This window comes from Ambystoma mexicanum, chromosome 4p (assembly GCF_040938575.1).
Source record: "Ambystoma mexicanum isolate Mex_15411 chromosome 4p, UKY_AmexF1_1, whole genome shotgun sequence".
Lineage (NCBI taxonomy): Eukaryota > Metazoa > Chordata > Amphibia > Caudata > Ambystomatidae > Ambystoma > Ambystoma mexicanum.
The window spans coordinates 911,634,178-912,210,893 of record NC_090927.1 but is presented as its reverse complement, the minus strand read 5'-3'; the positions used below and the strand labels follow the sequence as shown (position 1 = coordinate 912,210,893).

The window sequence follows — 576,716 nt, the reverse complement described above, 5'->3', positions numbered from 1 at the left end:
TTTACATCTTGCCTAATCAACTGGCAGACCTTTACAAATGTATTCACATTTTGTTTAATCAACTGAACTGAATGGTTCTTTTCATTTTTTCCTTTTTTGTTCTTGGTTTTCATTCGAATAGTCAACCAGCAGATGTATCAAATGAAATAGTTTTTTGTTTTATTTGTCAATTTTATGTCTTTGTTAAAAGCAATGAATTTTATGCACTTGATAAATATACTCACCTTTGTGAAATAAATGAGTAAAACTCATGGTAAAAAGGATGTTTTCAGTGCGACATTATATTGCTCTATGCTTCTCATGGCTACCTTGGGTTGTTTTAAGTAAGAATAATCAGGATATCCCATATCGGATACCATGTGAATAGTTATCATAACTTTCTAAATTTAGTCTTTACGGCTTTTGAAACTTTGTTGTGTGAATATTTGAGACCCCCTCATTAGCTGTACCACTTTTGTGGTAATCCCCTTTTATGTGCATATCAGTATTGGTAGAGACACGGCCGCCTCTCACCTTGAACTTAGTTATGACCTTAGATGCCTGCTCCTTACAGAGCATTCTCGAGAGGAGTTGGTCAGCCTTATTGGCCTTGATGTAGTATTTCTGCCGGAGATAGAGCAGGCCCCGCTTCGCTGCCTAAATCTGAATCAGGTCTAGCTGACTATGCACTGCTCTATATTCCCTTTTGGTGGCCTGAGATTGATTTGGACCCATTTTGGCCATTATCCCCCTTAGAGCGTCCTCTAGGCGTGCCTCCTCCAAACTCAGCTCCCTGTCGCGCCTCGCCTTGATCCCTATTATTAGGCCCCGCAGGGTGGCCTTAAATGCGTCCCACCTAACTTGTGGTGATGTGTCCCCTTCATGATTTTCAACAAAGAAGCGCTCTATTTCCTCATCAATTTCGCGGGCCAACACAGGATCCCTGAAAAGGGAGTCAGGATAGTGCCATTTCCACAGCCCCACGGGTCTGCTGCCCGCCTTCAATGATATAGAGAGGGGAGTATGATCCGACAAGGTTGTAAGACCCAACAAAATATCTTGCACCTTCCCCAGGAGGTTAAGTGATAGCCAAATGTAATCTATTCTGGAATGGGAGCGGTGGACATGAGAAAAAAAGGTATGCCCCGCAGCTTCTCCCCGTATCTCCCTCCAAGCGTAAACCAGGGCCAGACTAGTGAGTTTCTGCTTCAGAGCCTGAGAAGGTCCCCCCTGCCAGCCCACCCCTCCCGGGTATCGATCCTTCGCCGGGTCCCAAGCAATATTGAAGTCACCAGTAAGGACAATAGGGAACCTAGCAAACTTCTCTAACCTCCCCAGGGCCTCTTGCAGGAAACCGTCCTGTGCAGTATTGGGGGCATATAGCGTTGCAACCGTAACAGGGAATTCATCGCCCTCGAGAGAAACCGCTAAAAACCTCCCTTGGTCATCTGACGATTTCCCTGCTATGCGTAGCTCCAGCCTGTCCCTAAGAGCCAACAGGACTCCTGCTTTCTTTACCGATTGAGTCGCCTGTAGCACCCTGGCATAGCCCCAGAACCTGATCCTTCCCCTGTCAGCCGTCCTGATATGGGTTTCTTGAAGGGTGACAATGTCTGGCCTTTCTCGCCTGATAAAATGTTCCAATTTCTTATGCTTAATCGGCGAGTTGAGGCCATTGACGTTGAGAGAGAAGATGGTCAACGTTCGCTGAGTAGACATGACAGGACCATAATCAAAAATAAATCTGCCACCCTCCTCTCAGTAGAGCAGATAGGACTCGCCAGATGGGCTTGCATTTTCCAATGGTCTGCCGGGGGCTCGAAGCACCCCGGATCCAGGACGCACCCATACCCCCCCCCCCTTCCCTGTAACAAGGTGGGACAAATGACCTCAGCCCCCCTCGAATTAAATCCTCGAGAGCCGTCCCATTGAAAAATCCCCAACAGTTCTAACGCGGGATATCCCAATCTCATTCCAAGAAGTGAAACCCCAGCCCCTCTCACCCCCAAGACCCCTGCTAACTTAGGCGCATGAAACCGGCCTAGACAGCTGAAGTTACTCCACTGTCGTGCCCACCCCAGGCATCATAAATCAGGCCCCCCGGCAATAGAGAACAGTGTGAAGTCAGCTCTGTGAGCCCCGACCACCCCCTGAATCCTGATTCTTCGGAAGGGATTGGGCGACGTTTTTCTTCAACTTCTTAGGGCGGGCCGTGGACCATTCCCAATCCTTTTCGAATAGCTTTCTGCGATGACATCAAGGGCAATGGCGAAGGAGCCTCATCTTCAAGCCCCAACAGAGCAAGACCCTGGTCACATGTGGTAATCTCCTGGGCAGAGCCTCGACATTCGAAGGCCAAGCCAAAGGGGTGGAGCCATCTGTATCGCACCCCTTGCGCTCTAAGATGGGAAAGGACCGGGCCCATTTTCCGTCGTTTATTTAACGTTACTTGTGACAGGTCCTGGTATAGAGCGATCTCTGTGCCGTTGTGATTGATTCGTCCAGCTCTCCGTGCAGCAGCCAGAATTCGCTCCTTCACCGTAAAGCTATGCATAGCTACCAGAACATCCCAGGGCCTGGCACCTGGGTCTGCACGTTTGGGGCCCATTCTATGTATCCTGTCAAAAACCATGTCGTCTGACCCCAGCTCCTCCAGAAAGCTCGCAAAAATACCCTTCACTGCTTGGGTAAGGTCTTGATCCAAGATGGACTCTGGAAGGGACTTTATCCGGATATTCGAGCTCCTAGACCTGTTTTCTAGGCCCTCAACCTGGAGCTCCAAGTTATGAGTGGCAGTCGCTAGCATGTCCAGGAGGTTCTCGGTTTTTCGTGCATCTTCTACGACGTCCTGGATCGCCCTCTCGTTAGTGTCGACCCTTTGCTTAATCTTGCTAATGTCCCTTTTAATCTCCTGGAGACCCTCCGCCAAATCTTCTCTGAGGGCGTCCATTTGTTCTTGCCCCACGGTGGTGATCTTGTCCACTATGTCAGCCAGAAGAAGCTTCAACGCTGCGTGGGTGACCGGTTGTTCCAGCGGGTTCGCATCAGCTGAGGTATCCCCTATGGGGCACTCAGTAGGGGATGCTAGTTGAGAGTCCTCCATCTCCTTAGCCCAGAGCTTGGTAAGAGCATTCTCCTGCAGCCTCCTCGGGGGCCTCTGAGAGACCTGAGGGTCCTTAGACTTGTTCTTGGACATGCTGATATCCACCGAGTGCCAGATGTAAATCTCTGGGTGCATTTTCAAAAAAAAAAAAAAAAACGGGAGGGAAGGGGAGGACTTACCGGTAATTGCCACTGGGCCCTGCGTAGGACCTCCCAGAGCCAACCACTGGCTGGATGAATGGGGGTCAGTGGATTACGCTGCCAGGTGGAAATTTAGGTGGGGCATCCAAGATGCCGGGCCGAAGGCAGGGCAACCCCAAAAGAGTCCAGGTAAAGACGTCCCCCGGTCCAGGTAAATCATCCACGGAGATAGTGGGGGGGTCCCGAGATGCTGAAGGAAGAGGATCACAGAGGATTGCGGGTGATTAGCAGTAAGACAAATGGGGAAGCAGGCAGGTCCCAGTGGGAAAAAAAAGGAGGGGTTCCGTCCTCAGAGGCGAACGTTCTAGCAGGAGCGGAATATCGTCCCTCTCCCCCACCTCCCTACAAGATGGCGAGCGTACCTGCAGTGCTGGTATCAAGGGGGGGTGCGATAGGCTCTCTGGCTCCTGCTCTGGAAGCGCAGCTAAGCCCGAAGGATGTTGCTGTGGAAGTTGAGACGGGAGGAGGAGGGGGCCCTCCGCAGACTGCGTCCCCACTCTCCTCCTCTGCACATCCGCTAATGTAGGTCCGGCCAGGCCGGGGAGACCGCCGCGGGTGCCCCTCCTGAGGGTTCAAGCAGGTCCGAGCCTGGCGGTCACGCAGCACCGCAGGCCTGCGCGGGGACAAGGGGCCTCATTACGACCCAGGCGGTAAGTTACCGCCTGGGTCGTACCTTTACCACCATGGCATAAACTACGTTTACGCCATGGTGGTTGGCGGACTTACCGCCCCATTCCGAGGTTGGCGGGGCGGTAAGTCCCCATTAACCCATTTACCCTTCCCCATTCCCATTTTTGCCCCATAGGGCATAATGGGAGTGGGGAAGGCGTTAATTACGCCACCGTAAATTACGGTGGCGTAATTACCAACAAGGTCCCTTAGCGCCATGGATTTTAACACCTGCTAAAAGCAGGTGTTAAATCCTCCATGGCGCTAAGGGACCTCGGAATCAGGCGGTAAGGGTCGGCGCTGTTTACGCCGCCGTAAACCCCTTACCGCCTGGGTCCTAATGAGGCAAGGAGTCCAGCTAAAGCGCTTCGCAGACAGTCTCCTGAGGTGCGATCACCTCGCTTGGTCTGCCGAATCCCGGCTGCCGGACCTCCTCCACTTCGATTCTTTAAGCGTCAGGGTCCAGGAATGCAGCTGCCGCGAGCCACGAGGCATGAGCCACTGGGTCCCGCAGGGCCACTCCGCCGCCACAAGGTGCCGAGAGATGAGACCGCGCCTCCAAATGAACGGGAGAGGCGGCGATGAACAGATGCGGTTCCTCCAATGCCGGGGGCCGCCGCCACCGTAATCCGTCGCCTGGGGTGGGCTGAGCCGGGATTTTCAACAAAGAACTGAGTCTCGGGGGCCGGAGCTCAGTGGCCGCGGTGTTAAGAGCATTGTGAACATCTTGGAATTCACTGCCACCCTTTCTGACTCGTTAATTAAGTCTAGGCGCATATGGGATCCTTTTGTAACCTTTGTGAATTCAAATGACTATAGCCCACAAATCCCCAGCAATGAAAATCGTTTTCACTACTGAATAAAAGAGACAATATAGGTGGAAAGGATGGGCGCTATCCTAAGGCTGTGTTTCCTCCTTTTTGTTTTCAGTGGGCAGGCATTGGCCACTGTGCATACTTGCTTTGTACAGCCACAAATGACTTTGATGGCCTTCTTTTTGTGTTCAGATTTATTTATTTTCCCTTTTGCCCCATTAATTGTGCATGCACCAGCAATGATGATATGCATGTTCCTGCTTCTCTGCCTTTCCTCTTCCAAATTGTTGTTTGTTTGATTTGACATGTTCTCTATTTTGCTTTTTCTTACTGGATAAACCGAAAAAAATGCAATAAATATACAGTTAAAAAAAAACATCAACACCAACAAGATTGGTTTTCTAATGGCCAGGCTCATCTAAGGAAGCTTTGTGTATGAGCCCTGTGGGAAACCTCTCTGTATATCTAGTGATCTGCCTTCTCATGTCTTCTCGCGCCAGTGCTGTCCTACATAAATATCTTGATTTAGCACAAAAAGACATAGATAGCATTATGAGGAAAGGGGATATATTTAATTCCCCCACCCCATCTCCTAAGTTTCATGGCTGTTTCTTAAATATTGAGAGTGGAAAGAATGTAGTTAGTTCCTCACTCCAAGATATTTATAGTTCCTACTAATACCAGTCCTTCATCTTTGGACTCGTCATCGTGTAATACCTGTCCTTTTAGAGTAACCCAGCTCTCTTTGTAATAAATTCTTCCAGAACCAAAGGCCTCATGGAATATATACACTCCAGAAGACCTGTCTCACTCTAAATCGGAACCAAAAAGAACATTATTTTTTGCCACAGATAACATGATTTTATGTCAACAACCAAACAAGGTGGGCCCTAGACCTGCTGCTGTGGTAAAATGCACTCTTTTAAATGTTAGATGTCTGCATTGCCATGATACGGATATTGCAGAACTTGTCTTAGACCATGAACTAGACATCAAATTTGTGAATGAAACATGGCTGCAATCACATTTAGGTCCTGCAATATCATTGGCAGTTCCCCTGGGTTTCTCTATTATTACTGTAAATAGAGAGAAAAGTAGAGGAAGTGGAGTTGCTATCATCTTTAGATCCTGCCTATCAATCAAGGAAGACACCAGCTCTGGTATTCAGGGCTCTGAAAGCCTTAGTGTTCACCTTTCCTTGTTTAAATCAACCATACTGCATCTAATAATTATTTACAGTCTACCTACCTTAGGTACAGATTTCATCACAGATTTTTTACAAGTTCTCTTACCATCTATGCACACATCTGTACAGATAATCATGGATGACTTTAATGTTGGCTTTAATGATCCTACTGACTGCAAGGCAGCCAAAGTATGGACTACTATGTCAGCTTTTAAATTTAATCAAGCTATCAGCCGACACTCTCAAGGATGTTGCCTCCATCCCTCATGCCTTAATGGCATGCTGCGATACTCTCCATCAACCATGTGCCTCATCTACTTTAAGTAATCCCCAACATGACATAAAGAGCAATAAAGTAACCACTGAGACAAGGAAGAGGTAGGGAGCAGTAGTGATCCCTCCCAAAAGGTTCCCATACCAGTTGTCTCAATATTATGTAAGGAACGATGTGATAACAACTGAGACGTTAAAAAGGGATAAACCAATCAATATCACTAAAACCGGTAAGCCCACACAGTGGTCTTGTGTTTTGGAAACTATTCAATAATGCCAGGAAGTTTAAAACGAGCACAGCTGACAACAAACAGACAGAGCTGCAGAGGCTGAGCTGCACAGTGACCTGCACGGACACCGACCAGTATGCTGAAGGAGTGGGCGCCGTGGGTAATGGTGTTGAGGCTGACTCAGACAGCAGAAGAGGAAACCGGAGTGCAGACGGTTCACTGCTCGAGAGCACAGCGAGGGCGTAACAGTTAACAGTATGCACGCCGAGCCAGCAACCCGAAAGGAACCGAAGCAGAGAAGCGCAAAGGACACTAAAAGCACCTGTTAGGTTCAGGCAAAACTGAAGGATTACCGGGTTGCCTGAGAGTGTACAGCGCTTCATAGAAGCAAGACACGAGCAAAGTGAAATCTGTGAAGAAGCTAATTTATCTGTAAACTATACTACGAAGGGGTTGTTGAACCCGCACCTTAAAAGAGAAAGCAAAGTAATTGTGAAAGAAAGCCAAGGAAAAGTAAAAGCAATGGGAAAAGGGGCAAAGGGCCATTGTATGAAAGAGAGAGGTATTCCTGAAAAGAACACTGTTAAACAAGGAACCATACACCAAAAGTGGGCAAAGATCTTTTCATGGAAAAAAGGAAAGCTCATTTATGAAAGCCCTGGCAGGAGAGTGTACCAGGCAAAGTTATGTGAGTGTAATAAGTTATACAAGGAAGAGTATCTCAAGGAAGATCCATGCCCTGGAGATTGCAGTGTTAAAACATTCATTGTGTGAAAATCCTGGCAGAAGAGTACACCAGGTGATGATAAGTGTTTGAAAGACTGCAAAGAAGTCTTGGCAGGAGAGCATACGAGGCAAGGTCAAGAGTGTGTAATAAGCTACAGTAGGAGAAGTATCTCAAAGAAGACCCATGCCTTGAGATTGTGAAGTGCTACAGTAAAAGGAGAATTCCTAGGAAGTCACATACCCTTAGGATTCTAATTTATTTGAAACGTGAAGAGAAACCTGGGGAAATTAGCTTTTTCCCAGAGAACTATGAATGTACCAAGAGGAGGGAGCTATACTCTTGGGGTTCTAAATAATCTGGTTATTCTTTATTTTAACTTTTCATATTGGTAAAGAAAACCAGGGGAAGAGAGCCATTCCCTTGAACTGTGAATATTAACCACTTGGAACTTTCTTGTTGGATTTACATCTTTATTTTGATGTCGAAAACGTTTAGCACCTTCAGATCCAGAGACACTATCCTTTGCACTTAAGAGTTTGTTTTTAGAGTGTGAGGAACAGAATAGGATTTCGGACACAGGACATATTTTCACTTTGGACATCAGGACGAAGGACAGACCACTTAGTTGTTGGTTTAGGTAGGGGAAATAGCTCCTATATTAGGGATGGTGAGTGATTTTCCAACCACTTATTATTTTGAATAAAAGTATGTAGGATGTTCCCCCAGGCAGGCCTATTGCCGGAGGTGTCTTTGAACACCCCCGGACGTAGGCTCAGGTGGAACTATGATAGGAAGTAGGAATTATTGGGAACTGCTATCCAATCCAGTCACCATGAATTGGAGATTTTGTTGTCTGGGACCAGTGAACAGAATCTTATATCAAGAGAGTTTGGGTCGTTACTGTCCAATTCGTCCACTGTGTTCTCCCGTGCTGCGGGAAAAAGAATGGGGCCTTTGAAAGTTGGATGATTCGACTCTGAATGTACTAGAGCTAAGTCCCATCTCTTATCAGTACTCAGAAGTCCCTCAGCCTCTAAAAATCCTATTATCTGCGCTAGGTCCATTTATAAGAAGGTCCTGGCAACGAGGAAAAGGGTTATAGAAGATGAGGCATGAGATACGTGGGTTAGAGCTTCTAAAGACAACGATGCAAAACTCTTCAGGCCCGTTCTATACATTTAATCAGGAAGCCCTGGTCTCTAATGTGTCGTATAAGGCTGTGTCTGGACCATTTCTCGTCCCTATATAGCATACCCCATGGGGTGCAGCCCAGATATCCAGGGCAAAATGGGGAACCTGGTGTAAGGGGGCAATGACACACGGATTGCATTTACTGTGGATGAAATAATCAAAGCCATTGGATGCCAGCATTATAATCGGGCACCTGGACCCGATAATGTTCCGGCCGCTCTTTTTGTTACAATGCAGGATTTGAGGGCCCCGGTACTGACCCAGGGTTTTAATGCCATCTGTGCTGGGGGTGCCATACCTCCATCTTGGTCTCGCGCCATCATCCAGCCAATATACGAAAAGGGTTTACGGGCAGCTCCTGCCTCATATAAGCCTATATCATTACTGGACTCTCTTTTTAAAATTCTTGGACGTGCAACTTTAGTGAGGCTGGAGGAGTGGATTGCAGGCAGTGGGGTTCTCTCATTGGTGCAGTTTCGATTCTGACCTGGTTTGGGTATGGCTGAGCAGTCCCTGAATCTTTACATGGTGATTGCTCATTCTATCTACATAAAGGAGGAGCCAATCTATTTGGCATTTGTGGATCTGAACACAGCTTTTGAAAAGGCCAGTCGTGCCAGGTTATAGGACATGCTCGGATCCTTGAATTGTCCCCCCGTTCTGGTGCATCTCCTGGTCAGACTGCATGATTCGACGCAGGCCTGCGTTAGGAGCGGTGCAAATGGGAGATGTATTGCTTCCTTTGCAGTGGAGTTAGGGGTGTCTCAGAGCTGTGTCCTGGCCCCCTCCTTTTCTGTTTGTATATTAATGGGCTGTATGAATATTTACTGAGATCCTCGCCCGATGTTCCCAGGATGGGTGGCTGGTCCCTACCAGTTTTAGTGTTTATGTGGACAACACTGTTTTGATGGCGTGTACCCCAAGAGATTTAGAGAGGCTTATTTCTGACTATATTTGTTTTATGGACAGCCTGGACTTGGTGGTAAATGCTGAAAAGTCTGCTGTGAGGGCTTGTAGTAGGGGGAAGCGTATTGTGAACATTAGGGCCATGTACTGTAAGAGTGCTGTGATCCGCAGGGTCGATAATGTCGACTATATGGGGGTCAGGTTCTCTTCTCATTTTGGCCACATTCCCCATATGAGTTAACACCCTGCATGATTTAAGCAGGCAATGGGAGGGATCATCAGGTATATGGGCATGTTTAGAGATAAACCAATTGATTTGTTGCTGAAATTGTTTTATGACAAAGCAGCCTCAGTCATTAGATTTGGGATGGAGCCGTGGGGATACACCAATGTTATCTGCATTCAAGGAGTGGAAAATTGTTTCTTTAAGAAAATTCTGGGTCTTCCGTCCTCAGCTCCGAATTTTGGTGTACACCTAGAATTGGGCTGTAGACTGATTGGTGATGTGATCTCCTTGCAGCCCATTCTTCCCTGGCTTAGGCCATGGGGTAGTGAGAAAGCAGCCCTTACTCATGAGCCAATCAATTTTATGACTGTTAAAGACATTTGTGGAAAGGTTCCGTGGCTGTGCCACATTAGGAAACAAATGATGGATCTTAACGTCACACATCTGTTACCTCCTCCTTATGTTTTATCCCGAGGTGAAGTAAGGTTGCTGACCAGCTGTTTTTATGATCATGTCGGGTCAAAGAGAGAAAGTATTGAGATGCCGAAACCTAAGAACAGAAGGTTAATGACTATCATGTCTCCTTGTCCATAGAATTATTTACTGTGGGCTGAGTCCCCAGCGGTAGCGTGTCCTTAAAACAAGGGCACAGTTTGACTGTGTTCTGTTACGCTCGGTGGTGGCAGCATGGTCTAGGGACAGGGACAATCAGTCCTGACCTTTGTGTGATGCATCATATGAGGACCTTGCCCACTTGTTATCGTTTTGTCATGCGTATTCGAGAGTGAGAGGCTCTGTGTTACAAACTTTGCTCCATGTACCGGCTTGGCCCAGTATCGGCCTGCCCTGATTTATTTACTATGGGCTGAATCTGCACATGTAGGCTGGTCACTTCTAACTTATTTGAAGTCGGCACTTTATATTAGAAAGCGTTTGATTATGAGAATGGTATCACATGTTGATTTGTATGATTTTAAAACATCTAATGACTTGCTGATTTGTATGGCTTGTTATTTGTATTGATATGTATCTTTTATATATCTTTGTACTGTTTTTATGGAATGTTTTGTACCTCCAGGAAATAAACATGATATGATGATGATATAACCATAACCATGAGTCTCTGTGTCCGTGTATCATTCCTGGCTCCTCACACTGACATTGACCGGCTAGGTGCCATTTTGGGTACAGGTGCTAGCCACAGAATGGCAGAGCATGATGAATTGACCCACGCTTCTAGAAAGTTGACACCCTCCCCAGTATCAGGTAAGTGGGGACAGGGTGTTTGGGGCCAAAAGACCCTAATTCCCAACACTGGGTCCTATATAGAAATGTGGTAAATAGGAAGTAATGTACTGCCCACATATATGGACAGATCCCCATCTTACCTGTTTTGATCGCCTGTTATCAAACCCTCCTTTCCATTGCTCTTCAGAAAACATTTCATAATCGAGACTCATGCTATCTTACGAAAAAGCATCTTTCAACTCCTCTACAACAATCTTTCTCTACTATAACTCTAAATCAGGATATAGAAAATTGTACACATTCTATACATATATGACTGTCGTAGGTGACATTGCTCCTCTTCGTCTCAGAAAGATCAATCTCAACATTAAAAATAAATGGTGGTACAGTGAGGAATTGAAGAAATCAAATCTTTATTTAGGGAAAATAGAAAGGCAATGGAGGAAATATCCCTCCTTAGAAACTATTGCAGTTCTTAAAATATTATGCTTACAATACAAACAAGCTAAATACAAAGCAAAATGTAAATATTACACTACACAAATCGAAGGTGCCATATCAGCCTCCAAAAACTCTCTTTCAAGTCTTATCTCATTTTGACCAACCTATAGCATTAATAAAACATGCACATTCCTCGCTGGAGTGAACTTGATTTCCAATACATTTGAGAATAAAACGAACACCATCAGAAATACCATTGCCTGAAAGCTGGTAAATAGCATTCAAAACCAAGACAATTCATTTGGAATCCCAGACGACCATCACAGGACCGAATCTTTTACCTATATGCTAGTAACCATTGAGGAAATTGTTAACACGGTCAGAACCATGAGCCCTAAAACCTGTCCAGGAGCTGCTTGTCATTCTATAGTAGTGAAGCAGAGAATTATAGATCTTCCTCCAACTATTAAATAATTTGTAAGTAGGACCTTTGCAGAGGGTTACGTACCATCCCATTTGAAAAGGGTATTGATTACTCATCAGCTAAAGAAAGCCTCTCTGGATACCAATGATCCCCTAAATTATCCTCCTATACCTAATACTCAACATTTTTAATGATGATTCTGGATAAAATAGCAACATTGCAGCTCCAAGCACACTTAGAATGGGCACATTTACTTGGAAATTATCAACCCGGTTTTTGACCATGTAGGAGTACAGAAACAGCTCTTATCGATGAGCGCCTGGATACTGCCCCTGGGTGGTAGTGGTGCACAGTATAAATCAACATAACATAACAAAGTCAAACTTCATAACGCCATGGATCAAGGCGATGTACGTCTCTTAATGTTATTGGGCCTATCTGCGGCCTTCGACACTCTATTTAAGCCACTGTATTCTTATGTTTAGATTGCGTAAGGTAGCTGGAGTTTCCGAAATATCTGCAAATTGGCTGTTTAAAATTCTAAATGACAGAGCAGCACATGTTAAAGCCAATGAACCTACCTCTTATAGCACTAATATTAAATGTGTTATTCCTCAGGAATCATGTGTCTCTGTTGTGGTTCAATGTATAGATGAAACCTCTGCATGATTGCTTGCTATCGCAGAATGTACTATTCCAGAACTACACAGACAACATTCAATTAATTTTTAGATTACATAAAAACCCTCCGAACGATTTTAAATACATAGCAAATATTTTTGAAAATTCAATGGACTCAAATTGGCTGTGCCTTAATCCTACCTAGACTGAATGCCTGATTACATCTACTTGCGCCTTAAGACCGGAAATGAAGGATGCTTGCAAAGTCATCCCTCTTAAAAACACCATCATGAAACCGCAAGGGACTGTAAAAAACCTACAAATCTACTGTAACGCATCACTGTACATGATGAATCATGCAAATAAAGTACTTAGTTCAGCTAATTATTATCTGAAGATTCTTAGATGTATCAGACTATTCCTATCAGAAGAGCACAGTGCTTCCATTGCAAGAGCAAGCATAGCATTACTTCACACATAGATTATGGAAAGGCACTCTTCATAGGTGCACCTCAGTATGTAATGGACTTTCTTCAGATATTGCAAAATATGGCAGCAAGAACGGTCACAAATACACCACAGAGAGCTTATGTCACCCCAGTATTACACATATGATGCTTGCTTCCAGTGACAGCTAGAGTTCAATTTAAAGCCTTCATTGTGGTCTTTAAAGCTCTTCATGGTCTCAGCCCAATCTAGCTTCTGTGCAAATGTAAGTATTACTGTCCTGTCACGGCAGACTTTTGGTTTCTTCTAATGGTAACTTTCTGAGCTCCATCCATTCAGTCGATCTAGAGCCCTAGGGTGATCCTTCCAGGTGCTCGCGTTCAGATTATGGAATATGCTCCCTAATGAACTTTGCAATCTTAACAAATTTAGTCTCCTCCGACGTGACCTTAAAACCTTTCTCTATGGTAGACATGCACTCTCTCCTGACACAAGGGGTCACTTGTACATAGCACTTACATAACCTTTAGTCATACATGCTCTATAAATACCAAAGATAGATAGATAGATAGATAGATAGATAGATAGATAGATAGATAGATAGATAGATAGATAGATAGATAGATAGTGTTGATGCTTATTTCTATCTCTGACAACATCCTCCCGACGAGGTGGCCTGGACTATACGGATTCAGAGAAGTGCTGATGATCTGAATTACCTTGTGTTGAATTGGCAAATCTGAGAGATCTTTTAAATTTGCTATCAATGTACATGATCCTCCAGGACATCCTCCCATGGCTATGGTCTACTCATATGCCAAAAGAGTTCAGAAAATTGGGTCTTTAATTATCCTTTAAAATTATCATAACGGGGGACCTAAATGCCAGATGTTCGAACAATGGTAGTGTTATAGGTGGCCCCGAATTCGACATATCAGATGCACAACTTCTCTAAGAACATGGTAAACCTCAGGGGCATTTTTGGTGAAGGAATCTTGGAGACTGGGATTTTATCATCCTATGGCCAGCCATAACCCTAGATGTTCTTGGTCAATATACTAGCACTAATGGTAAAACTCTATGGAGCTCATTTTCAATGGTGCGTAACGTTAATAGAAGATTAAAAAGCCTTGTTTAAGGCTTTTAAGCCTTCCATTAACATCAAGCCCCATTTTCATTCATTTGTATGGCAGAGAGGAGAGGTGGAATGCAACTTGCATTTCCGCCATCTCCCTTCCTCTCCGCCCTTCAAATGCCCCAGCATTTGCGTCTGCCGGAGGAAATGCTGGGGATCCCTATGGAGTCCGCAGCTCAATTACAACTACAATTAAACATGCAGCAACTTTGATAGTTCAGCCTTGGACAGAAAGTGACCACTATGTGTTCATTTTGACCTGGTCCCTGATAATTGACAAAATTGACCAAAGATATTAGTAGGTGCAACAGATGTATATTTAGCAAAAAATCCAACTTCTCGTTCATATAGAAACATGCTATTGTAATTGAACATTGACCATGCAATCTTTAAATGAAAAAATAGGCCGGAGCGGGCAGTAACGTCATTACGTAGCATATCCATGCTTTCAGGTTGAATACCCCTTAGGTAATATAACGCACACCTCTCCTGTACAGCCAACATCACGCACCTGTTTTTCCCATTTATCATCACCATCATACATTCAATAAGAGAACCAATGCTCTTCCGATAGGAAATCCTGCACAAAGGGTTGGTGTTTAGTCAGTGTACATCGGTGTACATCGGTTAATGATGGTTAATGATCTTCTTGTTAAGTAATTGCTACACATAGTTGCACATTTTCGGTCCTTACGTAAAGGCGTTTACGCATTTTGCTCATGCTATGGTATGCCCCATTTTCCTGTTAATGTTAATGGATATTTGTACCACGCACTATCACCACCGGAGTGGTCCCCTGGCGCTCTGGCGGATCTGAAAAGGAAAGAGGGTGTGGGGTTAGTTAGTGGGAATGAGCGGGGTAAGTGCAAGAGAGCAGTGATGTGCTTTTGGCAGCTTTAGTTCGGTTAACACCGTTCGCTGAGCTTGGGGATGCTTTTCGGTCGGTAGCTGTTGTGCGAGGCTATGTGTGGTTTGTTTTGTTGTTGCGGTGTAGTGAAGTTAGTGCAGTTTGTTGTGCTTTAGGGTTGTGGTTGTGTTTGGTTAGAGTTTGAGAGGTGTATGCAGAGGGGTGAAAATTATTAGTGGGATGGTTATTGGCCTCGCTATCTAGAAGTGATATGTGCTAAATGTCCATGTTCTTTCTAGATGTGGTGCATGAATATCTCCGCATGAATATCTAGATCCGGCACTGGCCAACATTCACAATCCCATCCACATATGTCGCACGCCACTACTCACAATCATATCCAAATTTGGCACTCGCCCACCTTCAAAGTCCTGTCTAGATGCAAAGCAAGCTAGCATTCACAATTCTATCTGAATGTGGCATTGGTAATATTCCTTATGCAGTGTAGATGTGGCAATCGCTAATATTCGCTATTCTATCTAAATGTGCCACTGGCAGACATTCATAATCCTCTCTAGATGTGGCGCAGGCTAATGTTAACAATTCTATCTAAGTGTGGCACTTGCTAACACTTGAAATTCTATCTAAGTGTGGCACTGGCTGACATTCACAATCCTGCCTAGATTTGACGCTGGCTAATGTCCACAATTCTATCTAAGCGTGGCACTGCTAACATTCACAATTCTAATTGTGGCAGTTGATAACATTCACAATTCTATCTAAGTGTGGCACGTGCTATCATTCACAATTCTGACTGGGTCCGGCGCAGGCTAATGTTCACAATTCTATCTAAATGTGACACTTGCTACCATTCACAATTCTATCTAAGTGTGACATTTGCTAATATTTACAAGTCTGTCTAGATGCGATGCAAGGTAACATTTACAATCCTGTCTAGATGCAACACAGGCTAATGTTCACAATTCTATCTAAATGTGTCATGTGCTAATATTCACAGTTCTAGGTGTGGCACTTGCTAACATTCACAATTCTATCTAGGTGTGGCACTTGCTAACCTTCACAATCCTATCTAGATGTGAGACAGGCTAATGTTCACAATTCTATATAAGTGTGGCACTTGCTAACATTCACAATTCTAAGTGTGGCACTTGCTAGCATTCACAATTCTATCTAAGTGTGGCACTTGCTAACATTTACAATCCTGTCTAGATGCTACGCAAGCTAATGTTCACAATTCTATCTAAGTGTGGCGTTTGCTATATTTACAAATCTATCTAGATGCGACGCAAGGTACCATTTACCAACCCTTTCTAGATGCGACACAGGCTGTTGTTCACAATTCTGTCTGAGTGTGGCATTTGCTAAGATTCACAGTTCTATTTGGGTCTGGTGCAGGCTAATGTTCACAATTCTATCTAAATGTGGCGCATGCTAATATTTATAAATCTGTCTAGATGCGACAAAGGTAACATTTACAATCCTGTCTAGATGTGACACAGGCTCATGTTCACAATTCTATCTACGTGTGGGTGGTGTAGGTGGTGTTTACCTGGCAAGCTATGTTCTTAGGTAAGGTAATGTAGAGTGGCAGGGCTTTCTGGAGTAGAGGGATTGCTCTACTCCCCACCCATGCCACACTTACTTTTTTAGTTGCTGCTGGTTGACGGCTTCCCCTGCTGACACCTGCAGACACCCCTTGAAGCTGCCAATGTAGGAGCCGCCCTTTGCCTTGGGGGCTTAGCTGCAGGGGCTGCCAGGCAGGGGGCTGTCCAGATCAGGTCAGGATAAGGAGGGGAGGACCAACAGGGTCCAAGGGGAGGGCGCGGGAGGTGGGAGAAAGGGAGGGGAGCTGGGACGCGGGTTTTGGAGCCCTCGACGGCGTTCCTGTAAGGAACCAGCACCATGATGGTGGAACGGGGGCCAGGGGCACCACACAGCACAAGGCTCACCTGATGCCAAGTTAGAAAAGGCACAGGGAGCCAGCGTGCAAAGGGTTAGGCCCCAGCATGCACTACCTGGGAGATTCTGTTACGCTCACCTGGTATCTACGGGGACGCCACTCAGCCCTGGTTGGTTGCCAGAACCTTCTCTCCGATTTCCGGATAGTGTCTTCGGAGGAAGTCTAGCCTGAAAACACAGGAGGGCTGGGTTCAAGACTGGCCGACTCAGGTAAAGTATCCTCCCACCACCCCTTTGGCTTCAGCCCTTAGGCCCTCTCCTCACCTTGTTGTGGTATTAGGCATGCTCTCCATCCGGCTTTCTTAGCAGGGGTGCGTAGTCTTCAGTGGGCGTGGGCGACCGAGTTACGAATACCCGTTCAAGTGTCTTTAAGGTAGGTCTTATTGCAGCAGTTTTTGTATAGCGCTGTTTGTTCTTGCCTGCCTTTCTTTTGTGATTAATAATGTCCCTTCTTTCTCCCTGGGTATGCGGGAGATTCGGCGTGGCGTGCTGGTTGGTTTGAGTACCACCGGCAAATGTTGGCGCGAGATGTGCGCTGCAATGCGGTAAGTAATGCGCTATGCGCTGCATTGCTTTGTCTTGCCTTTGCTAACCTGTGTCTCCTCTCTTCCTTACAGGTCGCGCTGTCCTTCTCCAGCGGGTGTGGAACTCCGGAACGATGCCGGCCGGGAGGTGACAAGCCAGGTAAGCTTTTTGTGATGTTCGTGGCTTAAGCAATGCCGGAGTATGCCTTTTCTAATGTTGTCTTTCTCCTTTTCCTTTTCAGGTCGCTTCGTTCCGGTAGGTATGCGGTGCCCAGAAGAAGCTGTTCACTGGAGAGTGGATGACAGGATGGAGATTGAAGGTAAGATTCTATTAATGATGTTCCTTTTGTCTCCTCTGCAGGCTTGTTGCTCTGAGGCTCGCGGGTATTACAGGACACGGTGAGCGTTATGTTGCAGTCTGCAAAGTAATGCGAAGCGTGCTCTGTTGCTTGAGTGTGGTTTAAATAGCCTCCCAGCAAAGTCGTGCAGGTAAAGTAGTCCCAGGCCACCACACCCAAAACACTATACCGCATAGCTTAGTTCTTAGGAACCAAGCTATGCGAATGCCTCCATGTTAACTGCAGGCCCAATGAAAAGTAGTCCCCCTTCAAACATGTTTTCCACAATGAATATGAGCCTTACGCCAGATGCACCAGGACTGACTCCAAGAGAGTCTTGGGAGTGGATGCAAGGCCTCCAAGGCCTTAATGGAGCCCCGAACACTGACCTTACCTGGCAAGTGGGCTTGCCAGTAGGGGTCTGGGGTAAGGTTTGGGACAGATTGACCAATATGGTCCGGGGGAGGGCACGGGAGGCGGGACAAAGGGAGGGGAGCCAGGACCCTGGTTTTGGAGCCCTCAACAGCGTTCCTGGAAGGAATCAGCGCCATGGTGTTGGAACGGGGGCCAGGGGGACCACACAGCACAAGGCTCACCTGATGCCAAGTTGGAAAAGGCACAGGGAGCCGGCGTGCAAAGGGTTAGGCTCCAGCATGCACTCATGGGGAGATTGACCAATACGGTCCAGGGGAAGGGCGCAGGAGGCGGGACAAAGGAAGGGGAGCTGGGACGCGGGTTTTGGAGCCCTCGACAGTGTTCCTGGAAGGAACCAGCACCATGATGGTGGAACGGGGCAGGGGGACCACACAGCACAAGGCTCACTTGATGCGAAGCTGGAAAAGGCACAGGGAGCCGGCGTGCAAAGGATTAGGCCCCAGAATGCACTCATGGGGAGATTGACCAATAGGGTCCAGGGAGAGGGCATGGAAGGCGGGACAAAGGGAGGGGAGTCAAGACCCTGGTTTTGGAGCCCTCGACAGCGTTCCTGGAAGGAACCAGCACCATGATGGTGGAACGGGGGGCAGGGGGACCACACAGCACAAGGCTCACCTGATGCCAAGTTGGAAAAGGCACAGGGAGCCAGATGGAAAGGGTTAGGCCACAGCATGCACTCACGGGGAGATCGACCAATAGGGTCCAGGGGAAGGGTGCAGGAGGCGGGACAAACGGAGGGTAGCTGGACGCAGGTTTTGGAGCCCTCGATGGCGTTCCTTGAAGGAACCAGCGCCATGATGGTGGAATTGGGACGCGGGGGGCCACACAGCACAAGGCTCACCTGATGCCAAGTTGGAATATAGGCTGTTGGACCATACAAGGCTCAAATGATGGAAGGGAATATAGAAATGTCGCCTTAATTAAATTGTCTTCCACTGTATCAACAAATTCTAATGGTTCATCCCTAAATACCATTAAGGGAAATAAATCTACCCTTAAAAACAAGAAGTTACCAAAAATGAACTGATTTTGTTGTTGTGGACTACATGTCCCATAATCCCATAGATACTGGGACGAGGAAGAAGGCTACAGAGTCATGTTGAAGTAGTAGTCAGAGAATTAAGCCGGATTGCCCATTCCTGAGGGAAGCCGAGAGGCTTATAAGGCCCCCTCGGGTGCAGGCAATTAGAAGGAGCTGGAACTGTGGCTAGAGTGTATGCAGTAGAAGCAAAGTGTTGCCAATCCAGGCAGAAGTGGGAGAACCAAATGGACGCTAGGACTTTAATCAGCACATTTCACCTGCTTGTCCTGAGAGGCTCTTGTTTCCCCAACTCTGATGTGCAGAGGCATTACAGCACAAGGCGTGCAGGAAGGCTGCCTTTCCCTATGTGAGCCTAATTGTAGAGATTGCACAGCAGGAAGCCTGTTGGAGACTGTAGCGAGAAGCTGCAGTAAAGCCGTGGGTCTCAGGAGCGAGAGGGGCTCCTTAACTGAGTGGCTGGACTAGAGACACCTTGAGGGAAGAAAGATGTGTGTCCCAAGTGAAGCCAGAAGTTGCGCAACACACAGAGAAAAGAACCCAGAAGTTGGAGTTGGTGAGTTGAAACCAGGCATTCCGATTCCTTTCGTGAGCACTGCCGGCAACAGTATCCAGCTAAATAATCACTTGCGTATGAGCAGAAGTGATGCGAAGTTGATCGTTGAGTCTTTAACAATGGAACGCTTGAATTGTAGCACTCACGTGTGATCCGGTATTCTTTCTTTCACTCACATGAAGAGTGTATGCTATGAAAACCAATTGCTGAACTTTAAACTTTGTAAAGGGCATAAAGAAGTGGTTGTGTGTGCCTCATTACGATTCTGGGAGGAAAAGTAACTTTTGAATCTTTATTAACGCAGTCAAAACAGTACTGTGAGCCTAATAGAATCTCAGCATTGCCTAAGATACAAGTGTGCGAGCATTACCTGAAGCCAAGAGAGTGGCAACAAAGCTTCTGGCTAATTATTCTGGCTAATAGTCAGCAGAGGGATAAAGGCAAGGTTGGGGAAGGGAAACTTGATAACATTCTTTGGAGTTGACACAACCTACTTGCCAAAGAAGTGTGTCCAAAAGACCATTCTAGGTTGTTGTTGTTGGTTGCAGACAGACAAGAAAGCCTAAGAGACTGGTCCTTTCTAAAAAGTAATATTCAGATGAAGAGTGCCTTGTCTACTTTAAAAAAAAAATGATTGTTGGGTTCACAGTTTACAGAAAACCTTATACTACATAAATAAACATGTCTACTTGAAGGGGTTGAAGTACCAGAGAGTGAATCTTGTCATAACCAAAACCGGTTTTAAATCACAAAGTACTGAAGCTGTGGTGGTGTCACAAAGTACTGAAGGCGAGGTGGTGTCACAAAGTACTGAAGCCGAGGCGCTGTTATTTGGTTGTCAGTAGATTTGAGACTTCAGTAGCACAAACAAAGGTTGAATACTATGAGGCAAGGAGTAAACCCTCATGGTAAAATCTTGTAGAAGTTGAAGTTGTTGAAGTGGAAGTAGAAGTGCATTGAAGTCATCATGACTAGGATACCTACTGTGACTCCTAACAAACTGTTAGCCAAGAACGGTGTGTCATTAAAATGTATAGAAGTTGTGTTTCCTTTGAGGTGGGACATTTCTTCTCTGGACAACTGTAAGTAGTGTCAAGGCATTGTGCCTGGGAATGACATTGGTGCTATCTTGAGAAAGTGGAGAGTCTTTGTTTCACCAAGAGGGAAAGCTTTTTTCTGTTGTTGGAACATTGGTTGACATACCTATACTTTAACATTGAAGAAGCCAGGAACTGAACTAAGACTGCATCACAGAACATGGATTTTCTAGTGTCCTTTTTCTTTTGAACTGAATTACCTTCAGAAGAGGAAGGGGAGTTCATCCAGGTTGCCAGGAGAGACTGTGAATGTCAATGTTGCTTTGGTTTGCCTTATGTTTCTTTATGCATTTGATGTTTGGGTGCGAGAGCCAGACATCCTGTGTTAGAGTGTTTCCCTTTGGTTTTGATAGGCAGGGAAATCTTCAGAGTAGGGATAGTGAGGCGTTTGATAATATTAATAATTTAATAAAATGGCATATGTTGAAAAATCTCCCAAAAGTTGTCTGCCTCACATTTCCGACCCCTCATAGGAGGCATGATGCAAGAACTCTTTTTTCAAATGTCTTTACAGTTTTTTTTTATTACACATTTTATTGTAGTCAAAAACATAACAAAACAAAATGAAAGAAGCACAATGATCGACATAAACACATGGTTCCGGATGTTCAAGAATCATATCACTTCGTAAACAAATATATTCCCCCTTATTATCCCACCCTATATGTAACCACCCTTTTATGACGCTTCCTTCAATTTATCCCATATCTTCAGAAATTTTGTCATTCATCCCTTGCATTATACACATGCAGATATTCATGTCGGATACCCATTTACTATATTTAAGAATAGCCGGGTTACCACGCATTATAGCTATATTCCTTTTTACCAAGATGGCAGCGGTGGACAGGAGCCTTTTCTTAAAGCAACTGCAGGAATTCGATCCCCATATCTCCATCATCAGCAAATTGGACTCAACTGTTATAGGTAAAGCCACAACCGTCAACAGTCTGTTTAGGACCCCTGTGCTAGTGACTCATTTGTAACAAAACGTTCTTCTTTTAAATAATCCTAACAGCCTACACATCCACGAGTGCCTGAAGGCTACAGCAATAAGTGGACTACCTAAAATAGAACTGCAGATACTATCATAGACTACTCAGGCACATAAGACCTGTCCTAAATGAAGAAAATAACACAACTATCGCTAGAGCCGTTCTCCTCTCAAGCCTGGACTGTGGTAATGCCCTGCTATTGGGAACAAGCAAGGGTTCCATCGACCAGTGCCAAGTCATTCAGAATGATGCGGTGAGAGCTATAAAAAGAAACCCCGACATAATCACATCACAGAAGACCGCAAAGTCTTACACTGGCTGGCGGTAGACAATCGTATTACATTCAAAGCTGTCTCAATCGTCCACCACTGCCTCTGTGGCTCCGTCCCTGCCTACCTAAAGGAACAGATAACCTTTTATGAACCAGGACGATCACTGAGATCCAAAAATCAAGGTCTAATTAAGATCACTCAGACAAAGAAAGTGAATGGAATGGGACGCTCTTTCCCAGGAACAGCTTGCCAACCACGCTCAGACTAGAAGGCAATTTTCAGATTTTCAATAAGAAATTGAAAACACTGCTATTTAAATAACTTATCTAGTATCTTGAACTAGGCCACACGTTCCCATCTTGTCTTACTTGTAGTCCTCTGTCTTTATGTCCGTGCCCTGATGGATGCCTGTGGGCTTTCGACACGTAACAAAAATAAATACAAATACAAATGAGCCTTAAGTTGTAGCTTGCAGTGATAGCGGTAAAAGCAACATGACTAAAATAAATAAGGAGTCAACAAAATAACTCAAAAACGTTAACCTATACACATAAATATGAAAATATACATCATTAATGCATGCCGATTTTAGGTCACTTTGCCACTTGCGTACGTTGTAAAAAGAAGACTTGAATGCAAACAAACAATAAAAGTCACATATAGTGTACAGAACCACAACCCAGACATATAAACCAATCTCAATATTGGACCAGAATGCTTGAACCTGGCTTCAAGCCTTGAATTATGCCCACATCCATCCATCCTCACTCTTACGACAATCTCTTTCTGAAATGTCTGCCTTGCCCATTTGCCCACAGATGCTCTTAGTATCGTGAAAACCAGCTGTTTTGTTGCCAGACTTCTAAACTGATGAATCCCATAAACTGAGCATCTTTTCCTTTTTGAATAATCCGGCCATGTACCCAGTGCGACAGGACATCAGGTGAGTTGCGGATTCAACTGCTCCACTCATCACCAGAAGTTTTCTCTGGGCGCCCCTTCCTCCCTCAGGCGATGGCGCCATTGAAAAGTGGGTACCAAGAGGATGCAAGGATACCCGCAACGTGACAGGAGAGGCAATGGCTATCTCCCCAGTTGATGATTTTCATTGTCAGGCAATGACACAGAGGTCCCCGGTAGCTCCAGCAAGGACACTGCTTCAAAGGCTTTCTCGCAGATGTTGAAACTACAGTGGTATGCCATGCTGTGAGGAATTCATGTCACCTGCCAAGCACACAGGGAAGTGCAGCCATAGGGAAACAGACCAAAATGCCTCAAACGGAGGCTCTTCCCAGGATCAGGTTAAAAAAGAAAAGACTGTATCCATAGGAAGAAAGTAGACCAATATCTCTAAATCAAAGAAACTGGCTGATGTCCTTAAAGTGGGTCCTGCGGGGAGACTGTTTTTAGTGGTGGAATCAGCCTATTAGAAATGACAATGAGGAAGATGACTTATGATGGCTGGGAAGATCCCTCCAATAGGATGGAAGAGGTGGAAGAACACATGAAGGAAGTATTGGAATTTTCAGAAGAACCCTCAACTTCCACCACTCCAAGAAAATTACCACATTTCTTCACCAGTGCATCTCCTTTCCTTCCTTTGCACAAGGATAGCCAAGATATCAGTCCCCATGAATACTCAGCAGTGAATAAGCTATCTTTTCCTTGCTTTCTGTCAAAGTTTATATCCCATCTCTAAGTTTGATAGCAACTATCCCATATGGTTGAGAATGAAAACCGACAGCCAGGCTTGCTGGACAAGCTAACTTCTCTAAAGGACTCGGTTCCTATATTATCAGACCTTTAAAAGGAAATAGGGATCAACCAATCTGGGGGATTCAAGCAAGAGTTCATGCTACTTATGCAGCCCAAATGCTCCAATTAAATTTCCAAATCTTGGGAGCTGCCATTCAGGATGCAATTTATTTTTTTATTTTATATGCTTATAGAGCGCCGACAGCCCGCAGGCATCAGGGCGTGTAAACATAAAACATGCAACTAGGACAAGAGAAAGACAAATGAGTTATCAGGCTCTCCGACGTTCAGTGAAATGTTTATTTGAACAGATGGGTTTTGAGGTGCTTCCTGAAGGTTCTGTAATTCGATTCAAGGCAGAGGGAGTGAGGCAGCTTGCTCCAATGCTTGGCTACCCGCACTGGGAAGGCTCTGCCAGCGCCAATCGCGCGGCTGAACGAGGGCACCTGAATCCTGCAATGAGCTTCTTATCTCAGTGACCGATTTGGAGTGTATTTTACAATCTTTTACTTAAGATAAGCTGGCGCCGAGTCATGCAAACACCTATGAACTAGAGTCAGAGATTTGAAGATGATCCTGTCTTCTATCCTGAGCCAGTGCAGTGCTCTCCTTCCTTCGGAGACATGTTCTCTTTGGTTAATCCCTTCGATGACACAAACCGCATTATTCTCCATAATCTGCCATCTCTCTATGGCTTTCTTTGCGGCCCTGAGCAACAGTGAGGTGCCGTAGTCCAAATGGGACAAGATGATAGCTCTGGCAACGGTGACAGAGTTCTTCTCACTTAAGAGTGGTCGGGTGGCTCTCAGAAGACGTAGATAATAGGAGTAATTTTTGTGTAAATAATTCACCTGGGCCTCTGCCCCCAAAGATGCCTCCATCATCATCCCAAGGGTTTTAACCTGAGCAGCCACTTGGATGCGTGTGTCTTTGATATGGAAAGACTCGTATTCTGCTCCTAGCTTAGCTTTTGCTTGACAGGTGCCAAAAATCATCAGCACCGTCTTTTTATTACTTAGGCACATCTAGTTGCCCTCCATCCAATTGATTGTACTACTTTATTAGCCATTGTGCAGAAGCAGGCAGAGTTTGGTAGAGGAGCAGGTAGACGCTTTCTCACTAGTCCCCGCCCCCTCACCGCCATTATACTGGAACAGCAGGCGAAGAGCAATAAATGGGACCCTCTGTATTGTTCCCATACCGCATTCAGTGTTATGCACTCAGACAGCCATACTGAATTTACCTTCACACTGAAAGTGTGGACGGATGCTGCATGGAAGGGTGTTGCATGCCAGGATGTCAGAACACACCCATGGACATCATGGACGTACGTTAAGTGAAATCTGACGAGGGCAGAGTAATGTCATAAAGAAGATATATGACCTATGCTGAAACGATATGAAAACACTTAAGAAGTAAAGATGCAACTGAAGCACCAGGAGAAACTTGTACCTAAATCTAAAGTAATCGTGGATATAAAGATGAAGGAACTTATTGACCAATAACTGTAAATACGCAGTAACACAAGGTAGAAAGGAAACATAGATGAATATTTAACGGGGCAAGGATTGGCCATAATAGGAAAATGGACGCTGGCTCATTTTGAACTTAACCACGCTACCTTAGAGACAGACCGAGCCTGTAGAATCAGGAGACGCAGAAAAACAGCTCTGTGTGCAGAGCCGACGATGAGTCAAGATTGGCCCAGAATTAAGGATGCTATTTTAAGGGCTAAGCATAGTGCACAAAGGGAGTAAATGGATAAGCTCTGAATGTGAGACATTCCTCATAGATTGAAGGAAACATCTGTGAGAGCCAAACTGCTGATCAATTAAAAGTATACAAAGTTCATATGAGATTGTATGAGCACATTTTTAGAGGCCAAGAAGAGCAACAGCACCCTGCGTAATTAAATCAAATAGCAGTAAATAGAAGGCTGAAATTGACAAATATCATGGTCTCCTCACACGTGATGCTGAAGTAAAAAAACAAAGGCTATTCATTAGAGACTCAAGCTAAGATAGTGATGTGCTCACAATCCCTTAAATGTTCCAGGACAGTGAGCAGGCAACAAGGTCAACTACAAACGGAAGACTTTGGCTTATGGCCTACTGATGAGAGATGGACTAATTGGGAAAACGGGGAGTAGTCTGACATGATTCAAACACCTACTTTTCATTTCATGTACATGCTACTACAGAGCCAAAAGTCAAAGGTTGGGATAGTATGCCAACCAATTAGAGGGGATGGGAGACAAGCTAACATACAATGTTGCATAGACCAATCCACTGTTTAGTCCGCTATAATCAGTAATATACGTATTTAGAGGTAGCTTAAGGTATGCCCTACAGATAAGGGGTAGCCAATGATGCACTAATTCATATATGCTCTATAAGTAGATATGTTCCTTAACCAATCCCTTCCCTTGATAGGTTTAGTATTTTGCCACGTAGAAGGACGTCATAGATGACGCATATTGGGGTATAAGACCTCCAAGTAATCAAGTTTGGTTGCAAGTGTGCAAGCATCAGTTCGATGCCTGTGAGTTCTGCCTGCTTTATAAAAGAAGAATAAAGTAGTACTTTGCCATATTCCTTGAGTCTGTCCAATTATTTGATCTGAGATCATTATTTGTAATTCCATCTAGCACAAAAAGAAGCATCAAGGTGCTAGGGTATAGTTTTTTTTTTAAAACTTTATTTTATTGAGAGTCATATCGGCACCAACATACATCACAAGCAATACAGCATTATAGTATCAACATATATGCCATGGAGGAAGCGGCAGGTCAAGGAGTAGACGAGGGGGAGAAATCACTGTCAGATAGCATGTTGCACAGATAGTTTCTAACGGATCCCAAATGTCCTCGGTGCGGCAAGTCGCTGATACAGTTAATACATATTGTTCTTCGCATTGATTAATTAGTGTAAGATCTCGCAAAAAATCATCAATACGGGGTGCATTAGTGGCTTTCCAACATTTCAATATGCAACTTTTCGCAACAGCACAAGACACATTAAATAGCCGTCTGGTGGTTCCAGCCACCATGCAAATGTCCCCGAACAAATACTTCAAGGGGGATGGTGATGCAGGGATTGATGTAATTTTTTCAAGGATATGTGCGACTAAGGCCCAGAATGTAGTGATCCGAGGGCATGCCCAATACATGTGAAAGGCGCCCGCATTCGGTGCACCGCATTTCAAACATTCCCCCGTGCAATCCGCCACACAAACTTAGCCAGTTTAGCAGGGGTGTAAAGGAGTTGGTTAGTAATCTTAAATTGTATCAGCCGTAAAAGTTCAAAGACACAGATTTGGTAAGTTGACAATATCTGAACCATTGTTCCTCGCTTAACGTCATACCCAAATACTTTTCCCAAGTTGATTTTATGGTATTCAAAGAGCTAGAGTGTGACTGCACTAGAGCGTATTGGTTTGAGACTCCTTTCCTCCTCCCATCGTTCGCCGTCATGGCGCGCGTGCACTCATGCGTGGAGGGCTCCATAGGAAACATTGGGCATTTCGCAGCAAATGCAGCCCTCATGCGATAGTACTGAAGCTGCTTGAGTTGTCTGCCCCTCACAGTGTTAACAAAATCTCCCAGACTAACATAAGTACCCCCAGGGAACATATCCTGCATTTTCAGTTGTTTGGACGTGTCCCACGTTATTTGCAGTGTTTTGTCAAAAGTGGGAGAGATACCGGGAAAATGGCAGAGTGGGACCTCAGGGTCATAGGCATCCATCACCCCTATTCCTTTATATATCTTGGACCATGCATGTGCAGTAGTAGTCACTAGTTCGAATTTACAAGGGTCTCTGTGGCTGGGACTGAAAATGATGAAGGGGAAGCTGCATATTTCTCAACAGGAATATGTGTGGCAGTATCATCAGGGTCAAACCAGTGTTTAGCGAATTGGGTTTTGGCTACCAAATAATATAAGTCGGGTGCTGCGATGCCGCCACTTGAATATGGCTCCACCAGTTTGACCTATTTCATCTTCGCAGCCCCCACCCCATAGAAATGAAGTGGCTAGTGATTGAAGCTTTTTAAAGAGAGCTTTGACTGGCCAGATGGCGACATTGCCAAAATAGTAAAGCAGTTTAGGGAGAACAATCATTTTAAGAAGCACTACACAGCCGTATAGGGAGATCGGGAGCTTAAACCACAGATGGAGTTTGGCTTTGAGTGGCTGCAAAAATTCTTCTTAATTATCTGCATATAGTGTATGTTTGTCTCTGGACACAACTATGCCCAGGTAGCGGACCCGAACCAGGGACCATTTAAATCCGCTAATATTGGATAGGTTCTTTGTAGCAGGGGTGAACGGGAACAGTTCGGATTTGGAGACATTGATCTAATATCCAGAGTAACTTGCAAAATTGTGGATGTCGGCCATGATTGGTTCCAGGTTAATCTCGGGATCTCAAACGTAAAGCAAAGTGTTGTCCGCATAAAGGGACATTATCTGCGGAGGCCCCGTCATTCTAATGCCTCTATGTGCATGGTTCTTCCGGACAAACTCTGCCATGGGTTCAATTGTGAGGGCAAACAATATGGGGGGGGTAAGGACAATCCTGCCTGGTAGCCCTGCCCAGGGAAAAGAGAGAAGATAGAGTGTGATTAGTGAGAACCCTCGCCCCCGGGTTGGTGTAGAGTAACCGGATGCATTTAATGAAGTACGTCCTCAATCGGAAGTATTCAAGCACCAAGAACAGATAGGACCAGGAGACCGAATCAAATGCCTTCTCGGCGTCGAGGGCAGCGATCGCTGCATTTGCGTTAGGATAAATCTGTGCCATCACCACAAACAACCTGCGGAGGTTCAGGGCTGTGGAAAGCATCGGGTTGAATCCTGACTGGTCAGGGGGGACACCAGGCTGGGCATGTATGGGAGCAGCCTAGAGGCAAGAATTTTGGCAAAATATTGCCATTAGTGTTAAACTGGGAGAGAGGCCTATACGAAGACATATCGTGAGAGGGGCGTCAGTGTTTCAGGAGCACGATTATTATTGCCTCCCGCATAGAGTCCGGGAGCATGCCCTGGTCAATAGCCTCCTCCCACACCTTCAATAGGATAGGGGCTAGTTTCTCTTGGAATGTCTTATATAATTCAACCCCTAGGCCGTCAGAACCGGGAGTCTTCCCGGACGTAAAGGCCTTGATGGCCCACGTTATCTCTTCTAGTGTGATGGGCAAGTCTAATGTGGACTGAATATCGGGGGAGAGACCAGGGAGTTCTAGCCCCCGTGAATACATGAATGTTTCCTCATCAGATCTTTTGTCACAGTTGGAATACAGGGTTTTGTCAAATTGAGTGAATGTGGCAGTTATATCTTCTTCCCGATTTACCACCTCTGCTTGTATTGTCTGGACACTGGCAATAGGGTTATGATAGCTTCCAGCTTTGAGTATGTTGGTCAAAAATGTGCTTGCCTTGTTGCTCTCGCTGGATCTACAGGCCCCGGCTGGGGTTGCCATATACTGTACTTCTCAGTCAGCAAGTTTATGAAATTCACCCAGTAATTTATGAATGTTAGCAAGAATATCTTTATTATGGGTGGTGCTGTAATACTGTTTGAGTATTGACAGCTGAGATTCCCCCTGGCCTAATTTTCTTCTTACTGACGCCAGCAGCCCTGTGGTCTTGGACATGAGAATGCCCCGTATCCACACCTTGAATGTTTCCCACATTGTCGCATGGAAACGCACAGAACCTTCATTAATCTCAAAGAATTCCTCTATTTCTATCCGGAGGGATTCGCACACATTAGGATCTTTGAGGATAGCTGGGGGCATCCTCCAACGTTTGGCACGTGGGGGAGACCGCTAAGTACTAAGCAAAGGGAAATTGGTGAGTGGTCCGAGAGAGTGGATGGGTATCGCACGTCGACACCGCATCCGAGAGAGATGAAGTAAGGAGCCAATAGTCTATGCGAGATTCAAAGTTGTGGAAAGAAGAATAGCACGTATACCGTTTGTCCAGCGGAAGGAGCATGCGCCAAGCATCTATTGGGGGGGTCTGTAGCATTATCTGTTGCAACGTGGTGGCAGCCCTCATGAGCCTGCGGGGGACCGTGGAAGATCTATCTAACGTTGTATCTAGAATAGTGTTGGAGTCACCACCCCCATAGCACTAGAGTCTCATCCAGTGGGGTGAGCATGTTCAGTACTGTCTGGTAAAACTCTGGGTCGTCCACATTCAGACCATGGGCCTCATTACGACTCAGGCGGTAAGTTATCGCCTGGGTCGTACCCTTCTGTCCGCTTCAGGTTGCAGAGGCCTGTTCTGGTCTGGTGCAAGTTCCTGTGGCAGCAGTGGGATTGAAGCCTCAATATAGTTCATTGCAGCAGCGGGATGTTCAGAAAAATGAGCTTGGCCGCCATGTTGTATACGTAGCTTCGCCGGGAAGATCAGTGTGTATGAAACATGTCGCAGTCGCAGTTTCCATTTGACTTGCTCATATGATCTTCTCTGGGCTTGCACTCCAGCAGCGAAGTCCAGATATATGTGTAGATTGTCTCCGTCATGGCGCAGGGGCCCCATTTCTCTCGCCAGCCTGAGAACCGCATCTCTGTCCCTATAGTTGAGCAGTTTGGCAATAATGGTACGAGGAGGGGCTCCGGGCTTAGGCACCAGGGGCCAGTGTATGGTGGGCCCTCTCCACAAGGAAGTGATCCAAGAAGGATGCAGCGCCGAAGAGGGATTTTAACAGCGCCTCAACATGTGTTTCCATAGGACCCTTACAAAAGGTTCCGCCATGCCCACAATACGAATATTGTTCATCCGGGCCCTGGATTCCAGGTCATCACACTTGCAACGCATTTTGGCTGCCTCTCCCTTTAGCAAATTAATGTCTCGGGTATTTTCAGCAATTGCGTCTTCATAAGCGCTGATCCTGGCCTCAGCTTCTGTCAACCGGGTAGTCTCCTTGTCCAGGCGAGCCTTTAGTGACCCAATGGTGGTGACAATATCGTCCAGTTTTACATTGACTGCTAGAAACCCGCTCTGCATGGTGGCGAGGAGGTGGTCATCTCTATAAGTGTTTGCGGATGGTGTTGGAGGGTCACCAGATGCTGGCGCCAGCGCGGCTGTGATTTGGCTGTTAGTGAATGAGTCCATTGGTCCTATTTTCTTTTTACTGGCACCCTTTGTCATCGCTGAGGGGTGAGAGTGTTGGTGCTGTCGAGCACACACTGCGATAGAAAGGGTGGCTCCGCGCAATGATGAAAAGAGCACCCAGGTATGAAATGCGCACTGTAGAACAGTTATGCAAATATTGGCACCCCGGAGGAGGTTTGGCACCAATGGGGCATGTTTCCTCTGTGGTGTCCCACTAATGCCACTATTGAGTGTCACATATAAAATCGGTAAAGCACGGGATTCCTGTTCTGGCGTGGAATCTTGTGAAAGAATCAGGGTCGGTGGTATCAGATTGGAATCTGTGGCAGCAGCAGTTCAGCAAGTAAACGTGGATTTGGGGTCCTACTGGTGTGTCACCATCAAGGAGCTCAGAGCGTGAACCGCGATCTATCCAGGGCCCATTTACTGGAACTTGCTAGCCGTAGCCCATATGGCCCCACGTAGTGCCACCATAGCGCCTTTACAAAGTGTATTCCGGGCAGTGTATTTCTGGTGCTCTTCGTTCAGTGATATATCAAGGCCGGAGTGTCCAGCACAGAGGTTTTCCAAGAAATGGACTGTGCTCTCCCACGTTCAGCAGGTTTGACTGTGTATTAAAGCGATATGCCGATGAGTATGAAGCAACTCGGGCGGAGCTCCGAGTGGTAAGTCAAGTGAGTCGTACATTCTGGGCGGGTAGTACAGGCAAAGGTATTTACGATATGGCTGCAATTTCCCCAAAGTGTTGTGGGCCCACACTATCCTCAAATTCACCCACTCGAAATCATACGTGGCAGTATGTTAGGCGGCTACCTCCTATCCCCACCATGGGGGCAGTGCTGGCACGTGGCTCTACGGAATCAATCTCCAACCACCAATGTAGCAGTCACAGAGGTACACATAGCCCTACCGCCGGGGATCAGTACTTGCCCGCGTTATGGCCCGGCACACCAGCCGGCACCAAAGTGAGGCCAGAAGGGAGCCCAGTATCTACCACACCATGGGAAGAAAAACAGGCTGTGACCACCCGTGTATATGGTATATTGCTGTTACCCATGATAGTATGCACCGTTAGTGGGGTTTAGCAGAACAATCTCCTTTGTCAATGGAAGTTCTGGGCACGGGCCATGTGTAGAGATATTTGCATGTGCTTACCGGGTGCTCTACAAGGATCACTGTGTGTCAGGCAGGGCCGGACACAACCGCGTGGTTCAGGGCGTCTGTCCTCATTCAGGGCCATATTCTGGCAGCGTTTCAGCCTGTGCTGGACAAAATTTGATGAGCATGCCTAATATCCGTCTCCAGGGCGATTTCTCGCCAGTCTGAGAGCAGTCGAACCGGATAGGCCTTGTGTTGGGGAGGCCCCCGCGTATCCCTCTATGTGACCGCAGGGCCCCACCTGGTCGCTCAAGGCTAAGCATAGGGCAGGTTGCTAGAGCGGAAGGGCCCACACACCTGTGATGGTCCCTAGTAGCAGGAGTCTTTTCACCCTGCACTCAGGGTCAACGTAAGGTATCCAGAGAGCATGGTAGCCCACAGGGTTCAGGAGCTACTTGATCTGGCCGCCCACGGCCGTTCTCCCCATTCTACGTAGCTCGATGACACATCCGTTTATCCGTCCCCACGAGGGTGATAGCACTCTCCAGTAGCAGCCGGCTCACCACCGTACCCCCGCAGGATGCTTCAGAGCCCGCTTCGGGCAAACCTTGTCTCGGGGGACGGCTGGAGCGCTTTTATGGATTTTCAGCACGGGAGAGGGAGGAGATCTCACATGAAGGCGTAGATGGTAACAGCGTAGGCTCCTCCCAATGCGTGGCCCAGGGGTATCGTGTCCGCCACGGCTTAGAGTGGTTTCTTCACGGTACCCGTTGTCGGCTACCGTCACTCCTCTCCTCCGCACAACCTACACAGTACAGATATCTTGGCAAAGAAGCGACGGAACCATCTGTCATTTTGGTTGGGTTGTCTACCCCACTTCCCACTCAGGAATCAAGCTGAGTTTCTCGGCTGGGTGACCACAAAACAGGATATTTTCAGCAAAAGGATTTTAGCCGGAGCGGGGCCTAGACAGCCATCATGTGTGCATGCAACAGCGCCCCCTCAGTAGAGTTTTTAATCTGCTGTTGTGAGTGATCTCCTCAGGATCTCAGCCTCTGGTGCAAGGGCAGCGAACAGTAGTGGGAGTCATATGTGGTCCAGAAACTAAGTTCGTAGGTAGACAGAAATCTTCACTGATCCATTTATAGGGCCATCTCTGTTTGGTCACAAACTCAAATGAGGGGGGCAGGGGTAAAGGAATCCTTCGAAGAAAGAGGATTCCCCCCTACCCCCCACCATGGCCCTAAGTTGGAGCTGCTCATGTTCCCTTACCTTATAAGATAATAAACTGGCTACAGGCAACCCGAGTTGAGGATATTTTCATGGCCGACCCAGCTGTCGAAGAGCCCCATCAACGAGAAGACAAAACGATCCATCAGCCTTAAATGATCACAAAGCACAATTAACCAAGAGCTTGGTCTTCTCTCGAGATCACCAAACAAATTATCTTCAAAGTGAGAAAAATGGTATCAGACCACTGGGTCGTGGAGGTGGTGAAGAACGGACACTGATTTGAGTTCTGTCACAAACCCGCAAGTTCAACCCAGTGAAGAATACATTCTGGTGAAGAATGCAATCAAGCTGGTTCCTAAGCAGCAGCATAGAACAGCATGGTATTCTGTTGTTTTTTCTAATCAGAAAGCCAACAGGGGGATTCAACCCATTCTCAATTTGAAAAAAAAAATGTTTGGATTCCCCATTTCAAGATGTTGTTCCTTGGTCCTGTGGGGCAACAGAAGCTCTGCAGTGAATGGACAGACAATGGGTGGAAGAATCCCTATGCATGGAAGCAGAAATCAGGTCAAGGGTGAGTAATAGTGGGATGAAGGGTTGGACTAACCTCGTTAAAGGGTGGAAGAAAGGCATAGGAGGGGTGAGGGACAATGGACTGACAAGAGAGTAGAGGAGAGAAGAAAGGTGAGTGGAGTTGGAGGAGTAGAGGCGTACAGGGTACATAGAGTAGAAAGGAGCGAGGGAGCTTGACAGACTCGAGAGCCAATCAAGCAGGATATGTATAAAACACATTACCCATCTCTAAAGAACACCAACAACTGAATAGAGTAGGACAGTCAGAAAATTGCTGAGGGAGTCTCTACAGAAACAGAAAATGCTACAAGCTTTTAGCATAACACCATTGCGTATTTAGATCTTAGCATAGTAACAATCAGCTACTATCGTGTGGGTTAAGGACACTCGAATTAGGATGGAAGTGCTTTTAGATGAGAGAGGGGGACGGTTCTAGGGCCATGTTAAAAGAAAAGAAAAACTAGACCCATCCGAGGTGTGGGGTGATCTTGGGCCATCTCTGACACCCGACAGAAATTTGATTTCTCTGATCAAAACTTGCAAAAAACATTTGGTCCTTTTTTTAAAAAGCTTTTTATTATTTTTATTGCAATTTTATATTGAACAAACGAACCAAAACAGTGAAACAATAAGATTGTCCTTCAGTCCTTAACTTTATCCTCCCCCCCCCACCGGTTTGCAGCTATTGTCTCTGATCTTAGATGGAGGCCTCAAGAGTTTTAGTTTATTTAAACATGTCCATTATGCGGATTTTGTGAGGGCACCATTGTAACATATAGTCACTCTACAAATGTTCAAGTGCTGTACCCCAATCTGTGATGAATTTTTGGGTTTCTCCCTGGATGTTGTATGTGATTCTTTTCATGGCAATATGGGACCAGATTCTTCTGAGCCAGTCCAGATTGGTCGGAGGCGATTGATGTTTCCATTTTTGTGCAATTTCTAGCCAGGCCGCTGTTAGGAATCCCATAAAATAATTTTTGGGCATTTTCGTCATAGTTTTATCCCTGGGGTTCCACATACCACACATCCATACCTCCTCTTGTAGATTTCCAGCCCCGTTAAACATGGCTTGCATGTGGGTTTTCACGTCCGACCAGAACTGTGATAGATCCGGACAGTCCCACCAGATGTGTCTCCAACTCCCTGCGGAGTGGCATCCCCTCCAACATTTGTTCTGAATAGTACGATACATTTTATGTAATCTTTCTGGGGTGTAGTGCCATTGAATCAAGATTTTTATCCATGCTTCCCTTATCTGAATTGCTCTGGACCATTTTGGGATGATGCGCTACACATAGTCCCATTGCTCTTTTGTTACCACTTTCTCCAGTGTTATTTCCCATCGCTTCATATATTGGCACTTGACATTTTCTGCCGGTGTATTAAGAAATCTGTAAGTGGTAGATACACATTTTTTGTTTCCGGTATGTGTCAGTATGTATTTTTCAAATGGAGTCAGGTTTCTGTTCACCGTGTGTTTTATCCGCGGAGAAGATAGCCAGTGATGTAGTTGGTCATATTAGTATTTGTCCTTTTCCGACAGACCCAATAGGTCTCTGCATTCTGTGAATGATCTAATTTGTTGTCCAATAATAATATCTCCGACTTTAGTACAATCTGCTTCTTCCCATTTCTGGTATGCTCCCTTCTCCATGTCAGGTGGGAATTCCGGGTTGCCTTGTATAGGCATAAAGGGGGCCGGGTCGATTGTCAGGATTTCTCTTTTGGCTGATTTGTTCCACATTTCAAGAGGTGTTCTCATCACTTCACTGATGCAGACATTCTGGTGCCTATGCTCTGGCCTGGTCCATAGGAGTCTGCATAGTTGGTTCCTTGCCACTGCTCTGTCTTGTGCTTCCCATATCTTTTGGGAGTTGTCAGGGATCCATTCTTTGAGGACCCACAGTTGGGCCGCTTCATAGTATCTTTGAAAATGCGGAAGCGTCATTCCCCCCCTCCCTCTCTTTGCACTTTAAGTGTCTGGTTTGATAGTCTCAGAGTTATTTTCTGCCAAATGTATGCTGTTATTGATTTTGTAAGGGTTTTAAAGAAGGTGGGAGGAATGCAAATGGGGAGCGCCTGAAAGGTGTATAACAGGCTGGGCAGGACCGTCATTTTTATTACTGTATTCCTGCCCCACCATGAAATCGAGAGCGGGTTCCACTTTTCCAGATCCCCTTTGGTCTTTACTAATAGGTCCGGGAGGTTTTCTGTGTAGAGATTTGCTATTTTGTTCATTAGCGTTATTCCCAGGTATTTGATCCCTTTCTGAGCTATTTTTAGTTGTAGACCCGTGGCTTGGTTATGGATTTCTTCATTGTTACCTGCCAAGATTAGAATTTCAGATTTTTGTCTGTTGAATTTTAGCCCTGATATAGTGCCGAAGGTCTCTGTCTCTTTCATTAGGGCCGGAAGGGATTTCTTCAGGTTCGCCAGTGCCAGCAGCATGTCGTCAGCGTACGCCATCGATTTGTGTGTTATCCCCCATGTCGATTCCTTGAATTTCTGGGGATTCTCTGGTCTTCTGCAGGAGTGGTTCCAGGAAGATTGCGTATAGTAGTGGGGAGAGTGGGCACCCCTGTTTGGTACCTCTTTGTATTTCGAACTTGTCGGAGGGTTCACCAGTTACCTCTACACGGGCCGATGGGGTAATGTAGTTTGCCTGTATCATTTTTATATATTCTTCTCCCATTCCCATTTTCTCCAGGATGCGGAATAACATTGACCATTCTACTCGGTCGAATGCTTTTTCTGCATCAAGGACGAGCAATATGGCAGCTGATCCTGTGTTCAAGGCGATCCGTCTGATGTTGTCATGAGTCATTCTGCTGGGAATATGGCCCGCTTGGTCCTGATGGATCAGCTTGGGGAGCACGTTCGCAAGTCTCTTGGCCAAGATTTTGGTATATAGCTTTGCATCCAAATTTATTAACACAGTGGGACAGTATGAGCTTGGGGTTTCTGGATTTTTCCCTTCTTTATGGAATATCAGGATCTTCGCTTCATTCATGGATGGAGTGATATTTGCGTCGTTTTTAAAGTTATTGAATAATTCTGTTAGTATCAGGGCTAATTCTCTTATGTAAGTTTTGTAGAAATGCGTGGTAAATCCATCCGGTCCTGGTGCTTTATTGTTTGGTAGGTCCCGTATCGCTTCCTTCACCTCTTGTTCTGTGATGGGTTTGTCTAGTCTTTGTTTTTCCTCTCGCGTCACTGTCTGTAGTGTCACGTTTTGCAGATAGGCAGATTGGTCTTCTTCTCTTCATCTGCCAGGGCTTTTATCGATTGGGTTTGTCGTCTGCCCCGTATCTGTCTGGCCAGTAGTTTGTCTGCCTTGTTCGAGTTCATGTAGTACCATTGCTTCAAGTGTAGGAGATGTTTTTCCACTCGCTTGGTCCGTAGGGTCTCGAGTTGGCCCTGTATATGTCTGTATGCTCTTTTTACTTTTGATGAGTTGTTGTGTGCCATCTCTGCTCTCAGTTCCATGCTCTTTGCTTCTAATTCGGCCTCCCACTTGTTGTGTACCTTGTCTTTTTGTGCCTTAAGCACTATGATATGACCGCGGATCACTGCCTTGTAGGCCTCCCATAAGGTTGACTTAGTTATGACCGGCGTATTGTTGTCTTTAAAGTATTCTTCTGACCGTTCCCTAATGGTCTCTCTCATGACTGGGTCCTGTAAAATTTCCCTTGGTAGCGTCCATCTCCATAGGCGTGTTTGTTTGCGGATGGAGGGGAGCGAGATCCAGAGGGGGGCATGGTCCGATAGAGAAATATCACTCACCTCTGTTTCACGGATCTTTCCCAGCAGACTTGAGGACGTCCAGATGTAATCTATCCTGGCGCTTGTGCCGTGTACATGCGAGAAATGTGTGTATCCTGGGGTTGACCCCCTAAGCTTCCTCCATGCGTGTTCTAGGGCTAAATTTGTCATAGCCTTCTGCAGAGCCTTTGATGGCGTAGCCAGCCACGAGTGTCTGGGGGTTGACCGGTCTGTACCGGGATCCCATGCAATGTTAAAGTCTCCAGTTAGGATGATTTCTGCTTTCCTGAAGGATTCCAATTTATCTATGCTATCCCTTATGAGTCCGTCTTGCCCACATTTGGAGCGTATATCGTAGCTATTGTCAATGGAGACCCTTCGATTAGTACATTCGCGAACAAGTATCTACCTTGTTTGTCCATTATTGTTTCCTGGATGCGTACATTTAGGGAGTTAGTGAATGCTATTAATACCCCTCTTTTCTTCTCGGAGTCGTTTGCTTGGAGGATTTGCGTGTAACACTTGATTCAGGTTTTCCCTTTGTCTTGTTTTTTGATATGCGTTTCCTGTAGCGTTAGGATGTCAAATCTCTCTTTGTGCAGGTAGTGTTCCACCTTCTTCCTTTTAACAGGGGAGTTTAGCCCTTGAATGTTATATGTGAGGATTTTCAGTCCCATCTTTTATGTATGTCTTCTTATCTTTTATGCCTCACAGGGATCAGATGTCTTGGGCCTTTTTCCTTCTGGTGTAGTTCCCATCCCCCTTTCCCAACTTCCCCCTTAACAAACCCCTTAACTCTCCCCCCTGCCCCTGTAACATCCCTGAGGAGGGCTCTGGGTGTGCTGCCCTTCGCGCCATGCCCTCTCGATCTCAGGGCTAACCTGGCGTGAGGAGTCGTAAACCTCACTGAACGTCTCTTTTGGTTCTCTTTCGATGCCAGTTTGCCGCTGCTGAGTGTCAGCGTCGGTTGCCTTTCTGCTACTGACTTTTTGACAGAGGTCTGGCGGTTGCTGTTCTGGTCAATCCGGCGATTATGGTCATTATTTATGTCTCATAGCTTCCGAGACTCTTCTCACTTTTGCCTTCACTGTGGACCAATCTCCTGGGATCCTTTTCCCTTGTTGTGGTTCCCTGTCCATGTACTGCAACCCCTCCTTCTCCTGCATGTTCAGGATCTGTTCTCCCTCCTCGCTCGTGGTGATCCTATGCTGCTTCCCTTCCCAAGTGAATAACAGACCGAAGGGGAACGTCCGTTTATAACGTACTTGTTTTGCCATCAATTATTTTGTTATTTGTGACATCTCTCTGCGTTTTTGCAGGGTGGATTCTGCCAAGTCTTGATATAGTTGTATTTCTGACCCGTTCATTCTGATGTGATCCATCGTACAGGCTTTCCGAAGGATCAGTTCCTTTTGAGGGTATGATGCCATTGCCACAAGTACATCTCTGGAGCGGGCTCCGGGTGCTCCACTTCGGCGCAGGCCAACTCTGTCGATCCTGTTGATCTAAATTACTGCTTCGTCCTCCTCTTCTAGTATGTCTCGGAACACCTGTTGAACTACTTGTTTGAGGTTCTTGTCTTCCACGGACTCTGCCATGTTTTTGATCCCAATATTGGATCTGCGTGACCGATTTTCCAAGTCTTCGCATTGGGCTTCCAGATCTTGGGAGAGTCTCGCCAGTCTTTCCTGTGCTTCCGCGATTTGTTGTGATTCTTCATCTAGGTTCTGTACCGTCTTCTCTAGTATGTCGGTACGTTCTTCGAGGTTCCCTATGTCTGTTTTCAGATCCTGGATCGCCTGTTTCATTTCTCCCTTCATGGACTTGAATTGGGTGTGCATAGAGGATATAAACTGTTCTTGGAATTCTTTGAACCATTCCTTCATGTCTTCTTTAGTAGTCATGTCTGTGCTGTCTTCCTCCCCTCTGCCTCTTCCCCCTTTCTCATTTTGCGTGATTGTTTTCTGGCTTGTAGGCGTGGTCGTGCCCCAGAGACTGTCCAGGTTCAGATCAGGTTTCGACTTGTTAGTTGAGGCTTGTGTTTGTCTGCCCCTGGATTTGGACATGTGTGCTGCTAACCCGTAGCTATGGGTTATGTACTTGGAAGTTCCACTGTGCGCTGCCACGGCCCCTCGCTGCTTTGTAGAGGTGACTTTTACCCCCCGCCTCCTGTCTTCCCCTTCACTGCAAATTGTAGTGCCTTTCCTGTGGAGTATGTACTGTGGAGGGGTTCCCACCTCTGGAGTAATGGGTTTTGGGATGCTAATAGCTCTGGCTATTGGCCCCTCTTCTTTTCCCGGTAGGTGGCTTTAGTTGTCGGCGGAGGGTGACTGAACCACACAAGTGGTTCCACGTGGAGGCTCGCCTTGAAACATCAGCGTCTCCTTATCGGGGTGGCACCGGGGGGGGTGGCTTTCCCTGTGGGGTACGTGGCGTTGCGCCCGTAGCTGAGTGGGCTATGTCGCGGGTGTAGATGGACCAGGAGAGTTCCTCCTGAGCCCCGGTCGCGATCTTGTTGTAATTGGAGGGCGATGAGTCGTACCCGCCCCGGTCGCTCCTGGGGCTGTGAGGAAGCTGTGGGTGTAGTGGTTTTTCACCCCAGAGGCTCCCCAGCAGCCCCCGTACTCTCTTCCACCTGATTCGAGGGCAATGTTATACCGAAGGCGGGGGAGGGAGGACCTCTGGGGCTCCTTACATGCTCCTGGGAGGCTGGCACCGTTGGATTGGGCTCCCACCCCGCTTCCTCCTCACCTTAGCTGTGCGCTCTCCGTAGTCCTTTGGGGGCTCATGCAGGGTGCGGGGCGGCCACTCTCTTCCTCCATCTCGCGGAGCCTCCTCCAACACCGGACCTGCTAGGCTGCCCTCGCTGTCCTTTGGCTTCTTACTGCTGGTCTCCTCCGTAGATGCTTGTGGGGATGGCCAGGCCTCAGGGTCGGGGGGCCCGCCCCGCCACCCCCGCTCTGCTTCACCTGTCTCCTCTGCTCCGGTGGCGCTGCCCGGGGTCTCGCTCATCGCCGCGTATGGTCGCGGGAACCGCTGGCTGGACGGATTCACATTCCCAGCGCCTTCCCTTCATTGGGTGCTAACTGCCAGGTCCTCACTCCCCTGGAGCACCGGCACCTCTTTCTTGTCCGGCTTATGGTGCGGCCTTGTGCTGGCAGACGGAGCGCCACTCACGCATGTCTATCCAGCACGGCTGCCATCTTGGAAAATGCACATTTGGTCCTTTAACAGCAGATCCAATGTATTGCAGTAATTCTGCACAGACACGGCAAAAAAGGCATTGAGGTGCCAAACTCACCTACAAGCATTGTTTCAAAAGCAACAGTCCAGTGGGACATGGTGACCTGTAGAGCTGTCATTCTGTGGGCTCTGCTACATCTCCTGACTCTGTTAAATCACCTTCTTTTATTGGGGGGGGGGCAGAATTGCAGCTAGCTCAGCAATGATGGCTACATTCATGGAACCTGGAAAAGTGACTCATTAAACATAGGACCTGGTCATAAATAAAACTGAAGTGAGCCAGCAGACTTTAGGTGCAACCCCAGGCTCAAACACTCTCCAAGGTCAATGGTCTTGTCTGTAATTATTAAAGTCCTCCAATTGGAGGGAATGGTTGGTGGTAAGTATTAAGATGGATTTCTAAACTTGGACCTGGTGGGCAGAGGTTTAGGAGGCCACCCTAGTTTAGTGGAACAGGGAAACCTTCTGGACAAGCCAGACCAATCTACGGTAGCTTGGCAGGCCATCAAGACTAAGGGCTTCATTACACGTTGTGCGGTAAATGAAGGCACTTACCGGCATGGCGTTATTTGCCTCTCCGCCCTCGCAAGAGGCCACTAATTGCGGACCATTACAAGTACGCGGACACGAGCATAGCGCCATGCCGGTAATCTCCCTACCGCCATGCCGTAAAAGTCCCCAAAAAGTCCATTACCGGCTTCGACTAAAGTGCTAATAGCACCTCCGCCTTCACACTGCATGCAAATTACGGTCACCGCTATTAGCGGTCACCGTAAAAAAGCGGAACCGGAAATAGCGTCATCGCACAGGAACGGGAAAGAGCACGGCGGCCATCTTTAAAAACACAATCCATTGCCATCCTCCGCATCCAGGACCCCTTTCCAAGAAACTCGGACACAAATCCATCCAGGACAGCCCAAAGATGCCCAAGGCGGTAAAAAAAACTGCTGAGCGCCAACGTAAGGAGAAATTCAGCAATGAGGAGCTGATGATGCTGACTGAGACACTAGCGGCAAATGCAAATGTGGTCTTCAGCAATGACATGCGGCGGGAGACCATCCTCAAGAAGAAGGCCACCTGGGCAGAGGTTGCCAACAAAGTCAGTGCGGTGGGCACCACCACCCGCACAGTCAAGGACTGTCGTAAGAGGTGGGACGACCTCCGGCTCCATGTCAGGAACATACTGACAGTGAAACGCAACCTGGCAATGGGCACAGGAGGAGGCGGCGAATCACCTCTGAAACTCTGTGAGTGGGAGGAAATCTGCGCATCAACAATTGGAGTGGAATCCATAGAGGGTGTTGGAGAAATGGAGCATGGTGTGGCCACTTCATCCGATGGAGGTGAGTGTATATATCAAAAAATGCACAGTGAAGTGTGAGGTGCCCCCCAAATATGTATCCGTATGAAGGCCATGGATCCAGCCACAAACATACATGCATGCATCACCACATACACATGCAACACAGACCCATTCATGCATGACCCACCCGACATCCCCTTTACTACAATCCACAATAATGAGGCCCCAATGCATAGAGTGGCATGACGTAAGCATTCAGCATAAGGCATGTTGAACCATAAACGATGAAAATCCCCATTTCTCACCCCTACAGTATAAACAGACAGAAACTGAGGACACACGCACTGCGACACCTGCTCCCCCATCTACCAAAAAGCCCAGGAGAGATGCCACAGGGGACACCGCCACCACCTCAAGGGGAACCGGGGGGAGTGTCCATCAGCAGAGGGACAAAGGCAGCAGGAGCACAAGTTCCACGCAGCCTGAGGCCATGCCTGCTGCCATCGTAGCACCCACTGCAGTGTGTCCCTCTGCATGTGAAATTAGCATGGAGGGAACACACTCTGCTGCCACCAGTTCAACTGGTGAGGCAGCAGCCACTGCACCACCTTCGGACGAGGATGAAGCACTCGACATTGTGGATCGAAGCCACACCCCCAGCCCAACACGCTCCATTGAGGCAAGCCCAAGGTTGTCATCAGAGTCGGGTAGCCATGGAGGATCAGCCACCCACACCCTGGAAGGGGCATGGAGCCCCCAGGTGTCCTCACCTGATGCCAGTGGCATGGATCAAGGCGCTGCAGTCATCCCACCAGCCCGTAGCACGCAGCATGACCTTGCGTCCATCAGCCAGAGGCAGGCAGAGATCACTGGGCTGGTAGGGCAGCATGTGGCTGAGTCAGCCCATCTGAGGGAGGACCTCAGTATGTTTGCAAGGCAGACAAGGGAGGGCATGGAGGCATGCACGAACAGGATTTGCAATGAGATGGCCCAACTCAGGCAAGCCATGATCCGTATAGCGGACGCGATTGAGCGCTGATGCCCACCCACAGCACAGGATGAACCGGGCACCTCCTCCTCTGGGAGTTCACGGCAAACAAGCCCCCTGCGCCGCTCTCTGCGCAACCTGAGGTGCACCACATTCCAACCACCCGATGGCGGAGGAGGCACTGCGAATTAGGGCCAGCAAGGACTAGGTGGCACATGTGGAGAAGGACACGTACACACCATGAGGCTCACATGGGGGTGTTGTGGGGGGAGGGGGGTAACAGTGTTTTTGGGAGTGTTGTGGGGGAAGGGGGGTAAGGGTGTTTTTGGGAGTGTTGTGGAGGGATGGGGTTAAGGGTGTTTTTGGGAGTGTTGTGGGGGAAGGGGGTAAGGGTGTTTTTGGGAGTGTTGTAGGGGGAGAGGGGTAAGGGTGTTTTTGGGAGTGTTGTGGGGGGAGGGGGGTAAGGGTGTTTTTGGGAGTGTTGTGGGGGGAGGGGGGTAAGGTAATTTGCACAGTTGAGGCCATGCACTTTTTGTTTGATTTTTGTTCACAATACACTGTTGAAAAGTTGAAACACAGGCTTGCTCTTCATCATTGTGTATGTGTACTGTATTGGGGAGATGGTTCTTTGTGGGACTCACCACATGCATCAGGGCAAAAATACCCATCTGCATCCATAATAGTTTTACCTTGGATCTCATGGAATCTGATACATCAGATGCTGACGCACATCGTGTCCCTCCTGGACATTGCCTCTTGCATGTCCTGGCGCAACATTTCAACCATCCTCATCACCATCCACATCATCCTCATCTGGCGCTTGCATGTCAGGTGGCATAGGCACATTCCGTCTGATGCACTTTTTGTGCTGCATCACACATGCCATGGTTATCTTCGGCACTTTGTCATGGCCGTACAGGAGAGCCTCACCCGGCAGGCTTAGGCACCAGAGCTGTGTGTTGGAGAGGCCGGATGCCTGCTCCATCACGACGCAGGTACGGGTATGTGCAATATTGTTGTCCTCTTCCTGCTGTTTCTGTGGGTTCCATACAGGGGTTAGGTGGTACCTCTTCAGGGGATGGCCGGCTTTGCCTGCATGGGGTGAAGAATGGGTACCTGACAGCATGCAAGCAGACGATCTGCGTGACTGCAATGTACAAGGCTGAGCTAGACCATGCAAGTCGACATGGCCGAAACATGCCTCCGACAGTAATGGAAATGTCCTAGGTGAGGCCAGGTCTCAGGTGTCCTTGGGCCCAGGCAATTTTCGCACCGCAATGGCAGTGTACTGCCATTCCTACATCCATGTTGCTATGCTGCGAAGCATCACTTCAGTGGTGCTATGGGTTTGTGGTCAGATGCTATGGCTAGGGGTGATCCCTTTGCATGCATTCTAGGGCACATTGCGGTATTGATGTTGTGCTGCCCAAATTCTGTATGACTGTCCTGACGGCATGTTGATGATTTGTGTATTATGTGGTGTGGCATGATGTGAAATGTGGGTGTGGATGGCTGTGTAATGTTTCAAATGTTGGATTGAATTCAATGTTGTGCAGCTTCACATTTCATGTGGGGTCTTCTCAAGTACATTGTGGCGTCCCCCAATGTACATTGACGTACATCTGTATGACCATTTGTCCCACGCACGACAGCCAACTCACAGTTGGTGTATCGTTCTCTCCCCCCCAATCACACCGCCCTGTGCATGCCCTGCTACTCACCAAGTTCCCACGATCGTTGGCCAGCTTGTCGCTCCATGTTGCTTGGTATGGTGGAGTTCTGCAGGACCATTGAATCATGGGTTGATCCGGGATGTCTGGCGCAATGTGTGAATCTCTTATTTCCGTCACATGCCATTCGGACAATGAGTGAAATTATTTTCTGTTTTGGTGGACTACTTCATTGTGATTTGGGACCACCAATTACACATGGGTACAGTTGATGGCCCCGATGCTACTTGGGATGGTTGCAAGTGAATAGATGCCAAATTTGGTGTTTGCTATCTCCTGGGCAGTCCGTGGCAGGAATATGTGTTCATGTCCAAGCTTCAGGAGGGCATTGTGTACCTGGTTCGGCGTGCATGGGAATACTGGTTGTGAGATGCCATGCATCTGCCACACAGTATGCTGCTACGAGCCTGTGGCCAGGAAGTGGAGCGCAGTCACCACCTTCACTGGAGGGGGGATTGCAGTTCTGATGTCTATGAGGCTCACGCTGTCATCATGTATCTTATCCACGATGCTGGTGATGGTATCCCGGTGCAGACGGTATGGGGTATGTATGTGCTCAGGTGTTTGGTTAAATGGACTGGCTTGGATCCTGGAAATTGGTGGCTGGCTCTGTGGTATTACTGGGTGCCCTGGTGGTGCTTGCTGCGCCTGTCTTGCCCTCCTCCTACTCCTACTCCTCCTCCTCCTGCGTCTCCTCTGTGCTGCCTGTTGTTGGTGCTGCCGCACTGCAATCATGTCCTCCAGCCCATGTAATGCTGGCAGTATTGGAACCATTTTTGTGTGGGAAGGGGTGTGCGAAGGGGTGTGGTGTGCTCTTTTGTGCTGTAAGTCTCCATCGCCTCCACCTGTGCTGGATGTGTCCACCTGTGGCAGGTGGGAACACTGCTCAGGTCTCTTAACGGGTGGTTCGCGATGCCGGTATTAGCGCCATGCCAGTAAGGGGTTTTGGGGTCTTTCCCATGCCGCTATTGTCATGTCCGCATGGCTTGTGATGGCATGCTATTAGCGCCATGCCGCTAATTCCGACCTGGGGGTCGCGTGCCCACGGACTTGCCGCTATTAGTGGCACCGTACTTACCGGTTGCGCTAATAGCGGCAAGTCCGGGTCGTAATTAGGTGTGGGATTTAGCGCTACCGGTAATCGCTTACCGGTACCGTTATTCCCTTACCGCACAACGTGTAATGAGGCCCTAAGTCTCAGGAGGGATGAGAGTGATCCGAAGCCCACAATGAGCACACACAGTAAAACTCCACAGAATACATGTAGACAAGTGTATATTAAAAATACATACACATTTATTATAGTCCTTTTGACTAAACACAAATAAACCACAGTAATAATAAAAGAGTTACCACACACGCCTTTCACTATTTAACATATATACAGTTGTGTTATGCCTGATGCAATGAAGGGGTTAACACAGCTCCTGCATTTGTATGGAGAAGAGGGGTGGAACACAACTTGCATTTCTGCTGTCTCCCTTGCTCTTCACCATACAAATGCCACAGCATTTGCGCCGTCATGCCTAGAGATCGCTATGCAGCCTGCCGGCTTTATGGGCCACCATAAAGTAGGCGGACTCCATAGGCAACCATTATAAACGCTGCAGACAGCGTTAAATTGCATTTGATTGTACATACTGCCTACCATGCAAGCGTGGTAGGGAGCGTTTACTCATTTGCATGACGGAGTGCAAATGTGCAGGGCAAAAGGCACTGTACACGCTTGTATGCTGCCCTTTGTCCTGCACTTTTGCACTCCGCCGTGCAAATGATGAAAATTCGACAGTGGGGACCTGTGCACGCCAAAGTACATGCAGACAGGTCCCCGCCCCCGAATTACGTGGAGGCTCTAAAATGAACTGCATAGTTGGTGTTATGTCTTAATGAAATACTGTGACAATGTTACCCTGCTTGAGGAAGGGAACGCAGGAAATTCGACCTCTCCAGTAGCCCATAAAACTGCAACTAGACTGGACCTTCTAGGTTACTAAAGGCTAATGTATTTAGAATCCAAAACAGCGTGATGTGATTGTTTACACTTCTCAGCTGATCTTCTGTGGTAGCATGTCAGAGGCCCGTTTGTAGTATGACCTCAGCTAGAAAAAAAACGAATAAACAACTACTGCAATTGAACCGGATAAAGTGAGCAAGCACACACCCACCAGTATGAGCTTTGCAACACCCCCTCTCTGTTCCGCCTTTCTATTCAGTAACTCTCCACAACACGAAATCAGAGTCAACCTGTCAAACCCGTGCATTATGGGAACAGTGCCCATATGTCAAGCTATTATTAGAATACACACCCACCAATGAGTTTTGCAACATCCCCTCTCTGTTCTGCCTTCCAATTCAGTAACCCTCCTCAGTCAGCATGCGAAATGTAATATTGCATTTTCCTATTTCTATAGAAAACATTCTCTGTGGTTTTATAAAATGCATGTGGTTTATATAACCAATAGAAAATGTGCCTATTATGATTATAATAAGTGCAACTGTATGAAACTTTATCATGGACTAACTATCCACAACCTATTTTCTTATGCATGACTTCCCAGATACCTGTAACACAGGAGACGATGTTACATTAAACAGCCCTCGATTAGGACTCTGGGTGCCCTAGAGAGCGTGGATGCCCACTTACCATGTGAAGTGCTATTGAAGGAGGTATCGAGGGATTTTCCAGACTTCCTCTTGGAGCACGGGTCACTATACCTTTTAAGATCAAAGGGTTAATGGCTGCACAGGGTGACAGTTGGTAATAGCAACTGGGTGATTGCTACAAAGCCCAGCCTTCACTCGTACGCAGGCAACGCACTCATCATTTCCTTCCTCCACAAAACTAAACTCACTGGCAGCCTATGCAAAAAGTCAGTGGCCTGCAGGCTCACAGACAGCACCGGATTCTGGTCCCTCCACACACCATTGCTTCTCACTGATTTCAAGGTGATGGTGAACACGTTTAATACTTCGGTTGCCCCTTGCACTGCACATCAACAAATGAACAGAAGAAAAGGGGGTCCCATGAATGGCCCTCATGTCCCCTATGCGAATGTCAACCCGAAGAATGAGAAACGAAAGATGCAACTCGCTGTTCAGCCAATCACCCGACGTGACAGTGTATTCCACATATGCAAAGAGATGACCCTTCAAACCATACCCATTTGACGGCTTTGAGCAGACGAATACCTCATCGATGGACCAATTTGCCTGACGAAAAAGTCCAGCCGTGATGACGTCACTAGTGACAACACGACATAGCAGTGTTAGTTACAAAGCAAATGTGCATCCCTGCACGAAGATGCGCAGACACACACACATATACACGAAGAACATGCTTACACCTTCTATAGATAGAGGACAGATACGTGTACATACTGTCAATACCTTTTCCTTTCTTTAGCAAATGCAGAAACACAAGAGAGCCAAATATACATGGACCGAGCTTGCAACCGCTTTTATCGCAACTAACCATAAGGAGCTACAGGGATGTATAGGGAATGTATAGGGCTCTATCGTGACTAACCCCTAAGAAGATATTAGAACACATAGGGAAACCATAGAATGACTGTAGTGAATACACGTGAAACCACAGGCCTCAAATATATGGAGGGAAATATGCAGTCCCTGCAGTACAAAGCACAGAGACGATGTTCGCAGCCAAGGACAAAGCGGGTGGAAAATTCCTGATTCCCGAGGTGGTGAGCCATCTGTGAAATACAGAAAAAATCCTCATAAATTGTAGACAGAAAGGCTCCGTTTTGTGGTCCTCATACACGTCACCCAGCAGAGCCGAACAATGGCTATTTACTAACCGTGAGAAGAGGACCTGTTCCCAGCAAAGCAGACAAGACTGATACATGCGTTGTCCACCAAAAACTGCAACCTGCAGGTACTCTCTCAGGCTAGGTGATCAGACCAGTGGCAACAATGGGGACACATAGTCTTTCTCATTAAATTGAAAAAGTACACTGATCGCTGTGAACAAAACAGGCTCCCATGCCTGGGGGGACCCGTTCCAGCCAATCCAGACGCTCAGATCATGGGGTGGTGTAGAATGTTGCACGGCCCAATGGTATTCGTGTGAACCTGTAACAAAGTAATAGATAGTTTTGTGGGGAAATCTCAGGCAAAGCCACCTGACAGGGGAAGACCAGTGGGAATCCAGATGTATATAAGTTCCATAGGTAGTAAACCCAAGCTCTACTGGTCTTGGAAGCAAGACCAATCAGAGCAACAGAGGTTCGAATCCTGCATCTGTGCTTAGGAACCAAACTCAGGTATTAAGTGTGTTATAAAAAAAACAATTAAAATGAAACATTAAAGCCAATAGGGGGTTCCCGTATGTTTTTGGGGATGGTGTTGGTGTTGGCAACGTCACCATGATACAAAACTGGGTGACACAGGCTCAGAAGCTGAGATTGCCAGAGATTTATTGGAGAATAAAAGACAGTGCAACTTTCCCCATGGCTGAGTGCTCCGTTATTGCCTGGGGGAAGGTTTCGGGTGGGCCCTAGATAATCTGCTAACGTGTGATATTGTTGATGCGAACGCCCTCATCCTCTGGCATACTATCATAATTTGGTAGCAGAGGACGTTTAGCTACGATCGATCGGCACAAAGCCATCTTGTCCCATCGCAACACCTGGAGGGCTTTGAGGTGACCCATGGAGACCGAGAGATACACGGGAGGTGCACACTGTGAATAGGTTCTCAGGTACCACCTTGGAGAAATTCTGGCCCGCTGTCCGTGGGAAGCCCAGCAGATCCGTAGCGTGGAGTGGCAGGTTAAGGGTCAGCCAGCAGTCGAGCGACGTCAGCTGATCACGAAGTGTAAGTGTAGACTCAGCCATACGGCAAAAAGGGGAAGGGGTAAACAGATGTTGGGTGTTGGGTGGTGTTGAGTACCTCAGGGTGGTAAGAAGCGGGGGTGCATGTTAATTATTTTGTTGTTAGGGAACATTCGATCTTGGGGTGACCAGTTTTGGCAGTTGGCCTAGATGATTGGCTCAACGGTACGGATGACAGAAGCTATGTAAATATTTCCTGTGGGTTGGGCGTTGTAGCTCTGGTCATTGATGACGGTATCCCTGTGTGCATGGCTTAGCAGGTGACGCTAGCTTGAACCGCAGAAGGTGTTTGTTTGGTTTAGTCTCGCTAAGGCGTTTTATCTACAAGGCGATGCTGGAGATACAGATTGAACATGTGAAATATTGATATCCCCTGTTAGGAGGCAGGAAGACAGCCGTGTATATGTTGTTTGTCCTTCTTAGGGTGTGGGTGTAGTTGGAAAATGTTGTGATAAAGTCAGCAAAGGGGTGGGTGTCAGCGATTTCTTTCTCCCTCCTATATTGTAGAAGTGACATCACCGATCAGGTTCCTGTATAGGACATGGAGTGCACGAGGGGTGCAGAACTTTTCAGTGGTTGTAAACAACAATCAACGGTTAAAAGAGTTGTTGTGGGATTCCAAGATGGCCACCGTACATTAAAGTCGTCTACGTGTGGGCTCCGTCCCGAACTAAAGCTGCCGCACGACCCCTGAGCAAAAAAAGCCGAGCCGATCGGCCGCTGTGATGCAGCGGTAGCGACACTAGGAGTCTGGCGCTCACCTGATGGCCCCAGAGAGCGTGGTATAGCTCCGGAATCAACAGCGGAATCGGGTGTACCTGGTAGCGCAAAGGCGCCAGGGCCACTAGTCTGGAGTGTTGATGTAATCAAACAAGATAACGGGTGTCCCAACCTGCCCACAGACCATTGGGGAAGTGTCGGGTGCTGGGCAGTGCACGGGTAAAGGGGCATGGCACCATGGGTTGTCCACTCAGCAACCCGGGACAATTTGTGAAGAATACTCCCCGTACTGGTGGAATGCATATGGAACCCTGAAGTGGTGAAATACTGCTGGCCAGGGAAGTGTACAGTACAAGGGTGCAGCATTCCTACAGCAGGGAACGCTGCACTCTGCCACCCCCCTAAATCCATCTCCTCACCGGCTGAGGTAATTGAAGGAGACCCACTTGACGGCTCTAAGGGGAAAACACACTAGCAACAATAAAGCCTGCAGACGCGTTGTGCACAGGAGCGGCAGCAATTGCACAAAACCTGGAGGGTACGGTGTATGTCCCGCAGTAGAAAAGCTTGTTGGCACACACCCGAGGAAACCATACAAGTGCTATTTTCCATATACATCTAAATACAACTAGAGACCTTACAGCAGGAGCCCTGAAATACGGATGTAGCGGATGCGCATAGGAACAGACGCCAAGCTCCCAGCATGGGCCCTCATATAGGCGGATCAGCCCAAGAAGTGGGAAAAAGCAACGCAGTGTGGGGAGAGGAGGAGCCTAGGGGGATCTAATAACAGGTCATATTTACAGGGGCGATCCCCCTGACCCCCAGGAATTCCATACCACAGCAGACATTTAGGGGGGCCTGCTCCTTAGATGGAAACAATCTATGCCAGGAACAAGAAAGAAATCTTTGCTCTCAGGACACCCCTACGCCCTCCCTGTAAAAGACAACTCACTTCAGGATCACTGGGCTAAGGAACACCAAGACTCATCCCCCCAACTATGATACATCAAATCCAGCAGCAACAGGGGAGATAACGCCCACTGCAGACATGGCAGGAGCCAAGGAAGACTGAGAGATGCTTCCAAGAATTTCAGAGGACATTCAAAGGCTTGTTCCAAACAGAGTTCACTTCTTTCATAACGGAAATGAGACAGATGGTTACAGAGTTAAAAAAAGATCTATCTGCACTGGGAGAGAGGACTGAGACTAATGAGAAGGCAATCCAGGAATTAGAACTCGACAATAAGCAATCGGAAGAAGCCCTAGAACATTTGTCAAAAACCACTCACAACCTTGAAATCCAGTGTGAAGACCTAGAAAATAGGTCTCGAAGGGCGAACATAGGTGTCAAAATCTTCCAGAAACAGTGGGGGATTCAGATCTGAAAAATGCAATCACAAGCATATTCAGAGACCTCCTTGGGAAGGAAGAGGAGACTGAGATCCCACTGGAGAGGGTCCAAAGGGTGGGTCAGAAGAGAGCAGAACCAGTGGCACGCCCTAAGGATGTGTTGGCCGCATGCGCTCAGTATCCCCAAAAAGAACAGATTCTCAGAGCAGCCAGACAGGCGGAGACAATCTTGTATAATGGCTCGGAAGTGCAGCTTTACCAGGACCTCTCTCAGACCACGCTTCAAAAATGCAGAGAAATTAATACAGTGGTGAAGGCGCTAAGAATGCAAAAGATAAAATATAGGTGGACTTTCCCATTTGGCCTAACATTTACATTGGCAGGCAGACAACACAGAGTGACTTCACAAGAAGAAGGGATGCAGCTGCTCCAGATCATGGATGAAGAGGATTCCAGGCCAAGAAGGTTGGAAAATTCGCGCCCCCCTAATCTGGCAAATTCACAAGAATGGATGAGAGAGGAACGAGTAATTAGACAAAACTAAGCACAACCAAGGCCCCATTGGAACTCTCCTCTCAAAGGCCCGACCTACCGCAAGAACACTTGAATATTTGGGAGATTTTGAAGAGGGAATCCATAGGGGTATGTTCGGAGGAATTGTCTACATAGCTAGGATGGAGCGAAGAGTCTTGGAATCTATGGATGGGTATGGCGGGGGTTTTAGGATACCCCACTGTTGGCCCTGGAGAAATTGGTGATCCACTGCTGTGGGCCAATACCCAAAGATTTACTAGGTATTGTGGGTCACACCCAGGGAGGAGAGGAAAGGTTTACTCAAAGTTACAGTTGGGAAGGGTGGTTAAATGTTAGGGGGGTAAATGGGGGTTCACAGGGAATAGGGAAAAGAGGGGGCCCACACAAGACCAATGGAGACAAAGGTGCCAAGGTTAAATGGGAGCTGAAAGCCTGTGGGCAGGATACAAATTGGTTAGAGACTTACGTGCAAGTGTTTATCACCTAAAATTTGGGAGTTGAACACCCCAGTGAAACGCAAGAAGTTAGACACGCTCCTAACCCATCACCAACCAGATCTGGTGGCACTTCAGGAGACGCATATTAGATATCAAGACAAACATAGGCTTCATATTAGACACTATCCACGAATAGTACAGGCAAATGCACATGGGAAAGTGGTGGGTGTACTCATAGCGATTAAAGCATGGGTCCAGGCCAATATCACCAGCATGCAAGTGGACAAAAGAGGGGAGATATCTGTTTCTCACAATCAAATTAGGGTCTGCAACACTTACGGTGGCTACGATTCATGCATCCAACACAGGTCTGGAGGGTTTCCTGAAAGTGAAGCTGACCAATTTCGAGGTATTCACGGTGGGAGAATGTTTAGTTCTGGGAGCGACTTCAACCTTGCTTGGGATCCTCGACAGAATAGAAGCTCTAACACGCAATATGATTTTCGGCCATCCCTAAAGGGGAGGGAGAAGGGATATACCTATTATTCACATGTTCATAGAACATTTTCGCGAATCGATTACATCTGGTTTTCCACCACGTTACAAGGCCACCAAAAAAAATGTCAAATCGGGGAGTTTGGTCCTGGTCATGTCCTATAGAGCTCTTCAACGACCCCATCATTAGAGATAAATTAAAAAGGAAAATTATGGAGCTCTATGATAACATTACAAAAGGGGAAGTGGCAGAAAATACAGTCTGGGACGCCTTTAAGGCTACCTTTTGCGGTTACTTTATAGCGGAAAGTGCGAAAGTACGATCAGACATAAACAAAGCCATACAATGGAATCTGAATTAGAGGGAGAGCTGAAACTTATTATGTAAAGAATTTAAACAGACACAGGGACCAGTAATCTGGGGTTTTCTTCTCCTTTGGAGAGACTTAACTTAAAGGTTGCACTAGTGAACACGAGATCTCTTAATAAACATGTGCTTGATATTCACGACTACATTAGGACACATGATCTTAGTGTTATTTGTCTCACCGAGACATGGCTCACTGAGACTAGTGGCCGCATGATGAGTCTGGCGGTTTCTGGAGGGGAACTTCATGATAAGCAAGACTAGAATCAATGGCCATGGAGGGGGTTTGGCTGCTATCACCAAGAACCAATATCAGTTCTTTGAAAAATCCTATACTTGTGAAAATTTGTGAAATTCTACATCTGAAACTAACTCCCACTCCATGTAGCTGCCTCAATCTCATAATCGTATATCGACCACCAGGGGAAATGATAAACTTTAATGAGGAACTGATGCAACTACTTAACATCATTAATGGTCCGTACTGTGCCACTTTACTTGTCTGAGATTTTAACAGATGGCTTCATGATCCCAGAGATAAAGAAGCAACATTTTTAGAGGAGCTGCTTTTGGAAAGTAACCTCAAAGTTGAAAACAACAAACCTACTGCCTAGTCAGGCAATATTCTGGATTGGGTAATTTCTAGAAATCTCTTTGTAAATAAAAAGACACCCTATCTTGTATATCTCAGATCACAACAGAATACATTTTGTTATTACATTAGCAGGTACCTCCGTAAAACCAGCTAATCCCACTTGGATTAGCATCAAATGCCTCACCTTCAGGATTGTCTCACTGAGATTATGTCCAATACAGCAGACTCAAATGCACCTGAATTGATTGTGGAGACATATAATAAGATCATTTCCAAAATGAGGGATAAAGTGACCCCCTTCAGGAGGAAAATGGTAAGGGAAAATATGTGTCTTAAAAAATGGTTTGCCACAGAGCTCTCTGCTTTGAAGAAACGGAAGAGGAGTTTGGAACACATTTGGGTAAAACTCACACTAATAAGGCTAATTGGAAGATTGTAGAGTGTGAATATAAAACTAAAATCATTACTGCTAAGAAACGCTTTCTAAACGTAGAAATACTTGGGGCCAAAAATGACTATAAGAAATGTTTCGAAATCTTGAAAAGTATTGAAAATCCTAAAGCTCTAACACCCCCTGATCTGCCTGTCCGATCAGGACTGTGCAGAAGTTCAACAAGCTATTTCCAACAAGCTTAGGGCCGCTCATTACAAAATCCAACATGAACTAGGGTCCATCTCAGGACTTGAAGGCAATCATTTGTCACTGATGGAAGAAAGAGAAGCGCTACATAAATTCTCTTTCTAACATGTCACTCATCTCGAGATGAAAGGTATACTGTCTTCCATGGATTCCACCTCCTGTCTGGAGAATATCATCCCGGCTAAACTAATTATGGATAACAAAAATACCTTTTTTACAATCCTTGCAAGGCTGGTGAATGCTTCTTTTAATTCGGGCTCTGTTCTTGAAGTCATTAACGTTGTTGCCATCACTCCATTAGTGAAGAAGGCAGGTCTAGGACCGAAGAATGCAAAACATCTCAGGCCAATTACCACCTCCAACTTTCTGCTGAAAATATTGGATAAAGTGGCCACTCTTCAACTACAGGCATACCTAGAATCATCCTGGCTCCTCCATCATAAACAATCCGGCTTTAAAACTGCTCACAGCACGGAGACTGCTTTGATTAATTTGCAGACTAACATGGCCCAGTTGGTGGATCAGGGGAAGCTCTGTCTTCTGGTTCTCCTTGACCTGTCCGCAGCTTTTGATCTGCTGAACCATCAGCAATTGATCCACTCTCTTCCCGCTCTGGGTAACTGTGCAGTCCTTGCTACCAGCTGGATCCGCTTGTTTCTCTCGGACAGACAGTCCTCGATTAGCTGGCAGAATGCCTCATCTAAATCTGCCCCTATTACCTGTGGTGTTCCACATGGGGCCTGTGTTTCTCCCACGCCTTTTAATGTATATACCAGGCCTCTTTGTGACTTACTCGAGTCCCTTAGGTTCCTGTTTACCAACTACGCAGATGATACCCAACTGATTTTGGAAATCATTGGGGACTATAATACTATAATACCGATGCAACAAACTTGAAATCCATCTACAAGGTCATCGAACAGTAGATGACCAAGAACTGGCTCTGCTTGAGCGGGTCTAAAACCAAACTCATGCTTTTTGGCAGTCCCATGGCCATATCTAAACTTGGGCCAGAATACTCGAGTTTCAAAATCAAGGACTGCCTTATCCCTACAGTGGACAAAGTTAAGACCTTGGGGGTCTACTTGAGGCATCTGTTGGTGCAGATAGTCAAACCAACTATGTCTTCAAAAATTGTCATTATTACTTAAAACCTCTGAGAAAAATTAAGCCATTTATTTCCGAAGCCAATTGCACAACAATTGCACGGGCTACCATCCTCTCATGCCTTGACTATTGTAATGCCCTACTGGTGGGGGCTCACAAGAAATGTATGAATAAATGTATGAAGAAACTACAGACTCTTCAGAATGATGTGGTATGCATAATCAAAGGCATCTCCAGACGGGAGCATATTTCATCAGCGAGGCAATTGCTGGATTTATTTCAAAGCATCTTTGCTGGTTCATAAATGTCTATATGGGAACGCACCAGCTTACCTATGAACGTGTGTCTCATTATATACACCTGGTCGGGCCCTCTGCTCTGCAAATCTAGGTTTGATAAATACCATTAAGTTTAAAAGGACAAAGGGACTGGGAAGTGCTTTCCCGACTTTGGTAGCTCAGATCTGGAACTCTCTGCCAATTTCATTAAGACTGGATCAAAATATGAGGTGTTTTCGAACAGCCCTGAAAACCAGACTCTTTTTATAGTGCCCCTTTGGATGTCTTTTGATCACTCTTCTGGCTCCCGATCCTTTAGCTCCTAAAGATTGAATTGTAAGAATATGAAAGTGTCCCATTATGTTATGCTGTGTCTCTGATGTTTTTTAGCGCCCAGATGCCCGAAGGTTAACGGTGCATTATAAATAAATAAAAATAAATAAGAACTGTTATCAATGCCTCCCACATTGACTCTGGAAGAACCCCTTTCTTGAAGGCCTGATCATAAATACGGTTTAGTTGGGGAAGCAGTATCTCTGCATACCTCAAATAAAATTCTACTTGGAGTCCATTGCTCCCTTGCGCTTTATTCTTCTGCAAAGACTTGAGGGAGCATAAGATCTCCACCTCCTCTTACGGTGCATCAAGTTCCTCCTAAGAATCCTCCCCCAGGCACGGTAGTTGCAAGTACAATAGTTCAATTGCTTCTGAATGTACCTAGTGTCCCTCACTAGTAAACAATGTTGCATAATATCTTTGAAATACCTTGTTTATTCCCTGCTGTGATACAATCAGTTCTCCCTCCGCATCAAAGATCTGTGTTCTCATTGAAGGGGGTAGTTCCTGCCTCCGTACCCATGCTCAATAGTATCCTGCTTTATCACCTTCCCTGTGAATCTGCACCCCATTTGGATTGTATTCAAATCTCAATAAAGAGTCCTGTAATTCCTGGTGAGTTTGTAATACCTGAGCCAGATCCTCCGCCACACACAATACTTTCACTAAATCCTGGTTTAAGCGCTTGACATTTTCCTCAGTTTGGCGTTGGAATTCATTCAATGCCTTCCGTACGCCTGTTGATTTTGAAATACATACCCCTTATTGTGTCCCCAAATCGGTAACCGATCCCTCATTGATTTAAAAAAAGGAAGAAGTCTCTTCCCTCAGTGTTTCGCATAATGCACCATCTTCCATCGTTTCAACCCTGAGCCTCCATAGGGGGATGGCCAGCTTACTATTCAGCCTATAAAGATTAGAGACCAATGGTGAATGGTCAGATAGGACCTTCCCCTGATATGTGGCCTCTGTAAACCAATAAAAGGGTTCCCTTCCCAGAAATATGTAATATAATCGAGAATAAGAATTATGTACCCCCGAGTAGAAGGAGTAACCTTCATCCCTGCCATGTGAGTCCCACCATAATTCAACCAAATCCAAGTCCTCCACTATCTTGTTCAATGTCGTTGATGCCAATTGCTTCGGGGGACCCCTTTTCCCTTTTCTATCCAAATCCGGATGAGGCAGACAGTTAAAGTTGCCCCCACCCAAATAAAAAGATCAGATCTATGACCTCCCGCCAACTTTAGAACTGAGGGAAAGTACCTTTTACCATCAATATTAGGTGCATATGAATTCACTATACATATCACCTTCCACTCTAGTTTATCCGTCAGTACCATAGTCCGACGCTCAGAATCCCCCACCATCTAATCCACCTTCAATGGTACCCCCGGTGCAATCCACATCAACACTCCTCTTGCCAATGAGGAATACGAGGTGCTGAATACCATCTCCCCTCATTTATGCCTTAAGGTCTCTAACCCTTGTCCCACCAGATATGTTTCCTGCAGCAATGCCACCTGTATGCCATTATGTCTCAGGAATGTCCCTACTTTTAATCTTCCCTGGTTTCCCCAGTCCTCTCACATTCCATGTCCCCAATCGCAGATGACCACCCTTCATGTATCATATGTAATCTCCAGTATTCATGCATGAATCCCACTCTATTGTTACTAGGTCTACCCATGTTCTCCCATCTGTTGCAGACTGATATATGCATTGAAACTACTATCACACTGTTAAATTATTCCTCCAACATACCCATCGTCCCCTCCCCTGATCCCCTACCCCTACCCCCACCCCTTCCCTCTGCCCCAATCTTCAAACAACAATTCAAACATTAATAACTAAACCTTGTGCAGCATCTGGATGCCTCCCAAGTCAAAATGTCCATATCGATTGACCTTCCTGTCCACACTGTGACAAATCTAGCAATAACGTCCTGATTCCCTGGAAGGAAGATTCTCTTACATAGCCTAGGAAAGGCAGAAGCTACATGACTATGACCCTGGGGGTGGCTATCTGCAGTAGGCCCATGTAGAGGAGGACAAACTTCAGGGAGACACAAAAATACTCAATCCGAATAATCCTTGAGCTGTAATTCTTAATGACACCCATGTGCCTTTGCAGCATTCTTGTATTCTTGTGTTCACGGCCAACAACCTTATTTACCCCCTTGCCCCCGTTGTATAGAGCCGAGACAAGTAAGAGGGATGGCGTAATGAGGATGACGAAAAGTGGTAAGCTAATACTGCGTTCTAGTCTTTGGAAAATGCTAACCAATGCCGGGACATTTAGAACTGAAACAGCTGAACAGAAAGAGAGAGAGAGGGAGACTACTGCTGAATCCAACTTGTTCTGATGCTGGTTAGGAAACTGGAAGCGAGCAGACTGTAGGACACAGCACACAGGCAGACAAGAACGGCGTCCAGAGAAACCAAGCCAAGAGAAGTTTGATGCATTATTGCCATGGGCAGCTGGAGCAGCGGCCTAAAGCAGAGGAAGGCAAAGGAGGAGCCAAGCGTCTACCGGGACGCACTCCTAGTCAGCGGGCCAAGAGCAAAGACGACAGACAGCAAGACGAGAGGAACGCAAAAGCCGCCAGTGAAGACCGGTAAACCCAGTTAGAGCGAATGGGACACTGGGGCTCTTCAGGGCAAATGATGCGTACCGTTGACAGTGCAAGAGACCCTAATTAAAGGAACTGGAATAGATAATACGAATATGAACATGGTTACGAAATGGTCAGTGACCCAGTACTTGAAAAGCATAATTTCCTGGATGTGAGAGAGAGTGAATGGAGAATGGAAAATCTTTGGCAGGATAGTGACCCAGGCAGTGTGCAAGGCTGGCACCCGCATCCAAGTGTGGTACCCTGGCATGAGAGTAAACCAGGGATAAGGAGAGAAGTGAGAACATTCAGGGGTAAAAACCCTGTGCTTTAAATTATGAAACAGTGCTATCAATACAAAAAGAGAAGAACCATACCTCTTTGAAAGATAATTGAAACCCAGAGAACAAGAGAAGTAATAAAGCTGCAAGTACCCTGGCAGGAGAGTACACCAGGAGTAGGAAAAGGATTGAGAAAGCTTACGGGTCAAAACACCTCCTTGCCCCCCCTTGAGACTGTGAAGGAAAACATTGTATGAAAGAAGAAATGCAGGAGAAGAGTCATCCGCCTGTGAAGCAATGGAACATTTTCCAAGTACCGGATAGACAGTGGAAGACCAGAAGAAACATAGGAAAAGGGAGGACCCCTTTTCATGATGGAACTGTATTCCTTTTCTTTTCTGCACCTTCAAGCTTTATGTTTGGGACTTTGAAAGAAAGCTATAAGTGTATAGCTTACAGAAATCTTTGTGTTGCACATTATATTGATTTTAACATATAAGGGTCAGTTTAGGCACGTTGGACACAGGACGCTTTTTTGTTTAACATCAGTTTTGTTGAGGCAGGGAAACGCCTCTTACGATTAGGGATAGATAGGATTTCTCCAAACAGCTTTTTCCCTTACAACCCTTGGCTTATCCATTGCCCTCCGCAGGGTCAACGGACCGTTGGTCTGAGGCTTAGGCCCTCCGAGCCACCTGATTAGCCCGTCAACATTGCCCTACCAACATCCCCTGAAAGGCCTATACTTAACAACACACAGGTCATTTTCCATCTGAGTTCAAAGTTAGGCTGGTGGTCCTGCAACGCCAGATAACTCATTGTCTTGCGGAGCCCGTGTATATGATCTAGCCTCTAGCCATTTCCAAGCCTTCTGTGGCGACAAGAAATGTGTCCTCCCTCCATTACCTTCAGATTGGCAGGAATCAACATCATATATATCAAATTCACTTCCCTTAGGCGACGTCGCACTGCATCAAAGGATCTCTGCTGTCTCTGGACTTCTTGTGTAAAGTCTATGAAGATTGCAACATTGTGTCTCTGAAATTAAGGAGTTTGACTACAATCACCCTATACAGACCCTCTCCCTGGTGGTGGTGCCTTTCCTGGTACTCTAAGAGCTCTTTCAACTATGAATAATTTCAACAGTACTGCGAAATGCACAGTTTCCAACAGAAACTTTTCAAGGTGCAGTTCCATACAGGGCCCCTCTTCATCCTCGGGTACCCCCACCAACCTTATATTGAACCTTCTGGCCCTCCCTTCTGCATCTTATGCTTTATCTTCCAGGGTCCTTGTTACACCCACCAATCCTTTCACCTCATTGTGCAAGGAAGTCAACGCCTCCACCATATCACTAACATGTTGTTCCACCTCTGTTACTCTCTCGCACACTTTCCGTAAGTCTGCACACACCAATGTTACATCCACTGCCTCTTCTTCTATCTTACTTTCCAGCAATATCTGCGACTCCTGAATAGCCTCCATGATGCCATCCAACATGACCCCACAAGCCCCTTTAGGATCTTCTCTCGTCACCTGTTTCCCTTGTTTATGTTTATTTCCTACGTATTGCTTCATTTTTTGCTGTCCTTTGACCATGGTGGCTTCAACCAGGTTGATGTCCTTCGACTCAGTGCCTCCTGCCTTCTAATGTGTACAACTGTTGCAAATAGGGTACAGAGGGAGAGCAGGTCTATGCAACATGGGTCTACGCAGTGTCAATCCACCATCGTACCGCGAACAGGTTGGAGATCCTGTTGGCGGAAGCCCTGGGGGTGACATTGCTGTAGTGCTGGCGCTGTGCACGGAGGAGCCAGCATCTGGAGCAGCGGGTGTGTGCCAAAGGCCTGCCTGCCATTGCAATCTGCTTGGTGTTCCGAGCGGGCCGGAGGGCAGAGCGTCAGAGCAGCTGCGCTATGAAGGATGAGTAGGTGGGTGAGGAGCGGATGGAGAGCGGTAGGGAGTTCCAGTGGAGGTGGGCCAAGAGTTGGAAGGAGTGGAAGCGTGATGCAGCACAAGGGGCAGGGGGTACAGTGAGAAGGTAGAGATCGGCGGACCGGAGAGAGCCGGAGGGATGGTAAAATGAGAGGAGGGAAGAGAGATGGGGGGGCGAGGTCATGGAGAGATTTGTAGACAAGACAGAGGAATTGAAATTTCAATTGTGAGAGGAAGGTAGAAATAGAGTCACGAGGACCGAGAAGACATAGAGTACGGATGGAGGAGTGATAGATGGATTTTAGGGGAGTCAGGTGAGAGACAGGGAGTCCAAATAGAAGAGAGGAGCAGTAGAAAAGGTGGGAGAAAATAAGAGAGGAAGCGTGGAAGTTGAGGGAGGAGCGGATCTTGCAGATGTTGAACAGGTGGTGCCGACAGGTGCGAGAGGTTAGGGAGATATGGTTTGAAAAGGAAAGAGAGGAGTCGAGATGGAGGCCAAGATTGCGGGCATGGGATGAGATGGGGAGATTGGAAAGGGGGAAAGTCGATGAAAGGAGGGGGGATGGGGAGAGAGTGTTAGTAGGGAAGAAAAGCACTTCAGTCTGGTCAGTATTGAGGGAAAGAAAGTGGGAAGACATCCAGTTTTTATGGCCGTGAGGCAGGAACAAAGAGTGTGGTGGAGGTCAGAAGGGAAGGAAGAGTAGGAGAGAAAGAGTTGGGTGTCATCGGTGTAGAAGTGGTGAGAGATGCCGAAAGAAGAGATGACAGGGGCGAGAAGGGAGGTATAGAGAGAGAAAAGAAAGGGTCCAAGTACAGAACCCTGAGGGACTCCATAGCTCAGGGGGAGGCTGTCAGAGGTACGGATGGACTGTGATGAAAGAAGTTCACCAAGCTCTGCTCTCTTTGGGTCCTCTCATTGTCACCACTGTTTTAAACAAGGAAAAGCAAGACATGCCTCCCATGGACATCCAGAAGGAGGTGGAGAGAATCTGTGGTGACACGATTATTGATCCCGAACAGTCAATCAGTGTAAAGAGAGAGGAAAATGTACATCTGATCCCATCTCAGGAAAAAGAGGGAAGGGAGAGCAAGAAAGACTGTGTCAGCTCAGGTGAATGCAAAGACCCATCTTCAGTTATTGCTTCTCACCTTGGAGAGGAAGAAGGAGGAAGGAGTCTAGTCCCACAGTTCTCTGAGTTTCATAGGCCGCTCAAAGCTTCCAGTTCATGGATTGAAAAGTTTGTCCCACATGAGTTTTGCCTTCCTTCCCCATCTGCTGCAGGAACAATGTGAAGTCCCTGCTGTCTCTGACTCCTGGCACCTCACGTCCCCCTTACCATCACAAGATGCTGCAGTCCACTCCACCCTCGTGCCTGTGCTTGGGGAATTCCCCCTCTCGCTGCTGGTGCAGTGCAACACACCATTTTCAGCGACATGTGGGAACTCTCGTACAGCCGACTGGTCTGCGCCTGTCTTGCTGCTAGGCCACCGTGTGAGTAAATTGTGCATTGTGAAGTTTCTCACTCTCTCCCCCTTTCCATCTCTCTGCTCTCCCTCCATGGTGCTCTCCATCACCCCTATTTACTCTAAATACTACTCACCTATCCTACCTCTCTTTCGAAACCTGGAAGGAAACAGTTAAAAAAAGATTTCCTGGTCTTCAATCCAATCCTGCCCATCGCTCCTGTTCTGGACCTATGGACTCCCCACATGGTCTCTGTCCTCTCGCCTTTTTCTTCTTCGTCCATTAATGGTGGAACCAGATGGCAAGTACTCTTGGCATACTCCCCATCCTCTAGGTGCATCATTAATGTCTACCAGAATGGGCACTATCGTGGTCCATGGCTCTTAGCCCAACCTCCTCCTTGTTGACGGGCGTTGTCTGTCTCTCATCAACTTCCTACCTTCTTCTGCTACTCTTCCTATTGTCACCCCCCTGGCCCCTTTGCCACCACAGACAGGCGTACCGCATTCCTGTACCCCTCCTTGGAAAACCTTCAAAGGTGGCAACGGGCTTCACCTAGCTACCCTCAACTCTCGCTCTGCTGTTAAACACTCCTCTCACATCTGTCTCCACTTTGAAGACTTTGACCTTGAAGTTATTGCTCTCACTGAGACGTGGTTCACTGCCAGCTCCGTCACTGTTTTTGACACACTCCTCTCTGAGGGCTAGAAGATCCTCTTTAAGCCCAGGCCTACCCGGTCTGGAGGCGGAGTGGCCCTGATCTTACCTGAATGGGTCCCTGCTACTATCATACCCACTCAGACCTACTCTTCCTTTGAATATCTCATCTTTAGGCTTGGTGTCTTTCCAATCCTCTCGCTGACTCTTGCCGCCATCTACACAAACCCTGGTCCAGTCTCCCTCTTCCTTTCGGAGTGGTCCGACCTCCCCTCCTCTCTTCTGGCCTCCACTTCCAAGCTTCTCTTGCTCTGAGACTTGAATATTCACCTTGACTCTCCCGATGCAGCCACTGGACTCTTCTGCAGCCTCTTTGACTCTCTTTCCCTCACCATTCTTCCCTCTGGTCTGACGCACTCAGACGGGCACCCCTTGGATGCTCTCATCACAGCAGACATCCCCATCTCCAACCCTCTCATAACACCTCTCTCCTGGTATGACCATGCTCTCCTGTCCTCTCACCTGGATCTCCTGGGTACCCCGGCTAAGCCTCTGCCTGCACTGCCAGTCTCCTTCTCAGTCATTCGACCAATGAAGCGAGTGTCAGCTCTCCATCTCCAACACCCGGGACATCCTTGCCCCTGTCACGAGGATTTGCATGAAGCCTACCTCCAAGCATAACACCTGGCATGATTTCGACCAAGCCTCTCTGAAATGCAAGTGCAGAGTCGCTGAGCGGAAATGGCAGGCTTCAGGCACATCATCTCACAGACTGGCCTGCCGCCTGCTCCAAAGTCAAAACAGAATCTCCCTCTGCTCAAAGAAGAAGGCCTATATCCCAGCCCACATCTCTGGGGCCACTTACAACACGGGTGAACGGTTCAAAGTCTGCAAGAAACTCTGCTATCCTACTGCAGTCTCCACTTCTCTGCCATCCCTGACCCTCTGCACTGCACTGGCTTCCCACTTCATAATCAAACCTCAGCACATTCTGTCCTCACTCTCATCTACACCCCTCCTTCCTCCCTCACCTGATCTCAGGCCTCCCTTGGCCCCCCTCTCCCTTTCCTCTTTCTTGCCCATAGCATCAGATGAGTTCTCTAGACAAGTCCTCTCTATGAAAGTCTCCTCCAAACAGGTGCTCCCCTGCTCCTTCAGAACTATCAAGGAAACATTGCCTGTCTTGCTCCAGCCAGCGTGGATTTCTGCAATCACTCTTTTGTCACTGACTCCTTCTCTCTACCACTCAAGCACTCCCGTGTGCACGCTCTCCTCAAAAAACTTTCTGCCGACCCCTCATCCCCGGCTAACTACCACCCTATCTCCATTAGCCCTTCCTGGGCAAACTCTTGGTCATTTCCCAACTGATCCACCATACTGAATCTGCTGGTTGTCTCTACGACCACCAGTCTGGCTTCAGAGCATCCAGAGGAACGGAAACTGCACTCCTGAACACCCGTGAAGACTTGCTCTCAAATCTCGATTCCAACTCTCCTTCCATTCTCATCCTTCTTGATCTTTCCTCTGCCTATGAAATGGTCAATGATGCCGCCGTTATAAATCGTCTCTGTGATACGCTTGTCATCACAGACCAGGCACTGAACTAGTTGACCTCCTTTCTGTCTGACCGACCATCCCAGGTTAAACTAGGCCCTTTTCACTCCTCCACCACACTCTCCACTTGCACGTCCCTCACGGCTCTGTCCTATTGCTGTGGCTTTTCAACATCTACCTTGCCCCTCTGGCCCACTTGATCTCTGCCTTCTCTCCACACTTCCAGTGTTATGCAGATGACACGCAGCTCTACTTCAAGCTTCCCTCCACTGCCTCCTCTGCTTCACTGCCTTCTCTCTCTCTCTGACTGTCTGACTGCTATTCAGGCATGGTGCGTGGCAAACAATCTCTGCCTTAATTCCAGTAAGACTGAGATCCTTCTCACTGGGACCCCAGCTCCTTCCTTCCCTCTGGCTGCCCTCCATGGGTCCCCTCCCCTCACCTTCTTGTGAGGCAAAACGCCTTGGTGTCATCTTCGACTCCTCTCTCTCCTTCTCCCCTCACATTGCGGACCTTGCCAAGAAGGCTCACTTTCAGCTACACCTCCTCAGAGGCATTCTCCCTTTCCTCACCTTCCTCCAGAAACTCAATGGGCCTCATTACAAGCATGCTGGTCTGGAAACAAGTGGTGCCGGTAAGCTTACCGGCACTGTTGTTTCCCGACCGGCATACTACTACAGGTCTGCCTGCCGGAGCCACCATGCTCGTCAGGTCTGACCCTGCCGGACACAGCGGCCACGATAGGCAGACCGCCACGGAAGCACCGGTGCTTCCGTGTTCCCCATTCCCATAGAATCCTATAGGACTCTATGGGAATGGGGAATTACTATATAGCAGCGCCTGACTTTCCGGACCGACGAGGTTGTAATACCCCAGTGTTACCGGCAAGATAGGTGCCAGTAAATATTTACGGGTAATATCGGCACGGTTACCGCTGGACCCATAATGATGCCCAATGTCTCCAGAGCTTTGGTTCTCTCTAGACTAGACTACTCCAACAACCTCTTCTCCAATCTGCCTTTATCCTCCCTTCACCCCCTTCAACTAATCCAGAATAGGACTGTGAGACTCATCCTTGGCCTCAAAGCCAGGGACTGCATCTTTCCAGCCCTAAAATCTCCCCACTGGCTCCCAGTTGCTGTGAGGATCAAGTTCAAGACCATCTGCATCATCCACAAGGCATTCTGGGGCCAGAGACCCCGAAACATCCAACTCTTTCTCCTTAAATGCCTCCCTGCTAGAGCCCTTTTGTCTTCTAGCTACAACTCTCTGCAGATCAGACGCTTTTCCAAGCAGAGAGTGGGGGTAGTTCTCTCTCCGCAGGAGTGTGCCTCTGGAATGGCCTCCCTGCCCCTATCAGGCTTGAGCCGGATCGCCTTAAGTTCCGGAAGCTAATCAAGACCCTGCTTCCTTTTGTTAAGATGGATTTCTAAACTCTGACCAGGTGGGCAGAAGTTTAGGAGGCCACCCTTGGTTTAGTGAAACAGGGGAACCTTCTGGACAAGCCAGACCAATCTATGTAGCTTGACATGCGGTCAAGACTAAGTCTCAGGAGGGATGAGAGTGATCGAAATCCCACAATGAGCACACAGAGCAATGAACCACAAATGACTCTTAGACAAGTGTATAAGAAAAATATCTATACATTTATTGTCGGGAGGACCAATAGACACAAGTAAACTTTAGTTATGCAAAAACAGTTACCACACAAAGTACTCTACTATACAGTATATATACAATATGTTTCCTAATGAGGCAAATGCAAAAAATACAGCCACAACCTGTAAGGAGAAGGGCGGATTAACACACAGGGAGCATTAGGCAATTCTTCGCAGTCGTGCCCTAACTTTTGAGTCCAGCCCAAAGAAGTGGGGAGCCTTGTGATCAACAGTACAGTTGTGCGTAAAAGCGCACGATCGCGCAATTGAAGCAGAAAGCGGGTCTTCTTGGGAAGACTGTAGTAAGTCAGGAATGGGCTTGAGGCGATGAAAGCTTGGTTCCCACTATTTAAGTAGGGTCTGCCCTTGGTGGCAGAGCAGTTTTCAACAGGTGGGAATAGCTAGGGAGCACAGGCTAACCCAGCCAAGATCGAAAACCTTTAGGGGATATTCTTGTGTATAAAGTATCAGTTGTGCCAGGGGGCCACCGGTAAGTGATGCAAGTATGCACCGACCCTCGGCACAGTCCGGACCAACCTTTGTAAGTTTAGTCGAGGTCGCTAGTAGGTTCGAGTCCTGCCATTTCACAGCGCTCTGGCTCTCAGTGGCTGTGGGATAGAACGATCGTCCGTGACAGGGCAGTTGCCTTTTCTCAGCTTCCGAAGGAGGTATGAAGAACATTCCAGTGCAGCAGGCATCATGGCACAGGAGAGCAGAGCAGCAAGGCACCTAGAGCGACCATCACCAGCAGGTAGTGATGCAGGAATCTCAGATGTGAGCTGCGTTACGACCTCTCCTAATTCAGGACCTAGAGGAGCTAGGCCTGCGACCACAAACAAGCGATGTCCCAATTCCATTTGAGATGTCGGCAGATCTGCAAGATACCCTGAGGTAGAGCTGGACAGTTCACTGGATGGTCCAGGAACACTTTCCGAAGGGACTCGTTCAGTGCGTAAGCAGGGGGCACCGGGAGTAGTTGTTCCCAGTACTCCAAAGGGGTGAAGTGCCTTGGCAGGCCTTCTTGATTGATGAAGAAAACAGGGGTCCGACGAAACAGCAAAGGGTGCCAAAATCTTCTAGAGCATCGCCAGAAGTTTCACGAGTCCTTTTCTTCATACAGGACACTTTCTCCTTCTGTAATTCGGGAAGAACTCAGGTGATCGACCTGGAATGGATGCAGAGCCCCTTCTCTTATCCATTAGCTTTACGCTAAAATTGAAGACTTACAATTGAAGCTCTGCTCTCATGCAGGCATCCCAGTCGTGGACCAATCACAGTCCACGGTGATCTCAGCCATCCAGGCACTCCAGACATCCTGGCACCAGTAGTGTGGATTGGAACCAGACAGTCCCACCCGATTCCTGGGTACACACACGTGACAGGCAGAAGCCTGTGAAAGATATCGGTTTCGCAGAAGGCTGCATGCCCAAATAAGGAAAACCCAGGTTACTCGACCTGGGTGAAGGCAAGGGACAAAATAGCCATGGGACAGAACAAAATACTTTGTGGCCCGACCATTTTTACGGACCGGCCACAGTCTTGAACCAAACGCGGTAAACGTGGTGTGATTCCGTAAAAAAGAAGTAACACATTATAAAAATAACTGCTGCCATCAGTTTGTCCCAGGCACGCACATTACAAACACCAAAAAATCCTTTCGAGGTCTCTAGGGCCATAAAACCAAAAGGGCCCCAGCGCACGGTACTGGAAGGTACATTGTGCACTATTAAAAGGTTATCAAGAAATGGCAACATAGAGTCCAAGACTAAGGGAAACATAGTTTCCCAGTACTGATAGTCTGAAGGACGTGTCAGTTTCCCCATAACAAGTGAGCAAAAGCCCAGGGGATTTCAGCTGAAGCTTTTCCATCAATATTATGCCACTGCACGACCTGTGATGGGTGGACCGTGTGGTCCAGCCATCTAAACTGCGTCTAACAACTGTGGTCTAACAACTGCGCCTAGAAGAGTGAGCCCTGAATGCTGAAAACTAAAGACGCTGTGATGGTGAAATTAAAGTCTTGGGGAAGGGTACCCTGAGACTTGAGGAACTACATGTGTGGTCTTGAGAACGAAGCCTCAAGACCTTTTGTTTTTTAACTGTGTTGCTTGGAAGGGAACCCTGAGGATTGTTTTGAACTATATTGTCTTGAACTCGAGAAAGGCCTTCTTGAGACTTTTGTGGAACTTTCTTACACTTGGGAAAGGGAAGCTGAAAGAGAGCTGAGAGCTGGATAAAGCTAGCAACTTTGAGTTTAACACTATTTCTTTTATTGTTGCTATCCTTACACATTTCTACCATCCTGACATTCGATTAAATAAAGTATTTTATTTTGAACTTTAAGTCTGTTGTCCGTGCCTTGCTTCATGATGCCTTCACAGGGGTAGAAGGAAAAGGCGGTGATGATAAATGACAGGATGAAGTTGACGGACCCAATTGTGGATGCCATCAACATATATGAGAAGGCAGGAACTTTGGTTGGTACAAACAGGAAACTTCCAGTCCGTAGTAAGCCAGTTGCAGCCCCTGTGTCCAAAGCTGAAAGAGATGGTCACTTTGCCCTAGAGGCCCAACCGACTACACATTCCGATGGGTTGCTTCCTGCGGTGAGGTTGCCAGAATATTGGACAATTTATTTTGTAGTAATGTACAATGTCCCAAGATTGACCGAGGGTGCGTTTGCGAGCCAGGAGGCTTTAATTAATAAAATATTGCACTGTATTCGCCACAACAACGGTTGCTTCTCGATTATAAGAGATGATATTGTCAAATGCCTCCAGAGAAAAATGCCTTACACTTCTCTTGATTACATCCATGTCATTTTAACAAGAGAGGAGCTTGCAAAGTGATTGTTGTCCATAGAGCTGCAGGTTTATCCCCCAGCATGGTCTCAAATTATCCTTAGATCAGCAGTCCCAACACAAGAAATAGATTATTTTTATAATGTCATCTGGAACAAGGGAACAGGGGGCAAGGGAGAAGGCCAATTCAGCCAAATGGAGGGGAAGGATGAGCTGAGGCGGTATGCCCTGTACGCCACAACCATCCCCCGGTTACTCATGGCAGGTTGGCCGGGGGAGGCAGTGTTGCACATTCTATCCTGGAATATTGCTGGGCTGACCAGGAATATGATTGATAGCCAGTGGTTAGACTTTGTTAGAGGTTACAAAAGCATCTGTCTCCAAGAGATGTGGCAAAAGAGGCAATCCACCTCCGGGGCGACACAACTTTTGATATCCCAGCAGTAAACGGAAGACAGGGGAGACCGAGTAGGGGCTTTGATCCCTTTAATATGGATCGAAGCCTCCCTAGACATTGAAGTACAGCAGATCAACAACACTTGCAAAGTATTACTGGAGCTCCATCTAAATACCAGGGACAGGTCTGAAATATTACTAATCAATATATATATATAACAAACCAGGCCATAACAAAGGGACTCATTCCGAGCATGTCGGTATACTGGCGGTAGAGCTGCCAGGATACCGGCATTCGTATGTACCTTTACCGGCACTCAGTCCGGCGCCATTGCTGCCGGCGGGAAGGTGTAAATCCCCATTTATGGAGTCCCATACGACTCCATGAGGTGATTTTCCGTCATTACTGCCACCAGCATTGAAGGATTTTTTGGCCGGTAGGGCACCTGGCTTACCTCCAGCATTTAGCTGGAGGTAACCCAAATGCCCTACTGGCAAACCCATAGTCGGGCGGTGCGGTAACGTTTTTTACCAGACCGCCCGACTCGGAATGAGGCCCAAAGAACTCAAATTATTTGACATATAAAAGACCAGAGTTACCTCCTGGAGAATGAAACACCCAAGCAGCCTAAAGGTATGCATTTCTGGGGATTTCAATCTCCAATATGAGTTTATGTCATTGACAGATGCCATTTGTGAGGAAGAGGATATACTCTGTAATATGGAAAGCCTTAATGCTACACCCCCCAGACAGCCAAAAAAGAATGGGGTTGCAAGAATGGTTATGTCCCTGAACATGCGTTCATGTAATGGGAGGTACGCGGGAGACTCATAGATTATATTCTGGTAAACCTGGAAATGTGGTCCCAGATGAGTGAGTTTGAAGTGCTCGAAAGGGTAGAGAGCAACCATTCACCACTGTCCCTGAGGATGGCTCCCCAATTATTTGGCCTGGTTGGAAAGTGCAACCCTCTGGATAATGTAGCACTGAGGCTGTCCGGAAATGCTAAAAAAATGGTCAAGTAGGCTAAAATCAATATACCTGGGAAAGTGACTGTAATCTATCGATCCATCCTTCCCATTCTGGAAAGGGTTCTGCTAGATGAGGGAGGGTCACCTTCACATGTATTAAAGTCACATGAACTACTCATGGAAAATGTGAGACCAGCATTCACGGTTAATGCCAAACTGAATTGAAAGAATACAATAAAAATGAATCCATGGTTCGATAAAGACTGCAGGATGGCAAAAGAGAATCTGAACAAAAGCGTGAACAATGTTGTGGGGGGGCAGTATTAACAGGTTGCATGCACTCTTGATAAGAGCCTGATGAAAGGGAAAAAGGAGGATTACTTCAGAGATACTTGGAATTCCCTCCTCAATTCCATTATTGACAAAGATTCTGGAGTCTCCTAGGGACAGGAACTTGTGAGGGCCAAAAGCAAATTATTTGCAATATTCAAGAGTCAGCCTGGCACTCGCATTTCTCTTCACTGTATGAGAAACCCAGAATGTTAAAGGACACAAGCCAACCTGACATAGACAACAACAAGCTAGACCCTTTAATTTTAACTTTAGGTGAAGTCACTTTCGCTCTCAACAGCCAAAAACAGAAAAAACAGAAAAAGACAGAAAAATCTCCTGGACCAGATAAGATGCTGGTTGATTTTAATAAATCTGAACCTCTGATCTGGGCACCATATCTCACAATGCTTTTCAATGCTCCCGTGGCAGCAAATCTTGTCCCCCAGACGTAGACCCAAGCTGAAATTGTCCCGTTTTGCAAAAAGGGCGGTAGAGAAGGTCCAGGGAACTACCGCCGAATATCATTGCTGGATGTGGGGGGGTGGGGGGTTTGCTAAGGCATTACTGACCCATCTGGAGACCTGGATGGAAGGGAATAACATCTTACACCATCTATAGGCCGGCTTCTGGGCAAATATGAGCAAAAGGGATCAATGCCTACGGTTGGGCTGTATACATGACAAATATGTAACTCTAAGAAAAATGAGACTATATGCCACATTAGTTGACTTAAACTGCCTTTGACAAGGTACCCACGGTGCTGCTTTGGAATACTTTGAGAGATACAGGGCTCCCGGCAGCCCTTCTTAGGGCAATAAACAGTATTTACAGTGGAAATGAGGCTGTGGTAAAATGGAGTGCCGATGGGAGGGTTACAAGGAGTATCCCTATTCAAATGGGAGTGCACCGAGGATGCAAACTAGCTCCTAAATTGTTTTGTCTTTTTTATTAATAGTATAATCCCAAAACTGATGAGCCTACCCTTTGATGCAGCAACCTTGGCCGGGGATAATTGTCCAATTTTAGTGTTTGTGGATGACGCTGAACTCTTATGCTTGGCGCTGCGTGGCTTAGAAAATCAGCTGCTGGCATTCAAAGAGTTTTGTGATCATAATGGGCTTTCTATAAATGTGAGCAAAATAAACCTAGGATCTTTAGGAAAAATAGAATCAAGAGGATAAACAGAATCAGCTAAAAATGAAAGGGGGAGCTTGTTGAACAGGTAAAAGAGTATGATTATCTGGGCGTTCGCTTAACAGAAAAATGCAACTGGACTCCCAAAGTTTCTAAAGCAGATATTACACTTAACCGCTATGGTGCACTTAACCGCTATGGTGGTGCCATTGGCAAGTTTGCCTAGGACTATGGCAATGGGGAGGTAAATGTATCCCTGGAAGCTTATTCTGCACAGGCAAGACAAGCAGCTCTTTATGGGGCGGAACTGTGGGGTGGAACAAATTGCGGCAGACTAACCACAAGTGAAAATAAACTGTTGGGGCTCCCCGGTAGTACCCCAAACATCCCCATTTTCCTAGAGGTTGACACACAGAGAATTGGGTCCTTCTGCAGGCCAAAACCCCTCCTTTATTGGGTTAGGGTATGGTCTTCTCCAGGACTTGCTGTGCACAGATCAGCAATTAAAGATATCTTATAACAAGAGGGAGGTTGATTGCTCCTTTAGATGAAATACCTAAATGAGCCTTTGCATTCACTTGGTTTTTGCGATTACTGGTTAGAACCCCAACTAATTGACCGGGGTGCAAAATCAAGAATTAAGGAGACCCTTATGTCTAATGAAAAGAGTGGAATTTTCTCTAACATTGCAAGCAATGAGAGGGGAATGAAGTACTGGCAGCAGGAGCAGATCCTTGGTTATGAAAGATATCTGGATGTTGTCTCTCCAGAATGTTGTAGGCCCTTGTATCTTAAGCTTTGGTTTGGCATACTACCATTGGCAGAACTGTTGCACAAATGGAACTGCGATCTCCCCAAAAAATGCACCTCATGCGAAAATGAGACTGCAAATGTAATGCACTTTCTTCTATTCTGTCCATTATATCTCTACACTAGGAAGAGATATCTGAAGCCGCTATTTAGATGCCCTAGTATTGTGTGTACATTAAAACGATGAACTGGCAGTGCACTCAGTTGTGAATTATCTGACAAGCGCAAGGAAGGCAAACCCGCCGGTAGCACCGGCAGGTTACTGCCAACCTCGTAATGAGGCCCTGTGACTATATCTGATTGTATTACCACTGATCCCTGTATTTTTATGTATATTTTTGATTTTGTAGTTAACTGATGTTCAAAAGCACCTTGAATCCCAAGATGAGTTTTTCATGATGATGTTTTATCCTTGGTTGTTAATATTTGATGTACTATTTAATTTTGATATTCGCACACACATGATGGTGAAAAATGGGAGTTCGTCAATTATCGTGCCTAATACATTTATCCTTGCATATTGTGATTTTAGCCCATAGTCAACAAATGTTAAGAACTATATGAGCTCTTTTTTATTTTTATTTTTTTCCACTTTGTTTTTGTTAAAAAATGTTAAAAAATGTTCATGAACAGAAACATAGTAGGGCATAATTTATAAACCAACAAATTGACATTCCATGCGCACCTTTTTTTGTGTTCTGTACCCCCTCCACGCCTTCCCTCCCCCCGCACTACAGCTACCAAGCCCCGCCAACCATTTGGGGCACCATATAGTACTGAGTCCAAGCCTTTAGAAGACGACTGCCACCTTGGGTTCTGTAATCAGCACATGAGGCTCGAGGGGAATCATGCCTAGAGCTGAGGTCCGGGGCCCACGTCCAGGGCTTGCAGAGGGCTCACTGTTACAGTCTGAGGGCTGCACAACCTTCATCTAACAAAACCACGTTCCAGTTAAGCAAGAACGATTCCATTGTGTTGTGGACAATCACTGAAAGTTTTTTCGCTTTGTGAGCCATTCACTCTTGGTAGGTGCCGCCGATTGTTTCCATTTTTGGGCCACAGCTATTCTTCCAGCCCTTCGGGAAGGTAGTTGATTCAGAGTCTGGGGAGCGGGTACCCAGAAGCAGTTCCATCGGGTGCAGATCTGGGGAGACCCCCACTATGTCTTTGATCCAGCTCAGGAGTTTGGGCCAATAGGTTTGGATAGACGGACACTCCCACCACATATGATACCACGTTCCCCTATGGCCACATTCCCTAGGGCAGAGGGGGGGAGACACCCACAAACATTCTAGACAGTCGACCCAGGGGTAGGTGCCAAGCATGTAATTTTGCTCCATAGCTGCTGTGTATAGGGAGCCTGACAACAGTACCCTGTAAACCGCTTCCCAGGACTTTTCCTCCAGCTCCACCCCTAGTTTTCCCTCCCAGAAGCCCCTGAAGGGTTGCCTTCCAGCCCCACAGAGATCAATGCCCTGAAGAGTTTTGACAGTGTTCCCTTCCTCGTAGGTGACTCCGCTATTACTTTTTCAAAGGGTGTGAGGGTGCGGGTGAGGTCCTTAAGCCATTTGGGGTTAGTTAGGATACCTTTTACATGTAGGTATTCAAAAATTGACATTGGGTAGGCGCCCATTGCTGCAGCCAGTGTTTCATATTCAATTAAGCCTTTTTTTTGCCCCAACAGGTTGGTCACCCTCTCCAAGCCCATGTCAGACCATTGTTGTGTGTTGCATAGACTCTTGTTCCCTAGGTCTATGGGAAAAACCCCCAGGGATGTCAGGGGAGATGGCCAGGAGGTTCGGGGAACATTAGCTTTGTTGCGTTTCCACAGCTCCCAGAGGACTGACAGTGTGGGGTGAGACCTTATGTGGGGGCGAGGGGGATTTCCCTAAGAGGTGACCACAGGAGGTTGCATACTTTTCTGGGGTTGTGTAGATGTTCTCTATGTAGATCCAATAGGTTCCCATCTCATCCCTCATGTGCTCCATCATAACTCAGAGCTGGCCCGCTTTGTGGTATAATCTAAGGTCTGGCAGGCCAAAACCCCCAAAGGATCTAGGGAGAGTCAAGGTTGCGTGCTTAACCCTCTGTCTTTTCCCTTGCCAATGAAACGTTGAACTAGACCATGCTAGGCTGAAAAGAAAGCATCTGGTACAGAGGTAGGGAGGGATGTGAAGAGATAGAGGAGACCGGGGAGGACATTCATTTTAACCGACACCATGCAGCCAATCCACGAGAGGGCCAGGGGGCCCCAGCGCAGCAAGTCTGTTTTTATTTTTTCTAGGATCGGGGTGTAATTTAAGTCGAACAGAGTTCCCAAATTCCTAGGTAGTTGAATCCCGAGGTATGGGGAAGATTTTCACTCGATTCTCATACCCCCCACTGTTTGCATCCCTGCAATTCCCCCAACTACTTCACCCATGGGCATTACACACAACTTGGAGACGTTTATTTTCATTAAATTGGTCATTTAGCAGAGGATGTCATCAGCAAAAAGTGAAAGTTTGACGTGATGATCCCCACAATGGATTTCCGTGATCCCCTGTTCCAACCTGATGGAAATGGCTAAGGGCTCCATCATCAGGGCATAGAGGAGATGGAACAGCCCTGTCTAGTCCCCCTGGAGAGGTATAGGGGGGAGAGGTAGTTGCATTCATTGCCACTCTTGCAAAAGGGCTATTATATAGAGAAACGATCCACCTCCGAAATGTATCACCCAGACCCATCTTTTGAAGGACTTTGTTCAAGTAGGGGGATTCCACTCAGTCGAAAGCTTTCTCCGAGTCTAAGGATAGAGCTATGGTTCCAGATCCAAGGTCTTTCTAGTGTTGTCTGCCCCCTGTCTACCCAGGATAAACCCTACCTGGTCTCCGTGGACCAGGGAAGGGAGATGCAGAGCCAGCCTATTTACCAAGTGTTTTGCCAAAATGTTTACGTCTGTGTTTAAGAGGGAGATGGGCCTATAGGACTGACATTGTGCCAGGTCTTTCCCCTCTTGGAGATAACTACAATTAGGGCCGATAACATGGAGGGAGGCAGGGTTCCCATGTCCAAAGCTGCATTAAATAACTTGGCCATGAATGGGGCAAGGGTGGACATGAAGGATTTAGAAAAGGATACTGTGAAGCCGTCGTCACCGGGAGTGGTGCCCCCTTTCATTGTCTAATGGTGTCTATAACCTCCTGGCCGGTGATTGGCAAATCAAGGGGGCAAGCTTTCTCCGGTGGTAGGCAAGGAATAGGGAGGGAATCTGAAAAGCGGTCTGCATCCCCCCATCCCCTTTATATTCTGATTTATATAGCCCCTCATAGTACTGGTGGAATTCCTCCGCTATTCGGTAATCGTCTAGGATTTTGGTGCCATCTGGGAAGTGCAAAGCATCCACTCTCTGACTTTTTCTAAGCTCCGTCTGTCTCCAGGCCAAAATCTTGTCCGCCTTTTCTCCCTTCTCCATATACCTTTGTTTTAGGAACACCAGCTTCCTTTCTGTCTGAGCTACCAGGAGTGCCTCTAGTTCTGCTTTCAGTTGCTGGAGTTCTGCCCACTTACCCGGAAAGATTTGGGATTTCAATTTTCCCCCCGGTTGGATTGCTGCGATTTTATCCCTGAGGAGTTTTTCCTCTTTCCCCATCTCCCTTTTTTTCCCTGATCCCATACCAATGAGAATTCCCCTTATTGTGGCATTGAAAGCCTCCCAAACCCCTTCCAAACCAACTTCCCCGTTATCGTTAAGTGCCAAGTACTCCTTTATGGTTGAGAGGAGGGATTGGGCAAGTTCTTTGTCTCGGAGCAGCAAATCGTTGCATGTCCATCTAGAAGCATTTTGGGATTTCGGTGGCACTCCTAACTGGACCTTGACCAGGTCGTGGTCTGACCATGGGATAACTTCCACCGAAAACTCAGCTATTCGCTCTAGCAGGGTTGTGTCGACTAAGACATAGTCTATTCTCGAACATGGCATGGGGTTAAGAGAAATATGTGAATAGTGGATTAAGGCCCTGTCACGCCGCATGAGTGTCGGCGAGATCTAAATCGTCATTAAGCCTTTGGAAGCGAGTGGCCCCCTGCCGTTGTGTCTGTGAGTCAGCGTAAACGCCCTCTGTCTGTCTATCCCTCTCGGGGTGAAGAACACATTAAAATCCCCAGCTATGATTATGTTCCCCTCTGCAAATGTTTTGATTTTCTCTTTAAGACCCTCGCAATAGAGGTCCTGGGCTTCGTTAGGGCAGTAGGCAGCAATCGCTGTCACCGTGTTCCCTTTTATTTCTCCCTTAACTATCAAATGACGGCCCTCCGGTTCTTTGCGTTGCGCTCTCGGCATGAAGTACGCCACAGGAGACACCACGAGTGCAACCCCTCTTTTCTTAGTTGAAGTCGAGGCATGGAAGACTTCCTGTATGGAATGCGCTTTCAAGGAAGGCTCCCCCCCTCACCCAGTGGGTCTCTTGCAGGAAGAGAAAGTGCAGTTTTAGCCTGTTGAATTCCCTTATTATCAGCAACCTTCTATGGGGTGAGTTCAGTCCGCGTACATTAAGAGAACCCAGCGCCAGAGATTGTAAAGTGTCATCCATCTGGGGGACACATCAATTTCCTGGACCCCCTGTTTACCAGGGGGCATATATTATATTTGTCCCCATCACTGAAAAATGTGTCCCCATATGAGGTGGGCTACGGCTTGGTCGAGTGCAAAATGAGAAAAGCATTATAAACAAGAACATTCTCCCCAACTCATAGCGCCTGGGCTACCTGCGACATAAGAAGACCCGCTATACCAGGCCACCAGGTGTTACCCTACTCTGGGCTTGTAAGAAGATCAATATCTCATTTCGTACCCTTCCTGCCCGCCACTTGCTTAAGTAAAAGAAGAGAACAAAGCTACAATCCATCACCCCCATTCCCCCCAAACATCAAACAGCCAACTTCAACTGGCCCATCCCCCCGGCAAACCAAACCTGTTCACCCTTCATGGGGCGGGGGGGTTTCAGTGTGAAGAATTTCAGGAGGCTTCGCTAGCCGAGCTCCTAACCGTTAGGAGCAGCCAGGGATGCCGGGGTCATCTTCCTGAATTTCCTGTTGCCACGGACCCAGCGTCTTTCTGTGACACCTCCAGATTTGTGTGAGGGCAGAAGATCACTAGCTGGGGATCCCCTGATATCGGCGGTTGTGTTGTCTCACAAGAGTTCCTGGGTCACTCTCTGGATGTCTCCTTCCGTGATCAAGGAGTAGTTATATCCCTCGCTCTCGGAGGTCAGGGAAAATGGGTAACCCCATCTGTAACGTACTCCTTTGGCTTGGAGTCACTTAGTGAGAGGGCCTCACAGCCTGCGTCTTGTCAAAGTGAAGGCGGAAAGGTCTTGGTAGATCTTTATCTGGGAGTTTTCCCAGTCTATCGGTCCCTTTTTTCTGGCAAGCTCCAGTATTTTGTGCTTTTCCGAAAAGTAGTGGAACCTCACAAGTACTGATCTCTCCCCCCTGGCGCTTGTTACTGCTCTGTGGGCCCTGTCGATTGTGGGTTCATTAGTGTTCCCTTCGTCAAAGAGTTTTCAACAACAGCCAAGACCGAGCGTGTGATATCGCTCGGTGTTTCTCCTTCTCGTTCCGGAAAACCAAGGAACCGCAAGTTGCTTCGGCGCTCCCTGTTTTATAGGTCATCCATCTTCAGGGAGCATTTCTCCTCTCTTCTCTCCAACTCAGCTGGGCGCATATCAAACTTGGTCTCCAGGAGGTCGAGGGAGGAATGATTTGTTTCTTGCGCTTGGATGCGGTCGACCATCGTGTCCACTTTCTTATCTATGCCATCCAGGCGTTTGCTTATGTCTATCCGGAATCCCTTGATTTCCTCCAGAAAGGCGGCCATGCCTTTACTCACTGACTGGGCATCCCCCTCTGTGGCTTGTGAGGTTGAGGGCATGGCGGCAGGAGTCAGGGTGGCCTCGTGACTGTATCAAAATCTTTTTAGGGATTCAGCCCAGTTCATCCGTAGGTACCAAGTGTGCCGCCATCTCCTGGGGGAAGGGACATTTCCCAGTTCAAAGTGTGGCCCAAGGGATGGTAAGAATGAAGATACTGTAAAAGGGGCTGAGTCTGAGTTCCGCACCACCAGCGCGGTAGGTGAAGTCACGACCACCCCAGCGCCGTATTGCCCTTCTTGGAAGTCAGCACTTGGCGGCCAGCTATGTTCAGAGGAATGGGATGGTCCACCTGGATAGAGGGGGAGGCACCTGACGCAGTCCGGAGCTGGAGTAGGAAATGAGCTTTGTCCAGGGCTCCTGTACGAGCGGGGAGGTGCTCCTCCTCCTCAGATCTCGCCCACCCCCGATTTACATGGGAGAGGGAATGGACCGCAGGGCGCCAGCTCCACCCAATGCGTGGAGTTGGCGGGTTTGTCTTCGGGATCGGGCCCAGGTTCTCCCGGGTGGGGAGATGGTGCCCCGGGGTACAAGGGGCCCGCTTTTTCTAGTGCACAGGGCTGAATGTTCTCCCTCTGTTGTAAAGCCTTTATGCTAGATATCCAGAGTGCACTTCTGAATCACAGACCAGCTGTAGTCTAGATTTGGTTCCAGGTCGGCTTTATTCACATATGTACAATCTGTACATTACTCCAGTTACTCTTCATGTATTTACAGCACGCGTAGACATAGACAGGAACATGGAAAGGTATAACATCACTTATAAAGGAGCTGACCCACCGGCCATCCATTCAACCCAGCTCAAGCCCAAAACTGACACTCGCAGAACATTCACAGACAGATCCACCCAACATTCTCCTGAGCTGCATTCATGCATCAACATTCTACAGCAAGCATCCAGGCCAGTGGCAAGACAAGACTACACTACAAAACCCTCCCGCCCCCAGGCCCTCTGGGAAGCCAGAGGTTTCAGTTCAGTCCGGTGGGAGTGGTTTCAGTTATCTGGTTTTAGCCGTTCTGCCTCTTCACCCCTCCGGCTCGTAATACGGCAGAAGCTCTATCAGTCACAGAGGGGCCGGGATGAGTCCTCTCTCCCCCCGGGCGCCCCAGGAATCAGAGTGCACGCACCCAAACCTGACGGCTGGCAGTCACTGGCAGTCACGGGGCACGCACACTGTTACTCCCAGCACCAGGCTCCAAGCTGCGGGTTCTTACTCCCGCTCCTCCTCACGTGGTTTCCATTACTTCCAGCCCCCACGGGGTGAACGATTCACTCGGAGGGCAATGTGCGAGCATATTCGGAGCATTTTTACACTGGAACGGGCCAGATCCCACCAGGCATACAGCTGCTCTGGTCTCCACGCCAGTTGGGAGCGGGAGAAAGGGTTGCGTGCTGAGGATCCAAAGAATCGCTCTCCCCGCCTTGCCGAACCGTGCGGAGATCTACACCTCTGTACAATGCAGCGGGCCCAGGTGCAACACCTCGGGGCATACTCCAATCCACTAATCTTTGTGTTAGGCTACCGGCTTCGGTCGGCGCTGCCGTTGTCTGTCCCCAGTGCCGCGGGGTGGGCTGCGGCCCCGGGAGCCCACCTTCGCCATCAAAAAAACAAATCTCTGGCTTTATGGGCCTGGAAGCTCCGGGTTGTGCTGACATGCCGCTCCAGGGGTCTGCTGTGTTTGGGGGTGATGTGTCCAGCACCTCTGGGGGCTTAAAGAGGGTGCTCAGGCCCTTTCAGAATGCCACAGAGGGGGAGAACGACGTGTATGCTTCAGCACATCTCTGCACTCCCTGGCGGTATCCATGAGCTCTTTTTATGAGAAATTTTATGATTACGTTTTCAATTCTTGTCATTTTTTTATTGTATTTAAGTGTAACTGTTTTGATGATGTATTATGGATATGTCTGCTAGCAGATGTGATCTGTATTTTGTGTTACTTTTATGGTCTGTTGATCAAAATAAAGGTAAACGGACTGAGTTTTATGAATGTCCACTATCACAGCCTGTTGGAAGGTGCCGATAATGCTATCCTGTGTCGTCATTGGTGTGAAGTTGGACTTCTTTTTGAGTTCAGGAATATCCAAATTAGTTGGGAACAGAAGGAGCTCATATAATATTTGGATTTGTGCCGTGTCTGTGTCATCCTCTAGTGACATTAGTAACTTGGTTTTGCTAATGTTCTGAATAGTGAGTTCACTTATTGGTACATCCAGTGCCCGGCAATGGGGACTTTCCGGGGCATTACGGCCCCGGTGGTCCTGGCGGCCAAGTGCCGGAATAAGAAACTCCCCATTCCCATTCAAGTCCCATTGGACCCAATGGGAATGGGGAGAACGGATGCACCGGCACTGTGTGCAACACTGCCGGTGCATTGTCAAGGTCTGCGAGCGGGTGCTTTTCCGCCCGCCAGGTCAGCCCTGGCAGGCGGAAAGGCACCCACTTGCAGAACTCGTATTTGCCAGTCTGGAAACAACGGTACCGACAAGCTTAACGGCACCCTTGATTCCGGACCGGCAACCTTGTAATGACCCCCCATAGACCAGTATTTTCCACTGTTTCTTGTGTAAAAACTATTTTCTAAGTTTGAGTTTCCGTATGAATTTGAAAAGATCGATCTGCATGTCAACAAAGTTGCCTTTAGTAGAGGGTTAAAGGATAGTCCTTTGTTGAGTAATGCCATTGCCATGGGTGTCTGTCCTCTATCTCAAAGAGTGTAGGTTAAATCTAATTTCTCCCTTGACGCTGTTGTTTCTTGTAACCTGATCTTGTAATGATTCTTCTTATTTCTTTCCTTTCTTCTGCATTTGTCTTCTTGTTGCTGTATCTGTTTTTGATGGTTCCTGACAACTGGCGTGCTTTTTGTTCACTCTCTGGTTTCCCTTTCTGTACCTTTTTATCTGGTCTAAAACCTACTTTTGGTAGGTAGGCTGTTCTCTAGTTAGGAAATCTGTTTCTGTACTGCTAGATCTCTCAGCGTTTCTGTCCTGGTCACTATCTACATCTGAGCTGGCAGGAGAGGATGCTGATGTGCTGTCCCGTGAGTTGCTCCTGGTGGCCTCATCATATTTGGGCTGAAAAGAACATAGCCTATCCTCCTTGTAGTCCGAGCCATCCCTGAAAGAATGAATGGGATTTTCTGATTGTAACCTCGTCCTGATGTATTTTGAGAAGCTCATACCTTGTTTTGTAATTCTTTTGTTTAGTAGATTCAGATGCATTGGCGTCTTCTATTTCTTTTTTTCACTCGTTTTTCAACCCTTGTGGGCATGTTCTATTAGCAGTTTGATTATGATTCTTGATTTTTTATTAAGAATGTCCTCCTAGTTCTGGGCTAAATCTGCATCCTCACTATTACAAAAGTCTGGAAAAATGAGAAGTCGTAGCCCTCTTGGTACCTTGCCCTGTTCCAGGTAGTTTCTCATAGTAATTTTTTTCTCCCAGTATTTGTTAATTTCCTTTTTGGATGAACGTTCTAGCCTCAATAATTTCTGTCTCAGTGTTTCCTGTGTGGGCTGTGCGTTGCTAAAGCATTGCTTGTGCTGCCTCAAGGTGCAAATACGGCTTTGATATCCTCATCCCTGTGCAATATGCACTCCGCCATATCAGTAGTCCCTCAGTAGGCTGCAGTGATTGTTATACTAATGTTATGAAGAGAAGGGGGATTTCAAGATGAACAATACCAGCTGTGGCTACCAGGATGTCTATATTTCAATAAGGTGGGAACTGCTTCATGTGCACAGATATAAAGTGACTTGGCCCTTTGTCACTATGAGAGCATACAGTGTGTACTGCTGTGTCACGCAAGTTCCCTTTGAAATTGTTATACAATCTAGTTAACTTATTTAGCCAATTTTGTATCAATCATGTATTTGCACATAACAATTGTATTTAACACAAGAAGAGAAATGAATATCATGAATAGGTTTATTAGCTTGTGAAGCCAACACGTGTTTCAACCTGGAGGGTCGTTATCAAGGCTTCATATATGTTGATGGTCAAAGTGTTGGCCACAGTATGAATTCAAATTGAGCCCTGTACATAGCATATACCACAATGATTATGTCGCATGAGAATGGACATAACATAGGAAAAATCATTTTTGAATCAACATCGTCATTAAAGTGACCACATTATTTAAAAAGTCAAAGAAGCAATTAAATGATAAACATTTAAGTTATGCCCCCAATACCTCAACTGCAATACATAACAACCCATAAGATGTGGTTTCCCATTAAAGCAACAGCACCCGTCATCAAAAGTGAAAAACAAACACTGTGCCTAAGCCACCATATACTCTGTGATCACAATCCTCTCCAAATTCAAAAATCGGTCCTGTGTGGTATACGCCGATACTAGTGTGTACAGTACCCGTGTGCTGCAATTCTCTTCAGTGCACCGCTGGTGCAGTCCTTAGCTCCTTACTTGACAGGCTAACCTGATCAAAACGTGCATGTCGTGGCTGTGAGCCTGCAAAGTCGCCTTCTGATGAAGTTGAACTATATTGGTGACACAAATTAAAATGAATATTGAAGCATTGGACAAAAATAAAAATAACAATTAATTTTGAAACACAAATAAAGAGTCTAAAATTCTTTTACAAATAAGGGGGTGGTTCCCCGTCAGGTAAACAATCATCTCAATGTAAACCTTCATAAAATGCTGGGTTCACCAAAGGCCCTGCTTACATTGTATATGTATGTGAAAAACAAAATGATGAAGACTGTGCTGTTATAAATGTATAGCTGTCTTTGTAAAATGCCTGGAGTTGTACAGTTGGGGTTCACTTTATGTGTTATGCATTAGTAGGTCTCGTGAATCAGTTCGGGGTGTGTTGTGGCCCGAAAGGTATAGGAGTTCCACTCTACTTTTTAAATGAAATGTCCATGCGTCCATTTTGTTTATTTATTCCTACTACATCGCCTTTTACTCATAACATGGAGGGTGTTGGTTTTGCCCCCCAGCAGGGGGATTAGGTGTGCCCCTGAGGTGATTTCACCTTGATTCTGTCAGAGCTCCCCCTGCTAGGCGAGGATGTTGGGGAAGTCCGGTGAGGATAGATAGCGCGCCATTGATTTCGTGAGAGGAGAGTGTGGGTGATATAAGACATAGTGGACACCCATTTGGTGCCTTCGGTCTGTGTTTCTGAAAGGTCTGATTTAGCCTTCCGTTGTGCAGTGCATAGTTCCCTCGGTGTTCAGGGTCGTATACATATATTATAACAGGAGGGAGGTTGATCGCTCCTTTAGATGAAATACCTAATGGAGGCTTTTCATTCACTTGGTTTTTGGGATTACTGGTTAGAACCCCAACTCATTGACCATGGTGCAAAATCAAGGATTAAGGAGACCCTTATGTATAATGAAAAGAGTGGACTATGAGAGGGGAATGAAGTACTGGGAGCAGAAGCAGAACTTTGTCCCTCCAAAATGTTCTAGGGCCTTGTATCTTAAGCTTCGGTTTGGCACACTACCTTTAGCAGAACTAGTGCACAAATGAAACTGTGATCTCCCCAAAAAATGACCCTAATGCGAAAATGAGATGAAAATGTAATGCACTTTCTTCTATTCTGTCCATTATATCTCTACACCAGGAAGAGATATCTCAAGCCACTATTTAGAAGCCCTAGCATTGTGTGTATCTTCAAACGATGAACTGAGTTGTGAATTAGTGGACACGCGCATGGAGAGCAAGATTGCGTTGCACCACTTAAGCCTGCTACGTACACACTACCAGGGGTGTAAACACTACCAGGGGTGTAAATTCAGTGCCTCTTCTGTGAATCAGTCTCTGTGTATTTGAGAGTGTATGGGCCTCATTATGAGTGTGGTGGTCTGATTTAGCCTTCTGTTGGGAAGCGCATAGTTCCCTCAGAGCCCGTAGTTCGAGGTTGTGGGTTCTAACTACCTTTTGGGAAGGAGAGCCTTGCTATACGAGTGAGGTGGCCAGTGATCTTTTGCCAGCCCCTCATCCTGGTTTATTTTGTCCCGTGCAAGGCGAGTGTCAAAGGCCTGTTTCCTAGCAGGCTGGCAGCTCTTGTTTCGGGGTTAGAAGCTCTCCAGTCCCATCTGCAGGTCGGCCCTCGTATCCTTGCAGGCCGTTATCACCACAGCACAGGTGGTAAGCCCTGGAGAGGGTGAGTGATACCCCAGGTAAGGTAAGTGTTGATATAAACTTTTCTGATATGGGAGAGTATTGCTGCTATTTATGTTAGAGTGTGATCTTTTGCCTGCTCTGTATTTGTATGTATTACTTCTAGCACAGGCCCTCTGTGACCATCCACCCTGCGTGTTGGCAGTATCCTATTCAGAGGTTTCACTCCGTTAGGGCCAGGGTGTTCACCTAGTGAGGGCTCTTTCAACCCTCGCTTTTAGGCACATGGAATAACGTGAACGCAAGATTGCAGGTTTGGAAAAAAAGAAAAAAGTCTGCTTTGCTGTTTCTTTACGGGAGTACCACAGGGGGAATAGCTAGCATTCTCCTAGTTCTGTCCACTACATATACATACAAGGCGTTGGGGGTTGTAGACAGCTTTGCGGAGGAGGAACGCAGCAGCTGGAAAAGCAGGGGCCACTAACCGGTGGGGCAAGGAGGACAGGAAGGAAGAGGGGCAGGACACTGGCTGGCAGATCACCAGCCAGTGTTAGGGAAAGAAGCATAACACCTCTCCCTCACACCCCCTCAAATCACTGGAGTTAGGCAGGATGATGGGCCAGGTGGGGAACACCACTGTACAAAGGAACAATAAGAAGGTGCAAATACACCAAGAGCAGGACAGGGGAGCAGGAAACACACCCTGGTAAGGACAAAAGGAGCACCCCCAGGTGCCAAATGCCGTCAGCGCCAGCTGGCCAGGGGCTGGACAAAGCCCCCACATAGGCAGGCGGAGCCCACGGTGCAATATAAGGAGCTGCAGGAGCCAGGAAGCCAGGAAGCCAGGAAAGCCACATCGAGAATACTCAGCAGAAGGCAACAGGAAAGATGGCAGCGCTGTACCCACTCCTGAAAAGCAAGTCCATGCCCCTCCGGACAAAGATCAATGTCTACAAGGCGATCATCAAACCAACCCTGACTTATGCCTCCCCAGCATGGATACAAACCCACGACTACACACTCAACCTGAGAAGATGGAGTAATGAGGCTCAAGCCTCGGTATCCAAAAATCACCGCTGATGGATAAAAATCTATCAGCAAGAAGAAGAACAAGCGCCAGAGAGCACAATCAGTTTGGGACTCTGCACGGAGCACCAAACAAGTATCCTGCATATGCAGTTTACTTTTTCTTTTTGAAACATTGTCCTGTTTCACATCCTCGCTACTCAGTGTTTGAGAAACGTGAGCTTTCCCTTGCTCCGTTGCATGCAAACCCGGGTTTCAATCCAGCCTCGCTGGCAGTTCATGAGCTTTGCCGTGCTCCGTGAACAACATCCGGAGAAAAGCAGAAACAGCTGGGAGCTTTTCGGGAGCTACCGTGCTAAGGGAAGCAATACGGAAAAGAAAATCAGAGGCAGACGTGAGCTCGCTTACATACCTGAGTTTGCATCGCACTATTGCTGTGAAAGAAGGCAAGGGATTTAGAACACTGTGACAGGGGCGGGAGCGAAACCGCTGAAGAACGGGTTTATTTGGAGATCCTGAGGAAGCGCAGTGTAAAAGCTGTGGATCGAAGAACAAGGGCACCGCCGGTTAAGGAAAGCGCTGCAAAAAGTGCAGCTGCCTTCGCGAAGAGTCGGAAGTCGGGTGGCGGTAGGCAGAGTCGAGCCCACTGAAAGAAGGACCTAGCCAGGGTTGCCAGAGCAACCTGATACTACAGAAACGGACAAGAACATTGCAGAGCAAGGCACTGGCAGGCAGGAAAACCGAGTGGTTTTTTTGGGGGGAGAAAGCAAGGAACACACTTGCAAGAAGGAGAGATTCCTAGCCCAGGCAAAGCAACAATTAGTTTGGGCTAAATTCGTCATAAACACATATTTAAAACACAGATCACAACTTCGTTGGAAACCAGCAGTTACCTGAACCTTGAAGCCACTTTTACATATTTCATACTAAAGCAGTGTGGGGAAGCCATGGAGCCAACAAGCAGGAAGAAAACGAAACTCATGCTGTGGGCAGATGAGGCTGAACTCATATATGGTTAGCCATGGGTGAGGCAACGCCCAAGTGAAAACTCAGATGATGTGAGGCTGACATGACAGTTGTGGAGGAAGCAGCAGCACCACCACCAAAGAAAATCCAGGACCAACCTTAGCAGAGAAGCAGACCACACCTGGACCGGTAAAGAAGGGCAAAAAGAAACATAAAAAGAAAGCTTTCATGTCTGAAATGTTGGATGCCCTTGCAAATAAGTATTTGGTACAACAAGAATCCACATTAAAAGATTTGACAAGTTAGAGCAAATGATGTCTGAGCTAGGGGAGAAACAACAACAGCCGATAGAGACAGAAGCACCTTAATTAGTAGCAGTGGAGCAAAGGGGCAAGGGGGGAGGGCCGCTAAGGGCATGGACAGGCACCAACCCCACCCCAGGTCGGACAGGCCCAACCAGGTCCGGCATCACGCCCCCCTTAATGTCCTCAGCAGTAGAAGGGGGCCTGCAATAGCAAGCAAGAATGATATAAATGATGCGGCATCAGCAGTACGAAAGCAGGACATGGTGGTCACATACGCACAGCTGATGGAAAGGCTGAAAGCACTAGAACATTGGATTTTGAACAGATATAAGAAGTCACCGGCATGGAACATTGAGCAAATAGTCAAGGAAACAATCTGAAAAAAGGGGTACATGGAAATATTTTTGCTTCTAGGAGCACAAAAGAAGGGCTACGATGCCTTTAAAGACCCCAAAAAGATTGAGGAAAAGGTTCTAGTGAGAAAAGCTCATGTGGAACACAACTGGAACAATTGGTTGAAGGCATTTGTTATCTTAGCAACAGTGATATTGAGAAAAAAACACCAGAGGAGGGGGCAAAATGAATGGCCTACATAGATAATATAAGAGAGGTAAAAGAGGCTTTTGGGGCGGGACACTTGGCTCGCATACGATGAAAGATTTAGGAGGGCAATGTCCGAATGGACGGAGATAGAATGGGATGAAGTCCAGAATGACTTATATTTGATGAGGGGGAAGCAACCAGGGGCGGCAAAAAGACCCAGTCACAGGTCAAGACAGCATATGGTAACAACAATAAGAGCACCGAGCCAGATAATCAAACCAAGAATGAGCAGCCCTTTCAGAAGAAGCAGCCATGGTGGGCTAGGTCCAATGCCCACAATAGAAATAACAACAAAACCAAATACCAAATACACCAACAAGAATAACATAATCTGTTGGAACTTTGAATAAGGGCATTGTGCCTGGGGAAAAGAGTGCAGATACAAGCACAATTGCACAAACTGCGGGGGAGAACACCCCAGCAGCGGTTGCACCCACCTACCCAACAGGGGACCCAAAAAAGAGGAGCAATGAAATAGGGGACAGAAATATGGGTGAACCAGGGAAATCCCCGATCAACGTTGGGGGTTTTAAGGCAGCTTTAGCCACAAATAAAGACAAAATCATCAGCCAGATAATTGAGACTGGTTTCAAGGAGGGTTTCCACATCCCCTTTGAGGGCAAAGGACCCCTCCAAAATCCCCCAAAAATTAAAATCAGCAAGAGAAAACCCCATGATAATTAGGGAGACAATTAAGAAAGAATTAGAACTAGGCAGAATTGGGGGACCATGGGAGCAAATGCCCTTCAATGAATATATATGCTCCCTGCTAGGGCTGGTGCCCAAGAAAGAACCAGGTAAAATGAGAATGATATAACATCTATTTTACCCTCAAGAGCAGTCGGTAAATGATGGAATCCCAGAAACGGAAACTGCAGTGACTTATACTCACTTCCAGGAGGCACTCTGATTAGTCAGGAAATGCGGGATAGGAGCTTTAATGGCCAAACTGGATATTGAGTCAGCTTTTAGATTCCTACCAGTGCACCCAAAATCTCAACACTGGTTAGGTTTCAACTTTGAGGAAAAATGTTATGGGGACAGGTGCTTACCAATGGGATGTGCAGTATCATGCGCCCTAGTCGAACAATTTAGATAATTTTTTCAAAGGGCTTTTGTAAAACAGTTACCAGATGCACAGGTAGTACACTACATGAACAACTTCATGTTGATAGGATAACCAGGGACAGAGGAATGCCAGAACGCCTTAACAGTAATGATAGAAATGGCAGCACAATGGGGCATCCCTTTGGCAAAAGAAAAAACAACCAAACCAGCGACAAGCATAGTTTTCTTAGGAATAGAAATAGACTCCAGAGCGTGAGTCTACAGGATACCACTCATAAAGTAGAAGAGCTACTGGGAAAAATCAGGGGCCTAAGAAGAAAGGGTAAAGGCACAGTAAGAGAAATACAGTCATTGGCAGGGAGCTTACATTTTGCAGCCAGGATAATACCACAGGGCAAAACATTTGCAAGAAGCTTGTAACTAAGGGCAAGAGACGGCCAAAAACCACACTTGCACATAAGGCTGGGAGAAGAAGTGACAAAGGACTTACTAATTTGGGAAGAGTTTCTCACAAATTTCAACGGTACAACAATATGGCGTACGCCATTGAACACAAGCAGAAAAAGGCTGCTTTTGACCGATGCAGCTGGGAGCAAAGGTTTTGGGGCAATTCTGGGGGCAACATGGTTTGCCGGAAAATGGCCAGACACATGGCATACGGCGGGTAGGACCAGAAACATTACGCTTCTCGAAATCTTACAAATCTGGTTAGCGATACACATCTGGGGCGAGCAACTGGCAAACACAGAACTAACTGCATGGTCCGACAACATGGTGGTGGTGGGGATTATTAATAGAAGAACTACCAATTTCCAGCTAGTGGTAAGAATTTTCAGAGCAATAACCAAGATCACACTGTTTGAAAACATTGTGGTGAGAGCGAAACACATCGCAGGAGCGGATAATAACATTGCGGATGCATTATCTCGTTTTCAGTGGACCAATTTTTGACAAATGGCCCCAAATGCCCAGAGAGAGATGACAGATATTCCAAGGTACGGCTGGGATATTCTGACAAGCAGATAAAAGTGGCATCAACGCCAACGCCGAACGGCCGGTGCGCACAGCCATCAACATCACACACCTCAGACATAGTTGACCCAGAGTGCATTAATTTCATAAGCCCTAAAAGGGTGGGTTAAATTGAAAGGGCTGCATAAAGATAAAAGGAGCCCTTTAGATTTTAAGAAGTTAGCAATTTTGACAGGTAAATTGGAATAGATATGCTCACACCTCTACAAGGTATTACTATTTAAAACAGCTTTTTCTTTAGCATATTTTGGAGCTTTCAGGGTGACCGAACTCATAGCATCAAGCGCGAAAGCCAGCAATGGTTTTGGGGTGATGGACATAAGGGTAAACTGGGTGATATATATATGATCCACTTTGGGAGCCATGTGCACAGTTACAAGACTATACTCATTGACTCTTTTTGGGATAGATGCTTGAACACTGACTCTCTTGCCCTACAAATTGCACTACTGCGAGTACGGGGACATGTCCAAACGTACCTGTTGTAGAAGGCTGTATCAGGTTAAGTGATTATTAGCCAGTATGCATATAGTAAGTTAGTACTAGACTGCTGTGGTATGAATGTGACTTTAGACTATGGGCCTGATCACGACTTTGGCGGTAACGCCGGCAGTATTACCACCGGCGGTATTAGCCCTACCTCCGAACTCCCCGGCGCTAATAGCGCCGGATCACGAGTTCGGCGGTAATGTTAATCCCAATTGAGCCCATTCGGGAATGCCCCATTCCCCATTGGGCTCAATGGGGAATTTTCACGCTTTTACCGCCGGCGGATTTCCCGCTGACGGTAATAGCGCAAATGTTCGGCGGATTTCCCCCCAGCTCAGAGCTCAGAGAAAGTCCTGATTTGGCGGACCCTTAAATCCGGCGGTAATAGCGCTACCGCCGGATTTAAGGGTTACCGCCAAAGTCGTGATCAGGCCCTATGTCTGGAAAAGGGACTTGAGCTTACAAGTGATGGACAGATTTACCATCTAAAACTCAAAACTAAGGGACCTTGCCACCTTCTCGCCCCCTCCTCCCCCCTCGGCTGACTCCCACCCCGACACAGCCCTCTCCATGCTCTATTCCTCTATATCTGATACTCTCGATATCCTTGCCCCCGTCATGAGAATCCGCCTGAAGCCCAAAGCCAAATGTAATTCCTGGTACGACTCGGATCTCGTCACCCTAAAACGCAAGTGCAGGGTGGCAGAGAGGAAATGGCGTGCTTCATGTTCATCCTCTGACAAACTGGCCTGCCGCCTGCTCCAAAGGCAATACCGGCTCTCCGTTCTCACTAAGAAGAGAGCCCTTATCCAAGCCCGCATCTCTGAGGCATCAAACAACTCGGCCGAACTCTTTAAAATCTGCAAGGAGCTGGCCAACCCTGCTGCAGTCTCTACCTCTCCTGTTCCCTCCCAGGCCCTCTGCACTGCACTGGCCTCGCACTTCATCTCAAAAACTCAGGACATCCTGTCCTCACTCTCCTCCCCTCTCCTCCCTCCCTTTCTTCCCGGCTCTTCCTCTTGCTCTCTTGCAGCCGCCCCTCCGCCCTCCTTCTCTTCATTTCCACCTTTTTCTGCTGACGAGGTTTCCAGACAAGTCCGATCTATGAAAGCCTCGTCTAAACAGGTTCACCCCTGTTCCTCCAAAACCATCAAGGACCACATCGTCTCCCTGGCTCCTGCCCTGGCTGACTTTTGCAACCACTCATTCGCCTCTGGAGTCTTCCCATCCCCCCTCAAGCACTCCCTTGTGCACCCCCTCCTCAAGAAACCCTCTTCCGACCCCTCCTGCCCGGCCAACTATCGCCCAATCTCCATTACTCCCTTCCTGGGCAAGCTCCTGGAGAAACTGGCCATCTCCCAGCTTAACCTCCATGCTGAATCTGTTGGTAATCTTCATGACCATCAATCCGGCTTCAGAGCGGCCAGAAGCACGGAAACTGCTCTCCTGAACATCCGTGAGGACCTGCTCCTGAACCTTGATTCCAACACTCCCTGTGTTCTCATTCTGCTCGATCTCTCCTCTGCCTTTGACACTGTCAACCATGCCATCCTGCTCAACCGTCTCCGTGATAACCTGGGTATCACTGGTCAGGCTCTGGCATGGCTGACCTCTTTCCTCTCCGGTCGACCCTCCCAGGTCCAAATGGGCTCCTTCCTCTCTGACATCTTTTTCTCCACCTGTGGTGTCCCCCAGGGATCCAACCTCTCTCCCTGGCTTTTCAACCAGTATCTGGCACTCCTTGCCCACCGCATCGCCGCCCTCTGCCCCCACTTCCAGTGCTATGCGGACGATACCCAGCTCATTTTCAGGCTACCCTCGGCCTCCTCCTCTCCTTCCCTCATCTCCGACTGTCTGTCTGCTATCCAGGAATGGTGTGCCGCCAATGACCTCTGCCTTAACGCCAGTAAGACTGAGATTCTACTCATCGGCGCACCCACTCCCTCCTTCCCTGCAGCTCTCTGGCCGGCCTCCCTTGGCCCCCTTCCTGCCCCTACCTGCAAGGCTAAAAACCTCGGGGTCATCTTCGATTCCACACTCTCCTTCTCTCCTCATATATCTGATGTCTCTAAGAAATCACACTACCAGCTGCACCTCCTCAGAGGTATTCTTCCCTTCCTCTCCTTCCCCCAGAAGCTCACTGTCTCCCGAGCCCTGGTTCTCTCAAGGCTGGACTACTGTAACAGCCTCTATCTTAATCTCCCTGCCTCCACTCTCCGCCCTCTGCAACTTATCCAGAACAGAACTGCGAGACTTGTCCTTGGCCTCAAGCCCAGGGACCGTATCTCTCCAGGACTGAAATCTCTTCACTGGCTCCCAGTGGCTGCGAGGATTAAGTTCAAAACCCTCTGCATTGTCCACAAGGCCTTCTGGGGCCTGGGGCCTAAATACCTTCAACTCTCTCTTCCTAAATATCTTCCTTCACGAGCCCTTCGCTCATCCATCTCTAACTCCCTCATGGTCAGCCGCTTCTCGAAGCAACGTGCTGGGGGTAGATCTCTCTCCGCAGCAGGGGCCTCCCTCTGGAACAGCCTGCCTGCCTCCCTGAAACTTGAGGAGAACCACCTCCGGTTCCGGAAGCACCTCAAAACCTTCCTCTTCGCTTCTGCCTTCTCTCTCCCTCTCCCCTGCTAAACCTGCTTAACTCCCCCCTGAATGCTACACTTAACCTGCATCTGGGCCACTCTCAGCGACCTCGGTCCAGGGCCCAGCCACTCTCCACTTGCACTGCCCCCCTGGCTCCCCCTGCACTGTGGGACTGTCACTGTATCCCTACAGCCCCCTACCCAGCACTTGCTCTGCACTTACCTCGCACTTGCCACCAGCTGGCCCTTTTATTTATTATTTATCATTTATTATTTTATTACGCCACTTACCTTGTACTGCACTTTTCCCCCCACCTCCTCCCCCTGCACTTTCTCCTTTTCCCCTTACCTCTGCACTTGCGCGATCTGAATGACACCTGGCCTAGTAGGATCGCTTGTCCGTCTTCCCCTTGTTTCCCCCCCTCCCTGCCTCGTCGCGCCTTGAAACACTTGTGTATAGGCGCGTTACAAATACCATATCATATCATATCATATAAGTAGTACGGCTTGAGAAGACTCAAGTACGATCCTCATTAATTATATTTTATTGTTTTATGATGAATGATTTGGGTGAATGGTGTCTGTGTTGTTTTATTTAGTTAAGTGTACAGTGTTAATATGCATTTAACTGTAACACTCTAATATGTACTTACCTCTTATCGACGCTGACTGCTTAAAAGGAGTCTCAGTAACATCTTATACACCACTTGATAGATCCACCGCTACTCGGTACGAACGATGAACTGTGGAGATGTTGTGAACTATTATGTGTGTTTTGTTATTGGTTTTTATGAGCATTGTTTGCTTTTATAATGTCATTTTTAAATGGCTGCTCACTATTGAGGTAGGTTTCGCTATTATGATCGTAAGACATTGGGCCTCATTACACGGAAGGCGGTAACCATGGCGCTATTAGCACCATGGTTGCCGCCGGTAATTTACCGATCCCGCCATGGTGAATGGCGGAATTACGGGCCCATTCCAAGGTTGGCGGGCCGTAATTCCCCATTCACCATTGGCCCTTCCCCATTCCCATTTGAGCCCCCATAGGGCTCAATGGGAATGGGGAAGGCGGCAATTACGGTACCGCAAACTGCGGTACCGTAGTTGCCTCCAAGGTCCCTTTGCGGGTCCCGTCCTTAACGGCTGGTAAAACCAGCTATTAAGGTAGGGACCAGCAAAGGGACCTCGCAGTAGGGCGGTAAGGGATTACCGGCACCGGTGCCCTTACCGGTGCCAGTAATCCCTTACCGCCATCCGTGTATTGAGGCCCATTATGTATGTATAATTGTTAACCATATATGATATATGAATTGTTTGATTGAAGTGTATATTTGTTAAATGAACTAATCACAATAAAGATTTATATTATATATAAGGGTATGGTCAGACATCATCACCATTGAAGGCCATAAATCCAAGACAGGATGCAAGAGGGAGATAAATATCTACTGGGTAGAGGATACTAATGAATGCCCAGTGTGCACCACCAACAAATCCAATGTCCACCGTTCACTAGTGGGGGGCCGGTTCTTGTTTCATAGGGACTCATCCACCCTAAGCCAATTTTAATTCAAAGCGGTGCTGATGAAAGCCATAGGAAAAGCTGGGTGGGACACTAAAGAATATGGGACCCACTCTTTTAGAATAGGTGCAGCAACGGCAGCCTGGCAAGGAGGGCTGGGGGCGCAACAAGTTAAAGCAATTGGGGGATAAATATATGAATGTTACAAACGGTACATAAGACCGGAATTAATTTGAATTTTTCTTGACATACAGATCGTGACGCCCCCCCTCAAATCAGCATGGATCATAGGTCACTCCTTTGTGTTCAGAATAGCGCAATATCTCAGGCAAACCCAGAGCTTTTTCACAAGGACGGGGCACACCTCTCTGAGAAAGGGATGGAGCAATATTACAGGGAAATGATAGACAATTTTGGGGAAAGAGGATGTCGGTAGCAACTTTTGGGGGGAACCTGGAAGGCCGGTAACCCATCCAGGTGTGGCGGCACGGGCCAGAGGGCGTAACATCTGAACCTTGTGCCCAAAAGTATACATTATGTTTTATTACTATGATTATGATGTTTTGTGTATTATTACGTAATGTGAAATAAAAATCCCAGAGCCTTTTATTTCCAACACTTACACAATGTGTGTGTGGCACATGGGGGACAGGGGTGGTGTCAGTCACCAACCTCTTGGGTCCACTGGTTATAGACAGCGCTGCGGAGGGGGCACCCCGCAGCTGGAAAAGCGGGGGCCAGTTACCGGTGGGGCATGTTGGACAGGAAGGGAGAGGGGCAGGACACTGGCTGGCAGATCACCAGCCAGTGTTAGGGAAAGAAGCATGACACCTCTCCCTCGCACCCCCACAGACCCCTGGAGCCAGGCAGTATGAGAGGCCAGGTGGGGAACGCCACTGTACAAAGGAACAATAAGAGGGTGCGAATGCACCAGGGGCAGCACAGGGGAAACAAGAAACACACCCAGGTAGGGACAAAAGGGGCACCCCAAGGTGCAAAATGCAGTCAGCGCCAGCCAGCCGGGGGCTGTAAAAAAGCCCCCACACGGGCAAACAGAGCCCAAGGCTAGTCCCTGGCCAATATAAGGAGCTGCAGGAGCAGCCAAAGAGCACAATCACATTGGGACTCGGCACGGAGCACCAACCAAGTATCCTGTGTACTCAGTTTACTTTTTCTTTCCCCCAAGGACCCTCCCACCCAAGCACCTTGGGATTCTCTTTGAGGAACAAGTTGGAAGCCGAGAATGTTTCCGGGGTCGATGGCACTCCATTGGTGCCAGGTCCCGTTACACAGTGCACCACTGTGTAACGGGACCTGGGTAAGGAAAAGAGATACAGGGCAATGTATTGGGCCCACATCGTCGTGGGACCAAGAAGGTGGCACGGGCCAGAGGGCCTAACCTTTGGACTTCGTGCTCAAAAGTATACATTTTGTATTATTACTATGATTATGATGTTTTGTGTATTATTAAGTAATGTGCAATAAAAATCCAACAGCCTTTTATTGTCAACACTTGCACAATGTGCCGTGTGGCACAAAACCCTTTGCCAACAAGACTTGTATCCTCAGAAAATCACTGAGGCGAAAACCTGGTCACTCAAATCGGGACAAAGTCCCTTTGCATGCTCTCAAAGAAATATAATAAAAAACTCAATGAGTAACAAAGTGAAAATAGAAACATACACAATGAGGGTCATTACGAGTCAGGCGGTAGGGGATACCAGGCACCGGTAAGGAGACCGGTGCCAGTAATCCCCTACCACCAAATCCCGAGGTCCCCTAACAGGAACCGCAAGGGACGTATGGTTGTACCACACGTCCCTTACAGGTCCTGTTAGGGGACCAGGCCGCTAATTACGGGCCTGCCATTAGCAGGCCCGTAATTAGCAGCCCTATGGGGGCTCAATGGGAATGGGGAATGGTTGGTGCAATGGGGACTTACCGGTCCCGCCAGGGTCGGACTAGACCGGTAAGTCCCCATTGCACCACACCGGACTCGGTCCCGTTATTGGTGGCGGTCATGGCGCAAATAGCGCCATGACTAACACCAATCTCGGAATGAGGCCCAATGTCTTTGTATCACAAAAAATGTATTGATTTCACAGGCGGTGAATAATCACCACATAAATGTCAAAAAAAGAGTAATTGTATATAATGCAATGAATTACAGCATTCATTGATCCCAAAGTCAATATTAAAGAACAATAGTGAATATGTAATTTACAAATGAAATCTTTTGAAGGAAAACTTTCACAAAGAAAATAACAACTCCTGAATCAAGACGGAGTAGCTTCTATAGTTTACACCAAAGTACAAGCAGTGTCATCATACAATCACATTAATACACTAGGCGTTTCGGGGAACAAGCCCCTTCTTCAGGTGCGGATGTTGATTGCATTTCAACAGGTTCTACAAAAAACACACGCATAAATAATGTCACTAATGTATTCAGGCACTGTCCAAATGAACAACTGTGGACTATCAATGGCAGAACCAAACTTAATGAATTAAACTGAACTTCCAAATAGGGTGGGTCTTCTACTATGGCACTCAAGACGAAAAGGAGAGAATATCTGCCAAACTGATGGATCTTCAAAGACAAGCGCAATCTCATGTGCCCAGAATAGCAACCACTTGTCCTGTTCTCCGATAGAAGTAAACAGGATAAATTGATTCCCAGTAGACAAGAGTAGACACAAAGCCACAACTTGTCAAAAAACAACTATTCCCGCTAAGTTTAAGACGTGAATCTGCATTAGTGCAGTCCCAAAAAGCTCCAGTGATCCATGTAGCCCCAAACAGTGATTACCTGTATGCCATGTAACTCAAACGTGATGCGGGAACGGAAAGGCGGCTGGTAGAACAGCCTTCCGTCCCGCATCGCATTTAAATTTGGTCTGGTAGTCCGTCACGTGATCAACAAAAAGTGATCATGTGATTGGAAGATAACTCACAGCACAGAAAAACCACGCCTTTGTCGCTTGGCCAGCTGGTACATGAAGACAATAAATCACCACAGGTTATAAAATGTAAATGCCTCAAGAGCGTTAAAGCACTGACAGGTGTGTAGAAGAAAAGTTACAGAAAGTTCTAAAGTTACGCGCGGTACAGACTCACGTGACAATGACTGACTAGCATCATGTTGTTGATATTCATATATGACGGAAAAACTCAGTAAAGAATGAGAACGCTGCTATGGAACGTCCTATCCATGTGAGTAGGTAGGACAGGAATAAATCAAAACTCTGTATGAGGCAATAAAATTGTGTCTGTGTAACTAGTGACATCTTCACAGCGGCATGCAAAAACTGAGCATGCTGGTTGACCAACAAATCATTGTGAAGACTAAAGGCTCACCCTTTCCAGTGGGTTCAAAAAGAAGCTCGTATAAGGAAACATTTTTTAAGAGAAAAGCCAAATAGATTGGAACACTTGGTGAAAAGAACCGTGTGCAATGAGAGCGGGTAACAATGGAATTTGAAAAAATAAACAAGATTGGACAAAAGGTGGAGCAAATGGTAATGTACCTGCTAGAATAAATAGGGAATAATAAAAGAATAACTTTGAGGGAATAACTAGGCGGAAAGACATCTGTAATAAAATTACACAAAAAAAAGACCAGCTGATGCCATTAAACGCCATAGCTGTTCATATGGATGTGCCACTTAACAATTTCTAATACCAAAAAAAAATAGGTACTGATACACACAATCCTCAACTGAAACAAGTAAAAAAATGTCAAAAAAGTTCACTAAAAATCACAATCAAAGATACTACTTAGAAGATCAAGATAGAGTGGAAAGTATACAGAGAAAAGTTTTAATTTCAAATGTAACATGATAGATCAAACTCATTGTTCATGCCTCTTGGCTCAAGTGAATCAAGTCTATCAATCCACTCAATCTCTTTTTGTCGAAGCAACTGATGTATATCACCACCCTCTTTGGACGTTTGATTTGCTCAAGGATTAACAATTTCATTTGAGCTATAGTATGATTAAACAGTTTGAAGTGTTGAGCAACTGGAGAGTGGACTGAACACAAATGGATGTTAGGTTTATGTTCATTCCATCTCAGCTTGACTTTTCTGGTTGGAAGGCCAACATAAAAGATGCCACACAGACATTTAATCCCATAAATCACATGGCTGGTATCACATGTACTGGTATGACTCAAAGAAATAGTTTTTCCAGTATATGGATGATTAATACTTGAGCCTCCAATGATGTTATGACAATGTTGACAATTGTTACAAGGTAAAGTACCCTTATGTGCGCTCACACCCACTGGTGGTGATTGATAGTCTGCTTTGACTAGAAAGTCTCAAATGGATTTGTTTTTTCTGTATGCAAACGTAGGTTCAGTGGCAAACAGTTAAGATAATAAAGGATCCATTTTAAGCATTTGCCAATTACGTTTAATGATTTTTTAAATCTTATAGCTCTGTTGAGAGTATGTCGTCACATACACCAGAGCATGTCGTCACATACACCAGAAGATCAGTGTCCGATCTAACCGTTTGTTGCAATGTTTTAGGTCTTAGAATTATAGAGGCTTGGGTCAAAGATGTAGACAAGGTATTTTGGGAATATCCACGTTTAAGAAATTTCTCATGTAAGTTCTTGGATTGAAGAACAAATTCTGCCGGCTTCTGTACCATATGAATTGACTGTAGGGTATAGATTGGATAGTGGTATTAGGGTGGAAACTTGATGCCAAAATGTATACTGTTTCTATCAGTCGGCTTATTGTAAATTGTGGTATGTAGACGTTTTTCCTCAATATATATTTCCACATCAAGAAATTGAATCTGTTTATTACTGTCTTGGGTGGTAAATTTGATTCTCGGTGCCAATTGATTCATAAAGGAGAAGAACTCCAAAAGGCTTTGGTGAGTACCCCTCCAGGCACCAAAGATATCATCGATGTATCTGAGGTAGGTTCTTAGGTGAGTTTGATATTCCACTTTGTTCAGTATAGATGTTTGCTCAAGATATGCCATATATGTATTGCTGTATTCGGGTGCCATGGCGGCCACCATGGAGGTACCAGAGATTTAAATAAAGTGTCTGTCTTCAAATCGAAAGAAATTGTTGTTCAGTACTATTTTTAACAAGCTTAGTATACATAGACTGTTGGCACTGCAGTTCTGGGAGGAGAGTAACAACCACTCCATTGCTTCCTTGCCTGCCTCATGAGTAATATTCGTATACAAACTGCATACGTCCATCATGAACAGAATATCAGTGGTTTCTTCAAAGTGTAGGTGTTGAATCTTCAATAGAAAGTCTGCAATATCTTTCAAGTAAGTTGTTGTACATTGGACTAATGGTTGGATAGCCTTGGCAGCAATTATAGGTCTTCCAGGAGGGTCAGAGAGGCTTTTATGCACTTTGGGTAAAACGTACAAAACAGGCATAATCAGGTGAGTTTTGGTTAAAAAAACATGTTTATTTCAGAAATCCAATCTTGTACTACAGCCTCATCTAGGAATGTGTTAATGAGAGTTCTAACTTAATCCGTTGGGTCCGTTAACAGTTCTAGGCATGTGTCTTGGTCACTGAACTGACGTTCCACTTCTGCTTTGTACTTAACACGGTCCATTATGACAAGAGCACCGCCCTTGTCTGTTGGCTTCAATATAATGTCCTTATTTTGCCATAGTTTGTCTAAGGCTTGTTTTTCATATTTAGAAAAATTGCTAGAAGTTTTCTTGTATTTAAAAGATAGTGACTTCAAGTCTCTCAAAGTTTGTTTATGGAAAACTTCCAATATATGGTTCTGTGTGTGAGGTGAAAACAAGTCTTTAGGTGAAATTTCCAAATATTTTGGAGGCTCCATGGGCTGTTGGCCCTCTGAGGTAGCGAAGAATAGTTTAAGTCTCATCTTTCTCATAAGCCTGAAAAAATCTATCTTTTCCTTCAAAAGACTACTGGAATATGTTAGCACAAAGGACAAACCCTTTTGTAAGGTCTTCAATTCAAATGAATTCAACTGATATGATGAAATAATTATCACAAAGTTTTCTTTTGAGATAAGTTCACTTGGCGTGCCGGATTTTTTCTTTTTGGATCTTCTGGTTTTCTTTTGTCTAAAAAAGACAAGCTTGAGCTTGGGCCTGGTGCACTCCTCAAATTTTCACTCACTTCTTCTTGGTAAGATTGCAAATTTTGATGACGTGCCTCTTCTTCTGTTTCAGGTCCTGAGGTTTCTGAAGAGGATGTATGTGAATTAGAGGTCCTTCTTGTCCTTGTTTGAAACTGTTGTGGATTCAGTTTATTGTAGTAGTCCTTCCAAGAATTAACAATGTCCAGTTTGTAATCAAGTGTGTCTCTTCTAAATTTCCTGATTTTTTTGTTCTTGATTTCAGATTTGAACTGGTCCAACTTAGTATTCACTTCCTCTAAAATGTTGGACAATTGCTCTTTAGTCATCAAAGAAGACAGACTAGATTTTATAGATTCAATTTCTTCATTCAATTGGGTTAAAGACTTTGGTAATTCCTCAAAAGTAAGAAGTATGAGATCTAATGAACATCTATTTAGAATCTGTCTCCACTTCTTTATGAAGCCAGGGCTCTCTCTACATAGAGTAGGCTCAAGTTCCACCCGTAGGCCTCTGGGAATTCTTTGAGATTTATAGTATTGTGCCAAAGTACTGGCATGAAGTTTTTGATTGATCTCACGTTTAATAACCCTCTCCAATTGTTTTATTAAATCTTCTGGATTTTTAGTACTCTGTGAACTTTCTTTCTCGGTAGTAGCAATCAGTCAACAAAACCCTTTGCCACCACCTTTCACCCGCCACCAATTTCTCTCCCATGGCCACAGCCTGGATTACCTCCTTTCTCCTTTCTCCAGGACAGAAAGTCTTCTCTGACAAAGCCTGCGCTCATTCCAGCCTCATCAAATGTGGAGTCCCACAGGGCTCTTGCATATCCCCCACCTTATACAACCTATTCACTGAGCCACTTTTCCATATCATAGACATGTTAGCCATCACCTATACCAACTATGCTGATGATACGCAGATCCTCATACCCCTCTCCGGCGACTATGATTCTGACAGGAAAACCATCAATTCCATCTACTCCACCAATCCAAACATGGATGACAGATAATTGGCTGTGACTTAACAGGGAAAAAATGAATTACTGCTAATTAGATCCCCCGCTTCCCTAAAGAAGCTTGACCATCAGTACTGCTCCTTCAAGATCGACAACACTACCATCCCTGTCTCAAAATCAGTAAAAACCCTGGGAGTTCACCTAGACTCCAACCTCTCAATGACTAGATAGGTGAACGTGATAGCTTCTGCTGCGGGTTACCACTCTAAACTGATCTACGCTGCAAGACCCTTCCTCTGCGAGCCTAACTGCTTCACCATAGCGTGAGCAAATATCGGCTCCCGGCTTGATTATTGTAACGCCCTCCTAGTACACACCTCCTAAAAAAATATCAGGAAACTCCAAACCGTAAAAAACAATGCCTTTAGGGCAGCCACCGGCATTTCCAAAAGCGAGCAATGGATTCCTGATAGAAGGAAAGATGGCCCTTGTGGCCTCTCTGTTTCTATTACCTTGTTTTCCCTAAGTCCTGGGAAGCCCAGACTCTGTCCCTTCCTTGACTGGCTGTTGGGTTGAAGAACCATATATGGTATTGTGGGGATGTACAGGCCAGACTGGCTGAAGCCTTCCTAGTGACTGTATGTTGTGGATACACCCTTGGGGTGGGACCTGTGTGAATAGAGTGTGTGACCAATATGCATGCTATGTTATGGGTGTTTGGTGTCTGTGTGTGTGACACAAAGAATGAGCAGCCCTGCCTGAAACTGATATGAATGCAGTGTAGTGTGCTGAAATGCTGGGTGCTTGCCCCAATCCACATTCCTTGTTATGGGTGTCTGGGTGGAAGTGAATGGCCTGAATGCACTGTGAGCCTGATTGGCTGACTGCCTGCATGAATGCCCTTCTATCTGATTGGCTGACTGAGCTTGGCCCAGCAGTGTGAATGAGGCACAGATGTGTATATCTGGGGACCTCTCACTTTCCAATTTGTTCAGAAGCTGAAGTTGAAACTTGAAGCTGATTATCCTAGAAGCCCAGCTGGAAGAAGAATGGCTGCTGCTTTCCTTCCACCCAATCTAAATCTGTTGAGTCTGTCGAGGACTGATCCGAGAGAGGACCTGGCTAGGAGACCTCTCCCCGAGCTATGAGGGAACCTAATGCAGAAACTGATCTTCATTGAGGTGCCCTGGAAGCCAGTCCCAAAGGCTGTCGACCGGAGAAAGGGTTTACCGAGAATCTCGAAGTAAAACACCAGGACAATGAGGCAGTTGAAGTCCATCGCCGTCGACCCGGGGTTCAGAGGAATTCCATAACTGCTGGAAGTCCACCGAGTTGTGTTGTCCAGAAGCCGGGACAGCTTGACGCTGTGCTGCTCTACGACCGGAGCCGCATTGCTCCACCTTGTCTAATAACATTAAACAAAGGGCTTCCTTGCCATCACCATCAACCTCTTTGTCCCGCCTGAGAAAGTCAATGTCGTCGACGACCGAGGAAAGTTTGCGGTGTGTTTCCCGCCACCCGAACCCCACAAAGACGCTGTCAAGTGAAGATCTGAAATCCAGCCGTATTCGAGTCCCGGCTGTCAACGCCGACAACTGATGTGTGCTGCCGGTCCTACATTCTTCACTGAGTCTTCTTTGCAGCACTAAACATTTTGCATCAAGGTGCACCGCATGCCTCATCTTCACAGGACCTCCATGACTGATTGTTGAAGAGCATTATGAAGGTTGAAGCTGCAGTCTCGACGAAAGTGTTCACATTTCTTCAAGGAATCTCAATGCCTTGTGGCTCCTGCTTTAAAGGGAGTCCATTCTCGAGGGAGCCGTTGACGAACCATCAAAGAAACTCCTCTAACTCAGGTACATTGGGGTAGTTGAACATTTTAACCAGGAAACAAGACTATTTTTTTTTAATTACAAGTATATAATCACCGAAGGGATTTTTACAAGAGGATGAAAAGAAGAACTTCAATTTTCAATTTCTTAAAAGTATTTACAGAGTGTTTATAAGAAATCCAAAGTCAAGAGAAGCTGTAGCTAAAGGAAGAATGAGCAAATTCAAAGTAAAGTAAAATAAAGTCACAAGGCAAAGACACAACCAGCCCTCCTGGTGAGTGGTCCATCCAACGCCCAACCACGCATTTTACCCCTTGTGCTTGTGCTTAAGTGGGTCCGCACTGTCGAGACTCCGAATCTGTAGCTGAAAAGATTTGATCCAAGATTTTGGTGGCTGCTATTGTCCAAGAGGGTCTCAAGCCTCCTATTAGGCAATCCCACCAGAGTGCTTCGTCGACCAAGTAAGCTTGCTTTAAATGATGAAGCAGGTACAGCGATCTATATTTGTCTGTTCCTGGACACAATAGAAGAAGATGCCGTAATGTTTCGATTTGTTCGGTGTCATTACAAAAGCGGCAGACATTGGTCGAAGAGAGGCCTCTTATGTGCAAGATTTCGTTCGTAGAGAGCAAATTCAGCCTAGCACGGAGGAGAGTATTCCGAGTTTTTCTGCTTGGATGTTTTATCAGAAATGGTTGGATTGTATTTAGTTTTCTACATGTTGGAGGTAGGTTACTAGTCATCTTGTACTCAGAGGCTTTGTCCAATGTGTTTATCCAATCCATTTCTTCTATGCGGGTTTTGGTTTTTGTTGGATTACACAAAAGTTCTTCCATAGAGCTGCCGCAGATTTCAAGCTGTGCTGTACACATTGCCTCCCATTTGGACAGAAGTATGCTTGTACCTAAATTCATCTCCGCCTGCACCAGCGAAAAGATTGTCGGGGAAGAAGGATCTTTGATCTTCCTGTATAACATAACAGAAGCCCTAGTTACTATTGACTCCAGAGATGAAAGAGACAGTTCGCGTCTTATCAGGGCTAATGGAAGGTGATAAGTTCAACACTGAGCGCCAGAAAAGGCTCTCCAGTCTGGACCACAGTGAGATAGGTAAAGATGGCATGGCATCCGCTCCATAGGTAATAGTTGGGATAACTTTGCCCCGATAGAATTTGAGTAGGGGCATCAATGAAAAGCGCCCATATTTTTTGTACAATATTTTTGCTGGTGAGACAAGGGTTTTCATTTTTTCCAAGAGATGGTGTTGCATCGCTGAGTCTTTAGGTGTCGGGTCAATGAGAACCCTGAGATGTTTAAATTTTGCTACTTGTTCAATTTTGTTTCCCGCCAAGAACCATGAATTGATCTTCTTCCTCTTGTGATTTTTTTCAAACACTGTGATCTTTGTTTTTTGTTTATTCACTTCTAGGTCATTGGCAGCTGTATATGTGGTCAGGGAAGTCAACTGGCGTTGTAGGCCAATTGGGGTCTGGTCGAGTTGGATAAGATCGTCCACGTACAAGAGTCTTGGGATCTTCTCCTTGCCTAATTCTGGGGGGAATGCTCGTGTTGTGGTTGATGTTTCTTTGTAGTCCCCAAAGTATGAGAGAAAGAGGGCCAGAGCTAAAGGGCAACCTTGTTTGACCCCTCTGCTAGTTGTTATAGCTGATGAAAGCAGACTACTGGTGTTCAATCACACCTGCACCGTTGTAACAGCATGTAGAGCTTTGATGGGATTCAAGATCTCCTGTGGACAATCCCAGTTGTTGAGTTTTCCCCAAAGTTTCCTTTGATTGACTAAGTCAAAGGCCTGGGTGAGGTCTATGAATGCCAGGTACATGTTCCAATTTGATTCTCGGGCTTTTGCTTTTAATAGGCTGAGAATAAAGATGTTAATGCTGGTTCCTACTCCTTTTTTGAACCCAGATTGAAGGGGGTCGTTACAGGGTGCGCTTTTCGCCCAATGATTGAAATGGTCCAACAAAAGGGATCCAAAGACCTTCCCTATGACATCAAGGAGAGCCACTGGACGAAAGTTCCTAGGATCATCCTTCCTACCTTTTTTAAATATGGGGATGATGACCGCTGAGGTCCATGAAGGCAGGATTGTACTCAAGATCGTGCATTTTTGGAAGATCATACTCAATAAGTTTGTCCAATCTTCTGGTGCAGATTTCAGGTTTTCATTGGATAGGCCATCGGGCCCCGGAGCCCTCGATTTCTTTAACTTAGAAATTTTACCCAGGATTTCAGTCTTATCAGAAAGGTCGACCCAAGGTTCTGTTGTCAGTGATGGTAAAGGCACATCACAAGAGTCAGGAGATCTGAACAATGTTGAGTAAAACCCAATCCATGTTGCTTCTGAGACTATTTAAACATTAATGGACTGGGCTTGTTAATACTCTTTATTGCAGGTTCGCCAGGTGAGGGGATCCTCACTCAGAACTGTGTTTTAGTAGCAAGAGAACCATTCTGCCATTGTTTAAACTAACTTCCCTTCCTTCCTATGATCTATGATGATACACATTGTTATATGATTTGTCTGCCATTATAACTGTCAGCAGTTGATTAATTTTAAAGGAGTCAATAGCTAAGTGTGGTACCACACAGACATTGTATATATTTGCCATATTAGAATTGACAGAATTCAAAGTGTGTTATTAATTGATGTGTATATCGTCAACCTTATTTATATATAAAGAACTGTCAGGCCGATTCCTGGAATCAACGTGCGCCGAAAAAACGGCGCACGTGTGCGAAAACGTGCGATTCGCAGTGAAATAGCGAAAATCGCAGTGCAAGTGCGATTATCGCAGTGCAAGTGCGATTATCGCACAGAAAACATCGCACATCTATTCATGGAAGTCTGTGCACGCGCGAAATGTGGGATGTGCGCTGAAAAAGTGCACGGCGCACGCTGGCGCACAGGTCATCGAACGCCGTGCGATAAGGCCACAGCGAATTCGCACATAGCGCGGCGCACATAACAAAAGTAGGCGTAACACGGGGCGTCACACGCAGAATGGGGAACAACTTGTGAAAATGTGGGCGTCACGTGGGAAGTACAGGAGGCAAGTGCGCAGAACGCCCACACGCTCGCCTACAACACGTATTCATGGAATCGAATAGGGAAAAACAGCGCACGGCCAAAGACGCGCACAGGCCCATACATGTCCGCCACACGAAAGCAGGCGGTAGCGTCCCTGCGCAGGAAAAAAATGTGCGCCAAAGTCCTACACGCGCGAGAAGGCCCACACGCGATCGGGCCTGGGGGAGCGTGTGCGTGTATTTCAGGGGTGCGTGTGAAGTTCCACACGCGATTGGCCTGGGCGCGTGTATTTCAGGGGTGCGCGAGAAGTTACTCACACGCGATTGGCCTGGGCGCGTGTATTTCAGGGGCTCGAGGGTGTTTTCACACGCGATCGGGCCTGGGGGAGCGGGGTACGTGTATTTCAGGGGCTCGCGGGTGTTTACACACGCGATCGGGCCTGGGGGAGCGGGGTACGTGTATTTCAGGGGCTCGCGGGTGTTTACACACGCGATCGGGCCTGGGGGAGCGTGTGCGTGAATTTCAGGGGTGCGCGTGAAGTTCCACACGCGATTGGCCTGGCCGCGTGTATTTCAGGGGTGCGCGAGAAGCTTCTCACACGCGAATGTCCTGGGCGCGTGTATTTCAGGGGCTCGCGGCTGTTTTCACACGCGATCGGGCCTGGGGGAGCGGGGTACGTGTATTTCAGGGGCTCGCGGGTGTTCACACGCGCGATCGGGCCTGGGGGAGCGTGTGCGTGTTTTTCTGGGGTGCGCGCGAAGTTTTACACGCGATCTGGCCTGGGGGAGCGTGTGCGTGTATTCCAGGGGTGCGCGAGAAGTTCCACACGCGATTGGCCTGTGTACACAATTCCATTGGACCAAAGGCCCTGACAGCGCAGGCGCCTCTGTGACGTGACACGCGCGGGCGTGTCCCTGTACCCACGTCCGAGTGTCAGCCTGCGTGATTGGAGGATAGTGCCTCAGTGCGTATACGCGGAAGTGACGTTGGACGTGTGTTGCGGTTTAAAAGGTGCGTGTAGTACGTCATTTCCTTGTACGTGCTTCCCGTGGAGAGCGAGTCGGTGAAATCTGTACTTCTTGTCGGTTCACACGCGATTTACTTCACAGCGTTTCCAGTTCATACTCCCTGTAACCTCTGTCAGTATTTTTCTGATAATCTTTTCGACCTGTTTCCTCAAACAGCGTTGACTTCTCCTTTTGTCCTGTCTCCTCAGACAGTGTACAATTCTTCTTTTGGCGGGGGTTTTGCCAACGCGCGCACGCGCGTATTTTTCACGCTCTTTTCCCAGGCAGACGGTGAGTCGCGCACGTATTTACCAACTGTGCTAGCCCCGTGTGTAGCGTACCCCTTCAGAGATCATTGTAGGCTGCGTGTGACACGCATACGTTCATTTTTGTGTTCCTGGGTGCCACAGCGTAGTGCAGGTTCCTTTTCCCACGCACGTGGTCTACGAGGGGTCGCGTGCATGTCATTTTCTGTTTTAGGGGTGCCTGTGCGTTGTGTGACCCGTCATCTTTCCCCAGGGGTTACATACAGCCTTGCTAGAGCACTTGGGTACGAATTCCATCTAGTACCATACCCCTTTGACCCCTAATTGCCCAGGACAATTGTCCACTGCAACTCCCATACGCACAACTCCATCAGTGCCATGGCTGGGAGGCGAGCAAGTGGTAAGGGTGGCAAAGGTGGCCGAGCCTCAAGAGGTGGGCGTGGTGGGCGCGGTAGGGGACGTGGCCAGGATTTGCAGACTCCCCCAAGCCCCCCACGTGTGGAGGACCAGTCAGGGACACCCTCCCCCCCCCATGGCTGAGGGAAACGTGGCTGACACCATCCCTGCTCAGCCCTTGTTGGACCGGCCCGTTGTGGCACCTGACCTAGCACAGGGTGACTCCCAGGCTGACTTCCAGGTCGCCAAGTCTAGGCCACGGGTGGCGGCGCAAGCCTGTGTCACCAGGCCACGTGGTACAGGGGCAGCCATGTCATCTGCTGCCCCGAGTAGGCAGGGTGGGGAGGCTGCAGGGGCAGCTGCAGCTCCGTCCACCCCATCTCTGACTCCCCCAGCAAGGACAGTGTTGGTCCCGGTACATCAGACTGAGGTTCCCCCTGCCATCATCACACTTCAGCTAATGCCTGCAGAAAGACATGTGGTCAGTGTGCCATCGCACACTACTACTACACAGTCCACCGGTGCTCCTGCCTCTAGTGTCCAGAGTGGCGTAGGGCACTCCGGATCCCCACCACCCACAAAAAGAAAGAGGAAGAGTGCTCGTCCAGTACAGGCTGATGACCCCGACACGGCTACACGGTCCGGCACGCCAAGGAAGCCTAGCTTCAATGATGCCGAACTGGATGCACTTGTGCAGTATGTGTCCGAACATGACGCCGAAATGTTGGTCACTTCAGGGTGTAGGATTACACCTGCTCGACGTCAGGCACACTGGCAGTCCATCGCGGACAGCATAAGTGGCCTTGGGTTCATGAGGCGCACAGCTGTTGAGTGCTACAAGGGCTGGAACGACCTTAAGCGTAGGGCAAAGAAAAAGCTGGCCTCAAGTCATGCCGCAACTCTGGTGACTGGAGGTGGGTCTCCACAAGAGGACATAGAACTCACTCTACATGAGCATGTTGCTGGGACCTACGTCACAGAGGAGCAGATCCAAGGTGTGGGAGAACTGCCAGATTACGAGGCATTGTCCGGTGAGTGCACATGCATGTGTGTGTGATCCATGTGTATGTAGTTTGTGGGAGGGGATTCGGTTGAGTGCCAGGTCAGGGTGTGTGTGCCTGAGTGTTTTGTCCCACCCATGTGCTTCATCCAATGCATTCTGCGCCCCGGGATTTGGGTATTACAGTGTCCCTTCTGGCCACAGTAGGCGTTTTGCACTACATTGCACCAGTTGCCCTTGAAGTGGCATCTTGCTACCACATTGTTCCGTATTAAGCTGATTAAGCAGGCCGATTGTAGGAATTCACCTGGTTCTACTGCGCATCACTCTGCCCCATTGTCACATATATGTCATGGGCATGGTACATGCCATCTGTGTGATGGCATGTGTCATGTATGTGTATTGGACATGCCACTCACAGGCCAATGTGTGATGGCACTGCTAGCCAGCATGCAGCTGATGTGTTGCTCTCCCATCTCGGTGTCATCAGTGTCTGACATTTTCCTCCCCTTCCAACTCATGGCCAGTGCATGCATGGGAGGGTTATAGTCATTTGGGACATGTGTAAATCAAGTACTGGTACTGTAGCTTGTCTGGCCTAATAGCGTGCCATGGTGCTAATGCCTGTTTCCATTTTTTTCTTTCTTGTTTTTGCAGAGGATGACGCACCTGATGCTGTTGAGGGAGAGGAGATGGTGCAGGCCCAGGAGGGATCTGAAGCACGACCAGGCACCAGTGGGGGACGTGGTCTGGTGGTGGGGGAGAACCCTCTCTTGCTGCAGGCCATACTGTCCCGGGGTGTCCCTGGCTGCACCTCCCCAGAACTCTTCTCAGGTGTTGATTCGGATGAGGCCTATGTGGATTCGCAGGTATGTGTTCATGGAAGGGATACTGTTCTGTCCGACCCACCTGCACCAGGGGTAGAGCCCACCATGGGGATGTCAGTGTTGGTAGGTGCGCCTGTGGTGGTTACGGATGCAGGGCCACACTCCGCAACATCTGATCCTGTTCCTGGGCCAGCAGTTCAGAGGGGAAATACAGTCCTGCAGCCTCAGGCAGTGGCGACACAGCAAGGCGCAGTTCGCCTTGCCCCAGACAGGTGTGGTGCCCGCCAACGCGGTGGCCGTCCGCCACCAGGCAATACCGCATGGGAGCAATCCATTTACGGTATGGCCAACCAACAGGCAGCATCATCCGAAATGATTGCACAGGCCATGGAGAGGGTGGCCACTTCCATTGTCCCCCCAGAAAGGCAGATGGAGCTACTACAGCAGGCAACAGACTCCATTTGCCAATCAGTCAGGGAGGACATGTTGGCGTCCAACAGGGACAGACAGGGGGCCCTGGACAATCTGAGGGAATCAATTTCTATAGATGCCCAGGGACAGAGGGTAGCCCTGAGGGGAGAGATCCGGCGCCTCAGGCAGACTCTTGTGGACCTTGAGGCTTCCACTGTCACCAGGACGGAACAGCTGCTGGAGCGCCTCACCCGTACGCTCTCAGCAGAGATGCAGGCAACTCGGGCGGAGGTCCGGGCAACACGTCGGGTGTTGCATGGGGATCTCCGCACCATATCCCTCCAGAACGAGGCCTTCCAGGCCTGCATGCTTGCTGCCATGGAGGACCAAACTAGGGCATTGCGTGGGCTGACTCCCATGGTACCACCACCTCCTGTGGCAGCAGCAGCAGAGGTTGAGGAGAGCGAATCCAGCAGTGAATCTCCCACTATTTAGTAGCCGTGCAGGCCATGAGCCCATGGAGGTGTTTTTTTTTCGCAACATTCACGCAGGTGACTGTTGGTGGGCACCCTGTCCTCGGGCCTCCTGGGTGGCCTCCCCCACCCCCCCTGGCCCACACATGGCCATTTTTGATTTTTGATTTTTTGTTGCAGTGTGTTGCCTTGTGTGGCTCCCGTGGGCATCCACTGTATTCCGGCTGGGCACATGCAGGCTTGTCCTGAGTTTGGGTTAGATGCTTGGGTCAGTGAGACACACACCCCTCCTGCTTCCCATTTCCATGGGCTTGCAAAGGGTGTGCCCAAGTGACAGTGAATTACACAGTGACGTTGGACTCCCATGAGCTGTGTGGCCAGTCTGTAGTCAATACTGTGTATACATTCCTAGTGCATATTGTTGTTGTATTGTGCACTGCATGGTGTATTGATGTGTGCTTGTGCATCCATGTCTCCCTCCTGATTTGCAGGTTCATTCCTCATGTCTTCACAAGGCCGTCCACTTTGGAGATGGGGCTCATGTTGTCAGCAGTGGACTTCCAGATGTGCATGGCAACAACACTGTACAGTTGGAGGTGGTGGATGTGCTGGCATTCTCATGTTGTAAGACTACGTATCCTTTGCCTTAGTACTGTCATGTTTATGCTATGTCGATTGTATTGTGGTAAGTATTTGGTCATGTGTGTTGTTGTTTCTACATTCATGTGGGCATATTGTGTGTGGCCATTTTCCATTAGGGACACTGTACTTTGTGACATGTGTCATGTTTGGGGGATTACTTTGTTTGCTCTCACATGGCATGTCATGCCATGGTGTGTTGGGTGGCGGTGCTGGGGAGGGGTTGGGTGACATGGCACTGTTGTCATGTTGTGTCTTGCAAGGGGGTAATGATTTCAGCAGCATAGAAGTGTGTCTTTTGAACGCAGCATTGGTGCTGTTTGTGTAGTTTGGGAAGCACACAATGGAACACTTCCAGATGTACAATCTCAGGCTGGTATGGTTGTGACAGTTGACTGTCCATTGACACATCATAATTGTCAGTAACAATCATCATTGATTGTCAGCTGGTATGTGCCAGGGCTGTGTGCACTCCACAGGGGTGTGATTTTATGTGAAGTAATTAGCCAAGAGCTGCGTACGGGCTGCCTCACCCCGTGCCCTTTCCCCTCCCATGCGCAGTGGGCATGCATGTGTTTGGGGATGTGGGGGCACCACCATGTCCACGGCCAGGCCCCGGCGTGTTGCAACGTTGTGCAGGACACATGCTGCCACTATGATCCTGCACACTACTGGGGGAGCGTATAACAGCTGTCCGCCAGAACGGTCAAGGGAGCGGAAGCGTGACTTGAGCACTCCGAATGTGCGCTCCACGATGCCCCGGGTTGCAATGTGGGCTGTGTTGTATCTTACCTGGGGCGGCGTGGTGGGGTTCCGAATTGGCGTCATCATGTGGGTGCTGAGAGGGTAGGCATTGTCCCCTGGGGAGATGGTGATGGGTATCATCAGTGGGGTTGTGACATTACTCAGTATCTGACATGCATGCATGCGCAGTGGCATTTATACTCACCGAGCAGCCATGTATCGCCATGCCGCCCAGCTTCTATGTCCCGGTTTAGGGTAGACATTCTGTAGATGAAACTGTCGTGGGTGGAGCCTGGATAGTTGGCGTATACTGAGGTGATGATTCCCTTGGCATCACATACTACCTGGGCGTTGATGGAATGCCAGTGCTTGCGGTTTCTATAGATGTGCTCAGTTGCCCTGGGGGGACGTAGAGCCACATGGGTGCAATCAATGGCACCTAGCACTTTGGGGAATTGTGCCACCCTGTAGAAGTCCTGGGCAACAGCCTGTCTTTCTGCAGGTGTTCTGGGCAGGTATATGTGCCTGCGGACTGATGGGCGTGCAGTGATGATGGCCAAGACCTGGTGTAGGCAGCGTGACTGCGTGGCCTGTGACACCCCCCCCACTATGGCACTTGTCCGCTGAAATGATCCAGTGGCCAGGAAGTGCAGTACATTGAGGACCTTCTCCAGGGGGCTGAGTGCTTGGGAGCACAGGGTGGTTGATGTGAGGTCATCCTCCCACTCACTGACCAGGTCGAGTATTATGTGAGGTGGAAACCTGTACCTCCCATACACATGGTCATCAGGCATCCCAAAAAGGCTGGTTCTGGGTGTAAAAATTCTGGCCCTGACTATCCTCCTCCTCCTCCTGCGGTATCCCACGGCCACTGCTGCTAGGAACGGTATGTTCATCCTGGCGTCTGACGTTGTTTGTTGTTTGCGTGCACTTTTATGCTGTGCGGGTGGACGTACGCCTACTTCCTGCTGGCGTACGTGTTTCCGGATTGGCCACGTTCGTTTCCATGATTACGTGTTGTAGGCGAGCGTGTAAAACTTCCCGCGCAGCCCTGGAATACCCGCACCCAGCCCAATCGCGTGTGAAACCACCCGCGAGCCCCTGAAATACACGCGCCCAGGCCAATCGCGTGTGGGACTTCTCGCGCACCCCTGGAATACACGCACACGCTCCCCCAGGCCCGAGCGCGTGTGAAACCACCCGCGAGCCCCTGAAATACACGCGCACAGGCCAATCGCGTGTGGAACTTCTCGCGCACCCCTGGAATACACGCACGCGCTCCCCCAGGCCCGATCGCGTGTGTAACCACCCGCGAGCCCCTGAAATACACGCGCACAGGCCAATCGCGTGTGGAACTTCTCGCGCACCCCTGGAATACACGCACACGCTCCCCCAGGCCCGATCGCGTGTGAAACCACCCACGAGCCCCTGAAATACACGCGCACAGGCCAATCGCGTGTGGAACTTCTCGCGCACCCCTGGAATACACGCACACGCTCCCCCGGGCCCGATCGCGTGTGAAACCACCCGCGAGCCCCTGAAATACACGCACACGCTCCCCCAGGCCCGATCGCGTGTGAAACCACCCGCGAGCCTCTGAAATACACGCGCACAGGCCAATCGCGTGTGGAACTTCTCGCGCACCCCTGGAATACACGCACACGCTCCCCCAGGCCCGAACGCGTGTGAAACCACCCGCGAGACCCTGAAATACACGCGCACAGGCCAATCGCGTCTGGAACTTCTCGCGCACCCCTGGAATACACGCACACGCTCCCCCAGGCCCGATCGCGTGTGAAACCACCCGCGTGCCCCTGAAATACACGCGCACAGGCCAATCGCGTGTGGAACTTCTCGCGCACCCCTGGAATACACGCACACCCTCCCCCAGGCCAGATCGCGTGTGAAACCACCCGCGAGCCCCTGAAATACACGCGCGCAGGCCAATCGCGTGTGGAACTTCTCGCTCACCCCTGGAATACACGCACACGCTCCCTCAGGCCCGATCGCGTGTGAATCCACCCGCGAGCCCCTGTAATACACGCACCCAGGCCATTCGCGTGTAATACTTCTCGCGCACCCCTGAAATACACGCACCCAGGCCATTCGCGTGTAATACTTCTCGCAGGCGCAGCCCTTTGCAATGGTTTTGCGATCTTGATGGCTTTTCCTTGCGCGAGGGCGTTCTTGGGGGCGTAACTGGCGCTGCTGCAGGGTCGCTGCGCCACTCTGCGCCACGTCTGCTTTTGGAGGTGGGAATCCATGAATGCGCTGTGCGCGGAAATTGATTTTATCGCACACGGCTGGCGCAGACATTCGCACGGGCACGCTGTGCGCCAGCCGCGTGCGACACTTTTGGGAAGAATTACATGAATCGGCCAGTGTGTTAGCACATAACAGTGTGTGGACATTCCTTTGTGGGAGGCTTGGGAACTACACTGTACTTAAGAACCAGCCTGCATCACATCTTGAGAGCTTAAGCCTTGGTTGCTCGTCCATTCTACCATATAGAGAATCTTGGTTGGGGCACTGTGTGCTTCTACTCTGCCATTGAGAGGGCATGAGTACAGATACCCCCTCCAGTCGTTACAGCTACCCTGAGGCCTGGGAATGAATTCTTGGGCTACATTTAATGGATGGGGCTATTCTTATTTACTGTGATTTATATATGAAAATGCATTGTTAAACAGCAAATCAGCTCTAAGTTTAAGATTCTTCAGGTCTAATGTGATATTATTGATATTAATGAGGTATTTATTTTATATTTATGAACATAAAGGTCAGCCTAGCTGAAGTTATACAAATCTAGTTGGTGAATTTGTATTATTTACCACTATTGCACTGGGAGGACTCACCCTTGGTGAGACAGGTACCCAGAGAATTTAGTTTTTCAGGAACTTGGGACTCCCAGGTACTTGTTCCGCCTGGAGTCACTGAGCCATAGGTTTACACCAGGTTAGGGATACGATTTAATATCCCTGGATTTACATACGCATGTGCGCAGTAAGGTGCATGCCCATTCTCATGGTTACCTACAGGTTGCAGTTCAATCATATATCCCCACAGGTGCTCCTCATACATAACTAATTAAGAGCAGAAACACCTTACATCAGCATACAACAGGTGTCCCTGCTAGTGCATCTCTGCTGTTGGTGACACAATTAATGGAGGCGCCAGTGCACAACACAGAAAAGCCCAGGGACTGACATACTATTGGTAACTTTTTATGTTAGCAATGTTATTCAAAGTGTAGTTTTTGTTCATATAAGTGATGTTTTCGAGTTAAAAGGTCATGTGGGGTCACTTCATGGGTTGTTAACCTGCAAGATGTCACTACCACGGCTCCTGGAATTTCCTTGAATTGAAGTCTCTGTGAAAAAATGTGTACAGGCAGCAAAAGTTAAAAAAGAACAAAATCATAACATATATTTTTTTATTTAAACCTACAGAACGGTTGAGTGGCAACTATAAGTGAGCATCTGTGGGGTTTTTCACTACTTCCAGCAACAGCTGTAGTGAGCGAGCACATCAACTAGAACATATCAGTGGCAACAAATCTCGTTCAATGATATGCGTGGTTCATAATACAATACATGTATACCAATGGTTTCGCGTTGACTGAAATGCCCCCTCCCCCCTCTCTGGCACGGCACATGTTTATTTACTGCTGCCTAAAATAAAACACGCAGGACGGCTTGTACTTCAACGTGGGTATCCAGTTTGCGAAACACTCACGAGCTTGTGAGGCAATACCTTGAAGAGAGGGTTCACGCTGAGCCATGTGCACACTTAGCAAGCTCGGTTGCAGGAAAGGAAATCGGCTCTGCTAGTCAGTTGACTACGATTCCTAGAAGGTTGTGCGACGTTTGCTGGCCAGGATAAGACTCCCGGCTGTCAGGCGACTCTGAACCCGACGCCACGGAAGTGCCTGGCCCTAAAGTGCGCACGATTCCGACTTGGTTAGTGAAGATTGGTTGCGGTTTGAACTGTAGAAATTACTGTGCGTACACTGCTGACGCGTTTTACGTTTGAAGCGGACCAGCGGTTAAGCCACAGGAGGACAGAGGGCGGCACAGTCAACAGGCTGGCCGGCATGGAATCGAGAAAGCAGCCCCAGACCACCTCCACTACGCGTTTACGATCCTGCAAGCAGTGTGCGGCCGAGTGCATAGATGCAGCCGCCGGAAGGTTGTGCCGTCTGAGCGACGACATCTGGAGCCACCCCGAGCTGGCATACGAGGAGCGGAGGGCCCATGACACAATGACAAAATTCTTCTCTGAACATGGATGGGCCGTAGAACCTCACTTTAAGATGGATACTGCCTTCCGAGCCGAGTGGCAGAGCGGGGGCGAGACGGCAGTCCGGCCGCTGACTGTTGGCTTCCTGTGCGAGTACGACGCTCTGCCTGGCATCGGTCACGCATGCGGGCACAATCTAATCGCTGAGGTGGGGGCGGCCGCTGCCCTGGGACTGAGGGCGGCCTATGAGAACCTTCCGGAACCGGTCAGAACGCTTAAGGTGCGATGGGTGTCCCACCAACCGTCGTTCTGCAGACACGCGCCCTTCCAATAGTCTAACTAATCTACATATTTTGCACGTTGAATAGGTAACAGCTGTCGAAAAGTATAGTCTTGGCACAGTAAGTAAGGGAAAAAAATCTGGGTAATTTGCTATTGAAAAATTCCCCATTTCCCTACATTTCATTTATTTTATTTATTGTGCATTTGTAATGGGCTTATAAAGGGGCTGGTCCTACTATGCCTTGTGAGCATTCTGCAAGTGCAGAGAGAGAAGGGGAAGGGGGCGGGGTTACTTGTGCCTAGGAGTTAGTTGTGTGCAGCAGTAAGTGGCTGGCAGACATCGCTTGGTACAAGGTGATCAACTGTCGATAATAAGTGCTAGCCTGTGAGAGCACAAGCCAGTGGGTGCCCAAAGGCAAGGGATGGGATGGGTGGAAGGCTTAAGGCGATTGGGCATTCGGAAGGCCAGACCCAGATGGACACATAGGGCCTCATTACAACCCAGGCGTTAAGGGTTTAACGGCGCCGTTGGCGCCGTTAACCCTTAACACCTGATTACCATTTTAACGCCTGCTTTTAGCAGGCGTTAAAATGCAAGGCGCTAACCCGCCTTGGTGCTAATTACGGCACCGTAATTTACAGTGCCGTAATTAGCGACTTCCACACTCCCATTATGCCCTATGGGGCAACAATGGGAATGGGGAAGGGTAAATGGGAAATGGGGATTTACCGCCCCACTCACCTTGGAATGGGGCGGTAAATCCGCCATCCACCATGGTGTAAACAGAGTTTACACCATGGTGGTAAAGTAGGGAATTTACCGCCTGGGTTGTAATGAGGCCCATAAGGTCCCAGGAGTGAGAGGGGGATGGAAGAGCTGTAGAGGAAAGTCTTGAGCTTCCGGAATTTGAGGAAATCCGGCTCAGGACGGAGAGGAAGGGGGAGGCTGTTCACAGAGGAGGGATCCTAGAAAAGTGCTTGACATGCAGAGAGTTGGAGCCGGAGGAGCCTAAAGATCTGGAATGAAAGTATTTGGTGAGAGCAAGTTGTAGATAGAATGGTCCTCGGTCCCAAACAGCCTTATGGATGGTGCAGAGGGATTTGAATTTGATCATTGCAGTGACCAGGAGCCAGTGGAGGGATTTTAGGGCTGGAGAGATGCGGTCCCTGGACTTGAGGCCAAGGATAAGACTTGCAACCCTATTCTGGACAGTGGGCGGAGAGAGGAAGAGTAGATTGAGGAAGAGGCTGTTGCAGTAGTCTGGCCTAGAGAGTACCAGAGCTCTTGAGACATTGAGCTTCTGGGGAAAACTGAGAACGGGAAGGATATTTCTGAGGAGGTGGAGTTGAAAGGAGGCCTTCATGGCAAGGTCCAAGATGTGAGGGAGAAAGGAGAGGAGTCGAAGATAACTCCAAGGTTTCTGGTTTCAGATGCAGGAGAAGGTGGGGAGCCCATAGAGGGTGGCCAGAGTGAAGGGTGGCAAGAGGGAGTGGGAGTCCCAATAGGAAGTATCTCATTCATGCTGGCATTGAGACGGAGATCATTGGAGGCACACCAGGATTGGATAGCAGATAGGCAGTCGGGAATGGTGGAGGAAGTAGGGATAGCATCAGAGGGAAGTTTGAAGAAGAGCTGGCTGTCATCTGCATAACACCGAAAGTGGGGGGAGGACAGTGGAGATAAGGTGAGCAAGCGGAGCAAGATAGATGGTTCCATGTGTTAATAACGAATTAAAAAAGAACAAAACATTTTATAACAAATTTAAAACAGTGAAAAAATGTCTACTTTTCATTTTTTCCACCCCCGTTTCACTATCTTTATTACCCCACACCAACACCGTACCCACCAGTTTGAATCCCTTACTCCACCCCCTCATATACATTTAACATAACATTTGACTTTTTGTCGTTATTAATGTTTCGTTATAAAATACATTAGTTATTGTTAATTCGTTATTAACACTGTATACTGAGATAGAATTTAAAGAGCCAGGATGAGAGGTTAAAGCCGCCCTAGGGAACGCCACAGGTGGAGATAAAGGTAGGAGAGGAGAAAGATCCCAGGATGACCTCAGAGGATGACCTCAGAGGGATGGTCAGTGTGGAAGGAGGTTAGCCAGTACAGTGCCCTTTCCGAGATACCAAGGGTATCATGGAGTGTTTTATGAGTATGGAGTGGTTGACCATATCAAATGCAGAGGAAAGATTGAGTAGAATGAGGACAGCGGGAGAGTTGTCAAGAAATACCAGCAGTTCTTCATGGCTGTTCAAAAGAGCACTTTTTGTGCCCATGGATGCTCAGAATCCAGATTGCTGGTCATGTAGGCAACCACCGAGCTCAGTATGCTGGGCCAGTTGGGGGAGGACAAGCTTGTCCAGGAGTTTCCCGACACGAGGGTTCGGCAGAATGCTTTTTCAGGAGGTGGCGCACATGAGAGTGCTTGAGGGAAGAGGGGAAAGACCCAGTAGCAAGAGAGTGATTGCAGGAATCAGCAAGTGCAGGGGCAAGGGAGCTGATGCTGTCCTTAATTGTTCTGGAAGAGCAGGGGGAGACCTGTTTGGAGCCGACCTTCTTAGAGCAGACAAGCCTAGTGACCCTGTCCGATGAGGTTCGAGCGAAGGAGAAGCGAAATGCTGAGGGAGGTTTGGAGGCCAAGGCGATGGGAGGGGGGCGGGGAGAAAGGGAGGTGTGCTCCAGGATGTCCTGAGTTTTTTTCAATGAAGTGGGTGGCCAGTGCAGTACATAGGGCCTGAGAGGGAAGAGGCGAGGTGGAGACTGCATAAGGATTGGCTAGTTCCTTGCAGATTTTAGAGTTCAGCCGTGTTGTTGGATGCTCCAGAGACACAGGCCTGGATGTGGGCCCTCTTCTTAGAACTAATGGTGAGACGACATTGCCTTTGGAGAAGGCGACAGGCCAGTTTGTCAGAGGATGACCCTGTGGTCTGCCACTTCTGTTCCGCAGCTCTGCACTTGCGCTTCAGGTCTGCTTGGTCGGAGTCGTACCACGTGTTACGCTTGTTGGCATGTTTCAAACGGATTCTCGTGACTGGGGCAAGAATGTAGAGAGTGTTAGAGATGGCGACATGGAGGTTGCTGAGAGTAGAGTCTGCAGTGGGAGGAGAGTGTGGGATGAAGGTGGATGCAAAGGCAGCAAATGACACTCCTTTCATCGGGGCGGATGTCCGTGAATGAGGTTGGCAGGGCTGGGGAAGTTGCGGTCAGAAGACCCAGGTGGTAGGAGAGGAGGGAGTGGTCTGACCAGGAGAGCACAGTTGGCAGAGAGCGAAAGATCTGTGTGGATAAAAGCATCAGAGTGTATCCAGCCGAGTGGGTAGGACCAGAGGGGAGAATGGAGAGGGAGAGTGAGGTGCAGAGACCACGGAAGAGAGTGAATGCTGTGCTTGAGGAGTCAAGGTGGATGTTGAAGTCACCCAGAAGAAGAAGCTTAGAGGAAGATGTCAGGAGAGAGGAGACGTCTGCCCATTCAGAGACAAACAGGGTGATAGAGCCAGGTGGCCTATAGATTGTGGCAATGGTCAGGGAGGAGATGAGAGAGATGGCCACTTTGCAGACCAGGCTCTCGAAGGAGTATGGCTCGGTGGGTACGAGGGAAGAATGGACCCACTCAGGGAAGATCAGGGCAACCCCACCACCCGAACGGTTAGGGCAAGAAGTAGAGATGATATTGTAGCCATCCGGGAGAAGGGAGTCAAAAGCAGTGACTGAGCTGGCATCAAACCACATTTGTATGAGCGGGGATATCGAGGTCAAAGACTTCAAGAAGAAGGCAGATGTTAGCAGCGTGATAGCAGAGCAAGCATTAAGCGTGGCAAGATGAAGCAGGTCTCTGTCTTTGAAGGTTTTCTGAGGAGGGGTACAGGGGTGTGCTACACTAGTCGGAGGAGGGGGAAGAGGGACAGGGAGAGAGGAGGAAGGAGTAGCAGGTGCAGGAAGGAAGTTGATGAGGGACAGCAGGTGCTGGTCAAAGAGAAGGAGGTTGGGTTGAGGAACTTGAGCCATAATAGTGCCATTGCAATAGATATTAATGATAGACCTGAATGATGAGAAGCCGGCCAGAAGTGCTTTCCATCTGGTGCCACCATTAATGGGTTGAGGATAGGACAGGAGGGAAAGTAGAGATAAGATGAGTGATCCAGAGAAGAGGATATCAGTGACAATCTGTATGGAAGTTGCGCTGACCTAGGCGTCTGCAATGGGTAGACCAGGGTTGGTGGTCAGGAACTCTTTTTAAAAACTTTTTCCTTCCAGACTTTGTGAGAGTAGGAGGACAGTTGATAGTAAAGCAGTTAGAATAGATAGGGGACATAGTGAGTGCTGTAGGGATGGCGGGGAGAAAAAGACAGGAGAGACTGCACGGCACAAACTCAAACTCACCAGGCGGCCTATTAGCCAAAAAAGGAGAGGAAGCAAATGTAGTAGAAACAATTGGGTAGAATATTGGGTGTGTACAGTTGTTAAACACACCTGGACTCGAAATTGCCCAAACAGCACACAAATGTAATGCAAAAGTGGGGGTGTTGAACAGTTGTTAAACACACCACAATTTGAAATTGCCCAAACAGCACACAAACGTAATGCAAAGGTGTGGGATGAGTGAACAGTTGTTAAAACCACCTAGATTCGAAATTGCCCAAACAGCATACAAATGTAATGCAAACGTGGAAGGGTGAACAGTTGTTAAACATACCTAGATTCGAAATTGCCCAAACAGCACACAAATGTAATGCAAAGTGGGGGGTGGGTGGAACAGTTGTTAAACACACCTGGATTCGAAATTGCCCATACAGCACATAAATGCAATAGGAAGGAGGTATAGAAGGCATCGACGCGAAAGTAGAACATTTGGCTTTGGCACGGCTCGAATCAACATTAGAGAGTTAGTGAATAGGCCTCAGGTAGTCAGAACATAACTCACAAGTGCTCTGCAACGGGAGAACAAGGCTCCAGGAGAGTAGCCAGTTCTTGGAGTAGCTGGCTGCATGCTGGGGGATTGATTGCATGAGGTGGAAGGTGCTGCGGAGGAAGAGTTGGGGGTGTGAGGGCCTTCCGAGCTCTACAAGGCCCGGACAGGAACAGAGAGGAACCTTAGTTGTTGGGGGCCAGCTTAGCCTGCCAGCACCCTGTATTGGCTTTTAGGGTAATGAGTGGGTCAATCACAGCAGCATTAGGGCAGGCAGACCAGGCACTGTTCGGCCGATAATGGCGGTGGCCATGATAGAAGGTAAAGGCCCCAGCAGAAAAGAACAGCCAAACTGGGCTACATGGCCAATTTCTGTGCAGCCAGGAACATCAGGGGCGAAACCCAAACATACATTTCGCCTGCAGCTACACAAGTCAAATTAGGTGAAATTTTATGCACCCCGTTGCGGTGCCCGCATCATGCCAAACACATCAGCATTAATCAGAATGCAGCCCAACTGGGCTTACCTAAGATGGCGAGGATCTGAAAGCGCTGCCTCAGCCTTGTGGTCGCGTGGGTCTTGTTGGGTGCAAGACTGTATCTGTCGTCTGGCAGAAGTCAGTTTAGGGATTAGGTTTAGGCCTACGGCATTGCACTGTGCACACTGACATTTAGAGGGTTCATGGGAATGCTATATATAGGTCTGTGGAAGCAAATTTACAAATTTGTATACACATTTGATTAATGTTAGTATACCATTTTACAGAAGTACAATTTTTAAGTGCTACTTATATGGCGGAGCACAGAAACATTCATATTTTTTCAAAACGGGTGGGTAGCTCACGTGTTAAATGCTCACCTCTGACATGGGGCAAAGCTGCACTTCGAACTGTGGTTGCTAAATTGTTAACCAAAAAATGGTTAAGTTATATTACATATAACTTTCACATCACCATAAAAAACAATCTAATATCACATACATTTCATATATAAAGATCAGATAAATACATCAGATCACTAAAAGGATAAAATCACAACAACAAAAAATCCAGAATTCAACAAGTTTCCCTTTGGTCGTCACAACAATCCACACGGTGCTATATTCAATTATTTGTTATCCATGTTCAAACAGTAGCACCAACATTAGTCGAATTTAATGCTGTCGAGTTTCATGACAAAAGATCGCGGCATTCTGTGAAAACATGGCAAGCTGTTTCCATTTTCCCCTCAATACCGCATAGACAAGTCCTATCTTCTCTAGCAATATTAAGTTCTGGGCAAATGGATGCCAGAACTAGTAATTTGTTCACTCTAAGCAAAAGGAGAAATCTGCCTAACGCAGCATTTAATTGTTAAGAGTGCCGGTCGAATCTCATCAAGTGCATATAATAACATACATTGTTATTAAAAACAATCAGGACAAGGCAAGAACCATAATAATCACATTGTTTTTTCTATAGTGGTTGGTGTATTTTTTTTTTTAACAACACTAATTTAAATATGTGTAACTCTGTTTCATCATAGTTTGTCAGTAGAAACCACCAGAACCACACTTTACAATTTATGACTCGTGAATACAAAGTTATACTGGTGAGAGGCTGACACTGTCATGTGTAGTTAAAACAAAATCTGCTCTTTTTGTTTTTGGTGCATATCGCAGTGCCCCCGTGTGGCCAAAACAATGCTCGAGAGAAGAAAGAAGGGGAAAGCTATCGAAAAGCAGAATATTTGGCATGGCAACCGGCAGTGCTTGGTGAAGCATTAACTGCGGCAACGATTGTATTTCGTTTTTTGCTGGCATATCAACCAATGAGGGGTTTTCCTAAATGTGTGCCAATCGGGACTTTGGATGTAGGAAGGATAGTTTGCGCTGTACGCTGGCCTTGTGTATGGCACTCATTCTGCTTTGAGTCGGTGACTGGTGGAGCACACGTAGCACACAATTATAATGCCCTTTCATTGGATGCTTAGCTCCCTCTCCAACCCCCTGTGCCTCCCCCTCATCCCCTTGTCGATTTGCTTCTCTGTCTGGGAACAAGTATGCGTGCAAAGCTCAAACTTCCTGATGCAGCTGTGCTTCCGTTTGGTTCAGAAAAGCTTTTTTTGTCCTGTTGGCTCTAATTCAAGCAATAACAAAACAAAAGAGGTGATGGCTGGAAGGTTTTGAATTAATCTTACCATCTGGCATTGTTCTGGGAAACCCCCCAGACCATTGTTCTTCGCCTGCCAAGCCATTACAGAAGGGGAAAGGCATGCCACTCGGGCCACCTCTATGAGGTGAGACAGCCATCGGCTTAGTGTGTCGAACACTCATCAAACGTGATTGCATCATTAGGAGGTGCTCCTTCACCAGAGGCTCCTCGTGCCTAGCTGTTGATAGTGACTCGGCAGAGCTGATTGGGGTCTAGGGCAGGAGTCATTGAAATCCTACGCCTGTGAAGCATGGCACACACCGGCAGTGCATTGGGGCTGCAATGCGTCACACTGCTGTTGGGCCTCCAGCTGAGCTAACGGCATGGGTGAGCATATTGACAGTTTGGGCATTCTCTGGGGGTTCAACAAGCAGGTATATCACCTGACTCCGTAGCTCCCTTTCTGGCACAATCTCACTATCTCCTGTTAGATGCACTCTTCAGCTGTTGTCTCGGCCGTTCCCTGTTATACTGTATCTCTATTTCTTGTTGTCTACCAAATCTTTTTCTATCAATTTCTGCAGTCCATGTCAGGCACTTCCTGGTGGGATGTTTTCTTGTCGGATTACTGCAGGTTCATTGCTATTTTCGGACTAACACTGGAAGGATGTCAAGATCAGCAATAACCCCATGTTACACATAAGCACGTTTTCAGTGCACCTGTGTATACAATCTTCCTTGCTCACACCTTCATACATAGCTCAGCCCTGCCTACAAACCCACCCAGCCTAACTCCCCCTTGCCTTTCCCAACCGACCGTAGCTTACCCCACCTATCCCCAATCACCTTTCATGCCACCTACAACAGACTCTCACTAGCTCACTCCTGCCACACCTATGTCTGTCTGTACACCAACCCACCCATCACTCGCTCACACTTCCCACCCCTGCTCATCCCCCTCCTATTTTAGCGCTCCCCAGCTCATCCCAACCAACACTAGCCCTCCTCTTGCCAACCCAGCCATCTTCACTCCCACCGTCTCTAGCCCACCCCTTCCACGTAACCCAGATATCTTCCATTTAGCTCACTCCTACCGACCTTAGGTCACCCCTGATCACATAGTTCATCCCTGCCTTCTGACACTGACCCTAGATCACATCACCTATGTCTCCTGACACCCACAAACGGCACACCTGCATACCTCAACCACCCACCCTAGCTTAACAGTGCCCACAACCCCCCCAACTCACCCCTGCTCACAACCAAAAGTGCACCACCCTCCCTAGCACAGGCCAGCCTATTCCCACTCTAACTCACCTTTGCCTACCCCCACCCACACTATTCCACACCTGCCAACCTCCACCCACTTACCATCACACACTCCTGCCTACCTCTGTCCACTTATTCCACCCCATCTCACCCACCCTAGCTCAGCTCTGCTCCCTCACTACGACTCCCTCACCAACCCCAGCTCAACCACCCAAAAGGCCTAAGTAGGCAGTAATTACTTTAGTTTCAAACTTCGCTCTTTGTCGCTTTCTCTTCTCTTTACTGATTTTCCCTCTGCCTTTCTGCTGCTTTTTTCTCTTCTCTCTCTCTTTATTGATGTTCCCTCTGCTTTTTTGCTGCTTTTTCTCTTCTCTCTCTTTACTGATTTTGCCTCTACCTTTCTGCCACCCTTTTCTCCTCTTGCCCACCCCTGCCTCTAGCTGCTTCCCACTCCTTCCAACCCCCCTCCACTGTGATTGGCTCACCTCCGTGGAGGCCATCCTCTTAACAGAGGGACCAGGGCAGCCTTGCCAGGGCAGTCCTCGGCGAAGGGCCAGAGGCTAAGGGCAGCTCCCTACTGAGCAGCTCCATTCCGTGTTTGCCAGACGCTGAGCTGACAACTGGACCTACCTGTGCTCTGAACAGAGCCTGATGTAACATTTGTACCCCCTTATGAGCACATGCCAACAAATTGCCTCATGACTGCTCCACCTCCCAAAAATGGCTGCTTACGCTGCATCATCTCGTATCATGGCTGCAACTTTGCTATGTTCCTGGCTCATGGATGTCCATAGCTCATGCAGTAAATAAAATGCTCTCGGCTTCGGCACCCCTCACTAATCTGTGTAGTAATGTACAGCAACAGAGGCAGAAGGTGTGCAGAGTGTCATCAGTCCGCTGTCTACTTCCACCTCAGCATACCATCATGAAAATGGATTAGTAGGGCCATTTATGAAAATAAAAAATATACAGCCTGATTCATGGAAATATCTGCATGTAAAATGCAGATTTGCGTGCCATTCTGCCCGAAAATCCCTGTTTGGGGTATGGGGATTTTCGGGCAGAATGGAGCGCAAATCTGTGTTTTACGTGCAAATAATTCCATGAATCAGTTAGTCAGCTGCCTCCCACAACTACACTTAAAATGGAACAATTTACATATCTATTTTGAAGCTCAACATTGGGGACCACGTCTGTACCCTCAGCGGGGAGGCATTGTGGCTAAATAGCTCAGATAGCATCCACTCTGGTTTCTTGTGCCCCACAATGAACCCCTAGTGGTCAATACACTGCTCGCTGGTAAACCCGTTTGTCACTCATCTTACTCATGGTCTGGCCTAAGCTGCTGCAAGCAGCATTTTCCATCAAGACTTTGTGCTCTGTGTACACATTTGTCCCCACTGCCCATGCACCATCCTAGGCTTTGGCCTCTCCAAGCCCCTCCATAATTAAACAAATCCTGTATGGACAATATGTTCCCATTACAAACCTCTTGCAATGCGTTTTTTTTTTCTTCAACTCTGGAGATAGGGCTACCAAACCTGCCACACTCTTGTATTCAAGCTTAGAAACTCCAAACTTCCAGATTCCATGCAGTGCCCTTCAAATATTCTTTAAAAGATTTTCTCAGGCTAAAGAATTATGTGATCAGAAACCTGCTTACCCTAAACTGGACTGACCATTTTGGTTCCGTTTGTTAAATTAGAAGCCTCAACTCCACCCACAACAAGGCTGAATCCATTTTTGACCATTACAAGTGATTGGACATTATTTATCAGCAGCTCCTTCACCCCTTTTCCAGCAGATCTCTTAAAAAATGTAGATGACAAGACACCTCCAAACATCCCATAAAATCTAGACAACCACCTTTCGGAATGGATTAATGAAATAACTCCCTCTAAGGTGGTATCTGAGAAACCTAAACCCCCTATAAATGGGTCGTTTACAGAGGAGGTGAATACTCAGGGAAGGTTGACAAGGAACTATGAGAGAAAGTGGTAGCCTACTCAGTCAATAGAGCACTGTTTATTTCACATTTGGTTTTATTTTATTTTGCAGAAGAGTATGACATTGCAACATTACATCATTCCAAATTAAAACTCCCCCAACAAACTCCCTGGTATTCCCCCCGCCACCCTCCCCACACCCCATCCTTGCCCCTGGTACTGCTTCCGCCCTCTCTGAGCAAGTTCTGGGACCCCTGTCAGGTGAACGCATCCACCCATCAGCCCCTTGTTTCCCCCTCCCCCTACTGTGAAGGCACTCTGAACAGCGGGCCCCTCCGCTCAGGTCACCCACATTTCACCCCCTCAATCTTGGACCTCCTGCCTAGGGAGCACCACCACAGGCCAACCTGCCCACGGGTCCGGCTACATATAACGTTCAATAAAGGGGAGCCAGTCTATTTCCATTAGTCCAGCCCTTCCGTGAAGCCCTGGTGTGATTCTTTCCATGCTATAGATGTTTTTGGCTAGGTTGGATCATTCCCTGATGCTGGGTGGGTGTTCATTTTTCCATTTGGTGACAATGCAGGCCCTAGAGGCTAGCAGTAAGGCTGCTGCCATCTTGGGAGACCAGAATAGTCTCCCGCGACCTCCTCTAACCCAAACAAGACCAACAGGGGTGAGTTAGTTCTAGCTATACCATCTAGGTCCCTGATCCACCCAATGACCTCATCCCAGAAGACCTGTATCCTGGGGCAGCCCTGACTTGCAGGAGGGAACATTTTTGACAGTCGGACCAGGTCAAATTGCCACCTATGGAGGAGCTTGACGAGTGCTGTGTGTACTGGCTGATAGTGATGTCGTGGAAACCCCCCTGCACAGTCTGCTCCAGAAGACTTCGTCTACCTCCACCCCAAAGTCTCTTGCCCACCGCCATATCAGGTTCTCCGTGGTCCCACCCCCCACCCAGCAAAGGCCCCATACATGGTAGATATCAACCCTCTCATTTCAGTACCCCTGTTCAACGATTTGAAGGGAGTGAGATCTCCTTGTCTTTTACTTAATGCTCTGCGCCATGAGGACCCCTGTTAGCTGTAAGAACAAGAATGCTGAGCGTCTACTTTTGCCCAAGGGCCCCTCCAGGTCCGTTATGTTAATGAAAGTGCACTCCCTGAAGAGTTCTCCTATCCTCTCAAGACCGGCCTCATACCATTTCTGAAATCTTCCTGGATTGGGTAGGGCATCTCTTACTCCGGTACCCAGAGGTGCCATGTGGTAATTCCCTTCATTTCCGCCCCTTGTCTCCAGATGTCCCATAATGTCCCCAAGATAAAGTGCTCCTGGATTCTTTGTGGCAACTTATTCCTCGGCATCCACAACCATTCCCCTACCGTAGCAGGGTGCAGGTGAAAGTTGTACAAGGCCAGCTATTGGTGGTCTGGTTGGGACCTGAGGTGGGGAATTAGAATTCTAAGTTGGGCAGCCTTATGGTAGAGCATCACATCTGTTAGGCCCACCCCGAACCCCTTATCTGTTAGTAAAATCAGGGTTGCTCTGGGAATTCTTGCCTTTTTCCCCTGCCAGAGGAACCTATGAAGGCCCCCATGTATCTCACGGCGTCCGTACGGGGAGCATTTGAAATAGACACAAACCCTTGGGAGGACCACCATTTCATAGCGTTGAGATGACTCAACCATGAAATTGTTAGCTTTTGCTATTTTGCTAGCGTCCTGAGATCCCTTGTAAGATTAATGCCAAAGTATTTCATTGTGTTTAAGTTAACCTCCAACCCGAGTGGTGCAAACCTTCCAATATCCCCATCCCTCCTCCTGTCCAGTGGAAAAAGAATCGATTTCGATCTGTTTATTTTAAGCCCGTCCACGGTACCATAGTGTTCGATCAATTGGAGTGCTGCCAGTATGGAGACCAGTGGTTCGCTTATATGTAGCAGCATGTTAAGTATAAGGTGACATTGTAGTCCACCTCCGGAGCATCTTTGATCCTCTGGGCAAGGGGTTCTATTCACAGGGCATACAATGTCGGTGAGAGGGGACACCCCTGTCTAGTTCCCCTCCCGAGTGCGAACCACCATGAGTATGCCCCATTTACCATGACTGAGGCCCTTGGGGACGTGTATTGCCATAATCCCTCTAATAAGCCTTTCCCAATACCAGATTTAACGAGAACCGCCCTGAGAAAACCCCGTTCAACCCAATCAAGTGCCTTTTCGGCATCAATTGAGAGAAGGGACGGGCCCCCCCATCTCTTGGGATGCGTACATCAGATGCAGTATCTTCCTCATCGTGTCCGCCACCTGCTACCCCTTAATGAACCCCACTTGGTCAGAGTGGATAAATGTGGGCATATACCCTTCCACTATCACCCTTGTATAGAGCTTGGCACCTGTGTTAAGGAGGGAGCTCGGGCGCCTCCGAGGGCCTCTATCCACCTTAGGTATCACTATAATAGGAGCCCGAGAGAAGGATTCCGAGGATTCCTATTATACAAACCTCCCCATATAACAAGTGATTTTGTAAAAAATCTAACATCCTACCTACTTGCCAACATTAAAGCGAATACAAAATATTTGCTTTTGGGCGACTTCAATTTATGGTTTAACCATAAAGATGATAAAATTGCTCTGGAAATGCAAAAAGCATTAGAGGAATTAGGATTTACACAACGGGTTCAAGAGGCCACACATAGATTGGGACATATCCTAGACTGGGTTGCAAGCCATGAAACCAATGTTAATAACGTAATACTCTCACCCTGCCCATGGTCGGATCACTTTTTTGTGTATTTTGACATTTTAGTAGACTTTCCTATTAAACATAAATGTCAAAACCCAATCAAAGTACCGCACCAAAACTTAAAAAACATCAAGGTGAATAAGCTAGAGTCAATTCTTAAAAGTACAACTGACCTTATATTTGACTCTCCGGAAAATCTAGAAAAAAGGATTTCCTCCAACTTAGAAAATGTTGCTCAAATTCTCGCACCTATAAAGATGAAGACGACTAAAACTGGAACTAAACACAATCTATGGTTTACCGCTGAGCTTCAGTCGTTGAAATCACTTGCGACCAAATCATATCGCTTGTGGAAGAAGGACAGTACTCCTCACCTTCTCAACAAATACAAAGCCACCATTTCGACTTACAAAAAAGCTATTACTAAAGCTAAATATTGCTTTTTTAATGACCAAATACAAAATGCCCAGCATAATACTAAAGAGCTTTTTCGCATTCTGAAGGAACAAGAAAGGACTAATCACACTATCCCAGCTAGATCCATTTCAGATGATGTTACTTGGTGCAACGTTATGCAACAAGCTATGCATAAAAAACTAGATAACATCAAGTTAAATATACTAGAGAAAAGTAACAACCTAAAATGCACAGTGACTAATCCTTCTGAATGGTCCTTTCACAGAGCACCAATGATTCCTATTTTTAATCTCTCCCCCATAACAGAAAAGGAATTAGAAATCATTATCACCCAACTCAAGCCTACAAGATGTAAAACTGATATGCACACGACTATGATAATTAAGACTTGTGCTCCTTCCCTAATCACTTCTATATGCCAATTTGTCAATACCTCTATATCTACCGGCACGGTACCTCAGGATCTTAAGAAATCCTGGGTCATGCCAATTTTGAAAAAACCTGGACTTTCAGTTGACATGCCAAGCAACTATCGCCCTATCACCAACACAGCATTCCTGCTTAAGATTCTGGACCGGGTGGCATATATACAAATCGCCGAGCACCTAAAATCATACCCCATCTTTAATGACCATCAATCTGGATTTCGAGTTGGATATGGCACTGAAACCGCGCTTCTCGAACTCAAGCCCAAATTGATGGCACGTATGGATAATAAGGAGGCCTCCCTGCTTATGCTGCTGGATCTCTCCGCGGCCTTCGACCTGGTGGACCATGATATCATGGCCACCAGGTTGTCTGAAGTGGCTAACTTCTCCCCACTAGCCTGTAAATGGGTCTTGTCTTTTCTTAACAATCGAGTTAGCAGAGTCTTCCAAGGCAATGCCGAATCCGAGCCCATTCTCACAACTTGTGGTGTTCCTCAGGGTGCCTGTACTTCTCCCTGCTTATATATTCACGGCTCCTCTGTTTGCAATGCTAGACCATGAGAACATTATATTTACCAACTATGCGGATGACACTCAATGTGTCATCCCGCTTCTTGGGTCTCACAGACTGGATGCCATTAATAAAGTCTTTGCTATAATTGAAACCTGGATGGTTCATAATAAGCTAGCACTGAACAAGTCCAAAACTGAACTATTGGTAGTTAGCTCACCGCACACCATTACTAAACTTGGTCCACAGTATGATAATTTCCAACTGGGTGAAGAATCCATCATACCTTTAAAAAAAGTAAAAACTTTAGGAGTGACTTTTGACCAACATCTGTCTATGAAACAGCATGTTAGTAGTATTGTCTCTTCATGTGCATACTACATTAAACTTTTAACACATCTAAGGCCTTTTATTTCACAGGACAATGCAGAAACTATCGTGAGAGCAATAGTAGGCTCTAAAATAGACTACTGCTCGAGTCTTCTTATGGGAATTAACAAATCTGAAAGCAACAGGCTGCAAGTCTGTCAAAATGGGGCTATTAGATCCGTTATGAAACTCAAACACAGAGATCATGTCACACCAGCAAGACGTGAGCTGCACTGGCTGCCTGTGTCCGCTAGAGCTCTATTCCGTACCTTGCCTAATGTTCATAAGTGTAGAACTGGGAAGATGCCTAATTACTTACAACAGTTACTACCTTTAAGAACTAGCACAAGAGCTCTTAGGTCAAAAGATCTGTCCCTTCTATCTGAACCTAAGTGCCACACCGTCAGAACAACAGAGGCAGCTTTCTGTTCTGCTGGACCCAGAGCGTGGAACGCTCTTCCGCTGGAGATAAGATCTATTGAATCTTTAGAATTCTTTAAAAAAAGACTAAAGACCTATCTGTTCCATTAAACAATTTATCTGCCTGTGATATAACCCCGCTCAGCCATATCTCATGATTATGTCTCATGTTTTCTGTTTTTTGTGTTTTGTAGTGCCCTCACGCCTTCGGGTTCATGGATGCGCTATACAAGTGTATTAAAGTAAAGTAAAGAGGCCCGGCCCGTGTAATAGAGCACTGTTTTAACTACAAAAGACATTGGCACCATCATAAATTAACAGTCATAAAGGTTATTTATCAGCAACAAGATTATGAATACAAAAAATGTATCTAAAGACATTTATGCTATTATTTGCAACTTGGAAAACCCCCTTCGATGCACAATGCAGGAAACCCCATAGCAAGCACTGGATAATAATATTTCCACCCTCTTCATTAACAAACTAGAGAAGATTAGAAAAATAACTACTGACAATACTCTGAAATGTTTTTTGAAAGGCTGGAGGCATCGGAGGAGCAAACACCCGAAATGAAAATGTACATCTGAATTGATGGACCAGAAGCAAATTGGAAGCCCACCCCCCAGCATCTAGAGGAACCTGTCTCCTCAAATCTCCTGCTGAATAGAGAGCATCAGTGCAACACAATCCCTAGACACATTCAGTACTAACATTAAGAGTTGCCGCCAACTGTTGGGGTTCCCAAGATTGAGTCCCTTTTTTGAAAAATGTTACTGTCCTGAATAAGGCCTTAGAATCAGCTGTGTGAGAATGCTAGGAAAAAGCACATCTCAATTACAAGGCCGAATCGCGTGTCTACAAATGGACTACAGCATACATCTGTACCTAGTCCCCTATTTCTCTAAGAGGACATTGTATCAACAAAGTCCTTGTTCCACATCTATTGCATATTTCTCTCTGAAATGTTCACATAGGCCCTTTATGTGACCAGTGCATTTCTATGTCACTCTGTTTCCGTAACGTAAGAGCAGAGGGTAGATGGGGACAGGGTTTTTCTGTTTTTTCCTTGATAAAAACAATTGTAATAAGCTGTCTGAACGTATCTCTCAGAAACGGTGTACTAGATACTTCTCAAAGTCACTGAGTACTAACCCCACATACTGTAAAGGTTTTAGAATGGCTACATTTGGGTATTGATGAATTGATACATATGAGTTTGACATGTTTATTTTTATGAGATACAAAGAACAGTTAGTTTTTAAATAATGATTCATGATTAAAGAATGAATCATTTGATATAAATGATCTCTCGGTTTATTATGTTGGTATTGAGTAACCACTGAGATAGGGGAGGACCATCACAATAATTGTGATAGTGTAAGGGATGGGTAAACAATTTACATACCTTCTATCCTACATACTCTGTACACTACATACAGATCTGATTTGTGAATTATTTAATGCTTCATTATCAGCAGATCTTGTGCCTGAGACCTGGAAGATAGTGTTGGTCAAAACTATTTAAAAAAGCCTGCTCTGAGCCCGCGGGGCCCTGGAGTGTATCAACCCATCTGTCTGCAACATTTTAGTGTCAAACAGTGAGAGTAGCAAACCAACAACTCACTAACTTTGTTGACTCAATCTTTAGGATGTTCAGCAACTTCGATTCAGACCAGACTTTAGTAAAGAGTTGTTGACAACAGCTGTTCTGGATCAGATCCTTATGAAAGTAGACATGGGTGGTGCAGGTTCCTTGATATTACTGTATTTGTCTGCCTCTCTTGATATGGTAAATCATGGCATTTTACTCAACCACTCGAGTTCAATAGGTACTCAAGAAATGGCATTTCATTGGATAGATGCTTATCTGCAAAAAAACTCAGCTTGTTTTTAACCTGGGGATTTATTCCTCTATGCCGCAAGCTGTGACCTGCAGAGTTCCCGGGACTCCTCCTTATCGCCCACTTTCTTTCAATCTTTACAGTAAACCAGAGGCACCAATTATCAATGGTAAACAATTATTTTTTTCAAACTATGCAGCCAACACACAAATTTGTTTAAAGCTTTCGGGATATCATACCGTCCCTCATTAAAAAATTCTTCTTTGAAATAAAGACCTGCATGGACAATATTATGCATGACTTATACATGGACAATAATTTGTTTAAAATGAACCCTGATTGAGGTTTTAACTATCATTGTGTTGTCTAATCAATGGGACTCAACGTTCTGGCCAGGAACATTCGATGAATGCCCCAAACTGGTACCAGCAGTTAGAGATATGAGAATCACGTTTGATTTCTTTAAACATCCACATTTCTTCAATAGTAAAATCACATTTTTACAATCTATGCAGACTAAAACACTTTTTCAAAATTCGATATGTTTCAGTTCAGGGAATGGCAAATGTTTTATTTCATCCAAGATTTATTTTTGACTCGCGACTACATAACTTAGCCGTTCACAAAGAGTTCAAAATACGGCTGCAAGACAGCCACTTAAGGGTAAGAAATATAAACACATCTCTCCCGGATTGCACTACCCGTTTACAAATAATTATTTTTAAGGACCTTTGTCCCCTCTTCAAATTCCTTCGTGGACATTAGCCAAACATCTTAACTAGGAGACTGTACCTCCACCAGCAGAATCATTCATTACCTTTGAGGAAAGTGTTTCTTCTAACCAGTCTAAATATTTATTTGTTTAAAATATGGGGGGAAATCATTTTTTTACTAAGCAGCTTCTAACTAATAATTAGCTACAACTGTGTCAAGAAAATCCGTTTTTGCAGGTGAAAAGAAAAACCAAACCTTCTTCAGGCAGCAGGTTTACATTGAATTGGTAAATACATTTATAATTATTTTTCTATACCGCCAAGAAACCTTTTGGGTAATTACGTGCGCTTTATAAAACCAGTGAATACATACATACAATACACATAAATCAATAAAGTATAATTTTTCAGACTATCAATTTTATAGCAAGACACGTTTACACAATCTATTTCATCCCTTCTAGGTCTGGAATAACCAACAACTTCATACAGCAAGTTGTATTGTGAACACTAGGGATCTGATGTGGAATCTTTTGACATATTGACTGCTTTAATGTAAGATTTGTATTGTATCATACAAGTTTTAGGCCATGTGGATATCCTGCTTGTGATTACTTCCTACAGCTCTGTTAGGTCTCCTCTGTGATCGCTTCTTGGAGAAAGCAGGAACAGGCTGACTCCCAGGCAGACAGGCACCTTGGTTCTCAATTCACACACACCTCAGAGTTGCTCCAGAGCCCATCCCCACAGACTGCTTTCACCAACAGACTTTAAAGTCAGACTGCTAGAGATTGACTTCCAGGCAATTGGTATTTACTTGGTGCACTGCTGTCAGATAGAGGTCAGCCGTGGATAGAGCAGTTAGTGCATGCAAACACTTCAGAAGGGCACTCAACTGCAGAGTCAAGCAAACTTAAAAATGGTACTTGCGTGTCCTAAATAGTACTCTCAATGCTAGTAGTTGAGTGGATTTTGCAAGGCCAGTAGTGGGGTTTTAATCATACCAGCTGGCTGAGAGTTGTCTGAATGTGGTGAAATCAACCTTCCACATGTCCCGGACATTCTGAGGGAATGGTGGGGAATTGGACTGTTAGATCTCTAAGATCTGTTGTTGTTGGAGCCCCAGAATTTCAGGGATGAGAGTCAGATAACTGACAGAGCATGTAAGGTTCATGATGGTCTAGCCCGGAAGGTTCAGATCTCCCCATTCCTTAAGGAGATCATGGTATATCTGCTCTTTCTGTTTTCGGTCTGGCTGTTTTACCTGCTAACCGAGTTCTCCAATTACCAGAGTGATCCTATATGGACTGTGCCCTTTGGGCTAGAAGCTTGCTGTCTGACGTAGGTAGCATTACTAAGACGTGATCCCCAACCTTAAACTTCCTCAACTTGGCTTTGCGATAGTTCTCGGCCTGGCTCTTTGTTTTTCCTGAGCCCTAAACAGAAAGATATGTGCAAGCTCTCTAGTCTGTGCCTTGCAAGCACACGTCTTGCAAGGATTGAGTACGATTTTCTAATTGGTCTTCCTGTTCATTCCAACTTTCTTTTAACATATGTCATGGGTGCATAGGTTTCCTACCATATATGAGCTCAAACAGTGAAAACCCTGTTGAGCTTTTGTGGTGTTCCTTTACGGCAACAAGAGCACAGGGGATTAAGATAACCAAATTATTTCAATCTGTGCTTTCTCAATATTGTTTTAGTTGTCTTGTTGAACCTTTAAACCAGACCACCCATTTCATGGTGATACATGGATGTGCGTAAGGTCTTAATGCCCAACAAACTTAATTTCCCCCAATATTCTTTACATAAATGTGCTGCCCTGGTCGGTAAGGATTTAATCTAGATAGCCCATTTTCTAGAAGAGAGGAAGAATGTGTTTTAGTATCTGCTGCATGGTGTTATCCCTCAGAGGGAAGGTCTCTGGGTGGTGGTTATCATAATACAAGTTTCCAGGAATGTATTTGTTCCCTTGCCTAGATGTTTCTAAAGGCCCAACTATGTCCATTGCAGTTTGGGAGAAGGGAACTTTTATAATGGACAGAGGTTGTGGAGGTAGGTACCTTAGGGACTACGTGGTTAGCAGTCTTCTCACAAGTGGGATAAGATTCCACATACTTCTTAATGTAATTATATATTCTGTGCCAATACCCGTGGAATCTATGCAGTGTTCGGTTTTTATCACCCCTTGATAACCCACCGTGAGATGGGTGTGGACTGCCTCCATAACGTCTCTTTGGAATGGGGTGAGGACTAACAATTGATAACAGTTTTAACGTCACCCATTGGGTTTCTCTATGTTCGGTAGAGCAGGCCTATTATCTATAAAGTACAGCCCTTGCTTCTCTTCCCTTTCTGCTTCTGGTATGACCGGCACAATGTGGAAAACCTTCAAAAGTGGCAACCTGCTCCTCTTAGCTACCCTCAACTCTCGCTCTGCCGTCAAACACTCCTCTGACATCTGCCACCTCCTTGAAGACCTTGTCTTAGATGTCCTTGCTCTCACCAAGATATGGTTCACTGCCAGCTCTTTCACAAGTTCTCCTCAGAGACTTCAATATTCACTTTGACTCCCCTGATGCAGCCTCTGGCCTCTTCCTCAACCTATGTGACTCTCTTTCCCTCTCCAGTCTTCCGTCCTGTCCGATGCACTCAGCTGGACACACCTTGGATGCATTCATCTCTTCAGACATCCCCATCTCCAGCCCTCGCATTACTCCTCTCTCCTGGTCTGATCATGCTCTCTTGTCCTCTCACCTGGACCTCCTGGGTCTCTAGGCTAAGCCCCCGTCCGCACGGCCAGCCTCCTTCTCCAAACATTCGACATATGAAGCTAGTGTCAGTTGCCGCTTTTGCCCTCACCTTCAATCCCCCTCCTACTCCTTCCATTGACTCTCACTCTGACAAAGCCCTTATTAACCTTGAACTCTCCATCTCCAACACCCTGAACATCCTTGCCCCTGTCATGAGGATCCGCATGAAACCGGCCTCCAACTGCAATCCCTGGTAGGACTCTGACCTGGCCGCTATGAAACGCAAGTACAGAGCGGCTGAGCGTAAGTGGCAAGCTTCGAGCACATCCTCTGACAAACTGGCATGCCGCCTGCTCCAAAGGCAATACAGACTGTCCATCAAGTCGAAGAAGTGGGCCTATATCCAAGCCCGCATTTCTGGGGCCACTAAAAACACGGCTGAACTTTTCAAAATCTGCAAGGAACTCGCCAACCCATATGCAGTCTCCACCTCTCCTCTGCCTTCCCTGGCACTCTGCACTTCTCTAGCCTCTCACTTCATTCCCAAAACTCAGGACATCTTGTCGTCACTCTCCTCTACTCCCCACCCTTTTCCCTCACCTGCTCTCAGGCCTCCCTTGAGCCCCCTCTACCTTACCCTCCTACTCTGCTCTTTTTCTCCCATGACACCTGATGAGCCTGACATCATGTGGGAAGAGAGCTCCCACAACAGGAATCTGCGAGTGAGGGTAAGCGGATGATATGATTACTATAAACACAAAGGAGCTCATGTTCCATTTAAGCAATAGAACCCGAGCGTCGGGGGCATTACCGACTCAGGTAATGCCCCGGGGCCCTTAGGTAATGTCCCTATGGGGCATAAAGAAGACAGACCCATACGGATCCATTGTACACGCTGCCAGGTGTGTGCGCGCATGCCAGGCAGCAAGTGCAATTACAATTAAATGCTGCACGACATGCTCACATGTTAGGCAGCTTTTACTTGTGTCTGTGAACACTGTTTACCATACGAGCTTGGCCAGCTTGGCCATTAAACGCTGCCTGATATGCAAGCATGCCAGCCAGCATTTCATTGTAATTGTACACGCTGCCTGCCATGCGAGTACAATTAAAAATACACGCTTCCTGGCATATAAGTAAAACCTAAGCATGTATGAAACACTTGTGTATGGGTGCAATATAAATCAAATATCATATATTATATATGGCAGCATTTACTCACTTTGCACAGCGAAGAGCAAGAGTGCAGGGCCTAAGGCGGTGTACACTTGTCTACGCCGCCTTTTGGACTACACATTAGCACTCCGCTGTGCAAATGATGAAAGTTTGGTGGCGGGGACCTGGCTACCCCTGTCTGCAGACGTACCAGGTCCCTGCCGTCAAATTAGTAAAAAAGAGCGACATGAGCTCCTAAGTATTAATTAAATTAAACTCAAACTCATACTACGACACTACATCACAAGATACATTACAAGACTATGTTGAACTATAGTACTGATATTTCCTACCTTATATCTAAAGTGTGAGTTGTGAAGTAGCGTTGTGAGTTCAGTTTTAATTTGTAGAGAGCTTAGCTAAAGCTCTATTTCATTTCAACTGCTGTAACCTTATTATGCGTTTGCCCTCATTTGGAGATTCCTGTTGTGGCTCCCCACTCCCTCTCTCTCACACCCTAATGCACCTTTCCTCCTTCCCAACGTCCTGCTTAACTCCCATCGACACTGGAGCTGCCTGGCAAAGGCCACAATCATCACATGACCCACTCAGTCACTGCCTTCATCCAGCGTTATTACGAAAGGCCAATATATGAAATGATGTATGTAAAAGCAATAAAAAGACAGCTTTATTCACCTAGAAAATCAACTTCTCAATATGAATGCGAAAATCAGCAGATAACCTTGTTTCTGGACTTGCAACTTTCAACAGGGAAAGTACCGCATTCATTCAAATCGGCGTATATCAAACCACTCCTCAAGGACATGGCAGACGGCATGGAAGTTCTCTCTGACTACAGGCCTATTTCAAACATTCCCTACCTAGCAAAACTGCTAGAAACCTACATCTACGAACGAACACAGGAGCACGTACAAAAATACAAGCTGCTGGACCAGGCACAAGCTGGATTTAGACCTACCAGGGGGACAGAGACGAAACTCCTGTCCATCTGGGATGACCTAAAAACAAAAGCAGACTCTGACACAAACTCAGCCTTGATACTACTGGACCTCTCCGCATAGTTCGACACTGTCAGCCATGATATCCTCATCAAGAGGCTACAAGAAATAGGAATAACCAATTTATCTCTGCTCTGCTCATTCCTAACTGATAGAACAGAAACTCTCTGGATAAAAACTTTCAAATCCACACCACAGGGCACCAGCTGTGAAGTACCACAATAATCGTCCCTATCCCCACTGCTCTTGAATATCTTCCTGGCCCCATTAATCAAGCTCATCAAAAGACACAGCCTACGTGCTACAACTACGACCCGCAAATCATCTATAAAATCAAAGAGGCACAAGAAGAGAACACAACGCTGGAAGACTGCCTAAAAGAACTCTATGAATGGATCAACACAAACAGCCTCAAACTCAACCCAGGCAAGACAGAAATCATGGTTATATCCAAAACCTAGGAAAATAACCATTATATCCCAAGGCCCACAGAACTGGAAACAGTACCCACACCGTTGAAAACAGTCAAAAACCTTAGTGTCCTGATGGACAATGAGCTAACAATAGAACCACAAGTAAACGCAATAATCAAGAAATGCTTCTTGCTCTACACACAATAAAAAGGATCCTACCATTCCTCTCCTTCACTCATAACACACTTACCATCATCGCCCACATCATGTCCAGAATAGACTTTGCCAACAGCCTATACCTCGGAATGCCGGAACACCTGCTGAAGCAATTGCAATGTATCCAGAATGCAGCAGCCAGACTTCTCCTCAAACTACCACGAAGGGACCACATCACCCCAGCGCGAAAAATGTTACACTGGCTGCCATTCAAACAACGAATCAAGTTCAAAACGATGTGCATAGCGCACGGAGCGATTCATAGCCAAGGAGCAGCATTCATACAAAAGAAAATAACCATTTACCTACAGACAAGAGCACTCAGATCAAGCAATGACATCTGCTTGGAACCAAAACCATACACAAGAAAAACATTTGGGGGGTCGTCATTCTCCCACCTGGAAGCAAAAACGTGGAACACCCTCCCGAAAGAAATACGCAATACAAAGGATCACCTAACCTAAAATTCTGAAAATTACTTAAAAATTGGCTCTTCACCTCAGAACCAGTTCGAAACGACTAGAAAAACAAAGACACCGCTGGGAACAGAGCGTGCCTCAACAAGTGCACATGGAAGGAAGAAGCCAGCGAGAGAGGGAGCCCAGGATATAGCTACTCCCAAGCCAAACCCCTACGTTAGGCATTGCATAAGGGACAGGCTTGTTAGCTGCGAGGCGAGAGAGCATTAACCAATAACTGGCACCCCAAGAGACCATGGAGCACCTAGCTTTCGGAGGGAGGGGGACTCAGCTTAGGAGCTCAGGGAGGCATTGGTAGGCACACCTCTTTGACAACCTTAAGAGCAAACCTGACAACCATACCCATTTCCAACCAGGAGTGGGTGGAGTCCTTCACCTTCCTGCCCACAGACCACTAGACAGTTACAGAGGCATGCCACCACTATGCCCAGAAACTGGCGAGTGACCCACCACGAAACGCCCGAGTATATAGCACGGGCAGCGACATGTAACACAGATGTCCAAAGTAACGAGGTAAAAAAAAAAACACTAACCTGACAGCTAAAACTTCAACTCTGCATACATCTCTCAAACGCTAAACAAACACAACCACATCTTTGCGCAGCAATCCGCATGCACTTCACTACACTGCAACAACAAACAAACTACGCATTTGTCCCGCACAACAGCACATGGAAGTCTACTGATCCCTAAATTGCACAGATGCTCAGTGAACAATGTTAACCGAACTGAGGCTGTCAGCAAGACCTCAAAACTCTTGCTCTACCTTTTCCCGCTATGCCCTACTAACCCACCCCACCCTCTTACATTTCAGATCTGCCAGAGCGCCAGGGGACCACTTTGGTGGGGTTAGTGCGCAGTATACCTATCCTTTAACATTAACAAGCCTCAAACTGAATAAATATAAATTATGGCCAGAAGGAACTATTGACATGCCCTGTTTTGACATAGACACCCAATCCAGCACAGCACCAGTATGGTGAAAGTGGGGATATTGAAAACGCATTGGAATAGATCTATCCATCCAAGAATGTCACCCTCCTATCATAGAGCGTTCGTTTTTGACTACTGAAGGTGATGCTTTGCTACTCCAATAAACACCTGTGAATGAGCAATGGGCCGATTCACAAATATTTAGACTAGAGCAAATTGTGAGATGCCTTTATGGATCTCAGATTTGCTTCTGCTAGTCTGATGTCTATTCACAATGCCTTAAATTGGAGCAAGTGTGGAAATGAATTGAGCATCACTCAGATGCATTTGAAGACATTGGGCCTTGTTCCGAGTATGGAGGTAATCATGTCGCTATTTGCGCCATGACTACCTCCCATACCGGTACCGGGTCCAACCTGGTACAATGGGGACTTACCGGTCCATTCCGACCTTGGAGGGACCGGTAAGTCCCATTGAAAAAACCATTCCCCATTCCCATTTCAGCCCCCATAGGGCTCAATGGGAATGGGGAAGTAGCTAATAACGGTACCGCAATCTGCGGTACCGTTATTAGCTCCGAAGTCCCTTAAAGGGTCCTGTCCATAACGCCTGGTTAGACCAGGCGTTAAGGAAGGGACCCGCTAAGGGACCTCGGAATAGGGTGCAAAGGGATTACCGGCACCAATGTCCTTAACGGTGCCCGGTATCCCTTTGCGCCCTACTCGGAATGAGGCCCATTGTCATCAATCACCTCTGCACGTTATCATCTGTAAGATGTTCCATGCATATCAGTGTGTATTCCAGTTTAAAGCTTTGTGAATTCAGTAGAATGAAGCCGGTGCACATCTGAGATGTGCATGGTCATCTGATTATTCGCTCCAGTGGAAATCTCTGTGAATCAGGGCCATTATTTCCATGCAGATAGGTTAAAAATGACTCATACCCTAACTACAGCCAAAAATGAGACTGCATCGTTACTGCTAAGACCTTTCCATAATAGATCTGTGTTTTTTTCAGAACTACTTATTCATATATCCCTATTTTCTGGCAGGTGGCAAAATATTCTTAGAGTTAGTTTCCTCTGAAAATCCATTCTTCACCATTGTATGCCTAGTTGACATTTAAACATTAAAATAATGATTTTGCAACACCTAATTAACTATGTGACATAGTATGGACTTTTTTAATGGGCTTACAACATTTTTAACTGGGCTACTAAACATGTTACCAAGTGTACCTGTCAGGATTGCAACTGTAATTTGAACAGTGACTATCGCATTTAAGAGCCCCTTGTGGAAACCTAGTGCTTTCTTCCGTCTAACTCTATTATTAACACTGTCAGACAAACAGATCCGTCTGTTATCTCAACTAGCCTTGTAATCGGCTCACATTAAGGTAGTGAATCTTACTTGCACTCATTCTGACTTGTCTGATTTACTTTTTCTAGATTATAGTGCTGGGAACCCCAGCTGAAGAAGATGGAGGCGGAAAGATTGAACTCATAGCAGCTGGTGCCTTTGAAGAAATGGATGTCGTCTTTATGGCACACCCAGGCCAAGATGATGCCTCTTATTTGCCTGATGGTGCTGAACACGAGTGAGTTTTCTAAATGGTGCTTAGGAGGCATGCACTAGTGCATAGGTAGTGCATGTTTATACTAAGTATACTGATGTAAACCATACTTCGACAATAAAACATTCCAAAAGCATCTACATCAAGGAAGCAAAAGTCTAGTATAAAGCAACCTTATCCAGAAAGACAATCAATGTCACATTTATAATTGCTTTCTGATGTCAGGTTCATCTATGCACAGCAGTAATAGGAGATGAAAAAGAAGACTCCTCCTCTAATGTGTTGGTAGTAGTTCCCCTAAAAAGACTTATTTGCAGTAGAGAACAACTTTTAGTGTCTGGGCAATGCCTGTCACTTGTTAATGAGAGCCCTATCCCAGGGGGGCACATACATTCTGTACTGGTGAAGGAAGTTCCTTTATGCCCTTTGCCCCTTTCCGCTGCTTCATCAGACCTTGCTGAAGCTTAGAACCGGCCACAACTCCATAATATTTCTTGTGGTCCCATTTTGTCCCTGACTTATTTGGCTCTTGGAACGTCTCTCTTATCGAAAGTCTCATTTCAATGCTCAAAACCTCAGAGTCCGGCTGCAATTTTAACTTTGGATGCTTGCTAAGAACCTAATCCATTAAAAGGTTACCTGGACCATATCCCGGCTTTAATGTCTTTCCTGGCTAGTACAGACATTTTGATTTGGTCTTGAAAGCACTATCTTTCTGCAATGTAGGCAGCCCTACAAATAAGGGGTGTAGCGGCCACTTTTAGTCCCTAAAAATAGGCAAATACTCAGAAACAATAAGAATAGAGAGTAAAAATACTCCCAACAAAGCTATAGGAAAGAGAGACGTAGGATTTTGTTAACCCTGCTTTACCCCCACACAGCTCCATGTATATGTTTGGACTAGTAGTGCACATAGTGCCACAGAAAGAAAGTACTATTATTACTTCTTGATCCACAGAGGTAAACATGTATCTTTTAATGTGCATTAATTAATAGGGTGCAAACAATTATAATTATAAAACGTTTCCGTTTTCTAGTTAAAACAATTTTACTTGCTTAAAAAATACTGCTATTGGGAATAGGACTTACGTTTTTACCCTGTAAAAACAATACGGAGTAAAAAAATCCCACTACAAAATCTTATCTGTAGCACTGAATGTAGGCATATGTCAGTATGCCAGCTGATGCATTCTCATGAAAAAATAAAGCAGTCAAAAGGCGTTTCAATAGGTCACTTCATTTTTAACCTCCTTTCAATGAATCAGTCACTCAAGTCAGACTTTATTATCATTATTGCAGCTTTTTATGCATACACCTTTAAAACATATGGCTTCCTCTGATATAGTCAAATTGACATAGGAGATTGCATTGCTGGTTGCGATGACTTCAGTCAGAAGTGTCGAGAGTTGCACGCTATCTTATTGGAAAATCTGAAGGAATGTTATTTGAAAAAAAGATAATCCTTCCAGTAAAGATGTCGCTCTTCTTCAGCAGGGTAGACACTACATAATAAAGATGGACCAAGAACTGTTCAATTTTATTGAATAATAAAAAAGCACCTCAGAATATCTAACCATTTATTTGTAACTTCTACGATTGGTAGGTGAATAGTTTCTTGGAATTCCATGTCTTATGACATTTCTAATCTCAATGTTCCTCATAGATCTTATATTCTATTCACCAGCCAGCTTTAGTGGCCTTCCAGAGACATGTTCCCGTTGCAGACATTTGTAGGGCACCTTACTGGGCCATTCGTCTTACTTTTTGTAAGTATTATCCTCTTGACGCATCTTCCAGGAAAGATGATACCTTTGGCCAGGGAGTCTTGTGCTGCCTTTTCGCTTGAACTCTGGCCGTGCATGCTGTCTCCTCCACCCAACATTTATGGGTCTGTGGTCTGTATAGTGTGACAAATCGAGGGAATTTCCTTTCTCCCCAATCGGGAGCCTCCCGACCCCCCCCGTGAGGCTAGGGAGGTAAGCCCGCTGCACGATACCCTCTCTAGGGGTAGAGGCAAGTGGGACCTCAGTGGGAGGGACTCCCCTTCCCTTGATGAATTCCCGAAAGCTATGCATGCTGTGGACTACATGGGATGCTCAAAAATACCAGAAACTGTGAAATATCAAGACTGGGATGAAGAAACACCTAATAGATACCATTATCTTATGGAAAGAAAACATGCCCATTTTAAAACAAAATATCCAATCCTCTGGTTCGAGTATGTTGATGAATGAGCACTTGACAGAAGAGGGGGAGGAACGCATATCCAGGCCTGCGAAGCATCCAAGCTAAGCTATGTAACACCTGGAGAAAACGGAAACCAGGAATCCTGCAAGTCTCAAACTCACTTGATATCGCAGAGTTGCACGCCAGAGCTACCGTGAACCCAAAGCGCGAGAAAGTGACAGGGTAGGAGCCCTGGAGAAGGTGGTGGCGAGACCACATAGGAGTATCCGTGGTGAACAGCTGGTCCACAAACCAGTGCCGAGACCACCGACAATAACGAGCCACAGGGTGTGCGGTCCCACATTAAAGCACCGGGACACAACGAGGAAACAAGACAACGTGAGGAGAGAAACACCAGAGAAGAGAAGGCGGTCTATGACCAGAGAAGGCGCCCGAGGAACAAGACTCCCAAAGAAGTTCCTCTTCAAGAACAAAGGTAACAGGGAGAACGGGAAGCACAGGAGGCCTTGTGAGAATAGTCATACCGCACAAGCAACTCGTCTCAGCAGAAGCTATGAAACAGAATTAAGCTGGAAACAAATTAGCTCAAAAATATTGTGATACAAGAGAAAATTATTGAAAAGCTGAATAATGAGAGGGAAGAACAGTGGATAACGAAACCCTGGGAAACGGAGAAAGTAACTTGATATTCTGTACGAGGAGAAAATAATAGCAAGCAGAGAGAAAGATATGAGCCTGAGTTAGAGGAACTAGACAAGTGAGCCACATACAAAGTCATGTAGACCAAAACAAGGTGAACTATAATTGTCCAGGAGGGAAAGGCTACCTGAGCAATAACACCTTCCAAGAATACGCAGAGACCAAACTCCAGGAATATAGATCTTATAAGAGAGCCCGAAAAGGGATCAAAACTCAGTAGCCCATTTGAAGAACTAATGAGATTGATCCAAGAAGTCACAAGAGACTATTTGCAGATTGTATATTAATCAGAATCCTACAGACTTTTTACTTGGATAGCCTCAGGAGAAGGGAGTCATTCTCCTGACCTAAGTTAGTTTTCATAGTAGTAGGGTCAGTTAGTGTAGTTTTGGACAACAGACTTATTTCTTTGAACGTTCACGACTGACTAACGAGCACCTTAGTTAGTGACATAGGTAGAGACCACTCATAGTAATAGGGAAAGTTAGGCTTTATAGGGTTACTTTAATAAACTACTGTGTATTGTGTCCTCAGAGAGTCTGTGTCCTTATTCTGACTCGCAAGGAGGGACTTATGAAAAATTACCTTCAAAGTTAATTTGGTACTCTTAGTCCTTTCTCTGCCTCCTATGTGACACCCATCCCACCATCACCTCTCAGTATATGCTGTACTACAACCTCAGTGGCAAAAAAACATGTAGCACTGGGACGTCTTGGTTGGTGACATGTGGGTGGGAACAGGGCCTGGCATGTAGAAGGATGCTCATGCATTCCAGTCAAATTCTACTTTTCTTAAAGAGGCAGCATTCTTTTGGAGTGTCTTGTTCCCACCAGCCTTCGATACAAGCTTACCAAACCATTTGTGAAGGAGGGAGCACAGCACTTAGAGTCCCAGATTCACAGCAGAGGTAATTCTTCCTTCCTTGACTCCATCAAGAGGTTTGTGTGCTCTTATCTGCTTTATCTTATACTCCTATAGCTCTCGTTCCTCCATAAACATGTGAGATTCTGTCTTTCGGGGATGAGATCGGAGCATGTTGCGCAGCAACACCCTTAAACAAAACATAATTTGGGTGCATGCATGGCCACAACACTGCAACACCACCTGCAACAATAGGGGGGCACGATCAGGATTATTCACCACTAGGAAGGCGAGTTGGAAAGGACTTTTTCCTTAGGCTCCCCTTCAAGGGGGCACATTTCTACCATACCTCTGACTTGGGGAAGGGTCGGTTCCACATCCTCTACCATAATTACACAGAGGTCCTGTGCAGGCCTAATTACTGCTTTGACAAAAGCCCTTGAAAAATTCAGTAAGAAAGTGAAATAACCAAAACAATCTTAAAAAGCGACATGGTCAATATTGAATCTGAGTAGAGGGTGTATTTCTACACCATTTCATCAGAGAACCCTCACACAGCCTCCCATGCTTTCCAAACCATAAAGCAATGTATACAAATCTGCTGAACCTCAACGCCATACTAATGGCAGATGAAGGGTCTTTACAGAACTAAAACTGGGGCTTTCCTTAGATACCGCTTTGGCAGGCTAATACTGACTTGCCCTCATGCCGAGGTGTCTCAAGAGATCACAGACCACTGTTCACATTGGCAAACCCCAGCAGTCCTTAGTAGGGCTATAGATGGCACTGATTTCAGGATCAAACCCAAGGCCTTGGAGCTACCCGATCGAGGGTAATGGACACAGCCAAAGGCCATTATACAGTGCCATGGCAAATGAATGCCCACGTGTCCCCTGTTCATGTCATGGCATGCCAAATGTCATATAACCGTCATAAGCTGCTGAGGTAAATAAAATGGTGGATAGGCACTCAAAGTTGCTCACTGGAAGCCATGAAAGAAAAAGCCGTCAGTGGCTTTGGGCAAGGCAGGATAAATCTGATTGCCAGATTGAGGAGGCAATTTCAGTGCATCTGTCGTCAAAGGAAAGGATGAAGAAATGTCAGATTACATCTCCTTCGACTAGTACTAGCATTTTATGAGCTTCATAGCACGGGATGGAACCTTCCATGTAGTGGTCCTCGCATTAAATTTCTGTGTTCAGGTTGACTTTCACCCTATAGCCCATTAAATACCATCTTAAAAAAACTGCTGCAAACGTCTAGCCAAACAGCGTTTTAGGTGCAGTCTGCACCAGCGGGGCGCATTCTTTCAGTGTTGCACAAATTACAGCAACAGGAGGAGTCCATGTTTTCATAAAGTCAAGTCACTTAAGACATCTCTGGAAATGTGAAATTTCTTCCAAGAGATAATATTAGAGGATATTCTGCAGGCTCCTGGTCAGCATGCAGTAGCGCACTGTCAGGCTTCAATATTTACGCTGGCATTGTACTTCGACAGATTATACGAACTCTGGTACAATCGATAAAGATTTTGATAACTCAGACACCATTAATATGGTCCTCCACTTCGGTAGTCTCATTCTCTCCCCTTGCCGGTGATCCTATACTTGAAGGAGATGCTTCCCAGACCTCTAGCACTAGGTTGAGTAATGCTTCTTTCTTCTCCAACACGAACAATAGTGACAGAAAGAAAAAGGAAACACCATCTACATGTCGCGCAGTCCATAAGAGGATGGGCATCATGCAGGTCCTGGGTTTGGAGACTATGCAATGGCTACAGACGAGACTGGGGTTTTGACAGCTTTTTCTTTCAGACATACACAAAAGGTCAGGAATTCCTTTGCAGCAGGACATTATGAAGAAGGGCAAAAAACATACAAGAATCTCCTCACTCAATTGTGCCATTAAAACTGATATGCCAGTGTTGCATATCCAACAAGCCAGTTGGAAAAAAAATATACATAAATGCACAAATTCATTTTTAATTATAAAGTATACATATGTAGAAATATACACAGTATGTATATGTCTAGGGTTACACATGTAGTAAACAAAAATTCTGAATGCTTCAAAAGATGATAACTGTCCTTAGAAACATGAAGGACAAATGAATGCTCTTTATAATACAGAAGTGACTAATTGCTTTTTGAAGAATGCATTAATGAAAGTTGTACATACATGATGGCCTAATTATTGCTATTGCTTTGAAATAATCATATATTTATATGAAAGAAAAATTGATAGGCACATAAAAAAGTACCTGAAGCCAAATTGCACAAGTTAAACATTCAAACCACCTAAATAACACATTGGGCCTAACACCTTCACGCCAAATGGTTTGAGAAGCACACCTGCAGATTCTAGTCAAGGTAAAGATCTCTCTGCTTCTGTAAGTAAATGCAGCGCTAGATTCAAAACCTAAAAGCTGTCCTTGAAAAAACCTATCCAGTTTGAAATGCAAAGCCTTGTCCATAACCTTGATAAAACTATTTTTTAAATTCTCTTTATTAATTTTACAACATGTTAAACTTAATAACCAGCCCCCTCGCACAGGTATTTTCCAATGCCATTCCCTTAGTTTAGGTCCAGGAGTTTGAGCCGTTGAGGGCACCATTGTACCCTGAAGTCCGCCTTCAGAAAGGTCCAAATCTCACCCCAGTCTGTTGCAAATATGTGCAGGGATTGTTCATCGCACACGTGAGCCATTCTAGGGCCACCAACTCCCAAATTTTGCATAGCCACTCATGGATCGTTGGGAGGGTTGGCTCCTTCAATTTTTGGGCAATAAGAGTCATTGCTGCCAGTGTCATGACTACCGTGACCTTCTCCCTGCCCCTGCTTTCCACTGTTGCCCCTTCCTCTTTTATGCCCAACAGGACCTGTTGTAGACTCCTACCTGTCTTTTCACCAAATGCCTGAGCTTGTGCCTGTAGCACCTCCTTCCAGAAAGGCTTGATCTTAGGGCAGTCCCATGATATATATGCCGCCGTCCCCTCTGCTCCGCATTCCCTCCAGCACTCCCCGGGTACCTCCTGGTATATGTTATGTAAGTGGGAGGGGGTATAATGCCACCCATACAAGATCTTGTACCACGCATCTTGGAGTTGCGAGGCCCTTGCTATCTTGAGTATTTGTCTTCAGAGCTTTTCCCACTTCTCCCTTCTGATTTCCTGACCCATAATCTGCTCCCATCGTGTCATATATGGCCACTTTTCTCAGGGAAAAGCATCCTCCAGTATTCTATAAAGGTTTGAGATAAGGCACTTAGATCCATCTTGGGTCAGTAAGAATCTTTCGAATAGAGTGATTTGCCTAGTTGCTGCCCCTTTAATGTCCCCATTCATTATCCAATGTTGTATTTGGAAGTATCTGTGCCTTTCCCCTTCCCCAACCCCAAACGCCTGCTTACACTCTAGAAATGTGCGGACTCTCTGTTCCTGAAACATGTCACTAATCCACTTACACCGCCTTCCTTCCATTTCCTAAAAGTCCCCTGCTCCAGTCCCGGAGTGAAGTCCCTGTTGCCAAATATTGATGTAAATGGGGACGGGAAGGTCATGATATCCTGTGTCTTCACCACTTTGTCCCAGGTGTCCGCCAGAACCTTGGTTATAGCACTCTTGTGTAGGTGTGTCGGCCTTAGGTGCTTCGTCAACCACAAGACCTCCCTCAAGTCGTGTTGGGCGACTGCCCTGTCCATCTTAGTCCATTGTTTTTCCTCGTTCCCCAAAACCCATTCTCTTATCACACACAGTTGGGCCCCTTTGTAAAAGAGTTGGAGGTTGGGGAGTGCTAGCCACCCCTCCCTTCTCGGGGCTCTCAACAATTGACGACTGATTCGTGGCCTCTTCCCTTCCCACACAAACACCCTGGTCACTTTCCCCAACTCTTTAAAAAAGGATTGCAGTATGGCCAACGGGATTAACTGAAAGAAGTATTGCAGTTGGGGCAACGTGACCATCTTCACCGCCGCCATCCTCCCCAGCCATGAAACCCTTAGATTCCTCCACTTTTGAAAATCCTTTTTTATTACCAGTAGGATAGGTGGGTAATTTGCCTCGTGCCATCTCCCTAGTGTTGGCGCGAGTTTGACCCCCAAGTATGTATTCCCCCCGGGGCTCCATAGATAAGGTGAGACAGCCCTGAGTTCATCACGATACTCTTGGCCAATCGTTAGGTTTAACAATTCTGACTTTTTAAAGTTGATCTTTAGTCCTAAAACCTCCCTGAATCTGCCCAGCTGTTCCCTTCAGGCTGCTAGTGATTCTTTGGGTCTGGTGAGAGACAGGAGCATGTCGTCCGCAAATGCCGCTACTCTATGTTGCCTACCCCAATATGTGATGCCCTGGATTGTCTCCGCTTCCCGCATGGACTGCAGTAGCGGTTCTAGATACATTACGTACAGCAGTGATGAGAGCGGGCATCCCTGTTCTGTCCCTCTACCTAGGGGAATTGGACATGACATGGAGTTAACCGACAGCCGCATTTTGGGGGTTCTGCAATTGGCCTGCAACATCCTTAAAAAGTTCCACCCCCAATCCCAACTTTTCCATTGCCCTGAATAAGAAAGGCCCCTCAACCCGGTTGAATGCCTTCTCTGCATCCAATGCCAGCAGTACTGCTGGTGTAGCTGTTTTGTGAACTTTCTGTACGAGGTGAGCCACCCTTCTAATATTATCTGCCATCTGTCTACTTGAGATAAAGCCTGCTTGGTCCTGATGTATCAGTTTTGGAAGAGAGCCCTCTAGTCTTTTTGGCAATATTTTGGTGTGCATTTTCACATCCTAAGGGCTATGGGCTTGTAAGATGAGCATTCCGTGGGGTCCTTGTTGGATTTTGGAATGAGGACGATTTTGGCCTCTGCCATAGACTGGGCGATGCCGCTTTCTTCTTTGTAGATGTTATATAAGAGGGTCAGTTGAGGAGCTAAGAGTGGTGCGTATGTCTTGTAGAAAGCTGCTGTATAGCCATCTGCCCCAGGGCCTTATTTAAGGGTAGTTTCGCTATTGTTTGGCAGACCACCTACACTGTTATCTCCCTTCCTGGGTATCCCGTGTTGTGGGGTCTATTTTGGGGAGTTGGATTCTCTCCAAATATTCTATTTGCAAATGGGACAGTGGGATTCGGGATGTGTAGAGGGACTCGTAATACCTGGCCAGGCAGTCTTGTATTTGTCCTCTGCGGGTATGGCGTTCTCCCTTTTCGTCCTTTATCGCGATAACTGTGTTCTGGGCACCCGCACCGCTCAATAATCGTGCTAGTAACACGCCTGCCTTATTGGCGTAATATTTCTGTCTGACACAGAGCAATACTCCTTCTGCCTTCGTGTTTCTAAGGACGTCCAGCTGCCCCACCGCCCGCCTGTATGCTTTAAGTGTAGCCCTCAGGGGGGGCGTGGCCTATGCCCATGGTGTGAGGCTGCATTAAACGAAGCTCCCGTTGAGATCCTTAATTGATCCTGGTAGAATGATAGTTGCAGATAAGCCTAGCAGTTTGTAAAGGTATCTGCGAGCAGTGGAAGCTGGAGCCTATCTGGAATGCTTTGTTACGTGCTGCCTTGAGGTGATCTGGCCAGACAAACAAGTGTTTGAAGTTCCTACCCCACTCTGGGGAAATGGCAGCCGTGCGTTAACAAGGACGAGGAGAAGGGGAGGAGGCGTGGCCGAGCGCACCCCTTGCGATCTGGGGCTGTGCAAGTCTTGGATGTTACAGCTGCCGGGGGCTCACTGAGTGACTGGTGGGCTGCCCACGAAAAACGTTAGCCTGCCCGCAACACGTGTGCAATACCGGACCCGTGGAGCAGGGAAGCTGCCCTTGGGTATGGGTGAGGACTCCAGTGCGGGTGCCCGAGACTGAAGAGGGCGTGCTGACTGGCGCATGGTGTCCGTGGTCAGCCTGGGTGCTGGTGTGAGCGGGTCTGCCCATGGCGCCGGTGCGGTCGGTTGCACCGGAGTAAGTGCAATGGAGTGAAGCCTGGAGCCCCCCCCCTTTCTGGGAAGACACCTGCGGGAAAAGAGATGCTTCACGGGGCCACCGGCAAACCGCCTGGGGCCTGTACTGCACCGCAGGGTGAACTAGCGGCTGATGTGCCCCTCGCCAACATCGTAGATCGTATATGCGATATGAAGCAGTAACAGGGTAGCGAACTGACAGTCCTGGCTTGGAGACGACCCTGGAAGGTAGTGCGCGGTAAGAGTTGGCTGGAGGGAGAGCAGCTGGTTCAGCGCCACATAGCTGGATAATCTTTTTTACATTTATTTTGGGAGCCCGCATGTGCTGGGAACTGTGGCTGACTGCCTCAGCGCCCTATGAGTTCTGGGAGTGCATACATCCTGGGGCCTGGTCTGATTGGAGGTGAGAGGCTACACTGACATTGCTAGACTAAGGGGCTGACTGGGCTGAGCGGCTTCATCTCATGCAACTGGCTACCCTGGGTGACTGGGGCGTGGAGCTCTGACGTACATGGTGGGGTCTTGTTAAGGCTGGGGCCACGCAACACGTTATAGGCTTGGAGGTGATTGCCTGGCTCATACCCTGTTGCCACACAACGCAACTTCTTGGATTGGGGGATGGTTATTAAACGCTATGGGAGGGCTTCCAACTCAGGAGTTAAGTAGCTGAACAGATCCACGCTGCTGAAGGCAAGGCAGCTCTGAGTGACTGCGATAGGGGGCATTATTGTTTACTGGAGTGAAGATTGGAGGCTTAAGGGATACGGCGGGTCCCGACACAATGGACAGCATACATCTGTGGGCAACGCCTACGGAAAAGTCGAATTAGCTGCTTGCACTGAAACGGGAACACACGTGGTCAAGGAAGAGCATCCTGGAGGAGGAGCGACTTGCATCTCGAGGCAAGGGGGACGCAGGATATGTGGCTGGCTGGTGAACCGGTTATGACACTGGGGAGCTGACAAATCACTACTGGTTTGAGACCCTAGAACTGGGGTGCTTTGGCTGATAGTGCCCTGGAAGCCGAGGTGGGGTGGCTCACCGCTGCTTGCCACTGAAGTCTTCTAGAGGGCAACGTTGTGCGCTTACACTCCCCACACCTGCAGGGGCTCCCCTGTAGTGTTCCTGGTGGAGAAAACAGGGGACGCTGTGACTGATCTATATTATACCCAATGGTCCGCAGTGGGTCCGAACCTGTGCCTGGACCAGTGATTAATTTGTAAAAAATTTTGGCAGGCTAATACTGACTTGCCCTCATGCCGAGGTGTCTCAAGAGATCAAAGACCACTGTTCACATTGGCAAACCCCGGCAGTCCTTAGTAGGGCTATAGATGGCACTGATTTCAGGATCAAACCCAAGGCCTTGGAGCTACCCGATCGAGGGTAATGGACACAGCCAAAGGCCATTATACAGTGCCATGGCAAATGAATGCCCACGTGTCCCCTGTTCATGTCATGCCAAATGTCATATAACCGTCATAAGCTGCTGAGGTAAATAAAATGGTGGATAGGCACTCAAAGTTGCTCACTGGAAGCCATGGAAGAAAAAGCCGTCAGTGGCTTTGGGCAAGGCAGGATAAATCTGATTGCCAGATTGAGGAGGCAATTTCATTGCATCTGTCGTCAAAGGAAAGGATGAAGAAATGTCAGATTACATCTCCTTCGGCTAGTACTAGCATTCTATGAGCTTCATAGCACGGGATGGAACCTTCCATGTAGTGGTCCTCGCATTAAATTTCTGTGTTCAGGTTGACTTTCACCCTATAGCCCATTAAATACCATCTTAAAAAAACTGCTGCAAACGTCTAGCCAAACAGCGTTTTAGGTGCAGTCTGCACCAGCGGGGCCCATTCTTTCAGTGTTGCACAAATTACAGCAACAGGAGGAGTCCATGTTTTCATAAAGTCAAGTCACTTAAGACATCTCTGGAAATGTGAAATTTCTTCCAAGAGATAATATTAGAGGATATTCTGCAGGCTCCTGGTCAGCATGCAGTAGCGCACTGTCAGGCTTCAATATTTACGCTGGCATTGTGTCATGATGCCTACCTCCAAGGAGCCAGGTCCGACCCAGCAACCCCAGAGGCAGGCATCATTTTCCCCAGGGGAGTGCCAGCGGGCCCAAGCTGGGGCCCTTTGGACGCAGTCCTGGCGCCTTAGGCGCCAGGCTCATGTTGGACCCCTGTCCTGGCGCCTGAGGCGCCAGGCTCATATAGCTAGACATGTGTTCAAGTGTTTTAGTGTGCACTTACCTGATGCAGACCATGCTGCTACATCCAGGCCCTCTTGAGGCCTGAATGGAACTACTTTACCTGTGGGACTACTTTCCACCCGGTTGTGGTCGGGGAAGGATTCATACCTGATCAGTGGAAGGATACACACTTGGAACTTCTTCCAAAGCTATTTAAACCACACCCGATCAGCAACTCACGCTTCGCGTTGTTCTGCTCCTCGCAGCTGGACGCTCACCGTGTCAGCTCCTGCATCTGGACCTCAGCCACGCCTGTCAGTATCCTGGGTCACCTGCAAAGGGAGACAAAAGACCTTACCTGCTAAATCAGCACCACAGAGACATCACACCGACGATCCTGAAAAGGAAGACATCATTTTTAAAAGCATTTCGCCACGATCGCTGCAGCACTGCATTTCACTCACCTATCCTGGACGCCTCCATCTTCAGCAGCGATCAACCGGATCCACAGCCACTTCCCAGAGCCTAGAGAGAAAAGACAAGAACAAGGTGAGAGAAGGAAAGGAATAGGAAAAGCTCAGTTTCCTTCTAAGACTTACCTGTTGGGTCATTCCCATTTCATTTCGGGTCTTGCCGCTTCCAGGCATTTTCCGGACCCCGGCCCCTATGGGGAAAAAAGACAAAGACATTGAATGAGCGAATGCAAAGACATTACCCTAGCGCTCATCCAGAACTTACCTGTCATTTACTGGAACTGCACGTTTCACTTCGGGTCGGCGCCATATCTCCGGCATTCCGAACCCCGGCCCCTAAGGGGAAAAAGACATAAGCATTAGCGCTTGCTGCAACAAGACTATGAACATTATTATAAAGCTTGGACTTTTGAACTTGCAGCAGAACTTTTACAGCGCCTTACCTGAATAGTCAAGCTTACCTGAACTCCCATCAATCCTCAATCCAGTGAAGTAACTGGGTTTCAACGCGCCCCTGCATCAGAAGCAGGATGGAGAGCTCATCCTTCATGACCCTAAGGTGAGACTTCACAGGGAATCGTGGAAGGGTATCGTGAAGGGTTGGAAGAGAGTGGGAGGCTTGAGCATAACTCAGTCAGTAGGTAATACTCCCTTTTCACGCACAGGGGAATATTCCTGCGAGCCAGAGAAGCCAGAGTAGAGTGGCCCTTCTTGTCCATCTTCAGAGTCCTGCGCTTCACCATTGAAGAAGCACCAGCACTCGAAGCCAGACCTGCGCCTCCGTGGGAATCAGGTGAGCGTTACAGAACGCGAAGCCTACCCACAATTTCCCACCCGGGCGCTATGGAGACTTCCGAGACTGACCAGCTGGCCCAGCTTTTGGGGGAATTACGGGCAGAGGTGCACTCAGCCCGCCAGGAGACTAACGCTCTCAAAAGAGAACTGATCCTATCCAAGGAAAGAACAGATGACCTAGCCAAAAGGTTATTACAGGCCCAGGCAGGGCACACTCCTTTACCTAATTCCGGAGACATTTCCACATCAATGGGTTTGAATAACCCGGTACAAATCAATCTACCTGGACACATGCCTTTGGCCCCGCCTGAACGTTTTGCGGGGGATCCCAAGAAATATGCCGTCTTTATGAACCAATGTCGTTTACACTTTCTATGCAGACCCGGAGCCTTCCCTAATGACCAGACCAAGGTAGCCTTTATACTATCTTACCTCAGTGGCAGTGCTGCCGATTGGTCTATTCCATTAGTAAATCAGGATGATCCCATTCTCCAGAATTTTCAGGGCTTCCAGGCCAGCATGGAAAGATTGTTCGCTCGACACTCTCAAGGACAGGCCCTTGATAACGAACTGCTATCCTTACGACAAGGTAATCAGGATCTTCTGCCCTACATTGCCACCTTTAACAGACTGGTTGTGGAAACTGGATGGCCTGAAAACAAAAGGATCACATTGTTTCATCGAGGCCTGCGCGGAGAGCTTAAGGATGTTCTAGCTCAGATAGTAAACCCACCCCAGGTCTGCGCAGACTACATAGACTTGGTGGTTCAACTTGATCACAGACTTCAAAACAGAAAAGCAGATCGGTTCAAGTACGAAACCCGAATACCGATCAAAACCCACGCTAACTCCAAGAGTACCGACGTATCTGAACCTATGCAAATCGGTGGTGTTAAAGGACCATTAACGCAGAAAGAACGAGAGAGAAGGCGGCAAATGGAACTTTGTCTGTATTGCGGGACTTCCGGTCACTTTCTTCGGAATTGTCCAGTTAAACCACCTAAGAAGGTGGTTGGAGCTACTGATAACGAATTATTGACACCTGATTCGGGAAACGACCTAGCCTGACAAGCGTAGGGGTCCGCTTGCCGAGCTTGAAAACTAACTCTTTGACCTCGCATTTTGTCATGCCAATGGTGCTCGTGGACCCAAAACAGCCTCAGCAGTTGCATGCTATAAAAGCATACATCGACAGTGGAGCTATTGGAAATTACATAGACCGTGAATTGGCTTCCAGGATTAAGCTTCCTCTCCGCCCGAAAGTAACCCAAGATGTCATTACTACAGTAGATGGAACCGAAATAGCCTCTGGGCCTGTAACGCATTCCACTGTTGAAGTGACACTGGTAGGTCAGGACGGACATCGGGAAGCAATCGTGTTTGATGCGATCAAGGCCCCACAATTTCAAGTAATTCTTGGAATTCCTTGGTTAGAAACACATAATTGCAATATAAGAAAGGTAGGGACAGAGGGATTGTCAACAGTCACCTCTTCTCTTAATGATTAAATCACATTTAGGAAAAATATAAAACGACTTTAATAGTGATGGTTTTTGAATTCAACATCGTGCATATATTAATACAATAAAATTTCATTTATAATTTCAATTTTAGACACTCTAAAATGCATGCATGATCAAGACATAAACAAAGACTAATTGAGACTCATCGATCTAAAAAAGATTAGGGGCATATGATGGTGTAGCCATTTGTTTTTAACCTTGATTGTAAATCCTATAGTTTTCGTAAGGTGTTAGATCTTATTAGATCTCTAGGTAAATTAATACAATCTAAGTAGACTCGTAGATTGCCAACTCAACATGTTTCAGTCCTCTGTAACGGGTGTTGGGACTTTCTTCAGGAGTAGTCTTTAACATCCAGATAGAGTAGTCAGGCGAGTGATGTAGAGTCTTCTTTAAGTGAAGAGTCTTTAATTACAAAGCGAGGTAACTGTTGACAAAACCAAACAACCAGAATCAATATTATGTAGTATTCTGGTAACACAGTTAAGGTGTTATCAAACGGAATAAGATAGATAAATTACCTTTCCGTTTTCGTGTAGAGACTCCCTTTGATGGTAGAGAGGAATCCACGTTAGTTGGATCAATTCTCTTTTGGGCTATGGGTATTATTCCTTGAGTGCCTAAGAGGGATTAGATATGGGAGTCAGAAAAATCTGTTTTTCCTATCTAGGTCGGGATTTTCAAAAACGTTTGCATAAATTAGATGTTAATTTAAGGATTAAGAAAAAGTCATTATTTAGTAGGTATATATTGCTTCGCCTACCTACCTTCTCAAACGTAGGCAGGAAACTTCGTATGGATTTATATCGCTTGAGAGTAATCTCGTAGTTGGTAAACGAGCTCATCTAGTTTTCACAGCTTGTTCGCGGCACCTAAAAGATCGATAGGAGCCGTTAATGTTGCCGTAGTGTTTAGTATTGTAATGCAGGAGCCTGTTCATGTGGAGAAACTATTTACCTTAGTTTCAAGATGATGGAGCTCGTGAATGCCTTTTCTCGTACGCGAAGAAAAGTCTGCTATGCGGTCTTGTTAGTGGATCGCGGGACGTATATTGTTGTCGAAGGTAAACCCGAGTCGGCTGCCATTTTGGGTGTATAAATGTGTATATGCCTAATTCTCTGTTAGTCCTTCTTTTTTGGTGTTGAACCGTTCCACAAGGACAGCGTTATTTACCAGTCGATTGTTCGACTAGTATTTTATTTGTGCTGACAATTGAATACGTTATTATGAGAACCTTTAAATGTTCTGCAAGAGTGCATGTTTTTTCTATTTCTACAATAGCAAATATAAAAAAATATGGATTTTTTTAAGAAAACTTTTTTAGATTTTTAGCCATTCAATGGACTCATTTAGCCCTTTTTTGTCACTTTGTGTCAGGAAAATAAGTTTTTGTTCTTTTTTGAAAAGGATTCTGCTCTTAGTGAGATGGTCATTCCCTTTAATCATTAGCAGTATGGTCCATTTGAAATCTTCATATCCATGTTTAGCTTCTAAAAAATGTTTTACTAGAGGGGCATTTATTGTTTTGTTTTTAAGGCAGCTTTTATGTTCTTGCATTCTAACCTTTGCTTTTCTATTTGTTTTTCCTATATAGTGTTTGTTGCAAGGGCAGGTGATCATATATAGGACATATTCCGAATTACAGTTTGTAAACTTTTTTTGTTGCCACATTTTTGGTAATCCAATATCTACTTCTTTGGTTTTTTGTGTTTGTTTACACATCATACATTTACCGCATGGATAGTGGCCCACTATTGGGTTGTGGCCCCAGATTTGTGTGAGGCTTGGCGTAAGGGGTCTATTCGTCTTGAGTTTACTACTGCTGACTCTATTGCCTATCGTGGCTGATTTTTTGTATGCAAACATTGGTATTGGTATGGGTGAATCACCCTTTTCAAAGATTTTCCATTGTTTCTTTACTATTTGGTTAATTTTTAAACTCAAATTAGTAAAAGTATTCACACATACAAGGCGATCATGGATAGGTTGTTTACACTTATCTTCCAGCAGGGCATCACGATTGTTATTAAATGCTCTCTTTGCAGATTTCTTTACTAATTTTTTCGGGTATCCCCTTTGTCTCAGTTTGGTTGTTAGGTTCTCAGCTTCTTTTTCAAATGCTGATTTTTGGCTGCTGTTTCTTTTTAGACGTAGAAATTGACCATAGGGTAGATTGTCTCTTAGGTGTTTAACGTGATGGCTTTCGTAATGTAACAAAGAGTTTTTCTCTGTGGGTTTATGGAAAGGTTTAACTAGTAAACGACCTTCTTCGTGAAAGATGGTAAGGTCTAGGAAATCAATCGAATATTTTTGAATATTGATGGTGAACTGCAGATGATGGTTGCAGTTGTTAAGCCAAATCAGAAATTCTTCGGCTTTTTCTGCTGTTCCTGTCCAGACCATAAGTACATCATCTATGTATCTTGCCCAAGATTGGATGTTATTTTCAAAAGGGTTCGTCATATAGATGAATTGTTTTTCAAAGAATTCAACAAAAAGATTAGCTAGACTGGGAGCCATAGTGGCTCCCATTGCTGTGCCCTCAACCTGTTGAAAAAAGGTTTCTTGAAATTCGAAATAATTTTGTGTAAGTGCAAATTCTATGCACCATAAAATGAATGAGCTGGGTACGGGATCATTATCTAGTCTGTTAAGTAAAATTTCGCTTATTGTTTCAAGCGTAGCTTGTTGTGGGATGTTAGTATATAAAGAGACAATGTCTAGTCCTATCAAGTAGGAATTCTCTGGATTATATGGTAAATTTTCATATTTGATTATCACATCTTTAGTGTCTTTAAGATAAGACTTCATTTTTACTACATAGCTTTTAAGATAGTGATCCGCAAATTTAGAAAGGGGTTCTAGGATAGAGTTGATACCGGAAACTATTGGTCTGCCTGGTGGATTCGTTAGTGACTTATGTATTTTAGGTAAACAGTAGAATTTTGGTACAGTGGGTTCTGGATTGTTTAGAAATGCCCATTCCTGTTTGCTGATCCAATTTCTTTCTAGGGCTTTGGTGGTTTTAAGTTCGATCATTTGTTGTAAATCTTTAGTAGGACCTGTACTTAGTTTCTTGTAATAGTTTCCATTTGTTAGTTGTTTTTGACATTCTGCGATATAGTCGATCTTGTTTAGCATTACGATGGCTCCGCCTTTATCGGCTCTTTTAATGATTATTTTATCATTCATTGCTAAAGATTCCATGGCTAATCTTTCTTGTGTCGTTAGATTGTGATACATAGGTATATTCTGCTGTTCTAGCTTTGTAACTTCTGCCAGCACTTTCTTCTCAAAAATTATGGATTCTGGAGAGTAGGTGTAAGTAGGTGGGCAGAAGGTAGATGGATTCTTTAAGCCTGAATGATTCATAGTGTTGGGTTCTTTTGATATGTCTGGTTCTGTAGCGAAAAACTCTTTTAATCTAATCTTGCGCATGAATTTAAAAAATTCCATGCGGAACTGGAATGGGTCATGTTTGTTGGAAAAGACAAATCCTAAACCTTTTTCCAAAAGTTGTTTTTCAGTATTAGTTGGTTCATAGGTGGATAGGTTAACTAAAAGTTGTTGCCGCTTCGGAGGTATCTCTGGTCTCCGTTCCAGTTGCCCCTGTTGGGGCCCTTGTATAAAAAAGGTTGAGTACTCAGGTTCCCTCTTCTTTGTCTGTAATTAGGGTTCCCTCTTCCTCTGTTAGGTGGATTTCTGGAAGGGCCTGGATTGGAGTTATCTTGGTCGTTACTGGAGTTACTCGAGCTATATGATGTAGCTCTAAATCTTACTCGTCTGTTTTGACGTGGCTGGCCATATGTGGGTGTTGCCTGTGTTTTATATCCATCTTTAGTATAAGGATATGCTTTCTCATGTGAGTAGTTGGCAAGGTCTTTTTTAAGTCTTTGTATCCTTTCTTGAGTATTTATTTGTTTGAATTCTTTCATTTCTTTATCAATTTCTTCTATTCTTTTCTTTAGTACGTCTAGAGCGATCAGTTTCTTAATATCTAGTTCCAATTTTTTAAGATCAATCTCTATTTTACTTGTAGTTTCTTTAGCTGTGTCTATTATGAGTATAAGCCAGTCTCTTCCGCAGCGGTTCGCAATATAACTCCATTGTAGTATAAATTTAGGGTTGTCTAGGAATAGTCGTGGTTCATTAGGTACAGTTAACCCTTGTGGTAGGGCCTTGTTCTTAAGATATTCTAACATGATGGCACCATGTAGTTCTGTTCTAATCAATCTTTTCCGTAGTTGGATTATTTCATCCCAGTCATTGAGTTTGTCGCTGTTTTCTTCTAATTCACTATTATTAATGATTGAAATGGCATTCATAAGTGCCGTGGCGTAGTCATCGCTGTAGGCGAGTAGTCTTTCCTCTGTCATTTTAAGCAAAGCAGTAGAAACGTGTATTCTGTATATTTAATGTGGCCGGTTAGCTTTGAAATCCCGCTCGAGAAAAGGAAAAACAGATCACTACACTGTGTGAGTCTCCGTGACAAATTAGCCACTATAGAAAGAGGAACAACAGGGGGGAGATCCCAAACATCCACTGTTTGTTGAGTCCTACCTTGAATTTGGGAAAAATGAAAGACTTGCAATATAAGAAAGGTAGGGACAGAGGGATTGTCAACAGTCACCTCTTCTCTTAATGATTAAATCACATTTAGGAAAAATATAAAACGACTTTAATAGTGATGGTTTTTGAATTCAACATCGTGCATATATTAATACAATAAAATTTAATTTATAATTTCAATTTTAGACACTCTAAAATGCATGCATGATCAAGACATAAACAAAGACTAATTGAGACTCATCGATCTAAAAAAGATTAGGGGCATATGATGGTGTAGCCATTTGTTTTTAACCTTGATTGTAAATCCTATAGTTTTCGTAAGGTGTTAGATCTTATTAGATCTCTAGGTAAATTAATACAATCTAAGTAGACTCGTAGATTGCCAACTCAACATGTTTCAGTCCTCTGTAACGGGTGTTGGGACTTTCTTCAGGAGTAGTCTTTAACATCCAGATAGAGTAGTCAGGCGAGTGATGTAGAGTCTTCTTTAAGTGAAGAGTCTTTAATTACAAAGCGAGGTAACTGTTGACAAAACCAAACAACCAGAATCAATATTATGTAGTATTCTGGTAACACAGTTAAGGTGTTATCAAACGGAATAAGATAGATAAATTACCTTTCCGTTTTCGTGTAGAGACTCCCTTTGATGGTAGAGAGGAATCCACGTTAGTTGGATCAATTCTCTTTTGGGCTATGGGTATTATTCCTTGAGTGCCTAAGAGGGATTAGATATGGGAGTCAGAAAAATCTGTTTTTCCTATCTAGGTCGGGATTTTCAAAAACGTTTGCATAAATTAGATGTTAATTTAAGGATTAAGAAAAAGTCATTATTTAGTAGGTATATATTGCTTCGCCTACCTACCTTCTCAAACGTAGGCAGGAAACTTTGTATGGATTTATATCGCTTGAGAGTAATCTCGTAGTTGGTAAACGAGCTCATCTAGTTTTCACAGCTTGTGCGCGGCACCTAAAAGATCGATAGGAGCCGTTAATGTTGCCGTAGTGTTTAGTATTGTAATGCAGGAGCCTGTTCATGTGGAGAAACTATTTACCTTAGTTTCAAGATGATGGAGCTCGTGAATGCCTTTTCTCGTACGCGAAGAAAAGTCTGCTATGCGGTCTTGTTAGTGGATCGCGGGACGTATATTGTTGTCGAAGGTAAACCTGAGTCGGCTGCCATTTTGGGTGTATAAATGTGTATATGCCTAATTCTCTGTTAGTCCTTCTTTTTTGGTGTTGAACCGTTCCACAAGGACAGCGTTATTTACCAGTCGATTGTTCGACTAGTATTTTATTTGTGTTTTTTACCTAATTCTCAAATAAAAAGAAGGACTAACAGAGAATTAGGCATATACACATTTATACACCCAAAATGGCAGCCGACTCGGGTTTACCTTCGACAACAATATACGTCCCGCGATCCACTAACAAGACCGCATAGCAGACTTTTCTTCGCGTACGAGAAAAGGCATTCACGAGCTCCATCATCTTGAAACTAAGGTAAATAGTTTCTCCACATGAACAGGCTCCTGCATTACAATACTAAACACTACGGCAACATTAACGGCTCCTATCGATCTTTTAGGTGCCGCGCACAAGCTGTGAAAACTAGATGAGCTCGTTTACCAACTACGAGATTACTCTCAAGCGATATAAATCCATACGAAGTTTCCTGCCTACGTTTGAGAAGGTAGGTAGGCGAAGCAATATATACCTACTAAATAATGACTTTTTCTTAATCCTTAAATTAACATCTAATTTATGCAAACGTTTTTGAAAATCCCGACCTAGATAGGAAAAACAGATTTTTCTGACTCCCATATCTAATCCCTCTTAGGCACTCAAGGAATAATACCCATAGCCCAAAAGAGAATTGATCCAACTAACGTGGATTCCTCTCTACCATCAAAGGGAGTCTCTACACGAAAACGGAAAGGTAATTTATCTATCTTATTCCGTTTGATAACACCTTAACTGTGTTACCAGAATACTACATAATATTGATTCTGGTTGTTTGGTTTTGTCAACAGTTACCTCGCTTTGTAATGAAAGACTCTTCACTTAAAGAAGACTCTACATCACTCGCCTGACTACTCTATCTGGATGTTAAAGACTACTCCTGAAGAAAGTCCCAACACCCGTTACAGAGGACTGAAACATGTTGAGTTGGCAATCTACGAGTCTACTTAGATTGTATTAATTTACCTAGAGATCTAATAAGATCTAACAGCTTACGAAAACTATAGGATTTACAATCAAGGTTAAAAACAAATGGCTACACCATCATATGCCCCTAATCTTTTTTAGATCGATGAGTCTCAATTAGTCTTTGTTTATGTCTTGATCATGCATGCATTTTAGAGTGTCTAAAATTGAAATTATAAATGAAATTTTATTGTATTAATATATGCACGATGTTGAATTCAAAAACCATCACTATTAAAGTCGTTTTATATTTTTCCTAAATGTGATTTAATCATTAAGAGAAGAGGTGACTGTTGACAATCCCTCTGTCCCTACCTTTCTTATATTGCAAGTCTTTCATTTTTCCCAAATTCAAGGTAGGACTCCACAAACAGTGGATGTTTGGGATCTCCCCCCTGTTGTTCCTCTAGAAACACATAATCCCAGAATTGACTGGCGAGCAAAGAAGATAAGTTTTCCTGATTGTGAACCAACTTGTTATCCAGGAAATCCAGCTATGGGTCTAGCCTCAGCAACTTCCACCCCTGTACATTTACCGTCAGAATACCAAGAATTCCAAGACGTTTTTCAGAAAGAACAGGCTAACACGTTACCTCCCCATCGGTCTTATGATTGCCAAATCGATCTGGTACCCAATGCTCAACTACCTTGTAGTAGGATTTATGCTCTTACGGAACCTGAGAACCTGCATTTGCGTCAGTACTTAGATCAGTACCTAGCCAATGGTTTTATTTGCCCGTCCAAGTCTCCTGTCTCTTCAGCTCTGTTCTTCGTGCCGAAAAAAGAGGGCGACCTTAGAACGTGTATAGACTATCGCGCCCTAAATCAAATAACGATTAAGAATCGTTATCCTCTGCCCTTGATCCCTGAGCTTATCGACCAGGTGAAAGACGCTTGTGTGTACACCAAGTTAGATCTCCGAGGAGCTTATCACCTGGTGCGTATAAAAGAAGGCGACGAATGGAAGACTGCATTCCGCACCAAGTTTGGGCTTTTCGAATATCAGGTGATGCCCTTCGGTTTGTGCAATGCACCTGCCGCCTTTCAGTACTTTATGAATGATGTTCTTCAGGAACTTATCGATGTCTGTGTCATTGTTTACATTGACGACATCCTGGTGTACTCTTCTTCAGAATCTGATCACAGAAAACATGTTAGGGCAGTTCTTGAGAAATTGCGCCAGCACAGACTATTTGCAAAACTCGAAAAATGCGTTTTTCATACCACAGAAGTTGAGTTTCTCGGATTCATCCTGACACCTCAAGAAGTCCGAATGGACTCGCGAAAGGTGGATGCCATCCTCAAATGGCCATCTCCTAGCTCGGTGAAGGGAGTTCAGAGCATGCTCGGCTTTGCCAATTTCTATCTAAGATTCATCCCGGACTTTTCCCGAACAGTCCAACCCATCACAGCTCTCCTAAAGAAAAACAAACGCTTCGAATGGACTCTTGAAGCTGAACAAGCCTTTCAGGACCTGAAAACCAAATTCACCTCTGCACCTGTATTGAAGCACCCGCACCCAGATCTCCCGTACATTGTGGAAACCGACGCATCCAGTTTGGCCATGGGAGCTGTCCTGTCGCAAAGAGACCCAAAAACTAACCAACTACACCCAGTGGCCTTTTGGTCCAGAAAATGTTCTCCTCCTGAAATCAACTACGCAATTACCGATAAAGAGTTACTGGCCATCAAATCTGCTTTCAAGGCTTGCGTCACTACCTTCTCGGGGCAAGACACACCATCACCGTAATTACAGACCACAGAAACTTACAGTATTTGAAGAGGGCCAAGGCTCAATCTTCACGACAACTCCGCTGGGCTCTATTCTTTGCGGAATTTGATTTTGTAATTACCTATCGCCCTGGCTGCAAGAATGGAAAAGCGGACGCCTTTTCCCGGATTGGCATGGAAGAACCTAATTCGAGCTTAGAACCTGTGCCCATCATACCTGAGCAAAGAATCTTAGGCTTAACTTCATTGCAAACTATTGAGGACATCCAAACGCAAGTAAAACAACTTCTAGACTCTTCAACCTTACTGGAATGGAATCAAAAGGGTCCTCATTACACCGTTAAGGATGACTTACCCTACTTCGAGGAGCGGTTGTTTCTGCCAAGTAAAGAATTGCAAGAACTTGTTATTGCCCATCATCATGAATCTTTAATGGAAGGACACCCTGGTATCGCTAAAACGGAGGAAAAAATCAAACGCCACTTCTGGTGGCCTTCTTGGAGAAAATATATAAAGTCTTTTGTTCTGTCTTGCGGAATTTGCGCCCAAAACAAAGCTCAAAAGAAAAGGCCAGCCGGCCTACTTCAACCCTTGGATATTCCACCGGCACCATGGCACACCCTGTCAATGGACTTTATAACCGACCTGCCTCCTTGTGCTGGTTACAACACAATCCTTGTAATTGTGGACCTATTCTCCAAAATGGCCCACTTTATCCCTTTAAAAGGTTTGCCTTCAGCATCCACCTTGGCCAAGGAATTCCTGGAGAATATAGTTTGCATACATGGTTTCCCTTCCGTATTAGTCTCGGATCGTGGAAGTCAATTTATCTCCCATTTTTGGAAGAAGTGTTGCCGATTAGCACAAATAGATGTGCGGTTATCCACCAGCCACCACCCCCAGACCGACGGACAAACCGAGAGAACCAATCAGACTCTCGAGCAATATCTTCGGTGCATGTTACACCAATCTGAGTTGAACTGGAAAGACATTCTTTGGATCGCAGAATATGCATACAACAACTCAGTGCATTCTGGAACTGGACAAACCCCTTTTTATACTTTGTATGGTCACCATCCTCAGACCTCTGACCTAGATCCACCTCTGACCCTGGAAATGCCCGCAGTAAATCATCTGCATTCCACAATAACCCGAGCCTTCAAAGAAGCTGCAAGTCATTTACAGCAAGCCAAGAAAAAGTATAAAGAAAATGCTGATTTGCACCGAAGTAAAACTCCTCCTTACCAAGTAGGAGACCAGGTATGGCTAGCAACTAAACATTTACCCCTCAAGGGCCCGCGAACCTTCAATCCCAGATTCATAGGACCTTACCCCATCAAGGCTATAATCAACCCAGTGGCCTTTAAACTGGATCTACCGTCCAACATGCGTATTCATCCAGTTTTTCATGCATCACTTTTGAAGCCAGTACAACCAGGAACCCGATTGTCCAAGCCTCCAGATCCAGCTCAAATTGAAGGGGAATTAGAATTCGAAGTTAAAGACATTTTAGACTCCAAGGTGGTAAAGTCAAAACTCTTCTATCTAGTTGACTGGAAGGGATATGGACCTCAGGAGAGATCGTGGGAGCCTAGTAACCATGTCCACGTACGTCGATTAGTACAAAGGTTTCACCGGAGATTTCCGAACAAGCCAAAACCCCCGGAGGAAAGAACCTTGGGAGGGGCCTTGAGGGGGCGTACTGTCATGATGCCTACCTCCAAGGAGCCAGGTCCGACCCAGCAACCCCAGAGGCAGGCATCATTTTCCCCAGGGGAGTGCCAGCGGGCCCAAGCTGGGGCCCTTTGGACGCAGTCCTGGCGCCTTAGGCGCCAGGCTTATGTTGGACCCCTGTCCTGGCGCCTTAGGCGCCAGGCTCATAAAGCTAGACATGTGTTCAAGTGTTTTAGTGTGCACTTACCTGATGCAGACCATGCTGCTACATCCAGGCCCTCTTGAGGCCTGAATGGAACTACTTTACCTGTGGGACTACTTTCCACCCGGGTGTGGTCGGGGAAGGATACATACCTGATCAGTGGAAGGATACACACTTGGAACTTCTTCCAAAGCTATTTAAACCACACCCGATCAGCAACTCACGCTTCGCGTTGTTCTGCTCCTCGCAGCTGGACGCTCACCGTGTCAGCTCCTGCATCTGGACCTCAGCCACGCCTGTCAGTATCCTGGGTCACCTGCAAAGGGAGACAAAAGACCTTACCTGCTAAATCAGCACCACGGAGACATCACACCGACGATCCTGAAAAGGAAGACATCATTTTTAAAAGCATTTCGCTACGATCGCTGCAGCGCTGCATTTCACTCACCTATCCTGGACGCCTCCATCTTCAGCAGCGATCAACCAGATCCACAGCCACTTCCCAGAGCCTAGAGAAAAGACAAGAACAAGGTGAGAGAAGGAAAGGAATAGGAAAAGCTCAGTTTCCTTCTAAGACTTACCTGTTGGGTCATTCCCATTTCATTTCGGGTCTTGCCGCTTCCAGGCATTTTCCGGACCCCAGCCCCTATGGGGAAAAAAGACAAAGACATTGAATGAGCGAATGCAAAGACATTACCCGAGCGCTCATCCAGAATTTACCTGTCATTTACTGGAACTGCACGTTTCACTTCGGGTCGGCGCCATATCTCCGGCATTCCGAACCCCAGCCCCTAAGGGGAAAAAGACATAAGCATTAGCGCTTGCTGCAACAAGACTATGAACATTATTATAAAGCTTGGACTTTTTAACTTGCAGCAGAACTTTTACAGCGCCTTACCTGAATAGTCAAGCTTACCTGAACTCCCATCAATTCTCAATCCAGTGAAGTAACTGGGTTTCAACGCGCCCCTGCATCAGAAGCAGGATGGAGAGCTCATCCTTCATGACCCTACGGTGAGACTTCACGGGGAATCGTGGAAGGGTATCGTAAAGGGTTGGAAGAGAGTGGGAGGCTTGAGCATAACTCAGTCAGTAGGTAATACTCCCTTTTCACGCACAGGGGAATATTCCTGCGAGCCAGAGAAGCCAGAGTAGAGGGGCCCTTCTTGTCCATCTTCAGAGTCCTGCGCTTCACCATTGAAGAAGCACCAGCACTTGAAGCCAGACCTGCGCCTCTGTGGGAATCAGGTGAGCGTTACACATTGTACTTCGACAGATTATACGAACTCTGGTACAATCGATAAAGATTTTGATAACTCAGGCACCATTAATATGGTCCTCCACTTCGGTAGTCTCATTCTCTCCCTTTGCCGGTGATCCTATACTTGAAGGAGATGCTTCCCAGACCTCTAGCACTAGGTTGAGTAATGCTTCTTTCTTCTCCAACACGAACAATAGTGACAGAAAGAAAAAGGAAACACCATCTACATGTCGCGCAGTCCATAAGAGGATGGGCATCATGCAGGTCCTGGGTTTGGAGACTATGCAATGGCTACAGACGAGACTGGGGTTTTGACAGCTTTTATTTTCAGACATACACAAAAGGTCAGGAATTCCTTTACAGCAGGACATTATGAAGAAGGGCAAAAAACATACAAGAATCTCCTCACTCAATTGTGCCATTAAAACTGATATGCCAGTGTTGCATATCCAACAAACCAGTTGGAAAAAAAATATACATAAATGCACAAATTCATTTTTAATTATAAAGTATACATATGTAGAAATATACACAGTATGTATATGTCTAGGGTTACACATGTAGTAAACAAAAATTCTGAATGCTTCAAAAGATGATAACTGTCCTTAGAAACATGAAGGACAAATGAATGCTCTTTATAATACAGAAGTGACTAATTGCTTTTTGAAGAACGCATTAATGAAAGTTGTACATACATGATGGCCTAATTATTGCTATTGCTTTGAAATAATCATATATTTATATTAAAGAAAAATTGATAGGCACATAAAAAAGTGCCTGAAGCTGAATTGCACAAGTTAAACATTCAAACCACCTAAATAACACATAGGGCCTTACACCTTCACGCCAAATGGTTTGAGAAGCACACTTGCAGATTCTAGTCAAGGTAAAGATCTCTCTGCTTCTGTAAGTAAATGCAGCGCTGGATTCAAAACCTAAAAGCTGTCCTTGAAAAAACCTATCCAGTTTGAAATGCAAAGCCTTGTCCATAACCTTGATAAAACCATTGTTTTAATTCTCTTTATTAATTTTACAACATGTTAAACTTAATAACCAGCCCCCTCGCACAGGTATTTTCCAATGCCATTCCCTTAGTTTAGGTCCAGGAGTTTGAGCCGTTGGGGGCACCATTGTACCCTGAAGTCCGCCTTCAGAAAGGTCCAAATCTCACCCCAGTCTGTTGCAAATTTGTGCAGGGATTGTTCATCAAACACATGAGCCATTCTAGGGCCACCAACTCCCAAATTTTGAATAGCCACTCATGTATCGTTGGGAGGGTTAGCTCCTTCAATTTTTGGGCAATAAGAGTCATTGCTGCCAGTGTCATGACTACCCTGACCTTCTCCCTGCCCCTGCTTTCCACTGTTGCCCCTTCCTCTTTTATGCCCAACAGGACCTGTTGTAGACTCCTACCTGTCTTTTCACCAAATGCCTGAGCTTGTGCCTGTAGCACCTCCTTCCAGAAAGGCTTGATCTTAGGGCAGTCCCATAATATATGTGCCGCCGTCCCCTCTGCTCCGCATTCCCTCCAGCACTCCCCGGGTACCTCCTGGTATATGTTATGTAAGTAGGAGGGGGTATAATGCCACCCATACAGGATCTTGTACCACGCATCTTGGAGTTGCGAGGCCCTTGCTATCTTGGGTATTTGTCTTCAGAGCTTTTCCCACTTCTCCCTTCTGATTTCCTGACCCATAATCTGCTCCCATCGTGTCAGATATGGCCACTTTTCTCAGGGAAAAGCGTCCTCCAGTATTCTATAAAGGTTTGAGATAAGGCACTTAGATCCATCTTGGGTCAGTAAGAATCTTTCGAATGGAGTGATTTGCCTCGTTGCTGCCCCTTTAATGTCCCCATTCATTATCCAATGTTGTATTTGGAAGTATCTGTGCCTTTCCCCTTCCCCAACCCCAAACGCCTGCTTACACTCTAGAAATGGGCGGACTCTCTGTTCCTGAAACATGTCACTAATCCACTTACACCGCCTTCCTTACATTTCCTAAAAGTCCCCTGCTCCAGTCCCGGAGTGAAGTCCCTGTTGCCAAATATTGGTGTAAATGGGGACGGGAAGGTCATGATTTCCTGTGTCTTCACCGCTTTGTCCCAGGTGTCCGCCAGAACCTTGGTTATAGCACTCTTGTGTAGGTGTGCCGGCCTTAGGTGCTTCGTCAACCACAAGACCTCCCTCAAGTCGTGTTGGGCGACTGCCCTGTCCATCTTAGTCCATTGTTTTTCCTCGTTCCCCAAAACCCATTCTCTTATCACACGCAGTTGGGCCCCTTTGTAAAAGAGTTGGAGGTTGGGGAGTGCTAGCCACCCTTCCCTTCTCGGGGCTCACAACAATTGACGACTGATCCGTGGCCTCTTCCCTTCCCACACAAACACCCTGGTCACTTTCCCCAACTCTTTAAAAAAGGATTGCAGTATGGCCAACGGGATTAACTGAAAGAAGTATTGCAGTTGGGGCAACGTGACCATCTTCACCGCCGCCATCCTCCCCAGCCATGAAACCCTTAGATTCCTCCACTTTTGAAAATCCTTTTTTATTACCAGTAGGATAGGTGGTTAGTTTGCCTCGTGCCATCTCCCTAGTGTTGGCGCGAGTTTGACCCCCAAGTATTTATTCCCCCCGGGGCTCCATAGATAAGGTGAGACAGCCCTGAGTTCATCACGATACTCTTGGCCAATCGTTAGGTTTAACAATTCTGACTTTTTAAAGTTGATCTTTAGTCCTAAAACCTCTCTGAATCTGCCCAGCTCGTCCCTTCAGGCTGCTAGTGATTCTTTGGGTCTGGTGAGAGACAGGAGCATGTCGTCGGCAAATGCTGCTACTCTATGTTGCCTACCCCAATATGTGATGCCCTGGATTGTCTCCGCTTCCCGCATGGACTGCAGTAGCGGTTCTAGATACATTACGTACAGCAGTGATGAGAGCGGGCATCCCTGTTCTGTCCCTCTACCTAGGGGAATTGGACATGACATGGAGTTAACCGACAGCCGCATTTTGGGGGTTCTGTAATTGGCCTGCAACATCCTTAAAAAGTTCCACCCCCAATCCCAACTTTTCCATTGCCCTGAATAAGAAAGGCCCCTCAACCCGGTTGAATGCCTTCTCTGCATCCAATGCCAGCAGTACTGCTGGTGTAGCTGTTTTGTGAACTTTCTGTACGAGGTGAGCCACCCTTCTAATATTATCTGCCATCTGTCTACTTGAGATAAAGCCTGCTTGGTCCTGATTATCAGTGTTGGAAGAGAGCCCTCTAGTCTTTTTGGCAATATTTTGGTGTGCATTTTCACGTCCTAAGGGCTATGGGCTTGTAAGATGAGCATTCCGTGGGGTCCTTGTTGGGTTTTGGAATGAGGACGATTTTGGCCTCTGCCATAGACTGGGCGATGCCGCTTTCTTCTTTGTAGGTGTTATATAAGAGGGTCAGTTGAGGAGCTAAGAGTGGTGCGTATGTTTTGTAGAAAGCTGCTGTATAGCCATCTGCCCCAGGGCCTTATTTAAGGGTAGTTTCGCTATTGTTTGGCAGACCACCTACCCTGTTATCTCCCTTCCTGGGTATCCCGTGTTGTGGGGTCTATTTTGGGGAGTTGGATTCTCTCCAAATATTCTACTTGCAAATGGGACAGTGGGATTCGGGATGTGTAGAGGGACTCGTAATACCTGGTCAGGCAGTCTTGTATTTGTTCTGTGCGGGAATGGCGTTCTCCCTTTTCGTCCTTTATCGCGATAACTGTGTTCTGGGCACCTGCACCGCTCAATAATCGTGCTAGTAACACGCCCGCCTTATTGGCTTTGGGGTAATATTTCTGTCTGACACAGAGCAATACTCCTTCCGCCTTCGTGTTTCTAAGGACGTCCAGCTGCCCCACCGCCCGCCTGTATGCTTTAAGTGTAGCCCTCAGGGGGGGCGTGGCCTATGCCCATGGTGTGAGGCTGCATTAAACGAAGCTCCCGTTGAGATCCTTAATTGATCCTGGTAGAATGGCGGTTGCAGATAAGCCTAGCAGTTTGTAAAGGTATCTGCGAGCAGTGGAAGCTGGAGCCTATCTGGAATGCTTTGTTACGTGCTGCCTTGAGGTGATCTGGCCAGACAAAAGAGTGTTTGAAGTTCCTACCCCACTCTGGGGAAATGGCAGCCATGCTTTAACAAGGAAGAGGAGAAGGGGAGGAGGCGTGGCCGAGCGCACCCCTTGCAATCTGGGGCTGTGCAAGTCTTGGATGTTACAGCTGCCGGGGGCTCCCTGAGTGGCTGGTGGGCTGCCCACGAAAAACGTTAGCCTGCCCGCAACACGTGTGCAATACTGGACCCCTGGAGCAGGGAAGCTGCCCTTGGGTACGGGTGAGGACTCCAGTGCGGGTGCCCGAGACTGAAGAGGACGTGCTGACTGGTGCATGGTGTCCGTGGTCAGCCTGGGTGCTGGTGTGAGCGGGTCTGCCCATGGCGCCGGTGCGGTCGGTTGCACCGGAGCAAGTGCAATGGAGTGAAGCCTGGAGCCCCTGCCCCTTTCTGGGAAGACACCTGCGGGGAAAGAAATGCTTCACGGGGCCACCGGCAAACCGCCTGGGGCCTGTACTGCACCGCAGGGTGAACTAGCGGCTGATGTGCCCCTCGCCAACATCGTAGATCGTATATGCGATATGAAGCAGTAACAGGGTAGCGAACTGACAGTCCTGGCCTGGAGACGACCCTGGAAGGTAGTGCGCGGTAAGAGAGCAGCTGGAGGGAGAGCAGCTGGTTCAGCGCCACATAGCTGGATAATCTTTTTTATATTTTTTTTGGGAGCCCGCATGTGCTGGGAACTGTGGCTGACTGCCTCAGCGCCCTATGAGTTCTGGGAGTGCACACATCCTGTGGCCTGGTCTGATTGGAGGTGAGAAGCTACACTGACATTGCTAGACTAAGGGGCTGACTGGGCTGAGCGGCTTCATCTCATGCAACTGGCTACCCTGGGTGACTGGGACGTGGAGCTCTGACGTACATGGTGGGGTCTTGTTAAGGCTGGGGCCACGCAACACGTTATAGGCTTGGAGTTGATTGCCTGGCTCATACCCTGTTGCCACACAACACAACTTCTTGGATTGAGGGATGGTTATTAAACGCTATGGGAGGGCTTCCAACTCAGGAGTTAAGTAGCTGAACAGATCCACGCTGCTGGAGGCAAGGCAGCTCTGAGTGACTGCGATAGGGGGCATTATTGTTTACTGGAGTGAAGATTGGAGGCTTAAGGGATACGGTGGGTCCCGACACAATGGACAGCATACATCTGTGGGCAACGCCTACGGAAAAGTCGAATTAGCTGCTTGCACTGAAACGGGAACACACGTGGTCAAGGAAGAGCATCCTGGAGGAGGAGCGACTTGCATCTCGAGGCAAGGGGGACGCAGGATATGTGGCTGGCTGGTGAACCGGTTATGACACTGGGGAGCTGACAAATCACTACTGGTTTGAGACCCTAGAACTGGGGCGCTTTGGCTGATAGTGCCCTGGAGCCGAGGTGGGGTGGCTCACCGCTGCTTGCCACTGAAGTCTTCTAGAGGGCAACGTTGTGCGCCTACACTCCCCACACCTGCAGGGGCTCCCCTGTAGTGTTCCTGGTGGAGAAAACAGGGGGCGCTGTGACTGATCTATATTATACCCAATGGTCCGGAGTGGGTCAGAACCTGTGCCTGGACCAGTGCTTAATTTGTACAAAATTAAGTGCCGGTCCCCAAAAAGTATTGGCCCTATAATACCGGGCGCGGCACAGGCGGCAGTGCGGGCGCGGCGCCAGCGCACCGCCCGCACCAGTTCAGTGCTAGACCTAGATTGGCCCACCACCCTCCCATCACACTGCTGCTGCTTCATGTCACATGTTGCATGACCAACTGCTGGCATAGGCTAGTAGTGGGATGGATGGGGAAGGGCACACATGGGTTGAGAAAGTATAATGCTTTAAAGTTGGAAAACACTTGTTATGGTAGGTGTAGTGGTTCCAGCATTCCGGCAACCCCAGAGGCAAAAGAGTGCCAAAAAATGCCAGAGGCAAAAGAGTGGGGTTATAGCCCCCTCAATCCCCCCTTTAGCAACACCTGCTCCTCCTCAACCCCACCCACAGACTCAACTGTCCCAAATGTCAATAAGGTAATGCCCAAAGGCCTGGTCCAACAGGGAAACGGGGGTCTCTTTTGTATGCTACCGTGGGCATGTTTCATCACTTAGTGTTAGTGCAACGTGCTGTCGGCAGTATTGACTAATTTCACTTGCTCAGTGTGCATGAAAAAGCAACATTAAACACGCACTTTCCCCAAACTAAAATCTCAGTTGCTATGAATTAAGGTGTAAATTATTATATGTATTGGTGAATTATACAGATTAACTATTCAAACGCGCCACTGGCATCCAAAATGCACAAACTGAACATTATTCGGTGTTCCATGACGTAAATGTTGCTATCGATAAATCGTTCATTGTGTTTGAAAAGGCATTTTAAGTCCCGGTGCCTATTTGAGTCCCCCCTTCTGGCCTTTCTGATCATTACCGGCAGGGGGCCAAATTAGGGCAACTGCACCAGTGTCACAAACTCACAAATGAAGAATGCAGTGCTGCATTGCATTTTTTGGCTATTCTGCTCCACTGGTGCTAAACTGCACTGTGCACAAGGCAATATTGTGGATGATGGGGATGAATTGCACTGGGTGACATGTTCAACTGCTTCATTTTCATTTTTTCTAAAAATATTAATGCGTCATTGATACCGGCTCACATCCACCACACATTAAAAAGAAAGCCACATACCAAGATGAACGTCTGAACCACTGATATATACCATCACCATGTTTAATAATGGCCTGGTCGAATTAGTGGCACCTGACAAGAGATAATAACACAAAATGGCCATTTAGTGCTATTATTGTTTGTATATATTTGCTTGCATAATGACGTGAACGGTAGGGTAGCCACCTAACTTGCAGGCATGGAGCCCTACTGCCGTCCCCCTTCAAATGCGCCCTCTCTTTAAGCAGACCGAGACAATAAATAGGAGGTTTCTGATTGAACCCTTAATATACCTCCCTCGCAGTGTCGGTAGAACGGACCGTGATAAAAACCACCTCTTAAAACTAAATTCGTCACACACACACGCTGTTGTCATAACTGGGCCACCCCGTAAAGCAATTTTTTTGTTTGGACCTGTGACAGACATGGCACGTCCCTATTGGCACAGCGGGCGCTCAACTCACTGAGCTATTTTACCAGCCGAAGCCCCTTAAGCACAAAAACTTGTGTCAAATAAAATTGTTGTTCCTGTGCACTGCATTGGATGGAACAACAAGCGAAGCAAATCACAATCCATGCATGTATTGTAACGCGGCACATAAACCCCTCTCATTCCAATTCCTGGCAATAACCCCCCTGGCGTAATCCATATGGCTAAATGGTCATAAAACGAGTGCGGCTTGCTGTCCATCCACATAGTGCTGTGCTGGCGTGCTCCCCACCCCCACTTAGGCAACCAGCTGGGGAAAACAAGCGTGAATAAATCACACCAAAACATAGTGACGCCGGGAACAAACTCTACATGCCTCTCTGTCCCGCGCTTGTAATCCTACCCAAGAAGGGATCTTTAACACTGAATGAAAAATGGGAGCAGGCCCAAAGCCATCCGAATGAAACATCGTAACTTAAAGTGTCCCGGCCATCACTACAGTGATTGTAATAACAAACCCCATGCACGATTGAATTCGAAAGAAACTACGGTTATGGCGCCCATTTCCCATATGACCTTAATCGAGGTGACGGATATTAATGCGTTAATATTAATTAATTTGCAATGCTAGACTGCAGTCCCACAACATTATTTGTTTCCTTTTGCTAGAGAGCTTAATTAAAACGCCCGTCTTGTTCATGGCCACTAGTAGCCAGTATGGCGATCGGCCTGCAAAAAAAAAAGATATTTGATTCCAAGTTTATTCCTGCAATGGCTGCTGCAGCATGGAGAAAATGCGCAGCTGAGCTTAACTGCCAACAGATAATTGTCAAGATACATATGTGGTGGGAGAGGGGCTAAACCCAAAGGTGCACTTTTTTAAAAACATTTTCAGAACACTGAAAAGGCATGCGTCCCGGAGGTCAAATGCGACATGCCTGATGATAGGTAGCTTGAACCCTGCATGTGGTTTCTGATAGACTGATGCTCTACACGTTGAGCTACTGATGTCCCATGCGCAACTAGCCATCAACTTTACAATAACATAAATAATCAAATGCAACGCGTGGCTGCGCCAGCCATGCCCAACTGCCCATGTACGGCCAATTCACAACATGGCTTTAAATTAATGCGGCTAACGCGCTAGCCTAATTAATTCTCCCGGAAAGCAGATGTCACAGGTTATCCAAATAACACCCGCGGCCCCCTCACCATCACCCAGGGCGTAACTAATGTTTAACCCTTCGTCGCACCTGCCTGCCGAGCCACCTTTTGAGCAGGGCAGGCCCATCGGCAAGCCCAGAAAACATTTGCACACACCCAGTTGCCGTACCATCTCGCTGCTAGGACTATGCTAAGAGCAGCAGCAATAACACAGCTCCGCTCGCATTGCCCCGCGGCCTGCCTGCCAGCTCGGGTCAAATCCTGAGCCTGCGGCGGCTGTGGGCACGCGACGAGCGGAGCAGGCAAGCAGCTGCCTGCCTCCTGCACGCGCCAGTCACCACAGCGTGCCACACCGGCTGGCCGCAGTCAAAGTTGGGGGGGGTGAGGGGGCTTAGTACTTACCGTTACGTTACTGAGTTGAGTTGAATTTAAACCGCACACTAAGCCAGCCAGCCAGGCCTTCTTAAGCTGCCTGCAAGTAGGCCACACACGGGACCACACGTGCAGGGGTAGGCTTTCTTTCCTCACGAGTCACGCCACGCCTTAACAAAGCAAGTGTGCCTCGTGAGGTGAAGGTGGCCTGCCTCGGCATTAAGAACAGACCCACGTGATCCACCCCCACACGTCATCATGTCATTTCACTGGCTGGAGACTCAGATGAACAGCCAATGAAAACTGTACATTCTGTGTTACTATACAGAATGTATCAAATACTGCATAGTAACAACAGAATGTTGGGTTTCCATTGGCTGTTTGTTGCTATACACCCAGGCCCAGCAGCCAGCCATGGCCTGCAACTGCAAGCAGAGCCGCAGAGCAGACTCGGAATGGTTTATGATCTTGGAACTTTGGAAACTGAACAAACAAAGTAATTGCACATGCCCCAGTCATGTTCCGGTCTCCAAAAAAGAGTGCCGGTGTTGGGCACCGGCAACCACCCCCACAAATTAAGCACTGGCCCTGGACCCTTTTGCACTTGGGGAGGCTGCATGCACCTGGTACTGATTGGAATACATTGACCCAACGAGGCTTGTCTCCTCTGGCTGCGTTGGCTATACTGGTGACACTGGGGGGACACTGGATGGCCTCCATTGAGACTGGGGATTGCGCCGTGCACTGCCTCTGCTAGACTGCGACAGGGGGCACTGAGGAAGAGAAGAAGATAGCTATACTAGCGCAACACAGCACAAAACTAACGCCACTAGCTGCTTCACCCACACACAATCATGTCCCCCACCTAGGGCAAGAACAAATCCACGATCATGGACTTGTTTAATAACACAGGCAAAAATGGGAGCAGGTACAGAATACGTCTGCATCACAGACAGAGGCAGGCGTGGCTGGCACGGGCACTCAAGAAGATTTGGTGCTGGCCGCAATTGCTACACTGAGATCCTCATTGGAAACCAGGATCAATGAGGTCAAGGTTGATGTGCAGCTGCTGCGACAGGACGTCCGCAACCTGGCTGAACGGGTTACATTGGCTGAGATGGAGCTGAAAGAGACGCGAGAGACCACAAAGGATCTGGAATCCCAGGTTTGGGAGCTGGAGAGGAGGAACACTGTCCTGAAGCTGCAGTCTGAAGATGCTAAAGGGAGGGCCTGGCGTAACAAGGTTAGGTTGCTTGGGCTCCCCAAAGGCCTCGAGGGCTCTAACCCCACTCAATATGTGGAGAACTTGCTATTACAGGAAGTTGACGCCGGGAACCTATTGGAAGGTTTTGCGGTCGAGCATGCTCACCGTTCGGTACAGAAGAGGCCCCCTCTGAGGTCGCACCCTAGACCAGTCATTGCAAAAATCGTAAATTTTCAGGACAGAGAAGTGATCTTGAAGCACTCGAGGGAAGGTGGGGCGATCCAGTGCAACAACTCCAAAAGAGCCATTTACCCGGACTACACACAGGCGGTCCAGAGGGCCAGGAATTCTTTTATTCCGATCAAAGCGAGACTCAGGCACTTAAATGTAAAATATATGCTTATGTATCCCGCCAGGCTTTCGATCATTTACAATGGTAAGGCACATTTCCTGGAGACCCCTGCGGCAGCTAACATGTGGTTGGAGCATAATTATCTGGCTAGTGGGGAGGAGCCTGTCACATAATGCATCTGGTGTCACTGCTGAGGCGGGTTAGCTGCACTGAAGGATTGGTGCACTTGACCCCCGGAAGATGAGCTTCCACTAAACCACAGGTGCCTTATATGGTCAACTTCCGGCAGAACACATTGTTTTACTAACGATGAGGGCAACGTTGGATTGCCCACCGTTGGTCTGTTTGGTCTGCCCCGTGCTTATACTGGTGTTTGCCTGTTGCTGACACCCTTTACTCGGCACACTATGGCCTGGATAGGCCCAGGTGGTACGGGTGCGCCTGAGCGCTGTACACATGATGCAGTCACTGGGTGAATGTTTGTTGTTGGGTTTATCATGTTATTAATGGTTTTCTGCTTTCCACGCATTCTGGGTCGCAAGTCTGTTTACGGGTCTCACTGGTTGGGAGGGCTCGGCTGCCAAGGCTCAGAAGCCAAATGCACAGCCTTGAGTCTGCTGGGACTGGGACACAGGGTGGCGGTATTCACGGGCGCGGACTGGTGTGCGGATACCCAACTCATGACCCCCTTTGAAGTACCACCCTGGAATGTGCGTGGGTTGGGCACGTTCCTGCGCAGGAACAGGGTGAAATCTTTCCTGGCACGCAAAAAGATATCCATTTCCTTGCTTCAGGAGCCCCACTTAACGGCTGAAGAGCTGGTAAAGGTCTGTGAAAGATGGGGAGGGAAAGTGTACGGGGCCACGTATTCTCAACATGCTAGGGGGTGTTTACTTGGATAAATGACACTTTGCCGTTCCAGCTATTGGAGATGGAGGCCGACAGGGAGTGGAGGTACCTTATCCTACGGGTTATATTGATAGCGCCGAGGTGTGTATAGTCAACTCTTACTTCCCGAACCATGGAATTCCAACCCACTTGCACACTCTTAGTTCTCGGGTGGCGCACCACAGGGGTGGCTTCTTCCGGTGGGGAGGTGATTTTAATTGCACCAGTGAACCTGTGCTCGACAGGTCCACGGCTGCCAGGGGAGTGTTGTCACCTTCATCCACTGCACTTAACGCAGCATTAACTAACCTAGATTTGGTAGACGTATGGAGAGAACTGAATCCTGAGCGCAGGGGCTACTCCTTCTATTCGGCACCACATTCTTTGTACACTAGGATTGATTATATTTTTGTTGGGCGGAGTTAGATGGCCAAATTGAGTGGGTGGAATACCTGGGGAGAACAATATCGGACCATTCGCCTCTGGTGCTTACTAGGACCTTTGGGTGCCCATGGCCCCCCATCCCGATGTGGTGTATACAGACAGATGACCTGACTGACCAGGGCTTCAGGGACAAATTGCAGCAGATGCTGGCAGAGTTTCTGGAACGTAACATGGGCAGTGTGCAGTAGTGAAGTACGGTATGGGAAACCTTGCATGTGGTGGTCAGGGGCGAGGTGATTGCAAGCGCGGGGGGTATTAGAAGGATGCTGAGGGCTGAACTAGAATCCTTAGAAGGCAAGATATGTGATCTGGAGGCTCAGATTGAGGTGCTACAACAGAATGAAAGGAGGCTGGCGGACATTCAGGGCCGCTGTCTCGAGGCATGGGAAAGGCTGTCCCAAGTTTGCTTACACCACAAAAACCACCAGGGCACATGCTGAGGGTGATAGGCCGGGGATACTCTTGTCGTGGCTGTGTAGGCAGGAACACCCCAGACATCTGACCACTACGCTCCGGGATGAAGATGGGAACATGTGCAGGATACAGTCGGGAATTAACAGTATCTTCTCTAGGTTTTACACTCAGCTGTACAGTCACGAGGAGCAGGTTCCAGAGTTTTACAAAGCATACAGTACGACACTAGCCCCTGTGTTGCTCATATTCTATGACGAAGCCTATACGAAGGGCACACTTCCGGCGAGCATGTGGGAAACCCTAGTGATCCCAATACCCAAACCTGGAAAACCATTTGAAAAATTACATTTGTACCGGCCCCTAGCCATGCTAAACTACGATATGAAAATACTGACAACAATTTTGACAGGGCGGCTTTGCAGTGTAATTGCTGACGTGATCCATAGCGATCAGACCGGTTTTGTACCTGGCTGAAGCCCTCCCCTAAACTTACGCCGGCTACAACACATCATTGCACAGACCAAAGATAGCCCTGAACAGTATGCAGTGGAATCACTAGACACGATCAAGGCTTTCGATTCATTATATTGCGAATGGCTCTTTGTAGCACTGCAGAAATTTGTGTTTGGGGAACAGTTCCTGAGTTGGGTAAAGATTTTATATGAGTCGCCAACAGTGAGGATCAAATCTGGGAGGCAGGTATCGGAGGCATGGGACATCCAAAGGGGAACATGGCAGGGCTGCCCACTATCGCCCATGTTGTATGTGCTAGCATTGTAGCCACTTGCAAGCTACCTACGGCAAGAGTTTTTGGAGGCGGGCATCTGGGTTGACGGTGCTAGCCATTTAATTTCATTGTATGCGGATGATGTCCTGCTGTATCTAAAGGAGCGCGGCATAACTTGCCAATAATCATGGAAGTGTTAGACAATTTTGCTAAATTCTCTGGGATATCCTTTAATAGAGAGAAGCTGTGCATCTTCCCGCTGGCTGGTCTCCGCAGGGTTGAAATGGCAGCTTTACCTGATGTAGGACTCTCTTGGGAGGAGAGGGCCTTTCACTACCTGGGAGTACACACACATTATGCACATGCCTGAAGACATGCACACATGCAACACAGTTGGGGTATTACCGGGGCTGAGGAGGTCAATGTCCTTTTGGTCTCGACTTTCACTCACACTAATGGGCAGGGTGGCGATTGTAAAGATGATTGTTTTGCCTAGATTTCTATACTTTTTCACCAATGTTCGTTACTATATCAATGCCTACTTCTTTCGATTACTGGGCTCACTGGTGAGGGGTTTCCTTTGGGGCACGGCTCGGCATAGAATAGCTCTGACAAATTTGTATCTACCGTATAGGTGTCATGGTCACAGGCCCCAGAACACAAAAACCACACCATCTAGTGATGGGGGCAATGGGTCACTTGACTTACTTATGTCCCTTTGGGACCCATAAACACAGGGGCCCTGGCTGGACTCAGTCCTGGCGCCTTGATGCCAGGCTCATATAGAAATGTGAGCAGGAACACTTTATTTCAGTGCAGGAGTGCTTTTACTTTTATTTTATAAGAACCTTCCAGGAGCTGAAAGCCTTTATTCCAGAGAACAGCCTCATGTGCTGACTCATCGGGTGTGGCTCCCTAGGCCTGGTGTTCATGTGCTGATTCATCGGTTGTGGCAGGCTGTGGCAGGCAGGCTGAACCTGGTCCGTGGCTTCAGAAGCTCAGCTATATAAGCTGCTCCACCCTCAAGGCCGGTGCTTCACGTTACTATGCACTCGCGTGCTATGTAACGCTCACCGCCGCTTGGACCAGTTTACTTACCTTTGAAACCAGGCGTTCTCCTGCATACTCACCTCCAGGAAACCGGTGCTTCATTGCTTCATCTGCAGACTCATCTCCTGACATCCAGTGATCTTGATCCCGACGCCGCAGCACCGCACTCCGCATCCACGAACTCGGACCCTGTGAAGAAGAAGAAAGATAAGGTTAGAACATCCGTCCTAGGGCCGCGCCACATTTGAACCCCACACGCCCCCTAGTTAACAACTTACCAGATACTGTACCACTGCAGCTTCGTTTCTCATTCCCTCCAGCTGCCGCCTCGAGCTCTGCATCTTCTGCTGGGACGGCAACATCACCTGCAAGGGAAGAAAGCAAAAGAACAAACATCAAAAGTGAAACGGAGAGCAATACAAGACAACAAACTTTCCAATACAACAAAAACAGACGAGGAAAGACAAAGGCAAAAAGGAACACTTACCTGAAGTATAGTGGCTTAGTCGCAGCAGTACTGGACTACCACGTGCAAGGGACCAGTGAAGGAACTCGGTCCAGATCATACAAGCGCCCCTGCCAGAAGCAGCAGGACGGAGTGCTCGCCAAAACTAATCAACAGGTGAGCTTTCCAGGGACAGCGCATCCCACGGGTACCACGGTTTGGGAGAAGGGGTCTGGAAGGGGATCAGGCGCACACGCTGGCATACTCACGCCCCCTATTCTCCACAGAGGAGGAGTCCCGAGCAGCATCACCTATTACCACCAGTCACCACATAAGCGCAGAGGGCGAAGTCGGACCCGAGCGACCTCACCCCCGGGAGGGCTGCAACCGTGCCCCAGCGTCCCCACAGCTCCTGAACCTGGAGGGTTACTATCTGGCGGCACAACTTAGTTACGTGTCAAAATGACTGTCAGATGAGGTCACGTCTGAGTCGCTATTGATACAGCGGCTGGTGGCCCCTGCTCACCTCAGAGAAGTATTATGGCTACTATCGAACTGCCTTGGTGCCACACCATTATTAATCAGCTTGGGTAAGAAATTTTGGCACAGAGCATTGAAATGGATGAAACTGGACTGCCTGTACTCACCTGATCTTCCATAGTGGCAGTTGCATGCAGAAATAGGGAGGAACTTGGGGCAGCAATCCTCTGGGAGGGCTGGGGGGTGTCCACCTATGCTGATATGTTTGAGAACGGCAGATTTAGAGAACTAGAGTCCACCATTGAGCAAACTGGACTTCCTAGTGGGCAGTTCCTACAGTACATGAGAATGGTGGGGGCAGATAAGCGCAATTGGGCAAGATGACCGAGGAACCAGAGGCAACAACACTGCTGGTCTTGATGTTCTCGCTGGAGGGCGGCTGGCGTCCGGTTTCCCGATTGTATGGCACCTTGGCAGATAGACCCAATCCCAGGAGTCCAGCGTTAAAGGCTTGCTGGAAATCGGACCTTGGAGTGGAAATCGGGGAGCGGGAGTGGGAACGGATTCTCGGATTTCCCAGGGAGGTGTCTAGGAATGTCCGCTTTCAATTTATCCAGTTAAATGTGCTATAACTGACCTATATGACTCCTAGTAAAGTCGCCAAGTTTGATAAAGTTAAACTGCCGACATGCCCCTGGTGTAGGGGGGATGGAGCTGACCTGGTGCATATGTTTTGGTATTGTGCTAGGGTGCACGATCTTTGGTCCCGGGTGGAAAAGGCATGTAGGAGGGCTGGGGTCACAAGGTATACATGGAAACCAATGACGTGTCTGCTGGGAGCATACCCACGGAACAGTAAACATAAGCATATCACAAAGTTCATGGACCAGGCGTGTGTCTTGGTCAAACGATGCATTGCTATGGCATGGAAGTTGACTGGGGGGGCTGCAGTATACGTGCTGGATAAGGGATATCGAGACATGGGCTGAGATAGAGACAAGAGTGTGGGCCAGGTCGGCGCAGTGCCAAGATGTGACCGCAGGAGGTACTTTTGACTCATGGAAGCAGCTGGTCTGGGATATGTTTCCCCCCTCAGATGATATGCCACCGTAGATGCCCCATTTTTGTCCAAGGTATTATAAGACAAATTATCAGCGATATGAACTTTGTTCGGACGCCAGCACAAGCACTCTCAGATTATGTGCAACTTTGTTTTGGAGGCCCACTATAAAAGTTGTGTAAAACTAACTTGTGTAAGAGTCCCGATCAAGATAGTGACAAAGATAAGTCCTAGGCGTTATGCGTGGACATGTTGTATTGTTGTTGACTATGTTTGTTTGACTGTTGGTTCATTATGGCAAGATGGGCCTGGATGGTGAAATGTATACTGACACTCATTGTAATGTGATTCTTAAAATGTTATTTGTTCATAAATGCCAATAAACAAATTTAAAAATACATTTAAGTGTAGCCCTCGTGGGGGTAATGCCTGCCTGGATTCTCGCCTCTTCCACTTCACTTTGCAGTTGTGTCTCTAGGATCCTCGTCTGTTTCTCCTTATGAGCCTTTGCAGTAATCAACTCTCCCCGCATAGACTCTTTAAATGCGTCCCATCGCGTACTATCGCTTGTGTCCGACCGCCTATTAGTCTCAAAATACAACTTAATCTTGTCCCCTAGTGCCTTACACATCATCGCATCTCTAAGTAGCTCCCCGGGAACTTCCATTTCCATAACTCGAAGCTCGTCCCTGGAGATTCATTCTCATTGATACCATTTTATGATCTGCTATCCCCTGAGGACCTACCAACACTTCCTCCATTCTTCTCAACAAGTTTGCTGACCCCCCTATGTAGTAAATTCTTGACTGCGTTCCGTGGACTCCAGATAGAAATGGTGCAGAGAGCGGCGATGCGGTGGGCAAGGAGTGCCAGGTATTGGTTGAACAGCCAGGGAGAGAGGTTGGATCCCTGGGGGACACCACCGGTAGAGAAAAAGATCTCGGAGAGGAAGGACCCAAGTTGGACCTGGGAGGGTCGGTCAGAGAGGCAAGAAGTCAGCCACGCCAGATCCTGACCAGTGATACCCAGATTATCACGGAGACGGTTGAGCAGGATGGCATGGTTGACAGTGTCAAAGGCAGAGGAGACATGAAGCAGGATGAGAACGCAGGGGGTGTTAGAGTCGAGGTTGGAGAGCAGATCTTCACGGATGTTCAGGAGAGCAGTTTCCGTGCTTCTGGCACCTCTGAAGCCAGACTGATGATCATGAAGACAACCAACAGATTCAGTGTGGAGATTAAGCTTGGAGATGGCTAGTTTCTCCAGGAGCTTGCCCAGGAAAGGAGTGATGGAGATTGGGCGATAGTTAGCTGGGCAGGTGTGGTCGGCAGAGGGTTTCTTAAGCAGGGGGTGCACAACGGAGTGCTTCAGGGGGATGGGAAGATTCCAGTGGCGAAGGAGTGATTGCAGAAATCGGCCAGGGCTGGTGCCAGGGAATCGATGTGGTCCTTTATAGTTTTGGAGGAACAGGGGTGAACCTGTTTTGACGAGACTTTCATAGATCGGACTTGTCTAGAAACCTCGTCTGCGGAGAACAGGTGAAAGGCAGAGAAGGAGGGAGGAGGGGTGGCTGCAGGAAGGCCAGAGGAAGAGCAGGGAGTGGGTGGAGGGAGAGGATAGGAGGAAAGAGAGGACAGGATGTCAGAGTTTTAGAGATTAAGTGAGAAGCCAGTGCCGTGCAGAGGGCCTGGGAGGGGACAGGAGAGGTAGAGACTGCAGCAGGATTGGCCAGTTCCTTGCAGATTTTAAAGAGTTCAGCCGAGTTGTTAGATGCCGCAGAGACGCGGGCTTGGATGTGAGCTCTCTTCTTTGTAAGGACAGAGAGACGGTATTGCCTTTGCAGCAAGCGGCAGGCCAGTTTGTCAGAGGATGTAAATGAAGCACGCCATTTCCTCTCGGCAACCCTACACTTGCGTTTTAGGGTGACGAGGTCTGAGTCGTACCAGGAGTTGCATTTGGCTTTGTGCTTCAGGCAGATTCTTATGACAGGGGCAAGGATATCAAGAGTATCAGATATGGCAGAATGTAAAGTGAGGAGGGCTGTGTCTGGATGAGAGTCAGCCAAAGGGGGAGAGGGGGTGAGAAGGTGGCGGCGAAAGCCTCAGTTGACACGCGCTTCATGGTTCGGATGACCGAGAAGGTGGGTGGCAGTGATGGAGGTGGCTTGGCCTGAGGGGTAGGGAGGGTGAGGTGAGAGGAGAGAGTGATCACTCCAGGAGAAAGGAGTGGTGAGAGGGACAGAGAGGGGAAGGTCTGAGGAGATCAGAGCATCAAGAGTGTGCCCTGCAGAATGAGTCGGGCCCGAGGGGAGAATAGTGAGTGAGAGAGAGTCGCAGAGGTCGCGAAAGAGTCCTGAGGGAGGACAGGAGGTATCCAGGTGGATGTTGAATTCTCCAAGAAGGAGGAGTTGAGTAGTTGAGGCCAGGAGTGAGGAGGAGAGGTCCGCCCACTCAGAGAGGAAGGATGAGATCTGACCAGGTGGTTGATAGATAGTAGCCAGAGTAAGGGAATGGCTCGGAGTGAGAGAGAGCCTACAGACGAGGCATCCAAAAGAGGAGTAGGCCTGCGTAGGAGTGACAGAGGCAGGAATCCACTCAGGGAAGATCAGGGCTACACCCCCACCCGAGCGGTTGGTTCTGGGTGTGGAGAGTATCTTGTAACCGTCAGGTAGGAGTGTATCTAAGCTTGTGACAGAGCTGGCCGTGAACCATGTCTCGTTGAGGCCGAGGACATCAAGGTCAAGTTCATCCAGAAGGCGGCAGACATCAGAGGAGTGCTTGACAGCAGAGCGTGAGTTTAGCGTGGCAATATGGAGAAGGTTGCCATCCTTGAAAGACTTCCGGGGAGGGGTACAGATCAGAGGTACACCCTGCGGAGGTGGTGTAGAAGGAGCAGAGAGGGAAGGGGAAGGCAAGGTAGCCAAGGAGGAGGAAGAAGAGGGAGCTGCGGTAGTCATGGAAAGGGGAGAGGGGACAGCAGGGGAGAAAAGGAAGTTGATGAGGCACGGGAAGCGTCTATCGAAGAGGTGAAGGTTGGCCTGAGGTCCTTGGACCAGGACGGTCCCATTAGAGTAAACATTAATGATGACCTTAGAGGAATGAAAGGATGCCAGGAGGGTGTCCCAACGGGTACCACCATTAATGGGAGAAGAGGAGAAAGGGGAGAGCACAGAGGCCATGTGGAGGGTCCATAGGTCTGGCGAAGGCACGACAAAGAGGATGTCGGTGAGAGTTTCCTTGGAGGAGGCACTGGTGTAGGTGTTAGCGATAGGGAGTCCTGAGTTGAAGACCAGGATGTCCTTTTTAAACTTCTTCCTTCCAGATTTAGTGAGGAGAGCAGGATAGTCTATAGAGAAGTAGTTGGAAAAGATAGGAGAGACAGAGAGCACCATAGATTAGGTGGGGGAAGATAGAGGGGGGACACGCTAGAAAGGTCACTAGTGCAGGTGGACAGGACAGCGAGAGGCAGGCAACTTGCGCAAAGGGACAGGAGGATTCTCAGGATGAAGGGATCCCAGAATGCACATATGAACACACGGTGGAGAGGGCCTAGGTAGTACAATGCAATTTTTGGAGCTCAGACAGTCGCAAATAAGCAAACGGTGGAAAAGCCACCTAAGTTTGAGAATCCTAGATAGTGGGAGGAAGGCCTAGGTAGTACAATGCAATTTTTGGAGCTCAGACAGTCGCAAATCAGCAAACGGTGGAAAAGCCACCTAAGTTTGAGAATCCTAGATAGTGGGAGGAAGGCCTAGGTAGTACAATGCAATTGTAAAAATGAATCAAAAATAGCTTCTCTCCATACTGACTACTCCGCAATCAACATTGATGGCACCAAGATCACAGTACTCAAACAATTCAAAACGTTAGGAATCTATCTGGATACCAATCTCTCAGTAACCAAACACATCTCGGCATTATCATCATCCACCTCATACACATCTAAACTCATCGCCTTGTCGCCAATTCCTTACACCAACAAACTGCATTACCCTAGCTAGAGCACTAATACTCTCTAAAATGGATTACTGCAACGCACTACTATTAGGAACTTCCAATGCAAATCTCAACCAACTTCAACTCATGCAGAATAAGGCATTACGTGCTACCTTGGGTATAAAGAAAGCATACCACATCTCCAACATTAGGAGAGAAGCGCACTGGTTGCCCATCAAGGCGAGAATTCTATTAAAAATACTTTGTGTTACCCACAAATGCCTAGATAACAAAGCCCCCATCTACGTAAATAATACCATTTAGAAAAGAAGCTCCATCAGAATGTTAAGATCCAATAACGACGATCTCCTAGAGATCCCCCGTTTCAAATACACTAGAGCAGGAGGGAGTAGCTTTCAAGTCCTCGCCCCAAAACACTGGAACTCACTCCCCATCCACATTAAAAAGGAAGACTCATTCCTCAAATTCAAAAAAAGTTAAAAAACATGGCTCTTTAACAAGTTTTAGCAACCCCTACCAGCTCCCATCAGCCTCCCAGCATATCAGACACCACACACCCCTGGGAGCTAGACCTGCCCCAATGAAAATACTTTGCTTACTTCTCTTCATTGTAATTATTTCTACTATGCCTTTCCTTGTGTAACTATATCTAATTTTTCACCATGTAAAGATGGCCTGAATGCCTATGTAACTTCCTCTGCTAATGTAACTACGCTGTGATAACCCAGGGTCTGGGCGTGTAACAGATGTAATAAATAAATATCCTATGTGTCCACCACCCACATCACTTCTTATATTTGTACTGAGCCCGTCTCCCCAAGCTATTCTGCTGTGGCCCCCAGACCTGGTTCCTCTTCTCTTCCCTTGCCCTCCTTCTGCGTCTCTCCACCGCTATCGACCACTTCCATGGTCTAAGCCGCGTTCTGGCCTCCTGACCTATTCTCCATATCCTGGATCTGCAACTCCATATTTTTCATCGCTACATTTAGGCATTGAATAGCTTCATTGTTCACTGTGTTCTCCTTGTCTACCTCTTGTAGGCCCCTCTCAAGTATGTCCGTACACTCCCGCAGTTGACCTATCTCCTTTTCATTTCCACCAAAGCCGAGTTTAGGTCGGAGCGCATTAGCTGAAATTGGTTCTGCAATGTCTTTGTCAGCGTCACCTGGAGTGCCTGCATTTCCCCCCGGAAGTCCTGTCTTTTCATCAGTGCCGAGATCTCCGCTGCCTCCTGGTCCTTCCTCTCTGCTGCTCGGTCCCGGTTGCCCTTTCCCATGTCTCTTGATGCGCCCAATGTGTGCCACAATGTGGAGAGGGTGCCCTGTGCTTCCCCTGGTAGAGGGGGCACCTCTGGTGGTCTGCACTTTGCCTTGGATGACAACAAGGGCTCTTCTGATCGGGGCTAGCCCTCCTTTATTGGTCCCCTCTGTTGCCAGGTCCTTTAACCAGGGTTTGTAGGCCCTCTATTGACCAGACCTGGTCTTCTGCGCCCCTCTTACCGTTATACCCAGTAGTCTCTCTGTTTCTGGGGCTTCCTCTATGAGGTTTGGTTTTCCAGTTATCTGCACCGTGCCCCGTCTTGTTTGTGCCTGGGGGCCTCTTTACTTCCTGGGGGTTACTGTCGTCTGGATTGGGCCTCTGGTCGGTCGGTTGGTGCCGTGTGTGCCATTCATCCAGGGTTGCTCTCGTGGGCCTTTCCCTGATCTTGTCCCTCCCAGTTGTCCAAGTGAGAGCTGTGTCTTGGCCCGTTCTCCGTGCCCTTGATGAGGGGACCTACGATGGGGTCTGGGCACAGTCCCGCCGCCGATCCTATGCTGTTCCGCCTCCTCTCCTCCCCTTGTCCCTTGCCTGGTTTGGGATACAATTGCCCAGATGTAGGCCCTCGGGAGGGGACCATTGTATGAGCCCACTTTTACAGTCCGGGCTCTGGTCCTCACCGGGCCCTTGTTTATGGCCCCTCTCTTTGCCCCGTTGGGGAGGTGTGCCACTGTTATACTGAATAGGGGGGAGTGAGGGGTCCCTCTTGCCCCTTGCTTATGGGCTTATGCAGCCTTGTATGGGTCCCTTAACTCTCTCCTATTGTCGGGCTGTTGGTGATCCCCCCTCTCCCCAGCGCCTGTGGGGCTCACCTGCTGGCACGGGGCAGACTCTGCCCTCTCCTTCCTGGCCTCTTCTCCACCCCGCCGGATCTCCACTCTCCCTCCCCGGAGCGGGGTCCAGGCTTCCTTTCCTAGGATGGGTGGGTCGCAGTACCGCCGTGCTCCCAGGTCTGGTGAGCAAGGCTTCGGTCCCTACAGGCGGCCGTGCCGCTCCCCCGGCCTCTCTCTCGTAGAGCCTCTCTCTCTGGGGGTTGGCTGGTATGTGGTGCCCTGGATGTCTGCCTCCTCGTCCTCACTCCGTCCGTGCCTCGTTGTCAGCGTACCCGTAGCTCGTCTGCACCGGAGCTCCAAGTCTAGGTGGGTGTGGGGGCTGGGACGCCCTTTCGCTCCTTCTTCTCGCCTTCGCTCCTCCTCTCCTCCCCGGCGAAGTCATGTCTGGTGCTCTTAACGCTCCGGTGTCAGCGTGGCCAAACTCAACGCTGTTTGTCGCCCGGGGGCAGGCACTCCTTCACCGCCGCCGCCTCCTTTCTTTCCGTGTGGTATATTCGCCCAGTATCGCCTCTCCCCAGCTCCGTTTCCCTCTCTGGGGAGTCACCACTCCATTACACCTTGGCCTCAAATCTTTTGGGGTGGTGGATCCGCCTCATTCGGGGCCTGAGACTGGGACGCCATGTCTATCTGGTGTCAGCGGCCATCTTGGAATCGCCACAAAACCATTTTTTAATAAGTGGACAAATTCAAGCTTTGATGCTTGATTGAATTCAAGCACCAATCCTTTCTTATCCATTTTCATTCAAGTCCTCAGCAAAGCCATTTATGGTAAATTAAATCTATAAGTATAATTCTCTAAAAATGTCCATGGTCCCGCCTCCCCGCTCAGCCCCTCTTCTAAATTCAGCCATCTATTGTCAAATCCAAATTCCTTGGCTGTCAGAATTAGTATATATAGTTAATGGTTAATAGCACTCTAATGTTAGGGTGAGTGTTATTAAAAATGAATATAAGAATCAAGCCGAATGTGCATTATGTACTTAGTGATTGAAGCATACAATCCTTTTATTACAGGTATGTTTGTCAAACATAAATATTTGCGGTCATTCTTATGTTCTCACAATGCTCTTTGGTTTTATGCAAAGCATCCGGAATCCTCATTGGTGCTATATGTGCCCTTCTCATTTCTCATTGGTGCATTTCAAAGCTCTGCCCGGCACAGCTTATTAAAGACGCAGCCCGATACCTCTCCCCTTTCATTATGAAGCTTGTCAACACGTCCTTCACTACTGGCACCATCCCCACTAATCTGAAACAATTTTGGGTACTTTCACTACTCAAAAAACCTACTCTTGACCCCTCCGTTCCACTAACTACAGGCCAATCACGACTGTACCCTTCCTCCTAAATATTCTGGACAAGGTTGCCTATGTACAAATCCAAAAACACCTGGAAGTACACCATTTACTAGGCGCCAGACAATCTGGCTTCCGTCCCCAACATGGAACAGAGACAGCACTTGTCTACCTTATGACCCAAGTTGACGAGTGCAGAGATAACTGCAAAGCTGCCTTACTCCTCGTCCTATACCTCTCAGCCGCATTCGACCTGGTCGATCACACCATCCTATGCAACCATCTCAACACAGCGGCACACTTTTCTGATAAGGCACTTACTTGGATTAGATCCTTCCTAAATGGTAGAACCATGAGGGTTTTCTCGCCTACTGTAGCTGCCAACCCCATACCCATCACTTGTGGTGTCCCCCAGGGATCCTGTGTCTCGCCCACGCTGTACAACATTTTTACTAAGGCCCTCTTCGATGATCTGGATCATCTCGGTATCACCTACACTAACTATGCAGATGATACCCAGATCCTCCTCCCGCTTTCTGAGGATTACGAAGAGGATTTGGCCTTGGTGAATAGAGTGTACATCATCATCCAGGCATGGATGGCCACACATGGGCTATGCCTGAATGATGATAAAACTGAACTCATCATCCTGGGCACTACCCATAGCCTAAATAAACTTGGTCCAGATTACTCCTCATTCTCAATTGACGGCAATATCATCAAAGTAGTACATGAGGTGAAAACGCTGGGCTTTTACCAAGACTCTAAACTCTCATTTGCCAAACAGGTTAACTCTCTAGCATCCTCCTCGGCCTACACGTGTAAACTTATCCGCACAGCTAAACCATTTTTATCTGACGCCAGCTGCACCACCTTGGCCAGAGCTCTCATCCTGTCCCGCCTTGATTACTGCAACGCCCTTTATCTTGGGATAATTAAAGCTATCATTAGAAAAATCCAAGCCCTACAAAATAATGCCCTTAGAGCGGCACTGGGCCTCTCAAGAAGAGACCACATCTCTGAGAGTAGCCGTCAGAATAACTGGCTCCCAACTTTGGATAAAATCCACCTAAAAACTCTCTCACTCACCTACAAATCCCTTAATAACGCTGCGCCTTCTTACCTGGTCAACAAATTCCATAGACAGATCTCCTTGAGACCCTCCAGCCTATAAAGATTGCCTTTCTATCCCTTATTTCAACCGCCCCACCATCGGTGGCAACAGTTTCCCTGTGAAAGCAGCTAAATTGTGGAATTCCCTACCTCCCACACTGAGATCTGACCTCCCATACCAAAAATTTAGGACCAACACCATGCTATGGCTGAAAGGGAAAGCCCATCAAATATAGAAGCGGTATAAGCAAACGCTCACCCAAATGCAACTAGCATTCAGGACCTTCCACAAGGAGACATAACCTCCCCTCCCTTTCTACATACCTCTACACACCTACCTCACTACCACCTTTACCTGTATATTCTGCTAGTGAAAGTAAGTTGTATGCTTCTCCTGTATTTTTTACTACTGCACCGCCATCCTTATATGTTCTATCTGTATATACCTCTTTTGTATAAACCTGATCCTTCTGTATATACCTTTATGTATATAATATTTGTATGTAAATATTAATCTTGTGTAACTAAGCTTTGCATATTCTTGTATCTGCTGCGCCCTGTTACCTTAGGGTATGTTGCGCAATACAAATAAAAAAACAAACAAACGAACAAACTGAAGTAGGAGTTTATAAGACGGTCTATTTTGGAGTCATAACCTTCTATTAGAAAATGGTTATTCTAGGTTTTGGTAATTTTCTTTTCACAGCAAAACAAGTGTAACTTTATTATTATTACTACAATATATACTGGAAGTGATCATTAGAAATGAACATTGTAACATTTGAAAAAGAGAGTTTAGTATATCAAAACAATAAAAAATGCCTTTCTTTTAAACAGTTATTCTTTTGCCAAAAGGGTCATTCTCATATTTAAGCAAATTATCTCTTCTGTTAGCACCAAGGCAATATTTAATTTTCCTGCTGACCACTGATTGGTTGGTAGCACCGCTGAACCTTTGCATTTGTTACATTATACACAAACACTTATAATTAACAAAAACTAGAAAATATACCCTACTGCCTGGATCTCTTGTTGCTTACAGGGTCTGTCAGAACTCCAAGACCCCCCACAGAGCTTATACATGTCCCTCTCACCTCCAGTACAGCCAATGTGCCCTTAATTTGATGGTGACATTACAGCAGGACACACACAATGATCATGAATGTCCTGAAGTACCCACTTTTCTACTTTTCTCATTCTAACAAAGCACCCTGGCCCACTGTGATTAATCTCTCCATCTCATCAGTTCTCCCCCATAGGGGGAGCCTTCCCATGGAGCTAGGGACATGAGGCCACTGCCCGATAGTCCTCCTGGGGGTGGTACTCAGCGGGAGGATCCCATGGGAGGACCCCCTCTGTGGGAGAGAAGAAGACTATTGATGGAGAACATAGTATAACAATTACCACCCTAGCCCCAAAACCAAATCCCCACACATTGTTAGGGCCACAGCACTCCTATCCTCTGTATCCCCTCTTTCTGCTCCTAGTTACTTTATGCAGAGTAGACCTGTCTATGAGTATGAGGAAAACTATACTGTAATGAGGAAGATGAAGGAAAGCTTTTGCTCTTTAGATACTGACACGAGGAAGAAGAAAATAGGAGTGAAGAGCCGTTTGCCGAACCAAAGCGAACATACTAGCTCTCTCACGAGCCAGCCAAAGATAAACAAAGGAAGGACTGATCTCATGGTCTGATCCTCCCTGGAGGAATCGCGAGCTGGAGGGAGCTTCCTTGCGGAGAACAGGGAACGAAGGAGACAGGCATGCCGAACAGCAAGCATACCTGTCCCAGCGGAGAACCTCCTGACACACGGAGACCGCAGTGGGAGAAGCAGGTATCTGCCGGTGAGCATAAGAAAGTACTGCAGGACTGTGGAACTGCTACACGGCTTCCAGGGGTGAGAGAAGCCTGAAGAAGCCGAGAGCTGACGAGAGAAGCCCAGAGAAGCAGGGAGCTGGCAAGAGAAACCTGCAGACGCCAAGAGCTGGGGAGAGAAGCCTGGAGAAGCTGGGAGCTCGAGAGAGAGAAGCAGCCCGCAATGCTGAGCCTATGGGGTTGAAAGAAACTATAATGAGAACTGTGTTAATGAATGGGAAAGTGCTCTACAAAGCAGGGGACAATGCACACACCCTATTGAGACCCTGAGGGCTGGAGTTGACCAAGTCAGGGCAAAAGAGATCCCTGGGTTAAACCCAATTGTTGAAAACAATCATGCTGAGTGCAAGAGTCGTCATCCTCGTACCAGCACTTGGAAGAATTTCAGAGAACTTTGTGTCAAACAGTGCCTAGCAGGCTAGTGAACCAGGCCTGACTGAGGGACATTATAAACCTGAGAAGGGGCCTGGGACCTGAATGCTGAAAGGATTAAAGAATTGCATCTGCAAAACAGTGCCTGGCAGGATAGTGGACCTGGCCTGAGTTAGAGATGTTATAAACCTGAGAAAGGGATCTGGGACCCCCAGAAGTGGAAGAGAAGACAAAGGGGAGAGAGATACCCTTTTGCAAAAGACAAGATAAAACCAGGGGAGGGGAAAGATAAACTCTGGCAAAACCACAGACATTATTGGGAATACTAAAAGAGAGTCTGCGAAAGGATTGGGGGAAGCGATTGGGGGAAGCTAGATTTACTCCCCCCATCTTTATGGAACTATAAAGAATTGTCTAAGAAGACCGGGGGAAGGAAGACCTCCCCCTCCATCTGTGTGAAACTTCATACAAGGCCTAGGGACGACTAGGGGAAGAAGGAGACTCCCCAACAGTAACAAACTGCCTAACCATATCGAAAGGTCTAGTGACGACCGGGAAAAGATCTTCCCAAACGTCACAAACTGCCTAAACTGGTACAGACGGAAGGAACCACCTTTCTGGAATCAGGGTGAAGCTAGTATTATAGTTTTTATTTGAAGTGTGAGGGATGGAAATAGGTGTAACGCTCACCTGATTCTCGCAGAGGCACCGGTCTTGACTGGGCGACTACCGTATCTTCAAAGGTGATGTGTAGCACCCGGTTGGCTCTTTGGGCTGGACCTCTGTGCACTGTATGCCTGACGTGTAGAGTAAGATGTCTGCAGATAGAAAATATGGGGTTAATGAACTGGGGTTATTGGGGTGTCCCTATCTCTTTCCTCTTCTCCTCTCCTGTAGACCCCCAAAGGTTAACGCTCTCACCTTAGGTAAGTGAATGCCGAGCTCTCCATCTGCCTCGTGGCAGGGTGCTGTAACCAGTTTCTTCACTGGATAGGTAGCGCAGGCCTCTTGACTTCAGAGGACTGCTGTCCGTCGTTTACTGCACGAACGGTAAGTTTCGAGTCATTCAAATGTCTTTAAAGTCTTTAGTAATGATGTCTCTTGTTTTGCAGGGTTCCGGCGATGGCGGATGACGGGCTGAAGTGAGTTAAAGATGGAGCCCGTGTGATGAATAGAAGCGCCTGGAAGCACGTAAGTAAGCGCTTGTTGCCTGCTTCACTATGCGCTCTAACTGTCTTTTTATTTTGCAGGTACGAGTTCGGAGCGGCTGCAGGGTGCCGGAATACCCACTGGATTAGATGTGGAAAGGAGTAATGGCACGTGAGTATTAAAGTTCCCCAATGTCTTTAAACGCACCTTGTTTTGTCTTTCAGATGCGGGATGCAGCGCCGAAGGCCTCCGGAGCGTACGAAGAGTAGGTAAGCCTTTGCCTTTCAGATGCCGGAATGCTAACCTGTTCTTTCTTGTCTTTATAGGTGTTGCTGAAGACTGGATTCAGGATGGTAAGCCTTTGCCTTTCAGATGCCGGAATGCTAACCTGTTCTTTCTTGTCTTTATAGGTGTTGCTGAAGACTGGATTCAGGATGGTAAGCCTTTTTCCTTAGGCCCAGGACCGGATGCAGAAGACACGATGAGCGTTCTGCTGCAGAGGTTGCAGAATAACGCAAAGCAAGATTCATCCACCGGGTGTGGTTTAAATAGCCTCCTGTAGTGCTTAGGTGTCTCCTTCCACAGCCACGCCTAAGTAAGAAAAGAGTTCCTGGTAAGAAAAGAGTTCCTGCCTTCCAGAAGAGTTCCAGTGTTCTGAATCTAGGGAGTGGCTCCAGCCCCACCCAACAGGAAAAGTAGTTCCAAACAGAAGAGGATCAGAGGCTCAACTGGCAGGCAAGTAAGCAGCATGGTCTGCTGAAGGTAAGTCCACCCAAGCATTATGAGCCCGGCGCTTCCAGCGCTGGGACTGGGCATATTTATGAGCCTGGTGCCACTGGCGCCAGGACTGGGTCCAAAAGGTCCCAATTGGGACTGGTTGGCACTCGGAACCTGGGTTATGGATCTGCTTCCAAGGGAGTTGGGAAAACCCTGACCTTTTGGAAGCAGAGATCATGACAGTACCCCCCCTCAAGGCCCCTCCCAAACCGGGCTTCTCCAGGGGTTTTGGCTTGTTAGGAAATGTTCGGTGAAATCTTTTGATTAGGCGAGGAGCGTGGACATATTCAGCAGGTTCCCAGGATCTCTCTTGGGGACCGTAGCCTTTCCAGTCAATTAGGTAGAATAGTTTAGATTTGGAGATCTTGGAGTCCAGAATGCTTTTGACTTCAAACTCGAGTTCTCCATCCACTAGGATAGGTTTTGGAGATTTGGTTAGTCGGGTTTGAGGTTGCACGGGTTTTAATAGAGAGACGTGGAAGACCGGATGTATCTTCATGTGCGGGGGCAAGTCCAACTTGATCGCTACTGGGTTTACTATGGTAGTGATGGAATAGGGACCAAGGTATCTTGGGTTGAATGTGCGTGGCCCTTTTAGAGATAGTGTCAAGACTCGCTCCCTTCGCTCCCGTTCCCGCCACTTGGGGGCATGTTTTGGGGCTTATTCCTTGCTGGACATTTCCTCCGAACCTAATGCCACAGTGCTGTAATGAATTGGGAGCGCTAAATCCCTATTTTCCAAACTACTTCCCTTCCGGATCCATTCCAGGTTTTTGGCAGCCAGCATGCTTCTTTAACCAAATGACTGTGCTTCCCAGAATGCCTGGCCCACTGCTCCACCTCCACCCTTGCAGGACAAGGTTGGGTGGAGGATAGGCAACACCTGTGGCTGCAGGTGCAGCAGTCAGCACACCTGAGGCGTGTGCTCGTTAAACAGCTTTAAAAGCCTCAGTCTCACTTCAGTCCAGCGCTGGTCATCGTTTGCAGTGTTCCTGTTTTTGACTAGTCCCTGGTTCCTGGTTCCTTGCCTTTGTACCTACTTCCTTGTTCCTGTTTTCTTGTTTCCTCCGCCCTGAATTTCGGATTCATGCGCTAATTGATTTCTGCTCCCTTGATTTCCCTTTTTGTCTTCCCCTGTTTGCAGGCAGCAATTCTCAGTGCTTTCCCCTTTTAGATGCAGCCCAGTTTGTCTGTGTTCTATATTTCTTTGACTCTGTCCTTTGCTGCTGTTACCCATTTGCCTTAGCCTTCCTCTTAGTTTAGTTTCCTGTCTTTTCCTTGGAGGGGTAGGGAGAGTTTGCATAGGTAATTTCGTTTTTCCCTGCTCCTGATCCTTACTTTCTAGAGGATCCATTCCATGTTTTCCATTGCACTTCTGCATCCATTTCCCATTTGATCATTAGGTGTGGTGTGTGGTGGTAGCTAGCTCCTGTGTGAATGCTTATGTTTTCCCCACTAGTTTGTTATCCCTATTCCAACTTAGGTATTTAGTTTCTGCAGCGGATCACGCTCCGCTGCCTTCCAGTCTCCGCCCTTGTCCTGCCGGGCTCTCCACATTGCAGCGGATCTCGCTCTGCTGCCTTCCAGCCTCCGCCCTTGCCCTGCGGGCTCTCCACATAGCAGCGGATCTCGCTCTGCTGATTCCCAGCCTCAGCCCTTGTCCTCTGGGCTCCCTGCCCGGCAGCCTGCCTCATTCCGGCTGCCTTCAGCCCTTGTCCTCTGGACCTCCCTACTTCTCCCATTGCTGTTATAGCCTTTCTGGGTCCCAGATTCATCAACAGGATTCGTGGGCTAGCTGACATTCAAGAGGTGTATCTCGTCCTCGTGAGTACAGTTCCTAAGTTCCCTTATGTAATACCATCAAGAGTGTTAGTACACAGATCCTGTCATTGCTGGCCCTCCACGTGGGTTTAGCGCTGTCAGTACCTGTAACAGCAATTGGGGGTAAGGTGCTTGCCGACTTTCCTCGCGGTCAGGTGCTTACCCCACATCCCTTTTCATATATTGGTTTTGATGTCACACTCTATTTTGCACTCCTGGGTTCTAGCATACCTGAGTCGTTGTTCCTGGGTGCACATTTCCCTTGCCATATTCGCTGCCTTAGTACTCGCCTGACTAATCCTGACAGTATGACCAGCCCAAAATTCCCATTGAATATGGCAAGTTTAAGAAAGAAAGGCAGCAAGGCCTCTAACAAGTTAGTACAGAAAGCTTCCCCTACATTTACCTGTGACAATCAAATCACTAGTCTTGGCTTAAATGAACTCCTTGTCACGAATGGGCATTTACGAGCAAAGTATTTTTCCCATAGGATGGCACATCCTACATTGCCTGATCCTAGTTCGATCTTTTGTTCTGATCCCGATTCTATGTCAGCGCAAGCCTTAGCCGCAGAAAACAACACACTGTTAGACTTATTATACAAGAGTACCTCTGTTGTTGAACCCCATGATTCCAGTTGTGCTTCACCTCAGATAGAACAGTTTCATGGTACAAACATAACGAATGGAGGGGTTCCTTGCATAACTTCAGTTTTCTACCCTCAGTCCAAATACTTCTTTGCACAAGTACATACGGTAGTCCCTAATGTCAAGAGGTCTAAGGTCAATAGATTGCTTAAGGGTAACACAGACCAAGTTAGTATGAGAAAGTATAAATCTCAGAACCTTAAAGCAGTTGAGGACAATGCACAATCGGTGCACATCCAGATTGCTAGTGCAGGATCCAGCCCTGATGCCACTATGCCTCCCCCTGTGCCTACTGATAGTGATGTACAGTTAATGCAGGGCATGCTAAGAGCTAAGCTTGAGGAGTTAACACAAGAATTCATTTCTTTACAAGAGGAGAATAAGATCTTGCACGCATTCCTGAATACACCTCAGACTTTATCCATTGATGTTGATGAAGTGAACACAGTTCAGCCCCTGAGTGCAGAGACTTTGGTAAACCATGATAATTGCCAATATGTTAGATCTATTGGAAGTGAAAGTCTTTCTTCTAGCACAGCGCTCAATCTGGGCACAGTTTCTAACAATTGTTCTGCTGATTGTCAGGGATTGCAGTTAGCTGAAGATTTACAAGCCACTCCTTTACCTATAGTTTCCTGTGTAGCAGTCTGTCATAATTCGGAGCTAGCACACATACAAGCTTCTGATCTCCAAACACAATACACAAAGGTGGCATACACAGATTCAGTCACTACAGTAGGCTTAGGTCCTGCTCTTGATACAGCTGCTGAGACTGAAGTAGATGTTAAAGCTGATGTGGAAGACGATCTTACCTCTGGGTTCACTCTTCCTTCTGCCAATTCTGATCAATACGAACAGTCAGAGACAGTACAGATTTCATGTTCTGATGAACTCATTCCACAGTATACAGAACCAAAAGACCAGCAGGCGATTCCTGAACTGTTGATTGTTAATCTGCCTCTTTCAGAAGCTAAGACAGAGGAATGGACAATTGACGAAATCCTGATTAACAGAGACTTTACTATGGTGATTCCACTGGTTGATTTTGACTTCCACAAAGAAAGAGACTCTGTGTCACCCACTAAAGAAAAGGACTGCAAGGGTACAGTTCAGTCCTTGGTTACTGGAGCCAAGGAGTCTAATGCCCTAAAGGTGCCCTCCATTCCTGAGCCACTAATGTGTCTATCAACTTCTGAGACTTCTGTGTGTCCTCCTACAACCATTGACTCTTCTATGATCCAATCCACAGCCCTGCAGTCATCTTTGGTACACGTGTCTTCAATCAATGAACCGCTGCCATGTCTGCCATTTAATCAAGAGCCTCCACCATGCACGGGGTTAGTCCCAAAGACCCTGACATGTTTGGATTCAGCTACCGAGATGGCTCCAACTCGCATGCCTTCAGCTTCAAAGTTTCCTCTGGCCTGCCTGTCTTCAGCTACAGTGACTCATCCAGAAGATCATCCTTCAGCCAGAGAACCTCCGGTAGTCCATCATATGTGCATGTCTTCAGTTCCAGAGTTTATTGCTTGTTTGCCTTCAGTTCATGATACACCGGTATCCTGCTTAGCTTCGCTTCCAACATCAGAGGTATACCTGTCTACACCATCAGATCCTGCTATATTTTCTACTGCTCCAGACAGTCCTCCTGAATCCCAAACATTTACTGTCGATGAACGTTTAGATTGCCTTTCTTTTGCTTCAGGAGGAGCACCAGAATGCCTGCCTTTTCCACAAGACGATTCTCCCAACTGCTTCACTTTAGCATCAGAGCCTCCTAAAAATGCAGCATCAGAGTTTGAGACTTTTGCCAGCTGCCGCTTCAGAGTCATCAAGCTGGACCAAGTGGTGAGTCAGAACCACTCACCTGGGTGTGCACAGGGGGTGGTGCAGACCGGCGTATTACCTACAGAACTTGTGCAACAGAATTCCGCCAAGAAGCACCAGTTGGGTGCTAGTAGCCAAAGGAAGGGAACGACTGCTGCAGTTCAAGATGTGTCTGTTATTGCTCCTTCTGCGAGTGTGCCTGAAATACCAAGTACTGTGTCTATCACTCCTATCAGTATGCCAAACGTCCCTGCTGTTGTATCCAACGTGCAACAAGGTGGCTACACGACTGTCACCAGGAGTACCAGCCTCGTACAACCCATGGGACTTCCAGGCATCCAAGGCGTAGAATATGTGCAGTCAAACCTTAATCATTTTCAACCACAAGCCTTTTCCCAGATGGATGACAGAAAAAGATCTGAACCTCTACCTCAGCCGCCACCTTCTCTAATGGCGGAACATGAACATTTCCTGAAGCCAGCAACTTCCTCACCTCCCGCATGTCCGCTCTCGGCAGAAAGGCTAACAGAACTTCTACCATCGTCTAAGGCAAGTTGCACCAGCCTGCCTCCCTCCTCAAAGACTTACAAGGGTCCACTCCCAGTGACTGAGCTTCCTGGACCTTCCAACTCTGCTCCAGGTCCTGCAAGTTCATGCCTTTCTTCGAACCATGAGTCTCTTCCTCACCAGAAGTCACCGTTTCCATCAGTATCACCTCCAAAGACAACACACTCCTATCATGGAAGCCCATCTGCCTTTGCCCACAAGCCACCATTTCCATCAGTGCCACCTCCAAAGAAAAAGCACTCCCATCATGGAAAGAAGAAGTCTCGTACGGGTGGCGGGCACCCGAAGAGGGCCGTAGGAGGGGGTATACTGTCAAGACTCGCTCCCTTCGCTCCCGTTCCCGCCACTTGGGGGCATGTTTTGGGGCTTATTCCTTGCTGGACATTTCCTCCGAACCTAATGCCACAGTGCTGTAATGAATTGGGAGCGCTAAATCCCTATTTTCCAAACTACTTCCCTTCCGGATCCATTCCAGGTTTTTGGCAGCCAGCATGCTTCTTTAACCAAATGACTGTGCTTCCCAGAATGCCTGGCCCACTGCTCCACCTCCACCCTTGCAGGACAAGGTTGGGTGGAGGATAGGCAACACCTGTGGCTGCAGGTGCAGCAGTCAGCACACCTGAGGCGTGTGCTCGTTAAACAGCTTTAAAAGCCTCAGTCTCACTTCAGTCCAGCGCTGGTCATCGTTTGCAGTGTTCCTGTTTTTGACTAGTCCCTGGTTCCTGGTTCCTTGCCTTTGTACCTACTTCCTTGTTCCTGTTTTCTTGTTTCCTCCGCCCTGAATTTCGGATTCATGCGCTAATTGATTTCTGCTCCCTTGATTTCCCTTTTTGTCTTCCCCTGTTTGCAGGCAGCAATTCTCAGTGCTTTCCCCTTTTAGATGCAGCCCAGTTTGTCTGTGTTCTATATTTCTTTGACTCTGTCCTTTGCTGCTGTTACCCATTTGCCTTAGCCTTCCTCTTAGTTTAGTTTCCTGTCTTTTCCTTGGAGGGGTAGGGAGAGTTTGCATAGGTAATTTCGTTTTTCCCTGCTCCTGATCCTTACTTTCTAGAGGATCCATTCCATGTTTTCCATTGCACTTCTGCATCCATTTCCCATTTGATCATTAGGTGTGGTGTGTGGTGGTAGCTAGCTCCTGTGTGAATGCTTATGTTTTCCCCACTAGTTTGTTATCCCTATTCCAACTTAGGTATTTAGTTTCTGCAGCGGATCACGCTCCGCTGCCTTCCAGTCTCCGCCCTTGTCCTGCCGGGCTCTCCACATTGCAGCGGATCTCGCTCTGCTGCCTTCCAGCCTCCGCCCTTGCCCTGCGGGCTCTCCACATAGCAGCGGATCTCGCTCTGCTGATTCCCAGCCTCAGCCCTTGTCCTCTGGGCTCCCTGCCCGGCAGCCTGCCTCATTCCGGCTGCCTTCAGCCCTTGTCCTCTGGACCTCCCTACTTCTCCCATTGCTGTTATAGCCTTTCTGGGTCCCAGATTCATCAACAGGATTCGTGGGCTAGCTGACATTCAAGAGGTGTATCTCGTCCTCGTGAGTACAGTTCCTAAGTTCCCTTATGTAATACCATCAAGAGTGTTAGTACACAGATCCTGTCATTGCTGGCCCTCCACGTGGGTTTAGCGCTGTCAGTACCTGTAACAGCAATTGGGGGTAAGGTGCTTGCCGACTTTCCTCGCGGTCAGGTGCTTACCCCACATCCCTTTTCATATATTGGTTTTGATGTCACACTCTATTTTGCACTCCTGGGTTCTAGCATACCTGAGTCGTTGTTCCTGGGTGCACATTTCCCTTGCCATATTCGCTGCCTTAGTACTCGCCTGACTAATCCTGACAGATAGATATTTGGTGGATAACCAGACTTGATCCCCTACTTGATAGTGAGGGGCTTCCTTCCGATGTTGATCTGCTCCTTTCTTGTATTGTTCTTTAGCCCTTTGAAGGTGAGAAACAGCTTCCTTAAAGGCTTGGGTGATTGTAGAATGCAGGTAGTCTACTGCTGGTGTTTCAAGATCTTGGAGGGGATCCAACTCCGAGGTTCGAGGGTGACTGCCGTACAAAAGAAAAAACGGGGTTTTCCCAGTTCCCGAATGGACAGAGTTATTGTAGGCATACTCGGCTATCCAAAGGATATCTTTCCAAGTTTTTTCAGTTTGTTGCAGCATGCAGCGTAAATACTGTTCCAGAGTTTGATTGGTCCTCTCGGTTTGTCCGTCGGTCTGAGGGTGGTGACTGGTCGATAGTCTCACATCAATTTGAGCCGACCGACAGCAACTTCGCCAAAAATGAGAAATAAATTGACTACCTCGATCCGAAATTAGAACCGAAGGAAAACCGTGCAGTCGGACGATGTTTTCGAGAAATTCTCGGGCCAGAGTTGCTGCTGTTGGCAAGCCTTTGAGCGGAATGAAATGCGCCATCTTGGAGAATAAGTCTACGATTACTAGAATCGTATTGTATCCGGAGCATGGAGGTAGATCGGTGATGAAGTCCATAGAAAGCGTATGCCAAGGGCGAGGTGGGATGTCAATAGGGCGTAAGAGGCCTGCTGGTCTTTCCTTTTGACTCTTGTTTTGGGCGCATACTCCACAGGACATTATAAAGTCTCTGATATCTTTTTTCCAAGACGGCCACCAGAAGTAGCGCTTGATCTTTTCTGAGGTCTTGGCTATACCGGGATGACCTTCCATTAAAGAGTCGTGATAACAAGAGATTACTTTTTTCTGTAAATCTGTGCTGGGTAGGTATAATCGTTCTTGGAAATACAATAAGTTGTCCTTTACTGCAAAGTCCTTTCCCTGCAGATGGCAATTCTGTATGTCTGCTGGAGTTACAAGTTGCCTGGCTTTATCCTTAACTTCCTCTATGGATTCTGTGGCGATTACACCCAGAATTCTTTGTTCGGGAATGATTGGTACAGGTTTAGGGTTGACCAAGTGTTCTTCCACTCCCATCCGAGAAAGGGCATCAGCTTTACCGTTCTTTGTACCAGGTCGATAGGTAATTATGAAGTCAAACTCGGCAAAGAATAATGCCCAACGGAGTTGTCTAGAGGATTGGGCTTTTGCGGTCTTCAAATATTGCAGGTTTCGGTGATCCGTAATCACAGTAACGGTGTGTCGGGCCCCCAGCAGATAATGCCGCCAAGCCTTAAAGGCAGACTTGATAGCCAGAAGTTCCTTGTCAGTAATCGTGTAATTGATTTCAGGAGGCGAGAATTTGCGGGACCAAAATGCCACGGGATGCAACTGATTGGTTACCGGGTCCTTTTGTGATAGAACTGCCCCCTTGGCAAGGCTTGAAGCATCAGTTTCCACGATGTAGGGGAGTTCGGGGCGAGGGTGTTTTAAGATTGGTGCAGAGATAAATTTAGTCTTCAAATCCTGGAAAGCTTGTTCCGCCTCGGTAGACCATTCAAAACGTTTGTTTTTCTTTAACAAGGCAGTGATGGGCTGGACTATTCGAGAGAATTCGGGGATAAACCTGCGGTAAAAGTTAGCGAAGCCTAACATGCTTTGCACACCTTTTACGGAGGATGGTGATGGCCATTTGAGAACTGCATCGACCTTCTTTGAATCCATACGCACTCCGCCAGGTGATAATATGAATCCCAAGAATTCAACTTCAGTCACGTTGAAAACACATTTTTCCAACTTAGCGAAAAGTTTGTGTTGACTCAATCTTTCGAAGGACCATTTTCACGTGTTTCCGATGTTCAGATTCCGATGAAGAATAAACGAGGATGTCGTCAATGTAAACAACAACACATACATCTATGAGCTCTCTGAGGACATCGTTCATAAAATATTGAAAGGCGGCCGGGGCATTGCAAAGTCCGAAGGGCATGACCTGATATTCAAATAGCCCATACTTGGTGCGGAAGGCCGTCTTCCATTCATCGCCCTCTTTTACTCGTACCAAGTGGTAAGCTCCTCTAAGATCCAGCTTTGTATATATGCATGCTTTTCTGACTTGGTCCAGGAGTTCAGGGATCAAAGGTAACGGATATCTATTCTTAACGGTGATCTGGTTCAGGGAGCGATAATCGATACAAGTTCTAAGGTCTCCTTCCTTTTTTGGAACGAAGAACAAAGCTGAAGAAGCAGGGGACTTGGAAGGACGAATAAACCCATTTGCCAGGTATTGATCCAGGTATTGTCGAAGGTGAAGGTTCTCAGGCTCGGTGAGGGCATAAATTCTACTACAAGGAGGAGTAGATCCAGGTATCAGGTCTATCTGGCAGTCATAAGACCTATGAGGAGGTAGAGAGTTAGCCTGAACCTTCCGGAAAACATCTTGGTATTCTAGGTATTCGGGAGGTAACTGGGGAGTCTCTGAAGAAATTGCGGCCAGTGCAACACCAGGTGGAGGGTGACAAGTAGAGACACATTCTGGAAACTGGATCGTTCTTGCTCGCCAATCGATCAGAGGATTGTGTTTCTCTAACCAAGGTATTCCTAGAATAATCTGAAACTGAGGGGCCTTGATCACATCGAACACGATCTTCTCATGGTGTCCATCTTGACTTACTAGCGTCACCTCTTGAGTGGTATGCGTTACTGGCCCGGAGGCTATCTCCGTACCATCCACCGTAGTAATGACGTCCTTTACAGCCTTGGGACAAAGAGTTAGATTCATCCTCAAAACCATTTCATGATCCACATAATTGCCGATGGCACCGCTGTCGACGTAAGCTTCAATTGCATGTAATCGATCCGGATTATCAGGGCTAATGAGGACCATAGGTATCACGAAATGCGAGGTCACGGAACTGGTTTTCACGCTCGGCAAGAGGACCTCTATTCTTGTCGGGCGAGGTCGTTTCCCTGCTCAGAGTTTGTAACTTTGGTAACTGCAGCTCCTACTGCCTTCTTGGCAGGTTTCACCGGACAGTCTCGAAGAAAGTGCCCTGAGTTTCCGCAATGTAGGCATAATTGCAACTGTTTCCTCCTTTCCCGCTCCCTTTGTGTTAGAGGACCTTTCAGACCCCCTATTTGCATGGGTTCCCCGGAGTCTACTCCTTTGGAAGGAGTTGGCGGTTTGGAAAATACTCGAGCATCAAACTTGGAACGATCGCCCTTCCTGTTCTGCAGCCTGTGATCAATTTGAACGACCAAGTCTATATAATCCGAACAGTCTTGTGGGGGATTCACTACTTGGGCTAAAACGTCTTTGAGCTCTCCACGTAGACCTCTATAAAACAGCGTAATCCTTTTGTCCTCAGGCCATTGAGTTTCCACTATTAGTCTATTGAAAGATGCAATATAAGCCAAAAGGTCTTGATTACCCTGTCGCAACGAAAGAAGCTCATTGTCCAAGGCCTGCCCCTGTGAATGTCTTGCGAACAGTTTTTCCATACTAAGCTGAAAGGCTTGAAAATCATGGAGAACCGGATCATCTTGATTAACTAGAGGGATCGACCAGTCTGCCGCATTGCCACTAAGGTACGAAAGTACAAAAGCTACTTTTGCTTGATCAGTTGGAAAGGCTGCTGGCCGGCATAAGAAGTGCAACCGGCACTGATTGATAAATACTGCAAACCTCTTTGGGTCACCAGAAAATCGTTTGGTACGGAGCCAGAGGTACATTCCCAGGTAGGTTGATCTGCACTGGATTCATAGAGGATGTTGATGGAAGATTTGCCCCTGATGCGGGTAACGGGGTCTGTCCGGCTTGTGACTGTAGCACTTGTCTAGCAAGATTGTCTGTTCTCTCCTTGGAAATAATTAGTTCCCTTCTTAGAGCATTCGTTTCCTGACGAGCTGCATGCACTTCTGCCCTTAGTTCCCCAAGTAACCGGGCTAGGGGGTCAGTATCCGAGGTTTCCATAGCGCCTGGGCGAGAGTTTTGCGGTAGGCTTTGCGTTCTGTAACGCTCACCTGATTCTCGCAGAGGCACCGGTCTTGACTGGGCGACTACCGTATCTTCAAAGGTGATGTGTAGCACCCGGTTGGCTCTTTGGGCTGGACCTCTGTGCACTGTATGCCTGACGTGTAGAGTAAGATGTCTGCAGATAGAAAATATGGGGTTAATGAACTGGGGTTATTGGGGTGTCCCTATCTCTTTCCTCTTCTCCTCTCCTGTAGACCCCCAAAGGTTAACGCTCTCACCTTAGGTAAGTGAATGCCGAGCTCTCCATCTGCCTCGTGGCAGGGTGCTGTAACCAGTTTCTTCACTGGATAGGTAGCGCAGGCCTCTTGACTTCAGAGGACTGCTGTCCGTCGTTTACTGCACGAACGGTAAGTTTCGAGTCATTCAAATGTCTTTAAAGTCTTTAGTAATGATGTCTCTTGTTTTGCAGGGTTCCGGCGATGGCGGATGACGGGCTGAAGTGAGTTAAAGATGGAGCCCGTGTGATGAATAGAAGCGCCTGGAAGCACGTAAGTAAGCGCTTGTTGCCTGCTTCACTATGCGCTCTAACTGTCTTTTTATTTTGCAGGTACGAGTTCGGAGCGGCTGCAGGGTGCCGGAATACCCACTGGATTAGATGTGGAAAGGAGTAATGGCACGTGAGTATTAAAGTTCCCCAATGTCTTTAAACGCACCTTGTTTTGTCTTTCAGATGCGGGATGCAGCGCCGAAGGCCTCCGGAGCGTACGAAGAGTAGGTAAGCCTTTGCCTTTCAGATGCCGGAATGCTAACCTGTTCTTTCTTGTCTTTATAGGTGTTGCTGAAGACTGGATTCAGGATGGTAAGCCTTTGCCTTTCAGATGCCGGAATGCTAACCTGTTCTTTCTTGTCTTTATAGGTGTTGCTGAAGACTGGATTCAGGATGGTAAGCCTTTTTCCTTAGGCCCAGGACCGGATGCAGAAGACACAATGAGCGTTCTGCTGCAGAGGTTGCAGAATAACGCAAAGCAAGATTCATCCACCGGGTGTGGTTTAAATAGCCTCCTGTAGTGCTTAGGTGTCTCCTTCCACAGCCACGCCTAAGTAAGAAAAGAGTTCCTGGTAAGAAAAGAGTTCCTGCCTTCCAGAAGAGTTCCAGTGTTCTGAATCTAGGGAGTGGCTCCAGCCCCACCCAACAGGAAAAGTAGTTCCAAACAGAAGAGGATCAGAGGCTCAACTGGCAGGCAAGTAAGCAGCATGGTCTGCTGAAGGTAAGTCCACCCAAGCATTATGAGCCCGGCGCTTCCAGCGCTGGGACTGGGCATATTTATGAGCCTGGTGCCACTGGCGCCAGGACTGGGTCCAAAAGGTCCCAATTGGGACTGGTTGGCACTCGGAACCTGGGTTATGGATCTGCTTCCAAGGGAGTTGGGAAAACCCTGACCTTTTGGAAGCAGAGATCATGACAATAGGTTTGGGAGATAGGACAGTGGACTATCTTTCTTTTGACTGACATTCTGACACTATCCTAACTTTTGTTTCAGGCAGGGAAACCCCTCTTAGTTATAGGGATATAGAGGGTTCCACTTTATTTCCTTTCAACAAACGTTTATGACCAGAGAAATGTCACCTCTGTGTTCCGCATCTAGTTTTGCACCCTTACACCACTCCTTCAAGATATCTGTGTTTTTGTCTCTGGTTACGCTACATAAGCAATGACTGGGATTGCCCTAAATATGGCAACCTGCCAACACAAGTCTTGCCCACAGAAGATTTAGAGGCATAAAGGTAAGAGGGAGGGAGAGAGGGAGAGAGAGAGAGAGAGGAAGAGAGAGAGAGAGAGAGAGAGAGACAGTAAATGGGAAATGAATGAATGATCTGTTGGCACAAGATATGGAAGCCAAGATGGGCCTAGTGTGCCATTTCAATCCCCGGCCAGGAATATGAAATTGAGCCGAAGAAGACCCATACCTGCGTAGTCTGCCCCACTAACTGAGCAGGCCTAGGGACCCACCCCGGCGCAGATTTGGAGAGAAGCGCCCTGAGAGGACTATTGGGAAGACACCCGCAACAGAGCTTAATACGCACCCAGGACCCCGGTGGCAACTCGCTCCATGGCACCATCGGACACCCAGAGGGCCTCAGAGAAGCCCGAAATACGGAGGCCCCACCCGCACCCACACCCACAGAAACACATCCAGAAGTCGGGCGTTGCGGGTGGTGTCCCAACGCACATACTCCCGAGCAGAGGGCGCCGTGACACAGACCCAGCCAACACGAAGTGCCGCACGAGCCCAGGAGGTGGAGGTGGTGGAGGGGGAGGCCCAAGGATCATCGTAGTGCGGTTCCTTCGCTATAGAGAGAAAATGGAGGTTCTAGAGAAGGCAAAAAGGCTGGGGAGCTTCATCTTTGAAGGGGATGCAATCAGGATCTACCAGGACCTGTCTACGCTCACGCTTACCCGCAGACGAGAGTGCTGTCCACTCACTCAGTGGCTCACCAGCCAGGACATAAGATACAGATGGTCGTTCCCATTTGCCCTTTCCTTCGAACGAGCCGGCGTAGACTACAGAGTGATTAATGGCAAGGAGGCCTCACAAGTGCTGCAAGTGCTCAAGGGGGACGCCCCGGAGGAAGGAAACGAGGAGGGCACACAGGCATTACCAGAAACCAGGAGAGTACCGGAGGGCCCCTGGTCCACAAAGAAGAAGAGAAATGGCAGGAGAAAATTCAAGAAACCAAACACCCCAACGAGGAATGAAGGAGAGGACTAGGTGAATAAAGACACTCCCTCAGGGCGTGCAAGGGCAATAGTCAAGCAATCCTGGCCGGGGACACAGAGTTCACCAGGGGAGCTGCGGTGGACGGACGTACATCCACCCTGCTGGCTTGCCTGTTGGCAAGCGTCGTGAACAGGGGAGAGAGGAGGGAGTGGGAAGGGGAGGGAATTGGGGGTAGGGGTTCTCGGGCTCAGTATGGATCCAGCTTCAAGAGGGAACAGAGCAGCTCCCACTGGACCGGGAGGACGACAAACACAAGGCAAAGACCCAATGGCAGACAATGAGAGGAAGGGCCGGGTCGAGACACTCAGGATGGGCTCTCTCAATGTGAAGGGGCTTAACTCCCCAGCCAAGTGCTCCCTTCTGGGGAGGGAAATGAGGAATGTGGGAGTAGATGTTCTAGAAACTAAACTAGAACAGTGAGGGGCGAGGAGAGGGCCATTCCAGGACCGCATGTGGGCCAGACCTTCTGGGCATCCGGCCACACAAAGAGAGGTGGAGCCGGAATCATACTACACAGGAACCATAAGCTCACTGAGGTAACTTGGTGGGGAAGGGCGGATGGGAGGGCCATGGTGGTGTCAGGCAATTTGCACAACTCCAGAGTCACCCTGGCGGCCATATACTGCCCCAACGTGGGTCAGATGGAATTAATTCAAGAAGCCCTGGGAGAAGTGATGGCCAAAGCGGAAGGGCTCCTTCTTCTGGGTGGGGATTTCAACATGTGGGTGGATCGGGAGTTGGACCACAGTGGGAAGACCATCCCGCCAGGCAGTAGAGGGGGACGACCGCATGGGGGGTTCCGGGACCTAATGTGGGAGCATGGGTTGGTGGACATATGGAGGGAGCTACACCCAATCAGGAAGGGTTACACTTTCTATTCTGCAGTCCATGGCACTAGGACGAGAATAGATTAGGTTTTCACGGAGCACCAGTATATGAGTAGAATAGACGCTTGTGAGGTCCGCCCAGTCAGCTGGTCGGACCACGACCTGGTCTGGTCAGACATTAACATTTCAGGCCTGAAACCCAGGGAATCCCTATGGAAATGCAATGACTTCCTACTTAGGGACGCGGTTTTTAAGGAGGAGATGACAACGGCAATCAGAATATTTTGAGCTGAATGATACTGGAGAAATTAATCCGGAGATAGTATGGGAGGCGGCGAAGGCGACCTAGAGGGGTAGGTTGATTAGTGAAGGGGCATCCAAAAAGAGGGTTAGGACCGTCCTGGCTCACAGGTTGAGGTCAGAGATACTTTTACTGGAGAGGTCGGAAGGGAAAGGGGAGGAAGAGAAGGAGAGGGACCTGGGCATTGCAAGACGGAAGAGACAGGAACTGAGGGAATTGGAGATGGGCAAAATTGTAGTGGGACTCCAACACCTGCGTCAAAGATATTACGAAAAAGGCGACAAGACTGACGCCATGCTGGCAGCGAAATGTAGAGGCCAGCGAGCGGACAGATAGGTGGCAAGAATTGTGAGTGGGGGTGAGGGGGAAAGATCGGATTCGGAAGGCATAGCGGAGAAATTTGCTGGTTTCTATGAGACCTTATACGGGAGGGAAGGGGAGGCAGAGAAGGAAACACTGGAGGCATATCTCAATGGGGTCACCCTCCCCATCCATGGAATTCCAGAGGTGTCCGCCCTGGATGCCCCAATAACAGACGAAGAGGTGCTTAAGGCAATATCGGGTCTGAAGCTGGGTAGGGCCCCAGGAGAGGATGGGTTTACTGCAGGCTTTTACAAGGCCTTCTCGGGCCAACTGGCGGAGTTCCTAGCAGGTCTATTCTCTAACATAATGACGACAGGAAGAGCTCCCCCTTCATTTGGCAAAGCATTAATCACGGTGATCCCGAAGGAGGGGAAAGACCCGGCGGACTGCCAGTCCTACAGACCAATCTCTCTCCTGAATGTGGATGCAAAGCTATTCACCAGGATCATTGCTACAAGGCTGGACGGCCATATGCCGGGGCTTATCCACTCTAATCAGGTGGGCTTTATACAGGGGAGGCAGGGGGCGGACACCCTTCGTAAAACTCTGCACCCTATGAGGGAGGCAGCACCGAGGGGGGATAACCCGGTCCTGGTGTCCATCGATGCTGAAAAGGCGTTCGATCGGGTGGACTGGGGGTTCCTACATGGGGTACTCGAGAAACTGGGTTTTGGCGAGGGTATCCGGCAAGCTATCAAGGCCTTATACACAGCCCCATCAGCTTTAGTCACGGTAAACGGGCGCTTGTCACGCATCTTTAGCCTTCAAAGAGGGACTAGGCAGGGCTGTCCCCTCTCCTCGCTCCTGTTCGCCATGACCATGGAGATACTCTCAGAATACCTCAGAGGATCCAAGATGGTAAGGGGCATTGAAGTGGGAGACCGTACCTTTAAACTCGGTCTTTATGCAGACGACATTCTGTTACATCTGAGGGAGCCCTCTAGGTCAGTCGCCTTGCAGGTTATTGGAACAGTTTGGACGTTTCTCAGGTTTCAGGGTAAACGTAGGCAAGTCAGTGATCTTTCCTTTTGCACCAGATACGGATAGAAACCGGGCTGCACTGACTCCCTTGGGCCTTCAAATCTGCACTGCGGGGATAAAATACCTGGGGATCAACATAGTTAGACCCAATCAGGATTTGAGTCATGCAAACTACCCCCCACTGTTTGATAAATTATTCAGGGACATGGAAGGCTGGGGGAAGGGGAAAATATCGTGGATGGGAAGGATAAACGCCATAAAGATGAATCTTCTCCCCAGGGTACTATACGTCTTTCAGATGCTCCCACTGGGGGCCCCAGAAACTTAACTTAGAGAAGCCGAAAAACGCATAACAAAATTCATATGGCAAGGCCAAAGACCCAGAATAGGATACGAGACCCTCACCCTCCCCAAAGAAAGAGGGGTGGTCGCCTCCCGGACCTGCAGACCTACCACAGAGCGGCCCAACTAAGGGCACTGGCCCCCCTCCTTAGAGAGGACCCCAACAAACAATGGGTCTACCTCGAAAACTTTCACCTGCGCCCAGTCACAGTAGGCGAATGGTTGTGGGTTCCATTGAAAAAGCTCCCAAAAAGGGTCAGGGACCACCCAATACTGGGAACAATGTGGAAAGCGTTAGCAGGGAAGGGAAATAGAGAAAAGGTGACCACGTGGCCCGCGCCACTGAGCCACATTCTAGCCAGTGCTAGAAGAAATCCCAGGCCACGAACATTACCAGTCCTGGTTCGACGCTGGACTTAGTAGGGTCGGCCAGCTGGTGAGGGAAGACACCTTCATAAGCATCCAGGAGCTCGAGGAGGCATTGGGAATCGGCAGGCTCTCTTTGCTCCTATATCTACGGCCTAAGGGAGTCCTAATGAAGTCGAAACTAAAGCCATGCATACAAAGAAAGCTCACCCCAGTCGAAAACATCCTAGACACACATGTAGAAATGAAAGGACTCCTCTCCCTCCTTTATGGAGCACTCATGATCCCGCGGGAGGGAACAACCAAAAGCCTAAGAAGAAAATGGGAGAGGGATTTGGGCTGTGGGATCGGGGATAGTCTCTGGGGGCGACTCTGTAGCAGAGCTTTTAAGACATCGATCTCTTGCCAATATAAGACGCATGCCATCAAACTCCTCCACAGGTGGCAGTACGACCCGATAACACTCTCTAGGATGTTCCTGGATGTCGTCCCTGTGTGTTGGCAGGGATGTGGGGAAAAAGCCAATTATTGGCACATGTGGTGGTCATGCAAAAAAGTCCAAGCTTACTGGTCAGAAGTGCTCAGCTGGCTCAAGGAAGCGGGAGAGGAGGTTTACCCACGAGACCCAATCATGTTAATATTTGTGCTACAGCAAAGGGACGAACGCTGGGAAAAACTCCCGGACTTGACACACTCATTACTTTTGGCCGCCAGAGCCGCTCGGGCTAGAACATGGAAGAGGGCCACTCTTCCTACGAGGAGTTAATGGGTGGCAGTGGCCAAGGACATCTACTTTATGGAAAGACTTACAGCAGCAATACAGGGCTCAAGTGTACAGATAGAGACTGATTGGCTACAGTTTATTGAGGCGTTCGTCAACATGGAGGACTCGCCCTGAGGACCACATGGGCCCTCGACCCGGCCGAAACCCGCCCTTCTACAGAACACATTGCCCTTGATTTAGGGGAGTCGGTCAGCCACCGACGGTCTTGAGCCCGGTCGGAGCTGCCCAAAGAGGTTTACCAAGGACAAGCGAATCCTGGGTCCCAAGACTTTGGGTTTGGTGGGAGGGGGGAGGGTGGGTGAATACATCAGGGAATTATGGCTTTCTTTTGGAGTTATTGAGGGCATGTGCATGTGAGAGGGCTCAATCCCTGGCCCTTCTTGTATTGCCAGTTTGTTTGCACAAAGTGCCACTAACAATCACCAAGTGCTTTTTTCGCATGATGCTCATCAGTCTTTGTTTTCAGAAAAACAACATCTCCCAGCATTTCCTGTGAGAGAAAGAACCCTCTCCAACAAACAAAGCTATCCAGAGTGACCAGGATCCTATGAATTATAACCAGCATTGTTCAGAAGAGAAGCCACTCTGCGACCCAGGAACTACAACGAGCAGCACAGTGAAGAGGAGCTGAGGTGGGACTGAGAGGTGGTGGAGGATTTAGTGCGCACAGAGAGTGCTCCTTAAACATTGTGTTTACCTCGGGAGAGACGTGGAAGTGCTCCCCAATCCAACATGCGGACTGACAGGCCGGCAAGGGCCTCACACAAACTACAACTCACCACTGTGGGCTGCCATTGTTGAAAACTGGCGGGGCCGCACATGAGAAAGGGGTGGGGCTTAGACCCTCTTTTGTATCATCTGTTCTCTGTATTACCTCCTGGGCGGGGATAACAGGGAAAGGTCTGCCTGGGGAACCAGTGGGGAGGGACAACCAATGAAAAGAAAGATGACAGTATAAAGGGAGGCAAGGATGAGAGGAAGTTGTGGGTTTGTTTGGGTGAGGTCAAAGAAGGCAGCAGTGGATCAAGAGACCAGGTGGAGGAAGGATGCTGCAAAGGAGCCTGGAGGAGCATCATACAGGCAGTGTGCAAGGTGAGGAATTGGTTGGTTAGAGGAAGTGGTATTGGAAGGGAGTGAGTGGAGTAGTAGGAGAGAGGAGGGAGTGAATGAGAAGGTGAGTGGGGAAGTGAAAGGAGAGTGAATGAAAGAGAAGGGATGCGAGGATTAGTAGTGTGAAGAGGGCAGAGTAGTAGTGTGGAGAGGGGAGAGTAGTAGTGTCAAGAGGGAGTAGCAGTCCATGGAGAGGGTGGTCTAGTGGTAGAAGGGCAGAGAGGGAAGAGTAGTAGTAGCGTGGAGTGGGGAGAGTAGTAGGAGTGTGGAGAAGGGAGAGTAGTAGCATTGTGGAGTGGGGGATTAGTAGTAGTGTGGAGAGGGAGGAGTAATGGTAGGGAGTCAGATCAGAGGGTGTAGGTATACCTTAGTAGGGGGAACACCAGAGACATAGTAAAGAGAGGAATGAGAGCGGACCATAGGAAGGACAGTAGCGAGAGTATAAAGCAGTGCAAGGGGAGATCGTGGGTGGAGTAGTTGTAAAGAGAGTAGAAGGAGAAAACATGAGTTGTAGGTAGACTCAGAGAGGGTAATATCATGGTGCGGTAGGAACAGCAAGAATGACACCCAAGTGTCTGAAAGGCAGCATCATCAAAATGTAATTTCTCTGGAGAGAGCCACTAGTGTGAGGAGTTAGAAATTAGAGGCAGACACAAAGTTATATTGATTTCAACATTAGCCAGGTTTGGATAAAGGCCTGTCTGTTCCTATCCTAACAAGTGTGTCTCTGCCTATGAAAGTAAAACTAAAGCAAGCTGACCTTATGTCCAAAATATATCTGACCCTCACACTAACATACACAATCAAAAGGTGCAAGGCAAACTGAACAAAAATGTGCACAAATCCAAATGTGTAATTCCCACAAAGCAATCCTTGTGTCCAGGGGTTAATTCCCTTCCCCTGAACTATTTCAGGAAAACTGTTGAAAGTGTTCTGTTCCAACAATGTTCTGGTAAAGTCAATGAAACTGTCTCTTTCACAAAATACTTTCCTCAGGTTGGCAAAGCAAAAGTCTTTTCCATAGAATACTTTTCTCAGGATGGCAAAACAAATGTCTAACTTCAACAACTGCTTCAAATGATAAAGTGTTTCTTTCACACAACTGTTCAAAAATGATTTCCTGGTATACTCTCCTGTAAGGTATCTCTCAATCTATATTTTCCTTTCCTCTACCTTATGGATTCCTGGTGTATTCCGCTACCAGGAATTGCCCCTTTCTGGTTCTCATATATCTCCTGATCTACTCTTCTGCCAGGTAACTCTTTCCAAAAGGGCCTGATACATATCTTTCCCCAGGTCTTTGTACAATGTTCACTTTTCTTCCTCCAAGTATAACACAGTTACACTTCTTCACTGTTTATACTGGTATGAGGCAATAAAATCGCAGCAAAAATGTCTGTGGTAAAAAAAATCGCGGTTTGACCCGGTAAAGGTGTACCCCATTATACCATTTAAGGGAAGCGGGGGTGTCCCACGGACCTCTTATAAATGGTATAATGGATCCATGGGTTGCAGGGGTGTCCCCTGCATCCTTTACATGATTGTGGCGCACAAAAGCACAGCATTTGTGCTTCAATATTTTGTATTTACGGCCATTTTTACAGTGATTTTAAGACATGGAACCTTTATACTTTATTGACTTCAGGTATTACTAGATCCAACTTCCGCTGTATTGACATTCCATATGTGGTGGCTTATCCAAGTTATGTTAGTCAATCTCTTCTACTTTATCTCTTGGCTTGTGGCAATGCTTGTTCCAAGGTTCCCCAAATTGACATTTCATATGGGCAGATTTGTACAGCTTTAACCTTTCAACTTCTTTATTAGTGTCTCTCGGTTTATGGCAATGCATGTTCCAAGGTTTCCCAAATCGACATCTCATGTAAGGAGATTTGTAATACTTTTGCCCTTCAATTCTATTTTGTCGATATTCAAAATAATCACCCAAGTGTTCAAAAGTCTGTTGGCTCGTCCCAGGGCCCCCAACTTCTCTGGGCCAACTAGCCGGTGAAACAGGCAGCTGTGGTGAAGGTTTTCTGTTGGGAAAGCTTACCCTGTCAGGCAGATTCTCATTTGGTTCCTGTGTCGGATTTTCAAGCGTTTGCCGATGGAACCAAGGCAACCCCACAGGACCATGTCTTCTACGGTCTCGCGGCAGCGGTCTTTCTCGCAGCGGTCCCTCCAGGGCACCTGCTGTCAGTTTACCAGACTACGGCTCCTCCGGTAAGGTAGGCCTCCAGGCAGTTGCCTGTAAGCGTTCTGTTCTTCTCACACGGCCCGTCACTGTGTGTGTGCCTCCTCCTTTGGGTCTGCTTCCCACTCTGGTTTCTATGCAGCTCTCCTCTCCTTCCCTGGATTTCCAATGATCTTCAGGTTTAAATTTCCTGCGCGGCTCTTGGCGAACTTGACAACTAGACCACACATTGAACTTGATGTTACTTTCACTCCGCATTGACTACTTACCTCACTTCGTCATCTCAGTACTTCAGGCTTTCTGGGACTTGGAGTGCAAAGGAATTTTAAACTGTTTTAAGTTGGATTGCTTGATACATTTTTTAAAATAACAATCATCATGAACAGTAGATGTCAAAGGTGTTTTAAGGTTATTATGTACACTTGAATAGTGAATAGTATTTTGTCTAGAATGTTTAACAAAAGGGGTTTTCAGGGTGTTACCACTGAAGGGTTCTCAATAATGACAACATACCACATGATAGACAAGAATACTGCATCCCTCATGTTGGAGTCACCTCTTCTACCCAACAGCCATCATCCCCCATATGATCCACCCCCAGGATACCACCCCCGGGATCAGGATCAGTTAGCGGTTGCCGTTCCCTGGCCATATGGGAGGAGACTTTAGGCTGGGACTCCGTGATGACTCCATAGGATTCATCACAATAGGAACCCGAAGAGTGTTCCCTGAGGAAGTTTAGATAGAAAGGGCTTTAGTCTTGAGGCCAACACCATAAGCCAAATAGTTGTTGAGAGAGCAGGAATTACTCATCTCTAGTACCAGCCCGGGTTCGAGGGCCACCTTTGTTAGTGTGCGACCGCCCCTTACCAGGTTCGAGAGAGAAGGACGGCCATTACGCCCACTACTGAATTAAACATAAAAGCCCATGTTGGTGTATTCTTAAGACCATCTGTGACAACATGTACGGTGGTTGAAAATTATTTTGTGCATATTGATTTCTGTAAATCATTTTCTCTGGCTGTAAAAAGTGGGAGAGTGTTCATTTTATAATTCATAACCTTAATTTTGCTGATGTTCTATCCCTCCCTAATAACCATAGATGTGTTCATGTCTGTGCAAGGCCTCTGTGCTTGTGTGCCTAATAAAAGGGCTTAGTGAATGTTTCATGTGTCAGTTTCCTTCTTAAGAACATACTCTATAAGTCAACGCTCTTCTTGACTACTGTATTTTATTGAATTTGTTGCAATTCCAGATAGTTCAAGCACATTTATTTATTTTATTTTTGCATTTATTGCAAGCACACAAAGCCCTGAAGCATCTAGGCGCTAGTTACAGAAAGTGCATGGTAACTTGGTGAAGTGCAAGAATAAACATGGTTGCAGACATAAAATGGTATGTGTACACAGATTTGCAAAGCCACGCCTCATGTTACAGGGGGCTACATCAGGCAGCAAATGAGTCAAATAGGTGTGATTACACAGACTGGCAAAGCCACACATCATGTTACAGGGGCTACATCAGGCAGCATATGAGTCAAATAGGTACGAATACACAGAGTGGCAAAGCCTCATCTTATGTTGCAGGGGGCTACATCATGCAGCATATGAGTCAAATAGGTGTGATTACACAGACTGACAAAGCCAACATCAATCAGACTGCCACACAGTAAGGACTCTGCAGGTAAGTGAATACTAAGCAATGAACATAGAGGGAAGGTCTCGCCCACACGAAGGGCACTCTAAAGGCACTATAAAGCAGAAAACGAAAATGGCTGCACAGAGGTAAGAACACCTAAATTCCATTTTTTAAACAAGGCAATCTGAGCCCAAAAACGAAGATGGCTGCACAGATGTATCCATATTAAGAGCTATAATAAGATAAAACAGGTAAACATTTTCCACATGGGAATTTCCATTGCTTCTAAGGTTTAAGTAAAAGACACATGCCTTAAGAGTGGAAGGATCTTCCAGTGAGGAAGGGTGATATGGAAAAATTGTAACACCAAGTTCTGTCTTACTCAAGGTTAGAAAATGTGCCTTAGCTCCAAGCCGCCCTCACCACAATCAGCAGTGGGCGCGTGGTCACTGGCACACTCTTCTTTCAGCTCTTCTAAGACCAGACCCACACCCTCAGGCATGTAGAAAAAGGCACATTATCTTCTAGAAATTGAGGTTTATTTAAACAGCGCCCTTAATTTGCTCTATGCCAGTGATGATGTCCTAGCACTCTGTAATTTGAAGTCTTTGACGGACATTGCAGACCTCTCAGAATACTGGCAGGTATTGCAGAGGCTAAAGTAGTTTTGTTAGATATGCTTGAGAACGCAGTGGGATATGTGGACACAGCAGAGCAAAGCATGTGTCTGGAGGTGAATATTAGAAGGCACTCTTGTCCTCACAGTACTATGTTACTCTCAGCGGTCGAGGAAATGGTATGCAGCCTAAGCAAAACTGATGATTGATGAGTGAATCATAACCTCTAGTGTTGCTCTTGGCAACTCTACAGACCATTATCTTTCAGCCTATCATGACCTTACAGATATGGAAAGACCATATGGGGGTGGCACCAAACCTGATATACATATGATCCTGCAAATTCTGTAGTGGCACGACAGGCTGAAAAACAGTGGTCTGGGTGGCTGCCCAGAGCAATGCTGTTGTTTATGATGAATTCAAATCCTTTCATCCATCAGCCTGCCCTTTTGCTAATGTCACCTCCAATTGGGATAGGTATGCCCAGACATGGGTTCCCAGCTACTGTGCATTGTTACCTAAGCTACACCTCACTGACAATACCCAATAAGACTGCAACATGTCTGGGATTGCTTGTGGTCTTGTGTAAAAGGGATGTGACCATAACAGATTCGGGTGGATTGCCCCTTTTGGGTTGGTATCAAGCTTCATCATGTGGTCTTTTCCCCTTCTCGAATGGCATGGCAGGCCGAAAATAAGTTGTCTATAGGTTTGGCACAAAGTAGTTAGTGGCAATGGTATTTACTAATGCAAAACCCCTCAACCGTTAAGCTTCAGTTTTGCAAAGGTATGCAGATTACCATTTCTTGATACAAACTGTATGATGCTTTTACTGACGGGGCTGTACCAAAAGAGAAAACTAGCACCCTGACAGCAAAATCACTCTCTGTGATTTCCTCAAAACCTCAGGCTAAGGCAACTTCATTTTCCAGCTTTACAGGCAGGGCAGATCCTATTAAACTTTCAAGGGCTTCAATCATGGGTGCAGAATCATTGGAATCTGAGCGATTCCTCTTCCTCCCAGCCGAAGAATGAACAAAGAACAACAAAGGGGTTCTTCCTCCTCCTTTTCCCCACCCTCTGACAGATCTAAAAATTGACAGGATCAAGCACACAGAGCATGCATCACCCATGGGTGACCACATGGCTTCTTTTTGTAACGGCTTTATTTAAGATGATCTGTAAGGTGATAAGGTTTGGGGTCTGTTTTCCTCTTCCTCTTTTAACCTCATTCCCCCAACAACTTTCATCAAATCTGCACGATGAAATACCAAAGTTTCTACATCTAAATTCTATAGAAAAAGTCCCTGGAGGAGAGATGCAGGAGTTTTTTCCTTCCAGAATTTTTGCAATCCCGAAGAAAGACATCACAGGATTGCACACGATCCTGGATTCCTCTACAAACAATTTCCTTTGGAAAGTTCAAGATCGATCACATCACCGCCTATTGTGAATCCATTTAATGTATGTTACCATTTGGGGTCCTCATCGCAACTGTTAGAGATTCACATCAAATTGGTGGTACCTCTAATTCAGGGTGCTTCCATTCTGCCCGAGCACAGTACCCAGAGTGTTTTGTAATGTGATGTCTTCTGGGAAGGGATTTACCTTTACCGCTACCTGGACAATTGGCTTTCAGGGATCACACCCAGAAGTAGCAGCTCACTTGCCGAGGAGGCCAAAAGGCTTGGCTTACTCCTTGAGGTTATCTGTCAGATGGGAAGTCATTCTTATTTCTTTCACAGATCTTAAAGTACATAGAGTGCCTATGGGACAGCAAACAACAAAGCGATGTTCCTCTTGAGAGTGGATTCAGTCTATTCTATCACTTTGTTCTGAAATGATTCAGGTGGAATCATCTCCAGTTATTGAGTTCTAAGGGATTCTGGGCTCCTGTCCTCTGGTGTGCTATTAGTACCTTATGCCAGTCTTCCCAGGAGGGACACTCAATAACATCTGCTTGAGTGAGGAGGTGCAACCTCAGAGGGCCTTGATTTCGATGCCATAGGTAGTGAAGAGAGGCTCCTTTATTCAGAGAAGGATCCTAGGATTTGTATTTTGTTTTTTCAACAGACTCTTCCCTGGTGGGATGGGGGGCACCATGGGATTGTTGTAGGTTCCCAATCCACGGCCAGTCCAAGATCAAAAACTCTGCATAAACAAGTTGGAGAGCATGGCCCTTTTTTATAGCCTGGATGGCGTTTCTTCCCACAGTAAAAGTTGCCAGAATATTGGTGCTCATGAACAGTACAATGGTGAAGTTCTACTGAACAAGCCGGGAGGCACGAAATCGGCTTTGTTTCCAAACACATTACCTGTAACACCTTACGTTTAGAATGAGAGGGCTAGGATAGGATTTCGGACACATGACATTTTATCTTTGGACATCTTGACACATGACAGACCCTTAATTTTTGGTTGAGGTAGGGAAATACCTCCTAGATTAGGGACAGTAAGGCATTTTCCCAACCCTCTTTTGTATTGTTTATTAATTTATATTGCGCTCCGGGCCCTCAGGCATCTGGGCGCATTACAAGTTGTAAAGGTTACAGATAATTAGACATCAAATATATTTACATCCTTTTGTAACTTTATACATAATATACAGTTTTACAATATTTACAGTTTGAAGATGTAGACAAGCTTGTGTTTAGTGGTCACATGAAATCACAGGTCGCAGGAGTACAGCCAGAGTTTAACGTTATTCTTAAAGGAGTAAAAGGATGGTAAGGCTCTTAAGGAGTCAGGGATAGAGTTCCATAGTTGGGCCGCCATAACTGGAAAGCTGGTTCCTCCTGTTTTTGTGAGTTTGAATTTGGGGATTCTGAGGCTATTGGTTTTTGCTTTTCTGATGGGGTGTTCTGAGGTATGTCTGGTGAATCTGGCCACAAGGTATTGTGGGGCCTTGTTGATGAGACATTTGTAAGTGAGGTTTATGATTTGAACTTTATTCTGTCTTTTATGGCGAGCCAATTGGTAGAAAGTTTAGCGTGGGAGATATGCTGGGTTTTTGGGATACCTAAGGCAGATCTTAAGGCGTTATTTTGGAGTGTTTGTAGTTTATTGATGTTGTGTTTGCTCGTGCTCAAATATAGGACATTACAATAATACAGGTTGGATAGGAACAGGGCACATGCAATCATGGTACAGTTTTCGGTGGACAGAAATGGTTTGCATGCGTGGATTAATTTTCAGGTGTAACTGGTTGCAGAGGCAGTAGCGTTGATTAGTTTATTGAGGTTTAGTGACGAATCCAGATAAAAGCCTAACGTTTTTACTTCGTTAGAGACTTTAATGTTAATTGCTTTGATGATGAAGGAATTATATTGGGGGAGAGTTTATTTAGTCTATTAGATGACCCAATGATTAAGAGCTCAGTCTTATCATCATTGAGGCACAGGCCATGGGTGGCCATCCAGGTTTGTATGATTAGGTACATTTTATTGATCAAGGCCACATCTATGTCATAGTCGCCTTGGATAGGGATGAGAATCTGGGTGTCATCAGCATAGTTGGTATATGAGACGCCCAGATTATCTAGTATATCAAAGAGGGGCTTAGTAAATATATCATACATGGTTGGAGAGACACAGGATCCCTGAGGTACTCCACATGTAATAGGTACTGGGTCCGCTTCAGAGGAAGGTGAGAATACTCTCATGGATCTATTATCTAAAATGAGTCGATCCATGTAGTAGCTTCCTTTGAGAAATTGGCGGCTGATTTTAGATGTTTACACAGAACTTTATATTCGACCAAATCGAACTCAGCGGATAGAATCTAAGAGGAGAAGAATGGAAGCTTCTCCTTTGTCTTTTCGGTCATCCAATTGGTTCTTAAGGTCAATGAGGGTGGTCTTTGTCCTGTGTCTTGGTCTAAAGCCAGATTGATGGGTGCATAATAAATTGTTAATCTCCTGATAAGATTGAATCTGGAGGTAAGCAGCCTTATGAAGGATTTTTAGGAGGAACGGTACCGTTGTTATTGGCCTATAGTTGTAGTATCTTTTTTGGTTTGAATGATTTCCTTTTTGTACCTGTCTGCAAGAGCGGTGAACTTTTTCTTATTCTGTTCAGACGGGTTATTTTTCCATCTGGCTTCAGCATGTCTTTTCTCATTACGTATGACTTTCAGGCTGGGAGTAAACCAAGAGGAAGGTGAGAATACTCTCATGGATCTATTATCTAAAATGAGTCGATCCATGTAGTAGCTTCCTTTGAGAAATGGGCGGCTGATTTTAGATGGTTACACAGAACTTTATAGTCGACCAAATCGAACGCAGCGGATAGAATCTAAGAGGAGAAGAATGGAAGCTTCTCCTTTGTCTTTTCGGTCATCCAATTGGTTCTTAAGGTCAATGAGGGTGGTCTTTGTCCTGTGTCTTGGTCTAAAGCCAGATTGATGGGTGCATAATAAATTGTTAATCTCCTGATAAGATTGAATCTGGAGGTAAGCAGCCTTATGAAGGATTTTTAGGAGGAACGGTACCGTTGTTATTGGCCTATAGTTGTAGTATCTTTTTTGGTTTGAATGATTTCCTTTTTGTACCTGTCTGCAAGAGCGGTGAACTTTTTCTTATTCTGTTCAGACGGGTTATTTTTCCATCTGGCTTCAGCATGTCTTTTCTCATTACGTATGACTTTCAGGCTGGGAGTAAACCAAGAGTTCAGGTGAGCTCTAGGTTTCTCTTTACTGAGTTTAAGCAGGGCAATTGAGTCGATAGCTAAGTTGATAGTATTGTTGTGCAGGTAAACAAATGCTGTCGGGTCAGATGGTAGGTTGGTAGGTTCACTAGGTTTGGGATTGGTTGGATAAGGGGCGGGAGGTTATTGACTGTTATATTCTTTTGATTTCTTGTTATGGCCGGTGGGGCCATAGTGTTAGCTGGGATGGTTTGTGGGCTGTCTTGTATGGTGAACAAGTTCAGGTAGTGATCTGTCCAAGCACAAGGTTCAATAGTAGTTATAGAGGATATGCAGTTGATATCTGCAATCCAATCCAAGGTGCGACCTTTTGTATGTGTAGGTGCATTACTCCTAAGGGTGAGGCCTGCTTCTGTGATGGTGTTAGCTAAGATAGTTGCATTGGCATCGTTGATATTGTTCAGGCCCAGGTTAAGGTCTCCAAGTATGATAGTCTGGGACCCCAGTTTGGTATTAGTGTTAAGGAGGGTCGTTATATCTTCTTCAAATGTTCCTATAGTGCCGGGGATCTGTAAATAAGGTGCATGGTGATAGTGCGTGAGGCTGATAAAGGTAGTTTAACTGAGAGTAGTTCAGCAGAGAGAAATGGCATGTGTTCAGTCGCTCTCAGGCCCAAGTTAGATTTGACGATGAATGCAATTCCCCCCCCCACCCTTTGGAGGTTTCTCTATCTAGTCTGATGATGGAGAAGTTTGCAGGGACAGCTAGGTAAAGGGCAGGTCCCGCTGCTTTGTGGAGCCACATCTCTGTGACGGCTAGGAAATCTAACTGGTTGGCTGTAATAATGTCCACGATTTCGTTGGCATGGGCTACTAGGGATCTGGCGTTAATAAGTGCTCCTTTAATTATCTGTGTTTCCATAGTCATGTCATGTTCTTGGCTGGACATTTGCGGAGAAGGGATGAGGGACCAGGCTCGAGATTAAGTTTAGATTTATGGTTGACTGTGCACGGCTTGAGGGGAGGCTGGTTGATCCCTGTAGTAGATGTGGGGTAGAGATTAACTAGTCTAGAGCATAATCTGTGATTTCTCCAGCTTGTGGTGCACGGTTGGTTAGGCTTAGGCCTACTAGCAAAACGCAGAATCCATTGGGCTGGTGTTATTGGATCAGAAGAGGGTTTAATGTCTTCACTGATCAGGGGTGTTTGCTTCTGTGTGGGAATGAGGGGTGGTAGGAAGTATGTCGGCCTAATTTGGTTAGAGAGTGGTAGGAGTTTTCTCCACAAAGGGGACCTAGAGGTCATGTTGGCCATGGTTATGATTCCACCCTGAAATGGATATGGTGTGGCAGAAGTGAGCCCCTTAGGATTTAGGAAAGGAATGGTGCTTATGAGGCAAATGACCATTAAGTTAGTAACAGTTTTTGTCAGAGCATGGTTCATGACTGGGGTTGCACCGAAAGAGTGAGGCAAGGAAGGTATTGTGTGGTTCAGGGGTAGATGCAGTGGCTGGACCAGCTGGGTCAGATGTAGAAGAGGTATGCAAACCAAATAAGTAAGGCAGTTCTAATGGGCGAGGCAATAGCAAAGCATAGGCAATGCTAATAAATAGGGAATCTGCACAATTGGTGTAAAATGAAAGTGCAGTGGGTACAGCGCAAGCTGTTCTGGCAGGCAGTTGGAAAACAAAGTGAGGCAATGGCTGTTCTGATATGCCGACAGTCGATAGGAGTACATGCAATTAGGTAGGTAATACGCTATGTAATATACGGAGGCCGGCTCTGAAGTGACTATTCTAATAGGCGACGCAGTAGTACATGGCGGTCTGAGCTGGTAAGCATTTATATAAAATTGTATACCAATCATCATGAGTTCTCTGTGTGTCTGTGTCTCATTCCTGGTTCCTCACATATGGTGTTAGAAGTGGGATCAGGCTCAGTTGACACAAACTGGGGAACCCTCAGATTTGAAAAACGTATTCACAGAGCTTCCGATCCATCAGTAGCTACAGAAAATCTATTGGATTCGACCTATGCAGTAGCAGGGGAGAATTGGTGCAACCTGAAGACAGAATGTTAATACCCTCTGACCTGGTTTTAGTTCTCCCCCAGGTACTTACATCAGGTTAGCCTCTAAATCGGGCCTAGCCTGGCAGCATGGCAAAGATGTCTGAGCTGGTGTCATAGATCCTGACTATAGAGGTGATGTGAAGATCTTAATTCAAAACAGTGGGAAAGAGGAATATCGAACAAAGGCGGGAGAGAAAATAGCTCAGGGAATCTGGGAGAGAGCTTTGTTTCCCAAAATAGTGGAAATCAGGAAAGCCGATAAAACTGAAAGAGGGGGAGGCAGATGAAGATTCCCCAATAACATCGGAGGCCGTACAACCAAAACCCCTTGGCAAGGAAATGGACATAATTCCTGATTTTAGCATTTGCTCAACAAAATGACCCCTTGTTAGCAGAGGCTTTGCTACATGTGGTATCTGAAGAAGAGGCAAGACTGAAACTGGGACCATTCTTCTTTCTAAGACATGGCCTATTATATTGAGGTGATCTTAGCCCTGATGGTACTCGTAGGTCTCAGATTATGGTGCCTAAATGTCACAAGAGGATGGGCCTGGAGATTGCCCACTCTCACGTAACAGGTGGTCACTTAGCAACCGCCAGAATACAGGCATAGGTAATAAGCAGATTTTATTGGCCGAGAATCTTACCTGTGCCAGAAGACTAGCTCCCAAATACCTCCTCCAACTCTGCTTCAACTTCCCTATCATTCGTGTGCCCTTTTCCCACATAGGTATGGACATAGTTGCATCCCCTGAGCCATATAGGTTGGGGAATCGTTACATCTTAGTAATTGTACATTATGCTACTCAATACCCAGAGGCTTTCCCACCATGCAATAATACGTCCAAACAAATTTTGAAGTACCTCCTCCCATTTTATTTGCGAGTTGGTTTCCAGAAGGAGATCCTAAGGGATCAAGGGACTACCTTCCTGAGTCAGTTAATGGCAGAGATGAAGGAGATCCTACACATTAAAATTCTTATGACCTCTGTCTACCACCTGCCAACCGATGGATTGGTGGAATGTTTTCAACAAAACCCATAAAAATGTAATTCGAAAATTGGTTGAGGCCAACAGCAAACATTGGGATATTGTGATACACAGGGCCCTTATTGCTGTACGAAAAACACCCCAATCCTCAACAGGGTTTTCACCATTTCAATTACAGTATTGTAGGGAGCCACAGGATGCCCTTTGCATGCTAAGGGAGACCTGGGAGGAGACAGAGGAAGCCCTTTAACCACTCTCACAAACAGATGACTGTTCAAAAGAACACATGGCCACTGTTAGAGCGATAGTTCAAGCCCACCTGCCTAAAGCCCAAGAAAACCAAAATACCTCTTATGATTTAAAAAAAAAACTTGTTTTAGGTATTTTTCTGTTGGGCAGAAAGTTCTTGTTCTCCTGCCAACATCAGAGAAAAAGATGTTGTCTAAACCCTCAGCACATGTTATCTGAATGGCATGGACCCTATGAGGTGATTGAATAAACAGGGCCATACAACTATCGGATCTCTCAATGCGATAGGTGAATCAAGACCCATATCTATCGTATAAACCTCCTTAAGGAATGGAGAGGATCCAGTAGAAACCACAACAGTGGTACTGACTAGTCTCTTAACAGAATAATCAGATGAAGGGACTTTGAATCCTTCCCACCTATCACAGACCCAGGAACAATATCTGCCAGACTTATTGGAACAGTTTCTAGATGTCTTTCAAAATGAACCAGGTAGAGTAAACTGGGCTTTTCACTAAATCTGTACAGCCCCAGGGGAGGTTGTCCATTTAAAACCATATCGGATACCTGAAGCAAGACAAGAGATAGTCAGACAGGAAGTGGAGAAGATGTTGAATTCTGATATTATTTAACCATCCCAGAGTCCTTGGTCCTCTCCGATAGTACTCCTTGCCAAGCCAGATCAATCATGGAGATTCTGTATTGATTTCAGGAAATCAATACCTTAGAGTTACTTTTAGAATGAGAGGGCAACGATATGATATCGGACACAGGACATTTTTGCTTTGGACATCTTGACACAGAACAGACCCTTAGTTTTTGGTTGAGGTAGCGAAATACCTTCTAGATTAGGGACAGTAAAGCATTTTTCCAACCCTCTTTTCTTTAAATAACATTTTATACCAATCACTTTGAGTCCTCTGTGTACGTGTTTCATTCCAGGTCCCTGTGTCCATGTTTCATTCCAGGTTCCTCACACTTCCCATTAGGAATCTACATACACAACAGCGTCGACTGGTTTGTGTGTCCTTCACAGTTTGGTTCATGAGTACCTAGCTTTCAGTCAGTTAGGCCTATCTGCAGGCAATCTAGCAGTGCCTAGTAAGCATTCTACAAAAAGTGAATATAATAGCAAGTGTACTAAATACAGCTGCTGGTGTGTTGAGTGGGACATCAGCTCTCTCATGAGTTCTTTGGCATATCCATTTTAGCAGTATCTATAATTAAGTTAGATTTATACAGGAACAACCTGTGAGCCTTGAGTGCTTTTTTCTCAGTGTGTACATATGGTTCCTCGTTTTATGACATGGTTGTTAAGAGGAACGTCAATGGTCTTAAGGATCAATTTATGCAAATTATAAAACAACACCTGTATGGGCCCTCAAACGTATTCTTTAAGTTCGTTCAAGTGCCTTTTGATCCGATGGCATCTGTAGACAAGTATGTCTCGAGGAAAATGTCTGTCCTAGTCATGCTGACCTCAGCGTGTACAATCGGTGAATGTAGGCATTGTGTTCCAAAGCACCATTTTGATTTTTTCACAAAGACAATGCAGCTGCCTGCACACATCAACATTTCTTAATCAGAACATCAATCTATCAGTCTTTGCAAAACCTACTTCGGATAATGAGTTTTCTTCATGACCGTGAAACATGCTGGGTTCTTAAGTTTTATCAGGAGCATACAAAAGAGATCAGGTGTTCAGATCACATTTGTGGCCTATGGTAGTCTCACTTTATCACAAACACAGCTAAATCAACTGGAGCAGGTTTGGATGTTTCATGCATCTTGGGAGTGCTTAACCCCCCAAGGTTGCTGAAGTTGAATATTTTAGGTTAACTCTCTGCACTTGCCATTCAGCAGTCAGGTTAATGTTTTAACCATCCTTCCATTTAGTAAGTGCTTTAGAATCTCCCATGTGTTTGGAGAAAGGGGATTGACGTAGGGGTGAGTTAAAGTAATTCACTGTAGTGACTTCTGCACTAGTCTATTGTCCACTTTTCTCTAAATAGGTCTGCCTTCTATCCACCAATCGTACTGCACTGATAAAAACACTAGTTGTTGGGGTTGGTGCTTGTGTGAGGGAGTGCCACATTGGGGCACGGCGAAGCATGCTCCTTAGAACCAGGTTTTTCTTTTTCCTTCATGATGTTCCAGGGTATGTTGAGGCCCTGTACCAGAATGGCGAACTGCCCCATGAGTATGGGACTATGAGTTAGGTGTCTTGCCTCTCATTTTCCCAGGTTCTCCCAAACGCTTGCGTCGGTGAGCCTCTGGTCCACGTGGTGATTAGAGTGCAGTGGGCGTGAGAGTGTCCGCCTTGCAGCATGCTAGCTCCCACACCAGCAGCAGGCTCCGTGCATGAGGTACAATCCCACTGCCGTCCACCACTGAACCTTGTACTGTCACGGCTCCCCCGAAGACGTACCACTTCTGTAGGTTATTTTGTTATTTGCTATTTTGTTGCTGGCATGATGCTCAGACCCGTAGGTATCTAAGAGATTCTTAATTATTTTATGAAAGGATAGTACATCAGGAATGCCCCGAACCACCAGGAGAAATAGATTTAATTGTTTGACTACATTTAAAGTACAAGCTGACCCCGTAGCATAGTCCTGTTTAAAAAGTGGCATTTGGAAGAGGAGAGAAGCACTAGATCTTAGGTTACAAGAGGGATTGTAGGTCGACCTTCGATTTGTGAAAGCAGGCATCTGCCGTAAAATGCTTTATGGGCTATTGGTAGTAATTTAAAATCAACCCTAGCCTTGATTGACAGCCAATGAATCCTTCTACTAATGTGAAAAATGTGATGATTGCATGGGTTGTTGGTAACTATAACTACAGCTGTGTTTTTTGGGGGAGCCTGCATACAGCGTGTTGTAATAGTCCAATTTTGACCCAATAGTGGCTCCAACGATGGTGGCACAATGTGATTCTTCCAGAAATGGTCTTTGTTGGCATAGTAACATCAAATGGTAATGCACAGTGCTGATTACTCAATTAATTTGAGGTATCATTGAAAGATTAGACCTAGTGATATCCCTGATAGCCTAAGGTGGTCAATTCTGTGAGAAACTGTAGAATTTTATTTACTGGATGAGACAAGTGAAAGATCTGTCTTGTCTGAGTTAAGTCCAAGTGAGTTTTCTACAATCCACTGTTCGATTTTGTGGAAGATAGTTTGAGGTTTTCTTATGCTGGCCTGAAAATTAGCTTGGTATCATCTGCAAACATTTGGAATGTGATGTTATAGTCGTCCAAGATGTCATGAAGAGGTTTTAAATAGATGTTAAAGAGTAAAGGGGATAGACATGACCCCTCGGGACACCACATTCAACATTTTTAATCCGGGATTTATTATGGCCACATTTTACCCTAGAATGTCTGTTGGTAATAAAAGATAACCATTTGGTTCCTTTGTCAGACAGACGCATGAACAGTTCCTTTAATGTGATTAATTAGGTTGGATTGATGTAAGGTATAAAAAGCAGATGAAAAGATCCAACAGCATTAGTAGACCTGAGTCGCCATCATCAACATTCTTTAATAATAAAATCCTTAATTTCTATAAGCACCATCTCAGTGGTTCTAGCTGGCCTGAATCCAGATTGCCAGTCTCCTTATATATTGTGTTGTTCAATGAAAGTGCTCATCTATGTTGCAGCCACGTTATCCAGTAGCTTTAATAGAAGAGGCAAATTGGTTATGGGACGGTAACTTGAAAAAGCTAAAGGGTATAAATTGTGATTTTTAATAGAGGTGTGACCCAGGCCTGCTTCAATATACTGGGAACTCTAGCATTTTCAAAAGAGAAGTTGATAGATGTGGTGCGTACCGGACTTAAAATATTTGCACTATCTTCGACGATCATTGAAGTGCAAGCGTCCACATGGCAGAGGGTAGGTTTAAGGCTAGCCAGGAATATGACAGTATCCTGACATCATACATTGACAACATTGAAATAGAGGCTGAGTTTTTTGGTAAGTTTAAGGCATTCTTGGCGTCCTCCAAAGAAATGATGGGAGCACTTTGCAAGTTCTGCCGAATCTTAAATATTGTTTCCTCTGAACTAATCCTAAATAGAAATACACCATTCCTCTGAAGGCTCCAAGGGTAAGGTGCTAACAGACGTCTTAGACAAGGCGTTTAAAATGTCAAACCATTTTTTTGTTGAATTAGTGGCAAGTTCGACTTGAGTGGCAAAGTATTTTCGCTTGCTTTCTAGGGTAGCCTATTTATATTTGGAGCGGTCAAAGCATAGTTCAAGGTATTCTCTTTATTAAGTTTTTTTTCTCTAAATCTGCTCTGATTACTTGAGTAAAGATTTGATATGTCCAAGATTGGTTGTATGCCATTTCTTTTTGGTTCTTCTTTGTGTTACAAGTGTTGTTTCAATGGGGGCAATGCGGCAACGTGATCAGTAATAGTCTGATTATATGCAGTGACCATATTATCTGGATCAGTTATGTTGGTCAATGATTCAGATAGTTGTGTCAGATGAGAAGGTAAGGAGTGAGCTGTAAGGGCATATTTATTTCTACAAGTAATCCACATTTTACCTTTATTTGAGATACTGGGTACGGTAAACCTTGGTATATTAAAAATGATAGCGGAGTGGTATGACCATGGTAAGTTAAGAAGAATGGGGCTCTCTGGAGAAATAAACTTTGTGAAAACCCAATCAATGGTCCTGCCTTTATTATGGTTGGGGCCTGTGGACATATAGCAAAATCTCAAAGTAGAAATAAACTTCCTGGTATGTGGTAAGCTTGGTGATCTTTGGTATTAAAATAAAGGATGAAGCCTCCCAGTATAATAATGTGACTGTTAAGATTCATGAGGGACAGAATAAATTCCAATACGTGCTTTGTAAAATCAGTTTTGCACTTGGGTGGGCGATAAATAATTAAGCTTAGGATGGCCGTTGATGAGTCCAATGTGTATTTAACCACCATAACTTGAAATTGATACATTTCTTTAGGTGGGCCTCTAATTGCCACTGCTACCCCATCACCTGTGCCAAAGATCTGCAGTTTGTCTTCTTCCACGCCTCTAACCTTCATTTCCCCTACCAGGTCCAGGAGCAGGCAATCGCTTCTGATATATGTTGTCCACTGCTGCTTCTTCCTTTAATGCCCGCTCGCAATTCTGCTGCAAATTCTTGGTGGCCGCCTCTGACATACACGGTCCACTTCTCAGTACACACTGTTTCCATTCTGCATTTCATGTCTGGTGAGCATGGCAAGGTAGGCCCAGTTCTGGCATACAAGGCTACCCTTTGTTTCTGTTCTTCCCTGCAACTATTGGTCTTGGGAGGATAGGTTAGGGGCAACGTGCTCGCCTTGGAAGCAAGATGACACAGAGCAACGCAGGTTCGATCCCGGGCTTAGAAACCTCTGGGTATTAAGCGCGTTATAAATGACCTATCATGGAATTATTACTGAGCTCGGGTCCTTGCCTCACAGCCCCTGACTTTAACAGCCTGTTACTTTTTTTGGGTTCAGTTTGACACCACTCAATTCTGTGTTCCCTAGGTATTTGAGTGGTTGTGATTATGGAACATTGAAGAACATTAATAATGTGTCTAAGATGTGTGTCAGCATGCGTCATTTTACTTTACATCACACAGCTAACTCTACCTGATAATAGGACAATTGTTTGTGGCAGTTTCAACACATTGACAGCTTCACTTTGTACTAATTTGTGTGACTGGTAGAATATGTTATACTTAGTTTTTGCATATTTGTTTAAACATCTACGTGCAAGCATAAGAAACTAACATCACTGTATTTAGATAGAAAGCTATGAAATTGAGCAATGAAAACCGTGCATAAATGACTCTGTTTAATTACTTGATAAACACTACAACGTCTACTCACAAATATCAGCTCATCAGTATGAAACATTATCTTTTTTAATTTCTCAGCCTCGTCTTGTCTTCTGCTGAGATGAGTTCTTGAAGCCCCCCAACATTGCATTCTATTTTGTGTGTATACAACAGCCTGTGTATTTTCAAAATCTATTTCATGTGATGCCACAACTTGAGCTTTCTGAATGCACATCAGATTGTTCAATGTACATTGACATTTCTATCCATGCTGCGCTAAACCTTAGTTCCTGGTACAAGGTCATTGTTTAATATTTTCATTTTTAGTTTTGGCTATTAGGGGGCGCTGAATGCGCTACCTATAAAGCTGAAACCATTGTCATTAAAATAAGAGCTTTAACATGAAAGCTTGAAATAGGGGCTTTGGATGCAGGTTTGTAATGCTTTTCAATGCAGGTTGACATATGATGATGGATATTATGTAGTTTGGCCATGTGTCCTACCCATGTAATGCCGATCGCCAAGTGAAATCTAAAGGGTTTTCCTCCCATTCCACCCATCTCCTCCACAACTCACCTCTTTTTGCACTCCTTGGCTGATTTTCTACTGTGTGGTGAATTTGTCAGCCATTTTTATTTCCAAAATGGCCACCACCATCAGTTAATGTTATTTAAAAGTTATTTGACTTGATCGATGCTTTTAAACATATTTACTGCATCTTTTCAGTTATGGTACATATTGTAATGTATTTTGCATTACAAATAAACAAGTTACTATTACAGTTATGTTTGGTTTTAAAATTGCTATTAAAATGTCCATGGCCTTACTTACGGATGTTTCGTCTAGCCTTTTCTGATGGAAGCAGTAGCTGATTGGATGTGCAGTATGCTAGTGATGTGATTTGAATCGCTCTGGAGTATGTGCTTGTTTCCTAAGACAGCCATGAGCCATTTTATTTCAGAATTGGAAGAGAAACGTAAGGAAACCTAACATATTGCCCACATCTGAAACAGCTATACCTAGAACCGGCACACAATTTGTAAACTTCTACAACGGCTGCCCATATGCTCCTCAGCGCTTGGAAGCCCGGGGGCTACTCAGAGGGCCGAAATTATTAGCAAGCATCCCTGGCCACGGGAAAACCTGCACGCCGCTCTGAGGGCATAATTCATTAATTATTTTAAAATTACAGAAGCGCCCATCAGCACCAAAAGGCCGTGTGATCTTTTTTCAATGCTGCTTTCAATGTAGCTTAAGGGGTGCCTGCACTGCGACTTGCCGACTGCTCAGGCAGGCTGGGGGACGTTGAGGCTTGAATCATGGGCACAGATTGCACGCATTTATGGTTATTGGGGATCTACAAGAATACGCTCTTAGCTTCAAGACGGGTTTAAGGTACCTAATACTGTGGTGCATACAAAAATGAAAACCTGGTGCTCTGTTAAGTTGCTATAACAACCCGGTAATTCACCTTTGTTTGCCTTTATTGGTTACCGTATTCATTTTTTTAAAATCTTTGTTCATTTATTTATTTTAACCATTTATCTCACCTGTTCCGCAATCTTCCCTTTTCTTTTATGTGGTCCCGTTCTACTCAGTTCCGATCTCGACAGCGCTAGGATTTGGTATTTAGATTCAGCAATTTTTTTCTGTAGCAGTTTCGTGGAGCACCCACTCATTCTTTCATCACATACACTGTTTGGATGGTTTGTTCTGTGGTGGAGTGTTATATTTTAGAGTCGCGCGTGCATATATGGCACGCAATGTAAGAAACTTGCATTTCTTGTAGTTATTGTTGATTTCCTTTATCTTTTGGCTTGGAAATGAGCCCTTAGTTGATCAAGCTATGAACCTCTCCAACATCTCTCATGGTAAATAAAATGTATACCATTCAATCGTTATTCTTTTATCTCTATAATTTGTGTGCCACCCACCACATCTCCTATTTCAATTCCCATTGGAGCTAAAATGGCTTCATTGATATTTCTGGTCAAGAGATGTATTTTGTTATGGTGTTAGTTTGCATTTATTTAGTGGCTCTGCGTTCAGATGACGATAACTGAGAATGTTTCATAGTGCCTTTTGATAATAGAAAACATGACAATATGCCATGAAAGTAACAATTGGCCCTTTGCTGTGACATTGTGTATTCTTGTGTTTAAAATTAGTTTTCACTTTCTGTACTCTTACGTCATTCCCTTTCCTCCATACGTCACAGACTTTCTGTCTTATGTGATGGGATCGGAGTGCTTTTTGTTGCTCCCAAAAAAATATATTGCCATTTGATTTTTAGGCGAGCGCGCTGTCACTCTCTCCCTGCACCCGCTGTCACTCGCTCTCTCCGCACACGCTTGGAACATGCCCGATTCCTATTTCGGAAGAGGTTTCAGTATGTTGTTCTCGTAAATTTGCCAATTCATTTTAAGGCAGGCAGAGAAGTTTACAGAAAGTGTAATCACTAGATGGCAGTGAAGTGGGCTTCATCAGGAATAACCCGTCCAAACGGGAGTGAGTTTCAGATTGTGTGATGTAAAAAGACAGGACCAATATATGTGACTGCGCCTGTTACCAGAGAGGATATTCTGCAGGTTTTCTATTGCCCATAAAGGACATTTGGTATTGAAGGTGACGACCCTGGCCAGGCTTGAATCATAAAGCGAAGAGCAGGGTTGGAGAAAGACACCCTGTTGGACCATTCCTCACTTGATATCATGGTGGTTAGGGTGAGCTCTCAATGATCCATCCCATTTGTCAAATCTGAAGTGGAGTGGCTTCAGCAGGGATACTGTTGGTCCATTCCACTTGTTAAGTAGACAAGCATTGGCAATGCTAACAGTTTGGACTTTGTGTAGACATGTGAAAGGCACTTGCCTGCCACTACCGTAGTGGTATTAGCTGCCCATTGATGGTAGCAGGTGCAAAAAGGGGTCAGTACCTAGAAATGCCTAATTCTTATACAAAAGCCAAAACTGTTGGCTTTGCCAATGCATGTTTTACACGGTTTTCGAACCATGATGGGATTTCTCGAAGTCCCTCATTGTTACCCGCTCTGAAACTGATCTTTTGAAAAATCTGTTTCCTCTACTGAGAAGAAAGGCCTAAGGAGAGTTTTGAGAAGCATGGTCCGCTTTTGGTATGTAAGGCTGTGGATGCGCTTATCTGCAGGAGTTTATTTTAAGTCGGCTTTATGCAGTGAGAAATAGGGACGCCACTGACTGCTTAGAGCAAAGCAAAAAGCCTACACGTGCCTTCTCCACGTGTTTGTACATAATGTACCATCTTCCTTCTACATATACATTTCTGTTATTAAATGGTGCCAATAAAGCCTTTTTGCATGGCAAGAACAGGTTCAGGGATCAAATGGACTGCTTTTGCATAGGCTTAGCTGCAAAATGCAGTTGAAAATAAAATTCAGTGTTAAAACCAAAACAGTTGAACACTTAGCACTGCGACCTACTTGAAACATTGTCCTTTCCAAGTTTCATAATACATTTTGTAAACCGTAATTATGTAATATGAGGTTTAAATGTGTAAGACATTTTGAAATCATCAGAATGTGTGATTGAGATCTAAAACCATTTGCAATGTATCTGAAAGTTGCATGCACACGTCACCCACAAAGTAATACTGTATGGGCTGTGAATGTGTAGTGTTATAACAACAGAAGAAAAACTCAAGTATTTATAATGCAACATCAAAGACTAAATGAGTAGCTTAACAATAATCAGACGCCTAGAAACACATTATCATAATTTGTAGCCAGGTTTGTGTTCAAGATTAATGAATTGCTTAATAATCAAGCAGCGCCTATATACCCATTTTCATAATTCGGTAAGAAATTCGAGTTTCTAAAGCCATTAATAATTTCCAAATTAAAAAAGTATCTTGTCTTTGTTATCCACTTCACAACATAATTGAAAATACGCAGGTTTGTTTCACAGGTGTACATTGTCCAAGGTCTCGATTATGTCTCTTCAGATAGATCAAAATGTGTGTACCCCAAGAACCCACAGTTTCAACGTTAGTTCATTCATTATGTAAATGTGATTGCTACTTACATTTTGGCTTTCTGGCACAATGCAATACAATTTCTACGTTGTTGGCACAGATTTATTCAAAGTGATGGCAATATTCATAATCCGTTCAGGCTGGATAGACTCTAGACTCATTTTAATTTGTTTCTTGAATTGCATTAGAGTAGAGAAAAAAATGTGTGTGCTAGATTTGTGCAGAGTGTGTTGAAAACGTTGCCAATTTGTTCTCTGTGGCAACAAGTCACAATTTCTGCCGCTACATGAGGTCCTGCAAACACTGGAAATGTGACGTAGCGAACACGATCTGTCCTGTGTGTCTTGGATCAGGTGCACATTTTAAGAGATGTATTGATGGGTTCCGCAGATTATTTGGTCGGCTCAAATAAGATTCCATCTCCATGGCTTGGCGCATGGCATTGCAGCTCCTGAGCCAAGTGATCTTTATTTATGAACTGGCAACAGAACACAGGAAAGAAATCTCTTTGTATCAGCTGACGGTGTGTTCTGATAATCTGTTGAAGTTTCTATTCTTCCTGTACAGCAGGTTAGCACTATGGTCTTTGAATAACCTAATAGCTGACTTACCAATTGGCAGTCCCACGTACAACTGACCTACCTATGATGGAAAGGAAGATACAATGGTTTTCTAACTCAATACCCCAACCTCTGGAAAACTCAGTTCAATAAAAAAGGTATTCTTCAGCATTACATAACTGAGGCATTTCTCTGAGCATCACAATCACCTGGAACAACACAAAAAAGGCAATACGTCACTGCAATGATAACGAGAATCCATAAGGGTTGTGAAGTGGAAAACAGTATAATGGCAGAGTTCATATCTTGGTAATTGCTGCAAAGAGCTTCTGTGGCCACTGGGTCAACTGCTGCAAATAGGCCATTCACACCTTTGATAGCAGAAGCGTCGATCAGTGTCTGCACATCCCTCAGCAAGGTGTCAGTGTCCAAGAGCACTGATTCCAACTGCTTCAGTGTCTTTGCATGGCTATGAGATAAGAGCCACTGCTACTTCTGACTCAATACAAATATTTTGAAGATGTGCCACAAAAAAAATCTGTTTTTGGTAGAAGCTCCCAGTGATATCATTGACCAGTTTAAAAAAAACAACTTTTTATTTATTTTTTATTTTTATTTTTGCTTTATGGTACAAAAAATACCTTGCACAACAATTCAAATCAAATTTACATTTAGAGCAATTTACCATCGAATAAAAGATTTCACCGAACAAATTTCAAAGCATTTAGAACAGAATACATAATGAAAAAAAGTCTAAGCTAATTTTAATATATACAACAATAACTTCTAAGTGAAACTACATCCAAAAACCGAACAAACTTAAGAATGAAAACAAAACTACAAAAGAACAAAGTTAATACCGATTTGCACCACCTCACTCAAAAAAGCTTCTCCCTGAGTTGTCAAGGTCTCATATTTCTTCAAATGTTTGTTTTAAAAAAATAACCAAAGCTAAAAGTATAGATATTTGCGTACTTGTCATAAATCTATTCCACAAAAAAACTCCATTAACATTATCAATCGAATTTACATGTGATTTAAAAGTCTGCAGGATCTAAGTTGATAAGGAATATTCAGTTGGGGTCCTATTATTTTGAGCGTAGGCAGGCAATTCAGTCTGAATGAGCTACTGCAGAGAAATCTTCCTTGGGTATCGACAGTAGCAATTGGTGCTTTGCCCATTTGAATACTGCAGTATGACATGGTCAAATATACTATATATTATCGATAGACAAACTATGAATCTAAGTTAAACTTTTCAAGTATTGAAAAATGGGCTTTGCGTTCATTGTTTTGAGGGTCCTGCTCACAGGATGTCATCGGAGATGCTTATGCATAAATCACACATGTAGAAACCTTGACAGTCTCTTGAAGACGACAAAGTACTTTCAGGATTAGCATGTGACACACAAGCATGAGTGTAAGGTGCTGTGAAATCATCTCTGATACAAATGTTGTTCATCCTCCAGAAGCATGGGTCTCCAGGCCTGACGTTAATGGCAAACATTGAGGGTGTGGTATGTACAGGTATATTAAGGATACTATGTAAAACCCAAGGCAAACCCAGAACAACTCAGGTGCCTCTGGGGAAGAGGAAATGAACTGTCTCTTCATTAAGCTAAGCTAGATGAATGTAGAACCCGATTTTCCCGTTAAGGTGCAGTAGCTGGTAAATTAAGCACATCTATCTTTTCAGGCCTGGAAATCACATTCCAATTTTGGTTTCCCGTGCTTAGGGTTAAAAAATGCTATAACAAAAGAAAGACAAAGACTAACTGCCGTTTCCTAGTTATTTATTTTAATTACTAGCCACTCTGAATCATTCATATAACATCTGCATTCAAATCTCTTTACACATATAGACCTTGTTCTAAGGAGTGATCATTGGAATCTGCTGTTTGAAATCACTTCCAGTCTGCTGGATCTGCATATTTGCTTGTGACGTGGTGTAGACATTACCTGATATGGAATCCTGACATACCTAACAGGGAGCTTTTGGGTCAGATGTGGTGCAAGGAGCTGTTCTTCAAACACACTTGTTCTGGGCACGTTTCAGAGCTGTGGATACCTGAACAGTGGCTGTCCCAATTATTAATTTCAATAAATGTATCTAGAAATTGTATTATATGAGTTAGGTGTGAATGCGAAAGTGTACTTTGACAAAGTTTACTTATGGATTTTGCCTGAGTCAGTAAATTGTTCTGGGAATTCCAAGCATGGTAGGGACCTAAAATGCTCTCTGCTCTGCCTTTGTTGCATTCATTAGCTTGGACTCTCCAAAGTGCAGGCACGCCTGATGTATATTTACATGCTCAGTACAATGATGCATCTTTTCATCTTTATAAGATGCATCCCAACACCCATTTACCTTTATTTGCCCATCAGTATTAAAGGCTATGTATCTGTTGCTACAGGAGGCCTGGAATTGTGTATAGTTAAACAAATACATACGATCTGAAAATGTGCATGCCCTGTCTAGAGTTTGGTTATACCTGATCTGCCATTTATGTTTTGCCTAATTAGAGCCAAGAGAAAAAGCCTTCTGCCACATATTGTCAGTCATTTTAGCAAAGAATTATCTAACAAATGAGTGTATTTTCAAACTAAAGATTTTGGCCACTCTTCAGTTTTGGTGGCTATGTATACTGATTCTCAAACCAGTAATCACTCTAACTGTAAGGATCATGTAAACTGTATGAAAATTGAGCTTTGAATTCAGGGGAATCTTGGGTGGATGGTCCAGGGCAATGTTCACAAAGGGTGTGTTTGAGCCATGGGACCGGCTTGCCTTTAATAACCAGGAATGCCTTGTAATACCTACCATAATACACATGGGACCCCCTATAATGGAGGTCTTCAATAACATTAGGAGGATAAAAGAAAACGTTCTGGGCAAATGTTTGAAGTCCGGTTCTTAACAATTATGTGTATTTCATGGATATTGGGCTACTGGGTGCAAATAGTCTAGATTCATCTACCACATAAAAAGTATGAATTTGGAGATGTGTGGCTGGTCCACTATATGTTTTGTACAGTTTTTTCCCCCAATGCCAGCCAATGGATGAAATCATTCCTAAAAGACAGAACAATGAAAGTCTTCGCCCCTAAGGCGGAAGCACCACCCACCTTGGTCTCTTGTGGAGTACCCCAAGGATTGTGTGTATCTCCAACTTTGTACAATATCTTTACAGCCCCTATTTGACCGTATTGACGACTTGGGTGTCACCTATACTAACTACGCAGATGACACCCAAGTTCTCATACCTATCACTGGGTACCACGATACTGCCACCGCCACACTGCATGCCATTTACCTAACCATTCAAGCTTGGATGGCGCATCACGGGGTTGTGCTTGAACGACGACAAGACCCAGTTGCTCCTTGTAGGCTCTCCACTCAGGCGTGCCAAACTAGAAGTTGCCTTTAACCCTTCAACATTGATGGTAACACCATCAAAGTCTCTAACGAGGTAAAACACTGGGTTTTTATTTGGACTCGTCTCTTACTCTCTCAAAACAAGTAAACGCTACAACGTCTGCTACAAACTATACTTGCAAACAAATCAGCGCATGCAGACAATTTCTATCACCTGACAGCTGTATTACTCTGGCCAGAGCCCCAGTTCTGACCCGACTCGACTACTGAAACGACTTATATGCTGGCACTAAGATCCATAACATCCGTAAACTCCAGGTTCTGCAAAAAAACGCCCTTACAGCCGCGCTCAACATCTCCAGATCATCGCATATCTCCTCAACAAGACAAAAACTCCACTGGCTGCCGATACAAGAACGAATCACGTTCAAAACACTCACCTTGACACACAAATGTCTTCACCGTGTGGCCCCCGCTTACCTGTCAGACAAAATCTCAAAACCACATCTTGCAAGGCCTACCAGAGCAGCCTAAGTGCACCTCCTCGCCACCCCAAGATTCAAGCTCCAAAAAGCCGGTGGCAGTCGCTTTCCTACGATTACCAGCAAGCAATGGAACACCCTGCCAGTCCAATTGAGACCACAAGAATCCTTTTGGATATTCCGTAAACAACTCCAAACTTGCCTCTTTATTCAAAGCCGGGGTAATTAACGCACCCCACCCATGTCTGCTGTATAACAAACCCCCACTAGTCATCTTTGGACTCCTCTATCTAACCATGTAAATAATGTATCACAATGCTTTATGACTATTGTATAGATGTAACCGGCGTAACAATTGTAACCTTTTCTGAAAAAGAGCGGCCAGATGCCTTTGGGCTTGGGGCGCTATATAAACAACAAAATAAATAAAATAAATACATGACCCATACCTCAAGGATAAATGTGTATTGAGATGGGAGTCCCCATTTCCGACCCGTTCTCTCTAGAGTGTGTGAACAACTCAGTGGCCTATGATTAATGTTGCTTCTAACAGGTAGATTAGAAACAACACTCTGTGTCCAGAAGTTAGTGAGACATAGATAATGATGAGACACAAACACAACAAAAGAGAGTATAATGCCTATAGACCATAAACCTGTTTTAAATATTTTATCCCAAAGAACTGCTTCTTGGCATTAGAAATCATGATGACTCTCTGCTTCCAAGTAGGCAATCTCAGTATTTTAATAAATTGATGTGTTGGGTCAAGTGTGGCATGTTCTGAATCCTCATGGATGTAAATCGTCATAATTTGTCAAATCTCTTCTCGTCTTTCTCTGGCTCATAAAGTGAGAGTAGATGCTCACTCAGATACATCATAGTGACCATCTGAAACAGGCTTGAAGTGTTGTATTGACACTTGTCTGGTTCCTTTCTTTGGGGGGGGGGTTCAGCAGTCAGGATTGTTGTTTTACTTGAATGCCAGTATGTTGGAACAGTGAAATTAAATCTTGCATGGATCTTCCAAGTCGTCCGCTTTCAGCGTTGCATCCGGAATAGTGAGGGCAGTCTCCACCTCAAGGGCTTCTCTCAGTAGTGTAGTTGCAAACAGCTGGTATTTCCTGGAGAGGAGCTACATGGATATTGCAGAGCAGGCGTATGCATATTCTTCCTCAATAGTAACTCTTATGGTGCTTTACCATTGCAAAGTGCCTGGTGTGCTAGATTATATATACACTCCTCATTCATTACACGTGGTGCATGTTCTACCCAAATACCACCCATTGAAAAAATGGATTGGGTCAAGCAGAACTTCATGGTTTGTTTTGCCCTTTCACTGATTCCATGCGCCTTTGTTCAAAAAGGATTTGAAAAGTATAACTTGCATCGCTTACTTGACAAGCCCTTCTTGTGTGCATTACCTGTAAGAGCTTAACTATTGTCAGAGTAAAATATTTGCATTCCTCTCATGGTCACTACATCCTTAATGGCTCGTATGGCCTTTCTGTAATCTGCTTTACTTTGGGGAATTATCCTGGTGAAAGGTGTACATGAATATACTATTATACAAAGTGCCTTAGTGTGTTCCAATTGTGCCTTATGCGGTTAATTAAATATTGAAATATCAGTCCAGTAGAGCCTCAGGCTTATTTTCTTTGTTTGTCTAGTCTAGCACAATCTCCTTTCTGTAAGGAATCCCCTTTTTGATATGGCGGCAATGTATAAAACTGAATGCATTCCTGCTTCAGCCCCCAGGTTCACTATAACGTCTCCTAAAATGGAAGCCAGAGCTATGATGGAAGGTGTTCCAATTAATTGCACATATAACCAACTGCAAACAGTCCCCCAGCTATCACAACTTGTCTGGGCAGGGTTGCAGATAGTTGGCACTACCTTGGCTAAGGATCTATGCTTTTGTTGGGGTCTAACATGCCTGTAGGCAGCTTTAATTGTCTTTGTTTCTCCGAATACCGTTTGGGTATTTATTCTCGCTTAGTGGGACAGGATCCCAAGGGTGTTCGTATTCTCTGGAACTGCATGACTCCTTTCTGACTATGTGTGAGGTTTGTGTGCCGGTTCCATGCCATTTTATGTAGCTAATTGGAGGGTAAATTGTGGAACATTGTCAGAATGTGTTGTCAGTAAGTCGTAATTTACTTGTGCAAAAGGTCACGTTCAATTTGGATGGAATCTTGCTAAAAATTGAGGTCATATTTTGTGTCATTAATGAACCGTGCCAAGTATTGGTGCAATTGTATGTTAAATTCAGTGACAGAACCACCAAGCCTGATTGAATATCATAGTTCTGTAATAACAACAAATAGATTCTCTGTGTTAGCCCCACTTACTAAAGATGAAGATGTACCAGTAGAAGACAATGACAAACAAACTGTTCAATATAGAAATGCACATACAAATAACTCAGCAGAAATAGTTACACCAAGTTTCTGTGATAAAGGAACACAGACGGAGAATGAATATACATCAAAAATTCCCCAAACAGTGCCTGATCAAATATTGCCCTAACCCAGAAAATCCTGACTATGAAAAGTATAATACCAGGTAATCTAAAATTGAGTTCACTATCGTGTACATCATCTCACATACAAGATACATCTAAATATGATAAATCTAAAACTGGTGTGAAAAAGAGGAATGCAACTCACGCTCCTAAAAAAAAAAAGGAGAAAACAAGTCTTGTGTCTCCCCTTGAATGAATGCAGACTCCATCCAAACCAATCTAGGGTACTACCTTCCATCCCAGACTCAGTCAGATCATGTGAGAAATGATCACAAAGAGGGCAGGAGAGTGTTTATGACCAAGTACCAAAAGTTGCTAGCAGGTGTATATGAGGGAGGGGATGAACTTATTGATTAAAGCATTCATTGGATACAACATGTAAAAGACTGTTGTTCAATCATAAGGGAAGACATTATTTATGCATCACGACACCGTGATCCCTGAAATAAATCAAAGGATTACATGAATCTTGAATTTACAAGTAGCTATTTAGCAGCGGTATTGTCAATTGACATGAGAACCTATCCACTTAAAGGGTTGATTACTCAACGGAGAGCTTATCCTCCGTGCCACATAACTCACATGATCTAACCCAGCGTAATATAAGTAAGACTCGGGGCAGGGATGACCGTCCACAAACCCAAATTGTTAGCATCCTCACATAAAATGCAATCCCCCAGACCATAAACAAGACTCTCAATCAGGAACCAGACCAACTGCATCGGTAGACCTAGATTGTCATAACTTTAGCGCTATAGATTGACATTCCAGGCCCCTCACTGGAGAGACTAACAGCCCCTTTGTTTCCAATCGACCTGCAGCAATCACTGGGACTGGAAATGTATAATAATCATCTCATGAAATGCAGCAGGTTTGATGAATAAAATGGAAGACGAAGATTGGCTCGAAAACCTTATGATGTTTGCCTCCAGGGGACTTGGACGCTGGAGGCGTTTTTTAATCAAGGACTACGCCAATTTTAATTCTCCTGCAATAAAGGGAGTTTGGGGTCGACCCATTGGGGGACTCATAATTTGAGTTAAAGTGAATTTATCTGCGACAGCCCGAAAACTGTAAAGTGAGACACATGATACCTTATCTATAGTGTTTGAGACATCTCCCTAAATAGACCATGGAAAGCACCTTGTATGAACGTTTTGTTAGGAGTGGACCACGTTATACAAGAATAAGGGGGAGGTAATATGCCTTATTATGGGAGACCTAAATGTCCAGTTCGAACCCCTAGACAGAATTAGTGCAATCCAAGAAGAGGCGGATCTAGCCATGGATATCCCATGGATATCCCAGATACTAAGATACCCAAACCAAGAAGGGATCATTGTTTATCCCTTGAGATAGCAAAGCTATTGCGGAGAAATGGGTTCATAGCTTCCAATGGCAGGTATAATGTTGATGAGTCAGCCAGATCTGCATATAAAGGCCAGGGACATTCTTGCTATATTGATTATGTTCTAATCGATATCTTATTTTGGCATGATTTAAAATAGTTTAGAATCTTGAACCACCCAGATAGCGATCATGACCCACTATGTACATCTTTGAACATACATAAGAAGGAAGTTATAACATCAAAATACTCAACCAATAGCAGGGTTGTACTGGGCCAGGAAATAGCCCCGGGCACCTTAGAAAAAAGTGTCCCTTGACTCAAAAAAGGGTCCAGCAAACCCTCATCTGTGAATCGCACAATTCACGACTTTGTAGAAAATGCTCCCTATGGAAGGTAATTGGTGTTCCTTTCTTGCTGTGTGAAAAAGACATTTTGCAAACAGTATTTCTACCAATTACATCTGGGAAGAGATGTGTTTAAGTTCTTGAATTGCAGACAGCTCTCAAATCTGGGCTTCGCCTCTTAACCAAAGTGAGTGCTCCCAGCCTAATCCTTTCTTCACACTATGCCTTATCTGTGAAAATAAGAAGTCTGGAGGTATTCAGCTATTCAGCTGTCTGCTACTTCAAAAAACTGCCCCACTCCTGATATTGCCACATAGGTATATTGACAATTCATATACTGAGCGTCACAGTGTAATTTATGTTTATGCCCGGCTTTACTGTAAGCACAGCACTGACTTGGCGCTCGCTTGCACAGAAATAGGAGAGCAGCTACAGGAAGTTCTGTTTTAGGGAGTAGCAAGCATCCTATTCAGCAGGAAAAGAGTTCTATTCTAAATGAAAAGCAGGCCTAGATAACAACAAAGTGCATGTGTGTTGTGTATAAGGGCTCATAGTGGTGTTTTCTCGAGCCTGCAACCAGGGTTCAGTCCAATGTCACTGCATGATTAAATGGAGGGATTTCTTGTACTGTGTCCCTTCCCATGATAAGGCACGTCGCTTCTTGCTTGTGCGAGTTTCGCGTTTCTCTCTAGGAGTTTTCGGCGGGGTATTTTCATCAGTGCTTATGTGATCTCCATTGCCATGCTAAGCAGCAGGTAAGCGGCATAAAGATTTCTGCCAGAGAATAGCGGGCTGCTGTGTGTGCAACAACATGTCCCATGTATAGACAACCGCCCCAAAAATCCCCTGCGCTGCAGCCAGCCGTTCTGGGAATGCAAAGGTCATAGGAACTTGTGCGGTCTGCACAAACGTTTTTGACAGCAGTATTTTGCATTGCTTTTATTTATTCATGGCAGGCAGAACTTGCGCAATTTCCATGTGTCTACTGTATTTTTTGAGACCTTATAAAAATGTATTACTGATTCAGAAAGGCTGTAGTGCAACCATCCGTGAGAAGTGGTGACAACGTGACAAGGGGAGAAGTATCTGATTACAGATAACGAACTATGCACGTGTGAGGCGGAATGTGAAGCCTGTAACAGCCCGACCAATAGCTGTCCATCACACTGTATGGTTCGTCGCTGTGCGGCTTGCTATGTGGCTTGCTCTCGGCATGAGAGAAACAAAATGTATTTTTCTCTTTATCTTTTTCTCCCTCTTTCTCAATCAATTCAATTCAATGATGGGAAGTTACCACGATTTATTGCCAACGTTTTTCAGAGTCCAAAGACTTGCCACAGTGGTAAATGTGCTCATCCTTTCACTTCTGCACTGAAGACACACTGATGTGCCTTAAAGTGTGTGATACTTAGTTGTGAGCATTCATGAGCACCTTCTAATTATTGATCCCTGTGGGGAAATAGAATAACAGAGCAAGGCTGCAACATAATGGGTCAAAAAGAGAGGTTTGCATCATACCAATCGCCACCACCACTGTCCTTAACCGCCCTGTGGCTTTGGACCATGCAGGCATAAACCTTTGATTCAACCTTAAAAATGATTTCCGTACATTGACCAAAATTAATGCAATGGCCAAGGAAGTGAGACAATTCAACGGATTTCTCATCTATATCACTGCTCCGTTCTTTGATGTTGTGGTAATGTGCAACCTCTTTACTCCCATTTGCCAAACTGCTAACTTGGCAGCCTGCAAATAGTAGAATATGTGTCAGTCAGACTTATTATTGGCCTGGAAAAAAGAGATTAAGTTGCCTGTGTTCATGGCAGTGCAAAAGCATGGTAACATATCATAACCTAACATAACTTCCCTACCCTACCCCTACCCTCCTACCCTTGCCACCCCTCCTTTCCCCCATCCTCTTTCCTTCCCCTCTGACCTTAATTTGGTAACACATACTACTTAAGGGCAATGAGGACACCAGATCACTCCCCCTTCCGTCTCCCTCCCCACCTCCGTCCCCCTACCTCAAATCCTACACCGTAACTCCCTTCACCTACTCCCTCCTCTACCCTCCCCACAACCCCCCCCTGTAAATAGTTCTACTTATTGTTCTAATGAACTGTTCATGTTTGTGAATACGCTTCTCTCACTTTTGTACCTGTTGTTATATTGTAAAGCGCTTTGGCTTAAAGCGCTATATAAATTCAATAAACATAATACACATAACAAATTACTGTCTGGCTATTCTCCTCATACCTTTGCAACAAGCTTGTATTGAACAGACAAGCTTGTATTGAACAGATGAACATGCACTATCATTTACCAACCTTCCAATGCTCATCGACCCAGCAGCCAAACCTGATGGTCCAAGGGACAGGCATTTCAGCGCCCAGTCTTTCAACCGAAGGAATAGCTTTTCCCTCTACTTGCTCTTCCATGCCAGAAGAGGACGTAATGACGCCCCACCACTACCAAAGCAGACAGAAATACATTTACAAATACACATGTCTGTCATGTAAAGAAACATAAATACTGTGCCTGCACAATACATTACAGAGGACCACCAACCCTACTACCTCTGAAAGGGACACCGAGAAAGAGAGCGAAACCCTGCAACAATGGCAGCCACGGACATACAAAACCAACAGTACACAGCAGAAGCAGCCTCAAATCCAGGAAACACCCCGCCTAAGACTGACAAAAAAAGCCAACAGCACCAAGCAGAAGCAGCCTCAACTCCAGGAAACACCCCACCTAACATGGTAATCACTAGAACAAGCCTTGTAAGAGAACAATTCTTATATCTTACACCTTACCTCGCGACAACCACAGAGCGTCAACACCCCAGCAATGAAATCCCGAAACATACAAGGAATCCTCCGAAACACCCAGAAAAAAGAAGGGATCACCCAGTAAGAGAGTGGGATGTCTCCAACCCCCCTTGCCCCATACATCACAAGAACAGAGGGGCAACATCGATACCCAGAACATACCAGACAAGACGACAAATTCTTCATAACCAACAACCCTACCATTAACCTAACACAGCAATTTAATGAAGAAGAAGCTACCGCTGATCTTCAACCAATCGGCATCATTGGAGAAGCGCCACAACTGAGCAGCCATGAAATCAGCTTAGTGGACCACTTTAATGGAGAAGCAGCTGTTGCTGTTCTTCATCCAATCAACACCAATATAGAAACACCACAACAGAGCAACAACAAACCTGAACCAGGAACAAACAATAAACAAAACTATACAAAGAAAATCCACTGTAATTTAATAAACGCAAGGTCAATGTCCAAACATTTAACTGAAATATATGACCCCCTATCAGACGGAGGTATTGACATCCTATTTGTAACGGAATCATGGCTAGACGACAACTACACTTCAACCTAAACAACTACCTGCCCGAAAACTTCAAATGCATCCAAGCAAACAGGATAACTAAAAGAGGAGGGGGACTGGCAATCATCCATGAGGAACACCTCGCCATCAAACAGGAAGAGCCACTAACCATTGACAAATAAGAATCCTTAATACTACACCCATCAGTAAACCTCAAAACAAACCTGAAATTCATACTGATTTACAGACCACCAACCTACGATGCATCCTTCGTTGACGCCTTCACTGAAGCAATCACCATCCTAGCCATCAATCACAATCATCTGATCATCCTTGGAGACTTCAACATCTGGTTCGACGAAAAAATGACAACTACACAAAAATCTCTAACCGCACCAACTAGCAGCAATGAATCTGCAACAACTAGTCAAAGGAGCAACCAAAAACTGAAATCAGTATGGAGGATCAACAATAACGCTGCAAAGAAACTGAAATTTCTACAACAAATCCGCTCATACACAAAGGAATTACAAGGAAATAAAAAAGCAAAGAGGAAACACTACGATAACCGAATCTTCAAAGCACCAAACACCCAAAAAGAACTCTTCAAAATCATAAATGAAATTTTAAAGAACACGGGGATGCAACAACACGCCAACTCCATCGATGAAACTATGCAATGACCTAGGAGACCACTTAAAAAATAAAATCATCACCATCCATACAAAGCAGACCACATGATCACACTACAGACCCCAACTATCCTCAGGAGGAACATCCAAACAAACTACAAAGCTTTCTCGAAATATCAGTGGAGACTTTTGTCAAACTGATAAATCAAAGCAACAAATCAGGCTCTCCAGAAGACCCCTGCACCCTGGACATATACAAATCTATTCTCAAACGAGGAACTCCCCTGGAATACCATAGGAATCTGCTCAACCTTTCGATCACAACTGGTAAAGTACCACAGGCCTTCAAATCGGCCTACATCAGGCCACTACTCAAAGACACAGCAGGAAACGTAGAGGACTTATCCAACTACAGACTCATCTCCAATATCCCATACATAGCTAAACTGCTAGAAATGCACGTTTACAAAACAACCCAAGAATTCATAGAAGAGCACTGCCTACTAGACCAGGCACAAGTTGGCTTCAGACCAATGAGAGGAACGGAATCAACCCTCCTCTCAATATGGGACGATCTAAAAGCAAATGCAGACTCAGACAGCAGTACTGCCTTGATACTTCTAGACCTATCCGCAGCATTCAACGCAGTCAACCACGACTTCCTGTTAACGAGATTAGAAGGACTGGGAATAACAGACACCACCCTACAATGGATCAAATCTTTCCTAACAAACAGAACGGAAACTGTATGGATGAAACCTTTCAAGTCTAACCCAAGAGACACCACATGCGGGGTACCACAAGGATCATTTTTCTCCCCACTCCTATTCAACATCTACCTATACCTATCAATCAAAATCATAAAAAGACACAGCCTCACCTGCTAAAACTACGCTGGCGACACACAAATAATCTTCAAAATACAAGACACCCGAGAAGGAAATACTACACTAGAGAACTGCCTTTGTGATATATTCAACTGGATGAACTTGAACCACCTCAATATTAACCCAGGCAAAACAGAGATAATGATTGTCACTAAAACCAGAGGAGACATCGACTACATTCCCTGGCCAAGTGAACTTGGTACGACCGCAGCGACATCGTCGATTTAAAAAAACTTGGGGGTCCTGATGGACAACAATCTCTCTCTAGAACCACAAGTAAACGCCCTACTCAAGAAATGCTTCTTTCTCCTGAGAGCAGCAAAAAGCATCCTACCGTTCCTGTCATTCGCCAACAAAACACTTACCATCATCGCCCTGGTCATGTCCAGATTAGATTATGCCAACAGCCTATACCTGGGTATGCCTGAACGACTCCTAATAAAACTACAATGCATACAAAATGCAGCTGCCAGACTACTTCTAAAACGACCCCAAAGAGAACACATCACATCCGCGCTACAAATACTACACTGGCTACCAATAAAACAACAAATACAATTCAAATCAATGTGCATCACGCACCGAGCAATACACAACCAAGGCGCAGAATTCCTGAGAGACAAATTACGCCTAGACCTCCCGACAAGAACACTGAGATCAAGCGACGACATCCGCCTGGAACCGAAACCCTACAACAGAAGAGAACTCAGAGGGTCCAAGCACCAAAAAACATGGAATGACCTACCAAAGAATATACTGAACACTAGAAACCACCTACTATTCAGGAAACTGCTCAAATCCTGGCTCTTCACCGTATAACTAGAAGACCACCAACAAGAACGCCCACTCCGCTAAAACAACAATGAACAAAGATGAACGAACACCCAAACATGAACAGAATCCAAGGAAACAGACACCACGACACACCATAAGACACAATGAGAGGCAGACACAAGAAGAGGACACGAAATACTGAACACAGGCAGATACAAGACGAGGATGCCAAAGACTGAACACATAGACATACCAATACGGAAGCACTGAGACGAGTCATCCACTACGACCCGGCCCTTACCACACCCGAAGTTCTGGCACACATATTCCCAAGATAGTAGGGATGAGGAGACCACAACCCCTGCTCTGAGAGGAGAATAGGAACCTGTCATTACTATGCACTGGTCATCGGAATACAACACCACACATAGTTTAGATTACAACAGGGAGTGTGCCACGCGAAACATGAATTTCTGTTAGACGTAGGCCTCTCCCACCGTGCAGGACCCCAAATCTAACTGTGCCTTAGGAGGCTACTGAACTACTCAACTGTCTCAATCCAGCTGTGTGTGGTACTATACTTCATTGATCTGTTAGGCGTAGGCCTCTTTCCCACCAAGCAGGACCCGCCAAATATTGAAGCCGTTGTCACACCATGCAGGATTCCCGAAATCCACGCATGTAGCCACACTGTGAAGATCGGATGCAAAGCATATAACCCACTAACCAAAAAGCTCAAACTTTCTGCATACGTAGCTCACTCAAAAATCTCACACAACCACCTCTCAAGCATACACTTCCCAACACCGCAACAACACATAAACCACCCCTACAGCACACGAGGTCTGACATTGCTCTGATACTTGCACCAGAGCTCATTGCACGGTGTATACCGAGATGAAGCTGCCAACAGAACACCAACCCTCTCACTATCCTACTCCCTCCACACCTCATTAACCTACCCCACCTTTTCCTTTTGCAGATCCGCCAGAGCCCTTGGGGACCAACTCCGTTGGTGACGGTGCACAGTATAAATACCTTTAACATTTATCATGTCACATGTTATCAGTTTGTTACATTTGCATGGTGCGCTATTTTTTCATATAAGCAACCAGCGCAGGGTAGCCAGCCAATCAGCTCCTTGCAACGCTCGGCTGGAACTGCCAGTAATATGCCTGTTAACTAAGTGAGCTGTATCCCCAGTCCAGACTCTCTAATTTTCTCCCCACTTTCCTGTGTCTCACAGCACTTCCCTACACACTAACGTACCTGCCGTGTGTCTCTCTTTTGGCAGAATTACTCTGTTTATTCATGGCCATCAGAGATTTAATTTAACTGTCTTCGGTACTAGACATCCCTAGATGCCATCCATAAGCACGATCATGTACCTTAACAATTTACCCACTCTTCACCTTACATCCCTATACAGATTGGACTCCTCCAGATGCATTTTATGAGTCACTTGCTAAAGGCAATAACGTTTCACTGGCACTTACATGTCATTATTTATGTTAAATGTTAAATTGCTAACAATGACGTCTTTCTATGCGGTGTCTTCCCATTCTTCACAGAACACTACATAAGCAACACTTTGCATTTTTTATGGGGATTTCTATGGGTTTCATGCTTTAAATGGGTGCTATGGCTCAGTTTCACCTATAGTCATTGGTACCTTCCTTTTCTCTTTTCTGAAAGAGTAGTCTTTGCGTTCCATGGATGAGAAAATTACCGGAGTGTATTCTATAAACATGATAATGGATATAAAAAACTTTGAGTCAAATCGTAGGGCTGTGTTTGTAGTGGTGCATTATTTTCCTTATTGATTTGATTGTCTAAAGCAGAATACATCTTTATTGAGTAGGCTTAGGGTTCCTTTATTCACAGGAAGGTTTACCTCAAATGTTCCTTTAGTTAAATGTTCCTGTCATAGATCTGAAAGTTTCAAGCATTTGCAGGACTGTTTGGGAATGACTATGATAAGCTCAGGATACAAAATTTGCATTCGCCACTAGTCATTGGCCAGTGGTATTTGAATCTTGTCGAGTAAGCAAAGGCGTGCTTTGTGTATGTACAAAATTGAAGTGGCAAATGACTTTTTTATGGCTGGCTATTAGCTTGCAACTTGACATTTTGGGGTCATTGCGACCCTGGCGGTAGGGGCTTAACGGGGCCGGTAGAGGAGCCAGCCCCGTTAACCACCTACCGCCTCATTACGAGTTCCGCTCGCGGGACCCGCTGCTTCCTTTGTGGGTCCGGCGAGCGGTCCAGCATGTTAACAACGGGCCCGTCATCAACAGGCCCGTTGTTAGCATGCTCCCCATTGGGAATGGGGATGGGTTCCTGGAATGGGGAAATACCGGGCCCTCCAAGGTCGGAATGGCCCGGTATTTCCCCATTCCAGGAACCCGGACCCAGTACCCCAGAATGGGGGTAGCCATGCCGCACATAGCGGCATGGTTACCTCCAAGGTCGTAATGACCTTCTTCGTCCAGTATATGTTGTACAAATAGGTCCCACTTATGCCAGAAAAAAAAATCATGAACTGATGGTTATTTCTGAAAATCTCTTCTACCACTGACTTTTGCACTGCTCTGTCGTCAATAAAAGATAACATATAAGGGGGGAAAATGTTGCTTACTTTCTGTTTGCCAACATGGTTATATTCCTTGTTGAAAACCCTCTCCTGCCTCCCACAAACCTTTTTAGTGAGTCATATTGGACACTCCTCCTCAAGTGGAACTGACAAAGCTCCAGTGTAATGTAATGTTTTAGTAAGTGGATTGTCAGGCACTGGAATTTCAAAAGTATGAGGCCCTTTTTTGTACAATTGCAAGCATTCAACATTTTTATTTTTTTTCCCACTTATACTGGGCTTCAACTGCACGAAATCATGTTCCTGGGTCGCTCCACAAAATATCACACATTCATTTTAACTTAAAATCAAAAATGTATTTTAACTGTGCCACAGATTACTTGACTTTAGGAATGAATCGGAAAGCTAGCTTCCCTATTCAGTCATATTACAACATGTTGGCTTCAACCCTATGAACTGGAACACGAAACCGTAAGGTATCACAGCTACAACTATTAACACAAATATCTGTATAGTAGAAAAACATGTGCAAAGTTCAAATTGATATTTTCTTGTTGAATGATTGGAGTGCCCTCTGGAAAAACACACCATTGAAAGTTGTAATATTATGGTATTTTGAAGAAGGTCTTAATGACCTGACAATCACTTTTTTCAACTTTCTAAAATTCTAAAATTCCACTCACCAAGAAAATGACAAAAAATAAGCAACTTGTTAAGGCACTTGATTGTTCTTAGTTTTAATAAGATTGTAGTGTAATCGACTTCTAAAATCCTTTAGCAAATCTAATTTCAAGGCTGGAAAAATGTACAGGTACATCATCTCTTATAATCTACCAAAGGAGAAAACATACTGAATACATTTGGACACACTGAGAAAGATATGTAAATTGAAGAATGCTCTTTTGTTAATACAGTGTTTCCTCAAAAGCGAACCTATGTTCAAAAGGTTATGTTTCACAGAAAACAACATATTCAAGTCGTGTATTTGTAAATTCTCCGTTGTGATACAACAAAAAAGGTAGATGTTTCCTGTTGAAATTCTGGAGTTCTGATGGATTAGTGTTATTTTAGGAAGAGTGCTTATTCCTGGCACAGTATAAATTACTGTAACGGAAGATGAAATACTTTTATCCATTGTAAAATACCAAATCAAGACACAGTGAAACCAATTATTTACACCTATTATTGCATGCCATATAATTTGATGACTGATCATCAGATAGCCCATCACTACGTTAAGAATATGTCTGGTTTAGAAATAAAGATGATATACATACATGGCAAACATCATTGTCAAACTGTTTAATACACAGTTAAATAATCCACAGTAAACTGATATCTTTTTTGTATGCAAGAGTTTAGAACACCCATGTTTAGTTAGAAATATTTGTAAATGGGTTAACCTTTTGACTGCCTGTTGCCTGCCAGGGGAATGAGGGGACAAAATGCCAAGACAGAAGAAACATTTGGCATAGCGGTGGGGGTTAGCATGCAACAGGAGTTAATGTTCTTTGACTCCAATTTTGGACAAGTATAAGTATACACATTTTATGGGACCTCGAAGGGTTGACATAGGTCTCTTGTGTTTTTACAGTATGTCATGCAAGTGCCGTTTTAGTTGAGAGATGGTGCTTCATAATTATTGTTATAGGAATGGAAGGGCTGCAAAGCCTGCAGGTGGGCTTTGGCTGTGTGCCCACCATCTGCGCACTGATGGTTGTCTTATCCCTATAACCATTCCCACCCACTCCCTACCCATTCCCGCACAACCAGAGGCACACAGGGTCTATTTTCAATTATTTTCATTCAAATCGAGGCACCTGGGACTCATCCATGTTTCATACCGAGGATTTCTGTGTTTTTGAGGGTCAGGCAGTGAGTGTCTTCAGACTGCTCCCATGGCACCAGTATCAATGTGCAAGTTAGTGTTGGTTACATTAGCATCCCAAGTTTTCCTTGTCAACAATGTTTCTCTCTGCTCATCCTTTATGCTGTAATCTGACTCTGGTCTGTACATGCATGGTGGACCTGAGTGTGTAAGTAGCAAAAACAAAAGAGTTGATAGCTGGGAGGTTTAGAATCCCTCTTAACCTCTGCCATTGCAATGGGCACCCCTGCAGACCATTGTTCTTCGCCTGCCAAGCCATTACAAAAGGGGACAAGTCATATGCAAATCAGGCATGGCCCCCCCCCCCCAAAAGGGACAGTCCAGCCCGATCTGCTTGTTCACATCCCTTCATGGAGACTTTGTCGCTTGCTTCTTTCTTTCGGCCACCACCATGGCTGTGCTGTGTGGGGTCCCCCAGGGCTCGGCCTTGTCCCCTGCTTTGTTTAACATCTATATTCAGCCTCTTATCTTGCTCATCTGCTCGTTCGGCTTCAGGTGTTACTCCTATGCTGATGATACGCAAATTATTGTCTGGCTGGATACCAACGAGCCAGGCCTTTGCGTCTGAGCTTAGGAGTTGCCTGTTGGCCGTGAATGGGTGGATGGGCAGTAATTGGCTGAAACTGAAGAGCGACAAGACCGAAGTCCTGGTGGTGTACCCCCCCACATGGCCCTAGAGCGATCAGCAACATTGCCCCACCTACCTGGTGCCCAGCCTTTTGGCCCACCAAATTTGGGAGTATGTACCCGGCCAGCGGGGGAGGTCAAGAATCTGGGAGTTCTTTTCTCGGCCTCACTGTGTATGGAAAGTCAAGTGGGTGCCATTTGTAAGGCCGGCTTTTTTCAACCCCGGGTACTTCGGAAAGTTCTCCCTTTCCTTCCCGTCCAAGTGAGACTGCTAGTTACGGCTTCCTTAGTTTTAAGCTGGCTGGATTACTGCAACTCTTTGTTTCTGGCTCAGCCTCTCTATATTTTCCACTGCCTACAGCTTCTACAAAACTATGCTGCACGCATATGCACCGGCACCCCTTATGATGCCCATGTGTCCCCGGTTCTCCGGTCATTACACTGGCTTCCGGTTCTTCAGCGGGTCCATTTTAAGTCACTGGTGACTGTTCACGGGGCTCTGCATGGCTCAGGTGTTGAGTATCTCCAAGACAAATTCCAGCTTTATGTACCTACTCGAGATCTGCGGTCAAAGAGCTCTCACCTCCTGATTGTTCTCCGCTATCGATCTGAACGGTTGGGGGCCGCTCCTTTTCAGTTGCGGCCGCCAAATTGTGGAACTCTGCCAATGCAGCTGAAGGGCTACCAACAATCTGTTGACCTTTCGTCGGCTGCTAAAAACCTACTTGTTTTAATCTTTCCTATGATATATGGTTCGTTTTCTATTCCCTGCGGTTTCTTTTCATAGCGCAAAGATGCTTCGGCGAGCGCTCGCTCTACAAAAATAATTAACATAACATAACATGGAGGTCTGATTCTGTGTGGTCCTAGATCTGACTCATTGACTCAGAACATCTTGTGTCTACTTCCGTGATTATTCCACAGCATGACACACACACACATTCAAAGGGTGATTGATTCAGGATCAGAGTCGATTTTCACATTCCTGTTGTGACCTGCATGCTGTACACCTGCCAGGCTAATGCGATGCCGACCACTCTGCTTGGTGCAGAACTGAAGTTGATAAAATACTGAGCGAGCATGTGGATCATCGGGTATGAGCAGCGGCCATGTGTAAGCAGCTCCTACTTTGGCTTGCCAGCCGCTCACCCTTTTGCTCAGCTCTTTCCTTTCAACTTGCACCAATGGGGTCCTACATCCCATAGTGCTGATGTTCTGGCAAATTTGGTGTCTGCAATGCAGCTCTGTTCTGCAGCCCCGGGTTGTTGCAAGCACCTCTGCTGTGCCTTTGCATAGAGAGCTGCACCTCAGCAGATACAGGATTTCAACAGATTTCCAAACAGTTCACTGGATTGGCAAGGATGCATCCAGAGTTTTCCTTCAGATGCCACGAGATGATCGTTGCCTTTCACCTACTTGCAACACCAACGTGGGTTAGCATACGTTCTCTCCCTCCCAGAACAAAGCTGAGTGAGTGAGGCCGAATTGAGCCAACCCCTTTGAGCCAGTCCAGCTGGCAACCTAAAGCTAGACTTCTTCTCTGCTGTGTGTGAGAAAGAGGTAGGAGTGGGTGGAGGCTCCCTGAGAAGTGATACATGTTAGGGCATCCTATTCGTGCTCCCAAGACTTTTACATCAAAGACAAAATGTCATCATCACTAAGCGAGAGAAAGAACGTGTAGCTCTGCCATTGAACCATATGATATGGTGAGGTGGGTTGCTCCTGATATATGCAGGTGCCCATTTTGAAGACAAAGTGCATTATGTACATGCTTACTATACTCTTATACTATACCATACTTAATAGTATAAGTAAGTAATACATGGGAATGAAATGTAGGACCAGTGCTATTTCAGTGTGGTTGACCCTCCTTGCTGTAGCATTGTGTTTTTCACTGCAGCAGATTGGCTTTAGAATTCCAAATAACCTTCACCCGGATGGTTCTTTAGCTCCCCTCAAGGAACTAAATGATGGATACCCAGCGTGGGCCGAAAGCTAAGCTAACGGGCAAGTTATTGCCTAGGAGTTCAAGAGACCTTTTCTGTTCATGGCTGCTTCCTCACCTGCATGCCTCACGTTAGGGTACTTGGCCTCTTCCCTCAGTTTTAGAATTCAAAATGGCAACTATTTAACCCCAACACCCTCACAGAGTGGTTCACATCTCGCTATAAAGATATTCTTGCTTCATTACAGGTCCCAGACCTCTGCCATTTGAATAAGGAAAACAGAACCAGTTGGGCTGCCCTGCACACAAATGTGTAAATATTCACAACTTTTCAATAGGTGAGGCACATCAGAAATGTCTTTTTGCTGTTTCATGCATGAAATGGCACCTCACAGAAGAATGGATGGAGTCAGCTTAGAAAATTTAAAAAATACAAAAATAAACATCTGAAATACACTGGGACCATTACAACCAGTATAGAAAACATGTTGGGGACACCCATAACGTCATGCAAAATGAAGGGTACATACACAGTGCAGTTGCGAGTGTTAATGGACTTGGGTGCCTATAGTTGGTTTCCATGTTTCTGTGCTTTTTTCTTAGTTAGAGACAATGGGACTCATTACAAGTTTGCCGGTCCTGTAACTACGGTGCCGGTAAGCGTGCCGGTACCCTAGTTACCGGACTGGCAAACTATGAGGTCTGCCCGCGGGAGCCTGTCAGCCTGGCTGGTCCGACCCCGTGAGCAGACCTACCTGGTAGCGCTGGCACAGTTATTAACGGCGCTGGCACTACCAGCCTCCCCATTCCCATTGAGCCCTCTGTGGCTCAAATGGGAATGGGGAGTAATAAATACCGGCAATGGGCAATTACCGGGTCCGGCGGAGCCGGTATTCCTCAGTAATTGCCCATTGCCGGGTGCAGGTAAAAAACGACTCCGGCGGCAGCCGTGCCGGTAATTACTGGCACGGCTATCGCCATAGTCATAATGAGGCCCAGTGTCAAGACTAGTTGCAACATGTTATTTTTTGTTTTGTAAAGAAAGTGGTTAACATGATATTAATTTTATTTTGATCATTTGCAGTAAATTGAAAATACTAAAAGTTGTAATGTTAAAAATATCTGAATATTCGGGCATGTCCACTGTAAAGGTGCAGGAGTAAGGCTCGAAGACAAGTGTTGAATTGTTTTGTTTATAAACGGGGTTGGAGAAAGGCCTTTTCTATCCCTAAAACCAAGAGCCTCAAAGAAACTAAGGAAAACTGTCAGAATGTCCAAATAAAAACAGTCTGTCACTGTCATGTCGCAAAACCCTACTTCTGACCCTAACACCATTAACTCATGACTAACACAACTCCAAAACTCCAAAGTAAACTAGTAGTGACAGTTCATGCCACTATAAAGTTCTCCAAGTCTCAAGCATTCAATGGAAAACAAATGTTCAGTTTCATAACAAATGATGTTCCAGTGACCAGTGTTTGGCTCCTTTCCCCTGGCTTTTAACGGGTTCTGATTGGGAGCATATCTTTTCCTTTTCAGTAATGAACAGTCTTTCCTACTCTTAGGTTTTCAGACCCTCTTATTCTCAGGTCGTCAGATGGGTGCAGGTCCCAGACTTGCAAAAACAGTATAAAAAACAGTGATTTATTCTCTTGACAAAAATATACTTCTTTCTGGACAGTCTCTATTTCTCGTAGGGTCACAGACCCTCCTATTTGATCCTCATGTTGTGCAGATCCCAGACTCGCAATGCCACAACTTGGTTTACTCTCCTGCCAAGTACCTGTGTCTCACTCTTCAGGGTCCCAGACCCCCTTTTTATATGGGTGCAGGTCCCAGACTCGCAATGCGACAACACCACAACTTGGTTTACTCTCCTGCCAAGTATGCTTGTCCCTTTCAAATGTCTTAACACTCTTCAGGTTTCCAGACCCTTTTGTGGGTTTCTGAATTGGTCTCTTATATGGGTGCGGGTCCCAGACTCACAATACATGTTCACCACAGCTTGGTTCACTAGAGAGTGCCAAGCCTGTGGTTCTCTTTCACTTCTTTCAGTTATTTTCAAGGTCCCAGCCCCTTTTGTATGTTTCTCGGGGGTGTACGCATGCCAGACTAACACATTGCTTTCTGGGTCCCTTACCGTTCTCTAATGCTTTCCAGAGTCCTCCCTCAGCTTCCCCAGACCTCCTGCCCTTCTCAATATGCCTGCACTACTTTTCTCTTGGTTTCACGTCTCCCAAGGAACCGTGCTATTCTCTGAGGCTCAGGCAGCACTTCAGAGGCTGATTCAGGTACCTGCGCATACCATACCTTCTTCCGAGACTACCAGTGGCCTACCTCGGTCCCCAGACCCTAGCGTCTCTCCCTGCTGTACCGGGATTGCCAGTGCAGTTCTCACGGCTGCTCGCCTGTAGCCCACTGCTCCCGACTCTCCTCTTGGAGGGTAGCTCTCTCTTGGTATCCTGCCCTTCCCTGTTGGGTTGTTCTGGATCAGTCGAATATTGCGGAAGACTAGACCATTCACTCCGGTTCTCTGGAGTGATCTGCATCCTCCTGGGTATCTTCTTCTTCACAATAGTTATGTAATCGTTACATAGACAACCAATAATTTCCCCTGGTATTCTAGTCAAGTCTGAGGTATGAAGCTGACTGTACAACAAATAATGTTGGCCTTATCTGAAGATAGAAAAAAAAGGGTTGGTCTTCAGTAAAGAGGGGGTTTGCGATAGAGCGGGATTATACCGCGTTCTCTGGGAAGGGTTGTCCCTAATCCCATAAGGGGCTTACTCTCTCATGTGATCCTCCCCCAAGGTACCACCCCCAGGGGGACTATTGTACTGTAGATGCACCATCCTGACCCCATCGTGAAGGTCTCCACCTAGGGAAGAAGGGTCGACATCCTCAGATTTGTCACACCGCCTATAGAAATGCCATTCCGGTTGGTTTTGGCAATGCTTGTATTATTTGTATGTCACTATATTACCTATTGCGAGAGACGTAACTTCAGTAAATTGAATAGTGTGTACCTAAATTGTTGTTAATGCTTATTGTAATTAAACCTGAAGTTGAAAAAAACACTGAAAAAAAGTTATTTTTTCGTATTGTGTTTTTGTGTTGTCTTGTTTTAGCCAATTAACTAACACAGAGGTACACAACACTCTTCCTTTCCTCATTCTAATTCATATTTGATTATTGTTATTACACAAACAGCAATGGTGTCAAACCCTATAATTCATTGGAATGATATCAAGCACATGAATGACAGAATGAAAAAATACATCATAGAATGTCACCACAACACCCCCAGTATGGGTGTGTGCATCCGTCTGTCACTCTCTCTTTCTCTCTCTCTCTCTCCCCTCGCCTACCTCCCTTCTCTCTCGAAGTTTATACGATTTCTTTTCATTGCTGGCATTCATTAAGTTCAAACTGTTCATTCTTCTATCGTATTTTAGTCCTCAACTCTTACTGCTTGTAGGTCCAACGTGTTTTTTAATGGGCCCTTCTCAAATATGTTAGTTTTTGTGGTCACCAAGCTACAACCTTGTGACAAATGTAGCAATTACATTTAAAATAGAATATATTTTGGTTACGGTTGTCTTCATATTTTTGATGGAGGTTATTGATTAAAATGTCTTCCAGTAAAATGTTTAGACATTCAAAGTGATGACTTTTATTTCCTAGTGTTACTGTGAAATATCACGGAAAAGGTTCTCATGCTGCTGCATATCCATGGGAAGGAATAAATGCATTAGATGCTGCTGTTCTTGCATACAACAACCTCTCAGTTTTAAGGCAGCAGATGAAACCGTCATGGAGAGTTCACGGTGAGAGCTTTACTAAATGTTGTGTTTGAAACGGCAAGTATAATATGTACCAACAAGTAAAGTTCTATTTGACTTTGCTTTTGTTTATGTACATTTTTTCCCCTTCCTAATCGACACATGTATTGGGACGACAAGGAAGTTTGAATGTATTTGGATTATTCAGATATCTGTGTACTCAAGTCTTTCAGCCCTGTCACGCTGTTAACTGTTACCTGTTGAAACGTTGGAGTGATGATTGCCTTGACATTTGGGTAGCCTGCCAACATACACAAAAATCTTTTGTTCACACTCTGAAGATTTGTGTAAATTCCTTTCTCTGAGAAGGCATAAACAAGGATGAGGATGAGGTTGTTTTAAGTGGGTTGTATTCTCCATCAGAGGAAAGAGAAGAAATTGTCGAATCTGTTGACCATTAAAATGAAAAGATTCTTTCATCTTCAATTTTAACTAACTCTGATTTCATGCTGCTGGCAAGAAAATAAGAATATTTCTTTCAAGCTTCAAAAATACCTGGTGTCCCTATCGTTATACAGGTGTTTCTTCCCTTCTACCACTTTGTAGGATACTATTCTTTAAAAAAAAAAATCACTTAATGACATTATTTTACTGCAAAATATGAGATCTGCCATTGCTGGATGTTAAGAGATTAAAACGAATACCATGCCTGCAATACATTTGGACAACGTTTGGGTTTGTTGGGCTATATGATTGTCTTGTGAAGAGGTATCTGTGTGTAGCTGGTTGGCCCACTATTAACAGAAAGGAAAGGAAAATACTATTTTGATGTTCTGGGCTAATGTTGAATGACAGTTACGCTTGACTTAACCACTTAATGGATTCCAGTTTGTAGGTAAAACCATTAATGTTCCAGGATGCAAACGTGGCTCTTTTAAAAATGGCTGAATTTTGAACATTCGGGTATTATACATATTTGATCTAGAGTTTGTGTTTATTTATTGTTTGGTACTTGCCAAATATTCTATAGGTATCAAAGAGTGCATCTTTATAGTATACAGGTATTTTAGAAAGTCTGGTAGATCATGTTTTTGGTTTATGTTGCATGTTGAGAACCTTTTGCCATGGAGTTGGACAGTAACCCCTGGATGTGTGTTAGGATTCTTAGTGACTCTACTTCTTCAGATCGAGAAAGGAGAATACAGAGAACTATATGGCAGAACTTTAAAACATGAGGCACTACAATCTGTACCGCCACAGTTTGCGTTTTGCTTTTGCTCCTACATCATGGAGTCAATTACATCATGCTCCCATTTTTCTCACTCATTTTATGGGACTTCTTCAGCTTCCCTTCAGATGTTATTGTTGAATTTGATCTGTTGTACACAATAACATGAACATAGGTTTATTAATCAAAAGGCCACTCCCAACATTGCATCTTTTTCTTCAGGACTTTGGATAAATGTTGGTAGACCTTTAGATTTGAAATATCCACCGGCCCTTTTGGTTTGAGGCCTTGTGGCCTATTTATGGGGCAAGTTTGAGTAGTGAGAACATGATACACTGATCTGAATCTCCTGGCAAGTGGCAATCCAGTTGTGCTTTTAAGTATGTCAAATCATCTGACTACATTAAATTGAAGGTGCCCTTGTTTAGAGTGTCAAAAGGAAAACAACATGGCTACCAGGTGGAAATGTTTTCTTGATTTTGGTGTGTGTAAAATAGTTTTGAAGACATTTCTTCTGGGAAATATTACACACAATCCAGAGGAACGGATGTGCAGTAAGCTAGCATGATAATCAACATTTTAACAGCCATTGGATCAGGTATTTGTTAAACATTAAATTTTCTCCAGCATGGGGTCTGGCATGGATTCACATGCTCATGAATATTCCCCATTGTCAGGCTGGGAATCCTCGGTAAAGAAAAAATCAGTTTGTTTCGTTTCTGAACTGTCTTTCTCCTAACAACCAATCATTGGTCTCTGGGTTATACTGCCCCCAGCCAATGACTGCCCTCTACCTAAGCCCCTCCTCTCGCAGCCATCTTCAGATTTTTACCGCACGTTCAAGTGTTGGGAGTCCTCGTGCTATAGCTCTTGAGCTTTTACTGCATTTTGCGATGTTTCTAAGAGTTTTGCTCTATTTTTCGGTCAATCGAGCCTCAAGCTCCTTCGATCCGTCATCCGACTAACGGGGACCCGTTTTTTGGAACTTCTATGCCCCTCAAGGGCAATTTTTCATCGAGTTCACTTCTTGAGGATTCCAGAAGATTCTTGGAGGCTTACACCGCGTGGACATGGCCGAGGATAAAGGAGACTGGACGCCTCTGTTCAGGATCTGCCCAGGACGCAGGCTGCGGAACATCTTCCTGGACGATGGGCACTCCCTGTGCCTTTATTGCCTACATTCGGACCGATCGCACGTGGAGGAGGCCTGTGCGTTCTGTAAGGACATGGTGCCACGCACCATGAAGGACTGTTGCAAGCGGCTTGCCGAGTGGCTGCAGACAAAGACCCCGGCGTCGGGTGAGCCCCGGCAGCTTGCTTCTCCCAAGAAATCATCTGAGCAGTTTTCGAAGACCTTTCAGGGCGCTCCGGCGATGAGGGCCCAACATAAGGCAAAGCACTGCAAGTCCGCATGCCCCGGGACTGCCGTTGGTATGGGCTCCGTGGCAGCCAGACCGGGCGCAGCATCGCCGACGCCGTCAACCACGAGCCAACGCTCCGGCTCTGCGAAGAAAAGGGAGTCGGACCACCCGGGGAAGCTTCTGGAGAAGGCCCGGTCTACTCCGTTGGAGAAAGCCAAGGGGGAGTGGGGCGTTCACCCTACCCCTACGGTGAAGGCCTCAGACGCACCTAAGGTCGTTAAGGCCCAGGTTCACCAGGCAAAGGCGTTTATTGAGGGAGTGGTGGCGTCCCTGGCGAAGGCCGCGGATGCAGTACCAGTGGAGATGACCCCCAAGACAAGAGTTTCCCTGCCTGCTCAGAGGGAATCGTCTTTCCTGCCCATTGAGAAGACTCCGGTGAAGACAATGCCGTTCATCTCCCCGAGGCGGTCGCCCCTAGACCGAGAAGGAGGGGGGGGCACGATAGTCTTGCCGGACTCGGATATCGCCTCCGAGGAGGAGCTCACTGGCCTGAAGACAGTGCTTGACAAGAAGTTTGTCGAGGCCAGGTCCTACGGGAAGGACCCCAATGAGGCGGACGTGGAAAGTGACGAGGGAACTGACGAGGGGCGGCAGGATGGTGAGGAACCGGAGGACACCACGTCACTGCCGACGCGCCCGTCACAGCCGTCCCCACCACCGACGGACCGGTCGGCAGACCTCCTACAAGCTCTGCACACCCTGTGATCTGAGATACGGGCAAGGATGCCCGTGCCCCCGGCGGGCAACCCAGCGGCGCCTGGACCGTCAGGGGACCTGCCGCCTAAGAGAAGACAAGTCCATCCGCCTCCACCCTGCCATCCTTCACCTCCATCCCCTCTGCCGAGGGACAATAACGGAACGGACCTCCCGTCGCCGGTACCCAGGGCTTCTCCACCCGACGAGATCGGTTCATTCCACGCCATGATCTCTAGGGCCTCGGAGCTATTTCAGCTGAACCCCGAGGAAAAGGAAGGCGGGATTCCTTTATCCGCGCTGAGAGGCCAAGAGGAAGACTGTGCTCTCGATCCTGCTGTTGGACGACATTTGGGAAGAAGGACTGTCCCTCCTGAAGAACCTGTCCTCGGCCCTGGCGAAGAGAGACCGGTACGAGATGAAATAAGAAGGTGAAGTGACATCGGACCATGCCATCACGGTAGCCACGGACATCGCCGACACCGGCTTCCGCCAGATGGGCAACAGCGTTTGCCTTCGTCTGCGAGGTTGGCTGAAGGTCACCAATTTCCGTCAGGACGTCCAGACAAGGGTATTGGACATGTCCTTCGACGGGGACAACTTGTACGGCAAGAGGGTGGACGAATCTCTGCAAGTCATCCAGGCAGATACCGAGACGGCTCGTGCCTTGGGCACACTACAACAGCGACGGCCGTCCTTTCGGGTCTCTGGAGGCAAGTCCCATGGCGCCTCCAAATGATTTGGTGGCAACTTCTCTTCGTACCGTCAACCTCCCCGTTCCTCGGCTCAGGAAGCCTACAGGGGCTGCAGCAAAGCCAGAGGAATTCCTCGTCGTCGCCAAGGCCCCCAAGGTGGGACGTCCTCAGCGAAGCAGGACTGAACCGGCTGTGACGTCGGGCCCCCTCGTGAGCTCCCCGGTGGGAGACCGACTGGCAAACTTCATCGGTGTGTGGAAGTCCATCTCCACCGACTGTTGGGTGCTGGACGCCCTGGCCCACGGACACACCCTGGAGTTCCAAAGGAAGTGTCCCCACATTCCAAAAGTGGCCAGGCAAGAAAACCACATCCACAACTGCTTCTAGAGGTACGAGCAATGCTGAAAAAGGGCGCGATAGAACTCGTCCCGAAGAGACGCCGGGGCTCCGGAGTGTACTCACGGGATTTCCTCGTCCGAAAGAAGACCAACGGTTGGCGGCCCATACTGGATCTCTGCCGCCTCAACAAATACATCAAGTTCCAGAAGTTTCTGGACCTGGAGGATACTTATTTTCACATCCCCATCCACTAGGGGCATTGAAAGTTTCTACGCTTTGTGGTCATGGGGCAGCACTATCAATTCAAGGCCCTTCCCTTCGGTTTGAAGTCGGCGCCAAGGGTCTTCACCAAATGCCTGGTACCGGTGGCGGCACGGCTGCGCCTGCAGGGGGTCCATGTCTACCCCTACCTGGACGATTGGCTAATCCGAGCGAAATCAAGGGAGCTCGCCGTCGAACACACAGCGAGGACCATCTGCCTGCTCAAGGAACTGGGGTTCTCGATAAACTATGCAAAGTCCTGCTTGGTACCATCGCAGGACGCTCGGTTTCTGGGGTCCAGGCTCAACACAATGTCGCGCCTGGCTTCGCCGTCGGAGGACAGGATAAAGGCCATCCTGGGCAAGGTACAACGGTTGTTGAACATGTAAGTTGCCAGGGTGAGGTCCATCAAATCCCTGCTCGGCATGATGTCGTCATGCATCTACCAAGTTCGGCTGTGCAGGCTGCGGATGCGGCGGCTGCAAGAGTTCCTCGACGCCCGTTGGATCCAAGTATCGATAAGCTTCGAGGACAAAATCGCCCTCAACGAGACATTCCGTCAAGCGATTCTGTGGTGGGACGTCCGCGCGCATCTAGCACATCAGGAGACGGTGACGACGGACGCCTCCCTGAAGGGATGGGGCACGCACACCAGAAATCTCCACACAAGAGGCCTTTGGCTACCGGAGGAGAAGTCGTTGCACATCAACGTTCTGGAGCTCTGGGCCGTGTTTTGGGCCCTCAAATCATTCCTTCCGTCCCTCAAGGACAAGATGGTGCCGGTCTTCACCGACAACACCACCACAATGTTCTACATTCGGAAGCAGCAGGGCACCAGATCCCCGGCCCTCTCCAAGGAAGTGCAGGATCCATGGCACTGGGCCATCGCCCAGAGGATGTTCCTGGTACCCTTTCATCTGGCAGGAGTGAAGAACACTGTCGCCAACTCACTCAGCAGGGAGCTGCGCTCTTGCCACGAGTGGGAGTTTTGGCAGGACCAGATGGACCTACTGTTTCGACGATGGGACAATCCCCAGATCGATCTGTTTGCGACGAACACCAAGTGCCTGAGGTTCGCCAGCAGGTTTCGCCAGCCGGGGAGCATGGGGATGCATTCTCCTTCCCCTGGGACGGCCTGTTCCTCTATGCGTTTCTCCCGTTTCCGTTGCTTCTGCGACTCATCAGTCAACTCAGACAGTCCCGGTGCAGGATGATCCCCGTCGCACCGGCGTGGCTGAGGCAGATATGGTACCCGGACCTTCTGGACATGTCAGCGTCCCCTCCAGTCAAGCTTCCGGCAGACGCAGATCTTCTCGCCAGGGAAGGAGACGCGATTCTGCACCACGACCCAGGGTCGCCGAACTTGCAGAGTTTGGTGTATACAATCTCCCGGCGGACTGCAAGGAGGTGCTTGCCAAGGCCAGGACTTCGTCTACACTGAAATGCTACGGCCATAAGTGGAAGAGGTTCACCGTCTGGTGCCTTGCACAGAAACTCGACCCTCTACGAATTACGGCTCCGCAGTTGCTGCCGTCATTGCTGTCGCTGGCCAAGGCAGGGTTGGCCCATGATTCCATCAAGGTTCTTCTGGCGGCTATCTCCTGCTACACCAGAACTCTGGGGCGGTCGTTGTTGTGTTCACACTGCTTGGTCAAGGAATTAATTAAAGGACTTTTCTGTTCGTTCCCGCCGGTGAAGGCGCCGGCCCCGGCATGGGAGCTCAATGTCGTGCTGCCTAGGCTCATCGGTCCCCCGTTCGAGCCTATGCATTCAGCACCGCTGAAGTTCTTATCGTGGAAGACAGTGTTTCTCATGGCCATCACCTCTGCATGACGAGTGGGAGGGATTCAGGCCCTCTCTTGTAAATCACCTTACTTGACATTCCACGAGACGAGGGTGATGCTGCGGACGCACCCCTCCTTTATGCCCAAGGTGCCGTTTGACTTCCATCTCAACGAGCCATTGCTGTTACCTGTTTTCTTCCTGTCGCCTTCGTCGCCGGCTGAGAGGACTTTGCACTCGCTGGATGTGGCTAGAGCACTGAAGTTCTACGTGGACCGCACAAAGTGTTTTCGGAAGACATCACAGCTGTTTGTGAACTTTGGCCTTGTGAACCAAGGGAAGGCCCTCTCCAAAGCTTCCATTTCCAGGTGGCTCTCTGGCTGCATCACCCATTGTCACCGGTTGGCAAACCGACCGTTGCCTGGCCGTCCCAGAGCCCATTCGACCAGAGTGATCTCTGCAACTACGGCGTTCCTCTCTGGTGTGCCCCTGCTGGACATCTGCAGGGCTGCTATGTGGAGGTCGACGCACACCTTCACGAAATTCTACTGCGTCGACCGGAATTCCAGGGAGGAGTCCAGAGTCCACCAAGCAGTGCTGCGCAACCTGTTCGCTTGAAGGTGAGCCTGGTGAGGAGGTAAGAGATGCTTAATGTTGAGTTATTGAGGTGCTTAATGTTGAGCCTTGCCACCTCCCGTGGTTGTGCATGTGTGTACTGCTATGTATTCTTTATTCATGAGCATGTGAATCCATGCCAGACCCCATGCTGGAGAAGGAACACGTTACTTACCTGTAACTGTTGTTCTCCAGCATGGGTCTGGCATGGATTCACCAAATCTGAAGATGGCTTAGGTAGAGGGCAGTCATTGGCTGGGGGCAGTATGACCCAGAGACCAGTGATTGGTTGTTAGGAGAAATACAGTTCAGAAGCGAAACTGAAACTGATTTTTTCTTTACTGAGGATTCCCAACCTGACGACAGGGAATATTCATGAGCATGTGAATCCATGCCAGACCCATGCTGCAGAACAACAGTTACAGGTAAGGAACTTGTTCCTTCTTCAGTATTAGATGGTTATAAGGTAGTGAGTTATCTTTAGAAGTTCATTTGACGCCTCTAAATATATAACAAGATTGAGCATTTTTTCAGCGATGAAGAATAGGTGACTTCCTTCATTCGACCTGGTGGACCACCCGTTATTGGCCACCAGGTTGAAAGAAGTGGCCACCTTTTCTGATGAGGCGACATTGTGGATTGAGTCCTTCCTAAGTAACAGATTGATCAGGGTGTGTAGTGAGGATGCAGAGGCCGCGCCTTACCTGCATTTTGGGGTGACGCAGGGTGTGTGCCTCTCTCCCTCGCTGTATAATCTCTTCACTGTTCTCTTCTTTGATTTGCTGGAAACCAAGGGTATTTGGTTCACAAACTATTCAGATGACACACAATGTGTCATACCGCTGTCTGGCATTCATGAGGAGTATTCAAAGAGGGATAACAAGGTATACCAAGTGATACAGGCTTGGATGGTTGAAAGTGGTCTGGCCCAAAATAACGAAAAGAAACTGAGTTGATGGGTGTAGGTACAGAAACTAAAATCTTAAGGCATGGAGCGGAATACTTGCAGTTTCAGGTCTCTGACTGCATTATTGACACAAAAAAGAAAGTCAAAACCTTAGGGATGTATTTTGATCAAAACCTTAATATGCGGCCCAAGTGAATAGCTTGGTTTCCACCTCTGCATACTAGATTAAGCTACTAGCACTGCTACGCCCATATATCTCAAAAGCAAACTGCTAAACGGTTTCCAGGGCCATTATTCAAGTTAAAATTGACTACTGTAGTAGTTTGCTAATTGGAGTTTGTAAAAATGATTGTGCAAGACTGCAAGTAATACAAAATAGTGCAGTGAGGATTATTGCTAGTCTAAAAAAGAAGAACCATGTATCCAATGCTAGGAGAGGTTTACATTGGCTTCCTATTGAGGCCAGGATTGAAGACCGTCTTCTTTTGATCACGCACAAATGTCTGATGGTGTCGAGCTTGACATACATGCTTCAGGCACTAGAGAGCAAACCGCTCATACGAGATCTCAGATCTATCAATCTAAACCTATTGAATGTGCCTAATGGTGTGGCAACGGCAAGGTAGGGTGCAAGCTGGGGATGTGATGGATTCATCGGGCTCTAAACTTCGGGAAAATGCTTTAACTCTATTGCCAGAAATTCTTTCCCAGGTTCTTGTGAAGCTGGGTATGGGACCTCAGCAGCTTTAGACAAGAAAAAATAAAACTTAGTAAGTTGGAACACGAGGGGTTCCAGTACTCTTAGGGCCAGGGGGATGAGAGATTATCTGTTTGACTTTAGTGACATTGTGCTACTGCAAGAAACCTGGTTAGTAAATCCCATCAGCATAGAAGGTTTCTCGATGTTTTGTCTACCAGCATAGCAGAAGGCAAAAGGGAGACCCTTGGGAGGTCTTTTGATGGCATTCAAAAATCAAACAATAAGAGAAGCCTTTCAAATCTTCAAGAACCCTATTGGAATTCAGGCCTGTAGAATATTCCTAAATGGTTAGCCTACGGGCTCGTCATGGACAATTGTCAACATATACTGGAACCCCTCGTGCTCAGAGCTTCTCCCTTTCCTGGCGATTTTAGCTTCCTTATTGGAAAAAATTTAAATGGAACCTGGTGGGTCTCGCATTGTCTTGGCTGGGGACTTAAATACTGAGTGTGTATATATAGAGAGAGGTTCGGAGAATCCACCCATTCGTAAAATCTCAAAGAACGGGAAAATCTGGTTGAGTTTTTTGAAATCCTGGGATTTGAGTATGGTTATCGGGAGTGCAGAGGGCAAGGGGGGTCCCCCTACTACTTGGCATAGAGGGAACTCCTCATCGGCCTTGTATTATATCTTTCTGTCCAAATCCCTCCTTTCCTTCCCTTCTTCACAGGTGATAAAACATGGAGGTGGTAGTGATCATTGCCGATTGGGGTTATCATTCTCCCATCTTGCCACCTCGTCGTCGGGTTTAGATCGACAAGCTTTAGTGGGATCAAAAGGTAAAATAAGACTGATGAAATATCAAGGAGTAGGTTCAAAATTGAATGCCCAGCTAAAAAGATTTCCTAGATTTATTTGGGAGACGCAGTGCCATACTGCCAATTTCATACACTTTATCTGGGCCACCTCAGCCCCCAGTATTCCTAGGGGAAGACATATGCAAAAACCTTTGCATTGTTTTGATGAGGAGACCCAGAAAAGGAAAAGAGAGCTGAGAAGTGCTCTACGTAAGTTAAAATCAGCCGGATTGGGCACTGCAGAGTACACAGCGGAAGTTAAAATGACTAAAATCAACTACCTCTCATGGTCGAGAAACCATAGAGTCTCCAGGATGCAAAGAGATGGGGAATACATATGAGAGCTCCTGAGAGAAAATATCACTAGGAACTTCTGGTCAATAGTTGGCCAGTTAGAATCTGGCGACAATAGCTCCCTCTGTAACTTAGTCCCCTAGGCCGGGTGGATGGAGCACTTGACCGAAACGTTCAGAGATCCAGGTTGCACTAGCCCTAGCTACAGCTCAAATGGTCCTTGGATACTAACCTTCAACGAGGAGGACATAAAGGATATAATTCTTAAATCATCTACTTCTAAGGCAGCTGGCCCAAACGGGCTTGCTTATCAAATTCTTAAAAGTGAGCCCGTATTATGGTCCCGGATATTATGTTGTCTCTTCAAAGAGATTTTGGAAAGCCTTGCCTTTCCTTCCTCCTGGAAAACAGCCCTGATCATACCTCTCTTTAAGGGTGGCGATCATCGAGCAGCAGCCAACTATCGTCCAATTGCTCTGCTCGATATCGAGAGTAAAATCTTTATGAGGCTTTTACTAAATGAAATCTCAGCCTGGGTTAATCGGCAGATGTTCCTGTCTCGCTAGCAGACAGGCTTTAGAAAAGGCTTGTCAACAGCCCTAAATGGCTTAGTTTTGAATTTAATTAGTGAAAATACATTGACCAAGGGGGCACTGCCATTGTATGGAGCGTGGGTCGATCTGTCCAAAGCATTCAACCAGGTTAATAGAACTTTGCTCTGGAACAAGCTTAAGAGCTGGGGCATGCCAGATTCGTTTTTAGCCATATTGGTGGAACTGCATAGAGACACTTCCATAGGAGTCAGGCTGGACGAACAGGGCCATTTATAAGAGTCCATTAGGGTGGAGAGGGGGGTTAGGCAGGGTTGCCTGTGGGCCCGTTATTTTTTAACCTCTTCTTGGCATACATGGGTGTTTTCCTGGAGTCGTCTGCATTGGCCAGCCCAGAGATAAATGGAAAGAAGGTCCATTGGCTGGCCTATGCAGACGACATTGTTCTGCTGGATAGAACGGTGATAGGTCTGCAACATCTGTTGTCAAAGTTAGGTGAATACGCAGAATTAAATAATCTCACCATTAACCCCCTCAAATCAAGAATTGTAGTTTTCAAACACCCGCAGAGGAAGGTCCACTTTTCAAATTGGGTTCTGGGGGACAAGTGATCCAAAGGGTCGAGGAGGTAAAGTATCTAGGCTATAACATCTATGCCTATCCAGCGTGCCATAAAGTGGAAACTGATGTGGCAATAAAGGCCTCACAAATGCTCAAGCTAAATGCAAATTATTGCAAATTTTCAGTATTACCGCTGATAAAATTCTATATAGCAAAAGCGGTGCCCGTAATTCTTTATGGTTTGGAGGTAAAGCCTTTTCTTTGGTCCTCAGACTGGAGTGCAGAAGAGGGGCGAATCTGGACGAAGTATCTGTGTCTGCCTTCCTGTACTCCGGGATGGAGCCTAAGATTTGAGCTGGGCCTTAAGTCATTAGAATGTATGGCAAACTGGAAGTTGGCTTCACTTTATAGGGAGGTCATCACTGGGAAGAGCTCTTCGCTTTATGGAGACATTAGAAATCATCTGGAACAATCAAGATCACTTGTGTTGTCTGCTTTAGAGGGAAGAGTGAAGGCATTGTTGGAAATGGTTGATTTGTAGGTTCACACCCTTATAACAAATCCATTGAAGGTAAAGCAAAATCTTGAAACATGCAATTGGATAGAAACAATCGCAAAGGTAAGGGAGTCAGCCCGTATAAATCCATTTCGTCTAAGGGAAAAAAACTGGGTTGCCTCTCCCACTATCTTCTCAAGTGCCTGATAGGGCAATAAGGAATTACTTCCTTAGGATTAGGCTAAATCTGGTGCATTGTGGTGAGGTGTTGGCAAGGCGTCAACAAGGAAACAAAGCCTTAAAACTGTGTAATGTTTGTGACACCCCCTCAAATCAAACTGTAAGGCATTTATTGATGGAGTGTGAGGGAACATGGGCAGTTCGAACGAGGTTGTTTGGTAGATTTGTATCTCGAGAAGAAGGGATTATAGCAGAGTATTTTTGGGATTATCTGGTTTCTGTTTATAATGTTGCCCTAACAACATCGGTTGTCCGAGCTCTAAAACTCTGTAAAATAATGGAATAATGCTCTTCGTACTAGCAACAGGTAAATGGTGAAATCATAGTTTATTTTAGATTCATTTATGTATTGTGGAAAAATATAATTTTTCTCTTTTTAGATCGTTCGATTTGTGTTATGTTTGTTTTCTTTGGGTTGTATAACTTGTGATCTCTCTTCGAGATTTTGTTTTTTATTTGTAAAGGTTCATGGTAGAACCATATACAAATTTAAAAAAACAAAAAACGAATGTGCCTAGATATAAACTTACACAGGTCATTAAAGGTGCATTCTTCGCAGCAGCACCTAAAGTCTGGAAAACGATACCCCCTGATTTAAGAGCAATGAAATCTACAGAACTTTTCAGAAAGAAGCTAAAATCCTTGCTCTTTAGATAATCTCTCATGTTCTACTTGAATATGCCAACATGCTCAGCCCCCGTGGTCGTAGCGCCGGGGTACTGTTAACTGTTTGTTTGTTGTCTGTCTAGTGCCCGTATGTCTCTGCGCGATACAAATGTATTAAAATAAATTATAGCACAGATGTGGCAGGTTTCCTATGCTCTGCTAATCTTTCTCACAAACCTCAGCCCTGGCTACACTATCATTACCCAGCCTGAGGCCTCACGCAGCACACTGCACACCGCATACCACATCATTTACATGTCAAGGCCTGGGTGGCACACCATATCATCCACCTGTGCCCACTTGTTTTTCTGTATATCTGCATTAGCACCATATATGGAATATAACAGTTGTTTTCGCATGTGCCGTTTACCTGTATTACAAACAGAATGTACCCAAGTAACCGCAAGGCCTCTTTACAACACAGTTCTTTAAGTTATTGAAATAAGTCTGTAACATGATGGAAAGTACCACCTGGGAATATGCCAAAGCCATAACATATTAGTGATGTGCTTGTGACATGCCTATATAAGATGTGCTCCGGGGACAGCACCCCAGAGCTCCTTCTGACAACTGCTGCCACTTGTTATCACACGCTAACCTGAATCCCAGCTGACCATTCAGTGTATTTTGTCTATTTTCCATCTAATAAGAAACTTGTTTAATCAATCAGTATTGGCTTCCTGTCTATTATTGCTGCGGGTTCCAGACAGGAACCCGCAGCAGGAACCCTGATCAATCTGTTACTTATCAGGCCTCATCAGATGGGTCGTGACTTGTTGTTTCACCTACTTGCTTCCAGAGATCCCTGAAGACCGCCAACAACATACAACGACAGGGGGCCTACGTATGATCGGTTCTCATTTTAAGGTCAGCGCTTTTTAACAAAGCGGGCATAACCTGTTCCATCAAATATGCTTGTTGTGGTTGAGTAGACGCTTTGTTTTTAGAGGGACCCGTGGCAGGTCACAAGGCACTTTCACGTTCCTGCGCACCCACCGCCTTACTACAACCTCCTCTTTCTTCACAGAGGAACCCTTGGCAGGCTTCAAGGGACTTCCCCACCTTGCAATTGAACACTGTTTATTTATATGTCTGTTTAAATGTTTGCTCTGTTGAAGTTCAGTGTAAATGTACGTGCATATTGTAGGTAGACGGTCGATGTGTTCTGCCACATCGACCACAGTGTTAGTAGTTTGTTGCTGACATTCCTATGCCACTCGACAGTGTATGATTGGTTATCTCGTGTTCTACTATTGAGTGCGCCGTCGCTCTGTTTCTGGGATTTTGTTTGTGTGGTTTCCATTCCACCGGTCACCGCTGATTGATGTGCATTTCCACGATAAAATGTCTCATTAGTGTCGCTGTAGTGGCATGCCCTTGTCACACAGACAATTTATTCACTGAACATGGGACTCCTTACCTGTTCTGCCGACAGCCCTGTTTTATGTTGGAATTTCTGTATTCCCTCAGATTGCCATATGCGTACTTTGCATTGTTTTATTAGAATTGAAGAGTTTTATCTGATCAATTGTTGGCACATCTAGACACCTACACAAGCATAGATCTATGCTTTACCCGCACACACAGGAGTTGAATCGCATTGGGAACCACCCCCCCAAAAAAACAATTGTTCTAAGTTCTGTATCATTCTACTCCTTCACCCACAGTGTTCAACATGGGCCAGTCCGTGCTTTCTCTGGTTTCTTCCAAATCAAGCTGCTTATACCCGCTTTCTTTCCCCCTCGACTTCCTGTTTACCATTGTCCTAGAGGACTCTGGACTTGCAGTCGGGTCCTCTGCTCCGTCATTAGGCTGGTCCTCCATGGGAGATCCCATCAGTTCCTACGCCTTTTCTCCCAAGCCAATGGAGTAATGCTGATTTCAGTATTAAAATGTAACGCTCACCTGATTCCCGTAGAGGCGCCGGTCTTGACTGGGCGTATACAGTATCTTCAAAGGTGATGTGTAACACACGGCTGGCTCTTTGGGCTGGACCTCTGTGCACTGTATGTCTGACTCGAAGGGTAAGATGTCTGCAGATAGAAAATATGGGATTAAGGAACTGGGTTATTGAATGTCTCTCTCTTCTTCCCTTTCTCTTCTCCTGTAGAACCCCAAAGGTTAACGCTCTCACCTTAGGTAAGTGAACGCCGTGCTCTCCATCTGCCTCGGGGCAGGGTGCTGTAACCAGTTTCTTCACTGGATAAGGGGAGCAGGTCTCTTGACTTCAGAGGACTGCTGTCTGTCGTTTACTGCACGAACGGTAAGTTTCGAGTAATTCTAATGTCTTTAAAGTGTTTAGTAATGATGTCTCTTGTTTTGCAGGGTTCCGGCGATGGCGGATGACGGGCTGAAGTGAGTTGAAGATGGAGCCCGTGTGATGAATAGAAGCGCCTGGAAGCACGTAAGTAAGCGCTTGTTGCCTGCTTCACGATGCGCTCTAACTGTCTTTTTATTTTGCAGGTACAAGTTCGGAGCAGCTGCAGGGTGCCGGAATACCCACTGGGTTAGATGTGGAAAGGAGTAATGGCACGTGAGTATTAAAGTTCCCCAATGTCTTTAAACGCACTTTGTTTTGTCTTTCAGATGCGGGATGCAGCGCCGAAGGCCTCCGGAGCGTGCGAAGAGTTGGTAAGCTTTTGTCTTTCAGATGCCGGAATGCAGTGTGAAGACCTCCGGAGCGCACGAAGAGTAGGTAAGCCTTTGTCTTTCAGATGCCGGAATGCAGCGCGAGGCGTTGGTGACAGCCGATGGACCAGGTAAGTGAAGAGCTGTCACTGAAGACCGTAATGCTAACCTGTTCTTTCTTGTCTTTATAGGTGTTGCTGAAGACTGGATTCAGGATGGTAAGCCTTTTTCCTTAGGCCCAGGATCGGATGCAGAAGACACGATGAGTGTTCTGCTGCAGAGGATGCAGAATAACGCAAAGCAAGATTCATCCATCGGGTGTGGTTTAAATAGCCTCCTGTAGTGCTTAGGTGTCTCCTTCCACAGCCACGCCTAGGTAAGAAAAGAGTTCCTGCTTTCCAGAAGAGTTCCAGTGTTCTGAATCTAGGGAGTGGCTCCTGCCCCACCCAACAGGAAAAGTAGTTCCAAACAGAAGAGGATCAGAGGCTCAACTGGCAGGCAAGTAAGCAGCATGGTCTGCTGCAGGTAAGTCCACCCAAGCATTATGAGCCCGGCGCTTCCAGCGCTGGGACTGGGCATATTTATGAGCCTGGTGCCACTGGCGCCAGGACTGGGTCCAAAAGGTCCCAATTGGGATTGGTTGGCACTCGGAACCTGGGTTATGGATCTGCTTCCAAGGGAGTTGGGAAAACCCTGACCTTTTGGAAGCAGAGATCATGACAGTACCCCCCCTCAAGGCCCCTCCCAAACCGGGCTTCTCCGGGGGTTTTGGCTAGTCAGGAAATGTTCGGTGAAATCTTTTGATTAGGCGAGGAGCGTGGAAATATTCAGCAGGTTCCCAGGATCTCTCTTGGGGGCCGTAGCCTTTCCAGTCAATTAGGTAAAATAGTTTAGATTTGGAGATCTTGGAGTCCAGAATGCTTTTGACTTCAAACTCGAGTTCTCCATCAACTAGGATAGGTTTTGGAGATTTAGTTAGTCGGGTTTGAGGTTGCACGGGTTTTAATAGAGAGACGTGGAAGACCGGATGTATCTTCATGTGCGGGGGCAAGTCCAACTTGACCGCTACTGGGTTTACTATGGTAGTGATGGAATAGGGACCAAGGTATCTTGGGTTGAAGGTGCGTGGCCCTTTTAGAGGTAGATATTTGGTGGATAACCAGACTTGATCCCCTACTTGATATTGAGGGGCTTCCTTCCGATGTTGATCTGCTCCTTTCTTGTATTGTTCTTTAGCCCTTTGAAGGTGAGAAACAGCTTCCTTAAAGGCTTGGGTGATTGTAGAATGCAGGTAGTCTACTGCTGGTGTTTCAAGATCTTGGAGGGGATCCAACTCCGAGGTTCGAGGGTGACTGCCGTACAAAAGAAAAAACGGGGTTTTCCCAGTTCCCGAATGGACAGAGTTATTGTAGGCATATTCGGCTATCCAAAGGATGTCTTTCCAAGTTTTTTCAGTTTGTTGCAGCATGCAGCGTAAATACTGTTCCAGAGTTTGATTGGTCCTCTCGGTTTGTCCGTCGGTCTGAGGGTGGTGACTGGTCGATAGTCTCACATCAATTTGAGCCGACCGACAGCAACTTCGCCAAAAATGGGAAATAAATTGACTACCTCGATCCGAAATTAGAACCGAAGGAAAACCGTGCAGTCGGACGATGTTTTCGAGAAATTCTCGGGCCAGAGTTGCTGCTGTTGGCAAGCCTTTGAGCGGAATGAAATGCGCCATCTTGGAGAATAAGTCCACGATTACTAGAATCGTATTGTATCCGGAGCATGGAGGTAGATCGGTGATGAAGTCCATAGAAAGCGTATGCCAAGGGCGAGGTGGGATGTCAATAGGGCGTAAGAGGCCTGCTGGTCTTTCCTTTTGACTCTTGTTTTGGGCGCATACTCCACAGGACATTATAAAGTCTCTGATATCTTTTTTCCAAGACGGCCACCAGAAGTAGCGCTTGATCTTTTCTGAGGTCTTGGCCATACCGGGATGTCCTTCCATTAAAGAATCGTGATAACAAGAGATTACTTTTTTCTGTAAATCTGTGCTGGGTAGGTATAATCGTTCTTGGAAATACAATAAGTTGTCCTTTACTGCAAAGTCCTTTCCCTGCAGATGCCAATTCTGTATGTCTGCTGGAGTTACAAGTTGCCTGGCTTTATCCTTAACTTCCTCTATGGATTCTGTGGCGATTACACCCAGAATTCTTTGTTCGGGAATGATTGGTACAGGTTTAGGGTTGATCAAGTGTTCTTCCACTCCCATCCGAGAAAGGGCATCCGCTTTACCGTTCTTTGTACCAGGTCGATAAGGTAATTATGAAGTCAAACTCGGCAAAGAATAATGCCCAACGGAGTTGTCTAGAGGATTGGGCTTTTGCGGTTTTCAAATATTGCAGGTTTCGGTGATCCGTAATCACAGTAACGGTGTGTCGGGCCCCCAGCAGATAATGCCGCCAAGCCTTAAAGGCAGACTTGATAGCCAGAAGTTCCTTGTCAGTAATCGTGTAATTGATTTCAGGAGGCGAGAATTTGCGGGACCAAAATGCCACGGGATGCAACTGATTGGTTACCGGGTCCTTTTGTGATAGAACTGCCCCCATGGCAAGGCTTGAAGCATCAGTTTCCACGATGTAGGGGAGTTCGGGGCGAGGGTGTTTTAAGATTGGTGCAGAGATAAATTTAGTCTTCAAATCCTGGAAAGCTTGTTCCGCCTCGGTAGACCATTCAAAACGTTTGTTTTTCTTTAACAAGGCAGTGATGGGCTGGACTATTCGAGAGAATTCGGGGATAAACCTGTGGTAAAAGTTAGCGAAGCCTAAAATGCTTTGCATACCTTTTACGGAGGATGGTGATGGCCATTTGAGAACTGCATCGACCTTCTTTGAATCCATACGCCCTCCGCCAGGTGATAATATGAATCCCAAGAATTCAACTTCAGTCACGTTGAAAACACATTTTTCCAACTTAGCGAAAAGTTTGTGTTGACGCAATCTTTCGAGGACCATTTTCACGTGTTTCCGATGTTCAGATTCCGATGAAGAATAAACGAGGATGTAGTCAATGTAAACAACAACACACACATCTATGAGCTCTCTGAGGACATCGTTCATAAAATATTGAAAGGCGGCCGGGGCATTGCAAAGTCCGAAGGGCATGACCTGATATTCAAATAGCCCATACTTGGTGCGGAAGGCCGTCTTCCATTCATCGCCCTCTTTTACTCGTACCAAGTGGCAAGCTCCTCTAAGATCCAGCTTTGTATATATGCATGCTTTTCTGACTTGGTCCAGGAGTTCAGGGATCAAAGGTAACGGATATCTATTCTTAACGGTGATCTGGTTCAGGGAGCGATAATCTATACAAGTTCTAAGGTCTCCTTCCTTTTTTGGAACGAAGAACAAAGCTGAAGAAGCAGGGGACTTGGAAGGACGAATAAACCCATTTGCCAGGTATTGATCCAGGTATTGTCGAAGGTGAAGGTTCTCAGGCTCGGTGAGGGCATAAATTCTACTACAAGGAGGAGTAGATCCAGGTATTAGGTCTATCTGGCAGTCATAAGACCTATGAGGAGGTAGAGAGTTAGCCTGATCCTTCCGGAAAACATCTTGGTATTCTAGGTATTCGGGAGGTAACTGGGGAGTCTCTGAAGAAATTGCTGCCAGTGCAACACCAGGTGGAGGGTGACAAGTAGAGACACATTCTGGAAACTGGACCGTTCTTGCTCGCCAATCGATCAGAGGATTGTGTTTCTCTAACCAAAGTATTCCTAGAATAATCTGAAACTGAGGGGCCTTGATCACATCGAACACGATCTTCTCATTGTGTCCATCTTGACTTACTAGCGTCACCTCTTGAGTGGTATGCGTTACTGGCCCGGAGGCTATCTCCGTACCATCCACCGTAGTAATGACGTCCTTTACAGCCTTGGGACAAAGAGTTAGATTCATCCTCAAAACCATTTCATGATCCACATAATTGCCGATGGCACCGCTGTCGACGTAAGCTTCAATTGCATGTAATCGATCCGGATTATCAGGGCTAATGAGGACCATAGGTATCACGAAATGCGAGGTCACGGAACTGGTTTTCACGCTCGGCAAGAGGACCTCTATTCTTGTCGGGCGAGGTCGTTTCCCTGCTCAGAGTTTGTAACTTTGGTAACTGCAGCTCCTACTGCCTTCTTGGCAGGTTTCACCGGACAGTCTCGAAGAAAGTGCCCTGGGTTCCCGCAATAGAGGCATAAATGCAACTGTTTTCTCCTTTCCCGCTCCTTTTGTGTTAGAGGACCTTTCAGACCCCCTATTTGCATGGGTTCCCCGGAGTCTACTCCTTTGGAAGGAGTTGGCGGTTTGGAAAATACTCGAGCATCAAACTTGGAACGATCGGCCTTCCTGTTCTGCAGTCTGTGATCTATTTGAACGACTAAGTCTATATAGTCCGAACAATCTTGTGGGGGATTCACTACTTGGGCTAACACATCTTTGAGCTCCCCACGTAGACCTCTATAAAACAGCGTAATCCTTTTGTCCTCAGGCCATTGAGTTTCCACTATCAGTCTGTTGAAAGACGCAATATAAGCCAAAAGGTCTTGATTACCTTGTCGCAACGAAAGAAGCTCATTGTCCAAGGCCTGCCCCTGTGAATGTCTTGCGAACAGTTTTTCCATACTGAGCTGAAAAGCTTGAAAATCATGGAGGACCGGATCATCTTGATTTACTAGAGGGATCGACCAGTCTGCCGCATTGCCACTAAGGTACGAAAGCACGAAAGCTACTTTAGCTTGATCAGTTGGAAAGGCTGCTGGCCGGCATAAGAAATGCAACCGGCACTGATTGATAAATACTGCAAACCTCTTTGGGTCACCAGAAAATCGTTCGGGCGGAGCCAGAGGTACATTCCCAGGTAGGTTGATCTGCACTGGATTCATAGAGGATGTAGAAGGAAGATTTCCCCCAGATGCGGGTAACAGGGTCTGTCCGGCTTGTGACTGTAGCAATTGTCTAGCGAGATCATCTGTACGCTCCTTGGAAATAATCAGTTCCCTTCTTAGAGCGTTCGTTTCCTGACGGGCTGCATGCACTTCTGCCCTTAGTTCCCCAAGTAACTGGGCTAGCTGGTCGGTATCCGAGGTTTCCATAGCGCCTGGACGGGAGTTTTGTGGTAGGCTTTGCGTTCTGTAACGCTCACCTGATTCCCGTAGAGGCGCCGGTCTTGACTGGGCGTATACCGTATCTTCAAAGGTGATGTGTAACACACGGCTGGCTCTTTGGGCTGGACCTCTGTGCACTGTATGTCTGACTCGAAGGGTAAGATGTCTGCAGATAGAAAATATGGGATTAAGGAACTGGGTTATTGAATGTCTCTCTCTTCTTCCCTTTCTCTTCTCCTGTAGAACCCCAAAGGTTAACGCTCTCACCTTAGGTAAGTGAACGCCGTGCTCTCCATCTGCCTCGGGGCAGGGTGCTGTAACCAGTTTCTTCACTGGATAAGGGGAGCAGGCCTCTTGACTTCAGAGGACTGCTGTCCGTCGTTTACTGCACGAACGGTAAGTTTCGAGTAATTCTAATGTCTTTAAAGTCTTTAGTAATGATGTCACTTGTTTTGCAGGGTTCCGGCGATGGCGGATGACGGGCTGAAGTGTGATGAATAGAAGCGCCTGGAAGCACGTAAGTAAGCGCTTGTTGCCTGCTTCACGATGCGCTCTAACTGTCTTTTTATTTTGCAGGTACAAGTTCGGAGCAGCTGCAGGGTGCCGGAATACCCACTGGGTTAGATGTGGAAAGGAGTAATGGCACGCGAGTATTAAAGTTCCCCAATGTCTTTAAACGCACCTTGTTTTGTCTTTCAGATGCGGGATGCAGCGCCGAAGGCCTCCGGAGCGTGCGAAGAGTTGGTAAGCTTTTGTCTTTCAGATGCCGGAATGCAGTGTGAAGACCTCCGGAGCACACGAAGAGTAGGTAAGCCTTTGTCTTTCAGATGCCGGAATGCAGCGCGAGGCGTTGGTGACAGCCGATGGACCAGGTAAGTGAAGAGCTGTCACTGAAGACCGTAATGCTAACCTGTTCTTTCTTGTCTTTATAGGTGTTGCTGAAGACTGGATTCAGGATGGTAAGCCTTTTTCCTTAGGCCCAGGATCAGATGCAGAAGACACGATGAGCGTTCTGCTGCAGAGGATGCAGAATAACGCAAAGCAAGATTCATCCATCGGGTGTGGTTTAAATAGCCTGCTGTAGTGCTTAGGTGTCTCCTTCCACAGCCACGCCTAGGTAAGAAAAGAGTTCCAGCTTTCCAGAAGAGTTCCAGTGTTCTGAATCTAGGGAGTGGCTCCTGCCCCACCCAACAGGAAAAGTAGTTCCAAACAGAAGAGGATCAGAGGCTCAACTGGCAGGCAAGTAAGCAGCATGGTCTGCTGCAGGTAAGTCCACCCAAGCATTATGAGCCCGGCGCTTCCAGCGCTGGGACTGGGCATATTTATGAGCCTGGTGCCACTGGCGCCAGGACTGGGTCCAAAAGGTCCCAATTGGGACTGGTTGGCACTCGGAACCTGGGTTATAGATCTGCTTCCAAGGGAGTTGGGAAAACCCTGACCTTTTGGAAGCAGAGATCATGACATAAAACAGGAGCTTACATGGAAATCTATATTGCACTTTGTGAGACTGTAGTCCGGCAGTCACCAAACTGAGCTATCGCCTATTTGCCAGCATGCAAGGTGACAGATCTTGAAACAAAGATATCTGGGCTTCCCAAAAGACAATAGTTTCTTGCTTTCTTGCTGCAGCCATTCTGTTGATAAAAGTGCACCCTGGTGAGCACGTCAGGCAGAAGGTCCCTGCGTTGATGAATATACATGGTGCGTTCGATCTAGGGAGATTTCAGAGTTGTCAGTGAGCCCGAAGAGGAAACGGAACACGTCCTGGACACAGAGGCCCAAATCCTGATCCTGAATCGAGCAAGGAATGCCCTGAATCTGGACGTTGTTCCTCTGAGATCTGTTCTCCAGGTCTTCCTGTCTGATCCAAACCAATTCAAACTGCTCCTCAATGCCAACAACCTGGTTCAGAAGTTCTGCTTTGTCTTGAGCCTGCTCTCAAACCGTGGTCTCCATATCTTTCACTCTAGATTCCAGGGCCAGCATGTGAGTGTTCATTTCTACGATGGATTTGGATAACCTTTCGCTGGAGGCTTTGATCTCCAGCATGATTACCTTTTTAACATTGCAGAGCATATCAACAAGTTCCTGCTTCTTTATCCTTGCATCATCTGTGGCTATGCCTGTAGGAGTGGGATGGGTATCAGCTCTCACCGCCTAGGCAGCCTCGGACTTACATTGCATTGTGAGCAGTGCTTTATTGCCCCCAGATTTTGCTTTCGGTGGAGGCTTAGACATTCTAGACCAGCTCTAGCTGCGCCAAATACTCAGCCTTTCCTGGACATACCACCACTCAAAGCAGCCAAGAGAGCGTGACAGCCGGCAGATGATGGCCAGAGTAGGGGGAACCACCACTTGCCCAGTGCCCCCTATTTGCAGAGATGTGGAGTGCCCAGACGCACTGGAGCTGCTTAAGTCTATATGGAGCTCTGAGAAAGCCTGGAGAAGGAGGAGGGCGTCAAGCACTGTGATACAGCTGAGAATTCACAGAGCCAAGAGGCCGCCGAGCGCAGGAGGCGCAGTAGGTTAAACACTGAGACGACAAAGATACTTAACCCTATGAGAAACCAAAAGGTGTCTCACCTACTAGTCCCAGAGGATCTCTCTCTCAGGTGGCCAGGGCACAGCCATTGCCTTTGGATCCAGACCCTGGGGGTTGACCAGTGCGGGAGGAAAACCTGGGTGAGGGGTCTTCAGGAGGTGGGGGGAGGCAACTGATGGTGAGACGTGATATTTCCTCTTTTCCCGTACACATGACCCATTCTATTTTATAGGATTCTCCACTGTCCCGCTTTCTACACAAACACTGGGCTGAGGAAGAGGGTGACTGAGAGTAAAGAGGCTAACCCTCTCATTGGACATGTCGCGCTAATCGGGTCAGGCAAAGTCGGGCGCTTAACTTTAGGTGCATACATCTGATACTAATTCGCTCTCCTTACACAGATAAAAGGCGGAACATAGAGACAAACTCTGGAGCAGAATGACAGACCGAGGGATGAGAGAAAAGGGTAGAGAACCCCAGGAGTTCCCTGCAGGAAGTCGTTGCCTCCAAAAGGCCATGATAGACATGTGGAAAAGGCCAAATCCCAGACAAGAAGACTGCATTGTTTCAAGGACGCTAGCGACCCTCCCGGGTGAACGACAGAGTTGGGGAGGCGAGGCCAAGCCTGTGGTATTAACCTTGACTTGAGAATTACAAACTGAAAAAACAAGAAAGAAATGCACACTGCCAATGAGTTGGCAAGCGACATGAAAGACTGGTGTGGATCTTTCATTGCACAATTGAAGGCTGCATGTGGGTGGATGATATGCGAAGGAAGGCAGACCTGTGATGAACTTTGAATTATTGACAGCTGTGAAAACAGCAATACTGAGTAGCGGAGTGGTCCAGCGAAAGAAAGTAACCCACTCGAAAGTCTCAGTGAAAGGTGAAATGTTTTTGTTATGAAGCGATAAAGTGCATGACCTATAAAAAGCAAAGTAATCAAAATGAACGTCGGGAGAAAGGGCAGGAGTAAAAAAAGTAGACATTGCACTTTTTTGCTTATGACATCAAACTACCCAGACCAAGAGATACTGGGGCAAAAAACACAAGAACGTGTGTTTAAGGGAAAGACGAAGTGGTCCTGCGGCGGTCTATAGTAAAAGCTATGCACTTTCGTAAGTCTTCGACATCAGGAAAAGGTCAGAGCCTGACTGAGGGAGACCGTAAGAGTGATAAGTTAGGGTAAGGGAACCCCTGAAGGATGTGAATTAAACTTGGGGAAAGAAATCCCTGCAAGTGTTGTGCTTTGAAAGGTCCGAGCCTGACTGAGGGAGGCCTACATGAACTTTTTGTTGAACTGTGTTTTGAAAGCTGGAAAGAGAGACTTTAACATGGAAGGCCAGGTGCGCCTCTAGCCAATTATTTTTTTAAATTCTTTTTATTGAGTATTTTTGAACCATAGAGAGATGGAGAATACAGTCATCATGGCATCAAGTGTGGCTATGAGAATTGAGAATATAGTAAACATTTTCTGTATTCATGATGTACATTGCTTCTCCAGCATGGGGTCTGGCATGGATTCACATGCTCATGAATATTCCCCGTCGTCAGGCTGGGAATCCTCGGTAAAGAAAAAACCAGTATCAGTTTCGTTTCTGATCTGTCTTTCGTAGTAGTAACCAATCACTGATCTCTGCGTCATACTGACCACAGCCAATGACTGCCCTCTACCTAAGCCCCGCCTCTGGCAGCCATCTTCAGATTTTTACTGCATGTTCAAGTGTTGGGATCCTCGTGCTATTGCTCTCGAGCGTTAGTGCTATTTTTCATGTTTTTTCCTCAAAAACTTCGATTTTTCGGTCAAAAGAGCCTCAAGCTCCACCGTTTCTTCATCCGATCAACGGGGACCCGTGTCGGATTCGTCTACGCCCCTCAAGGGTGAAGATTTCGTCGAGCCACGCTTTTGGAGGACTCCAGAAGTTTCTCAGGCCCATCTCGGACATGGCCCAGGAGAAGGGAAGCTCGACGCCCGGAAAGCTGTTCAGGGTCTGCCCTGGATGCCAGCTTCAGAATGTCTTTAAGGAGGACGAACACTCCTTTTGTCTTTACTGCCTACATGAGGACAAGACGCACGTGGAGAAGGACTGTGCGTTTTGCGGCAATATGTCGGAGCGGACCATGAAGGACCGCCATCAATGTCTCGCCAACTGGCTGGAAGGGAAGAGCCCGTCAGGCGAGAAGAAGAAGAAGAAATCCGAGCGGTCTTCCAAGACCTTTGAGGACGCCCCGGCGACGGGGGTCCAACATAAGGCCAAGCACCGCGAGTCCGCTGGCACCGGGAGCGCCGAACGGTCGGGCTCTACGGGCGCCAGGCAGGGCGCATCCTCCCCGGCACCATCAACCACGAGCCAACGCTCTGGTTCGGGTAAGAGGAAGGCCGAGCACCCGGCGAAGCTCCTGGAGAGGCCCCGGTCGACCTCTACGGCCCCATCGGAGGGAGAGCGAGGCAGTGACCCTCCCCCCAAGGAGAAGGCGGTGAGCGCACCTAAGGTGTTGAAAGCCTTAATCCATCCGGCCAAGGCCTCTATCAAGACAGTCGCGGCGGCCCTGGCTCAGCCTGTGGAGGCTACACCAGTGGTGGCGACCTCGGGGCTCAGAGTCTCCCTGCCACCACGGAGGGAGTCCTCTTTTATGCCCATCGACAGGACCCCCGTGAAACCTCCGACGGAGAAGAAAAAGGGGGGGCAGGAGGTCGTCGTGGATTCGGCCTCAATCTCTGAGGAAGAGCTGATCGAAGTCTTGAGCCACGGCGTTGGCGTGGAAGAAGACCAGCCCGTCGGGAGGGACCCCGACGTAGGAGATGACGATAACGTTGAGGGTGCCGACGGGGCCCCTGACCGCCCGTCGGACTCCCCTCAACCAGTGCCGCAAGACAACTTGGCGGCCATTTTGTTGGCTATACAGTCCTTATGCTCGGAGATAAGGACGAGACTGCCGTTACCACCAGCGGAGGAACCGCTCCCGACGGGGGACCCGGAGCCAGGCCCTTCTGGGAGCCCTCCCCCTAAGAGAAGAAGGATTCATCCTCCACCTCCTTTTCAGCCATTGCGCCCTGTTCAGCCCTCCTCCCCGTCCACGACTCGTGGGGATGATACGGGGACTGACACGGCCGCGACGGGTACGGACGATGAGGTTTACGACGAGGATCTGCCGTCGTCACCTCCCACCCGGGCTTCCCCCCCGACGAGATTGGATCGTTTCACTCCATGATCGCCAGGGCATCCGAGCTTTTCCAGCTCTGCCCGGAAGAGAAGAAGAAGGAAGGTTTCCTTTATCAACGGCGCGAAGCCAAGAGGAAGACGGTCCTCTCCGTACCTCTACTGGACGATATTTGGGATGAGGGCCTCGCCCTCCTCAAGAACCCATCCACGACGCCGGCAGGGATCGGTACGAGAAGAAGTACCGGGTCCCGGACGCGGCCCCCTTGTGCCTTCGGGCACAGCCGACCCTGGACTCGGTCGTCTCCGCGGCGGCCAGGAAGAAAGCGGGGGGGGCGCGGCCTCTACGTCGACCTCCCCACCGGACGGCGAGGGAAAGAAATTGGATACGATGGGACGCAGGGTCATCTCGTCTGCAGCAACGACGATTAAGGCGGCCAACGCCTTGGCTATCGTAGCCCGCTACGACAGGGAGTTGTGGTACAAACTGGCCCCCCTGCTGGACTTCCTACCGGACGACAAGAGGGCGGATGCCCTAGAGATCTTGCAGGAAGGAGAGGTGGCGTCGGACCACGCCATAACGATTGCGACGGACATCGCTGACACTGGATTTCGCCAGTTGGGCAACGGCGTGTGCCTTAGGTGGCGTGGATGGCTCAAGGCTACTGACTTCCGTCAGGACGTGCAGACCAGAGTCTTGGACATGCCGTTCGACGGAAACAACCTGTTTGGGAAAACAGTGGACGATTCCCTTCAAGCCATCAAGGCAGACACAGAGACGGCCCGGGCTCTTGGGGTTCTCCAGCAACGGCGGCCGCCCTTTCGGAGCGGCGGAGGCAAACAGGGTGCCTCCAAAGGTTCCGGCGGCGGATTTTCCACCTACCGTCAAGCGGCCCGTTCGTCGTCGCAGGAAGCTTACAGGGGACGAGGCAAGTCAGGCGGGCCCTGCCGTCGTCGCCAAGGAGGTCAAGGCGGCAAAGCCTCGTCGAAGCAGGACTGAACCGGCCGTGGGGTCGGGCCCCCACCGAAGCACCCCGGTGGGAGGCCGGCTGGCGAGCTTCGTCAGCGTGTGGGAGTCCATCTCCACCGACCGTTGGGTGCTGGACGCCCTAGCCCAGGGTCACGCGCTTGAGTTTCTAAAGAGGTGCACGCGCGTCCCCCCTGTGGCCAGGAAAGAACATCACGTCCCTCAACTTCTCTTGGAGGTAAAGGCGATGCTCAAGAAGGGCGCCATCGAGCTCGTCCCAAAGAGGCTTCGGGGCTCCGGAGTTTACTCAAGATACTTCTTCGTGAAGAGGAAGACGGGAGGATGGCGTCCCATCCTGGACCTACGACGACTGAACAAATTCATCAAGGCACGGAAGTTACGGATGGTCACCCTCCAACACGTCCTGGGTCAGCTGGAGGAGGGCGATTTCCTGTCGTCGTTGGATTTGGAGGATGCCTACTTCTATATTCCCATCCTAAAGGGACACCGAAAGTTTCTCAGGTTCGTGGTCCAAGGGCGTCACTATCAGTTCAGAGCCCTTCCCTTCGGACTGAGGTCGCCACCCAGGGTGTTCACCAAGTGCCTCGCACTGGTGGCGGCGCAGCTGCGCCGAGAGGGGATCCACGTCTACCCCTACCTGGACGACTGGCTCATCCGAGCGAAGACGAAGGAGCTCGCCGTGGAGCACACGGCAAGGACCGTCCAACTTCTCACGGACCTGGGATTCTCCATAAACTATGCCAAGTCCCACCTGGTGCCCACGCAAGACGCACTGTTTCTGGGAGCGAAGCTCGACACAGTGTCGCTTCTGGCCTCTCCGTCGGAGGAAAGGACGAGGGCCATTTTGGGCAAGGTGCAGCGGATGCTGGTTGCGGACGCGGCCAGAGTGAGGTCCATCAAGTCCCTCCTCGGAATGATGTCTTCTTGCATTTACCTCATCCCCCTGTGCAGGCTCCGGATGCGCCCGTTGCAGGAGTTCCTGGACGCGCGCTGGATCCAGACGACGGGCAGCTTCGAGGAGAGGATCACACTCGACGAGAGTTTCCGACGAGCGATCCGGTGGTGGGGCACCTGCGCGCATCTGACGGCGGGCATGGACTTCCAGACCCCCGACCACCAGGAGACAGTGACCACGGATGCCTCCCTGGAAGGGTGGGGAGCGCACACCGAAAATCTGCACGCGAGAGGCCTTTGGCTCCCGACGGAGAAGTCCCTCCATATCAACGTCCTGGAGCTCCGTGCAGTGTTTTTGGCCCTCAGGTCCTTCCTTCCGTCCCTCAAGGGCAAGGTGGTGAGGATCTTCACCGACAACACCACCACCATGTTCTACATCAGGAAACAGGGCGGAACCAGGTCCCCAGCCCTGTCCAGGGAGGCGCAGGATCTGTGGCATTGGGCTGTCGCCCAAGGGATGTTTCTGGTGCCGTTTCATCTGGCAGGGATAAAAAACACCATCGCCGACTCACTCAGCAGGGAGCTGCGCTCGTGCCACGAGTTGGAACTACGACAGGATCTAGTGGACCGCCTCTTCCGACGGTGGGGCACACCCCAGATCGATCTGTTCGCGACGGCGACGAACTCCAAGTGCCGGAGGTTCGCCAGCAGGTTTCCCCAGCCGAGGAGCATGGGCGATGCTTTCTCGTTCCCCTCGGAGGGCCTGTTTCTATACGCGTTCCCTCCATTGCCATTGCTGATCCGGCTCATCAACCAGCTCAAGAGGTCACGGTGCAGGATGATCCTCGTCGCACCTGCGTGGCCGAGGCAGATATGGTTCCCGGACCTTCTGGACTTGTCAGCGTCCCCGTCAATCAAGCTGCCAGTGGACGCAGATCTTCTCTCCAGGGAAGGAGGCGCCATCCTCCATCACGACCCGAAGTCGCTGAACTTGCAGGCCTGGCTCCTGCAGCGTTAGAGTTTGGAGGATACGACATACCGGCCGACTGCAGAGAGGTTCTTGCAAAGGCCAGGGTGTCCTCAACTCTTAAATGCTACGGACACAAATGGAAGAGGTTCTCTGTCTTGTGCCACGCACAGAAGATTAACCCTCTACGGATTACGGCTCCCCAAGTACTGCCGTACCTACTGACGCTGGCCAAAGCTGGACTGGCGCACGCGTCCATCAAGATTCATCTTGCTGCGATCTCCCGATACACCAGAACCACGGGGCGGACGTCTTTGTGGTCTCATCGTCTGGTGAAAGAGTTCTTGAAGGGACTGTTCAGATCGTTCCCGCCGGTGAAGGCTCCGGCCCCTGCGTGGGAGCTCAACGTGGTGCTGACCAAGCTCATGGGACCTCCGTTCGAGCCTCTGCACTCAGCTCCGTTGAAGTTCTTGTCCTGGAAAACAGCGTTTCTTGTGGCCATCACCTCCGCACGACGGGTGGGAGAGATCCAGGCCCTTTCCTGCAAGGCCCCGGCCTTGACTTTTCACGACACAAGGGTAGTGCTCAGGACGCACCCCTCCTTCATGCCCAATGTGCCGTCGGACTTCCACCTCAACGAACCCTTGGTGTTGCCTGTTTTCTTCCCGTCGCCTTCGTCGCCGGCTGAAAGGACTTTACACTCGCTGGATGTGGCTAGAGCGCTGAAGTTCTACGTGGACCGCACGAAGTGTTTTCGGAAGACGTCACAACTCTTTGTGAACTTTGGACCTGTCAATCAGGGGAAGGCTCTCTCGAAGGCTTCCATTTCCAGATGGCTCTCCGGCTGTATCATGTACTGTCATCGGTTGGCAAACCGACCGCTGCCTGGCCCTCCGAGAGCCCATTCCACCAGAGCGATCGCAGCTACCACGGCGTTCCTATCTGGTGTGCCCTTGCTGGACATCTGCAGGGCTGCTACGTGGAGGTCGACGCACACCTTCACGAAATTCTACTGCGTCGATCGGGATTCCAGGGAGGAGTCCAGGGTCGGCCAAGCAGTGCTGCGCAACCTGTTCGCCTAAGGTGAGCCTGGTGAGGAGGTAAGGTTTGCTTAATGTTGAGTTTGATGTAATGCTTAATGTTGAGCCTTTGCCACCTCCCGTGGTTGTGCATGTGTGTACTGCTATGTATTCTTTATTCATGAGCATGTGAATCCATGCCAGAGCCCATGCTGGATAAGGAACAAGTTACTTACCTGTAACTGTTATTCTCCAGCATGGGTCTGGCATGGATTCACATGCGAACCCTCCCGCCTACCCCTCTGCGGCTCTTCACTTGGTCATACTGCCACTTCACGTGCTACCAAATCTGAAGATGGCTGCCAGAGGCGTGGCTTAGGTAGAGGGCAGTCATTGGCTGTGGTCAGTATGACGCAGAGATCAGTGATTGGTTACTACTACGAAAGACAGATCAGAAACGAAACTGATACTGGTTTTTTCTTTACCGAGGATTCCCAGCCTGACGACGGGGAATATTCATGAGCATGTGAATCCATGCCAGACCCATGCTGGAGAACAACAGTTACAGGTAAGTAACTTGTTCCATACTCCCTATATCCCCTACCTCTGCTTCCTGCCCTTCTTCCTACCCCGCCCCCGCCACCAACATGGCGCCTACCCGCCCAAGCTCTAAAACCCCCCCAACTTGCATATGCATGTATGTATTGTCGTGATTTCGTAAGCATTTATGTGGATCAATAGGTGTCGGTTCATATATGATAGAGTATATAGAGTATAGAATATAGTGTATAGAATATAGTACAGAGGTCCCACAAGATCTTATTGAGGGTAGGTATGTCATTTGCATGTTAGGGTTTCCTTCGGTAAGGGGTAGTTAGGGGTTAAGAGAATAGCTGAGTTTTAAGTGCTTTGCGAAAGACCCAGTAGGATTTGTCAGCTCTTAAGGTGGATGGGAGGTCATTTCAAAGAGGAAGAGAGAGAGAAAGAGCTGGGAATACAATCAGCGTCAAGATCACAGTGGGTCTCCTGCTGGGTCTAAGTTTGATAGCGGCCTTTGGTCCCCTTTAGTCGCCTACTAGTGTATTCCATTCTAGTGTTCTTAAAGGTAGGCATCTGCCAATGCCCTAAAGTGGTCTGCTTGTGCAGGCTTGGTGCTGTGCTTGAGAACAGAGCATTCTAGCAAGCATATTTTGGTTAATAGGTTCAGCCAGGCCACTTTAGTAGGGACTGTATCTGTCTTCAAGTGAAGGATCAGGATTTTGCGGGCAGAATAAAGCATCATATGCACACGTTTTCTAGCCATCTGGTCAGTATGCCAGTCCTCATTCCCAGCCCCAAATAGCATTGGACCTGGGGCTAGATCTAAAGTGACCCTGTGAACCCCAGTGGCGTGTTTGTAAACCGTTATCCAGAATGCTTTAATCTTCTGGTAGGTCCAGAGGATATGTCCCATTCAACCCAGTCCGCCACAGTGTCGCCAGCATGAAGGTATTTGTGTGAGCCCTATCCTATGTAATTTACTCAGTGTATAATAGAGCCTTTGGATCAGTTTGAATTGAATCTCTCTATTGCGAATATTGTTTGATATTATGGGTATGGTATCAAAAAAAACAGTAGATATCCCCTAGGTCTACCAGGATTTCCAAGTCGCTGGACCATTGTGTCATGAGTGTTTGGTTCCGCCTTATATTATTTGGGGTGCAGGTATTGTAGAAGGCGCGTAGGTGTCGGAAAATAGTCACGTTCTGGTCCATCTCGAGTTCCGCAGCTGACGGGTTAGCTTGTAGGGTTTGCTCAGTCGTGATCGAACGTGTTACCGCCAGGAGAGTTTGGTATCTAACCAGTCTGACTTCTATTACTTTAATCCCTGGCCAAAGAGAGTCTTGGTTAGGATGTAGTCAGTGTTCGAAACTAATTGATCGGATCACCCTTACACTAATCCATGCAGGGACAGCCCGAAGGGCCGCGCCCGAAGCGCTCTCATTTTGTGCCACTGTCAGCATTGGACCCAATACGGGGTGCGGTGCCATCAAGATCAGCTCCTGCGCTTCCAGCTTGGTGTGTCCGCCGTATCAAGCCAGCGTTTGGCCCAGCATATTTGGGCCGATTGGTAGTAGGTGCGCCAGGCTGGCACAGCTAGTCCGCCGTCATCATTGGTAGCTTGAAGGACTTCCAATCAAAGCCATGCTTTTTTGCCCTCCATAAAAATCTGGTTAGGCATGCGTCTATGTCTTTATACATCTGGTGTGTTGATGCACATGGCAGCATCATAGCCAAATAGATATGTTTTGGAAGGGAGTTCATTTTGAATGCATTAATGCGGCCCATGAGGGATAGCAGCCCTTTATTTCATCTAGATAGATCAGATTTAATCTTTAGGAGGGTTGGGGGATAGTTTAATTTTGAAATTTTCTCTAGCCAGGGGCTGATTAGTATCCCAAGATTTTTAATATCGTGTAGCTGGAGACGAAATGGAGCAACCCTGCCTGGATCCATGGCACATCCGTTCTAAGTGGAAGAATTTCTGACTTCGACCAATTGACCCTATAGTTTGTCATGGGGCCTAAGTTGTGAAGTAGTTGTTGTAGCCGTGGGAGTGACGTCCACCATCTGCTGACGTATAGCAGGAGGTCTTCTGCATATAGCAACACACAGGGCCTCATTATAACATAGGCGCTCCCGTAATGAAATGAAGGGTGCCGGTACGGGACCGGCACCCTTCATTACGGGATGCCCTATTACGAGATCCCCTTGCGGGACTATGGGGGCTCAAATGGGAATAGAGATGGGTTCCTTCAAGGAGGAATTACCGGGTCCTCCAAAGTCGGAATGACCCGGTTATTCCTCATTGAAGGAACCCGGTACTGGGACCCAGTATGGAGGCAGCCATGCCCTTCCTAAGGGGCATAGGGGGTCTTAGAGAACAGTGGTTGCTAACTCGGAGGCTCCTGAATCTGGGTCAGCAGTCAATAAGAATTTCCCAAAAAAGTATAGACCATCAAGCTGTGACCCTGATTATCTCAGTAAGCACCCTACGCCTGAGAGTCTAGTGGTCCAGGCCACAACTTCCACAAGACAGTCAGCCTATCCATCTTTCCCCCTGGATAGAGAAGATAAAAAAGTGGATGCTTGGGTTCGCAAGGATGGTCCTTAAGTCCGCTAATGTTACCTGTACCCTGGCCAGGTTCACCCATACCCTGTGGGATTGTGTTATGGCAGTGGCTGAATATATTCCAGAAGGCGAAGAAAGGGAAGGCTTTCTGAAAATTGTTAAAGATGGCAAGGAGGCAATGGGGGAGTGTCTCCTGTCAGGATTGGTTACTGCTGACAGCATCAGCAGATCCATGGCTGCAAGCACAGTAATGCACAGATTTACGTGGTTGAGGAAGTCGGGTTTTGCACCGGACGTGCAGGCCAGGCTACTCAACATGCCTTTTGACGTCTCGAGGCTGTTCGGCAGTAAAGCTGATGAGAGCTTAAAGAAACTGCAGACTTCCAAAGCAGCGGCTAAGTCCGTTAGCGCCTCTATGCGACAGCCTCAAAAACCTTATTCGGGTTCATCTTCCTGGAGAGGTCGTTCTTTTCAATACTACTCCTCATTTGGTAGAGGAAGAACTACTCCTCATTTGGTAGAGGAAGAGGACAGGCCGCACAGAAGGGTCAAAGAAAGTTCCCTTGTGGTGGACGAGGAAGAGGTGCGGATTCAGCCTCAGCGGTGGCATCTTTGCCCTCAGCCGCTCCTGCAGCCGCCTACAAGTCACTCTGAGACCTTGTCACACAAGACCGCAGTGGGAGGCAGAATCTCTCAGCATCTGAACGAATGACGGGGCATTACTTCAGATGCTTGGGCACTGGAAACAGTAGCTCAAGGTTACTGCCTTCCCTTCCTAAAAAGGCCTCAGGACCATCCACCGCGAACCAACTCTGTCGAAATTCTAGATCTGCTCCTTGTGCAGGAAATTTTAACCCTGCTAGAGAAAGGTGCAATAGAACATGTACCTATAGCGGAGAGGAACAAGGGTTGTTATTCCCCTTACTTTTTCATCCCCAAGAAGGGCGGAGGACTGAGACCCATCTTGGACTTAAGAAGCTTGAACAAGTTCCTCAGAAAGGACAAGTTCAAGATGGTAACCCTTTCTCAGATCCTTCAGGCTCTCCAACTCCAATACTGGTTGGTATCATTGGACCTTCAGGATGCTTACTTTCATGTGCCAATCCATCTCAAGCACAGAACGTACCTGAGGTTGGCGGTTCTCATTTTCAGTTTTGAGTTCTTCCAATCGGGCTGACCTCCGCCCGAGGGTTTTCACTAAGCTGATGGCGGTTGTAGCGGCGTGTCTCAGGAGAGGGGGGATTCATGTCTACCCCTAGTTGGACGATTCGTTGATCAGGGGTCGTTCCCCAGAACAAGCTCAGAAACATCTATCAATCACCTGCCACTCTCTACACAGACTGAGCTTCTCCCTCAATTACAAGAAGCCCATATGGTACCATTCCAAAGAGTCCAATTTATCGGAGCAGTCCTGGATACTTCCTTGGGCAAAGCCTCTCCTCCCGAGGTGAGAGCTCATCACATTCTACAGATGGTAACAAAGTTCCAGAATGCCCAGCATCTGCTGGCCTTCGATTTTCTAAGGGTGCTCGGTGTCATGGCATCCTGCATTTTTCTGGTGCCAGAGGCCCGATTGAGGATGAGATCCCTTCAATGGGCCCTCAGAACTCAGTGGTCCCAATTCTCTGGGAATATGTTGGATCTTCTGCAAGTTCCAAGCACAGTTGCTCAGGACTTTCTATGGTGGGCTTGCAACGACAATATCCTCAAAGGAGAATCTTTCTGGCAACCATGGCCGGAGATAACTAGTGACGGACGCCTCACTCACGGGCTGGGGAGCCCACACCAACGATCTGACAATCAGTGGTCGTTGGTCTCCATCAGAGTCCAAACTACACATCAACCTTTTGGAGCTGAGGGCAAACAGACTAGCGCTGAAGGCCTTCCTGCCCTCTGTACGGGGAAGGAATGTCCTGATAATGACGGACAACACAGTGGCCATGTACTACCTCAACAAGAGAGGAGGAGTAGGGTCACTACCACTATGCAGAGAAGCAATGCAGCTCTGGTTCCGGGCAATAGAAGAAGGAATCCCTCTATCGGCAGTTCACCTAGCCGGAGAGCAGAACACAGCGGTGGACACTCTGAGCAGGCAGAGCACAGTATCCCATGAGTGGGAAATAGCTCAGGAAGTCCTTCAGGAGATCTTCACCCTTTGGGGAACCCCTCAGGTGGATCTGTTTGCGACTGGTGTGAACCGGAAGTGCGAACGGTACTGCTCAAGGGAATGTCCTCAGAGAGGAGCTCTAGGAGACGCGTTTGTGGTGGACTGGGAGTTTCCACTTCTGTACGTGTTTCCTCCAGTCCCCGTGATTCCTCACGTAATCAGGAGGTTGAGAAAGTTCGGGAAACACATGATCCTAATTGCCCCGGATTGGGCCAGGAGGACGTGGTACCCAGACCTTCTGGGCATGTCCATCTGCCCTCCAATACGTCTTCCACAAAGAGAGGATCTTCTCTCGCAAGAGGAAGGTCAGGTTCTCCATCCAGAGGTCAAGACACTCAACCTTCACGCATGGTTTCTGAGAGGTTGAGATATAAGGATTGGGACATCCTGGACGATGTAATGGAGATTTTGCTTTCGGCCAGAAGGCCAGCATCTAAATCCTTGTACCCGTGTCGTTGGAATAAATTCAGTAATTGGCGCAAAGATAAGAATGCGGACCCTTTTCAATGTGTCACTTTTCTGTTACACTTGGCAAATCTGGGGCTCCAGGTTGGAACAATAAAAGGATACCTGGCAGCGCTTTTCATTTTTAAGCGCTCCTTGGAAGAGTTTTCCTATTTCAAGATTCCATTGGTTATCCAATTTTTGAAGGGGCTCACCAACGTGTACCCTCCAGTACCATTTCATGTCCCTGCTTAGGATTTCAATCTTGAGTTGAAATTCCTAACTTGTATACCATTTTAGCCTTTAAATTCCTGTCCCTTAAGGCTTTTAACACTTAAAACTGCCCTTCATTTAGCTTTAACATCAGCCCGCAGGGTTAGTGAGTTACAAGCTCTCATGCAAACCTCCGTATACTACCTTTCGCAAGTACAGTACTTAGAGTTAAACCTTCTTGCTGAAAGTAGTTTCTGACTTTCACTTGTCACAAAAGAAATAACACTCCCAACCTTCTACCCTCCTCCTCATTTTGGGCAAAGAAGAGGAGAGGTTACAGATACTGGACCCAAAAAGGGCTCTGAGTTTTTATATAGCAAGAATGTCAAAATTGCGCCACGATGACCAACTTTTCGTGGGTTATACCAATCATAAACTCGGATTAGCGGTGACTAAACCAACTATATCCCGCTGGATTACTTTGGCTATTGTGGAGCGTTACAGGTTAGCCGGGAAAGACCCGCCGGAAGGGCTGCATGCTCATTCCACAAGGGGTATGGTGTCTTCCGCAGCTCTTCTGAGGGGATTCCCTGTAGTTGATATCTGTTCAGCTGCAACTTGGGCATCAATACATTCTTTTGTTAAGCATTACTGCTTAGACACCTCTTCTTCCCATGAGGGATTGTTTGCAAAAGCTGTACTTCATTCTATCCATGATAAAAACTAAATAGTACTCCCACCTCCTAAATCATAACTGCTATGGGATGAAGAATACTTGGGTGGACACAATCCATTCGAAGAACAAGTTACTTACCAACTGGTAAAGTTCTTTCGACTGGATGTTCCTCCCACGTATTCCTCATTGCCCCTCCCATTTTACCCCGCTGTACAATTTACATAATTTACACTTTGCGTTTCACGAAGAGCTTACAGTCTGGGGCACGACTGAATGATTAGTTGATTATATGAAAAAACAGAACCAAAGCCAACGGGCGCGGCACAAGCTATTTATACTGCTGGTGACGTCGACACGCTACGGAGACCGCCAAGGGACATCGACCCCACAACCTCGTGCACAGCGCCCTCTCCCGAGTGAAGCTGATGAGATAGGAATATCATAGATGAGGAATACGTGGGAGTAGCATCCACTCGAAAGAACGTTACCAGTGGGTAAGTAACTTGTTCTTCTGCTCTCTGACCCTCTTCTCTACTTCTGCTTCAGTTTCGCTGACTGGCTGCTTGGTGTACCTTCAGAGCCTCACAGGGCCTAATCTTTCCTCGCCAGTCTCCTCCACTTGCCCCCAGGCCTTGCACTTGCCTCAGGACTACTGCATTTCGGTTACGAGCGATGAGAGTAGTATCTCTCTGCACTTAACCCATGCTCTGACGTACTGGGCGCACTTGTCCATATTGACCCCCATGCACTTCTTTTTCTGTTCACCTGCATAATCTGAATGTACCATGCCTAGTAAGATTGTTTTGTCTTGTCTTGCCTATGTCCTCTACTCCCATGCATGGTTGCGCTTTGAAACACTTGTGTATAAGCGCATGATAAATAAACAATCAATCAATCAACATAAAGTCCACCTGACTTTGTTCAATGCTTTTTCGGCATCGATCGTTAGGATTACGTCGCCCAGATCTTTTTGTCCGGCTATGACATGTAGTAGCCGTCTAACATTATCTGTTGAGTGTCGGCCATGAATAAACTCAGTTTGATCTTTATTAATGAGCTGTGCGAGGATTTTTTCTATTTTTTGCGCTAGGCATTTGGCCAGAATTTTGGCATCTGCATTGATCAAAGAGATTGGGCGATACAATCCGCAGTCTTCCGGGTTGCGGCCCTTCTTATGAAAGACTATGATGTTATCCTCAAGCATTGATCGTGGTAGATGACCGTTATTGTGGGCTTCCTTGAATACCACCTCGATCAGTGGGGCCAGTCGGTCAGACATTGCCTTATAGATTTCTGTAGGAAGGCCATCCGGACCGGATGCCTTGCCTGCCGATAGGGACCCAATAGTCTGGGTTATTTCTGTGACCGTGCTCGTGGTTTCCAGTTCAGTTATTTGGATGGGATCAATTTTCAATCCGATATCGGTTCCTGGTTAGTGTATAGTTTGCCGTAGTATTCGGCAAACCATCTGTTTATGTCGGTCTCTATTGTGTGGTGGGTCCTGTGGTGGTCCTGGATGCAATGTATGCTCTGGGAGGCCTGTCTGGTGCAGAGGGCGAGGGCCATCAGGTGGAGGGGGCTGTCTCCATCTTGGTAGCAGGCCTGCAACCAGCTGGGTGGAGATATGTTTGAGTACCGCCCATAGCCGAGCAGGCTATGTGTGTATTAGGGGATTATGTGTGTGCTTATGTATTGGCTCATTTCGTGCAATGTCGTTGCTAAGCCGCATTTACCATTCCTGCCATTTCTTTAGTTTGTGGGCCCACCTCGATATACATTGTCCCCTAAGAAAGGCCTTAAAGGCGTCCCAGCAAGTGCTAGCGAGATATCCCAGGGTTAGGTTTGTCTGCTAAAATATGTCAGTGTCCTTTTCCATGTGCTTGAGGAAGTCCGGGTAGTTCAGTGCGCTTAAGTTTAGTCGCCACGTTGGTCTTTTGTGTGGCGTTCCTGGTAGCTCGATTCGAAGGAGTACAGGTGCGTGGTCGGACACTATCATGTGCAGTATTGTGCATTGTCGCACCAATGAGAGAGCGGTCTTGGGGGCCAGCCAATAGGCAAGTCTGGAGTAAGATCCATGGTGATTTGAATAAAAGGTGAAGTCATGGCGTTGTGGGTGTAGAGCACTCCATACATCTGCGAGCCCGAGGTCGGACATAAAGGTCTGTAAGGGGGTTTGTTTATGTGGGGTCGATTGTTGCATCAGAGGTGTGCTCCGTCAGTCCAGTCCTTGGTCGAGCACTGTGTTCCATTCGCCCCCTATAATAGTAAGGTTCCCTAGAAGGTGTGCACATTTTGCAAAATGTATGCGTGAAAAAGGAGGGTGGACTATTCTGGGCAGAAATATTTTTAAAAGGGTTATTGATTGGCGATGTATAAGGCCCATGTAGGAGGACATATTTTCCCTCAGTGTCTGTAATCGTGTGAAGGGTATGGAATGGAATGCATTTGTGTATCAAGATGGACACCCTCATTTTCCCCTGAGTGGAGATTGTGCGGCTACTATTCACCCACGGCAGAGTTTCCCTGATTCAAGTGCGTCGAGATGCGTTTCTTACAGGAGTGCAATGTCACTCTGCGTCCGCAGATGTTTAAGTACCCGTCGTCTCTTGATAGGATGGCCAATCCCCTGAGCATTAAGGGTCACCAGGCGTAGTTCAATTGCCATACCATTATCCAGGGGAGGCACATGAGTAGGTCTTGGGACAAGACAGGGGTGTAGTAGTACCGCCTGTTATATTGATCTTATATGACATACATATGTGTGTAACGAGTTCCCAAAAAAAATCAAACAGAACAAATAACCTTGGACCAGTACTGTAAACATTGGAATAATAAACCTTATCCCAATGCGGAGTCGAGCAAGCCTATGCAGTGGGTGGGTGGTAGGGAGGCCAAGCAGTCCCCCCCACATCCCTTGAATGTCCTTGCCCCTGTGAGGGGCCCCCGGTAGTTCAAACAAACAAACAAACAAACAAACAAAGAAACGGGGGCCTATGATGGCCCAGGGTGGTGAGCAATTCGGCGAAGTATCGCCCGCATGGAATGTAGTAAATTCAGTAGGTGAAGGAGTCGCCAGTGGCGCATGTCTGTGATGTGGCATATTAGTTGGTATGCCGGAGGTCTCATTCTATCTCAAAGGAGGCCAGGGCTGTCATTGTAGGAGCTATTTTGGAGCAAAAGTCGTTGGTGAGGAAGCAGTGAGGGTCGTGGGTTCAAGTCAGAGGTTTCACATTTTTGCGACCGGGACCCTGCGGCCGTCTGCCAGAGCGCTGTCTTTTTCCTTTTGGTCACCTTTGTTGGTGCCATTGCGAAGCCTCTGCGTGGCTGGCTTGAACTTTGTTTTCCATCTCAGCGGGGAACTCGGTGGAGACTATGCTATGTTGTTGAAGGAGGTACAATGCCCCTTCTGGGTCGTCGAAGGAGTGCCATTGTTTGTCTAGTTGGATGCAGTAGATGGCTGGGAATTTCAGATAGGATTTGTGGTTTGCCTCAATTCCTCATATAGGGGGTTGAATCTCCTTCGTCGGGAAACATCCACAGAGTAGTCGTTGAATGCGGATGTCGGCTCCCTCCACATGGATTGCGCCTGCGGCCTGATAGGCACGTAGAATGGCCACTTTATGTTGGAAGTTAAGGAGGCACATTGTAATGGGGCGTGGACATTCTCCTGCGGCTGGTCTTGGGATGGAAGCTCTGTGCACTATCTCTATCACGTAAGCTCTTGGATTCTGGATGTGCAGTTTCTCATGGAAAAAGCGATATGTGTATACCTCGAGCCATGGTCCTTTCACGTGTTCCGGTAGGCCTGCAAGGTTTAGGTTGTTGCGACGGGATCGATTTTCCTGATCCTCGATTTTATAGCCAAGGCGTTGCACCTCTTATAAGTCCATCTAGTTCAGTGGAGGTTGCCTCATTATTGTCCTCGATCATGCTGTTGCGCTGGTCGTTGCCTGTAATGCGGTCCTCTTGGGCATTTAGGCACGTTTGTACATCCTGTAGATCCCTTTAAATCTCTTGGACCATACTATTTGTCTCTTGTGTTCTCTGGCCTATTATTCTCATTTCCATTAGAATTGCTTGGAGTTAGTCCTGGACCTCCATTTTGGGTTGTTGACGTGCTGCGCAGTGCTGCTTCTGTCAGATATATATCTGTGTCCCTGTCAGTGTTGCCCACCAGTGTAGTTTATGCCATGCCCAGCCGGTGAGGGGTCGGTAGAGGTCTTGATGTGTAGGGCGCGTTGATTGACTGAACTCTACAGAGCACTATCTATTTCCAGTTGATGGGGCTGGAAGACCTTTTACGAGTTACGTGCCCCTCTGTAGGTTGCATAGTCTGTGTGGTGCAAAAGGAATGTGGTACTGATCCCTGCTTTGTCAGGCAAGGGCCCCTGCACCGCTATTTGGGTTGGCCGGGTGTTGGTTAAGCGCCTGTGTATCCAGGCGTGGATAGGCCCCTCTCTGGGTCTTGTCGGGGACTTCTTTTTTAATTTTTCCTCCACCCCCGAGTCCAGGTCAGGGCACTCACACTGCATGTCAGTGGCTGGGTGATGTGGAGCAGGATTGGACTGTCGATTGTGAAGGGTATGCCATCAGCAAGGCAGTGTCTAGCGGCTCAAGTTATTGTTCCCTTCGTGGCCCAGGTCCAGGAGTGGCAGCAGGTGGCACTTATCAATCGTTTATGGCAGTATGTGTTGATACGGTTTCCCCCGTGCTCTCCTTACCTCTGGCTGGATATATTGTGGGCTCTGGTGTCAGCCAGCATGTGTCGTCCCTTTCTTTTACTGCACCCCCTTCCGTGGAAGTAGGTTGGTCACGTCAGGTAGTGGTTGGCGTTGGGGGGCGGTGTAGAGGGGCCGTCTCTTCCGTTGGGTTCATTATACGCGCCTGACTCCGGGGCGTGTGATACACTCACGATCGGTGTGTCCCGGTTAAAATCTGCACAGCGGTTCACGCGGGCAGCCGCCCATCTGCTTTCCCACAGAGAGCATCTGGAGTATGCCTGTGAGCGGATTAGGGTAGCCATAAGCCGCAGGTGCAGGGTAAGGCTCACGTTCCTATAAGGTACCCAGTTTGCAGGCATAGATCATGTCCTGCACCACGTTGTGATCGGGCTGTCCGGTTGGCTTCTCAGTGCGGAGCACCACCTCTTTGTCCGGCTTGTCAGTGGTTGATATTATTGGTGCACAAGCCGGTTTCAGGGGCACCACTTACAGTAACATTAAAGATTGCAGCGGATTTCCAAACCATGCAGGTTATGCAGTGTTTTTTGCTTTAATTCACTAGCATTCGCTGGAGCTCGATCACCCGGCGACCATCTTTATCAGGCTCTCGCGGGCCCCCTCCTCGATCCACGTTTTGAACTGCCTTTGTTTTGAGAAGCTGAGCCAGAGTGTGTCATCCTGTTTACGGGGACCGCCTTACTCTGTGCTGTCTAACGTGGGGAGGAGAGCTGACTCAGCCATATTTATTCTTTATATTCTAACACTGATTTTCCTTGTCAGACGTCCCGCAGCTCCCGCTGCATTCCAGCACCTGAAAAGGAAGACAAGAACAGGTGATTAACAACGAGCTTGCTTCGGGGCTTTTTTCTCTCTCTGCCCCTTGTAGAGGTACCGCTCTGAGACTGCCAACAGCTACTCACTGCCGGTGTTGGGTCTTCACCCGGAACTGCTTCTGGTCCTTCCTCTTACTCCTTCAGTCGTCCAGTACCTTAGCAGCTCCCGGAGCGGTCCTGTGTATAAGCGAAAGACAAAGGTTAGAATTGGAAACTTTCACTCTGCACGCTCTCCGCATTCAGACTTTAAATCACGCAATGCAAGCAACCTAGTGAGGCAACTGGGATATTAAACTTACCTGGTACCAGAACTTACCTGTTGGGCCAACTACGAATCCAGTGAGTGAACTGGTTTCCTGAACTTACCCTTGGCGCAAGAAAACCAACCAGTGCGGAAACTGGTCCCATGCTTTATCAGAACTAAAAACGTACCTGAACATTAGCCGTTACTAGCGGCCATCCCCAACTACGCCCACCGGGCCCCCAGACACTGCGCCCCTGCAAGAGCAGGATGGAGAGCTCACCAAGTAAAACAGAAAGGTGAGTCATACCTTAGTTAGGGGGAGCTAAAACTTCTAGATTTAAAAGGGACTGGGAAGAGGGGTGGGGTTTGGGCTATTCACCTCTCCTCCTAACCAGTCACCTTTTTTGGCAGATAGTCCTTCCAGCAGTATTGGGCAAGTAGGAAGTGTGAGAAGGAGACTCGGGTAAGCATGACAGCAGGTCAATGGCTACCAGCGCAGTTATGCGCAGATTTCCGTGGTTGAGGAAGTCGGGTTTTGCATCTGATGTGCAATCTAGGCTTCCCAACATGCCTTTTGACAGGTCTCATCTTTTTGGCAACAAGGCTGACGAGAGCCTTGAGAAGTTACAGACCTCAAAGAGGCAGCCAAATCTTTAGGCGCCGCTATTAGGCAACCTCAGCCTTTTTGTCCTAGTGGGCAACCTTGGAGGGGTAGATCTTTTCACTACTACTCCTCAGTTGGAAGGGCGAGAGGAATGACCAGTCAAACAGGCCAGAGAATATTTCCTCGTGGTGGACGAGGTAGAGGTGCCAAGCCAGCTCAAGCAGCAAACTACTTACCATCAGCTTCTGCAAAACCACTCTGAGGTCTTTAGTCACAGTTCACCTGTGGGAGGCAGACTGTCTCGGCATCTAGAAGAATGGCGAGGCATTACTTTGGATGCTTGGGCTCTGGACACCGTAGCCCACGGTTACTGCCTTCCTTTTATAAAGAGACCTCAGAACAATCCACCGGGGAACCGCTCTTTGAGGATTCTGGATCCACTCCTTGTGCAGGAGATTTTAACCCTGCTAGAGAAAGGTGCTATAGAACCAGTGCCTGTAGCGGAGAGGAACAAGGGATGGTACTCCCCATATTTTTTAATACCCAAGAAGGACGGAGGACTGAGACCCATCTTGGACTTGAGATACTTGAACAAGTTCCTCAGGAAGGACAGGTTCAAGATAGTTTCACTTTCTCAGATCCTTCAGGCCCTCCAACTCCTGGATTGGTTGGTGTCATTTGACCTTCAGGATGCTTATTATCATGTGCCAATCCATCTCAAGCACAGAAAAAGCCTGAGGTTCACAGTTGGCAATTCTCATCAATTTCGAGTCCTGCCATTCGGGCTCACCTTTGCCCTGAGGGTTTTCACCAAACTGATGGTGGTGGTGGCAGCGAGTCTCAGGATAGGGGGGATTCCCGTCTACCCCTACCTGGACAATTGGCTGATCAGGGCGTTTTCTCCCGAACAAGCCCGTGATCATCCACGAGTGGGATCTAGCTCAGGAAGTCCTTCAAGAGATGTTCACCCTTTGGGGAACCCCTCAACTAGATCTGTTTGCGACCGAGGTCAACCGGAAGTGCGACAGATATTGCTCCATGGAATTTCCTCCGAGAGGAGCTCTAGGAGATGCGTTCGTAGTGGACTGGGAGTTTCCACTCCTGTACGCTTTTCCTCCAGTCCCTGTCATTCCTCATGGAATCAGGAGGTTGAGAAGGTTCAGGAAACACATGATCCTAATTGCCCCGGATTGGGCCAAGAGGACGTGGTACCCAGACCTTCTGGACATCTCCATCTGTCCTACGATGCGTCTTCCACAAAGAGAGGACTTTCTCTCGCGAGAGGGAGGTCGGGATCTCCATCCTGAGGTCAAGACTCTCAACCTTCACGCTTGGTATTTGAAAGGCTGAGATATAAGGATTCGGACCTCCCGGATGATGCAATGGAGGTGTTGCTTTCAGCCAGAAGGCCAGCAACAAAGTATTTGTACTATTGCCGTTGGAATAGGTTTTGCAACTGGTGCAAGGAAAAGAATGTTCATCCTTTTCTAAGTAAAACTCCAGATATGTTATCCTTTCTTCTATCCTTAGTTAATCTGGGCCTCGAGATTGGTACCATTAAAGGCTACTTGGTGGCGCTGTCCATTTTTAAGCGCTCGTCAGAGGAATGTTCCTATTTCAAAATTCCACTGGTGACTCAATTCCTAAAGGGGCTCACTAATGTGTTCCCTCCATCACCTTTCCAGGTTCCGGTTTGGGACCTTAATCTGATTTTAAAATTCCTGATGAGTGCTCCATTTGAACCTCTGCACACATGTCCGTTACGGTTATTAACCTTCAAAACAATCCTATTGGTAGCTCTGACATCAGCCCGTGGAGTGAGCGAGTTGCAGGCACTTTCATCCAAGCCACCCTTTAACATCTTCCACCAGGACAGGGTTGTTCTAAGAGTCAAACCCTCCTTTTTGCCCAAAATAATTTCGGAATTTAATTTCAGCCAGAAAATTGTTCTACCTTCTTCCTATCCCCCACCTCATCGTGGTAAGGAAGAGGAAAGACTTCATAGGTTAGACCCTCGGAGAGCGTTAAGCTTTTACATCACCAGAATGTCTAAGTTGTGAATTGATGACCAACTCTTCATAGGATATACAGGACATAATTCTGACAATATCAGAATGTTACAGGCTCACAGGAAAAGACCCTCCTGAAGGTTTAAGAGCTCTTTCCTCCAGGGGCATGGCTACATCTACGGCCCTTCAGAAGGGCGTACCAAGCAGAACAATTTGTGAAGCGGCAATGTGGTCTTCCATACACATGTTCACTAAACATTATTCCCTGCATTATTCCCTTGGCCAGGATGGTTCTTTTGGCAAGGCAGTACTTCACTCTATCCATGAAAATGTATGATTTCCAATTCTACTCCCTCCCCCAAACCTAACACTGCTTTGGGAGTCAGTCGAAGATGAGGAATATGGGAGGACACAATCCATTCGAAGAACAAGTTACTTACCCCTGGTAATGCTCTTTCGACTGGATGTTCCTCCCAGGTATTCCTCGTCGCCCTCCCATCCTACTACTCAGTAGAATTTCCTGTTATATTACAGCTTCCGTTTCATCAAGGCTGAATACGGTCACTCCCGTGTTTTACGGGTATCTCTGTTGGAGGAGGGAAAAGCGGAACTGATGCCAATGGGCACTGCGTGTGCTTTATACGCCTTCAATGACATCATCCTCGATGGAGGCGTTCGAGGGACATCTACTCGGCGCTCAGCGCCCTCTGCCGAAAAAGAATTCCGAAGCAGCTGAAGCTGGACAACAAGTGTCAAAGATTAGGAATACGTGGGAGGAACATCCAGTCTAAAGAACGTTACCAGGGGTAAGTAACTTGTTCTTCTAGGCAGCAGTCAATAACCTTTGCAATAACTACCAGTACACCTCCCAGCCACACTCAGTTCAACCCCTGTCAGGTATAGCACAATGAATACGCTGTAATTTCTCAAGCACATAAACTGCAAAGATTCGACAAAAATACCTGAAATATCAGCACTTCCAAATAAAACTATCCCACCAGCTGTCACGCCGGCACAGATAACCGCACTTAAGGCAACATTGGAGCACGACAACGCAGCCGCTTGAGGAGAAGAAACAACAGCAAAATGCAGTGTGTTGTGATCGATTAGCGGAAGGGACGTAGGAACGTCAGAAGCATTCTGAGTACTCACTGCATTATACCAGGAAGCATCATAGCAGGAAGCATGTAGCACGCACTGCACCTGTTACTTTCGGTTCGGTTTTTCCGCAGCACAGACCATTTCGGATCGGTTCACTGAATTGTCGTTTCGCAGTTATTATTCGAAATGTTGACTCCAAAAACTGGATTTAACAAATGCACAGATTGTGGGGTCACGATGTCCATCGCTGACCCACACTGTGTTTGTCTCTGGTGTCTCAGGCTTGAGCACAAGACTGAAGACTGCGGTTCCTGTCAGTCCATGACAGGGAAGGCGCTAAAGGAGAGGAAGGGGAAACTTGCTTCGGGTAGGCCCTTATCTAAATCCCCATCAACGATTCTTTCGAAGAAAAGATCTTCAGATGAAAGTAGCTTGAGGGGGGAATCACCACCACTGAAGCCCTCCAAGAAACGCTTGTTGACTCAAAGTGGTTCACGGCTCTCGTCGTCCTTGGCTTCTTGTAAGAAGGCAAAGAAAAGACATCATATGTCCATTTCGATGTCCTCCGGCTCCTCTCCCGAACGCAAAGTATCTTGCCCAGGTAAATCGGCCTCTAAGGCTGAGTGGGATGATTTTCACCTGAGATGTTAAAGATATTTGAGAAGACGGCTTCCCCCATCCCTTCCAGAGAGCCGAAGAAGGCCCATGACCCCATCATGCCTCATAAGGTCAGGAAGGTGTCTGTCAAGGTTTCAGCAAGGGGTTAGGCCAGCCAAATGGGCCTGTGAAGATTTCCTCGAGGTGGACGAGGTCATGGTGGAAAGTCTGCCCAAGCGGGCACCTCCCTTGTCATCAGCTGCCATCACAGGTACCCCAAAACTTCTCTGAGGCCTTAGTCCATAGGACTGTTGTTGGGTGCAGCATTTTGAAGATGGCTGGGCATTACTTCGATGCTTGGGCCTTGCCAACAATAGCCGAGGGGTACAGCCTCCCTTTCTTAAAAAAGCCTCCAGATCATCCACCAGGGAGCCACTCCCACAAGGTTCCAGATCGTTCCTTCTGCGGGAGGTTTCCGTCCTGCTGGAGAAAGGTGCCATAGTGCCGGTACCTGTAGCAGAAAGGAACCGGGGGTGGTACTCCCCAGACATTTTGATCCCCAAGAAAGACGGAGGATTGAGTCACGGACTCAAGATACTTGAACAAGTTCCTCAGGAAGGACAAGTTAAAAATGGCTACTCTTTCTCAGATCCTTCAGGCCCTCCAGCTTCAGGATTGGATGGTATCATTGGACTTTTTGTATGATTACTTTCATGTGCCTAGTCATATCAAGCACAGGAAGTACCTGAGGTTCGCCATTGGCAGTTCTCACTTTCAGTTTCGAGTTCTGACATTGGGGGTCACCTCCACTGGAAGGTTTTAACCAAGTTGATGGCGGTGGTAGCAGCAAGTCTCAGGAGGGGAGGGATTCACATCTACCCCTACCTTGACGATTGGCTGATCAGGGCAGGTTCCTCTTTACACGTCCTGACAAATCTCAGCATCACCTGTCACTCTCTCCACAGACTGGGCCTCTCCCTCAATTTCAAGAAGTCCCACATGCCACCTTCTCAAAAGCTTAAATTCATTGAAGCGGCGCTGGATGCTTCCTCAGGGAAAACCTCGCCACCTGAGGTGAGGGCTCAACAGATGGTCAGCAAGTTTCAGAATGCCCAACGTCTTCTGGCCTTCGATTTATTTTAGGTTTGTTGGCCTCATGGCATCCTGCATTTTCCTGGTGCCAGAGACTCGTCTGAGAATGAGGTCTCTCCAATGAGCCGTCAGATCTCAGTGGTCTCAGTTCTCCGGCAGAATGACAGACCTACTCCAGGTCCCGAGCAAGGTCGCGCATGATCTCCTTTGGTGGGCCTGCGAGGAGAACATACTGAAAGGGTAACAACGCTTGCCTAAGGGTTTGGGGAGCCAATGACAATGATCTGACGATCAGCGGTAATTGGGCTCCATCGGCGTCCAAACTACACATCAACCTTTTGGAGCTAAGGGCAATCAGACTAGCACTAATGACCTTTCTGCCTTCTGTACTGGGGAGGAGTGTCCTGATAATGATGGACAACACAGTGACCATGTACTACCTCAACAAGAGAGGAGGTGTAGGGTCACTACCATTGTGCAGAGGCAATGCAGCTCTGGATTTGGGCACTGCAGGAAGTAATCTCTCTCATGGCCTTTCATCTTGCTGGAGAGGAGAACACAGCAGTGGAGGCTCTGAGCAGGCAGAGCACAGTCTCCCACAAGTGGGAACTAGCTCAGGAAGTCCTTCAAGAGAGATTCTTTAGGGAGCCCCTCCAGTGGGTCTGTTCGCGTCCAGTGTCAACACGAAGTGCAACCTGTTCTGCTCCAGGGAATTTCCTCCAAGTGGAGATCTAGGAGATGCGTTCATAGTGGACTGGGAGTTTCCACTCGTTTACGTGTTTACTCCAGTTCCCGTCATTCCATACATAATTAGGAGGTTGAGGAAGTTTGGGCAAACCATAATCCTCATTGCTACGGATTGGGACAGGAGGTCGTGGTACCCAGACCTTTTGGACATATCCATCTGCCCTCCAATTCGTCTTCCCTAAAGGGAGGACCTCTCACAAAAGAGAGGTTGCATTCTCGATCCAGAGATCAGAACTCTCAACCTTCATGGCTGGTTTCTGATAGGTTGAGAAGCAAGCATTGGGACCTTCCGGAAGACATAATGAAATGGTTGCTTTAGGCTAGAAGACCAGCAACAATGTCTCTGAACCGCTGCCATTGGAATACGTTTTGCAGCTGGAGTGGATCCTTTTGCTTGCACCGCTGGTGTTGTCCTTTTTGCTTGATTTGGCCCAACAAGGACTTCAGGTTGCCACTGTAAAAGGCTATTTAGCAGCTCTTTCTATTTTTAAGTGCTCGCCAGAGCAGGGATCCTATTTTAAGATCCCTAATGTAGTACAATTTTCGAAGGGATTTGTTAATGTGTTCCCACTGGTCCCTCTCAATGTGTTTGGTGCCTGAACCGTGTATTGACATTCCTCATGGTTACTTCTTTTAGCCATTACATGAAGGCAGTCTAGTCTTTGCTTAAGGGTGCTGTTGGGCCTTTAGAGACATAGCACATGAAGCATCTTTATTGGTTGAAATTGGAGAGATTTAAGAGGAATCCGGAAAGCAATGTACCTATAAGACTGGACAGATTCTGGATATGCCGGTTAGTGGCGATTTTGGTGAGTCATTTGAGACCTTTGCTACGATCGGACAGCGTACCCTAAGTGGACCTCAGTCAGGATTGAGATGATGACACAAAGAGGTTCGGTTCAGTATTGCTAAGAGGCTAGAGAGGTGACAGGCGGTGCCTTAACAAATGAGGGTTACCTTCGACCTTTCATAACTCGATTGAACCATCACTGAAAATATTGATGTTAAGGAGAACATTTGCTCCATCCCATCATGGATAGTGAACAACAGTGCCCTCCAGTGATCACATGGAATTCAGAGGTGTGAAGGCCAGTCATTGGGAAGAATCTCGGTCTTGGAGGATCATATTGTGGTCCTCATCACGAGTTGGGCGGTAGCCCTCAAATGCAGTGGTAACGGTGTTACTGCTGCATTTAAGGGTCCGCCCAATCAAGAGTATGGTGTGTTTACCCCCAGCTAAGTGCTAAGGGTAAACACGCCGGAAAAATTATGATTTTCTGAGCAATTACCATGTGGTAATACCGCTGGTGGTAATTGCGCCAAAAATTCCCCATTGGGTGCAATGTACCCAATGGGGAATGGGCAGTAATGTTTAGCGCCCAACCCGTGATCTAGCGGTAACACTGCCAGACGGGTGGACAGTAACTCAAATAAAGTTGGGCAGTATCTCAGTCGGGATACCGCCCAACTCGTGATGAGACCCTGTGTGTGGAGAAGAGTAAATCCATTTTGGTTTTGTGGGCTTTTACAATGTATTAGGTTTCTACATTTAATGTTTTGAGATGCATTTTGATAAGGTTGTCTTTGGATTTTGATCTGGCATCCTTAGAAGAGCCTGCAGAAAATGGGATCTCATACTTGCACCGCTAGTTTTCACAACTGGTTGATCCTTACCCTTATCCTTCATAATCTACTTGCAATCCCTTCTGATCATACCCCATGCAGTCTAGCCTCGTATTTCCATCATTATAGTCATGCACATCACGGAAGGGTACTCCATGCTTTTGAAGCAAAAAAAGACCGGACAAAAAATACGACAGTGAGTAGTTACTTGTTTTATTTCCTAAACGTCCACGATGTGCTGCACAGCTTTGACAGGATGGCTCTTGATTAATCAAAGTGCACCTTTATGCAAGCAGCCGCTTTTTGATTTGGTGACTATGATCTGTCAAATACAAAAAAATATATATATATCCGGAAGTTTGCAACTTTGTATTTGAAATGTCAATATATATGTTGGACGTTTTTATTTGCATTCCTTTGATTGACTCTCTTGAACATGGTTCATTTTCCTAAATCGATATTTTTGGCAGTGCTTTTCTTATCTCCTAATTACTGTAAATGCTCTTAAACGGCTATTTGATTTTTTTCTTGTTTTTTATAGGAGTGATAAGAAACGGTGGTGTAAAACCTAACATCATTCCTTCTTACTCTGAACTAGAATTTTATTTGCGTGCGCCCTCTCGCAAAGACCTCATCATTTTGCAAGAAAAGTCAAATGCCTGCTTTAAAGCTGCAGCAGTGGCAACCGGATGCAGCGTAAGTATTTGATTAGATGCACTTTAGAAAATACTACTGTAATTGTGTTTTTTCATTTGGATTAATGTTGTCAAAAAGTGAGATTTACGTTTTTAGTTCGTGCAGCAATAATAACTAACCGCCTGTAACCTTATTCAACTTATAGAGTAAGTTTGGAAGAGTTGGAGAAGACAGGTGTGATCTGTTTGAAGATATGTCTTTCAACGGATCCCACGAATATGCTAAAGATTGAATATTTTTGTTTGATATTAATGACCAGCCTTTCTCGTGCAGGCTTCCAGTTTAATATGTGCTGTCTTCTGAAACACATTTAGATGGAGAGACGAATTTGAAAGCAAATGCTCTATGCAGGCTGTCCCACTACCCACATGAATGGGAAGATAATCATCCCAATCTTTCTGCAGTGGAGTTTCTCACAATTAGACTTATTGTGACACAGAACACACATATGTGTCCAGATTATGCTTCACACCAGTGAGTGGGATTATATTCTGTAGCAGATGCTTTCATTCATTCATTGGTGGGGTAAATTCCTTTATTCCTTTACCCATTTGTTTCGCCAGCCTTTACAGACATTCAAAACAGTTCAGAATTACAAAATGATCTTGGTTGCTGCATTCTGGCCACATCAGGTTCGGTTCGGAGAGAGTCTTCTGCTGTCAGAAGTCAATGTTCACTTCATTTCGAACCTTCACGTCCACCAAAGTGGTTGCTGTGCTTCACCCTTCCCTTCCATTGATGAACTTGAGTGTCTGCTTTCTGACTAGGTCCCTTATTCTTACCTAGACATTTCTGATCAGTACATGGCCATCATGTGCACAGTTTTTACTGAGGACCTGTGTATTGGGTTTGGGAACACCACATATAAAACTGCTGGGTTTATTTTGGGTCTTACTTCACCCATATGCCCCCTCCACTCATCTTATTGTGGGGGACCCTGAGAAACATGAAATCCAATGCTTTTTAAAAGGACCCATCACCTGGATCCGCTAAACTTGATTTGGCCATTTTCCGCCCATTTGGACACCACCCATTCCCTACCCTGGGCATGTGGACGGCTACCCTAGAGGCTGGACTATGTCTGTTTACAGAGTGAGTGATAGGTCTGCTGGAGCCTGTACAAAGCCTGTTGACAACAATGGCAGGTATTTGGGAAAAATTACTAGGTCCCAAACTAATCGGATTGGCTGTTTTTCAACTAGCCAATCTGGAAACTCTGTGCTGAAATCCTCTATAGGTCCGCAAACTCAAGTTGGCCAATCAAGTAACTCAAAACTGCCACGTGAGTCGAATAGGATCCTTGAGCTACTATATCGCTAATGGAAATGTGGCCCTTCTGGCCAAATTTAGAAAAATAATGTACAGATTTTGGCCAGACCAACAAAGGATCGTGTCTCAGACAAAATGTGAGGTCCTTTTGCTGGTTTTCTTCATATCCATGGCCTTATAAGTGAAAGCAAAAATGTGTCTATGAGAAATTTTATTTAAAACATACATCACATTTTGGGACCTTCCCTCTAACCGTGATCCTCTTAAGATGGTTGTACTTGAAAATGTCCCAAAAATGTCAGTTTCCTGTGTATTTACTTTGGAAAGTTTTATGATGATTCATCAAATGGCATAAAAGATCTAAGCATCGAAAAAAGTGTTCTTCCTTTCTAGAGTCCAACTTAACCATAACTACATAGTTGTTATCACAGAGTCATTAATATATATCTTTAGATACTCATATGTCCCATGCCCTTTCCTTTTTGGTGTCAGTCCAGTGGGGACAACACTGCAGCCTTTTGCGTTTCAAAGGTTCTTACATTTGAATTGGTGCAGAGAGCCAGCATGCGTGGGTCGTGGTCTCAACACATGCTGACTCTGCCTCTCAGCAAAGCCCAACTGTTCATTTTCCACACCAATGAGATTGGAAGCCTGTGTAGCAGTGGTTTTATATATATATTTTTTTTATTTTTTCACTTGTCCTTAGTTTTCATTCTGTTTTCTTTCATTTTTCTCAAAGCCGCACACCAGTGATTTCTCTGTCATTTGTTAGTGCAAAGTGGCTTCTCTACGTGTAAGTTCTACAAATGGAAGTAATTAGGCTTCGGACCTACGCATGCTCTGTATTGAATGTCTGGACCCCCATCACTGCTGCAACTCCTGTATAGTGCGTGACACCCTTTTTCATCCCTGGCTAAGAAGGGGCTCTTCAGATAGAATTCTTCTGCGCGTTGCCATTGAAATACCAATTGCGGTCATTCTTTCATAGGAAAAGAAGATAAGCAGACCTCTGTTTTCATTGGTACCTCAGCGTGACAGCTCATTCCTGGGAGAACCTGCGCCCAGGACGGGTCCTGGCGGTCATTTAGCTGCTAGTCGCCACTTTACCAAGGGTGACCTTGTAACTTGCAGAGCACGTACTGGTAGAGTCACACAGGATCTTTCGAGACTTAGTCCAGGGCTCTAACCCAAAGTGACATCTCAGCATTCTGACACTACTACCGTAGCATCTCGTTCTGACTGTCACATGTCTCACGCTGGAACTTGAAACCTATCCCGACTCTTGGCCTGAGAGTCCATGCTGGCTTCAGGCTGCAAGCAAAGGTAGTTCAAGAAATCTCTTCCTGCGTTATAGCGCTATCTGCTCGAGATGGCAGGCCACGTTGAGATGTCCTCGGGCACCATCTTGACCGCCACGACAGACTCTGCTTCAGCCATTTTGTCTCTACAAGAATTCTCTGCCCCGGAGTGTGATCAGGGTTTGTTGCCCTGTCTTGAATACAGGAGTCCTCTGCCTATGGTTTGGTTCAGGGTTTGGTGCCTAGGGAAGAGCCCAGGTTCTTCATGTCCCACATGAATTGGTCCCCCATGACTACGCTGCTATGGTCGTCTTTTTAACCTCTGCCTTTGGGCCCATGAGGTTTTCTGACTTCTGGACCACCAACCACCTGGCAGCCATCTTGGTACCCTACAGTAACCTCAACATGGACGCCTTCCTTTGCAATCATATCACTGTCTTTTAACAAGGACTGTTTTCTTTTAGCAGTTTTAAATATTGATCTACTTCTCTGCCATGACGTCTTATTTTAATGGTATCAACGAGATTTTCCGGATGCCATGCTTCCATTGTCCCAGACCAAGCCAACCTTGATGCCATCATCAAATCCCGCAGCTCCCATAGTACTGTTCCCCTCTGATAACTCAGTCACGCTTGTGGGGCCAGCACCGGTTCAATGGTGCAGCTCCTGCAGCTTTGAATTATAGAGGAAACAGCTCTCCTAGGGGATGCCTTAGGTACTACAATACCAGGGGATCCTCCCACTCGGGAAATCTCCTTTCCAGCAGGAGGGTACTCCCAGGATCAGGCTGGTCTACGCATGGGCTGATGACATGGAGGATTACCTCCCCTCTTCTACAAAAGCTTTCCATGACAGGATATCTGGAGTACTTGGGCATTCCTGTTCGAGAACAACCACTTGCAGAGATTAGTGTTCTGTTAAATATGCTTGGGCTTTCAGGCCCAGAATGTTCAGCTTACCTCACCAGAAAGACATGTTGACTGAGAAGGCCAATATTTCATAGATCGGCCACACTTATCTATGCTGACTAATCAGATGCTAAATCTCTGCTGTCGGCAGATGGCTTCTGTAAAGGGTGTCTTTCTAGTCTTCCACAGCCCTCCTCATCAGTGGTGGCTGTCGCCTCTCTCTTCTTTAAGTCTTTCTCACCATTCCTTTCCTCATTGCCTTATTTGGTTCTTTCTAGGAAGGAGGACAGACTCCTTGGTAGTCTCGACAAAAAGGTGTATGACAACTCCTTGCTGCATTTTAGGAAGGCTAATGCTGATGCCATGTTAGAGGCAACTAATCTTAAGCTTTGTAATGAAATTTTGGACTTTCAGACTGACCTCTCTCCTGACAGAGAGGCAGCTTTCCAGTTCTAGGTACTATTAGTGACCCTCACTTTACCGAAATGCAAATAACTGATTGCAGTTTAGCATTTTTTTTCTCACTATGCTAACATGGGGGAGTGGTGGTGGGGACTACCATCACTCTCTTCCTCCTGTTCCCCTTACAAGCACGCTCATCTTCATGTGGTGTCAACTTTTCTCGCTCTTAAGGTTTTCAACCACAAGAGCCCTGAGGGTGGTTTCCACCTGGAGAGCCGTCTAAGCTTTACTTGCAGAACTTAGAATTTCCTAGAGAAAACAGCCGCGCCTTTTTCACATTACTGGACCTCAATCCCTTCAATATTTGCCTCCCCCTAGAAAACTTCAAGAGAGGTCTGACCAGATCTGGGCAAGTGTAGCTGTGTCAAGGGGATTGGTTTTGATCAGTGGACCTGAAGCACGCTTACCTACACCTACCTGTCTGGCCTCTTCACAGCAAATGTCACCATCTTTCCTCATAGTGGGGGAACATGACAGGTACAGGGTCCTTCACTTCAGCCTCCATGCAGTCCCAAGACAATTTATAAACTGATGGCCGGCATGACCACTTTTCTGCAACTGAGGAACTTTCGTTCATATTAATCTGTATCTAGATGACTGGTTTGTTTGAGGATCCTCAGCTGTGGCAGCCCTGAATTCCCTTCATGTTCTCTGAACCCCTCTGCAGGATCTAGAGCTTTTGCGTTTCAGGCTGTCTTCCTGGGTCTCAATACATTCCTCACTGATTTCGGGCAGTGTTTTGCTCATTCACACAGACAATATTTGCATATCTTACCTCAACAAGCTTGGTGCGTCGGGGTACAAAATCCCCACCTTTGTGCATCCTTGAAGTGGAGATTGGAGAGTGTGCCCTTTAGCATGTTATCCTCCTGAGCCAGGAAATGACAATGACATGATTGGAACATGCCAATTATGAATGAAAACTCTGCTATGACTTCCTATCGCAGTTCTTTCAGTGCAGAGGATTTCCTCAATTAGACCTGTTTTCCTCTCCCATGTACACCAAATGCAAGAGCTTTGTGGGTGTTGATTCTCTGGCTACCAGGTATTTAGGGAAGGATATTTAGGTTTATGCATTTCCCCCAACTCCACCTATTCACAAGGGGATCTTCTAGTGGAGACAGTCTCGGAGGTTGTCCCGGATCCTGGTGACTCCCCATTGGCAGGTCAGATATTGGTTTGCAAATCTCAAGTGTCTGGAAGTCAAGACCCCAGGTTTTTCTCAGTGTTTCTCTGCTTCTTTCTCAGCAGGAGCATACTGCACTCATCCCCTCAGTTGATGTCCTTCATTTCTGGGTTCATGAGGACCTAACTGTAGGTCTTCTGGGTCCTTCCCAGGAAAATGTGGAGGTCATAATGACGACTAGGAAGGAATCTATCCGGAACCAATACAGGAATAAATGGCTTTCTTTTTGCCACTGGTCCCTTGACCAGTGGTATTAAGTTAGACTTGTGTTGGCCTATCTGACCGCAATAGGTGCGTTAAAATGCTTGAAAACATGTTTTCTTCCTAGCCCTGATCCAGTCCTAAAACACAATTTTGAAGGCCTGACTAGTCTCTTCCCAAGGCTAAGGGCTCTCCATCTGGTCTGCTATCTGAACATGGTGCTTACATCTCTGTCTCAGAGGTTGTCTGAGCTGGTGGCTTCCGCTGATATTAGGCTGCTCACATGAAAGACTTCTTTCTTTTTGGTGGTGACTTCATCCATGTGCATAAGTGAAATAAAGACCCCTTTGTCTTTGGAGCACTACACCGTTATTCACATAGAAAAGGTTGTCCTTCAGACTCCTCCTTTTTTCTTTTTTCCCAAAGGGGATATCATCTTTCTATATCAATCTTGAAGCAGTCCTCCTCACCTTCTGTCCATCTCTGCAGTCAAGCGCAGAGTGGATGCTTCATATTGTGGATGTCTGAAAGACTACAGCCTCTGGATCCCATTTGGGGGTTCTAAACCAGGAAAAAAGCCCTCTAAGGCATCCATTGTTTGTAGGATTGTCTCTTGTATCTCCTAGTCCTACAATGTTCAAAGAAAGTCGCCTCCCAGCCACTCATGTTCACTTAGTTAGGGCAAAAAAGCTACAACAGTAGCTTGTTAGTCGAACGTCTGCAAGAGGTGATTATTAAGGTAGACACATGAGGTTCTCCCTTTTCCTTTTGCAGACATTACTGCATCGACACTAGTGCTATATGAGATGCAAGGTTTGGGAACTTTTCTTTCTAGAACCGTTCGGCTACAATACTGCTTCCGTCCACAGCCATTCATACTTCATTACCTCCAGCATGGGGTCTTGCGTGGATTCACATGCTCATGAATATTTTCCATTGTCAGGCTGGGAATCCTCAGAAAAAAGAAAGCAGTTTAGCTTTACTCTTAAACTGCTCATCTCCTCAATAGCTTATCAGTGTCCTTTGGGTCATACTGCCCCCGCCCAATGACACTCGTCCTCCTAAGCGCCACCCCTGGTGGCCATCTTCAGATTTTACTGCATGTTTCTAGTGTGGAGAGTCCTTGTACTTCGCTCCTCGAAAAACGTTTGTTTTTTGCTGTTTTTTAAAGAAATTAATCTCTTCTTCGTCAGCCGCCATGCGGCAACTACCGGCAGCGGGGACCCGTTGTCGCTGAAGATCTTCAATCCATTATCAGAGCTTCAGCTCGTGGCACCACAGGCCCAGGTTTGTGCTTACACCTCGACACCTCGATCATGGTGGATGCCATGAAGAAAAGCCTCTTCAGGCCCTGTGAAAGCCGCGGCCTGAAGAATATCTTGGTCGAGGATCAGCATCTCAAGTGCATTTACTGTCTTGATACCGACCACGACGTTAACGGATGCTCAATCTGTTAATCCTTTTTGCTAAAGACTCGGAAGGACCGCCACTGCCGGTTGGTGGCATGGATCACGGGAGGGAAACGCCTGTGACATGGCCCCTGTGCATAGTCATACCTCTTGTAGGGCTGTCAGGACCACTGACTGTACTTCCTCTTGTACAACGAGGTCGAGTTCCTTTAAGGATGCTTCCTCTGTGATGAGCCAAAAAAAGGTGAAATCCCATGCTCCATTGACTTCCTCGTCAACGGTTGTTGCGGCTGCAGGACCAAGTTCTGAGAAGGGTCGGTCACCGTTGCCTTCTCCGCTGACAGCCTGCCGGCTTCTGGTTTACCTCTGTCCGCGAGCAAATCGCTATCCTCGACGTCCATGCACAGGTCATCAAAGAGCAGATTTTCTAAGGAGCAGCGGCCGGTTCCACCGTCGTTGATGCCTCATCGACACGAGCCTTGTTAATGACAACTTCATCCATGAAGACCATCGCCCCGTTAACGACCAGCCCGTCGACCTCATTGACGACCCCATCGACAAAGTCATCGAAATCAAGTCTTCTGTCAAAGGCAGCTACACAGAAAGGTTCATCAACGACCCACACCTTTAGCTCTAAAAGGGTCACCACGCCCAGGGTCTCTCTGCCTCCTAGATCCCTGTCAGCTGCCCCTACAACGATGCTGTCGACGACTGCTCCTATTCCAGCTCCTGCTTCTCTGGTGAGGGACATGCCTCCTGCCCTGGAACATCCAGACCAAACCCACCAAGTTTGTCCCCCTTTTTAGTTAGGACCTGCCTGAATATTTTTATTTGGATTAGGAAGGGGGCCACCCAACCCCATTTTGCCCATGCCTCATGAAGCTTCACCGACCCGTGAGCCTTGCCAGCTGTTTAGCACTCCAAGGGGCTCAGGTCCAGTTCCTGCTCCTACATTACCGACTTCACCAGCACCTGCGCCGAGAGACATGTCCTTGGACATTCAAACCACCCTCTGCACTCTGGTGGCTGAAATTCAGCAGCGACTGTCAACTGCTCCTATGCCTGCTCCTATACCTGGTCCAGCCAGGAGTCCTCCAAGCCTCATAGGCATCAGCTGACACCACCTCATAAGGTACCTGTTACACCTCGGCCAGTACTATGGGCCCTCCTTCCTGTGGCAGAAGAGCCAGTTCACACAGACACTGACACGGACACCAACATGAACGCTACCCACACAGATCAGTTTGATGACTACATTCCAGCGGATGGGGAACCTCTGGATGTTGATGAGCCCATAGGGGCTATCCCCCGGACGAAATTGGCAGTTTCCACTCCATCATCTCGAAAGCTGTCAAACTCTTCAACCTGGTGCCAAAAAAGAAAAAGGAGTGCTTCATTTTTGAGCGGCGGGAATCTGCTAAAAAAAGTATATCGTATCGGTCCCTTTGTTGGATGACATATGGGAAGATGTCTTGGCAGTCATGAAGGCTCCGAATAGCACGCCTGCGAAGCGTGACCGGTTGGAGAAGAAATGCCAGGTTCCAGATGGTCTCAGCCTTCGCCAGACTCGATGGTAGAGATCCTCCAACCCCTCTCTGTTGTCAATGGTGCCTCTGGACCAGGAATGCTGCAGGGAAGCGCATCATCACCACTGCAGCCTTCACCATCAAGGCCGCTAACGCCCTCTCCAGCCTGTCAAGGTACGACATGGAGCTGTGGTACAAGCTGGGGCCCATCCGTGACTTCCTCCCTGATGATAAGAAGGCCAAAGTCTTGGCCTTATTCCAAGAAGGTGAAGTAGCTTCCGACCGTGCCATCAGTGTCGCTCTCAACATAGCAGACTCTGGTTTCTGGTTGATGGGGAGTGGTGTGGCTTTCTGACACCAAGGTTGGTTAAATGCCACGAATTTCCACACAGATGTGCAGACAAACGTCATTGACATGCCATTCGATGGGGACAACCTGTTTGGAAAAACGCTCAAAGACACTCTCCAGGCCATCAAGACCGACATGGAGACTGCACGCTCTCTGGGGACCCTGCAACAGAGAATACTGCCCTTTCGATTCCCAAAGGGGAGAGTCTCTAGATCGTCTAAGAGTTACACCACCCCCTATCAGCAGCTCACCTGCTTCACCATCCAGGAGGCTTATATGGGTCGCTCCTAGGCCTATTGCAGTGGCACCCAGTGTCGTTGTCACCCCCCATCCAGGATGCAGACACCGAAACAGGCCTGAACCGGCCCAGGACCCATGCCCCCACTTCCGCACCCCAGTGGGAGGCCGACTATAAAACTTTGTCGATCATTGGCGAAAGATCTCCACATCCAAATTGGTGCTGATAAGGGGTGTATCACTCACTTTTACTCCCTAAAAATGGCAAATACTCCCGAAAATAAAGGAAACAGACAGGTAAAACCTTGTGCCCCTGCTTTCAATCAACCGGCTCAGTGGATATGTTTGGACCATTAGTGCATGCAATACCACAGGAATATACTGCTGTTGTTACTGCCTGATAGGAAGAAGTAAACATGTTCCTGATGTTTGTTTACTCACCAAAAGATAGTTGTAATCCCATCTTTAAAAAATAGGGAGTAAAATACTCCCACTTCAAAATCTTATCTGGAGCACTGCTGGGCATTCTTCAGCATGGGTACACTTAAGAATTTCAAGACAAGTGCACCTGCATTCCTCCTGTCATGCGACAAGAACTTCACATGGCCCAGCTGCTACAGGAGGTTCAAGCCATGCTAGGCAAAGGGGCAATAGAACCAGTCCCTCAGTGGCTCCGGAGTGTACTCCAGATACTTTCTGGTAAGGAAGAATTCAGGATGGTGGGGACCAATCCTAGACTTGCAATGCCTCAAAAAGTTCCTCAAATTCCAAAAGTTCAGGATGGTCACGTTGTCACACCTGCTCGACCAGATGGAGGAAGGGGATTTTCTGGTGACTCTCGGAGGAAGCATACTTCCACATGCCCATTCATTGTAAACATCGGAAGTTCCTGCATTTTGTCATCCAGGGGTGACATTACCAGTTCAAGGCCCTTCCCTTCAGCCTGATATCGGCTCTGAGGGTGTTCACCAAATTCTTGGCCCAGTTGGTAGCACATCTGCGCCGCAAAGATCTCCTTTGGGGGCAACGCGGCTTGTGCAGTGGCCCAGGCCATAGTTCCATGTGTTTCCTCTGTCACTGTTTCCAAATCATATTCTGAGGATTTTTCCGGGTGACGCATCTCTGGCTATGTTGGAGCACACACCTTGGTACTTCAGGGCTCCAGCCCTTTCTCCGTGGGTTGAATGATCATTCAGTGTGAGAGGATATTCTGCCCCACCTATCTTGGCACCCATCAACAATTGAGCCCTGAGGTCTTTGTTGGGCATTTGCACTCCAGGGCCTTGATCAGAAAATTCCAGGAGCTCATGTACTCAGGCCAGTGACGCAATATTTGAAATCCCTCATGAAGGAAGTGCTTTCCCCCCACTACTCTGCCAGTGGATCCACTTGTGCAATCCACAATTCGTCACTCTGGGACAACAGTAGGACCGCCACCTCTTCTCCATTGGGGGACACAGGGGTCCAGCCCACAGGCCCCTTCCTCCCCCCTTGTGAAGGACCCTCCACCGCCATCACTTCTGCTCCCTCCTGGCCCGCCAGCTGATGACGCAGTGGATGATGTGGATGATATTTCGGGGGACAGGGAGGAAGTGCCCATGTCATTCAACGCCTTCCATTCAATTTCTGGTGAATACATGGGAATTCCAGTATTGGAGACTCCACAAACAGAACAAGGGGTTCTCTCTTCAGTTCTGTCTAGAAAAGCCACAAACAGGTCAGGTATATACCTACAGTTAGACAGGGTGGGGGAGGCCTTGAAATTATGGCTAAAACCAGTATCGGTCCAGCCGGTAGTGGACATGAGGTGCAGGTCCTTTCCGGCAGAGAAGCTATGTGTGAGGGGCCATTCTCCAGCTCATTCCACTATTGCTGCAGCAGTGACACTCTTTGGAAAAAGCCAAGATGTGTCTGCTTCTTCATCCTCGCAGAATCTTCTACAATGGGAAGACTGTCTCTTAGACAAAGCAGGCAAAAAAATATATCAGAACTGCACCCTCAGCTTTCGACAAGTCAATGCTGAAGCAGTGATGGGTGCAGCCAATTTGAAGTTTTGGAAGGAACTGGGCAACTACGATTCGCTCCTCCCCCCTGAGTATCCAGCGGGTTTCCGCTCAGGCTTCACTGAAGGCCGCCAATTGGAGCAAGACCGCATGGAACCCGCCTATCACCACCTTGACACAGCAGCTAAGGGTATGGTGGCAAATCCGTCTATTAGTGCTTCTCAAAGCCACCAAGTTCCAACGGATGTCCAGGAATGGATAATGGACATACTATTTGATAGGGTGGAAATATTTAGTCTGGAAATGGATGATGAGTTAAACAAAGAGAAGAACAGTGCACAGACAAAATCTTTGACAGCGCTGACCATGCCCCCCTGCAAAACCTGGGTCTTCTGGCCTTCACCTCCAACAGTTCACGACTGTCGAAATAGACTGGATAGATTCTCGAGCACGCCTCGTAAGAAGCAGGCTTGTCCGTCCCCCCGGGGGTTCTTCTCCTAGCCCTCCCCACCTCAAAGAACAGTCTGAGTGGAGAGAGGGTGCAGGTCAGCAGCAAACTGGTAGGATGTCGAGTGCGCCATTATCGGAGGTTAACAACCTGAGACAACTGGTCTCTGTTGGTGGTCCACAGAGGCTATCACCAACCTCTTCCCGCCAAGCCACCATCTCCGGCACCCTTTCCCAAAAAAGGCCCAGACTCTCTTTTGCAAGAGATCGCCAAACTGCTCCTCATAGAGGCGGCAGAGAGGATACCTTCTTCGGAGGAGGGTCGGGGCTTTAATCAAGGTTCTTCGCCATTCTGAAGAACACGGCTGCTAGACCTTTCCAATTTCAACCTTTTCTTACTCCAAGAAAAATTCAAAATGATCACGCCCGCATTCATACGGTCATCCATTCAACCAAGCAACTGGCTAGTAGCTGTGGATCTGCAGGACATCTATTTGCACGTCCCCATTTGGCCCCCTCACTGCCATTACCTACGGTTCTCAATAGGCCAGGGTCATTACCAGTACAAAGTCTTGTCCTTTGGCATCAGCATAACCCCAAGGGTATTTACCAAGCTGATGTCTGTGGTGGCTGCATTTCGGCGCCTGAAAGGCATTCACCTATATCCTAACCTGGATAACAGACTGATCAGTGCCCAGTCCCCAATCCAGGCATCCCAGCATCTACAATATCTTCTAGATGTTATGCATGCTCTAGGCCTTTCAGTCAATGTAAAGAATACCACATTCATCCCCACTCAGAGGCTAGAGTTCATAGGCTTCATCTGGGACTTGGAGCGGGGCAAGGTATTTTCACCAGAAGCAACGATACACAATTTACTTGAAACAATGTATTTGATCCTATGCCACGCTCAGACAACAGCATGGTTGTTCTTATGCCTATTGGGTGTGAGGATGGCCTGTGTCTTGCCAGTGCCTATGGACAAGCTATGGATGCAACTCACCCAACTACACCTGGCAGCTTCATGGTCTCAATTGACAGACCCTCTAATGGTGCCAAGCCATTCCTGTATGGACGCTGCAAGACCTACTGTGGTGGTCAGGCATCAACATCTTGGGGGTTAGAACATCTTTTCAGCACCTTCCTCATCAGTACACCATAACAGACTTGTCTCTGTCAGGTTGGAGAGCGATTCTGGAAGACCTACAGATTCACGACAGGGGGAACTGGTAGGATGCTCAGGAACACATAAACCTATTGGAGCTGAAATTGGCCTTCCTACCAATGCTAGCGGGTGCAAGAGTGATGATACTGACAGACAATGTCATTACGATATACTACATCAACAAGCAGGGAGGAACAAAGTCCCAGAAGCTATGCGCTCTGGCAGTTTATCTTTGGGAATGGGCACTGAGTCACAACATCTCAGTACAGGCAGCCCACCTAGCGAGGGCAGAAAATGTTCAGGCAGACAAACTCAGCAGGAGATCACCTGCCAACCACAAATAGGAACTTTGCTTCCAAAGGCCATCCTCCGGTGGGCCTGTTCATAACAGAGTGTAACAACAGATGCTGCCATTATGCCACATAGAAGGGAAGAGGGAGAGGGTCATTGGGGCACGCGTTATCATGGACCAAACTATTTGCTTATGCATTTCCCTGTTTCCTCCGATTCTGAGGGTCTTGCAGAAATTCAGGACCTCCAGCCAGCCAGAGCTTCTCCTGATAGCCCACCATTGGCCACAGAGACATTGGTTCTCACACCTGCTGCTTATGGCCGATGGACCACCTCCTCGTACCCACCTCTTTCCGAATCTTCTTCACCAGCAGAACGGCAAGGTGATTCATCACAGTCGCTTTCCTTTATGCTCTGGCACCTGAAACATCAGACTATGGCCACTTAGACCTTTCTGAGAATAATCTCAGGGAGATGGGGGCGTCTGCAGGGGAAGGTGGCCTAGTCTCTGCCACTGGATGCTGGGGAAAGAAAGAATGCTCTTCAAGCTTCCATTGGTCACATTATTTCCTTTTAATCAAATCTGATTCAAACAGATACTCAATTATCTTCAAAGAGGACATACCTTGCAGCCATTGGGGCTTACCTTTCTATTGAAGATAGAAAGGTAATCAATCCAATGATCAAGAGCCACTTTCGAGGACCATTCAAACCAACGTCTTCCATCGACCTACATCTGGTTTCTTGGAAGACTTTCTTGCTAGTTGCAATCACTTCAGCCCGCTGCAATTGTGAGTCTCAGGCCATATAGGCTGGGGAACGCTACCTTTCTTTTCATAGGCACCAGGTAGTCTTGCAGACGCATCTGCCCTTTGTACCTAAGGTGGTTTCCGATTTTCATATAAACCAGGAAATCACATAGCCTGTTGTGGTGGATCAGAGATAGGACCATTCCAACTGGACATGTTTGAGAAGCACCACAAAGTTTATTAAAGTAAAAGAAAATCCCTCACCTATCCCTATTGCTATAGGACAGATTCCCTGTCTAATAAATCAAATAAAGGTGCTCATCAGTACATGGTACATAAATCGGTTCTGTCCAAACCTAAGCCATCTCTCTGACCCGACCACTATTAAAGAAAAAAGACATTCAGACAAGTGTTCTGCTTGGTGTTGGCTGGTGCATGATCACCTCCAAACCAATATCTTTGGAAATCCCCCCCTCTCTGTTTCCCATGTTTTGTGTTGCTTTCAGTTCTAGTGACTCACAAAAGTTCTTATGCAAAGAAAAATAGAAATGTTCTTCTTTACTTTAACTTTAATATATTTATAATGCTTACTTGGGTAGCCGGAGGCTTAAGGGCGCAACATACAGACACGAGACAGAGACAGGTACAAAGAGGCAGACCACCATTCAAAGGGGAGCCTCAAGTCAATCATCTGAACAACAGGGTCTTTAGATTTTTCCTAAACACGCCTGTGGATCTCAGTTCTCTAAGGTCAGGAGGCATTGCATTCCAGGCCCTGGGAGCTGCCATAAAAAAAGTGCATTTGGAGGTTTGAGTATGGGTGGATTTAGGGATCTTAAATTGGTTGGTCTTATTAGATCGAAGGTTCCTCATGTTGGATTTGTTCATCAAGGCATCCTTCAGGTGTAATGGGCTAGAGCCCATCATGCATTTATGAATAATTACCAGGAGGCAGAATTCGATCCTGACCTCGATAGGGAGCCAATGTAGGTTGCATCTGGCATCAGAAACATGGTCTCTACTACCAAGACCCGTAATGACCCTAATGGCGCTGTTCTGTATGATTTGTAGCCTAGAGCAATCTAATTTATTGAGTCCTACTGAGAGGCTGCTACAGTAGTCAATTTTAGAACAAATAATTGCTCTACCCACAGTCTCGCAGTTGGCTCATGAAATATAAGGGTGACGTTGGGCTAGCAGCTTAATATAGTAGGCTGTAGAGGAGACCAGGCTACTCACTTAGGCATGCATATTCAGATTTTGATCTAAAAAGATCCCAAGTGTTTTAACTTTATTCGTAGTTTCGATTTCACAGCCTGCTAGCAAGAAGGACTTGTAATCAGGTCCCAATTTGAACACTCTCTTTTCTGTGGCTACCATCATCAGTTCAGGTTTTCCTTATTTATCGCTAAGCCATTCTCAACCATCCACACTTGAATCAAATCATATATTTTATTTATGTTTTTTTACATCTGCCTCATAATTACCAGAAAGTGGGATGATATACAGCGTATCATCTAATCCAATATATTGCTCCTCCAGCAAATTGAAAAGGGGAACCGAAAAGATGTTATAGAGGACGAGTGGCAAGCATGCCCCCTGTGAAATCCCAATGGTGCTGGAAGAGCATCTGCCACCTCACTACAGACTGTACACCGTCTGTTATTAAGGAATTATTCAGTCCAGCCTGCCTCCTGTTCTGTGAAAGCGGCCACTTCTTTGAGTCTGGGGACTAGAAGAGTGTCGTCTAACAGATCAAAGGCCGCGGACAGATCCAGCACCATAAGCAGTGCAGTCTGTCCTTTGTCAGAATTTGCAGTAATCTTGATTTCAGGTCAAGAAAATGTGGTTTCTGTGCCGTGTCCTTGCCGAAACCCAATTGCCATGTGATTATTCAGATATTCTGATAACTGTATGTATGCAACACGATCTAAAATCTTTAAAAGAAAGGGGGTATTAGTGATAGGCCGATAATTGGCTGGTGTTAAAGGGCATACACCTGGCTTTTTTAGAAGAGGGATGATCTAGAATATTGTCTTTCTCAGACCTGATTCTGTGTTACAGTCACAATACACCATAAAGTTCCTCATAGCAAAAAGGGCAAACTCTGGTACCCCTCTACACAAGTCTGGGCAGAGGACTTTGTTGGAAATATACTTCAATTGTTCAAAGGCTTGTTTTGGATCTCTCCTTTGGGTCTATTTCGTTCCCTGGATGGGAAAGGTTTTGGCAGTGTTACGTGGACCGGTGGATTCAAGTTCAGGTAACCAATTCTGGTTCACTAACCACTGTCTATGGATGTGGCTATCTGGGTGATACAGGCTTTTGCCTCTCAGGAGTGTGTCTTTCTCAGGAATACTATGTATTTACCCTTTTTGGGACTCTTTCTCCTTCTAGGGCATTAGCTCCCTGTTCATCCCCTTTCAGGGATTCCTTTATCTACTGGTTTCTAGTAGGTTTCTTTTTGAGATTCTTGAGACGCTTTGTTGGAGTTTATTTTCTCATCTTTGTTAGGCACCCATTGCCTGTGAACTACTTGAATGGCTTTGTTACTCTGACGTAGTCCATGGCACTCAATCACCCTCCTCCCTCTCCTTATTGTATACTGTGTATCTGCTGTTCTGCGGTCTCCTTCTCTGGGGAGGCGGTCGCTCCATATGCAGTAGATGGAACCTTCTTCTGATGAACACTAGTTCCTTGCGTCCTCTTGCAGCGTCCTTCTCTCCGACATGCCAGTCTTTTGTGTTGGTCACGGTTTGGTCTTTTGCCAGCAGAGACCTTGGAGCTGTGGTTCTCTGACACACCTGGTCTCGACAGCAATGTGCAGGCTCTCTGTCCACCACGTAGCTGTTGTTGTCCTGCCTCCAAGCTGTGTTGGTTCTGCACTATAGCAGCAATGTCCGCTCTGTGCAGCTTCCTTCGAATTGGCTGGATTTACGTCAGCTCCTCTCTCTCTCTCTCTCTCTATCTCTCTCTCTCTCTCTCTCAATCTCTCTCTCTCTAGGTAAGGGCGTTGTTCCTCATTACAAGTACAGCTGTGTGGGAAAAAATGGTGGTAATGTAGGACTAGGAGTACAGTAGTCACTCCAGTGAGCAACCTTTCCTCCGTGGCATGTGTTTTAGTTCTTTGAACAATCTGACTATGGACTTCGAGAGAGATTTATTTTACCTGCCTGTTACAATGCTGAGATAGCAATATGGGGATATGCTCATGGGTGACATTGTGCGCGGCATAGTCTACCTTAAATCCTCCCATATGACTCGGGAGGCAAGAGAAATATGCATGTATGGATGTATATAGGTGGCATATAGTGAACGTAGACACCCATCAATGCGCATACATTTACTGTGAATGCTGAATTTCGACATCCCAATTTCACCCCATATATATGTGGCGAGTGTGGGGTAAAGTGAATAATACATGGAGGGGAAACGAAATTCAACATTTTTGCAATTCACAGTAAAATATTTGCAGTGTTCACATAGATCCTAGAGCAAAAACATATCTAGAAGGCAGCAGCGTGCTATATAAGTATTCAAAGGGGTATCTGATAAATAAGAGGGTTGTGGTAAGATAGGGGACCTTGCCATTAGTTACTGCTCCTCATTACGTGGTGTAGTGTGTCTTAAAGCGCAGGGTCTTCAGTTCCTTCCTGAAGTGCTAGAGAAAGTGTGCCAATCTGATGTGTGCTTATTCCAGAAGGCAGGAGCATGTTTTTCCGTTCTTACACTTCTTGGATTCCAATTTGGCGCTGTCTAGCTACCAATGCTCCGTTGGCCTCCTGAGAGAGTGATTTTCTCAGCTAGGCATGGTGGTGTCATGTGTCACTGAGTTCCACCTCCTTTCCTGATCTTTCTTCTCTCACTGACGGTAGCTTGCAGTGCCCTGCTCAGGTACTGTGGACATATCATGCTCATGTGGGGCTCTCCTACCTCAAGGCGTGGAGCCAGCTCTTGTCCAGCATCTGGGTTCCTGTCTCTGAATTCACTCACGCTGTTGGACTCGCTCTAGTCCTGTTTCTGTGTTCCTGCTTCTGTGTCCACCCAACAGGGAGCACCCCAGCATCATGTAACCGCCTGGAGCTACCATAGTGCTGGGATGTCCCAAAATGGCGCATCACAAGTGGGCTTCCGGGACATGACATCCCACAAAATAACAAAGTGAGGAACTCTTGCTATGAGGCAATGCTCTGCGCCTGAGTTCCATCTTGTTCATTGCCCCACCAGCATTACTGCCCCTTCTGTTGGGATTCTCTGGTGAACTATAGGTTTCTGTCTGCCTGTCCTCTTCTTATCTTTTCTTCATTCTCTGCCTCCAGTTATCTTTCTTCACCCTTCCACTTGGCCACCTGTTTATCTGTTTTCAATATTTTAACTTTTTCCACTATGATCGCCATGATTGTTTGCAGCTTGTTGCCTCGCCATGTCCACCATTGCAGTCAGTCGGTTTTTACTGCCTTCTTCTTTGCTTTTCCCCTCATGCTGCCTTTCTCCAAGGTTACCCAGTGTCTGTGTTGTCACTATGCGGAAATAGCGTTGCAGAGAGAATGGGATAAAGTAAGCACAGCTCTATACTGGCAATTAACATATTGTCCATCAGTGATTTCTAGGGGATTCTGGCAATATTGAAGATCATCAGAGGAATGGAGCAGTCACTTGAGTGTATGGGTAAAATGGCAGATGTTTTTCTGTGCTGCGCTGATGCATGTTGAAGGATGATGGGCAACCTTTAGTTGGGCGGGTGGGGGACACCTGTGAGTAGGATATTTCCACCACTGAGATGGGAGAGCACAATGGCTTTGACAACAATCCTGAATTGTGAGTTCTAGCTGAAAGATTTGATTCTGCAGAGGACCGTGGGTTGGTATTAGGATGCCTGCCTCTTCTTTGCAACATGCAATTCAAGGGGCAGGACACAGTTGATTATGAAGCTGAGAGACTTTCCACTGGTGTGAGTTGTGGGGTGAAGTCTTAGAGTTCCATCTTTGTCTGCCAGTTCTGAACTCGGGTGTGTTTGCTGGTGCCTCCAAATCAGAGGAATTTTATCTTTGTAGGTTTGAGTTTCAGGTAGGCACTCAACACCAAGGTTTGAGTAAAGAAGAGGCAGTGTTTCAGCGGGTAAATGTAGCTCAGGCAGTTAACTTTAAGGGCTGTGTGTCATCACCATACTGACACATTTTGAAGTTGAGGTTGCAGAGAATACCCCAGTTGATCCATGTTAAGGGTGGATTCTTGTACTCAACAGGTCACCATCCACCCTTTTGATTTGTGGGTGCTCTTCCGGACAACTTGGTGTTGATTAGTGAGGTAAGAGTCAGAGCAGCAAAGGACTGGGATGTTGAATACCATACTGGTTGGAAAACTGTTGAGCGGTGCTTTGGGGTTACTAGGTTGATCAGGTCCAGAAGGCATGGGTCCTCTTTGTACATGAGTGCGTGGTTGATGAGCCAGATGATGGTTGTCCTGGTGCTGGCCTTGTAAACCTGAAGGTGATTGTGTTGGATGATCATTTAATCTAGTTGCAAGGCGATAGTCTTCGCAATGATCTTTCCAATGCAGGGGATGGGTGATGACACAGTAGTTCATCAGGTCCTGAAGAGAGTGTGCTTCTTTCACATTGGATAGACCTGTCCAGATTTCATTTAGTGAAGGAATATGTCTTGAGTGAGTGAGGTGTTGATAAATGTGGACGAAAGAAGTATGTACGTGTATTGTGAAGTTCAATATAGAAGAATTACATTTTCCTCATAGAAAGTGGCTAAGAGGGCTATGAAGATGTTTGTGCGTTCTTCCAATGTTATGTCCCTAAATTCTGACCATCTTATTGAATAACTTGGTGACATAAGGGGGGCATCTATGGTGGCTTGGGTGTTATCAAAGCGATGTTAAGTCTTGTTGATGTTTGTCTGTAAATAACCTGTTGATTGTGTTACATTTGTCTGTTGATTCAAGTAATGGGGGATCTGGTAGAGGGATGATGACACACAGTTCCTTAAGTGCTCTGCTCTGGTTGTAGGGTTCTGCTATAGCTACTGCCTAGTGATCTGCTTTGGCTGTGGTAATGAGGATCCTGCAGGGTGACCATATTTTGGGTAATAAGGTCTTCCTTTCAGATCTTTTCTTGCTTGCAGATGGCACTTTGCTATCAGTTCTTGAGCATACCAATGTGCTGATGGCTTGGTTGTGTTGGTTTATAGTTTAAACGGTGTAAGCGTGCTGGCGGTGTCAATCAACATGCTGTTGAGCTTGTTGCATAAGGTGTTACAGTTCGATGATGGGTGGAAATGGATGCCAGTACAGTGAGTTCTTCTTTATGATCATCCATGGGGAAATGTTAGATTGTAGAGGTAAGTGTACAATGTGACAAGGCCAGCACACTGGCCTTGTCAGGCAAGGGGAGTACCTCTCACATCTAAAGGCAGTAGATCCATAAAGGAGCACATCACCTCCTCAACTTCGGGCAATGATAAAGGAAAATACCCTAATTCCCAGTTCCCTCGTTGGTGCAATTGTTTCTGTGTAGATCACTAGAAGCTTGTGCCCTTCCTCACACTGATGCTGGCCAGTTTTTTTCTGTTATGTTCAGACCATTCAGGGCACAGATGAAGGAGAGACCTGTACAATCACCTGATTATCATGGAGGAGGTGTGAGTCTCAGGGAGGAGGAAGAAGCAGATTTTGGAGGCGGATTGTAGAAAAGTACTGACACCAAAGAAACCAAAAGTCCTTGTACAGTGCTGGGTGGCAAGAGAAAGCCATACAGCACCACACACTATGGTCTCAAAGGGGTACACACAACCCAAAAAGCTAGATGATTCAGTACCTTCTAATCCCAGCACATCCTTCACCATGGGAAGAGTAAGCCAGCAGGGAAGCCACTGCGCAACAGGGAATGGCACATGTAAACAATGGAAAATGATCCACAGAGCAGTAGCGGATTCCCTAGACCACCACAGACCCCAGGAAGGGCCCCCTCCCTAGTGGAACACCGACTTACTTCAGGGGAACCTTGGTTGGGTCTCCCCAACACAGACTTGATCTCAGCGGGATTTAGCCCCTTTTTTTAACTTCTTGCATCTGCACATACACAGCCCCAGGGCAGAAGGAAGAAAAGGATTTGATCAGGAAAGGTCGCCAAAGGGATGGATACTTAAACAGGGGAAACGAAGGGGGAAGTGTGGGTTGTGTGGATGAGGTCACAGGAAGAGTGGAAGGTGGACCAAGAGACCAGTGGGGGGAAGGAGAGTGCAGTAATCTGTGGGGAAGATGTTTGTGTCTGTGTGTCGAGTGAATGGATAAAGTATAGTAAGGAGTAATTGTGAAGCAAAAGATCACTGGGTGAAAGGGGTGTGTTTGCGTAGTGGAGTGGGAGAAGGAGAGTGGTAGTGGATGGAGGAGAACAGTAGCGTAAGGATGAGAGTAGTAGTGGGAAAGAGAAGAGTATTAGTGGGAAGGAGGAACGTATTAGTGGAAAGGAGGGAGTAGAAGTAGGGGTTTGAGAAATAGGGAAGTAGTGTGGGAGCAGAAGTAACATCAAAGGATGGAGGCGAGAAATAGGAGGAGGGAAACAACAGCGGGACAGAATAGTGGTGGGTGCAGTAAAGTGGATGGTGAGACAGTATGAATAGAAGGGAGAGGTAAGTGGGGGCATGGGTGGAAAGATCCTGAGTCCAACTGAGCAATTGCAAGGCACTATGCCAATCCCCTATAGAACACTAGCATCTGCCTAGAGTAGGGACATGTAGGAAGTCCCTGAGGGACTTTGGAGAGGCATTGTTTAGAGATACCATCCATAGCTCCAGACAAGAGGTCGGCAGTTGGGGTTGCTTATCAGTAGCACTTAGCTGGGATTATAGATGCTTGGGTTAGGGAGTAAAACCCAAGGGAAATTAGAGAACGATAGCGATGGCCCTAAGGCCCACAGACTGACAATAAAAACCAGCAGATTGTCCTTGAGACATAAATGACACTTGAGAACGTTGTATATACTAAGAGTGTTGCCTCTGTTGTTCTTGATTACGCACATATTGAAGTCTCAGTTTCATGTCACTAGCCTTTCTCAACATTTGTTTCAATTTTATGTATTAGGAAATCAGATTAGAAAGTTTTGTATCCTGATCCCATTTTATAATAAATGATTCTGTCTGTTCCAACTATGACGTTATAGAAGCAATACTTTGAAGGATATGTTGGTGTCTACAGTAAGGAATGATAATTGTGTCAAAAATTTTGAGTAACTCTGAAAAAAGATGTATATCCTCATCTTAATTGCAGAAACTTCAACAACATCATCAAAGGCAATATTCTCTATCGTCCTTTGATGGGGAAAAATGAAATGTTACAGTTTATGTCACGTGATTCGATACCCTCCATTTATGCCATCAAGTACCCATCTGGCGTTTATGATGTTGGTGAAACTACATGCAAGGGAACGCATGATGAAATGAGCATCAGGTGAATGATTTTATTTTATCATCCGTGACAAAACATTTATTTGGGAAAACATCACACTGCTGCTGATATACAATTTGGAATTTTGGAAGTAGTTCAACGCCCAGGACATGGATCAGAAGCTTTCTCAAAGATAATCCCTATGAATTGAAATGATTGCTTCACTGTGTCATCTGGACATGAATGAAGAACAGAGATTTGAATGCTTTATTTTAACTGTCATTTTCTGTGACTTGATTTGTGTATGCAGCATTAAACCACATTTGAGGGCAATGTATCCTACATTTTTTTGTCAATCTAAATCTTCTTTATCATTTATCAAACTGTTCATTAATTTGATTGAATGTAATACATATTCCATTATATTCTAAATTTTGTATGTCTTTTAAAAAAATATCACGTTTGTTTTTGGCACATTTGGTGGCGCAAAACACCACCTTGAGGCCAAAACCTTTACAACAGGTAAAAGAGAAGGGAAGGATGCTGGAAAGGAGAATACACCGTTGTCATGGCAACTGCAATGCTCTGCCAGGAATCCGCTGAGATACTATTTGTTTTCTGAAGCCTTCCACCATATGTACCAAATGATTGGATGTTTTATGAAATAGGTGCCAATCAGCAGTGCTTTAACCTGTCATGTGTATGCGGTGATGGCTCGCTACCCCATCACTGATCCCTGTTTGTCCAATCTGTCTCCTTTATCCTGGGCCTCTGTTATCTGAATGGTTTTTTTCTAGCCCACCTTGGCACTCTTATACACTTCCTCCACCTCTGCATGAGGTTCATTGTTGTGGTCAGTGCTGCGGAGGGCGGCACCCCACAGCTAGAAAGCACAGGAAAATAATCGAAGGGGCATGGTGACAGTGGGACAGAACACATGCTGCCACACGCAGCATGTACAAACAGGAGGTAACAAAACAACCTGCTTCCTTCTGCCACTTACAGTTTTTCATACGGCAATACCGGCGGGCGAATGCGCCGCGGGACGCGGCATGGCAGGCGCCGCCCCTTAGTGGGGGCTGCCGGGCCAGAGACCTGCCCCCCCCCCGAGCCTCAGCTTCCTGGTGGCCCACGGGGGCGAGGGGGGGAGGGGCCAATTCACGAAGGGAGGGGGGGGGGGGGCCGAGGGGGAGGGGGCCGCCCCGGAAGTGGCTGGGGGTACCGGGGATTGTTTGGGGGGCGGGGACAGGAAGCCGGGGGGGAAGACCCTACAAAAGGGTAGGATCGTCGTAGGAACGATCACTTCCTCCGGCTTCCTGCCCCCCTCCCACGTGTAGCACCAGAAGTAGAGAAGAAACCGTCGTCGCCGTTGCCTGCCTTCCTGTGGTGTTGCTGGTTCGGGCTGGTGAAGGAAGAGGTCCGGTTCAAGTGGTTCCCGTGAAGGAGGGTGCCCGTTCGAGTGAGCAGGAGTGGCAACTTTGGGAGTTTGCATAAAAGGAGGTAAATGGCTTAGAGAGGGAGGTTTTCGGCTATGGGCAGGTTAATTTGCGGGGGGCAGGCGAGGTGGGGGCTTGACACGAGGTCGCAGCAAATGAGGTCGGTCGGTCACTGGGTAAATTTATGCCACATTTTAGGAGTTTTTGGAACGCTGGGGGAGGGACGCTGCGTTATAGATTGGTTGTTGGCAGCGAGAGAAGGGCGAAAAAACGCTGCTCGAGCAAACACGTGGCTGCGGGCGCCGATTGTTCGGGATACGGAGGGGTGTTTTACATGTCGAATAGTCGCGAGTAAACGACATAGCAGACAGTAAGGGCATCTGGGTCCATGGTAGTGGAGCGTAATTTTGGGGAACTACAAAATTGCATAGTGGGAATTATGAGCGGAACACATGGTGGAAGGTGGATGGGATAGCTCCCATGCATGGGTTTGGATGTAGCAACGTTTTGCTGAATTCTTGGTGCAAGTGGACATGGCCAAATATATTTTAAACGTGCAAGGTTGTTGCTTCAATAGGACGGGCCTCCGCCCCAGTCTGTTTATTTTATTGGAATGGGGCACAGGTCCCCACGAGAAGCGCGAGAGAAGGGGGTGTGGAGGCGGGGTAGCGTGGAGTACTCCTTCTTGCTAGGACAGTCCTTATCAGTTGGCACAGTAAGGGCATGGGTCACGATGCAGGTTTATGGTGGAGGATTGAACTGCACGACAAAGGGGTAAGTGGGCCATGGTTTTCGGCCGATGGTCGTTGTGCGGGGCGGTTTAGTATTGTAGGTCACTTAGGCTCCCATGCGCGGGTTATCAGTGTTACGCGTTTGGTGTGGGGTTTTGCCGAGTGCGGGAAACAGGAGAGGGGGAGGGGGTTTACAAAAAAAAAAAAAAAAAAAAAAAATCGGAGGCGGGGCACGCGATGCATTCTGGGAATTGTAGTTACGGGTAACGAGCAGATTTACAGTGAGCAGCGAGCACGTCAGACAGGCCCGGGGCTATAGAAAAGTAAGGAAAGGTCAAGTTCCGTCACAGGAATCCATCAACAAAAAATAGGGAGCCAAAGGCAAAAAAAAAAAAAAAAAAAAAAAATAGGGAGCCAAAGGGTGCCTCCGGATGGGGTGCGGCACCCTCTGAACAAGGGGGTCCAGAAGTCGAGGTGCGCCCTCATCTTTATCTCGTGCCCAGGATCCAGAAGTTGGCGGGCACGCCCAAAGACACAGCCTGCAAGGCACGCTTCTGATTGGGGTTGGTGATTGGCATAGGACTTTTAAGTCGTCAATGAGTGGGCAGGTTTTCAGAGTGGCATGCCTAGCTCCTGGTGACCCGGCCTCCACTAGAAGCGCCCTTCCCCGCCCCCCACGGCTGCCCGAGGGCTCTTCGGCATCAAAATTTGGCTGCAGGTGCTCCTGCCCTGGGGGCAGACGGAATCCCAGGTACGCTCCCCGAATACACATTTATTTCCTTTGATTGTCTTTTGCAATGTGCAGCGAGCCCAGTAGCCAATGCGCGAATGTGGTAAAATACAGCAACACCCACTTGTGCCCTGGCCCCTCGCAAACCCGACACGCAACACTTCGTGTAAGGCCGGGATCACCTTTCTTATCTGCATGTTATCTAGAGCGCATAGAAGCCTGTTAGGTGGCCTCGGGGCGCACATCACAGATTCTATAGGTATATGATTATAAGAGGCCGGGCAATTGGGACCAATCCTATCATGGCGCAGCCATTCAATACTCTGGGCTTCGATGCACTAACTAGCCCATTGACCAATGGTCACTTGATTGCTTAGTTTGCTTCTTGCATGGCGCGAGCTGGTTTTAGCGTGTCTTTAGTCTGCCTTTCTGCAAAGCAGAGCAGTTTGTTGTCAGTGTTCGGGCTACTTGTCCCGTCGCGGTTCACTGAGTACGAGCGGTGCTCTTTCCGGGACTGCGCTACTCCCTCCTTGAGATGCGGGCGCCTCGAGGCGTGCCCGCACGATGCCGGCGCTACTTCATGTGGCCAGCACTGCAGTTCGTTCGTCGAGGCGTGTAATTCCGTTTTGCTCCGGAATTCTTGGAAGGCTGGTAAGCTTCTTTTGTCTGGGGGGGGGGGGGGGGGGTGGGGAGGGGGGCAGGTGTGTAATCAAGACGACCTTCACTAATTACACCCAGAGTAAAGTCCGGACAGTTGCATTAAATGCGATATTCTCCATAGGCCCTGATGAACACTATATTAAGGCGGTGCCCGATAGACTGTGACCTTTTTGCGGCGATGCCATGGTCCTGTCATGCCCTTGTGGGTTGGGGGGGGTGAGGGGGGGGGGCAGGATATGGTGTGTCGTCAGCTTCTTGTAGTGAAGTCAAAGTATCGTGCTATGTTCCGTTCCTAGTGGTGTTACGGCGACGTCAGGGTCCCGTAGTGACACTGCAGGAATATGGCTGGTAGCTGAAGTCCTGCCAGGGTGTGAGGGTGGCTTCTTGGAGTGATGTCATGTCATGGACTGAAGCCAGGCTCATGAGAGATGCTTCTCAATATTGTCCCGTTTCTGGAAGGATGCCAACGTCTGGCGTCAGGTTTTTTGGAGAGATGTCGCAGCTAGATATGTTTCTTTTCCTATCCAAAGGAGCCAATTGCTCAGTATATGAGCGATGCTTTGGTGGCGGAATGTGCCAGGCTGAAGTGACATACTGTGGAAGAGACGTGCTCTGTGGGGAGGTGGGGGGGGGTCTGGTGAAGGATGGTGCTTGGCTGAAGTGACATACTGTGGAAGAGAGGTGCTCTGTGGAGGGAAGGGCGGTCTCTAATGGCCTTTAAGGTAGGCATCCATTTTGGTGGAAGATAAGTTACACGCACTCATATTCTACACATACTAGACTCAGGTTTGAAAAGGTGGCAATGGGCTTATATTTCCACTTAAATATCCTGCATATCAGTGGTGAACCCTTCACAATCATGAGACTTGCCAAGGGAAATGCCTTCGCTATTCACCTTAAGTTGTTCTGCGCCATGCCACGTGAAGGGGCCGGTTATGCCGGTAGGGCGCATCTGCCAGAGGTGAGGCTTTTAGTGCAGTGGGTTACGCATGCAATCTCTCTAAGGGGGGCGGCGGGTGTCTGAATACTCTTTGACTGCTCTGTTCCCTGATTGACATTGCCATTGGAACAGAAATGTGTATCAACACATATGGTTGCGAAACCTATTTTGGGGGTAATGGGGTCTGTGTCCCCGGTAAAGTGGATAGGATAGTATATTACACCCACACTGGTCCCAGAAAATCGGTCTCCAAATCTGTAATGGCAGCAATAGCACAGAAGCTAAAGTCTTCGAACCCGGGACTTCCAGAGGAAGGTATTACCAAGATAGACCCAAGTTAATGCGTGTGGGCAGGTGTTTTTGTTTCCATTGCGTTGGTGCTCTTGATGGATGTCTACCTCCATTGAAGACGGTTCACCATGCAGCACATGCCCGAATCTTCTCTGAATAGTTTTCAAGGGAATTATGTGCACGGTGGCCTGTCAAGGCTCATACTGCTCAGCCCTACAATTTCCTGTAATGGGCTAAATTCCACAAATGTGACTGGGCTACGTCCGCCATTGGTATGCTAGTACACTGTGTTGGTCGGCCTGGAGGTGTCTATGTGCAATATCCCTGGCGTTTTAGTAGACCACAGTCTAAAGGAGGCATTGCTGGTGCCTTAGTGGAACCTTTCATTTGAAGGAGGATGCAGTGTGTCATGTGTTATAATGGTCCACAATTTTTCACAGACCATGCACCTGGAAGCTTTTTGTGCTGTCTTTTCAAATACACTAATATAGCTCTTCAACATTGTGCAATCACACTTCTCTGTTCGCCAAGAATGGAGACATAACATATCCGTTTCTTGGTGGCTGTTGGGTTTTAGGCTAACCGGGCTCTCCTGGGGTGGAAGCGGGGATATAAATGGCCGCCAGCAATTTCGAACCCTGGGGAGATTTAAGTGAATTGATTTCGAGAGTATGATCTGGCTGCATTGTTTCATTATTCATTAGATGGAAGCATCGTTATTTATAAACATGCGTTGGTGAGGGTTGTTTGCCAGGGCTGGAAGCTCATGTTTAGGTTATAAAACACAGCTTTGAACATGTATCCATGCTTTGTGGGACACTTGAGCGTGTAATGGGATGGGGGGTGTTTGGTTTGTGGGGCCCACATGCTGCGCAGCTGAACCCCTGTTGGGGTAAGGCTGAGTGTGTGGTCATTTAGACCAAACAGTATGTCTGTATATGTAATGGTTCTGGTCGATGTTAGTTGTGAGGTGTTTATATGCCCAAATGCAATTTTGATTGTTTTGGCAGCCACAAAAGCCCGTTTGCTGGGAGCTGTTTATATTTAGCTCCTGGATCAGGCCTAGAAGAGCCTGGGTACCGTTCCGCCAGGAGCGAATGTTAGGATACCTACATGGAGGATGTCGATGGGGCTACTTTGGCATCGATAATGGCTTGTTTAATGAAATGAGTTATATCGAGCTCGCACACAAGTGTTTCAGAGCGGGACCAGGCGAAAAGGGAGGGGAACAAGTAAAACAAAACCAGCGATCTCACTAGGTCCAGTGACATTTAAGAAAGCACAAGCGCATGGGAAAAGAAAATGGGCAGGGGGGGGAGGAGGGGAAAAAACATAATTTTTAATTAGAATAAGGGCTTAAAACCATGGTAGTGCAGCCAGCTAGTGGCAGGTGAAAGTAGCCAGAAATGTACATCTGATAAGTGAGGGTGGCCATGATGAGGGTTTGAATCAAAGAAAGTGGTGCTGTTGTGTCTTCATCCTACAAGTTTGACAAAAGGAGTACCATCAAGTTGGATTCGTCAAAGTCCTTCACATCTTGCCAATGCCGTTAGAGTCATCGTTATCCAGTCCTGTCTGTGGACCGTGCAGCGCTTTTCATGATGGAAACCTGTAGTTAGGCTTTTGAAACGCGATATGCTGGTTAGCTGGCACGGTAGCTCAGCGGGTTGAGCACTGCTGCAATCTGAGTGTGATATGCAGGTTGAATTCTGGCAAGGCCACCAACTCAGACTTTCATCCTACGAGTCGGATAAATGAGTACCAACTCAGGTTGGGTGATATTGTATGTATATATGTTCTATGTAAGGCGCTTATGTGGAAGCGCTATATAAATAACACATCATTTTCATGTCGGCGTCTGTAAAAAAAAAAAAAATAATAATTGTATGGATAGAAATGATGGAGCAGGTGTTCCCTCAGGTACAGAGCCAGTCGCTTTTCCCATACCAAGCTTTGAGAGAGCGGTAACATTAGCCGTGCAAACTAGCGACAGGGTCCTGCTCTCTGCACCCTCCTTCCCTAACCTCCTGATTAACCTCCACACTGCCTCCGGCCACCCTAGGCTGCACCCTGACCCTTGCCCTACGCACCAGCCTCCAGCCCCTCCCATCACCATCTTCAAACCTTTTCTCAAAATCCCCCCCATCGCTCCCCACCCAACATGCGCAGCTCTTCGTCGCCATGTGCGGTGTGCACGCTCCCCCCCCCCCACCTGCTGACCCATTTAAAGGGACACTCAACAATACACAGGTATTTCTGACACACGGCTCTGTTTGCCGCCTCTTTATGGGCACCCGTGTCGACTCCCCACCTCAGGCCATCTGGCTGTCCCCTGGGATTGCGCTTTTACTCTTTCACTTTCCTGTCCCCTCACTTGGCGCTGTGTGGACAGAGGCGTGTTGTCTCAGAAGCTGTACCCACAGACACTCCGCCCCAGTAATGTGTCCGGCTGCTTCTTGATTCTGGGCCATTCTCTCGGGATATTTAATTTCACTGGCCACGATGGCACGGGTGAGGGTAGGAGATGCAGGAAGGAAAAAATGGGGGAACTCTCTGCCGCCGGCAGCCCGCAGAGAGTCTTGGAGGAGTTACATTGCGATCCCTGTAGCAAAGCGCTGTCAGGCCCATAGGGGAATGCACAGCCAACAGATTAGACCTTACGGCGCCCCAGGAGTACTAGACTCAGGGGAGGCCCTGGGAAAAGGGGAGGGAGATAGGGGTCTTGGAAACTATTCCGAACCCAAAAGAGAGGGCCGGGGGGGGATCAAAAGAACGAAGCTCAAAATACAACAAAGGTATACAAGGGGAAGCCCCCCGGGGGGAAGGAATTGGGGGATGAGGGTCTCGAGTAGAGGCTGTGTTAGAGAAGAAGTTGGGACTGTGAGTCTCAGTAGTATGGGACACTAGTACATATGGACATCGCAGGACGATGACTTTTTAGGCAGGGAGAAAGTGGTGGTGGGTCGGCACCGGAGGGCGGGGCCGGCCCGGTGTATGTATGTGATGTGGGGACACTGTCGGTGGTGTCTGTATAGGAACTTGCCAGGCGCCAAGGTGCGGCCTGCGTTAGATAGAAGGGGAACTGGGGGACGCAGAGAGGGGAGGGGGCGGGCAGAGCTGCAGTTTGGGTCAATGGACCAAAGTTAAGAGGAGAAACAAACAATATGGATGGGGGCAAGCGGCAATCAACGACAGATGAACACGGGGTAGAGAGAAGATAGACAGGGCCGGGGTACCCCAGAGGCGACTGCACGACGACGCCGACGGGGAGGGGGTGGGGGGGCGACCCTAGGTAACCTCACACGGAGTAGAAGAACCTGTGGTGTGGTGAATTACGGATCACATGTAAGATAACTCCAAGACTTTATGCAAAATAAAGCTGCCGTGGCATTAACATTTCCAATTGTACAACTTGTCTCCGCCTATTATTGAGTGCACAGGGAATGTGAAGGAGGGTAGGCCGGCGCGGGAGAGAGGGTGGGGGGCGGGACCGGGGAGGGGCGGCTGGGGGGAGGTGCCGGCCTACACAATACCGGGGCTACTGGTGGGTGGGTGGTGGGCGTGCAGTGGGGGGAGGTGAATGGCGTTAGGATGCCCCCGCTACGGCGGGCGAATGCGCCGCGGGACGCGGCATGGCAGGCGCCGCCCCTTAGTGGGGGCTGCCGGGCCAGAGACCTGCCCCCCCCCCCCCCCCCGAGCCTCAGCTTCCTGGTGGCCCACGGGGGCGAGGGGGGGAGGGGCCAATTCACGAAGGGAGGGGGGGGGGGCCGAGGGGGAGGGGGCCGCCCCGGAAGTGGCTGGGGGTACCGGGGATTGTTTGGGGGGCGGGGACAGGAAGCCGGGGGGGAAGACCCTACAAAAGGGTAGGATCGTCGTAGGAACGATCACTTCCTCCGGCTTCCTGCCCCCCTCCCACGTGTAGCACCAGAAGTATTTTCCCACCCGCCCTCCCTTTATGAAGAAATGTGTTGTAATGAATCTGCTTCCTTTTCAGGTCGCCCGGCGGAGTTACATTGCGATCCCTGTAGCAAAGCGCTGTCAGGCCCATAGGGGAATGCACAGCCAACAGATTAGACCTTACGGCGCCCCAGGAGTACTAGACTCAGGGGAGGCCCTGGGAAAAGGGGAGGGAGATAGGGGTCTTGGAAACTATTCCGAACCCAAAAGAGAGGGCCGGGGGGGGATCAAAAGAACGAAGCTCAAAATACAACAAAGGTATACAAGGGGAAGCCCCCCGGGGGGAAGGAATTGGGGGATGAGGGTCTCGAGTAGAGGCTGTGTTAGAGAAGAAGTTGGGACTGTGAGTCTCAGTAGTATGGGACACTAGTACATATGGACATCGCAGGACGATGACTTTTTAGGCAGGGAGAAAGTGGTGGTGGGTCGGCACCGGAGGGCGGGGCCGGCCCGGTGTATGTATGTGATGTGGGGACACTGTCGGTGGTGTCTGTATAGGAACTTGCCAGGCGCCAAGGTGCGGCCTGCGTTAGATAGAAGGGGAACTGGGGGACGCAGAGAGGGGAGGGGGCGGGCAGAGCTGCAGTTTGGGTCAATGGACCAAAGTTAAGAGGAGAAACAAACAATATGGATGGGGGCAAGCGGCAATCAACGACAGATGAACACGGGGTAGAGAGAAGATAGACAGGGCCGGGGTACCCCAGAGGCGACTGCACGACGCCGACGGGGAGGGGGTGGGGGGGCGACCCTAGGTAACCTCACACGGAGTAGAAGAACCTGTGGTGTGGTGAATTACGGATCACATGTAAGATAACTCCAAGACTTTATGCAAAATAAAGCTGCCGTGGCATTAACATTTCCAATTGTACAACTTGTCTCCGCCTATTATTGAGTGCACAGGGAATGTGAAGGAGGGTAGGCCGGCGCGGGAGAGAGGGTGGGGGGCGGGACCGGGGAGGGGCGGCTGGGGGGAGGTGCCGGCCTACACAATACCGGGGCTACTGGTGGGTGGGTGGTGGGCGTGCAGTGGGGGGAGGTGAATGGCGTTAGGATGCCCCCGCTAAGGCAGGAAGATGGCAAGCGGCACAACAAATGGGGACATCAAGGTGCTAACAACAGTCGGCACCAGCCGGCCGGGGAGGTAACAAAGCCCCCACAAACACTTGTTAGGGCCTCAGGCAAAACTAGGGGAATAAAAGAAGGCACTAGAGAGGGAGAATTTTGCTTGGTACTCCGGACGGAGCACCAGTGTTATTCTGCGCACGCAGAAGGCTTTTCTTTTCATTGACCTGCTCTCTGAAGCTCTGCCTGTGAGCTTTACCTTGCTCCGGTGTCCCTGGTACAATCTATTACAGTGGCCGTACATGGTACTAGTGCAACTGCCCATGAGCTTTAACTGGCTCCGATGTGCTGCTCGAACTGTGGATGCTACGGTACACAATACTGTTTATAGGGGAGCGACCGTTCTGTATTGCCTGGAATCGGTCTGAGAAGGTGAGAGGATTGAGGAAGAGTTGTGGCAAAAGAATGAGCTCAACCGGCAGCATTTGGAGCAAAGCATGAATGTTACGCAGCACAGTCCAGGAGGCGTGACCAGCAGAGGAGATAAATGCATAGGATTAGAAACGGCGAAGAAAAAGTAAACCCGGGGGAGGCAGAACTTCAGGAGGCGAGAAAGTTATGCTAGGTGCAAAGCTGAGGAGAGTGCCCGACCATGGTTGCGCTGGCAACCGAACATCGCATAGCGGGCACACATAGTGAACTCACCACTGCTACACGAGGATACGAACTGTATCAATTTCACTAGAACAGAGGAAAACAAGCCAGTGAATAGCACGATGTGCACAGCGAACAACGGAGCAAAGTTCAGTATACTTTCAAGATCCATCAAGGCATAACAAACTACCTATGCAACACAACGCATGAAATTACGTCCTGTCTGGAGTGAAAAAGCGAGCAAGTGCTTCTAAGGAACATGCACACTCACAGAGAGGAGCAAAGGATCAGATGCAGCAGCGTTAAAAGCACATGGAAAAACAGAATAGCTGAAGGTTCGGTTAACAGGGGCATGCAGGATGTAATTACAGAGATAACACCAGCAACAGGGTGTGCAAGGAGTGGTTGTAATTGCGACGGAATGAGCTGGGGAAATCAGCTCTGGAGCAGCGTGATGGCCTCAAAGCCAGCAACTGTTGGAGGGCCACAGGGTCGGATCCCAGTCACTCAGGCGGGGGTCCCGGCATTGAAGGGTGAGTCAGAATGGGTTTTCGAAGTAAGTTTGTTAGGCAGAATCCTGTGCAGTTCCCTTAGGGAGCACTACAGAAGATTAGGATTACAGGTGAGAGCAATAAATCCCCTTTGGTATCAGTCTGTACCACAAAGATTTAGTTGGTAGCTGTGGCTGAGCAGTCAGACTTATCTTAAGAGGGAGATGAGCAGTATTCAGGGTTTACACAATAGGGCTACAGTACTATGGCACAAGGGAACACTGACCAAAGCTTGTTTTAAAAAGAATATATATATTTGTTTTATACACTTCTAGTTAAACACATTTATCACAGTTATTAAGCAAGTTAAATTCAGTCAAGAAAAGTATACACAACTCCCTAGTTAATTTGTAGACAAGCTTGAGCAAGAGTGAAACGGCACATTGAAAACCAAACGCAAATGGCACTCTGGCAATTTCTCACAAGGGAGGGAAAGCACAAGTTATACAGAAATATCTTCTTAAACACCCTAGCAACACTTCCCATAAGTTTGCGAACAAGTTTAGGCAAGGCAGTACTTTAGCATAAAGAATACTGAAATGAAAACCGAGCAAAATGGAACTTCCCAGGTTATAAAAGTGGGAAGGAAAAGGTGGTTATTAGAAGTAGGGGCACCAACACAGTTCTAGTTGAGAAACAATCTAGAGAAGGCAGTTCTAACAAATTTAGCCAGAGTCAATAGGCCTGTGCCAGAGTCAGTGGTACAGGGCAAGGGCCCAGGGGCAAAATGTTCTTGTTGCTGCAGTTAAGTCTTTGGTTAACGATTTGAAAAGGTGGATGCAGAAGGTGAAATATTTGCGGTTGAATATTTACGGTAGTAACCACTGCTACCAGCCAGAAACTTTTGAGAGAGGGACTGTACGGTACCCTCTCGAAAATGAACATAAGGGAAAAACTATTAACCCTTCCCAGTACCTCCATAGTAAGATGGCTTGTACTGGTTTAGTTCACAAAAATTGACTAGTAAAGTCAATGGGGACTTTACATGCCCTGGGAGACAGTAGTCAGTCCCGGGGCATGGAGTCTATGTTTGGGGGTCGCTACGACACCCCTTTGTCACTGCACGGAGGGTGCTATGTAACACATGTGAATAAAGATGGTTTCTATGGAGGTGAGAAAAACCCCATAGACATTAAACACAAAAATAGCCTAGAACACACGTAGCAAAAATGTCTAAGAGTGGGGAAAAGAGTCTCACTCTTAGCAGGAGAAACAAACAAACCCTTCAAATCCAGCAAAGCTGCTGGGGGACTCTATAGGTATGGGGGACTCTATAGGTAAGGCAAATTAGCCATAGAATGAGAATTCTCCCTAACACTCGCCCCCCCCCAACTAAGGGACAGGAGGATCTAATCCACTCCTGGATGAGTCTCTTACCTCTAGTCGGTTATAAACATCCTAGAGAGACCATCAGCATTTTGGTGCTGACATTCTGAACTGTGCTCAATGGTAAAATCAAACCCTTGGAGGCAGATTGACCATCTTAGCAGTTTTGGGTTTTCCCCTTTCATCTGCATCAACCATCTCAAGGGTTGGTGGTCTGTTTGAATGATGAAAGTAGAACCATACACGTAGGGTCTAAACTTCTTCAAAGACCACACAATGGCAAAACATTCTCTCTCAATAGTTGCCCACCTTGTTTCAGGTTCCTTCAGTTTCCTACTGATGAAGCAAATCTGGTGCTCCCTACCTTTCTCATCCAGTTGACTGATTACTGCACCTATACCTATATTGGAAGCACCTGTTTGTACAATGAAGGGTTGGTGGTAATCAGGAGCTCCGAGAACTGGAGCTTGACAAAGGGTTTTCTTCAGGCTTTCAAAGGCCTGATTGCACTCTTCATTCCATTTGATCTTTTTTGGGGAACTTAGGAGAAGAGATTAAATTCAGTGGAGAAGCTATGGACCCATAGTTCTCAATGAAATTCCTTTAATACCCAGTGAGGCCTAGGAAGGCTCTCACCTGGGTTTGAGTAGAAGGGGTTGTCCAATTTTGCACAGCTTCAATCTTGCTGAGCTACGGCCTTATTTCACCACCTCCTACCTCATGCCCAAGGTAGACCTCTTTATTCTGGCCAATTTGGCATTTGCTTGCCTTTATGGTCAGATGGATATATATATATATATATATATATATATATATATATATATATATATATATATATATATATATATATACCAACGATATCCACAATGCAGGAGCACAGAAAAAAACTAGGTTTAGTTGATTTTGAATTTATGTGTATCCAAAAGCAGATATCACAATTATTTTGTACCCCTATAGATGCTGACAACAATCCCTATTATTAAACCAGATTTAATGAAACATTTTTTATTGTTAAACCAGATTTAATGAAGCATGTTACATTATAATAGAAATGTTATTGACATATTAAGTTGAAGAAGACATTACTACTAAGAAAGGACATGACTAATTAGAAAAACCAGCAGAAAAAGATAAGCAAAAAAGCACAAATGTAGAAGCACACAGTTGTTGAATCCAATTGCAACAATGAACTGAAGAACCTGGTTGCAGAAATGCAATGTTCACATTTTTGAATAAACACAAAGGGTCAAACAACATTGAAAAAAACCATTGAAAAAAATTGTTGAAAAAAACCGATAGACAATTAATGCATCCGACTTTGGTAATAATTAATCAAACCAAACGAGAAAGAAAGACAGAGGGTACTGTGGCCTTTAATAATGTCCCTGGTTCCACAGTCCCATAAGTGCAGGTCTGCCAACGTGTTTGTGTTATGTAGAGATCCAAGAAACCAACGTGGACTCAAACACAACTTAGTTCATATAGGACCTTCCTATCCGATGTGAAATACAAATTGTAAGAGGTCCAAGTGAACCTTTTTAAAGTTTTTGGTTTCAGTTAAACACATCCGTATCACATTTCGGCGAGAGTGCCCCCTGCTGGGCAAAAGTATTTGGATCAAAGCCTTCCTCAGGGCGCAAACAGAGAAAGTGCAACCTTAACCCTGTTTGGAGGCAGACAAAAAATAGTATCAAGGAGTGTTTTCAGATTCTAATGGGCTAGAATGAATCATAGGTTTGGATTATAGTGATTAAAAAAAAGGAGCTAGTGAGAATGACCTTACCCTGGTTGTAGGCAAGGACTGAGCAAGTGCTCACTCGGCTAGGGCTGTAGTCCCCCACTGGTTCAAGAGGCACATCACGGGTCTGCAGGTAGGCAGGTTCAGATCCCACAGCAGAAGTATGAGTTCTGAAATGTTTAATTATTCACGTCTTAAATTTGGTCTGAAAAAAATGTGTGTAAATGATACATACTCACAGAGTTCCCTAACTGGAAAATGCCCAACAAGGCTTGCAAAATTCCACATTTATTTTAAACTGTTGGGTCGAGTCTGGTATTAATCATCAAAAGTTAGCATATTTCCAAAAACTTTTTTTGCAACAACTAATTGGAAATAACAGAAGGTTGGAGAATGAACACCTTCAGAAATACTGTTATTACAGGCCTTCGAAGTTATAGTGCTCATTCACCACATTATTATTGCAAGGTGCCTTTGCTAAAAGGGAGGTTACCTTGTTTTGATGAGAGTTGATGTCTGGAATCATGGTTGCAGGGCGTATGGAAAAACCGCGGTGTGCCGTTTGTGATGGCTGGGATGGTTACAATAGAAAACTCGTATTACATGTGCCTCACTAGGCAGAACCCTTGTTAGTTTCCAATTGGCCTGAACAGAGGTGGAGAGGGGGGTTCGCTGTGAGTGCTGGATGAGCCCAGTGATTGTATGCATCAGTTAAGAGCTGGCTATTAAAGTGAAGCAAAAGGAAACCGTATCACGGTGAACAAGCGTGTACCTGATAAGGTTGGAATTTCCGTGAAATCCTGTTCGCTATGTCCTTGCTGTGCATCAAATCCCTGTGTCAGGGTGAGGCTCTCATTACCTCTGAGCTGAGTCACGGTTGCCAGAGATGCCAACGCTGCTGCAGAAGGTGTGTCTTGCAAGCGCGCATCTGATTGGATAGACGGATTGCGATGGCTATCAGAGACTGTCACGCACAGATTCGTGTGTGGCCATGTCAGTCACTTCAGAGAGAGGCAGTTGTGTTTGAGAGAGTTTGGTTGCGTCAGTACGAGGTTTATTCATCTCGTACTTGGCATTACCTCACTAATTATGTTCAGCTGTTAAGCTTGCATTCAGAATTTCTCGCAAAATAGGAATGCAACGGTATGTGCATTAAACATAATGTGAACACAATGATAGTGCGGCTGGATGAAATAAAAAACGAGTGTTTATGCTTCATCTACGAGGTGAAGCATGTGTATATAATGCATGTGTATGCTCGTAAAAAGAGAGCAGAAGATAGGATATAGACATGCCGTGCTGGATAGTTGGGCATGACTTCTGTATGAGTATACTGTTTAAAACAATCACAGTTTGTAAAGGGAAAAAGTGAAGAGTCAGACGTAAACTGTCTTGTTTAGTGAATGGGCATCTCCAATAATGATATGGGCTAAGTGACCAGCTAGAATATAGTGGTGTATGTTCTGTTAATGGAAGGGTAATCCATTTAGGAGGTATCAATACATCAGTGTGTGCTGCATTTCTGCTCCCACGAAACAGAGATAGAATGCACAAAAAATGTGAATACCATGGTGTGAGGATGGACATGCCCTCCGATAGCAACCAAAATCAAGGGACAGTTAATGAGCACACGTGAGCCTCTAAGCTTGGGAGTGCGCAGAGGCAGCTGGTGTTCATAATAGAGGCAGGAATTCTTTATTCAGACCATGGGTGTGAGTAGAAAGGCTGTGGATCCATCTTGCTTCTTTTAACTGCAAGCAGCGTGGTATGTTAGCGGATTCCTTGACCACATCTAGGATCCACCATTTGAGGTCATTGGGAGTGTGATGTTTTTCCAAAAAGTGGTTCACTAGCACTGCCGTTGTATTTTTGCACCTGATCCGAGATCGATGCTCGGAAATTCTGATATTTACAGACCGGCTCGTCTAACCTACATATCGTAACCCACATGGGCATTCGATACAGTAGATTGCTTGTTTGGTGTTGCAATTTGTCATAGAATTCGGACTCCACGTCTTTGTTCCGATATTGAACTTTTTCATTTTGACAGTGAACTGGCACACTGAACAAGATCCACAGGGAAAATGTCCCAAAGTTGTCCTGAGATCCCAGAGACCTGTTCTGGGTGCTGGTTTCTTGAATTTAGAATGCACCAGAGTATCCCGTATATTCTTGGCTCTTCTGAAGGCAAATCGTGGTATAGGTGAATCTGGCAGGCTTAATTTTACAATGGGCCAGTATTTGCATATCAATTATTTTATTTGGAAAGAATGGGGCCCGTGTGTAATGACACAGGTCATTTTGTTATGTTCAGAATTGTGTTTCAGAGGAGTATTTTGGGTCAAAGGAATTTCTCTATCAGTAAATCTGGCTCTCTTCTTGGCTCCGGAAATGAGTTTCTTCGGATAGCCTCTTTCCATGAGACGGTTGGCAAGGTCTTCAGATTGGTGGTAGAAATCACAAAGTTTACTGCAGTTCTTCCTAATTCAGAGAAATTGACCATATGGCAAATTTTCTCTTAGGTGTCGTGGATGATTACTAGAGAAATGTAATAACGTGTTTCAGGCAGTAGATTTGCGATAAAGGCAGCATTTCAAATTCCCATTTTCATGTTTGATTTTAAGGTCTAGAAAGGCAATTTCTTCATAGCTATGTTCCATGGTAAACTGGATATTGCTATTGATGTTATTGAGCCAAATAAAAAAGAGATCAAGGTCAGTTTCTGAGCACCTCCAAATGAAAATGATATCATCAATATAACGTCTCCAATGTCAGATGCTGTTTTTTTATGGGTTATTGTCACACAGAATATTATTGGACTCGAAATTGGACATATATAGAATTGCAAGGCTCGGGGCAAATGCTGCGCCCATCGCGGTTCCCTTGGTATGTAGGGAAAATTGTCCATTAAACTCAAAGACATTTTTACATAGAGCTAATGTCATCAATTCTATAATAAAATTGTGAGGTACCCGATCTTGTTGGTCCTGATGGGTAAGTATTTGATGTATGCAATCGATGGCCTGATTTTGGGGAATACTTGTGTATAAAGATTTTATGTCCATTGTCACAAGTTTTTGAGTGTGTGGGTCAAACGGGAGGTTTTCAAATATTTGTATGGTATGTGTGGTGTCCCGTAGATAGGTTGCTGTTTTGACACTTATAGGTTTCAAAAAGGTGTCAATGAATTTACACACTGGTTCCAAAATGGAGCCACAGCCCGAGACAATGGGTCTTCCTGGCGGGTTTTCCAAATTTTTATGAATTTTGTGTAATGTGTATAATGGTGGAGTACGGCCTTGGCTGGTGGTCAAAAATCTTTGTTCCTTGTCACTAATCCATTGCCGTTCATGGGCATATTGTGCCACACTTTCTAATTCAGATTTTATTTCACTTGCGGGATCCTTTCTGAGTTTTTTATAACTTTCCTGATCTTGTAACAGGTCATCCATCATCCTGAGATATTGGTCGCTGGACATAATCACTATTCAACCGCCTTTATCGGCTGGTTTTATAACAATTTTTGAATTTTTAGAAAGATCAATCAGGGCTTTGTGTTCAGCTCTTGACAGATTGTGTTTGAAAGATTGTTCTTCCCCTTTCATTTTTTCAAGCTCCTTCAGGATACATTTTTCAAAAGTAATGATTTCTTTGGGGACTTCATTATCTTGAAGTCTGAAAGTGGACAGGACATGTAGACCAGAGTCCGTGTCTACGGATTCCTCTGGGATGTCCTCAAAGAAAGCTTTCAATCGAATCTTCCTGAAGAAACGACGGATTTCCATTTCGGTTGAAAACCAGTCAGTCATTTGGGAGGGTACAAATGATAGACCCTTGGTCCGAAGTGATATTTGTGGAGGTGTCAAATCCACCTTAGCCAAGTTGAAAATTGGAATTTCTTTAGCATTTATTCTCATCGCGTCTGGCGTCTCCTCCCCCGTGACTGACGCCGCGGGGGGGCATATTGTGGGAACAATGGTTGCCCCCAGTATGGTATTCCCTGCCCTATTCTGCCTAAAAAAGGGCGCAGTGGTGGGGGTGGAAAGTTGCCAAATTGAGGTTGTCGTTGTTGGTTATATCTCACCTGGTCATCTGAGCTGCTACTGCTAGAGTTAGAAAATGATACCCAGCGGCATCGCCCTTTATTTTTTGGTTGCGAGGCTGTTTGCTTTTTGGCAGCCTGTGCAAATTCGGCTGTTATATACGGGAAAATCTTTTCCAGTTAAAATTCCTGGATATCTTTGTTCAATTTTTTAGTCTTTTTTGCAATAGTTGATGTTTTAAAATCATCAAATAATTTGTTAGTTTCTCTCAGTTTATCTTTGGCATTAACGATGGCCTGGTTCCCGAGAAACTTTTTTTCTTCTGTGTCTAGTTCTTTTTGAATCTCAATACTCAGACGGAGTATAACAATGTCAGTCACCCCCTCTGGCTCTCTACGGTCTCTCATGGTCAGATGGGCCTGTTCAAGAGCCTGTAAAACATATCCTAGTTGGTTAACATGGTCTTTCCAAGTAGGGCTGAACACTGCAATGTCATCCAGGTATGCCAACAAAAAATGGACCTATGGAACCGGGAATAGCCTCTCAATACATTTATTTATTTCATAAATACCAATAAATGTTCAATTGTCAATTTCTAAAAACCTTTATTTGCATATCAAATTCATATAAAATACTGGAACATTTCCACAGGCAAGTATCTACAAGTTCCACTCATACTCAATCACTCCTACCATTCATTCTGTTTTTTGCTTTTTCGCATCAAATTGTTGACATGTAAATATATGTGGCCTCATATATGGACGGCCTCCGACCCTAATTCCACATTACACAAAAGTCCTCCATTTGATTATCTGATGGTTCCGTCTGTGTGTTCCTAATTACACCGACGTTCGTCTACATGTGTTTCGGTTGTCTTTTTTCGGGACGTCAACATTCATCGACCCTTCGTTCATACAACCTTCTTCAGGACAAAATTTAAGGGAGTTTCCTTATTCCCATAAGCATCGAGTAGGGTGAGTATCACCACCTAAAATACAATATACAATATCAAAAACATGCTAAAATCAATTACACTCAGTATCATACATTATCTACTAACCATAGGCTATTCCCACTCATTTGAACCACAATTAATGTGAAGGTATGATTCTAAATAGTAATCATCATGACAATGTTTAAGGATGACACATTTTTAGCACCCAATTCCATTGTTAACTGGATTAATCCTGTCTACATCTCGGTATAGTAACCACTTTTATCTGGCCCCATCAAAGATGCAAACAAACATGTTAGATCACTACTTGTGGAGCATTGTACTTACTCAACTAGATTGTGTCTCCCTTTTCTGTATAATTACAGGACATTCAAACTCTTTCCTCAAGAGGGATTCTTCCCAGCTCAATCTGGAGGGACCAATTAATTCTCAATGGCCCCTGGAAGGAAAGAAAAGAGCACTTTCAAAGCGGGTTTGGATACAGTGGAGTCTCTTTTCTATATATACATATATGTGGGCCGACTCGATACTTACAACGGCTCCGATCTCTTTGTGCATCAATTCTTAACAAGGAGCCGCTAACACTTGCGGTCGTGATGTAATTTGACACGGTCTGTGGGCCAAAAAGGGAAAAATAACTTAGCGCGTTTGTGTCAATTTACATCGAACTGATCGTGGTAACTTTCCTTCTATTACTTTCTCCCTACACCTTATAGCTATTCCCCACATCTCATGGTGACCTTTCTAATGTACACCCCTACGTGTACCTAAGCTTTGAACACAATCTATTAAATATAGTAAAAACCGTATTCTATTCCGTGCTCTCCCGCCATTTAGTTCTCTCTGTTGTTATGCAGGCAGCCATCCCCACTGACTCGCTTACCTTGCTTCTTCTCTTCAGAACCCAACTGCATGCCGTCTCGCTTTTCGTCTTCCAGCGTTGTCTTCCGGCATTGTTTACATAAACACAGCGTATGCCATGCAGAAGTCCTCCATCCCATTCTGAACCTTGTTAACCATCCTTTGGAATGTAGCAGGTGCATTCTTTAATCCAAACGGCATCACCTTAAACTGGTATAAGCCAACTGGGGTGGAGAATGCAGTTTTGCCAATAGCCTGACGTGAGATCAAATGTGCTGAGGAAGTTGGCTGAATCAAGTCTATCCACCAGCTCATCTGTCCTTGGCAAAGGATGGGCATCAGTCTTTGTGACTGCATTTAGGGCTCTATAGTCCACACAGAATCTCAACTCCTTGGATCCTGCCTTTGGTACTAACACAACTGGGCTAGATCATGGACTAGTAGAGGGCTCTATTACCCCGATATCAAGTATCTTGTTGACCTCTCCTTTGATGTGGGTTCTTACATGTTCTGACATTCTGTAACCCCTGCTTTTGACAGGTAAACAGTCACCAGTATTGATATCATGCTGGCCCCAAGGGGATCAAGCCTGGTGCTAGAGAAAACAGAGGGGCAAATTGATTTAACAAAACTTTGCACTCCTCTTGTTGTTCAGAAGTCAGATTAGAAGAGAGATTAACTCCTTCTACTTTCTCATCTAAAGGTTTGCCTCTGAGGAGGTCAGGTAGAGGTTCACTCTCCTCCTCTTGAGCTGAAGCTAGAAGCAAAGCTCCCAGTTCTGGTCTCGAGACATAAGCTTTTAGACAGTTGGTGTGAAAGACTCTAAGAGCCTCCTTAGGATTGCCTAAGTGCACCAGATAGTTCACCTCTCCAAGTTTTCCCACAACCTTGAAGGGTCCCATCCATTTGTCCTGCAAGGCCCTCTGCCTTCTTGGTACCATAACAAGAACTAGCTGGTCTTGAGCGAACTCAACCATGTTGGCCTTCTAGTCATGCCAATGCTTAACCAGAGCCTGACCTACTTTCAAGTTATCACTTGCCTCAGCCATCATGTGTGACATCCTCCTCCAGAGCCCTATCACATAGTCAGTGACTCTGACTGCCGTGGGGGAAGGAGCACTCTCCAACCCCTCCTTGATCAGGGCCTATGGACCTCTGACCGGATGGCCATAGAGAAGTTCAAAGGGGCTGTAACCCACTCCCTCCTGAGGTACTTCTTTATATGCAAAGAGAAGGCATGGCAGTAGGAGATCCCACTTTTTCTTAAGGGGATCCTCTAAAGCTCCTATCGTGCTCTTCATGGTTCTGTTAAACCTTTCTACCAATCCATTTGTCTGAGGGTGGTATGCTGTTGAGAACTTGTAGGTAACTCCACAGTTTTTCCTCATGGCCTTCATGTAGTGGGACATAAAATGTGACCCCCTGTCGGATATTACCTCCTTAGGAAACCCAACCCTGGTAAAAATACCAAGGAGGGCCTTAGCCACAGCCTGAGCTGTAAGAGTTCTCATAGTAATTGCTTCAGGGTACCTAGTAGCATGGTCTACTACAACAAGTATAAACCTGTTGCCTGAAGATGTTGGAGGATCAAGGGGACCAACAATGTCGATTCCTGCCCTCTCAAATGGTACTCCCACCACAGGGAGAGGCACTAAAGTTGCCACGTTCTTGGAGCCACTTTTACCAGAAGTTTGGCAAGTGTGGCAACTCTTGCAATACTTATCTTGCTCAGCCCCCATTTTAGGCCAATACAAGTAGAGAGAGAGCCTTTCCTTGGTCTTCTTGAAACTCAAGTGACCAGTCAAAGGTATCTCATGGGCTAGTTGCAAGAATTGGAGTCCATTTTCTTGGGGCACTACAAGTCTCTTGTAGTCTCCAGGGATTCACTCTGTCGGTTCACTATAGAAGAGGCCATCTTCCCAGTCTAACCTATACTTCCCAGGCTCTTGCCCTTCAAGCTGAGAAGCTGCCTGGTGGCGAAGACCTTCCAGAGTTGGATATTCTCTTTGTCCCCTACTGAAGTCTGCCCTGTTGGTGCCACCTTCTGCCAGTAAAGACTGCAGCTCAGGATGGTCAACAGGGTCAAGATCTCCAATGAGTTCCTGGCCTCCTACTAGATCTGAATCTTCAGGCTCTAGTTCAACCACACAGGGTTGTACCTCACTCTCTGCCTCAGCTGGAGGAGGAATCACAGGTGTGATTTTTGACAACCTAGGATATTTCCTGGTTGGCAGCACTGGAGTGCTTTCTGCTGGTTTCTTCTTTGAAGTCTTGGGTTTCCCCTTTGCTTCTGGTTGCTTTGAAATAGCAGTTAGTAACTCCAGTGGAGTAGGAGTGATTTCTTTTTCTATCATCTCCTTAGGAGAGCTCCTCAAGGTCCTCTCTCTTCCAGGTCTGGTAAGCTCCTGTAATCTCTTACTAGGAGGTCTGGGAGTACAGGACACTACCCCCAGGTCTTTCAGGTCATTGCCCAACAGCACCCTTCCTGGTACTTCAGATTGTACACTCACAGGTATCCTGACAGTCATTTCATTGCACTGGATGAGAGCTGGTAATTGGGAAGCATCTGCACAGGTCCTCCAGCTAACTTGGTGAGGCGTTTGGGTGCCTTAGCAACATCCTCCACCTTGAAAAACGATTCGTCCACCACAGTTATGCTGGCCCCAGTGTCTCTAATGGCAGGAGTCTCCTGACCATTGACTAGGACACTGTCTTTATAATACTCTTAAGTATTAGGAGGGATAGAATTATACACATCTAAATTCCGTTGTTCCCACAACCCTAGGATACCAAAGATACACTAGCTGAGACTCCAATGGGGTCTTCACCTAGTAGTTGAACGTTTCCACTGGTCATATGTACTTCCTCCTCTGGAGCGAAGGCTAAGAAGACAGTGTGGACCCCTGAAGGTTTACCCTTACATCTGGGATCCCCTTTCACATGATCAGTAGAGCCACAAACAGCATTTTCCAAATGTCTTTATGAATGGTGGCTTTTTCTGACCTCCTTCTGGTCTGGATCAGAAGGTGCACTAGCCTGATTAGGTTTCCCTTGGGGCTTACCCTTAGAATTTTGTTTTGGAGCCTCTTTGGAATTGGAATTATTTGAATTCTCTTTGTTGTCTTTCTTAGGCTGCCTTCCCTCATCCTTTTCTGAGTGACCCCTGAATCCTTGTGAGTAGCCCTGTTGGCAACCCACAAGTCAGCAGCCTTTGCTAGTTTCTTAGAATCTAGTTCTTCTGAATCAGCCAAGTGCTTTCTGAGCTCAGGAGAGCAGGCATCATAGATATACTCCAACATTACAAGATTTCTCATTCCTTCATAAATGTTCTCTCTGCAACCCTTAATCCATCCCTCTAAGTTCTTCAAACACTCATTCACCCAAGTAGCCCAAGGGGTACTATCATGTTTTTGAGGTTCCTAAACCTCTTAAGGTACTGGGAAGGAGTCTTCCCAAATCTAGCTATCAAAGCTAGTTTCACACATTCATAATCCATCCTAGCCACCTCCCCCAACTCCATTACCACATCAGATGCAACAGGGGGAAGCCTAGAGAATAACCAGGGGATCAACTGATTCCCTGTGATATCCTGGAGCCCATGATTGTATTTAAACATAGCTAACCAATCTAATACATCCAACCTAGGTTCATACATACTCACAATCTCTTTAGGCATCCAGGGTCTTTTTGGACTGGAAGATCTAGAGGATTCGGGGAGAGAAGCATTTTCCAAAGACAATTTCTTCATCTCAAGCTCATGATTGAGCTCCATTTCTTTGAGCCTTAGTTCTTGATGTCTCTGTTCAGTTTGGGCACTTATTCTTTTGAATTCTAGTTCAAGTCTAATTTTTTCTAGAGAGATAAACTCAGGACTTAATGTGGGGCCTGATAAACATCCAGTAGCCACAGGTTAAGGGCTTTGAGCAGGTAGAGAGGCAGAGGGGGTGACTGACATTGTTATCCTCCTCTTCCTATCTGTTTCAACAATAACATTTTCAACATTATCATCCTCAATGTTTGCTACATTTGCTGTAGTAGTGGGCACTACAGCACCACTATCCAGACTTAGTTTCTCTAACAGTCTATCAATCATTTCTAATTTCTTGCCTTTGACAGGAAGACCTTTCTGTCTACACAGATCCCTTAAATAATCAGCAGTATTAGTAAGGAGGGTCTCCTGGCTGTAACATTCCATATTTTTGACTTTGTTTAAAATAAACTTGTTGTGATAGTGTCACAACCCTCGCCCAAAACCCCCCCTGGCAAACCCATTGGCCAGGTGGAGTCAGAACTCGGGCCTCTACAGCCTGGCATCCTCTTCAAAAGCCCTCATGGGGCAAGTCCTGGCGCCTATGGCGCCAAGTTCATACACCATGAAAAACAATGTGCTTGGGAACTACTTTATTGTATTGTCAGCCAGCATGGAGGCATCCACATAGCTTGGTTCATAAGAACCAAGCTATGCGGTCTAGTGTTTTGGGTGTGGTAGCCTAGGGACTAATTTACCTGGACTATTTTGTTGGGGCTATTTAAACCACACCCGAGCAAGACAACACGCTTCGCATTACTTTGCAGCTTGCAACGTGACGCTCACTGTGTCCAGCTATTCCCTCGAACCTCGGAGAAGCATAACCTGCAAGGAGACAAAAAGAAAATCATTAGCAGTAGCATCTTACCTGCAGTCTTCATCTTTAAACACTCGCAGCTACTGAGAACAGCTTCCTCGAATCTGCACACCTCCCGGATAGAATGACCTGAAAGAGGAAGATAGAGGCAACATTAAAGAAAGCAGTAGAGACATTTACAAATTATGAACTGCTCAAAAGGCTTACCTGGCTGGTCGCCTCTCGGCTGGCACCACTCCGGACATTCCACTCGCGCCGAAGAACACCGCGACCTACAAGGAAGGAAAACACAGGTTAGCAAAGGCAAGACTTTGCAGCGCTGCGCATAGCGCTTACTTACCGCATCATAGCGCTCTTAATGCGTCATCATTTACCAGCGGGGCTCAACAAAGCCAGTTCGCCGCGCTGAAGCTCCGCATACCTAAGGGAGAAAAAAGAGACATTTTAAACAAAGAAAGGCATGCAGGATAGCAACAAAACCAAAGAACAGCAATAAGACCTACCTGAACAATATCAAACGGGCCGGCGTCAGTGAAGTAACTGGACCGCACTCGCCCATGAAAGACAACGCGCCCCTGCAAAGAAGGCAGGACGGAGAGCACACCTAATTCTACCACAAGGTGAGGAGAGGGCGCCAGAGGGACTGAAATCATACGGGGGTGGAGGGAGGATACTTACCCCAGTCGGTCCATCTTGAACACAGTCCTCCTGTATTTTCCTGCAGAACCTTCCCTGCAGACCACATCAGGGCAAAACTGGGAAGCATACCAGCGAGTAACCCGGCTGGGTGGCGTCCCTGTGGATACCAGGTGAGCGTAACAGAACGCAAAGCCTACCATAACAAATCCACCTGGGCGCCATGGAGACATCAGAAATTGATCAATTGGCCCAATTACTAGGAGAGCTTCGTGCTGAGGTTCATTCTGCCCGACAAGAGACTAATGCCTTCCGGAGAGACCTAATAGTGACCAAAGAACGCACTGAAGAGATTAGCAGGCAATACTTGCAATCACAGGCAGGACAGACGCTTCTATCTGGAAGCAATCCAACGATGCAAAACCCTGCCATACCACCCACTCCGGTACAGATCACGTTACCTGGAACAGTGCCCCTGGCAACACCAGAAAGGTTCTCAGGCGACCCACGGAAGTATGCGGCATTCATCAATCAGTGCCGCCTTCATTTTCTTTGTAGGCCTGGAGCATTTCCAAACGACCAAGCTCGGGTAGCTTTTGTCTTATCATACCTGAGTGGTAGTGCAGCAGATTGGTCGGTGCCGTTGGTAACCCATGACGATCCTCTATTACATGACTTTGGGGGGTTCCAGAGAGAAATGGAAAAACCTTTTGCTCGCCATACCCAGGAACAAGCAGTAGACAATGAATTCTTGTCCCTCCGACAGGGGAATCAGGACGTGTTTACGTACATTGCTGCCTTCAACAGACTGGTTCCCGAAGCTAGGTGGCCAGAAAACAAAAGAACCACGTTATTCCATCGAGGCTTATGAGGCGAATTAAAGGACATCTTAGCCCAGGTGGTTGATCCACCCAGAGACTGTGCAGAATTCATAATTCTGTTCGTGCAGCTAGACCACCGGTTTCAGGACCGAAAGGCAGACCGGTCTAAGACGGACCCTCGGACTCTGTATGTTCGACCAAGGGAAAACACACCCTGTGTACCTGAAAATGCTGTAGAACCCATGCAGATTGGAGGGAAACGGCCTCCATTAACAAAACAAGAGCGGGACAAAAGAAGACAACAACAGCTATGTTTTTATTGTGGGAAACCAGGACATTTCCTGAAGGACTGTCCAGTAAAACCCCCAAGACGAACAGTCGGGGCCACAGAGAAGGATGAAGCTAAGAAATCGGAAAACTACCAAGCTCGACAAACGTAGAAGTCAGTTTGTCGAGTGAGAAGAGTTGCTGACCTCGCACTTTGCAATACCAGTGATCTTAATTAACCACCAACAGTCATCAAGAATGCATGCCGTTGAAGCATACATCGATAGCGGAGCAGTTGGAAATTATATTGATCAAGAACTGGCAGCAGAGTTGGGGCTTCCTTTGTGTTCTAAGCCAACTATGGACAAGGTAACCACCGTGGATGGGACAGAAATCGCTTCTGGACCAGTAACCCAGTGCACAGCCAGGGTAACCTTGCTGTGCCAGGACGGGCATCGGGAGTCTATTTAATTCGATCTCATCAAGGCACCTCAGTTCAGGCTAATACTGGGGATGCCATGGTTGGCTGCTCACAACCCTTTGATAGACTGGCGGGCACGAAAATTACCTTCCCCGGTGACTGCTCCCCTGCTTGCTATTACCAAGAGGAGAAACCCGACATCTGTATCCCCATGATTCCCAGAGCGACAGTATCAACCCTGGGAGCAACTAATACCTTGCCAAGTGAATACCATGATTTCCAGGATGTTTTCCGAAAGGACCAAGCCAATACATTGCTGCCGCACAGGCCCTATGACTGTCAGATCGACCTTGTTCCTGGTGCACAAATCCCTTGCGGCAGGATCTACGCTCTCACAGAACCAGAAAACCTTCATTTGAAATCCTATTTAGACCAGTACCTTGCAAACGGATTTATCCGTCCTTTGAAGTCCCCCGCAGCCAGTCCTTTGTTCTTCGTACCGAAAAAGGAAGGAGTTTTGAGAACCTGTATTGACTACCGCGCATTGAGCCAGATCACTGTGAAGAATCACTACCCCTTGCCACTTATCCCTGAGATGTTAGACCAAGTTAAAGATGCCCAGATTTATACCAAATTGGACCTTCGAGGAGCATACCACCTGGTCTGACTCAAAAAAGGAGATGAATGGAAAACCGCCTTCCGTACTAAGTACGGCTTGTTTGAATATCAAGTCATGCCCTTCGGGTTATGCAACGCTCCTGCGGCATTCCAATATTTCATGAATGACGTCTTAAGGGAGTTAATTGATGTGTGCACCTTAGTGTACATAGACGACATCTTAGTATACTCAGCCTCGGAACAAGATCATGTCAGGTACGTTCGTTCAGTCCTCACCAAGCTCCGTCAAGATCGCTTGTTTGCAAAGCTTGAAAAATGCCTTTTTCATGTCACTGAAGTAGAATTTCTTGGTTTTATCCTTACTCCAGGAGGCATCAGGATGGACGTGCACAAGGTAAATGCCATTCTGAAATGGCCTTCACTGACGTCTCTGAAAGGGGTACAAAGCATGCTGGGCTTTGCAAACTTCTACCGTCGGTTCATCCCAGACTTCTCTCAGGTTGTGCACCCAGTCACAGTACTATTACGAAAAAACAATAAAATGTTTGCTTGGACCGAAGAAGCAGAAGAAGCCTTTCAGGAACTTAAACAAAGGTTTACTTCTGCTCCAATCCTGCGACATCCTCGTCCAGACCTCCCTTATGTCGTTGAAAGTGATGCATCCAGTCTCGCAATGGGGGCTGTCCTTTCACAGAGAGACCCAGAAACTGGCCAGCTACATCCTGTGGCCTTCTGGTCGAATTATGCCATCACGGACAAGGAACTCCTGGCTATCAAATCCACCTTTAAAGCCTGGAGGCACTACCTTCTGGGGGCCAGACACACCATTACAGTCATCACAGACCACCGAAACCTGCAATATCTCAAAACAGCCAAGGCCCAGTCCTCGCGGCAATTACGGTGGGCCCTTTTCTTCGCCGAATATGATTATGTAATCACATTTCGACCAGGAGTCAGAAACGGAAAGGCGGATGCCTTATCTTGCATGGGCATAGATGAAATAGTATATACAACTCCAGACCTAGTACCTATTATACCTGAAGACAAACTCTTGTGTATCACGACAGCCTTAACACAAGCAGAACTACGAAAAGAAATCCAACGGACAATGAATCCTGATGCCTACCTCGCATGGCAAACTCAAGGGGAACAATATACCATCAAGGACCATCTACCCTTTTTTAGGGATCGCCTATATGTACCCAGGAAGGGATTACAACAGCATATTATTTCAAACTATCATGATCGAAGGGCATCCTGGGATCGCCAAAACCCTAGCTACGGTGAAAGAGAACTTTTGGTGTCTACATGGCGTAAGGACATCATTCAGTATATTCAGTCCTGCGGTGTCTGCGCACAAAATAAATCACAGAAACAAAAACATCTGGTCTCCTACAACCATTGGACATTCCTCCAGTTCCATGGCATCACTGATCTACCTCCAAGCCAAGGGTTCAACACCATCCTTGTAGTTGTGGACTTATTCTCGAAGATGGCCCATTTTTTTCCTCTCAAAGGCCTCCCAGACGCAGCCACTTTAGCAAAAGTGTTCCTGGAGGGCTCGGTTAAGCTACATGGCTTCCCTTCGGTTCTGGTCTCTGATCGAGGCAGCCAGTTTGTTTCAAACTTCTGGAAAAAATGTTGTGCAATGGCGCAGATCGACATTCGGCTATCTACCAGTCAACATCCCCAAACGGGCGGCCAAACCGAGAGAACCGATCAGACACTCAAGCAATATTTACGGTGCATGCTGCACCACGAACAAAGGAATTGGAAAAACCTACTATAAATAGCCGAATATGCATATAACAATTCTTTGCATTCAAGCACGGGACAAACGCCCTTCTATACCCTTTATGGCAGACATCCACGTACCTCTGAACTAGACCATCCAGCCAGCTTGGAAATGCCAGCGGTAAAGACTCTACACACAACCATTATTCAGGCTTTCAAAAGGGCAAAGGCACACCTTATTCATGCCAAAGAAAAGCAAAAGAGATTCGCTGACCAACACCGGAAAAAGGCCCCTGATTATCAACTAGGAGACAAAGTTTGGTTAGCCGCTAAATTCATACCCATCAAGGGAACCCGGACCTTTCATCCCCGATTCTTAGGACCCTATACCTTCAAGGCAATTATCAACCCAGCAGCCGTGAAACTAGATTTACCACCTAATCTATACATCCACCCGGTATTCCATGTGTCCCTCCTGAAACCAATGTAACCCGGCACACGGATTGGGACACCACCTAAGCCCATACTTGTTGACGGAGAACCAGAATTCAAAGTCAAAGATATCTTGGACTCTAAATACTCTAGGACCAAGCTATACTATCTCGTCGATTGGAAAGGATTTGGACCACAAAAACTGCTCAAAAGGCTTTCCTGGCTGGTCGCCTCTCGGCTGGCACCACTCCAGACATTCCACTCGCACTGAAGAACACCGTGACCTACAAGGAAGGAAAACACAGGTTAGCAAAGGCAAGACTTTGCAGCGCTGCGCATAGTGCTTACTTACCGCATCATAGCGCTCTTAATACGCCATCATTTACCAATGGGGCTCAACCAAGCCAGTTCGCCGCGCTGAAGCTCTGCATACCTAAGGGAGAAAAAAGAGACATTTTAAACAAAGAAAGGCATGCAGGATAGCAACAAAACTAAAGAACAGCAATAAGACCTACCTGAACAATATGAAACGAGCCGGCGTCAGTGAATTAACTGGACCGCACTCGCCCATGAAAGATAACGCGCCCCTGCAAAGAAGGCAGGACGGAGAGCACGCCTAATTCTACCACAAGGTGAGGAGAGGGCGCCAGAGGGACTGAAATCATACGGGGTGGAGAGAGGATACTTACCCCAGTCGGTCAGTCTTGAACACAGTCCTCCTGTATTTTCAGGCAGAACCTTCCCTGCAGACCACATTAGGGCAAAGCTGAGAAGCATACCAGCGAGTAACCCGGCTGGGTGGCGTCCATGTGGATACCAGGTGAGCGTAACAGATAGTTAGCCTTGTGGTTATTTGAACCAAGGTACTAGCAGCACACTAAAATGTAAATCCAATACTTTTATCCTCACCGCTGTACACCAGTGTTAGTCAGAATCCTGTGCAGTTCCCTTAGGGAGCACTACAGAAGATTAGGACTACAGGTGAGAGCAATAAATCCCCTTTGGTATCAGTCTGTACCACAAAGATTTAGTTGGTAGCTGTGGCTGAACAGTCAGACTTATCTCAAGAGGGAGATGAGCAGTATTCAGGGTTTACACAATAGGGCTACAGTACTATGGCACAAGGAAACACTGACCAAAGCTTGTAGTAAAAAGAATATATATATATGTATTTTATACACTTCTAGTTAAACACATTTATCACAGTTATTAAGCAAGTTAAATTCAGTCAAGAAAAGTATACACAACTCCCTAGCTAAATTGTATTTCTGCTCCCACGAAACAGAGATAGAATGCACAAAAAATGTGAATACCATGGTGTGAGGATGGACATGCCCTCCGATAGCAACCAAAATCAAGGGACAGTTAATGAGCACAGTTAATGAGCACACGTGAGCCTCTAAGCTTGGGAGTGCGCAGAGGCAGCTGGTGTTCATATTAGAGGCAGGAATTCTTCATTCAGACCATGGGTGTGAGTAGAAAGGCTGTGGATCCATCTTGCTTCTTTTAACTGCAAGCAGCGTGGTATGTTAGCGGATTCCTTGACCACATCTAGGATCCACCATTTGAGGTCATTGGGAGTGTGATGTTTTTCCAAAAAGTGGTTCACTAGCACTGCCGTTGTATTTTTGCACCTGATCCGAGATCGATGCTCGGAAATTCTGATATTTACAGACCGGCTCGTCTAACCTACATATCGTAACCCACATGGGCATTCGATACAGTAGATTGCTTGTTTGGTGTTGCAATTTGTCATAGAATTCGGACTCCACGTCTTTTTTCCGATATTGAACTTTTTCATTTTGACAGTGAACTGGCACACTGAACAAGATCCACAGGGAAAATGTCCCACAGTTGTCCTGAGATCCCAGAGACCTGTTCTGGGTGCTGGTTTCCTGAATTTAGAATGCACCAGAGTATCCCGTATATTCTTGGCTCTTCTGAAGGCAAATCGTGGTATAGGTGAGTCTGGCAGGCTTAATTTTACAATGGGCCAGTATTTGCATATCAATTTTTTTTATCTGGAAAGAATGGGGCCCGTGTGTAATGACACAGGTCATTTTGTTATGTTCAGAATTGTGTTTCAGAGGAGTGTTTTGGGTCAAAGGAATTTCTCTATCAGTAAATCTGGCTCTCTTCTTGGCTCCGGAAATGAGTTTCTTCGGATAGCCTCTTTCCATGAGACGGTTGGCAAGGTCTTCAGATTGGTGGTAGAAATCACAAAGTTTACTGCAGTTCTTCCTAATTCAGAGAAATTGACCATATGGCAAATTTTCTCTTAGGTGTCGTGGATGATTACTAGAGAAATGTAATAACGTGTTTCAGGCAGTAGATTTGCGATAAAGGCAGCATTTCAAATTCCCATTTTCATGTTTGATTTTAAGGTCTAGAAAGGCAATTTCTTCATAGCTATGTTCCATGGTAAACTGGATATTGCTATTGATGTTATTGAGCCAAATAAAAAAGAGATCAAGGTCAGTTTCTGAGCACCTCCAAATGAAAATGATATCATCAATATAACGTCTCCAATGTCAGATGCTGTTTTTTTATGGGTTATTGTTACACAGAATATTATTGGACTCGAAATTGGACATATATAGAATTGCAATGCTCGGGGCAAATGCTGCGCCCATCGCGGTTCCCTTGGTCTGTTGATAAAATTGTCCATTAAACTCAAATACATTTTTACATAGAGCTAATGTCATCAATTCTATAATAAAATTGTGAGGTACCCGATCTTGTTGGTCCTGATGGGTAAGTATTTGATGTATGCAATCGATGGCCTGATTTTGGGGAATACTTGTGTATAAAGATTTTATGTCCATTGTCACAAGTTTTTGAGTGTGTGGGTCAAACGGGAGGTTTTCAAATATTTGTATGGTATGTGTGGTGTCCCGTAGATAGGTTGCTGTTTTGACACTTATAGGTTTCAAAAAGGTGTCAATGAATTTACACACTGGTTCCAAAATGGAGCCACAGCCCGAGACAATGGGTCTTCCTGGCGGGTTTTCCAAATTTTTATGAATTTTGTGTAATGTGTACAATGGTGGAGTACGGCCTTGGCTGGTGGTCAAAAATCTTTGTTCCTTGTCACTATTCCATTGCCGTTCATGGGCATATTGTGCCACACTTTCTAATTCAGATTTTATTTCACTTGCGGGATCCTTTCTGAGTTTTTTATAACTTTCCTGATCTTGTAACAGGTCATCCATCATCCTGAGATATTGGTCGCTGGACATAATCACTATTCAACCGCCTTTATCGGCTGGTTTTATAACAATTTTTGAATTTTTAGAAAGATCAATCAGGGCTTTGTGTTCAGCTCTTGACAGATTGTGTTTGAAAGATTGTTCTTCCCCTTTCATTTTTTCAAGCTCCTTCAGGATACATTTTTCAAAAGTAATGATTTCTTTGGGGACTTCATTATCTTGAAGTCTGAAAGTGGACAGGACATGTAGACCAGAGTCCGTGTCTACGGATTCCTCTGGGATGTCCTCAAAGAAAGCTTTCAATCGAATCTTCCTGAAGAAACGACGGATTTCCATTTCGGTTGAAAACCAGTCAGTCATTTGGGAGGGTACAAATGATAGACCCTTGGTCCGAAGTGATATTTGTGGAGGTGTCAAATCCACCTTAGCCAAGTTGAAAATTGGAATTTCTTTAGCATTTATTCTCATCGCGTCTGGCGTCTCCTCCCCCGTGACTGACGCCGCGGGGGGGCATATTGCGGGAACAATGGTTTCCCCCAGTATGGTATTCCCTGCCCTATTCTGCCTAAAAAAGGGTGCGGTGGTGGGGGTGGAAAGTTGCCAAATTGAGGTTGTCGTTGTTGGTTATATCTCACCTGGTCATCTGAGCTGCTACTGCTAGAGTTAGAAAATGATACCCAGCGGCATCGCCCTTTATTTTTTGGTTGCGAGGCTGTTTGCTTTTTGGCAGCCTCTGCAAATTCGGCTGTTATATACGGGAAAATCTTTTCCAGTTAAAATTCCTGGATATCTTTGTTCAATTTTTTAGTCTTTTTTGCAATAGTTGATGTTTTAAAATCATCAAATAATTTGTTAGTTTCTCTCAGTTTATCTTTGGCATTAACGATGGCCTGGTTCCCGAGAAACTTTTTTTCTTCTGTGTCTAGTTCTTTTTGAATCTCAATACTCAGACGGAGTATAACAATGTCAGTCACCCCCTCTGGCTCTCTACGGTCTCTCATGGTCAGATGGGCCTGTTCAAGAGCCTGCAAAACATATCCTAGTTGGTTAACATGGTCTTTCCAAGTAGGGCTGAACACTGCAATGTCATCCAGGTATGCCAACAAAAAATGGACCTATGGAACCGGGAATAGCCTCTCAATACATTTATTTATTTCATAAATACCAATAAATGTTCATTTGTCAATTTCTAAAAACCTTTATTTGCATATCAAATTCATATAAAATACTGGAACATTTCCACAGGCAAGTATCTACAAGTTCCACTCATACTCAATCACTCCTACCATTCATTCTGTTTTTTGCTTTTTCGCATCAAATTGTTGACATGTAAATATATGTGGCCTCATATATGGACGGCCTCTGACCCTAATTCCACATTACACAAAAGTCCTCCATTTGATTATCTGATGGTTCCGTCTGTGTGTTCCTAATTACACCGACGTTCGTCTACATGTGTTTCGGTTGTCTTTTTTCGGGACGTCAACATTCATCGACCCTTCGTTCATACAACCTTCTTCAGGACAAAATTTAAGGGAGTTTTCTTATTCCCATAAGCATCGAGTAGGGTGAGTATCACCACCTAAAATACAATATACAATATCAAAAACATGCTAAAATCAATTACACTCAGTATCATACATTATCTACTAACCATAGGCTATTCCCACTCATTTGAACCACAATTAATGTGAAGGTATGATTCTAAATAGTAATCATCATGACAATGTTTAAGGATGACACATTTTTAGCACCCAATTCCATTGTTAACTGGATTAATCCTGTCTACATCTCGGTATAGTAACCACTTTTATCTGGCCCCATCAAAGATGCAAACAAACATGTTAGATCACTACTTGTGGAGCATTGTACTTACTCAACTAGATTGTGTCTCCCTTTTCTGTATAATTACAGGACATTCAAACTCTTTCCTCAAGAGGGATTCTTCCCAGCTCAATCTGGAGGGACCAATTAATTCTCAATGGCCCCTGGAAGGAAAGAAAAGAGCACTTTCAAAGCGGGTTTGGATACAGTGGAGTCTCTTTTCTATATATACATATATGTGGGCCGACTCGATACTTACAACGGCTCCGATCTCTTTGTGCATCAATTCTTAAAAAGGAGCCGCTAACACTTGCGGTCGTGATGTAATTTGACACGGTCTGTGGGCCAAAAAGGGAAAAATAACTTAGCGCGTTTGTGTCAATTTACATCGAACTGATCGTGGTAACTTTCCTTCTATTACTTTCTCCCTACACCTTATAGCTATTCCCCACATCTCATGGTGACCTTTCTAATGTACACCCCTACGTGTACCTAAGCTTTGAACACGATCTATTAAATCTAGTAAAAACCGTATTCTATTCCGTGCTCTCCCGCCATTTAGTTCTCTCTGTTGTTATGCAGGCAGCCATCCCCACTGACTCGCTTACCTTGCTTCTTCTCTTCAGAACCCAACTGCATGCCGTCTCGCTTTTCGTCTTCCAGCGTTGTCTTCCGGCATTGTTTACATAAACACAGCGTATGCCATGCAGAAGTCCTCCATCCCATTCTGAACCTTGTTAACCATCCTTTGGAATGTAGCAGGTGCATTCTTTAATCCAAACGGCATCACCTTAAACTGGTATAAGCCAACTGGGGTGGGGAATGCAGTTTTGCCAATAGCCTGACGTGAGATCAAATGTGCTGAGGAAGTTGGCTGAATCAAGTCTATCCACCAGCTCATCTGTCCTTGGCAAAGGATGGGCATCAGTCTTTGTGACTGCATTTAGGGCTCTATAGTCCACACAGAATCTCAACTCCTTGGATCCTGCCTTTGGTACTAACACAACTGGGCTAGATCATGGACTAGTAGAGGGCTCTATTACCCCGAGATCAAGTATCTTGTTGACCTCTCCTTTGATGTGGGTTCTTACATGTTCTGACATTCTGTAACCCCTGCTTTTGACAGGTAAACAGTCACCAGTATTGATATCATGCTGGCCCCAAGGGGATCAAGCCTGGTGCTAGAGAAAACAGAGGGGCAAATTGATTTAACAAAACTTTGCACTCCTCTTGTTGTTCAGAAGTCAGATTAGAAGAGAGATTAACTCCTTCTACTTTCTCATCTAAAGGTTTGCCTCTGAGGAGGTCAGGTAGAGGTTCACTCTCCTCCTCCTCTTGAGCTGAAGCTAGAAGCAAAGCTCCCAGTTCTGGTCTCGAGACATAAGCTTTTAGACATTTGGTGTGAAAGACTCTAGGAGCCTCCTTAGGATTGCCTAAGTGCACCAGATAGTTCACCTCTCCAAGTTTTCCCACAACCTTGAAGGGTCCCATCCATTTGTCCTGCAAGGCCCTCTGCCTTCTTGGTACCATAACAAGAACTAGCTGGTCTTGAGCGAACTCAACCATGTTGGCCTTCTAGTCATGCCAATGCATAACCAGAGCCTGACCTACTTTCAAGTTATCACTTGCCTCAGCCATCATGTGTGACATCCTCCTCCAGAGCCCTATCACATAGTCAGTGACTCTGACTGCCGTGGGGGAAGGAGCACTCTCCAACCCCTCCTTGGTCAGGGCCTATGGACCTCTGACCGGATGGCCATAGAGAAGTTCAAAGGGGCTGTAACCCACTCCCTCCTGAGGTACTTCTTTATATGCAAAGAGAAGGCATGGCAGTAGGAGATCCCACTTTTTCTTAAGGGGGTCCTCTAAAGCTCCTATCGTGCTCTTCATGGTTCTGTTAAACCTTTCTACCAATCCATTTGTCTGAGGGTGGTATGCTGTTGAGAACTTGTAGGTAACTCCACAGTTTTTCCTCATGGCCTTCATGTAGTGGGACATAAAATGTGACCCCGTGTCGGATATTACCTCCTTAGGAAACCCAACCCTGGTAAAAATACCAAGGAGGGCCTTAGCCACAGCCTGAGCTGTAAGAGTTCTCATAGTAATTGCTTCAGGGTACCTAGTAGCATGGTCTACTACAACAAGTATAAACCTGTTGCCTGAAGATGTTGGAGGATCAAGGGGACCAACAATGTCGATTCCTGCCCTCTCAAATGGTACTCCCACCACAGGGAGAGGCACTAAAGTTGCCACGTTCTTGGGGCCACTTTTACCAGAAGTTTGGCAAGTGTGGCAACTCTTGCAATACTTATCTAGCTCAGCCCCCATTTTAGGCCAATACAAGTAGAGAGAGAGCCTTTCCTTCGTCTTCTTGAAACTCAAGTGACCAGCCAAAGGTATCTCATGGGCTAGTTGCAAGAATTGGAGTCCATTTTCTTGGGGCACTACAAGTCTCTTGTAGTCTCCAGGGATTCACTCTGTCGGTTCACTATAGAAGAGGCCATCTTCCCAGTCTAACCTATACTTCCCAGGCTCTTGCCCTTCAAGCTGAGAAGCTGCCTGGTGGCGAAGACCTTCCAGAGTTGGATATTCTCTTTGTCCCCTACTGAAGTCTGCCCTGTTGGTGCCACCTTCTGCCAGTAAAGACTGCAGCTCAGGATGGTCAACAGGGTCAAGATCTCCAATGAGTTCCTGGCCTCCTACTAGATCTGAATCTTCAGGCTCTAGTGCAACCACACAGGGTTGTACCTCACTCTCTGCCTCAGCTGGAGGAGGAATCACAGGTGTGATTTTTGACAACCTAGGATATTTCCTGGTTGGCAGCACTGGAGTGCTTTCTGCTGGTTTCTTCTTTGAAGTCTTGGGTTTCCCCTTTGCTTCTGGTTGTTTTGAAATAGCAGTTAGTAACTCCAGTGGAGTAGGAGTGATTTCTTTTTCTATCATCTCCTTAGGAGAGCTCCTCAAGGTCCTCTCCCTTGCAGGTCTGGTAAGCTCCTGTAATCTCTTACTAGGAGGTCTGGGAGTACATGACACTACCCCCAGGTCTTTCAGGTCATTGCCCAACAGCACCCTTCCTGGTACCTCAGATTGTACACTCACAGGTATCCTGACAGTCATTTCATTGCACTGGATGAGAGCTGGTAATTGGGGAAGCATCTGCACAGGTCCTGCAGCTAACTTGGTGAGGCGTTTGGGTGCCTTAGCAACATCCTCCACCTTGAAAAACGATTCGTCCACCACAGTTATGCTGGCCCCAGTGTCTCTAATGGCAGGAGTCTCCTGGCCATTGACTAGGACACTGTCTTTATAATACTCTTAAGTATTAGGAGGGATAGAATTATACACATCTAAATTCCGTTGTTCCCACAACCCTAGGATACCAAAGATACACTAGCTGAGACTCCAATGGGGTCTTCACCTAGTAGTTGAAAGTTTCCACTGGTCATATGTACTTCCTCCTCTGGAGCGAAGGCTAAGAAGACAGTGTGGACCCCTGAAGGTTTACCCTTACATCTGGGATCCCCTTTCACATGATCAGTAGAGCCACAAACATAGCATTTTCCAAATGTCTTTATGAATGGTGGCTTTTTCTGACCTCCTTCTGGTCTGGGATCAGAAGGTGCACTAGCCTGATTAGGTTTCCCTTGGGGCTTACCCTTAGAATTTTGTTTTGGAGCCTCTTTGGAATTGGAATTATTTGAATTCTCTTTGTTGTCTTTCTTAGGCTGCCTTCCCTCATCCTTTTCTGAGTGACCCCTGAATCCTTGTGAGTAGCCCTGTTGGCAACCCACAAGTCAGCAGCCTTTGCTAGTTTCTTAGAATCTAGTTCTTCTGAATCAGCCAAGTGCTTTCCTGAGCTCAGGAGAGCAGGCATCATAGATATACTCCAACATTACAAGATTTCTCATTCTTTCATAAGTGTTCTCTCTGCAACCCTTAATCCATCCCTCTAAGTTCTTCAAACACTCATTCACCCAAGTAGCCCAAGGGGTACTATCATGTTTTTGAGGTTCCTAAACCTCTTAAGGTACTGGGAAGGAGTCTTCCCATATCCAGCTATCAAAGCTAGTTTCACACATTCATAATCCATCCTAGCCACCTCCCCCAACTCCATTACCACATCAGATGCAACAGGGGGAAGTCTAGAGAATAACCAGGGGATCAACTGATTCCCTGTGATATCCTGGAGCCCATGATTGTATTCAAACATAGCTAACCAATCTAATACATCCAACCTAGGTTCATACATACTCACAATCTCTTTAGGCATCCAGGGTCTTTTTGGACTGGAAGATCTAGAGGATTCGGGGAGAGAAGCATTTTCCAAAGACAATTTCTTCAACTCAAGCTCATGATTGAGCTCCATTTCTTTGAGCCTTAGTTCCTGATGTCTCTGTTCAGTTTGGGCACTTATTCTTTTGAATTCTAGTTCAAGTCTAATTTTTTCTAGAGAGATAAACTCAGGACTTAATGTGGGGCCTGATAAACATCCAGTAGCCACAGGTTAAGGGCTTTGAGCAGGTAGAGAGCCAGAGGGGGTGACTGACATTGTTATCCTCCTCTTCCTATCTGTTTCAACAATAACATTTTCAACATTATCATCCTCAATGTTTGCTACATTTGCTGGAGTAGTGGGCACTACAGCACCACTATCCAGACTTAGTTTCTCTAACAGTCTATCAATCATTTCTAATTTCTTGCCTTTGACAGGAAGACCTTTCTGTCTACACAGATCCCTTAAATAATCAGCAGTATTAGTAAGGAGGGTCTCCTGGCTGTAACATTCCATATTTTTGACTTTGTTCAAAATAAACTTGTTGTGATAGTGTCACAACCCTCGCCCAAAACCCCCCCTGGCAAACCCATTGGCCAGGTGGAGTCAGAACTCGGGCCTCTACAGCCTGGCATCCTCTTCAAAAGCCCTCATGGGGCCAGTCCTGGCGCCTATGGCGCCAAGTTCATACACCATGAAAAACAATGTGCTTGGGAACTACTTTATTGTATTGTCAGCCAGCATGGAGGCATCCACATAGCTTGGTTCCTAAGAACCAAGCTATGCGGTCTAGTGTTTTGGGTGTGGTAGCCTAGGGACTAATTTACCTGGACTATTTTGTTGGGGCTATTTAAACCACACCCGAGCAAGACAACACGCTTCGCATTACTTTGCAGCTTGCAACGTGACGCTCACTGTGTCCAGCTATTCCCTCGAACCTCGGAGAAGCATAACCTGCAAGGAGACAAAAAGAAAATCATTAGCAGTAGCATCTTACCTGCAGTCTTCATCTTTAAACACTCGCAGCTACTGAGAACAGCTTCCTCGAATCTGCACACCTCCCGGATAGAATGACCTGAAAGAGGAAGATAGAGGCAACATTAAAGAAAGCAGTAGAGACATTTACAAATTACGAACTGCTCAAAAGGCTTACCTGGCTGGTCGCCTCTCGGCTGGCACCACTCCGGACATTCCACTCGCGCCGAAGAACACCGCGATCTACAAGGAAGGAAAACACAGGTTAGCAAAGGCAAGACTTTGCAGCGCTGCGCATAGCGCTTACTTACCGCATCATAGCGCTCTTAATGCGTCATCATTTACCAGCGGGGCTCAACCAAGCCAGTTCGCCGTGCTGAAGCTCCGCATACCTAAGGGAGAAAAAAGAGACATTTTAAACAAAGAAAGGCATGCAGGATAGCAACAAAACTAAAGAACAGCAATAAGACCTACCTGAACAATATCAAACGGGTCGGCGTCAGTGAAGTAACTGGACCGCACTCGCCCATGAAAGACAACGCGCCCCTGCAAAGAAGGCAGGACGGAGAGCACACCTAATTCTACCACAAGGTGAGGAGAGGGCGCCAGAGGGGCTGAAATCATACGGGGGTGGAGGGAGGATACTTACCCCAGTCGGTCCATCTTGAACACAGTCCTCCTGTATTTTCCTGCAGAACCTTCCCTGCAGACCACATCAGGGCAAAACTGGGAAGCATACCAGCGAGTAACCCGGCTGGGTGGCGTCCCTGTGGATACCAGGTGAGCGTAACAGAACGCAAAGCCTGCCATAACAAATCCACCTGGGCGCCATGGAGACATCAGAAATTGATCAATTGGCCCAATTACTAGGAGAGCTTCGTGCTGAGGTTCATTCTGCCCGACAAGAGACTAATGCCTTCCGGAGAGACCTAATAGTGACCAAAGAACGCACTGAAGAGATTAGCAGGCAATACTTGCAATCACAGGCAGGACAGACGCTTCTATCTGGAAGCAATCCAACGATGCAAAACCCTGCCATACCACCCACTCCGGTACAGATCACGTTACCTGGAACAGTGCCCCTGGCAACACCAGAAAGGTTCTCAGGCGACCCACGGAAGTATGCGGCATTCATCAATCAGTGCCGCCTTCATTTTCTTTGTAGGCCTGGAGCATTTTCCAAACGACCAAGCTCGGGTAGCTTTTGTCTTATCATACCTGAGTGGTAGTGCAGCAGATTGGTCGGTGCCGTTGGTAACCCATGACGATCCTCCATTACATGACTTTGGGGGGTTCCAGAGAGAAATGGAAAAACCTTTTGCTCGCCATACCCAGGAACAAGCGGTAGACAATGAACTCTTGTCCCTCCGACAGGGGAATCAGGACGTGTTAACGTACATTGCTGCCTTCAACAGACTGGTTCCCGAAGCTAGGTGGCCAGAAAACAAAAGAACCACGTTATTCCATCGAGGCTTACGAGGCGAATTAAAGGACATCTTAGCCCAGGTGGTTGATCCACCCAGAGACTGTGCAGAATTCATAATTCTGTTCGTGCAGCTAGACCACCGGTTTCAGGACCGAAAGGCAGACCGGTCTAAGACGGACCCTCGGACTCTGTATGTTCGACCAAGGGAAAACACACCCTGTGTACCTGAAAATGCTGTAGAACCCATGCAGATTGCAGGGAAACGGCCTCCATTAACAAAACAAGAGTGGGACAAAAGAAGACAACAACAGCTATGTTTTTTAATTCGATCTCATCAAGGCACCTCAGTTCAGGCTAATACTGGGGATGCCATGGTTGGCTGCTCACAACCCTTTGATAGACTGGCGGGCACGAAAATTACCTTCCCCGGTGACTGCTCCCCTGCTTGCTATTACCAAGAGGAGAAACCCGACATCTGTATCCCCATGATTCCCGGAGCGACAGTATCAACCCTGGGAGCAACTAATACCTTGCCAAGTGAATACCATGATTTCCAGGATGTTTTCCGAAAGGACCAAGCCAATACATTGCTGCCGCACAGGCCCTATGACTGTCAGATCGACCTTGTTCCTGGTGCACAAATCCCTTGCGGCAGGATCTACGCTCTCACAGAACCAGAAAACCTTCATTTGAAATCCTATTTAGACCAGTACCTTGCAAACGGATTTATCCGTCCTTTGAAGTCCCCCGCAGCCAGTCCTTTGTTCTTCGTACCGAAAAAGGAAGGAGATTTGAGAACCTGTATTGACTACCGCGCATTGAGCCAGATCACTGTGAAGAACCACTACCCCTTGCCACTTATCCCTGAGATGTTAGACCAAGTTAAAGATGCCCAGATTTATACCAAATTGGACCTTCGAGGAGCATACCACCTGGTCTGACTCAGAAAAGGAGATGAATGGAAAACCGCCTTCCGTACTAAGTACGGCTTATTTGAATATCAAGTCATGCCCTTCGGGTTATACAACGCTCCTCCGGCATTCCAATATTTCATGAATGACGTCTTAAGGGAGTTAATTGATGTGTGCACCTTAGTGTATATAGACGACATCTTAGTATACTCAGCCTCGGAACAAGATCATGTCAGGTACGTTCGTTCAGTCCTCACCAAGCTCCGTCAAGATCGCTTGTTTGCAAAGCTTGAAAAATGCCTTTTTCATGTCACTGAAGTAGAATTTCTTGGTTTTATCCTTACTCCAGGAGGCATCAGGATGGACGTGCACAAGGTAAATGCCATTCTGAAATGGCCTTCACTGACGTCTCTGAAAGGGGTACAAAGCATGCTGGGCTTTGCAAACTTCTACCGTCGGTTCATCCCAGACTTCTCTCAGGTTGTGCACCCAATCACAGTACTATTACGAAAAAACAATAAAATGTTTGCTTGGACCGAAGAAGCAGAAGAAGCCTTTCAGGAACTTAAACAAAGGTTTACCTCTGCTCCAATCCTGCAACATCCTCGTCCAGACCTCCCTTATGTCGTTGAAAGTGATGCATCCAGTCTCGCAATGGGGGTTGTCCTTTCACAGAGAGACCCGGAAACCGGCCAGCTACATCCTGTGGCCTTCTGGTCGAAAAAGTTCTCACCTCCAGAGATTAATTATGCCATCACGGACAAGGAACTCCTGGCTATCAAATCCACCTTTAAAGCCTGGAGGCACTACCTTCTGGGGGCCAGACACACCATTACAGTCATCACAGACCACCGAAACCTGCAATATCTCAAAACAGCCAAGGCCCAGTCCTCGCGGCAATTACGGTGGGCCCTTTTCTTCGCCGAATATGATTATGTAATCACATTTCGACCAGGAGTCAGAAACGGAAAGGCGGATGCCTTATCTTGCATGGGCATAGATGAAATAGTATATACAACTCCAGACCCAGTACCTATTATACCTGAAGACAAACTCTTGTGTATCACGACAGCCTTAACACAAGCAGAACTACGAAAAGAAATCCAACGGACAATGAATCCTGATGCCTACCTCGCATGGCAAACTCAAGGGGAACAATATACCATCAAGGACCATCTACCCTTTTTTAGGGATCGCCTATATGTACCCAGGAAGGGATTACAACAGCATATTATTTCAAACTATCATGATCGAAGGGCATCCTGGGATCGCCAAAACCCTAGCTACGGTGAAAGAGAACTTTTGGTACCTACATGGCGTAAGGACATCATTCAGTATATTCAGTCCTGCGGTGTCTGCGCACAAAATAAATCACAGAAACAAAAACATCTGGTCTCCTACAACCATTGGACATTCCTCCAGTTCCATGGCATCACTGATCTACCTCCAAGCCAAGGGTTCAACACCATCCTTGTAGTTGTGGACTTATTCTCGAAGATGGCCCATTTTTTTCCTCTCAAAGGCCTCCCAGACGCAGCCACTTTAGCAAAAGTGTTCCTGGAGGGCTCGGTTAAGCTACATGGCTTCCCTTCGGTTCTGGTCTCTGATCGAGGCAGCCAGTTTGTTTCAAACTTCTGGAAAAAATGTTGTGCAATGGCGCAGATCGACGTTCGGCTATCTACCAGCCAACATCCCCAAACGGGCGGCCAAATCGAGAGAACCGATCAGACACTCAAGCAATATTTACGGTGCATGCTGCACCACGAACAAAGGAATTGGAAAAACCTACTATACATAGCCGAATATGCATATAACAATTCTTTGCATTCAAGCACGGGACAAACGCCCTTCTATACCCTTTATGGCAGACATCCACGTACCTCTGAACTAGACCATCCAGCCAGCTTGGAAATGCCAGCGGTAAAGACTCTACACACAACCATTATTCAGGCTTTCAAAAGGGCAAAGGAACACCTTATTCATGCCAAAGAAAAGCAAAAGAGATTCGCTGACCAACACCGGAAAAAGGCCCCTGATTATCAAGTAGGAGAGAAAGTTTGGTTAGCCGCTAAATTCGTACCCATCAAGGGAACCCGGACCTTTCATCCCCGATTCTTAGGACCCTATACCTTCAAGGCAATTATCAACCCAGCAGCCGTGAAACTAGATTTACCACCTAATCTATACATCCACCCCGTATTCCATGTGTCCCTCCTGAAACCAATGTAACCCAGCACACGGATTGGGACACCACCTAAGCCCATACTTGTTGACGGAGAACCAGAATTCAAAGTCAAAGATATCTTGGACTCTAAATACTCTAGGACCAAGCTATACTATCTCGTCGATTGGAAAGGATTTGGACCACAAAAACTGCTCAAAAGGCTTACCTGGCTGGTCGCCTCTCGGCTGGCACCACTCCAGACATTCCACTCGCACTGAAGAACACCGTGACCTACAAGGAAGGAAAACACAGGTTAGCAAAGGCAAGACTTTGCAGCGCTGCGCATAGTGCTTACTTACCGCATCATAGCGCTCTTAATGCGCCATCATTTACCAACGGGGCTCAACCAAGCCAGTTCGCCGCGCTGAAGCTCTGCATACCTAAGGGAGAAAAAAGAGATATTTTAAACAAAGAAAGGCATGCAGGATAGCAACAAAACTAAAGAACAGCAATAAGACCTACCTGAACAATATGAAACGAGCCGGCGTCAGTGAAGTAACTGGACCGCACTCGCCCATGAAAGATAACGCGCCCCTGCAAAGAAGGCAGGACGGAGAGCACGCCTAATTCTACCACAAGGTGAGGAGAGGGCGCCAGAGGGACTGAAATCATACGGGGTGGAGAGAGGATACTTACCCCAGTCGGTCAGTCTTGAACACAGTCCTCCTGTATTTTCAGGCAGAACCTTCCCTGCAGACCACATTAGGGCAAAGCTGAGAAGCATACCAGCGAGTAACCCGGCTGGGTGGCGTCCATGTGGATACCAGGTGAGCGTAACAGATAGTTAGCCTTGTGGTTATTTGAACCAAGGTACTAGCAGCACACTAAAATGTAAATCCAATACTTTTATCCTCACCACTGTACACCAGTGTTAGGCAGAATCCTGTGCAGTTCCCTTACGGAGCACTACAGAAGATTAGGACTACAGGTGAGAGCAATAAATCCCCTTTGGTATCAGTCTGTACCACAAAGATTTAGTTGGTAGCTGTGGCTGAGCAGTCAGACTTATCTCAAGAGGGAGATGAGCAGTATTCAGGGTTTACACAATAGGGCTACAGTACTATGGCACAAGGAAACACTGACCAAAGCTTGTAGTAAAAAGAATATATATATGTATTTTATACACTTCTAGTTAAACACATTTATCACAGTTATTAAGCAAGTTAAATTCAGTCAAGAAAAGTATACACAACTCCCTAGCTAAATTGTAGACAAGTTTGAGCAAGAGTGAAAACTGAGCAAAACGGCACAGTGAAAACCAAACACAAATGGCACTCTGACAATTTCTCACAAAGGAGGGAAAGCACAAGTTATACAGAAATATCTTCTTACACACCCTAGCACACTTCCCATAAGTTTGTGAACAAGTTTAGGCAGGGCAGTACTTTAGCATAAAGACTACTGAAATGAAAACCGTGCAAAATGGCACTTCACAGGTTATAAAAGTGGGAAGGAAAAGGTGGCTATAAGAAGTAGGGGCACCAACACAATTCTAGTTGAGAAGCAATCTAGAGAAGGCAGTTCAAACAAATTTAGCTAGAGTCAATAGGCCTGTGCCAGAGTCAGTGGTACAGGGCAAGGGCCCAGGAGCAAAATGTTCTTGTAGCTGCAGTAAAGTCTTTGGTTAACAATTTGAAAAGGTGGATACAGAAGGTGAAAGACAATGTTAAGAGAGAGGGGCGGCCAACCCAACAGGTAGGTAAAGGATTTAAAACACCTTTATCACTACCACGCAGAAAGGGCAGCCTGGCGGAATGTCACGCCGCCCCCCACGCTACCTGCTGCACCTATAAAAACAAGGACACGTCCTACCCCGTCTGTGACCTCCACCCCTCTAGCCACCCGACACTCACACCTTAACACATGTACCGCTTTGCCTCCTCGCTTCCTGTACAGCAGGGCACGGCAGGGCATGATTGGCAGGACTGGCGTTTATCGCCCTTCACATCGCTGGCAAACGAGGTGGAGGCTTCTTCATCGCCGAGGCATACGGCGTTCATGGAAACCTGCGCATCACGGCGCGTCACGGATCACGTGACTCATGGTCCCTTAGCAACGCCGCAGCGTTTTGCTTCCACACCTCACGTGGTTACGGTCACGTGTTTTCTCCCAAGGGATAAAGGGAGACCGGAAACTGTAGACGTTGCTTCACAGCTGTTTTCGTCTGGATCACGTGTCGCCCTCTACTTCGTTCTAAGGATCTTTACCCATCGCCTGACCATGGTTTGCTTCACGGACTGCTTACGCTTGGCCCTTATCTGGTTTTGAACTTTGGATTGTATTTTGGATTACCTGTTGACTGTTACGCTTCGCCCAACGGACTGCTCTGTGCTTAACCCTTCATCTGCCTCGACCTGGATCGCCTGTTTATGACCACGGACTGCTTGGTTTTCTCTACGGATCACGTACCATTTTGGGATTTCGGTCCTGCACTAGGTGTTTACCTTTCCCTTTGCCTGGCCCAATAGCTGTCTGGAGGTCAACGCCTCTGTCGGCCTTTCCGGAACCACCCTCATATCCTCACAGGTACATTGTGCTCTGGTATTTTGCATTCAGTATACATTTCCTTGTCCTGTATCCTAACCACATTGCACCTTGCCTTGCAGCGCTCAAGGGGTTCTTCCGGCAGTGTCCCACGTCCAGGCTTGCAGACTTCCACCTGTGGCTTCAAAGATCACACAGACAGTATTTCTGGTGTTGTCAGTGTGATACTTGGGGACAGAGGGGTTGCCCATACTCTGCACGACCATCAAGTTTGTAACACGGAACAATGTACCTTTAAAATGAAGAAGTGACTCATGCGGTGGCGGTTGTTCCTGGTAGTTCCTGCAGTTCGGGGGATCCAGCAGAGGAAGGTTCGAGTTACTGCACTACCCAGGGATGAAACCAGCCGCGGTGCTGCCCGACGAATAAAAGGTACGCTCCTTTAAATCGCGGTCCGGGTGGGCTGGTGCCTAGCTATCCGGTCTCCGAGTGAAGGGTACTGGCGATTCGACCAGAGCAGGTCCAGGAAGGCGATTGGCAAACTGGTTGGCCCCAACAGCTCAAGGGAAGAAGGCTCTTGCAGATGAAGATCTTCTCTCGTCATGTGGAGAAAAGTGGTGAGACTCTGCAGCAGGGCTTCACCGGTGATTCAGTCGTTGCAGATATCTTTGGCTTCTCTCCTCTTTGGCTTCTTAGTTCCAGTGGCGACGTCTTGCTCTTCCAGTCCTCAGGACCCTGCTTTTATGCAAAAAGATCCCCATTCCTACAGCCTAGCTGTCACTCACACAGTGGAGTGGTCATCTTGGCGGGATACCCTCCAGCCTATCAGGATGGAGTGCGACATGGGTTGCTGAGGCAACCCTGTCCAGGGGTCCTACTCCCCCTCCCACACAATGGACCCAACCCCAGACTCAGTGGCGCCGAAAGGAGGGCTTCTTGGCAGAAGCCCACCAAAAGGACGAACAAAGGATCCCCGACCTGGGTTAGGAGTTTAGAGAAAGACACGAGAAAGAAGTTATATTAAAATTCTGGAAAATAAGACCTACCGGAGTAAAGTTAATATTAAAATACATCGGCGGTATGTTAGAGGCTGTCACAAAATGTGGTAGCCTGGAACAATGGGAAAATCCCATAGGGAAAAATTTCCAGGTCGAATATTTACGGTAGTAACCACTGCCACCAGCCAGGAACTTTTGAGAGAGGTACTGTACGGTACCCTCTCGAAAATGAGCATAAGGGAAAAACTATTAACCCTTCCCAGTATCTCCATAGTAAGATGGGTTGTACTGGTTTGGTTCACAAAAACTGACTAGTAAAGTCAATGGGGACTTTACATGCCCTGGGAGACAGTAGTCAGTCCCAGGGTATGGAGTTTATGTTTGGGGGTTGCTACGACACCCCTGTGTCACTGCACGGAGGGGGCTGTGTAACACATGTGAATAAAGATGGTTCCTATGAAGGTGAGAAAACCCCATAGACATTAAACACAAAAATAGCCTAGAACACACATAGCAAAAATGTCTAAGAGTTGGAAAAAGAGTCTCACTCTTAGCAGGAGAAAAAAACAAACCCTTCAAATCCAGCAAAGCTGCTGGGGGACTCTATAGGTAAGGGACATTAGCCATAGAATGAGAATTCTCCCTAACAAAGTTGAAATAAAGAAAAGGGTTTGCAGAGCAGCCCAGTTTACAGCGCTTAAACAGGGCCGGCCACAGCGGTATAGAGGAGCTATATAAACAGGGGCAGCATGTAGCAATCATGACATGCTGAACCCCGCACCAGGCAACAGCAGTAATTCTGAGCACTGGGCAGGCCCGGGCGAGGCAGACCTGTTTTGCCGTCCTGAATAAGGCATGTATAGGGAGTGGCGTGCTCTCCTGGCTTTTTAATTACATTTGGCTTGATGTTGTTTATTTAATGGAAGTAAATTGGGTTTCAATAGCGCAGAACAATTCTAAGCCATGTTTGGGGTCAACAGCAAGAAAATAGCAACAACAATTAGTTTAGGCTTATAAAATAGCTCAGCTGGTTGAATGCTTGCTCGGAAGATCAGCAAGTTACAGTGTTGTAATTATTCTGCGTATGCAGAATACAGCAAATACAACAACAAGAACACCACACGGTGCTGTTACAATCAAGGAGAACCCGAAAGAAGGGGTATCCAGTTCACACAGTACACCAAATGGAGCGAAGCAAAATTATTCTGTGTACGCAGCATACTGCAAATACAACAGTGCACTGGCAGACCGGCAAAGGCACACGAAAACCAACCCGAGATCCGGCAGCCACAAGGCATTAGCAAGCTATGAGGGTAAGTAGCCAATTATAGTAGGGGCCAAATGGGGGGTGTGAGCACACCCATCACGAACGTGACGGACTGGGTCGGGGCCAGTTAAGAGAGGCTAGTAGATAACAAAATAATTGCACAGATATAAGTTACATAAACGCCTGGACCAGACCGTTTGCCAATCAAAGCAGCTCAGGCAGCATTACAGGGGATAGTACCAGAATATTGGGGGCAAACTATACCTCAGATGACAAGATTTAAGAAAGGGTTATCTTCCATGGCAGGGGGCAAAAATACATTTGCTCAGTCCAGCCATTTAAGGAAGCAGCTCAAGGGGAAGCTTTGCCTCTGCAAAACACACAAAGAAGTCGGGCTTTCTATCGGGAAACAAAAAGGGTTGTTTCGCAGGGGCCCAATCCAGCTCATGGTAAGGAGTAGCACAGGCTGCAGAGCAGAGCGAACAAATCACCAGTAGCAATGATGTCAGCTCGAACTGCCAGACGCAGTCTGGGGTCCCCATCAGGGACAGGATAGAGGGGGGACCGGCGCCTGGGAGAATGAAGGAGGCATAGGGCGACAAGGTCTGCCCTGAGGTGCTCTTTACGAACAAGGGAGTTTACATACCACCGAGCAGCCGTATGAGGTAGTGTCGGGAGGTAGTGTTTAAACATGATAGACGTTATTAATGTTAAACCTTACAATCTAACTAGGGTGAAAAATATAGGGAAACAGCTGAAACAGCGGTATAGCTGAAAAAAGTTTTTGGTACGCACAGTTCAAATACATTTCATTTCCTGGCTGGAAGTGTTTTATTTGTTAAAAAAGGTTGCAAATATTTCTTGTAAGATAATGTGCACAGGACAGGGACACGTACCAACTTACAAGGACCATCCAGACAATGATATATTGTTATGAAAAACACAAAATGGTTAGCGATTACAGCGATTCCACAATCGGACCATTGCATTAATGGGAATGGAGTGCATTTGTTTCTTGTCCTAAACTGCATCTGCTAAGAAAGACAAGAATGGTTATGCCAAACACCCCATACGTGGCAAGTAGAATCCAGTAACAGCAAATGGACGGCCGGCTGGAGGGAAGTTACACACATACAGTTTCCGTCCGGGCAAATCCAGACGAGGAATCATTGTCAAGGATAGGACAGAGGGCAAACGAGTGCGGGGTGGTGGGGACAGTTTGAAACTATCAACGGCATAAAACAGGAAGTCATTTAGCAGCAACCTTTCATAGAAACCCATGGATAAAGGGGCATGTATGGAGATACCAACGCTGGCAGGCATAAGCAGGGCCCCGTTGAGACAAAGGCACGCTACAGCACTAGGGGCGCCTATGATGGCGCATAAATCTGCATGGTAGGACGGGTGGGGGCAACCCCAAAACCACCTCATTTCTGTGATAGGGGAATAGCTCAGAGGCAACACGGTTGTCTGGAATGCAAAAACGGGACGGCACAACATAGGTTCCAAACCCGATCCCACGCTCAGAAACCATTCCCTGGTATTAAGCGTGTTATAAAAGAATTATAATAATAAAAATAAAAAGATAGGGATAACTATTATGCAAGGGGGAAGTTAGTAAGAGACCTGACACAGGATATAACATTTCAGATACATTATCTCGAGTTTAGGGAGGTACTAAGAAATGAAGGCAGCATTGACCCCAAAGCTGGACGACCGTGGCCAAGATGCTGCAGCAGCACGGACCCTGCAACAGGGTTATTATTATGATTGGGTCTAGCTAAGAATGCAGTGGCAAACAACACCACAGTGCAATATAGTAAGTTACTGGAAAGGGTACTACCAAAACTACTAAAGGTCACAGGTCAATCACAGGTAGAAGCAGTGAACATTCAAGGTGGTTCAAACCCAACCCGCAGCGCATTAATGTTTGCACTGAAAGGGTAGGGGAAAGTCGGAGGGCCTGTAGAAGGACGAAAGGTGCCCTTTGAATTTTGAGAAAAGGGGAATTCTAATAAGTTTGTTTGATAGAGGGTGCTTGCATCCGTATGAGACAGAACTGTTTAGAGCAGCATTTACCATTGCATATTTCGGAGCTTTCAGGCTAAGCAACCTCAATGTCTCAAGTACTAAAGCCAGCGATGGTTTGGGCACATTGGATATATAGGTACAAATAGACAGTATGTCAATATAAGTGCAAATATCAAAGACATGGTGCAAAAGAGATTTAATATGTATTGCATAAATTCATACAAAGCTACAGACATAGCAAGGAAAAAGTACAATAAAGGGGTGGAAAAGTGATCCACCGGTGGAGGAATTCACTTTATCAGGCACAATGGCATTTCATGTCAAAACCTTAGCTGTTCCTCGGCAATGGGACACATTTAGCAGACAAAGGAAGGGACAATTTCCATTGGGAAATGGTAAATCATTTGGCCACAAGAAGAGGTAGATAAGTAACATTTGCGGGGAACCTGGACGGCCGATTGTCCATCCAGGTGTGGCGGCACAGGCCAGGGGTACAACCCTGGACCTCGTGCCCAAAAGTGTACAGTTGTTTATTATTGTGGATTTTGTGATACTGTACAAAATACGTTTTCTACAATGATGTTATGTGCATTAAAAACCACAGCCTTTTATTGCGAACACTTACACTACTTTTCAGTCATCATTGGGTAATCATATAATTGGGGAACGGTCACTGACTCTTGGCTCCACTGATTATGGCCAGTGCTGCGGAGGAGGGTACCCCCGCAGCTAGAAAGCACAGGAAAATAATCTGAGGGGCAATGTGACAGTGGGACAGAACACATGCTGCCACATGCAGCATGTACAAACAGGAGGTAACAAAGCGCAGGAGGTAACAAAGCAACCCGCTTCCTTCCGCCACTTACAGTTTTGCATATGGCAACGTAGACAGGAAGAAGGCAACCCTGGACCTCGTGCCCAAAAGTGTACAGTTGTTTATTATTGTGGATTTTGTGATACTGTACAAAATGCGTTTTCTACAATGATGTTATGTGCAATAAAAACCACAGCCTTTTATTGCCAACACTTACACTATGTTTCAGTCATCATTGGCTAATCATATAATTGGGGAACGGTCACTGCCTCTGGGCTCCACTGATTATAAACCTCTGCATTTTCCTGTTGCCTTCGTTCATAGGGACCCTACTGCAGTTGTTCACTTGTTTACCTCTCCATGCCGGCAACTTCTCCAGCGATCCCCCTCTGCTCGTTACCCTCATGGCCTTTTAGCCCACGCTGTTGACCCCCACCCATCTGATGTGGGAAGGGCCCTGCCACATCTGTGCCCACAAATGCTCATTTAGCTTTCTCGCTTGCCTCACTCCTTCTCTTTCTGCCCCACTCCCTCTCTTCCTGCCCCATTGTACCCCTCTCTGCCACACTCCCCCTCTGTTTCCTGCACCCTACTCTCATTCACCCTTGTATGCAGGGTGTCACTCACACTGAACTTATTTTCACCCTCCCAACAATCGACAAGCATGAACACTCTTCGCGCAACACGCTTGTTCTCACGCTTACACCCATGGTCTCTCTACCGTGCCCTCTCATCACCCTGTTGCTCCCTGTATTACAGCTTCGCACATACCCCTTATCTTGCTCCCTGGCTCTTTCACTCTCTCATCCTTTCAGACTTTTGCACCCTTGCACCATAAACCCTCTTATGCACAATAGCTCTCTCTCTCAAACACCCATACCCGCACACACCCTAGCTCTCACTCTTGCTTGCACTCAGAGGCACTGATAGTTGATCATTTCACAAATATTTCTTTGCTGTCTCCTCAAGTTCTGTATATACAATTGCAAATCCCAAAGGGGTTTTTGTAAGGTGTTGTTTCTTTGTAGTCTAGTACTTGTAGACGCTATATAGTAAAAGGGGACCCCAAAAAAACAAAAGTATAAATCAATCGAAGTATTTTAGTTCTGTACCCTCAACACTTGAAAGTACAGTTGCAACAGAATACATTTTTTAGCCAGACATTACAAGCAAGGATTGGCAAAGCTAATGGACATAATAAAAACAATTTGTACACCATTGTGCACTGAATTCTTAATAATACTAAGTGGTGTCCACTTATGCATTGTCCCTGGTGACTGTTCCATTTACATCCCCTCCACAACCTGGTCAGAATGTCCCTCATGCTCAGTCCATTGTAAGAAGCTTAGTGCTTCCCTTCAAATCTGATTTCCTATCTATTGTATGTTCTTTTGTGATCTAAAGAGCATTGCCCGTCCCTGTATATAAATTAATTAATTACCTTGTGGGCATTTTTGGAACTTTTAAAGTAATTACTGGGTATGTATGGCAAATCCGTTTACTGTTTTTATACATATAAATGCAAAATGCAAAAAGGAACTGCAAAAGCAAAAACTAGTAGCTTTACCAATGCTTGTTTTCTTATTGTTTCTGCTGGCAGTAGCTGTCTTAGTCTTGGCGTAAAAGATGCATGTGCTCGCAACATTTCTCGCCAACAGTTGGCCTGATTGGCCTGATTGGAAATGTAGGTATGTTATACGATATCTTGTTTGTAACATTCTCCAGCATTGGATCTTTCATGGATTCACATGCTTAGAATATTCCCCGTCGTCAGGCTGGGAACCCTCAGTATATTTATTAAAGGTTTTCCATTGGAAAAAACTCGACACTTTTGTGTCCTATCTACGTCCTTTTGGGCCGCTTATGCATGACCCAATAGGACGTATGGTATAAATAGCCCCGCCCCTGCGGCTCCCTTCAGATTTCAACCATCTCCAAAGTAGTCAGGATCACCTCGTGTTTCTACTCTTTACAGGGTTGAATTTTTTCTTTCCCAATGTCTGGGAAGGTGTTGTTTCGCCCGTGTACCATGTGCGGAATGAAGAAAGTCTACAAAGGAGATGGGCACATGGATTGCCTTTATTGTCTTCACCCGCATCATTCTGCGGACAGCTGTGAGATTTGTATGGGATCCTCACAGAAGACGCTGAGAGACCGTAATAGGCGTCTAGTGATGTGGCTGAATGAAGGGGCCTATCCTTCATCAGAGGTAGGGTCTGCACACAGTCTGGCATCGAGGCCTAAGTCCCCTGTTTTTCATCGCCGCTCTGTATCTGCAGAGCCTCCGGCGAAGAAGCCACGTCCTACGGAAAAGCATTCCTCGTTGGGAAAACGTCCGGCGAAAGACTCCTCTTCGTCATCAAAGCATGGTCGTGGGGACCAGGACCGCCAACAAGGAAAATCTTCCTCTTTGTCAAAAAACGACAAGAAAGACCCTTTAAAGAGCTCCTCCTCAGGGGACCATCACAGCTCTTCCTCGAGTAGCGACTCGACGAAGCACAGGTCTAGCTCCAATAAGGCGGGATCACCTAAAGAGCCTGCGTCACAGCTACCACCACTGTCAACGAGAGTCCCGTCGTCGACGGCTTCACTACCACCTGCACAGTCAATACCTGCAGTGGCCTTGTCGACCCCGGCAGTCATGATTGAAGTGGCTCCAAAACTTACATCGTCGACGGTAGATCCTCCAGAGGTTTGGCAACCGGCAGTGTACAATACAGTTCTGCCAGATACCCTATTACAGCAGGAATCGGCTTTCTCAGTATCGTTGATGGAGGAAGACCGTGAACAGATTGTTTGTCCATCTGATCTTGGCTTACAGGGCAATGGCTCGTCGACGGTCTCTGGGATGCAGAATGCCCCCGCTACATTGTCTCTGCTAAATCCGCAGTCGGTGTTATCTTTACAAGTGTTGACCACACTGCAGTCTCTCTTACGCCAATTAGACGCAAGGTTACCCCCCATAGGTACACCTCCAGGGATACCAGTGATGCCTGTCGACGACGCACCAGGTCCCGCTCTGCGGTCAACGTCAACGACTGGTTTGCCGGCCTCCCGTCCGTTTAGCGAGGATCCTCCCCGCTCACACCCGGAAGAAGGTGAATTGTAAGATTCTGAGTCGGATGAAGGGCCTAGAGACTACTTCTCAGACATTTCATTGTCCCCTTCAAGGGATCCTACATGGGAATCGTAGGCAGAAGTGGAAGCTCCTAGAAGCCCGGCACAACCGTCACCTCCTGATGACATTGGCTCCTTTCACGCTATGATGGGGAAAGCCTGTATCGAATTTGGTCTGGCCCCAGAGGAAGAGAAGAAGGAATGCTTGGACCACGTTTGGCAGGAAAGCTTGCGAACCATGCGCCATCCATTTTCGGAACCTGCAATCAAGGGCAGGTTGGAAAAGAAATTCAAAGCCCTGGATTCTACTCCTAAATGTTTGACAGCACAGCCCTCCCCGGAATCAGTAGTGTCGGCCACGGCTGGCAGAAAAGTCAGATCGCAACACAAGTGTACAACACCTCCGGACAGTGAAGCTAGAAGGCAGGATGCCTTTGGTAAGAAGGTCTTGTCAGTGGGAGCGACAACGGTCAAGGCGGCTAACTCGTTAGCTATCATGGCAAGATACGACCGTGAAATGTGGCATTGCTTGGCCCCCATCTTGGAACACCTGCCTGAGGAGCACAGGAAAACAGCCATGTTACTGGTGCTTGAGGGGGAAGAGGCATCAAACCACTCTATCAACATCGCTGTGGACTTGGCGGAGTCGGGATTCAAACAAATAAATAACGGAGTGGTGTTAAGAAGACAAGCCTGGCTAAAATGTACAAACTTTAGGCCGGAGGTCCAATATAAGGTGCTCGATATGCCATGTGAAGGTGAGCAGTTATTCGGGGAGAAAGTGGACAAAGCCCTTAAAGGCATGAAGGAAGATTCAGACACTGCAAGGTCGCTGGGAGCCTTACAAAGTGGTCGAGCATTTTGCCCTTTTTGCCCCGTCCGCGGAGCATCGGGGAATTCCCGGTTCGTGGCATCCAGGGATCGGAATTTCAACAGATCATCATACTCCTCACAAGGTTACAGGCGAGCTGTCCAAGCGACACGAAGAAGCTGAGATTTCCAGGTTTCTAGGTGAAGAGGAGGACAGTCTTCGTCCACCAAAAGTAAGCATTCAAAGTCCCAGCAATGACAATCTTCAGGACGTCCTGGGAGGCAGAGTGTCCCATCGCGTCGACGAGTGGGAAAGAATAACATCAGACCATTGGGTGTTGGACACGGTAAAACTAGGCCACTCTTTGCAGTTCAAGAACATGCCATCTCACATTCCACCGGTGTACTCGACGCAACCCCATCATCACATATTACAGCAGGAGGTTGTGCTTATGCTGCAAAAAGAGGCTATAGAACTTGCTCCGGTGGCCGAGAGAGTTCTAGGAGTTTACTCCCATTACTTTGTGGTAAAAAAACCCAACAGCAAGTGGCGACCCATTCTGGACATTCGAGCTCTAAACAAGACTCTGCAACGCCTGAAGTTCAAAATGCTTACGCTTCAGTAGGTCATCCGATCTATACAGCTGGGGGATTTTCTGGCGTCGTTAGACTTGCAAGATGCATATTTCCACATACCCATGTGTCGTAAACACCGAAAATGTCTGAGGTTCGTGGTGGGTCAGAGTCATTATCAATTCAAAGTACTTCCATTCGGCCTGAAATCGTCTCCCAGGAAGTTCACGAAATGCTTGATTCCAGTGGCAGCATGGCTACGAAGAAAAGGTCATCACGTCTACCCTTACCTGGACGACTGGCTGGTAAGGGGCTCGTCGCCAACTTGGAAAAATCCTTTTTGGCTCCCTGAAGGAGCTTGGTATTTTTGGGCGTGGAGTTCCAAACTCAATCAGGACTAGTGAAGCCGTCCTTAGAGAGTTCAAAAACTCAAACAAAAAGCGAAAGAGTGGAAAACTGGCACCAGGGTGTCAGTCAGAAAGTACATGTCGCTGCTAGGAGCCATGACATCATGGATTCCGCTAGTGAACAACTGTCGTCTCTTCATGAGACCGATACAGGAATTTCTGGCAGATCGATGGTCTCAAAGTCGCGGATTGTGGTCCGACAAGTTGAGGATCTGCAGCGAGCTTCTAGAAGCGCTTCAGTGGTGGCAACTCTCAGACAATCTGACGAGAGGGATGCCTCTGCTGGAACCGGATTTTCAGTTGACGGTGGTAATGGATGCATCTCAGACAGGATGGTGAGCCCATCTAGGATCCCTACAGGTTCAAGGCCAATGGTCCCCAGGAGAGTCGACCCTTCACATCAATGTGCTGGAGTTAAGAGCGGTACGTTGGGCTCTGAAATCATTTTTACCTTGCATACGGGGATCAGTGGTAAGAATATTAACGGACAATACAACAACAATGTTCTACCTCAGGAAACAAGGGGGCACTCGTTCCAGAACGCTCTCGAGTGAAGCTCAGGAAATATGGCATTGGGCCCTCGAACAGGAAATAAGCATAGTGGCTTACCATCTGCCAGGGGTGAACAATGTACAAGCAGACTCTCTCAGCAGAGAGATGAATCAACTACACCAGTGGGAGTTGAACGATCAACAACTGTCGAACATCTTCAAGAAATGGGGTCATCCTTCTCTGGATCTTTTCGCAACCCAAGAGAACAAGAAGTGCAGGCAATTCGCCAGCTGATGGCCACAGCCCGGCTCGCTGGGGGAGGCTTTCTCCTTCCCGTGGACGGGCAGGTTCGCGTATGCGTTCCCTCCATTTCCGGTCATTCGATGGACCCTCCAGTGGGTTCACAAATATCCATGTCGTGTGATTCTAATTGCTCCTCACTGGGCGAGGCAGTCGTGGTTTTTGGGCCTGCTCCAGCTGTCGGTGACAGCCAGTGAGGTTCGAGAAGACTCCGGACCTTCTGTCCCTAGACAAAGGAGCGATTTGGCATCACAACCCAGGCTCCCTCAGCCTGACGGCTTGGCTCCTGACTTCTCTGAGTTTGGGGCCCTGAACATTTCTTCAGATTGCCGCCGAATTTTAGAGGCATCGCAGGCTCCGTCCACGAATACTTCATTTGCATGTAAGTGGAAAATATTCTGTGTGTGGTGTAGGGATCAACACGGGGTGGATCCGCTAAACATTGCGTCAGAACAAGTTCTGACATATTTGCTACACTTAGCGAAAAGAGGGTTGTCTTTCTCCTCCATAAAGGTTCACTTGGTAGCCATTTCAAGATTTACTCGTAAAAGGCATTCAACTCTGTTGTTCAGCGATCAACTGGTCAAGCATTTCCTGAGAGGGTTATTTCGGACCTTTCCTCCAGCCAAAAAGTTCCCTCCTAATTGGAGTCTCAATCTGGTGCTGTCAGGACTAATGAAGGCTCCTTTTGAGGCTATGTTGTCGTCATCCCTAACATTTTTGGCATGGAAAATGGCCTTTTTGGTGGCTATTACTTCAGCAAGAAGACTGTCGGAGCTGCAAGCACTGTTGATTGATTCCCCATACCTGCGTTTCTTCAAGGACAAGGTGGTATTGGCAACCAACCCTCATTTTATATCAAAAGTTCCAACTACATTCCACAAGCATTCTTCAATTGTGCTGCCAAAATTATTTGCGGCGACCTCTTCTTTTGCAGAAAAAGTTCTCCATACATTGGACGTCAAAAGAGCATTGAAGTTTTATCTGAGTCGTACGCAGGCCTTTAGGCGTACGAGACAACTGTTTGTGGCTTATGCGCCTTCTGTAAAGGGAAAACCAATCTCCAAACAAGGACTAGCCCGCTGGGTGTCGTCGACTATTGCCTTCGGCCACTCTAAAGCAGGGAAGCCTCTGGAAAGACGTCCAAAGGCTCACTCAACAAGATCCACCTCGTCATCGGCGGCATTGTGGTCCGGAATCCCGCTGGTGGACATCTGTCAGGTGGCATCCTGGTCGGTGCCGCATACCTTTACTCGGCATTACTGCCTAGAGCAACAGCATGCAGCGGATGTGTAAATGGGACGGGCAGTCCTGCGACATCTATTTCAGTAAGGTAAGCCCCACAGAGGGGAGTATCCTCCTGTCAATGTACTATGGTTGGGGGTTTTGTCTTGCTAACGGCGTGTGCTGTTCTTGTAGTAGTGGTTTGCATTGCACACCTCCAGATTAGGAGTACTGCTATATAATCTATTCTAAGCATGTGAATCCATGAAAGATACAATGCTGGAGAAGGGAGTAGTTTGTTACCTGTAACTCCATTTCTCCAGCATTGGTATCTTTCATGGATTCACATGCTCCCGCCGGCCTCCCCTGAATGCAAACTTGATATGCCCGTACTACTTTGGGGGTTAAAATCTGAAGGGAGCCGTGGGGGCGGGGCTATTTATACCGTACGTCCTATTGGGTCATGCGTAAGTGGCCCAAAAGGACGTAGATAGGACACAAAAGTGTTGAGTTGTTTCCAATGGACGACAGGGAATATTCTAAGCATGTGAATCCATGAAAGATACCAACGCTGGAGAAATGGAGTTACAGGTAAGAAACTGCTCCTTACACGATACACAGAAATGTGAGTTGAGCTGTAGTTTTCCTTAGCTTTATGTTACATTTCCTTCTGCCTTTTAGTGGAAATTCTATGTTACAGTTAGATGTTCAGCCTGGCAAAGGATGTTTTATACTGTCTGCTCCATAAATTGATTGAAATTGTATTCTCCATGATGGGATACTCATTAACATCCATCCATGAACTGTTAAATAGCTCTGCCTATTTTTGGGATATTGGAACACATATTCATTAAAAAAACAAGTTTGTGTTAAATTACACATATGTGCATCCCAACTTACCTAAATGTTTAACACAATTTTGAACCATAACTGGCTATCTGATTTTTAAACAAGGAAAATATCCCCATAAACATTGATGTTCTTGCTTGCTACTTCATTTTCATACGTTTTTGGGAGGTTGTAACGTTATATTACCTATTTTTACTGGTTTCTGGTGTCCCTCAACGCAGTATGCCTGTACCTTTTGACAAATGTGGGATCTAAAAAGTATGACCATGCTGGGCGTATTATGTGTCTCACTAATTCCCAAGCCACGGAGGAGTGCTACATTTGTCAAAAGATGCCTTGTAGTTTTTTTAAGGCTAGTGTGGGCATTAGACTTAGGGCAAGACATGTCTCTGCAGAGCACTCGCAAAATAAATGTGGCAGCTCCTGATATACCACTGGGGTCCATTAGGGCACCAGCACCATCGCTGTGATCACCCGTTAACATACAGAACTTCGATGTCAAAATCTTCACAGTTGAAAGTTACTTCAGTGACATATTTTCCGTAGAGAAAGTCGTTGACTTTGGGACCAGCTACGACACCGAAAATCAAAATGTGGAGGGAGTTGTCACCATATATTGTGTCCTTGATCTTCTTCTCAACATCAAAAGCTACATCAAGGGGAAAGGGAAAAGACTGCATCTTCAGCCTCAGTCATACCAAAAAGATCTTCTAATGAAGCTAGAAAAGGAGGCAGAACCTAAAAAGATACCTAGACCTAGGTACTTTTCACCAGATGGTTCACATTCTTCTAGCAGGCTAAGGGAGATAACCCCTCCTAGGTCTATATCTTCACCAAGGCCTAGTAAAACTCTATCTCCTGAAGGCAAGTCCCTGAATGCTCACACCAGAGAGAATACAACCCTCTAGGGAAGAAAGGCCCAAGTCGATCTTGTAAGGCTAACACGTTTTAATCTCACACATAGATGAGAGCAACAGCAAAGAACTCTGCTGCTAAGAACGTTTTGCCAAAAAATGATACAAGCAGAATGTTATAAAGAAACACATTGTCATCAATGATGTAAACATATACATTAAACGACCCGCATGGCTGGTTTGTGTGCGCCTATACATGATCTTCCTGCCCCATAAGGGATACAAGGTCATTGGTTCCAGCCCAGTCCGTCTGTCTTCCATTACGTGGGTGCCGCAGAGATCATCTTCTCACAGACGAAGGTCAAAGAACAAATTAACCACACTCCTAACACAATGCTACTTTATCATTATACTGTGCTCCTGGCAGGCTTTAACACTGGCTTAAAGGAGGACTGGGGCACTCTAACGTCCACACACACATTTCACTCACTCCCTTAGGCGCCATCCAGTTTCAAGGTCTCCACCCTCATTTTGAACTATAATGTATCCGTCCCAGCACCTCGCAATACAAATCATACGATTGTCCGCTCAAAGACGTGCACTGTCCTTCCTCTTTGAACATTTTAGGACTTGTTACTTTGGGGTTGGTGTTCAAAGGGCACCTGGTACCATGGAATTCAGGGATCTTGAGGTTGAGGTTTAGTATGCTATATGGGCTATAACTCGTGGTCGCCTGGGGATGGGCTGGATCATGCTTTAGCCAGTGTGAGATAACATGCACACCAGGCTCCGGTCTATGATCGCGGCCTTATAGGGCACATTCCTTACGGATAGAAAAACATCTTTGCAACACTGTTAGAACAATGAATGAGTTTTATGGCGGTTGGGGGTGTGGGTTGTCCTCATGGGAGCTTGGGCATGGCTGGTGATTTCACTCGTCTCACAATTAGTGCCTAGTGCATGCAATGCTGCATTTGCTGTGCAGGCCTTGTCTCCAAACTATGGTTACTAACATCTACACAGACTGCACTAACACCTATACAGAATGGCAGTCTTGCTTGCACCTTCGGCTATATTATGAGGATTGATTATATTGGGGTGAGGTCCTACCACCATCTCCCCTGCCCCCTGGCCCATCATAGTGTTTCAAATGCCTCTCACAGTACTCTAAAGCGTTTAGGGGGCTGGGACGGGGTCGCCCCCTTCCCAACATTCCCCCCCTTTGTTACTTCTACGGTAACAAACTCCTCAATACCCCTGCACTCCCACTGTCTTCTCTCCGCTTCCACGTATGGCTGTGTTCCTTTTATTGGTACCCATGCCCTGCATACTGACCGCAAACTCTCCCCCCTACGTGCGTATTCCTCAGGTGAGCAAGTCATATAGATGCATCCCCCATGCCCTGCCAGGTCCACCCAAACCTCTGTATAATTCTCTATATCAGGGGGTGGAGTAATGATAGTGTGGTATAGGTGATCAACTTCATTTCCATACGGGATGGGGAGCATTTCATACATAGGGCCAATTTGTGGGATATCGGTCTGTTCTTCACTATCTTTTGTCTTGTGAGGTGCTTTTGAAACCCAAATTGACACCATCATTCTTGCGCTATTGGGTGCCACATTGGCACAACATTGAAGGTCCAGTTGACAGGTGCAGAAAATAACAAGATAGACACCAATATCCTCATTATCACTCCGAGCCACGACAGGCCCAGTGAAATGCCTTGGCGAACCTGCCTGTACTCCTCCCTCCTTCTTCATACAAACACCCAGACCATGGATGGCTGCAATGATATGGGATAATGACGTGTTCTCTGCACCCTCTGAAGGCGCAAACGTGCGACGGGAATTACCAAACCTTTTGCAAACCCTGCCTTCCATTGCTGGTAACATGTCTAGCACATAGCGGTTTTGCATCTTCATAAGTCTCAATGCACGCAACTCAACCTTGATCACGTTGAACCCTTTCTCTGTATCGTTCGCGAGCTGGTCCAGCTCCCAGTGCACGATCTGCAACCATTTGACGTTTGCTGCGGCCTGCACTCCCAGCAACAGTAGAGATGCGAAAAAGGATTTTGCTGAGCCGAAAAGCCTGTATTCTTCTGATATTTCAGCGAGCAATGCGGAAGAGTCTTTGGATATGTAATTCGATCTTTTCGTCCTCTTTAATTGTTGGAACTGTCCTTTCCCTGGCAGGATTTTAGAATACTGGGTGGCCAGTTGGTTCCTTGGCAGGCAACGCTCCCCCTTCAGGTGTTCTTCATAGGATTATTTGTGGGGCTGAGTGCAGCGTGGCTAGCGAACATCAGGCCCTGCATGATGGTGGGAGGTGCAAGTAAGCTTGTTGGCCACAGACCCAGTAGTAATCCATTACAGCTGCCATTCCCTTCTTCATATCTGCAATCAGGAGGGTCTTATTACAACACTCGTTTGAGCCATCAAAGACTGTACCGTTGCTGCGAAAACACAGTCCATATACTTCTTTCCTGTGCACTTGCACCGGCTTTTCCATTGTTGCAATCCACGTCAGCTTTGTGGTATGATCTGTCCATATTTGTGCACAGAAATTGTCCACTAGTGCTATCATGTCCTTGTTACATGCTACCAGTCCTGCCAGGCAAGGTAGTGTGGTGTCCTGCCATTTGTACTCTTACGTCCCGTCCCCTTTCCTCCATACTGCATGGGCGTCCCTTCTAAGGGATGGGAGATGGAACCTTTTTCACCAGAAAAAAACCTTCTTTCCCTTTAAATTTAGAGGGGCGCAGGGGTGCGGTCCAGGGAGCATGCGCTGCCCTGACTCCGCCCTCTGGCGCCACACCTCAGTCCCCTTTTCCGCGTCGACGGGAATGGGCCGAATTCACCGGTGCTCCTGGGTTTGGCTTCGGCCATGTAATTCCAGGCACGGATACTTCTTCTCTTTGTCTTTTTTGTCTTTTTTGTCTTTTTATCATTCAGGCACTTGGTCCTCGGGTGTCACGCTCCTCCCCGGCGCATGTCGACTTCCACAGGGTTCAGCAGGTGTCCATCCTGCAACGGGCTCTTCCCAACTTCAGACCCCCACGCCCTCAGCCTACGTTGCCTTGGCCCCGACCACAGTTGGCAATCTTGTACAGCGTGTGGCTCGCTGTCCTCAAAAGCGCTGTAGAACAGACTAGCCAGGTGGAGGGAGCTCTTCCAGAAGTCACCTCCAGAGGACTTCAAGAACTTTGTGAAACATCGAGCCAAGCACAAGGTATGGTCGATATTCTCCATCGCACCCCGCTCCTTCCCAGGCACTCTCCCGCGCGGGAAGGACCGGTCAGCTCTTTATACCAGCACGTGCACCGAGGCTGCTGCAGCTACCGGCCGAGGGATCCGTGGATGCTCCTGGTGGTAGTGTTGAGGGACCGGAAGGTTCTTGTACCGGATTGTCATCTGAGGGGATCCGCCCTTGTAGCGGCAATATGGCCGATGGGCTTTGCCCTAGCACCAGCAATACGTCCGAGGGGGCGCCTAAACGCAGCTCTACCGACCCCCGGGTCGAGGATGTCACACCTACCGGGCCTAGTACCGAGGAGCAGGGTAGGCCTCGTCATCCACACACAAGCGTCTTGGAGGAGGCTGGGCCCAGCGGGCCGAGCAACACTTTACAGGCACGTGGTATGCAGCTCGACATGATGACCGCCACACCAGCCAGAGGCACCCGTCCAATGCCATTACAGGAATTCGGCGAAGAACGAGTGTCAAGGTGGGACTGGCCTCAACCAGGTATGTGGCCTACACCCTGTCCCTCTTTTGCACATGGCAGCTTCCCACTGCGTCCATATGGGCAGGATACGCAGCGGCTCCAGCAGCTCCCAGCTACCCCGTCAGCACCCCCTGCCACCTCTTCAGCCATTGAAGAGGGGTTCTCCGAGAGGTTCCTCGGCCTCATGAAGTCACCTCGTATGGGGGTTATCCTCAAAGACACCATCAGGGAAATCCTCTCCACAATGCTAGCAGCACCACAAGCGCCTCTGCCGGCACCCCAGGCCCCGGAGCAGAGTTACACTCTTTCTCTCAGCCCATCCTCCTCAGTGATTGCTGCGGCATCACTATACTCCAAGCCTCAGTCGTCCTCGACCTCCTCCTCTGCGGCACTGCTAGGCAAGGAGGAGAAGATCTTGGGGGTGTACCGGAAGAAGCTCTATTCCACCGCATCCTTGCATCTTCGTCAGGCCAACGCTGATACCATGCTGGCTGCCTCCAATCAGAGGTTCTGGAACTCCCTACTCAGAGCCAATCACGCTTTAAGGCGGGGCTGGCTGAGGCCAAGCTGGTGGCGCATTACCTCATGGAATCCACAGTGGCCGATATTGACACCTCTGGCCGTGCCATCTTTATCGCCACGGACATGAGAAGGACAGCCTGGCTCCGGGCAACAAAATTCAACCCGGACGTCCAGAAATGCATATTAGATCTACCGTTCGAGGGGGGGGGGGCCTCTTCCACTGCTCCACGGATGAAGAGCTGGACAAAAAGAAAAATAGCTCACAAACGGCCAAGTCTTTATCCATCCTGACAAGGACCACGCACAAATCGTACACCCAATCTCAGCAGCGCCCCGAAAGGAGTCATACGTACGGAGGGTTCCACGGCTTCCAGGAACAGAGATCCAGGCAGCCGGACCGCTCGCCGTCACAGAACTGGCGCAAGCAACAAAAAGGGGAGGGAAGTAAGGGCTTTTTCCAGTCCCCCTCCTCTTCCGCGACAGCCGCTGAGGGAAAGAAGGCATGACATGCCCCTTCGGGTCCACGTGTCTCCGGTGGGGGGCAGGCTTGCTCTCCACGCACATTTCTGGCGCCAGAATTTCGCGGACCCCTGTATCCTCTCCGTAGTATCCACGGGATACCGCCTCCCTATCCGAGCCTCTCCTCCCTCCTCCCCTCCACTCCCACAGGTTGGGACAGCAACTCTTTTGGCGGAGATCTGGTCGCTCATTGAGATCCAGGCAGTGGAGGAAGTCCCAGCCTCCCAGTGAGGCTTGGGATTTTACTCCAGGATTTTCGCCAGAAGAACCAGGCGGGCCTGAGAGTTGTGCTGAACCTTTCAACCCTCAACCTTTCCTTACCCCTGCAAAAATTCAAGATGGTTACGCCAGCTTTTATAGCGGAGACATTGTGCAAGGGAGACTGGATGTGATCCCTGGATCTGAAGGATGCGTACCTACATGTCCCGATTTGGCAGCCCCATCGTTCTTTGCTATGGTTCAGGATCATGGGCTACCATTTTCAATACAAGGCGCTTCCTTTTGGCCTCAACTCGGCCCCCAGGGTCTGTACCAGGCTCATGAATACGGTGGTGGCCCTCCTCAGAGCGCAGGGCCTCCACATCTACCCACACCTCGACGACTGGCTCGTCAGGGCTACATCTCCGGAAGCAGTTCTTCACTCCTCCCATGCCCTTATGAACACACTGCACGATCTGGGCTTTTCGTTCAATCTCAAGAAGTCACAGCTGCAGCCCACACAGGCTCTTGACATTCTTGGGCCTCATCTGGGACACATGCTCCAAGAAGGTATTTCCATCGTAGGACAAGATCTTGGCCATCAAGAGGGCCACCACCCACTTCCTCATCAGAGGGGTGACCTCGGCATGGTGGTACCAACATCTCCTGGGTCTATTGGCAGCGGTCCTATTAGCCGTCACGCACACAAAACTGAGGATGAGGAGGATTCAGCTGCACTTCGCGGCCTCATGGAACCAGGAGCGGGGTTCTCAATCCGAAATGATCAATGTTCCTCCATCTCTCCACCCGGACCTAACATGGTGGTCCAAGGACTGCAACCTACAGACGGGCAAGCTCTTCTGGCCGCCCACTCCGCTGGCCCTATCACCACAGATTCCTCCCTTGAGGGCTGGGGAGCCACCCTGGACGATCTCTCGGTCCACGGCAGCTGGACTCCACAGGGGCAGGAATACCAGATCAATTGGCTAGAGCTAAACGCCATCTGGCTAGCGCTCAGAGCATTCCTACTACTTCTCAGGGGCAAGGTTGTCCTCATCCAGACAGACAACTTGACCAGCATGTACTATGTCAACAAGCAGGGAGGCACCAGATCCCCTCCTCTGTGCAGACAGGCAATCAGCATGTGGGAGTTGGTGTTACGCTCACCTGGTCTCTGCGGAGGTGTTGGGGCACGGTTGCAGTCCTCCCGGGGGTGAGGTCGCTCGCGTCCTACTTCGCCCTCTGCACTTATGTGGTGACTGGTGGTAATAGGTGATGCTGCTCGGGACTGCTCCTCCGTGGAGAATAGGGGGCGTGAGTATGCCAGCTTGTGCGCCTTATCCCCTTCCAGACCCCTTCTCCCAAACCGTGGTACCCGTGGGATGCACTGTCCCTGGAAAGCTCACCTGTTGATTAGTTTTGGCGAGCACTCCGTCCTGCTGCTTCTGGCAGGGGCACTTTTATGATCTGGACCGAGTTCCTTCACTGGTCCCTTGCACGTGATAGTCCATTCCTTCTGCGACTAAGCCACTATACTTCAGGTAAGTGTTCCTGTTTGCCTTTGTCTTTCCTCGTCTGTTTTTGTTGTATTGTAAAGTTTGTTGTCTTGTATTGCTGTCCGTTCCACTTTTGATGTTTGCTCTTTTGCTTTCTTTCCGTTGCAGGTGATGTTGCCGGCCCGGCAGAAGCTGCGGAGCTCGAGGCTGCAGCCGGAGGGAATGAGGAACGAAGCTGCAGCAGTACAGTAAGTGGTAAGTTGTTAACTAGGCGGCACGCGGGGTTCAAATGCGTTGTGGCCCTAGGACGGATGTTCTAACCTTGTCTTTCTTCTTCTTCACAGGGTCTGAGTTTGTGGATGCGCAGTGCGGTGCTGCGGCGTCGGGATCAAGATCACTGGATGTCAGGAGATGAGTCTGCAGATGAAGCGATGAAGCACTGGTTTCCTGGAGGTGAGTATGCAGGAGAACGCCTGGTTTCAAAGGTAAGTAAACTGGTCCAAGCGACGGTGAGCGTCACGTTGCACGCAAGTGCACAGTAATGCGAAGCACCAGCCTTAAGGGTGGAGCAGTTTATATAGCTGAGTTTCTGAAGCCACGGCCACCAGGTTCAGATTGCCTGCCACACCCGATGAATTAGCACATGAGGATGTTCTCTGGAATAAAGGCTTTCAGCTCCTGAAAAGTTCTTGTAAAATAGAAGCACTCCTGCACTGAAATAAAGTAAAAGCACTCCTGCACTGAAATAAAGTGTTCCTGCTCACATCTCTATATGAGCCTGGCGCCAAAGGCGCCAGGACTGAGTCCAGCCAGGGCCCCTGTTTTTATGGGTCCCAAAGGGACATAAGTGAGTCAAGTGACCCATTGCCCCCATCACTAGATGGTGTGGTTTTTGTGTTCTGGGGCCTGTGGCTATGACAGCACTCCCCCTCAAGGCCCCTCTCATGGGTGGTTTCCCCCCTGGCCCTGGTTTAGTGGGGTTATTGCAGTGGTTCGTGGAGCGTGGACATGCTCACTGGGTTCCCAGGTCCGATCTTGGAGTCCATAACCTTTCCAGTCTATAAGGTAGTATAACTTTGACCAGACCATCTTAGAGTCTAGGATCCTTTTAACTTTGTATTCTGGTTCTCCTTCAACTATTTTAGGATCCGGTGGAGTATCGATCCACGTACCTGGTCTCAGTGGTTTTAGGAGGGAGACATGAAACAGCGGGTGGATCCGCATGTGGGCCAGTAATTCTAATTTCATGGCCGCAGGGTTGATCATAGCCTTGATAGTGTAGGGTCCCAGATATCTGGGATGGAACGCCCGTGGTCCTTTCAGGGGGATGTTTTTGGATGCTAACCAAACCTTGTCTCCGACTTGGTAGTTGGGAGCTTCCCTTCGGTGTCGATCCGCAAACTGATTCTGTTTCTCTTTGGCTCTGACAAGATGCTCTGCTGCTTCCTTAAAAACCTGGGTGATGGTTTTGTGTAAGGTCGTTACAGCGGCCTTTCTAATGATTCGAGTGGGTCGAAAACAGATGTCCGTGGATGTCGTCCGTACACTATGTAGAATGGGCTTTGTCGCGTACTGGTGTGAATGGAGTTGTTATATGCGTATTCTGCTAATCAAAGTATGTCCTTCCAGGTATCCTCGGTTTCTTGCAGCATACACCTTATGTATTGCTCGAGGGTCTGGTTAGTCCGTTCGGTCTGGCCGTCGGTTTGGGGGTGATCGCTTATAGATAACCGGAGGTTGATTTTGGCAATTTTACAACACCTTTCCCAGAATGCAGAGACAAACTGAGTTCCTCTGTCTGATATCAATATTGATGGGAACCCGTGTAGCCGGACAATCTGTTCCAAAAACACAGTAGCCAGAGTAGAAGCAGTTGGGAGACCTTTTATGGGAATAAAGTGGGCCATTTTGGAAAACAGATGTACGACGACTAAGATGGTATTGTATCCATTACAGGAGGGAAGGTCTGTAATAAAAATCCATTGATAGCGTATGCCAAGGTGCTGGGGGTACTTCTAAAGGACGTAGCAGACCTGCAGGACTTTGTTTTTGGGACTTGTGTTGTGCACAGGTGCCACAGGTTGCGATGAACTGTACAATGTCCTTTGCCAAGTTGGCCACCAGTAATTTTTCTTTATTTTAGCTTGGGTTTTGGCTATTCCCGGATGCCCTTCTACTAATGAATCGTGATAGATTTCGATGATTTGATTCTGTAATTTCTTATCCGGGATGTACAATTGTCCTTGGTAGTATGGTAGGTTGTCCACGATCGTATACCGGTCTCCCTTCCCTAGCCATTCCTGTTGTGCTGGTGACTCATCAAGTGTTGCAGGTCAGATTTTAAGTTGTCTAGAGTTGTGGCTGCGGCAATCATGCCTTGGATTCGTCCTTCAGGGATGATGGCCACAGGGTTTGGTGTAGTGAATTCCTCTTCTCTCTCACTCATGCGAGACAGGGCGTCTGCTTTTCCATTGCGTACTCCGGGTCTATAGGTGATGACGAACTCGTATTCCGCAAACAAGAGAGCCCAGCGGAGTTGGCGTGATGATTGCACTTTAGCGGTCTTCAGATATTGTAGATTGCGATGATCCGTGACGACAGTGACTGTATGTCTAGCTCAAAGAAGATAATGGGCCTTATTACGAGATTCGCGGTAATGGAAAAACGATGCTGGTATGGGAATACCGGCACAGCATACCGCTCCGGCCTATTACGGGTCGACAACCCGGTATCAGCGCCACCGCTGAGACTGTGCACCACCGTACCGGCATGCGCACAGGCACACGGCCCCTTCAGGCCAGCAAGACTGTGATGCCGCTAACAGGAGGACATCACAAGTCACGCGGACATGCATCTACCGGCATCCCGAAGTTGGTAATAAGGGATACCGCGATGCCGGCATCACCACATCATGGATCACCCGCTAATAGCAATGTGCTGTGTTCCCAACTGCCACAGGTGCACACAATCAGCACAGGTGGAGGCAATGGAGTCTGGCCCAGCACAAAAGGAGCAAACCCACACACCACACCCCTTCCCACACCAAAAGGATCCCACTTGCAGTTGCGATATTGGGGCTGGAGGACATGCTTCCATTGCTACACCATGAGCAACAACTACAACAGGCACTACAGAGGAAACGCAGGAGGAGAATGATGGTGAGACAGGCCGAGCAAGTCCAACCAGTGCAGCCAGTGGTACCACGCAGACAGCCTCCAATACCTCGCATCAGAGCCAGTCCATTCAACCTAACCCCTGAGCAGATCCACACCCTGTACCGCCTGGACCGGGACACCATCCCACCATTGTGGACATGATACACGGCGACATTGTAAGCCCGATTGAAACCCGCACCGCCATCCCCCTTCTACTGAAGGTAGTGTCTGTACTCCACTTCCTGGCCACAGGCACCTACCAACATACAGTGGGGCAGATGCATGGCATATCACAACCTTTTTTTCACGCATGCTGAACCAAGTGCTGGATGCCCTCTTGAAGCACTCAAGTGACTACATATCCCTACCACGGACTGCCCTGGAGATCTTTGACACTAAAATTGGCTTCCATGCCCTGGCAGGCAAGCCAAATTGTATCGGTGCCCTCGACTGCACCCCTGTGGAATTGGTGGTCCCACATGCCATGAAGGTGGCGTACCGCAATTGTAAGCTATCCCTCTCTGTCAATGTGCAGATGGTATATGACTCCAGCAAGTTCATCACACATTGTTGTGCCCGATATCCCAGATCAACTCATGATTAAATGGTCCTGCGGAACTCCGCGATACAACGCTACATGGAGGATCATGCTGGACGACGTGCCTGGCTGCTTGGTAAGTTGCATGACAGGGACATAGCAGTGTAATGGGGGGAGAGATGCACACACCACCCGGGTACGATTGGGGTGATGACTGGGCAATGCCCATACTGCAATACACTATGCCCCAAAGCTTTCCAAACTGAACATGTCACCTAAACCTCATATAAATGATGGAAGCTGCACACCAATGTCAATATGCCAGACTTGCAACCAGCCCACATCCCTCAACATGTCCACGGTACATCATCAGACCGTACCCTCTGCAACACAATGCAGCAACATGCTGCGAGTATGTACAATGTAAATGACCGCAGCAAAACACAACACAGGACATGCATCCATGAGTGCGCACAAATCAATCCCACCAAGGGAATACACTGATTGTCACTGGCCCACCACCACAGAAGCGCTGCATGCCACCATGGGAATATTAAGCGATGAATGACAAATCATGAGGAGACTTGTGCCAATGCTGCTAGTGAAAATACATACGATTCACTCCACATCACATAGATGATAGCAAAGCAGTAGGCATCCTCAGTGCATGAACACCAGCAAGGAAGTGGACACCCTGCATCATCTGGACAACGCACCCCACACCTGTAGACCATGGAACACCACACATTGTGGCAAATTAAAATGTGTGCATACATCCAGGGACATGTGCATGTGAACAACAAATATCTGCAGGCATGAAAGTGATAAGTACAGGTGTTATGGTAGGAATTGACTCACACATACCTTATTTTGCTCCCATGCAGGTGATACTGGCCATCCCTTGAAGCCATGACTCCTCACCCCTGTCCAGAACCCGCAGAACAGGCACGAATCGTGTGGTGATCGAGCAGACCTTTGGCCTGTTGAAGGCACGGTTTCGCTACCTCAGCAGGTCGGGTGGGGCACTCCTGTACGAGCATGTGAAGGTGGCCAAGATCATCATGGCATGTGCCATGCTGAACAACATGTGCATCCGACGAAATGTGCCTCTGCCCCCTGACATTGAACAGCAACCACCAGATGAGGTTGAAGAAGGGGTTGCACATCAGCCAGGTGGCGATGCACAGGAGGGACTTGCTGTGTGCCAGTCTGTGATAGGCCAGTATTTCTAAGACACATGGATGCAGAGCGTGCCATGGATTTGGGACTCTGGGCACTGGGTGTGGGGGTACATGCACACTGTGCATTGTAAACCAATAAAGCACACATATACAATAAGCAATGTCCAGTCATGTGATTTTTTTGTACACAATGGGTGTATTGAACAGGTAATATAAACAAAGTGCTTTTACCCTCCCCCCACAACTCCTGCACACACCCCCCTCCACCTCCCCCCACAGACCCCCTCCCCATACGCCCTCCCCCAACAACTCCCCCACCTCCATCCTCCAACTCCCCCCACAACTCCCTCACACACCCCCTCCCCTCCCCTTCCCCCCACAACTCCCCCACACATGGTGGGCAATAATCATTGTATGCAACATGACACTAAATTAGTCCGCACATGCAGGCTGCCCCTGCTACTTGTGTCCCCTGTCGGCCTCCGGGGGCTGCGTGGTGCGCGTAGACTGACGCAGGGGGCTTGTCTGGGTGGAGCTGGCCGATGATGCCGTGGCCGCATGCTCCACTGTCGGGCAGGACGCTGAACCTCCAAGGCATCAGTAATCCTGGCCAGGACCTGCCTCCCCGCTGACAGCTCCTCACATATGCGCCTGGTGCTTGATTCCATGGCCCCTGTCATGGCCACAGTGTTTTCACGGGCCTCCTGCCTTGTCAGGGCACCATCTGAAACATACTGCTTCACAAGCCCTGTCAGATCCTGCTGTCGCCCTCCATTTGTGCCATGCGCCACTCTCCTTCCCGGATCCCTGTTGAGGTGGATGGGACATCTGCCGAAGGGCCCAATGCAGGTGTGCCCTCTGTGGGGCTCCAGGGCTCTGGTATTGCCTCTCCTCCTGACTGGTCGAGCGTGGTGCTGTTGGGGGTGCTCATTGGGGTGTGCTGGGGTGTTTGCCTGGGGCTGGGTGTGCCTACCACATCCGTTGACAGGTTGTTGTCCTCAGGGACACATACCTCAGCCTGGCACTGTCCTTCATCACCACTCTGGGGCGCTGTGGCAGCTGCCTCCCCTACGGAGCTGTTTACAGCAGACAGGGTCCCATCTGCCACTGCCTCAGGTTCAGTGGATTCCACTGTTGGTATTGCGGCTGTTCTTTGCCACCCCTGTGCCTTGCCATCCTGTGTTTGCTTTGCCTTGGGTGGCTGTTGTTGCTTGCCTGGGGCCTTAGTTGTGGAAGGCCTGTTGCCGTCTTCCCTGCCCCTAGCCTTTTTTGATGGAGTCGTGGCCTGTGTAGCTATGTCCTCGGAATCCGAGCCTGTGGTTGACCGAGAGAGGGACGGCATCAGTGATGGTCTTACATGCATCATGCATACATTGGAATTAGTGCAGTTGTACGCATTTGATGATTTGCTGTCTTGGAGTTGTGACATACAGGTTGCTTGCTATATGGGGGGGTTATTCAGGCATACTCTGGTTCACACATGTGTAAGGTGGTGTATGCTGTGTGACTTGCCTTAGTGTTGTGGACTGCGTGCAGTGTGACACATGCCGTTTTGCTGTTTGTGGGATGTGTCTCAGGTATGGCATTGGCATGCTGCATGCATGTTGATGTGACGGTGCTGGGGACAGCATCTAGGCATGGATGTGTCCATGTGTGTGTGATGGCCCATGCATTGGCTCATGTCACTGTCACATTTGTGGCCCATCATCATGCTTTGCATTCCAGTGGTTTGTGTGGACACTCACCTCCATTTGCCGATGACGGGACTTCACGCTCCATGTCTCCCACTCCCTCAATGGCCTCCATGCCAATTGTGCTGGCATATGTTTCCTCCCATCGGGTGAGCTTTATGGGGGAGTTGGGCCCGCCGCCTGTAGCCAGACCCGGGCTCCGATTTGCTGATAGGATATTGCGCACACGGAGGCGCAGGTCATCCCCCTTTTTTTGTCATCCTTGACGGAGCTGGGCAGGTCGCCTGAGGTCTGATGCAAAGACCACATCTCCATTCTGGGCCAGAGTGTCCGCCAGCATGTTTAACTCGTCCTCCGAGAAGGGCACCTTTCGCCGGCGGGATGCTCCTTTTTTAATGGCCTTTGGCATTGTGCTGGAGATATAGCTGGAGATGTAGCGGATGGTGTGTGGATCCAGGTCCTGTGTCTCGAGGATTGCAATGGATTGTGTTTTTCAAGATGGCCGCCATTTCATTTCCCGTTCCAGCACGATGACGTTACTTCCGGTTCCGGTATTGCCGGGCCCGGTATTGCCGGACCCGTTATTGCTGGTGCCGTTATTTAGGGGTGGACGAAGGCGGAGGAGGTGTCAGCGCTTTGCGTGGTGCTGCTATGCATTCTGCATGCACGCATTCTCGTAATCGGCGCTGTTAGCGGCGTCAGTGCTACCCGGATGCGGTATTGCCTCCATGCCGGTAAGGTTTGGTTTTTACCACGAATCTCGTAATGATGCCCCATGTCTCCAGGCTTTGAACGCTGCCTTAATTGCTAGCAGTTCTTTATCAGTGATTGCATAATTCAATTCAGGGGCTGGACACCTGCGAGACCAGAATGCCACGGGATGCAAATGACCTGTGTCGGGGTCTCGTTGTGGCAGGACTGTTCCCATTGCTATGTTGGAAGCATCACTTACGACAATGTATGGTAGTTCTGGTCGAGGATGCCGTAGAATTGGTGCTGTGGTAAATGCTTGTTTTAGCTCCTGGAAGGCTTTCTCTGCCTCTGCGGACCAATTAAATTGTTTATTTTTCCGTAGTAAAGAGGTGATTGGGTGGACAATCTGGGAGAACCCGGGAATGAACCGGCGGTAAAAGTTGGCGAACCCGAGTACACTCTGTACTCCCTTTATGGATGTCGGTGAGGGCCAGTTAAGGATAGCGTCTACCTTGTGCGTGTCCATGCGTACGCCCCGTGGTGTGAGAATAAAGCCGAGGAATTCTACCTCTGTCACATGAAAGAACCATTTCTCCAATTTGGCATATAGCCGCTGTTGCCGCAGTTTCTCCAAAACTTCCCGAATTTGGTTGACGTGGTCCTCCTTGGTGGTCGCATAGATCAGAATGTCATCGATATAGACAAGAGCTTAGACGTCCAACAGTTCGCGGAGCACGTCATTCATGAAAAATTGGAACGCCCTCGGGGCATAACCTGATATTCATAAAGCCCATATTTCGTGTGAAAGGCCGTCTTACACTCGTCTCCTTTTTTGATACTTACTAGATGGTAGGCCCCTCTTAAGTCTAGTTTTGTATATATCTGAGTGTTTTTGACTTGATCCAAGAGCTTAGGGATAAGCGGTAACGGGTACCGTTTTTTTTTACAGTGATCTGGTTAAGTGCTCTGTTGATCTGGTTAATTGCTCTGTAGTCAATGCAAGTTCTCAGGTCTCCCTCATTTTTAGGCACAAAAAAGAGGGGCGAGGATCCAGGGAACTTGGACAGACGAATTAAGCCATTTGCTAGATACTGATCGAGATAGGTTTTTAGATGCTGGTTTTCCTGTTCTGTTAGGGCGTAAATCCGGCTGCAGGGAACTTGAGCTCCAGGTACCATATCAATTTGGCAGTCATATGGTCTGTGCAGAGATAGGGTGTTCGCTTGCTCTTTTTGAAAGACATCTTGGTAATCCAGGTATTCAGGTGGTAGTGAACTGGTGAGGCACAGTATGGTTTCTTTCTTCGACGAACCTGGGTTGGTAAGACCTTTTAATGAGAATCTGTTGCTATAACAGGTGTCGGCACAGTCTTGGGGAAAGGTCAGAACTCGTTTACGCCAATCAATCCTGATATTCTGGGTCTCCAGCCAGGGCATTCCCAATATCATCTGGAACTGAGGAGCGCAGATGAGATCGAAGGTGATGTCCTCTTGGTGACCGTCCTGACACAGGAGCGTGACCTTCCCGGTGTAATACGTCACTGGGCCGGATGATAGCTGAGATCCATGAACTGCTGTGACGTTTTTCCAAAAACTGCTTCTGTCAGAGAGGAAGGCCTATCCGGGTAGCCAAATCCTGGTCCATGTAATTTCCCACAGCCCCACTGTCAATGTATGCCTCCAAGGCATGTATTTCCGACGGTTGCTTGTGGTTTACCAGGAGCACAGGGATGACTAGATGTGAGGTCTGTATAGGTTATTTTCACTGCTCGACAAGTGGACCCCTACGCTGGCCGGGTGTTGGAGTTTCCTGAGTCCTGTTCTTCTTCTTCACCCTTGTCAGTTGCTCCAACTGCTTTCCTGGGTGGTTTCACTGGGCTTTCTCTGAGATAGTGACTTGCCTTACCACACTACAAACAAAGCTGCTGCTGTCTCCTTTTCTCCCTTTCTGCCTTGGTGAGTGGGCTCTGCAAGCCTACGATTTGCATTGGCTCGGACTGATCATGTGATTTGGTTTGATTCTCACGCGGTCGCACGTAGACCGACCGCCCCTCGGCCCTGGCTCGATCCCTCTTCCGATCCTGCAATCTGTGATCGAGCTGCACTGTCAGGTCAATGTATTCAGCACATCTTTCCGGGGGATTTACTACTTGGGCTAATACGTCCTTAAGTTTCCCTCGCAAGCCTCGGTAAAAAAGCGTAGTTCTTTTCTCCTCTGGCCAGTTAGTTTGTGCTATCAGACGATTGAAGGAAGTGATATATGTTAGTAAGTCTTGATTACCCTGCCGTAGTGATAACAGTTCATTGTCCAGAGCCCACCCTTGAGTATGCCGTGCAAATAGTTTATCCATTTCACGCTGGAAACCTCAGAAGTCTCGAAGCAAAGGATCATCCTGGTTTACCAAGGATATTGACCAGTCCGCTGCACTACCTCCCAAATATGAGAGTATAAATGCCACTCTCGCTTGATCGTTGGGGAATGCCCCAGGTCTGCACAAGAAATGTAGGCGACATTGATTCATAAAGATGGCGTACTTATTTGGATCGCCTGTGAAGCGTTCTGGTGGGGCCAGGAGAACCCCCCCCCCCTGGAAGAACCACCTCTACTGGCATGGGCTGTTGAGGCGCGGCAGGAGGGGCATACCCCGGCAGTGGGACCTGGCCTGCCTGTGCCTGGAGAATTTGCCTTGCTAGTTCATCTGTCCGCTCCCGGTTCACAATTAGATCCCTCCTTAGGGCATTGGTTTCCTGTCTTGAGGCATGAACTTCAGCCTGTAACTCTCCCAGTAATCGGGCCAACTGGTCAGTTTCAGAAGTTTCCTTAACGCCCAGGCAGAGATTCGAAGAGGCTTCGTGTTCTGTTACGCTCACCTGGTCTCTGCGGAGGCGTTGGGGCACGGTTGCAGCCCTCCCGGGGGTGAGGACGCTCGGGTCCGACTTCGCCCTCTGCGCTTATGTGGTGACTGGTGGCAATTGGTGATGCTGCTCAGGACTGCTCCTGCGTGGAGAATAGGGGGCGTGAGTATGCCAGCTTGTACCTGATCCCCTTCCAGACCCCTTCTCCCAAACCGTGGTACCCGTGGGATGCGCTGTCCCTGGAAAGCTCACCTGTTGATTAGTTTTGGCGAGCACTCCGTCCTGCTGCTTCTGGTGGGGCGCTTGTATGATCTGGACCGGGTTCCTTCACTGGTCCCTTTCACGTGGTAATATTGCTTGAATGGTATGCAAACCATAAGGTACGCAGACAAATATATAAATGTTATATATTTGTGTGCGTACCTTACTATGGTTTATGCCATCTTTTATAAACATAGACATTTGTAACATATTTCGAATGGATTGTGTCCTCCCACGTATTCCTCATCTTAGATATAGTCTGCCAGCTTTGCTGCTTCTTCAGGAAAAATATTTGACAGAGTGCGCTGTGCTCGAGGCTGCGTAGTCATAGTCCCTTGAGGGCCGCCGTCGAGTGTCGACGTCATCCGTTGTATAAAGGGCTTGAGCCGTACCCGTTGGTCTCGGTTCCGTTTTTCCGAGCTTCTGCTTCGTGTTTCGAAACGGCGCGTCAGTTCTTTCATTGAGAATATGTCTTTATCCTCAACTCCTACCACACCCAAGACGGGTTTTAAGAAATGCCTGAAGTGTGGAAGGAAGATACCCATTACCGATCCTCACCGCAAATGCCTTTGGTGCCTCAGTCCTGACCATCGGGTCGACGAGTGTGGTTCGTGTCAGGCGATGTTGGGTAAGGCTCTTAAGGAATGCTAAGGTAAGCTAGCGGTGGGGGAGGATTCTTTTAAGTCTGCAAAAAGACAAAAAGACTCTGGAGAGTCGAGTAGAAAATCTCGACACGAGTCGAGGTCGAAGAGTCGCTCGAGCAAATCTTCCTCCTCTTCATCTAAGAAATCAAAGAAGCGACGTCAAAGATCTTCTTCCTCTTCTTCCTCCTCGCCTGAGAGAAGATTTATTTCATGTCCTTCTAAGCATGATTCCCCTAAAAAATGGGAGGCCTTTAGGGCTTCAATGCTAAAGATTTTTGAAAAGGCGGCCTGACCCCCTCAAAAATGTCACGTGAAGAGCATGCCCGTGACCACTCCAAGAGTGACAGAGGGAAATCTAAAACTAAACATGCAAAATCCAATGAAAAGTCAAGGGCGTCCTCGGAGTTAGATTCTCCGGCCTCATGAGAGAAAACAAAAACCTCTGGTGTATAAATCGAGGTTGACAGAGGACAAAATGGCGTCGTCATCGAAGTCAGGCATCGACTCGACGTGTCCTTCGACGACTACGTCGAAGCCAAAGATGGCGTTGGTACCTTCGACCACAGTGTCGAAGCCTCCCTCGACGACATTGAAGCCTTCCTCGATGACCTCGAGAATTCCTTTAAGTATATCGAAGCCAGCATCTATTCCATCGACGCCTTCAACGCCTTTGTCGAGGAAATCTTTAATACCGATACCCACAGCGACTCCTATGGCTAAACCTAGATCAATTCCACCAGCTTTACCAGATAAAATCTTCCATCCTCAGCCCAGGCAGGAATTCTTTAAATCCATGTCCTCTATCTTTGAGGAACACTCCTCTGATGAGGATATTACATCAGCTGTTGTTAAATTTGGGACAAGAGAAGTTCCTGAGGAACTAATAGACCCAAATACCAAAATAGCTGACCTTTATGACTGCCTTCAGTGGCCTAGATACCTCCCCTGAGGTAGAATTTGAAAGACCAGACCCTGCAGACCATGCAGAACCTGGGTATAGGAACCTCATGGGAAGGGTCATCGACTTCATGGGGTGGAAGACAGTGTCCCCGAGTTATATTATTGATGAAGAACCCGATCCTTCCTTTCCACAAAGCTCTGCAAAAAAGAGTAATGGCGAATTGGGAAAACCCATAATCTTTACCAGCTGTCAATAAAAGATTTGTGGGAAAGTACAGACCTTCATCTTCAGATCCAGAATATCTTTCTAAGCATCCCTCACCTGACAGCTTGGTGATGCGACTGCAAATAGGCATTCAGCTTATCCTTCCATGCCACCTGACAGGGACGATAAGAAGATTGATGCTTGGGCAAGGAAAGTCTTTACTTCGGGCAGTCTGGTCCTTAAATCTACGAATGTAACTTGTACTTTAGCTAGATTTACATACAGCTCTTGAACACATCCCGGAGGGTGAGGAACGGATGGTTTCCTGGCGATAGTAAGGGATGGAAAGGAGGCTATGGAGGAGTGCCTCAAGTTAGGACTGGACACTGCTGATAGTGTGAGCAGATCCATGGCGTCTAGCACAGTTTTATGCAGATTTGCTTGGCTGAGGAAATCTGGTTTTGCATCTGATGTACAGTCCAGGTTACTCAATATGCCCTTTGACGGCTTGAGGCTCTTTGGCAGCAAGGCGGACGAGAGTTTGGAGAGGCTGCAAACCTCGAAAGCGACAGCTAAATCATTCAGCGCCGCTAAAAAACAGCCCCAATAACATTCATACGCAGGGTCATCTTCCTAGAAAAACCGTCCCTTCTGTTTCTACTCCTCTTTTGGAAGAGGGAAGGGGCAGGCCAGTCAAAGAGGTCAACAGAGAAGACCCCCTCGTGGTGGAAAGGGAAAAGGTGCTAGATCCGCCCCGGCAGCGGCTACTTCCTCCTCAGCCGTTTCTGCAGCCACTGCAAAGCCACTCTGAGGTCTTTACCCACAAAACCCTGTTGGGAGGAAGGATTACTCGGTATCTGAACGAATGGCGGGGCATTACGTCGTATGCCTGGGTGCTAGAGATAGTGACCCATGGTTACTGCCTTCCTTTTCATCAAAGACCTCAAGATCATCCACCGGGAGCCATCTCTGTCAAAATTCCAGATCCGCTCCTTGTGCAGGAGATTTCAACCCTGCTAGAGAAAGGTGCAATAGAACATGTACCTGTAGCGGAGAGGAGCAAGGGTTGCTACTCCCCTTATTTTCTCATCCCCAAGAAGGACAGAGGATTGAGACCCATCTTGGACTTAAGAAATGTGAACAAATTCCTCAGGAAGGACAAGTTCAAGATGGTGACCCTTTCTCAGATCCTTCAGGCTCTTCAACTTCAGGACTGGTTGGTATCATTGGACCTATAGGATGCTTACCTTCATGTGCCAATCCATCTCAAGCACAGAAAGTACCTGAGGTTTGCAATTGGCGGATCTCACTATTAGTTTCGAGTTCTACCATTTGGGCTGACCTCCGCCCCAAGGGTTTTCACCAAGCTGATGGCGGTAGTGCCAGTGAGTCTCAGGAGAGGGGGGATTTACATCTACCCTTACCTAGACGATTGGCTAATCAGGGCAAATTCACCCGAACGAGCCCTGGAACATCTAATCATGACCTGTTACTTCCTACACAAGCTGAGCTTCTCCCTCAATTAAAAGAAGTCACGAATGATCCCAAGCCAAAGACTCCAATTCATCTGAGCTGTCCTGGATACAACCCCAGGGAAAGCCTTGCCTCCCGAGGAGAGAGCTCACCACATTCTGCAGATGGTAACAAGGTTTCAAAATGCCCAACATCTGCCGGCTTTCGATTTTGTAAGGTTGCTATGCCTCATGGCATCCTGCATCTTTCTGGTGCCAGAGGCCAGGTTGAGGATGCAATCCCTTCAATGGGCCCTCAGGACTCAATGGTCCCAGTTTTCGGGAGAGATGTCAGATCTTCTGCAAGTCCCGGCCAGGGTGGCCCAAGATCTTCTATGGTGGGCTTGCAAGGAAAATATCCTCAAAGAAGAACCTTTTTGGCAACCACGGCCGGAGATAACAGTAGTGACGGACGCCCATACCAATGATCTGAAAATCAGTGGTCGTTGGTCTCCATCGGAGTCCAAACTACACATCAACCTTTTGGAGCTGAGGGCAATCAGAAAAGCGCTGAGGGCCTTTCTGCCCTCTGTACGGGGAAAGAATGTACTGATAATGACAGACAACACAGTGACTATGTAATACCTCAACCAAAGAGGAGGCGTAGGATCACTCCCGCTGTGCAGAGAGGCAATACAGCTCTGGTTTTGGGCAATGCAAGAAGGAATCTCTCTATCAGCAGTGAACCTAACCGGAGATTAGAACACGGCGGCAGATGCTCTGAGCAGGCAGAGCACAGTCTCCCATGAGTGGGAACTAGCTCAGGAAGTCCTTTTGGAGATCTTCGCCCTTTGGGGAACCCCTCAAGTGGATCTGTTCGCGACCGAAACCAACCAGAAATACGAACAGTACTGCTCAAGGGAATTTTCCCCAAGAAGAGCTCTAGGGGACGCGTTTGTAGTGGACTGGGTATTTCCACTCCTATACGGGTTCCCTCCAGCCCCTGTGATTCCTCAAGTAATCAGGAGGTTGAGAAAGTTCAGGAAAACCATGATCCTAATTGCCCCGGATTGGGCCAGGAGAATGTGGTACCCCGACCTTCTGGACATGTCCATCTGCCCTCCAATTCGTCTTCCACAAAGAGAGGATCTCCTCTCGCAAAAGGAAGGTCATGTTCTCCATCCAGCGGTCAAAGCTCTCAGCCTTCACGCATGGCTTCTGAGAGGCTGAGATATAAGGATTGGGACCTTCCGGACAACGTTATGGAGATTTTGCTTTCGGCCAGAAGGCCAGCAACAAAATCCTTATACCGATGTCGTTGGAAGAAATTCAGTAACTGGTGCAGGCATAAGAATGTGGATCCTTTTCAATGTAGCACTCCCATGGTGCTTTCTTTTCTTTTACATCTGGCCAACTCGGGGCTCCAAGTTGACACTATCAAAGGATATTTAGCAGCGCTATCTATCTTCAAGCACTCCTCCGAAGAAGTTTCTTATTTTAAAATGCCTTTAGGTGTTAAATTTCTTAAAGGGTTAACAAATGTGTTCCATCCTACACCTTTTCAGGTTCCCATCTGGGACTTAAATTTAGTTTTAAAATGTCTTATATGCTCCCCCTTTGAGCCTTTACATGCTTGTCCTTTAAGGCTCCTAACTCTTAAAACTGTTTTACTAGTGGGTTTAACATCATCCCACAGGGTGAGTGAGTTGCAGGCGCTCTCTTGCAAGCCTCCTCACACCATTTTCCACAAGGATAAGGTAACTTTGAAGGTCAAACCTTTTTTCTTACCTAATATAGTTTCAGATTTCCATCTGTCGCAAAAGATCGCTTTACCTTCCTTTTACCCTCCTCCGCACGCTAATAAAGAGGAGGAAAGGTTTCACAGGCTGTACCCTAAAAGGGCTCTCAGCTTCTATATCTCTAGGCTAGTGAGATTTAGACAAACTGACCAATTGTTTGTTGGTTACACTGGACACAAATTGGGCCTTGGGGTGTCCAAACAAACTCTATCCAGATGGATAATTCTAGCAATATCTGAGCGTTACAAATTGGCTGGGAAAGAGCCTCCAGATGGATTAAGGGCTCATTCAACTAGGGGCATAGCAACTTCTACGGCTCTTCAGAGGGGTGTTCCGGTGCAGGACATTTGTGCGGCGGACCACCTGGTCATCCATGCACACCTTTGTAAAACATTACTCTTTAGACTCCACTTCTTATCAAGGGGGCCTTTTTGCAAAAGCCGTCTTTCGTTCAGTACATAATTAAAAAACTCTGGTACTCTGTCCTCCAAATTACAACTGCTGTGGGAGTCTATCTAAGATAAGGAATACGTGGGCGGACACAATCCATTGGAAGAACAAGTTACTTACCAACTGTAACGTTCTTTCGACTGGATGTTCCCACGTATTCCTCATCGACCCTCCCAACCTACCCCTCCATACTGTTTTTATGTTTTTTACACTTGTACTTCCTTAAGAGCCTGACATCCTTCGATGCCTGATAAAACTGATGCGACCATTAACACCGAAAAAACAGAACTGAGACCAACGGGCGCGGCTCGAGCCCTTTATACGACGGATGACGTTGACACTCAACGGCGGCCCTCGAGGGACTATGACTATGCTGCCTCGAGCACAAAGCCCTCTGGCAAAACTTTTTTGTGAAGAAGCAGCAAAGCTGGCAGACTATATCTGAGATGAGGAATAAGTGGGAGGAACATCCAGTCGTAAGAACATTACAGTTGGTAAGTAACTTGTTCTTCTATGTTTATAAAAGATGGCTTGCATAGTACTCAAACCATAGTAAGTTATGTATAAATGCTTACATGCATTTATATATTTGTTTGCATACCTTACTATGGTTTGTGTACTTTTTAGGCCACGCCCATTCCGCAAGCAATATCCCCAAATGAGGGCCCCCTCTCGATTTCTAACCTCACTTAAAGCCCTGGTTTTACAGGTACTTCAGACCTTGCGGTAAGTAGGTGCAATGTGTATAAAGACACCTCTCCCCTATTTGGTTAAACACGTGAAATTGAAATGTTGATCTTGTATCAATGGGACTGTTGACAAAAGCAATCCAGGGCACTTGGTGATGAATGTCCGTGGATTTTTCCCTTGTTATGTGTTCAGTTATACTTTATTTTAATAAATGACATGTAATTGTTGTGTGGACTAGTTGGCTGGGCGAGGGTACTAGAGCAGTGAATCTAACTGTGCTATAGCATACTAGAGGTCTGGACCCTGCCATGTGTGAAATGGTGCAGGTAGGTGGCGCAATGGTAATGAAACATGAAACAAGGCACCCATAGCACAAAGTGCTGGGTTGCACATATTTCTTAGTCTGATACCAATAACACTGATCCAATTTAGGATATTCAGAATCTTTTATTCCTACAGCCAACACGTGTTTCAACCCCACCTGGATCTTTCTCAATGCTAGTTGAACTTCTATTTCCTCAGTAGGTTAGTGGAGGTAACCTAAAGTAATCAGAATCATCGGTGACTTTCACCCTAACGTTCATGCGTGATTCCAGTGGCCTGGGGCATCACGTGTATTACACGTGTCTGTGCGTGCCGCTCAGATCCTATCAGGGATTGACAATGATGTCAATATTCCCACTCGAGCCTTTACTCTGCTAATAGTAATGTCCACAGTATTGTGAGGATCCGATATTCAAGAACAGGCTGTGTCGGGCCTGGCCGGTTGTAGCCTTTTGATGATGGCCTGTCAGGTAATTTACCAATGTTATGCAACGGCTTCCAGGATAGAAGTGCACATATGGTCTGTAATTAAAATACACCTATTATGGCTTCTGGCCCAGAAGAAGAGTAATTCATTCATGGAAATACATATTGTAGACAAATGTAAACTTCTGCCGTGCCCGGTCCACAGACACACCAACAGCTGGGTTGTGAAATGGCAATCTTTCAGAAACAAATTTGAACACCGAAAACTGTAGCAGTTTCTCATGATGCTTAGGTTAAGGGCAGATGTCTATTTGTGCCTCTGACCTTGTCAACATTAAGAGATATTTTCAAGTAAAGTATAATATGAATCTGGAAAGTCTGCTAGGCCAAAACCACGGGGAAGCCGTGAGGTTGTTTGAAAATAATAAGGCTTCGAAGTGTACAAACCGGCTGGGTACTTTGTAGCTTCTGTTTTTAGCTTAGAAGAGCCTGTCTAGCTTCATACCAACAGCTAACAGGAACTACCTTTGACCCCATAGCCCAACTGTTGCGATAAATGCATAGATATATGACATTAACTCTGTATTTTTCGGAATGTGCAGAAGGCACGTTAGGGCACATATAGAAGCCATTTAGCATATAATGGGCTAAATGTGATGGACACAATGTGGTAGTTAGTATCTAATATGGAAGTTAGATGTCTGGCACGTTATGAGCTAAGCTAGACCCCCATTTCCCAGAGGTTGCACCTAGTCAATAGGTGATGCCTGGTACCCATAAGCTGCTTTTAGCAGTGGCTCATCACATTTTTATTTTTGTTGGGGCCTTATATTAAAACTGCATTCACATTTACAATGCTATGTCAAACCTGATGGTAATATATTATGAACCTCTAAATTGGATGAGATTCGCGGACACTAAACAGAGGTGGATTAGGACAGAGGATAGAAATTGCAGCTGGGCGCCTTGTTCTTGGACAGGCGGTAAATTGGTATCACAAAGGCATCATGGAACTTAGAGACGGCAAGGTTCTCATGCACTATTTTACCTCTCAGCATGCTTAGCATCTGCCACCCACCAACCCAAGGCATACAGGGAATCGCAAAGGATGGAGAGCACTCCACAAAAGAGATGTATCCATTGCATCTAAGCGGAACTAATTCCCTATTAGGATTAACGTATAAATGTAATGGGAAAGACCCACCATATTGGATACTTGTTGGAATTTTGCAGGACTTACATTCTCCTTCCATAGGAGTGTAAGAAAGGTATCCAAGAAAAGAGAAAGATCATTCCCTCTGTCCCTGGGGATCAGAAGGAACACTTGTTCTCAAAATGCTGCTCATAATCAAAGACCCAGCAGATGAAAGTTCGAGTTTTTTTAGAACCACCAGCATTTATTTATTCATTTATTTATTTATTTATTTATTACATTTGTTACTCACCCAGACCCTGGGGTTTCAAGGCGAAAGATACAGAAGGTAGTCAATTATTAAACAATGTTGCAGTTTCAAAGCAATAATACATTTTTTATACAGACGTTACAAAAGCAGATATGGTCCTATATCAGATTCCAATTGGTAAGATAGTCCATAACCTTTTGTTCCAGACCTGTTTACAGCATTGCGGTTGCCCTAGGCAGTGCAATTGGTCATGGGAGGGTAGGGCTTGGGAGGTTAAAATGTATTGAATAACCAGGTTTTCAGAGCTTTTTTGAATTTTTGTAAGTATTCCTCCTTTTTGATGCTTAGAGGTAGGGTGTTCCAATGCAAAGGGGCTAAAACTTTGAAACTACTTCCTCCTTCTCTGCTATATTTGTATGTGGGAACTTCTAAGAGGGCCAGATTATTAGATCTCAGCGACCTGCATGCCAATTTTGTTTTGATGGAGTTGTTGAGGTAGCTGGGCGCTTTGTTGGTGGTGCATTTGTAGACGATGCTAAGGGTTTTGAATATGATCCTTGCTTCAATAGGCAGCCAGTGATTTTCTCTTCTAATGTTGGATATATGTTCTGATTTCTTTATCCCTAAAGCCGCTCTAAGGGCTTTATTCTGCAGTAGTTGGATTTTGTTTATATTGGTTTTGGAAGTTCCTAGAAGAGGATGTTACAGTAATCTAGTTTTGTTAGGATCAGGGCTCTAGCCAGAGTGATGCAATTTACAGGGGTGAGAAATTGGCGACTGAGAGCAATACATTTTGCTGTGTAAGCTGTGGATGAAGAGAGGGCTGCTATTTGTTTATGCATGGAGAGGTTGGCATCGATGTAGACACCTAACGTTTTGACTTGTTTAAGTACTGGGATCCGGGTACCGTCGATGATAATGTGAGAGTAGTCCGGATGGAGGGTGCTTATTCTTTTTTGGGAGCCCACAATGAGGATCTCCGTTTTCTCATCATTTAAACAAAGACTATTCAGGGCCATCCAGTTTTGGATTATGGAATAAACTTTATTAATGGTGAGGGTGTCTTGGGTGTAGTCACCTGAGATAGGGATGAGGATCTGTGTGTCATCTGCGAAGTTGGTGTAAATGACACCCATATCGTCTAGGGCTGAGAATATGAGTTTGGTGTATGCATTATAGAGTGTAGGGGATAGGCAGGATCCCTGGGGGACACCTATGGGCACTAATATGGGGTCAGCTGCAAAATTCCCAATGGCAACTCTGGATGTACGGTCCGTGAGAAAGGATTTGATCCAGTAAGTGGCGTTGTTGGAAAGATTAAAATCATTTTTTAGACTGTTGCATAGTTTGTCATGATCTACTAGGTCGAATGCTGCTGATAGGTCCAGTAGCAGTAGTGTAGCTAGTTTGCCTGAATCTCTGATAGAGTCTAATTGGATTTTTAGATCCAAGAGTGCTGTCTCAGTACTGTGATTAGGCCTAAAGCCTGATTGTCTGTCTCCTAGCAGATTATTTTGTTCTAGGTGAGTTTGTAGTTGGTTATACGCTATTTTATCAATGATTTTAAGTAAAAATGGGACAGTTGTTATGGGCCGGTTGTTAGTAGGCACTAGTGGGTCTAGCGTGGGCTTTTTTAGAAGGGGGGTGACCCAGGCTGCTTTAATGCTGACTGGGACCTGGTTGGTGGAGAAGGAGGCATTTACAAAGTTGGTGATTATGGGCGTGAGGGTGGGGGTGCAGAGTTTAATTAGGTGTGCTGGGAAGTTATCTCCTTTGCAGTTGGAGGCTTTAAGTTTGGCTATAGTCTTGAGTACTGTATCGTGAGAGACTGGTGTGAAGTTGAAGAGAGGGGCAGTGTTTTCTACGGTAGTGGAGATCTGGTTGGCCGTGGAGTGTTTGTCGGACAGGAGGTTTCTTTTAGAGATAATTTTGTTTTGTAATAGTTTAATCTTAGTGTCTAGGGCATCTTGGATGGTGGTGCACCATTCTTTGCTAGGTTTGACTGGGTTAATTATGGGGATCGGGTTCTCCAACTCCTTGAGTATGGTGAATAACTCTTTGCTATCGGAGGACGCAATACTAATTCTTGTGTTAAAGGCATCTGCTTTATGGGCGATGATGGCTGATTTATAGATTTTGTTTGCAGAGTTGAATTCTTCAAGGGCACCTGGGGTCTGGTTTTTCTTTAGGCGGTGTTCAAGCGATCTTTTGATTCGTCTAAGAGAGACTAGTTCCTCATTGAACCAGAAGGAGGACTTTTTGTCTTTACGTTTAGTTTTATTAACGCAGGGTGCTAGGGCGTCTATTGTACTAGTAAGAGAGTTGTGGTAAAGGTCTGCCAGGGCACACGGTTCTTTGGCGTTAATGATTTTGTTATTGAGGGCTTTGGCTAATAGAGGGTTGATATTTTCTGCTGTGAGTTTACGGGTGTTTCTTGTTACATATGATTCTTTGATGGCCGTTTTGGGTAGATCTGGATTTTTGCGCAGGATAGTGAAGTTTATGCAGTGATGGTCTGACCATGGTACTGGGGAGATGGAGTCTATGGATACTATAGTGTTAAGATGTAGTATCCAATCTAGAGACCTCCCTTTTATATGGGTAGGGGTGTTGATGAGTTGCGTGAAAGCCATGTCTTTGAGTGCACTGTGTAGTGCATCTGCTTTGTGGTCTTGGGGGTCGTTAAATCCTAGATTCAGGACCCCTAGGACTAAGCATTTTGTGTTTGGTTTTATAAGTGGCGTTAACAATAATGGTATGTCTAGTTCTGGTTGAGATAAAGTGTTAGGTGCTCTATAGATGGTTATTAAGTTTATAGTGGTAGTTTAGCTAGCAGGACTTCATAGCCGACTGGGCTCTCGATAGGGCTGGTTCTTAATTTGAGGTGGGCTTTAGAGATAATGGCTACTCCTCCAACTACTGATTTTGTTCTGTCTGTTCTGAGAATGGTATAGTCTGGGGGAATGGCAATGGAGAGCGAGGGGCCGGACGCTTGGTGGAGCCAGGTTTCTGTCACTATGAGTAGGTCAAGTTCTTGCTCAGTAATGAGGTCATGAATTTCAGTGGCATGAGCATGTATGGAGCGCGCGTTGATGAGGGCTGCTTTGAGGTGTGTGGCCGGGGGTAGCTCTTGGATTGGGGTGGGTAGGTGAATGTTGGTAGTCTCAATAGCGTTAGATTGTTGTTTGATTATGATGGGACTTTTGGAGTGTTTATCTTGTGTTCTTAATAGAGGTATGCCTTCTGTGTTAGCATGATTGGTAAGAGTGATGTTTCGAGAAGTACTACTTCTGGCAGCTGCTATTACTCAGCACATATCAAAGGATGTCTGAGCCTGCGTCTAGCCATCATCGAACCACCAGTTGAACCAGCATTTCTTCAGGAAATGAACTTCTGCACGAGCCATCGAGCCCTGTTTCACACTGTCAAGCAAAATGACTGAATAACTAGCTAACTAACAAAGATATCTTTGCCTCGACATAACACTGCAGAGCTGAGTCACAGAGCTTATGCAACCTGCCTGAGTCCCGCTTCACACCACCGAACCACTTTTTGAAACTGATACTTTTCGCTCGGCTATGCTACACCAAGGCCCGAGTACTATTGGGTCTGATGAGCTGTCCAGTTGAAGAGTCAGGCTACCTTGAACACATCAAACCACAGCTCGAAACGAACAAGCACCAAGAAAACTCGAACCAAACAAGCACCAAGAAAACTAACTGGATGCTGTATAGCCACTAAAAAGTACAAAGTACTGGCATAACTGCTAGTCCCAGTCACAATAGGTACCCAGACCACCAGGTCTTTCATTTGCATGCTAGAGAATGGCTAAGACTACCATTTCTCCTTTGAACCCTAAGAAAGATTCTTGAAGACTATTTTGTGCTTTCTCTTTTTCCTCTTAATTCCCTATATTTTGTATATCCCTTCTGCAGTTTCCAATAATCCATTCTACATTGGTAGCGTTTCAGTCTGGTTTACTGTGTTGATTTTGCAGAGATGGGAGCCATTTGTATATGTATTATACATATACAGTGTGTGTTTAAGGACAGAAGGCTATTTTTCTGGAGACTTACTTGGACATTGCTTTTCTATTTGTACTTACTGTAGACTGTTTGTTGCAATGCTTCAGATGCTGGCTTGCTTCTCAATGGACATTACTCCTCTTCCTCACAGCTTTTGTGGCCTGATTGGAAGAATGTACATATGGACGTCTTCTGTGGTGCAGCACCACTGAGTACCCCATATAATTCCCTGAATATTAGCGCAATAGTTGGCTCAGTGCGGTCCGACAATTATAAACATTATTTTTGCCTGCTCTATGTAAGCTTTACTACTGCCCTTTCAGAGGATGGGCTTAAGTGTAGTACTAGTCGTGTCCTAAGCCCCCTCCGTTTACATGATTCAACACTTCCAGGCATATGGCTACTGCACAGGAAAGACTCCATCCTTCTGGTCGTGATTGTTAGAAATGTGTGAAGTAAGGCATGCTGGGATTTAGCACAGGCTACTTACCAGATGCTATATGCTTTAAATGTAGGATTTTTGCAGATACCAAAATTGGTAGTGCTACATACGGTGAATATTGTTATCTTTATAAGGCATTAACGTGGATCCAAACCATAAAATGGCAATTCACAGATCATAAACTGCACAGGCGTTTTGAAAATGTGTCAAGTGATACTGTGCAAAGAAGTGTTATTTACCATGGGCGAATGTAGTGCTGGAAGAGTATTTTGTTTTAAAGGCTATGCCATGTTGCACTGGCTGTAGTTCTATGTGCTGAGTTTGCCTGATCAGTTGACTGTTTTCTCTTAGGTGGAAATAAACAACTGTCAACACGATTATTTCAACGTACTTCCCAACAAGACCCTGGCAAACGCATACAGGGAGAATGGAAAATTAGTAGGCATGGAATTTACAACGGATGACCTTGTTTTAAATGGCCTGTCAGGTAATTCACCATTGTTATGTTATGATTTAGATCATGTTATGGCGTCCAATCCCCCTGCCTTTTATAAAGAGTAGTCCAGCAATTTAAACTGAACGTCTTTGCCCCATAGCTAGTTTCAGAAACCAATCATATCGCAATCGTTCTCGTTTGTTCTTTATTGTATACTGACACATATTTTATTTATAGAGTATATTAACGTGAAGTACTCCAAACCTACAAAAGCACCACTCAGCCCACTTACAATTAAACATGAATGCAATATGTATTTATTTTAACTGTGTACTGGCATGGATTGCCCTAAAAATTCCCATAGTGGTTGTAACGTTACTCTGATGTGACTAAAGAATCAGAAACAGTTTTAAGTAAAATACGTTTAATACCCTTCGAATGTAACTAATATCTAAAAAAAAAGAATAATGACACATTGGAATCCACACAAATTCATTCAAAACCCTCCCCATGCCATCTAAGATTCTTATTTTCCATACATTAATATCTTCTATGGACACCTTTTAAATTAATTCCTTATTACCCAGATGTGCACCTGGCATCCCCCCTGCCCGTGCTAAAGCAGCAACCTTGCCACCCTCCAACCTCATCCCTCCATGATTTTCTTTCTTTTCCATCGAACAGTCTGAACTGGAGCCTGTGTTTTCAATTCAATGTTTGGCCTTTATCCTCCTTTATGTGCTCCATTATATGATTCTCTTTGTTCATCATCTTCATCTTTTTTCTGTGATCTATTGTAGCCTTTTACACTGTCCATTTGTGGGATGTCCTTCCCCATAGGGCAGGGGTCTGCAAAATTTGGCTCTCCAGATGTTTTGGACTTCAACTTCCATCAGCTCTACCCAGCAAAGCCAATGGTGAAGTCTCATGGAAGTTGTAGTCCAAAACATCTGGGGGAGCCACAGGTTGCAGTCCTCTGCCACAGGGGAAAGCAAGCACTCACTGTGCCTAGACCCTTTCCTCAGTATGCTAGCTTGCTTGACCACCCTTCTGACAATTTAGCACTACGGATGTGAGAAACAGATGTTTCTGGAAAAAAGAGTGTGGATGTTATTTAAGGAGTTCGATTCTTGTAAATGTGTTGTTTTGCTTCCAGTTGTATTCCTTCATTCATTCCGGTGCTCAGGGCTAGGCTGCAGGACACTGACTTCAAAGAATAACTTTCCTGGAGTTACCCAGGCTTGCCTTATCTGCACTGTCTCTGGTGCTTGGGTGCATGGTAATCAACTCTTGCAATATCCGTGTCTCTCTCTTTCAGGCCTCTAAGAACTACCCCTTCAGTGACAAGCCCACAAGGTATTTTAAGAGTCGAATGTGGATAAGTATCCTCTTGGCAAGCATCTGGTTCCAATGATCTCCTTTGACCAAAAATGTGTACCTCCTTCGTTCTGTCCAGCCAGGGAAGCTCAGATATTGGAGTATTCCCAAACTCCATACATCTCCCTGCTAGACTCCACCCAAGCTACTTGGTCTGCCAAAGAACTCAATCTGTTCTGAGTGGCCCAAATGGCCTATGATTACCCTGGGCCTCATTCTCAGTGTCCTAAGCAGAATCTCTGGAATGCCCCTGAGAGCTTCCTATAAGTCTCTGTAACCCTTGAAGTCAAACGGTGTTGGCAATGCACACAGAGCAAGTAATGCCCGTACTTTAATAGCACTCATGTAAAACTAAGACTCCTAATCCAGGGAGTCTCCTATTCCCACAGCTGTGCATTCTAAAGGGCATGCCATTTCACAATCTGTTTTGGATATTTAGGCCTTCCCTCTAGCTATCACAAATGAAGACTGATCAGTGCAGGCGGTTTCTCAGGGTCAACATCTAAGCACGTTATTGGTGCATCTGGAAAATATATGGGTTCAACTGAAATGGAAATGTGCCATTCCCTTTCTTTGATTGCTTGCTGACAGTTGTGCCTCTGGCCGTGGGAACGCAGATAGCTACTGACAGGTCACAGGTAGACTGATGGTTTCTGGTTTGGGCTCCCCATAACCTTCAGATTTGTATCCTCAAGCCAGCTCTACGTCTTCCACAAAGGAGTTAATCCCACGACAATCTCTCTGATCACAAACTGTGGCCCAAGATACAAAAAAGTAGAGGTAGATGAGTTTTTGTATTTCCCCAGCTACAGATGATACTGCTGAAGACGGAGCTGCTAAGAGTTCTCCATCTGCTGCTGCCCCTGGAGGTAGGCCCCTCTTAAAGTGCTCCACAGCCAAAAAACATGTGTTTCACAGGTTTCACTCCTGGCATATCAGCGAGGACAACAAAAACATTTTGAAGCATGAAGGGAAATAGGCCAAGGAAAATCTCTTTTACCGTCAACTGTCTTCTTAGCAGTCATGTCGTAGGCCCACCATGGTTCCAGTCCATAGAAATGTTCCTAACGATAGCCACCTCTATCATCAACCTAGCTGATGACCAAGCAGTAAGTGACCTTGACAATGGCCTGTTTGATAACCTTGACGTTGTATAAAGACCTGGTTGGCAAGAAGTGCAAGGCCATTTTAAAAGTTGGAGACCACCCAGTCCATTTATTCTGAAAATGTAGCCATTTTATCAAATGGCATTTGTATGATGAAGATGGTCTGACTGTGGAAAAGATGGATGATATCTACTGCGTTGATAAGGATACCCTGTGATCCTGCATGAATTCCTCTGCAGTCTAAAATTCATTATACATTTACATGACACATTCTTTCCACCTCTTTTCATAACCTCGCCACCACTGCTGCATCTACATCCATATCTAGCGGTATGCTTACTAATGTCAAACCCATTGTTTCTGTTGACTTGTTCACCACAACCAATGGTGTTGCTAAAGCATGCAACGCATTGAATAACAATGTCATTGCTACCAACTGGACTTTGGACTAAGTACCTGCGTGTTAGCGCCTCTGGTGATGACACCATCTCCACAGAACAAGATGCACAACGTGGTCAAGGATGAATGGGGTCAGCATGTTACACCTAAGGAGGGACCTAGATGTAATCCCCCACCAAACAATCTCTTGTGAATGATATTGATAGATATAATGTATAATATCTAAAGTGTCCAATATCTTTCAACTAAATATACCAAATAGGAAGAATCTGTGTTTTCATATTGCCTTACAAAATAGCTTGTTTGCAACAACTATCCTTAGCATGGGTCACATATGGGAGATGGTGAATGACATTAAGCAACCTCTTTCATTCACGTCTGCCAGAGAAGCCTGAAACAAAAAGAAATACAATGCCCCCAACACCATGCCATTTTCTCATCCTTAACAGAGTAAATGAGACTCAATGGTTGCTACAGTGCATGGGAAATAATCATTTAAACCTGCTGACTCACTTAAGTCTCACTGGACAAAGAGGGAAGGAAGCTTGATGATGTTGAGAAGAAATCATTTTAAATTAAACAACCATGAGGCCAGCTAACTTGGTGTTGACTGCTTCTTTTTTGATACTATGATGCCTTACAAGATACACCATTTAATTATTTTGATTCCACAGGTATAACGATTCCATTATAGTACATACTATCACATAGACTATCACACTCTTTGCCTTTTCTGTCATACAGCCATATGTAGCGAACATTATAACTATCACAAGGGAGTACTATAGCAGAGATATCTAAGATTCAAAATCCCAAATAAGAAGTCCTCCCTTTGAGCATTCCTTTGGGCATTTGCAAGCAGCCACAGTGCAGGAGGTGCTATACCCCTCCCTCATAACCTTACCAACCATCCCTGTCTCTAGAAGGCAAATAAACGGGTGCTGTGGCACTAATTCCTGACAATCAGCATCCTCTAGCTTACTTCCTACAGAATCAAAAACTCTAGCTTATTTCCTAGACTAGCAGTATTCCGAGACAGTAAATGCAAGGCATGTCTCAGTACTGAGCGCCCATATCCTGCTTTTGTTATGTTTTCCATCTTTACCATTTGAACATCACTATCCAAATCCCCTCCACCCACCATCTTATCTGCACCTTCCTCGCTTCTATAGTCCAGCCTGTAACTGTTTATAACTATTCCCCACCCGCCGCCTTGAGAACAAGCATGATGACTATCTACAGCAACTGGAAAAACAGGGTGCACGGGTAGCTGCAAACAATTGTGGGGGCCCATGGTTCAGGATTCTCTGTTAGCGCTGCTGCTGAAGTTACCTGGCACTAAGGCTGTGGTCTTCTAAGTCAGTCAACCACATCGCCCCCTCACCTCCACCTCACTAGGGAAAAAACTCTGCTTCTCAACCCAGTTACAGACCCACCCTGCCCAAATGAGGAGTAAGGAAGTAAAGGGATTGGAGGGAGATCATGCAAGTAAAATGTTATTACATGGACTACACTGTGGAATTATTATTTCTTGCTACAGGAGTAATTGGATGACAGGGGCTATCCCTTCTCCAGCCTCTGGGCACAGCTAATATTGGGAACGTCTGGGTAATTGTTTAGCATGGTCTTCCTTGATTTATTTTGGTTCGGCATTGCAAATGCAGCCCACCTCATTGTTATGCATCGGGACTGTGACCAATATGTCATTATGTTCTTGGGGCATCTGGAGTCTGAAATACTTGGATTCATGACTAGTAACAGGGCCAGGACTGCTTGAATGTTTTTATCAGTGATATCCATGAACACTCCATCCGGGGTACAATAAATGGTACAGTTTAATTTGCACAGAAGGGCACTCCCCGATATGTTTACAAGAGACAATGGCCTCAATAGAAATGGATGCTTATCCTAGTGTAATAGAGACTGTGGTTCAGTGACTGAGTGTGGCAGAAAAGATTGCACAGTGTCCCTATAACTACTAGAAGGGGAAGGTTTTCCCTTGTACCTCACATTGTATAAACGGCCATCTAGATTTTCTGCAATCAGTAGGTTAATTTCAAGATTTTCTCTCAGGCTATTTTTGACTTATTTGTCTTTAATTTAGGGGCATTCAGATCAAGAAATTAGGCTGGGTCTGGGGGTGGAAAATCCACTATCGCTAGGATTGCTTTGGGCATTAGTTCTTGTGGTGCCCTTTCTGCTTGCAATGATTATAGGATGTAGGACTAGGGCACCCCCCCTGTTGGAAATCCTGTGGAACACCTCTGCCTCTTGCCCAACCTCTACCACTAGTTCCCCCTTGGAAAGCCCCTTAACCCCATGAGGAACTGACCCTGAACCTTATGCAATTATAAGCCATGAGCTTATTTTCAATGTTCTCCTTTTTCTTCTCCTGACAAGTGACACAGTGATTTGTCACTCTCATTATCTCACAGAGGAGTTGAGTCTGCCAAGCAATGCAGATCATTCTGAGCTGTTTCTGGAGTACCGCTATTTACTAATGACAACGGTTCACCATTTTTGACTTTATACATATGATGTGCCAAACCTTTTTCCTCTGTGTCTGATCTTGTTACTATGTCAATGTAGGTTTCCTGTGTAGCTCCAAAGAAACACCTCTTATAGTCAGCCTCCTCCTGACCACCTTGTTAGAGTTTTCATAGGACTTCTTACATTTCAATACTGGCCCCCGGCGGGCTTTGGGGAAAGACAATCTGCAAACGAGCAGTCTTCCCTCGGGCAAGGCAAGCAGTGCCAAACTGTCAAAGAAAAAGAGCTCACAAAAATCGTTTTTGGGTAGTAGAAAAAGACAGAGATAGTTTTATCTTACAAGACAATCAATAAAGCTACATGCTTATGCTATCAGTCCGGTCCCACAACACCCAGGTCCAACCACCAGACCTCCATCTTTTAAGGTTATGACCCTGTGACTGAATCAAAATTTAAATGGAGGCCCTTAGAACAATAGTCCACTGCCCAGTGTCTCTGACAGGCAAACTGCTTCCTATCTCCTACTTTTTCCAGAATGTTGTAACAGTCCGTCGTCAACACAGATGGCCCCACCACACTGATCACCTGACCAGCATCCTTAATCAAAACATCCTGTCCAAATGACATTCCGAATTTCCATTTTCCATATTACAAAGTTCCAGTACTTTTACGCAGATACCTAAACCCTTAGTTTGAAGGTCCATACCATGTGACTCCTGGTGCCCTGCTCAGAAATGCCGAATCAGCAGTTTCTCAATTTCGCTCTCATAGACACACTTACTTTCTAAATGAGTTTAACGAAAAAACATATAACATGCTGCTTATAAGTCAAAATGGTAATAAATTCCACTGTAAAAGCTGAAAGGAAGAAATGCCATGAGGTCTATTTTTTTATTTCTTTCTTTAACTTTGTTTTTTATTATTAAGCATTTCAGCATACAACAGATCCGCCAGTCAACACCCAGCTAACAACATCAGCTACAAACATTAATAAAACAATGCATACCACTTCGCCCCCTAAAGCCCTCCCACCCACAGCCTTACCAGACTTCACTAGGCAATTGGTTCAAAGGGCATAGGGTTAGAACTAGACTCTGATAAAGACAGTTCAGGGTGGCAACAATAGTGAGGACCCACACAACGTTAAGAGATGCGGCAACAGAAAGGGCTACAAGCAACACCCACAGGACTGTAGAGACTTTAGAGGCCGAGTGAATTCACAGTTTCATAGCATCACAGTCCTCATTTAAAAGAACCACAGACCAATCCTGCAAGAAAGAAGGCATAGTATCATTGGTGATGGCAGACAATTTCTCGTAAGTAAAAATAGCTAATCATTTATTAAGCCATTCCGCCTTAGAGGGGGCTGAGGAACTCTTCCATTTTTGGGCTAGGGCCTATCTCCCCGCTCTCAACATAGCCCCCGTCACCTTGGGGAAGGTAAAAGACTCGTTATCAGGCATGGGTGTGCCCAAGAGGCTCTCCAAGGAGAGAAGCGAAGGGCTCGTTCCCACTATGTCCTTGATCCAGCTGAGCAATTTGGACCAATAGACCTGGATGATCGGACACTCCCACCACATATGGTACCAGGTTCCCCGGTGTGAGCACAACCTAGGGCACATCGGAGACACTCTCGCGAACATTCTGGATAGGGTGACCGGGGGCCGATGCTAAGAGTGGAGAATCTTAAAACTATGCTCCATGGCTGAAGTGTACAACCTCCCCGAAAAGATTGACTTGAAAACTAATTTCCATGTAGAGTCGTCAAGGGTTAGGCCCATTCTTTCCTCCCAGATTTGTTTGAACGGCTGTCTACACTCTAGATTAGCGGTAACAAGTACATTATAAATCTTAGAAAGGGAGCCCTTTCTGGCCTTGGATTCCACAAAGATCTTTTCAAAGAGAGTCAAGGGGCGAGTCATATCAGCCAGCCAGCCGGCTTGGGTGAGGATCCCCTTGAGACGCAAATATTCGAAGATGGGGAGCGGCTTATCCCTCAACACATCCGACAGCTGGTCATATTCAATGAAGACACCCTGGCGAAAGAGCTGGGCAGGCCTTTCCAACCCCTGATCAGACCACAATTGCGTCTCACGGAGAAGATAAGGGGGAAGGCCAGGAAGAGAGCCGCTTATTATCTTTGTTAGGCTTCCAGGATGCCCACTAGGCCGCCAGTGTTGGATGAGATCTAATAGGCGATGGAAGGGATCTTGGGGGAGCCCATAAAAGATCCCTGACTTTTTTAGGATGGGCCTGGACGTCCTCCACGTAAGTCCAATAAGTCCCTAGGTCATCTCTTAGATGCTCTAGCATCACACGCAACTGGGCGGCCTTATAGTACAATCTAAAATCAGGGAGGCCGAAGCCACCGAAAGATTTTGGAAGAGTCAGGGTGGAATATTTCACTCTAGCCCTTTTGCCATTCTAAATGAAGTGAAGAACCCAGGACTGTAATAGTTCGAAAAAGGAATCGGGAATTATGCAAGGAAGGGACGAGAAGAGATAAAGGAGACGAGGCACTATGTTCATTTTGACCGTGGCCATGCGCCCAAACCACGAGAGAGTAAGGGGAGCCCATCTTACCAGGTCACTCCGAATCTTTGCCAAAATGGGGGGAAATTTAATGCAAACAATTTGCCCAGATCTCTGGGAATATTGGTGCCTAGGTATCTGGTGGTCTCCTGCTCTAGTCTCATACCCAACACCTCCACTCTGCCATTTATTTCGTGGTCCAACCCACCCATCAGCATTATGCACATTGACCTTCAGACCAGAGAAGGAACCAAAGTGGCGAATCAGGCCCAACAGGAAGTGAATCTTGGAGATTAGTCAGGTAAGCCAAAATATCGTCCGCAAACAGAGTTAGTTTGAATTCACAATCCCCACATTGCACCCCCGAGATCCCGCTGTTGGCCATGACCGCAATGGCAAGGGGTTCCATCGCCAAGGCATATAAGAAGGGGGACAAGGGGCACCCCTGACGGGTACCTCGAGTAAGTGGCAAACATGCCGAAGTACAGTTATTAACCAGAACCCTTGCAACAGGGCCATTGTACAGGGCCGGGACCAACCCACAAAATGTGTCCCCTTGGCCCATTTTCCGAAGCACCTTACCCATAAAAGGCCATTCGACACGCTCGAAGGCCTTTTCAGAGTCCAAGGAGAGGAGGTAGGCTTCCAAATCCTGCTTCGTAACCTCATGCATGAGGTCCAGAGTTTTCCTCACGTTGTCCGACCCTTGGCGACCAGGAATAAAACCGACCTAGTCTCCGTGCACCAGGGAAGGGAGGAGTTTCGCCAGTGTATTCGCTAGGAGTTTAGCTAGAATTTTGACATCTATATTGAGAAGGGAGATGGGCCGATAGGGCTGACAGAGGGAGGGGTATTTTCCTTCTTTGGGGAGAACCACAATAAGAGCAGACATCCTGGAGGGAGGAAGGGAGCCTGTGTCAAGGGCGGAGTTGAACACCCTAGCTAGGAATGGGGCCAACGTGGAGCGGAACATCTTATAAAAGCGGACTGAGAAACCATCGTCCCCTGGAGCGGTAGAGATGGTATCAATTATTTCCTGGGGCGATATGGGAAGCTCTAAGGAGACGGCGTTCTCAAGGGAGAGACGAGGAATGGGAAGCGCTTCTAAGAAACGGTCCACATCAGCACCGTCACCTGTATACTCTGATGCATAAAGGCATTCGTAATACTGCCTAAACTGTTCAGCTATCAGGCCGCCTGCAGGATTTTTTCACCCCCCTGGGAGGAGATGGAATTCACTCTTCTACTGTTTCGGAGCTCCCTAAGCCTCCAAGCTAGAATCCTGTCCGCCTTTTCCCCCCTCTCCATGTACCTCTGTTTTAAAAAGGCAAGCTTTCTCTCCGTCTGGCCCACCAGGAGGGCGGACAATTTCACCCTGAGTTTTTGGAGCTCCTCCCACTTGCCCGGGAGCATCTTGGACTTCAGCTTCCCCCCTGGTTGAATGGCGGCGATTTGTTCTCTCAACTTTAGCTCCTCCCGGACTCTATCCCTCTTCTTCCTCGAACCCATCTCCATAAGGGAGCCTCTGATCGTGGCTTTAAATGCTTCCCAAATTCCTGTGACATCCACCTCCTCAGTATCATTGAGGCAAAAGTATTCCTTGATAGCAACGAGAAGGGACTGCCTCAACTCCTTATCTTGCAGCAAAGTGTCATTGCTGTCCACCGAGACCTAGGAGGGGCAGAAGGAGGGACCCCCAAATTGACTCTAACCAAGTCATGGTCGGACCACGGCATGGCCAATCCCGAATCGAAGAATCTACCGGGATGTAATCGATCCTCGAGAATGCCAAATGCACTTTAGAGTAAAAAGTGAAGAATGAATTGTGGTCGCGAACAGGGTGGTGAGAGTCCATTAAACCCAATTCCCCATTAATCCGACTGAAAGAGTCCGCCAACTTCACCTGGGCCCTTAGGTCGGGGCAAGGGTTAGGGGATTTCCTATCTTTATCAGGACAGAGAACCATATTGAAGTCCCCGCCCACTATAAGAGACCCCTCAGCGAATCCCCTGATTGTTTCCCCCATCCCCTCCCAAAAAACATCTTGTGCCTCATTCGGGGCGTAGACGCCCACCAGAGTAAACAACCTATATCTCACTACCCCCTTGACCATAATAAAGCGTCCTTCCGGGTCGGATCTGTGTGCCTTGGGGGAGAAGTGGGCGTTGGGGGAAATCAGGAGAGCAACCCCACGTTTCTTCACGGAGTAAGAGGACTTAACCAAGTACTGTATGGCCCTAGACCTGAAATTTGTTCCTTCTCCTTGACCCAATGGGATTCCTGTACAAAAAGAAGGTGAAGTTTGAGAATAGAGAATTCCCTCGTCACCAATGATCTCTTAGTGGGAGAGTTTAATCCCTGCACGTTCAAGGACCCCACAATCAAAAACTCAAGAGAATCACCCATTGAAAAGATGGAAATATTTCTCTGACTCCTCTAGGGAGCCTGTTATGTCTGTCCCAACCCCCCGCTTCTTTGCGCAAGAGTAAACCACGAAGAACCCTGTAGACCCCCTATCCCCCAGAAGCCCCGGCAGCCTGAAAAAAACAGCCCCAACAAAAGAAGGAAACACCACCCCCCCCCACCCACCCAACCCCTGAACGCCTGGACCCCGAGCTCCAACAGCATGAGGCTAGACCAGGCCACCAGTGACTCCTCCCCTCAGGCGAATGAGCTCAACATCTACGACAAGAACCGCCCCCCCCAAACACACTAAAGACTAAGCGAGAAAAAAAAAACCTTAGATAGACCAGCCCCGGGAATATATAAACCCCCTGCCCAGGCCCCGCCTGGGGCAAAGAAGCAATGAAAAGAAGACCACCCTGTAGGCTGGTAGTTAGCCGTAAACCCACTAAACTGTCAAGACCAAAAAACCAACAATTGAAATGCAACTGAGGCCCCGAACTGGGACCTCAACCATAACAGTAGACCGGGCCACCAGCAGGTGGTGTGTCCCCACAGAGGAAGACCAACCCAGCAGCAGATACGGGCCGTCACCCATTGGTTGAGCCCGGCGGTGCCAAGGCCACTCTACGAAACTTTCTGTGGCCTCGAACTTTGCACCTCTCGGAATTTGATGCAGGCTTAAGGGGCTCCCTCGGGGCCCTATCGCTTCAGTATCTGTGGAAGCAGCCCCTGGGTCACCAAGAAGTTCCTGAGATACCCTATGAATGTCATCTTCAGAAACTAAAGCATACTTGTAGCCCTCCATTTAGAAAGAAAGCAAGAAGGGGTACCCCCACCTGTAACACACTCCCTTCGATTGGAGCATCTTTGGCAGAGGGGCACATAGCCATCGCCTTGCTAGGGTAAAGGCCAACAAGTCTTGGTAAATCGAAATTTGAGAGTTCTCCCAAGAAATCGGCCCTTCCTTCGTGCCAAGTCGAGGATCCTGCTTTTCTCAGAAAAGTAATGAAATTTCACTAGAACAGATCTGTGGCCTCTGCTGGAAGCGCCTGCCCTGTGCGCTCTCTCGATGGTTGGCTCATTAATGTTGGCTTCATGGAAGAGAGAACTAACCACAGCTTTGACTGCTTTAATGATGTCTGATTGCGTCTCACCATCTCGTTCCGGAAAGTCTAAAAATCGAAGATTGCAGCGCCGCTCCCTATTCTCCAAATCATCCAACTTCAAAGCTCAGTTCTCCTCTTTTCTCTCTAGCTCCGCCAGGCGCTTATCGAATTGGGTTTCGAGCAGATCGATTGACGCCGTATTAACTTCAAGGGCCTGGACTCTGTCATCAATGCTATCCACCTTTTTGTCGAGAGAATCCAATCTCGCTGCAATGTCCGCTCTGAAGCCCTGTATCTCCTCCAAGAGGGCGGCCATGCCCTTGGTGACAGAGTTTGCATCAGCTGATTCTAGTAGTAAAGGAGCTGCCATACCGGGAGATGGCAGAGATCTCGCGGGTGTATGGCGAAACCTCTGAAGGTATTCTGACCAACTCATGAGAGCCTCGGGATACCAGGGTCGCTGAACCTGTTTTGTGCTCAGTGAAGAGGCCGCTAAATGAGACTCCTGTTACTGCCACAGCCCAACCCACCCTGAGGCTGCTACCCCTGGACCATTGGATTACAATGACTCTCTCACCACTTCCTGCATGGTTACTAGCCCCGCCCACCTGCGCCAACACTTCCTAAATAGGCACGGGCGTGCGCACCAGCGTGCGTGCATCGAGAAGTGCCCAGGAAGTGCCTGTTTGCCTGGAGGCTCTTGACAAGTATCCCGCTCCACGTGGACGCTCGAAATTTACCTGGACTTATTGTGGACTTTGTTTTGCTTCGCTGCTTTGGTTACTAGCCCCGCCCACCCGCGCCAAAACTTCCTAAATAGGTACGGGCACGCACTCCAGCACGCACGCACCGAGAAGTGCCCAGGAAGTGCCTGTTTGGCTGGAGGCTCTTGACAAGGATCCCGCTCCACGTGGACGCTCGAAATTTACCTGGACTTATTGTGGACTTTGTTTTGCTTCGTTGCTTTGGGTGAGCTTCATCACCATATTGGGATGTTATAGTTAGTATATATACTCCATATATACTATATTAGACCATTTATACTCTCATATTTCTTTTCAGTTACTAGCCTTGCCCACCCGTGCCAAAACTTCCTAAATAGGCACGGGCGCGCGCACTAGCGCGCGTGCACCGAGAAGTGCCCAGGAAGTGCCTGTTTGCCTGTTAGCCGGGAGCAGGGGGCGTGGGCGGTGTTACGTTTTTCTTTTTCTTTGTGCCTTTACCAGTTTTGTACGGCTCTGTATGATTGGAATACAGGGCCCCAGAGTGTCTGAAACCACGGCACCGTGGAGCGTCTTTGGAATTGAGGTAATTGTTTTCCCTTTGTGAACTTTCTGGAACTCCTTAGCCTTTCCCCCTGTGAATTCCCTTTTCCCGCGAGTCACCCCCCATTGCGTGTTTGTTCTCACGGGAGCGGGGAGTGGGGAGTAAAAGCCTGGAATCCTAGCGGAAAAGTGTCCGCATTTGTAGGACGCAGTCTGTCTGGAGGGAACTGATTCTACTGCTACTATTACACTCGTATGGTGGGAATTGCTTATATGCCTGTTGCGAAGTTGACATCGTATACTGTGTCCTCCCACCTTGAGCAGAGTGCGGCATAGAGTGGTAGAGTGTTTAGCTTCTCCTTTTTGTTTTCGCTGGGGAATCCCATAGACTAGAGCACATGCTTAAAACACTCTGTATGTATGGTGAGCCCCCCCCCTATTTGGTTACTGTACATGTAAGGAAACTTAACAACAATACAGACAAGTGGTGCTTTATTTCTCACATTGAATCTTGATTGTGCTCCCATTCTCGGAGCATGGTAGGAACCCTACGAAGTGGGACGATACCTACGCCGTGTGGGAGCCCTAAAAACAAATTTAGAAAAAGAAAAACTCCAATTGCTAGTGGAACCTTCATATGCCTAAACAATAAACCCCCCATGCTGTTAACCTGTCCCCTGGGAGAATGAACGCAGAAGACCTAAAGGAACAATTGGGGGAGGGGGAAGTAGGAAAATGGGACTTAAGTGGTATTGATTTCCCGCCGCTTCAGAATCTAGCTGGAGCCCCCACTATGGATTCCAGACAAAACAGACCAGATTGTCTGGAAGAACCTAAACAAAAAAGGTTCTTAAGTGTTCAGGACATACCAATAAGGCCCTCAATATTAAATCTGGAGGATACTTTGCCCCCTACTCCTCAACAGGATACGCTTCTTCTGACCCCTGTGGTGTCTGCGGAGCTGGATAGACGGGTCAGACTTTCTACTGGACCATCAACTCCGGCAAGGGGTGGTGGTCTCGACAATGTGCACCTCCACAAACCCTTGATTGGAAGATGTGAATATGGGGACTCCTAAGTCGGATACTCTTAAATGCTCAAGCCCCACTCTACCGGCTCCTCTCCAAAATCACGAGTTTGAGGAACAGCACTCCAATCATTTAGGAAACGTACTTATGGTGGAGGAGAATGCACCAACTTTAGAATCCTTTCCTGTCCTTACCAGGATCCTAAATCTCCTGGATAAGGGACACAAAAGGACTCATGTGGAACTACAGGAATTGAGATACATGCTGGTGGAGTGTTCAGACAAACTTAGTAGGTTGGAGGGCTTTGTACATGCCCAGAATTTTTATACCTTATCGCGTCCCGTAAAGATCCCTGAATTGAGACACAATATAGGCTCCCAAACAGTGGACGAGGATACAGACTGCAAGAATAAAGAAATGGAGGAGACTTGCAATCCCTGGGCAATTAAAGATCTGCCTTTGGTCACCTCCGCACCCTCCGAAAGTAAAACTGAGCAGGAGAATAAGTCTGAAGAGGTGAAGGAATTAATGAGATTGATATCAATCAACTCAGAAAAGATTAAGTCAGTTGAAAGCCTACAGGCCAGGGGGCAAGACTTCAGTGACAATAAGGAAACAAATATCTTAGACCTAAGCACCAGAGACAAACCTGATAGTCCGTCTGTATTACTGAAGGCAATTGAGGAGGAGGCTGTTCTGAAACAGCGATTGGAGTCTTCCCAGAACCCAGACTTAAATCAGGAAGATGAACGCCCTTTTGTTTATTTATGTCATCTCTCGTAGAGAAAAGAAAATGAGAGCTAGGGCTCTCAAAAGAAGAGCAAAGAGTGAAGGGGGGGGGCAAACTAGAGCTAACCAAAAAATCCCAAAATCAACCTGCCACCAAGATAAAGAACTCTAATACAAATATTAAAGATATTTGTAGTCTATCGGGGGAAGAAGGTACTCTTGACTTCACACAATTGAACAAAGAAAGCAAGTTAGCCCTAGAGGTAAAGGCAGCCTCCGGCTGCCACGAGGAGGGGAAGGAGGGTCTCCTACCCAAAACCCCAGAAACCGGAGTGAATGTTCAGGGGAAGGCATATGATGAAGTCCCAAACACCCTATCAGATGCTATGAATCATGAGGGGAAAACACTGACTGGCACACACAAGAATAAAAAAACTGAAATAAATAAAAGAAAAATTCAGAGCATAAAAAACTGAATGAGAGTAGATCTGACATAAACAAAGAGGGGATGAGCATCCAACAGTTCTTCAATACTAAAATAAAGGAAAAGACTTTAAACTAGACTGAGGAAAAAGATAAAGAAAAAGATTCCTACCACATTACCCCTAAGGGGCCAGTCATCACCCTTACCTCTGCTCAGAAGGAGGGGACCGGAAAGGTGGTGGGGAATGGGAGTACGGACCCAAACGCCAAAGAACCCACCATAGTTCCTAGTGAAGATATAAAAAAACTGGTGCAAGAAGCACTACTCAAACTTCTTCAAAATCCAGCTAAGCATGGTACACCTATCCCTCTACTCATGTCGCAAACGGGTAGTAACTCTGGGGAGGTATAACAGAGGAGAGATACTCTAAACCAGACGGTTGGGGAGGTAGCACAGAGGAGGGACAGCCCCAAGCAGAGGGTGGTACTCCACGAAGACACGTCCCAGCTCGTACTGAAAGGTCCTGCACTGGAAGCTGGGCCGAATACTGGATTCCACCTCAAAACATGGGGGTGATTTAACAAACATTGTGGCCAACAATGCCAAGGCGAGTGAGGATAGTTGTAGGGGGGGACTCTCGTCTCTAACAATTAAGGAATTTGAAGAACGGATAAGAGAAAAATTCGACCTGTGGAACCAAGAGAAGGCTCACGAAAAAGCAAGAGAGTCCTATCAAAGGCAGGAGGCTCTGTTTGAAACTCGAGGGGATGAGGGTGGGGAGTGGGAAGCGGAGAAACAATTGAAGTGGGAAGAACAGAACACTTTGCCCCAGAATGCTTGGCCGGAAGATAGAAGTGAATGGAGGGAACCGAAATACACAGAAGACCCTAGTGTTATGCTGAATTTTGTATTAAATATAGGAGGCCCCCCTTCATTACATCGAGGAAAGATCCTCTCTTTGTTCAATGAGATCTTCATTCTCTCTCTAATCTCCTCCGGAGATATTAAGCTCATTGATTATATGCACCCTACCAGATATGACTGCGTAAGGATTAGTGTATTTACCCACAAAAAATGTTATATACCCACAATTCCTTTACGGGGTATACTGAGTCCGTTGTTTCAGCGAAATTGGGGAAAAATAATAAAAAATCCTAACGAGACAAGTGCCCCACAAGCATGCCTTCTCAGACGAGATGAACATTCTCAAGAAGGAGCGTAATCGTGAAATACGTGGCTTCCTAACCCGTCACAAAGTCTCAAAAACAACGATAGACCAGTGTGAACTCAATCGGCTGAAAAACAAATGGAAGAGGAAAGCCAGATGCCTGCATGCCTAATTATATCGGGGAGATGCTGTAGACATGCTGGTATCCTTGGCAATGTAAACACACAAAGATTCTGGACTTAGATAAATAAGGGTGGGTCTGCACAAACCAAAGTACAAACTGTATGTGTAAACTCCGACAAATGGGAGGGACATTCTAATACTCTGTACATATCTTCTATTACACCGTGGAGACCTCAGCCCTATATTGTAAATACTACCTGGAATATCCCATTTGGGGTTAAGGAGGTTGAGGGTACAATTATTAAATGTTCATCCTCTAATGCCCCAGGACCGAATCTGCTCTGTAACAGCATTTTAAAGGGTAACTCAAACTTATGGGCAAAAATGCTATTCTTTCTATTCAAAGACATTCTCCATATGAAAATCATTCCGACCAGTTGGAGAATGTCGTATATTGTTCCTATCTATAATAAAGGGGATAGGGCATCCCCGGTAAGATATCAACCCATTGCCCTTTTGGACGTTGATTACAAAATCTTTGCCCGCATAGTTTTGGAGCACATTCGGACCTGGATCAACAAATTTAACATTCTGTCGCCATACCAGTTTGGCTTTAGGAAAAATGTGGGCACCGATGCAGGAGGTCTGGCAATTAATATTCTGCAAAATGCAGCTTGGATTCCAGGAAATTCACCTATTTATGTTGCATCTATTGACCTAACAGCAGCTTTTGATCTTGTGGACAGGTCAATTCTGTGGGCCAAATTGGATGCCCTGGGTATGCCCCCTCCTTTACTATCGATTCTGTACCACATGCATGAAGATTCCAGGCTGAAGGTAAGTCTCAGTGTTGAGGGGAATTTATCCCAGGAAATTATGGTCACAAATGGCCTAAGGCAGGGCTGTATTTATGCCCCTACCTTATTCAATTTGTACTTCTCAGATATGGGAAATAGCTTTAAAAACCTGAATGTCTAATCCCCGAAGATCGAAGGCAGTAAGCTGGTGTGGACTGCTTATGCAGACTATGTGACCCTGTATGATCTGACTCCTATTGGCCTTCAGCGTCTCTTATCAGCCTTTAATAATTACATCTTGGCTAATGCCCTTAGAATTAACTACTCCAAGACGGTTATTGTTTGTTTATCCAGTAAGAAACAATCAAAAAAATGTACTTGGTTCTTAAACCATGAAAAATTGCCAATAAGTACAGCAACCAGGTATCTAGGATATCCGGTCTTTGGAGACAAAAAAAAAGTTAACTTTAGAACCTTCCTGGATGCGAAGGTCGGAACTATGATTGACCAATTACGTAAAGTAGATCTGAAGTATGGCAAGTTCTCTTTAGTGCCATGCCTTTGACTATACAAAAGCAGAATTGTGGCTCAATTCTGCTATGGTTTAGAACTAGCCCACTCTTGGTGTAGGGGTGAGGTGGCAACTTATGAAGCCAAGATTGTTAGATCAATGGTAAAATGTCTGCCCAAATGTGTACCATTAATGGGAATTCGTTACGAGTTGGGTCTGCACTCGTTACGGAGTGTCCTTGAATGGCGTAGACTAAGGGCCTCATTACACGGATGACGGGGAACCATGGCGCTCATAGCGCCATGGTTAATGCCGGTAAAGTACCGGCACCGCCTTGGCGGAAAGGGGAAATACCGCCCCATTCCAAGGTTGGCGGGGTGGTAATTCCCCCTTCCACCATTGCCCTTCCCCATTCCCATTTTTGCCTCATAGGGCTCATTGGGAATGGGGAAGGCGTTAATTACGGTACCGCAAATTGCGGTACCGTAATTAGCTCCCTGGGTCCCTTTGCGGGTTGGTTTTTAACGCCTGCAAAAAGCAGGCGTTAAATCCCCCAAACCGCAAAGGGACCTCGTAGTAAGGCGGTAAGGATTTACCGGTACCGGTATTTTACCGGTACCGGTAAATCCTTACCGCCATCCGTGTAATGAGTCCCTAAGTCTATACCAGCAACTGTTAACTAGCGACACATCAACGTTGTACGATATTATGGGGAAGGGCATTAGGAGTGGTCTCCCCACATCAAAATATTTGAAGGATCTGATGGAGAAAGCCAACAATGTACTTGATCGACTGGGGGTGCAGAGAGATTTGTTAATCAGTAATCCATAGAAAGTGAAAATCTTACTGCTACATGCAGACTGGAATCTTAGGGTGGCTGAGGTTCAGAAGTCCAAACTATACCATCAAATTATAAACGTTTACAAAAAGATGGGGGAGCCTGCTCCACATTTAATCAAATTCCCAAATAGGGAATGAAGGCAGGAATTTACTAGATTCAGATTTAGTGTGTTGGGCACGGGCGAAATACTAGACATCCGAAACGGCAATATAAGGGGGTATTCTCTTTGCAGGTTTTGCAAGCAAAAGGAGTACTGTGAAACACTGACACGTTTGTTGACCATATGTGATGGCTTAAGAAAGGAGCGCATCAGTTACTTTAGCAACTATGTACCCAACACTGACTGCGTGGATTTAGATCTTTTGTGGTGGGATATGCTTGACGGCAAAAGAGTAAACCTACAGATCACAGTAGTGAGATTTCTGAAAGTATGTTGTGGTTTATAAAAAACATGTACATCAATGTACTGGTTGATAATGAGCCTGGATCAGCCCCTTGTAAACTAAGTAAAATAAAAAAATAAAAAAAACACTATAAAATGGAAAAGGACCTAACAAAAATCAAGGGTAAACAACAAAAATGTGATTAAGAATATTATTGTGGAAATTGTGATTACTTAGTGGCTTGTTCTAATGTGTGTCATCTGGTCATCCATCTCCTATTGGAACCACTATAATGTGGTAAATAAGGGGACCCCGTTAATCAAACGCACTCTAGTAACATTGGCCCTCATTACAACCCAGGCGTTAAGGGGTTAACGGCGCCGTAAAAGGTGGAGGCGCCGTTAAACCCTTAACGCCTGATTACGAGGTCCCTTTTCGGTTGACACTTTAACGCCTGCTTTTAGCAGGCGTTAAAAAACCAACCCGCAAAGGGACCTTAGTGCTAAGTACGGTGCCGCAACTTGCGGCACCGTACTTAGCGCCTTCCCCATTCCCATTGAGATCTATGGGGCAAAAATGGGAATGGGGAAGGGCCATGGCGGCATGGGGAATTACCGCCCCGCCAACCTCAGAATGGGGCGGTAATTCCCCATTCCGCCATGGCGGAGTCGGTAAGTTACCGGTATGGACCATGGTGCTATTAGCACCATGGTCCAACGCCTGGGTCGTAATGAGGTGTGTTGCAGGGGATGTGTCTGTGTTTGGAAGCCTGGAGATTCACGTTGCTTTAAGCAAATTTGTATTGATCAGGGTAAATTAGACAGTTTTATTTTTTTTTAGCAAGACATTATTCTTTTAATGTGGTAATTCAATTGGTACATTTTAATTGTGTTTTAATGTGATTCTATTCTAAAATAATGTCTGTTCTCTATTCACTGTAAAATGTAAATTAGGTTTTGTAAAAGTTACTTTGTAACTATAAATAAAATAAAAAATAAAAATTTTTAAAAAAAAGGCTGACAAGAGAGAGACCCGGAGTGGAGAACTAGAGAGCCCCGGGCTGGCCAGACAGTCGAAGACCCGAACTATCTACCTCGAGGGGTCTCACACAGCTAGTAGGAGCGTCCAACAGGGGATTACTTTAAGGAGTTGCGACCCAGCTAGGCGTTTGGGTGCCAGGTGAGACAGGTCCAGGGGCGAAGATTACGGGGTGGCTCTGTCAGTGTGCCTCGTATGGGGGGAGAGCACTGCGGTGTCCAAATGTCACAAAACAAGCCTCAAGCTGACCAAGAGGCGGGACCCAAGAGTGTGTCTTCTGTGGCAGGTTGGCCCGGGGGGGCTATGGATTCAAGATGGCAGGGGAGGGAGGGCTGGGACACCTACCCACAAGCAGGCCAGGCCCGCTGCTCCTCTACTTGGCGCCAATCTCTCCACGCCGTCAGGAGCTCCCCCGGCTCACAGGGGGGGAGGGGCCTCCCGGGGCCTGCTAGAGAATTGTCTATGGTCCAGGGGGGCTCTGTAGGGGGCTGTCGGAACACAACAACCACCCGCCCAGAGGGGCAGGCACAGGCGCAGCACGCCCGGTCTCCAGCTCCACGGACCAAATCCAAGGGCGAATCTGCTCCACGCCTCCCACGTTGCAGAAAGTGAAGGGGCGGACGGCTGTCTCCCCAGCCGACAGGGCACCGGTCCTCTTCAAACGGGGGGAGAGGGCGGCTCAGCTTCACCGCCTCCCGGGCCTGCACAGCACAGCTCCACTCCAGTGGTCCGGCACAGGCGACAACGATCCCAGCAGGGCAGGCGGGGAGTTCGCTAACACGCTGTTATTCCCGCAGCACTGGCCTCAGGCCCCTCCCCCATCAAGGCAACAGCAGGGAGGCCGCGGTTCTCCAGGCAGGCGCTGAAGCGCCGGAAGCTCCGGTGCAGACGGATGCGAGATCTCCCGCTTTACCAAACCTGCAGAGATCGGGAAACTATCCAGCCAACGCACCAGGGGATCACACGGCCCCCGGCGGGGGTCAAGACATCGCTCACGGGGGTTCCAGGGGTGGCTCAAGTCCCTTATATCAGGCCCGTTGGGAGAGCGAGACGGAGATGCTTAGAACATCTCGGCGCCCCCTGGTGGTTCTCATGAGGCCTATTGTAAACATTGGTCTCATAAATAAGGAATAAACAACACTATGTGGTAATGTCAATAGGACAAAAAATAATGGAACTAGGTAGGACTCCGAGGCCACTTCTGGCAGCACCACCAGGCCCCCCGGGTACACAGCTATTCGGCTGCACCAAAAATCGTCTTCGGCGGGTGTTTGGATTTGGCGTGTGTTGTTGTTGGTTGGTCCTTCCACGCCGGTGGAGGAGGAGGCGGAGGCGGCGAGGAGCACCGCGGCGGAGGCCGGAGAAAGGAACACGTTTTGCCGTTGGCCGGTTTCCTATGCGGGCGGACTCAGGCAGGGCGGAGCGATGACTGGGAGGAGGGTGTTGGGCTTGAGGAGGCTGAGAGGTCTCCTTAGGCGGGAGCAAGGGGAAAGTGTGTCCAGAGGAGGAGGTAAGGATGGGAAAGGGGGACGGGAAGCCTGGAAAGAAAGGAGGGGTGGAGGAAAGGGAGAAGAGGGGGAAGGTGTCATCTGTGAGATCCTCATCTGTGGAGGAGGGGAAAGGGGGAAATGGGGGACGGCTTTGCAGCAGGTCTCCTCAGAGGAATAATGAAGGAGGGTTGGTTCAGGACATCTCAGGGTCGGAGTCTCAGGAAAAAGGTGGTTTGGAGGAGCTGGGGGCTTTGGGGAGCGGTGTGCTGGAGGAGGAGAAGATGCAGTGTGATAGTGTGTGGAAGGTGGTATTGAAGCCTGATAGTCGCGAAAAGACATTTCAGGGGGTGAATCCATTGGAAATTGCTAGATGGATAGAGGCAGCTGTGGGGGATGTTACTCGGGTGCTAGTGGTGGCTGGGGGTCGGTTGCTAGTGGAGGGAACGAATGCTGATAGCAAGGCTAAGATTCTGGAGGTGCGTTGTTTGGGTAGACATGCGGTACATGCGATTGATCAAAGTGGTGTGTCGTGTAAGGGGGTGTTGTATGGAGTGCCGGTGGCTGTGAATATGTCTGAGATAGAAGATAAATTGGTGGATGTTGGGGTGGTGGAAGCGTGGAGGTTGGGGAGGAGAGATGCACGTGGGGATGTAATATCCACGACAGTAGCAGTGAGATTTGCGAGGAAGGAGTGTCCGGAAATGGTGGAGTTGGGATATCAGAGGTTCCGTGTGAAAGCTTATGTAGCGATGCCAATAAGGTGTTATAAGTGCCAACAGTTTGGGCATATGGCGTGAGTATGCAGGAATGAGAGACATTGTGGGAGGTGTGGAGGGGACCATGATATTAAGGAATGCAAGGTGGAGACCCCGATGAAGTGTGTGAATTGTGGGGGAGGGCATTCTACTGCGTTTAGGGGGTGTGAGAGTCACAGGGTGGCGAGAGAGGTGGTGCAGGTTAGGGCGGCGGAAGGTTTGTCTTATGCGGAGGCTGTAGCAAAGGTGAAACCGGCACGGGTAGTAAGTGAGGTGAGTGCGAAAGAGCTGGTAATGGAAGAGGGTGTGGGAAGGAAGAAAGTGATGGGTGAGGTGAAAGGCAAAGAAATGGTGATTGTTTCGAAAACTGAGTTTATGTGCTTCATAGTGAGTGTGCTGGAGTTGGTTCAGAGGAATGCGTCTATCAGTGTGTCGGATCTTACGAAAGGAGTGGTGGAAGCGGGGAGGAGGTATTTGAGTGTTGTGGATGTGGTGGAAGAGGATGTATTTCAGATGGTTGCTAAAATGCGGAAGCAGAGTGGGGTCCCGGCATGAGGATTTTGCAGTGGAACGCGAGGAGTTTGTTGAGGAATGGACAGGAGTTGAAAGCGGTGTTGTGTGGGGAATTGAAAGTTGACGTGGTTTGTATTCAGGAGACGTGGTTGAGGGGTGATCTGAGGTTTGTGATTCCGGGTTTTGAGCTGTTTCGTAAGGATAGGTTGGAAGGGAGAGGGGGGGTGTGGCTCTAGCGGTTCAAAAGGGGTTGGTAGCAAGGGAGATTGTGGTGGAAGGAGCAGTAGAGGCGATTGGGGCAGGGATACGGGTAGGAGGATCGGAAGTATTGGTGCTGAATTATTATAATCCGTGTGAGGTGGTGGAAGTGGGTGTGCTGTCTCAAGTGATAAGGGGACATGTGGGACCTTGTGTTTTGTGTGGCGATTTTAACAGTGCCAACACGTTGTGGGGGAGCGATCGGACAGATACGAATGGGCAATTGTTGGAGGACATGGCGGATGAATTGAGTCTGGTTCTATTGAATGATGGTTTAGGTACGCGGTTGGATGTGAGGACTGGGAAGTTGTCGTGCTTGGATTTGACCTGGGTGTCTGCTGCAATAGCGGGTGAATGTGATTGGGAGGTGCGTGTGGATGGGGACATGGGGAGTGATCATTCTGGTATCTTGGTGACTGTAAGGGGTGAGGTAGGGATCAGGCCACGGATGACTGGGAGACGGTTGAATTTTAAGAAGGCTGATTGGGAGATGTATAAAAGAGTGTGTCAGGAAGTGATTGTTCCTCGAGGTAGAGATGGGGGGGTGGATGAATGGAATGAATATTTGGTGCAGGGAATGAGAGCAGCGTCTGAGGCGGCAGTTCCAGAGATTGAGAAGGGGAAGAGTGGGAAGATTGAGGTACCTTGGTGGACGGTGGAATTTTCGAGAGCTGTGGCGGAACGTAAGAAGGCTAGGGCCAGGGCGGTAAGGTCAGGAATGATAGTGGATTTGGTGGCATATAAAAAGGCTAAAGCTATGGCGCAGAGAGTAATTAGGGAACGGAAGCGTGGTTATTGGAGGGGTAATTGTGGGTCCCTGGGGAGTGATTCTGGTGTGGGTGAGGTATGGAAACAGTTCAAGTGGATGTCTGGATTAACGAGACCACAGGGTGGAATGTCAGTGTTGTTGAAAGGAGAAGAGGTGATTAGTGAGGATGGGGAAAAGGCGAATTTGATGGGGGAGTATTTTGCGGGGGTGCACAGTTCGGGGAACTTCCCAGAAGCGGTGAGGTTACGAATGGGTGTGGTAGAGGAGGATATGCGGGAGGTGTTGGCGAATGTTGGGCCTTGGGAAGAGCAATATGAGGTCCCGTTTTCGATGTTGGAGTTGGATGGTGCGATTCGAAAGGGGAAGTGGTCAAGTCCAGGGGTGAATGGTGTTATGTATGTATTTTTGGAGAAGTTGCCTGTAGAATGTAAGTTGGAAGTATTAGCTCTGATCAAGGAGATTTGGAAGAGTGGTGTTTTGCCGAAGTTGTGGAAAAGAGCGATTGTGGTGGCGATTTTGAAGGGTGGAAAGGTTCCAACGGAGTGTAAGTTGTATAGGCCGATTGCGTTGACTGTTGTGATGTGTAAAGTTATGGAACGGATGGTGGTTAAGCGATTGGGGTTTTATTTGGAGTCGAATGGGTGTTTGAGTGACTTTCAGAGTGGGTTCAGGAAGAATCGGTCAGTGGCTGATCCATTAGTGAGATTAGTGACTGGGGTGGAGGAGGCATTATGTGATGGAGAGTTGGTGGGAGCGTTCTTTTTGGATTTGGAAAAGGCTTATGATATGGTGTGGAAGAGTGGGTTGTTGGTAAGATTGTTGGAGATGGGTGTGAAGGGGAGGATGTTTCGGTGGATAAGGGCATTTTTGGCGGATAGGACCTTTCAGGTGAGAGTGAGGGGGGTGCTGTCTGAAGTTTGGAAGATGGAGAATGGGACACCGCAGGGAAGTGTGATTAGTGCAATGCTGTTTAATGTGATGGTGGATGGGCTGATTCGGGCTATGATGGGAATCGGGTGTCAGGTAGATTTCTTTGCGGATGATGGTGTGGTATGGGTAAGAGGGCGGAGTTTGTTGATAGTGCAGAGTCGGTTGCAAGCTGTGATAGTACGCATGGAGGAGTGGTGTGGGAAATGGGGCTTTTCGGTGTCTGTGGAAAAAAGTGTGAGTATGGTGTTTTCGAGGAGAAGAGTGCAGCAGGAGTTGAACTTGGTTTTGAAAGGTGTGAGGGTGAAGAGTGTGAAGGAGTTCCGGTACTTGGGGGTGATTCTGGATAGAAAGTTGAATTGGAACGTGCAAGTGGATGGAGTGATGGACAAGTGTAAACGCAGGCTGAATTTGTTGCGGGCGGTGACTGGGAAAGAGTGGGGTGCGCAGCAGAAGTGTTTACGAATGTTATATAAGGGATTGGTTTTGAGTGTGTTAGATTTTGGATGTCAGGTGGCAGTGGGTTTCACAATGAGTCAGAAGTTGCGGTTGGATAGGGTGCAGGCGAGAGCATTGAGGGTGTGTTCGGGTGTGATGAGGTCCTCTCCAATGAATGCGGTTCAGGTACTTGTGGGGGAGATGCCATTGGGGTTGAGAAGGGATGTGTTGAATATGAGGTGGTGGGTGAAGTGTAGTGCGAAGAGTGTGGCTCATCCGGTACGTGAATGTTTGCGGTGTAATTGGAGGTTTGACTATTATGGGGATCGGTGGAGGAGGAAAGGGGGCACTTTGGGGTTTCACATGTGGGAGAAGGGGGTGCAGTGGGGTGTGGGCGAGTTGATGGTTGTGACAGATATGGATCTGGTGAGGTGTCTGATGTGGATGATGGGGTCTCCAAAGGTGTGCTTGGAGTTGACGAGTGTGGTGTCAAAGAAGCGGGGATTGCGGGGTGAGATCAAAGCTTTGGGTCAGGCATATGTGGCAGAGAAAGAAGGGTGCAGGGTGTTCACGGATGGTTCAAAGGATCCGGTATCTGGAAGAGTGGGAATGGCGTATTATTTGGAAAGCACTGGGGAGTATAAAGTGGGGCGTCTGACGGATGATGTGTCAATTTGTACGGCTGAGTTGGTGGCGATTGCAATGGCGATTGAAAGGGTGTGCGAGTTGAGGTTTGAGAAAGTAGTGGTGTTTTCAGATTCGTTGAATGGGTTGCAGGCGATTGTGGCAGGGGATGGTGATAGGAAGGATGTGATTTTGGATATCAGGAGAAAGATTGATCGGTGTGTGCGTGGGGGGATGGATCTGGAGTTGGCGTGGGTCCCCAGTCACAGCGGCATTCTGGGAAATGAGTTAGTGGATTTGGCGGCGGGTGAGGGTATGAGAAGGGAAGCGGTTGATGTAAGGTTGCCTTTGAGTGTGGATGAGATGAAGGCAGTGATGGTGAGGCGGGTCATGGATGAGTGGCAGGAGAAGTGGGTGAGTGGGGTGAAAGGCAGGTGGATGTTTGGTATTCGTGAGAAAGTGTCAGTAAAGGTGGATTCAGGAAGTCTAGAATGGAGGAGGGGGGAGGAGGTGATGCTGAATCGATTGAGAATAGGGCATATGGGGCTGAATGACTGTCTGTTTAGAGTGGGGAAGCGAGAGTCGAGGGACTGTGCGGTGTGTGGAGTGTCTGAGACTGTGGAACATTTTCTGTTTAGGTGTGAGAGACATGCTGTAGAGAGAGAATTGATGAGGGTTCGGTTGTCTGCGCAGGGTGTGGCTGAGTTGAGTGGGAAGGCTTTGTTGGGAGGTGACGGGATGAGAGGCAGGAGGAGGAGTAGTGTGTTGTTGGATTTTGTGAGGCAGACAGGGCAGTGGGAGGAATTGTGAGTTTACGTGGGTTGAATGCTGAATGGTGGATAGGTGCACATCATCCAATTGGATGGGGAAGCGCCTGCGTGGGTCCGCCCACGCCTACACTAATTTAAAGAAAGAAAGAAAGAAAGAAAGACAAAAAATAATAGATTCACTTCCACAAAAATGGTGCCTAATGAATCAGCATCTGCTCTGACTCCATTGATCCTTCCTGCTCGCAGTCTGGGAACATTGGTCAGCACTACCACCAAACGAGTTGGCTTTTTCTGAGATATCAACTCATCTTCCCTGGAGCTCTATCCAAAGTTGGGGCTCACATGATATCTCTCGCCTCCTTGCAAGACCCTCTGATGCCTCATAGTATTCCTAATGTTTTGTCTTTCCACCCAAAAACCTCCACGCCCCTATGATTTACTATTAATTGTATTACAAGACCATTGGAACCAGAAGTGAAGTCAAACAAGGGCATATTCAACACCGCAGGTGGGGTGGGAAGGATATAGAGGCCCCATTCGGATGTTGCTAGAGGCCGAGCAACCCCACCCAGCATTATCAGTCAGATTGCCACCGAACTTAGTGTGCCTTAAGGTGATATCAGAGTTCTTCAGCTGTCTTGTATGAGACATTGAATGCCCCCTATCGAGTATTTCATGCAGTTCCAGATTTGCCCAACTTTCAGACATCTGCAAATCCTGTAAGGACTGATTGCCCAGTCATCATGCAAGGAACATTTGATTAGATTTAGAACTCTCCTAGTGAGGGTTAACTACTGTACAAAGTCGCCATATGTTCTTGCATCGGACACTCCTACATTGTGTAATTGTTGCCTGGTTCTGGTGATCCTCTAGTAGTCCACCAAACTTGCTGCCACCTTCGATTCCAATGGGGAAAAGCACCATACCATGAGCTCTAGGTCTTTTAAAATTCATGCTCGATTGCTCCAGAACAGCTGGTCTCTATGCCCCTAAATTCATTGTTTATTGGTGTTGCTCCTTAATTAGCTTGATCAGATGTCTGAGCTACCATCTCATGTACCCTCTGATCAGGATCAGAGTGGGCAACACAAATTCACAGTGGCTCTTTTGTGGTAATTTGTACCACTGGTGAAAGGGGAAGGGGGGTTGATAAGGTGATGCCATCATGTTTAGGTGAGGACAAGCTAACTAAGAGAGAGACAATAGGACTCGTAGGCTCTAGCTACTCTTCTGCACTGTCTCAGCTTGGCATAGTTTGTACCACTTGCCCCACTGGTAACCCTTGCTTCTCGCTTTGCCTGACAGGTGTGGGAACAGACATTGAGTACAGAAACTTTTGTCTGTATAAGATAGAAAAGGGTCTGTCTGCAAAAGCTTCTCTATCTGATTCAGAGGTTTCTCTCTTCTGCTCTTTTTTTCCTGTTGATTGACCGATAGTGCAACCACATGCCTTTCTTTTCTTTCCTCCTGGTCAATTTGCCATCTTAAGATCTTAAATATTTGAGTTTGGGAGAAAACAATCACAACTGACTAGGCAAAGGCTAGATGCTACAAATGGCTTACAGACTACTACTTTTACCTGTCAGTAGACTAGGCAGGCTTTTCACAGCCCACCAGAACAAACATTGACCAGATACAACAGGTACAATAATTACCATTTAGTTGGCCTTTAGGTGTCATCTAATATCTCTTCCTTGCCCTGGTGCCGTGAATGTCCCAGTCCCTATCTAGCACAACCATCAATCAGAAATGCAGCAGCATAACGGATGCACTCCACTGTCCATGTTCCAGAGTCTGCATATCAAGATTCCCCAAGAGTGGTCCAACACAGCATAGCACTGTGCCAAACTCTCTGCTCATACATCAGGAGCTTGGACACTAATTTGGGTAAGCAGCAACTCCAAAAGGGCAAGCAGCCCTGCAACACCAGACCAGGCGTGGGCACCCACATCCAGCTTCCGTGCAGCTCCCGTCATTTTGTCACTCTTGCTCAATCTACACGCCCGGTAACACTTCACAGAATCTGATTCCGAGGACCATTCAAGCCAATATATGAAGGCTCACTTAGCAGATTGATGAGGAAATTAAATATACATTTCATCTGACATCATACACAAGTGGCGGCTGGTGAATGGAGGGGCGTAACCCCGGACGTAAATGTTTCCTAGGAATATGTGGGAGTGAGCGAGCATAGCGAGAAAGCCTGCACCAACAAAGAGCGGTTTGGGTGGGTCCTCCAATCATGAACATTTAAAAATAAGGGGTTGAAATGGTGCATTCTACAGCCCACTATCTGCAAAAAAGTGTACAATCCGTTTTATAGGGTACCTCAAGAAAAAATAGCTGCAAGTCACCAACAGGGCACAGGTGCATGTTTCTTTTTTTTAAAACTTTTATTTATTTATTGGCAGCGTAACCAGAGTACATTGAATTACAATCAGTCAGATGTGATACAAGATTTTACAAGCTTAACATTTCAGTTCGGGACACAGCTCGAGGGCCATCTCGTGAGCATAGACGGTTGTTCTCAGTTGTGTATTGCAGACATATACAGTTACAACGGACATTCAAACATTGGGGTTAAGGTTGGACCGGTAGGTCTTAAATTCGGCCCATATATCTATGGGTCGAGACGTGGGGGGAACAAGGCAGTGTACAGTTCCTCAGAGTTTTGGGCCCAGGTGAGTTCTACCAACCATGATTTGTTGTTGGGCGGGGAGGTATCTTTCCATCTTTGCAGTATACATCTCTTAGCTATCATACAGCCTGTATTTACAAAGGACCGGAGTCTCTTGTTTGGTAGGTTCTCCCACATACCGAACAATGCTCCCAGAGGGGAGCGTACTAAGGGAGTGGCCACAATTTGCAACAGAGTGTCCAACACAGACTTCCAGAATGCCTGCAGCCGGTTGCAGGCCGAGTGCATGTGCAACTGGTCAGCTTGGGCACAGCGGTATCTCGTACAACAGTGTTCAGACGTTTGGTACATTTTGCTAAGTTTCATGGGGTATAGTACAGTCTATTCAGTAGTTTATATTGCATACATCTAAATCTGAAGTTTAGAGAATCATTTTTGGTATGAGCTCACATTCGCTTCCATTACACATCAGATAGTTCAATTCCAGGGGGTTCAGTCGGGAAATCCGGCCATTGTGCCATCAAAGCCGCCATATTCTATAATACTGCATGAGTTCCACCCCTATGTTTGCGTGCCTTCTTCACCAGGTTAGCGGGGAGACAAATTTACCATCTGGGAATATATCAGCCATTGCCTTATAGCCCAATAGTCTTATAGCCCAAGCTTTCCCAGTGCGCCGCCACCGCAGCGTCCTGCGTTGGTCCGAGCCGAGGGAATCTCCACAGTGGGAGCCATTTATAGTATGGATGTACTGTACTGTGCGCAGCAAAAATAGAGCGCCAAGCTAGTACCGTGGAGGCCACCGGGTCGAACAGGCAGTCATATTTGTATTTGCAATCCATAATCAGCGACCTGAGATCAGCTCTACCCGCCGCCAAGCGCTGAAGTGTGACATGTAGGGGTTGGGCTGTAGCTTCTCGCCATACAAGTTGGTGGCAAACTGGGCCTATGCCGCTACCCAATACAACTCGAGTTGTAACCCCCTAAACTCCCTCCTGCCATAGGAGGGGGTCATATCGGTCCACTTTTTACGGACCGCTCCGGAGTGCCATAAAAATTGTGCGCAGTGCCCGTGGAGTCTAGTAAAGAAGGGCTTGCCAGGCCAGACCGGAACATTAGCAAATATATATAAAAGTTTAGGCACTAGCACAATTTTTTTACCAAAGATATTTTTCCAGCCATCGTGAGTGGGAGTGCCTTCCATCTGTTCAGCTTGCAAGTCACATAACCCTCGGCCGCTAGATAGTTGTCACTCAGTAAGGTGGACTTTGTGCCTGAAACATTCACACCCAGATATTTAATCCCATTCAGGGACCAACAGAGAGGGTATTCGCCCAGTGTTTTTTTTAGTACCACTGCTGAGCAGGAACACCTCCGATTTGGTATAGTTAATTGTGAATCCGGAGAAACCGCCCAGCTGTATTATGTCTCGGAGGACAGGGTCTAGGTTCACCTGAGGGTCCCTAACGTACAATAGCACGTCATCTGCATAAAGTGAAACAATCTCGGGCGACTCACTGAGGCAACCGCGCAGTGTCCGTGGCTAGCATGGATCATGTCCGCCATTGGTTTGATAATAGGGCAAAGAGGATCAGGGAAAGTGGGCAGCCCTGGCGAGTCCCCCTCCCTAGTACCAAGGGGTCATAAACACACAAATTGACCAGCACTCTGGCTGATGGGCATGTATACAGCAGCTTGATATAGCTGAACATCACAGGGCCTATACCCATCTTCTCAAGCACCACCCATAGGTATTCCCATGAGACCATGTTGAATGCCTTTTGGGCATCGATAGTTACAGCGACAGCTTCTGCCGCAGGGTCTATTCTGGCCATCACATCAAATAAGCGCCTGATATTGAGCAACGTGGACCTTTCCGGGGCAAAGCCCACTTGATCAACTTGGATCATATGGGGCATCAGTGGGAGCAGCCTGTTTGCTAGTACCTTTGCAAATATTTAGGTGTACACATTCATGAGTGAGAGAGGCCTGTAGGATCCGCACTCATGGCCTGGTTGGTCAGGTTTGAGCAGGATGGTTATGGTGGTCTCTCATAGGCATGCGGGCAAGATGGATGCGCACAACGCCGCCTCCCATTCTTCCAAAAGCCGCGGGGCCAGTAGGGCAGCATGTTCTTGATAGAATTCTGATGTGGAGTCCATATGGGCTGGGGGCCTTACTCTTAGGCAGTTTGGTAACTACTGCCAGAATTTCTTCCAAGGAGATGGGGGTCTCCAGTATCTCCCTGGTTTGGGAATTAAGACACAACAATGGGATCGCCTCAAGGAGGGAATGGATTGGCTGGGAGCCGCAGGGAGGGCCAGAAGCATATAGAGATCCGTAGAAGTCCCGGAACACACTGAGTATCTCCCGGTCAGCCCACTGGGGTTTCCCACTTCCATCCAGGATGCAGGCCACCTGGATACATCCGGCTTCTGCTTTAGCTAGCCTAGCCAGCGTTCTCCCAGGTCACTCCCCTTTCCCATATTTCCTTGCTGCTTGTGGTCGGGAGAAGTAACAAACCTCTCTCGCGGCATGCGTTTCGGAGCTCTCCAATTCAGAGCGAATTTGGGCAAGTATCTGTGGGTCTGGGTGGTGGGAGTACTCCACCGCCAAGGACTTAAGTTTGGTTTTGCAACATTGTAGTTTACGCCTAAAAGCCTTCAGGACCCCGGCCTCACTGGAGATCAACATGCTCCTGATGTAAACCTTAAAAGGCCTCCCACCTAACACTACTTGAGGTCTTACCCGCTGTATTACATGCAAAGAAGGTCTCAATATCTGACCTGATGTCGGCCTTGAACACTATGTCTTGGAGTGCTTCCGATTTAAAACGCCAGGAGCTGCCAGACATCGGGACCCTCTCTGTTTTCAGCATCAGTTCCACAGGCGAGTGGTCAGAAAGTGTGCGGGGTAGAATAATAATATCCTCCACTCTGCCCATCATCGACCCAGAGATCAGACACATATCAATGCGTTAAGACATGTCATGCACTGAGAAGTAGAACGTATACTCTCGCACCCGCAGGTGTAGGCGGCGCCAAGCATCTCTCAGTTCCAAGTGTTCCATGTGGGACAAGAGTTGTCAGGCTGCCTTAGATTGGGCCCTGTGGGCTACACCTGTTCTGTCCATGGTTTGGTCAAGGATCAAGTTCATATCGCCCCCAAAGGATTGGGACCCCTATATAACCAGAAATAATAGCTGACACACCATCATAAAATTTAGGGGAATCGACATTTGTCCCATACATGTTCACCAGTAGTAATTCGGTCCCTTCGAGGACACAATGTAGGATAACATATCCTCCCCCAGTATCTATGCCATTTTTCTTTAAGGTAAATTTCACAGATTTGTGGACTAGTGTCATGACCGCCCTAGGTTGAGTTGAGTATGAAGTGAAGAATCTGTTACCTCCACAGGCTGGAGCAACCCCACGGCACACCCATTCCCTGGCATGTGTCTCTTGCAGGATAAGGACATTTACCTTATGCCTATTTGCGTAGGCTGTTACCTTTTGTGATTTAGTAAAATTTCCTAGCCCTCTAATATTCCAGCTAATCACCTTCAGCTTCATTTCAGTTGGTGTTTGACATTTGTATGCCCCTCATGGTCATCTCGGTACACTTTCCACCTGCACATCTTTCGACTAATTACCTCCATGTACCCTGCTGCCAACTTGTTTTCATGCTTTACACCCCACATTATCTCACAACTCCTTCCTGACCACGGAAGCCAAATGCAGTTGACCCCTAACAGGTTACCTCGAGTCAGCCAATGGGGGGGAAGAGGGTTAGGGAGATGTTGTGGATAGGGAAGGGGGTGTTTTGGGTAACCGGAATGAGGGTAAGGATTTTCCATAGTGGATGGGTACTGGGGAATTAAGGAAAGGTGCATACAATACGTAATGAAACACACTTGAATTATCCTGTTGCACCTGACCTCCAAAATACCGATGTTCCCTGCCTTGATCAGCTTGAGCACCCTCCTTCTTGATTAGGACTATGCTCACACGATGAAACAAACATACAGTGCATCGTGACATAATCAGCAAGCAACTACTCAAACAACATAGCACCAGGAGGACCTGGACAAGCTTCTACATAAGCAGTACATGGACACATGTATAATAGACAATAGTGTACTCTCTTCGCACCAACGTGCTTGCTAAACACAGAAAAACATGGCAGAGCATAGCAGTAAGCAAGGAAGTACTGTTAATGCACACAATGAACGTTGCAGGGTCCTTGCCCCTGGCCCTAACAAGTTTGCTTCTTCGAGTGTTCCATTTTGACTTTGCTGAGCAAACAAGAAAAGGAACGTTTTGTATGCCAGATGAAACGTTCCTATTTTAAACTCAAGAGTTTGCTGGGAACTTTAATCCGCCCGTAGTTCTTTCCCCACGTGTCCTCCCCACCTGCACACCAGCACACCCAACGTGGAGCACTTAACTGAGGCCTGGGGGGGGGGCTGACTGCCCTCCTCCCTAGGCTTTGAAGATCACGCCTTTAAGAGGGACGAACCCGCGGTCTGAGCGTTGACCTCGCACACACGAGGCAATACTCCTGATGCCTTCTCCTCCAGTCCCCGTTCGTGCCAGCTCACTGTCCTCCTACTGCTTCCTTAGTCCAGCCCGCACTCCTCCAGCTCGTGCCAGATGCCAAAATCACCAACATGCAGCACAGGCCGGGGAGGGGCTTTACAGGCAGTCCAGCTTGTGCACATGCGCACATACCCAAATTCCAGTTGCCTCATGGGAATTGTAGTTTCCCTGTCCCCACGGAGCGAACATGGATCCTCTGTGCCCCCACTCCTCTTTTCCTCACATGACCCCCTCTCATAGGGCCCCTTCCAGGACCCGGCTTGTCTGGTTGAGCAAGGTGAAAAGCCTTTACTAAGCGAGGGGCGTGAACAGCATCCGAAGGCTCCCAAGAGTCTTCCTCCGGACCGTAACCAACCCAGGAAAGCAGATACTTTAACGATTAGCCAGGCCACCGGGAGTCCAAAATACGATGCACCTCGAATTCTGCCTGACCATCCTGCATCTCCCTGGGAGACTTCTCTGTTGCTATACCAGGAGCTGCGGGTTTAACCGTAAGAAACGTGAAACACAGGATGTACCCTCATACATCCCCCATATGCCTCATATGGCTATCGCAAACAAACGTCTGTTTTTGAAATACACTTGACAATGGTATATGGCCCAATAAATCGAGGTAGCAATTTGCGAGACCTGGCCAACCTGATATGTTGAGTGGACAACCAGACACGATCCCCTAGTGTATACTTAGGACTCTCCCGTCTCCTGCGATCCGCCTGTTTCTTATATTCCTACTTGGGCCTGTCGAGATGTTGGCATGCCCTCTGTCTGATGACCACAAGCTCTTGCGCACGCTCAGTAATTGCAGGTATCTTATCCTGTGCTGTAAACTCCTCCGGCAACATCATACAGTCTTGTCCGTATAAACAGAAATGCAGGGACATTCCCAGTGAGTCATGCTTAGTATTGTTATAGCATAATTCCGCCAGCCGCAAGGCCCGCTCCGAAGATGACTGACCTCCCGCCAAGAAACTCCTCAAGTACTGTTCCATGGTTTCATTGATTCTCTCCGTCTACCCGTCCGTTTGGGGATGATAGCCTGTGGACAAAGCACAGTAGATGCCGAGCATTTTACAGAAAACACGCCAAAACCTGGACGTAAACTGAGACCCACCATCCACAATAAATCTCAGTAACCGATGCAATTTCACCACATGTTGTAAGAATAATTCAGCCAACATTTCTGCACATGGAATTCCTTCACTAGAAATGAAATGCGCCTGCTTAGTCAAATAGCCCACCACCACCCAGATGGTATCAAACCGCCCGTCCTTGGGTAGTTCAGTAACAAACTCCATAGACAAACATGACCAAGGCTCCTCCGGAGTAGGCAAAGGTTACAGCAATCCTGCCTTTTTCAAATTATCAGACTTGGATCTCACACAGGTCTCACAATTTGACACAAAATCATGCATATCAGCAGTTAAACCGTCCCACCAAAAATACTGCTGCACCATATCTTGTGTCTTCCTACTTCCTGCATGACCTTCCAGAGGGGACTTGTGGCACCAAAACAAAGCTTTCTTCCGCAAAGTCTCAGTGGGAAGAAAAATCTTTCCTTCCTGATAAGGCAACCCCTCCTTAATGCTCCTAGCTCTGCTTCCCTGCAACCACTCCTGCCACATCTTCCTTGGAAAACTCTTGCGTACCTCCCAGAGAATATCCTTTGTGACTGCCCCCACAATCTTATCCACTGGTATGATACTTCTCTCCACCAGACACTGTCCCCGCGTCTTCTCTTGCCTGGATAGGGCATCAGCCTTCCCATTACTCCTCCCGGGCCGATACGTGAGCATGAAGTCAAATTCCTCAAAGAATTGAGACCCTCACAGTTAGCGGGGACTTAAGGTTTTTGCTGATCATAAATACTGCAAATTCTTATGGTCATTAATAACCACCACCGAATACCGTGCCCCAATCAAGTAGTGGCGCCATTCTTGAAAAGCAGCTCGAATGGATAAGAGCTCCTTATCCGTGATGGCATCATTCTGTTCGGAATTTGTCGAGTTACGTGAGAAATAGACCACCGGATGAATGTGGCCCTCCTTATCTGCCTGTGACAAAACAGCCCCAATGGCCTTATTGGAGGCGTCCTTCTCCACTTGAAACAGCCTCTCCAGATCTGGATGCTGCAAGATCGGGGCCCTGGTGAATGCTCGTTTTAACTTCTGAAATGCTTTCTCAGCCTCTGTGTCCCACTCGAATTTGCTTGCCTTTCTTAATAATCTCATAATGGGTGTAATAGTGTCTGAGAAATCCTTAATGAACCTGCAATAGAAATTTGCAAACCCCAGGAATGACTGAATGTCCTGCACACACTGGGGGGATGCCAACTTAGTTACCACCTGAATTTTTTTGTCATCCATGACAACCCCAGTAGGTGTCAAAATGAATCCTAGAAATTCCACTCTAGTAGTGTGGAATTCACATTTCTCCAATTTTGCAAACAGTTGATACTCATGCAATCTCCTCCACACTGCCTTTTCGTGCAGAACATGCTGTTTGGCAGACTCAGAATAAATCAAAATGTCATCAATGTAAACTATTACAAATAAATCCAGAAACTCGTGTAACACCTCCTGCATGAAGTGTTGGAAAGCCGCTGGGGCGTTTCCAAATCAAAAAGGCATGACCAAATATTCAAACAGACCGAATTTAGTCCGGAAAGCGGTCTTCCACTCATCACCCTCTTTGACTCTAATAAGGTGATCGGCAGCTCTGAAATCCAACTTAGTATATATTTTAGCTGCCTTCACCTGATCCAGCAAAACAGAAATGAATGGTAGTGGGAACCTATTTTTGATGGTGACCCTAGTCAGGGTCCGATAATTATGCAGGTCCTCCCGGGCCTGCATAATTATGCCCTTCCCGGGCACAAAAAATAAGGGTGAAGAAATAGGTGATTTGGAATGACGAATAAACTCGCAAGCCAACATTTCGTCGAGATACTGACGCAGATGTTGAGTCTCTTTTTCCGAGAGCGCATAAATCCGGCTACATGGCAATCTAGCATTAGCCTCCAAATAGATTATACAGTCACATTGTCTATGAGGTGGTAACTGTGCTGCTTGTCCTTTATCAAAAAACCCATGAAAATTCTTGATACTCTTCAGACAACCTGGTGGATACCACCCCAACACTGCTCTGTGGTCCCACTTCTTCTGCCAGAAATTTTGCGGGCCCCCCAACAGCAGTCAAGTAGGAACCACAATGCTTTGTCGCAAAAGTCAAGGTCCTCTCCCCCCAGTCACTGCATGGGTTATATGTCACTAACCGTGGCATGCCCAAAATGACTCAAAACTGGGGTGCCGCGATTAAATCAAATGCAATAGCCCACTCAAGTCCTGCCCCACACCTCATTGTCATACCCTGGGTCTGCATAGTGATGGGACTTGTGATCAAACATGATCCACCCACTGTTTGTACAGGCTCACTCTCTTCCTTCAGTACAATAGGTATACCCAATTTGGTAGCTAATGAGATGTCTAAAAAATTCCCAGTAGCCCCAGAATCTACCATAGCAGAAACGGTCTCACTGGAATTGGCAAAAAGTAAAGTGACCAACAGGTATAAATGTGGTGCCTTGAGTTGAGTCGTATTTGCCACTAACGACGGAAACTCTTCCTTGCTGAGGCTCGAACAGTCGTTCCCTCACACACCGAGCCCCCTCTTTACCCGCCTCCGACTGTTTCCTCTCCATGTTTTGGCCTGGTGTATTAGGACAATTCCTAATATAGTGCCCTGCCTTACCACAGTATGACACAAATTTCCTGCTCTCCTTTTCCCGTTTTCCTTGGACAACAATGGTCCCCGGACACAACCAATTTGCATGGGCTCCCCTTGAAAGCCCCCCCAAGCTCTCTAGTCTTCTCCGGCCTAAGAAATGGTACTCCCTCCGTTCTCCTTTTCTTCCCCCTATGTTCACTCAATCAATGATCGAGTCTCAGGGCCAAATCAATTAAGGCGCCACATGAATCTGGTTGGGGTTCCACATGGGCTATTACATCCTTCAACTCCTCCCTCAATCCTTGATAAAACAACACAATCTGCTTGGGCTCCGGCAAATGTATCCATGGCCCCAGCTTTCTTCACCGCCTTGGCCCCTTTTGTCATGATGGGGACAACTTGGGGCCCAAATGAGATTGGTAACAATGTCCTCCCAAGCAGGGTGTTCCAGGGCCACCAATTGGAGGCATACGAGAGTATGGGCTCACCTATTAAATGTTGAAAAGCAAGGATCCTTGGACAAATAAGGGGACTGGTCGGCAGCTCCCTTTCCACAGCAGGGTGTATAAGGGTGCATTTAGGAGCTACAGACCATATGCCGGTACAGACGTACCCCACACCACAGCATGAGCAGCAGGGGGGGACCAGTAGCAGCGCGCAATGCAGCCAAGACGGAAGAAGTCACTTGTTATCGGGGTCCACCGCCACACTTCTCTGTACCTTGACCACGCAAATAGGATGGCGGGCGCCAGCACGTCACTGCTGCAGAAATGTAAACGGCTGGGCAGCTGTACCCCTCAGCAATTCCGAGAGAATGGCCTGATACAGGAATGGCCTGGGGCATTCAAACTGTTCCTTCCCCCCACAGATCCAGGTCTAGTGTCAGGCCCCCACCGTACTTACTTGGTGCCCAGGACAGCGCTGTCCATCATCATGGCATGCATGAGTCCAGCAGGAGGGGATCAAGCGGTGGCGGGAGACACTTCAATGCCGGTGGAATGTTGATCGTCATGGGCTCGTTGGACAGACAGTGCCTCTGTCCCTCAATCACTCACCCCCACAGCCCGGATCATACAGAGGCCATAGTTTTGTAGCTGCTACACCGCCGCAGCCTGAGTCACTCAAGGCCAAGATAGCTCCTCCAGGACCACTATCCCTCCAGCTCCTTGAACATGAACGTAGCAGCCTGGCTCGTAGTCAGAGCCCCGCTTCCCAGCCACTCCACTGCCACAGGCCAGCCCCCGAGGCCACGGCCGGCTCGGGGCAGGATACAGGGGCCTCACTAATTTGCGGGCACTCACCCCAGCTAGTTGGACACAGGGTCCGAGCCCACCGCAATGCCGCCACAGAGGAAAGAGGGGGAGCCCGGTGACTGTAGACGTCCCAGCCCAGCCAGGCGAGAAGCGGGCGACAGGTCTCTCCCACACACATGCGTGCCGGGATGCTCCGACCCCAACGCCCTCCCGGGCCTCCACAGAAGCAGCCTCCCTGCTGCGGATCGGGTATGGGGAGTTCAGGTCATAGTTGCTGGCCGAATATCATCAGCTGCTGTCACTACTCGTCGAAAGATAGCTTCGCCACACAGAGCTCACAGACTACACAGCCATCTTAATTGGCTGCTCAACAGCACCCCCCCAACCTTGCCCCCCACCAGTGCATTTTCAAACAGATTTACGTGATGTCTTTGCCATCAATTAAAACAATTTCATGTTGGCTGTGTTCTTACATGTCCATGTAAGCCGCTCCAATATATGCCAGTATTACCATATAAGGGCATACTCCTGATGTCTTTTCCAATAAAAATGCCATGCCACATTAAGAAAATGTATCCACAACAAACAAAACAAATTGGACCAATAGAATGAAGAAGACATGGTTCTGTGTAGGTATTATCAAATCTTAGCAAGCATGATATTTATTTCATATTTTGATTATAAACAATTATTTGACATATCACAACATAATAAAAAAGCTCACAAACTTTCCCCTTAATTCACAACTCATTCACATCTCATATATACCATATTCATACCAACAAATTTCCTTAACATGGGTGTCTATTGTCACCATGACATCATGTAGAATCACAAATTCAAAATCAGACTCATATATTTTCCAGATGTATCTCCCAGTGTGCCTTCCAGGAGTTGTATGTCGACACGTGTTTCGGTTGTAGTTCGTTATGGGCAGAGGATACCCTGCCCTGATATTTTAGCCAACCTTCATCAGGACGGAGGACAACAGATAGATATGTGTTGCCTTTAGGATGGATAGGACGAGCCCTGTGAAAAGGATAATAAACTAATTACAATTTAGTTCTGTAACCCTGTCTTCTTGTATAATTTCCATAATACATTCAATTTAAAAAAAAACCTTCAACATCTTAATCTGTCACCCATATCAAGCTCACCTCCAATGAGAACTTGAGAAGACAGTGACGTGATAGCGGAATCAATCCCTGTCAGTGTTCTGTGTCAAATTCCTACAGAGCAAGAAACAAACAAACACAATGGCCTGTGTTTTAGCTAAAAAATGTGCAATTGATATAAATCTAGCCACGATAGAGAAAAGGTACTTACTCCTTCACACTTGCGCTGGCAATTAGTCTAGCTGTTTATGTTTTAATCCCAGTCGGGAAATTTCAGTCAAAAGGTTTCCAGTATCTCGTGTCTTCCCAGTCAGGCACTTCTATGTAGTGAGGTCTGTATAATTCAATCCCACCTTGTGGCATTCTACAATTATATAGAGGAATGAAAAATTAGATGTAAAAGTGACTATTAGTGAGAAAGCTGGTATTAGCCACTATTAAGTACGTTATTCTGATCATCAGCCTTTTTCCCTTCTACATTCTGAGGGTGATCTTCCCATGATTGTGGCATGTCTGCTAACCCGAAGTGCACAGGTAAGTTGTTAGACATTTGCCCGTTATATAGTTTACATCAAAGGTGGTGACCCTAGCTCAACTATGTATGTGTGGTAACCACGGCAGACGTATTACTCATCCCGGGGTTGTTTCCCCGTTCATCTTCATTTATTACTGGGATTAATACTTAAACGGCTAGACTAATTGCCAGTGCAAGTGTGAAGGAGAAAATACCCTTTCTCTATCGAGGCTAGATTTATATCAATTGCTAATTTCGTGTGGATTGTGTCCTCCAACGTATTCCTCATCTTAGATGTATTCCATCCAGCTTTGCTGCTCTTCGGAAATGTTTTCGGCAGAGGGCGCCGTGTGTCGATGTCGTCGAGTCAATGGTCCCTCGAAGGCCTCCGTTGAGGGTGACGTCATCGGGTATATAAGTAGCACGAGCGGCGCCCGTTGGCCTCAGTTCCGTTTTTCCGCAGTATACGTTGCTTCAGAGATTCGGCGCGCCTCGAGTTCTGTGAAGATAATAAATATAACGAAATATGTCCTCGTCATCGACGCCGACCACGACCCCAAAATCGGGTTTCAAAAAGTGCAAGTCGTGCGGTTCAAAAATGTTGATCACGGACCCGCGCCGAGAGTGTGTGTGGTGCCTCAGAAAGGGCCACGACATGGAGGCCTGTACGAAGTGTCAGGCGATGACGGGGAAGGCCTTGCGAGAAAGGAGAGGAAAACTACAGGTAGGTCGCAAAACCGATCGTAAAGCCTCTAGCGTCGAGGTCCCGTGAGGAGAAATCTCCTCGACGCGAAAGGCATCGGTCCAGGTCCCGAACCGATTCCCATCGCTCGTCGTCTTCGACGAAAAAATCGAAGAAATGCCACAAGTCTCCCTCCACCTCGTCGTCAGACGAGTCTCCGAAAAGGATGAAATGCCCCACGAAACATTAGTCTCCCGAAGAGTGGGAAGCATTCAGGGTCAAAATGATGGAGGTGTTTGAGAAAGCAAAGCCTTGGTCCGCGCCTTCTTCAGAAGCTGGCCGGGAGCGTCATCGCTCCGACACTCGCGCACCCTCGAGCCCGGGTGATCGAAAATGGAAGGATAGAGAACCTTCCAGGACGCCAAGCGAAAAACGCTCGAGTCGAGTCAACCGTTCGAGGTCACCGACGCCGTCTGAGATCCATCACACCTCGAAGGGAAAATCTTCGAAGAGCGCCTTGACGCCCTCGAAGCAAACCCCATCGACAACCGCTATGTCGTCGACACCGTCGACGCCCTTATCGACGTCGATGCCGAAGCCCTCGGCGCCAAAGGCTTCAGCCAAGCCAGGGCAGCCAGAAAAAGGGAAAGATAAGGTTACAAGACCTGTAATATCCTCAGAGCCCTGTAATACACCTCTTCCTCCTCCTCTCCCAGAGAAGGTGTTCAAGCCTCTCCCCAGGAAGGAGTTTTTCAAGTCCCTGACCTCAATTCTTGAGGAACAGGAGAGATCTGATGAGGAGAATGTACCTTTTGGGCTAGAATATGGCAGCCCAAATGTCCCAGAATGCTTGATTTCAGAAGAAAGCAGAATGAGGGACTTGGTGGAATCATTACACAATGCAAGTGTCATTGACACATCTCCTGAAAATGACTTTGGCAGACCAGAACCAGGAGAGCATGCCAGTCCATCATACCGTCAGTTAATGACGAAGGTAGTAGATTACTTAGGATGGGCTAGACCATCAGCCCAATTCATCCAGGATGATTTGACAGATATATTCGACCATGGTCCCACCGAAGACCCAGTGCTACCCTTTCATGTAGCCCTGCAAAATAGGGTGGCCAAGGAAACTCCGGATTCTATTCCTCCGGTAAATAAATCCCTCACCTCAAAATACCCTCCCGGCCAGTAGCGACCCAGGCTATCTGTCCAAACATCCAACTCCCGAGAGTCTGGTCATACAGACAGCCACAGCTTCTAACAAACTTGCGTACCCTTCTATCCCTCCAGACAGGGACGATAAGCGTGTGGATGGCTGGGCACAGAAGGTATTTTCAGCTGGGAGTATGGCTTTATAATCTGCCAACTCCACATGTGCCTTGGTAAAATGTTCGTACGCTCTGTGGGAGTGCATCGCAATGGCGGCGGAGCACATACCAGACGGGGAAGAAAGGGAAGGGTTCCTAGCCATTGTTAGAGATGGAAAGGAAGCCATGCAGGAATCCCTTCAATCTGGATTGGACACTGCGGATAGTGTAAGCAGGTACATGGGCACTAGCACGGTAATGCGCAGATTTGCGTGGTTACGGAAGTCGGGTCTTGCACCGGACGTACAGAACCGCCTTCTGAACATACCTTTTGACGGGTCTCACCTTTTTGGCAACAAGGCTGACGAGGCCCTTGAGAGGTTGCAGACCTCAAAAGCTGCTGCCAAATCTTTAGGAGCTGCTATTAGGCAACCTCAGCCTTTTCGTGCGCCAAGACAATCGTGGAGGGGACAATCCTATCGTTACTACTCCTCATATGGAAAGGCGAGAGGAATGGCCAGTCAAAGGGGCCAGAGAAAGGCCAGTCGCGGTGGACGAGCAAAACGTGCAAAGCCAGCTCCAGCTGCAGCCTCTTTGCCATCAGCGGCTGCAACAGCCACCACAAAACCACTTTGAGGACTTGCATCACAAAACACCTGTAGGAGGCAGGCTGTCACAGCATCTGCAAGAATGGCGAGCCATTACTTCAGATGTTTGGGCTCTAGAAATAATAGCCCAAGGCTACTGCCTTCCTTTTCTAACGCAACCTCAAAGCAATCTTCCAGGGAGACACCCTTTGAAGTTTTCGGACCCGCTCCTACAACAGGAAGTTCTAACCCTGCTGGAGAAAGGTGCTATAGAACCAGTACCTGCAGCGGAGAAGAACAAGGGATGGTACTCACCGTATTTTTTGATCCCAAAAAGGACAGAGGACTGAGACCCATCTTGGATTTAAGAAACTTGAACAAGTTCCTCAGGAAGGACAAGTTCAAGATGGTTACCCTTTCTCAGATCCTTCAGGCCCTTCAACTTCAGGACTGGTCGGTGTCATTGGACCTCCAAGATGCTTATTTTCATGTGCCGATTCATCTCAAGCACAGAAAATACCTAAGGTTCGTAGTTGGCTACTCACACTATCAGTTTCGAGTCCTGCCATTCGAATTGACCTCCGCCCCGAGGGTCTTCACCAAGTTAATGGTAGTGTTGGCAGCGCACCTCAGGAGAGGGGGAATTCATGTCTACCCCTACCTGGATGATTGGTTGATCAGGGCACGTTCTGCCGAGCAAGCACTGGATCATCTGAAAGTCACCTGCCACTTCCTCCACAGACTGGGCTTCTCCCTAAATTTCAAGAAGTCGCAAATGACACCTTCCCAACAGCTTCAGTACATAGGAGCTGTATTAGACACATTCTTGGGAAAGAGCTTGCCTCCCAAGTCGAGGGCTCAAGACATTCTTCAGATGGTTTCCAAATTCCAAAATGCCCAAAATCTCCAGGCTTACGACTTTTTAAGGTTGCTCGGCCTCATGGCATCCTGCATCTTCCTGGTGCCAGAGGCACGCTTGAGCACGAGATCCCTTCAATGGGCTGTAAAGACTCAGTGGTCCAAGTTCTCGGGTCAAATGACGGATCTTCTCCAGATTCCGAACAAAGTTCGACAAGATCTTTTATGGTGGACTTGTACAGAGAACATCCTAAAAGGAGAACCTTTTTGGCAACCATGGCCGGAGATCACAGTAGTGACGGACGCCTCACTCATGGGGTGGGGAGCTCATGCCAACGATCTGACAATCAGCGGTCGTTGGTCTCCATCGGAGTCCAAACTACACATCAACCTTTTAGAGCTGAGGGCAATCAGACTAGCGCTGAAGGCTTTCCTGCCATCTGTCAGGGGAAAGAATGCCCAGATAATGACGGACAACACAGTGGCCATGCATTATCTAAACAAAAGAGGAGGTGTGGGGTCACTACCTCTGTGCAGAGAGGCAATGCAGCTCTGGTATTGGGCAATTCAGGAAGGAATCTATTTAACAGCAATTCATCTAGCCTGGGAGGAGAATATGACGGCAGATGCTCTGAGCAGGCAGAGCACGGTGTCCCACGAATGGGAACTGGCTCAGGAAGTCATTCAAGAGATCTTCGCCCTTTGGGGAACCCCTCAAGTAGACCTATTTGCAACCGGTATCAACCGAAAGTGCGAAAGGTGTAATGCTCAAGGGAATTTCCCCCGAGAGGAGCCCTGGGGGACGCGTTCGTGGTGGAGTGGAATTTCCCAATATTGTATGCGTTCCCTCCGATTCCCGTCATTCCTCAGGTCATCAGGAGGCTGAGACGCTTCGGGAGCCGCATGATCCTAATTGCCCCAGTTTGGGCCAGGAGAACGTGGTACCTAGACCTTCTAGAGTCTTTGCAGATTCCACCGTGTGTTGCTTCCCGGGACATAGCCGAATGGATCTGCGTTGGTATAACCCGTTTAAGCTGGTTAACGAGCAATTCTGTGAGGATTTTGGAGTCCCGATTGATCAGGGAAATCAGCCTGTAGGAGGCACAATCTAGCAGTGATTTCCCTGGTTTGAGGATTGGTATGATTACCGATTCCTACATGCTGTCTGGCAACTGCTCCTTCTCCTACGCCTCTTGATATGTTTCCAACAGTCTCAGTGCTAAGGTGCCCTTGTATTCCTTGTAGAACTCGCCTGGGAGCCCATCGGGTCCCGGGAATTTACCTGACGGAAGCTCAGCAATAACGGTCTCTATTTCTTGTACTGTGAGGGGAGCCTCCAGTATCTGGACCTGTTCTACTGCTAATTTCGGCAGTCTGATCTCTACTAGAGCGTCCGCCACATCGCCGGCTATACCACTGGGTTGGGGGCATACAGTTGCTCATAGAATTGTGAGAATAATTTGTTAATGCCCTCTTGGGTCCTGACCTCTTCCCCTGCTCCATCTTTTATCGCATCGATAGGGTCTCTCATATACTCCTGCTTGGTGAGCCAGGCCAGGAGCCTGCCGAGCTTATCACCCTCCGTGTGTAGTCTCTGTATGTACTTCCCATAATTCAATCTCCCCAGTTTCTCCAAGAGTGCGACACATCCCAATCTCAACTCCATTAGTTCTCTAGGTTCCTCCTCTGTCAGTCGTGCTTGGCATTCAGCTAGTTCTATCTCACTTTCCAGTCTCCCAAGATCTGCCAAAGCGTTCCCCTCAGTCCCACCAGTCCCCCTGTTTTTCCTATAGCCGCCCCCTTTATCACCATTTTGAAAGCATCCATCACCATTACTCTCTACACTTCCCACATTGTGCTCGAAATAATCTTCTATCGCATCATGCAAGAATTCCTGGAGCTTGCCCTTAGCCGCCATGTTGGTATTGGGGCCTTTCTATAGGTGTGTGCCCATGTTGCTAGCAATGGTGCATGGTCAGATAGTGTTTGTGCCTTAATGTTTATCCCCGTGAATTCTCTCAGCGATTCAGTGCCCGTGAATAAATAGTCTATGCATGTTCCATGGGGTGCGCTCTAGTGTCTATACCCTCTCCCATCTCCCTGTACCTTTCTCCAGATGTCCGTCAGGTTCAGGATCATTTGTAAAGCCTTCGCTGGCTGTGCTAGCTTCCATTACGTATCATCAGATCTGTCCAGAAGCAGTTCCAGGGTGCAATTGAAGTCACCCACCCAGATGAATGTTGCGTCTCTGTATTGGGCCAATTTGGGTACAATTTTCCTGAAGAATTCTGTTGCATCGTGATTCGAAGCGTATGTGTTTTTCAAGCATATTTCCTTATTCTCCAACATTCCGTGCACTATCACAAGTCTGCCTTCTGAGTCGTGTTCTTGCTTTATCAGCTGAAATGGGACCCCCGGGCAACCTAAATCAGCACTCCCTTAGCATAGTTTGAGTATGTTGGACTGTATAGTTGTCCACCCCATTTTTTGGCCTCTTTGGATTGCTTCTCAGACGTTAAGTGAGTCTCTTGTAACATAGCTATTTTGACCTTCATCCTGTTCAGCCAGCGGTATACTCAGAGTCTCATAATGTAAGCATTGAGCCCTCTGATGTTCCAGGTTGCAATTGTTATCTCGTCCAGGCCCATAATTGTGGTGTTCCCTCGGGCCCGGCCCCTCTCTGCAAGCCCACCATCCTGAGTCTCCTTTCCTCGGCCCTGGTTTGTGCCGTCCTATCTCCCCATAGATGAGTCCCCATCTTCCCCTCACTAATGTCATACTGTGCCATCGTCGCCATCGGCCTCTGACTGGGGATGTTTCCCTGGGCTTGCTTCCTTTTATCCTTTCCTTGTCCATCGCCACACACGCAGTGCCTTCTGCTTCTTTGTATTCTGCTTTCTACACTATTTGTGCCTTTCACCAACCAGCCAAACAACTGACTAACTACAACTATCAAACAAACGCCCAGCAACCCTCCCCCTGCTCGGGCCTCGCTGCTTCTTTTGTACCGCCCAACAAGGTGGGACCAGCCCGCCGCAGCGTGATGCCTTAAAACTGACCTCCAGACTCGTAAAACTCTTTGGGGTTTTGTGTCTTGTCGTCCTCTTTGGCAGAACTGAAGTTCATTGCTCCGTTATTAATTCCCTATGGCTTGCGTTATGTGCATTATGCTGAATCGTTCTTCCTCATATTGGGTTCCCCCATGTGTTCACCGGGGCATGTTGTCATCATTATTGGCATTTCTGGGTCTCTGCTGGGGAATACCTTGCTGGTCCATCCATGTATGGGCCTCGTCTGTCGTCTCAAAGAAACACGATCTGCTCTGATGTATCACCTTACGTTTAGCAGGATATAGCAGCATGTAACGTATACCCGCCGCTTTAAGGCGTTCCTTAGTTGGGCCGAAACGCGCTCTTTGTCTCTGGACAATAGCTGTTTTGTCTGAATAGATTGTTGTTCTGGAGGAGTTCCTGGTTATCACCCCCCTTCTCTGGAGAATGTCAATATTTTCTCCCTAGCTTTGAAATTCATGATCCTAGCGATCATTGGTCTTGGGGGGGCTCTCAGTTGGGGTTTTCTGGTCAAGGCTATGTGTACTCTTTCTACTGCGAAGCCCTGAGACATTACCCCTGCTCCAATCTCCTGCAGCAGCAGATGTTCAACGTAGTTTGTGGGGTCCCTTCCCTCTTCTCCTTCTGGCAGTCCAGCTATGCAGATGTTGTTCCTTCGTGCCCTCCCATCCACGTCCTCCACTCTGCGTTCCAGGATCTTCACTCGTTGTAACATCGTGGTGTTCTGCTGCACCTGCGCCGTACTCACTCTGTCTGTCAAATTCCATACATCATGTTCGATGGGGCCCATATCCACTATGACTGTGTCCAGCTTGTTTTCCAGGGACGCCTTTAGGTCCGCTATAGCTTCTAGTATTGGGCCCTCGCTTTCTCCTCCCGGCTTTTGTGCAGCGCTCGTCGAAGCTATGTTTGCTTCTGATGGGGTGGGTTGTCTCTTGTCGAACTTTTTGGTAAAGGAGCCAATGCTAGTCTGTTTGCCTCTTCCTCCTTTTGATCTGCTTGGCATTCCTCTCTTTCAGGCGTTAAGCGTTGTCTTCTCTCACTGTCCCTCCCAAGGTGGCACTCTGGGCTCTGCTTCTATATCTGTAAGCATGCAGGTTTACTGCAGTGTCAGGGTGTTGTTACCCTCTTCCCGTTAAGGTATGTTGGCTCCCTCTTGTGCTCCAGCACTAGTGTGTCTCCTTGTGCACTCAGATCTTATTCCGGAAAGTTACGGGCCCACTTCTTTGTACCTGGCCCCCTTCAGCGCCAATACACTTCGGCAGTGGGCAGACTGCCCTCCCACTTATATGCATTGCCACGTGGGCCGTCTGGCTGATGTTGTATCCTTTCTTCTCGCCTTAAGGCTCTGTGGGGGTCTATCTGTTGCTTATTCACTCACGGACAAACCGTGGCTGCAGGGGGGGGGGGTTCTCCTCTCCGCTGCTGCTCAGGTTCGGAAGACCAATGCCCCTCCTATATTCTTTCTGCCCCCAGGTTGCTCCTATGTTAGCCTTGTTCATGGTACAACCCGGAGGGCAGATGTCTCATTGCCTGCACCGGAGAACCCCTGGATTGGACCCACTCGAACGTTATTTTCACAGTGTGTCTCGCTTGCTTGCTCCTGAACTGCTGTGCGACTGAGCCCTGGGAGGCACAGTCAGCAGCTCCACTCTCTTGCTCTGCTTCCCACCTTGAGTGGGCTGTGTTCTCCCACGTTGCGCTGCTTTTCTGTCCGTTCCTATGCCCTCGCAGCTCCTCGCGGCGCCCTCTCTATACCCCCACTATGCAGTGGAGGTCCGCTCCTTGTCAGCTTTGTCTGTTGTGCCTCAGGATGGTTCGCACGGAGATTGCGCCTATGAATGTATGGGTCTGCCCAGCCCTCTAGCCAGCGTCTGGATCCCTTGGACTGGCCAGTACTGCTCTTGGCCTTAAGGTGCGTCCCACCTGCGGACCCAATCTATGCCACCAGGGTAGGCTGAAAGTGAATCTTGTCTCCCGCGATGGGGAATTTATATGGGGGGAGCATGTGGTCTTGTGCCTCCCCCCTGCTAGGCTGGAGCCTGCTTTGCTCACCTTCGCCTCTCGCTGTTCTCCTCTCCCTTCCTCGGGGTTCACCGATGCTCTGGGCCCCCTCCGGCGTCTTGTCCGATCCTCGGTGCAATCCCCTGCCTCGGGTGTCCGCTGCGCAGCAGGCGGGCGGCCTGGAGTCCCATGTGGTCCCGCTTCGGCTCCTGGCGGGCCCATCAGCCTCCTACGTGGTGGGTGGAGCTGGCACAAATGTCACCGCTGCAAGCCTGGCACGTAGTCGGAATGTCCGTCGTGGGTCTCCGGTGCTCCCCACAAGAGAGATGGATGAGAGGGGACTCTGAGTGAGCCCGCCGCGCCCTCGGTGTCAGGGCTGTCCAGGTCACCCGCTCAGGCACCAGGCTCTTGCCTCACTGTTACGGCCCGGCCACTGCTGGGCAATCTCCTGGGCTCCGGTCTAACAGAGCACGCCCACTCAGTGAGTGATGTCCTCCTTCGCTGTTCGCCCTCAGCTAGCACTGTGTCCCACGCGTGCTTCCTGGGTTGCTCGGGTGCTCCGTGGCTGCCGAAGCCCCTGTGACGCTCCCCGGCTCCGCTTCTCAGGACGAAGACCTCTTGCTAGGGCCGCTGTCCTGCTACACTCTCGCCCTCTTGCCTCCTTTGTCGATGGGCTGCCCTCGTCTCCTTAATCACGCTGGCTCCTCCGAAAATTACCCAGGCCCCGGGCCGCATGAAATGCAGGATGATAGAGGGTCTGGGAGTTTAGGCGCGGGGTGGGGGAAAACGGCGCAAAAGCGTAGGGAGGGGCGTCCGAACGGCGCCACAAGAAACAAAAGCCCAGGAAGGGCAGGAAACAGCACCTGGGAAGGTGTGAAATGTAACAGTAAGGGGTCAGGGGGGTAACCCGGCCGCCCCCAAGAAGGAACAAAAGGCCGGGGGGGTATAAGTAAGCCTGGAAAAGGAGAGGCGGCACAAACCAGGTAAGAGCTCACCTCTCTCGGGGAGGCTCTTAGTGCCTGGATAAGGGGAAGGAAAAACGTTTGCTCTTGCGGGCTCACGCATTTTCCTACCTCTCGGAATTCGTCCTAAACGCAGTGGCTACGAGTCACCCAACGGTGCCGGAGCAGGTGCGACCCAGAAGTACCAGCTGCGAACGAACAAAGGACTTTCGCCGTGGGTCAAACGGGAAGCGTGGCTGACGGAATTCAGACGAGAAGGATGGCGGAAGGAAGAGCAAAAAGGGCCCGAGAATTCTCAGAATGGGCGAGAAAGGCAGAGAAGCAATACATGGCACAATGGGTGCTGGAGACAATGCAGAAAGAAGAAAGGGCGAAGGCAACGTCACCTCTGCTGTTCATAGAGCCCAGCAGCAGCGAAGGAGAAGACGAGGTACCGCAAGGACAGAAAAGGGGAAGAGCGGAGTTGAAGAGATCAGAGGAACAGACAGAGGCACCGACCAAGAAAAAGAAAAAAGATAAAAAGAAAGGTACTGTGAATAATTTGGGGAATAAAATCGTAAAAATGTTAAAAAATTGCGTCACGGTTTCGGGTAAGTCTCCCAGAACCAATGACAAGAAGAGCAGACGGGGGAAGGGATCCAGGGAGGAGCAGCAGGGGAGTTCCTCAACTGAAGCAAGCAGTGATGACGAAGAAAGGGATCATCTAAGAGCTTGGGTAAAATGGAGGGGAGTGGTGAGCAGGGAAAAACAGAGAGGGGCGGGGGGGCAGGGGCAGAACCCAGGGAAACCCCGGTCCCGGCACCACAAGGGGCACCAGTAGAACCCAGGGAAACCCCGGTCCCAGCACCACAAGGGGCACCAGTAGTCCCGGTGCCGCAAGGGGCACCAATAATCCTGGCACCACAAGGTGCACCGGCAGGGCCAAATGTAGTGGCAGGGGACACACCACCGGGGGTAGCACCGATGGTGGCAGCGGCAGAAAATGGGGGGCCACTCATGACGAAATATGGCAGGCCAACCATGGGTAAAGATGCGCAGGGCAGGTCAATGAAAGCGATGGCTTGGTACATAAATGACAAAGTAAAGGAAAAAATATGGAGGAAGGAATTGATCGATAAATTTACATTGTTAGATTGTCAAAAGAGGGGGATGAATGTGGCCCTAGAAGACATGAAGGAGGACGAGAAAAGTTTACTTAAAAAGGGGCCAGTAGTAAGGAATTTCGACAACTGGATGTCGGCCTTCACCATAATGTCTACAATTATATTACAAAAATTCCCGGAAGACGGGGTAGCATTAGTTGCGTATCAACAGAGGGTGCTAAAGGTACACGCAGCGTTTGGAGGTGATGCATGGCTGGAGTACGATCACGATTTCAGAAAGGAGATGGACTGCTTTCCGGATATGGGTTGGGATGAAGAAAACTTTAATCTCTACATATTTAATGTGCTAAAGGAGAAATGGGATTCCAAGGAGCGGAGCACAGGGGGACAACAAGGAAGGCAGTATTGGCAGAAGGATTACAAAGCGGATTATAGATACAATAGCAATAAGTACGAATCCAGCTATGACAGAAATAGAGACCAGAGTTTGCGGAGCAGAAATTATGGGTCGCAGAGAGGGTGGCAGAGCAGCCTGCCCCCGACAACACAGGGGGGGCAGTGGGAGCATGGGGACAACGCAAGCAGAACCAGGACAATGTAGGAGTTTTGAAATGGGGGTACCATGTAGCTGGGGATGGAAGTGCAAGTTCAGCCACAAGTGCGAGAGATGTAAGGGTGACCACAGCAGCTCCAAGTGCACAAAGGGCGCAGATCCAAGCGCAGAAGCGATGAGACGCGGAAATAAGAACTGGGACGGGAAGGGGGCCACGCCGGGAAAAATCGAGAGATGGAAAGGTGGCTCCAGAAATACACAGACCAAGAAACGGCCCAGAGCAATGCAACGGTAACATATTCAGACTTCGAGGAGGCAGTAGAACTGGTCAGGAAAGCGGGAAAAGGGGCATGGATGGCATTCCGCCTGTTGCCAGTCAACAGCAGATCACGTAGATGGTTATGTAGGCATTGGGAGGGGGAATACTTCGTCGACAACTGCCTCCCGATGGGGTGCGCCATTTCAGGCCCATATTTTATCGTGGAAATAACAAGCGAGTGGGGTTTTCATCTGGCGGAGGAGAAAACGGTGGGCCCAACGCAGATTATCCAATTCCTAGGAAGAGAAATTGACTCAAACAAAGGAAGGTGTCGGATCCCGGTGACAAGATGACGGATCTGCTAGCGACAGTGAGAGAATTGCAAGCGCTGGCAGGAAAGCGGAACGTCGCAGGAGGAGTCATACCTCAGGGGAGGGTGTTCCAGAGAAGTATTGAGCTGAAAACGAGTGGTGCTACAAAGGGGGCACCACAGAGTCAGGTTAGGGGGAGGAATCAAGAAAGATCTGGAAGTGTGGGCAGAACTTCTGAAATACTTCAATGGGTCGGTGATATGGCAATCACCGGTGAACGAGGAAGTTAAAAGGGTATTGTTCACCTATGCAGCAGGTGGCCTTGGGTTTGGCGCAATACTGGGGAAACAATAGTGTGCAGGCGAGTGGCCAAAAAACAGGAGGCGGGAGGGACAAAAAACATAATGCTGCTGGAGCCCTTCCCGATATGGGTCGCGTTATGCGCATGGGGGGAAGAGCTAGGGAACAGGGAGTTCACAGTATGGTCAGATAACATGGCGGTGGTGCACGTGTTAAATAAAGGAAGTGCGTCATGCACAATAGTTTTGGAATTAATGAGGGCAATCACGCTGGAAAGCATAAGAATGAATAGATGCATAAAGGCGAGGCATATCGCTGGGGAAGCAAATGTGGTGGCTGATGCAATCTCACGCTTGCAGTGGGGAAAAATTCAGGGAGCTAAGACCGGACGCCGGCAAGGATAGAACGCCCACGCCACGGAAGGCATGGGTCCCGTTGGAGGCACTAGAAAAGAAAGCACGGTTGGCCACAAGGTCGACTCAAAAGAAGTGGGAGAAGAGGTGAAAAAAATAAAAAATAAAATTGCAATTGGAAAAAAGGTGAGAATTTCTCAAAGGGGCATTTGCCAAAAGGAAAAAAGAAAAGTGGTAAAAGAGGTGTTGGTGCAAACAGGCGTTAAGAGGTGGAAAAAAAAATTGCAATTGAAAACAATGTGTGAATTTCTCAGAGGGGCATTTGCCAAAGGGAAAAAAGAAAAGTGGTAAAAAGATGTGTTGTAAAAGAGGTGGAAACATTTTTATTGATAAAGGGTGAATGTCTCGAAGGGGCATTTACAAAAGGAGAAAAGGAAAAGCTGGTTGGTGGAAACAAGGTAAAAGAGGTAAAATTGCAACTGAAGAAATGTGTGAAATTCTTGAAGAGGAATTTGCCAAAGGGAAAAAGAAAAGATGGGCGGCGGCGCACCACAAAAGTGTCGGGAATACGGAACCCAACCAACAGCGCTAGAATAAAATGTGCTATGAGAGGATGGGCTAAATTAGAGGGGAAGAAACCAGGTGACAGAAGGCGGGTGAGCTTTGGGAAGTTGATAAGTCTGTTAAAAGTATTACAAGAGGCACGTAGCAGCACGGGCGAAGCCGCGCGGTTCAGGGCAGCACCTTGCGCTGGCATATTACGGGGCTTTCGGGGTAGGGGAGCCGGGGGCCAGTAATACGGTGGCAAGAGACGGCCTGGCAAGGAGGGATGTTAGTATGGGAGACAAGGGGATGTCTATAATACTAGAGAAAGCTAAAACAGACCAAACGGGGGAGAGCAACAGACCAAAATTGCAGGAGAGAGAAGGACCACTGTCCCAGATGCACCACACAAGAATTCCTAGACCCCCGACCAGAGGTCGACGGGCAGCTATTAATGCATAGGGACGGCAGCGATTACATCCTGGCCTCCCGGGGATGCACTGCGGGGACATTCACGACTGGCTGTCGGAACGGATAGTTTTCAGGGACCCTCCCCCCCCCCGAGTACCTGGTTATACACCTCGGAGGGAACGACCTGGTGAGCACAAATAGGGGTAAATTACAGAGGAACATTTGCGAGCCACTGCATAGCATAGCCTGCAGCTGGTGTAAAACAGAGATCGTTATGTCAGAAATAATACCAAGAAGGGTCTGGTATGGGACACAGAAGAGGCACGCAATTTAAATAGCCAGAAAGAAACTAAATAAATCAGTAGAAAAGTACTGCAGGAACACAGGTCTGCACTTCATAAGACATGGCTTACATCGGAGCAACCCGGACATGTTTCACCAAGATGGGGTACACCTATCAAGGAAAGGGATGGGGGGTTTTTCCGACAACATTGTTAGGGCACTCCAAGAACGAGGTTGTAGGTAGGGTGCTTTTGGGGGGACCTGAGCGGGCGTAAAGAACACCCGCTCAGGTGTGGCGGCATGTGCCCAGGAACGAAGGCCCAGGGATAACAAGGACTCAGGAGGAGCCTTGGGCAACTTCGGGACTGGACACAAGGTGCCCAAAAGCATATGGCAGTGTAATTATTTTGTTGTGTTGTATTTTCTGTAGGAAAATAAAATGCCTACGGCCTACAACTTTTCCATACACATAAATTGTCTGTGATTTATTGCTTAGGTAGGGATCTGGTAAGAGAAGCAAAGTGAACCCACACTACTCAGCCTATGACTCAGGCCCCGGGCCGCATGAAATGCGGGACGATAGAGGGTCTGGGAGTTTAGGCGCGGGGTGGGGAAAAAGGCACAAAAGCGTAGGGAAGGGCGTCCGAACGGCGCCACAAGGAACAAAAGCCCAGGAAGGGCAGGAAACAGCACCTGGGAAGGTGCGAAATGTAACAGCAACGGATCAGGGGGGGAACCCGGCCGCCCCCAAGAAGGAACAAAAGGCCGGGAGGGGATAAGTAAGCCTGGAAAAGGAGAGGCGGCACAAACCAGGTAAGAGCTCACCTCTCTCGGGTAGGCTCTTAGTGCCTGGATAAGGGGAAGGAAAAATGTTTGCCACCCAACCCACCCTACAATAATAACGGAAGAAGAAGGGTGCAGGCAGGAGCAGGTACGCCGAGTACTCTCTCGGTACACAGTCCAAGAAAGAAGGAACAAGCGGAAGTAAGAACGCCAAGTACTCTTTCGGTACACGGTCCAAGAAAAGAAGGAGCAGGCAGAAGAAGGAACGCCGAGTTCTCTTTCGGTCCAAGACATGTCGTAGGCGGCATGTGCCCAGGAATGAAGGCCCAGGGATAACAAGGACTCAGGAGGAGCCTTGGGCAACTTCGGGACTGGACACAAGGTGCCCAAAAGCATATGGCAGTGTAATTATTTTGTTGTGTTGTATTTTCTGTAAGAAAATAAAATGACTACTGCCTACAACTTTTCCATACACATAAGTTGACTGTGATTTATTGTTTAGGTAGGGATCTGGTAAGAGAAGCAAAGTGAACCCACACTACTCAGCCTAGGAAAAAACTCAGCTTCAGCCTCGATCCGCCCTTTTGGATCAGCGGTGCGGGTCTGCGCCGTCCTTCTTTGTCATGTGTTGTCTCACTCGGAATCCGGTTTCAAGCGAGAGTCAACCCCTGTGTGCTCTAGACCTTCATGGACCCATATGTCCTTTCTCAGCTGTAAGTTCTCCGATTCTCGCCAGTTTTGGCTCTTTCGTTGGCAGGATCGTACGGAGCTCCGAAAGCTTACAGCCTACCACATGGCCGCCAAGCCACGCCCCCAGATAATAATTATTATTGCAGGTAGAGCAGGCTTCACTTAATTATTCTGCAACTACCTAAGGCAGGTACACGGGCCCTTTACTATTGTATAGATCTTGCTTCTTGAGATGATTCTCTAAGGGCATTAATCATCAGATTAACGTGGCCGACCACAAAATTCTTTGCAGGAGAACTAAAAAGGATTTTTTCTAAGAAGGTCACAGAAGCACGCTTAAGAGAGACTCAGACTCACACTGTGATATGTCTGATAGACATATTGCAATTCACATTCATAATTTTAATTGAAAGAATTAATCTTATCTTAGAAAAGTCAAATGAATATTATTTTATTTGAACCAAGGTTACTTTAAGTATTCATGAAAGGGAAAAAAACAGTCAAAACCGTAACATTTATGTATGTATAATTCAAGTCCTCATTACTCCACTGACCCCCACAGGTCTCAAGCAACCCTAGGTTGCGGATTGAGCAAGACACCCAGCTTGGTCAATACCAGTGTGACGTCAGAAAGCAATCCCCCCTCATTCATTTACACTTGTTTAGCACTTTGGCTAAGCAAGTGTGTGCACTTACAGAGTGCGCCCCATCCCCCCGAACTAGGCCTATCTTCTGTCTCTGGTGGTGCCAATCAGGAGAAGATTGATATCAAAGGCCCCACCCCCTGTCCCCATTCTCCCAATGGAAACAGAATGTTAATGTCCACGTCCAGCAGACCATGTGGCTGATTCGTGGAATTATTTGCGCCGAAAAACGGAAATTTGTGCGCCATTCTGCCCGCAAATCCTCATTTGTTAAACAGGGATTTGCGGGCAGAATGGCGCACAAATCCCGGTTTTCGGCGCAAATAATTTCATGAATCAGCCCCCATATCTTGAGCTCAGAGCTCTATTACTTTGGCTCTCTGGTCAAAGCTTGAAGCCTCAGCAATTAGCCACTGTGGAGAGCTGACACTGTGGGAACCATGACACTGTGGGCCTCATTACGAGTTTGGAGGCAGCCATGCCCTTAATAAGGGCATGGCTGCCTCCAAACTCGGGTCTGGGTCCAGGTTCCCTGAATGGGGAAATACCGGGCCATTCCGACTTTGGAGGGCCTGGTATTTCCTCCTTCGGGGAACCGGGACCCGGACCTTCCCCATTCCCATTCGAGCCCCCATAGGGCTCAATGGGGAGGGAGCTAACAATGGGCCCGTTAATAACGGGCCCGTTGTTAGCTCCCTGTTCCCCTCGCGGGACACGCAATGGACGTCTGGTCTGACCAGACGTCCAGAGCAGGTCTCGCAAGGGAACCTCGTAATAGGGCGGAATGGGATTAATGTCACCTGCACCATTACCGGCGCTGTTAAACCCATTCCGCCCGCCTCGTAATGAGGCCCTCTGTGATCCTAAACTGTGAGTATCATTGATTAGTGGGACACACGTGGCTCTGCTTGCTTCAAACAGTAGAATTAAGCTATCAAATTGCATGTTTGCTATCAATAATGACTAAGTTAAATTATTTATTTTCCACTTCACAGCATTTAGTCTCCCTGCTTATGTGGGGGTCTCCCGTGGATTGCAAAGCCCCTATTTTCGGTGGGGCTGCGCTCAGGGGCACAAACCGTCACTGCATCTAACTAGTGTGATTGTTTTTATTTTAGCTGTGTCCCATGTTGCGGCCTGTGACCAAAATAAATGCCAAGACCATTGATTGTAGTTCAATATCCTTATTTGGGGATTTATTACAAGAAAGGCCAACTTAAAGCTAAGTGGGTTCTTCCACATCAAAGCAGTGGTGAGGATGGTTCTCTCCTTGGTGGAATCAGATCCCTTTCCCCTCAGGGATTCTGCCTTGCACAATGACTCTTCCTCCCTTTGCTGGTTCCTAATTCTTCCTGGCCCCTGACTTGATTGTCCCAGTTTGTACAGTTCAAGAGGGGTTTAGTTACCCCTTGCTGGTGTTGCAGGCTGTTAGGCAGAAACCTGTGCAGTTCCCTTAGGGACCACTGCAAAAAAAAAAAGGAGTAAGCAGTAAACCCAATTGGTAGAAGTCTGCACCACCCAGATTTACCTGGTAGCTGTGGCTGAGCAGTCAGACTTCTCTCAAGAAGAGTTAGGCAGTATGTATAGTATACACAATAGGGCTAAAAATACAGTAGAACAAGCAAACACTGACCAGAGCTTTGGTATAAAAATATATAATTATTTATTTAAAAACACGCTTATGAAAATACACTGGCACTAATATATCAAGCAAGTTCAAACACAGTCATTATAAGTATATACACCTCCCTAGTTAATTATTCGACAAGTATAGGTTAAGACACCACTTATTTAGCAAAACAGAGGTGAGCGCGTAACCGTAGATGGCACTCCAATAATTTGTTTGAAAAGGGAGAGAAAAGGCAGAGTAGGAAAATAACACAGTACCAACACTTTTAAAAAACCACAGCAAGTCAAGAAAGGCAAGGTCTAATGTAGAGCAAAAAGTTCATAGGCCAGGCCCACTCTTGGAGAGAGCAAGGCGGAATGTGCCCAAGATCACACAGTGGAAATGCACTCAAAGTCTTTGCAGAAAAGTCAAAGAGGGCTTTAAAAAGTTCAGAACGGCAAAGTTAGCAGGTCTGAGGTCAACCCAGTTAGAAAGTCAAGGATTTACGGGACACCTTGGACAATCTGTTGCAAGGGAGACCAGGCGGGACACAGTACCTGAAATGGTGAGAAAGCTCCAGCGGTGGCAGTTGTTCCTGGCAGCGGGTGCAAGTCGTGGCTTCGACCAGAGGAAGAGATGATCTCGACGAGGAAGAAAGCTGGAGGTCGTTGCACTGCCAGGGAAGAAACCAGCCGCGGAGTTCCCGATTAAAAGGTACAACCCTTTTATTCGCGGTAGTGGTGAAGCGTGGCTATCTGGCCGCCGGGGTGCGTGGCACGGGCAATTCGACCACGAGACGTCCAGGAAGGCGAAAAAGGCGAACTGGTTGGTCCCACCAGCTCAAAGGGAAGAATAATCTCCTGGAAGAAGATCTCCTCTGTCGTCAGGGAAGTGGTGAGTTCGTACAGCAGGGCTCCACCGGTGGTGTCGTCGTTGTAGATGGCTCAGCTTCTCTTCAGATTCTTTAGTTCCTGTGGCGACTTCTGAAGTTCCAGTCCCCAAAGCCCTGCTTTTATGCAGAAAAACCCCCATTCAACAGCCTAGCTGTCACTCAAACATGCTACGTGGTGAGCCGGGCGGCTCACCACTGGGCCACTCATACAAGAGTGCGACTTGAGTTGCCAAGGCAACTCAGTCCAGAGTGCCTAATCCCCATCCCATACATCCTGTAGACCCCAGACAGAATGGCACCATTTGGAGGGCTTCTGTGGAGAAGCCCGCCAAAAAGTGGAACAAAGGGCTCGACTTGGGTTAGAGTTTCAGAGGCGAACACAAACGTCATTTTAAAACCGAGTCCTGGCAAAAAGACCCAACCGGGGAATAAATATTAAATAAATAACCCGGCGGTATCTTTAACATTGCACCAAAAAGTGGTGCGTTTAAAATCAATGGGAAAATCCCATAAGAAATATTCTGGTGAATATTTCGCGTGGTATCCACTGCCACCAGCCAGAAACTCGACAAGGGGGGACGGGACAGTGCCCCCTTGGAAAACAGACCCAGGGGCAATCGAATTACCCCTACCAGTACTTCCACAATATGATGGTTTGTACTGGTTCTGTTCACAATTTGAGACTAGTAAAGCCAATGGTGACTTTACATGCCCTGGGAGACAGTAGTCAGTCCCAGGGTATGGAGTCTATGATTGGGGGTCACTATGACACCCCTGTGTTACTGCACTGAGGGTGCTGTGTAACACACATACCATAAACACATGAAGCCCTATAGAGTAAAAGACCCCATAGCCCATAAAACACATTCACAGTCAAAGGACATTCTCAAATCATGCCTAAGAGTGGGAGAAAAAGAGTCTCACTCTTAGCAGGAGAAAAAAATAAACCCCAAAAATCCAGCAAAGCTGCTGGGGGACTCACTAGGTTTGGGAAATTAGCCTTAGCAGGGAATTCTCCATAACACAGGTTTTCGGGTGACTGGAAACCTTCTCCTGTGTTTGATCTAGATTCTTACTTTTAGGAATACCATACCCAAAGATCCACCCCAGTGCAAAGCCTTAAAGCAGACAGATTAGTAGATGGAGCCAGCAGGGTGAGCTAAAGAGCAGAGGGTTCTCTGGATTTGGACCGTGACTAGACATACTCCTGATTCTCGGCCCCCTCACTTCTCTGATCTCACACTATTCATGCTCACCCAGTCTCATTCCTCCTCCCACTGTCTGGTCCTGCATAGGGCAGAATGGACCCGCCAGAAGCTTTCTGCTCTCCCTATGTAGGAGATTGCTCTCTGCTTCAACCCCCCTTTCACTATCTGAATGTTGTGCCTTTGTTCTACCATTTCTCCAGCCCCTCCTGATGTTACTCTGCCTTCCTCCTCCCTGGATTCTTACAAACTCCATCCCCTGTCGTTTCACCACCTCCGCCCTGATTCTCACCATCTCCTCTTGGATTGCACAACCTTCTGCTGATGTTATCACCTCCTTCTTCAACTGCCGTCCTTCTGATGTTACCACCTCTTCTGTCAACCTTACTTCACCCCATGCCCCTGTCCTTTCACTTCTGTTATTAACTCTTCCCTCACCTTCTTAACACTCACCACCTCCTCCTGTAACCTCTCCCTCTGATCTTACCACCTCCTCTTTTACTCTCTTGGCCCTCACCTCTGCTGTTTACTCTCCACTGCTGCCACAAACCCACTCTCCTTTGTCTCGACAAACTCTGCTTCTTCCAATGCTCTCCTCCAGTCTTCTCAAAAAAGCCTCCTGCAATTCACACTGGCCATCTTGGACTGTGTGCTTTTATACCGTGCTCCCCCCACCCCCTGGTTGGGACTTTTAGTGACAGTCTGCATCTGTGGGGGTCACTACGAGTTTGGAGGCAACCATGGAGCTGTCAGCAGCATGGCTGCCTCCAAACCCGTGTCCGGGTCCGGGTAGACAGAATGGGAACTTACCGGGTCATTCCGACCTTGGAGGACCCGGTAGGTCCCCATTCTGAATACAATTCCCCTTTGAGCCCCCATAGAGCTCAATGGGAATGGGAAGGAGCTAATAACGGGCCCGCAAATAGCGGGCCCGTTATTAGTTCCATTGTCCCTTAACGGGTCCCGCTAAGGACGGCTGGTCAGACCAGCCGTTCCTGGTGGGACCCGCTAAGGGACCTCAGAATGTGGCGGTAAGGGGTTAACGGCAATGGCATCCTTACCGGTGCCGTTAACCCCCTACCGCCATACTCGTAATGACCCCCAGTGTCTTGTAAGTGGGTAAGGGCTGGGATTGGTTAGTTTTCTACTGCAGCCCGCCATAGTTCTGTCTGTGTTGAGGTTTCCTGTGCTTTCATAATCTACATTTTATGCTAGAAAACTAAATAATCCTTGCAAACAATTTGTTTCTGTTTTCATATTGTGCACACAGTGAAATCGAAAGTTGTATCCCTGGTCTGAGAAGCTGCAGAACTGTTACATTGTATCCCCGGCAGGTCCTGCAAACTGGGAAATAACTTATTTTATGTAGCATGTGAAGCTGAAACTGTATCTAAGCAAATGCTACCCTCTTCGAGTGAAGGCAAATGATCTCCCTTAAAGGGAAAGGCATCTTTTTCTGTGCTGGAGCTTTGGGTCTGCTCGAAGAGAGCAGAGGGAGGTTTGGGTTCCCTGATTTGCAGAGCTGTACATTATTATTGCCCTCCAAGGTCTCACTAGGGCTCAAGACTTTTTTGAGCTAGCCTGCCCTAATTGACTGATATAGTGGGAAGAATCCTGGTCCCCACGACATGCCTGTAATGATGCACTGTAATTGTCCCCTGGTATGTGATGGGGACCAGGCATCATGCCTATAACGCATGAGTATGACACCCAGCCACCTGAGTCACCCCGCTGGTGGTCCACAGAACCAGACAGGGTACCTCATCACATCTGTCACTAATTGGTTGCATGATATCAATGATATTTCACTGTGCATCATGTAGGAAATAGCTAACCTAGTTAGCTTGGTATCCCTTTAAATTTGAAACCATGGGGTAGATATGGGTCTCCTAACCCTAAATGATGCATTGCTAATCTTGGAAGTTTAGCTTAATCAGTGTATTTTCTATAATCGTTAACTTTTTGCATTATCTAATAAGGTCTTCTATTTAAAAAAACAAAGCATTTTAGACTTTTTCTCTCCTATATTAGGTTCCACAGATTTTGGAAATGTTACATTTGAAGTTCCAGGAATTCATCCGTATTTCTATATAGGGACTGATGCACTGAACCATACAGACAAGTACACACAAGCTGCTGGTAAGTGAATAACTAAAGTGAACTACAAACTTGAGTCTGCTGCAATTTAATATGCATCCTTGAATGCTTTGTTTAATGCAAGTGGTATTTGTATGTCCATAAACATTGATGGTTTCGGGCTATGATCTAGGACCCAGTTCATATCATCCTGGTCGGCAGAATAGGGATAAAGAAGTATCTATAACCTCTATGAAATGGAAATTAGTTGTGCTAAGAAGGACTTGGAAATTACTTGCTCTGAAGGGAATGATCCTAGAAAAGTCTGTTTTACAAAGCCTTCTTTCCCGGATGATTGATCGTGGCTCCTGGCATCCTTGTCAGATAATAACGAAATGAGAGTGATTGGTAGATATCGCTCCTAATAGTGAGAGGGAGTCATAGGTTCTAAATAGGAAAATATATATTGCAATTGACAAGTTTGCCATGGTATCATGGAATATTAAAGGCTTAGGTAAGTCAATGAAAGATGGAGCCTTGACCAAGCTTCTTAGCCCGTATCCAATTATATTCCTGCAGGAAACTTGTGCGTCAGACATGTTCTTTTGGGATGGGCATCAGTGCTTTCAACAGCTGTCTACTAATGCTCATGGAGTTAGGCCCTCAGGGGACACCTGACTATACTTGATAATAGTTTGGGTTTTGTCAGAGAGTATGGGCCTCATTCCGAGGTTGGTGCTAGTCATGGCGCTATTAGCGCCATGACTAGCACCATTACCGGTACTGTGTCCGCCCTGGTTCAATGGGGACTTACCGGTCTAGTCCGACCTTTGCGGGACCGTAAAGTCCCCATTGAAAATGTCAATCCCCATTCCCATTTGAGCCCCCATAGGGCTCAATGGGAATGGGGAGGGTGCTAATAACGGTATCTTAAATTACGGTACCGTTATTAGCTCTGAAGTCCCTTTGCGGGTCCCGTCCTTAACACCTGCTAAAACCAGGTGTTAAGGAAGGACCCGCAAAGGGACCTCGGAATAGGGCGCAAAGGGATTACCGGCACCGGTGTCATTACCGGTGCCCGGTATCCCTTTGCGCCCGGGTCGTAATGACCCCCTATGTGTCGCAGGATGATAAAGGAATTTGGCAGTAGAAATTACTTTGTCTAGAGATGTAAAGTTTGGTCATGTTTTACTTCTTAACATCGATTGTCACCCCTCACATTTAGATGTTCACAGCGACAGCGAATAAGATCTTGGAGGCTTTTAAAACTAAAGATCCAGAGTGAGATATTATGGTAGGGGATTGGAATTCAGGCTGTCTTTCCCCAAAAAACTGCCTTCTAATAAACAAGGTTTGGAGTACGTAATACATGAAAAAGCAGCAACAGAATGGTGCTTTATGGTTGGATCTGTGCGAAAACTGGGGTTTAATAATTTTAAAAGGGCAAGTAACAGCTGACATCCCAAGTAAACCCACCTGGCACAAAAAGAGTTTAGTGGCTTGGATAGATTATATCTCCTTATCTCCAAAGCTTTTTCATGTTTGTGATACATTGGAAATAATAAAGCATATGTCTAGTGACCATTGTATGCTGGTCGCAACTCTGCATATGATTCTCTATGCGGCTACTAGACTAGCATGCTGGGATTTAACAACAAATAGGAGGACAAATTGTATTAAATGGAGGCCTGCTCTTTTGGAAAGATGTAATGTTGAGATGGCTCATTTTTGGCACACAACGACATTTTATCTCAAAACAGTCCACCTTCAAAACCAACCTGTTTCCTACCTTCATTAAAGAGAAGACGACAAAGATTTGTGTAGGGGGTGTAAAACCTCTCGTATCTAACTGCAATCATAGGTATAATAGTGAGGTGCAACTGAGAAAGAGGCCAATGAGATCTGAGATAAAGGCTATACGAGCAGTGTCAATATCTTTTAGTGTTAAGGGTGTTTTGATATAAAGCGCAAAGCAAAAGTATAAGCATTGTCTTAAGTCCCACCGATTTATGATAGCGGACATAATGGAGAAGCTATGCTTGATATGATTCTTAAACATGATGCAAGGAAATTCTGGGCTATGGTAAAAAAATGTGCGCTGATTTGATGTAGAGGCTGTAATGCCATTAATAAAATAGCCCCACTAAAATTACAGAAATCGAAACCCTGCGCTCATATTAACAAATGGGACACGCCACACCTAAAGTTACTTAGGAAATAGAAATGCTCAGCGGAAACTACCTGGAAAAACTCCCCCTCTAAACAAAACAAAGATCTCTTCACAGCAGCCTTATTCAACTACAAAATAGCCATTGTCAGGCTGAAAAAGATACCTATAATGACCGAATAGTTAAAGCCAATTCCAGTACAAAGGAATTGTTCAACATCCTCAAAGAATTGGAATCGCCTGCTCCCATACCCGACTCCTGTACCAAGGACACCCTATGGTGCACCAATATACAGAACGTCGTACAAGATAAAATGACTCTCCTACTTAATAAAATATCTACTAAGAAAAATCTTATAGATAATGCTTTACCACAGAACCCGCCACCCATCGCTAACCCTATCCTGCCACAATTCAACTTCAAACCACTATCTATCAAAGAAGTAGAGTTAATCATACTCAAACCCAAACCATCCAACGATATTTGCCCAGCTACGGTTATTAAGGAAGATACCACTGAACTTGCTCCCTTATCACCACATTCATTAATGCATCTTTTGTATCAAATATTATACCTACCAATCTGAAAGATGCATGGGTACTCCCTTTATTGAAAAATCCTACATTAGATCCTAACAACCCGTCGAACTATAGACCCATTACAACGGTCCCCTTCTTGCTGAAAATATTGGACCGTGCAGCATAACTCCAAATACAGCAGTGTTTGGAAACTAATAATTTACTGGGTTTAAGAGAATCAGGCTTTAGACCAAGACACAGGACGGAAACTGCGCTCATAGATTTAAAGACACAAATCCAAGACTTAAAAGATAAAGGAAAGTCTGCCCTTCTCCTACTACTTGATTTATCTGCGCCATTTGATCTGGTGAACCATGAAATCCTATGTAAACATTTGTCAACTACAGCTCATTTCTCTAATCAAGCTAACGCTTTGATTAAATCCTTCCTTAGCAATAGATCCATGAGGGTCTTTGCACCCATTGCATCAGCGTCTCCCACACCAGTCTCCTGCGGAGTCCCACAGGGTTCCTGTGTGTCCTCAACACTCTATAACGTGTTCACCAAGCCCCTATTTGATATACTTGATTATCTGGGTGTCACGTATACTAATTATGCGGACGACACTCAGGTACACATACCCATCACCGGTGACTACGTTGTAGATAGTAAAAAGTTGAATGACAAATACAGCACTATACAAATATGGATGTCCAAGCATGGTTTATGTCTAAACGACGACAAAACCGAACTACTCCTACTTGGCTCTCCAACTAAACTGAATAAGTTAGGACCTTCATTCAAAGCCTTCAATATTGACGGTAACATTATTAAAGTAGCCAACGATGTGAAAAACACTTGGCATTTACCTTGATTCCACATTGTCCCTCACGAGACAAACAAATGCCTTAGTCTCAGCTACATCATACACATGTAAGCTCATTACAGCCTGTCGCCCGTACCTATCCTCAGCCAACTGTATCTCAGTGGCAAGAGCCTTAGTACTATCGAAGCTAGACTGTTGTAATGCGCTCTACCTAGGAACATCCCAATACAACATTAATAAAATGCAAGTCATGCAAAATAATGCAGTCAGATCAGCTTGCAACATCCCTAGGAAACATCATATTACAACAGCAAGACAGAACTTAAAATGGCTGAATATCAAGCAAAGGATAGACTTGAAATCACTCTCAATTACACACAAATGCCTCCACAGCCAGGCACCTTTTTACCGTTGTGACACTATATCACGACACACATCAGTGTGACCTAGCAGATCTGCCCAGTCACATTGCATCACCATACCTCGATTTAACCAACAACGAGCAGGTGGGGTCAGCTTCCCAGTCTTGGCGGTAATAAAATGGAACACACTCCCCATTTCCATAAGGGCAGAACCTTCCTTCATGGTCTTCCGTAATAAGGTCAAAACCTGGCTATTAAACCAGGATCACAACCTTCCCACTCCTAACCCATATCACACATTACCTCGATCACCACTGTATATATGTCTACCAAACTGTATATTCTATGACATTATCTTTATCAACTTATGATCCCTATATTAGTATTTTTTTTATATTTGTGTATTGTTTCCATTGCTATGACTATTAACCTGTAATATCACTATTTATTTTATAAATAGCTGATAAATTGTAAAACTGTATAAAATGCAAGAACAGCGCTCAGTTGCCCCTGGGCTTGACGCGCTATACAACTAAATAAATAATACATAAATAAAACAAATCCCATTGCAGAACCCTTGTGGATGGCCCATTCTACTGAATTATATAAGGATATAACAGCTGAGCAGTTTGAATCAAATTATGTGGGTACTTGGGTATTAAATCTGTCTATGGAGAATATATTGTGTGCTACATCCTCAGGCTCCGATTCACGGGCCCGGGGCCAAATGGGTTATGTAATAAAATGATTAAGATGGCACCCGAGCTTTGGGCTTCTGTCTTATATTTATTATTTACAGATATTTTGGCTACAAAGATAACCCCTGAGTCTTGGAAAACATCTATCATAGTGCCAATTTATAAGAAGAGAGATTGTTTGATTCCTGGTAGCTAACGCCCGATCGCTCTCCTAGATAGAGAGTAAAATCTTCTCGATCATGCTTTTAAAAGAGATCGAGCGATGGATGCAATCTACTTATCGTCTCTTCAAATTTCAGACAGGATTTATGAGAGGGATTGGGACAGAAATAAACATGTTGATAATAAATGCACTTATAGAATGGGTGTGCAGTAAAGGAACACACCCCTTATATGTCACATGTGTTGACCTTATTTTGTTTTTTGATATGGTCGATAGATTTCGACTTTGGGCCAAACTAAGAATCTGGAATTTCCCAGCTGCTCTTATTTCGATTTTGACATTTATAGATGCAGAAACTAGTCTGAGGGTGAGGCTAGATTCGAAGAGAGTGTCTCTAGAACCATTTTGACTGCGAGGGGGTTGAGGGAGGGGTGAATTTTAGCCCCCTGCCGCTTAATTTGTATATATCAGACTTGGGGGATTTTTTAAATCCAATCTCTTTTATAGCTCCAAAGATTGGAAATGATAAATGCCTGTGGCTCTGTTATGCTGATGATGTCCTTCTCATGGAATGTCTATTGAATGGTTTTTGCTCGTATGCTGTGCAGAATAAGCTAAAAGTGAATCCCTCCAAGACTAGCATATTATGCTTTAATGGATCTAGGCAAACCTCTACTAGATTTACTTTGATGTTAAACAAGGATTTGTTGACAGTTGTGCAATCCACAAAATATTTGGGGTTCACTTTGGTGAAGGCTACAAATAGAGCTTTGATAAAGGACAATCTTCTGGACATAGGATTGCAATTTCTTGTTATTACTGGAAAATTCTGTTGAATTACATTCTTGCCTTTGGTTAACTTTTACAACGTAAAAGTCCTTACTGCTCTTCTATATGGTTTGGAGACAAGCTCTCTGTCTGAAATTTTTGATTTTTGTAAATTGGAGGTAAGAGTATGGTGAAGGGCACTGAGTTTGCCAAATTGCGTTCCCATCACTGTTATACGATATGAGTTTGGATTGACTTCCATGAAATGTTTGGTTCTGTGGAAGTCAATCCTATTATTTAGGAAAATACTCATGGGAACAACAAATTCTCTGTATCAGTTGATGGGTAAGGAATTAGAATATTTTCTGAATGGGTGTTTTGTCAAATGTATTGTAGCCCTGATTAAATGGAATGTGAGCATAGAACTTCTTATGACAAACCCTGTTGCTGCTGAAAATAAGATATTGGATGCAGATTGGTGTCACACTTGCAATGGGAACGGCTCCTATGAAATGACTAGAGATCTATGTTTTGAAAATAAGATGAGAGGTACTGTATCATCTTATATGATACAGTGTCCGGATGGCCGCATAATGGAGATTATTTTAAGATTAAACCTCATCCATACAAGGGTGATGTTTTGTATTAAGAATATGTGGCAAAATAGTCAATGTAGATTTTGCAATAATGAAATAGAGTCGGTAAAGCATCTTTTTATCTTTGGTACCTTCCTGCAAGAAAAAGAGTACACTATTTTTCCAAATTTGTACACAGTGTGGCATTTTTAAATGATTCTTCATTTTGGTTTAGAATTCTGGGCGGTTGCGCAATGTATTTAGTGATTGCAGCAATACCATTTTTAACATTTTTGAAACTTGATGAATGGTTTTATTTCTGCTATTGAAAACCTTTATTAATGTATGAGGAAGTTATGGTATTTATTGTGATTGGTTTTGATGCCATTTGTATAAGGTTTTAATAAACTAATACAATTTAAAAAAACAATAAATGAGTATCTAGTATTTAAAGTCCTATACAACTACAGACATGGGCCTGATCACGACTTTGGCGGTAACACTGGCGGTAATAGCCCTACCGCCGAACTCCCCGGCGCTAATAGCGACAGGTCACGAGTTCGGCGGTAATGTTAATCCCCATTGAGCCCATTCGGTAATGCCCCATTCCCCATTGGGCTCAATGGGGAAAATTCGCGCTCTTACCGCCGGCGGGAAATCCGCCAGCGGTAATAGCTCACATTTTCAGCAGATTTCCCCCCAGCTCAGAGCTGGTGCAAAATTCGCAGAAGTCCTTATTTGGCGGACCCTTAAATCCAGCGGTAATAGCGCTACTGCCGGATTTAAGGGTTACTGCCAAAGTCGTGATCAGGCCCATAGAAATGCATACTGGATTTTAGAAAATCTTGTCGGTATCAACTGTCATGTGCACCCGCACGGTGCGCTTTCATCATACGTTGTGGCCCCGCTGCAATATATTTGGGAATCGCAAGTAAAGGTCTAGGCGTTACGTGCGTATTAGTGTTCCCCTTTGTTCCTTTGTCTCCTGATTCTTCATATTGTCATCTGTTCCTCTCTCTAACCCCTTCTGTGATTATTCCTTCCTTGCATCTCATGTCAATCTTTTGTACTTGCTGCATGCAGTTGTAAGTATTTGTTTCTCATTGGACTCGTGAAATCTATCTTTGGAATACTCAGCAGCACTGCAGAGGGGTGTTATTCCCCAGAGGGTTTCCCCTCTGTGTTTTGGATCTATGCTCTGGGTAGCCTTGCTGAACACCCAGAATTAACAACTGTGCTGCCAGTTAGGCCTCTTCTAGAAACAGATCCTTCCTCTTTGATACCCGCAGTCAGCGGAATACTAAGGTAAGGTACTGCAAAACTGACAGTTTGTGATGCCTGCCGTATCCTGCAGAAATGGGTCAACTTCAAGATTTGATGGATGTAGTGCAGGGGCTAACAGCTGAAGTGCAGGCCCTTTGCCTAGAAAATCAGACTCTGAAACAAGCCGTGGTACTCTGGGAGAACGTTCCCATGGAATTATCTGCAGGGGGAGCAGGTACATTAAAATTCGATGGAACTCCCTGGAAATGTAAGGAGTTTTTGGACCACTGTCACATTCAGTTTACCTTTCACCCCCTTCAGTTTCTGTCAGATCGTGCCAGATTTGGTTGTTTGGTTACCAACATGGTTGGCAGTGCTTTGGCCTGGGTTACTCCATTGGTTACCTCACAGAATGCCGACTTGGATAATTTTGACAATTTTGACATGTTCCTGCTGATGCTAAAGGGAATGCTTGAAAGGCCTGAGACTGCCTATTCTGTCCAGGAAAAACTGCTAGATTGTGTTCAGGGATCATCTAATGTGATGTCTTTTGTAATCAGGCTCAAACAGTAAGCCGATGAAACCAGTTGGTACGAGGAGACTTGTGCCATGTTGTTCCAGTGGGGTCTTTCAGAGGAATTGAAAGACGAATTGGCCAGAGTAGCCTGTCCTGGTACTTTTGCTGAACTGGTAACAATGACCTTGCAATTGCATTTAAGTCTTCAGGAACGGAAGGCGGAGCGGAGGAAACATTGCGCAAACCTCCCGGTTCCGGAACTCCCTTTGCCATCCTCGACCAGCAGCCCCGAACAAGAACCCATGCAAATCGGAACTGTTCGGGGTCCGTTATAAGAAACCGAAAGACAAAGAAGAATAACCTTAGGCCTTTGAATGCACTGTGGAAATAAAGGTCATATGGTAAAAGAGTGCCCAGTTGCTCCTTCTCGTCACCAAGGAAACACCATCTCCCGTCCTTAGTTGGGGTTAAAGGGCGGGAAGATTCACAAAACGCCACTGTGTTATTCGGCATAGAGAGGCCCTAGTCAGAGTCGAGTCTAATAGCCCTCAGGGTATGTTTGAAGATTGATGACTCTCACACCTAGGTTTTGCCAGCTCTACTTGATAGTGGTGCTGCTGGTGTTTTCATCGACCTGTTTTGGGCCAAAGAACATTTTGTTCCCTTTGAGGAAAAGAGCCAGTCCCTTCCCATTGAAATGGTAGATATAATGCCCTTAAGTTCCAGCCCTATTGTTTAACAGACCAAGAAACTGCAGTTATATATTAGAAATCATTCTGAACATCCTTAATTTGATCAAAATGATTCATTACCCGACAGAAGATTGTGTCCAATGCTGTTTTCATGACTTTGAGTTTCAAAGATCAATACCTTCAGAAACAGTCTCAGTTCACAATTTAAACACCTTACCTCAGGAATGACAGGGATATGTGGATGTGTTCTCTGAAGAAATGGAAGTTTGGTTTCCTACGCATAGAGAAGGAGATTGTGCAATAGAATTGTTGCCCGGTTCCTCGATTTCATTCGGGAGAATGTTTGTGCTCTCAGAAGTAGAAAAAAAGCTGTGAGAGAATATTTGGATAAGAATCTCCAGAATGGCTTGATTACTTCCTCGAAGGCTCCAGGAGTTGCTTCGCTATTCTATTTACCTAAAAAAGAAACCTCCGAACTGAGACCTTGTTTTCGTATTTAGATGAAATCACCAGTAAGGATAAATATCTGTTACCACTGATCAAGGATATTCTAGAAGCTGTAAGAGGAGCCAATATCTTCACTAAACTCGATCTTAGGGGGGCTTACCATCTCGTACGCATAAGATCTGGAGATGAGTGGAAGACCACATTCTGGACCCCCTTTGGTCTTTATGAGTATAGGGTGTGCCCTTTGGACTCGCCAATGCTGCGGCTGTATTCCAGCGTTTTGTTGACCAGATTTTCAGTAATCTTCTGTAAATTAGTGTGATTGTCTATTTGGACGATGTTTTGATTATTTCTGCTTCTAGCAAAGATAATCTTCGGCATGTTCGGGAGGTTTTAGAGAGATTACGAATACACAGTTTGAAAGCTAAGCTGTAAAAATGTACATTCCATGTGCCATCTATACCATATATTGGCTTTATTTTGTCAGTAGAAGGAATAGCAATGGACCCTAGAAAGGTGAATTCAATCTTAAGTAGGGAAGCTCCTAATTTTGTCAAACAAGTGCGACAGTTGTTGGGTCTTACTAACTTCTACCGTCAATTCATTACACATTTTTCTCTTTCAGTGCAGCCATTAACAGAACTGTTCCGTAAAGAGTGTGCTTCTTCTGGGGAACAGAACAGGATAAGGTCTTTCAGGATTTAAAGTTGGCGTTTACAAAGGGCCCAATCTTATGCTAGCCCGACACTACCCAACCTTTTATAGTGGAAGTAGATGCCTCAGAGGGGGCGATCGGAACAGTGTTACTTCAGCTACAGTCCGATGGATTTCAACACCTGATTGCATACCTTTCTTGCACCTTGAACTCCAGTGAAGTCCACTGTTCAGTGTAAGAGAAATAACTGCTAGCACTTAAACATGCATGTACCAAGTGGAGACATCTTTTAATTGGTGCAGTTCACTAAGTGGAGTTCCGCACCAACCATTGCAATCTCCAAGCCCTTTATAACCTGGAATGTTGGAACAGTAGACAAGCAAAAGGGGCCTATTTCTTTGCTCACTTTGTTTTCTGCATAACATGTATACTGAGTAAGACTGACACCATCACTGATGCCCTTTCCTGTAAGGAACCTGGTCCTTGTAAACCTAAAGTAATTCCGGAGAAACACTTGTCTGCTAAGTATTTAATGTTTTCTCATTGATTCCTTTTTACACCAGATATTGATAGACTCTCCTGCCTGCCTAAGAACTGTGATCTCTGATATGGACCTCGAGGAATGCCAAGGATACCTCTTCAAGGATCAGCGGCTGTACCTTCCTTCTCTTAAATTTCTAAAACGTGTTCTTCGTATGTATCATGATTATCCAACAGCCGGTCACTGAGGACAATTAGGTACGAAGAAACCCATTGCACGTTATTTCTGGTCTCCTGGATGGCAGCATGACATTGTAGCCCATGTGAAGTCCTGCAAGGTGTATGCTGAAAACAAAAACATACCTCAAAGACCCATTGGCAAGTTACTTCCATTACCGATTCCTACAAGGCCGTGGGAGGCGATTGCCACTGACTTCATTGTGGAATTGCCACAATCTGCTGGAATGACGACAAACATGGTGATTCCAGCTCGCTTCTCCAAAATGTTTCATTTTACAGCCCTACCCAAAGTGCCAACTGCAATGGGTATGGCCAAGATATTCTTGCAAGAGACATTCCGATTACGTGGCTTGCCTTCTTTCATAGTTTCAGACAGGGAACCGCAGTTCTTGTCTATGTTTTGAGGTTATGTGTGCTCTATTCTAGATAGTGAATGGGATCTGACGCCAGGTTACCATCCGCAGTCTAATGGAAAGACCGAGAGAACTAATCATGTACTAGAAAATTATCTGCATTGTTTTACCACCACTTTGGATTCTACTTGAGCAACAGTGTTACCTTTGACAGAGTTTGCATATAACAGCGCATGCCATGCTTATATAATGCTTATATTAAGACTTCTCCATTTCAGGTGGTCTACGGAACTCCTCAAGTTGTGTCCCGGTGTGAAGAATCCTACAGATCCCTCACTGAAACCCTGCCTAAAGTCTCCTCCCCGGTGGCCAGGGAAAGGCAGGCGCTTCCTGATCCTGACGTTGGGGGTGGTGTACTGTGGGATGGTCACCTGGGAGGAGACAGGGCCCAGGGTGGTGAGGAGATCCCATAGGATGAGATGCAGTTTTTTGTCTTCTGAAAGAAAGTGCCTTTCTGGGTTGCAAAAACAGGTAGGCATATTGTCATTATAATGTCCCTGACCCTCATATAAGATCTGTGGCCCGGGGTACAAGTTCTGTTAAATCCAAGCACGTCTTGTTAACAGAAAGATCTTTTAAAGAGTTTCAGGATGATCATCTGGGCCGTACCACCTGGAGCGTATCAAGTGCTGGATGGGATTACCACAATAACTGACTTCAGGCACAAATAAGCAGACAGACTCAAAGAATATGGCAAAGCATAACAAGTCGTAGCTCACACACTCTCGAATATATTTTGGTTACACAAATGCTTTATACCTCAATATACGTCAGCTATGACGTTATCCTACGTGGCAAATATTAAAAACCTATTGGGAAGAGGGATAGGTTAAGGGAACATATAGCTTATTTAGGTCTTAGTAACATAATTGGCTGCTCCTTATCAAATAGGCACGCCTGGAACAACCTCTAACTATGTATAATACAGATAATAATAGAATAACAGCAGCGGATTGGCTTCTGCAACAATGTATAGTCCATCATCACATAGGCCATCCTGATTGTTTGGCACCCTCTTCCAATCTTGGACATTCGGCTTGTTAGCAGCACGTAAGCAAATCGAAACCCAGGTGCGTGGAACAACATCAGACAACTGCCCACTTGGCCAATTAGCCTAACTTCTCATCAGTTAGGCCCTAAGACAGGTCCTCTTCTTTGTAGTTGACCTTGCAGACTGTTCTATCCTCCTGAACTTTTAAGGGAGTGAAGGCATTGCTATCTTCCTCTGGAGCCTTATGAATAGGCCTTGTTTTTCTGGTCTTGCACCACATGTAAAGAGACCATATTTGCCCATTCAGTCCACCTATTTAGTGCTATTTGATTCAATTATACTAGGTGCTATTACTTTCTTTGGCCTCTTGGAGACTCGGTTGCTCCGTCTTGCATATGCTTTCTGCATCTTTAATTGTCCAATGTTTGGCACTCGCAAATGTTTACTCCTTTGCCTAATCTAAGAGAAATATGTCTTACGTACATGGCTTATCCTCTTTGACTCCTTTTGTGCTTTGCAATTACTTCTCACTATGGCATCTTTAATCCTTATTGTGACCATAAAAGTGATGGGTGGAAGGTTTTGAATGAATCTGTACCACTGGCATTGCTCTGGGCAACCTTCCACACCACTGTTTTTTAGCCCGTCTGCGTCATTGTAAAAGGGGTCCAGCCATATGCAAATCAGTCATGTACTGCCACCAATGGTAGCAGCCCAGCCCGAACTGCTAGGCCAAGTCCCCTCTGCATGGAAACCAAAGCAACCCCAGACAGGTTTCGGCCTTGTTGGGCCTCCTCAGTGAGGTGCAGCTTGGTTCCCTATGGCGCAGCGAGCAAGGGACCCACGTCTGGACATACATTCTCTCACATAGTGAGACAAACTGTGACCACAAAAGTGATGGGTGGAAGGTTTTGAATGAATCTGTACCACTGGGCAACCTTCCACACCACTGTTTTTTAGCCCGTCTGCGTCATTGCAAAAGGGGTCCAGCCATATGCAAATCAGTCAGGTACTGCCACCAATGGTAGCAGCTCAGCCCGAACTGCTACCTTCCACTTCTGTAATGGCTTGGCAGGCGAAGAACGATGGTCTGGATGTTTGCTCAGAGCAATGCCAGTGGTTAAGATTCATTCTAAACCTTCCAGTCATCACCTCTTTGTTTTTGCTTTGTCACCCCGAGTGGAACGGGTATGCCCAGACGTGGGTCCTGTGCCTGCTGGGCCTAGAGACCCAAGCTACTCCTCACCGATGAGGCCCAACAAGGCCGAAACATGTTTGGGGATGCCTTGTGGTCATGTGCAGAAGGGATGTGACCTAGCAGTTCGGGCTGGACTGCCCCTTTTGGGGTGGGCCCAAGCCTGATTTGCATATAAGATTCATTCTAAACCTTCCAGCCATCACCTCTTTGTTTTTGCTTTGTCAACCCGAGTGGAACGGGTATGCCCAGACGTGGGTCCCGTGCCTGCTGGGCCTAGAGACCCAAGCTACTCCTCACTGATGAGGCCCAACAAGGCCGAAACATGTTTGGGGATGCTTGTGGTCTCGTGCAGAAGGGATGTGACCTAGCAGTTCGGGCTGGACTGCCCCTTTTGGGGTGGGCCAAAGCCTGATTTGCATATGGTCCTTCCCCTTCTGTAATGGCTTGGCAGGCAAAGAATGATGGTCTGGATGGTTGCCCAGAGCAATGCCAGTGGTTAAGATTCATTCTAAACCTTCCAGCCATCACCTCTTTGTTTTTGCTTTGTCACCCCGAGTGGAACGGGTATGCCCAGACGTGGGTGCCGTGCCTGCTGTGCCTAGAGACCCAAGCTACTCCTCACTGATGAGGCCCAACAAGGCCGAAACATGTTTGGGGATGCTTGTGGTCTCGTGCAGAAGGGATGTGACCTAGCAGTTCGGGCTGGACTGCCCCTTTTGGGGTGGGCTAAAACCTGATTTGCATATGGTCCTTCCCCTTCTGTAATGGCTTGGCAGGCAAAGAACGCTGGTCTGGATGGTTGCCCAGAGCAATGCCAGTGGTTAAGATTAATTCTAACCCTTCCAGCCATCACCTCTTTGTTTTTGCTTTGTCACCCCGAGTGGAACGGGTATGCCCAGACGTGGGTCCCGTGTCTGCTGGGCCTAGAGACCCAAGCTACTCCTCACTGATGAGGCCCAACAAGGCCGAAACATGTTTGGGGATGCTTGTGGTCTCGTGCAGAAGGGATGTGACCTAGCAGCTTGGGCTGGACTGCCCCTTTTGGGGTGGGCCCAAGCCTGATTTGCATATGGTCCTTCCCCTTCTGTAATGGCTTGGCAGGTGAAGAACGGTGGTCTGGATGGTTGCCCAGATCAATGCCAGTGGTTAAGATTAATTCTAAACCTTCCAGCCATCACCTCTTTGTTTTTGCTTTGTCACCCCGAGTGGAACGGGTATGCCCAGACGTGGGTCCCGTGCCTGCTGGGCCTAGAGACCCAAGCTACTCCTCACTGATGAGGCCCAACAAGGCCGAAACATATTTGGGGATGCTTGTGGTCTCGTGCAGAAGGGATGTGACCTAGCAGTTCGGGCTGGACTGCCCCTTTTGGGTGGGCCCAAGCCTGATTTGCATATGGTCCTTCCCCTTCTGTAATGGCTTGGCAGGCGAAGAACGATGGTCTGGATGGTTGCCCAGAGCAATGCCAGTGGTTAAGATTCATTCTAAACCTTCCAGCCATCACCTCTTTGTTTTTGCTTTGTCAACCCGAGTGGAACGGGTATGCCCAGACGTGGGTCCCGTGCCTGCTGGGCCTAGAGACCCAAGCTACTCCTCACTGATGAGGCCCAACAAGGCCGAAACATGTTTTCGGGATGCTTGTGGTCTCGTGCAGAAGGGATGTGACCTAGCAGTTCGGGCTGGACTGCCCCTTTTGGGGTGGGCCCAAGCCTGATTTGCATATGGTCCTTCCCCTTCTGTAATGGCTTGGCAGGTGAAGAACGATGGTCTGGATGGTTGCCCAGAGCAATGCCAGTGGTTAAGATTCATTCTAAACCTTCCAGCCAACACCTCTTTGTTTTTGCTTTGTCACCCCGAGTGGAACGGGTATGCCCAGACGTGGGTCCCTTGCCTGCTGGGCCTAGAGACCCAAGCTAATCCTCACTGATGAGGCCCAACAAGGCCAAAACATGTTTGAGGATGCTTGTGGTCTCGTGCAGAAGGGATGTGACCTAGCAGTTTGGCTGGACTGCCCCTTTTGGGGTGGGCCAAAGCCTGATTTGCATATGGTCCTTCCCCTTCTGTAATGGCTTGGCAGGCAAAGAACGATGGTCTGGATGGTTGCCCAGAATAATGCCAGTGGTTAAGATTCATTCTAAACCTTCCAGCCATCACCTCTTTGTTTTTGCTTTGTCACCCCGAGTGGAACGGGTATGCCCAGACGTGGGTCCCGTGCCTGCTGGGCCTAGAGACCCAAGCTACTCCTCACTGATGAGGCCCAACAAGGCCGAAACATGTTTGGGGATGCTTGTGGTCTCGTGCAGAAGGGATGTGACCTAGCAGTTTGGCTGGACTGCCCCTTTTGGGGTGGCCCCAAGCCTGATTTGCATATGGTCCTTCCCCTTCTGTAATGGCTTGGCAGGTGAAGAACGGTGGTCTGGATGGTTGCCCAGAGCAATGCCAGTGTTTAAGATTCATTATAATCCTTCCAGCCATCACCTCTTTGTTTTATCTTTAATCCTTAGCCAAACAAATATTCTTTATTCTAGCATGAATTTGTATTACAGTGCCTGTTAGCTCTGCAGCCTTGGTCTCTGTCCTCTGGGTTTTTAGCTTACTATTATATCATGGCTGCTTTACCGTGTTATATTTTCTACTGTAGCAAGCTTCTATAAGTCTCATCTACCTTGCAATTTTGCGTGTATATTTCGAAGGGATTGTGTCCTCCGACGTATTCCTTATCTTTGATAATACGTTTCCAGCTTACTGGCCTCGGAAATTTTTTCTCTGTAGAGGGCGCTGCGGGTCGACGTCCGCCGAGTCGATGTCCCTCGACGGCCACCGTATCGGCGCTGACATCACCATGCCCATAAATAGCCACGTGCGGCGTCCGTTGTTCAGTTCTGTTTTTCCGCGCTTCGTGGGGCCTCGGAACATCGTTGCTCAGTTCAGTCAGATAACTATTCTACATCTACTCGAAATATACCAACTCGTTCTCGATGGTGTCTTCATAGGAACCGACAACGCCGCGATCCGGCTTCAAAAAATGTCAAGACTGCGGTAAAAAAATTTCGATAACGGATCCACATAGGATCTGCTTGTGGTGCTTGGGAGCCGAGCACCATTGTTCGGAGTGTGAGGACTGCATGTCCATGACGGCGAAAGCCTTGAAGGAGCGCAAGGGGAAGAGGTAAGTCAGTCAAAACCTTCTCGAAAGTTTCTTCGGCAGAGTCAAGGCATTCGTCTCCTCGCGGTCGAAAACATTCCCATTCTAGATCTCGAAGTAGCTCCCACCATTCGTCGAGATCAAGACACTCTAAGAAGAGACGTCGAAGATCCCCTTCCTCGTCATCTTCTGTTTCCCCAGAAAGGGTCTCCTGCCCCACAAAACACAGCTCTCAGGCTGAGTGGGAGGAATTCAGGAAGAAAATGTTAAGCGTCTCCGAGAAAGCGGCCTTGTCCCCCTCGAAGACAGCTGAGGGTGATACCCCGGGTGAAAAACCCAAAAAATCAACACGCCGCGAGTCGCAGCATCCGGCGAAACATTCCACCCGAGAGCGCCACGGGCCATCGGGTAAGAAGGCACCGTCTTCGACGTCGTCGAAGATCCCTTCGACGCATGGATCGGCGCCATCGACGCCGTTGTCGAAGGGTTCTTCGACGCATCGGTCGATCGACTCGACGCCATCGTCGACGCCGACATCGACGCTGATGAAAGAGAAGACCACGGCTACTCCACAGCCAACGGTGATTCCAAGAGCCTCCGGCACGACGTCGAGACCGTCGTCGATGTCCACGAGTAGGATCCCGATCCTCTCGAGTTCTTCGAGGCCTCTTCCGTTTTTCTCGACGCCCTTTTCGGCACCTTCGAAGCCTGTTACATCGGCGTCGACGACATCGACGTTTTCTCGCCCAATAATGACGAATTTGGCTCCTTCTGCCTTAGAAATGGGTTTTATACCATTTCAGAGGTCAGAGTACCCTGGATTATCTTCAATTTATGAAGAAGGGGAAGATTCTGACCAGGAAACCTTCGAGTTGCAGAGGACCGCACTACCTGTTTCAGAGGATTTCACCTCTGAGGAAAGAAGGTTGAAAGACCTACAGGAGTCATTACTGAGGCGAGTGGGCTGGACACTTCCCCAGAAGTGGATTGTGTTAAGCCAGACCCAGGGGAACATGCCGAAACACCCTATAGAACCCTGATGGCAAGAATGATTGAATTCATGGGTTGGTCTGCGCCCTCGCCTCGCCTCACCTGACAGACATATTAGACAAAGGTCCACAGGAGGATCCTGTGGTCCCCTTCCATACAGCCTTACAAAGAAAAATTGCATCTAACTGGGAAACTCCTGAAGTTATCCCTGCTGTCAATAAAAGATTATCAGCCAAGTATAGGGTAGCTGCTGCTGACCCTGAATACTTATCGAAACACCCGACTCCAGAGAGCTTGGTGGTCCAAGCGGCAACTTCATCAAGCAGCAGGACCGCTTACCCTACTGTCCCACAGGATAGAGATGACAAGAGGTACGATTCTATGGCAAAGAAAGTCTTCTCTGCTTGTAGTATGGCGTTGAAGTCCATCAACGCCACCAGTATGCTCGCCAGGTTCAGTCACACACTGTGGGAGTGTGCTTCATCAGCGGCTGACTGCATACCCGAAGGAGAGGAAAAGGAAGCCTTCCTTAACATTATTAAAGATGCCATGTGCGAGTCACTTCAAACTAGCATCGATTCTGCTGACAGTATCAGCAGGGCCATGGCGGCAAGTACAACAATCCACAGGCATGCGTGGTTGCGAAAGTCTGGCTTTGCTCCAGATGTACAGGCCAGACTTTTGAATATGCCCTTTGACGGCTCTTCATTATTCGGAAAAAAGGCTGATGACAGTCTAGAAAAGCTGCAGACTTCTAAAGCAGCAGCAAAATCTTTAGGAGCTGCTATCCGCCAAACTCCTTTTCGCCTCTCAGGAACCTCTGGGAGAGTAAAGTTCTTTTGCTATTATTTCGCATTCGGGAAAGGCAGAGGACAGCCGGCTCAAAGAGGCCAAAGGAGATCCACCCGAGGTGGACGGGTCAAAGGTACTAAGGCTGCAGCAGCAGCAGGTGCCTCTTTACCCTCAGCATCTGCATCAGCCGCCCCCAAACCACTCTGAGGTCTTTCCACACAAAACACCTGTAGGGGGCAGGTTAACTCACCATCTGACGGAATGGCAGGCTATAACGTCAGATGCTTGGGCATTGGAGACAGTTGCCCAGGGTTACTACCTACCCTTTCTACACATCCCTCAGAGTCATCCACCGGGGAACAGCTCTCTAAAAGTTCCAGATCCGCTCCTCTTGCAGGAAATTATAGACCTGCTAGAGAAAGGTGCCATAGAACCGGTACCTGTAGCGGACAGGAACAAGGGCTGGTACTCCCCCTACTTTCTCATACCAAAGAAGGACGGAGGACTGAGACCCATCCTGGACTTACGAGAATTGAACAAGCTCCTCAGGAAGGACACGTTCAAGATGGTAACTCTCTCTCAGATCCTTCAGGCCCTCCAGCTCCAGGACTGGCTGTTATCTCTGGACCTTCAGGATGCTTATTTCCATGTGCCAATCCATCCCAAACACAGGAAATACCTGAGGTTCGCAATTGGCGACTCGCATTATCAATTTCGAGTTCTGCCATTTGGGCTGACCTCCGCCCCAAGGGTCTTCACCAAGCTAATGTCGGTAGTGGCTGCGAGTCTAAGGAGGGAAGGGATCCACGTCTACCCCTACCTGGACGATTGGCTGATCAGGGCTGTATCTTCGGAACAAGCTCAGACCCAGCTAGATTATGTCTGCCACTTCCTTCACAGACTGGGCTTCTCCCTCAATTTAAAGAAGTCACCGATGATACCATCACAGAGACTCCAGTTCATTGGAGCGGTCCTGACACTTCCCTGGGAAAAGCCTCGCCACCAGAGGTGAGGGCTCAAGATATTCTGCAGATGGTCAACAAGTTTCAAAATGCCCAACGTCTCCCAGCCTTCGACTTTTTGAGGTTGCTAGGCCTCATGGCATCCTGCATCTTCCTTGTGCCAGAGGCTCGCCTGAGAATGAGATCTCTTCAGTGGGCACTGAGAAGTCAGTGGTCGCAATTCTCAGGGAGAATGACAGATCTCCTCCGGATTCCGGACAAAGTAGCCCACGACCTTCAATGGTGGGCCTATCCAGAGAACATCTTGAAAGGAGAAATGTTTTGGCAACCATGGCCGGAGATAACAGTAGTCACAGACGCCTCACTCACGGGGTGGGGAGCCCATGCCAACGACTTGACCATCAGCGGTCGTTGGTCTCCATCGGAGTCCAGACTACACATCAACCTATTGGAGCGGAGAGCGATCAGACTAGCGCTAAAAGCTTTCCTGCCATCAGTACAGAGGAGAAATGTCCTGATAATGACGGACAACACGGTGGCCATGCACTACCTCAACAAAAGAGGAGGCGTTTGGTCACTGCCACTGTGCAGAGAGGCAATGCAGCTCTGGTTTTGGGCAATTCGGGAAGCAGTCCACCTAGCCGGAGAGAAGAACTTGACAGCGGACGCTCTGAGCAGGCAGAGCACAGTCTCCCACGAGTTGGAGCTAGCTCAGGAAGTCCTTCAAGAGATCTTCGCCCTTAGGGGAACCCCTCAGGTGGATCTGTTCGCCACAAGCACCAACAGGAAGTGCGATCTGTTCTGTTCAAGGGAATTTCCCCCGAGAGGAGCTCTGGGCGACGCGTTCGTAGTGGACTGGGAGTTTCCACTCCTTTACGCGTTTCCACCAGTCCCTGTTATTCCTCAAATGATCAGGAGTTGAGAAGATTCCGGAAAACCATTATCCTAATTGCCCCTGACTGGGCCAGGAGAACGTGGTACCCGGACCTTCTAGATATGTCCATCTGCCCTCCAATCCGTCTTCCACTCAAAGAGAATCTTCTCTCGCAGAAGGGAGGTCAGGTTCTCCATCCAGACACCAGAACCCTCAACCTTCACGCTTGGCTTCTGAAAGGGTGAGGTACAAGGATTGGGATCTCCCTAATGACGTCATGGAGGTGTTGCTTTCGGCCAGAAGGCCGGCAACAAAGCCTTTATACCGCTGCCGTTGGAACAAATTTTGCAGCTGGTGTAGGGAAGAGAATATCGACCCTTTTTCATGTGGTACACCAACGGTGTTATCGTTTCTACTCTACTTGGCAAACTCAGGCCTTCAAGTTGGCACTGTAAAAGGCTATCTCGCAGCGCTTTCAATCTTCAAGCGCACTGCGGAGGAACCATCGTATTTCAAACTACCTCTAGTGATACAATTTCTCAAAGGATTAACTAATGTTTATCCTCCAAAACCATTCCAGGTTCCCTTATAGGACTTAAATTTAGTTTTAAACTTCCTAATGGGCACTCCATTCGAACCACTTCACTCTTGTTCGCTGAGATTTCTCACGCTTAAAACTGTCCTATTGGTAGCACTAACATCTGCTAGGACGGTGAGCGAGCTACAAGCTCTCTCCTGTAAACCCCCACATACAATTTTCCACAAGGACAAAGTTGTTCTACAGGTGAAGCCTAATTTCCTTCCAAAGGTGGTTTCTGAATTTCATATTACTCAGAAAATTACCTTACCTTCGTTCTACCCTCCTCCCCATCTGGGGAAAGAGGAAGAAAGGCTACATAGGCTAGACCCAAGGCGAGCTCTAAGCTTTTACATCAGCAGAATGGCTAGGATCAGGCAAGCAGACCAACTGTTTGTAGGATACTCAGGTCACAAGTTGGGACTACCCATAACAAAACAAACCATTTCCAGGTGGATTATTTTGGCCATTCTTGAATGTTACAAACTGGCAGGGAAAGAGCCACCCCAAAATCTTAGGGCTCATTCAACCAGGGGTATCGCAGCCTCTTTGGCTCTCCAAAGAGGGGTACCGGTCAGAGACATATGTGCGGCTGCCACATGGTCGTCCGCATATACATTCACAAAATTTTAGTTTACAACCTGGATTCCTCCACTAGTCAAGAGACCAGATTTGGCAAGGCCATATTACATTCGGTCCATCCCTAAAGGGATACATAACATTCTTACTCCCACCTCCAATTACATGCCACTGCTATGGGAGTCTATCAAAGATAAGGAATACGTCGGAGGACACAATCCCTTCGAAGAACAAGTTACTTCTTACCTTGTAACGTTCTTTTGACGGGATGTTCCTCCGACGTATTCATTATCGCCCCTCCCATCCATCCCCGCAGTAATACTTCCCTTGTGGTTGCAGCTTATGCTCCTTCAAGGTCAATAACCAATTCAGGCATGACTTTTCTTATGCTACAAAACAGAACTGAGCAACGGACGCCGCGTGTGGCTATTTATGGGCATGGTGACGTCGGCGCCGATAGGGTGGCCGTCGAGGGACATCGACTCGGCGGACGTCGATGCGCAGCGCCCTCTACAGAGAAAAACTTTCCGAGGCCAGCAAGCTGGAAACGTATTATCAAAGATAAGGAATACGTCGGAGGAACATCCCGTCGAAAGAACGTTACAAGGTAAGAAGTAACTTGTTCATCTACTGCATCTCTTATCACTTATCTTCTCAGTATATATAATTTCTTTGTTTTTGCATGTATGTTTACTTTGTTACTTTAGTCACATCCTCATTCTTTGAGTATTCTTATATCGTTTCAGTGTGCCATTGTGTCTTCTCTTCATAATGCCATTTTCCACCTGTCAGGCTTTATTTATAGTTCTATGTCCCGTGGTATCTGCAGACTTCCTTCTACCATTTCAGTTTGAGGGTACATTCGGTACGGTTGTCTGAGCGCATAACGGCTTTCATATCTTCAATGTGGTATTGGGATGAAACAAGGTGTCATGCACAGTGCTTTCTTGCTGCTCTTCCAATATGACGGTGGTGAGGGGGTGGGCTCCATGAGTGACGTGTACATCTGCTTCTCTACACATCCTCCTTACTCTCAAAGGCACATATCTTCCTCTGTCCCCACAAATGCTAAGAGTCCAGCTTTTAATGAGTGTAACGGAAATAAATCTACCCTTAAAATTAACTCAATTATTAACAGAACTAACTTTGTTGAAGGGGACTACAAGTCCCATAATCTCATGAATACCGGGGACGAGGAAGAGGGCCGAAGAGGCATGCAGTTGCAGTAGTCAGGCAATTAAGCCTAACAGCCCACGCCTGAAAGAACTTGATAGGTATAAAAGGCCCCCTCAGGTGCAGCCAATTCGAAGGAGCTGGAACTGTGACTGGAATGCGAGCTGTAGCAGTAGTAGTAGAAAGAAGAAGACACAAAGGTGGTAAACCAAGCAGAAGTGGGAGAACCAGAGGCACGCTGGAACGGGGAGACAGCAGATTTCACCTGCTTGTTCTGAGAGGGTCCTGTTTCCCCAAACTCTGAAGTGCAGAGGATGCACAGCGGAAAGTGTGAAGGAGAGCTGTCTTTCCTCAAGTGAGCCTGATTGCTGTGGTTGCCGTGCAGAGAACATGTTGGAGACCGAGGAGAAGAGGATTTGTCAAGCCGTGGGTCTCAGGAACGAGAGGGTCTCTGTAAACTTGTGGCCGGACCGAAGACACCTTCAGAGAGGCACGGTGCAGGTCCCTAAGAAGCCAAAAGCAGTAGATGTTGTGGCAGAAGTCATGGAAGCGGTGCTATCTGCAGAGCAGGTATTAAAGAAGACGGTGTGTGAAGCCCGTCGTTCTAATACCTTGCGCAAGCATTACCGACAACAGTATCAAGTTGGGCAGAGGATAACAAGATAATTACTGACGCTCCAGCTGGTTCCCATGCAGGTAGAGGAACTGTGGATCACTGCTTCCTGTTGTTTTGGCTGATCCAAAAGTATACCGTTTTGAGTAAGGTTAAGTTATACACCATATTTTTGGCCCTGAAGACCGCCTTCGACACTGTCTCAAGGAACACCATGTGGCAAGTTTTGTATGACTGGAAATGCCTCTGTGCAATTGGTGGAAGCAATTAAATCATTGTACTAAGAAACCCAGGCTTCTGTCCGCTATGGGTTGGGTGGCGACCAGTCTGCGCCTTGTGTAGTGAAAAAGGGGGTCCATCAGGGGTGCCTCTTGACACCCCTCATCTTTTGCATCTACATCCAGGGTATGGTGGATGCACTGGAGGGGGGTTTCCTCGACACACCAAGAATTACATCCAGGTAATGGCCAGCACTCTTTTACGCGGATGACCCAGTGATTCTGGCAACAACCCCAAAAGGGCTGGAGAAATCACTGGAAAACTTTTTGGCAAAGAGCTTAATCTGGAGCTGAATATTAATAAAACCAAAGTTATGGTATTTAAACCATGTTTGCTTGAAGTGGTTCACTGAGAATAGTAATAGATGTGACAAGGCTGGAACAAGTCAAATTTTTTGACTATTTAGATACAGGTTCCATGAATCTGCCGGATGGACCGATCGTTATCTACTTTGGAAAATAATCTATCAAAAGATTGCTTTTGTTACCAAAAAGTACCCCAACTTCGTTGGTATTCTTGGACCTTAGAGTTTCCCTTTTTTCAGACAAGATCGCTCTTAAACCATCACTATACTGGGTTAGACTATGGATCTCGCCTGGGCTGGAATTGTACCGGACAAACTGAAAGATTTTTTGTTACTGGAGGGGGCGAAGAGTTGTAGCTGGCTAGTACATGTAAAGAAACTATTATACATATTGGATGCTGGCTCTCTGTGGGAACAGCCCGTCTGGTGTATGAGGTCCTTAACAATAACTCTTAAAGCAAGTGCAAAGATTAAATCTAGAGAAAATCTGGAGTTCAAGTGGGCTTCACTTAGAAGCGGTCCAGAGTTTCTGTCCAAAAGTATGGTGGGAAAGAGTAAAGTGTCCCTAGATGAAATCCCCCCATCATACGAACAGTCTTTGTATGTTTGACTGAGGCTGGGGATTCTCCACACAGCATGGTACTCCCGGTCATGGTCACCCCGGGGGTCTGGTTTATGCCCCCTTTGTAGACTCACAAATGAAACAATTGTACTCTATATGTTACTATGTCCTATTACTGTGGAATTGAGACGTATGTACTTGAAAGCTGTATTGAATGATTAAAGAATTCGAGGAACACATGAGGCTATGTTGTTTTTAACAAGCTCAGTAAACTGGAATGTCATGCTTGCCACTGGAAAATATACCCACAGAGCTTGGCTGTTGTAAGGGGGACTCTGGGAAATGACTATGCCACCCCCTGTAGGAATCGGAACTAGTGAAAATCGACATATACAGGCTGAAAGCTTTGCTGTTCTCTAATGTTTTAATAGGTGACGGGTGATATTGCGACATGTTACATGTTTCATCGATTTGTATTTTAATGACTGACTTTTACCCAAATGAATTTCCTGTTTTTATTTGTGTAAACGTTTTTTTTGTACTGTATTGTAATAATGAATGTTGCTAAAGGTTTTGCACTGAATAAAGTACTGAAAGTGAAGTATTCAGTTCCATATTAACTCGTGTATGATTTAAAGCGAGTTGAAGTTGTTCCTTGAAGTTAGAATACATGAATGATGTAAAAGTAGCACTCATGTATATTAGTAAAGTCCTTTTATTCGTGTGGAGCGCAAATGCTACTTAAACCCATTGTTAAACCCTTAACAGACTGTGGGGGTCATTAAGAGTTTGGAGGCAGCCATGGCGCTATTAGCGCCATGGCTGCCTCCAAACCCGGGTCCGGGTCTCACTGAATGGGGAACTTACCGGGACATTCCGACCTATGCGGACCCGGTAAGTCCCCATTCAGTAAACCATTCCCCATTCCCATTTGAGCCCCCATGGGGCTCAATGGGAATGGGGAAGGTGCTAACAACGGGCCCGCAAATTGCAGGCCCGTTATTACCTCCAAGGTCCCTTAACGGGTGCCGCAAAGAACGGCTGGTCAGACCAGCCGTCCCTGCTGGGACCCGCTAAGGGACCTTGGAATATGGCGGTAGGGGCTTAATGGCACCGCCATCCTTAATGGTGACGTTACGCCCCTACCGCCATACTCGTAATGACCCCTGTATCTACCGAAGGAGTGGCTGCGTGTCACTAATTAAGAAGAGTGAACGATGTGAAGGCCATTACCAAATACCTAACATTGATAAAACAATTGTTGAAGTCTTTATCATGAGAAAGCTATATGAAAGAGTGGTTGCGTGTGCCTAATTGTGATTCCCAAAGGAAGACAACCCTATCCTTTAATTTTACACAGGAATACAATTCAAGTCTTTAACCTCTGAAAAGACCTCAAGAAATGGTTGTGTGTGCCCAATTGTGATCCCTAAAGAAAGACTGAACTCTAGTCTTTATTTTAACGCGGCACACCTTTTCATTTTTAAGAAGTTAAAATGTATCTTCTATTGAACAACGGAACAAGCATGGCCCAAGCCAAGAGCCTCCCTATATTAAATGTGAAACAAGCCTTTCTGAGAGTTAAAAAGCAATCTTAACTCTTACTGTGAAGTTACTTACAGTTAAACAGGCCTATAATACATGTGTGCAAGCATTACCTGAAGCAAGAAGCATTACCTGAAGCATAAAGAGTGGCACCAAGGCTTCAGGGTAATTACTTTGGCTGCGAAAGTTGGGGAAAGGAAACTGGCTGCTTGTAAAGACTATTTTGAAGTTGACGCAACCTGTTATTGTAATTGTTTATTTATACAGCGCTTAAACACGGTTGGAGTGCTTCAAAGCGATTCCAGGCAGCAAGGGAATACAGTAATCATTCTTAGGCCTTGATGTTTCTGAATGGTCTAAACAGAAAACCTAGCATACTAGGCCTGACGGCATTTCTCCTAGGGCAAGTACATGAAGTATTACAGTTTTGACTCAGCTAGGGAGAGGGGACAGAAAAAGATGGGGGTAGTAGGACAGCACAGACAAACCTACTAGTCCTAATACATTTAGGTGATGCATGCCTACAGATGGAGGTGCGAGGAAGAGGGGATGGGCGGAGCAAACGCGTCATGTACAACAGGGCCCTGGCTTAAGTGCAGAGAGGTTGCCTCGCTCGTGGAGTGTAAGCTGAAAGTGCAGTAATGCTAGACTTCTCCAGCATCGGGTCTGGCATGGATTCACATGCTCATGAATATTCCCCGTCGTCAGGCTGGGAATCCTCGGTAAAGAAAAAATCAGTTTCATTTTCATTACTGAACTGTCTTTCTCCTAATAACCAATCACTGATCTCTGGGTCATACTGCCCCCAGCCAATGACTGCACTCTACCTAAGACCCTCCTCTGCCAGCCATCTTCAAATTTTTACCGCACGTTGAAGTGGTGGGAGTCCTCGTGTTTAGCTCTCCAGCTTTTACTGTGTTTATCGTATTTCTGGGTTATAGGGTGTCTTCACCTTCAATCTCTTGTATATAGCCTCCCATGCCTTGACCGTACTGCTCACCGGGTTGTATTCACACGTGTCCTTGTATTGTGTGTCAAAAATAACTGATTGTATATTCGTGGGGTGTGTGGTGTATTCTTCTATCCATGTGTGGGGTGTTTCGTGTGTGGTATTGTACCAATATTTTGCAAATTGTGCTTGAGCAACATAATAGTAAAGCTCAAAGTCGGGGGCTGCTATACCACCAGTGGAGTATGATTCCGTCATCTTTTCCCAGTTTATCCTAGCTGTCTTCCCATTCCAGAGGAATGCCACCACCATGGATCGGAGTTTGGTGAAAAAAGTCCTGCCCGGCCATATGGGGATATTGACAAAGAAGTAGAGCAGCTTGGGCAGAATTACCATTTTAAGGACAGCGGCCCTGCCATATAACGATATCGGGAGACGCCCCCACATCTGAAGTTGTGTATTAATGGTCTGTAGCGTGGCCTCATAATTGTCCGAATATAATGTGAGCCTATCCCTAGACACAAGGATCCCCATGTATCTAATATGGTGTTCCGACCATTTGAGTCCGTTAAGTATGTCGGGGCATTTGGTGGCCGGTGTGAGCGGGAATATATCCGACTTGGTTCTGTTAACTGTGTACCCTGAGTAAGTTGCAAAGTCTTGTATTTCCGCCATTATGGGTGCTATATTTGTCTCCAGTTCGCGGATATATAATACGTATCATCAGCATATAGTGAGATCAACTGAGTGGACCCCTTCATTTTTATACCTTTGTCAGCATGTCTCAGTCTCACCGCAGCTGCCATCGGCTCTATAGTCAGAGCAAATAGCAGGGACGAGAACGGACATCCCTGTCTGGTGCCCCAGCCCAGCAAAAACAGTTCAAAGATGGATCTATTGGTTAACACCCGAGCTCCCGGTTCAGTGTATAACAGTTTTACATATCTAATGAAATTGGGACCCATCCCAAATGCCTCTAGTACCGCCAGGAGGTAGACCCAAGAAACCGAATCGAATGCTTTCTCGGCGTCCAGGGTTATGGCCGCTGCGCTTCTCTTTTGGTCTATTTGTGCCATTATGCCAAAAAGCCTACGGAGGTTCAGGGCTGTGTTTGATCAGGATGAACAAGCCCGGGAACCGCCGGAAAAAGTCTATTGGCCATTACCTTTGCAAATATTTTAGCGTCAGTCTTTATGACTCACAAGGGCCTGTAGGAAGATACATCCTGCGGTGGTTGCCGTGGCTTGGGGAACACCGTGATCACTGCCTCTCTCATGGATGTGGGTAGAATGTTGCATTCAAGGGATTCCTCCCATATCAGCGTAAGTATCGGAACTCTTTATAAAATTCAGCCCCTATCCCGTCTGACCCAGGTGCCTTACCCAATGACAATGCTTTGATTGCTTCTGCAATTTCCTCAGCGGATACCAGCTGATCCATCACTAAGCGAATTTCCTCCGGGAGTTTGGGAAGGGCAAGAGCCGCATGATAAGTTTTAATGTCAGCAAGTGATTTCTTATCTTGATTAGAATATAGTTTTTTATAAAATTTGACAAATTCCTTATTTATCTCCTCCTCCCTTAAGAGTACCTCCCCCTGTGGTGTTTGTATACTAGTGATCTGGTTAGGTTGTTTATCATGTTTGAGTAGGTTAAATAGTGTTCTGCCAGCCTTGTTGCCCTCCCCGTATCTGCGTGCACGAATGGGGTCTGCCACGTAGCGTATTTCGCTGGTTGCCAGTTTATCAAATTCCTGTAGATGTGTGTGTATGTCCGCAAGTAATTCCCTATTCTGTGGGCGAGTGTAGTTTTCCTCTAATTTATCCAATTTACTTTCGATGTCTGTTAATTCGGTGCATACGCCCTTCAGCATACCTACAGACTTAGACAGAAGCACTCCCCTGATCCACACCTTAAATGATTCCCACACAGTGGAGTATTTGCGCACCGTTCCCACATTATTGGTGAAAAATTCTGCTATCTCAACATGTAGTGTTTCCACCACCCCAGGGTCTCCCAACATCCCACTTGGCATTCTCCATCTCGGAGCTGTAACTCTAACATCACTGTGGAGTGATCTGAGAACGTGCGGGGCAAGATTTCACATTTCTGCAGTGCAGTAGACATGACCGATGCAACAAACCAATAGTCAATTCTGGATTCGGAGTCATGAACCGAAGAATAGTATGTATATCTCCTGTTCCCAGGGTGTATTTCACGCCAGACATCCACCAGTGATAGTTTTGAGAGAACCTTACTCAGGGCTGTCAACTAGGTGCTCTAGTGATTTTCAAAGATCTGTCCAGTGCGGGGTTCAACGCCACATTGAAGTCCCCACCCCAGATCACATTGGACATACCATAGGCAGCGATCATCTGGTATACATTTACATAAAAAGCAGGGTCGTCTATATTGGGTCCGTATGTATTAACCAAAAGTAATTGTTGGCCAGCGACCCTGCCCCATACAACAACGTACCTGCCCTGCTGATCCACCTTGTGGCCCTCTAGTCCAAACCCTAAGCTTGGATGGATAAGAGTGATTACCCCTCTGGCCTGAGTAGAATAGTCAGTGTGGAACCCTAGATTCTCCCATTTGTGCATTATATGCATGTTGCTGCTTCCCATTGTGTGTGTTTCTTGCAGCATCAGGACCTGAGGGCCATGTCTAGCAATGTAATTACCAATTTTTTTGACTTTCATCTGATTATTTAGTCCCCTTACATTCCACGTAAGCAATTTTATTCTCATCTCGTTGTTAGGCAGAAACCTGTGCAGTTCCCCTAGGGACCACTGCAAAAGACTTAAGACTACAGGTGTTTGGCAGTAAACCCACTTGGTAGCAGTCTGTACCACACAGATTCACTTGGTAGCTGTGGCTGAGCAGTCAGACTTTCCTCAAGAAGAGTTAGGCAGTATATAGAGTTTCTGATGTTTGTTAATCTGCTTAGAATCACATGCTGTGCATAGGTCCGACATCCAGTGGTCACTGCGGAGTATTGCATTTAGTTTTTCGTAGTCGAAAAGGGACGTCGACAAGGCGTGTCTGAAACACTATCCCTATAGTGACGTGTGTTGTACCCACAATCCCTCATGCGTCGAGGTCCCTCAGATTGTTTTTTTCCGCCCAGCTACTGGTCGCCTTTACGCGGAGCTCCTCGAGAGACATTGCAAATTTCATCTCCTCGTCCTTTGGTCGTTTCTCATTAAGATTAAACACATAATCCCTCCCTCGACGCAGTTGTGAAGCTGTTCTCCGCCGAGCAAGATCTTCGACGGAGGGTACGAGTGGAGGAAATCCTTCGGCGTTGCCGAACACGTGGCCTGGCCTCGCAGGCCATATACAGTAGGGAGAGTGGGGTCGTGGGACATCTCTGGTTCTTTTCTGAGAATGCCTTTCCTCTTCCCCTTCCTTTCCCTTGGGGTGGTTATCACGATTTATTGCCTCGGCTATGGAGAGGACACCCTTTAGGTTTTGCCCGCTTTGCAAAGGCAAATTTACTTGGAAGGACAAGCATTCACGGTGTAACCGCTGCTTGCCCCTCGATCACAAGGAGGAAGGTTGCGCGGCTTGTCGGCTTCTTAAGCCTAAAACTCTAAAAGACCGTAGAGTTAAAAGGTGGGCGGCCTACGCGATGTCGAAGGCCGAAGGTTCACCCGCCGCTGCTACCACCGACAGTGACGAGGAACGCGATAACACGACCTCCGCTACGGAAGTCGAAAACCCCTCTAAGGAGCGCTCGCGCGCTTCGTCGTCTGTCCCCGGCCCCGACGGGTTCGGCTCACGCCCTGCTTATGGGGATGAACACCCCGGCGACATTGACGCACACAAAAACTCACTTAAGCACACAACCCACGGCTCTTCTTCGTCAAGGACGAAAAGAGCATCAGCGCCCAAGGAGACGCAGGTTCCACCGGCGGCCTCCTCGGACCGTTCGGGTTCGAAGCCCCTCTCGCAACTGCTGCCGCGACCAGCGACTGGGCTTTCGGCAAATAAGGGCGCCGCCCCCAAACCATCGGCCGGCGCGCATCAACAAAAGGCGCCTGCCGCCGTAGAGCGATCGACACCCGTAGCGTCGAAAACGCAGGCCTCCGCTGACAAACGAGTCGCCGACAAACGAGTCGCCGAGAGCTTGGCGAGGATCGCTGTAGCCGACTCCCAGAAGCGTACGCCGAAGGACACGTCGAGCGCTACGCAGAAGTCAAAAGACACGGCGAAAAAGCCCGAAGAAAGGCAGGGACTACCCCCTTCAGTCGGAGGGTCACCCAGCACACCTGAAGGCTTTTCGGAGGGCGACGGGACACTTTCCTCGACGCTTTGGGAGAGGTCGAGCCGTTTTCAGCTAGATGACTCTATTTTTCCCCCGCCAGACCGCTCAGGGGTACCCCATGAAACCACGGAAAGACTCCACCTCTGTATGGAGAGGATGGCAAGGTTTATCAATACCCAGACCTCTCAAACTCCCAAGAGAACTAGAGAAGGGCCTCAGGAGGACCCCAGGGCCAAAAATCCGAGGCTAGTCAATCCCCAGCAGGACACAGCCTCAGACTTCCATAATGTGTATGACCTCACTGGGGAGGAACAATACTTGGAGGAGGAGGATGATTTTGTGGACGATGAAGAGGGACAGAACCAGGAGGAAGGTCTGGAAGACAGGCCAGACATTATAGGAGAAGGCTTCGAAGAAAACCCAGAAGAAGGACCTTCGCACCCCTGGCAATCCCCATCAGTATATTCTGACACTGATGTCCTAAACCTAAATCCTCCTGACAATTCACCGGTTAGGAACACATCTCCAATTGACGATCAACCCACTTTCAATGCCCTGTTGCGCAGAGCAGCAGCACATTTCGAACTGGACACTGGGGAGCTCTCTCCAGAATTAGACTTTGTGGAAAGAGTAATTAAAGAGAAACCTCCGGTCAGCCAGACCATTCCCCTCCTCGCTTCAGTGAAGAGAAGAATCATCCCTTCGCTGTCCACTCCCGCATTGATCAGAGGGGTCAATCCAAGAATTGAAAAACTTTTCACTCCTTCACCCTCAGACCCGACCTACATTAGGGGACATTCCATTCCGGATTCCCTGGTAGTATCTAATACTAGAAAGAGGGCAGGGGTACCACTTTCCACCAGTGAGGCACCCCCTGACAAGGAGGGCAAGAGGCTATATGCCCTTGCTAAAAGAGTAACTTCCTCGGCTGCCTTCTCAGCAAGAATTGCGAACAACAATTCTTTGCTTGCTAGCTATGCAGACGCGCAGTGGGCCAAACTGCGCAAGGACGCCGAGGAAGCACCGGAGCCATTACGTACACGCCTGCTTTCAACTATTGGCGAAGGAACCCAGGTGAACCAGAGCATTGTAAAAAACTCTCTGGACGCGGCAGAAACAGCGGGACGTTCCCTGGTGCAGGGAATACTCCTAAAACGCCATGTATGGCTGTGCAACTCAGGGTTTAAACCGGAGACACAGGCGTCTTTAATAAATAAACCTGTGGAAGACTCTAACCTCTTCGGAAAAGCGGTAGATGAAGCTCTAGAGATGGCTAAAAAAGAGTTCGATACTATCAAGACTCTTGACCTAATCTCTAAGCCCACTACCAGACGCGGCTATGGCAACACACGCTTTTTTCGTGGCCAACGCCAACAACAACAAAGTCAGCATCAACAGTGCCCTGCCACCAATTACCAGACCAATAGTGGGCGGTACAGCCAAAGAGGCCAGCGCCGGGGTAAAGGGAGAGGTCGGGGGTCCACCCCCAGAGGCTCCCAAGCCCCCAACAGCTCCAAATGACGCAAAGATTCGCGTCCCCTCCCATGCAACACCGGTCGGGGGCCGGATAACATCCTTTCTTCCTGCATGGGAGGGTATAACGTCAGACCGTTGGGTACTTTCCACCGTAGCCCACGGATACTGTATCGGATTCAACAGTTCCCCATCCTACAGACCCCCGAGGGGACGTCGCATGATACCGGAACATCTTGCCATCCTTCTCCAAGAAGTACAACAACTGCTGGAAAAAGGAGCCATAGAGGTCGTGCCTCTAGCTCAGGTAACGGAAGGTATTTATTCAGTGTACTTCCTTGTACCCAAAAAGGATCTAACCATGCGCCCTGTATTAGATCTGCGCCCAGCGAACAAGTTTATCAAACCCCAAAAGTTTCGTATGGTAACCTTACAGGAAGTGATCCCACTGCTTTCACAGGGAGATTACATGACAACATTGGACATGAAAGATGCATACTTTCATATTTTAATGTTGCCAGCGCACAGAAAATACCTCAGGTTCATGATAGAAGGCAGACACTACCAGTTCAGAGTGCTACCCTTCGGCATAGCATCAGCACCAAGGGTATTCACGAAGGTGCTGGCAGTGGCAGCGGCCCACCTGCGCAGGTTGTCCATCCCAGTTTACCCTTACCTCGACGACTGGCTCATAACAGGGGATTCTTACGAAACATGCTTCTCCAATACCCAAAAGACGGTAAACCTTTTGTTCCAGTTGGGCTTCTCCATCAACGAAAAGAAGTCCAGTTTAGACCCCAGTCAAATCAAGCAATTCCTAGGGGCTCTAATTCAAACAAGGGACGGCCTCGTCTTCCCCTCCAAAGAGAGGGTCCAAAACATGCTGTTTCAGATCCCTCAATATGTGACCGGTCGAGAGGTGACGGTACGCAAAGCAATGCGCTTGCTAGGAATGATGGCGTCGTGTATTTATTTGGTACCTCACGCGCGCCTGCGCCCAATGCAAGAGTGGCTCAACAGCCAGTGGTGTCAGGCCAGCGGACTATGGGAGGATCTAGTAGTGGTCTCGCAAGCCTTGGTTCTCTCGCTACGGTGGTGGACAAAGGAAAACATGGAAAAAGGGAAACCCTTTGCCACACCCGCGGCAGAAGCCACTCTAACCACAGACGCATCCCTCACAGGATGGGGGGCGCACCTATCCCATCAGACTGCTCACAGAGTGTGGACTCCGAACGTAGCATCCAAACACATAAATCTACTGGAGCTACTAGCGGTGTTCAAGGCGCTAAAAACCTTCCAGGAACACCTACAAGGCAAAACAGTAATGGTCCTTACAGACAGCACAACAGCCATGTACTACATCAACAAGCAGGGGGGCACCCACTCTCCAGGCCTGTCCAAACTGGCCCAGAATATATGGAAGTGGGCTCTCAAACAAGACATGTTCCTACTGTCACTACATGTACCCGGGGAACTCAGTCTGCTGGCAGACGGACTCAGCAGAGATTTCCCCCTGCCCGAAGAGTACGAATGGCGCCTGCACGAAGACATCGTCTTCGACGTCTTCACACAATGGGGATTCCCAGAAATAGACCTGTTCGCAACCCTGGAGAACTCACAATGCCTAAGTTACACCTCCAGGTACCCCCAGAACCAATCCAAGGGGAGCGGTCTGTCGATGCAATGGTCAGGGAAATTTGTTTACGCTTTTCCCCCCAACTCCCCTTCTCAACAGGGTGGTGCACAAGATGCACCAGGAACAAGTGACCATGATACTAGTGGCCCCAATGTGGGCCCGACAGCCATGGTTCGCTCACTTGATGGAAATGTCTCTATCTCCCCCAGTGAGACTCCCCTGCCCGTACAACATGCTGTCTCAGGACAAGGGCAGGACTCTGCATCCATGCCCCCAGAACATGAACTTAGCAGCTTGGCTCCTGAAATCATAGAGTTCGGACATCTACAACTCCCGCAAAGATGCATGGATATCCTCAGGGAAGCCAGAAAACCTAACACTCGCCACTGCTATTCTAGCAAGTGGAAAAGATTTGTCATCTGGTACAGGAGTAAAAGCATCAACCCTATTGACTGCTCTCCCACACATGTTGTTCTATACCTGACCCACCTATTGGATTCAGGTCTAGTGTTTAACTCCATTAAAGTCCACCTAGCGGCACTTTCTGCATACACCACTTCCCAACTCAAGGTGTCGTGGTGGAGGATCCCTGTTATAAAGGCCTTCATGGAGGGAGTAAAGAGAATACACCCCCCGATAGCTGACCCAGCTCCCGGATGGGACCTTAATGTGGTACTTACCAGACTCATGGGCTCACCATTCGAACCCATGCACAAAGCATCTCTTAAACACCTCACTCTTAAGACTGTTTTTTTAATAGCTATCACCTCCATCAGGAGAGTAAGTGAACTTCAGGCTCTTTCTATTCTAGACCCCTTCGTTACAGTTCACAGAGATAAGGTGGTTCTACGCACTCACCCTAGGTTTGCTCCGAAATTTATTTCTAAATTCCACGTAAACCAATCTATAGAACTACCAACGTTCTTTCAAAATCCTTCCAATTTGGGAGAAAGGACTCTGCACACACTAGATGTACGCAGAGCGGTCATGTTCTACATGGAAAGAACCAGACCACTGAGGAAAACTAATCAGTTCTTCGTCTCGGTGGCAGCAGGAAGAGAAGGAGATGCAGTTTCAAAGTCCACTATCTCTAGATGGATTGTTCAATGCATCACTCTCTGCTATACTCTTGCTAAGAGAGAATTGCCCTTTAGGCCAAGAGCACACTCTACTCGAGGCACTGGGGCATCCATAGCATTCATTGCAAATGTTCCCCTTGAGTCCATCTGCAAAGCGGCTACCTGGAGTTCTGTGCACACCTTTACAAAACACTACTGTCTAGATGCACACTCTAGATCTGACTCCCAGGTGGGACAGGCAGTATTACGACACCTTTTCTCTACTGTTCCTTCTCATAACCCACCGCCAACTCCGGGTACTGCTCGCTAGTCTATGCACAGCATGTGATTCTAAGCAGATTAACAAACATCAGAAGACAATGCATTACTTACCGTAAAAGCATTTCTGATGGTTGTATCTGCTTAGATTCACATGCGCCCACCCTTCCTCCCCGCTCGGATGGAAGGAACATAGACTTCCTTTATATCTCTCTCTTTTCTGTACTCACTCACGTCTAGAAGGCTCCCTCAGGGCAGAAAAATACAAACAGAGGGACCTCGACGCGTGAGGGATTGTGGGTACAACACACGTCACTATAGGGATAGTGTTTCAGACACGCCTTGTCGACGTCCCTTTTCGACTACGAAAAACAAAATGCAATACTCCACAGCGACCACTGGATGTCGGACCTATGCACAGCATGTGAATCTAAGCAGATACAACCATCAAAATGCTTTTACGGTAAGTAATGCATTGTCATACACAATAGGTACAGAGATACAGTAGCACAAGCAAACACTGACCAGAGCTTTGGTGTAAAAGTATATAATTATTTATTTAAAGACACACTTGTAAATTACACCTGCATAAAGAGAAAAGTAAATTCAGCACACAGTCACTATTATATATATATATATACAACCCTAATTGCTTATTAGACAAATCTTAATGAGAAACACCACTTATTTTCAGACAGAGGTGAGCGCTTAACATAAGATGGCACTCTAATAAGTTTTTAAAAAGGGAGGGAAAAAGGCAGAGTTATGGAAGCACACAAATTTCAATACTTTTTAAAGAACCACAGTAAGGCAGGATAGGCAGAGTTCTACTGGAGAGCAAGGAAGTCAATTGCAAGGCCACTCTTGGATATAGCAAGCAGAAGGGGTCCAGGTTCACACAGTGGGGTTATGCCCAAAGAGTCTTGTAGATAGTTCGCACACAAAAGAGTGAAATTAAAGTCAGGAAAAGTTAGCTAGGTTATCCCAGGCCAGCCCAGGTTAGAAAGTCGAGGCTTTACTGTCACCCCGAACGATCTGTCGCAAGGGAAGCCAGGCGGGACACAGTACCTTAAGTGTGAAGGAAGCTCCAGCGGGGGCAGTTGTTCCTGGCAGCGGGTGCAAGTCGGTGTTTCGTCCAGAGGAAGAGAAGGTCTCGCCGTGGAGGAAAGATGAAGGTCGTTGCACTGCCAGGTAAGAAACCAGCCACGGAGTTCTTCGGTTAAAAGGTACTACCCTTCTCTTCGCGGTAGTGGTAAGCTGTGGTGTTCCGGTTGCCGGGGTGCTTGCACGGGCAAGGCGGCCACGAGATGCTCCAGGAAGGTGAAAAGAAGGCAAAACTGGTTATCCCCACAGTCAAAGGAAGAAGACTCTCCGGACTGGAGATCTCCTCTGTCGTCGGGAAAAGTGGTGAGACGGTTCAGCAGGGCTCCACCGGTGGTGTCGTCGTTGCAGGTCGGCTCAGCTTTTCCCTCCTCGGATTCTTAGGTCCTGTGGCGACTTCTGAAGTTCCAGTCCCCAAAGCCCTGCTTTTATGCAGCAAACCCCCATTCATTCAGCCTAGCTGTCAATCAAACATGCTAAGTGGTGAGCCGGCCGGCTCACCACTTGGGCCAATCACACAAGAGTGCGACTTGAGTTGCCAAGGCAACTCAGTCTAGTGTGCCTAAACCCCCTCCCACACCCCCTGTGGTACCCAGACAGAGTGGCACAACTTTTGGAGGCTTCTGTGGAGAAGCCCGCCAAAAAGTGGAACAAAGGGCCCGACTTGGGTTGGAGTCACAGAAGAGAACACAAACGCCATTTTAGAATCGAGTTCTGGCAAAAAATACCAACCGGTGAATTAATATTAAATAAATAAACCGGCGGTATGTTCGAGGCTATAAGAATTAAATAATTAAAGTTGGTAGCCTCGAACAATGGGAAAATCCCATAGAGATATATTCGCGGTCAAATATAAAAAGTAGTATCCACTGCCACCAGCCAAAACTTGATCAGGGGGGACGGAGACGTGCCCCCTCGAACAACAGACCCCGGGCCAATCGAATTGCCCCGACCAGTACGTCCACAATATGATGGTTTGTACTGGTTTCTCTTCATAATTTGGGACTAGTAAAGCCAATGGTGCCCTGGGAGACAGTCGTCAGTCCCAGGGTATGGAGTCTATGTTTGGGGGTCGCTACGACACCCCTGGGTCACGGCACGGAGGGTGCTGTGTAACCCACATAAAAAAACACATGAGACCCTATGGAGTAAAAGACCCCATAGCCCATAAAACACATGGAAAGACAAAGGAACACCTCAAATCATGTCTAAGAGTGGGAGTAAAAGAGTCTCACTCTTAGCAGGAGAAAAAAATAAGCCCCAAAAATCCAGCAAAGCTGCTGGGGGACTCACTAGGTTTGGGAAATTAGCCTTTCCAGAGAATTCTTCCTAACACCCGTCACCAGTGCTTTATAGTAAAAAAAAGAATTCCATATTCACGACCATTAAAGTTATGACTTTGGTACAAGCCAATCAGCGCTAGTCTCAATGCAACCACAGTTTTAACATTAAACAAACAGTTGACCGCAGTCAACTACCTTCTGGATCAAACATCTTCCAGTGGCCACAACTTCCCCTCTTAGTGAGTCTTTGGTTATTTCCACAACAAAACCACCAACTCCCGCACCCTCTTCCTTCCCTCCCACCCTCATCATCACCCCCAACTTGACGATGTACCCAAATTAAATCATGGAGCATTCCAGGGGTAATTAAAAAGGGGGGTACTGGGAGTCCCTCTGCCAGACATTAGTCCTGGTTACAAAAGACTTACCCAGAGTCTTTAGCTCACTATCTTTCACAGAGAAGAAATATCCCAAACATATCAGTCTTTGTCCTGCCCAGGGGCAGTCCAGCACCGAAATGCTAGGCAATACTCCTCTGAACAAGAGTACCAACAGAAACCCCAGACACGTGTTTCGGTCTGGTTGGACCTCATCAGTAGGGTGGATCTGTGCCTCTCTAAGAATAGTGAGCAAGGGGTCCACGTCTGGATTCCCCTAGTAACTTAGGGTGAGACCCAAAGTTACTTAAATATGCTAATTAAAAAGGGGGGTACTGGGAGTCCCTCTGCCAGACATTAGTCCTGGTTACAAAAGACTTACCCAGAGTCTTTAGCTCACTATCTCTCACAGAGAAGAAATATCCCAAACATATCAGTCTTTGTCCTGCCCAGGGGCAGTCCAGCACCGAAATGCTAGGCAATTCTCCTCTGAACAAGAGTACCAACAGAAACCCCAGACACGTGTTTCGGTCTGGTTGGACCTCATCAGTAGGGTGGATCTGTGCCTCTCTAAGAATAGTGAGCAAGGGGTCCACGTCTGGATTCCCCTAGTAACTTAGGGTGAGACCCAAAGTTACTTAAATATGCTAATTAAAAAGGGGGGTACTGGGAGTCCCTCTGCCAGACATTAGTCCTGGTTACAAAAGACTTACCCAGAGTCTTTAGCTCACTATCTTTCACAGAGAAGAAATATCCCAAACATATCAGTCTTTGTCCTGCCCAGGGGCAGTCCAGCACCGAAATGCTAGGCAATTCTCCTCTGAACAAGAGTACCAACAGAAACCCCAGACACGTGTTTCGGTCTGGTTGGACCTCATCAGTAGGGTGGATCTGTGCCTCTCTAAGAATAGTGAGCAAGGGGTCCACGTCTGGATTCCCCTAGTAACTTAGGGTGAGACCCAAAGTTACTTAAATATGCTAATTAAAAAGGGGGGTACTGGCAGAGGGACTCCCAGGACCCTCCTTGTTAATCTGCATATGCAAGTAATTTTGGGTCTCACCCTAAGTTACTAGGGGAATCCAGACGTGGACCCCTTGCTCACTATTCTTAGAGAGACAGAGCTCCTCCCTACTGGTGAGGTTCAACCAGACTGAAACACGTGTCTGGGGATGCTGTTGGTACTCTTGTTCAGAGGAGAATTGCCTAGCATTTCGGTGCTGGACTGCCCCAGGGCAGGACAAAGACTGATATGTTTAGGATATTTCTTCTCTGTGAAAGATAGTGAGCTAAAGACTCTGGGTAAGTCTCTCGCAACCAGGACTAATGTCTGGCAGAGGGACTCCCAGGACCCCCCTTGTTAATCTGCATTCCAGGGGTAGCCATGTTGCTCCACATGACCGCTAGATTGTCTCCAACACTCCAATAGTCGCACTGGATGGAGCTGCCTTGACCATCAAATTATTAGGACTGCGGTCTTGATGGTACAGTAGAGTAGGTGTTCTGACTACAGGTGTACCTTAATCCTCCGGTCTGGGTCTATTGTTCTGTGCCGGTCTGCCCCCTCTGGGAGGAAGGGGGATGGAAGTCTCAATGTATTGTGTGGCTTCAGCCGGGGACTCGGAAAAATGCGCCCTTCCTGCATGTTGAATCCTCATCTTGGCCGGGAACATCAGGGCATATGGAATATGGCGTTCTTTTGACTGGTTCGTAGGATCTTCTGCTCGCTTGAACCCCGGCAGAAAAGTCCGGATATATATGTATCCGGTTCCCTTCATATTGGAGTGTTCCAGCCTCCCTAGCCATTCGTAGGATTACGTCTCTGTCTCTGTAGTTAAGGAGTCTCGCAATTATTATACAAGGCGGTGGATCTGGTTTAGGGGCTGGGGCCAATGTGCGATGTGCTCTCTCTACCAGGAAATGCTTGGAGAATGCCTCCGGACCGAATACAGTTTTAAGTAGCAGTTCAAGTTGCTTTTCCATTTGGCCTTTTCCGAATGTTTCTGCCACGCCCACTACACGGATGTTGTTTCGTCTTGATCTAAATTCAAGATCTTCACATTTATTCTGCATTTTGGACATAGCATCTTTAAGCTGGGTGATGTCGCGGCTATGGTGTGCAATGGTATCTTCGTTAGTGCTTATTCTGTTTTCTTTTTCCATGACACATGCACTCTCTTTTTCGACCATAGCCTTTAGCGAGCCTGTGATGGACACTATGTCATCCAACTTCATGTTCATTGCCTGGAATCCATTTTGCACAATTGTTGTCAGCCTGTCCTCCTGATCTCCATTCGGGGTTTCATTGGCGTTGATGTGCATGTCTGCAGTAATAGTTTGCGTTTGGCTACCAGTATACGCATCCATAGGGCCTTTCTTCTTATTACTAGGGGTCTTGCCTCCTTTCCCTGTTTTTTGTGGTTCGCCCATGGTGGCGACTTGTAATTCACTGTTATAATTGCCCCCGTTGACTGGCCGCTGGGTGCCTCGCTCGCCCGTGCCCCCTTGGTTCTGGTTCTTTTGTGGTATTTCGGTGAGGGATTTAGAACTAGGTTTTTAGGGCTTGAGGCTCGCACACTGCTAATGGACTGTGTTCTCCCACGTATTATGTCGCCAGGTCATTGATGTCGGTTTGTGGTGTTCTAATCCTGCGAGGGCACTTAAAGAGTTTCCAGTGCCCAGAGCCAGCCAGCTAACTAATGCAGGATCTCTGACGGTTCGACCCCCGGGTCGGCGTGCCCTTAGGTGTTGTGCTTCAATCTGTTTAGGAATCACCCGATGTTCAGTCAATTCAGGATAGGCTCGAGGAGCCAGGTGCCGCGTGTATACAGCGGGGCGGTCAGGCACAGCCCGCGCGCCAGTAGCAATTGGAATGGCGGGGGGGGGACCACGTCGGCTATCGCCAGTCAGATAGCGTTCAGGTGGCTCCTACCTCCCCTCCTCAGCGTCTCTGACCTCTTAACTCAATTTCTGGCAGAATGTGCTGCAATATCTTTAGGTCTCAGCCGTATGAACGTTCTATGGGGCGGCCTTGGGGCACAGCGGCTGAAAATCGATGAGAGCACCGGCCCCTCTACACCCCGCCGACCCCGACTGTCCTCGCGCACCCACCTCGCTTCGAAGATGTAGGCTAGGCGTGGGTTACAGGCTAAACATTACGTGCGGGATCACTGCCAACACGGTCCCTGCGACAGCGTGCCCGTGTATATTGCAGTGTGTTCCGGGGGCCGTCAGCTGTATAGAGTTATTAACAGGGATCTATATTTTTCAAAAATAGGATACTTGCAGTCGCGTATGGCTCCTACTGCTGCTATTTTAGGCCAGAGGTGGTGGCATGTACAATCGTTTGTGGTTTTCGGGTGGGCCATGGCCGCGCCGTGTACCGGGACCCGTAGAAGCGTTGGCCCGTATAAGAATGGCCGTTGAACAGCGGGGGGGGCGCACCAGCCGGACCCCTTCCCCCTTTCGCCGCGCCTCTGATCTCCTTACTTAGTATGATACAGAGTATGCTGCCGTTCCACCAGGTCTCAGCGTATCTCGATGCTGCAGCGTTGCTGTGCGGCTTCCCTGCAGGGGCACCGCGGGATGTGGGGCGTCCCAGGGGACCAGTGGCAGGCGAGTGTCAAGAGCGCCGGCGCCGCCTCACCTCCCCAGCCTGCTCGGATCCCGAATCTTGATCGCACACCACGGGCGCGAGTCGGGCACGGGCTCCAGTCTTGGGCACGGGCTCCAGTCTTGGGCCCCGCCTCATCAAATCCACGGCCTTGTGTTGTCTCCTCTCAGTGCTCCCAGGCCGAACGCGCCTGCAGCGAGGGCCGGTCGAAACTCAAGCCGCCACATCTTCGGCGCCTTCGACCGCAGCTCACCAGGATTTTCAGGCGTTGAGGACGGGTACTCGGTCTATCTGCACCGCAGTTTGTAGCGCATCTGGCGGCTCCAACAAGGATGTTTGATCACGGGATTTCTAACTGGAGCGGGAGCTCACAAATCAGGTGGCCATCACTGCAGTGCGCACCAGTGCCCCCCGAGGGTTTTGAATTTAATCCTTGCATCCACTGGGAGCCAATGGAGAGATTTCAGAGCTGGAGAGATGCGATCCCAGGGCTTGAGGCCAAGGAAAAGTCTCACAGTACTGTTCTGGATTAGTTGCAGAGGGCGGAGAGTAGAGGCATGTAGATTTAGAAGGAGGCTGTTACAATAGTCCAAGCTAGAGAGAACCAGAGCTTGGGATACCATGAGCTTCTGGGCGAAGGAGAGGAAAGGCAGAGTACCTCTGAGGAGGTGCAGTAGGAAATTTGACTTTTAGAGACCTCAGAGGTGTGGGTGGAGAAGGAAAGGGTGGAGTCAAAGATGACCCCGAGGTTCTTAGCCTCACAGGTGGGGGTAGGAAGATGGATGTTAAGGTCCCCCAGCAGTAGGAGTTGGGAAGAGGAGAAGAGGAGAGAAGAGGCCAAGTCAGCCCATTCCGAGAGGAAGAGGGTGGACTGGTCCGGTGGCCGATAGAAGGTGGCAAGAGTAATAGAGGCGACAGGGGAGAGAGAGCCTGCAGACCAAGCTTTCAAAGGAGGAGTAGACCTGAGTCGGAATAATGGAAACAGGGATCCACTCAGGAAAGATCAAGGTTACTCCACCTCCTGGCCTGTTGGGCCTGAGCACAGAGTTTCTGTTTGGGCTTGCCTGCTTTGTTTGGCAGCTCTGCAAAGGTCCTCTGCGCTACCATGTATAGAAGCAGCTCCTCTGTGCGTCCTTCTCTTCCCATCGCAAACCACTGGTGCATTAGTTTGTAGCTGCGTTTCTGCTTCCTTTCCTGTTGACTGCTCTCTCTCCATCTACGGCCGATCCCTGTAGCGGTCAGGCGATGCTTCTCATCTCCCTGTTTCATTTCTATGATGGTTTTTCTTGGATTCTGATTCTGATGTCAGAGGTCTGAAAGTAATATGAAAACAGCCGAGGGTGATTCACTTTCTGTCTCTCGCTTGTTCATCATCCATTGTTGCCGTGCCAGGTCCCCTTCCTCATCCTGAAACATTTTCCACAACTCTAATATGGCCATCTGCTTGCTTAACTTTCTCCCCTTGTAAGCCTTGTGTATGTGCATGTGTAATTGTTGCTGCACACATTTGGGGAAGCTGCCCTCTGTTGGCCAGGGCTTTGCCAATTTGCCATCTGTGCCGCATGTCCATTCCATGCTATATTTACAGATGTTGTCCTTATATCACGGGAGGAACTTGCATATGTGCTGTAGGGGTGTGTCCCTCATGATTTTACTTGAATACATCATATATCAATATCTCAAATCGGGATTTCGACACATCCACCTTTTAAGATACATTTAGTTCCTTTCACCTCGATATCAGTTAACATATACCTTTTATGACCATTAAATTACCTCATTAATCTCAGCCTCTCTGGCTCTTGACCAATACCACGGTTGTGCTCTGCGCACCGCCCTTCTGCAGCTCTCCACCCCTAAGGCTGAACTGACAACTCTGCTACTGCGCTTTCCATGCCCCGCCCCAAAGGCACGACCACTGCTTTAAAACTCGATTATAGCTCTCATCCACCAAAAGCCTTTCAATATGTCCACCTATACACTCCCCGAAACCAATGACAGACTTGACAAAACCTAAATAACATATACACGGTCGTCTTCCTGCCTACCTAACAGGGAAAACCAATAATTCACGTGATCCACCTGTACCTACAGCGTCGCCTTGTAGATAAAACGTCTATGCGAGACTACCAGGAGGACACCTTCCGCAATACAAGTTAGCTTTGTCTGCTAAGCCCTATAAGCGGGGATACCATGACCCAAGCTACAACGCTCAACCCACAGGAAATCCGATATTTACATATCTTTTTATTTAATTAATTTATTTTATTTTATTTATTTGTAACGCGCTGGAACATGGCCCGGGGCATAGATGCACAGACAGGACAAACAACACACAAAATAAAGAATATCATCATTTTACGTCATTTGTACCCTTAAGTCAATCGTCTCCACGGACTACCCAAACTGATCGTCCCAAGACCGAATGTTCCCTAGCCAAGAACAAAATTTACTAAACAACGCTCCGTACTAAACTAAAACCCCAACACAACCCTCGAGCAGAACCTGTTCACTCCCTCCCCTGTTTACCATAAAGCTGAGTCTATACTTTACACTCTGTAATTCGCTGACGTTGTTCGGGCACCGGCTCCTCCCCCAACCTGACACACTGCCTTTCCAGTCTGCTGGGCATCCCACGGAAAGCGGGCAGGAATTTCTCCAAGGCAGTTCCTGAGGACCTCTTCACGGTGTGCACTTGCTGTGTGACTCTCGACTTCCGTGGGTCACCTCACAGACTTCCTGGCATTTAGCGGGATGAGATGGTCTCTGGCCGATCGTACATAGCAAACCATCCTCTGCTACCAGCTGTTAAGTTTGTGCGATTTGTACACCTCAAAGCATACATCCAAATTACTAGCAGAGAAAAGTGGGCCCATCAAAAACTCACCACCACAAGAATGGAAGACTCAGCCGTGGGGCAAAGTATACTGTCTTTTATTATCCAATAAAGACAGGGATCATACAGGAAAACAAATCGCCACCATTCTCTCCTCTCCCGAGCCTGTGGCACATGTTTTTATGTACGAGTGACGCCACAAAAATCAGGTCCACCTAAAAAACCTACGGGGTGTCCTCATTGGTCATATTGGGCTAACTACTTATAAGGGCTATACATTATTAGGTTAATTGGTCCCTCATATTGTGCAACATACCGTGCAACATTTTACACCACCTCATAAATGAAGCTTCTGGATTGGCTAGAGCGGGTCCTCCCAGGCCTGACACTCTTTCTGGTCACAGAGCTCAGTGTACCGTTTCAAGACGATGGGAAGGAATATGGAGGGCTGTGTGTTCCATATTGTTGCCACTGGTCTAATCTCCTAGCCTCAGAGAGTGCCTGCAGGTTGCAGTTATGGTGGGCAATACTTGTATCATTCCACTCTGTCTAGCTGGGAACAGCTTCTCTTCCCACACGAGTAAACGAGCATTGTCCTGATACGCTGGGTCACGTATGAGAGGACTAAAAAACGAAGCCCGTTGTCTGCAATTATGAGGATTTTATTCTGAATTCTTGCAGGTGGCTTGCTGCCTCGCGAACCAGGAATTTTCCATCCGCCCTGCACATCATGCTGCAGGCAAAGTGTCTGCCCTTCCATGTTTCTGAGGCCTGTCTTTCCAACCTCATTCACTTCAGTAACCCTATAGGTTCCCTATGTGTCTTCATGTCTTCCTATGGTTAGTTGCAATAAAGCATATGCAAGCTTGGTCACTTATATTCTCAGTCTTGCAGGATCACTTTGGCGAAAGAAAATAAAGGTTCTTAACATTATGTAAATGTATCCGTCCTCTACCTACAGGTGTACCAAGCATGTCTACAAGCAATAAACTAGTGCATGTCTGTATAACTTCATGAATGAATGTATATTTGCTTCATGGCTAACACGGCCATGCCATGATGTCACTAATGACGTCATCAATACCTGGCTTCATTGTTAGTCGATCTGATCCATTGATGAGACCTCTGTCTCCTTAAAACCTTCAACTGGATACGGTTTGAATGGCTGTCTGAGAGAATATCTTTTCTCATATATGTGATACATTGGTGCAGTCGGTGACTGGCCAAACAGCAAGTTACACCTTTCATTCTTCATTCTGCGAGTCGACCGTCGCATAAGGGCCATTCTGGGGACCCTCTCTTCAAGAGAACCAGGCAAATCCCAGGAAAAAGGTGCACAGAAGAGGTACATCCCTTCCAAACAGCTCCAGGGGCTTCATAGAACACAGAACACGGCTGTTAGACTGATTTTTAAATTACACAAATCCACTCATGTGTCTCCATACTGTAGGGAGCTACACTGGCTTTCAATTGCTGACCGCATTAAATTCAAGACAGCCTGCATTATCTTCAAATGCATAAATGGTATTGCTCCTCTATATCTAAGAGAGCTAATTCACCATAACACCCAATGAGACAACTATGCTCCAGCGACAGTCATCTCCTGATCATTCCTCATTCAGCTTATACATCTCGAGGTGACAGACGATTCTCCGTCTTTGGTCCCAGGTTGTGGAATTCTTTACTTCTACAGTTTAGGACCAGTTCTCTCCTGCATTTTCACTGAGCACTGAAAACCTTTCTCTTCAGGTAGATGGCACCCTATTTTTTTTTTGTTGGGACCTCGTATTGATTTACATCATCTGCCTCTGCTGATATCATCTGCGCCAATATACGATTTAGTTCGTTACGTGCGCTTTACAAATACAAAAAAATCAAATCAAATCATAAGAAAGGAGGAGCCTAGATGTATTTGTTGAACAGTAGGCTTTTCAATCGTTTTCTGAAAGTGAGGTATGAGGGTTCATCTTGGCTGCAGGGTAGTAAGGTGTTGAGTGAGTGCTGTGACTGGAAATTTGGCTCTTCCAGCTCTTTTCCTGGTGAAACACGGTGTAGCTAGAGTAGGTGCAGCAGAGGAGCATAAGCAATAGGTTTTCCATTTCGTGGAAATGTGCTGTCTGAGCAAGGTAGGTGCATCATTGTGGATGCACCAGTAGGGGATCAACAAGGTTTTTTCAAAATTTTTAATCAAAAAGATTTTTTCGATTTTTACAAGGGACTTTTACTCTGAGGATCAGTTCAACAAGGTTTTAAATTCAATGCAGGATTTGATAGGAAGCCAGCGAGTCTCCCGTCTCGCTTGCAAGATTTGGTCCGTTCTCTTCATGCCCCAGGCCGCCCCGAATGGTATTGTTCTGGATCAATTGAAGGTTCAATACGTTTTTGGAGGAGGTGCCTGAGAGGATAGCGTTGCAATAATCCAATTTACTGCCAATGATCACTCTAGCTAGTGTAAGGCAGTTGTCGGCGGTGAGACATTTTCTGCTGAGGTTGATCAGCTGGGTGGAGTAAGCAGCTAAAGAGGCAATGTGCCTCATTATAACTGTGGTAGTACGAGTTCTGCTTGCGGGTGCCGATCTGCACGCCTGCTCAGACCAGGCGTGCAGAGCGGCACCCGCAAGCAGAACAGGATGGTAGCAACGGTACCGTTATGAACGGTACCGCTGCTACCATCCTCCCCATTCCCATTGAGCCTATGGGGGCTCGAATGGGAATGGGGACGTAGCGGCTCTGGGTCCCGGGAAAGGGGAATTACCGGGCCTACCGAGGTCGGAATGGCCCAGTGATTCCCCTTTCGCCGGAGCCGGACCCGAGTTTGGGGGTAGTCATGCCCTTATTAAGGGCATGGCTACCTCCAAACTCGTAATGAGACCCAATGACTTTAACATGACTTTAACATGATTGTACCTAGAAAGCTCTGCATCTAGGTAAACACCCAGGGTTTTCACATGGCTGGGGACTGTGGTAATGTTGCCATCGACGGAGAAGGATGCATAGGCCGGGTCCAGGTGCTTGAGCCAATGAGGGGGACCCATAATTAGAAGCTCTGTTTTGTCATCATTCAGGCAGAGATGGTGTTCAGCCATCCAGGCCTGAATTATGCTATAAACACGATTGATGTTGGAAGAGTCAAGGGAGTGATTCCCAGTGAGCTTTAGCAGGATTTGGATATCATCAGCAAAGTTAGCGTAGGGAATTTGAAGATTGTCAAGGTGGTCAAACAGGGGCTTTGTGTACATTTTGTATAGTGTGGGGGATATGCATGAGCCCTGGGGGATGCCGTATGGTTCAGGGATAGGGTCCACTGCTTCCAAACCCGTGAATACCCTGGAGGAGTTAAGTGATTGCAATACCTGGCAAATGGTGGGAGCTCCTAGGTGATTGATGGCAGTGCCTAACAAATGTCTATGCAATGGCTATACATTGGCTTTGGCTTTGTTAATGCTTGTTTTTTATGTGTTAGCTGTACCTCTGTTTTTTTTTATGTGCCCCCCCCCTCCTCCTCATCTCACCGGCTTTCTATATTTTGCAGTCCCATTGTGGTTCTCCCCTGAATCCCTCTGTTTTCCTTTCCATTTGTGTTCATCCCCTTACTTTCAACACATGCAACCTCACCCCTCCACATGTATCTGCGTTTGGGACGCCTAATAATTTTGTTTTACTTTCTTTTTTTTCAGGGTCGAAAGAAGCTCAATATTATGCACTGCGCACAGCAAAAGCTTTGGCTATGACTGCGTTAGATGTCCTTTTTAAGCCAGACGTCCTTGAGAAGGTCAAAGCAGACTTCAGACATGTGAAGCAAATGGAAGAGAATCATTTTAATGGCACAGATAAAGTCAGAGAATCCAGTGGTGGTGCTGGTTCTGCATCGCGTTGAGCAAACATACCACACAAATGTTTTGTTTTCATGAAGCAAAGCTCTCCACAAAAATATCAGCGCCATCTGTTGAAGTTTGGTGTTGCTGGAATCACTGAGGGTTTTGTGTTAGAGCGGGAACTTCTTTGGATGTAGTTGAATATACATTCTTCGTGGATTAACCAAATACATTTATTCCTGAAATATTAAATTGGGCCATGGAACACATCTTAACAATGAATTCAACTATATAGAAAGGCATTGTTGGAAACAATAATTGAAACTTGAAGTATGTTTTTCTCCCCGCATAAATAGGTACCAATAGCATAAAAATATATGAACATAAGGGAATCATTTTCTGTGTTCCAGATTTATTACGGAAGACTGTTGGGGCAAGTACGGGCCATGCGTTTTCTTCCGAAGTCAATAAAATGACATCCCTTACTCACGCAGACACAACGGCCACCGTTGTTTCAGCTCCAAATGACACAACTATCGCTGAAACCTTCTGGATGAGAACGTTTCGTTATTTTCATTATCACATTACCAATATGATTAAACAGAAACTAGAGAAACCATCGCTTTTGTTATGACTCGCCATGCTCTCTTAAATACGATTTATTTTTCATGGAGCACTTATTCAACAATCCAAAACACGTACTATGTTAACATTTTTTGACTGATATAAGAACACAAGAAGGTATTGTTGGGGCGTATCAGAAAGGGAAGCAATGATTAAATAAGGTAATCATGTTGGTGCTTACTTTTGCCTACTTTTCCATTCCTCTGTGTTCAGACAGATACTTTCAAAAAACTTCTCAAACAGCCTCCTGCACATGTGACCAAGATACTGCATAATACACACTGGACAGGATGTTTCTGTATCAGATTTATGTGGTGCTTGTTGCTGGCAAAGCAGTATATAGACGATAGGGAAAGAGGCAAGACATGCAAACTCTGCCAGCTGGAATACAACAGTAGGACACGGATCTGGAAGACTTGTCAATGGAAGGGGTTATTTATCACGGACTACCACAAAAAACGTGGAGCCTCTCTGTGCTTTCAGGGATATCCTACACAGCTGTTCTTTGATTTCGTAATGAAGTATCCAGTATAATGTATTTTAAGACTTCAGATGTTTAAATTTCAATTTTTATGATCCTCCAGAGTTTTAGTTCTGCAATTGCATTAACTTGCTGCCTCTAGCGCTTCTAGAATGTTGCATTTCTTCCTTTTACAATTAAAAACATGCAAACTGTTGTGTTTTGCTGCCCTGGTGTTTTGTTGATCTGTATAATCTATGTATGGCACATATTTTAATGATATATGTTTATCAAACGTGCTAATAATGAGTTAAAAGGAGTTTTAGCTATAGGAAAATGTGTACCAAATGACAAATCTTGATAATAAGACTAAAGATCAAGATGTGAAATCTGATGTGTTTGTATGTGTAGATATGAAAAACCCAATTTGATGTACTGACCATATTTTCAGTGGGTTGAATTCAGGACCAGGGGGTGTTTATTTCCAGAGGGAAGCCCCAAGTATTGCCCTTCTGCTTGGTTACACCCTAACAATTGCACCCTGTGAATGCAGTTGGGTCAAGAGGTTTTTGCAGTGGGCTGACTCATGGTGGGTTTGTGGGAAAGCTACAATTCCATTATATTAGTATTGGAGGTGGTGTGGTCAAGCATCAGGCTGCTGCAGTGTGTATGTGTGTGTTTTTGTGTGTGTGTGAATGAATGTGTGTGTAGTGAGAGTAAGCTAACCTAGTCGGTGGGGTGGTATGAGATGGGTTTGTGTAAGCAGCTACTTGCCAGGGTTGTAAATTCTGATTGCCATTGCGTGATTGTGTCAGTCCTGGAGCCTTTCCTCTTGCTGAGCCATCCATGTTAGAGGTGTATTATTTTCTTGCATCCTATTGAACCACAGTGTGCAAAGCTGCTTGGGCACTAAGTTCCAAAGGTTATGGGCCATAACTGCAAATAAGGCCCCATATGAATGCTTCATATTGAACTTTGTCACCATAACCACGCTGCCCGTATCCCAGCGTTTTGACCTCACATACAGGATTAACCTCCTCAGGTTGCCTTCAGGTCCCTGCCTTAGAAGTCTTAGTGAGCGATTTATAGGGGTTGGAATTGAATCCTTTCTTTCACTGGAAGCCAGTGAAGCGTCTGGAGAACCGGTTGATTTATTCCTATCTTCTCAATGTACACACGACTGTTAGCACCTGTAATCCTTTAACTTCATTTTTTCTCACTTAATGAGTCAGTCATCTTTACCATTAATCTGAGGGCAAGCAACGCAAAACATTTGAGGTTCATAAACATATTTCCTTTATTTATTTTTTCTGTTTATGCATATGGAAACCAACTATGGTCGACTTTCGTATGTATTTTTCTGCATAATGTATTATCTTGTACATCACTGTCATTTATGGCCTAATTTAAGCCCTGAAGATGGAGCGTGTCTCCGAAATGCATTGGCAATTGAGCCTTTCTTTGACGTAGGAACTGTTGTGCTTCACACACACCGATTTGAACATACATTGATGTTGTATTAAATGGGTTTTCTACCTAATTCGAAAAGCTATGTGGATGACTCACCTTTTCTTCAGAGAAACATTACATTTATGAGTAAATACGATTACCTACAGAAGAGAAATTTAAATTTCAGAACTAAAACGAAAGTGAAGCTTGTTTTTGAGCTGCATGAGAGCATCAGGTATTGCAGGGTAGTTACACCCAACTTTTTGCTTTTTTTAAATTCTGTGAATCCTAGTGTCAGAGGATCGACTAAAGCCTGGTAGCTCCTATCTAACTTTATTAACTATAAGAAACATTGACCTACTAAATATATGAATTGTGGTGCCCAACTCTCTCTCTGCTTTCCCAAGCCATTTAGTGTACCACATGTACAATTAATTGGCGATTCCCATACATTCACATAGACATATATTAAGTGGTGTTATCAAGCAAATCATATTTAATTAATTGCAGCTTGCTGTGGTTTTACATTCCGGTTTCAACAGAAGACTTTAAAGAGTTAACTTTGTAAAGAACCTTGTGACCCATCAACATTTTGCTCAAGGGATCCCCATAAGAAGATGCTGGGTACTCGCATACTGAATTGTCCCTAAAGTTTTAGAAGACTTTCAGACAGCCCCGCTCTCCAAGAAGTAGTAAGACCACCTCTTTGTTGATGACAGAAAATAGTTTTCTCCCTGCCCTCTATTACCCCAGAATTGTCTTCTCACATCACTGACTGGCTGACCACCATATGCTACTGCATGGTGATTCATTGAATGATGTTCATCTCCTGCAAAACTGAGGTGATCTACCTTACTGCTCCCAACATCTCTCCTATCTTCCCTTTTTCTCAATCCTCCACCCCAACACCTTCACCACATTGGCGATGTGCTCGCAACCTGAGGTTTTCTTTTACAGCTATCTTAAATATTAACAATTCAATCCCTTCATTTCCTACTGTTCACCCCACTAAATTGTGTATCTCTATCCTTACCCCGGTAAGCTAGATAGCTGTTCCAACTGCCACATGGAATTCCCTCTCTTCTTGTTTAACCCACTTGACGAGATATTTAACTTTGCAACCTCGACCCTGTCAGCCCTCCTGGATTTTCTTGCACACTGCCACAAGACATGATATATGCCCATTTCCAATGGTGCTATGCTTACATTTCTTCTTCTTGTCCTCAAATTTATCCATTGGCTACCCCTTCTGTGCCTGGCTAACTCCATCTCTTGTTACTCAACCCCTTGTGCTATAAGATCTCAAACTCTCCACAACCTCTCATCTGTTTTCACTCTCTACAAATGCAACTCCCTATCCTTCCCCTACCCCTCGCTTGTGCATTCCAACTCTATCTGGCTTCAAAACTGCCCTAAAAAGTCAACTCCTTTCCCTGGCTGGAAGGAGCAACCAAGCTGTATGGTGTTATTATTCCCTTCCCCGATAACCCATCCTGCCCTCTCACCTATACATAGTGCAGACACTGCGACGTATGTGCATACCTCAAATTGTAAATCCTGTAATGTGCAAATTCATGTAGAGCTGGTATGTTTATATCTATGCTTTCGAGGGGTGGTTCTCTGTTTATTTATTGATCACTGATATGTGGCCAGTTAAGGGATTTTATCAGGATGCCCCTACAGGCTGTGTCTTCCAGCTCCACACATTGTTTATTCTCAGGATACTGTATTTGTTTGTGGTATTTGCCATTGCTAATACTTCCTTTTGAACCACCACCCCTGACTTCAACCCCTCGCTCTCTACCTCCCTCTTACTCAGTCTTTACTTACTCTCAAATCTACATAACAAAGATCAATCCCTACGTGCAGCTGCTAGCTCTCCTCCAATCATAGGCTCTGTGTCTCCCACTCCTGATTCTTGTCTCCTCTACTTTACTACTTTAATGATAACAATGAAATACTTGTCTGCAATCAGACCGGGTGTCTGCAAAGTTGCAAATGCAAGATGATCTTTGTACTGACACGATTGTACTTGTTACTTTGTCTGTTTTATGGAAGTCTATATTTAGTTCAAACAACTTCCTGGCACCCTAGCTTGTGCTGTATGTAAGGTTGGCTATGGGTTGCGGGGGGCTGTCATCAGATATACTCTGCGCCTAATAAAGTCTTGTCAGCTGGATGTTTCATTTTCCACTAGATTAATGTTAATGTTCTCAATGTGGGCCCCCCTTATCGAGGCAAGCCTGGTGCTTAATTCCATCAGCTATGACTTGCTTGCTCCTTCTCCATTTGCCCTGCATAGGCCCTTTGCAAATATTTTAGCCCCTTGTGTTCAGTGTTTTTTTCTCCCTTTCCCACATCCTGCTTATTCATTCCATGTTAGTCTATTGGACCGTATTATGGTAGTGGTCATTGTTGACCCTACTTTGTGCTCATCCTCTGCACAGAGGATACGTACCATCCTTGCTCTTCATCTTGCCAAATGTTTTGATCTGCCAGTTGTGTTTTGGATACCGGGACTGAGCCTCATTACTCCAATTTCTCTGCCTGAAAGTGTAATGACCATTTGGGTTTACTACCTGACGTTCATATAACTCTTTACGTCTGCTTGCTATATCTATGTGGATCTCTCACAATAGGCTTATTCCTCCCAGGCTTGACCCTCACCTTAGGGACGCAAACATACCTCTGTTTATTCATCCACTTAGTTATAACACGCTACTTGCTAAAACGGCCAGTACACTATGCCATCACTCCTCATTCAATCAACCTCACTCTGGCTTTTAGCACCTTGCACACTTCACGTGTACCCCCCTTCCCAGGCCGATGATACTAAGTGCTGTGTTATGCTGTCTTAGGCAAGAGTAGGCATCACTGCCCCTTCTTAGCTTATGCTAGCCTAACCTTGGAAGGGTTGTGTCCTCCGACGTATTCCATATCTTTGATAATACGTTTCCAGCTTGCTGGCCTCGGAACTTTTTTCTGTAGAGGGCGCTGCGCGTCGACGTCCGCCGAGTCGATGTCCCTCGATGGCCACCGTATCGGCGCCGACGTCATCATGCCCATAAATAGCCACGCGCTGCGTCCGTTGCTTAGTTCCGTTTTTCCACGCTTCGTGGGGCCTCGGAACGTCGTTGCTCAATTCAGTCAGGATAACTAACTATTTCTACTCAAATATACCTTCTCGTTCTCGATGGCTTCTTCATCAGAACCGATGACGCCGCGATCCGGCTTCAAGAAATGTCGAGACTGCGGTAAAAAAATGTCGATAACGGATCCACACAGGATCTGCTTGTGGTGCTTGGGATCCGAGCACCATTGTTCGGAGTGTGAGGACTGCATGTCCATGACGGCGAAAGCCTTGAAGGAGTGCAAGGGGAAGCTCGAGAGAGGTAAGTCAGTCAAAACCTCCTCGAAAGTTTCTTCGGCTGAGTCGAGGCATTCGTCTCCTCGCTGTCGAAAACATTCCCATTCTAGATCTCGAAGTAGCTCCCACCATTCGTCGAGATCAAGACACTCAAAAAAGAGACGTCGAAGGTCCCCTTCCTCGTCGTCTTCTGTGTCCCCAGAAAGGGTCTCCTGTCCCACTAAACACAGTTCTCAAGCTGAGTGGGAGGAATTCAGAAAGAAAATGTTAAGCGTCTTCGAGAACGCGGCCTCGACCCCCTCAAAGACAGCTGAGGGTGATACCCCGGGTGAAAAACCCAAAAAATCAAAACGCCGCGAGTCGCAGTACCCGGCGAAACATTCCACCCGAGAGCGCCATGAGCCATCGGGTAAGAAGGCACCATCTTCGACGCCGTCGTCGAAGATTCCTTCGACGCACGGATCAAAGCCGTTGTCGAAGGGTTCCTCGATGCATCGGTCGATTGACTCGACGCCATCGTCGACGCTGATGAAAGAGAGGACCAAGGCCACTCCACAGCCAACAGTGATTCCAAGGGCCTCCGGCACGATGCCGAGACCGTCGTCGATACCCTCGAGTAGGATCCCGATCCTCTCGAGTTCTTCGAGACCCATTCCAGTTTTTTCGACGCCGTTCTCGGTGCCTTCGAAGCCTCTTACATCGGCGTCGACGGCATCGACGTTTTCTCGCCCAATAACAACGAGTTTGGCTCCTTCTGCCTTAGATATGGGTTTTACACCATTTCTTTTTTCCAAATTGTTTTTATTGACAATACGCAAATGAGGTTGAGCGAGAATGCTGACCCAACCGGCAATAACATCAAAGTGAACCAAGTTGTCAGTATTATTTTCACTTTTTTTTTTTACATTAACTCCCTTCCCCCTTGCCCCCACCCCACCCCCCCAAACAAATAACATGCCAAGTCTTGGGGTGTTGTAAACTCTCCAACCTTAGGGGAGAACACTTGCTTATCACATGATTGCAATAAATATTACTTGAGACAGCGGGGCTCGAAAAGAGGACCATCGATCAGGAGTCATTTTCGGTTCATGGGAGGTGTAGGATGGTATGTCGTCACAACCTAGCTCAGTATTCATTTTACAGCCTCATGGAAACACAATCATCATGCAGAAGAACTGCAGTCCATTCTTGTACAAAATCAGTCATGGTATCATTTGCTATTGCAGTAATTTTTTCATATACAAAGATCATCCTAAGTTTGCAGAGCCATTCCTCTTTAGAGGGAGCCAGGGCGCTCTTCCACTTTTGGGCCAGCGCCAATCTCCCTGCTCGCAGCATGGCACCGATGACCTTGGGATACACATTAGCTTCAGTCTCTGGCATGGGAGTGCCCAACAGAACCTCCAGGGGATGAAGAGACGGGCTAAACCCCTCAATATCCTTAATCCAGCGGAGCAGCTCCGACCAATAAACCTGTATGGCCGGACAACCCCACCACATGTGAAACCAGGTTCCCCGTTGGTGGCAGCCCCTTGGGCAAAAGGGGGACACATCCCGAAACATCTTGGACAACAAGGCCGGGGGGCGATGCCACGAATGAAGGATCTTGAAACTATGTTCCATGGCAGCGGTGTACAGGGAACCCGAGAAAATACATTTAAATACAGCCCTCCAAGTGTGGTCATCCAGTGGCATGCCCAGCCTTTCTTCCCATATGCTTTTGAAGGGCTGTCTACCCTCTAGGTCAGCAGTTATCAAAACCCCGTAAAATTTGGATATCGAGCCCTTCCGAGTTATACTTTTAGCCAATATGGTTTCAAATGGAGTGAGGGGGCGTCCAAGCTGGTCGGCCCACCTAGGGTGGGTCAAAATCCCTTTCAACCGCAGGTATTCAAAGACCGTGGGGGGGCTATCTGCCAAAGCCTCGATCAAGCTACCATACTCTATAAAGCCCTCTTCCCGCAAGAGTTGGGAGACCCTCTCCAACCCCATATCAGACCAGGCCTGAGTGTCCTGGAAACCCCTAGAGCCCAGATCTATGGGGGGGCTCCAGAGCGAGGACAGCGGTGAGGGCCATGATGACAATAGTTTATTGGCTTTATTGGGTTTCCATAGTGCCCACAGGGCCGCTAGGGTGGGGTGTGTTCTGATTTGAGAGGGGAGAACCCTTGGAGAGGCCCATAAGAGGTCTCTAACTTTTTTCGGGTGGGTGTGAACGTCTTCAATATATGTCCAATAAGTGCCCATGTCGTCCCGCATATGCTCCAACATCACCCGGAGCTGGGCTGCTTTGTAATAAAGCCGGAAGTCGGGGAGGCCGAAACCTCCATGGGACTTCGGGAGGGTCAGGGTGGAGGTCTTGACCCTTGGCCTCTTACCGTTCCAAATGAACATGAGAACTCTAGATTGAAGCACCTCGAACAAGGACTCGGGTATCACAATGGGAAGCGCTGCGAATAGATAGAGGAGGCGGGGCAAGATATTCATCTTCACTGTGACCATGCGCCCAAGCCAGGAAAGCGTGAGGGGTGCCCAACGCCTGAGGTCATTACTGACTTGAGCGAGGATCTCCGGGAAATTGCTCCGGTATAGTTGGAATAGATCCCTGGGGATGGTGGTGCCGAGGTACCTAGTGGATACCCGTTCTATTCTAACCCCAAGAATATCGGTGCCATTTCCAATGTCCTGATCCCCCAAGCCCATGGGCATGATACTTGATTTGGACGCATTTATCTTCAGTCCAGAAAAGGAGCCGAAGAGGTGTACAAGATCAAACAGCCGGGGTAAGGAATCTTGGATGTTGGTTAGGTAGCTCAAAATGTCGTCTGCAAAGAGGGAAAGCTTAAACTCGCACTCGCCACACTGTATGCCCGTAATTTCCGGGTCATTCCTAACCGCTATGGCTAGAGGCTCCATTGCCAAGGCATACAATAGGGGCGACAGGGGACATCCCTGCTGAGTGCCCCTAGAGAGGGAAAAGGGCTCTGAGGTGCCCCCATTGACCAGGACTCTCGCCGATGGGCCATTGTAGAGAGCTGCGACCCACCCACAGAAATTGTCACCCAGCCCCATCTTTCGGAGGACCCTGCCCATGTACGGCCATTCGACACGGTCGAAGGCCTTTTCTGAGTCTAGTGAGAGGAGGTACCCTTCCACTCCCTGTCTAGATGCCTCATGCATGAGGTCGAGGGTTTTCCTTATATTGTCTGACCCCTGGCGGCCCGGGATGAAGCCCACTTGATCTCCATGCACTAGGGTGGGGAGCAGTTTGGCCAGTCTATTCGCTAGGAGCTTGGCTAATATTTTTACATCGGTATTAAGGAGGGATATGGGGCGATATGATTGGCAATATGAGGGATCCTTGCCCTCTTTAGGCAGGACAACAATCAAGGCTGACATCATCGTGGGAGGGAGGGAACCTTGGACAAGAGCCGCATTGAACATCTTAGCCATGAATGGGGCTAGCGTGGACCTATACGTCTTGTAGAATTTGACTGTGAAACCATCGTCTCCCGGGGCTGTGCCGCTCTTCAAAGAGGATATAGTATCTATTACCTCTTCCGGGGAGATGGGACTCTCGAGAGAATCCGCTTTGTCCGGGAGAAGGCCCGGAACAGGGAGGGAGTCCAGGAAGCTGTCAACGTCGTTCCCATCCCCTGTATATTCCGAGCGATACAGCTTTTCATAATATAGCCTGAATTGTTCAGCTATCTTGGTATCTCTCGCGGTCGAGTCCCCTTCCGGGGTGTGAATTGAGTTCACCCTCCTGCTATTCCTCAGGTCTCGAAGTCTCCAAGCCAAAATTTTATCTGCCTTTTCCCCCCTTTCCATGTACCTCTGCTTCAAGAAAGCAAGCTTCCTTTCCGTCTGACCCACCTGGAGGTCTGCCAGCCTGATTCGCAACCCCTGTAGTTCCTCCCATTGTCCGGGGAACATCTGTGACCTTAACTTCCCCCCCGGCTGGAGGGCTGCTATTTTGTCCTTTAACACATTCTCCTCACGTTCCCTCTCCTTCTTTCTCCTGGATCCAATACCAATGAGGGTGCCTCTAGTAGTTGCCTTAAATGCCTCCCACACTCCCATAGTTCCAACCTCGCCATTGTCATTGAGAGTGAAGTATTCCTCAATGGTTGCTAGGAGGGATTGGCGAATCTCCCTGTCCTGCAGAAGCAGGTCATTACACCTCCATCGGGATCCGGCTGCCGGGACAGGAGGAAGGCCAATCTTAATCTTTACAATATCGTGGTCCGACCAAGGGACAATCTCCACTCCTGAACTAGTGACCTCTCCCAGCAGCGAGGCGTCAACCAGGATGTAATCAATACGGGAGAAGGCAGAATGTGTCTTTGAATAATAGGTGTAATCTGGGTTCCGGCCCTTCACGGGGATGCACGTGTCAGCCAAACCTAATTCCCCATTCACTTCCTGGAAGGCCAGCGCCAGCTTCTTGTGGTGACGGACATTGGGGCAAGGCTTATCAGATTTCCTATCTTTCTTGGGGCAAAGCACCATATTAAAATCTCCCCCAACCAGAAGGGTACCTTCAGAAAATGACATTATTATCCCTCTCATCCCTTCCCAGAAGGTATCCTGCGCTTCATTCGGAGCATATATGCAAACCAGTGTGAACAAACGACCCCTCACCTCCCCCTTCACCATGAGATACCGGCCTTCTGGGTGTGCTTTTAAGGCTTTAAACGCAAAATGGGCCCCAGGAGAAATCAACAAAGCTACTCCCCGCTTCTTAGACTGAACAGAGGCCGAGTACATCTGAGCTATGGGTCTGGCCCTGAGCTTAGGCTCTTTTCCCCGAACCCAGTGAGTCTCCTGCACAAAAAGAAAGTGAAGTCGCAGCCTCGCAAATTCCCTCACAATTAGGGACCTCTTCGTAGGCGAGTTAAGTCCGCGAGCATTCAATGACCCCACTGTCAAGAATTGGAGCGAATCATCCATTAAAGTACAGATAAAAGCTCATAGCTCCATTCTTAGAAAAGCAAGCGTTTTTACTCCCACAATACTTCCACAACCCACTGACGATATGAGACAGCCCCAGGGGTGCGAGAATACCCGAAAAACTTGGCACATTGTAACTGTAACCCCAACAACATAACTCCCCCTTTTCCCCCCCACCCCCCTCCCCCCTAATCGCCTGGACGTTCCATGGCTTCATCCGATCGCCAGTCCAGGCCACCATTGTTCCCCCCCCACAGGCTCAATAACTCATCATAATCAACACTCCGAGCCCCCCCCACCCCCATGTTCAGTGTAAAGTACAAACAGCTACATCACCCTCCATTCGCATAGGCAGATGCCGGCTTAGTCGTCAGGCACCAAATGTTCGCTTCAACTATTTGGAGGGCCCGGCGAAGCTGGGGTCATTCTCCTAAATTTCCTCTGACCTCGCACCCTGCGCCTCTCCTTGGGAGCTTTGTTCCCTTTAGGGCCTGTCGGTGTTCGCTCGCGTTCCTGCTCCCCCAGTTCCATGTTTGAATTGTCCAAAAGTTCACCTGACACGCTCTGGATATCATCTTCAGTAATCAGGGCATACTTGTAGCCCTCGAATTCAAAGGAGAGGGAGAAAGGATATCCCCACCTGTAGCGAACCCCCTTGGATTGGAGCATCTTTGTCAGCGGTGAGCAGAGGCGGCGTCTTGCAAGGGTGAAGGCCGACAGGTCTTGATACACCGAAATCCGGGCCCCCTCCCACTCCACAGGGCCCTTCTTACGAGCCAGTTCCAAGATCCTGCTCTTTTCCGAGAAGTAATGAAAGCGAACTAAGACGGATCTGGGGCCTCTGGAGGGTGCACCTGCTCTGTGGGCCCTGTCAATGGTGGGTTCGCTGGTATTGGCTCCATCGAAGAGTACCCCTATTACTGCATTGACCGCCTTGATGACGTCTGCTTGAGTTTCCCCCTCGTGTTCCGGGAAGCCTAGGAAACGTAGGTTACAGCGGCGTTCCCTATTTTCCAAATCGTCCATTTTTAAAGAGCATCTCTCTTCTCTTCTCTCGAGCTCCGACAGGCGCATATCGAATTGTGTTTCAAAGATGTCACTCGAGGCTGTGGTGTTCTCTAGTGCCTGGACTCTGTCATCAATATTGTCCACCTTTTTGTCTAAGGTGTCCAGTCTCAGAGCAATATCCGCCCTAAAGCCTCTAATTTCTTCCAGTAGGGCTGCCATGCCTCTGGTGACCGTGCTAGCATCGGCCGGCTCCTGTTGCGTCTGGGTCGCCATTCCAGGTGGCCTCAGGGAATCGGGGGACGACCGGCGAAACTTCTGTAGAGATTCTCTCCAGTTCATCGACTCTCCCCAAGCATCCCTGCTCTGCGGGGGGTTCCCCCAGAAATTCAGGATCAACGTGACCCGCTGGCCCACCCAGAGACAGTGCCGCCGGGGGGCTGGGAGCGAAGACCCAGCACCTGGGGTCCTAGTCCCGGGCTAGTTCCCTCCCGTAGGTTTTGTTTTGTCCTCCACAGGGTTCTCTCCTCGCCTCTCTCCTCCCCAGATTGCGCAACTGTGCTCCCGTTTGAGCTGTGAGGGCCTTCAACGCACCGGTGGCCGGACCCGGAGTGTGGCCTGCCGGGGCCCAGCTCTCCCAATAGGGCCCCGCGCTGTAAGTCAGTCCGCCTAGGAAATGCGGTGCTCGGGGGACATCCCGACTCCCGTAACCCCTCCGAGGCTTGTATGTGCGTCGCTGAGTCTCCCCAGCCTCGCTCCTGACTCTTCCTGCGGTGCCGTCGGTCCCCAGGGGGGCTGCCCAGACTGGGCCAGCACTGCCTCACCTCCTGGGTGCGAGGTCGCCTCTCGTGGAAAACCGTGGAAGGCCGTGGGTTGCCAGCATGGGCCAGTGCGAGCCCCCACCCGAGACTCCAGTACGCCCTACACGGGCTCCTCCAGTTCCACCCACTCACTTGGGGGCCGCTGTGCTCCGCTCCTCACCTGGTCTCATAGGCCTCGTCCAGGCCCACAACTCCGCCGTACTTTCGCGGGGCCGCTTCACGTTCCCGGCTCCGCCGCGGGTGCCCCCAGGCACACCCGACCCCCGCGGGACTGCACACGGCAGGGGGGGAGCCGCCAGCCCTGGTCGCCGACCTCTTCGCAGGCCTCGCTCAGGCCCGGGAGCAGAGTAGATCTCCGCGGAGCCGCGGCGCCGCAGGGGGGAGGGGCCTCCGTCCCTCGAAACTCGGAGGCTTCGTTCTCCGGCACGGTTCCACCTTGGGGTCCCAAATTCGGGCCGGGGGCGCCCGTGGCACTCGTGTGGGTGGGGGTGGCGTCGGCTCCTCTCTCTGGGGGTTTCGGGGGGGGCTCGGGACCCGCAATCAACGCCCTGGCGGGGAGACGAGCCGAGATGCGTCAGACCATCTCTGCGCCCCCCGTTTTACACCATTTCAGAGGTCAGAGTACCCTGGACTATCTTCAATTTATGAAGAGGGGGAAGATTCTGACCAGGAAACATTCGGGTTACAGAGGACCACACTGCCTATTTCAGAGGATTTCACCTCTGAGGAAAGAAGGCTGAAGGACCTACAGGAGTCACTACATGAGGCAAGTGGGCTGGACACTTCCCCAGAAGTGGAATTTGTTAAGACAGACCCAGGGGAACATGCTGAAACACCCTATAGAACCCTGATGGCAAGAATTATTGAATTTATGGGTTGGTCTGCGCCTTCACCTGTTTTTCAACAGGATGACCTAACAGACATATTAGTCAAAGGCCCACAGGAGGACCCGGTGGTCCCCTTCCATGCAGCCTTACAAAGGAAAATTGCATCTAATTGGGAAACTCCTGAAGTGATCCCTGCGGTCAATAAAAGATTGTCAGCCAAGTATAGGGTAGCGGCTGATGACCCTGAATACTTATCAAAACACCCGACCCCAGAGAGCCTGGTGATTCAAGCGGCAACTTCATCTAGCAGTAGGACCGCTTACCCTACTGTCCCACAGGATAGAGATGACAAGAGGTACGATTCTATGGCGAAGAAAGTCTTCTCTGCCTGTAGTATGGCGTTGAAGTCCATCAACGCCACCTGTACGCTCGCCAGGTTCAGTCACACACTATGGGAGTGTGCTTCATCAGCGGCTGACTGCATACCCGAAGGAGAGGAAAAGGAAGCCTTCCTTAACATTATTAAAGATGGCAAAGATGCCATGTGCGAATCACTTCAAACTGGCATCGATTCCGCTGACAGTATCAGCAGGGCCATGGCGGCAAGTACAACAATCCGCAGGCATGCGTGGTTGCGAAAGTCGGGCTTTGCTCCAGGTGTACAGGCCAGACTTTTGAATATGCCCTTTGACGGCTCTTCATTATTCGGGAAAAAGTCTGATGACAATCTGGAAAAGTTACAGACTTCTAAAGCAGCAGCAAAATCTTTAGGAGCTGCTATCCGCCAAACTCCTTTTCGCCCCTCAGGAACCTCTGGGAGAGGAAAGTCCTTTCGCTATTATTCCGCATTCGGGAAAGGCAGAGGACAGCCGGCTCAAAGAGGCCAAAGGAGATCCACCCGAGGTGGACGGGTCAAAATTACTAAGACCGCAGCAGCAGCAGGTGCCTCTTTACCCTCGGCATCTGCATCAGCCGCCCCCAAACCACTCTGAGGCCTTCCCACACAATACACCTGTAGGGGGCAGGTTAACTCACCATCTGACGGAATGGCAGGCTATAACGTCAGATGCTTGGGCATTGGAGACAGTTGCCCAGGGTTACTGCCTACCCTTTCTACACATTCCTCAGAGTCATCCACTGGGGAACAGCTCTCTAAAAGTTCCAGATCCGCTCCTTTTGCAGGAAATTATAGACCTGCTAGAGAAAGGTGCCATAGAACCGGTACCTGTAGCGGACAGGAACAAGGGCTGGTACTCCCCCCTACTTTCTCATACCAAAGAAGGACGGAGGACTGAGACCCATCCTGGACATACGAGAATTGAACAGGTTCCTCAGGAAGGACAAGTTCAAGATGGTAACTCTCTCTCAGATCCTTCAGGCCCTCCAGCTCCAGGACTGGCTGGTATCTCTGGACCTTCAGGATGCTTATTTCCATGTGCCAATCCATCTCAAACACAGGAAATACCTGAGGTTCGCAATTGGCGACTCTCATTATCAATTTCAAGTTCTACCATTTGGGCTGACCTCCGCCCCGAGGGTCTTCACCAAGCTGATGTCGGTAGTGGCGGCGAGTCTAAGGAGGGAAGGGATCCACGTCAACCCCTACCTGGAAGATTGGCTTATCAGGGCTGTATCTTCGGAACAGGCCCAGGCCCAGCTAGATTATGTCTGCCACCTCCTTCACAGACTTGGCTTCTCCCTCAATTTAAATAAGTCACAGATGATACCATCACAGAGACTCCAGTTCATTGGAGCGGTCCTGGACACTTCCCTGGGAAAAGCCTCGCCACCAGAGGTGAGGCCTCAAGATATTCTACAGATGGTCACCAAGTTTCAAAATGCCCAACGTCTCCCAGCCTTCGACTTTTTGAGGTTGCTAGGCCTCATGGCATCCTGCATCTTCCTTGTGCCAGAGGCTCGCCTGAGAATGAGATGTCTTCAGTGGGCACTGAGAAGTCAGTGGTCGCAATTCTCAGGGAGAATGACAGATCTCCTCCGGATTCCCGACAAGGTAGCCCGCGACCTTCAATGGTGGGCCTATCCAGGGAACATCTTGAAAGGAGAACTGTTTTGGCAACCATGGCCGAAGATAACAGTAGTCACAGACGCCTCACTCACGGGGTGGGGAGCCCATGCCAACAACTTGACCATCAGCGGTCGTTGGTCTCCATCGAAGTCCAGACTACACATCAACCTATTGGAGCTGAGAGCGATCAGACTAGCGCTGAAAGCTTTCCTGCCATCAGTACAGGGGAGAAATATCCTGATATTGACGGACAACACGGTGACCATGCACTACCTCAACAAAAGAGGAGGCGTAGGATCACTGCCACTGTGCAGAGAGGTGATGCAGCTCTGGTTTTGGGCAATCCAAGAAGGAATCTCTCCATCGGCAGTCCACCTAGCCGGAGAGAAGAACTTGACAGCGGACGCTCTGAGCAGGCAGAGCACAGTCTCCCACGAGTGGGTGCTAGCTCAGGAAGACCTTCAAGAGATCTTCGCCCTTTGGGGAACCCCTCAGGTGGATCTGTTCGCCACAAGCACCAACAGGAAGTGCGATCTGTTCTGTTCAAGGGAATTTCCCCCGAGAGGAGCTCTAGGAGATGCGTTCGTAGTGGACTGGGAGTTTCCACTCCTTTACGCGTTCCCACCAGTCCCTGTTATTCCTCAAATGATCAGGAGGTTGAGAAGATTCCAGAAAACCATGATCCTAATTGCCCCGGATTGGGCCAGGAGAACGTGGTACCCGGACCTTCAAGATATGTCTATCTGTCCTCCAATCCGTCTTCCACTCAAAGAGAATCTTCTCTCGCAGGAGGGAGGTCAGGTTCTCCATCCAGACACCAGAACCCTCAACCTTCACGCTTGGCTTCTGAAAGGGTGAGGTACAAGGATTGGGATCTCCCTGATGACGTCATGGAGGTGTTGCTTTCGGCCAGAAGACCGGCAGCAAAGTCCTTATACCGCTGCAGTTGGAACAAATTTTGCAGCTGGTGTAGGGAAGAGAATATCGACCCTTTTTCATGTGGTACACCAACGGTGTTATCGTTTCTACTCTACTTGGCAAACTCAGGCCTTCAAGTTGGCACTGTAAAAGGCTGTCTCGCAGCGCTTTCTATCTTCAAGCGCACTGCGGAGGAACCATCGTATTTCAAACTTCCTCTAGTGGTACAATTTCTCAAGGGATTAACTAATGTTTACCCTCCAAAACCATTCCAGGTTCCCTTATGGGACTTAAATTAAGTCTTAAACTTCCTAATGGGCACTCCATTCGAACCACTTCACTCTTGCGCGCTGAGATTTCTCACGCTTAAAACTGTCCTATTGGTAGCACTAACATCTGCTAGGAGGGTGAGAGAGCTACAAGCTTTCTCCTGTAAACCCCCACATACAATCTTCCACAAGGACAAAGTTGTCCTACAGGTGAAGCCTAATTTCCTCCCAAAGGTGGTTTCTGAATTTCATATTACTCAGAAAATTACCTTACCTTCATTCTACCCTCCTCCCCATTTGGGGAAAGAGGAGGAAAGGCTACATAGGCTGGACCCAAGGCGAGCTCTCAGCTTTTACATCAGCAGAATGGCTAGGATCAGGCAAGCAGACCAACTGTTTGTAGGATACTCAGGTCACAAGTTGGAACAACCCATAACAAAACAAACCATCTCCAGGTGGATTATTTTGGCCATCCTGGAATGTTACAAACTGGCAGGGAAAGAGCCACCCCAAAATCTCAGCGCTCATTCAACCAGGGGTATCGCAGCCTCTTCGGCTCTCCAAAGAGGGGTACCGGTCCGAGACATATGTGCGGCTGCCACATGGTCGTCTGCACATACATTCACAAAATTTTACAATCTGGATTCCTCCACTGCTCAAGAGACCAGATTTGGCAAGGCCGTATTACATTCGGTCCATCCCTAAAGGGATACATAACATTCTCACTCCCACCTCCAATTACATGCCACTGCTATGGGAGACTATCAAAGATAAGGAATACGTCGGAGGACACAATCCCTTCGAAGAACAAGTTACTTCTTACCTGGTAACGTTCTTTCGACGGGATGTTCCTCCGACGTATTCCTTATCGCCCCTCCCAACCATCCCCGCAGTGATACTTCCCTTGTGGTTGCAGCTTACGCTCCTTCAAGGTCAATAACCAATTCAGGCATGACTTTTCTTATGCTACAAAACGGAACTGAGCAACGGACGCAGCGCGTGGCTATTTATGGGCATGATGACGTCAGCGCCGACACGGTGGCCGTCGAGGGACATCGACTCGGCGGACGTCGACGAGCAGCACCCTCTACAGAAAAAATTTCCGAGGCCAGCAAGCTGGAAACGTATTATCAAACATAAGGAATACGTCGGAGGAACATCCCGTCGAAACAACGTTACCAGGTAAGAAGTAACTTGTTCTTCTGCCTGTTAAAGTGGTCATGTGCTAAAGGTCTATATTATGCTTCAATTGATGTATATGCCAATTTGTTAGAAAATCCTTTGAATTGGTAGTAGTCTACGTTGTTGCCAAGTACAGTGGTTAATTTGCGGGGCTGTTTGCCAAGGCTCAGCCCTGGCACTTATTTCTGAGCCCCAGCACTTATTGTCTCAGACTCAGATTGATTATGAAGTAATTATAGCCAGAGCATCCATCAACCCCAATGAACAGGTGCAAGCTGTAGTTTAACCCCAAATGTGTTGACACTATATACTGCATTCAGCCAGAGCACGAAACAGTACAGCACAATTTTCATTATATTTTCTAATGATCCCCCGTAGCATAGGATAAGGTTGGGGCATTCTGTTACATTATTGTCACACTCATTTTCTCCCCTCTGCAGGATGCTATCAGAGTATGGCCCCAGATGGGGGAGATTTATTTGTCATTTTGCGCTTTTCTGTCCACCAACTTTCACTCAGCACACAGCCAACTCTTGGCTCTGACACCTGAACTGAATAACCTCAGCCCTTTAAGATGAGTAGCAATTACCCTGGAGATGGATGGGGATGCAGATTTTATTCATACATCAATAATCAGAACGACTCAGGTAGTTGGCAAAAAGGATAACTGTTTTATTTTCAATTGTCTAAAACAGGGAGCACAACGAACATCAACAAATTCGCTCAATCCTCTTACTCAACGAGTTTCATAAAAAACAGAGCTTTTAGGTTATGTTATGTTATGTTACTTTGCATTTATATAGTGCCTTATGTACCATTGGTATGGTCTGAAGGCGCTGGTAGGTTGAACGCCCTTGGGAACCGGAGTTCAGGTCAGTAGAGAGAGTCAAAGGTGCGTGTGAGCACCGGATATGTGTGCAGCTGGTGTGGCATTCGTGTAATAGCTGCTTCTTAGCGGTAGGTGGGGTGGTTGAGAGATCAGGAGTATGTGTTTGTTCTGGCAGGATTTATCCAGACGGAATGTGGCTGCGTTAGGCCTGAGGAGAACTCCTGGCTGGTGGGTGTGTAATCAGCAGTGTTAGAGTGATGGGGAGTATGCGGCAGATGTTAGTATGAGAACAGTTATACCGAATGGTGTCATAGTATCTCTGTGTTCTAGTTGAATGGTGGTGTAAAGAAGAGAGTAAGCGTGGTGATGTGATATGCGGATAACATGCTCTTTCAAACATTCCATGCACTCCAAAACGTTCCATGTAAGTCACGCAATTCTATGCACTCCAGTCCGCTCCATGCACTCCAATCCGCTCCATGCACTCCAATCCGTTCTATTTACTCCGATCCATTCCATGTATTCTAGGTTGTTTTATGCAATTCATCCACATATTTCACCCGTACCATCCACATACGTCGCCCGTTCCATCCACATACGTCGCCCGATCCATCCACATACGTCGCCCGTTCCGTCCGCTCTATGCATTCAGCGGCTCTACGTACTCATCCGCTCTACACAATCACCCGCACTATGCATTCTTTCGCTCTAGGCACTCATCCGCTCTACATGCTCTACGCAACTCATCCGCTCTATGCAACTCGTCCGCTCTAGACAACTCGTCCGCTCTATGCCCTTGCACGCTCTACGTATTCACTCGCTCTACGCACTCACCCTCTCTATGCACTCACCTGCTTTAACGCACTCACCTGCTCTAACGCACTCACCTGCTCTAACGCACCCCTCCTTTTTGCGCACTCACCCGCTCTACACACTCACCTGCTCTACGCACTCACCTGCTCTACGCACTCACCCGCTCTAACGCACCCCTCCTTTCTTACGCACTCACCCGCTCTAACGCACCCCTCCTTTCTTACGCACTCATTCGCTCATACACACTCGTCTGCTCCATACATTCGTCGGCTCTACCCACTAGTCTGTTCTACGCAATCATCCGCTCCACACACTCCTCCATTCTTACACACTCCTTCGCTCTGTGCACTCTTCCGCTCTGCTCACCCATCAAGCTCTGCTCACCCATTTGCTCCTCGCACTCCGCTCCTCGCACTCATCCGCTCCTCGCACGCATCCGCTCTATGCACTCGTTCATTCCACGCATTCATCTTCTATATCCACTCATCTGCTCCACAGAGTCGTTCGCTCATACGCAGTCATCCGCTCTATAAACTCATCCGCTCTATACACTCATCCAGTCTGCACATTCATCTGCTCCAGCGTTCTACACAGTCTTCCGCACTTCTGCACTCATCCGCTCTACACCCTCGTCCGCTCTACATACTCATCGGTTCAACACTCATCCATTCTGCACATTAATTTGCTCTACGCACTCCTGCGTTCTACACACTTCTCTGCACTTACGCATTCAGCCGCTCTACACACTCGTCCGCTCTACATATTCATCCGCTCAACATACTCACCCGTTCTATATACTCATCCGTTCTATACACTCATCCGATCTACACACTCATCCGATCTACACAATCATCTGCTCAACGCATTCATCCGCTCAGCGCATTCATCCGTTCCACACGTTTTATCCATTTTAACTATTTCATCCACTCCATTCACTTCGTTTATTCATCATGCATTTCATTAATTTAAATCTCGTTACTGTTTTTGTAAGATTTATTCTTATTATCCACTTCACTGGTTTGATCTACTTTACTCGTTCTATTCTGTTAATCCTTTTATTTTATATTAGTGGTTATTAGATGTTAATTTCTCGCATATAATAGATTGGTGTCATTTGAGATGCTGTTATTCTGTTTGTGGGTTAGTTTGCGTAGCGTACGGGTTGGTTTTAGGGGGAGAGCCAGGTTTTCAATAGTTTGCGGAAAGACATTAGATCTTCAGTTAGGCGGATGTGAGGTGAGAGTGTGCGTTCCACAGTGTGGGGGCCAAGGCTGAGAATGATGATCCGCCTAACCTGGCTGAGTTTGTCTTTGGTATGACTAGGAGGCCGGCTGAGCTTGATCTTAGAGTGCTTGCAGGGTGGTAGGGTTTTAGCTTGTCTTGAAGATATTGAGGTCCGGTTTTATGCAATGCTCGATGGGAGATGCATAAAGTTTTGAAAGTCACCCTTCGGGCCACTGGAAGCAAGTGCAGAGTCTTAAGGGCTGGGGGGATGTGGTCTCTTGGGCCGAGTGCAAGTAGCAGTTTGGCTGCATCGTTTTGTGCCCTTTGAAGTTTATTCAGTTGGTAAGCGTGGACTCCGAGGTAGAGGGGGTTTGCGTAGTCAAGTCTTGATATAACAATTGATTGGCCCGCGGAAAGTCTGTTGGGAAAGGAGAGATATGGAAAGATGCGCCTAAGGGTTTTAAGGTGGTAGTGGCAGGACTTTCAGACGTTGTTGACTTGACGCGAGAGTGTTAGGTCAGAGTCAAGGGTGCATCCAACGTTTTTCACTGAGTTAGAGGGGGTTGGTGAGTTGCCCATGGCGGGTGGCCAGGGTAGTGGGTGTGGAAGAAGTTCGGAGTTGCCACATACCATGATTTCAGTTTTGGAGGGGTTTAACAGGAGGTGGCTTCGGGTGATCCAGATCTCTATGTCAAGGAGGGAGAAGGTGAGGTCAGGTCGGCAGTTGGGTTTTGAGTTCAGGAGTTTTAGAATTAGTTGAGTGTCATCAGCGTAGTTGTAACACAGGATGCTGTGTGAACAAATTATTGGTGGGAGGGTGATCAAGTAGAGATTGAACAGGATGCTCCTTGTGGGACTCCCGTGTCGAATGGTCGGGCTTGGAAGTAGTAGGTGGAGAGTATTGTTATTTGGTACCTATCTTTGAGGAATTAAGCTATCCATTTAAGAGTGGTTCCACGAATTCCTAGGGAGTGGAGGCAGTCAAGGAGGATTGAGTGATTGATTGTGTCGAAGGCGGCGGTTAGGTCAAGAAGGATTAATGGGGCACATCACGCGGAGTCTGCCGTCATTTTAAGGTCATCCTAGATTGAGGTTAGGGTGGTTTCAGTTCCGTGACGGGCTCTGAAACCCGATTGTGCGGGGTCTAGGAGATTGTTGGCTTCGACAAAGGCATTTAGTTGGGAGTAGGCGGTTCGGTCAATGAGTTTGGCAAGGAACCTGGTGTTTGAGGTGGGGCGGTAGTTTTTGGGCTTGAGCGGGTTGAGGGAAGATATTTTTATTCGAGGTTTGACATGAACCATTTTGAATGCATCCGGAAAGATACCCGAGGAAAGGGAGTCATTTATGATGGATCTTGCGTGTTCTCCTGCGCAGGTGGAAGCGAAAATTTCTTTGAGGGTTGAAGCCGGGCAAGGGTCTAGCGGAGAGCCGGATGGTTTGCGGGCAGATACAAGTTTGAGAAATTGGTCTGATGATATTGGACTAAAGGATTTGAACGTTGCTTGCGTAGTGGCCGCAGGCAGTGAGTTGGCCGGTATGGGGGGAGGGTTGCCTGGTGGATGTAAGAGAGCCAGTTTGGTGGTTAGAGCATTTGTTCTTTTGAGAGCTGTGGTGTAAAAGTGGAGAGAGAGAGTCGCACAGTGATTGTGAGGGGGTCGTAGTGCATGCTGGTTTGGTGAATTCGGAGATGATTTTGTGAAGTTCTTTGCTGGGGTTTTTGCAGTTTAGGATTCTGGAGTTGTAGTGGGCTTTTTTTGCTTTCCGGATTTTGGCCTTGTACTGATGAAGGTGTCGGGCCAAGGTGGCTCTGCTCTCCTGGGTTTTGTCTTTCTGCCATTTGTGTTCTAGGTATTTATATAGTTGTTTAGTGGTCTTCAACTCAGGTGTGAACCATCTAGGGAACAGGCCACGGCGGGCTGATGGTTTGCAAGAGGGTGTGAGCCACATTAGTGAGGTGTTGAGCCATGAGTCAAAAGCGTCGGGGCTTAGTTGTTTATTGAGTTGGCTGGTAGGTGGTGGAGACTGGAGGAGTGCGTCAGCTAGGTCAGGAACGATTATTAGTTTTTTCCAGCATTTGCATAGATTTGGAGGTTCAGGTTCGAGTATGGGAAGGGGGTCGGGTGAGCGAATGGCGAAAGAAACAATGAAGTGATCGGACCAGATGATAGGGGTGGGAGGGTAAAGATTTATCCGGTTGTTTGAGCTAAAGATGGCATCAAGAGTGTGTCCTTTATAGTGAGTCGGGCTGTTTATGTGGGCTTGGAGGTTTATTGCGTCTAGACCGTCAATCTGAGAGTGTGTCATAGGGTTGGTGGGGATGTCGAGCCATATGTTGAAGTCTTCAAGGAGGGTGAGGTTGGGATGGTTTGGTTGAAGGGTGGCAATAGAGTCTCAGAGGTTGTTTGAGAATTGTCTATCGTAGCCAGGGGGTCTGTAGATTATTAGGAAGCTGTGTGAGAACGACGGGGAGAGGGATAGTTTAACGAGGAGTGTTTCGCAGGAAGGAATGGAAGGTTGGTTGTCGATGATTGAGGCGTGGAAGTGAGACTTGAAGACGAATGCTATTCCCCCACCTCTAGATGGACGGTTAAGTGGGATGAGGGAGTAGTCAGGGGGGAGGCTTCATTGGCAATTGGGGCGAAGTCGTCAGAGAACCAAGTTTCAGTGATGAAAACCAGGTCCGGTTTGTCAGCTGCGAGGAGGTCAAAGATGCAGTGTCTGTTTTTTGCTACGGATCGGGCGTTAAATAGGATGCAGTTCACTTCGGTAGGTGAGGTTGGTTTCGGAGTTGGAGCGGAAGGGGGTGGGGGGGAGAGAGTGGAAACTGGAGAGGAAGAGGGGTATGGTGGTTGATGATCGATGTGAAAAGTGGGCGAGCAGAAAAGTTGGCGGGTTTCGGGTGGGAGTGGGTCGATGCGTGTGTTAGGATGATTGGGTTTGGCTGGGAGATTTGAAGGTGGGGTGTGTTAGGAGTTTCAGTTGCAGTTGGAGAGAATTCGAGGGAGAGGGGTTTCAGGAAGAGTGAAGGGAGGGGAGAAGGTGGTGATTGGGGGAAACAGGTGGTGGGTCGAGACAGGGGAGGCGAAGATTGCTGAGAGATTGAGGGGGAACAGGTACGTTTCCTCTTTAGTGTCTTTGTTGCGATTGGTGTGTGAGAGAGGGTAGGGGATCATAGGGGGAGAGAGATGAGGCTTCTGTTCTTGCTAGGGCTAGGTGTGCAGTTTTTAGGGAGGGGAAAGGGTGTGGTCTGGGGGAAGATGGTGGGGGTTTGTGAGAAAGGTGGGGGGTGGCTGATTGCAGGGCGGGGTGTGTCCGGTATGATAGTGAGGGGAGCGGGCATGATCAACGTATGCTGGTCGGTGGTGGGGTTCGGGGGAGCAGTGGTCTTAGGGTGGTTGGCTCGCCATCGTGCCCCTCTGGCTTGGTGTTTGGAAAGGGGAAGGGTAGGGGATGTGAAGGAGGGTGGGATGAGTTGTGAAGGGGTGACGGGAGGCGAGGCAGACCGGAGAGTGGGGGTCCACGGTGGTCGTTTCCGGCAGACCCTGGTGGAGTGGGTGCACGAGCTATTAAGTGTAGTTTCAGCTGCAACTTACACTTTATTGGACTTTGTAAGTTCGACTATATCACTGGGTGAGATTAGTCTTGGTTTCAGGGTTCCACTAAGCTGGGTGTTATTATTCACATATTATTCACTTATTCTAGGTTTTAGTGTATTAGTTGTACTAGGCTGCAGATATTAGGCCGTTTTGAAGTGTAGCTAGACCTTAGGATATGTTGATTAGGCGGCCTATTTAGTTGCAACTACAGCACAGTTACGCAGTTGGGTAGGGTTTCTTCTAGTAAGCTGGAATACAGGTAAGCTACTAAGGAGAAATTGAATGTAGCAACACCACAGGTATTGCTTTTAGGCACACTTCTAGATTCAACTTTACATAGATGATGTTAGACTATTAGGCACGCTTCTAAATTCAACTGTACACGGAGATGATATTAAGCCTACTTCTAAATTCAATTTTGTACAGAGGGGAATTAGACTATTAGGCAGACTTCTAAATTCTACATTACACTGAGATGATATTAGGCATACTTCTAAGTTAAACTTTGCACAGAAGGGATATTTTAGGCACGCTTCTAACTTTAAGTTTTCACAGTGCGGCTATTAGGTACATTTTTAATTTCAACTTTACACAGATCGGAAATTTGCTGACTGTTCCAAATTCAACCAGGGTGGACTATTGGGCGCCCTTCTAATTTCAATCAGGGCACGCTTTTAGGCACATTTCTAATTTCAACTTTGAACAGGGAGACCATTAGGGGCACAAGTCAGTTTGACTAGGGAACACTATTAAGTACACTTCTCAATTCAACTTTGCGCATCGGGGATATTTAGGCGCACCTTAGATTCAAGTCTTGCACAGAGAGACTATTTGGGCACACTTCTAAATTCAACTTTCACATAGAAGCTATTAGGCACACTTCTAAGTTCAGCTTTCACATAGAAGCTATTGGGCACACTTATGAATTCAGCTTTCACAGAGAGGATGTTGGACACACTTCTAAGTACAACTTTTACAGAGAGGCTATTGGGCGCACCTCTAAATTCAAATTTTCACAAACGATATTAGGCGCACTTCTAAATTCAACTTTTCACAGACGATATTGGGCACACTTCTAAGTTCAACTTTTCGCAGAGAGGATATTGGGCACACTTCTAAATTCAGCTTTCACAGAGAGGCTATTGGGCGCACTTCTAAATTCAAATTTTCACAGACGATATTAGGCGCACTTCTAAATTCAACTTTTCACAGACGATATTGGGCACACTTCTAAGTTCAACTTTTCGCAGAGAGGATATTGGGCACACTTCTAAATTCAGCTTTCACAGAGAGGCTATTGGGCACACTTCTAAATTCAGCTTTCACAGAGAGGATGTTGGGCACACTTCTAAGTACAACTTTTACAGAGAGGCTATTGGGCGCACTTCTAAATTCAACTTTTCACAGACGATATTGGGCGCACTTCTAAATTCAACCTTTCACAGACGATATTGGGCACACTTCTAAGTTCAACTTTTCGCAGAGAGGATATTGGGCACACTTCTAAATTCAGCTTTCACAGAGAGCATAGTGGGCACACTTCTAAATTCAGCTTTCACAGAGAGGATATTGGGAACACTTCTAAATTCAGCTTTCACAGAGAGGATCTTGGGCACACTTCTAGAACCAACTTTCGCATCGAAGCTATTGGGCACACTTCTTAAATTCAACTTTCACATAGAAGCTATTGGGCATAGTAAAGACTTGTCATCATTGACGTTGACCTATGTCGCTACCAACGTCATCCTACGTGGGAAACTACAAAAACCTAGTGGCAACTTTGATAGGCTCTTAGTGACCATCTAAGTATACATTTTATACTATTGTGGGAAAGCGATAGGTTTCTTAACATCAGGTGAGGCAACTAAGCCCTCCCTTCAAAATGGCCACTATGAACATCACTAAATACACAACGTCCCATTGGCCACACAAACTATAGGACCCTTAATTACGCAGTCCCTACAATTGGTTAGGACTCTAACCTTCGTCAGTACTTTTCCACCTAAGTTAGCAGCACGCAGATTGGTCCTCCAGGTGCTGGTGAGCTTGTCTAAAACAGAGCTTCCCACCAATTAGCATATCAATCCATCATCACCTCAGTGGCCTGCTGGCAATTAAGACTTTGAACTCATCCTTGGAAGTGTTCTTAGCTCTGGAAAATTCAGGGGAGTGAAAGCACGCTCTGCCCACATGCGTAGGTGTGAGCAGCTTGCTCGTCCAACTTCATCCTTCCACGTGACTGAAGACCACAAAAATGAGCTTTCACTGTCTTTAAAATACTATTTTTTAATAGACCTCTGATGTCTTCCTTGTTTGTTCGTGTCTTTTGAACAGAAGTTTTGTTCTTTCCCACTATTTGTATCCAATACTAGTCAACTTTAGCCTGATAAGACCTTGGCTTCTTGGCTTGGCTTCATGGCTCATCCAGCCTCACCTTTTCAAGATTCACTTTTAATTCATGTGTTTTCGTACTGCGACACACTGGGAAGAGGCCTTTATTTTTTTGTCCAACCCTTCTATAATACGTAGTGGAAACATCCATCTTTTATTCTTAATGCATATATGTATATATTGGCGCATGTTGCAATCTATTCACTCTAAAGCTAGCCTCAAGAATAATTTGTCTGCTTGCATTTCGTTTGCATCTGTACACATGTAAACTGACTTGATATCTTCATCCATTTTGTGGCCTAAGCTTCTTCACCTTGATCCCAAGATGTCACTTATCCTTGATACTTTCTTGATGCCTTATAGAATATCTGCATTCTCTGGTCTCTGCATCGTTTCTAGGCACGTCAGCTCAGCTCTGTGTGACGTCATCATTCGTCTTGACCATTCATTTGCTCTGCTTCTTCTGGGATTTCATTCAAACGGCCATCATATTTTCTTGTATGCAGGTAGGGTTTTCTCAATGGAAACCTTGCCTCCAGGATTCTCCCAGGTACCAGTATTTTCACTGGTACCGCTGCCGCATGATTTTCACATCTGGGCTCCAAACATATAGGCAATATGGGTGAGGTGGTTGAGGTGGGGGTACTTGGCTCCTCCTCTACACTCCCCCCTCTGTGCGATTTATCCACCACTCTCTCATCATCCTTCACATCCAGACATCTTGGTCTGAAGAAGAACTTCTTTGGGATCCATATCTTTACAACTCCCTTCAGGCATCCTGCTGTTTTCACATGCTCATCTTTGTTCCTTGTCATGAGTCTGCATTGTCCATTTGAACTACAACAGATCAATTTCCCCACGTACTTATGATTCTTTGGATACAAGAACTTTGTTCCTTCAGGTGCATGGATACTGGCCTTCACAAAGTCTCTAATTTCTTCATCTGTCAAGTCTTTGGCCTTCCATCCTGGCTCGACATCGATTATAATCTTCATCCCTATGGGTTTCTTGGCTGTTTTCTTGCATCCAAGCAATATCGTTAGTATCAGAGGTCCATGGAAATAAAAATGTCTGCCATCCATTGTGGAACCCAAGAGAAGAGTGATCCAAACCAGCTATCATCAATAATGTCTTTTACTTCATCGATCATCTGGTCGTGGAGTTTTGTCAGCATACCTATGGCCTCCGTCAAAGTTCCATTCTTGTCATCATGAGAAGGTATGAATGTGCGAACACAAAAGCAAATATCAAGTATTGCTACTTGATAATCCTATGGTGCACTCCTAGCGGGATAATTTCGATCCCAAAGGCAGAGATGGCCAGGGTCACCAGAATAAGGTAGCCTTGGCTGATACCTCTCCCAAAAATTAAGATTATCATACAATTTATCGTTGTCTTTTGCAAACACTAACATAGTCAAAGTAACCCGTAGTGCAGATTGTTTCAATACTTAAGTTTTATAAACAAAAGAATTTCTATGTTGAAAAGATTAAACAAAACTCAAAAAGCATACAAAGCTCAATGCATGTTTTTACAAACAGTAAAGTTTTTCATTTTTCAATACAAAAAGTGAACAGGTTCTCTACAATTCAAATGAACAACAGGTATTTTCTGTTGGGGCCAATATACATTGACCCAGAGGCACATAATATATATAATTCGGTCGTATCTATATTTCTGAGGCTTGTGGAATCTGCTTAGATCACATGCTGTGCATAGGCTGACATCTAGTGGAAGCTGCGGAGTATTACAGTTTGTTTTTCTAAACTCGAAAATGGGCGTCGACACAGGGCGTGCCAGTAATACTATCCCTAGTGTGACGTCCACTGTACCCATGATCCCTCACGCGTGTAGGACCCTCAGATTGTTTTTTTCCGCCATACTGGTCGGAAGCATTTCGCGGAGTTCCCTGGAATTAGCCATACTTTTGCAAAATATCGTGATATTTTCCCCATTCTCCACCCCAACGTCGAGTCAGCGAACTTCCACACTCGACGTCGGCCCGGAGAAGAAATCGACCGTCGACAGCTGCATGACGGATTTGGGCCTTGGAAGGCCTCTGGCCTCGGCCCGGGCCTACGAAGGCCTCTGGCCTCGGCCCTGCAAGTAGGGAGAGTGGGGGGTGGACATACTCTACACTCTTTTGGCATATAGGTACATTCTTATATATTCCTACACTTAACAGCCAGCTGCCACAAGGTGCGTATGGAGGGTACCCCTTTCCAATTCTGCCCCAAATGCAACCGCAAGTACCCTTGGGTTGACAGACACGCCACGTGCAATCTCTGCTTGCCGAGGGACCACCCCGAGGCGAACTGCAGAGCGTGTAGTAGGTTTAAACCGAAAACACGTAAGGACCGTTCGATCAAGCGTTGGGCCCACCACACCAGGCGTCAGGAGGCCATGGCAGCGGAGGGTGCCTTCAGCGATGGCAGCGACGCTGTGCTTTCAGACGGCGAGGGCAACGTGGCGTCAAGAGACAGCCGAGCGCAAGTCCCTGACCTCGGAAGGTCGTCTGGCAGGGCGGCTATGGGGAAGACCCCCGGTGACACAAGCGCTACCCACAGCACTCCCACAAAGCACTTGAAGTCCAACCGAGACTCAACGCGCACGTCGAGTTCTCGGAAAGAGGCACCTAGAGAACGGTCCGAATCGGTGTCCTCTGGGCGTTCTCGATCTAGATCACCGCATGACTCCAGGCAATCATCCACTGTTGCCAAGAGTGCCTCGCTCCCCAAGGTAACAGAAGTTTGATCGTCGGAAGACAAAGCCGACTTCCATCCCCAGACCGCACTCCAGGAGTCGGCGCCCGCAGACCGCGTAACGGCAGCTCCCGAGTCCCTACCTCCACGTTCTAAAGATAGGGACACTACCCCCGAACCTCGACGCCAGGCGTCGGAAGGCTCCGAAGGGGCGAAAAGGCAGGGAAAACACTCTTCCGCCCATGGGGAGGGGGGAAAACAACAAAGGAAGCAATCTCAGCCTCCTTACACACCTCTAAAACTTTCAACTCCACATAAACAGACAGACAAGTCCCAGTCTTCTGTTATCCCAAGGACCCCTGATAAAACCAGTAAGTCTAGTCAGGACAAGGTGGAGAATGTCCCAAAAAGGGTCATTCCCAGTTCTAGAGAATGGTCTAGTGAGGACATAGACAGGGTTATGTCAAGGATGTCATCTTTGGCAGATTTTTAAACAAAAAACCCTGAACACTTTCTCTCCTATAATCCAGACGGGTCAGCACCCTCAGGCTCTAAGGATCCAATACCTCCAAGTAAGAAGTCCCGGTTTGAAGCCCCAACACGGTCTTTGGACCCCTTCAATATACAGCCCTACTCTCAATATCAAGAGGATACATCCTTTTGTGAGGATCCAGATTTGGGCATGTTGGAAGAGCAAACTGGTACGGGCTACTATGGGGATGATGAGGACCAAGAAGAGGAAGACCCGGAGACCTACAGAGTAGATTCCCCGGTAGAGAAAGAACCCCCGATTACCGACTCCCCTGTCGACAATCAACCTCTCCTGAATGAAGTTCTGTCCCGAGCGGCAGAACACTTCCACATTGACACCCAAGGTGCTCAGGAAGAGAGAGACTTCGCTGAGGAGTTAGTAGGAGAAAGGAGACCTCTTGCGCAGGCCATCCCTATCCTTAAGTCTATTCAGAGAAGAATAGACCCTTCACTTGTAAATCCCAACCTCACCAGGGCAGTGAACCCAAGGATTGAGAAACTTTTCAGGGCAGCCCAATCAGACCCACTATACATAAGGGGGCATCTGAAGCCGGACTCCCTGGTAGTTACAAACACCCGTAAGAGGGCGGGAACACCCTTGTTATCGTCCAAAGCTCCTCCCGACGAAGAGAGCAAGAAACTATATGGGTTGGGCAGGAAGGTAGCCTCCACTTCCGCCTACCAGGCAAGGATTGCAAACTCCACCACCCTGTTGGCCAGTTACAACTGCCACCAGTGGGAAGAAGTCGCGGCACCCATAGACTCCGCCCCAGAACCCTTAAAGAGCCAATTGGCACGAGTTTCCGCGGAGGGAAGAGCCGTGTCCGGTTGCATTTTAAAAGCAACCTTTGATGCCGCGGATAACGCCTGCAGATTGATAGCAGAAGGGACTGTTATCAAGAGACACGCTTGGTTACGGCAGTCTGGATTCAAGGCTGAAACCCAAGCATCACTGTTAGATAAACCGGTGGAGCCGGATCTGTTGTTTGGTAAGTCGGTCGAGGACGCGCTGAAAAATGCCAAGGATGAATATGAGACACTGAAATCCCTAGGCCAACTAACCAATAAACCCCCTAATCAAAGAGGGAATGGCAATTTTCGTCACCCACACGGACAAAATTGCCAAAGAGGATCTAACTATTCCCAGGGGCAGGGTACAACATGGAACAATAACAACCAGCAGTCTACCCAGGGTTATGGCAGGGTTAATAAAAGAGCACGTGGAAAAGGTAGAGGCAGCTCCAGTAGAGGCGGCGGCACGCCTCCACCAAAACAGTGACGCTCCGTTCAGGGTCCCTTCTCACGCAACCCCAATAGGGGGATGCATTTCCAACTGCACCTGAGCTTGGGAAGGGATCACATCAGACAGATGGGTGCTGTCCACAGTATCCGCAGGGTACTGCATAGAACTGTTAGAGCGTCCCCGGAACCATCCTCCACGACAAAAAATACATTCTTTAGACCACCAGAAGATCCTCCTCAAGGAGATCGTCAATCTTCTAGCAAAGGAAGCCATAGAACTCGTCCCGGGACACCAGGTAAACAAGGGTATTTATTCAACTTACTTTCTTGTGCCAAAAAATGATTTGACAATGCGCCCAGTATTGGATTTACGGCCTGCAAACAAGTATGTCAAGCCCCAAACATTTTGCATGACTACTCTCCAAGAGGTAATCCCCCTCCTAAAAAAGGGGGATTACATGGCAACATTGGACATGAAAGATGCTTATTTTCATATTTCCATGTTCCCAGCGCACAGAAAGTACTTGCGCTTCAAGGTGGACAGTCGGCACTACCAGTTCAAGGTACTGCCCTTCGGGATAGCTTCGCCTTCAAGGGTATTCACCAAGGTACTGGCGGTGGCGGCAGCACACCTACGCAGGGAGGCAATCCCGGTGTACCCTTACCTGGACGACTGGCTCATCACGGGGGAGACAGCAGTAATTTGCAGAACAAACATTCAAAGGACGATCGACCTCCTCTTCGAATTGGGTTTCTCAATAAACGAGAAGAAGTCAAGTTTGGTGCCAAGCACCTCCAAACAATTCCTAGGAGCTATCCTAGACACCCAAGAGGGGTTGACCTTTCCATCCGAGGAAAGAATTCGGAATATACTACTGCAAATTCCGCATTATCAGACCGGTCGCCAGATAACGGTACGCAAAGCAATGCGTTTGCTGGGCATGATGGCGTCATGTATTTACCTGGTCCCCCACTCGCGCCTGCGCATGCGTCCCATGCAGGAATGGTTGGCGAAACAGTGGTCTCAGGCAAGTGGTCAGTGGGACGATCTAGTGGTCGTTTCGCCAACACTTGTACAAAGCCTTCACTGGTGGACAAGAGAAAATCTGTCCAAGGGGAAACCCTTTTATGATCCCGAGATATGGGCGGTAGTCACAACCGATGCATGTCTGACAGGGTGGGGAGCTCACTATCTCCAACACACAGCTCAGGGTCTCTGGTTTCACTCAGTGGCCAGGAATCATATCAACCTACTAGAGCTTCTGGCGGTATTCAGAGCGCTTCAAGCGTTCGAGCCCTACCTGCAGAATCTGTCAGTGCAGATCCTGACGGACAGCACTACAGCCATGTTCTACCTGAACAAGCAAGGGGGGACTCGCTCGCCAAATCTGTCCAAGCTTGCCCAGAAAATATGGATATGGGCACTCAGACGGAACATCTTTCTGTCATCACAACAAGTTCCAGGGGACCTCAATTCTCTGGCCAATGCTTTGAGCAGAGACTCCCTTTCAGAGGAACACGAATGGTGTCTACACAGAGAAATCATAGAAGATATCTTCTCTCAGTGGGGTTCCCCCACTATAGACCTATTCGCCACAAGCGAAAACAGACAATGCCCATTATTTGCATCCAGGTTCCCCCAACCAGACTCCCAGGGGAACGCCCTGTGGATGAACTGGTCAGGGATGTTTGCGTACGCTTTTCCACCAACTCCCCTCATCAGGAAGGTGGTCAACAAGATGAACAGAGAATCGATGACGCTCGTCCTAGTTGCTCCCATGTGGGCCAGACAACCGTGGTTCACACACCTACGCAGACTAGCAGTGTGCGAACCCATCAGGCTCACAGGCTGGTACAACCTACTGTCCCAGCACCAAGGGCACATGATGCACCCTCAACCCAACTCATTGAACCTGGCAGTATGGCTCCTGAGGTCATAGAGTTTGGACATCTCAATTTACCACAGAGATGTATGGACATCCTAAAAGAATCTAGGAAGCCAAATACGAGGCACTGCTACTTTGACAAATGGAAAAGATTCGTTATCTGGTGCCAGAATAAGCAAATCAACCCGGTTGATTGCACTCCTTCAACTATTGTCACATACATGCTCCACCTGCTGGATGCAGGACTGGTCTTTAACTCACTAAAGGTACACCTGGCAGCTCTGTCAGCATATACCACCTCCCATAACAAGGTGTTGTGGTGGAAAATACCAGTAGTTAAAGCCTTCATGGAAGGAGTAAAGAGACTTCACCCTCCTATTTCAAACCCACCACCAGGATGGGACCTTAATGTGGTGCTATCTAAGCTCATGGGCCCCCCTTTCGAGCCCATGCATAAAAGCAGTTTCAAACACCTGACTTATAAAACGGCCTTCTTAGTAGCTATTACATCTATAAGAAGGGTCAGTGAAATTCAGGCTCTGTCAGTGCAAGATCCTTTCTTTACAGTTCATAAAGATAAACTGGTTTTACGCACACACCCTAGGTTCTCACCTAAGTTTATTTCTAAATTCCACGTGAACCAGTCCATCGAGCTTCCGGCTTTCTTCCAAGACCCACAGAGCTTGGCTGAGGTGAAACTACACACCCTAGATGTGCGTAGGGCGGTCCTCTACTATGTAAACAAGACCAGACCGCTAAGGAAAACAGACCTGTTTGTCTCCTTAGCTACAGGCAGAGAGGGGGATCGCATCTCTAAAGGTGCCATCTCTAAGTGGATTATTAACGGTATCCAGCTGTGTTACTCCCTTTCTGAAAAAACTCTGCCTTTCACGCCAAGAGCCCACTCTACAAGAGGCATTGGGGCCACTCTGGCTTTCATTGCAAATTTCCCCCTTGACACCATTTGCAAAGCAGCTACTTGGAGCTCTAATCACACTTTTACTCAGCACTACTGCATTGACACCCATTCCAAGACAGATACCCAAGTGGGACAAGCGGTTCTAAGACATTTATTTGCTCATGACCCTTCTCGCATCCCACCTCCTTCTTCAGGTACTGTTCACTAATCTATGCACAGCATGTGATCTAAGCAGATTCCACAAGCCTCAGAAGGGATACATTACTCACCGTAATCGTATTTCTGATCCTTGTATCTGCATAGATTCACATGCGATCCACCCTTCCTCCCCTCTGAGAGAAGGCGCATGGATGCTTGTAGTCTTAACTTTCTTTCTATCTGCTTGGATTATCTGTACTCACGCTTCTCCTCATGCTACCTCATGTCAGAAAAAATACAATCTGAGGGTCCTACACGCGTGAGGGATCATGGATACAGTGGACATCACACTAGGGATAGTATTACTGGCACGCCCTGTGTTGACGCCCATTTTTGAGTTTCGAAAAACAAACTTTAATACTCCGCAGCTTCCACTAGATGTAAGCCTATGCACAGCATGTGAATCTAAGCAGATGCAAGCATCAGAAATACGATTACGGTGAGTAATGTATCCCATATCTTCTCAATTTAGGTATGAATGTGCAACATGATTCTCCAATTTTTGCACAAACACCTCCATCCATAGCTGTGATCATGTCTAAGACATATCTGTTCTGGAGAGCCATCAGTCGTATGGCTCTCAACTCTTCTCTGATAGCATTGAATCCCTTTATGGTAGTGTTGATTGTCTGTAGCAATTCCCATCTGGTAATCTGCAGCTATTTGGTATTTGCTCCAACCTGGACACTCGGCATGAAGATCAACGAAAACACTGAAGCTGTCTGGCTAAATAGTCTATGCTCATAGGGAATAGCATCAAAAGCTTCTATAGTTTTTCATGAGAAATAGTTCTCTCTCTTCATTCTTCTTATCAGTTCCACAGATCTCTTCTTCCTTAGGTGAGCATCTGCTTTCGGGAAACTGTCAAGGTTTAAGTCACTCTTCGGAATCACCAATGCTGGAACATGAACATTCAGTATTGAGCATCGTCCTCCCCAATCCTTGGGTAGCCTCATATATGCTCTGGATCCACAAGCCCAATAGTGATCCATGATTACTGCTGTTCCAAGTATCATTCCTGGTACATCAAAGATTCGACCACAGTTCTGATTCTCTCCAACTTGTCTTGTGCAATTATTTCTGAAGCACAGCCTTATACTCTGCAAAGGCACTATCTCCAAGGGTCCTTCCCTATCTTCGACCTAAGTAAGTAGTTTAGCAAGTCTTGGCCACAATGGCTTACAAACATTCTGTACTATGTCAATGGTTGGTTTGTAGAAACCAATGACCACTCAGGCTCTGCAGATGGCCACTTCTTTTTCCCATCCATCTGGTGATAATACTGATCGCCAGATCTGCATTTGGCCTCAGTTCTTCCATCTACGAATTTATTCTGCAGATTTTCCTGGACTCTCCAGTCTTTTGTTTACTTCCCATCTGATTCCAGCTCCTTTCACTCCAGGCTTCTCGTACCTGATCACATGATTCTAGTGTCGCCTCTGTTTCTTGTCTTTCTGTCCTGGATATAGTCATCTTCATCTGGATCTGTCCATTCAGTTGCCCATTTAAGATAAGCATCTCGGCCCATAAACTGGCCTCTTGTTCGGCAAAGTTTTATGTGGGAAAGACGATGTGCTTTCTGGACGTCTATTTCAATAGCTATGAAAATCTTGGACTTCCCCATACTATATAAGGCATGAGTGTACATACAAAGCATTCCGCCTTTGGTATGTTGTTTCCCAAATGTGCTGTACTATCCAGGTAATCATTTAGCTCAAAGACATCCTCCCTAGTATCCCTCTTAGATTTTATTCTTCTCTTATGATCTGCTATGATTATCTCTTACAACATGTCAGCATAACTCCCTCTAACTGGATCAATCATAGGAACACTCGTCAGTGGACCAGGTGAATTTGCATGCATTAACTGAATAGGTTCATCTTTCAACACCCATTTCTTTTATCTCCCTGGTTATGCTTGTCTCTGGTGTCCAAAGATAATCTCTAAGACTCTAAATAACTGACTGTCAGTAACATTTACCTCAGATTTAGGTGATTCATCATCATTCTTTGGAAAAGGGATAACTCCATAGGGTCTTGTTTGCCTAGTAGTTGCCACGATTATACATTCCTTCTGTTTAGGAAGATTCTCATGAGTCTTCACTCCTTGTACATCTATGTAATAGGATGTGCGCACAGTGAGTGAACACAATATTATTATGAACGGAATGCAAGCATAAATTACACAGAGATATGCGAACGTGCAGCATTGATTTTTTTACACAACGTGGACATCTCTCAGAATCTGGCATGATGATATTGCTACTAATGCTGCCCATTTTTATTGCCTAAGGAAGGAAAACATAAAACTTTAATATGACACCATTATGTACTGTTTCTGGATACTGCCGATCTCATTCGATAACCTTCCTTGGTCAACTGACTGCTTACTGGACGATGAACACAAATTCCCAGTGGACTTCTTGAATTGGCCTTTCAACAGACGACATGATGACTTTCTTTCAGCATGAAACAAGGGTTCGTTTTAGCCAGCAATTCCTCGATCTGTCCCTCGAAGGAAAGTCTCACTCAGATCTCAGAGTTCTCTCGGAATAAGTATTTACTTGCATTATAATGTCTCTCAAAATTTAATTCAATGCTGCAGCATTTCTCGGGTCCCTTAAAAAGGTACGGACATCTGTGTCTCTCCCAACAAGCTGTGAACACTTTTCAACCAGGTAGTAAAATACCATACTGACCAGTCTGTGCGTGTTGCCAGCAGATAGGAGCAATTTTTTACTTTCACCACTGAACTCAGGAAGCTGCAGAACTTGCCCAATAATCGCTGTGAGTGATCTACTTAAGATCGGACCATTCTTAGGATCTTGCAGGAAAATGTAAACGCTGGTAGTTCTCTCACCAATTGCAGTATATATGCGTAACACAAAAAGAAAAACTTCAAATATGATCTGTGAAACGTTGTCATTGGGTACCACCATGAGCAAATCCAAACAGGAACTCAGTGAGAAATGTACCCTCTTCCAGTTGTCGAAAGCAAAATCAAGATCTGGCATATTTTTCTTCTTATCAAGGCTTAAGCATGCCTCAGTCCAATGTCAACAAAGCCCTGTGGCTCAAGAATGGATATCTTCCCTTGTCTCTTTCCGAAGTGACTGAAAAGAGTGTTTGAAATAAGCCACATTCCAATGAACTCTATGGGCCTCATCACGACTTTGGCGGTAACCCTTGAATCCGGCGGTAGCGCTATTACCGCCGGATTTAAGGGTCCACCAAAGCAGGACTTCGGTGGATTTCTCCCCAGCTCTGAGCTGGGGGGAAATCTGCCGAAAATGTGCGCTATTACCGCTGGCGGGAAATCCGCCGGCGGTATTAGCGCAAACTTTCCCCATTGAGCCCATTGGGGAATGGGGCATTCCCGAATGGGCTCAATGGGGATTGACATTACCGCCGAACTCGTGATCCGGCGCTATTAGCGCCGGGGAGTTCGGCGGTAGGGCTAATTCCACCGGTGGTAATACCGCCGGCGTTACCGCCCAAGTCGTGATGAGGCCCTATGTCTTTATTCAACAGCTTCTGCGTCCTTCTTCCTCGTCATAGACCTAGTCTGCATGTGCTGAGGTTCTTCCCCGATGCTTGCTTCCGAAAGGTGCAGGGGTGATGGGGTCTCTCCAGCATAGATTTTTACGTCTCCTAGAAAAGACCAAGCACGTCTGTCCTCACTCTTACTGCAGACGGTGTGACATCTTCCACGATAAAAGGACCGTTGAAGCGGGGCTCGTCGCACTTCTTTCTCGTATGGTTGTGGATTAGGATCGCATCTCTGGGGAACACTTTAGGAACACATAGTTCTTGAAATCCACTTGTTGAAGCATCTCCTTCTGGGTCGTGTACTGCCCCACACCCTTTTCGCTGTAGCTGATCTGAAATGACAGAGATTCTTGAAGTCATACAAGTAAGATAGTCGCGTAACTCCATTCCTAACAGTTCTGACGTTGGCTGGGCATCACTTCTAACTCTGGATGGAGGTGTGAGGGGTGTCCTCATTCGCCTCCCTGTCACTATGTCATGGGGGGTAAGATGGTGGTCCGAACCTGCTTGGTTCCTCAATGCATATAATGCCAGTTGTAGGCAATGCAACCACCCTTTCTTCAAGGTAAGCTTCAACTTGGCTATTCTTTCTTTAAGCAAGCCATTGATCCTCTCACAGATCCCATTTCCTTGCGGATGAGAAGCCGAAGAAAACTTGTGCTTTATACCAAGCAACAAGCCAATCTGTTCAAAAAATGTGATTCACAAAGTGAGGACCATTATCTGATGTTAATACTTCACATATTCCCCATCTAGGAAATACTTCCCGCACTAAGAATTTTGCCGCTCGGGTGGATTCTGCGTGTGTACACGGACCAGCTTCAATCCATCGTGAAAAGGGACAAACTACTACAATCAGATATATATACCCATTACATACATGCAGCATATCGACATAGTCGATATGCAAATGCTGAAAGGAGCCATTAGGTCTCGGGATAACTCTTCTAACTGTGCACAGTGTGTGCCCAGCGGTGAACTTTTGACAAACGAAGCAATTCACTACATAGAATGCAACGTGTTCTACCAAATTTGGTACAAGCCAATCCTCTGCAATAGTTGCAGCGAAATTTGTTCTAGTTGTGTGCGCAGGGTAGTGTAGCTGTTCCAGTGCCACCCTTAATAAGGCTACCGGCATTACTGGTTTACCAGTACTGTCTTGTCGCCACAATGCTTCAGAGGGGTTTAAAGAACACCCTCTTTGCGTCCATAGATCCTTTTCATCTTGATGTGCTTCTCCCTGACCCTCTATTAAGTGTGTCTTCGAAAGATTACTATAGGGTTCAGACACACTCATCATCACCACCATTTTTTCATTTACATTCGGCACATCAAATGGCATGATTATTTCTGAACATGCAGCGTGTTTGGCTTCATCGTCTGCTACTTGATTTCCACATGAGATAAAGTCAGTCTTTTTATTGTGAGCTGCGCATTTAACGACTGCAATGGCTACTGGGAGTTGTAGTGCCTTGATAAGCCTGTCTGATAAAGCAGCATGCTGTACTGGAGTGCCTTCCGCTCGGAGGTAGCCCCTCCTTTTCCAACGTGCTAATCCTGCGTGCACTGTCAATGTTACATAGGCGGAGTCACTGTACACCGTTACTTCCTGGTCTGCATGATCCTCGAGCGTGACTATCAGCGCCACTAACTCTGCAGTCTGTGCTGAATAGTGAGACGGGAGTCATGCACTTACCAATGTTTGAAAATCCCCATTGGCTGTGTGTTTTACCACAGCAGCACCTGTATATCTCAGCCCATCATTTTGTTCGATCCTTGAAGAACCGTCAATAAAAACAATTTCTCCCCTGCCAAAGCATTTTCTTTTATCCTAGAGATTTCATCATAGAACCCTTCATAGTTCGAACAGTCGTGCACATGCTCATCCTCTGCCGGTGGTTCAGCTACAAACATGGCAGGATTCCCTAGTTTGCATCAAACTATTTTAATCGCTGGATTTGATATCACTACCTCGTAGGCAGAAGCCCTTTGAGAAGTCAATGTCCCTTTTTGGTTTCTCCAAGATGGCAAATAATGCATGCTCAACAAATAACGTCATAGAGCATCCCATCACTATACTTGCAGACTTCTCAATGGCGAACGAGGCGGCTGTCAAAGATTGTTCGCACGGAAAATGACTCCTCATCACTGGGTCCAGAATCCCACTGTAATAAACAAGGGGGTTTGTACCCCAATGAAGTTCTCTGTGTGAGGACTGACGTCATAACGGTACCATCCGTATGCAAGGATAAAAATAATTCCTCAGCATAATTAGGAATCCCTAAAACTGGAGCTGTACAAATTGCCTTTTTCAATTCCTCAAACCCTTCTTCCATCTCCTCAGTCCAAACAATTTTCTCTTGTGTTGCCTGTGCTTTCTTTCAGAGCTTGTAATAAAGGCCTTATATATGAACTGTAATCAAAGACCCATGCTCTAACATAGTTACATAATCCCAGAAAT

General features: G+C 47.1%; 1 protein-coding gene across 1 annotated transcript; it reads left to right on the top strand.

Moving 5' to 3' along the window:
- The first annotated feature begins 116,157 nt into the window (after nucleotides 1-116,157).
- PM20D2 (peptidase M20 domain containing 2) lies at nucleotides 116,158-537,776 on the top strand. Its single transcript, XM_069606510.1, has 7 exons — nucleotides 116,158-116,867; nucleotides 143,003-143,151; nucleotides 263,723-263,865; nucleotides 314,193-314,347; nucleotides 426,738-426,873; nucleotides 488,377-488,484; nucleotides 536,338-537,776. Exons 1-7 carry the CDS (start codon nucleotides 116,442-116,444, stop codon nucleotides 536,535-536,537), a joined length of 1,317 nt encoding a protein of 438 aa, XP_069462611.1. The 5' UTR covers nucleotides 116,158-116,441; the 3' UTR covers nucleotides 536,538-537,776.
- The last annotated feature ends 38,940 nt before the right edge of the window (nucleotides 537,777-576,716 follow it).

Bases quoted from the DNA above. Each gene is read 5' to 3' on its own strand.
- PM20D2 (XM_069606510.1), top strand. From the start codon at position 116,442: ATGGAATCGAGAAAGCAGCCCCAGACCACCTCCACTACGCGTTTACGA. The intron at 116,868-143,002 runs GTGCGATGGGTG...TACTTTTTCTAG, and splicing joins AACCGGTCAGAACGCTTAAG to ATTATAGTGCTGGGAACCCC. The intron at 314,348-426,737 runs GTAAGTATTTGA...GTTTTCTCTTAG, and splicing joins CAGTGGCAACCGGATGCAGC to GTGGAAATAAACAACTGTCA.